General features: G+C 48.9%; 16 protein-coding genes, 2 long non-coding RNA genes, 3 other non-coding genes and 4 pseudogenes across 79 annotated transcripts; 16 read left to right on the top strand and 9 right to left on the bottom strand.

Moving 5' to 3' along the window:
• Nucleotides 1-9,740: 9,740 nt before the first annotated feature.
• On the bottom strand, nt 9,741-10,229 carry LOC110742472. Its single transcript, XR_004182155.1, has 2 exons — nt 10,139-10,229; nt 9,741-9,850 (listed from the first exon to the last, which is right to left on the bottom strand). It is a non-coding gene; the product is annotated as an uncharacterized LOC110742472 (long non-coding RNA).
• A 1,785-nt stretch (nt 10,230-12,014) lies between these two features.
• On the top strand, nt 12,015-102,610 carry DNAH1 (dynein axonemal heavy chain 1). Of its 2 annotated transcripts, XM_031663302.1 has the most exons (79): nt 12,015-17,011; nt 21,045-21,141; nt 21,802-22,168; nt 23,186-23,258; nt 25,508-25,682; nt 26,103-26,259; nt 27,233-27,365; nt 30,448-30,609; nt 31,442-31,694; nt 46,966-47,123; nt 47,972-48,183; nt 48,940-49,238; nt 50,313-50,463; nt 51,372-51,565; nt 51,679-51,904; nt 52,462-52,581; nt 52,979-53,061; nt 54,444-54,585; nt 55,038-55,193; nt 55,593-55,791; nt 55,870-56,123; nt 57,329-57,541; nt 59,107-59,271; nt 59,955-60,076; nt 60,240-60,345; nt 60,901-61,080; nt 61,590-61,730; nt 62,263-62,426; nt 62,657-62,770; nt 63,501-63,689; nt 63,998-64,103; nt 64,729-64,842; nt 65,343-65,492; nt 66,986-67,072; nt 67,181-67,367; nt 68,789-68,880; nt 69,063-69,217; nt 71,077-71,254; nt 72,166-72,360; nt 72,451-72,570; nt 72,784-72,942; nt 73,025-73,132; nt 74,246-74,386; nt 74,528-74,688; nt 75,192-75,349; nt 77,457-77,630; nt 78,172-78,210; nt 80,901-81,079; nt 82,184-82,414; nt 83,834-84,030; nt 84,506-84,641; nt 85,577-85,785; nt 86,051-86,222; nt 86,978-87,169; nt 87,529-87,639; nt 88,353-88,538; nt 88,855-89,046; nt 90,350-90,517; nt 90,601-90,792; nt 90,988-91,119; nt 91,637-91,762; nt 93,093-93,212; nt 93,337-93,486; nt 93,601-93,761; nt 94,620-94,845; nt 94,986-95,181; nt 95,490-95,641; nt 96,627-96,823; nt 97,077-97,221; nt 97,471-97,629; nt 97,710-97,841; nt 98,515-98,685; nt 98,769-98,948; nt 99,019-99,195; nt 99,852-100,022; nt 100,175-100,305; nt 100,964-101,315; nt 101,657-101,891; nt 102,443-102,610. In XM_031663302.1, exons 3-79 carry the CDS (start codon nt 21,836-21,838, stop codon nt 102,562-102,564), a joined length of 12,798 nt encoding a protein of 4,265 aa, XP_031519162.1. In that variant the 5' UTR covers nt 12,015-17,011; nt 21,045-21,141; nt 21,802-21,835; the 3' UTR covers nt 102,565-102,610. The 2 variants fall into 2 exon arrangements, with proteins under 2 accessions (XP_031519162.1, XP_031519163.1); XM_031663303.1 differs by lacking the exon at nt 102,443-102,610 and having other exon boundaries at nt 100,964-101,190; nt 101,657-101,772.
• Nucleotides 75,475-77,273, top strand: LOC103882060 (annotated as a pseudogene).
• A 529-nt stretch (nt 102,611-103,139) lies between the features above and the next one.
• Nucleotides 103,140-112,491, bottom strand: BAP1 (BRCA1 associated protein 1). 3 transcript variants are annotated; one of them, XM_009200603.3, is made up of 17 exons: nt 112,232-112,491; nt 112,104-112,133; nt 111,944-111,998; nt 110,864-110,996; nt 110,355-110,474; nt 109,801-109,862; nt 109,576-109,718; nt 109,231-109,309; nt 108,655-108,778; nt 108,167-108,314; nt 107,225-107,409; nt 106,568-106,701; nt 105,539-106,017; nt 105,261-105,421; nt 104,904-105,065; nt 104,727-104,799; nt 103,140-104,546 (listed from the first exon to the last, which is right to left on the bottom strand). In XM_009200603.3, the coding sequence occupies exons 1-17, from the start codon at nt 112,266-112,268 to the stop codon at nt 104,413-104,415; spliced, it is 2,259 nt and encodes a 752-aa protein (XP_009198867.1). In that variant the 5' UTR covers nt 112,269-112,491; the 3' UTR covers nt 103,140-104,412. The 3 variants fall into 3 exon arrangements, with proteins under 3 accessions (XP_009198867.1, XP_003894371.1, XP_009198868.1); XM_003894322.3 differs by having other exon boundaries at nt 104,904-104,996; XM_009200604.4 differs by lacking the exon at nt 110,864-110,996 and having other exon boundaries at nt 112,232-112,340.
• A 314-nt stretch (nt 112,492-112,805) lies between these two features.
• PHF7 (PHD finger protein 7) lies at nt 112,806-127,554 on the top strand. Of its 2 annotated transcripts, XM_003894320.3 has the most exons (11): nt 112,806-113,588; nt 115,146-115,255; nt 116,949-117,001; nt 117,447-117,538; nt 123,743-123,844; nt 124,220-124,344; nt 124,814-124,973; nt 125,561-125,667; nt 126,138-126,254; nt 126,677-126,798; nt 127,010-127,554. In XM_003894320.3, the coding sequence occupies exons 2-11, from the start codon at nt 115,215-115,217 to the stop codon at nt 127,234-127,236; spliced, it is 1,146 nt and encodes a 381-aa protein (XP_003894369.1). In that variant the 5' UTR covers nt 112,806-113,588; nt 115,146-115,214; the 3' UTR covers nt 127,237-127,554. The 2 variants fall into 2 exon arrangements, with proteins under 2 accessions (XP_003894369.1, XP_009198866.1); XM_009200602.3 differs by lacking the exons at nt 116,949-117,001; nt 117,447-117,538 and having other exon boundaries at nt 127,010-127,434.
• A 10,870-nt stretch (nt 127,555-138,424) lies between these two features.
• On the bottom strand, nt 138,425-150,013 carry SEMA3G (semaphorin 3G). Of its 2 annotated transcripts, XM_003894319.4 has the most exons (16): nt 149,822-150,013; nt 148,112-148,272; nt 147,924-147,986; nt 147,551-147,670; nt 147,185-147,275; nt 146,940-147,056; nt 146,630-146,775; nt 146,300-146,414; nt 146,120-146,189; nt 145,742-145,886; nt 145,221-145,452; nt 145,034-145,125; nt 144,283-144,324; nt 143,336-143,564; nt 142,895-143,034; nt 138,425-141,449 (listed from the first exon to the last, which is right to left on the bottom strand). In XM_003894319.4, exons 1-16 carry the CDS (start codon nt 149,934-149,936, stop codon nt 140,979-140,981), a joined length of 2,349 nt encoding a protein of 782 aa, XP_003894368.2. In that variant the 5' UTR covers nt 149,937-150,013; the 3' UTR covers nt 138,425-140,978. The 2 variants fall into 2 exon arrangements, with proteins under 2 accessions (XP_003894368.2, XP_009198865.2); XM_009200601.3 differs by lacking the exon at nt 147,924-147,986.
• A 6,305-nt stretch (nt 150,014-156,318) lies between these two features.
• TNNC1 (troponin C1, slow skeletal and cardiac type) lies at nt 156,319-159,307 on the bottom strand. Its single transcript, XM_003894318.3, has 6 exons — nt 159,211-159,307; nt 157,702-157,732; nt 157,325-157,471; nt 156,963-157,077; nt 156,610-156,746; nt 156,319-156,525 (listed from the first exon to the last, which is right to left on the bottom strand). Exons 1-6 carry the CDS (start codon nt 159,232-159,234, stop codon nt 156,494-156,496), a joined length of 486 nt encoding a protein of 161 aa, XP_003894367.1. The 5' UTR covers nt 159,235-159,307; the 3' UTR covers nt 156,319-156,493.
• Nucleotides 159,308-161,064: 1,757 nt separating this feature from the next.
• Nucleotides 161,065-199,985, top strand: NISCH (nischarin). 4 transcript variants are annotated; one of them, XM_003894306.2, is made up of 21 exons: nt 161,065-161,292; nt 163,385-163,468; nt 164,196-164,378; nt 178,243-178,291; nt 179,200-179,363; nt 179,689-179,784; nt 181,137-181,232; nt 183,535-183,687; nt 184,626-184,694; nt 185,156-185,341; nt 185,508-185,636; nt 186,698-186,811; nt 187,141-187,252; nt 191,475-191,599; nt 192,705-192,754; nt 194,101-195,501; nt 196,238-196,580; nt 196,979-197,135; nt 197,634-197,762; nt 198,281-198,442; nt 198,799-199,985. In XM_003894306.2, the coding sequence occupies exons 1-21, from the start codon at nt 161,200-161,202 to the stop codon at nt 199,407-199,409; spliced, it is 4,506 nt and encodes a 1,501-aa protein (XP_003894355.1). In that variant the 5' UTR covers nt 161,065-161,199; the 3' UTR covers nt 199,410-199,985. The 4 variants fall into 4 exon arrangements, with proteins under 4 accessions (XP_003894355.1, XP_021790041.1, XP_009198864.1 ...); XM_021934349.1 differs by lacking the exon at nt 183,535-183,687; XM_021934350.2 differs by lacking the exon at nt 179,200-179,363 and having other exon boundaries at nt 161,165-161,292.
• A 2,262-nt stretch (nt 199,986-202,247) lies between these two features.
• STAB1 (stabilin 1) lies at nt 202,248-231,782 on the top strand. Its single transcript, XM_003894305.5, is given in 70 exon segments — nt 202,248-202,421; nt 207,992-208,128; nt 208,461-208,576; nt 208,756-208,841; nt 208,909-208,978; nt 209,382-209,477; nt 209,749-209,859; nt 210,088-210,284; nt 210,518-210,648; nt 210,766-210,893; nt 211,183-211,271; nt 211,470-211,607; nt 211,733-211,873; nt 212,049-212,111; nt 212,398-212,511; nt 212,611-212,664; nt 212,899-212,979; nt 213,421-213,579; nt 214,678-214,740; nt 215,013-215,108; nt 215,354-215,440; nt 216,607-216,718; nt 217,187-217,373; nt 217,459-217,552; nt 217,665-217,823; nt 218,966-219,061; nt 219,659-219,754; nt 219,913-219,960; nt 220,145-220,275; nt 220,449-220,560; nt 221,035-221,112; nt 221,201-221,299; nt 221,433-221,531; nt 221,682-221,813; nt 222,019-222,147; nt 222,308-222,364; nt 222,741-222,824; nt 223,355-223,414; nt 223,416-223,551; nt 223,669-223,764; nt 223,855-223,900; nt 224,002-224,078; nt 224,296-224,421; nt 224,627-224,700; nt 224,856-224,930; nt 225,187-225,309; nt 225,618-225,665; nt 225,842-225,919; nt 226,029-226,175; nt 226,552-226,692; nt 226,793-226,852; nt 227,232-227,408; nt 227,492-227,578; nt 227,687-227,836; nt 227,926-227,982; nt 228,088-228,289; nt 228,644-228,793; nt 228,879-228,983; nt 229,127-229,234; nt 229,320-229,513; nt 229,613-229,757; nt 229,837-229,970; nt 230,057-230,222; nt 230,307-230,416; nt 230,504-230,623; nt 230,709-230,858; nt 230,934-231,038; nt 231,149-231,295; nt 231,378-231,491; nt 231,570-231,782. Coding segments are annotated over 70 exon segments (7,707 nt in total). The 5' UTR covers nt 202,248-202,349; the 3' UTR covers nt 231,627-231,782.
• Nucleotides 231,657-242,351, bottom strand: NT5DC2 (5'-nucleotidase domain containing 2). 3 transcript variants are annotated; one of them, XM_003894310.4, is made up of 14 exons: nt 241,822-242,351; nt 236,406-236,590; nt 236,118-236,192; nt 235,894-235,949; nt 235,703-235,796; nt 235,440-235,568; nt 235,270-235,330; nt 235,086-235,188; nt 234,874-234,975; nt 234,551-234,632; nt 232,488-232,574; nt 232,246-232,386; nt 232,100-232,164; nt 231,657-232,014 (listed from the first exon to the last, which is right to left on the bottom strand). In XM_003894310.4, exons 1-14 carry the CDS (start codon nt 241,940-241,942, stop codon nt 231,753-231,755), a joined length of 1,563 nt encoding a protein of 520 aa, XP_003894359.1. In that variant the 5' UTR covers nt 241,943-242,351; the 3' UTR covers nt 231,657-231,752. The 3 variants fall into 3 exon arrangements, with proteins under 3 accessions (XP_003894359.1, XP_003894360.1, XP_009198862.2); XM_003894311.4 differs by lacking the exon at nt 241,822-242,351 and adding an exon at nt 240,712-241,081; XM_009200598.4 differs by lacking the exon at nt 241,822-242,351 and adding an exon at nt 239,531-240,367.
• A 1,499-nt stretch (nt 242,352-243,850) lies between these two features.
• On the top strand, nt 243,851-247,996 carry SMIM4 (small integral membrane protein 4). Its single transcript, XM_003894317.5, has 2 exons — nt 243,851-244,163; nt 247,894-247,996. The coding sequence occupies exons 1-2, from the start codon at nt 244,013-244,015 to the stop codon at nt 247,953-247,955; spliced, it is 213 nt and encodes a 70-aa protein (XP_003894366.1). The 5' UTR covers nt 243,851-244,012; the 3' UTR covers nt 247,956-247,996.
• A 5,636-nt stretch (nt 247,997-253,632) lies between these two features.
• Nucleotides 253,633-405,100, bottom strand: PBRM1 (polybromo 1). Of its 40 annotated transcripts, none has more exons than XM_021934327.2 (35): nt 404,932-405,065; nt 404,039-404,097; nt 401,085-401,226; nt 400,692-400,817; nt 398,513-398,665; nt 397,504-397,601; nt 387,231-387,378; nt 380,186-380,329; nt 376,257-376,373; nt 370,712-370,780; nt 367,001-367,099; nt 363,407-363,492; nt 361,936-362,031; nt 360,632-360,723; nt 352,397-352,610; nt 347,035-347,176; nt 345,074-345,171; nt 342,692-342,736; nt 334,701-334,977; nt 332,750-332,855; nt 328,183-328,825; nt 322,025-322,236; nt 299,698-299,883; nt 298,313-298,470; nt 297,320-297,583; nt 288,792-288,937; nt 286,275-286,432; nt 273,173-273,356; nt 272,403-272,613; nt 270,637-270,838; nt 267,118-267,282; nt 263,590-263,745; nt 259,311-259,381; nt 258,984-259,200; nt 256,339-256,511 (listed from the first exon to the last, which is right to left on the bottom strand). In XM_021934327.2, the coding sequence occupies exons 4-35, from the start codon at nt 400,737-400,739 to the stop codon at nt 256,339-256,341; spliced, it is 5,178 nt and encodes a 1,725-aa protein (XP_021790019.1). In that variant the 5' UTR covers nt 400,740-400,817; nt 401,085-401,226; nt 404,039-404,097; nt 404,932-405,065. The 40 variants fall into 40 exon arrangements, with proteins under 40 accessions (XP_021790022.1, XP_021790028.1, XP_031519149.1 ...); XM_017955403.3 differs by having other exon boundaries at nt 400,701-400,817; XM_017955402.3 differs by lacking the exon at nt 404,932-405,065 and adding an exon at nt 404,619-404,770.
• On the bottom strand, nt 260,409-260,506 carry LOC116273963 (annotated as a pseudogene).
• On the top strand, nt 269,454-269,592 carry LOC116274025 (annotated as a pseudogene).
• Nucleotides 405,101-405,107: 7 nt separating the features above from the next.
• On the top strand, nt 405,108-413,982 carry GNL3 (G protein nucleolar 3). Of its 2 annotated transcripts, none has more exons than XM_021934348.2 (15): nt 405,108-405,288; nt 405,963-406,021; nt 406,433-406,570; nt 406,691-406,804; nt 407,310-407,393; nt 408,247-408,379; nt 409,773-409,885; nt 410,129-410,255; nt 411,027-411,114; nt 412,338-412,512; nt 412,653-412,795; nt 412,874-413,010; nt 413,098-413,273; nt 413,507-413,573; nt 413,668-413,982. In XM_021934348.2, the coding sequence occupies exons 1-15, from the start codon at nt 405,276-405,278 to the stop codon at nt 413,748-413,750; spliced, it is 1,650 nt and encodes a 549-aa protein (XP_021790040.2). In that variant the 5' UTR covers nt 405,108-405,275; the 3' UTR covers nt 413,751-413,982. The 2 variants fall into 2 exon arrangements, with proteins under 2 accessions (XP_021790040.2, XP_031519161.1); XM_031663301.1 differs by lacking the exon at nt 405,108-405,288 and adding an exon at nt 405,299-405,393.
• On the top strand, nt 408,421-408,488 carry LOC116274018. The gene has a single exon (XR_004182501.1). It is a non-coding gene; the product is annotated as a small nucleolar RNA SNORD19 (small nucleolar RNA).
• LOC116274028 lies at nt 409,925-410,008 on the top strand. The gene has a single exon (XR_004182508.1). It is a non-coding gene; the product is annotated as a small nucleolar RNA SNORD19B (small nucleolar RNA).
• Nucleotides 412,206-412,282, top strand: LOC116274021. Its single transcript, XR_004182504.1, has one exon. It is a non-coding gene; the product is annotated as a small nucleolar RNA SNORD69 (small nucleolar RNA).
• On the bottom strand, nt 413,971-423,927 carry GLT8D1 (glycosyltransferase 8 domain containing 1). Of its 2 annotated transcripts, XM_003894314.4 has the most exons (11): nt 423,294-423,927; nt 422,572-422,800; nt 420,331-420,383; nt 420,148-420,246; nt 417,306-417,519; nt 416,013-416,130; nt 415,705-415,789; nt 415,391-415,503; nt 414,878-415,044; nt 414,655-414,767; nt 413,971-414,502 (listed from the first exon to the last, which is right to left on the bottom strand). In XM_003894314.4, exons 3-11 carry the CDS (start codon nt 420,344-420,346, stop codon nt 414,312-414,314), a joined length of 1,116 nt encoding a protein of 371 aa, XP_003894363.1. In that variant the 5' UTR covers nt 420,347-420,383; nt 422,572-422,800; nt 423,294-423,927; the 3' UTR covers nt 413,971-414,311. The 2 variants fall into 2 exon arrangements, with proteins under 2 accessions (XP_003894363.1, XP_003894362.1); XM_003894313.4 differs by lacking the exon at nt 422,572-422,800.
• LOC110742564 lies at nt 417,482-420,595 on the top strand. Its single transcript, XR_002520372.2, has 2 exons — nt 417,482-417,590; nt 420,473-420,595. It is a non-coding gene; the product is annotated as an uncharacterized LOC110742564 (long non-coding RNA).
• Nucleotides 423,823-426,019, top strand: SPCS1 (signal peptidase complex subunit 1). Its single transcript, XM_003894316.4, has 4 exons — nt 423,823-424,126; nt 424,490-424,549; nt 424,639-424,725; nt 425,532-426,019. Exons 1-4 carry the CDS (start codon nt 423,890-423,892, stop codon nt 425,655-425,657), a joined length of 510 nt encoding a protein of 169 aa, XP_003894365.1. The 5' UTR covers nt 423,823-423,889; the 3' UTR covers nt 425,658-426,019.
• A 3,527-nt stretch (nt 426,020-429,546) lies between these two features.
• Nucleotides 429,547-501,234, bottom strand: NEK4 (NIMA related kinase 4). 8 transcript variants are annotated; one of them, XM_009200570.4, is made up of 16 exons: nt 500,929-501,233; nt 498,596-498,862; nt 497,089-497,286; nt 496,814-496,921; nt 494,450-494,604; nt 491,489-491,630; nt 482,371-482,775; nt 478,812-478,883; nt 478,141-478,290; nt 476,387-476,453; nt 475,504-475,613; nt 473,241-473,329; nt 470,934-471,139; nt 469,099-469,232; nt 462,571-462,661; nt 459,330-462,080 (listed from the first exon to the last, which is right to left on the bottom strand). In XM_009200570.4, exons 1-16 carry the CDS (start codon nt 501,019-501,021, stop codon nt 461,995-461,997), a joined length of 2,373 nt encoding a protein of 790 aa, XP_009198834.2. In that variant the 5' UTR covers nt 501,022-501,233; the 3' UTR covers nt 459,330-461,994. The 8 variants fall into 8 exon arrangements, with proteins under 8 accessions (XP_003894352.2, XP_031519160.1, XP_017810903.1 ...); XM_009200573.4 differs by having other exon boundaries at nt 478,812-478,982; nt 482,647-482,775; XM_009200574.4 differs by having other exon boundaries at nt 482,647-482,775.
• LOC101008911 lies at nt 483,964-485,184 on the top strand (annotated as a pseudogene).
• A 7,309-nt stretch (nt 501,235-508,543) lies between the features above and the next one.
• Nucleotides 508,544-523,063, top strand: ITIH1 (inter-alpha-trypsin inhibitor heavy chain 1). Its single transcript, XM_003894302.4, has 22 exons — nt 508,544-508,684; nt 508,945-508,965; nt 509,295-509,461; nt 509,896-510,000; nt 510,385-510,547; nt 511,217-511,330; nt 512,864-512,989; nt 513,075-513,191; nt 513,892-514,060; nt 514,149-514,274; nt 515,227-515,408; nt 515,985-516,170; nt 517,238-517,377; nt 517,875-518,029; nt 518,117-518,131; nt 518,518-518,538; nt 518,912-518,992; nt 519,196-519,309; nt 520,623-520,824; nt 521,746-521,918; nt 522,515-522,626; nt 522,776-523,063. Exons 1-22 carry the CDS (start codon nt 508,568-508,570, stop codon nt 522,903-522,905), a joined length of 2,736 nt encoding a protein of 911 aa, XP_003894351.1. The 5' UTR covers nt 508,544-508,567; the 3' UTR covers nt 522,906-523,063.
• Nucleotides 523,064-525,235: 2,172 nt separating this feature from the next.
• On the top strand, nt 525,236-539,667 carry ITIH3 (inter-alpha-trypsin inhibitor heavy chain 3). Its single transcript, XM_003894301.4, has 22 exons — nt 525,236-525,881; nt 526,592-526,612; nt 527,473-527,639; nt 527,729-527,833; nt 528,095-528,257; nt 528,809-528,922; nt 529,962-530,087; nt 530,367-530,483; nt 530,753-530,921; nt 531,537-531,662; nt 531,965-532,146; nt 533,329-533,514; nt 533,662-533,801; nt 534,792-534,946; nt 535,648-535,656; nt 536,692-536,724; nt 536,982-537,017; nt 537,172-537,285; nt 537,782-537,986; nt 538,612-538,784; nt 538,978-539,089; nt 539,420-539,667. Exons 1-22 carry the CDS (start codon nt 525,789-525,791, stop codon nt 539,547-539,549), a joined length of 2,676 nt encoding a protein of 891 aa, XP_003894350.1. The 5' UTR covers nt 525,236-525,788; the 3' UTR covers nt 539,550-539,667.
• The last annotated feature ends 3,759 nt before the right edge of the window (nt 539,668-543,426 follow it).

The following is a 543,426-nucleotide window of genomic DNA, read 5'->3' as shown; positions in this document are numbered from 1 at the left end:
TCATTTGAGTACGTTGCAGACGTTTGAAAGGATTGCTTCCTGTCTGTCTCTGTGTCTGGAGCCAGCCCATGGGAGCCCAGACCACATTATGTAGAATGAATGAAGGCCTGGGACAGGCAAGGAATGAGCAGATGTCACCTACTGGGAGCTTGAGACCTGGGGACTGGCCAAGGCCACCCTGGGAGTTCAGCCAGCCCAGGGCTTGAGTCGGGGTAGGGGGCTGTACTGGGCCTGGGGTCCTGGGAAGCAAGTGAGCAAACGGGGAGGGAGCCATTGCCCACCAAAGTGAGCATGTGGTGTTTGCCGGGTGTGGAGCCGCAGCATATGTTTGTAGAGATGGCGGCAGGCAGGCGGGCGGGGTGGAGCTGGGAGAGCGGGATGGCCATGCTGCGGCACCTGGCACACTTGGGAGACAGTGCGCTGTTGGGCCCTAAGTGATGTGAGAGGACCCAGCTGTTGGAGGCCCCAGCCCCACCACCTGCCTTTGGGACTCTCCCTACAGCTCCATGAAGGACAGGGCAGGGATGGAGTCCACCTGACCAGCTGGTCTGTGCTGATCTGCTCAGAAGGGGCATGATGGGGCTCCAGCCCTACTGAGGCTTACATACCAGTCCCTGACACAGGGCTGCATTCTTTCTGCACCCCTAGTACCCCCAAGTAGGTTGGAGTCCCATCCGGAGATCTTCCTTCTAGATGGCTGTTGTCATTCCTCCCAAGTCCCATTCTAAGGTCATGGTTAAGAATTTTGGTATTGGCCGGGTGTGGTGGCGTGGTGGCTCACGCCTGTAATCCCAGCATTTTGGGAGGCCAAGATGGGCAGATCATGAGGTCAAGAGATCGAGACCATCCTGGCTAACATGGTGAAACCCTGTCTCTACTAAAAATACAACAACAACAAAAAATTAGCCAGGTGTGACGGCATGCGCCTGTAGTCCTAGCTACTTGGGAGGCTGAGGCAGGGGAATGGCGTGAACCCGGGAGGCAGAGCTTGCAGTGAGCCGAGATCACACCACTGCACTCCAGCTTGTGTGACAAGGCGAGACTCTGTCTCAAAAAAAAAAAAAAAAAAAGAATTTTGGTACTTAGGCCAGGCTTGGTGGCTCATGCCTGTAATCCTAGCAATTTGGGAGGCTGAGGCCAGTGGATTGCTTGAGGTTAGGAGTCTGGGACCAGCCTGGGGAACATGGTGAGACCCCTGTCTCTACAAACAAAAATTAGGCGGGTGTGATGGTGTGCACCTGTAGTCCCAGCTACTCGGGAGGCTGAGGTGGGAGGCTCACCAGAGCTCAGGAGAGTGAGGCTACAGTGAGCCACAATTGTGCCACTGCACTCCAGCCTGGGCAGCAGAGTAAGACTGTCTCAAAAAAAAAAAAAAAAAAAAGTGTGGTATTATTTAGAAACCACATATTGGAGGTGATCTGAGTTCTAATGCTTTAGACATCACATCTTGGAGATGATCTGAGTTCTAATGCAGTGATATTCTCCCTCCTTTGTAAGTGAAGTCCCCCTTCTTCAGAAAGCCCTTCAGACCTCTTCAGAGCCTCCCACCTCACTTGCCTTCCTGGGAATGCCAGCCCTGTTTGTCCTTTGGCTAGTTTACTTGGGTGCTAAGCCCAGGAACTGGGGCTTTGCTCAGTCATCAGCCATTCTTCCTGCTGCTACCCCAGGCCAGGCACATAGCTGGCATCTATAGATGACTGAACACTGGGCTCCTCTGGTGCCCCTGTGCCCAGTATGTCTGAAAGGTCACAGGCCCTGGGCTGGCTGAGGGGAAGAACAGCAAGGGGGCCCACATCAAAAGAAGAAAGGGCTTATTCAAGACCACCAGCCTGTCGGGGTCAAGTCAGGCCTTCGACCTGGGTCTCTGACCACTTGGTCAGTGCCTTCTGCATACTCCCCTGCAGCACAGGCACACCTGTCTTGCGCTATGGTCAGGGGCCCTCACTGATGCCCACTGGGTGACCCCAGGGAGGGGTGGGCCCCCACCTTCCTCTGTTACCTCCAGCCCACCCAAGTGAAGCCCAGGGGACACCAGCGCCCATCCCCCTGAAGAGATTTCAGCCAATTAGCACATACAGTATTTACTTAATTAGGGTAATGACATAATTAGTGTAACTTGGGCTCCATCACATGGCTTCAACATGCAATTAGGAGCTGTCAGCGGGAGGCGACATTGTGAGAGTGCTCATTCAATTTTGGTTCCAGCATGGAGGCCTAGCAGCTGCCTCTGCTCGGAGGGAGGGAGATGGGTGGGTGGTGGCGGCTGCTGTGTGTGTGAGGTGACTGCAGGCAGCCCATAGCCTAGGACAGAAGAGTAAGTGGGGACAGAAAGGCATTTTCCTGGGCTAATGGAGTCCCTGACAGCCTACTCACATCGCTGACAGACATTGCCACCCTTGACCCTAGCCCCAGGGCAAGGCAGGGGCAGTGGCTTGGCTGGGGTGGCTGTGATTGGGGGGCTGAGCACTGCAGGCTCCTCTGCCCCCAAGTTCTCTGCCTGAAATGCCACCATTAGCAGGCTGTTTTGTCTCTCTTTAGGGCTTTGCTATTCATAAGAGCCACCGTCTCATACCCACTGGCCAGTTGGCTATGCTTGGTGACCCCAGGAGGCCACAGACTGACAGGACAGGGATGATCCCTGTTATCCTCATTGGATTCATGGGGAAAGTGGGGCTCAGGGCAAGGAAGGTGGTAGAGTCATGGCAGTGCCAATCCCAAGAGGGAGCCTGTTGTGGCTGGAGACTCCCCAAGTCTGGGTATGTCCGCCCTTACCCCCAAGGAGGTGTCCTGCCCCATGGCCTCTTTCCCTTGGAAGGAGTGGGGCTGCCTTTGGAGGTACTGAGGTGGTCCCCAGGCTCCTGGTTCCCTTAGCCTCTCCTCCACCTTATACAAGGCTAGGAGGCAGGGCCCTGACTCTGTCCACAGCCTTACCCTCAGTGAACCTCAGCGAACCTCACAGCTTTCTTGAGTGGGGGGCATTGCGGGAAGGAAGGGAAGAAAGGAAGATGGGAGTCAGTGCCACCATTGTGAGGGTAGGGAAACTGAGGCTCCAGGGCCTTCAAGGAGGTGCTGTAAGAACCGGTATCAGCCCCCAGCAACCGTACTTCTGGCCCAGCAGGATGACCTGGGCTGACCCTCTCCTTTGGGTCTCAGTTTCCTCTTGTCAAAGGAGAGAGTTTATGCTCCATAATCTCAGACATCTTGGGACTATCCAGAGCCCCCGAGGAGATGGGACCCAAGGAACTTGCCATCCCTCTTCCCTCCTTCCAAATTATGTCCTCAGGGCCGTCCCTTCCCTTTCTGTCCTGCCCCTTTATGGGTTAGCCCCATTGCATGAATGAAGCAGATGAAGTTCCCTGGCTGCAGAGAAGGGAACCCATTTCCTGGGCCCTGTGATCTCGCTCGATCCCTGTGCTCAGCCTGCAGTGCTGGAACCACAGCCTTCTTAGAGGGTAGACTGGTGTTTAAAACCCCACAACTCCCTGCTCCCACCTCAACAGCAATTGAGGTGAAGTCACCAAGGCTAGGTTTACAACGCACTTCATGCTTCCATCTCATGGGCGTCACCTACATCCTGCTAAATGACAACAATGTCTCTGCCTCTTAGGTGGATAAACCAAGGCAGCAAGACCCAGTAAAGGACGGTGCCAAGTCCCAAACCCCGGTTTTGGTCCCTACAGGTCAGTGACTCCCCTCACACTGAGCGTCCTCAAGTCTGTCCTGCCCTGACCGCATGGCTCTAGATCTAGGATCCAGGGTGGGAGGGGCTCGGATGAGAGCAGGGTCCAGCCAGCTGGGAATGCTGCTGGTAAGATGGGGTGCCACTGAGTGGAAAGGTCTGGGATGACACCCAAAGCCCAGGCCTTCCAGGTGGGAGACAGATTCTCCAGTTCAGAAGGACAGAGAGAGTCTATCCTGGACAAAGGGAATTGCTAGTCAGAGCTGTCTCCAGGGGCCTAGCCCCTCAGGCAGGGCGCAGGTGGGGTGGGCACACAGAAGGCTGGTGGACAGCTCTGGTCACAGGCAATAGTCACAACAAGACTAAAACCTCCTTATTTTTATGAAGGCTGGGGCATAATCTGTGAGATGGCACAGTGAAGATCCACTGGCAGAGGCCAGGGCTGCCAGGAGGAGAGAGGAGCCCACTCTCACCTCTCAGAGGAGGCAGGGGCTGTGGTCAGAGGGCCAGAAGGTCCTGAGCACCCAGCCATCTGGCCTGGTGCCCCTGGACTTTTCAGCCTCAGGAAAGAGGCCGTTTCAAGCCAAGGAGGTGAGGGCCAGCACAGGAGGGGAGCCTGAGGCCAGGGAACAAATGGCATAGCCATAGTCAGGGGAACGCTGGCTGGTGGGAGGATCCTGAATTGTCTGCGTTAGGACTGGGCCTCCTGGGACTGGGTAGAGCTGGAGGCAGCCTCTCCTCACTTGGGCTAGCTGCCTAGGCTCATACTCAGACCTGGCCACATCCTCAGCCCTGAGATAGGACCCACAGCTGAGGGACCCCATATACCTATCCATCCTCCTTCCTTCATCAAATGTTTGCTAAGTGCTGACTCTAGGCCAGCCACCTTGGGATTGGCTACTGGGGCAGGAATGGGGAGCAATGAGCAGGCAGAGATGAAGGCCAGCACCTCCAGAGGCTCATGTCCTCAGAGTCCAGACAGACACAGGCCCAGGGAGTTCTCTCCAAAGAGTAGGCAGAGAGAAATCCCAGGAAGAGCCAAGGCCAAGGACCAAGTCAAGCTCACTAGTTCAAACAGATGGTGGTCCCCACCCACTCCCTCACTGGTCAGAAGCCTGGGGGCAGGCCAGAGTTTCCATTAGCAAATGATAGGAAAAGGGCATTCCAGGTGGTTGGACCATGTGAGCAGAGGCTGGGGGCCAGGATGTAGGATTCAAGGATACTATGCTCTGGCCTAAGGTATTTGGGTGGGCTCTGGGCAGCTCAAGGAAGGGGCTGGGGACTCCAATCACTTGTGGAAAAGTCAAGGCATTCCTCTAACACCCATTTAGCAGAAAGTTCGTACAGTGTGCCAGGCATATGGTGTTCTAGGCTGGGGATTCAGTAGGGATCAAAACAGATGAAGTTCAAGGGAGATAGAAACAGCATTTTCAGATGCTAGCAGGTGCCATGCATAAGATTCTAACAGGGTGATCTAGGAGGCGATCTAACAGGGCTAGGGCCTAGGAGGAGACTTTAGAGTGTGGGGCCAGAGAAGGCTGCAGTGATGTTTAAGCCAAGATCTGAGTGATCCAAAGGTCAGCGGGAAGAGCATTCAAGGCAGAAGGAGTAGGCAGTGTAGAGGCCCTGAGGCCTGTGAGGCCCTGAAGGACAGCCCATGTCAGTGGGGCAAGGAGAAGGGAAAGGAGGTGGATGGGACCAGCGAGGCAGGTGGGGCTCTGTAGGTTGGGCTAAGGCCTATGAACTTTATTATTATAAGTGTCATGGGAAGTCATTGGATTTTGAACTAGGGAGTGATTTTTTTTTCCTTAAATCACTATGACAGCTTCATGGAGACCAGATTGTGGAGGCTCCATGAAGACCAAGGGAGATGCTGTCGAGATGGGAGAGGATGGTGGCCAGGATTGGGTGCTTGCTGGGAGATGGTGGGAAGTTGGCATTTGGGGATGTTATCTGGAAGCAAAGCCAACAGGACTTCAGGAAGGGTTGGCTGTAGGGTGTGAGAGAGGGTGGTCCAGAGCCGTTCTTCAGTTTCTGGCTTAAGCACATGAGCCAATGGCATGACCATTTTCAGAAGAGGGGGATGCTGGGAAAAGCAGACCAGGGAGAGGGAAATCAAAGGTTCTGGGTCGTCTGTGTTAGGACTGGGACTCCTGGGGCTGGATAGGGCTGGAGGTGCCAAGGAAACAGTTGTCAGATTTAAGCCTGGAGTTCCAGAGAGGGGGTTGCCCCGGAGATTGATCCATCTTTAGCATAGAGGTGCATTGTGCTTATACAAGGGACAGGGTACCCCTCCAGCCCCAGGAACCCAGAGATTCAAATGAGCCATTGATCTGGAGACCCTAGCAGGGTCAAGGCAGGGGCCAGTAGGGAGGGACCCTGCTCTTGAAGCCTCCCCCATATCTGTCTAGTGAACCAAGACCACCTCACCTCACCCCAAAGCTAGAGAAGTTGATGATGCAAACTTGGCTTTCAGGAGCCAAGGCCCAACTGGGGGTGGAAGGTGCTGCCATAGGGACCCTGGAGGCCAGCTGTCTAAGTGATCCTCTGCCTATCCTAGCCTGGCCTGGTGTGAAAGAGGCTAGACTCCACCCTGACAGGACCCCATCATGGCTTAAAGTGCTCCTTCAAAGGGCCTGGGAGCCATTCACGTCCATTGCCACCAGTTAGCTGTGTGTTCTTAGGCAAGCCCTTCATCTCTCTGTGCCTTCCCATTAGAGACAGTTGGAAGAGTAACTCTCTGAGCCCATGTCGTCCCTGTCAGAGGTCTATGAATGCAAAAGCCAGCCAGGTCATGCCTGTTACACCCCCAACTGAGCAAAGTGTGACTTCAGCCCCAGCTCAGACTGTGCAGTGGGAATGATGGGAGGCTGGAGCTGGTAGGCTGCTGTTCTTACAGCGTGGCCCGTGGCCCCTGCCTCACCCCTCCTCAGCTTTTTAGGGCCCACTCCAGGCAGACAGGCATCACCTCCTGAGTGTCTCTTCTTCAGGGAGAGGAGGTGGTTGCCACTGCCACTGCCAAAGCCATCCTCCGGGTCCTGTGCTCCTCCATGCCAAGCACATTAGGGGATAATTAAGTAAAAATAGGCATTCCGACCAGTGTAGCTCATTAAGGCCTAATTAAGTTAATTAGTTCCAGGTGTGGATGGTGAGGCTCAAGTGAGGCGGCGACTGTTGTTTGCTGTAATTGCATTTTCGCAGCAGCAGTGATGGTGACAGTAATGGTGTGGCAGAGACAGCGGCTTTCTCCGAGGCCTGGAAGCCTGCCAGGAAGTTCAGGAGGCTGTCGCTGAGCTGGGAGGGGTACAAGGAAGCCAGGGGCCACCCACAGAGAGTGGTGACTGGAGGTTCAAGGTCTCCCAGGCCCAGGGACGCCCTGCTCAGTCTCTGCATGGGGGAAGTTGTGTGTGTGTGTGTGTGTGTGTGTGTGTGTGTATACAAAGCCACAAAGAGGCAGGCATCTTCCCCTCTGGTTGAGTAGGGGAGGTGCACTGTGACTGGTCTTTTGGCCTGGGCTCAATTCCCTCACACCCCATCACAGTCCCCAGGAAAGACTTTAAGGTGACTTTGCTGAAAGGGAATCTGTGGGCCAGAGGGAGTGGGCAAGACCTCTAGGAATCTGCCTCACTCACTCTATTTGGCTTGAATCCCCCATTCCTGTCCCTTCTGGCAGGTGCATGGATCTGTCCCATCTTTTCGATTCAGGGCAGGAGTTGGGGCTACACAAGTCCGGGCCTCCACAGAGGACCTGTTGGCCCAGTTAGTCTCCTGTCCCAAACGTCTCCCTCAATCCACTTTTTATCATGGCTTCTAGACTCAGCTGTCCTTGGGGACCTGCCTGTGTGGGACAGCTCTCTCAGCCTCAGTCACACTCTCATTCATGCATTCATGCTTGCATGCATTCAGCTGTTGCTCATTGAACATTTCCTCTGTGCCAGGCAGCAGGACCAGGGGATGGGAATATAGGCTGGGTAAGACAGGTTGGACTCTGCCCCATGGCACCTTTGGTCTCTCCAAGGAGGCAGACATGTTAATGACTCTGGCCACACAATTTTGCCATGGTTGTGGGCACCTAGGGGTGTTTAACCCAGGCCTTGGAGGAAAGATGTCCAAGCTGCAGTGAATGAGATGCAGGTGACAGGGGGACAGGGTGTGTGTCAGGAACTGAAAGGGCTTCCCTCTGGCTGGAGGACAGCATGAGGGCACTGAGTGGGGAGAGTGGGGCTAGATCAGGGAGGACTGTGGGCTGTGGAGGCGTCTACATAGGGCTGCTGGGTAGAATATGAACCGGTGCTGGTGACTGGGAGACCAGGGAGGAGGTGGCCAGGGCTGCATCTGTGGATCCAGAAAGGAGTGGATAGATTTGAGGGATATTTAGGAGAAGAATCAGTGGGGCTTGCTGCTCTGGTTGAGTGTAAGGGATGGTTTAGGAGGAGGCTGTCAGCCTTGCAGAGAGGGGCCTTGGGAGTGGGGTTGGGCTCTGAGACATCCCCACAGGCTGGAACTAGGATGAGACAAGGGAAGTGCCTGGGGTGAAAAATTGGGGGAATTTGCAACCAGCATTGTGTTCCTGCTTGTGCCCCTCTCAGGTGTCCTGAAATTTCTCCCTAAGACAGACACATTTTGGAAAGTGGAAGCCACTCCTGGAGGTGGGACAGTGGGGGCATAGTTTTCAGCAGGGTGTGCCCCCTGGGTCCTTCAACCCCTACCTGGGAGGTGCTGTCTTCTCTATACCTTCCAGCACTGGGCTGGGGCCAGGATTGACACCTTAAGGCCTCATTTGCTCTGGATAGGTACTCTCTTTCCATTCAGGTGTCCAAATGACAGGAAAGGTGCCTATTCAGCTTCCCCTGGCATGCCTCCCATGACAGGGAGCTCCCGCCATCTGGGCAGCCCAGTCCATTGGTTGGGACCATTATAAAAATGTTGTATCCTGAGCCCAAATCTGTCTTGCACTGTCTTCTTCCAACAGTTGACTCAGCCCTGCCTCCTACCCTCCCCTCTACCCAGGCAAGTCTGCCAATTTCCTTTCCCTGGCCAGCTTCACCTCTCAGAGTCTCAGTGTCCCCACCTGCAAAAAGGGAAATAGTAACAGCCACCCCCTTCTAGGATTGGTGTGAGGATTAAATGACATAATGTGTATAAACCTCATGGCATATGCTCACTTTTCTATTTTATTTTTCAGAGACAGGGTCTAACTGTGTCACCTAGGCTGGAGTGCAGTGGCGTGATCATGGTTCCCTGCAGCCTTGACCTTCTGGGTTCAAGCGATCTTCCCACCTTAGCCTCCCGAATAGCTGGGACTACAGGTGCACAGATGCCACCATGCCCGGCTAATTTTTAAAATTTTTTTGTAGAGATGGGGGTCTTGCCATGTTGCCTAGGCTGGCCTCAAACTCCTGGGCTCAACAGTCCTCCTACCTTGGCTTCCCAGAGTGCTGGGATTACAGGTGTGAGCCACCACACCTGGCCACATGCTAATTTCTTAGTAACTGGTTCCTAGCCCATAATAAGGATGAATAGCTGTAGAGGTGGACACTGTGCTCCTTCTGGCTTGGGCTGCCCAGTGGTACAGCCTTGTACCACTGGTACAACAGTGGTACCCATCTGTTGGCCCCAAGTAGCTGATCCTGCTACCACCCTACTCACATCCAGCGTAGATGCAGAGCGAACTGCAGAGAAGAATGTCCATGGGGAAGAAGTGACATTTTCTTGGGATGGCAGAGCCACGATGACATGCAGGGTCTGCGCTGCTAGTTATTGAATCAGTTCTCTGCTCAGCCCCAGCCCCTCCCCTCTGGTCCCCCTGCTCCTCAAGTGTCTCATTGAGGGGCACCAGTGGACCTGTCATGCCTGTGAAGCGGCCGTGGTGGTGGGAGTCCCTCCTGAGCCTGAGGGCCCCGCTGAGCCTCAGATCCCTTGGAGGGTCGCAGACCCTTTAGAAACACATCATTGTCTGGGGTGCCCATACTTTTCCCACAAGGCTACAGGGTGTTGAGCCTGGGGCGAGGGGCTTGCAGGAAATCCTGGCTTCCCTCAAAGATCAGAAGAGCCGCCCGAGAAAGGACAAAGCCATCTTGTTGCCTCTTCCAGTGCGGTCCCATCCCAGAGCCTCTGTCTGCAGCAGCGAAACTGGCTGCCGCAGCACTCTCTGCTTCTTCTTCTGTTTCCCTGTTGAAAACCAGTGCTTGTCTCAAGGGGGAATTCTTTAGATTTAAAGGACAGCAGTGATCATCCTCCCTGAGCCCTGGTCACCAGGGACCACCAGGTTCCTTTCAGAGGACAGAGGGCACCACAGGGGAAGGCAATCACAGGGGCAAAGGAATGCCCAGAGCATGGGCAGGGCAGCCATTTGGGCAATGCAGTGTCATGTGGGTGGGCAGGGGCGATGGGTGGGAGCAGGGTGTGTGGTGTTTGTGGGATTGGCAATGAGCTGGCGTTGTGCAGAGCAGGCCTTACCTCCTTCTCACCCCAGCTGAGGGAGGGTTGACTGTTTCTACACACCCCCTTGTTTTTCACACCCTGGACTTGGCCCCAAGGGACTTTCCCAAAGGCACACAGCTGGTGGGGCCTGGGGGAGGATGATGGAGGTGTGGGCCCCCTCACACCCCTGCTGCGTCCTGCTGGCAAGGCTCCTCCCTATGGGGGCACTAGGGGAGAAAAACTGTGAGGTTCAGTTTGTTTGGTTTGGGGGCCTAATACTTGAGGCACTGGGCCTGCAGGAGGTCTGGCTCTGCCACTGGCTCACCGTGGGTGTGACCGGGACCGGGATCCAGCTTTGCTCTATGCCTCAGTCTCCTCAGTTGCACAAAGCAGTTAAGCTCTGGGTTGGCTCATGCCTTTTTGCCTCCCAGAACCACAGCGCACCTGGGCAGAGGGGTCATCCGCAGTTGCAGTCACAGAGGGGAAAATGAGGCCCAGAGATGGGACAGTTCACTCTGGGGCCAGCAGACTCAGTTCTGAGCATGTGGCCAGCAGCCAGGAGAGGAGGCTGCAGGGGGAAATGTCAGCAAAGCCCGGCCTTTTTGCATCTCCAGTTTTCTTTAACCTGCCATCCAGCCTTCCTTTGCCTGAGTTCACAACTCAACCCCAGCTGAGTATATCCTGATGCAAGGCCCCCTTCCCTCCACCCACCAATTATAGCTGGTCACAAAAGCTGGACCGTGACCAGACAAAGGGACAGGGATGAAAGTGTTGGTTGTCATGGCAACCTGGTGGGGTGGCTGGGACCCAGGGGAGGGGCCTGGCTGTGTGCCTGAGCCCAGGCATCAGGACGACCTCTGAGCATGAGCCAGGGCAGCCTGGCGGCCCACAGGGACCCCCCTCCTGCTCTGGGCCCACCAAAGCTGGGCATACAATGGCAACCTCAGCCCCTCCATGGGCAGCACCTGCTCCCTGGGCCTCCCCCAGTGGCCCCATTATCCTGCACCTGCTGACCACCGCCCCCCCCGACCTGCTTCCCAGCCCAAGTTCCCTCCCCAGGGCAGGCCCTGCCCATCCTGAGGCCCACCTGCCTTCTCTAAGAGCCAGCCAGGAGGGCTGGGGAACCAGGAGGGGTAGCAGGGAAGGCCCCGGGCAGGGACCAAGGGTCCAGCTGCCAAGCCAGCTCTGCCTGGTCAGCAGTGTGTGTGCCTGCAACAAGGTTCTGCTCCAGGACCTCAGTCTGCTCACCTGAAAACTGGGAGCAGCCAATACTGCCTTCAGGGCCTGCAAGGACCAGTTTTTCTCTGCTTGGAGGGAAGGCTGAGGCCAGGTTGGGAAGAGAACAGAGAGGGGGTATCTTGGGTCATACTCTCAGGGCCCCCTCTGTTGGTCCAGGTGGAGACCTGAGCCCCTTCTGTACACTTCAGAGTCACTGCTTAGGGTTGGAGATGACATTTTCCAGAGGCCTCCAAGGGTACAGAGGAAGTGGGCAGGAGACCCAGTATTGCCAGGCTCTTTTTTCTTTTTTTTTTTTTTTTTTTGAGATGGAGTCTCTGTCACCCAAGCTGGAGCACAGTGGCATGATCTCAGCTCACTGGAACCCTGTGCCTCCTGGGTTCAGGCAGTTCTCCTGCCTCAGCCTCCCATGTAGCTGGGACTACAGGCATGCACCACCGTGTCTGGCTAATTTTCATATTTGTTTTGTTTCGTTTTGTTTTTTGAGATGGAGTCTTGCTCTGTCGCCCAGGCTGGAGTGCCGTGGTGTGATCTCGGCTCACTGCAAGCTCCGCCTCCCAGGTTCACGCTATTCTCCTGCCTCAGCCTCCCGAATGGCTGGGACTACAGGTGTCCACCACCATGCCTGGCTAATTTTTTTATATTTTTAGTCAAGACAGGGTTTCACTGTGTTAAACAGGATGGTCTCGATCTCCTGACCTCGTGATCTGCCGCCTCGGCCTCCCAAAGTGCTGGGATTACAGGCATGAGCCACCACACCCAGCCAGTGCCAGGCTCTTGAGTGGCCTATCAGGAGTACAGGGGAAAGAGAAAGACAGTGGGGTGGGGACTCTCCAGGAGGAGAATGCTCCACAGGGGGCAGCTGGAGGATGACTGGGGGCCCAGGTGGTGGACAGTCCAGTTCTTCCATAAATAGGGGAACTGAGACTCTCGCAACTATCAGTGTCTGGTGCATAAGGTAGGCCTGCTGCCGGCTTCCTGATGCCCCACCTCAGGGTGGTGGAGTGGAGGAGGGACAAGGAGTGAGAGGAGTACGAGGCCAGGCAGATGCCCCTTATCCTCCTGTAAAGGGAAGTGGAATTCCCAGGGCAACGGGTCTTTGTCTAATGGTCTTTTCCTTGCGGCTCCCTATATCCTGCAGGACAGCCACAGGTTCCCATCCCACTCTGCCAAGACTTTGGGTGAGGCCCCTCCCTTCTTGCCACCTCAGTTTGCACACCCAGAGTGTGGGAGCGGATTGCCAAGGACGTTGTCAGCTCTAATGGCCACCCTAGCTGTTTGAATGTCCCCAGGCCATTTGCAAGGGGTGGTGGGGAGGAGGATTGTCGCACCTCTTTGGGAGTGAGGGATTCCATCTCTTTGGAACAAACCCTTCCTTACTGACCTGCTGGGAGTTTTTTACACACTCCCTCCTGGAGGTCTGGCAAGGGCAGTGCTTTTGCCGGGAATGGAAGTATTCGGGGCAGGAAAAGTCTTGGTGTCCCTCACACCACTCTGTGCTGATGACCCCACCATGACGCTGGGCAAGGTTTCTGTTCCTCATTGTGCAGAAGAAAAACTGAGGCCTAACAAAGGAAAGGACTTGCCCAGTGAGTAATCTGAAGAATCCAAGCCTCCTGCCCCATCCAGAGCCCTTCCTAGGGGTGGATGAAAGGTCAGGCTGGCGTCTGGTCCCCAAAGTGGCCAGCCTTGGGGGGCGAGTGGATGGGAGGGCCCAGCTAAGCCTTAGCAAACCCAGGTTCCCTGGAAAGTGGGAGTGGAGGCACTTGGTGGGTCACAGGGCCATGTTGATGAAGTCACCCACTCTGCCAAGATATTACTCAGCTGATGCTCACCAAACTCCTTGGGACCGAGGGAAAATTAGAGGTGCTCAGAGTCTAATTATAATAAGCAGTTTGCTGTGCAGCTCCTGGAGCCCTCCCGGGAAATGTCCTGTGGAAGATGTCTTTGTCTCAGAGCTTGCCATCTGGTGCTTTGGCCCAGGAAGGTGGGGACCAGCAGGCATCCCCCCTGGGCTGCTGCTCCTGGAGCACAGAGCCTTAGCATCCTGCACCCTCAGATGGAGGTCAGAGAAAAATAGGCTGGGGGAGAGGAGGTGAGTGTGGGATAATGTGGGGTCATGTGCAGCTGGGCTGGTGTCAGCAGCCACTATCTTTGGGGTGGTGGCCCTGATATGGGTTGCTGTATCTTCCAGTCATTTCTATGGATCTTTCCTGGACTGACGCATGGGCAGGGCTGCTGAGAAAAGCCGTGCCTCTGCCCCAGCCATCAAGTCCACCCTCCAGTTGGGAGAAACAGCAATGACCATCACATGGTACAGAGTGAGTGGTTCTCTGAGCTGGGCTTCCTGAGAGTGGACCCTTTCAGCTGTGGCCTGTCCATCTATCCAGCAGCCACATCCCCTGTGATGTCACCAACCCACAGCTCAAGCCCACCGTCCGGTGAGGGACTCAGCAGTGACCATCTACCAAGTGGTACTGACCATGGTCCTCTGGGGCCCTGAGGAGCATGTGTGTTCTGTTGGCCAAGGCACTCAGGGAGGGCGTCCTGAGAAGTAACCCAAGATGGGATGGAAGATCATAGAAAAACAAAGAAGGAGGAGGCTCTGGCAGGGAGGTTGCACAGGAGTAAAGGTGGGCACGGGATTAGGTGGGGGCTGTGATGCATGAAGACTGTCTGTTCATGGACCAGTGGTCTCCAGTCCTCCAGCCCCCGAGAAACTCTATTCTACTCCTTCTTCTTTGAGCTCTGGGCTTTCAAGGTCTTGTCTGTCAAGGTGATCATGTGGATCAAAGGAGAATTAATTTGTCTCCATTTTTATTCATCAAAGAAATGATTATGCTGATCAGAACTGCTGAGGGCAGCTAAGCAATGGCAGGGAGGCTTATGTCAGGGAGGCCTGGGGAGGTGGTGAATCCTAGACCTCACCGAGTCCCTTCTCTGACACCCCCCCATGCCTGCAACTCACTTTCTCTTGGCATAGCTCAGAGCCCCTGGCCTAGAAAATCAGAGGAAGATCCTGGGGGCCCAAGAGGCAGGCTGGGGGCAGGTGGGGAGCGGGTAGCTCAGCCATGCAGTCTGGATGCCTGTCACCTTCCGTTCTGGCTGGCCAGCCACATGAAGGGCCCATTCTGCTGCCCATTCACAAGGGGCTTTCATCTCTGCAGTCAGTGAAGCATTGCTCCCGTCTCAGCCAGCAAGGAGACACAGGGGAGGGGGCGTGCAGACCTGCCATGCCCTCAGACCCCATGCTGGAAAGGCATGGCTCTGGGCCAGGGCCTCCTAAGCAGCCCATCTGCCCCAATCCCCCAGCTTCCAGGCCACCAGAGTCCTCAGCAAGGGGGCTCTGAGCAAGAGATGGGCAGTGACTCCCCAACTCTTGTAGAAACCCAGTCCGCCTGTTTCAACAAGAGTAAGGCTGACCTGTCTTCCAGCTTATTCAGGTTAAAAGATGGCCCTCCCATCACAAGAGGGGCAGAAGTCCAGTGGGTCATGGCTCAACCCGTTGCTCCTTTCCCAGGGAGCAAGGTAAGTATGGTAGCCTTCAGGACAGGGCAGGAAGGCCAAAGCCTGAACCCTTGCCCAGCCATGGGAGAAGACAGAGCATTAGAGGGTAGCCCCTGAGACCCAGAAGAACAGGGACTGACTCATGGTCTCCTGCCAGGGAGGAGGGAGGCCACAGCATGCCCTTGAAGAGGGGTGAAGTGGAGCTGGCAGGGCTGCTGGCAAAACCAGCTCCCTTTGGCCCCCACCCCTCAAGTCCATTCTCCAGTTGGGAGAAACAGCAGTGACCATCACATGGTAGGCAGTGAGTGGTTCTGTGAGCTGGGCCTCCTGAGAGTGGACCCTTTCAGCTGTGGCCTGTCCATCTGTCCAGCAGCCACAGCCCCTGTGGTGTCACCAGCCCACTGTGTTGCCTGGCAACTTTCCAGGATTAGCTTTCTGCCCCTCTCATTCCTGACGTCCCACCATAGGCTGATGTTGCCGTGGCAACCCGGATGGATGCTGCAGCTTTTTGGACAGCTGTACCCAGTGTGGGAAGTACCAGGCAAAAGCAGGGAAGCAGGTGCCTCTCTACAGGCCAAGGGGGGGTACCCAGCATATACCCAGACCCACTGAGCAGCCAGACTGCCCTAAACAGGATGATGGGGTCCCTGTCCCTTCTAAGAGCTGTGGACACCTTGCCTCCAGTTCCCGTCATGCTCCTTCCTTCCTTCTGCAGTGATCACCGAGTACCTACTGTGTGAATGCCAACAAGAAAAATAAAACCACGGTTTGGATTCAGGAAAGGTTGCACCAGCATCAGGTCTTGAAGGATAAGTAGGAGTCCGCCAGACGTGGGAGTGAATGGAGACAGGTTCTAGACAGAGGAAGCAGAAGCCTGTGCAAGGGCTGAACTGCTGTCTCCAGGCAGAGCTTACACCCTGCCTCTGGGTTCCTCATGGCCTGGCCTCTCCATCTTTCCCACTCAATATAATTTATGGTGGGGATAGGGTCCAGTTCAGTTCCAGACACTTAGTGCCCAGCAACAGGCCTGGCATCAAGCCAGCACGACTAAAATGCCAAGTAAAATTCAACATCAGGGCCTATGACCTCCCCCAACATTAAATGTCTCACCAAGTCTGTTTCCCCATCTATGAAATGGGGCCAGTTTTGAGAAGGCTCTGGGCAGGGGTTCTCAGGTCAGATGAGGTGATCTTTTTCTTTTGGTTCATTTGGTTTGTGAACCACTTCTTTCCCTTACAGAAAAAATCGGAAGCCTGGTACAGTGGACATCTGTGACCATCAGATTCTCTAATTGTTACATTGCACCACTTTTACTTTATCTCCTCTTTCTCTTTTTATCTAGCTATGCTTACCTATATATAATTTTTGCTGAACCATTTGAAAGGAAATTGTAGCGGACATTCTGATGTGTTTCTTGAAACACTTCAGGCCACATCAACTAAGGATAGTCTGATACAACCACAGTAGCATTATCACATCTAAGAAAATTAACAATAACTCAATATTCAGAATAGGGCAGGAGGGTGAAAACCTGAACCCATGCCAGGTCCTGAGAGCAGATGAGGGGCATCAGAGGGTGGGCACCTGAGCCAAGCGGGGGTCGGGCGCAACTTCTGCCCAGTGGAGGCGGCGGCCAGAGTGGAGTCACCGTGCAATGGGGAGGGTGTGGCTGTGTGAGCCAAGCCCCAGGAGAACCAGAACCCACCTTTTCCTCAGTGCCCTGACCAGCTGTCCCGCAGCTGTGGCTTAAATGCCAACTTCCAATTCGTAAATTTCTCCAATTATTCCTCCCCAAGTTATTTACATATGTATATGTATTTAAATCAGGAATTAATCAAAGTTCTCACACTGCATTTAGCTGTTTCGCTGCTTACTCTAAAAGGGCACAGGAGGGAAGATGGGTGGGTAATGGAACTTAGAAGAGTGACACTCCCAGGCCGGCCCTAATCCTGCCGGTCGGGGCATGTGCTGGAACACCCCAGTCCTAGCGTCCTGGGCGGAAGTAACCGAGACCTGGAGTTGGTGGGTAGGTGTGGGTTCAGGCTGGGGAGGTTCGCGGACGGAAGCTCCCGCCTTGCGGTGCCGGATGGCCCCGCCCCTTAGCAACGGCTTAGCGTCCCTCCCTAGGGACGGGGATGACGCATCCCGCACTGCTCGGTGGAGCCGGTAGGTAGGTGAGGCGGAGGGGTTGCGAGGCCAGCGCGGGCAGCGAGGCCTCGAAAAGGCGCGGAGGGCTAGTGGACGGGGTGGGGGGTGGGGTCTCGCAGGTGTCTGGTTGCTGAGCCTTGGCCAGGGGGAAAGAAGGGAGGTGCACTTTATTTTATTTATTAATTTTGAGACGGAGTCTCGCTCTGTCGCCCAAGTTGGAGTGCAATGGCGCGATCTCGGCTCCCTGTAACCTCCGCCCCCCGGGTTCAAGCGATTCTCCCGCCTCAGCCTCCCGAGTAGCTGGGATTACAGGCACTCGCCATCATGCCGGCTAATTTTTGTATTTTTGTAGAGACGGGGTTTCACCCTGTTGGCCAATCTGGTCTTAAACTCCTGACCTCAGGTGATCCGCTCGCCTTGGCCTCCCAAATGTTTGGATTACAGGCGTGAGCCACTGTGCCCGGCCTAGAAGTGCACTTTAAACAGCCTTGCAGTTAAGTCCTGTACTTACCAGACCAGTTTTTGGTCCCCATCCCCATGCTGAGCATGTGGAAGTCCCATCAGTTACCCAGCCCCTCTCCAGATCCCTACCGGAGTTGTTACAGAGGTCAATTTCATTCTTTTCTCCACTTCGCCCATGCATTAGTTCATTTGTTCACACAATCATTCAGCAAGTACTTTCTAGGCACCAGCTGTGTGCCAAGCCCATGCCAGTCTCATGCTAGGTGCTAGGTGCCAAGTTTCCAGAGATCAACGTTACTTGAAAATGCTTGTGCAGCTGACAGGAAAGACAGATGTGCGCATATAATACAGGGAGACATACACTGGAGGGGAAAGACACAGTTGTGGGGGGCAGTTTGCATCAGGTGAATGCTTCAAAATGGTGGAGAGAACCCCAAGCCTGGAGGAGCAAGAACCATTCATGGTGTTGCTTGCCTGGTAGCCCCAAGGGCAGATACTTCCAAAATCCCTTAAAGTCACAGATCCATTTGTCTGCTTATGCAGAACCCCGGGGTGTGAAATGGATAAAGGTGCAGGGTCCTTATTGAATCAGGGGTGGGTGGCATAGAAGCCCTCCTGCTTAGGTGGCTCCCCACAGGCACCCACTTTGCAGAATCTCAGCACCCAGTTGGAGAACACTGTTGTGGTGCTAGAACATGGACCTTTGAGTCAGCCAGAGGTGAAGACCTCAGTTTCCATTCTGGTTCTGCCAGTGTTTGGTTGTGTGACCTTTGCAAGTTTCTTTACTTTCCCGGGCCCTAGTTTCCTCAGTTGTAAACTGGCAATAATAGTGGTACCTGCTGTGAGGTTGGAATACCCCTATTCATCTGTGTCTATTCAGCCAAGTGCTTGGCTACTGGTTGAATCAAGTGGGGATGAATGTCAGTGAATCCAACCAGAAGCTTCCTCTGGCTCAGGCCAATAGGGCTCCCAGGTGATCTGAGTGGGGAGAAAGAAGAACTTGGGTTCAAATTTTAACTGTGGCTCTTGCTGGCTGTGTGACCTTGAGCAGGTCACTTCTCTGAGCTTTGTTTTCCTGCCTCTGAGAAATGAGGATACTCTCAGTTCCCACCTTAGAAGTTTAAATGAGATGATGCATAAAATAAGTCTAAGTCCCCAATAACAGTCACCATTCCCAACACTGTGCCCACCAGGGCCACGCCTGCCATCTCACTGGCCAGTTACCTTCAACACACAGGGGGAGCTGCCCAGAATGACCAGAGGCAGAGGCCTTGCTGGGAGCCATGTCCTTCTCCCCCCTGCCAGTCACACTCATTCCCAGGTAGAGACTGCTGTCACCTATGAGGCCACGGCAGGAGGCAGACTAGGTCTTTCTTTCTGTCTGTCCTAGCTCCTGAGTATACTGGTAATGCACAGGTGCACAGAGTTGGGGCAGGGCTGGAAGGGAGCCACTGTGAAGGGCTGAGGGATGGAGGGGAAACAGGTTCTGAGTTTGCAGCTCACTCCCACACCTTCTTTGGGACACACCTCGGTGCATCCCCCCACTGCCAGCTTGCATGGAGGGAAACAGTTTACTGGGGCAGCAAGTTCACCCATTATGGATTCATTTTGCCCCCAGCAACCCTGCAGTTTCCTGGACATTTGCACATCTGTTATCTCCAAAGATCCTTATAACTCCTTATAATGCACCAGTAAAGCAAACCAAGCATGTTCAGGCCTCTCTGAGAGCTGAGGAAGTCATGGAATGGAATGTTCTCCTGTGGATCTGGGACCCTGGCCTCTCTAAGCCATGCTCTGTCGGGTGATTTTGTTCAAAGATGAAACAAACATCTATGGGTTTGCAGCATGATGAGGCTGAGCCCCAAGGGGTCCTCTGTTCTTTAGGGTGCTCCAGGAAGGGCTGGTGACTGTTAGACAGGTGGGCCAGACTTGGCATTGTCTTCAGCACCTGCCCTGGGAGGCAGCTGGCCGCCAGAGACTGGATTCAGGGAGCGGAGTTCCGCTGGGGGAGGCCTGGCAGGCCAGACTGGCTGGAGGCAGGTCGGCCTTTGGGCTGAGTGTCTGGGGCTTCCTGCCAGAGCCCCATCTGCCCTTCTTCAGCCCTCAGGTGCCCTGACAACTCATCACCCCCTTCTTAGAAATGGACTCAGCTGCTGAATGCTGCTTCAGCACTGCTGGGTAGTTTTGCTCTAGACAGCTCTGGCCACCCACCCCACTCCTCAGGTCAGTGCAGGCAAGGGCCCCCTGCCACGATCCATCAGGAGGCCTGCACTAGTACAAAACACCCAGCAAAAAGAGTGCCCTGTTCTTCAAGCTCTCGGCTCTTTGTCTCAGTGTGCAGAAGGGATGGGAAAATGGGATGGGGCCAGGGAAGGGCGGCTTGCTTGGGCTAAGCCTCTATTTCCTTTTGTTAAGATGCTTTCCTTTTATTTCTTTTCTTTTCTTTTCTTTTCTTTTTTGAGACAGAAGCTCGCTCTGTCGCCTAGGCTGGAATGCAGTGGCATGATCTTGTCTCACTGCAACCTCTGTCTCCAGGGTTCAAATGATTCTCCTGCCTCAGCCTCTGGAGTAGCTAGGATTACAAGTGTGCACCACCACACCCAGCTAATTTTTGTGTTTTTAGTTGAAATGGGGTTTTGCCATGTTGGCCAGGCTGGTCTTGAACTCCTGACGTCAAGTGATCTGCCCACGTCAGCCTCCCGAAGTGCTGGGATTACAGGCATGAGCCACCAAGCCTGGCCATTTTTTTGTTTTGTTTTGTTTTGTTTTTGAGATGGAGTTTTGCTCTTGTCACCCAGGTTGGGGTGCAATGGCGCAATCTCAGCTTACTGCAACCTCTGCCTCCCGGGTTCAAGTGATTCTCCTGCCTCAGCCTCCCAAGTAGCTGGGATTAGAGGCATGTGCCACCACACCTGGATAATTTTGTATTTTTAGTAGAGATGGGGTTTCACCATGTTGGCCAGGCTGGTCTCAAACTCCTGATCTCAGGTGATCCACCCACCTTGGCCTCCCAAAGTGCTGGGATTATGGGAGTGAGCCACCGCCCCGGCCTCTTTTTTTCTAATTGCAATTTTTATTGAGATAATTGTAGACCCTCTTTTTTTTTTTTTTTTTTTTGAGGCGGAGTCTCGCTCTGTCGCCCAGGCTGGAGTGCAGTGGCCGGATCTCAGCTCACTGCAAGCTCCGCCTCCCGGGTTTATGCCATTCTCCTGCCTCAGCCTCCGGAGTAGCTGGGACTACAGGCACCTGCCACCTCGCCTGGCTAGTTTTTTGTATTTCTTAGTAGAGACGGGGTTTCACAGTGTTAGCCAGGATGGTCTCGATCTCCTGACCTCGTGATCCGCCCGTCTCGGCCTCCCAAAGTGCTGGGATTACAGGCTTGAGCCACCGCGCCCGGCCCTCTTTTTATTTTTTGCACTAGCATTATATACAAACCTCTTCTTCACCATATCCTTGTCCAATTTCTTGTCATGTACTCCTGCCCAAGGATTCTCCATGGTGATGAATTTTGAGGTAGCCAAAAGCAACAGTGGCTTTTCAAGGGCTTGCTCCTCCCACAATAAAAACTCTATAAACCGTTGTCCTCCAGGTGGTGGATGTGCACGCACCCCGGCGGCATCTGCTACTCCCTTGCATAAGACAGGAGGGTATACGTTTCCTGAGCTGATCTGACCCTGAGAGCCAGGGTAGGTGAATGCTATTTTGTGGCTGGTAGAGGGATCTGTGGGCCTATGGAGGGTCAGGATTGGGGTCCTGCTGGGGAGGCCATTTATTCCTCTGGCTCCTGGGGTATGGGAGGAAGTAGAGTGGGCAAACACAGGGGACACAGGGCATGGTCCAGCGCTCACAGGTGCTAGGGAGGCTCATGCACCACACTGGGAAAAGGCAGGGAAGTCTAGCAGGGCTAGGCTGGGGGTGCTAGGGCTGCTTCTGGCTGAAAGTCATTTTAGGGAAATTTACTGGGTGAGCAAACTCTGGGCCTCCCTCCCCATCTCCCACTACTGAGAAGCCAGGCCTTACTCTATAAAATGGGGGAGAGGGTGGACAAGTGCAGTCACATGCATGGGTTGGGGGCATCTGCAGTACTTCCCCTCACTCAGCCTTAACTCTGGGTAGGCTCATTTCTCACATGCAGTGTCCAGGGCAGGCCCCACTGTCTCCTGGTGGGACTTGGGGTACTGTATGCCTGTCCAGATTAGGAGGAGACCACTCCCTCCTCCTTGCTCTTCTGTTACCCATGGGTCATGGGCTGGGGCTTGTGGCAGACAGGCAATCTAGGCATCCATGTGTCTGGGGGCTGAGACAGAGGCTGGCAAGGGCGGACTGACGTTGGGATCTTCTCCTAGGAGCTTCGGCTGGGGCATCTCTCTGAGAAGCAGCATGGAGCAGCCTAACAGTAAAGGCTGTAGCCCAGGAAGGACCCCTCAAGGCCCAGAGTGCAGCGGTGCTCCTGGAGTCCAAGTGGGGACCCACAGGGGCCTAGAGTATAACCCGGAGAAGATTCTTCCAGGATCAGACTATGGATTGGGGAATCCTCCAGCCCTTGACCCCAAGCTCCCACATTTATCCCTGCCCCCGGCCCCACCCACACTCTCAGACTTGGGGCAGCCCCGGAAGTCACCCCTGACAGGCAATGATAAGAAGTACCCGCTGATGAAGCAGCGTGGGTACTACTCTGACATCCTCAGCCCTGGAACCTTGGATCAACTTGGAGTGAGTATGGCAGCCATCCCCTACCAAGCCTCAGCCCTTCCTCTGGGCTCCGTTCACCCATCCTTTCATCCTTCTCCCCATCAGTCAGTCCATCTGTTCATTTAGCTGTCTATCAACCTATCCGTCTGTCTTTCTATCCATCTACCCTCTATTCTGCCCTCATCCATTCTTCCATCCATTTTTCTCACCACCCATCCATCTGTCCATTCATTCGACAACTCATTACTGAGCTCCTGCTGTGTGCCAGGCCCTGGATGGAGCCCTGGAGATGCAGCAGGGATGAGACGCCCATGTCCCTATTGTCGTTGTCATGGGGCAGTGGCTTTGGTAGGGACGACCCCCTCCCCTGGCTCTGGTTGGGAAGTTCCACAGATGAGGTGATATACTGCTGAGATCTAAGAGACAGGATGTAAGAGTGGGGCCTGGGAGCGTGTTCCAGGCAGGGGAGACAACAGGTACAAAGACTTGGGGTCCCTGAGAGAGGGCACTGCTGTGTGAAGAAGGCTAGAATGTGAGGGAGGAGGCTGGGGGCAGGGGAAAGAGGGGAGGGAGGGAATGACAAGGAGAGAATTCAGAGTCCTGTATGTCCCAGGCAGTCTTAGGCTTTAGGCCAGGGAGGGGCCAAGAAAGACAGGGCGAGGACCCCCTGATATGCATTACACCTGCAGTGCCAGTGGCTCTTGGGAGAGGAGGTATGTTCAGAGATACCTGCTGGCCTTGCAGTATCTGCTTCATGGCTCAGCCCCGGGATGCACTGTGGAGTGTTCTCAGAGCAAGGAGGGGAGCTGGGCTGGACCAGAATGGGGCGGGGTCAGGATGTCCTGGGTGGCCACACTTGTTGCCCACTGTGGCCTTTGAATGGGAAATTGTGCGTACTCACTGGTTCTGCCCACTCCTGTGCTCCTGGAGTGCTCCCTGGTGGACCTCAAGGGAGGCGCCTGGCCTCAGGGTCCCTCCCGGGTCCTGCCTGTCCCTGGGATGTTGACACATACTCAGGGCTCCGCGGTTTGGTTTCAGGAGGTGTGTCGTGGCCCCCGAATGAGCCAGAACCTCCTGCGGCAGGCTGACCTCGACAAGTTCACCCCAAGAGGTCAGTGCTCAGGAGGGCTGTGTGAGTGGGTTCCAGTAGGTATTTCCAAGCAGGCTTTTGGCCTCAGGGAGACAACCTTTTCTTGGCTGTGGGCCTCAGCTTCCTTAACTGTGGAGTGGGGATAATAAGAAACAGGGTGCTTCACAAGCGCCCACTCATGGTGAGTGCTCAGTCAGCCATAGCTGCCGAGTCATTACTGTTAGTGGAGCCGTGACCTTGACGCTGAGCTGGGCTGGGCTGGGCTGCCGGGGGTCAGAGCCACAGCTTTCTTTCCCTGGCTGAGGTCAGAAGGGCATATGGGTGTATTTTCTGCCTCCTCTGGAATGTGGGCCCTGAAAAGGCCAGGACTGTCTGAGTTGCTCCCTGCTGTGGCCCCAGCACCTAGAACAGGGCCTGGCTCAGATAGATGCCTGGGAGATCCTTGCTGAAGGAGGAAAGGGGGCTTCTCCTCTCAGGCTCATGGAGAGTCTCAGAGCATGGCTGGGGTGGCGAGGACTGGGACAGATCTGCAGGGTGTGGGGCCTTCCCCAGTGGCAGAGGGGAGTACAGGGGCTCCAGGAGAAGCCCTGAGTGGTGGTGAGGAACTGCACAGGTGGCCTCCCACCTGGCCAGAGTTTGCCCCTCTCCCCTGGCAGACAGGATGTCCCCTTGGATCAGGCCCAGATGCCCTGTGGCTCCCCCTGTCCACCCCTCCTCCCCACCCCCAGGAAAGACCTGGCTCCTTGCTGTCACCGTCCAGACCAGTCCTCTCGGAGCCCACAGGCCTTAGAAAACACCATGAGCATGTACATTTGTGCACTTACCTGAGGGTCTGGCCTATTGTTTCCAACAGTATCACAAGTATCCGTGACCCAGAAAATGGCTACCAACCACAGATCTCAGCACTGATGGTATTGGGAATGGTGCTCCTGCCACTCATGGCAGGGTGGGCAGGGGGTGATTGGCAGATGGCAGCTCTGCCCACATGAGAAAAAGTAGGCCCCAGCGGCACAGGGTAGTGTCAGTCAGGGCTCTCAGCAGCCAGTTGTGGACATTCACTCTGCTGCCCGAGTGCTGGGGTAGCCTACCCCGGCGCACGGACACAGCAGGGTCTGGAGGCCAGGTGTGGGTCTCTTCACCCTGGCTCCTTCTTGGCCACTGAGTGGGTCCTGGGGGTGGAGTGGTGTCACGCAGCCTCAAGAACTGGTGATTAGGGCTCTGAAAAGAGCCTTCTTGGCAGCCCTGAGATCTGGGCCTTTTTGATGGGGTCCCTTGACTACTTGGCAACCTGGTGAGAGCAGACTCCAGCTAATAGTGGAGGCTCCACTGAGCCTTGGACACTGCCCAGGCCCCACCTCTGGAGGCCTCTGTGGGACCCCAGATGCCACTCCTAAGGTGGGCCCTCCTGCAGCACGACCACCTCTTGGTCCCAGGGAGGCAGTAAGGCCCAAGGAAGGGGTCACCAGGGCCCCTGGGACTCTGGACCCTTCTTCCAACCGGAAAATAGAGGGGACCATCAGGAGACTGCCCAGAGCGCAGCCAGGCCCTGGGAAATGTGGTCATCCCCTCCTGAAGCAAGTGCCCACTCCCCTCTCCCCACCTCTGTGGTCTCACTTTGCCTGGGACTTTCTTCTCCATTGACCATCTGGTGTCGCGGGCAAACTGAGATGGATGGTCATCCTATCAATGGATCCCTCCCCACCAACTCCCCTTCCCCCAGGTGTGGAATGAAAGCCTCTGTATACCCTGCTCATCTAAGTAGGGGCAGTCATTTTGTGATTTGAGGGTCCTGCAGGGCCAGAATGGTGGAGCCACCCACAGTATCCAGGATGCCTCAAGCTGGCAATAGCCTCAGGGAATGAATATCAGACTCTAATATGCTGAGGGGGCCTCTGCAGTAGGTGTGGGAGGAGCCCATCCCATTTCATCTTCCTGTCTAGTGGTAACCCTCGCCCTTGTTGAACTCAACACCTGGCTTGAGCAATGGCCCCTGGTGCTGGAGTCATGGGTGGTATGGAAAGGAGTGGTCAAGCATGCTGGTTCTGGACAGGGAGAGCAGGGCCAGGACAGACCTTCTGGAAGCCACCATCCCTCCAGGCTCATAGCCCCAGGGCACCTGGTGCCATGCCTTTCTCCCAGCCACTGGCAAGCTCTGAGCTTCCCACACTCCAAAGCATACTGCCTGATAGATGATTTGTTTTATGGGGTGGAGGCTGGTTGTTGGGTGCCGGCCTGAGCCCCAAAGCCCCTGCCCCTGCTTCTGCCTGCAGTCGGAACCTTCGAGGTTCCTGAGGACTTCCAGGAGCGTGTGGAGCAGCAGTGCATTGGGTCTACCACCCGGCTGCTCGCCCAGACTGACTTCCCGCTGCAGGCCTATGAGCCCAAGGTGCAGGTGCCTTTCCAGGTGCTGCCAGGCCAGCGTCCTCGCAAGATTGAGATCGAGAGGTACGGCTGGGTGGGCTGTGGGGAGACTGTCCGGGAGATGGCATCCACCTGTCTTGGGGTGAGGAACTGCAGATCACCAGGTGACAATCCTCATAGCAGAACCTGTGCACAAGTGTTTAGATCGAATCTTCTAGCCCTTTGGTGTCTTAATAGGAACAATTTACATGTTTTGGAATTGGGGAAGGTGGTGTTGAGGTCAGTGAATGGGACTGCAGGGCAGGACAGAAGGACAATTGGAGCCCAGGACACCAGCCCCAGCCACCACACGACTTCCTGATGAGTCTCAGAGGGGCGGAGGGCTCCAGAGGGGCCTCTCGGCCACACCCCTGTCCCCACAACCCCGTAAGCCCTTGTGGACACCCATGGAACCACATCACTCAAGCCAAGCCATCCTGAGGTCCCGTCCCTGCCCTTGACCAGGAGGAAACAGCAGTACCTGAGCCTGGACATTGAGCAGTTGCTGTTCAGCCAGGGCATCGACTCCAACAAGCTCATGCCTAGGCACCTGGACCCCCAGCACCCCCAAACCATCGAGCAGGGCCATGACCCACTCTTCCCTATCTACCTCCCACTGAAGGTGAGCCGGGCTTCCACAGATGGTTGAGGGACAGGGAGCAGAGGTGCAGGACCCCAGTGGAAGCTCAGGAGTCAGATCTGAAAGGGGATTCCCACACCAGTCACCAGCACTCTCTTGTCAAACAGGGCAGGTCACCAATAGGAACCCATCCCAGGCACTTTGAGCATCCTAGATGCGGCAGGAGGGGCCCCCAGCCCCCCGGAATGCTGAGTCTTTGCTTCTTCCCTGGGTAGACTGTATGCCTGGCCTTGGCCTCCATGCCACCCATGGGCAATCTAGATGTGGCCCAGCTGGACTGTGGAGTAGTCCTCCTTGACCAGGGCCCACCTCAGGGTAGGGAGCTGCTTCTGGGCTCACTGAAACGGGAAGAGCAGGGATGGAAGAGGGAATCAGTGCCACCCCCTCGGGGTATGAATCAGGAAATGAATCCAGGGAGGAGAAAGAGGGAGCATGGCCTGGCTCTGGCGTTCACCCACCTCCCCTCCCTTCCTCTCTGCGGCCCTGAGTGTCTCTCGCCTGGTGGTCCCTGTAAGGAGGTAAATCTGAGTCTAGCTAAGGGCTGCCTCCTAACAGCCCCGAATCTCATCATTTCCAAGTTGTAGTAGGGTCCCCAGGAAAACCCAAGGGCCACCTCTTCCCTTGGGCCTGAGCTAGGTGGCCCTGGGCAGTGGGAGAAAGAACCTACCGCCTGCTCTGGGTCCCTGGACGCCCTTCTGCCTGAGCCTCAGGTGGCTTGGCTGGATGGGGATCCAGGGTTTCAAACACCCAACCAGATGCTGTGCACCCCTGGGAGCAGCAGTGGAGTGGGTCAGCCCCTAGCCCCCAGTGGAGAGGGTCAACCCCCAGTCCCAGCCTGCTGCTCTCTCACCTGGGGAGGGGATTACTTAGGCGTCCCATCCTTTGGCACACCCAGTCCCACCTGGGCCCCACTAGAGGAGCTGCTTCCTCCCAGCGTTGGTCTGCTTTCTTCCAGGTATTTGACAATGAGGACTTTGACTGCCGGACTCCCAGAGAGTGGATCAACATGGGTTTGGAGCCAGGGTCTCTGGACAGGAAACCTGTCCCAGGAAAAGCCCTCCTGCCCACTGATGACTTCCTGGGGCATGGTGAGCAAGGCCAGTCTGGAGTGAGGGCACTATCTCATTCCAGTAGCAGCCCTGTCACAGACTCTGGGCTCCCCTGGGACCTGGCAGCCACCGAAGGCGAGGGGTCTTTCAAGACCTCTCAGCTGGGAGACAGGCCTAGGAGCTGGCCTCACAGAGGCAGGAAATGCAGGGACCAGGGCTGGAAAAGGGACAGCTGGATAGTGCCTAGTGTTTTGAAAAATGTTTGATTTATTGGTAGTAAACTGTGTACATGCTCATTGGGAATGTTGAAACATGCACGAGGGGCACAGTTCCACTCTCCATCCCTCCACCCAGAAGCCCCATTGTTGCAGCTCTAACCGTGGCCCCTCAGCTTTCACTTCTGTGTGCACAACACATACCATCACACACTTGCTCACAAACACACATCCCCATCGTCACACACATTGACAAACACACTGTCACGCACACCCCCAACAACCACTCTCATGTACACATTTTCACCACACAGAAACACACTCGCCTACTGTCACCCATCAACAACCACTGTCACACCTCACCATGCCCACTTGATGCCCCACACAGGTTTGCCTTGTCTTAGCCTTGCCTGTATCTGCCCAGGGAGTGCCCCTGGCTGCTCCTTTGGCCTCAGGCCTGCCCCAGTGGCTGTGAAGGTTCTCCCGTTTCCTGCTGTGGAAAGCAATGCCAGGTGGGCATCCATGGCTGCTGTCTTGGCCTGCACGGCTGGGTCTCGATGCAGCATCCTAGGAAGGTCTGGGTCATCATTTGGGAAGTTGGAGGTGGCTGTTCCCCTGTGCAGGGCTGAAGGCTGCTCTGCTCCCCACCTGGTGGGTGGACAAGATGCTGTGAGTGGGAAGTGGACCCAGTAGGCCAGCTCCAGGTGGGAAGCAGGATTGTAAGAGCCATGACTAGTTTTAAGACTGCACAACCAGTCCATTGAGCAGGCTGTAAATTTATGTTTCATTTTAAAAACACGTTAATGCTGGAATCAATTTCTCTGAACTAGACAAGAAGCCCAGAATGTTCTCTTTACTTTGGAGTTAATTACAAAAATAATTTAACTCAATTGTTCCCAGATCACCAATTCCTGGTGATAAAACCAGAAGGTTTGGGACTGCATTAACCTTAAATGCACCAAGTACCAGGCTCCACCGAGGTGCTCTGCTGGGAGACTGGGGTGGTGGCATGGGTGGGAGGACGGGTGAGCAGGGAGGGGCTCTGCCGGGGACCTCTTGTTTTCTGCTGGGAGCTTCCAGTGACATATTTTCATCTGAGTTGAGCAGAGACAAGGCCAGCATTTTCAGAAAGGGAACCTACTAGGAAGGGAAGGGAAAAGCAAAACAGAGAAGCAAAATAGGTGAGCTATAGGCCTTCTTTATCCATTCTTTACTCATCTAGCTGGTGTCAACAGGTGGGGAGCATTTCCTGAGAATTCCAGCCCTTCTTTCCTCAACCGAGTCTGTAGAACTCAAACAAAACAAAACAAAAAAACAGGGGGCCAGGCGTGGTGGCTCACGCCTGTAATCCCAGTACTTTGGGAAGCTGAGGTGGGCAGATTGTGAGGTCAGGAGTTCAAGACCAGCCTGAACAACATGGTGAAACCCAGTCGCTACTAAAAATACAAAAATTAGCTGGCCATGGTGGCGTGCACCTGTAATCCCACCTACTTGGGAGGCTGAGGCAGAGAATTGCTTGAACCTGGGAGGCGGAGGTTGCAGTAAGTGGAGATTATACCACTGCACTCCAGCATGGGCAACAGAGCGAGACTCCATTTCAAAAAAACAAAAACAAACAAAACAAAACAAACAGCTTTTATCTCGGCTCACTGCAACCTCCATGTCCCAGGTTTAAACAATTTTTGTGCCTCAGCCTCCCAGGTAGCTGGGACTTCAGGCACACACCACTACTCCCAGCTAATTTTTTGTATTTTTGTGGAGACGGGGTTTCACCATGTTGCCCAAGGTAGTCTCGAACTCCTGAGTGCAATCCGCCCACCTCTGCCTCCCAGAGTGCAGGGATTATAGGCTTGAACCACCGCGACTGGCCTCAGTTTGTTTTTAAGCCACTATGCATTGTGGCTGCTCTACTGGGCACCATGTGTGTGCATCTTCCTTCTGCAAAAATTTATCAAACACCTGCAAGGTACTAGTTTTCATTCTAGGCCCAGGGACACAGCTGTGACTGAGACGGGACAAAGTCGCTCCTGCCTTTAGTGAGCTGACACTAGTGTGAGCAGGTCAGCTGTGAACCAGGAGCTGATGCGTAAGTAGTGTGACTTTCGGCACTGTGAGGGATAGAATGGGGTAACAAGTCAGAGAGTGCCTGGGACAGGGGTGCTATTTTAGGCACAGAGGCTTCTCCTTGGTGAAGGGAACAACCAGCAATGAGGTGACCTGAGTGGAGAGAGTTCCAAGCCGAGGGCACAACCAGTGCAGAGGCTCTGCCATGGGAACAAGGTTGAAACTCACGGCAATAGCCAGATATCCAGTGTGGCTGGAGAGAAATGTGTGAGGGGCAGCGGCAGGAGGTAAGCTAGAGAAGTGGGCACAGGCTTTCAGCCCAGGGAACCAGTGGGAGTCCCATCCTGACCAAAGAGCGGCTCCTGCCCTGTCCTGCCCTGCCATGCCCTGTTCTCAGATGAGGGGCCCAGGGACTGAGCAGCCAGGGGCAGCCTGTGAGGAGGGCTTCACCCTGGCCTTGGTCACCTTGAAGGGGGTCCAACTCATTCATGACCTTTACAAATGGGTTCTCAGCAGGTCTCCCTTAACTTGGGGCTTTTGTGCTGCCTGTCCCAGCCTCCTATTGGCCTGTGTGTCTCTCTGCCCTGGTGCAGGTTGTGCTGAGCACCAGGGCAGAGAAGCCTGGTCTTTCTGGCTCTCCTGCAGCCTGGGTTCCTCAGAGGCCAGCTCGGCTGGGAGGAAGCAGGGTCCTGGCTCTGCTGGAGCAGATGGGGGCATCCCGGCGGGAGAGACGCCAGACTGGTGATCTCTGAGACCCATTCCCAGAGCTGCTGCCAGCACTCAGAGGCCCCTTCCTGCCCCCATGGCAGGTGGCACTGGTGGGGTTTCCTCTCCTGTTTCAGAGGACCCCAAGAGTCAGAAGCTGAAGTACGAATGGTGCGAGGTCGGCGTCCTGGACTACGACGAGGAGAAGAAGCTATACCTGGTGCACAAGACAGACGAAAAAGGCCTGGTGCGAGATGAGATGGGGAGGCCCATCCTGAATGCAGGGGTCACCCCTGAAGGTACGAGCTGCTGCTGCTGCCCCAGGCAGACCCCCAGCTTGGGCCTGACTGGCCCATGACTGAGGCCAACCCCACCCAGGGCACTGCCAGATCAGTTCTGGATTCTACTTTGCTCTGTTTGCCCAACGCACTGACTGGTAAGGACCAGAGGACTCATCACTCAAGAGACCCCAGAAAGGACAAGTGGCCATTATTTGGCATGTCAGCTCTGAGCCCAAGTCTCATCAATAAGTAATGCCTGCCCTGGGTGTGGGATCAAGGGATGGGCACTTGAACAGCCATGCCTGTATAACTGCTTGTCTAAATACTTTCTTTTCTTTTTTCTTTTTATTTTTTTGAGACGGAATCTGGCTCTGTCACCCAGGTTGAAGGGCGGTGGTGCAATCTTGGCTCACTGTAACCTCTTCCTCCTGGGTTCAAGCGATTCTTGTGCCTCAGTCTCCCAAGTAGCTGGGATTACAAGCGCCCACCACCACACCCGGCTACTTTTTTGTATTTTTAGTAAAGACAGGGTTTTATCATGGTGGCCAGGTTGGTCTCGAACTCCTGGCCTCAAGAAATCCTCCCCCCTCGGCCTCCCAAAGTGCTGGGATTACAGGCGTCAGCCACCGCATCCCAGCCTTCTCTATGTGCTTTCACATCCGTCCATGATACCTTGCGAGATGGGCTGGGCAGGGAGTGTCGTCATGCCCATTTCACAGATGCAACAGGGGGTCAGAAGAGGGAAACAATTTGTTCAGGGCCACAGGGCATCCGCGGCACAGCCGGCTGGAACTTAGTGCTTCAGCCCAGAAGCCTGACTGTGTGTCCCCTTCTCCCACCTGGCCCCCAGGAAGGCCACCCCTTCAGGTCTGTCAGTACTGGGTGCCACGGATCCAGCTTCTCTTCTGTGCTGAGGACCCTTGTGTGTTCGCACAACGTGTGGTCCAGGCCAACGCCCTGCGCAAGAATACGGAGGCGCTGCTGCTCTACAACCTGTATGTGGACTGCATGCCCTCTGACGGCCAGCGTGTCATCAGTGAACAGAGCCTGAGCAAGATCAAGCAGTGGGCCCTGAGCACGCCTCGGATGCGCAAAGGCCCCTCGTGAGTCCCCGCTCGGCCTTCCCCATTGTGGGCATCTCCTTCTCCAGGGAACCTTCCCCTAGGAAGTTGGTGCTACTCTAGGGTGGAGCTACCTCAGGGCTCGTCTGTTTGAGACTGTCCTGCCTATTGCCCTGTGGACTTGTTGGGGCCCCAAACAACTTTTTGTCCATCTCCAGATCCCTCATTACCCATATGCACTCTTGGATTCTTATTTTATTCAAAGGGTTACAATTGACTACTTTTTAAAAATTTCGATGCTCAAATTGTCCCAGATGTGACCAGTGGGAGACTTTTCAAGTTAATTCCTATGTCGTTTTACCATGTTTCCATTATTCTTCAAAACCCTTGGATGATGGTTTATTAGCAATGTGCCCCTAAGATAACTTTACTTTCTGGCACAGCAAGAATTTCCAGGCTCATTGTGTATTTTCCCAGGTCCAGTCCTGAAACCAGCTGTTTCTCCAAGGAAGCTCCTTTTATTATTTTAGTTTATTTTTTGAGACAAGTTCTTACTCTGTCACCCAGGCTGGAGTGCCTGGAGTGCAGTGGGGCCATCTTGGCTCATGGTAGCCTCAGTTTCCTATGCTCAAGCAAGCCTCCCACCTCAGACTCCTGAGTAGCTGGGACTTAGGCATGTACCACAACCTCTGGTTAATTCTGTTTATTTTTTGTAGAGACAGATATCCCTGTGTTGCCTAGGCTGGTCTTAAATGCCTAGGCTCAAGTAAATCTCCCACCTTGGCTTCCCAAAGTGTTAGGATTATAGGCGTGAGCCATCATGCCTGGCTGGAAGTTCCTTTTAGTTGAGGAATGATATTTAGAAGCCAAGATCTGGACATTAGATGTGCTCATTGCTACTGGGATATCATTATTTTGAGACTTCCATAGCAGACAGATCTGGGATATATATATACAGATGGTCCCCAATTTATGATAGTTTGACTTACCATTTTTCTTTCTTTCTTTCTATTTATTTATTTATTTTGAAACGGAGTTTGATTCTTGTCTCCCAGGCTAGAGTACAGTGGCTCGATCTTGGATCGCTGCAACCTCTGCCTCCTGGGTTCAAGAGATTCCCTGCCTCAGCCTCCCAGGTAGCTGGGATTAAAGGCACCCGCCACCATGCCTGGCTAATTTTTGTATTTTTAGTAGGGATGAGGTTTCACCATTTTGGCCAAGCTGGTCTCGAGCTCCTGACCTCAGGTAATCCCCAGTCTCAGCCTCCCAAAGGGATTACAGGTGTGAACCACCACACCCAGCCGACTTATCATTTTTGAACTTTATAATGGTGTGAAAGTGATATGCATTCAGTAGAAACTGTACTTCAAGCATCCATGCAACTGATCTTTTTTTCACTTTCAGTACAGTATTTATTTCAAGAGATTTTAAATACTTTATTATAAAATAGACTTTGTGTTACATAATTTTGCCCAACTGTAGGCTGATGTGAGTGTTCTGAGCACATTTAAGGTAGATTAGGCTAAACTATGGTGTTCAGTAGCTTAGGTGTATCAAGTGCATTTTAAACTTATGACAGGTTTACTTGGAATGTAGCCCCACTGTAAGTAGAGGAACATCTGTATATTTACAGTCATGCATCACTTAATGATGGGGACGTGTTCTGAGAAATGTGTCATTAGGTGATTTCATCGTTGTGCAAACATCATAGTGTGTACTGACACAGACCTTGATGATATAGCTGGCTGCACACCCAGGATATATGGTACAGCCTAGTGCTCCTAGGCCACAAAACTATACAGGGTGTGATTACTGAATATTGCAGGCAACTGTAACACAGTGGCAAATATTCGTGTATCTAAACATAGAAAAGGTACAGTAAAAATACAGTATACAAGATAAAACATGGTACATCTATGTAGGGCACTTACCATGAATGGACTTTGCAGGGCTGGAAGTTGCTCTGGTTGAGTCAGTGAGTGAGTGGTGAGTGAATGTGAAGACCTAGGATATTATTATACACTACTGTGGACTTTATAAATACTATATACACTTAGGCTACACTAAATTTATTTTAACATTTTCTTTCTTCAATAATAAATTAACCCAACACACCTTAGGACCAGGCATGATGGCTTAGGTCTGTAATCCCAGCACTTTGGGAGGCCAAGGTGGGTGGATTGATTGAGGCCAGGAGTTCAAGACTAGCCTGGCCAACATGGCAAAACGCCATCTCTACTTAAAAAAATACAAAAATTAGCTGAGCATGGTGGCACATGACTATAATACCAGCTACTTGGGAGGCTGAGGCACCAGAGTCGCTTGAACCTGGGAGGCAGAGGTTGCAGTGAGCTGAGATGGCTCCACTGCACTCCAGCATGGGTGACAGAGTGGGACTGTCTCAAAATTAATTAATTAATTTTAGCTTACTTTAACTTTTCTATTTTGTAAACTTTTAATTAAAAAAAACCTTTTTGACTCTTTTGTATTAACATATTTTCTTTAAGGTTGGACACGTTGGCTCATGCCTGTAATCCCAGCACTTTGGGAGGCAGAGGCGGGTGGATCACTTGAGGTCAGGAGTTCGAGACCAGCCTGTCCAATATAGTGAAACCCTGTCTCTACTAAAAATACAAAAATTAGCCAGGTGTGGTCGTGGGTGCCTGTAATCCCAGCTACCTAGGAGGCTGGGGCAGAAGAATCTCTTAAACCCTGGAGGTGGAAGTTACAGTGAGACAAGATCGCACCACTGCACTCCAGCCTGGGGGACAGAGTGAGACTCCATTTCAAAAAAATATATATATACACATTTTTTTTTTTCTTAAATCCTTATTCTATAAGCTTTTAAAAAATGTGGTTTTGTTTGTTTGTTTTTTGCTTTTTAAACATTTTTGTTAAAAACAAAGACACAAGAACACACATTAGCTCAGGCCTGCACAGGGCCTGGGTCATCAATATCACTATCTTCCAGCTCTACATCTTATCCCACTAGAAGGTCTTCAGGGACAGTAATGAGACAGTAATCTTCAGGGACAGATGACACATGGAGCTGTCATCTGCTATGATTATGGGATACTTTCTGAAGGACCTGCCTGAGGCTGTTTTACAGTTAACTTAAAAAAAAAAGGTAGAAGGAGTACACTCTAAAATAACAATAAAAAAGTATAGTATAGTATACTATGGTATAGTAAATAAACCAGTAACACAGTCATTTATTATCATTATCACTTATGTTCTATACATAACTGTATGAGCTATGCTTTTATATGACTGGCTGCAGTAGGTTTGTTTACACTAGCATCACCGCAAACACTTGAGTAATTTGTTGCGTTTTGACATTACGATGGCTATGACGTCACTAAGCAATGGGAATTTTTCAGCTCCGTTATAATCTTATGGAACCACCATCATATATGCAATCTGTAACCAAAATGTCATTATGTAGCACATGACTGTATGTATACTACTCAAAATAGCTATTACTCAAAAAGCTATACTCAGAGATCTGTTACTCTCCACCTCCACATCCTGTCCGCATTCCCCATCTTTTCCATTGTGTTCCTACCACACGCCCACAGGTAACCAATATTGATAGTTTCTGGTTTATCCTTTCTGTGTTTTTTATTGCACAAATGAGTAGAAACATGTATATTTCAGATATATGTATGTTTTCTTATACTCCCCACTTTCTTAGGTGAAGGATAGCATGCTACAGATGTTCTTTTGCACATTCAATTGTCTTGGCATCCTTGTTAAAAATCATTTGACTGGCCGGGCGTGGTGGCTCACACTTGTAATCCTATCACTTTGGGAAGCAGAGGTGGGCAGATCACCTGAGGTCAGGAGTTCGAGATCAGCCTGGCCAACATAGTAAAACCCCGTCTCTACTAAAAATACAAAAATTAGCTTGGCGTGGTGCACACGCCTGTAGCCCCAGCTACTCAGGAGGCTGAGGCACAAGAATCGTTTGAACCCAGGAGGCGGAAGTTGCAGTGACCCGAGATGGTGCTGCTGCACTCCAGCCTGGGTGATAGAGGGAGACTCTGTCTCAAAAGAAAGAAAGAAAGAAAGAAAGAAAGAAAGAAAGAAAGAAAGGAAGGAAGGAAGGAAGAAAGGAATTGGTCTATTTTAAACTTTCTACTTCTAATGGAGTCATTTTCATATACATTGTTTCTCTAGAAAATTATCCATCTTATATCCGTTTTGAAATACATTTGCATAGAATTCTGCAAAGTTGTTTTTTATTTTCAATTTTTTTTTCTGGTTCAATGTTTACTCCTCATTACCTATTATTTTGTAAAGTTATGCTCTCTTCCTGTTTTTGCTTTATTAAGTTACTTAGTAGTTTGTTCAGTTTGTTGTTGTTGTTGTTGTTTGTGTTTTTTTTTCGAGACGGAATTTCGCTCTTGTTACCCAGGCTGGAGTGCAATGGCGCAATCTCGGCTCACTGCAACCTCCACCTCCCGGGTTCAAGAGATTCTCCTGCCTCAACCTCCTGAGTAGCTGGGATTACAGGTACCCGCCACCACACCTCGCCAATTTTTTGTAGTTTTAGTAGAGATGGAGTTTCACCATATTGGCCAGGCTGGTCTCAAACTCCTGACCTCAGGTGATCCACCTGCCTTGGCCTCCCAAAGTGCTGGGATTACAGGTGTGAACCACTGCACCAGGCCCGGTTTGTTAATTTAAAAAAGAGGATTTAGGTTTATTAATGTAATTGCTTTTCTATATCTCTCTTTTGAATTTCTACTTTTATCTTTATTTCCTTCCTCGTGCCATCTTTGGGCTTACCTGTTCTGTTGAATAGTTCGTGTGTTGGGTGTATGTGTGTGTGTGTATGTGTGTGTGTGTGCCTGCATGTATTAGGAATTTAATTCATTTCATTCTTATTGACAAATGTGTTTAAGGCTATGAACTTTCTTCTGATAATTGCTTTAAAAGTAGTACACAGAGGGGCTGGGCACGGAGGCTCACGCCTGTAATGCCAGCACTTTGGGAGGCCGAGGCAGGTGGATCACGAGATTAAGAGACCATTCTGGCTAACATGGTGAAACCCCGTCTCTACTAAAAATGCAAAATTAGCTGGGCATGGTGGCAGGCGCCTGTAGTCCCAGCTACTTGGGAGGCTGAGGCAGGAGAATTGCTTGAACCCAGGAGGCAGAGGTTGCAGTGAGCTGAAATTGCGCCACTACACTCCAGTCTGGTGACAGAGCCACACTCCATCTCAAAAAAAAAAAAAAAAGTGGTCCACAAATTCTGAAACCTAGTATTTCTTTTTTTTTTTTTTTCCCCTTGACACTCAAATCCACCTCCTGGGTTCAAGCGATTCTCATGCCTTAGTCTCCCTGAGTAGCTGGAATTACAGGTGTGTGTTACCACACTTGGCTAATTTTTGTATATTTAGTAGAGATGGGGTTTTCCCATGTTGGCCAGGTTGGTTTTGAACTCCTGACCTCAGGTGATCTGCCTGTGTCGGCCTCCCAAAGTGCTGGGATTACAGGTATGAGCCACCGCACCTGACCCTTTTTCCTTTTTTTATTTTTTCCGAGGTGGAGTTTTGTTCTTGTTGCCCAGGCTGGAGTTCAATGGCACAATCTCTGCTCACTGCAACCTCCGTCTCCTGGGTTCAAGCGATTCTCCTGCCTCAGCCTCCCGAGTAGCTGGGATTACAGGCATGTGCCACCACACCTGACTAATTTTGTATTTTTAGTAGAGATGGGGTTTCTCCATGTTGGTCAGGTGGGTCTCGAACTCCTGACCTCAAGTGATCTGCCCGCCTTGGCCTCTGAAAGTGCTGGGATTACAGGCATGAGCCACTGTGCCCAGCTCCCTTTTCCCATTTTTTAAATGGGATTATTCATTTTTTCTTTGTTCAATTGCTTAAGTTCCTTATGGATTCTGGATATTAGACCTTTGTCAGATGCATAGTTTGTGAATATTTTCTCCAATTCTGCAGGTTGTCTGTCCATCTTGAGTTAATTGTTTGTTTATGCTGTGTAAAGGCTCTTTAAGTAGGTCCCAGTCTTCAATCTTCTGCATATGGCTAGCCAGCTATCCCAGCACCATTTATTGAATAGGAAGTGCTTTCCTATCGGGGGAACCAGCCCCCAGTATTTCAACATAGGTTCTTTTCTATTTTCCCTAAGTGTCAGCCAGTCTGAGAAATAAAGAGAAAGAGTACAAAGAAAGAAATTTTACAGCTCAACCTCCAGGAATGACATCACATATCGGCAGGTTCTGTGATGTCCCTTGAGCCACAAAACCAGCAAGTTTTTATTAGGGATTTCAAAAGGGGAGGGGGGTATGAACAGGGAGTAAGTCACAAAAATCACATGCTTGAAAGGGCAATAAAAGATCACAAGGGCAGAGAGGCAGAGCAAGATCACAAGGCCAGGGTGAAATTAGAATTACTGAGGAGGTTCCATGTCCTGCTGGGCATGCATTGTCATTGATAAACATCTTAACAGGAAACAGGGTTCAAGAGCAGACAACCAGTCTGACTAGAATTCGCCAGGCTGGAATTTCCTAATCCTAGCAAGCCTGAGGGCACTGCCGGAGACCAGGGCGTATTTTATCCCTTATCTTCAACCGCTTAAAGCAGACACTCCCAGAGCAGCTGTCCACAGACCTCCCCTGGGAATGCATTCCTTTCCAGGGTTATTCCTTGCTGGGAAAGGAATTCAGTGATATTTCTCCTATTTGCTTTCTGCAGTAAGAAAAATATGACTCTGTTCTGCTTGGCTCCGCTGGCAGTCAGACCTTATGGTTATCTCCCTTGTTCCCTGAAAATCGCTGTTATCCTGTTCCTTTTCAGGGTGCCCAGATTTCATATTGTTCGAACACACATGTTTTACAAGCAATTTGTAGAGATAATGCAATCATCACAGGGTCCTGAGGCTTCATACATCCTCAGCTTACGAAGATGATGGGATTAAGAGATTAAAGTAAAGACAGGCATAGGAAATTATAAGAGTATTGACTGAGGAAGTGATAAATGTCCATGAAATCTTCATAATTTATGTTCAGAGATTGCAGTAAAGACAGACATAAGAAATTATAAAAGTATTAATTTGGGGAACTAATAAATGTCCATGAAATCTTCACAATTTATGTTCTTCTGCCATGGCTTCACCCATTCCCTCTGTTCGGGGTCCCTGACTTACCGCAACACATTCCCCATTGCCTATTTTTGTCAACTTTGTTGAAGATCAGATGGCTATAGGTGTGTGGCTTTATTTCTGGGCTCTCTATTCTGTTACATTGGCCTATGTGTCTGTTTTTGTAACAGTACTATGGTGTTTTGGTTACTGTAGCCTTGTAGTACAGTTTGAAGATAAGGTGATGCCTCCAGCTTTGTTCTTTTTGCTTAGGTTTGCTTTGGCTATGCAGGCTCTTTTTAGGTTTCATATGAATTTTCAGCTAATTTTTTCCTAGTTCTGTGAAAAATGACTTGGTAGTTTGATGGGAATCTGTAGATTGCTTTAGACAGTGTGGCCATATTAACAGTATTGATTCTTCCAGTCCATCAGCACGGAGTGTTTTTCCATTTGTTTGTGTCATCTCTGATTTCTTTTAGCAGTGTTTTGTGGTTCTTCTACAGATCTTTTACCTCCTTGGTTAAAGGTATTCCTAGGTATTTTTTTTGTGGCAATTGTAAATGGGATTGTGTTCTTGATTTGGCTCTTACCTTGAACATTATTGGTGTGTGGCAATGCTCCTGATTTTTGTACATTGATTTTGTTTCCCGAAACTTTACTGAAGTTGTTTATCAGTTCCAGGAGGCTTTTGGTGGAGTTCTAATGCTTTTGGATCTGCATTTTACTTTGTTTGATATCAACATAGCAACCTGAAATTTTATTGTTTCCATTTGCCTGATAAATCCCTCTATTTTGAGCCTTTCTGAACTAATTCATTTTAGATCAATTTCTTACTGTCAGCATATAGTTTGAGTTTTATTTGTGACCCAAATTTAAAATATTTTTCCTGTAATAAGTTAAGCCCATTCACATTTATTGGTATGGCTAATAGGTTTGACCTCAACTCAGTCATATTACTTCATGTTATAATCATTATGTGTATTGTAATACAATGCTGTGTTTCTTTCTCTACATGATATGTTTTCTTAGTTCTTCTATTTTAAAAATTTCTTTTGGTGTCTAGGAAGGGTTGTACCTTTATTTTAGTGGTTTTTATTTTGTTGTTGTTGTTTTTTGAGATGGAGTCTCGCTGTGTCACCCAGGCTGGAGTGCAGTGGCGCAATCTTAGCTCACTGCAAGCTGCACCTCCCGGGTTCACACCATTCTCCTGCCTCAGCCTCCCAAGTAGCTGGGACTACGGGCGCCTGCCACCATGCCTGGCTAATATTTTGTATTTTTAGTAGAGACAGAGTTTCACTGTGTTAGCCAGGATGGTCTTGATTTCCTGACCTCATGATCCGCCCACCTTGTCCTCCCAAAGTGCTGGGATTACGGGCATGAGCCACTGTGCTCGCCCTAGTGGTTTCTTTTATAGTCTCCATTATCCCCTGCTTTCCTACTTAACCCTTTAGTATCTGGCCTGTTTCATTGTTGTTTGTTTTGTTTTGAGACAGGGTCTTGCTCTGTCACCCATACCACAGTGCAGTAGCACAATCATAGCTCACTTCAGCCTTGACCTTCTGTGCTCAAGCTATCCTCATACTTCAGCCTCCTGAGTAGCTGGGACCACAGGTGTGAGCTACCACGCTTGGTAAATTTTTGTATTTTTGTAGAGACGGGATCTCCCTATGTTGCCCAGGCTGGTCTCAAACTCTTGGGCTCAAGCAATCTGCTCACCTCAGCCTCCCAAAGTGCTGGGATTATAGGAGTGAGTCACCATGCTCAGCTCTACTTAATTAATTAATTAATCTATTTATTTATTTTTGAGACGGAGTCTCGTTCTGTCACCCAGGATGGAGTGTAATGGTGCCATCTCTGCTCACTGCAACCTCTGCCTCCCGGGCTCAAGCTATTCTCCTGCCTCAGACTCCTGAGTAGCTGGGATTACAGGAGCCTACCACCATGCCTGGCTATTTTTTGTATTTTTAGTAAAGAAGGTCATCATGTTGGCCAGGCTGTTTTCGAACTCCTGACCTCAAATGATCCACCTGCCTCGGCCTCCCAAAGTGCTGGGATTACAGGCATGAGCCTCCATGCCCATACTCTACTTCATATTTTAACCGTTAAAATATTATTACTTTCCTCCACACTCATCTCCACCTTTTAGTCTTCAACTTACAATAAATTCTATTAAACGTATCAGTCTTTTTTCCTGAAGTCTCCCGCCATCTCTTGGTTATATAAAGTTCCTTTTCTAGTAGATTCCTCATGAAGGGCTCAAGGGTATAGAGTTCCTTGAGTTCTCACACATTTAAAACATGAAGGACAGCTTGATCAGATATAAAATTCTTAGTTCACAGCTTTTATTCTATGAGTTTTAAAAAAATACTCCACTTTGGTTGCCTTGCCTGTGTGTTGCTTTTAAGAAGTCTGAGGCCAGGCCGGGCGCGGTGGCTCAAGCCTGTAATCCCAGCACTTTGGGAGGCCGAGATGGGTGGATCACGAAGTCAGGAGATCGAGACCATCCTGGCTAACATGGTGAAACCCCGTCTCTACTAAAAAAATACAAAAAACTAGCCAGGCGAGGTGGCAGCTACTCGGGAGGCTGAGGCAGGAGAATCGCTTGAACCTGGGAGGCGGAGCTTGCATTGAACAAAGATTGCACCACTGCACTCCAGCCTGGGTGACAGAGCCAGACTCCGTCTAAAAAAAAAAATTCCCTTGAATTGCAGTTTTAAATCTTGGTTCTGTTCCATTCTTTTGTTTTTCTTCATCAAAGATTCCATTATGTATCTATATCTTTATATATATATATGTATCTTTTTATATATTGCTGCTTCTTTGCCTGTCTTTTAATTCAACCAGTTTCTGGCCCTTTTTAGTTATTTCTTTCTAATTTTATTTATTTTTTAAATTTTTATTTTCTTTCTTTTACTTCCTTTATTTTCTCTCATTTTTATTCTCTTGGTTATATCCTGCCTTTCTTCAATTTACTTCATTACGCTTTGATTTGACTCTATTTTCTCTTGGGCACCTTCCTCCCCAAGATAATTTTATTTTCTACTTTTTCCTTGAGCTTAAGGAAGTCTCTTTTCTTACTGACATTTGTCCATTTATATGTTTTATTTTTGAATTTCTGATTCAAGGTGGTTTTTCAGATGCCCAAACACTTGTTTAAGGCTATTTAGCTGAAGTGTTGTGTTACAGTTTTCTTCTGCTTGGTCCTTGTTTATTTTTTTTAAGGGTGATGGGAATTTTATCAGTTAAGATGCTCTCATCTTCTCAAATGTACAAACAAAGCTAAAAGATGCTCTCTTTTTCTTATAGAAGCAAATGTAGTCAGCTTTCACCTGTTCATTTCAGGATTTGGAGTGATTTGCAAGCTTTCTAGTTCAAAGGCGCCCTCCTCTGTCGGTATTGCACACTAGTTTTTTTTTTTTTTTTTTTTTTTAGAATGCCGTGTGTGTGTGTGTGTGTGTGTGTGTGTGTGTACATATGTGCTGGGGAGAGGGATGTGGGTCCTCCAACGTTTTTGTCCTCTTATCTTGCAGAACTAAAAATTTCACTTTTGCTTCTTTTCCCTTACCCTCCAGTCTGCAAAGGACCCCTTTCCTTCTACCTCCTGTCCCGTAAGTCATGCCTTTCAAAGAATACTGCCTTGAATTGCATGTCCTTAAGTCCCTTCCTTGTAGTAAGTGCTCTGATTTACCTGGGCTTTTTTCCAGTATTTTTACAGTTAGGGTCACTTTCTCTTTTTTTGAGATACGGTCTCTCTCTTTCACTCAGGCTGGAGTGCCGTGGCGCAATCACAGCTAACTGCAACCTCAAACTCTTGGGCTCAAGTAATCCTCCTGCCTCAGCCTCCCTGGTAGCTGGGACTACAGGCATGTGCCACCACACCCGCTATTTTTTAATTTTTTGTAGAGATGGGGGTCTCACTTTGTTGCCCAGGCTGGTCTCGAATTCCTGGGCTCAATTCATCCACCCACATCGGCCTCCCAAAGTGCTGTGATTACAGGCATTAGCCACTGTGCGCAGCCGGGGTTACTTTCTCTTTCTGGTGGGATTTTATTTTATTTTATTTATTTATTTATTTATTTATTTATTTATTTATTGAGATGAAGTCTTGCTCTGTCACCCAGCCTGGAGTGCAGTGGTGCGATCTCGTCTTACTGCAACCTCTGCCGTCTCTGTTCAAATGATTCTCCTGCCTCAGCCTCTCGAGTAGCTGGGACTACAGTCGCTCACCACCACGCCTGGCTAATTTTTGTATTTTTAGTAGAGACAGGGTTTCACCATGTTGGCCAGGCTGTTCTTGAACTCCTGACCTCAGGTGATCCACCTACCTCAGCCTCTCAAAGTGCTGGGATTACAGGCGTGAGCCACTGCGCCCGACCTCTGGTAGGATTTTAGATCTATCTTGGGGTTACCACTATTTCCCGTTTCTGCAGTTTTTCTTAGACTACCCTTGTTCTCTGTGAAAACTTGTAGCAAGAGTGTGAGAGACAGCTCACTGGAGATAGATGTTTATGTATTTAATTTAAAGATAATTTGAAATCTAGGCATTCTGCTTATTCTAGTTGTGCTAAAGGTGTGGGTTTTGGTAGTGTTAGCTTTTTCTTCTTTCCTTCCTTCCTTCTTTCCTTCCCTCCCTTCCTTCCTTCCTTCCTTCCTTCCTTCCTTCCTTCCTTCCTTCCTTCCTTCCTTCCTTCCTTCCTAGGGTGTGTTGGGAAATTTGAATCAATGTAGCCACCTTACCTTGGCTGTCCAGAATTCTGTTTCTTGAATTTTATTCAGTTTATAATGTTTTTGGTTTTAAGTATAAAAGATGCTGGTCTCAGATTGGCTTAGACAGTAAGGAAGTGCATTCCTGTACCTGTAGCAGGAAAACCAATGCAGGCCACCCCAAGGTTGGTGCATCAGGGCTCTGTCTGCAGTGTATGCTGGCTTCATCTTCAGGCGAGATGGCAGCAGCAGTTTCATGACCACAACAAGGGTTGTCTTCAATTGGATTCCCTAGAAGCAGACCCTGATTTGGGGATTCTTGTGCAAGTGATTGATGAAATCCTCTCAGGAGAAATCTACAAGGAAGTGAAGGAAGCAGGGGGTATAATAGAAGAAGCAGCTGGTGAAATACGGTTTGAGAAGTCTAGTTCCTGTGGGAAACTCTGGAGCAAGCACCGAATTTGTCCTGGAGGGAGCCGGAACAAGAGGGCTTGACTTTTTTTTTTTTTTTTTTTTTTTTGAGACAGGGTCTTGCTCTGTCCCCCAGGCTAGAGTGCAGTGGAGCAATCTTAGCTCACTGCAGAGGGCTTGACTTTCATATCTCTGCATCAGTGGTTGATCATAACTGGGACATGCTCCCACTCCTAAACCAACTGCAGTCGGGGTAAGTTCCACCACGATTGGCTTGGACTAGCTGAGATGTACCCCTGGAGCTGGGGCTGTAGTCATCTTCCCCTGAGTCAAGTGAGGAAGGATGGAATTCTAGAACAAAACTGAGGAAGAAGGGAGGGAGTGGATGTCAGGCCAGCAAGCAGCCATGTATGGAAGTACCCGTCTTGTGTCAGGCACTGGGGACATAGCAGTGAACATTTCCAACAAACAGCCTGCACCCTGGGGACTCTCCGCCTGGCCAGAAAGACAGACAATGAAAACTCTGGGTGATTTAGGGTTCTGATAAGTGCTGTGAAGACCAAGTGAGAGAAGGGAATAGAGGTGTCTCAGAAGGGCTTCTTTATATTAGGCGGTCAGGGAAAGCCTTCCTCATAGTGGTGATAACATTTGAGTTGAGGTTTAAAAAAATAAGGGAAGAAGAGGATTCTGGCAGAAGGAACAGCAGTCCTGAGGCTGAGGTAGGGACAAGTCTGTGGTACTTGAGGAGCAGGACAGGGTTATTGTGGCTGGGATGCAGAGAGAGAGATGTTGGTCGGAGAGACTGGACCACATGCAGGGGCAGAGATGCGGCCACAGGCTGACAGTCTGTGCAAGCCATGGGTGGTGGTGAGCAGAGGAGTGGCTTGATCATTTACATATTTAAGATATCTTTTTCCAACTCCAGTGGAGAATGAGTTGTAAGGGGGCAAGAATGGAAGCAGGGAGATCAACGAGGAGACTAATGCCATAATCAGGGCCAGAGACCATGATGGTGGCTTGAACCAGAATAGTAGCTGAGTAGCAGGGGAGAAAGAGATATATTTGAGGTTTCCTCAGAGGTGGAGCCAATGAGAGCTGCTAATGGACTAAATGCAAGCTCACCCCAGATCTAGGGATTTCCAATCTCAAAGCCCAATTTCAGGATCAGGTGCAGGGGTCACCCACCCTCGGGCCCAGTCATGGTGTTGCACATCCAGTAGCGGGAAGAGACCAGGGACCCCCTCCCTAGGGCTTTGATTAGCAGGGTGTGTGCACTGCTGTTCAGAGACAAGGAGGCTAGTGGGGGTTGGGGGCAAGCAAGTGACGGGCATGGACAGAAATGAAGAGCTTGCTTTCCGACATGCTAGTTCTGACATGTTGTGAGGCTTCCAGTGTCAGTGTTGAGTGGGCTGGTGGATAAATGAGGGGAGAGAACTGCAGATAGGTGTGAGGGTTCTGGCTGAATAGAATAGGTGGTGTTCAGAGTCCAAGGCTAGAGGAGTTCACCTGGTGGGAGGTGTAGCTGGGGAAGACGAGAGGTCTCAGGACCCCTGGCACAGGCAGTGTTTAGAAGTCAGGGAGGTGAGGAAGATCCAGGGGAAGGGTGTCCCAGAAGCTCCACGAGGACAGCGGTGCAGCAGAGTAGGAGGGAGCCACTGTGCCAAGTCTCTGAGAGTCCAGTGAGATGAGGCAGAGCCTGGAGCAGTCTCAAGGGCAGCAAGAGGAGAGATGAGGATGGGAAGAAGTGAGCACACCAGTTTTTCCATAAAGAAACACAAAGAGATAAAGTCAAGGGAGGGAAGGAAGTCAAGGAGCGGCTTCTAATGTGGGACACACCGGAGTGTGTGGGGACCCCTGGGAGGGCGTGGGAGGGAAGGCAAAGAGACTGAGGTGGCTGAAAAGAGGGGCTCCCATGAAGAGAAGCTTGCTGGGCTCTTCCTGTGAGCAGGGCATGTTTTCTACCCTGGCAGAAGGCAGGGAGATTCCGGGGTGTGGAAATGGGGTCATTTCTGTCCAATGGCTTCTGAGTTCCAGATGAAATTTGATGGACTTCACCCAGTGAGGGAGGGCATGTCTGTGAGTTGGCAGAGAAGGTGAGAAAGACTCTTTTCCAGGTTCCGAGGGAGTGAATGGATTTCTAGGTCAGGTTGAGGGTGTGTTGAAGGTGAGACCAGTCCCCTGCCTGTGAAGTTCTCCAACATCCCGCAGCTCTGGTGCAAGTGTGGGCTGCAGGAAACTGAGATTCCCTTGTGGTGCCATTACCAGGGCTGATGGGACTGTTCAGGGGTGGCAGAGGCGGGAGGGAGGGAGAGATCAATGGAAGAGACCAACTCAAGGAACAGAAAGGGCTGTCCACAAAGGACGGAGACGCCAGCTGGCTCAGATAAGGCCTGAGCAAGCCAGGTGCTGGAACACAGGGGCATAGGCAACATGTGCTGAGGAGTGAGTGAGCGAGTGAGTGAGCGAGCGAGCAAGTGAGTGAAATGGCCTCCAAGGGGTCTGCCTGTGTGAGGACGGGGTAGATGGTGTGCACGCTCACGCCAGGTCTGCTGATTTCCGATCTCGGAGCCCAGTTTCAGGGTGAAGTGCAGGGGTCACCTACCCTCAGGCCCAGTCATGGTCTTGCACATCCTGAGTTCTCAGCACCTTCCAGGTGCTGCTGTGATTGCTCAGTGAAAGCAAAGGAGCTCAGTGGCAGGCATCTTTCACTGAGCCATGGGGCAGCGGGCGGGGGAGGTGCAGGCAGTGAGTGGCAGTTCTCTGAGGCTTCCAGGCCCAGGACTTCCTACACCCCGTCGCACTGCTTTGGGGCCTGCCTTGGCTCCCAGAGACTGACAACAGAAAATAGGGACCAGGGGCAGAAAATGGGGACCAGGGGCAGAAAATGGGGGACAGAAAATGGGGACAAGGGGCATGAAAGAAGCAGGGGAGGCACACTTGGATGTTAGTGGCTCAGGGCCGGGCAGGGGTGTGCCCATGAATCCAGAAGGGAAGCCCTAAATGCGTGTCCCCAGGTCCATACCAGAGGAGAGCCTGGCCCCCGGCTGGGGTTCACAGGGTGTGGAGCCCCTGATTCCCCCATCTCTCATCTCCATGGGCAGGGTTCTAGAGCACCTCAGCAGTCTCGCCAGAGAAGTGAACCTGGACTATGAGCGCAGCATGAACAAAATCAACTTTGACCACATTGTCTCTTCCAAGCCCCAGACCTTCTCCTACGTGACCCTCCCCAAGAAGGAGGAGGAGCAGGTGCCTGAGCAAGGTGAGGGTCACTGGACCAAGATGGGCCCCATGGCCATCCACCTGGCCAGAGCCCCCTCCCACCTTCCCCTCCAGGATCATCTGCCCTGCCACTGTAGACATCATCAGCCCGACACTCCCTGCACCTCCCCTGTCCCCAGCACTTGTCTCACTTCTCCCTGCTGCCTGGAGGGCTCTGGATGGGGGGAAGGGGAAGAAGGCTGTTTTTGAACATATTAGTGAGAATAGCACAGAAGTTGCAAGGTGAATGTGTACTAGGAAATGATGCTGCAGCAGTAGATGGAAGGGGCTCTGCTGATCTGACCTAGAGGATAGTCCTTCTTCCTCCAGTAGCAAGAGAGGAGACCGAGTCTCAGAGCAGGACCCTGGGGCCCGAGAACCCTCCTTGCTTTCAACTCACCTGCCAACCTTCCTAGACTCAGCTTCCTGCTTGTCATGTACTCAGGACGCAGGCTGGGGTATGGACAGTGGGCATTCCAAGAGGTCCTGGTACCTACCCTTTCCTTCCTTGGTGCCCCAGGGCAGGCTGTGGACAGACCTTGAGCTTGTGTGCAGCACGGGCAGGAGTGGATGAGGAGAGGGTTCTCAGTTCTCATCTACTTCTCAGAGGAGCCTGTGACTAGGGGGTCCTGGAAGGAATTCTTTTACCCATCTCAGAGTAGGCACCTCACTGAAAAGCTGCAGCGCCACTCCGGCAAACTAAGGAAAGGCGGGGCTCTGGGAACTCCAGTCACTCTTCAGGGAGAAGGCAGGAGTCACAGCCCTCCATCAAGCACCCTGTGAATCTGTCCTGTCCCCTGGTTTGGCCAGGTAGGGTCTGATCCTGGCCCTTGGCCCCTACCCCTACAGGGCTGGTGAGTGTTCCCAAGTACCACTTCCGGGAGCAGAAGGAGGACTTCACTTTCGTGTCCCTGCTCACACGGCCAGAGGTCATCACGGCCCTCAGCAAGGTGAGGGCCGAGTGCAACAAGGTGACCACCATGTCCCTGTTCCACTCGAACCTCTCCAAGTACAGCCGACTGGAGGAGTTTGAGCAGATCCAGTCACAGACCTTCTCCCAGGTTTGTGGGCATCAAGGGCACAGAGGGGCAAGCGCAGGGCAGACCCTTGGAGCTGGCAGGCACAGTTCTGAGCCGCAGCAGAAGGCCAGGGTCAATGGGCCACGTGGTGAGGCTGTGAGCCCCTGCTTTTCTCAAAACCTAGCCTCAGCCTCTTCCTAGACCTTATTGGAGACCTTATTGGAGGCTCTCTTGGAGAGAAGGGAAAACCAGGGCAGGCTTTCTTTCCAAACCTTTTCCATCCCAACTCTGGTTGCCTCTGAAGCAGATCCCTTGTCTTAGAAGGGGGAGCAGGAACCTCAGGCACCCCCATGTTGACCTGTGGATTAGGGTATGAGGGAGGTGGGGGTGCACCCCCTCCGCACTCCACTCTGTCTCTGTCTGTGTCTCTGCCTCATTCTCTGTGTCTTTCCCTCTCGGCCCATTTTAGTCTTGTTCTCTGTCTCTCTGCTTCTCTCATCTCATTCTCTGGGTCTCTGTCTCTCTCTCATGCCTGGAGGGAAAGTCCCACTTCTGCTGCCCTGTCCTCCCTCCATCCCTCCTTTCTTCCCTCCTTCCCCGCCCAGCAGCCCTGAGCCCCCAGGGTCACATGAGGCTGTTGGTTGGCAGGGTTTGGCAATAAGTTGGGGTAGGGGACATCCCTCTGCAGTCAGATGAGCCCTGAGCCACCCCAAGCGCCCTGGTGGTAGAGTCCTTAAGTGCAGCTATAGGTGGTGGGTCCCCAGGGTGGCCATGTGATGATGCCTGTGGCCACTCCAGGTGCAGATGTTCCTCAAGGACAGCTGGATCAGCTCGCTGAAGGTGGCCATGCGCAGCAGCCTGCGCGACATGAGCAAGGGCTGGTACAACCTCTACGAGACCAACTGGGAAGTGTACCTCATGTCCAAGCTGCGCAAGCTGATGGAGCTGGTGAAGTACATGCTGCAGGACACGCTGCGCTTCCTGGTGCAGGACTCACTTGCCAGCTTCTCACAGTTCATCAGTGACGCCTGCTGCAGCGTACTTAACTGCACCGATGACATGGTCTGGGGTGACGACTTAATTAACAGCCCCTACAGGTGGGGCCCAGCTGGGCGGAGGCACCTCTTGACACCAGAACTGTTCCTTGCTAGGCCCCAGTGGTTGGGATGGAGAAGGGTCGAGGACCAGGGCCAGGGTGCCCATCCGTGCCAGGTCCCAGGCATTAGGGAGAGCCAGAGCTGAGCTCCCTGCAGTCTGCTGGACAATGTCCCACCAACCCTGGCTTGCATTGCTTCTGGTGACCTTCATTTACTCGATCATTGAGTTACTCAGTGCAGAAATATTCTTTGAGCACTTGCCGTGAACCAGGCATGGTTCTAGGGGAACAAGAGAGGCCCAGTCCCTGGTCTCATGGGAAAGACAGGCAGCAAGCAGATAAATAAATACACACAGTCATTGCCGGTTTTGGCAGGGGCCATGGTGGACACTGGGGGTGGGCCTTTGCCAGGGGGTCAGGCATCTGTGCCAAGACCTGAGATGTTAAGAAGAAACAAGTTGTGAGGTGATACAAGGTGGAGGCAGGTACAGGCGGAGAGATCAGCATGGGCGGAGGCACCAAGGGGAGGATGAGCCTGGCACAGTTGAGGAAGGAAAGGCTGGCCAGTGTGGCTGGAATCGGTGAGGGGAGGGAGGGCTGCTCAGGATGGAGTGGGAGAGCTCGCAGGGACCAGGCCAGATCTCACGGGGCCTCCTGAAGTCTGAGCTGGGGGCTGGATTTATTCTAAGTACAGTTAGAAACCATCAGAGGGACCCAGCTGGGATCCAGGCTTGGTTCTTGCTGCATAACGGAGATGTGAAGCCAAGGAAGATGGGCTCCCAGGGAGAGTGTGGGGGTCACAATGCCTAGGCCCTGGCAACCTCAGCACAGGGGTTGGGAGCCTCCCTCTCTTGTGGCGCTTGTGGACCTCAGGGCATGTTAGGAGCAGAGGAACCTGTTTGGTTGGCCTGGGTCTTCCTGTCTGATAACCTGGAGGTGTCTGGGAGGAAGGAGAAGGCAAGTATTGTGCATGAAGAGCCTTGAGAGTCATAGCGCTGGCAAGAAGGACAGAGGGCCGCCCCTGCACGCAGGCCTCCTAGGCCTTTGCCCACAGTCAACCCGCTATTATCTGCAGGCCCCGGAAGAATCCCCTGTTCATTGTGGACCTGGTGCTGGACAGCTCCGGGGTGCACTATAGCACCCCACTGGAGCAGTTTGAGACATCTCTGCTGAACCTCTTTGACAAGGGCATCCTGGCCACCCATGCTGTGCCCCAGCTGGAGAAGGTACATGCTGCAGCCTGAGCAGGCCCCATGCACCTGCTGCCCTGGCTGCTGATGGCTCCCTGAGCTCGGGGTACTGCCGCAGTTCAACTGTATCACAGGCCTCCTGTCGGGCAGGCAGCACGCTCAGCCCTGTAACTCTCAAGTATCCCATTTAATGCTCATCACAAGCTGCACTGTGACCTATTAACCCTCGCATTCTGTAGGTGGGGCTTGGAGAAGTGTAATAGCCTAAGATTGTGTAGCTGCTAGTGTCAGATTTTGTAGGTGAGGCTTGGAGAAGTGTAATAGTTAACCTAAGTTTGCATAGCTGCCAAGTGTCGGAACTGCGATCTGAACCCTGGGCTTGCTGGACCTCTGCTGCTACAGCCAGATCTGATGCAGACCCCATGCTCTTGATCCCACCCAGCTCTTGGCCTCTCTCTTCATCTCCAGAGGTGGACACGGGCTGGCTTCCACATACAGACCCTCTGTCCAAAGTCCCCACCAGTCACTGCCACTGCACACACACCCAGCTGCACACAGCCCACTTCCAGGCCCAAGAGCCCCTGTAACCCTAGCCCTTCTTGTCTCCCTTGCTAGTCAGTCAGAGCCTTCATCACCCGGTTGTCTTTTCTGCACCTTCCCTTGGTCCTGGGCTGAGTCAGGCCCAGGCAGAGTCATGCCCAGGCAGAGGAAGATGCTGCCCCTTGGTGGGCCTCACAGGGGCTTCTGGCCTTGTAAAGAGACAGCACAGCAAACTCCCTCCTCCCCCTGCATCCCCGCTCTCTGTGTTTGGCACCCTGCTGCCCACTAGGCTTCAGGCCACATCCTGCCCCTGCTTGCTCCTCGGGAGGACTCCCCATCTCCCCTCTGCCCATTCACCCCCTGGCTCATCCAGGTCTGCCCTGCCCCATGCCTTCCCTCCGCAGCTGGTGATGGAGGACATCTTCATCAGCGGTGACCCCCTGCTGGAGTCAGTGGGCCTTCATGAGCCACTGGTGGAAGAGCTACGGGCCACCATTGCCAGTGCTGTGTCCAAGGCCATGATCCCACTGCAGGCCTATGCCAAGGAGTATCGAAAATACCTGGAGCTGAACAACAATGACATTGCCTCCTTCCTCAAGTGCGTACGTGTGCCCATGCGCGCTGGAGCGTGTCCATGTGTCTGTGCATGTGTATCCCCTGCCCACTCTGCTCACCGTCCTCTGCCCCCTCCCGTGTGCTTGCTGTCCTCAGAGCCTACCAGACGCAGGGCCTGTTGGCCCAGGAGGTGCGGGAGGTGGTGCTCACCCACTTGCAGGAGAAGGAGATCCTGGACAGCTCACTGCCCAGCAGCATCATCATTGGGCCTTTCTACATCAACACTGACAACGTCAAGCAGAGCCTGTCCAAGAAGCGCAAGGCCCTGGCCACTTCCATGCTGGACATCCTTGCCAAGAACCTGCACAAGGAAGTGGACAGCGTAAGTGCCCACCTGCCCCGCCTCAGTGACCATAGCAGCACACACGGACCCTCACATACACGGCAGTATGTCCCCAGGCAGGGTCTGGGGTGTCTGCGGACGCCCAGGCCAAGGGAAGGAGCTGGAAATCACCCTGCCCCATCCCTGCCTGTCTGCGGGGAGTTGTCCCATATGGGAGGTCCCAGGAAATGGGGATTTCCACCTCCTTCCCCAGACTTGTAGAGGCCTGGGAAGCCTCACGAAGGAAACAAGCCCTTGACGGACTTGTTTCATGGAGCTAGGGGATTCGAGCGCGGGCCTCAGAAGCCCTGCGTGTGTTGATACGGCTGGAGGAGGCTGAGAGGGTGAGGTGTGCCGAGTCACGCCCTTGCCCCACTGACAGTCCTCAGCAACCCAGGGAGCCCACCAAGAGCACCCCTCTTGGAAAGCGCCGCAGGATGTTTTGGGGGAGGGGACAGTTACCTGTTGGGAGATGCGGGAGACCGAGGAGGAGGAGCAGGCGAGGGAAGGCAAGGGAGCAGCACACTGCCCTCCCCAGCGCCTCCTCCCACTGCCAGATCTGCGATGAGTTCCGCAGCATCAGCCGCAAGATCTATGAGAAACCCAATAGCATTGAGGAGTTGGCTGAGCTGCGAGAGTGGATGAAGGGCATCCCGGAGAGGCTGGTGGGCCTGGAGGTGAGGCAGACACACGGGCACTGGGGCCAGGGAGGCACAGGGCTGGTGTTAAGAGTCCGAGGGCTGGGTCAGGCACGGACTGGGAGGTCAGGACCCAGGAGGCTGAGGGTGAGGTAGTTGGACAGAGGACAGATGGGGTTTAGGGGGTTGTGAGCCGGGGCTTCAGAGCTCTGCTGTCTGGGGGTCGGGGGATGGAAGCTGGAGGTGTGGTGGCCATGGCTGTTGGAACCCTGAGCCTGATGCTGCCCTTGCACCCTGGGCCTCCTCCCCCGGCCCAGGCCTCCCCGATCTGAAAGAGAGCAGCCCCTCTCTAGCACCCGTCTCTCTGGGGAGCCAGGTTCCGATTACCCACCCCTCCCTGGCACACGTGCAGTCTCATTACCACCTGTCTGTGCAGGAGCAGATTGTGAAGGTCATGGATGACTACCAGGTCATGGATGAATTCCTCTACAACCTCAGCTCAGATGACTTCAATGACAAGTGAGTGGGAGCTTGACCCCCATGCCAGGTGCGGGTTGGAACGTGAGGGGAGCTGCTGAGCTGCAGAGGCTCCCAAATGCCCCGGCTGCCACAGTCTGTACAGTCTCCCCAGAAACGCCCCACTGAGATTCCAGAGGCCAGGGCTCCACACATGGGCTGAGAGCAGCCAGGGCCAGGTGGCCAGTGGGGCAGAGGGAATTCCTTTGGGCCTCTTGGCCTCAGTGGCTCCCCAACCCTGTCTCTGTCCTGTCAGTGGCCTGGCACACATTTTGCTTGTTTATTTTTTGAGACAGGGTTTTGCTCTGTCACCCAGGCTGGAGTGCAGTGGCACGATCTCAGCTCATTGTGACCTCTGCCTCCCGGGTTCAAGTGATTCTCCCTGCCTCAGCCTCCTGAGTAGCTGGGATTACAGGTGCCCACCACCAAACCCGGCTAATTTTTGTATTTTCAGTAGAGACGGGGTTTCATCATGTTGGCCAGGCCGGTCTTGAATTCCTGACCTCAGGTGATCCGCCTGCCTTGCCCTCCCAAACTGCTAGGATTACAGGCGTGAGCCACCGCGCCCAGCCTGACACACGTATTTTACTGTGGACCTAGGGTTTCCTGTTTGTGGCTGGTGCCCTTTGGGGTTCTTGGGAGCACCGAGAGAGGCAAAGCTCAGCCTGGTGGGCAGTCCCTGGAGAGGGGCATTTGTCCCCACCCAAGTCAAAAGCCTTGTGGGAAACAGCCTTAGGTGCCCTTTCCCAACCAAGCCATACTGAGGCCGCCAGAGACCCCACACCCATTGCTGCCTCACAGGTGTTGGGGGAGTCAGGACCGTCAGGGCCCTGCCCAGGAGAGGGAGACACTGGCAGACAGGGCACCCGGATGCTCAGGGGGATCTCCCCCAGGGTCAGCATCCCTAGGCCGGCTGCAGATGGAATCCCCACATCCCACAGATCCCCTATGTCAGCTGGGCAAAGGGAGTTGGTCTGACCTGAAGGCAGCTGGCCTGAGGGCCCTGGCTAGAAACTGTCGCTTTGCCTCCTCTGAGGAAAGGCCCCTCTGGCCCTTGAGGCTTAAGAGGGGAACTCAGCCTCACTCCTCTCACTTCCCCTTGGTCCCCATCACTGCACTGGGCACCTTGGGTCTGCATCTCACTGGATGCAGACTGCAGCTCCCAGTGGGCAGGGCAGCCTCCCTGATGGTGGCAGTGGTGCCTCCCAGCTCACCTGCACTTCCCAGCTGTCCGACCCCAAGGGGCCTCCACAGCTGCCTGGATTTCCCCTGATCCCCCTTCTCTCTGGCTGCCTGGGTGCCTGGTGGGATGCCCCTGCCTGGCCTTGCCACTCCACCACTTCAGCCGCGATATTTCTCCCAATCCCCACCCCCATCCCGGCCAGATGGATTGCCAGCAACTGGCCTTCTAAGATCCTTGGGCAGATAGAGCTGGTGCAGCAGCAGCATGTGGAGGATGAGGAGAAGTTCCGCAAAATCCAGATCATGGATCAGAACAACTTCCAAGAGAAGCTGGAAGGGCTGCAGGTGGGGCACAGCTGCAGGCTTGGTGCTGGACACACCCCCCACCACACGCACACACAGTTCTCCAGGGCCTGGCCTCACTTCTTGCATTCAGGAGGTGCTGAGTCAACATGTGATGGGCGAGCAGATGGATGAATGAATAAATGGCTGAAAGAATGAACCCAAAGGCCAAAGAGATGCCTAGGCAGCAAGCTCCAGAAATATTCAGAGTAGTAAAGCTCCCAGCTCTTCTGTTGTGTCCTTGGCAGCCCACTGGGCAGTGGGCACAGTGTCAGGGCACTGGGTCTCCCCTGGCCTTTCTGTGAGGAACCTGCTTACTCCAGGAGAACAACCTCCTTAGAACTGAGAGGAGTGGATGTCCTGGGACCTCTGGTTCCCTGGGTTTGCATGGGAAGGCGTGGACACAAGTAGGGCTGCAGGGGCATCTGACCCATTCATTGCTCCTTGGCCTGCAGCTGGTGGTAGCTGGCTTTTCCATCCACGTGGAGATTTCGCGAGCACACGAGATCGCCAACGAGGTGCGGCGCGTTAAGAAGCAGCTGAAGGACTGCCAGCAGCTGGCCATGCTCTACAACAACCGCGAGCGCATCTTCGGCTTGCCCATCACCAATGTAGGCCTCCTGCAGGCACCCTTCCCCCATCCCCCCAGGCTTGAGGAAGCATCTCATGTAGATGCAGCTGCCAGGGGGCAGGGCTCTGGCATTTGGGGGCAGGACCCAGCAGGCTGCAGAGTGGAGATAGCCCAACCCTGGCCCTCAGGTTGAGGAGGCCCCTGGTACCAGGCAGGGGGCCTGGTACCAGGTCAGCCCAGGCCTGGTGCAACAGCTCAGAGCCCAGATCTCGGGTGGGAAGAGAAGAAGGGAGACCAGGCCCAGGTGTGTGGCGGCAGGGTCAGGGACAGCAGCCAGGAGTAAGGGAGAGGGAGAGGACCTGGCCCAAGAAGGGGCAGCATGGAGAGAGACTGGGGAGTGTCCCAGGACAGCCCCATCCCTGCCCTCCTGTCCCTGCAGTATGACAAGCTCTCCAGGATGGTGAAGGAGTTCCAGCCCTACCTGGACCTTTGGACCACAGCCTCTGACTGGCTGCGCTGGTCGGAGAGCTGGATGAATGACCCCCTCTCTGCCATTGATGCCGAGCAGCTGGAGAAGAACGTGGTTGAAGCCTTCAAGACCATGCACAAGTGCGTGAAGCAGTTCAAGGACATGCCAGGTAGGGAGACAAGCCGGCTGATCTCCTCCTCCCTGCCTCTGCCGCCTGCCTCTCATGCCTTTCTGTCCTACCCGGCAGCCTGCCAGGAAGTGGCCTTGGACATCCGGGCCCGCATCGAGGAGTTCAAACCATACATCCCGCTGATCCAGGGACTGCGCAACCCTGGCATGCGGAACCGGCACTGGGAGACACTGTCCAACCAGATCAACATCAACGTCAGGCCCAAGGCCAACCTGACCTTTGCTCGCTGCCTCGAGATGAACCTGCAGGACCATATCGAGAGCATCAGCAAGGTGGCCGAGGTGGCTGGCAAGGAGTACGCCATCGAGCAGGTGGGCAGCCACCAGTGGGCCCAACCACCCCAGCCAGGCCCTGCCAGACAGCCTGGCCTCCTGCTCTGGCAACCACAGCCACTTGGGAGGATGACAGTAATAAGCCCCATCCCTGGGGCCATGAGGCCCAGGGATTGAGATGCATTCTATTAAGTGAGTTAATAATGCACATAGAGTTCTTGACAGTGTCCACCATTGCTATTATTCTTCAGTTACTCCTCTCAAGAGCCCCGGGAAGGAGCTGATAGCATTAGCCTCAATTTAACAGATTGAGTCAGGCCGGGTGCAGTGACACATGCCTGTAAATCCCAACACTTTGGGAGGCTGAGGAGGAAGGATCACTTGAGCCCAGGAGTTTGAGACCAGTCTAGGTACATAGGGAGACCCCCATCTCTACAGAAAATTAAGATATTAGCCAGGCATGGTGGCACATACTTGTGGTCCCAGCTTCTTGGGAGGCCAAGGCTGCAGTGAGCAGTGATTATGCCACTGCACTCCAGCCAGGGAGACAGACTGAGACCCTGTCTCAAAACAAAACAAAACAAAACAAAACAAACATACATCAATTAAGGCTCAGAAAAGTTCAGCAGCTGGCCAGGGTGACACAGTAAATGCCGGAGGTGAGACCAGCGCCCACACTCCTGCTAATCTTAGCTGCCTCCCAACATGTATGTACAACCACATGCAGCACATGTCTAAGAGTGAAATGGGCTGAACACAGTGGCTCATGCCTATAATCCTAGCACTTTGGGAGGCCAAGGCGGTGGATCACTTGAGGTCAGGAGTTCGAGACCAGCCTGGCTAACATAGTGAAACTCCATCTCTAATAAAAACCCAAAAACTATCTGGGCATGGTGGCGCACACCTGTAATCCCAGCTACTCGGGAGGCTGAGGCAGGAGAATTGCTTGAATCTGGGAGGCAAAGGTTGCTGTGAACCAAGATTGTGCCACTGCACTCCAGCCTAGGTGACAGAGCGAGACTCCACCTCAGGAAAAAAAAAAAAAAAAAAAAAGAGTGAATTGGCCCTGAATTCAGACAAGGGCTCACATGGGACTTGTTGCCAAACAAGCCGAGAGTATTTGTCAGAGGGGCCATGTGGAGGTCATGGCCAGGTACTGTCTGCTGCTTCCCTGGGCAGGGCTGGTCAGACAGCATCAGGACCAGCTCCTCCCGGGACTCAGCCTGGCTTGTCCCCCACCCCAGGCACTGGACAAGATGGAGAAGGAGTGGTCGACCATCCTGTTCAATGTACTGCCCTACAAGGCGACAGACACCTACATCCTGAAGAGCCCGGACGAGGCCTCGCAGCTGCTGGACGACCACATCGTCATGACCCAGAGCATGTCATTTTCACCCTACAAGAAGCCCTTTGAGCAGCGCATCAACTCCTGGGAGAACAAACTGAAGCTGACCCAGGTCGGCCCTCCCCCCAGTCCTTCCCTTATTGCTCCCCCAATTCAGAGAGCCCGGCCCACAGGTGTCACTGATGGTCTCCGGGTGGGGTTCAAAGCGTCGCAGTGCCTTGCCCCTATTCACACAGCCCTGGCTCTCTGGCAGACCCCGCCCCAGTGCATTCAGAGGGGGGCAACTAGGATGGGCTCTCCATCCATGAGGTTCAGCTACTGAATGAGGCAGATAAGGGTGTGTAGGGGCAGTATTTTGGTCCCAAAATGTGGCTGAGGATGGGCCTGAGAACTGCCAGCCGGCCTCCCCAGGGCTGCCTGAGCTTGGTACAACCAGGATCTCCAGTACTGACACTTTCTGGGCCAGATATCACAAGGCCCCAGAGCACCTCAGTACCCTTTCCAACCCTGTCCTGAGCTTCCATTCTCGTCTCATTTGGAGCTACCTTGGTTGAGGGGACTGGGCCACCAGGGACTGTGCTTGTCTTGGGCTCTCAAGGCCAGAGGCAAGGGCTGCCCACAGAGCCCTGGAGGGCAGTCCCAGGGCCAGCCTGCAGGTGTGACTGTGATATCCCTTTCCCCTGGCCTCCCTGGGAGCTGTTCAGAGACCTCCGGTGAAGGCCAGAAGCAAGTGAGGAGGGCTCCTCTGTGTGCCTGGACCACCCAGAGAGGCCTGAGCTGGTCAGCACTGTCCCAGGTCTCCCTCTGCTCACACTGTCCACTCGACCTGGAGTTCGATGCCCGCCTTCCATCTCCTCCAAGGCCCAGCACCAAGCAGCCTTGCCAAATCTCCCTCACCCTCCTTCAAGGGGTTCCCACCAAGGCCATTGTCAGTGCCTCTTACGGAGTCCACTACACATGCTGGGTCCATGATTCAGAGGCAGAACTGACTCCCTAGTGGGCTGTGGGCCCCTCGAGGGAAGGGACCAGGCCACGTTCCCTTCTATTTCCCCTAGTGCCCACCAGGGCCTGGCACAGTGCTGACACTGCTGACTGTGACCCCCATCCCATGAGGAAGAAATGGATGAGTGTGTGAGTTTGCGCTGATGCGAGAAGACAAGAGATACATCCTGAATTGGGATTTTGGAGGCAGAAGGGGGAAATGGCTCATTTTGAAGATGTCTCACCCTTGGACTCATGTTTCAGAGAGTATTTTAGGACTCTCACACTCAAGACCCATTGGATCTCAGAGAATCCTGGGGTCATGGACCCAGAAGTCCTTCCAGGAAGGAGGCTGGTTTGTCTCCCAGGCTCCAAGTCTTTCCTATCACTGCAGGCTTTGCTGGCGTGGGTGTGTTCCTTCCTTTGGAAGAGCAGCTCCCCCAGCTCCTTTGGAGGCTTGGGTGTCCTGTGGGGATGTGGGACTTCTCTGGAGGGCAGGCATCCCTGTATCCTCTTTGTTCCCTGGAGTATCACAGATGACAGCACCATCTAGAAATCTCCCTGTAGACACTGGCTCTGGTGTCCAGTGCTCTGCCCAACATGCTGGTGGGGTGAAATGTCTCAGTCATGGGGACAAACCCCAGCTTGGACCCTGACAGTCCATATCACACCCCTCCCTGCCCCTCCCCTCCCCAGGAGGTTCTGGAGGAATGGCTGAACTGTCAGCGGTCCTGGCTCTACCTGGAGCCCATCTTTAGCTCTGAGGACATCAACCGGCAGCTGCCTGTGGAGAGCAAGCGCTACCAGACCATGGAGCGGATCTGGAAGAAGATCATGAAGAATGCCTATGAGAACCGGGAGGCAAGCTCAACGGGGGTGGGAGGGGCAGCTGGGATGCCCAAGGGCCCTGGTCACGTAGTTTCCTAGTCTCTTCCCTCCCTACACAGAAAAAGCTGGTAGCTGGCTTACTGGGGATTTGTTCTTTTTTTTTTTTTTAGACAGAGTCTCGCTCTGTCATCCAGGCTGGAGTGCAGTGGCACAATCTCGGCTCACTGCAAGCTCCGCCTCCCGGGTTCACGCCATTCTCCTGCCTCAGCCTCCCGAGTAGCTGGGACTACAGGCATGTGCCACCACGCCCAGCTGATTTTTTTCTTTTTTTTTTTTAGTAGAGTCGGGGTTTCACCATGTTGGTCAGGCTGGTCTTGAACTCCTGACCTCAGGTAATCCACCTGCCTCAGCCTCCCAAAACACTGGGATTACAGGCGTAAGCCACCGTGCCCGGCCCATATTAGCATTTTAGAAGCCCTGACAAGTCCTGCAGCAAAGCAAACTCTTTAGCTTTGTTTAACTCTAACTTGTTTGACCATAGAATTTTTTCTGTGGGGCTGATGGATGTAGCCACTGGCTCAGGCAGAATTTTTCTGCATCTTCCTCCCCAGTCCCTGCTGAGGGGCTCTGGCTGGTGAGGGTGCTCTGGGACGAGCCTGCCTTGCTACCTGGACCATGCTCACCGCCCGTTTCTGTGCATGGCCTGGGTCCTGCAGGTGATCAATGTGTGTTCCGACCTGAGGATGCTGGACAGCCTGCGAGACTGCAACAAGATTCTGGACCTGGTGCAGAAGGGCCTCAGCGAGTATCTGGAGACCAAGCGGAGTGCCTTCCCCAGGTGGGCGCCACTTGGCCCATGCCCACTCCACCACTGCCTGCCCATGAGGCTGAGGCGTCCAGGGCCCTGCTCAGGCTAGGGTGCGGGGATGTCCGTAGTGCTGGGGCAGCTGGGGCCCAGGGAGCCTGCACGACCCGATTCCTCACCCCTGTTCCCCTGGCAGATTCTACTTCCTGTCAGATGACGAACTACTAGAGATCTTGTCACAGACAAAGGACCCCACGGCCGTCCAGCCACACCTGCGCAAGTGCTTCGAGAACATCGCCCGGGTGGGCAGCAGGGCCCGGGGCTCAGGGCCAGGAGCATGGGGCATCTTCCCAGGGAGAACCTCTCTCCTTTTTTGATGAGCTCTTTTAGCAGGAAACGTGGCAAATGACATTCCTGGTCTTTGGAGACACCCCCGGGGCCTGTGGGAGGAAGGTCAACTGCAGAATCTCCAGTTCAGGGCTGGGAGCCCTGGATTTCCAACTCACCAGGGGCTCCCTGTCTCCCCAGCACACTGCAAAACCCATGAGGCCAGAGGCCTGTGACCTGCTTTGTCTTCCCTTATCTATTTGGGAGGCTGGGGACATGCAGGGCAGTCAGCCTCCTTCCCCAAAACCTGCTTCATGCCAGGCCTGGGCTGGGGCCTGAACACTGCTGGGGAGAAGGCAGGCCATCCAGCCTGGGAAGGCCCAGCCAAGATAGACTCTCGGGGGGACGCGAAGTCAGGGCTCTCTTCCTGAGGTGGAGGGCACCGGGCAGGCTCAGCGCTGGGGCTGTGGTGGCCAGGGCATCTGGGCATACCAGAGGTGACCCCACTTCTGCTCCCCCACTGCTCGCAGCTGCTGTTCCAGGAGGACCTGGAGATCACGCACATGTACTCGGCCGAGGGGGAGGAGGTGCAGTTGTCCTTCTCCATCTACCCCTCTAGCAACGTGGAGGACTGGCTGCAGGAGGTAGAGCGCAGCATGAAGGCCAGTGTGCACGACATCATTGAGAGGGCCATCAGGGCCTACCCCACGGTGAGCCTCCCGCAGCCCATACAGTCTTCCACCCCTGCGCCCCTCTGTTTCCTCTCAGTGCTCTCCTGCTCCAGCCGGCCTCGTCCTCAGGCTGCAGCCATGAGGGCCCTGGGGGCTCAGGAGGGACTCTGAAGACTTTCCTTTCTGTACACACTCCATAAAGTGAGACTCACTCCTAATGATCATCGGGACGGCTATTCCGTTCCCAGCACTCACTGGGTGCCAGGCTCCAGGCTGGGCCCTCTCCTGTAGTCTTTCTCTCAGCCCTATGACCGTGACCTGCAGCTGGGCTCTAGGTGACTCCCCAGCCTGCAGAGTCAGTTCAGAGATGTCTCTGCCACCCCGAGAAGCCCAGAGCATAAGGGCTTCCCTGCTCTAGAGGGACTGGTGGCATCAACAACTGGAGTCAAGTCTGAAAGGCCAGAGCATAGACAGCATTCAGAGGAAGAAGAGAGAACGGGATTGGGGCTGCAGCTGTCCAGGTCAGCCTGCCCATGTTGTCTTCCCAGATGCTCAGGACCCAGTGGGTTCTGAACTGGCCTGGCCAGGTGACCATCGCTGGGTGCCAGACCTACTGGACCATGGAGGTGGCAGAGGCTCTGGAGGCCGGCGACCTCAGAAGCCGGCTGTTCCCCCAGCTCTGCCAGCAGGTTGGAGTCAAGAGGACCCCTGTCTGTCCCCCTCCACCCCCAACATGGCACAGGAGGGCCCAGTCCCAGTCCAGTCCAGGAGCTTTTTCCTATATTGAGCCTGGAAGAGCCCCAGGGTTGGGTCTAAAGGAGAGGTCAGACACCCTTGAAGTGTCTTACAACCAGCCACCCACAGGAAGGATGGGCCTGAGGCGATGCCGCCTCCCCAAGGGTCAGTGAGGGAGCCATGCGCCTGGTCCCTCCTGCACAGTACCGCAGGTACCCCTTGCCCTGTGCTCCGGCACCTTGCCAGGCTCCCCCTCCCGGCATTGAGGGCTCAGACAGCACCACATGCTGCAGGGAGGCAGACACCAGGCATGTGCCTCCATTCTACTTCCTTCCTCCCCCAGCCTGGCTGCTTCCCTCCCAACTCAGACCATCAGAGCCCCCCGGGATAGAGGGACCGTTCGTGGTGGAAGCCCACCCTCTATGAAAGGGGAGGGTGAGCCTCCTCGTGGTACCCTGATTTTGACAGTGCCCCCCACTCCTGCAGCTCAGTGATCTGGTGGCCCTGGTGCGAGGGAAGCTGTCCCGTATGCAGCGGGCAGTGCTGTCAGCACTAATCGTCATTGAGGTCCACGCCAAGGATGTGGTGAGCAAGCTAATCCAGGAGAACGTGGTCAGCGTGAATGACTTCGAGTGGATCTCACAGCTGAGGTGAGGATGTGGGGGGCGCCCCCAGGGCCAGAGCAGCTGCCAGGAAGGGGCAGGGGAAAAGAGGAAAGTCAGTTAGCAATAAGCTGGTCCCTGTCCTCGAGGCTCTGGGACAAGCTGGGCATGTGTGCCTTGATGCCCTCAGTCCCAAAAAAACTCTCTCTCCTTGACTATATATCCTGCCCAGTGGCCCACAGCTCCATAGCCAGGCCCCCATCTCCCTGCACCACCAGGTACTACTGGACAAATAATGACCTGTATATCCGTGCTGTGAATGCTGAGTTCATCTATGGCTACGAGTACCTGGGCAACAGTGGGAGGCTGGTGATCACGCCCCTCACCGACAGGTGAGCGTTCCCTTCTTGCTCCTTCCCACCCTCCCTCCAGTTCTCTCTGGCCCAGGAGTCCAGGGACCATGGCCACTCTGGGGTGATCTAGTCCATCAGAGCAGAGCAGGGTTAAGACCAAGGGCTTTGGGCTCAGATCTCAGTTCTGCCCGTCACAAGCAGAGTGACTTCGGGCAGGTGACTTGACCCCTCTGTGCCTGAGTTTCCTCTGAGGCCTCCTCAGGGTGGTAATGAGAACTTCATGAGCTGACACATGTAGAGCTCTCAGCACACGTGTGGCACTCAGTGAGCATCTAATGGGTATGCACTTTCCTGTTTTTATCCGTCAATTCCTCCTTTAATGTGCCAAAGGAACTGAGCTGAGAGACATCATGGGTGAGCCCTTTTCTAATAGTTCTCTCCTACCTCAGTCAGTCACGTCATCTTGCTGCCTGTGTCTAGCACCAGCTGGATTTTCAAGCTGTGTTTTGAGTGAGGGAAGTCAAGTGTGGCCACATGTTGGCCATCCCCAGGGGTCCCTGGGCAAAATTGGGCAGGGCAGTGAAGTGGGACAAGGAACACGCTGGGCAGGTGTCCACAGGCTCCAGTCCTGACCCTGGAGCCGGGCTGGGCACACCCAGGCCCCCCAGAGGGGAACGGAGCTAGAGGCCCAAGCCCACAGGAAATTTCAAGGAAAGGGGGAGTGTCTAGGCTATGTGCAGCCCGAGCCCACCTCCTCGCTCTCCTGCAGGTGCTACCTGACACTGACCGGGGCCCTGCACCTCAAGTTTGGGGGTGCCCCAGCTGGCCCGGCTGGCACAGGCAAAACTGAGACCACCAAAGACCTGGGCAAGGCCTTGGCCATACAGACCGTTGTGTTCAACTGCTCTGACCAGCTTGACTTCATGGCCATGGGCAAGTTCTTTAAGGGGCTGGCCAGGTGAGGCTGGGCCTGAGGGTGGCACAGGATGGGGTAGAACAGCCAAACTCTCCTTGGGGAGGGCTAGGTGAGGACATTGCCTGAGAGGGGCCTCAAAGGATGGTGGAGGGGACAGAAGGGATTAATAGGCATCAGGGCTTGGTCCCGGGGGCAGTGGGGTGGGGAGTGGCAGTGGGTTGAAGACTGAGCTGATGGAGATTGTCCCTGAGGGCTTCCTCCTGAGTGGAGTTGGAGGGGGCCCTCAGAGGGAGGTGCCCAGGTTGGGCTCTGAACACATGTGCCCCATCCGATGTTCTGGCCTCACTCAGTGCCGGGGCCTGGGCCTGCTTCGACGAGTTCAATCGCATCGACATTGAGGTGCTGTCTGTGGTGGCGCAGCAGATCACCACCATCCAGAAGGCGCAACAGCAGCGGGTGAGCCTGGGGGCGCCGCTCTACTCCCTTGGATCTGCCACACTCGTGCCACCATACTGCTCCCCATTGCAGGCTGAGAAGCCAGGCGCTAGGGTCCGCCCTGGGTCCAGCCTCTCTTGTCCCAGGGGGCACACCCTCACCCCAGTCTGTGGGCAGCTCCCAGGCCAAGCTGCGGGGGATGAAGGAGTCCCCTCCTCGTTACATCCTGACCTTTATGGAAAGCCCCAGGCATTAGTCCTCTCTCTAGCCACGTGCAGGGCGGCCAGGAACCTTGTTCTGGAGACAAGAGCTGAGAGGCTGGCAGTTACCTCCTCCTCAACTCCCCTAGTCAGGCTGAGCTTGCTTGGGGCTGGGGAATTGAGGGTGGAGTGAGTGGGAAGCAGGAGATGTGGAGACCTCCAAGGGCCTGAAGCCAGGAGTTAGGAGGCCATGGGCAGCCAGCCACTGGAGCCTGAGGTTTCAGGCCAGATCCTGAGAGAGGGTCCAACCCATGGTCAGGGGTCCAGGCCTGGCCTACCAGCTACAGCCAGGACAGGGGCATCACCAGGGGACAAGGGGTCCACTCAGAGGAGAGGACAAGGCTGGGCACCCTAGTCCCAGGCAAGTCAGCCTCTCCCTGCTGCAGGTGGAACGCTTCATGTTTGAGGGTGTGGAGATCCCACTGGTGCCATCCTGCGCGGTGTTTATCACCATGAACCCAGGCTACGCTGGCCGCACGGAGCTGCCTGACAATCTGAAGGCAAGTGCAGGCCCAGAGTGGCCCAGGAAGCACCAGAGCTCTGGCCTGAGTTCAGAGAGGCTAAGTCACTTATGCAAGGACACAATTGCTTGGACTCCAGGGACTGTGATTCCCTGTGGCAGTCCCCTAGCCATGGAGGGGAGGCCTCAGGGCCTCAAACTTGTTCTCAGGGTGCTTCTCATGGGAGAAGTCAGGCTGCCTAGGGATGTGGTGTGGAGGGGGAATCTTATGAGACCGGTTCACCCTGGGCCTTCAGGAGAAATAGGAAAACAGGAGCCAAGAGGGGCATCTCCTGGGAGTCATGTGGGGGCAGGTTTGGATCAACACAAAGGATCCACTCCAATGGCAGAGCTGCCAGCCTCAGGGGAGTGGAAGCCTCAGCTGTGGCAGGCTTGGTGCAGCAGAGAGTCCCAGCGCGTTGGGGAGGAGGGCCGGGTGAAGCTGAGGGTGCTCTGGGAGTGAGCTCTGTCTGCTATTCACATGTGCACCGTGTGCCCCAGGCGCTCTTCCGACCCGTGGCCATGATGGTTCCAGATTACGCCATGATCGCTGAGATCTCCCTCTATTCCTTTGGCTTTAATGAGGCCAGTGTGCTGGCTAAGAAGATCACAACCACCTTCAAGCTGTCTTCTGAGCAGCTCAGCTCCCAGGTGCGGTCCTGCCCTGATGGGGTTCCAGGGTCTGAGAACTTCTGCCTGCTCCCAGCCTCCAGGGCACCTGCTGAGGGCCAGGCTCTATGCCCAGTGCTTTACAGGCATTACCTTGTGGGCTCCTCCCAGCAATCCTTGGAGATAGGAGTTACATGCCCATTTGTCAGTTGAGGACGTTGAGGTCCTAGGTAGCTAAAGGTCTGGCCAGGCTCATGCAGTACACAGCAGCGCTGGAGCAGGAGCCAGGAACAGACGCCCATCTGGCTAGTTCAGGTGCAAGAGCCTCGATCATTAGGGCACCAAGAGCTTCAGAACCCCAGGCTGGGAAGCAAGTGCACTTGGGCCTCGTGGGGACCAGAACAGGACACCAGGCCCTCCGAGCCTCCCAGCACCACCATCCTTCCACTCAGTGTGCTGAGCCCAGATTCTAAGGACAGATGGGGCGGCCCAGGCACCAGTGCTGGTGGATGAGCTTTCCTGTTCAGCTTGGTTCCCAGGCAGGCCCCCACTTTGCAGCAGCAGAGACGAGTCCCACCTCTGGGCTGACATGCTAGCAACTTTGTTTTCCATCATGATTTCAGAAAAATATCCCTGGTGTCACCCTAATGGGCCTTCTCTGGGTCACCTGTTCATCCATGAACACCAATGACTGTGGTCAGGGGTAATCAGTATTATCTTTGGCCAGATGCAGTCCACCAAAATCTATGAGCTAGAAAAGATGCAGCCTGTTACCAGGAAAAGCAGCGGCAGTTCATCACGGTGCACTCCTAGGTGCCGGCGCTCCCACACACCCTTCTTTCCAAAATGCTCCGCACCCCCAATCAGAGCAACTATCCCACATGGTTTTGGAAATGCACTCAACCCTTCCCAAGTAGAAATGACCCAAAGTCAAGCCCAGCCTCTTCATGCGGCTCCAAGTCCAAGATTTCTGGAACATATGCTAGTCTATGGATTGGGTCTATATGGAGCCCTCTTGGTTGGGCACCATGGGGCAGAATGATTAATTTAACTATTTCCAACACACTTACTGTGTAATGAAGAGAAACAGGCTAGGGAAAAAACCACTGTGGTGTGGCCAAAAAGATGGGTCTGGAGAGATGTTATGGGAGAATGTTAGAAGGAAGCTCAAGGGCCATCAAGGCCAAGTTGATTGTTGCACGGATGGGAAACTCCTTCATTCGCTTTTCCAGCACAGCTAGAGTGCCTTCCTGCCCCTGGCCATGTGCTGGGACAGTGATCAAAGGATGCAGGATGGGTATCAGATAAAGGAGGGGGCTATCGGGACAGTAAAGTACAGGGTGTCTGGGGAGCCCAAAGAAGGGGCATCTGCCCAGGCTGGGCATGTAGGTGGTCCCAGCAGGACTGCAAGGGAAGTGCTGTGAGCTGGTGATGAGAATTGGCCAGCTGCCAGGTGGGAGGCAGCGTGTTCCAGGCAGAAGACTCGGAGAGGGACAGTGCTCACCCATCCCATGCCTCCTTCTGTATGGTGACAGGATCACTATGACTTCGGGATGAGAGCCGTGAAGACTGTGATCTCGGCTGCTGGGAACCTCAAGCGAGAAAACCCCAGCATGAATGAGGTGAGCTCCACCCAGCAGTGCTCCAGGAGTGGAACTCTGGGAGGGCTCCTGGGCAGCTGGAGGGCAGCTGGCCCACTGCCCTGAAGGCTCGGCTGGCACCTGCTGCAGGAGCTGATCTGCCTCCGGGCCATCCGTGACGTGAATGTACCCAAGTTCCTGCAGGAGGACCTCAAGCTCTTCTCTGGGATCGTGTCCGACCTGTTTCCCACCATCAAGGAGGAGGACACGGACTATGGCATCCTGGACGAGGCCATCCGCGAGGCCTGCAGGAACAGCAACCTCAAGGACGTGGAGGGTGAGCCTTGGGCCCTGAGTGTTCGTTGAAGGGCTGGCCCTGGCCACCTTGGAGTCCAGGTCAGGGAGACAGAGACAGGACAGTCCAGCCCCTGGGGCCCTCACACCTGGCCAAGTGTGCTGCAGGCCCAGGCTCTCAGCCGAGCAATCCAGGGGTAGGGCAGATGTCCTGGCCCAGTCTCCACCAAAACCTTCCTGGTGGTGGGGAAGCAGGCATTGTCCCCTTCCCAGGCCCTCCTTCCCGTGTGGGCTGAGAGCCCCAGGCTTCTCTTGGGCCTTGCTTCATCAGGGCCTGGACCTCACTGGGGTGTGACTGGAGCTTCAAGGCCATGTTCTTTGCACCCCAGGCCACTTCACCACAGCCACTACTCACCTCTTCCAGAGGCCTCTTGGCTCCACCCCACTAGCGGGACTTGCCCATGTTCCTTGTTGAGTGACACCCCTGGCATCATCGCGCTAAAAAAGAACATTTGGGTCCTTCCTTCACTGACTTGTTGCAAAGGCCACCACGTGTCTGGGAGGGCTGTGGGACACACTGCCCTCAAATAGACTCCCTCTCATCCCAAACCTTCACTCCTCATAGTAGGATGAGGGTCTCAGTTCATCCCTAGCCGGCCACCCCCTCCAGCAGGTCCTTTGGTGGGGCTGCAGGGGGAGCTTCTCTGGGAAACCATGGCCGGTCACCCTGGCCACTCAGGGCCCTCCTTGGGGCCCCGGGCAGTTGATGTGCTCCTGCTCAGCCCTGCAAGGCCTCTCCCAGGTGCCTTCCATTGTGCTTCAATTCCACATGCGGCTCTAATGCTTCCTCCTCTGGTCACCTCCTGCACCCCCGACCCCAGCAGGCTTGTTGAATGAAGCCTCAAACTCTTCTCTCCCTCACAGCCTTAGGTCACCTTCGCCATCCCTGGCTAATTGGGCCCTATCCCTTTGGCAGAGACCACCCTTCTTGGGCCAAAGGGAGGCATTTATTCCCTACCCCGTGGACCTGGTCTCTGCCTGCTGGCAGCTGTCTCTATAGCTCCTGACTGACCCTAGGATCTTGTCTCTAAGAAGTTTGCTCATAGGAGTCAGCACTTAATTGAGGTGGTGCTCTCAGCAGGCCAGGGCTGAAGTTGGGGCCTGTGACAGCTGACACTGAGCAAGCTGGTGAAGGCTGACCACCTGACCAATGGCTGTGAAGGAATGGTGGTCACAGTGGAAAGAATGGCTGGCATTTACAGAGTTTCTACCCTGTGCCAAGTTCTGTGCTTAGGCTTCACCTGCCCTTGCCTATGATGTAGGTGCTACCACCGTCCTCATTTTATAGATGAGGAAATTGGGGCTCAGGGAGTGCAGTGACTCACCCAAGGTCACACAAGCTAGTGGTGTGGCCAGGACCCAAGCCCATGCTCTGACCCTTGGGCCCCATGCCATGTCCCCCAGGCTTCCTGACCAAGTGCATCCAGCTCTACGAGACCACGGTGGTGCGACACGGCCTCATGCTCGTCGGGCCCACAGGCTCTGGCAAGAGTACTGTAAGCAGAGCCAAGCTTGGCAGCCAGTGTCCAGACAGTGGGCCTGCAGGGGGTGCGGCTTCAACAGGGGTTGGCCTCCATTTGTGCCCCTTGGCATAGAATACCCCTCCCCGCCCCGTGGTCCCCAGCCCACTCCAGCCCTGCTCTCTGGGAGCCTCACTCTCAGGCGGTCCGTCTCCCAGTGTTACAGAGTCCTGGCAGCTGCCATGACGTCACTGAAAGGGCAGCCATCCATCAGTGGTGGCATGTACGAGGCTGTCAACTACTACGTGCTCAACCCCAAGTCCATCACGATGGGCCAGCTGTACGGGGAGTTTGACCTCCTCACCCACGAGTGGTGAGTGACCCCCAAGTCCCACCAGTGATGCCCTGCTCCCAGACCTCTGGAGGCTGTTGGCCGCAGACACCCCTCCCTCAATTAGCCCAGTGGAAGGCCAGGTTCTGCAGTCCAGCGTCTGGGATTCTATTCTCCATTCTACTTCCTTGCTGAGTGATTCTCCTCACCCCCCAGGCCATGGTTCCCTCGTCTGTAAAGTGGGGGACAATAATGGCACCATGCTTATGGTAAGGCAAGAATGACTTAACACGCTCAGTGCCGCTGCAGTATCTGGCCATTGTTATGACATGAGAGAAGCTGGTGAGCCCTCTCTGGGCCCCCGCTCCCAGGCCGGGGTGTGCATTTTAGGGGAAGTGCACTGAGATGGGAGAAGGGCAGCTGGATGGAGACTGCTGAGACATCAGAACCTGAGGGGCCTTTCTCTAAGGCTATTCTGTTTCTCCAGACAAGAGTCTCCAGTTCTCTGCTGGGGGTGTCTGCTTGGCTCCAGTGTTCTGGGAGCCCTGTAGGGGATGGTCACTGGGAAGGGACAGTCGCCCACCTTCCACAACATGAACCTGTACTGCTTCCCCCATTTCTGATGAAGATTCTCCCCCATATCCACTCCAGTTTCTTAGGTAGGTAGGTGGGGGGGCTGGGGGTCAGACCAGAAAAAGGTCCCCTGTTAAAAAAAAAATTATTCAATGAAACTTTTTTTTTTTTTTTTTGAGACTCAGTTTCGCTCTTGTTGCCCAGGCTGAAGTGCAATGGCACCATCTCGGCTCACTGCAACCTCCGCCTCCTGGGTTCAAGCAATTCTGCCTCAGCCTCCCGAGTAGCTGGGATTATAGGCATATGCCACCACGCCCGGCTAATTTTGTATTTTTAGTAGAGACAGGATTTCACCATGTTGGTCAGGCTGGCCTCCAACTCCCTACCCCAGGTGATCTGCCCACCTCGGCTTCCCAAAGTGCTGGAATTACAGGTGTGAGCCACCACACCCGGCCCTCAATGATACTTGTTAAAGCATGCTGAGGAAGAATGTATTCAGGAGCATGGCAGGCACAGAGACCACTGCACTGGGGCCTTGTAGTTAAGGGGAGAGACCAGGCTCTGAATACAGCATGGGTCAGTGGGAATCTATAGTCAAGGGGCAGGGTGAGCATCAGTGGGTGGAAAATCCAGAGGAAACATCAGTGGTGAGGGGGATTCTGGCTGAACCAACCTAACAGGATTCCAACTGAAGGCAGGCCTTAGGGTAACCAGACATCACCTGGGGGTGGTGTAGGGAAGGAGCCTCAAGAGTGATCAGATATCAAGGGTTCTGGCTAAACTGACTTAGCAGGGTTCTTTGCTGAAACTGGATTTTACAAGGATGTGCATATATGGACACCTAGGAGAAAGTTCCAGAGCCTAAGGCTGGACCAAGCACAGCATCTTTGTCAGCCCTACCAGCCCCTTCCCTGGTGTGTGCTGCCTCTGAGGTCTGAGGCCCCTGGGTTCTGAAGCAGGACCTGGCCACTTCTCACCACGCTGCTTTCTCTGCTCTGTCATTTACCCTCCTCCATCCCTGTCCATTGTCTTCCAGAGCTGTGCTGCCTCCATCTCTGCTGTTGCCTCCTCCCCTGTCCCTTTTTCCTGTTGGGATTTCACCTTTAATGGGGCTTCAGCAGGGCGGGTACATAAGCACATGTCTTCATTACACCATGTGACACCAAAAATTCCCACTTTTCCTATTATACTTTTTAAAAGGACAAAGAGATTGAAGGAAAATGTAAAGCAGAGCCCGCCCACCTGGGGGCCAGGCTTCCCTGGGAGCCAGCTGTGCTCAAAGCACAGCCTCCCTGATGTCTCCAGCCCTCTCCTCCCTGGCGCTACAGGACAGACGGGATTTTCTCCTCGCTCATCCGGGCCGGGGCCATCGCGTCCGACACCAACAAGAAGTGGTACATGTTCGATGGGCCGGTGGACGCCGTCTGGATTGAGAACATGAACACGGTGCTGGATGACAACAAGAAGCTGTGCCTCAGCTCTGGGGAGATCATCAAGCTCACAGAGGTGCACCCACCTGTCCACCTGCCCACTCTCCTCCAAGGCTGGGTGGGCCTGGAGGCTGCACCATGCTGGCCAAACTCTGCCCCCTCACCCCTTTCAAGGCCATGGGTGCATCTCAGGCTGTCACCGTGACTCAGCAAGAGCCCTCCTGCTAGCAGGAGCTTAGGCTCAGCTCCTAATGCCCCTCCCTGGCCTGAGCTCCCACACCTCAGGGTGTCCCACAGTTGTTCAGAGCACCCTTTATACAGACCCTCTTTCTGTTGTGTTCTGAGTCCACCAGGATGCCTGTCCCACTGCTACCCGGTTGATGCTGCCTCTTGCCTCCCAGGCCCACTTTCAGTCATGTTGCCTCAGTAGGGTCAGGTGGGGTCAGGTATGCATCTGGTCCTGGCAGTGTGCCTGGGGTCTGGGAGATGCCTGGCACAGACCACCATGGGGACCTGCCTGGTGTGTGAGGGGCAGTTGTCAGAGAAAGAGGGATATGGCCTGGGCACAAGAGCAACTCACAGGTCTACACTGAGTTCAGCTCTTGAATCCTTCTAAAAGCAAATAGCTGGCAGTCAATGTGGACCTGTGTCTATGTGCACAGGGGTTGGGGGGTGCTCTGGAGCAAAATACACAGTTCCCATCAGATGTCCCCAGGCCTCCAGGGACCCCAAAATGCCCTCACCCCAGTCTGGTCAGGGAGCTCCAGGAATCTCCTGGCTTGGGGTCCTCCTCAGGGCTCCAAGGAGAGCCCATTATCAGCTAAGGACCCAGCGGTTCCTGCATCCCACCCAGCACTGCCCCTGCCCCACAGCCTGCCCACATCACCCACTTACAGGATGTGCAGCCCCTCCCTGCAGCCCTGCAGCCCTTTCTCCAGGCCTGGGGACTGGCAGCCAGCCCACTCATGTGGTTCGTCTTGGCACCAGGCAATGACCATGATGTTCGAGGTACAAGACCTGGCGGTGGCTTCACCAGCTACAGTCTCCCGCTGTGGCATGGTGTACCTGGAGCCCAGCATCCTGGGGCTCATGCCTTTCATCGAGTGCTGGCTGAAAAAGCTGCCCCCCTTGCTGAAGCCCTACGAGGAGCATTTCAAGGCCCTCTTTGTCAGCTTCCTGGAGGTGAGTGAGGCCATGGGTATGCCTGACCCCGGCAGGGCAGCAGGGCACTGTGGCTGCCAGCCATGAGAACCGGGTGCCTGCTCCCTGCAGGAATCCATCTCCTTCGTTCGGTCCTCAGTGAAGGAGGTGATCGCCTCAACCAACTGCAACCTGACCATGAGCCTCCTCAAGCTGCTGGACTGCTTCTTCAAGCCCTTTCTGCCTAGGGAGGTACTGGTCCCTCTCCCCACACTGTTCTCCTTGCTCTCTGGGGCCTGAAAGAGAGAATTGGATTGGTGCAACATGGGTCACGAGACCACCTGTCCAATTGGCTGTAGAGAAACAAAGCTGTGTGGCAGAGGTCAAGACATGCCCCTGCTCCACTTCCTCAGGCCGCTTGATACTGTTCCTGTCTCAGCCTGATACTGTTCCCTTCATCCCCAGGGCCTCAAGAAAATACCCTCTGAAAAGCTGAGTCACGTCGCAGAGTTGATTGAGCCCTGGTTCATCTTCTCCCTGATCTGGAGTGTGGGTGCTACTGGGGACAGCAATGGCCGTACCAGCTTTAGCCACTGGCTAAGGCTCAAGATGGAGAACGAACAGGTGAGAGCTGGCAGCCCCCAGGGACCAGGAGCCTCAGCCCTACTGGGCCTCACAGCCTGCTTCTCCTCCTGGTTCCTGGCAGCTGACTCTGCTCTTCCCAGAAGAGGGGCTGGTGTTCGATTACAGGCTGGAGGATGCGGGCATCAGTGGCACCAATGACAATGAGGATGAAGAGGAGGAATACAAGCAGGTGGCCACAGGCCCTCCCCAGAGACTGCACAGGGAGGGTGGCTGCTGTTCCCACAATGAATTATGGCCACACAGGGAGCGGTCACATTGACGGCCACCAGGTCTCAGGCGGGGGTTATTTACATCATCCCATGAATCCTCATGGCCCTGTAGAGTGGTTACTGTTGTGCTTGTTTTCCAGATGTGGCAGAACTGTACTTGAACCTAGGGCTGGGCTGAGAGGGGAGACGTTCCAGTACCTCCCTTTCCAGCCATACACACTGCCTCTTCCACATTGATGCGGAGCCCAGGGACTGCCCACCTCAGTTCCACTTAAAAGCCCCATTTTCCCCGAGACTGGGCTCCCCAGGGGTGGGGGGCAAGCTCTTGAAGCCTGCTTTAGTGTCCTCATCGCTGCTATCAGCTAGCAAGGGCTCCAGGAGCCCACCCTCATCCCAAGGTCAAGACCCCAGCCCAGGAGGACAGAGGTGGAAAGGTGTCTGCAGAGACCTGTCCATTACTGTGCAGGGTCCTGCTGGGGGCTCCCAGGGCGCATTTGGGTCTAACAGTTAGGACTGTGCCCAGTGGGATGCATTGGTTTGGCTGGCCGTAGTGATCCCCCCATCAGGGGACGTCTGCAAGCTGGGTCAGGGCTGCTGTGAGTGAAGGGATTTGTGCAGGCAGGGATGGTGATGGGAAGACTGGACCCAGTGGCCTCTCAGCTTCCAGCTGATACCAGCACCCATGGTTCTGGCCCCCACATTTCTTGGGTAGCCTGAAACTAAACAGCAAACACCTTTGCATTCTGGGCTGTTCAATTCTCGGAGCATCTCCTTTCTGCAGAGACTCAGGGCCTGGCAGTCCTTAGGGAGCCCCCAAACTGGGCAGGGAGAGCCCTCCTATGCAGTTGTGCTCAGTCCCCATTCTTGGCTGTTTGTGCTGGGAGTTACCCTCCCCATGCAGAAAGCAGGGCACAGGACTTTCTGTTTCCACCGGAAGCAACCCTGCCCCTGGACCCTCTTGCCAAAGCCTAGCTGTGCAGCTCCTGGCCCTTCTGCACTTGGCCATGGGGCCGCAGCCGGGAGTGGGGCAGGAAGGGGTTCCAGGCCCACCGCCGAGCCACCTGTGATTCCAGGTTGCCTGGGTGAAGTGGATGGACTCCTCAGCTCCATTCACCATGGTACCAGACACCAACTACTGCAACATCATTGTGCCCACCATGGACACCGTGCAGATGTCCCATTTGCTGGACATGCTGCTCACCAACAAGAAGCCTGTGAGCACCCCCAGGCCCTGCCTCCACCGTCCCCAAGGCCTACACTGGGGTTTGACCAGCCTCCCACACTGATGCAGGGGTAGCTCCTCCTGTGCACCAGGCCCACTGCGTGCTCCTTCTGTGCCATCCCTGCTCTGCCAGGTGCTGTGCATTGGGCCGACAGGCACGGGGAAGACACTCACCATCTCTGACAAGCTCCTTAAGAACCTGGCACTGGAGTACGTCAGCCACTTCCTCACCTTCTCAGCCCGCACTTCAGCCAACCAGACCCAGGACGTCATTGACAGCAAACTAGACAAGAGGCAGGGCACCCCTCCCTCCTTCCTCACCCCTGCGTTCCCCTGGTCTGGCCGACCCAGCTGTTGTCCCACCTCTCCACCAAATTATGCTCCTGGGTTTGCCAGAAACCTCCAAGGCGGAACTGGCAGCCCCTCAAGGGGCCCAGGGTTCCCTCACAGACTGCTCCAGAGCCTTCCCTCTATCAAAAATTCCTACAAAGCTGGTCAGCGGGTGGGTGCTCGCCCTGGCTGGGCCCTTGGGCAGGGCCCTGGGTCTGTCTGTGAGAAGCCTGTTGTCCATCTGCCTGCGAGGTGAGACTCTGAGGGAGCTCAGACTCAAGTCAGCCTGTCCCAGCAGTCCCAGGACACTCAGAACAAGGATGAGGGTGGGTCAAGACATCTAGCAATTTGGAGGAGGCTGAAATTTAGCAAGGGCTTCCCAAAGGGAGAGCTGCCACCCGTTGCCCCTGGATTCTCAGAGGACCTGGTGCCTGTGGGTGCTGGGCTCACACAGCCTCTCCCCTCAGGCGGAAGGGTGTGTTTGGACCACCTCTGGGGCGCAACTTTATCTTCTTCATCGATGACCTGAACATGCCGGCCCTGGAGACCTACGGCGCACAGCCACCCATCGAGCTGTTGCGCCAGTGGATGGACCACGGCGGCTGGTACGACCGCAAGATCATCGGTGAGTGTGGCTGGCCTGGCTGGCAGGGCAAGGGCTGGGCGTGCTGTGCAAGAGCACAGGAGGCGCAGCACTAAAGGCCTACACTACTTTAAGGCACCCACAAAAATGTTGTAATTTATCTTAAAATTAAAGGGGGGCCGGCGGGGAGAGGGGCGGAGAGACGCCGCCGCCGCCATGGCTGCCGCAGTCTCTGGGAGCCTGAAAAAGGTGAAGCGAGAGCAAGCGAACGACTCAGTCCCCAGGCGGCGGCAGGGGCAGCGGCGGCGGCGGCCCACTCCAGCCATGCCGAATAAAAACAAGCAGGAGAAAGAATCACCAAAAGCAGAGAAGAGTGGAATAAGTTCAAAAGAAGGACAAGACATAGTAGAATCAGAGCAAATTTCCGTCAGGAAAACACCCTTGTTGCTGTCCCGTCTACAGTGTCTGCTAAAATAAAAGTACTCGTCTCTCAGCCCATAGTGAAGAAAGACAAATGGCACAACTCTTCAAGGTTTAGTGCAAGCAATAATAGAGAACTTCAAAAACTACCATCCTTAAAAGATGTTCCTCCTGCTGATCAAGAGAAACTTTTTATCCCGAGGTTACGTCAGTGTTGTGTCCTCTTTTGACTTTGTTTCTGATCCACTAAGTGACCTAAAGTGGAAGGAAGTAACACGAGCTGCTTGAAGTGAAATGGTAGAATATATCACCCATAATCAGAATGTGATCACACAGCCTATTTACCCAGTAGTAGTCCATATGTTTGCAGTTAACACGTTTCGAACATTCCCACCTTCCTCTAATCCTAGGGGAGCAGAATTTGACTCAGAGGAAGATGAACCGACGTTAGAAGCAGCCTGGCCTCATCTACACTTGTTTATGAATTTTTCTTAAGATTTTTGGAGTCTCCAGATTTCCAACCTAATATAGCAAAGAAATACATTGCTCAGAAGTTTGTATTGCAGCTTTTAGAGCTCTTTGACAGTGAAGATCCTCAGGAGAGAGATTTTCTTAAAACCACCCTTCACAGAATCTATGGGAAATTCCTAGGCTTGAGAGCTTACATCAGAAAACAGATAATCTATTTTATAGGTTTATTTATGAAACAGAGCATCATAATGGCATAGCAGAGTTACTGGAAATATTGGGAAGTATAATTAATGGATTTGCCTTACCACTAAAAGAACACAAGATTTTCTTATTGAAGGTGTTACTACCTTTGCACAAAGTGAGATCTCTGAGTGTCTACCACCCCCAGCTGGCATACTGTGTAGTGCAGTTTTTAGAAAAGGACAACACCCTCACAGAACCTGTTGTGATGGCACTTCTCAAATACTGGCCAAAGACTCACAGTCCAAAAGAAGTAATGTTCTTAAATGAATTAGAAGCGATTTTAGATGTCATTGAACCATCAGAATTTGTGAAGACTATGGAGCCCCTCTTCCGGCAGTTGGCCAAATGTGTCTCCAGCCCACACTTCCAGGTGGCAGAGCGAGCTGTCTATTACTGGAATAATGAATACATCATGAGTTTAATCAGTGACAACGCCGCAAAGATTCTGCCCATCGTGTTTCCTTCCTTGTACCGCAACTCAAAGACCCATTGCAACAAGATAATACATGGCTTGCTATACAACGCCCTGAAGCTGTTCATGGAGATGAACCAAAAGCTATTTGATGACTGTACACAACAGTTCAAAGCAGAAGAACTAAAAGAGAAGCTAAAAATGAAAGTACAGGAAGAAGCATGGGTTAAAATAGAAAATCTAGCCAAAGCCAATCCCCAGGTACTAAAAAAGAGAGTGACATGAAAATGTCCAGGGTTACTTGAATGTTTTTATAAGGTTGAAGTATATGTCACCATGCCAGGGGAGGGGCTCAATTTCACTAACGTTGTATATGAAAATGTCTGCAATAAAAAAGTACTTTTAAACTTTGTAAAAAAATTAAAGGGGAGGAGGATGAATTTTTAGGGCAAAGAAAAATTTTCATGTGTAATATTGATGTATTTGTCTTTATTCCAATACTGTTCTAAAGTATAATTTTGAATTTTTGTATGGTGAAGGGGCCACAAAGGTCATAATGCAGCCCTGGCCAGGGTCCTTCCTGACTTCCTGCCCCTACTCCAGGCGCCTTCAAGAACCTAGTGGACATCAACTTCGTCTGTGCCATGGGCCCCCCCGGTGGAGGCAGGAACACCATCACCCCACGGCTGATGCGTCACTTCAACTACCTGTCTTTCGCTGAGATGGACGAGGTCAGCAAGAAACGCATCTTCTCTACCATCCTGGGCAACTGGATGAGTGAGTATTGGTGGGGGTGAGCATGGACAAAGGCAGAAGCCCAGGCCAGGGAGGCCAGACCAAGGACAGCTGGGTGGCCGCCAGAAAAGGTGGAGTGGCCAAACCATGACCGCAACCCCGGCTTCACCTCTCACTCAGCTGTGTGACCTTTGGCAGCTCATGAATCTCTCTGAGCCTGTTTCTTCATCTGTACCTACCATTCCAGGTTGTGAGGGTTAAATATGATATTGCATGTAGAGCACCTAGCATGAAGCCTGGCACGTGGTGATTGCTGGATGTATGATACACATAGATATGCACTCACTCACATACATACATATGTATACATTAGTACTTGCCCAGAAACTCTGGGGGAGGCATGTTACTTTTGTAAATCAGGAGAAGCCACAAGATAGGATGGATGGAGTGTCTCTGAGCCTTTATGGAGTTTGGGGAAAAGCTTAACCCAAGATGCTGTTTCCCCTACCATTTCACCTGGCCAGGGTGAGCAGCAAGATGTCCACCTAACCCCGAGCCCCGTGTCTCTCCCTCCATCCTCTAGATGGACTCCTTGGAGAGAAAAGCTACCGGGAGCCTGTGCGTAAGTGTGGGCCTGGGCAGAGGCCCAGGAGGGCCTGGGTGGGAAGGGGGCACTGGTTCCAGGAAGAGCTCTGGGCTCTGGTTGGATATGTTGAGACTGGGACCAGGCGCCGTGGTGAACCATCCTTAGGTTCATGCAGGGACCTTGGGCCACTGGGTGCCAGAGCAAAGGTTGACACAGGCACTGGCTGCCCCACAGGCTCATTCACCCATTCTTAGAGTCAGCCGGCCCTTCCATGCCTGCGTTAGTGTCCAGCTGATGATAGACGCAAATTAAATGCAAAATGAATGCATGAATAAGGGAATCCAACAAACTCCCACCCTATGTGAAGAATCAGAACTCCAGGGAGCAGGTGTGCGCAGGAAAGCCGGGATGTCTGTGGGGCAGACATTGTGATGAATCTGCCCGTCGTCGCGGCAAGGCAGCTGACCACTGCAGTCCCTGTCCTTGCCCAGGCCTGCCTCCTCCCCCTGCCTTCAGCTGAAAGAGGCTGTCGGGAGACAGCTGCCTTTTGGGTCTGCACCCATCTGCTTACCTGCGCCCTGCCTTCCTTCCTGTGGCTGGGAACGGACTGCTGCTCCACGGCAAAGCCCAGCCTCCTCCTGGGCCTGCCTGGGAATGCGGCTCCCCTCTTCCCCACCAACACCAGTGCTCCCTTCGCCATTGGGCCTTCCACAAACAAGCCCCATTCTCCATCTTAACCACCAAATGCAAAACAGCCTCTCTGGGCCCCCTTCCCACCTGCCCCAGCCCATCACTCTACCTCTCTGCTCACCTTGATAGCAAAACTCCTCCAAAGTATTGCCTCTTCCCCCTGTACCCGCCCTCCCCTCCCACTTTCCTGTGAATGCCCGCCTCACCCTCTGAGAGTGCTCTTGTCACCATTGGCCTTCTGTGGCCAGACCAGTGGTCAGCCCTTGTCCTCGCCTTCCCGGGGGTCAGTAGTGCTGGCCGGCAGACATCCCCTTCCTGCTGCAGGCTTCTCTCAGGCCTCCCCCATCCCTGGCTGCCCATTCTCAGATGGACTGGGCTTGGTCTCCAGCCTCTTCTCCCTCCAACCACACTCTCCTCCCTCTTCTCCCTCCAACCACACTCTCCTCCCTCTTCTCCCTCCAACCACACTCTCCTCAGACAGTCCCATCCCGCCTCTGATGGGGAAATCTATCTTTGTGCTGGCAACTCCCAAGTCTACATCCTCAGCCCAGACCTCTCCCCTGAACACCTGGCTCCGCATCTCCCCTGGGATGTCCACAGGGTATCTCAGGCCGAACCTGTCTAGAGCCAAACTCCTAAGTGCCCTGGTCCCCGCACTCTTCTCATCTCAGGCTTTGGCAGCTCCATCCTTCCAGGTGCTCCAGGCAAGATGGAGTCTTGGCACCATCCTCCATGCCCCCTTCCCTTGCCCCACAGCTCACCTGTCAGGAGTTCCCATAGGTTCTCCCTTAAGAATCCATCCCGATCAGCCACTGCTCACCACCCTGTCCTTGCCCACCTGGCCAGTGCTGCAGCCCTGCCATGGTCTCCTGGCAGCTGCCTTCTCCTGCCTAAGGTCTATCTTCTGCTTAAGGGCACAGGGACCCATGAAATCATTCCATCAGGCCACATTCCTCCTCTCTCACCCATCGCATCCAGGCAAGAGCCCGGGTCCTGACAGTGGTAGGGAAAGCCATCCTCAGTTCGCCCCACCTCGTCCTCTGATCTCACCGCCTCCTGCTCACCCCCTCATTGCTGGTCCTTAACATGCCAGGCCTGCTCCCACCTCTAGGCCTTTGCCCTTGCTTTCCCCTCTGCCTGGGACAATTTTTCTCCAGTTATGTGCGAGTTTGCATCTCACTTCTTTGCTTGACATCCCCTTCCTCAGTGAGGCCTCCCCCAGTGTTGCTGTAAAATCGCCCCCAAGCCCAACTCTGGCCATCCCCAGGCCCCTTTCCTGCTGCGGGGCTGCCCCTAGCCCTTGACACCTGTTTGCTGTCTTTCTTACTTGCTAATCCACTCATTGTCGGCCTCCCGACAAGAATGTCAGCTTGAGAGCGAGGAGTATGTCTGTTTGGGTCACTCTGTGCCCAGTGCCTGTGTCAACAGACAAGCCCCTCTCCTGCCCTTTCTTTCCATTTTTTCTACTTCTCACCAAGTTTCCACTGACAGAATTTGAGTTCCCAGCACAGAATTGGATAGTTTTCAAAGAACAGGCTGATAAGTGTGTGAGTGGTGAAAATGCAGGTTGAGAAGTGGGCAGCCCTGAAGTGGGTGGTGAGCCCTCAAGGTCGGGGGTGTGCTCCAGGCCTCCCCACACCCACCCTTAGGCATCTTGAGGCCTATGTGGACCATGAGACCCTCCCCACATGTGGCTCAGAGATGGAATGTTCAGGTCTGGGCACAGCCCCCGTAGGACAAGGCAGTAATGGCCCCGCCCAGCACTGACCACACGAGCACCCCCAATTCCATGATGAGTCCCAGTGCTCCGACAGGCCGTGTTGGCATAAAGATATAGGGGGTGCAGAGCAGGAGATTCTTCACCTCCCTCACACTGGGGACATCCGAGACGGAGCCAAAGGGTACGTGGAATCCAAGCCTGAAGGCTGGGGAAGGGGCTTAGTGGGGGGCACAGCAAAGGCAAGGACGTCAGGACCTGCAGAGGCAACAGAGGGAGCTCCTGGCATGTGACCCAGGCCACTCTCCTATTCCCCCAGCCGGGGCCCCCCACATTGCCCACTTCACGGAGCCCCTTGTGGAAGCCACCATCATGGTGTATGCCACCATCACCTCCCAGCTGCTGCCCACTCCAGCCAAGTCCCACTACACCTTCAACCTGAGGGACCTCTCCAAAGTCTTCCAAGGCATGCTCATGGCTGATCCAGCCAAGGTCGAGGTGAGGACCGGGCAGGCACCCTCCCCAATGCCCACACTGCTCTCCCCATCCTCCCCAGCCCCACCAATCTCAGGCCTTCCTGCCCAAACAGGCCCTGGAACATGGGGATGCCAGGCCCCCCAGAGCCTAGCCTTGGTGCAGCTGAGCCCAGTCTTGTGGGTTGAACCCACACCTGGAATGGTAGCTGAGACAGGGATCACATGAGAGAGCCAGGGCAAGATGAGGGAGAAAGAGGGCTTCTGGTGTGGGCCCTGCATGTGAGAACGCTTGAGGGACAGTGAGCAGGGTGCCCTCTGGGAACCAAAAACACTCAGGTGGAAGGAGGGGGAAGTGTAGCAGGGAGCCAGGTGTCAGGAGCACTGGCAGGGATGGGGCCAGGCACTAGACATGGTGGGGGGGCAGCATGGAGCTTAAATTTGTTCTAATGAGGAGCTGTGTGGGTGGGCGGGGGACAGACCTGCACTTTGGAATGGGACTGAGCGGCCAGTGTATGTGTAGCCCAGGCTAAGGAGATGGGGTGAGCAGGACAGAAGCTGGCCCTGGCCTTTTAGCCATGTTTATAGCCAACAAAGTCTACAGAAAAGGCTGGGAGCTTCCGGAGGGCAGTTCTGCCACCCAGGGAGATGCAGGGAAGCTGGGACAGAGGCGGCAGCAGAGATGGAGAGAGGGGCAGGTTCCGAGGAGATTTGTGGGTCATGTCAGTGTGGCTTGGTGGGTGGTTAGATGTGGGGTGTTGGGAAGGTATTAGGAGAATCAAGCATCGCTCACAGGCTTGGGGTTAGGGGAGCCACAGGGGGCTAAATGGTGGAAGTGAGGTGCTTGTGACAAACTAGCAGAGCCAGACACCCAGGAGGCACTTGGCCAGCTGGACTTGGAGCTGAGGCATGAGGAGGCCAGGCAGCACTGTGCAGTCCACTGCATCCTCAGCCAGCCAGCAGTCGCACTGGCCAGCAGCCCCCGCACACTGTGCCTGGGCCGTGGTAGGGGAGCCAGGCTCCAGTCAGGGCCCCAGTAACTGGGATCCACCCTCCCTCGCCTGGTGCTTTGAGAGATAGCTGACGGCTCGGGGGCCAAGGACAGGCACCGATGCTGGGGCTACCACAGGACCAAGTGCAGCTGCTGCGACTGTGGTATCATGAGAACTGCCGCGTATTCCGGGACCGACTGGTGAATGAGGAGGACCGCAGCTGGTTCGACCAGCTCCTCAAGCGCTGCATGGAGCAGTGGGAGGTGACCTTTAACAAGGTGTGCCCCTTCCAGCCCATTCTTTACGGGGACTTCATGTCACCAGGCTCCGATGTCAAGTCCTACGAGCTCATCACCAGTGAGAGTAAGGTGAGGGGTCCAGGCAGGCGCCCTACCCCTGGTGGGGTCCTCTTCAATCTGCCTCCCTGGGGCCCAGGCCCCCTGCAGTCACCACTAACAGACCACCACACTGTAACCAGGGGGCCAGGATTCAGGATGAGAAGGCCAGCTCCAGGAGACTCCCGGCATGCCCTTGCTTTCTCTGGGTACCGGTTTCTTTGCTTATCTCTGAGAACCAGCCTGTGGTCCAGCTGAGATGGGCTCTAGACATAGGGGCAATCATCCCTCCACCGAGGGCTGGGTTGGGAGGCCTGGGGCCATGGTTCTGTTTCTCTCTATATGCATCCTTTCCTAATTCCCAGAGCTCCCACCAGGGTCCCAGGGTCGGCACACCCTGGTGGGCCCCAGAAGGAGCAGGCAGGGCTCTGACTCACCTCTCAGGCCTCCATGTGTCCCTGGGTGAGGCCTTGTGCAGGGGGGCCTGGCTTCTTAAGGCCCAGCGTCCCCACCATGCATAGGAGGAGCAGGGTACGCTGTGGCAGGTGAGCTCCCCGTCAGGGAGGGCCCCAGTACACAGTGCTCTGATCGCCTGAGCCCATGGCTGGAGTCACCCCAAAAGTGGCAGAAAGCAAGTTCCTACAAGGGACTGCCCCCAAGCCATCCCTAGATTGGACTGGTTGAGATTCCAAAGAAAGAAGCATTAAATTCCAGGGTAATCAGTCCAGAGCATTTATTAGGGGAACTCACTTACGGGGGAGAGCAGAGATGTTCTAGCTCAGTATGGTACGTCTGCAACGAAGGAGTCATATGAGTTATGGAGTTCACATGAGGACTGAAGGAATTTGGGTGGGCTGGGGCTAGCTTCTATGTGCTTAACAATATGCTTGATCCCTCAGTGGGTTTTGTTTTTGTTTTTGTTTGTGTGTGTGTGTGTGACTGAGTCTTGCTCCATCACCCAGGCTGGAGGGCAGTGGCACAAACTTGGCTTACTGCAGCCTCCACCTCATGGGGTCTATCAGTTGTCCCACCTCAGCCTCCCGAGTAGCTGGGACCACAGGCATGCACCAACATGCCCAGTTAATTTTTATATTTATATTTTTTGGTAGAGGCAGAGTTTCGCCATGTTGCCCAGGCTGGTCTTGAACTCCTGGGCTCGAGTGATCCTCCCGCCTTGGCTTCCCACAGTGCTGGGATTATAGGCATGAGCCACCGCACTAGGCCAATCCCTCAGTGTTTAGAGCAACAACCTAAGCAAGTTTATCAGTGTCTGGGAATGTTCAGCTTGGGCTCGAGCCTGCAGGGGGAACATGCAGCTGGCCAGGTCACAGGGTGGTCAAGGCACCCATGCTTCTCGGTCAGGACAGAGAAGAAAGCAGGTGGGTGCGGGGGAGCGGGGAGACCTTACAGTAAGAGAAGCCCCGCTTTCGCCATCCTCACCTTGGTGCGCAGATGATGCAGGTGATTGAGGAGTACATAGAGGACTACAACCAGATCAACACGGCCAAGCTGAAGCTGGTCCTCTTCATGGACGCCATGAGCCACATCTGCCGCATCAGCCGCACCCTGCGCCAGGCGCTGGGCAATGCACTCCTGCTGGGTGTGGGTGGCAGCGGCCGCAGCTCCCTCACACGGCTCGCCTCGCACATGTGAGGGCCTCCGAGGCGTGCTGGGCAGTGGGTGGCCGGGGCTGGCTGGTCGGTTTAACCCATGCTTTTGTACAGTGGTAGAGGCCTCAGACAGCCCTGAAGCAGACCCGCACAGCCCACAGGCTTCTGGAAAGACTAGTAGCAGGACCTGGGCTGCAGGGAGAGGCAGCAGCAGTGCCCTGTGGTGCTGTGGGAAGTGTAGAGCAGGCATCCCAGAGGGATTACTAGGGGAGGTGGCTAGGGCTGCTCTTAGAATCAGAGCTGGGAGGATGGAAGGGAAGGGCGTTTGGACCGAGGGAACAGCTTGGGCAAAGGTCTAGAGGCAAAAAAGCGGGTTCAGGGCCTGAAGGGCCTGCAGGTCTGCTCAGGATGGGAGCAGAACTCCAGGTGGTCGGGGTAGGGTGTGGCCACCCACCACCTTTCAGCGCCTGGCCCCAAGCCCCTAGCATGCTTCAACCCAAACTTCTGCCTCCAGGGCCGAGTACGAGTGCTTCCAGATTGAACTATCCAAGAACTACGGCATGCCCGAGTGGCGCGAGGATGTCAAGAAGGTCCTGCTCAAGGCGGGCCTTCAGAACCTACCCATCACCTTCCTGTTCTCGGACACCCAGGTGCCACTGCCACAGCAGAGGGCAGGGCTCGGGGGGCTGGACACAACCCCATCTGAGCATAGCATCCCAGAAGGTGGTCAGTCCTTCATGCCCAGCTCACTGCCAGTCAGGGCAGATCTCAGAAGAAACCGCCAGGACCAGGTGGGGCCACAGATGGGCAAGTTGAGAGCATGAGACCAAACCCAACCTCTCAGAGCTAAGGTGGGGCATAGATCATCACTCATGCCCCAAGGGTAAAGAAAGCCCTGGTAGCATAGCACCCCACTCACTGGCCAATGGCATCCCACCTCAAGGACCACAGGGCTTGTCCCCGAAGTGCTGGGGACCCATGGCTTCCCTGTTCCCTCTTGGAGTGACATGAGGCTTCTCCCTAGATCTCTGAGAGGTTGTCTAGGGTCACAAGACAGAACAGGCTTCCACCTGGCTGGTGGTCAGGGTTGGGCCCAGGGGCCCAGGCTGAAGCCCCCGAACGTGCCCCACCCTGGACAAAGGCCCCTCTGCTCACAGCCCTGTCCTAACCCCAGAACTCCCTTCAAGGCAGCCACTGTGTGAGTCAGGAAAGGGAGGATGCCATCTAACACAAGCCGGGCCCAGGCTGTATGAGATGGGCAAGGACCTATCTCTGCCCGTGGCAATGGTTTCCTCTTGTGAGTAAACTGAGGCATGGAGAGGGGTGAAGAGGAAAATGCCAAATCCCCCACTGAGGACCCAGGGTCCTCCTGCAACCCGGTGGTTTTCATAGCTTCTGTACGGGGGCAAATCCTAGACTATGAATACGGGCTAGTCTCTTATGAGGTCATTTGTGTGACTCTGGGCTTCTCTGAGCCTTAGTGGTACAGTCCGTCAAATGGAGCTGTTGTGAAGGGCCAAAAAAACTATGGTCATGCAGTCCAACCTGCAGGGGCTTAGCTCCCCAACCCTTCACTCCTCCCCAGATCAAGAACGAATCCTTCCTGGAGGATATCAACAACGTCCTAAACTCCGGTGACATTCCCAACCTCTATACCGTGGATGAGCAGGACCAGATCGTCAGCACCATGCGGCCCTATGTCCAGGAGCAGGGCCTGCAGCCCACCAAGGCCAACCTCATGGCTGCTTACACTGGGCGTGTGCGCAGTAACATCCACATGGTGCTGTGCATGAGGTACAGGCAGCTGTCGCCTGGCTGCGCCGGGGCAGCAGAGCTGGGTGTGTACAGGGCTTGGCCCCGGGGACACTGGACACCACGCGCTGGAGCCTGAGATGAGGAGACGCAGCCCTGGGCCTGGCCATCATGTCGTTGGGCCCAGGCTGTTGTGCTGCTGTGTCCTGGCTGCCATGCCACAGGGCTGTGCAAGGACCCTGGGTCCTGGGCTCCTGGGGGCACTGGTCAGTGTCTCTGGACCTCATTTGGATTTCTGGCTTTCCAGCCCCATCGGAGAGGTCTTCCGAGCTCGTCTGAGGCAGTTTCCTTCCTTGGTCAACTGCTGTACCATCGACTGGTTTAACGAGTGGCCGGCAGAGGCCCTGAAGTCTGTAGCCACCATGTTCCTCAATGAGATCCCAGAACTGGAATCCTCCCAGGAAGAAATCCAAGGACTGGTGGGTGTCTTGGTAAAGCTCAGGCCCTTGGGGAGAACTGTTTAGTTTGAGGCATGGGCTCAGGGTCACCAAGGTCTGGGTGAGATTCCCGGGCCCACCACAGAGGGCAAGCTTTTGGTCAGGCTGTGCTTCCTGTCTAAGCCTCCGTTTCCTCATCTGTAAATGGGCAGTGCCACAGGTCATCACAGTGATTAGAGTGCTGGGAACACAGCTGCATGGGTACTGTTTCCCTTATTCCCTGAGGGCTCCATGGTGCTTTCTTCCAAGAACCCCCTGATAGAACTCCAGAGACCACAGATGGGGATGTAGATTTGCCTGGTCCAACCTGAGACCGTGACAGTCCCAACATTTCCCTGCCCAGCTGTGCTGAGGCCTTGGGCCCTCTCTCCCCCTAGATCCAGTATCTGAGGGGGCAACCCCTCAGGGCTCTCAGGGACAGGCAGGTCATGGGGGCTGTGACAAGACCACTGGGCCAAGAGCTGGGAGAAACCTAGGTCCAAGTTCAAAGCCAGCCCTGCCCTTGATAGCTATGTGAATTTGAACTAACCTCTGGACTTCCCTGGGCCTGGGGTTTTTCATCTGCACAAAAGGTGACCTCGACCTGGAGGTCGTGAGGCTCACAGAGTGAGTGTGAGAGGCATGGAGGTTCCTGCTGTGGCCCCCTCCTCGGCCCAGGCTGCAGTGGCTGTGGGCACCCACTCCCTGTCTTTCTTGGGGCCTCTACCAGGCCGGCATCCATGGTCTCACTCCCCCAGATCCAGGTCTGTGTGTACATCCACCAGTCAGTGTCCAAGAAGTGCATCGAGTACCTGGCAGAGCTGACCCGCCACAACTATGTGACCCCCAAGAGCTACTTGGAGCTGCTTCATATTTTCTCCATCCTCATCGGGCAGAAGAAACTGGAGCTGAAAACTGCCAAGAACCGCATGAAGAGCGGCCTCGACAAGGTGGGCCCAGGCGAGTCCCCGTGGACAAGGCCAGCTGCCTGCAGGCTACCCGCTCACTCAGCCCTAACTCCAGGGTGACACCGCAGTCGGCCTTTCAAACTGCAGCCCACATTGTTGAAGTGGGTGGCTTCCCCCTCGTCAAAAGCACAAAAGTTGCCAGTCAAGGGCCAGGCCAGAGCAGGGCACCCCACAGATACTTGGGGGACTGATGCCCTTCCTCTGGGGTTGTCTGGGCAACTTGGGGGCCACTGAACCTGCCGGCCACAGCCTTTCTCTCATGAATGAGGGCGGCCCAGCAGGCCCTGTGCTCTCTCTGTCCCCTGCCACACCTGTTTTCCTCTCTGTGCCCCGACCCCCAGCTGCTGCGCACTTCTGAGGACGTAGCCAAGATGCAGGAGGACCTGGAGAGTATGCACCCCCTGCTGGAGGAGGCTGCCAAGGACACCATGCTCACCATGGAGCAGATCAAGGTTGGGGTGCTCCTGAGCCCCTCCCTGATGCCTGACTCTGAGGAAGCTCAGCACCCTCACACAGGCACAGGCTTGCTAGCTGCTTGGCCCCCGCAAGTCGTCTGGCCTCCTTGTGCCCCAGCTTCCTCAATCAGTAGTCATCCATTTAGTCGTGGAATGTTTGCCTGGTAGCTCTTCTGTGCCAGGCACTGCATGGGGCAGGGGGTCGGTGAGGAGCAAGGCAGAGGAATCCAAACGATTCCAATAACCACAACCCGGAGTCTGCCCAGCACAGGGCCCCGCGTTGGAGGGCCCGATCCTCACAGCAGACCTTGCAGTTTGTGTATTCCTTATGACAACTTTCTGGAAGGAATAGTCAAGTATCCTGCTCAGCAAAGTCAGTGCACTGCAAAATTTCCCAGCAGATAGAAGCTGGAAGAAAGGCAGGAGGAAGGTCTTTCTCTGTCTTGCGTGAAGGTGCCTGCAGGCTTAGGGGGCCCTGCCCGTGGGGCACTGATATCCAAACTTGTAAGGCCCCCAGCCACACGTCAGGCCCGTGGTGAGCACTCAGGAGGTGGAAGGGACTCCTGATATTCCCAGGCCTCTCTGGCCTATCACAGCTGGAGGGCCCTTGGAGAACAGGGCACCCCAACGCTCATTTCCTTCCATCTGAGGAGACTGAGATGCAGAGAAGAGAAAAGGGAAGAGGACAGCCCTTTGTCTCCCATCCCCAGGTGGATACGGCCGTCGCCGAGGAGACCCGGAATTCAGTGCAGACAGAGGAGATCAAAGCCAACGAGAAGGCCAAGAAGGCACAAGCTATTGCCGATGATGCTCAGAAGGACCTGGACGAGGCGTTGCCGGCCCTGGACGCGGCACTGGCCAGCCTGCGCAACCTCAACAAGAACGATGTGACTGAGGTGGGCAGCAGGGCATCTCCTGGCATTCCCTCTCATATGCTTCTGTCCTCAGGCCCTCCTTCTGCACATCCCCTGTGATCCAGCTGCCTGCCCCGCCCTCCTCGTTCCAGCCGCCAGGGCCCAGGTAGAAGTATGGGTACCTGGGTTGAGGAGCAGGAGGAACTGTGGGCTGAGGCCAACTTCGGTGGATCTCTGGATCTGCCCGTGTCCTGTGGTAGTAGGGACTTGGTTGGTAGGGCCAACCTTTCTGTCAGGGTCCCTGCCCAGGGATGCCCACTGGGTCTGAGTCTTCCCCACTTGGTGGCTGGGCCTGCAGGTACGTGCCATGCAGCGGCCACCCCCAGGCGTGAAGCTGGTCATAGAAGCTGTGTGCATCATGAAAGGCATCAAGCCCAAGAAGGTGCCTGGAGAAAAGCCAGGCACCAAGGTGGATGACTACTGGGAGCCTGGCAAGGGGCTGCTGCAGGACCCGGGCCGCTTCCTCGAGAGCCTCTTCAAGTTTGACAAGGTAAGCATGCCAGGCACCCTGGCCAGCCAGCAAGTGAGGACAAGGCCTGCCCAGCAGGACAGTGAAGCTGGAGAGGAGCCTGCCCCACCACAGCATCTGCATGTGCAGTGGCCTCTGTCCCGTCTCTCTCTGTCCACCTCCCCACCACCAGCACCACACAAGGGCCTGAGGGCCACGCAGATGGCTGGAACCAGAGCCCGGCCCCAAGGAGTTCTCAGTCTGAGGGTGACAGACTCACCCACAGAAAGGTATTGAGGAAATTGGGACCTGGACAGGCTCCTGTGCCTCATAGGAAGTCACCCATGGTCATTCCAAGTCTCCACAGCCTGGGGATTCTCTTTCATGCCCTTTCTTCCCAGCAACCCCCAGGCCTTGGCCAAGACCTTCACCATCTGCCCAGTCATTCCCTGTCTCCCTCAGCCTCAGCACCTGGGGCCCAGCTTCCCTGTCTGTCTCTGGGTTTCTCTGTCCATCTGGGGCCATCAGTATCCTTGGGCATGTGCTCTCTCGGGGGCTGTGCCATGGTTAAGTAGCCTGGAGCTCATAGCCCCTTAGCTCTGCAGCCCAGAAATTAGCTAGGGGGTAGCTGCCTGTCCCACACAGGCCACCATCCACTGTGTGTCAGTATCAGGCCCTGGGCACATCCCACACCCATTTCAGCAGCATCTGGACTCCTTATGGGCTATCCCACCCCTCCTTCTCCTCTTCCATCAGACAGGAAACTAGAGGCCCCACAGGCCTAATCAAGTCCCTCTGAGAGAAGCGCCCAAGTCAGGAGTGCTCAAGGCTGGTGCTTAGGCTCCCCGGGGCCCACGCTCTGACCTCTGGGAGCTCGTGAGCAATGCAAATACCTGGGCCTATTATGAATTACAGGGCTGGACTCTCCCTGGGTGGGACAAGAGCCCCAGGGGATGGCGTCAGCTCTTGAGGTTGAACATGAGCCTGGTGGGCCTCAGAACCACTCACTCATCCCAATACCTGCTGATGGGCTTGCTTTCAGAAAGTAGCCCTTGCCTCTAAATGAGCTTTTAAGTGGGATCTTGTGTGTTATGGGCTCTCGAGACTGCCACAGTATACCAAGGAAGACCTCCCTAATCATATGATCTAAAATCCTGGGGACCAAAGATTCCTTTCTGGCCAGCCTTTCTGGGCTATGTTGTTCCTTAAGGAGAAAGAATCTATACTGAGGCCTGCACAGGGCATAAAAGTCAGGGCGTCCCTCGGCAGGCCCCACCTCCCAGCAGAGCCCTTCCCCTGTCACCTTTGAGAAGCAGCCTCTTGAGGCCCAGGCTTCCCACCTCAGGACAACATTGGGGACGTGGTAATCAAAGCCATCCAGCCGTACATCGATAATGAAGAGTTCCAGCCAGCCGCCATTGCCAAGGTGTCCAAGGCTTGCACCTCCATCTGCCAGTGGGTGCGCGCCATGCACAAGTACCACTTCGTGGCCAAGGCCGTGGAGCCCAAGCGGGTGAGGGCTGAGTGGAGTTGGTGGGGGTATGCTCCCCTCCCTGGGCTACTTGGCGAGCTAACCCTGCGCCCTTCGCCCCACAGCAAGCCCTGCGGGAGGCCCAGGACGACCTGGGGGTGACACAGCGGATCCTGGATGAGGCAAAACAGCGCCTTCGTGAGGTGGAGGACGGCATCGCCACAATGCAGGCTAAGTACCGGGAATGCATTACCAAGAAAGAGGAGCTGGAGCTGAAGTGTGAGCAGTGTGAGCAGCGGCTGGGCCGCGCTGGCAAGGTACGCACCCTTCTCCTGCAAGGCCTGCGGGTGGGCCTGGCCCAGACAGGGGCCAGAAGGGACCAGGGCGAGGGTGGGCCTTGGGGTGGCTGTCCACACCCCCTCCCTGGCAACCCCAGGTGCTACAGCGGGTAGGTCAGCCCCAGGCCCCTAGCCCAGCCTCCCAGAGCCCACGCCACGGGGCTGCCCCTCCAGCTCATCAACGGGCTGTCGGATGAGAAGGTGCGCTGGCAGGAGACAGTGGAGAACCTTCAGTACATGCTCAACAACATCTCTGGCGATGTCCTGGTGGCCGCCGGCTTTGTGGCCTACCTGGGCCCCTTCACGGTAAGAAGTCCCCACCTGTGTCTCTGACCAGCCTCGCCTTCCCAAAGAGACCCTTCCTCCTTGAGGCCTCGCCTCCAATGACAGGCAGCCTGCAGGTGGCTCTCCCCTCACTCAGTCATTCAACAAGCACTTAGCAGGCTCCCTCTCTGAGCCAGGCACTGTAAAGCACTGGGAATACAGCAGTGTACGAAACAGCCAGAAAAGCCACCTAGTGGGAACATAGAAGAGCTCACACTTCTGCACTTGCTGCATGCCAGGCACTATTCTAAACATGCCATCTGTGTCCCATTTAATCCTCATAGCCGCCACTACAGGCGGGCATCGTTAGCATTTCACAGATGAAGGGCTGAGGTTTGTGGAGGCCAAGAAAGTCACCCAAAGTGGGATTAGAATGCAGGTATCTGGCTCCATGTCTGAGCTCAGGTCTCTGTAACTGCCAAGGACTGTGGCTTAGTGGGAGTTGGGAGGTCTCTGTGGGTGTCGTGGTGGAGTGGTCCTGAGTCTGGCATCTCCCCAGGGCCAGTACCGCACAGTGCTCTACGACAGCTGGGTCAAGCAGCTCAGGAGCCACAACGTCCCACACACCTCCGAGCCCACGCTAATCGGGACGCTGGGGAACCCTGTGAAGATCCGCTCGTGGCAGGTGCCCACCCCAGGGGCAGGAGTGCCCAGGCAGGGCCTGTGGTGTGGTCCAGGCTGGGCCAGGAGCCTTCTGCCTCCTTCCTACCCTGCTTTCCAGGGCCTGGCCCGGAGCTGCCTCTGCTGAACCCTCCTGTCCAGCAAGAGGGTGGTGGGTAGGAGAGGAGAAGAAAGCTGGACTGAGTGTGGCACAGCTAAATGTGGGGAGAGGGATTAGGGGTACTTTTAAGAGTGTGATGGGCCGGGCATGGTGGCTCACGCTTGTAATCCCAGCATTTTGGGAGGCCAAGGTGGGTGGATCACCTGAGGTGAGGAGTTCGAGACCATCTTGGCCAACACGGTGAAAACCCGTCTCTACTAAAAATATAAAAATTAGCCAGGTGTGGGGGCACAAGCCTGTAATCCCAGCTACTCGGGAGGCTGAGGCAGGAGAATTGGCTTGAACCCAAGAGGTGGAGGTTGCAGTGAGCAGAGATTGTGCCACTTCACTCCAGCCTGAGTGACAGAGCGAGACTCTGTCTCAAAAAAAAAAAAAAAAAAATGGGTTGGGTGGAGGTTGAGAAGCAGCATCCACAGTAGGATTTAGAAGGGTTGTCTGGTCGGATGCAGTGTAATCCCAGCACTTTGGGAGGCCAAGGCAGGTGGATTGCTTGAGCCCAGAAGTTCGAGACTAGTCTGGGCAACATGGCAAAACCCTGTCTCTACTAAAAATTCAAAAATTAGCCAGGCATGGTGGTACATGCCTGTAGTCCCAGCTACTCGGGAGACTGAGATGGGAGGATCACCTGAACCCAGGAGGTGGAGGCTCCAGTGAGCCAAGATCTTGCCATTGCCAAAAAAGAAAAGAAAAGGTTTCCTAAAGGAAGTATCTGAGCAAGACTCCGAAGGGCAGGGAGAGTTGGCAAAGAGAGGGAACCAAGAGGCCATAGGCAGAGGCCAGGCATGGGCAGAGGTCAGGAGGGTCAGTGGGGTATGGGCTCCATGAAGATGGTCTCACCAAGCGAGCACTCAGTAGGCAAGAGGACAGAAAGGCACAGCGAAGGAGGGCATTTCTGTCTGTGGATTTCTCTGTCCATCTGGGGCCATCAGTGTCCTTGGGCCTGTGCTGTCTCAGGGGCTGTGCCATGGTTAGGTATCCAGCCCAGGAGCGGGGGAGAGGCAGGAGTCCTGGGGGTGAGGCCTTGCCCACATTGTTACCTGCCCGCAACCTCCAAGGGGATGCAGTAAGGAGAGGGAAGTCCATAGCCAAAGCACGAGGCTGGGAGATGCTGATGCCCCCAGTGACCCTGCTTGCAGGAAAGCCCTGACCTAGTCCAGTGCCTGGCTCTCCACAGATCGCTGGCCTCCCCAACGACACACTTTCAGTGGAGAACGGGGTCATCAACCAGTTTTCCCAGCGCTGGACCCACTTCATTGACCCTCAGAGCCAGGCCAACAAATGGATCAAGAACATGGTGAGCCCACCCACCAGGCACCACCACCCCACCCCAGCCAGGCATAGCAAGGGTAATGGTGAGCAACAGAGCCTCAGGCTGGCTGTCAGTCCCTGCAACCTCTTCTTTCACCCTTTCCTTACAGGAGAAGGACAATGGGCTAGACGTGTTCAAGTTGAGTGACCGTGACTTCCTGCGCAGCATGGAGAACGCCATCCGCTTTGGCAAACCATGTCTCCTGGAGAACGTGGGCGAGGAGCTGGACCCGGCCCTGGAGCCTGTGCTGCTCAAGCAGGTGAGTCTGCAGTGGTGATGGCAGGGTGGCTGTAGGCCTGGACAGGGCAGTCCCCTCCCCCTGCCCCACTGGTGATGCTTAGGCCATAGTACCCACCAGTCCCACCTGCCACAGACGTACAAGCAGCAGGGAAACACGGTGCTGAAGCTGGGGGACACGGTGATCCCCTACCATGAGGACTTCAGGATGTACATCACCACCAAGCTGCCCAACCCACACTACACGCCCGAGATCGCTACCAAACTCACCCTTATCAACTTCACCCTGTCGCCCAGGTAAGCCCCCACCCCTGGGAACCCCCAAGCATCAGCTCTGACTCTGCCTGCCCAGCTGCCCCTCTCCCACCCCCAGGTCGGGAGTCAGTGGGACTTTCCCCCACTCAAAGTCTCCACCAGTTTCCCCCCAGGCACTCACATTCCAAGCCTTTCTAGCCCTTCCACCAGCTCCTCCTACCCACCACTGTTTCCACCTAAGAACCTTCATCCCCACCTCATCAGATCCCTGGCCAAGGTCCCCAGCCTCCGTGTCTAGCACCAGCCTCACCTCCTTCAGGGACCCCTTCTCTCCTGCTGAGCCCTCACCAGGCCCTGTGCCCTCATCCTCAGAGCTGCCCCAGAGCCCTAGGTCGGGCACACTCTGGCTCCCTGAACCCAAATACCCTGCTTCTTACCTTTGCTGCCACGAGCCCAGGCACTGTGGTTTTCACGGGCCATCCACACACAGCCCACAGCCCACAGGCCTGCTTTGTGCTAAGGCCTCCATTTCAGTGGTCAGTGTGAACCTCTCCACAAAGCAGGGGGCAAAAACACCCTGAAGGCTTGCCCCGGGTATCACAGCCCCTCCTGCCAAGGAGGTATTGTCCTGAGACCCCAGCCATTCACACATCCAACTGCTCAGCCCCTTCTAGGATTACAGGCTGCCCTGCAAGGTCTCACTGAGAACTGGTATCTTTGAAGGCAGGCTCTGCACTAGCCCTGAAGCCTGAGATGGAGGCTAGGCCTCCTAGGACAACACTGGCAAGGTTGTTAGGCTCTTGGAGCCCTAGAAGCACAGGTGGATAGGTGAGCAGGTTCACAGCTGGCCCTCTGGCGCCCACCAGGTAGTACAGACTTGGTGTCCCCTCCCCCCGGCAGTGGCCTAGAGGACCAGCTACTGGGCCAGGTAGTGGCAGAGGAGCGACCCGACCTGGAGGAGGCCAAGAACCAGCTGATTATCAGTAATGCCAAGATGCGCCAGGAGCTGAAGGACATTGAGGACCAGATCCTGTACCGGCTCAGCTCCTCCGAGGGCAACCCTGTAGATGACATGGAACTCATCAAGGTGCTGGAAGCCTCCAAGATGAAAGCTGCTGAGATCCAGGTCAGCCGCTGCCTGCCCCCCTACCTGCCCCAGGCTTGCCCCGGGCCTGCCCCCGACTTCTCCCTGTCTGCCCTAGGCCTGCCCCCCTAACCCTCTGCCTTCTGCTCTTTGACCCCTCCCCCCACCCACTGCACCCACAGGCCAAGGTCAGGATTGCAGAGCAGACGGAGAAGGACATCGACCTGACACGCATGGAGTACATACCCGTGGCTGTCCGCACCCAGATCCTCTTCTTCTGTGTGTCTGACCTGGCCAACGTGGACCCCATGTACCAGTACTCCCTCGAGTGGTTTCTCAACATCTTCCTCTCGGGCATCGCCAATTCAGAGAGAGCAGGTAGCACCGGCATGCCAGGCTCCCACCCTGCACAGATATGACCCATGTGGACACATTTCCACTGTGGGGCACACACAGACTCACAACTGTGTTCACTGGCATACACTCTCCTCTTAGACTCACAATACATAAGAATGCACACAGCACTCCTACCCTCCTCAGAGCCCCTTCACTGGGAACACCAAGTGCCCAAGGGGAAGCCCAGGCTGCCCCTGTGGCTGCTGGGGAGACTGGCTAGGCTGGGTTGGACGCCGGGGCTCTTCCTTCCTCTCACCTCTCCGCGCTGCCATCACTTCTCCACTCCACAGACAACCTGAAGAAGCGCATCTCCAACATCAACCGCTACCTGACCTACAGCCTCTACAGCAACGTCTGCCGCAGTCTCTTTGAGAAGCACAAGCTGATGTTTGCCTTCCTGCTGTGTGTTCGCATCATGATGAACGAAGGCAAAATCAACCAGGTGCTGGCAGAGATGCCGAGGACAGACTGCCTGAGGGGTGGCCCTGTGGCAGGGCCTGAGAATAGGCTGGAAGGAAAGGGAAAGCCAGGCATGAGGGCGCCACAAGAGCAAAGGGGCAGAGGAAACACAATTCCTTGATTTAAAACAGCCAGGGCTGGGCACGGTGACTCACACCTGCAATCCCAGCACTTTGGGAGACTAAGGTAGGTGGATCACTTGAGGCCAGGAGTTCAAGACCACCCTGGTCTCTACTAAAAATACAAAAATTAGCTGAGTGTGGTGGAGCATGCCTGTAATCCCAGCTACTCAGGAGGCTGAGGCAGGAGGATCGCTTGAACCCAGAAGGTGGAGGTTGCAGTGGGCTGAGATCGTGCCACTGCACTCCAGCCTAGAAGACAGAGCAAGACTCTGTCTCAAAATAAATAAATAAATAAAAACAGCCAGAAGACCCTGGGTTAATTGTGCTCCAACCAATGGCTCAAGGTTCAAGAAGGCCAATGCTGTGAGCACAGGCCTTCTCGAGCCTTGAGTGTGCTGGTGAGCACGAAGACTGTCCCCAGGGACAGACTGTCCTGAGCCTCCCACACCTGCTTGGCCAGGAACTCACACTCTCATGAAGCCCCACGCATTTCGTGGTGCAGTGGAAAGCCCTGCCGAGACAGTGAGAGTGACAGCCACCACTGCCAGAGCCCTAACTGCATGCCTGGCACAGGACTCTGGCCTGGGAAGCAGTCAATCTTCTGATTCTTTCTACTCCCAAATGAGAAGGCAGAGGCCCAGAGAAGTCACATCTCTTGCCCTAAAGGCACACAGTCAGGAAAAGGCAGGGTGGGAACACTAACCCAGACCCGTTTGACTACCACCCCCAAGGGAGACTCAGTTTCTCCAGGTGAGGGTGGTTGGAGAGACACTACTGGGTGGGGGTGCCCAGAGCAGGAGGAGCTGGCCAGGGCCTGAGCATGAGCCTCCTCCTGTCCCCTGCCAGAGTGAGTGGCACTACCTCCTGTCCGGGGGCTCCATCCAGATCATGACTGAGAATCCAGCACCGGACTGGCTGTCAGACCGGGCCTGGCGAGACATCCTAGCACTCTCGAACCTGCCAAACTTTTCCTCCTTCTCTTCCGACTTCGTGAAGCACCTCTCAGAATTCCGGGTCATCTTCGACAGCCTTGAACCCCACCGGTTAGCTGGGCCCCAGAATATGGCAGGATGAGCCCATCGAGGGGACGAGTCCCTAGGAAAGTCTTGTCTGAGAGCCTTCTCTAGGGGGCCACCCAGGGTTGCCCAGCAGCTGTGGCCACATCTCCTCTGTGCCCCCAGTGCTGAATCCCTGGGATAGCCCACTCTCCCCAGCTGTCCAGCCGGCCAAATCCCTAGGGCCACCAACCTCCTTCCAACAGGCTGGCTCTCAGGGAGGTGTGGGCTACTGTTGCAGGGAGCCTTTGCCTGGCATCTGGGACAAGTACCTAGACCAGTTCCAGAAGCTGCTAGTCCTCCGCTGCCTGCGTGGGGATAAGGTTACCAACGCCATGCAGGACTTTGTGGCCACCAACCTGGAGCCACGCTTCATTGAGCCCCAGGCAAGTGCTGGCACCCTGGCAGGACTGGCACCTTGAGCTCGTCCCCACCCTGGGTCCTAGGGCCCTGGCTGCATCTGGATAGACTACTTGGCCAGGCCAGGACCCCTGCTTGCTCCCTAAAGGCTCTGAGAGGTTCCAGCCCCCACCAGGAAGCCACTGGGGACCACTCTGAGAACCCCAGATCCCCCTCCCTTGCCCTGATCGCTCTGCAGCCCCAGGTGGTCTCAGCATCTCCCCCTGCCCTTGCAGACAGCCAACCTGTCAGTGGTGTTCAAAGACTCCAACTCTACCACGCCCCTCATCTTTGTGCTGTCACCCGGCACAGACCCTGCTGCCGACCTCTACAAGTTTGCCGAAGAAATGAAGTTCTCCAAAAAGCTCTCTGCCATCTCCCTGGGCCAGGGACAGGTCAGGGTTAGGCAGGGAGAAAGAGAGTGGGCTGGGGGATGGGCTAGCTGCCCCCCTGCTCAGTGCTCCTGCCCCTGCAGGGCCCTCGGGCAGAAGCCATGATGCGCAGCTCCATAGAGAGGGGCAAGTGGGTCTTCTTCCAGAACTGCCACCTGGCACCAAGCTGGATGCCAGCCCTAGAACGCCTCATTGAGCACATCAACCCCGACAAGGTGTGTTGCCCTGCCCATCACAGACCCACTGGGGCCTCCTCTGCATCCATCAGGGACTAATGAGGCAGAAATAAGAGAATCATGCAAAGCACTCTGCCTCATGTGCTCGGCAACTGACATGTGCCACGCATTGACGTCCTTAATCCTCTCAATCCACCCCCACCCCCAGTTACCTGTACAAGTGGTGATGTGACTTGCCCAGGGACACCCAGCACAGACTGTGACCTGGGACTTGCCAAAGCCCCTTTTTCTTTTTTTAGATGGAGTCTCACTCTGTCACCAGGGCTGGGGTGCAGTGGTGCGATCTCGGTTCACTGCAACCTTCACCTCCCGGGTTCAAGTGATTCTTCTGCCTCAGCCTCCTGAGTAGCTAGGATTACAGGCGCCCACCACTACGTCCAGCTAATTTTTTGTGTTTTTAGTGGAGACAGGGTTTCACCATGTTGGCCAGGCTGTTCTCGAACTCCTGACCTCGTGATTCACCTGCCTTGGCCTCCCAAAGTGCTGGGATTACACACGTGAGCCACTGCGCCCAGCCAAAAGTCCAATTTTTAACCAGTTGTCTGTGCAGCCACGTCTGACCCACCTCAGGGTCCCTGAGCAGGAGGCAGCCTGGTGTCAGGATGGCCACCAGGCATGGATCTCAATGCTCACGTGGAGCCATGGCCATCAGGTACACAGGGACTTCCGCCTCTGGCTCACCAGCCTGCCCAGCAACAAGTTCCCAGTGTCCATCCTGCAGAACGGCTCCAAGATGACCATTGAGCCGCCACGCGGTGTCAAGGCCAACCTGCTGAAGTCCTACAGTAGCCTTAGTGAAGACTTCCTCAACTCCTGCCACAAGGTGAGGCACACCTGGGCACACAGGCCCATCATACCTGGCCCCTGTCCCGGTTCCTCACCTCCCCTGCCTCCCACCTCCCCCAGGTGATGGAGTTCAAGTCTCTGTTGCTGTCTCTGTGCTTGTTCCATGGGAATGCCCTCGAGCGCCGTAAGTTTGGGCCCCTGGGCTTCAACATCCCCTATGAGTTCACGGACGGAGACCTGCGCATCTGCATCAGCCAGCTCAAGATGTTCCTGGAAGAATATGATGACATCCCCTACAAGGTGGGCCTGGGGCAGACTGGGACTTGGGGGACTGGGCACTTAGGGGAGCCCTCACCCACCCACCCCATAGGTCCTCAAGTACACGGCAGGGGAGATCAATTACGGGGGCCGTGTTACTGATGACTGGGACCGGCGCTGCATCATGAACATCCTGGAGGACTTCTACAACCCTGACGTGCTCTCCCCTGAGCACAGCTACAGTGCCTCGGGCATCTACCACCAGATCCCACCCACCTATGACCTCCACGTGAGTCCAGCCCAAAGGGCTACACAGGAGGGGCCTGCTAGGCTGGGGTTCTAGGGTACCATGAGCACCTTGGTGCTGGGTGGGAGGAGACGCAGCCCCCACCCTCCATCAGCGTTCTTTTCATCAATCAATCCATCCCACGAAGACAGCCTTGGCGAGGGAGTCAGTCCCTGCCCACTGGGGCTCGCCTCTGTGCGTGAACTCCTGGTCAGCCACTTCGTGTGTAGAATTACTCAGTGGAGGCTTGGGGCAGCTCCTCCAAGATGGTAACAAGGCTCAGACTCCACAGTCAGGGAGGGCTGCCACAGAAATGATGCTTCCCCTAAGATGTGTGGGGAGAAGCCATGAGCCAGGGCTGGGTTGTGTGGGTCATCAGTGCAAAGGGCCTGTGGCAGGAAGGAGCCTGACAAATTTGGGCCACTGAATAGAGGGGCAGGGAATGGATGGCAGTAACAAGGGGGCTGGGAGGGAAGCAAGGGCCATGCCACACAGTGCCTCAGAGGCCTGGAGTCCGAAGGCAGGGACATGCATAAGGGTTATAAGCAGGAGTGACAAGTGGGGGATATGACAAGTGGGGATGTGCTCCATTGGAGGGTAACTCTGAAGGCTGGGGTGGAGCAAGCCAGGGGCTTCCATGTTGGCCTCCTCCCTCCTAGGGCTACCTCTCCTACATCAAGAGCCTCCCACTCAATGATATGCCTGAGATCTTTGGCCTGCATGACAATGCCAACATCACCTTTGCCCAGAACGAGACGTTCGCTCTCCTGGGCACTATCATCCAGCTGCAACCCAAATCATCTTCTGCAGGCAGCCGGGGCCGGGAGGAGGTAGGTGGTGTCAGAGGAAGGGGCCCAAGGGCTGGACGGGCTGGGCTCCACCATCCTGCCCACTCCCCTGTGGGAAGGAGCTCTGTGTATGTGGAATCACACAGGGGATAAGGGGGGCCAGCCTTGACCCCCGTGTTCCTTTGCCCCTGCAGATAGTGGAGGACGTCACCCAAAACATTCTGCTCAAGGTGCCTGAGCCTATCAACTTGCAATGGGTGATGACCAAGTACCCAGTGCTGTATGAGGAATCAATGAACACAGTGCTAGTACAAGAGGTCATTAGGTAATCACCTCGCCACACCCCCGCCCCAAGTCAGTGGCCACTGGACTGTAGAGAAATGACAACAGGAGTTACTATGGGCCAGGTGCCATGCCAAGTGCTACACCTCTAACTCAGCCATTTTTGTTGTTGAGACAGAGTCTCTGTCTGTTGCCAGCAGTGGTGTGATCTCAGTTCACTGAAACCTCCACCTCCCGGGTTCAAGCGATTCTCCTGCCTCAGCCTCCTGAGTAGCTGGGACTACAGACGTGCACCACCACACCCAGCTAATTTTTGTATTTTTAAGAGACGGGGTTTCACCATGTTGGCCAGGATGGTCTCCATCTCCTGACCTCATGATCCACCTGCCTCAGCCTCCCAAAGTGCTGGGATTATAGGCGTTAGCCACCGCGCCTGGCCAACTCAGCCATATTTTTATTATTCACATTTTGTAGACGAGTAAACTGTGCCCCCAAAATATTCAGTAAGCTATCCCAGTCCAAGTTCACACATTTGCTAAGGGCCAGAGCTGGGATTTGTACCCAGGCCACCTGACCCAGTTCTCTGCTCTTAGTCTCTGTATTTTGCCATTGCTTTTCAGTCTGTGGCCTTGAGCTGGGGAGCATAGCTACTGCCACGCGACCCCAGCCCACTACCTATTCTCTTGCCACTGGCCTCACAGGTACAATCGGCTGCTGCAGGTGATCACACAGACACTGCAAGACCTACTCAAGGCACTCAAGGGGCTGGTGGTGATGTCCTCGCAGCTGGAGCTGATGGCTGCCAGCCTGTACAACAATACTGTGCCTCAGCTCTGGAGTGCCAAGGCCTACCCATCGCTCAAGCCTCTGTCCTCATGGGTCATGGACCTGCTGCAACGCCTGGACTTCCTGCAGGCCTGGATCCAAGGTGGCATCCCAGCTGTCTTCTGGATCAGTGGCTTCTTCTTCCCCCAGGCTTTTTTAACAGGCACTCTGCAGAATTTTGCCCGCAAATTTGTCATCTCCATCGACACCATCTCCTTTGATTTCAAGGTCTGGGCACAGCCAGGGCCGGGTCAGGTGACAGGCTAGGGTACAGCCCAAGGAGGAGAGGCTCTGAGGCCACGCTTGGTTGGCAGTTGGGGGCTCCCTAAGCCAGGGCATGGAAAGACCCAAGCCAGAAGAGGCCATGAGTCCCAGGAACGGGTCTGGCCTGGGTCCATCAGAAATCCACAGAGGCAGGGCACAGACCACAGGCCATGGGCTAACGTGGTAGGTACATGATGATGGGCAGGCAGGCAGCATTAGGCAGAGCTCAGAAGGGAGTTTTGTGCCTCCTAACCCAGATTCTGGGTATTGTTGTGTGTGAGGGGTGTGTCTGTGTTTACCCACAGGTGATGCTTGAGACACCATCGGAGTTAACACAAAGACCCCAAGTAGGGTGCTATATCCATGGATTATTCCTGGAAGGTGCCCGCTGGGATCCAGAGGCCTTCCAGCTGGCCGAGTCTCAGCCCAAGGAGCTGTACACAGAGATGGCCGTTATCTGGCTCTTGCCAACACCCAACCGCATGGCTCAGGACCAGGACTTTTACCTGTGCCCCATCTACAAGACACTGACTCGTGCTGGTATGAGGCCTGGGGTGGGAGCCTACACTATGAGGGGGGACCCAGGACTAACCCAGCCCGGCCCAGCCCAAGCCAGTCAGACTGATCCAGGTTAGCTGAACAAGGGACAACAGAGATTTGGGCCAGGCCAGCAAGCAGCAGGCAGGTTAATGCCCAAGGCCTGCCATCTGGCTGTGGGGAGCACCCCTGAGCTCCTATCCTACATGCCTCCCTCAGCAGGCCCACCTTGGGCCCCAAGAGCCTACAAGCCCCAGCCTGTCATTGGGAGTTCAGAGGGGTAACTGAGGCCCAGAGCAGGAACTGGTCTGGACTGGGTCCATCGGAGAATGAAAAGTGGCATCAACTCTGCCATCCCTATCTTCAGTCCCCAATACAGTAACCCTGGGCAGACTTGAACCCTGGCCAGACCCCCTCACCAGGCAGGCTTCCTCTTGGGTCAGGGCCCCCTCCCTGTCCTCAGCTTAGCCTGCCCACTGCCCTGCCCCTACGCTATCCCTGCTCTAGTAGTAATAGGGCATGACCTAACCCGTCCCCCTCCTTGCCCATTCCAGGAACACTATCAACCACAGGACACTCCACCAACTATGTCATTGCTGTGGAGATCCCCACCCATCAGCCCCAGCGACACTGGATAAAGCGTGGTGTGGCCCTCATCTGTGCCCTGGACTACTAGACTGAGACAGAAGGGCTGAGGCCATTAAAGCTGAATTTTCTAAGCAGTCCAGCTGTGCCTTAGCTGCTTGCATGAGGACCCCTCTGCAGGATTCATTGCCAGTGGGGTAGTGAGGGGATGCAGCAGCCTCAGCAGATGATGCAGTTGGCAGAGGAGAGCGGGACAGAGGTGGCAGCTTTGACCTGCTTTACCTGTCCAAACGCAACAAGGAAGAGATGCCCAGCGCCCTCCCAGGGAGAACACACCAGGCAAGATTAGAGGCAGCCCTGCCTCTTTGACCCAGAGTCCCAGCACCTCTCCAGGTTGCAAAGCCACAGATTTGGTGAAAGCCATGGCCCTCTCCCCAGAAAGTACACCCTGTCTACAGTCCACCTGAAGCCCTCCTCAGCTCAGGTCCAAATCCCAGGCCTAGGATCCCAAGGATCTCTGGCCCAAGACAGTTGGACACTCAAGGATCATATACTTTTACCTTTCTGGTCCCAGGGCCCTGAGCACACGAGGTCTAGTAAGGCCCCCCCTCCCACCACACACACATAGCCCAGCCTCCACATCTCAGGCCAGCAACCACAGGAGGGTTCATTTCTCAGGAGATTCTTAGGAGAGTTTTATTCATTGATCCAGTATTTACAGGGGCTAGAGGGGTCAGGCTGTGCTCAGCCCAGAGGCAGCTGCCACACATGCCGGCACCCCCCACTCAGTCACTATGTACAGATAAAGGGGCCTGCTTGGATCACCTTTTTCAAAACCATCTGGCAGAGGCCACGGGGCTGTGTTGGGGCCTGGACTCCAGAGGCACTGCTGGGCCCATTACCCCTTGGCATCAGGCCCTCTGGAACACAGGGGCTCCAACTGGTTGTCTTGATCCTGCTGTCCCCACCCTGAGTGCCTTGCAGAAGCTGAGGAAGCTGGAGTAGCAGGGAGAGCTGAGGGTGCCAGCTTCCTATAAGCAACCCTGTCTCTGCTACCCCTGAGAGGGAGACATGGTAATACTGAGGGGCTGGACAGAGGCTCCTCTGAGCCCCAAGCTCCAGGGACAGAGACCTAGAGCCCAATTTAGGCCCATATCTAGGGCCACAACACTGAAGGCGAAGAGCCCCAGAACCTTGCTGTGGAGAGCAGTCTTGAACAGCCTGGCTAGAACAAGGAAGACAGTTCACAGGCCACGGAACAGTTCCCACATGCTCTGCTCAGGCCATGGGATCCCAGCAGCCTGCTCACCCCAAACCCACTGGGACACCCTACTCCCAACCCAGCCCAGTGCTGGGTCCCTGAGTTTGGCACTCTCCTAAGAGGAACGAAGAGAGAAGGCCTGGCTTCCTTACAACAGGGACAGGCTGGTGGCTGGGGCTAGAGCAGCAGGGCCCAAGGCCTACCCAGGCCCCCAGCTGGGACCCTGTAGTTGGGACCCTGGCATGATATAAGGACCTGGGCCCACCAGGACAGCTCCTAGGAGAGAAAGCATAGTCAGGTAGGAACCTATGTCAACATGGTGGCATGCTGGGTTGGAGCCCAGAAAAATAGATGTCTCTGATAGGTAAAATATATATTCTGCTGCCCAGGCAGAAGGGCCAGGTCCTGCTGCTCCACAGCCGGCTGTGGAGGAAGCTGCAGTACCTGGCTGTGCCCTAACTCCAGATGCTGCCTCCTGAGCACTATGGGGCTGATCTGCCCTGTGGCAGGCCTCAGGGCACGATGGAAGGAATGTGGCCTGGTTCCTCCCATTCCCAGGGCCTGGACACTCTGGCTGGGACTATTCAGTAATACTTGGAAAAGGGGAAGTGGGGCAGGGAAGGACCCTGGTGAGGGCCACACGGCAAGAGTGGGCTGCAGAGTCGGGGCCAGCAGTCCTCACTGGCGCTTGGCCTTATAGGGGCGAGAGCGTTTCCGCCGGTCAGGCTTCCGCTGCTTGTGGAGCCGGCCGATGCTGACCCCTTGGCGCCGCCGCACGGAGATGTTCTGCTCCACTAGGTTGGCCAGCATGCCTGTGGAGAGGCAGAGACCCTTGAGCAGGTGCTGGCTGCCTCAGGCCAGGAGCTAAGGCTCTCATGGCCCTCCCTGTGCCCCAAGGTCTGCTCAAGCCTCAGGAGAGGCCACGGGAGGGAAGCTGAAGGACATGGCCCTCAGCAGGGCATTCCAGTTAAGCCAGCAGCACATCGCCTCACCTTCCTGAGCCAGCATGGAGATAAAGGTGCAGATGAACTCATCGTAGTTGTGGGTCCTTCTCTGGTCATCAATCTGTAGGAAAGGAGAAGGCTGAGAGCACTGGAGCCAATCTTGCCAGAGCAGCCACCAGCAGACCTTGGGAGAGGCCAGATCAGGCAACTGGAGAGATCACCCACCTTGAACTTCTTCCTCTTCTCTACCTCTTCCTTGAGGCACGCCTCATAGTTTGCAATCTCAGCCTCCACACACTTTAGCAGTGCCAGCAGCTCCTGCCAAAACCCAGCATTGCACCTCTGATGGGGGCTGGCCAGCAACAAAGCCCCACGAGCAATAGGCAGCTAGAGGCAAGGATGAGCAGCAAGTCCATGCCTACAGAGGCCCCTGCCACCACCCAACCCAGAAAGTCTTCCTGGCACATGGCTCCAGCCAATCTTCACACCAAAGTTCCCATCAAGAACTTGGCACCCGGGCAGGAGGCGCTCAGGCCCTACCCTCTGCCAGGATTAAAGGAGAAAGCCACAAAGGAGGCTCACCTTGGGTGAGTACTTCTCCCCACTCAAGGGCTCGCCAGGCCTCACCAGCCCTGTCTTCTCTCTGCTGTCCGTGGCTTCCATGACCTCCTTCTCCACTGGGCTGCTGGACCCCTGGCTGCCTTGGATTGGTCTGATGGAGGGCGAGGAACCCTTCCCACCCTCTGGGAAGAGAGGTCACAAGAAAATCATTAGAGTGCAGGACACTTTGTGGTCACTTGGCCACTTCCCTTCTCCCTCCTGGGTGCACCAAGTGGCCAGTGAGCCAGTCCAAGGCCCACCTGTCAGCGCCAGGGGACTCAGCACCCCATCCTCAGCCAGGTGCAGCAGGCCTGTGCTGATGACAGGACCCAGATCGCGGACAGCACGGTTGTAGCGTATGCAGTCAACACGCAGCAGGCTGTCATCCTCTCCAAAAAGCACCTTGGAGATGTGGGAGGTGACAGGGCTGGAGGGCCGCGTCGGGTTGGCCGAGCGGATGGGTGAGCGCAGTGGCGAGTTGAAAGCACTGCCGATCTCAGAGGCTGTGTCCGTACTCTCATTGCTGGGGGTGGGCGAGGGCTGCGAGTGTGTGGGCACTGCCACAGCCGGACTCCCAGCCCCACTGCCAGTCTTGATGGACAGAGGAATTGACAGGTCCTTCTGGGACTCTTTGAGCTTCTCAGCCAAGACGTTGATGGTGTTGGGCTGCAGTACTGACAGTTGCCCATCAGCAGAACCGCTCAATGCCCCTGGCTTCCCTGTTCCCTTCCGCTTATACCTGTGGGGCCGGAGAAGATGTGAAGCAAGGGAACGGGCCAGGTGACCATACCCAGCAGTACCCAGAATGGCTTAAACACATCCTGACCTCCAGGGGCTGACCCTAAAATTCCTTATACTTGGTCTAAGCAGCTTGAACTAGCCTTGCTAAGCCTGGCATCAAGTTCTGTCAGCTGCAGCCAAGTGTCCTCAAAAGACACTTCCTCTATTCCAGCCATCTCACTCCTGGCCTTTTGCCAATGCCCTGTGTTCCAGCAAAGCTGCCTCCCCACCACCCACATCTCCATCCCTGCCCCAACCAATCCTTCAAGGCCTGGCTAAAAGGCCACTTCCAACAGGACATGATCTATGCTTATATGCTTACCCCCCAGTCTACCAAAAACTTCCTGGACACTTGGGGTCAGCCCCATCATGCCAGCCTCCCCCAGGGCCCCAAATTTTGCAGGTGCTCAACATTATCTGCTGCAGGGCATTCTCAGACACAGACTGAGATATTCAGAATGAGATCTGAAGCACCCAGAGCCTGGTAGCCTTAGAAAGCTGGGGCTGACCTAATGGCAGAGTTGGTATTCTGCACGTCGTCATCCTCGTCATCCTCATAGTCATCCTCATCATCTGAGTACTGCTGGGGTGGGCGGACTGGAACTCGGCTGCGGCCCACACCAGCCGCCAGGTCTTCTTCCTCCTGGGACAAAGACCAGGGCAGTTACAAACAAGCACTGCTCGGCCCAGGCTGAGCCTAGACACTCACAGCCAGAGAGAAAGCCAAACATGGTTTTCCAGACTGAGTCAGCGGAACCCCTCCAGGTGTTCCACGGCCTGTCCTTGGCTTGTGGGGTGGCTGCCACCCACTTACACTGCATAGAAACCCACGGAGGGGTTCTAAGAGAAACAGAGTGCCCTGAAACACAAGCCTTTATTTTGCCAGTAAAACCCAACTCATAAAGTTGTACCAAGGAGCGTGACCTAAACATTTAATCCCACAGTCACGTAAGTAGATTAAATTCAAAGGAATTCTCCCTGCCTCCCTAAGCCCCTGCTGTTGTGAGGCCTTTTTGTATCAGGCAGAGGAATCTAGCATCCCAGGCCCAGGCAGCTTGACCCAGCCATAGCAAGGGTGAACACCAAGGAACCACATGGGGAAATTGCCTGTTGCAGCCTCTCAAGAGAATCAAGTAGAGAATCCTGCAAGGGTGCTCCCAGCTTACCTGCATGGGGGACTTGGCATAGTTGTGATTGTCTAGAAAGGCTGGCAGCCGCTGGACAATGGGAGTGGGGTTGGGGGGAACACCGTTGAGGCTACTGCCTGGAGGCTTCACCACCAGCTTGGGTTTGCTGGGAGGGCTATGGGATGGGGCTTGTGTGCATGAACCAGCCGCCTCCTCTGCACCATCTGAGACAGGGCAAGAACACAGGCAGGACCTCCAGTAGGATCTCCAAGAAAAGCTCACGGTCTCCCCAGCCCTGTGGAACAGCACTTCCCAGGGAAGAACAGCCGAGCCAGCCGGTGGAATGGAAGTCAGCAAGCTCTAAGTCATGATCCCGCAATGAGACAGGGAAAAGAATGAGATGGGGAAAAAAAAGAGGCAGAAAAAAAAAATGCCTCTAGAGAAAACTAGAAAGGGAGTGTACATTACAGAGAAGGGCCCAGGGGCCTGTGGTAATAGCAGCCCTTTACAGGTGCCTTTTTTTTTTCTTTTTTTTTTGAGACGGAGTCTCACTTGTCAGCCTAGGCTGGAGTGCAGTGGCTGATTTCAGCTCACTGCAAGCTCCACCTCCTGGTTTATGCTATTCTTGCTCTCAGCCTCCCCGAGTAGCTGGGACTACAGGCCTCGCCACCTCCCGGGCTAGTTTTTTGTATTTTTAGTAGAGATGGGGTTTCACTGTGTTAGCCAGGATGGTCTCGATCTCGACCTCGGATCCGCTTCCATCTTAGCCTCCCCAAAGTGCTGGGATTACAGGCTTGAGCCACCGCCCCCGGCCTACAGGTGCCTTTCTTTAGGGAAGGACTGCTCTCCCTCTACCTTCTGCTAGGGGAAGAACACTGCCCAAGGACATCCCCAGAAAAAGACTTGCCCGGCTTAGGCCTCCCAGGTCAGACATCAGGGGGTGGCTCTGAGGCCCACAAGAGGTCCCAAACCCCCTAGTACCTGTGTGGGTGCCCTCAGTGGCTGCAGGGGCCCTGTTTGCTTCCAGCACCAGCGGGGACTTGTTGCTGGCTGACTTGGACTCCTCAGGCAGCTGTGACTCTTGAGACTTGTGGGTCTGAATCAGCTCCGGCTGTGTTACTCTTATCAGCTAACAACAGAATCCAAGGCTCAGAGGAGGAAGGGTAGACCCGGGCTTCTACCTCAAACAGCTAAGGGCTGAGAACCTAAAGGAATAATGGCCTTGGCTCTACCCATTTACTCACAGGGAAATAAAACACCCAAATGCAAACTTCCTTTTAGAAGCTATTCTCCCTCCCCACTCCAAGTCCCACCTTTCCCATAAGGGGAGCAAAGAAAAGATGTGGTTAGCTGAAGCCCAGATCTACAAAAGAGTGTGTTCGGGAATCAGAGACAAATGTTGTGGGGGAAGGGAGGAGGAATGCAGGGAGGGTTGGGCTGGGCAGGGGCCAGAGAGAAAGGGCACCTACCTGCTGCAAAGCCTCTAGTACTGTCTGACGGTTCACCTTCAGCACATGCAACCTGGCCTCATACTTGATCCTGCGATCGGGCACCACTGCCATCAGGTTGAAGCGGATGTCGTGGTAGGGCTCCCTGCAGTCACAGCCGCAGCCGTGAGAGCAGCTCCTGCCCCGGCCCCGCCATCAGGTTGAGGCAGATATCCTGGCAGGGCTCCCTGCAGTCACACCTGCAGCTGTAGGTATAGGCCCCACCCCAACAGGCAGGCAGCGACTAGCCATACACGCCAGGCACCTGAGCTGGTACCTTCCAACAAGCTGTATGAGGGGCCTATCAGGAAGTGAACTAGCAGACCTGGGCTGCCTAAGGCTCCACCAAGGCCTGCCCCTCCCCCAGCCCAACGAGGAGCAGGCCACAGGCAGCCCAGGCAGGAAATAGGACAAGGAGTTGAGAGCCCATGATCTAAGCCTGATCTTGCCAGATTCACCATATGGCCTTGCAATTTACAAATCACCTGGATACTCTCTGTCCCTCCCAAAGTAGGTACAGCTCCAGAAGGTAGAACAGGGCAGGTGCAGGGCCCTTACCCTGCAGTGGCGAGGCCAATACGCTCCATGATGACCCGCCGGGCCTTGTCTGTCCACTCCTCATCCTCCCCCCAGGGCCCTGGTGGAGACCAAGACAAGGAATCAGCGAGAAGGAAACCCTGAGTTTGGGCAGGCCAACAGTGGGAAGGAAGACACGGGAGAGCAGTTGAGCCAGGAAGTCAGGAGCTGGTCAGGCAATATGGTGCAGGGTGAAACCCCAGCCAGGGCCAGGTGTCGGTACCCACAACCTCTGCCACTGGGTCCCACATACCAGAGGGCCCTGAGCCCCAGCTCCCTAGGAGGTAGGCAGAGACACCCAACGGGCCTCCAGCTCATGGTGCCTACCATGGTCAATGGGGTAGACCTTCAGCCCATCCAGCTCAAAGAGCCGGCCTGTGATAGGCACATAGCTGACAAAGTGGAACGCCTCCATGGTCCGCACTGCACTAAGGCCATTCTGCTTCTCAGGGAGGTGGCGTGGCTCGGGCCTGGGGAAGGACAGAGTCAAGACCCAAAAAATGATACTCCCCCTACTCGCACCCCACATCAGCTCCCACAGCTCCCACGCACCTGGCATGGCTATTATGTGCCTTGGCCAACTCCGGGGCATTGCCAATCGCATATCCTTTGCTCTACGGGGAAGAAAATAAGGCTGTATCAGAATAATTTCTCCTCAGGTAGGACTATGGTTGGAAGGCAAAGCTTCAGAGAGCAGCCTGGAGGCATTCCAAATGAACTTTCTTAAAAGGTTTGTCAGGGCAGAAAAGAGCTCTGGAGTCCCAAAGAGATGGACTGTGCTGGCCTTGCATGGTAATTCGTGGATACTAGGAAGCAACATGGCCTGAGAGGAAAAGTCCTGACAGAGAAGATTCTGACATGGTGTGACTTAAGGAAAGTCTCCTCCTTCCCTAAGCCTGTCTCCTTTCCCCACAACTGTGCCTAAAAACAATGGCCTTACACAATTTATTTAAGAGTCTAATGTAATATAAATGATCATTTGAAAAAAACACACACACAAAAAACAGCCTAATAGTACCCAGTATCATGTGGTAGCATTCCCAGTGGCCCTCAGGGTCAGATCTGCCCAGTTGGCTGTGAGCCAGGATGAAGGCACTGCAGCCTACCTCAGGGCTGAAGCCCTTGGTGAAGTCCTTCATGCGACTCAGGGTGGGTCCCAGGTCCACGTTGCTGCAGTTCAGGAGCACGCTCAGCAAGGCATGAGTCGCACAAGAGTTGGGTATCAGCTGTGAAATCAAGAATAGTCACCCATACACAGTACCCCTCACTGCAAACCACAAGCCCACATACATCAAGAATGGGGATCCAAAGCAGGTCAGTCATATCTGGACAACTCCCCTTCTCAGCTCCATCTTTGCCTAATGTTTATTTATTTAACAAGCACCTACCAAATACGCACTGGGTATCTGAGGACACAGAGAGTGGACTCACATACCCCCCTACTCTGAAGCTGTTCCCTTTAATGAATTAGAGCTCAGTTCCTTCTGCGAGGGTTTTTGTAGCCACCGCCCCTAGAATCTGCCTATCTCCTCCTTCTGTCTTCCTCCATTTCCACTTCCCAAGCAAAAAAATGGCAGCATCCCAACCTCCAAACAAAGCACAGAGTCCAGCAGACCTGGTGGGCAAAGAACATGTTATTCACAATATCATCATCAATCACGGACGTATCATCCACCAAGGTAGAGACCTTTCGCCGGGACCGGCGCTCTTCGATCCATTTGAACAGGAAGATAAATCCATATACAGGGCTGGGGGAAGTAAGAAGCAGAGCCAAATCAGCCAAAGGGGAGAAGGCAATCAGCATTCCCTTATTTCTCCCACTGAGCCTTTGCACTGCGTCATCACTCAGGTGTCCTTGCTGTGATCCCACCTCTCCCCTGGCTTCTTCCCAATACTGTGTCTGAAGTGGCCTTGTGCTCTCATACACCAAAGGCCTGCCACAGGCAAAGCTAAGCATAAGCTTCTGGCTGTGATGCTCCGGGAGTCCACCCAGTCTCCTTATGAAGTCTATGGTTCAGGGTAAGAGAAGAAAAGCTGGAACTGAGGGTCAAGGATGGGACAGGGTAAGAACACAAAGTAAGACAAGAACAAAAACTCTGATGAGGAACTGAGGCAATAATTCTCACTTGTGGGCCCCAATGAAGTCAGGAAAGCAAATGAACACCTACACCAGTCTCTTTTGTTCCAGGAAATTAAAGCAGACTTCTTGGTTCAGTCACTGTTGCTACTGTTGCTACTCTCCTACACCTCTATTCTGCAGGCCCACTGGGACAAGATCCTAAGTGTGGGCACCCAGGAGGGGCCTTGTCACCCCAACCAATCAATACAGGATGACTTTGTGTCAGGATTAAAGCCAGGCACACATGGACACACTGAAATTAATACATTACACAACCGCACAAAAGGCACTGCGTGCCCTGGGTCTTCCTGCTGCAAGGCCAAGAAAGCAGCTGAACCAAAGGATGGTTAGGGGTAGGGAGCGGGCTGCTACAAAAAGAGAAGCGCTAAGGAAAGATTGGGAGAAAAGAAAGTTTCAGTTTGATCAGGAGGCGGGCACTCAGAGAGCAAGGCTGCTTCTTTATGTCACATTTTATAACGTAGGGTTCCTGGCACTGCCTTCCCTAAGGGGCCTGTTCTCTGGGACCTTCCCCAGCACTCTGGGTGTAAGGGGCAGCCCTGGTGTACAGCCACTTACCCCTGGCATTTGCTCTGAAGGTCGTAGATCTCCTCCACTTGCACCCCTTTGACACCTGCGATGAGGAAAGGAAAGCAGTAGGGAAGGACAGATTCTGGTGAGTGAGGGCGCAGGGGTGGGCCCCCACATCCCCGGTCAGGCAGGCAGAAGAGGCTCTTACCGAAATCTTCCACTAGCAAGGTGAAGAGGCCTGGGTGGGGCGACAAGAGGAGGGGGTGATGGTCAGGCAGGCGCGTTCCGGGCCCATCCGGCCTCCCCAGCCCCTGGCCCTCCCGGTCCCCTCCTCACCCGGGTCGCTCTCCAGCTCCAGCCAGCCCTTATTCATCTTCCCGCGGGGCGGCCCCTCAGCGCCATGTCCAGGCCCTCCCGCCCCACCGCTGCCCGCACCGGGAGCCCCCACTGCCCCCGGGGCCCCTCAGCCCCACACACAGACAACGGGCCCAGCCGCGTCACCCGCCCGCGCCGGCGGCACGACGTCACCAAGGCGCGACGGCCCTGCTCCGCCTCTGGGCTCGTCTTCCGCCGGCCGGACTTCAGACGCGGGCACGCGCTCAAAGACGAACGCGCACGCGCAGAGGGACGGAGGCGAAGGGGAGGGGCGGGGCGAGGCGGGCGAGGGGAAGAGGGGGGCCGGGCGATGCTGAGCGCTGAGGCTCGAGAGGAGGGGCGGGACCGGCGAGGGCAAGGGGCGGGGCCGGGCAGTACTAGGCCCGGGTGGAGGGAGAGGAGGGGCGAGGGCGGGCGAAGGAAAAAGGCGGGGCCGGGAAGTGCTGGGCGCGGGTGGTGCGAGAGGAGGGGCGGGGCAGGCTAGGGAAAAAGGCGGGGATGGGCGGGGCTAGGCGCGGGCGAGGGGGAAGGGGCGGGGGCGGCGAGGGGAAGGGGCGGGGGCGGCGAGGGGAAGGGGCGGGGGCGGGTGGTGCTGGGCGCTGAGGCGCGGACGGAGGGGCGGGGCGGGCGCGCGGCCGTTAGCGCGCGGCCGTTAGCGGTCCCTTTCTACCAACGGTAGGCGTTGCCGCGGTTCCCGAGGGTCACAGTCCGCGTGACCCGCCCCCGTTTGCAATCTCGCCGTCTTCGCCGGCGCAGTCACCGCGCAGGGCGGCCGCCCGGAGGTAGCTACCACGGCCTGTGTCAACGACTAAAGCTCCGGTACAGCGGCGCCCTCAGAGACAGCTGAGAGGGTGGCTCTGGCCGGGAGCGGCGGCCGGTGAGCTACCGCGAGGAGGAGCGGCGGAGGCGACCTCGGCCCGGCCCTGCACTAGCCGTCCGGCAGGCGCGACATGATCCTGGTCTGGCATCCGCGGGATGCTCCTTGAGCCCCTTCTCCGGCTGTGAACCTCGGGAACGGTTGTGATCACACCGACACGTATTTTACAAATAAATCATTCTTGCCGCGGCGAGTCGAACGCGTTTATTTATTTTTGATTTTCTCAACAAGCATTTACCCAGCACCTGTCCAGTGAAACAACTTGATAAGCGTTTCGAGGAGCGTCCGCCGGTTTAGGAGGCCACTGCCTGGCAGCTCGTGGAAGCCGTATTTGCAACGCCCCCTTCAGATGATCGTAACGTCTTGTAACTAACTGTGTGTGCACAGAATCCTACTCAAGGAACGTCTTGGCCCAGCGATGCAAAGAACTGAAGTTTCAAGGTTTTATTTCTATTGCTGGATGGTCGGGGTAGCCCCAGTAACTGGGAACTGCTCCGCAGTCCGCTCACATGGACCCCTGTGGGAATAGCAAGGTCAGGACATGCTCTTCTCTCTCCTCTTCCAGCCTGTCCAATGTTTTCCTTGAGGAAGAAGCCATCAGATGTGATTGCTTCTGCAACTCATGGATTAGAGGAGGAGACAGAACAAGCACAAAGAAGGGGAGGGCAGGGTGGCTTTGGTTTCTTGAACAGTAATTTCCTCAGTCGTCCTTATTCATGCAGAATACAGTCCCTGAAGATATTCCTGATCTCCAGTGGTGATCGGAGGCCATGGATACTGGAGTGTCTCTGGAGTGACCTGATTCACCCAGCGCTCCTTCTAAGAAATGCTGTCCTTCTCTCCCCTGACTAGACAGTCCTTTCTTCACAGCAGTGGATTTTCTTTCTTTAGTTCCCCTTCACTTTCAGGGATCTCCCCCTTAACCGGTGAAACTGTACATTTGTTTTAGTTTGTTTACTAATGAAAACAGGTAACAGCCGGAGTTGGCTGACATTGGAAATAGACAAGGTACCTTCTGCACTTTGGCTATTGTACTCGGCTCAGATGGAGACAAAAGTTGGGAACAAACCATATCTCAGTGGCCACCTGAGCCTAGGTGAAAAGAATTGATAGGAGAGGCCAGGCCTGGTGGCTCATACCTGTAATCCCAGCACTTTGGGAGGCTGAGGCGAGAGGATCGCTGGAGCCCAGGAGTTGGAGACCATCCTGGGCAACATGGCAAAATCCCGTTTCTGCAAAAAAATTAGCTGGTGCGGTGGCATGGCACCTGTGGTCCCAGCTATTTGGGAGGCTGAGTCAGGAGGATCATCTGAGCCTAGGAAAGTGGCACTTTCCCACACTCACCCACTGCACTCCAGCCTGGGCAACAATGAGTGACCCTGTCTCAAAAAAAAAAAAAAAAAAAAAAAATAGTGATAGAGCCTAGAGGGTTTTGTCAGTGTTACCTCTTGTCTCTCACTAGAGGGAGTTCTTGCTTTTAGGCAGCCCGAATCTCACAGGCTCCTTTGCCTAGGAAAAAGCTACCTTATCTAGCTTTTACTGGGTAGAATTAAGGCACCCATACTTAGGTGCAAAAGGAGCCTTTTTTTCCTGAGTGCTACTTCATGTGTGCTTTTGTAGGCACAAAGAACCATTTAGCTAGGTCAAGTAATGGTTCTAAGTTCTTTTGCTACTGTGTGATAGCAGTATAACATGAGAGTTAGTGTTGGCCTCTGGAGCCAGGCTACTTGAGTTCAAATCCTACCTATATCACTTACTAACTCTTACCTTGGGCAGGATACTTAAACCTGTGTCTCAGTCCCCTCATCTTGAAAATGGGGATAATAATGGTACCTATTGCATGGCGTTTTTGTGACTTAACACGTCAAGTACCTAGAACAGTCCCTTTTATTCCATCACATGGGTTGGGAGGTGAAGTGCACCATTGCCTTGACCCTGGGGAACTTGATAACCAAATACAGAATCAAATTGCTTACCAAACCCCATTTATATTTATAGCTGGAAGAGCCTGTGTTGTCCTCAAAATAATATAGAAGAATTCAAGATAGGAGAAAGAGACAGCAGCGAATGAAGACTCTAAAAGAAAAGAAGGAATGCCAAAGATTGAGGTAGAAGGAGTTGACATAGGGAGTTTGGGAGAAACTGTCCAATGGCCTGTGGTATAGGTTGCACTTTTTGCCCCCTTTGTCATAGTCTTGGGGGTTGGGGTTGGACAGTGTGGAAGCATACACTGGGAGCTGGGAGCTGTCATACCTGTCTTATCAGTGCTGTCCCTAGTAGCAAAATGCTGACTCTGGAACCTTACTACCCAGATTCATATCCTAGCTCTGCCACTTGCTAACAACTGTGACAGAAGTCACTTCGTTTCTTTATATCTCAGTTTCCTCATCTGGAAAATGTACATAATAATGGTATTTAGAGTGTTCTGTAGATTCATTGAGCTACTGTAGATTAATTGAGCCAATACATGTAAAGTGCTAAGCATAGTGCCTCACAACGGGAAATACTTTTATCAATTTTGGTTCATTTTAGTATGCTTTGTAAAGCTGGTACCACCTGAGATTCAGAATAGTTGGCAGAAGAAACAGTAAAAAAGTAAAAGGGGGTTTACTCTTGCATTAATTGCAACATAGGCAGAACAGGCACTGGGGAGAGAGAGATGCTTACAGTCTGGTTCCTGCCCTCAAATAACTCAGTGAGAGTATGTTTTGCACTTTAAAAAAAATACGAAATATGGCCGGGTACAGTGGCTCACGCCTGTAATGTCAGCACTTTGGGAGGCCGAGGTGGGTGGATCACCTGAGGTCAGGAGTTCTAGACCAGCCTGGTCAACATGGTGAAACCCCGTCTCTACTGAAAACACAGAAATTAGCTGGGCGTGGTGGCAGGTGCCTGTAATCCCAGCTCCTCGGGAGGCCGAGGCAGGAGAATTGCTTGAACCCAGGAGGCGGAGGTTGCAGTAAGCTGAGATCGTGCTACTGCCCTCCAGCCTGGGCAACAGAGCCAGACTCTGTCTCAAGAAAAAAAAAAAAAAAATATATATATATATATATATATATATATGAAATAGGAAAGGCCGGGCACGGTGGCTCACGCCTGTAATCCCAGCACTTTGGGAGGCCGAGGCGGGTGGATCACAAGGTCAGGAGATCGAGACCATGATGAAACCCCGTCTCTACTAAAAATAGAAAAATTAGCCGGGCGCAGTGGCGGCTTCTGTAGTCCCAGCTACTCGGGAGGCTGAGGCAGGAGAAGGTGGACCCGAGGCGGAGGCTTGCAGCACCAGATTGCCACTGCACTCCAGCCTGGGCGACAGAGCAAGACCCGGCCTCAAAAAAAAAAAAAAAGAAATAGGAAAATAAGCTGATGTCTTAGGCTTTAGATATTTTGGTCCTTCATCAGACCCATGAATGGCATTTTAAGGGAAATGTTGGCCGGGTGCGGTGGCTCAAGCCTGTAATCCCAGCACTTTGGGAGGCCGAGGCAGGTGGATCACGAGGTCAGGAGATCGAGACCATCCTGGCTAACACGGTGAAACCCCGTCTCTACTAAAAAATACAAAAAACTAGCCGGGCAAGGTGGCGGGCGCCTGTAGTCCCAGCTACTCGGGAGGCTGAGGCAGGAGAATGGCGTAAACCCGGGAGGCGGAGCTTGCAGTGAGCTGAGATCCAGCTACTGCACTCTAGCCTGGGCGACACAGCGAGACTCCGTCTCAAAAAAAAAAAAAAAAAGGGAAATGTTAAAAAGGTTATCAACAAGGTCCTCAAAGAACACCTCGTGCTTCTTATTTCTCTTGTATAGGAAATCTGCCAAGACTAGGAGGGTAACCCAGAGGAAACCGTCTTCAGGGCCTGGTAAGAAAGACTGGAGCTTGTGTTCAGCCACTGCCTCCAGCCCTCAGCAAAGAAGGCCACCTGTGTGGGGCAGTACACTTGCTGCTTCTCTTTCTCCCAGCCCTAGTTCTTTCCCAGATTCTCTAAGATCTTGAGGACTCAGGAACTGTCATTTTAAATTACCATGTTTGAAGTTCAAGAAACAAGTTATTCAAGTCACTTTAGAATAAAACAAAACAAAAAAAGTGAAGTGAGCAGTTGTGGCCAACTTGTTCATTGTAACCAGAATTATGTGACAGCCTAATTGATGCCAAATAAGACCTCCTCCCAACCTGCCTTCTTGCCAAAGTGACCCTTTTCCTAGTATTCTACTCCTTCCTGACTTAGAGGAATGATTACATTCTCACCCTTCCCTTCCATTCTTAATGGTCAACTTGAGCCAAATTCTGAGTGTCCTTTCTTCCAGTTTGCTGGCTATGCCTTCAAGAACCTGGGGATCCCGAAAAATTAGGGGAATTTCTTCAGAAAGACAATATCAGCGTGCATTATTTCTGTCTTGTGAGTATGAGACCTCCTTTGCTTTGAATATCCTATGGCTTTTGATGTACTGACTGTTCTCTGTTACATCCATCCTCAGATCCACAGACTTGTTTTTTTGTTTTTCTTAATAGCTTTTTTCTTTTAAAATCTATTTTTAGGCTGGGCGCAGTGGCTCACGCCTGTAATCCCAGCATTTTGGGAGGCCAAGGCAGGAGGATCTCTTGAACCCAGGAGTTTGAGACTGGGCAAACGTGTCTCTACAAAAAAAATTAAAAAAAAAAAAAAAGTTGGGCAGGGTGGCAAACGCCTGTAGTCCCAGCAACTCCAGAGGCTGAGGCAAGAGGATCACTTGAGCGCTGGAGGTGGACACTGCAGTGAGCGGTGATCACACTACCACACTCCAGCCTGGGTGATAGAGGAAGACCCTGCCTCAAAAAAACAAAAATATATGTGTCTGGTATAAAATCCTGACAGTATAAAGTAAGTTCAGTAAAAAGGTCTCTTCCCTAAACAATGTTTCCAATCCTTCTCCCTCTCCTCAGAAACAAATGCTATCAAAGTTGTAACATCTTTCTAATTTTTTTTTCTTAATATTCTTTTTTATTAGGTATGACTTCCATACTGTAAAATTCACCAATTTTTTTCTTTTTTTGAGAATGGAGTCTCACTCTCTCGCCCAGGCTGGAGTACAGTGGCACAATCCCGGCTCACTGCAACTTCTGCCTCCCGGGTTCAAGTGATTCTCCTGCCTCAGCCTCCCAAGTAGCTGGGATTACAGGCACCTGCCACCACGCCTGGCTATTTTTGTATTTTCGGTAGAGATGGGTTTCACCATGTTAGCCAGGCTGGTCTTAAATAAAATTCACTAATTTTAAGGACACAGTTCGATAAGTTTTTATAAATGTATGTCCCCACATAACCACCACCCCAATCAAAATAAGTAACATTTTCATCATCCCAGAAAGTTCACTCCTGCCTCCTTTTCCAGTCAATCCCACTAGACGTAATCACTGTTCTGATCCATGGATTATTTTTGGCTATTCTTTTACTTGATATAAATGAAATCATACAGTTTATAATCTTTTGTATCTGGCTTTTTTCTCCCAACACGGTGTTTTGGAGATTCATCCATATTGTTGCATGTATTCGTTGCTTGTGCCTTTTTATTACCTGGTAGTATTCGGTTGCATGAATAAGTTACTATTTGCTTATCTGTTCACCTGTTGATGAACATGTGAATTGTTTCCATTTGAGGACCATTATGAATAAAGCTACTTTAAGCGTTTGTGTACAAGTCTTTTTGTGAACATGTGCTTTCACTGCTTTTGTGCAAATGCCTAGAAGTGGGATTACTAGTTGTATGCTAATTAGATATTTAACTTTATGTGAGGTTGCCACATCACTGTCCAAAGTGGTTGTACCAGTTTACACTCCTACCAGCAATATATAAGAATTCCAGCTGTGGCCGGGTGCGGTGGCTCACGCCTGTAATCCCAGCACTTTGGGAGGCCGAGGCGGGCGGATCACAAGGTCAGGAGATCGAGACCATCCTGGCGAACACGGTGAAATCCCGTCCCTACTAAAAATACAAAAAAAATTAGCCAGGCGTGATGGCGGCGCCTGTAGTCCCAGCTACTGGCTGAAGCAGGAGAATGGTGTGAACCCGGGAGGCGGAGGCTGCAGTGAGCCGAGATCGTGCCACTCCACTCCAGCCTGGGCTACAGAGCCAGACTTTATCTCAAAAAAAAAAAAAAGAATTCCAGTTGCACAGTATTCTTGCCAAAACTTTGTTTTGTCAGTGTTTTTAATTTTAGCCATTCTAGGTGTGTATTGGTATTTCATTGTGGTTTTAATTTCCATTTTTCTGATGACTAAGGCTTCTTTTCATGTGCTTATTGGCCATTCACATATTTTCTTTTTTTTTTGAGATGGAGTCTTGCTCTGTCGCCCAGGCTGGAGTGCAGTGGCACGGTCTCAGCTCACTGCAACCTCCGCCTTCTGGGTTGGAGCAATTCTCCTGCCTCAGCCTCCCAAGTAGCTGGGACTACAGGCGCCCGCCACCACACGTGGCTAATTTTTGTATTTTTAGTAGAGACGGGGTTTCACCGTGTTAACCAGGATGGTCTCGATCTCTTGACCTCGTGATCTGCCCGCCTTGGCCTCCCAAAGTGCTGGGATTGCAGACAGTCAGTCTCCACTGTCGCCCAGGCTAGAGTACAGTGGTGCAATCTCGGCTCACTGCAAGCTCTGCCTCCTGGGTTCATGCCATTCTCCTGCCTCAGCCTCCTGAGTAGCTGGGACTACAGGCACCTGCCACCACGCCTGGCTAATTTTTTGTATTTTTAGTAGAGATGGAGTTTCACCATGTTAGCCAGGATGGTCTCGATCTCCTGACCTCGTGATCCACCCACCTTGGCCTCCCAAAGTTCTGGGATTACAGGCATGAGCCACCGCGCCTGACCACCACTCAATGTTTTAAATGGGCAAAAATATTTGTACAGATACTTAACAAAAGAAAATATGTGGGCCGGGCTGGGCATGGTGGCTCATGCCTGTAATCCCAACATTTTGGGAGGCCAAGGCGGGTGGATCATGAGGTCAGGAGATCGAGACCATCCTGGCTAACACGGTGAAATCCCGTCTCTACTAAAAATACAAAAAATTAGCCGGGCATGGTGGCAGGTGCCTGTGGTCCCAGCTACTCCGGAGGCTGAGGCAGGAGAATGGCATGAAGCAGGGAAGTAGAGCTTGCAGTGAGCTGAGATCACGCCACCGCACTCCAGCCTGGGTGACAGTGCGAGACTCCGTCTCAAAAAAAAAAAAAAAAAAAAATTGAGTGGTTTTATTATTGAGTTGTAAGAATTGCTTACGTATTTCGGATACAAATTCTTTTTCAAATGTATGTATTAAGACTATTTTTTTCCTAGTCTTTGGCTTGCCTTTTCATTTTCTTAATGGTGTCTTTCAAAGAACAATGATTGTAATGGAGCCCAGTTTATCCATTTCTTCTTTTATGGTCAGTGCTTTTTGTGTGTCACAAGAAATCTTTGCCTACCCATAGAACTACCTTGGTGCCTTTGTCAAAATCAATCTGTGGATCTGGATGATCTGTTTATGTCATTTATCTGTGTATCTATTCTTACACCAATCCCCACTGTCTTCATTATTGTGGCTTTGTAGTGTCTTGAAATTCAGTATTGTTAAGTTCTATAATCCTTTCCAAGATTGTTTTGACTATCAGGTCCTTTCTTTATAAAGTTTATATTAAGCTTGTGAATTTTTCTTTAAAAAAACGTCTACTGGGATTGTGATTGGGATTGCATTGAATTTATAGGTCAATTTGTGAAGAATTGACAAATAATATTGAACCTTCCAATCCATGGACATGGTATATTTCTCCATTTATTTGGGTCTTTTAAAATATATCTCAGCAATGTTTTGTAGTTTTAGTGACGAAGTCTTGTACATCTTTTGTTAAATGTATTCCTAAATATTTTGTGGTTATGCTATCGTAAATAGTATTTTTATTTCATTTTTAAGTTTATTGCTGGCATATAGAAATGCATTTTATTTTTGTATATTGATTTGTATCCTATAATCGTGTTAAATTCAGTTTGGTTAGTTGTTTTTATTTTGTTGTAAATGCCTTGTGTACACAGGATTCCCTATGCACATAACCACGTCATGTGTGAATAAAGACAGTTCTACTTCTTCCTCTCAATCTTTGCCTTTTATTTCTTCTTGCCTTGTTGTATTGGCTAGGACCTTCAACCTAATGTTGAATAGAAGTGGTGTGAGTTGTTATCTTTGTCTTGTTCCCAACATCAGGGGACAGCATCTAATTTTTCACTATAAAAGTATGTTAGCTGTGGTTTTTTTTCATAGATGTTTTTATCAGGTTGAAGATCCCTTTTATTCATATATAGTTTGCCCAGAGTATCATGAATGGGTGTTGAATTTTGTCACTTTTCCTGTATTTATTGAGATTATCTTGATTTTTCTCTTTAATTTTGTTAATGTAGTTTGTTACATCAACTAAATGCTCTAATGTTAAACTAATCTTGCATTCTTGGTATAAACCCTACTTGGTCATGATGTATTGTCCTTTTTATACAGTGCTGGATTCAGTTTGCATCTGTTTTGTTTGATTTTTATATCTGTGCTCATGAGAAAGATTGGTCTGTGATTTTCCTTTCTTGTAAGTCCTATCAGGTGTCAGGGCTTAGTTGTAATTTTGATGCATTTACAAGCATATACATTTTTTACATAAAAATTAAACATTACACAGAGTGCTTTGTATCTTGGCTTTTTTCCATCATATATGTCTCGGACATCTTTCTATATAAAACATATAGGTTTAGTTTTTTTCTTTTTAGTAGCTAATTAGTATTTCATGCTATAGGTATGCCAAAAAGTATCAGAACAAATCCCGATTAAAGGACATTTAGATTGTTTCTGATCTTTCACTATTGATTTTTCTGTTTATAGAATCAATACATGCTTATTGCAGAAAACATGAATGATACTTAAAAGTATAAAGAAAACAAATCACTCATATTATCCCAAAGCCCTGGGATAATTAGTTTTAAAATATATGTTTCAAAAGTCCAATTCCTTCCCCTATCATTTGACTAGAATGAATGACAACAGAATGACAACATCAAGAGATATTAAAACCCTGTTTTTCTTCCTGTATTACTCTAAGAAGAGTATTTACTAAGAGGTGATGCAGGCCGGGCGCGGTGGCTCAAGCCTGTAATCCCAGCACTTTGGGAGGCCGAAGCGGGTGGATCACGAGGCCAGGAGATCGAGACTATCCTGGCTAACATGGTGAAACCCCGTCTCTACTAAAAATACAAAAAACTAGCCGGGCGAGGTGGTGGGCACCTGTAGTCCCAGCTACTCGGAGGCTGAGGCGGGAGAATGGCGTGAACCCGGGAGGTGGAGCTTGCAGTGAGCCAAGATCGCGCCACTGCACTCCAGCCTAGGCGACACAGCGAGACTCCGTCTCAAAAAAAAAAAAAAAAAAAGAGGTGATGCAGCAGGAAGGGTAAGAGTGTGGATTCCATGGGCCTGGGTGTGAATAGCCAGCTCTGTTCCTCCTTGCCCTATAACCCCGGCGGGCAGTGTCACTTGCCACACTGCACCTCAGTGGCCTCCTCTGTAAGATGAGGGTCATAATAGCATCTGCCATTACAGGATTTTTTTTTTTTTTTTGAGATGGAGTCTCACTCTGTTGCCCAGGCTAGAGTATAGTGGTACAATCTTGGCTCAGTGCAACCTCCGCCTCCCGGGTTCAAGTGATTCTCCTGCCTCAGACTAGCTGGGATTACAGGTGTGCACCACCATGCGCACCACCATGCCCTAGTTTTTGTATTTTTAGTAGAGAAAGGGTTTCAGCATATTGGCCAGGCTGGTCTCAAACTCCTGACCTCAGATGGTCTGCCTGCCTCAGCTTCCCAAAGTGCTAGAATTACAGGCGTGAGCCACCGTGCCTGGCCAAGGATTGTAAGCATAAAATAAGTAAATACAAAGGAAATGTTTCCCCCAAAGTGCCAGCACACAATAGCAGCCCTCAGTAAATGAGAGGCAGCCTAGAGCAAAAGTAAGAGTCCAGGTTCCAGAGTCCTGTGGCCTTGAGCAAGTCGCATCATCTCTCCTATAAAATAAGGACAATAATAGTACCTACCACCTAGGGCTGTTGGGAGGATTCAATGAGTTAATATTTGAAACCGCCTAGACTACTCAACACATGGTTGGTGCTATGTAAGCTTTCATTAAATAAATTACCCTGTCAGTGCATATATATTCCACACCAAGCTCTATTCTTTTTTTTTTTTGAGACGGAGTCTTGCTCTGTCGCCCAGGCTGGTGTGCAGAGGCCCGATCTCGGCTCACTGCAAGCTCCGCCCTCCTGGTTTCATGCCATTCTCCTGCCTCAGCCTCCAGAGTAGCTGGGACTACAGGCGCGTGACAACACGCCCAGCTAATTTTTTTTGTATTTTTAGTAGAGACAGGGTTTCACCGTGTTAGCCAGGATGGTCTCCATCTCCTGACCTTGTGATCCGCCCGCCTCGGCCTCCCAAAGTGCTGGCATTTCAGGCATAAGCCACCGCGCTCAGCCCAATCTCTATTCTTTAGCTCTGTTACCCTGTCTTTCTCCTCACCTCACTGCACTGTTTCACTGATCAATATTAACAGCCTGGTTCTACTGCCCCCCAGATCTTATCTAGTAAGCTGCCTCAGAGGGGCCAGTCCAACAGAGGTTTCCATGGATTCCTGCCTGAAGATATCAAAAAGGAGGCAGCTCGGGCTTCTAGGAAGGTTAGAATCCCCTGAAGTGAGGACCTTGGGGTAGGCCTCTTTTCATACCTCACCCATCATTCCTGTTTCTATTCTCTTCCCTACTTCCTAGTTTAGACATCAAAGGACTCTTGGATTTTCCAACTAGTCCTTAAGTCCCATATTCCTCTGGGGTATGGTGTCCTAAGTGAGAAGAGGGAGAAACATCTTGAGAAAACAGGAAAGAACTCAGTGCTGCTTGAAGCTCAGCTTCCAGGTGCCCCAGAGCATTCAGGACCACCGAGGAAAGGGAATGGCTATTATTTCACAAAACTTCCATTTAATAGAAAAATGTCCCACACTGTGTCTATTTGCCTTTCTTGGGGTCCTGAGCACTGTCTGGGAACTCATTTGCAGATCTGCTTTGTGTGCAAGAAAAAGGGAGCTGCTATCAACTGCCAGAAGGATCAGTGCATCAGAAACTTCCATCTGCCTTGTGGCCAAGAAAAGGGTTGCCTTTCACAATTTTTTGGAGAGTACAAGTGAGTGAGGAAGGGGAAAAGTCTGACTTCCTTTTTGCAACTTGTTATTCAGCCACTAATGAAATCAGAGTCCAATTCTCACAAGCAGGCCTGTTTTGATTCACCAGTGAATCTGTTCCTCCATTCAGTAATAAGAAACGGTGTCTTGACTTGGAGATTTCACAGGGGTTTCTTCTTGCTTCCTGCCCCCTCCTTAAATTACAAACAGCTGGGGTACTTAGACAGCTGCTCAGCACTAAGTGGGGCTTTCAGGAACAAGAGGCTATGGAGACAGTTCTGGGAACTTTGCTCAGTAGGCGAGCAGCCATGAGAAGGCATGTGGCTGTTCTTCACCCTGCCTCTCCTCTTCCTCATGAGTGTGGAGGTTCACTGGGCACCAACCCGGGTGGCTGGCTGCCCCTCCTAGAGTGGGCCATTGGGAAACTGCATTGATGACAAACCAGAAACCAAGTCTGTTTACCTGCCACAGATCATTTTGTGACAAACATCGCCCAGCACAGAACATCCAACATGGGAATATGGGGGAGGAAAGTTGCATCTTGTGTTGTGAAGACTTATCCCAACAGAGTGTTGAGAACATCCAGAGCCCATGTTGTAGTCAAGCCATCTACCACCGCAAGTGCATACAGGTGGGGCTTTTTCTGCCCTGGGGCCCTTCCACCATTGCCCTGGTTCTCTGCCTGGAACCAGAGCACCCTGGGCGTGCCTCAGGCGTGCCTCAGCTTTGGTGCTCCATGCTGGAGGCCTGTATTCAGGGCTGGTTTCAGGCAGTTAGAAGAAAGTCAGTCCAGTCTGTGGTCATTCCTGACCTATAGGACCTCACACATAAGATTTAGAATAAGCAAAATCTTCGGCATTGCTAGAGCAAATGGGCTCATCCCAGAATGAGCTGAGGAGCCTCCCTGTCAGCCTCACTTCCTGGGATGAAAGAAAAGGCAAATGTGTATCCAGGTACCTGACCCCTACTTAGTACTGCCGAGCCCCATGGCCAGAGATGACGGCTGAGGCACTCCTGGGAATTCTCTTGAAAGTATTTTGGTCCCAGGTCTGACACCTGGATTTGCAGTCCTCACCCTAGCCCACCCAAACTTCTTTTCCCGTACCGTCAGTCAAACTCTCTTAGCAACATCCTCTTTGTGGGGGTGAGGGTGGGAGGGGAAAGAAGGTAGTCAAAGGGTTTTTATAAACACAAAGCTCTTACCTGTTTCTCTTACAGAAATATGCCCACACATCAGCAAAGCATTTCTTCAAATGTCCACAGTGTAACAATCGAAAAGAATTTCCTCAAGAAATGCTGAGAATGGGAATTCATATTCCAGACAGGTAGTGGGAACCTCAGAGCAGGAACTGAGCCAGGGAGAGGGTTGCCTAGATTTCTAGAGAGGAGGTGAGTGAGAGGATAGTTCAGAGAATGAGAGCAGCAGAGGCACTGATAGTGAAGAAGGAAGGGGAGGAGGGAGTGCTTTTCAATTATCAAAACAAGGGAGGGGAAAGAAGTTTGTGGGGGAAGCGGGTGCTTGTTGCTAAAAAGGGCATTTGGGGAATCAGAATTCCCTGGGTGGTTGAGTTCTTGGATTCCACAGTGGAACTAAGGAACCCACATGCATGTTCCATTCATCCTGCTTCAACCCTCTCCCACTGCCAGGCCACTTGACCAGCCTTGTTGGAAGTGTTCGGGCAGCCTACTGAACTCTTACTGTGCTTAGCTTGGGGTTCTTCCTAATTCCTCCCTGATGGACAAAAGTTTCACCAACCTGTTATGTTCTTATTCACTGTTTTTTCTCCCACTGCAGAGATGCTGCCTGGGAACTCGAGCCAGGGGCTTTCTCAGACTTATATCAGCGCTATCAGCACTGTGATGCCCCCATCTGTCTGTATGAACAAGGCAGAGACAGCTTTGAGGATGAAGGGTAGGAGAAGGATTCTGGCTAGAAAGAGCTCTCATCAGTGCTATCTTAGAGTTAGACCTTGGCACAGTTACTAGAAGTAAGAAATTCACTCTTGTATGCAGACCTTAGGATAAACACAGTTGCTAAGTCTCATTCTTGACCAACCCCTGACTCACTTGTGTGCAAGTGAACAGGTCTCCCCTGCAAGATCCACTCACCTTGTGCCCAGTGGAGAGACATTCAGAGCCAATTCCTTTCCTAATCTACCTTTCAAGGGGTTATGACTGATGGCAGGCTCCCGGGATCAGCACTCATCCCCTCTGAGCCATACATTCATGGTGGGTAAAATGTGCCGTAAAAAATGCCTGGCCCATAGCAAACATCCAAGAATGGCAGTTAGTGTTCTGTATGTCTCCACAATCCTTCTTGGGCTCTTCCTGTAGGAGGTGGTGCCTCATTCTGTGTGATACATGCGGATCCCACGGAACCCACAGGGACTGCTCCTCTCTTAGATCCAACAGTAAGAAATGGGAGTGTGAGGAGTGTTCACCTGCTGCAGCCACAGGTGAGGCTGGAGGGATGGGCCAGCCTCAGAGCAAGGAGCGGGCTGTAGGGACTTGTGGTGCCTGGGGAAGGAGGAAGGCATCCCACCAGAGAGGGATTAATCGTTGGTTCCTTTGACTTTGGAAGGAAAGTGGCTAGAGAGGAGCTTAAGGACCTGTGCCTGGGAGAAGCAGAAGCTTGAGTTTTCCTCTCCTGCCTTTCTCTCACCACAGACTACATACCTGAAAACTCAGGGGACATCCCTTGCTGCAGCAGCACCTTCCACCCTGAGGAGCATTTCTGCAGAGACAACACCCTGGAAGAGAATCCGGGCCTTTCTTGGACGGATTGGCCAGAACCTTCCTTATTAGAAAAGCCAGAGTCCTCTCGTGGCAGGAGGAGCCACTCCTGGAGGTCCAAGGGTGTCAGAATCACTAACAGCTGCAAAAAATCCAAGTAACACCTTCTGAGTAGCTGCTATCCCGCACAATAGGGTATGAAGCTGTGCTCCTCCATCGGGTTTGGGGAGGGAACACTCTGGGACTGTGAGACAAGGAAGCAGGACCAGCAGTGAGTCTATGAGCCAAGCAAAGAGAAGTCTCAGGGGAGCATGAGGAGGGAGCAGCCCAGACGCCAACAAGGAAATGAGTTTATGGCTACAAGAGTGCCTCTGCTTTCTCCTCCTCTCCTCCCACCAAGATTCTTCCACCTTAATCTGGTTTTCACATGCCTCTTCTTCACCCATGTTTGTTGTTTTGCAATAAAGGTGTTCTCTCCATTGGTGTCTCCTTATAAATTCATTCTGAAATTTGCGTGGGTAGTAAAGATTCTAGGGGGTAGAGTACAAGAATAAGAAAACTCACCCTCCTAATCCATAAAATTCAGGGAATTAATGTAGAACTTTTAGCTTAGAATATAGACATGTTTCTTTGGAGGGAAGGAAACCTGTTTATACAGAAATTGGCATTACAGGGGCAGAGAATCTTCATCAATCATTGTGCAAATAATAAGTACACAGGTTCTCTTTAGGGAGGTGAGCCAGCATAGCAGTCCACACTGGATGGAGAATAGGCCCTTGTTGCAAGGCTTGGGGCCCTGGACTCAAACAAGTCAGGGACTGCCATGCTTATACATGGGGCATAAGGGACTCCATTCTTTCCAGACTGGTGTGGGCTTCAGCATACTTCCACAGCATGAGTGAGCCCAGTCAAACCCTCACTGCCTGGTGGTTTGAGCATTTCCGTCCAGAGTTTAACTATGAATTTGCATGCCAGGACATTCAAATTAGGCAAGGTGGCCGGGCGCACTGGCTCATGCCTGTAATCCCAGCACTTTGGGAGGCCAAGGCAGACAGATCACTTGAGGTCAGGAGTTCGAGACCAGCCTAGCCAACATGGTGAAACCCCATCTTTACTGAAAATACAAAAATTTGCTGGGCATGGTGGCAGGCGCCTGTAATCCCAGATACTTGGGAGGCTGAGGCAGGAGAATCACTTGAATCCGGGAGGTGGAGGTTGCAGTGAGTGGAGATTGTGCCACTGCACTCCAGCCTGGGCGACAGAGCAAGACTCCATCTCAAACAAAAACAGGCAAGACAACTAGGATGGGAATCTGGCAGAAGGCCTAGCGAGAAATTGAACAAAGCCTATCTTACATTTTTATATTTTTAATGATTTCATGGGATTTGGTTAGTGGGGAGAATTCAGAACCAGATAGTTCTCAACATCTTGCCACTGTATCATCGCCACTAACAGAGGAAGACAATGTTCTCCTTCCAAACGTTGTATACCCTAAAGACTTATATCCAAGGTGTGTATGCAATGAGTGTCTTCAGATTTGAGCAAATTCACTTGAAATCAAATGGAGGCTGGCTGTGTCTTTCTGTTATTATCAAAGTATACACGCAAAGTAACACAGACTTTTAAAAGTCTAATAGTACTAAAAGGATTATAATGAAAAACAGTTTTGATTTACCCTTCCCTACTTCCATTCCTACTCTCTAAAGGCAACTACTTCCCATTTTTTAAAGCTGTTTCTTAATTTATTAATCTTAGACATTATTGACTTTCTATTATGTTACATAAAGAGTTAGCACTTTTACAATCTTCTCATTTTTGACTGGGCACGGTGGCTCATGCCCGTTAATCCCAGCACTTTGGGAGGCCGAGGCAGGCAGATCACTTAAGGTCAGGAGTTCAATACCAGCTTTGCCAATATGGTGAAACCCCATCTCTACTAAAAATACAAAAATTAGCTGGGCATAGTGGTGGGTGCCTATAATCCCAGCTACTTGGGAGGCTGAGGCAGGAGAATTGCTTGAGCCTGGGTGGCAGAGGTTGCAGTGAGTCGAGATCGCGCCACTACACTCCAGCCTGGGCAACAGAGCAAGATTGTCTCAAAAAAAAAATAAATTAAAAAAACATAATCTTCCCATTTTCATTCGCCTCAGATAATTGTATCGCAATTTTCGTTAACTTTCAGTGTTTATATTATTATGATGCTAGAAATACTGTTCACACTGAGCCAAGCAGTACACTATACTTTTCCTCTTTTGTACAATGTTTTTTTCTGAAAGTAATAACTGCTGCTTTTTTGGTATATACCTATTGCTCATTCTTCTCAAATGTTGCAAATGATCAACAAAATGTCTCAAAATGCAGTTTTCCTCATAGGCCAGGCATCAGATCACTATCAGCTGCACTTCTTTTCCTGAAGACCTGCCTCCCAGAGCCACCTGCTCCTGGGCTGGCTGCTCCTAGAGTTCCTGCACAGCTGTCCTCCTAGGGCTCCCCACAATTATGCCCTTTTTCTTCATTTCCTTTCTCTTGGGTTTGACCACTCAATCCTATCCTTGCTTATCTGGCTATCCAGGGAAATTTTGTCAGAGCTCTACAAGTAACAGGAACATTTTTTAATTGTGAGCTTTCATATAAAACACAATATTTAACCCATTCTAAAGATTCAACTCTTGCAGTGACAATTCATAACTGAAAGATGCTCCCTAGATTAAGACTTTAGTTCTAAACCTAGAGTTTCTGTAACTTGGGTCACTAGGCAAATTCTTAGGGATCTGTGGTAGTATTAATATATTTTCTTAAGGAGTCTATTTGTATACTCAAGTGTGAGAAACACTATCTAAACTGAGAGTAATGGCCCCTAACAGTGCCCTCTCGACTTCAGATTCAGTGGGCGGAAGGGGAGCTTGGAAGGGGGTAGTTTTTGTCACCCAGATGTCAGCTGCCCCTACCTCTGTATACAGTTGGCGTTGTGGGTACTTGCTTAGCTAACAGGACAGTGCATGCATACACACACACACACCTATTAACTATTTCTTACTCTTTGTATTTTTAGTCTCCACTGATGTTAATAGCCTATTTTTATAGGCTGGAAAGTCCAACTTTGAAATGTTCTATTCTTCATCTGGGCCTAATCAGTCATTCTCCACTAAATAACTGGTTTACTTCTTTTTTCCCTTTTTTTCTTTTTTTTTTTTTTTTTTGAGACAGTCTGTTGACCTCGTGATCCGCCCACCTCGGCCACCCAAAGTGCTGAGATTACAAGTGTGAGCCACCGTGCCCGCCACCGTGCCCGGCCTCTTTTTGCTTTTTTTTCTTTTTCTTTCTTTTTTTTTTTTTTTGTTTGAGAGGGAGTCTCACTCTGTTGCCCAGGCTGGTGTGCAGTGGCATAATCTCAGCTCACTGCAATCTCCGCCTCTCGGGTTCAAGCGATTCTCCTTCCTCAGCCTCCTGAGTAGCTGGGATTACAGGCACATGCCACTATGCCAGGCTAATTTTGTATTTTTAGCAAAGACAGGGTTTCACCAAGTTGGTCAGGCTGGTCTCGAACTCCTGACCTTGTGATCTGCTTGCCTCAGCATCCCAAAATGCTGGGATTACAGGCATGAGCCACCATGCCCAGCCCTTTTTTTTTTTTTTTTTTTTTTTTTTGAGACAGGGTCTCACTCTCTGCAGTGGCATGATCATGGCTCACTGCCCCTACCTCCCTGGGCTCAGGTAATCCTCCCACCTCAGCCTTCCAAGTAGCTGAGACTACAGGCATGCACCACCATGCCTGGCTAATTTTTTTTTATTTTTTTTAAGAGATGAGGTTTCACCATGTTGCCAAGGCTGTTCCTGAACTCCCGGGCTCAAGGGATCTGCCCACCTTGGCCTCGTAAAGTGCTGAGATTACAGGCGTAAGCCACCACACCCAGCCAGCTTCTTTCTTAAATAGGCTTTTAGTTTAGAATAGTTTTAGACTTACAGAAAAATTGTAAAGATAATATAGAGTCTCATATATCCCAAACCTACTTTCTCCTACTATTAACACATTAGTACAGCAAATTTGTCACAATTAAAGAATTAATAGGCCGGGGGCGGTGGCTCAAGCCTGTAATCCCAGCACTTTGGGGAGCAGGCGAAAGCCGGGATCACAAGATCAGAGATTGAGACCATCCTGGCTAACATGGTGAAACCCGATCTCTACTAAAAATACAAAAAACCAGCCGGCCCGAGGTGGCCGGGCGCTCTATGAGTCCCAGGAAAAGGCTGAGGCAGAAATAAAGGCGTAAACCGGGAAGAGATTACAGTGAGCTGAGATCCGGCCACTGCACTCTTCTAGTGACAGAGCGAGACTCCGTCTCAAAAAAAAAGGAGAATAATATTGATACATCATTATTGACTAAAGCCCAAATTTTATTCAGATTTTCTTGTCTTTTCTGTTCCAGGATACCACATTGCATGGTGTCATATCTCCTTAGGTTCCTCTTGGTTGTGACAGAGTGGCAGACTTTCCTTGATTCTGAAGACCTTGACAGTTCTGAGGAGTACTGGTCAAGTATTTTGCAGAGTGTCTCTCAACTGGGATTGTTCTGATGTTTTTCTCATGATTAGACTGGGGTTATGGGTTTTGGGGAGGAAGATATGGATGAAGTGTCATTTTCATCACATCATATCAAAGTTACATAGTATCAACATGACCTGTCACTACTGAGGTTGACTTTGATCAGTTGGCTGAGGAAGGTTTTGTCAGATTTCTCCACTGTAAAGTTACCCTTTTCCCCCCTTTTCTTTTCTTTCTTTCTTTTTTTTTTATTTTTTATTTTTTATTTTTTTGAGATGGAGTTGTACTCTGTTGCCCAGGCCGGAATGCAGTGGTACAATCTTGGTTCACTGCAACCTCTGCCTCCCGGGTTCAAGCAATTCTCCTGCCTCAGTCTCTAAGTAGCTGGGATTACAGATGTGCACCACCACACCAGCTAATTATTTTTTAGTAGAGATGGGGTTTCACTATGTTGGCCAGGCTGGTCTCGAACTCCTGACCTTGAGATCCACCCACCTCAGCCTACCAAAGTTCTAGGATTACAGGTGTGAGCCACTGTGCCCGGGCTTTTCCTCTTTTCATACTACACCTTCCAAAGGGAAGTCACTATGTGGAGCCTACAGTTAAGTAGGGATTTTTATGCAACTCCTTGAGGATGGAGTATCTACATAAATTATTTGGAATGGTTCTGCATTGGAGATTTACCTATTCTCTCCTGTTCATTTATTTAGTCAATCTTTTTGTTTGTTTGTTTGTTTTTTTGTGAAACGGAGTTTTGCTCTTGTTGCCCAGGGTGGAGAGCAATGGCGCAATCTTAGCTCACTGCAACCTCCGCCTGCCGGGTTCAAGTGATTCTCCTGCCTCAGCCTCCCAAGTAGCTGGGATTACAGGCATGCACCAGCCACCATGCCCGGTTAATTTTGTATTTTTAGTAGAGACAGGGTTTCACCATGTTGGTCAGGCTGGTCTCGAACTTCTGACCTCAGGTGATCCACCCGCCTCGGCCTCCCAAAATGCTGGGATTACAGGCGTGAGCCACCGTGCACAGCCTGTTCAATCATTTAGTATGGACTCCTAGACATGTACTTGATACTTTGCGTTACAATGTAATAATACTTTATTTTGTTGCTCAAATTGCATTCGCCATTGGGTGTTCATGTGACCTTTTCACACATCCCCATCACTGTGTGTTTGGTTTGGTTTTGTTTTTGAGCACTTTTTTACTTTCTGGCACTACAAGATTCCCCAAGCTCATCTTCTTTTAAATGCCTGTTTCATTACAAACACATGTTTAAAAATTTTAATACCTATTTTCATAACTGATGTGTCTTATTAGAATTAATTACTGTTTCATAACTTAGGAGCTGGGACAAATTAGTTCACTTAGGGATAGTAGAAATAGATGTTAAATAAAACTTTCCCAAAGCACCTGCTCCCCTTCCTCTAATCGTTACCTTTACAGGAACCATAAACTAAGGCCAGAAACCTCACAATTTCCTTCGGCTTCCCTCTCTGCTCAGCCAACCTCTTTTTTGTCAGTTTGACTGTTTTTCAAATGTTTGCCTTCCTCTCCTTCCCATTGTCAGTGCTCAGCTCAGACTTTGGTGCCTCATAGGATGGGCAGCAAAAGTCTTCTGTCTGCATGGTTTCCTGTGTCCACTTGCTTCTCTGACACATCCACCCTTTTCCCTTCTGCCAATTGCCACAAAACATCTGCTAACTCTTTGCTCAGGATGGCCCTGCTGAGATTGGCATTCAAGACCTTCTACAAATAGGGCCTTCCATAGCTGCATCTCCCGGGACACCCCACCCACAGGCGTTCTGCTCTGGCTGCCTCAGAATACTGGGCCCTGGGCCTGGGGTTCTCAGCCTGGAGAATCCTGGCATCCATCTTCAGCCTGTTAGACACAGCCTAAGGGCTACTTCTTCATCTCTAGGCACTCTTACTGGCTCTATTTATACCCCTGTTATAGCCCATGTCGTTCTCTGTCTGTCCTACAGTTGTGGGTCTGTCTCTCCTGCTAGATCAGAAGCTCCTTATCAGCAGGGACCTGTCTGTCTTATTAACCTTTCTTCCCCTCATGATGCCTGGCCCAGGACTCCACGTTCAGAGGCAGTTTAATGTCTACAGAATTGATGGATGCTCCGTACCCCGTATTCAGAAGCCTGTGTTTTGCTGCCAAACACCAGAGGGCACTGTTAGCATGTTGATGAAGATGATTATGACCACCCCCTCCCCCCCCAGACCTGGAAGGCTGGGAATGGCTTATGAAAATCTTGCTTCTGTTTCAGGATTGCATGAGACTTATTGCACCTCAATTGTTCTAAACACATCTGTTTGAATGTATTCATGAGGCACGTTCCTGTTGGGATTAGAGATGAGTTTGAAAGCTACTAATGACGGTTCCCCCTCACAGGTCAAATCCTCAGACAAGACCTCCTTCATAGTCCCTCCAGATCCAAAGTGGCTCTCCTGACCCACCAAAAATGTCTCCCAGTTACTCACTGAGAGGCATCCCGCTGCCCTCTCCTCCACCAAAAATGGCAACTGCCAGTCCCAAGGGGAATGTGGGATATGATTCTATTCCTTTTCTGCCCCACCCTCCTCCCAAGGGCACACATGCACAGGTCCATGTCCACCCAAATGCACACTCACTGACATCAGGATCTCTGGGTGATGGCTCAAAGGCTCTAGCCTCTATGGGTGGGGTGGGAGGATGCTGTGAGAAGCAGCACCTCCACTGGCCCTGACCCCAGGGAGACAGCATCAGTTTCCCAGGTGCCCCCAGTCACAGCATCATGGGGGCCCCCAGGTGTGAGAAGTCTCCCTAGTGAGCCGGGCGCGGTGGCTCACGCCTGTAATCCCAGCACTTTGGGAGGCCGAGGCGGGCAGATCACAAGGTCAGGAGATCGAGACCAATGTGAAACCCCATCTCTACTACAAATACAAAAAATTAGCCGGGTGCGGTGGCAGGCGCCTGTAGTCCCAGCTACTCAGGAGGCTGAGGCAGGAGAATGGCGTAAACCCGGGAGGCGGAGCTTGCAATGAACTGAGCTCGCACCACTGCACTCCAGCCTGGTGGACAGAGCGAGACTCCGTCTCAAAAAGAAGTCTCCCTAGTGACTAAGCCAGGAAGCTCCATTTCAAAGAAGCTGGCTATTTGCAAAGGTGTCATGGCTTGTACATTTTTCCAAAAAACGACAGAAAAACTGAAGAACTGATTTTTTTCCCCAAAACAAAAAACCCGTGCCCTCACTTCTCCCTAGCAAACCTGCTCTAATCCTGGGATCCCTGAGCAACTTGACAGCATGAGGTCCAGATGGATGGGGTAAGCCCCAGGAGCCCCTTCCCCTTGTCTTTGGTGTAAACTGGCTTCTTGACCCTGCCCTGCACATACCCCTAATAAACAGGAAGGCATCTGCGCCATTAGTGTCTATCCTTTTCAGAGCATCTGAGACCTGTCTGGACCATCAAAGCCATCTCCAGCCCCCGGGAGCATACTGGAGGAGACACCAGCCTTGCCAAAACAATTCTCCATTGTGTTCTTCCCCTTAGAAATCATGGGTTTGTAAACAGCCCCTTACATTTCGACAGGTCCTGCCCTGGCTTTGTGCTGGTGTGTTGTTTTTTCTTCCCTGAACAATGTCCTTTCCAGTAGGGCCAGCCGTTCACACCATTGTCTGAGACCCTTGGACTACAGGAAACATCACCAGATTCTTATCAGCTGGGGGCAGGAGTAGGGGGGTGAACAGATGAGATCATGTCCATAGAGCAAGTGGCTGGTGTACCACGTCATTCCCCTATGCCTTCATCTGTGAGAGCAGAGCCCGCCTCGCCCTCCATCAATCTGGGCTTCATGTGTCCTGAGTCCAGTCCCCTCCATTTGGTGATAGACACCTGGACTCTGTTCCAGGCCTCTGTTGAGTTACTTTGGAATCCTATCAGCCCGCAACTGTCTCCTTGCCCTGGTCATTCCTCACAGCAGTGAAACAGGCCCTTTTGGGTGGATTAGGGGGTACTCTGGTCATCATCCTCTCTGGGGTAAAGAGGTCAAGACTGGTCAGCTGAGTCCTCCCATCAGCAGTGTCCCTGCATGCAGGCTGTTAGCTAGCCACTGGAGGCCTGGCCCAAAGACAGCCCCATATCCCTTACATGGCCTCCCTGGAGACTTTGCAGCAGCCCTCGTCCTTAGTGGAGGGTGATTTTTTTAAAGGCTTCATTAGGAACCAGGAGTTTCCTTAATGGAAATCCAGCAAGGAAAGTGAAAGGCTTCATTAGGATGCAGTCTCTAAGGGAGAGGGGCCCAGTAGTGGTACCCATAGCAAAGGCGGCCAGGGACTGGGCAGTGAGAATGGGCACAGGGCCACAGCTGCCTTGCCTTGTCTCCTGTACACCCGAGGGATGGCTGAGTATGGAAGGAGAGCCAGGGTGGGGCCCAACAATTCCCAGGCACCTTATCAGATTTTTATTATTTATTTATTTATTTTTTGAGACAGAGTCTTGCTTTGTTGCCCAGGCTGGAATGCAGTGGCACGATCTTGGCTCACTGCAACCTCTACCTCCTGGGTACAAATTATTCTCGTGCCTCAGTCTCCTGAGTAGCTGGGATTACAGGTGTGTGCCACCAGCTAATTTTTGTATTTTTAGTAGAGAAGGGGTTTCACCATGTTGGCCAGGCTGGTCTCGAACTCCTGACCTCAGGTGATCCACTCACCTCAGCCTCCAAAAGTGATGGGATTGCAGGTGTGAGCCATCGTGCCTGGCAACCTTTTCAGATATTGTGTCCAAACCTAGCCCTACCCACTGTCCCTCTCTCCAAGTTTAAAGTCTTAGAAGACCCTGGGAATTTCTTCTTGGTGTATGTTGAACTTTCTTCTTGTAGAACCCACTGCAATCCAAGACTTACGTGAGGCTGGGATGGGACCTTAACTGGGATGGAAACTGGGCTATTTCTGAGCAACTACCTCCTAGCTCTAAGATGTGGTTGGCCAGGGGCGCCTCTGTTTGCTGGATTTCCAGAGGCATGTGAGCCAGTCTTCTGGGGCCCACCTGGCTGGAGCTGCAGCTGGACCCCTGCCAGCCCATGAAGAGGACAGGCTGGCGGGAGGTACACCAGGTTCCTGGGGGCTGCTACCTGACCACTCTTCCAAGCAAGGGATTCGAGGACTGTCTAGGGCCTGACCCCGAGCTTAGCCAATGAAAGAAAAGCCCAGGAGTCACTTGAGAAAGTGGAAACTGCTGTTTTCCTCTTATTCTGACTCCTCCCTGCCCCCCACCTTCTTAGAAACGATTCTGTTGGATGGCAGGACAGCCACAGACTAGGGGTGAATGCTAGCCCTCCACAGAGGACCATGCCAGACACAGGAGGAGCCAGAAGTAGGCTGGGTATGGGAGGACGAGAGCCAGGAACAGAGCACAGTCCAGGCCCAAAGGGCAGCAGATTGGCCACTTGGCAGCCCTGTCCTGGGGTAGCAGAGTCTACTCCGGCAAGGGTCATAGGAAACCAAGATGTGGCTATTTCAGCAGAAAGCTGGGGCTTCCAGAGCCTACAGGCTGGGAAGGCAATTACTAATTAATCAAGCTCACATGTTAAGGGAGGGAATTAACCTAATCAACATTTTTCCAAAATATGTTCTTCAAAATGTTAGAAACATGAGATGTTAGCTGCTCCATGGGAAAGAAGAGAGAACCAAATGTTTTGGAAAAGCACATAGCACATAGTAGGCATGCACATTAGCAAGAGATCATCACAGGACTTTTCAGGGCCTTCACAGGGCAAGCCAGCAGGCAGCATTTCAGCTCTGTCAGGGCTAAAGGGGCAGAACATGGGGACCACGAGATCGTGGAGGGTCCCATGGGATTATAGTTATCTCTTGGAACCACTGGGCTAGTCTCATTCTCTAAGCACCTTTCCAGCTCTAAACCTGTTTGGGAAGTCATGGAACAGAGGCCCCAAGAACAGAGGAAGCTTTAGACGCGGAGGAAAGAGCTTTGACAAGACAAGAGAGAGGCTGAAATCACTGAGGCAGGAAATAGGGCTCGAGATGGGAGGGGGAGGTGGTGTGGACCAGGGAGGGATCTGGTCCAGAGGGTTCTTCCGGGCCACCCTGGGGAGAGTGGTGCATGAGGGAAGAAGGGGGCTCTGGAGCCCGCCTTCACACACCCCTCCCAGCCCAGCACACTGTGCCAGGTGGGTGCCCCGGTGACACTTCTCAGTCAGAGGTGATGATGCTTCCTGGGGTGGGGTGACAGGGTTTCAGGCTCTGTCAGGCCTAAGTGATCGTGGAGGGCGCAAGGAACAAAAGGAAAGGCCAGCTCCAGGGCCCCGGCTGCAAGATGAGACTTATGACTGACCTGTTAAGACCCCTAGTCTACAGCATGGATTGAGGGGCCTGCTCAAGCAAGAGGCCCAGGGAAGTCTCCCTGGGAAGGTAGGGTTATGACCCTTCAATCTTCCTCCAGCAGCAGTGGAATCTGCTTTTTGGGCTGGGGTGTTGTTGTCACTGGGGAGTGGGAGCCATGCCCAGACGGACCTCCTGCAGTGTGCCCAATAGGTCAGATGTTCGGGGCCTCCCCTCCTTTCCAGAAGCCACAGCCCCCACAGCACAGCCCAGTCCCCCAGCCATGAGGACTTAATATCCGTTGGTATGTGGCTTGGGATGAAGGCAGGAACCATGCCAAGTGTCACTGTGACAAATGTCAAGTGTTATTATGAAAAAGGAGCAGAGCTGCCTACGTGCCCAGCTGCCCTTTGCCAATGTTTTTTTTTCTCTTTTGGTTCAAGATCCTCCTGAAGTCCCAAGAAGGTCAGTCTTACAAGCCCACAGGCCAGGATGTTCCTCATTTAATGAGCAATCTCGGCTTCATAGACAAAGCCCTCTAACTCCTTCCTTCCCCTGATACCCATCTTCCTCCTTTCTAGAAAGCACCACCCAGTCTCTTTCTTTAAGTCCTTTTCCAGCTCTAAAACCTGTTTGGGAAATCATGAAACAGAGGTCACTCAGGGTGACCTTCTTTCTCATGCAATGGATGGGAGGGCTCTTCATTTTCAGCTCATGCGCTGGCATCAGTCCATTTAGTACAATACACAGATACACAGTAATGATATAATTACATGATGCAAATATTAACTTCATCCCTTTCCTTATAAATTTGGCTTTTCTCACCAGAGCTCAGGGGCAGTCATGACAATAAAAATAACAATAGTAATTACAAGAAATATTCTCTGAGAACAGAGAAACCACAAAGCCCATCTCAACATACAAATACAAAAATAGAACTCGCACATACAGGGCGTTTCCAGGAGTTAGTAGCATACAGTACCATGGGTAGGGTGCGGTTGGCAGAAGCTGTCCACTTTTTCCAAGTGCAGGTGTTCGTTGCTGAGGACCTTGTGCTCCTCCTCCCTTCATTTTCTAGAGTAACTTCCCAGAGGACCCTGCCTGGAGCCTGCCAAGCCAGAGTCTAGCCTAAAGGCCCAGAGGGCTGTTTGTTTCTTTCTGGCCTCCCTAGGGTAGAGGGCAGAGCTGGCTGCAGCTCTGACACCCTTTCTTGGAGCTCCGCACTCTCTCCTCCCCTCTTTAATCCCCTCTGTCTCCCCTCCCTTCTGCTCTTCAGCCCCTATCCTTTCCTCCTCTCCTCCTCTGCTTTGACCAGCTGACCTCCCAGCAGACAGCACTGCAGGCTGGAAGGCTTCTCAGGGCGTTGATAGGTTAATCTCTGCTTCTGGTTCATTTACTACATGGTCAAAGGGGAGAAAGGAGCAGGTATTTCAGGTCCCAGTTCTCTGGAGGTGCCAGGGGCAGGCAGTCTGGGTTTGAGTTTCAGTGGGGCAGGGAACCCTGTCTTGCTTTTTATCTTTTTTTCCCCTCCTTTCTTTGTCTTGGTTGTTTTAATGGAGGGAATCTCAAACCCGGTGGTCTTATCTCTTTCCAGTCAGTTTTGTGCATCATGAACGTGTTCATGTGCAGGCTGGGAACAACTTTTCATTTAGTCCTCCTCCTCCGCTCTGTGCTCCCCAGCCTGAGAAACTGCTGATGGCAAAAACACCTCCGATACATGCCCCGGCAGAATGCGTCCTTGCGGTCCGATCTTTCCCCCCAAGAATCAGCAGGACTTACACTTCGTTTTTTTCTCTACCTTGTTTCCCCCTTAAAAGAAAAACAGTCTTCCTAAATCCATTTAGCATAAAACAGAGATTCCAGAGATGGAAACACGGGGTCTTACAGGTGGCTTCTGAGCTAACTGATGCCATCCTGAGTCCTTGTGGACACCTGTTCCTGCTTGGGTCCCACAGTCTATCCTAAGGGTCTCCTGCCCTCTGTCCATCTCCATATCCTCTCAACCTTCTGCATCCCTGGCCCTGATTCTGAGGACTGCAGGGCTCACAGAGCCTCCACATTCCCAGCCTCCAGGGCTGCGGCATGCTTGCATCACCCTGGGAAAGACAGCCCACTCTTCCCGCCTGCACCCTTCCCCAGCTCCCCCGCCCTATTTCTAGTCCACAGACACAAGGGACAACAATCCCCCAAAACCCACCCCTCCCCGCTCGTGGGAATGGAGAGCCTGACAGTGGGGAGGGGCTCCTCTCAGGAGGAGCAGGTATCCCAGCAACCCTGGCCTGGGGAAAGGAAGTCAGGCTGTGAGATGCCCCCACCTGGTTTACAAAGTGAAGCCTGAGCCCTGACCAACCCAGATCCCTGGGGACTCTAGCAGTCCATGCCTCTAGATTATCTATGCCTCTCTCTGATTCTCAGATGGAGAAGAGGCGGTGGGCAGTGGCAGAGAGCCACCAAGATATCAGGGCACGACAGGAGGGGAGGTGCATTGTTGCTCCACCTTCCTAACACCTCCATGTTCCCTCCCCAAGTCGGTCAGGTAGGCTCTTCTTGCGGGGTGCTAGCTTAGAGGCCATTTCCTCCCTCCTCTGGCTCCCTGAGAGCCCGCTACCGGGACACCCCCTAGACCCACCCACACACCCACTCGGAGGGTCACTCAGAATGGCCATTGTTCTGTAGGCTGGGAAAGAACCACCCAACCCTCTTGCCTCTGGGCACACCCGGAAATGTGCTCCGGAAGCCAGGCCATCTCTGAGAACAAATGGCAGATCCCTCGGGGCTGCCAGCGGCCAGAGGGTGCTGGCTCCAGCTGGGTCTGAGAGCACAGAGAGGGGCAGGGAACAGGCCTCAAGCAGCCGGCCCCTCCATCAGACCCCAGTCTTTTCTGTAGGTGGCCCAGTAGCAGTGTGGGGGCAGAGACACCCGTCTCTAAGAGGCAAACAGACGTCCTGACCCCCTCTGCCCTAGCCAGTGGGTGGGAGATGCTGGGGGCTGCTAGTGGGTTCCCCCAGCCCATTCTGACCACCCCTCCTCTGCCTGCTTCTACGTGGCCTCCACCTCCCGGGGTGTCCGATTGTGCTCAGCATGCACCCGGCTCTTCATCTTCTTGCCTAGCTCCAGCCCTGCCCAGCTCTTGCCCTTGGCCTGCTTGCCCCGGCTCCGGCTCCGGAAGGAGCCTGAGCATTCCATGGTGCCCCCGCACCACACGCGCTCACAGTACTCATCTACCCGGGGCAGGTTGGCAAAGCCGATGAGCTGCAGGATGTCCTTGTACCAGGCCTTGGGTCGGGTGGAAGCCAGGCCTCCCCGGGCTGGGGGCTCCTCTGGCTTTGGCGCCGGAGGGAACACGTTGTCCAGCTGTGAGGCCACAATCACCACCAGAGCCAGGCGGACCACAGTCTGGGAGAAGCCATGCTCCAGAGTGGTGCAGGTATATGTGCCCGCATCGAAACGGCTGAGCCTGCGGAACAGCAGCCCTCGCTCCGTGTGCAAGACTCGCTCGTCCATCTTCACCTGCCAGGTGGGCGGGAGGGCGTGAGTGTGGTGCGAGGTGGGAGTGTACCATCAGCTTCTCTGCCCCAGCTTTTCTGCCATCCTTGGGGCCCAGTGCCTGGCCACTTCTTGCCCTGTTCTCCCCTTCCCAGGAGAGGACCAGCAGCTTGGCAATGTGGGCCTCTTCTAGACCACGAGCTAATTCAGGTGGGGCCTCACCTTCCCATAACCCAGGAAGAGGCCTTCTCAAGGATTTTACTGGCTAGTTTCTCTCTTAGTCAGAGGACACCAATCTTGGCCTCGGAGGGCCCTGGCACACATTCCCAAGGAACAGAGGGGCTAAGATGTTATCCCCTTAGCCCTTCTGGAGGTACCATCCCATCTACAGGCTTTTCTCAAGGGAGGGGCTGTGCCCTGGGCCCAGGACTAGGCTTCAGAACCTCCCTATACTGCACACATGCACATGCACGCGCGCGCGCGCACACACACACACACACACACAGACACACACACGCAGCCTTCCCATCCTGGTCTGAACTGTTCACTCCCCCGACGGTGCGAGCTAACAGCCCCAGCCCAGGGTGGGCTGAGCGCCCATCACAGCGTGGGAAGCGGGAGTGCCGTTCTGATCCCAGCTGGCCTCTGGCCTGGACCCTGTGTGGGCTTTAGTCTGCACATCTGTGTGTTGAGGGTGGATTGCTTGGGCCGTTAGCTAGTGTTGTGAAACACCATCTTGTTGCTCCCCTCCTCCCCTGGGGAATCTTCTCAGTGCCCAGCCCAACAGCTGGCCCAAGGCTGGCCTCCCCCAGTTCCCAGGCTGGAGGGAGAGCCCCTCCTGTAATCAATCCACTCCTGCCCCTCCCCTTCTCTGCCCCAGCCAGTGCCCATCCTCAGGCCCCAGACTTAAACCATCCCTGGGGTTGACAGACCTTTCCGGATGGGGGAGGAGAGGGCCTGAGCAGACAGCTGGACTCCAGGGAGGAAGTGTGGGGCCAGGCTTTGAAGGTGGAGGGCAAGGACCAGTGGTTAAGGACCCAGAAGGTTCTCTTCTGTTGTGTGTGTGTGTAGCATAGGGAGGTTCTGAAGCCTAGTCCTGGGCCCAGGGCACAGCCCCCTCCCCTGCCTGGGGCAGAAGAGAACCAAGAACCCCTGGAGAAGAGAAACCTTCAAAGATGAGCCATGTGTGTAAATATGGAAGACTTACTGGCCAGCCCAGACCCTCTTCCCTCTCTTCCACCACCCACCCGCCAGACTGGGGGAGTTCCAGCCACATCTGGCCTGGGCATTCCCAGAAGGCAGACATAGGGCACGTCCATCTAGGCACCTCAGGAGCCTAATACACACTTTTCTTAGGTTGATCTTGGCAGGTGCTCCCCAGAACCCCTTTCTAGGGCTCAGGTCTTGGGGTTCAGGATGGGAAGTGACCTCAGGACATGGAGGCTGGAGGCAGGGGTCTTCTCACTCACCTGGTCAGGCCCCTCATCCCCTGGCCTCTGCAAGAGCCAGCGGACAGCAGCCTGGGGAGACTTGGGCAGGCACTCCAGGAAGGTGCTGTTGTGCTCCGTGCCGTAGACCGTGGTAGCCGCCACAAGTCCCACTGCCTCCTCTGGAGAGAGGCAGAGGTTGGCTCAGGTTGGGAACTATGGGACCCAGATCCCAGTGCCACCACCTGACACCACAGCTCAGAAGCCCCACTAGTATGACAAGAACTTAGGTACCCATGGATCCCTAAGCCAGCCACTGTGTCCAAAGGCTCTGCTTCCATGCACTAGCAGGAGCTACACAGAGAGGGAAACAGGACTATCGTCATAAGAAGACCATTCTGAGAACACACTTTGCAGGGGTGGAGCCGAGCCACAGGGGTGAGTTCCAGCCCAGCCTGGGCCCTCCCACCTGCCACCACTCACCTTCCTGGCTCTGGCCCGGGCACTGCAGGACAGGGTTGCCATGCCGGATGTCCTGCCGGCGGAACCGGCGCTTGCCGAGGCTAGGGCGGTAGTGGGTACAGGAGGCACCGTCCCAGGCACAGTATGGGTCCCGGGCTAGGCAGCATTCTGCACAGGCAGTGCCGTAAGTCTCACACTGGTGCAGCCGCAGCTGGGCCACACCCAGCCGAGAGCCCACATACAGCATTTGCTGAGAAGGGACGGAAGTAGAGCCTGAGGTGAGCCCGGGGTTCGCCCACACGCAGCCAGGCTCTCAGCCCCTTGGCTTCCTGAGACCCCTGCCACTTGCAGGAAGTCTTCCAGAACCTCTTGGATTCATTCAAAAAATAAAAAGTGTTTATCACCCACCTGCTGCATACCAGATTCTGTGCCAGGACACAGAAGGGATGGAGGAGAACCAAGACCTGGGATGTTTTCTCTAAGGGACTTCTCCAGGCCCTCCCAGCTGCTGACCTTTGCCCTCTATCCCAGGGGCCTTTATCCTGACTTGTCCCTGACTTTAGAGGTGCACCTTGCTTTAAGCAATCCTTGCACAAAAGTTAGGATTTGCACAAAGATACACTGAAGCAGATAAACACGGGGAGATGGGTTTTGCCACTTGGCAAATATAGTAGGCCTCTAAAAAGTGGCCTTGTTGGACTTAACATCTGGATTTTGTTTTCAGGCACACTTTTGCCTCCCTTAGGAACTGGGCTTTGTGGCTATCCCCTTATCTGGACACGGCCCCACTTACTCGGTGCTTCCAATGCCCACTGGCCACTTGTTGCAGGGGCTAATCAGGCCTGCCTCAGCACAGCTTTCCCCAGACTACAGTGGAGCTTGAGGAGGCTGCGGAGCAGGGGCAGAGGAGGAGGCTGTGGAGCAGGGGCAGAAGAGGGGTCCAAGAGGAGGGTGGCAGCTGCTCTTACCCTTTTGACAGAGATCTCCATTTCAGTGATAGGTGTTGGCACCTGGGGAAGGAGAAGGGTCTCAGCGTGGGTGGGGTGGACCAGGACCTGTCACTGCCCCCCTGCTTTCGGTCTCCTCCAACCCTGGGGTGGGAACCACCTAGCTCCCAGGCTGGGTCTTGCACTCCTTGGCAGCTAAGGCTAGACAGTCTTTCCCAGACAATGGGTTACAAGAAAGCCCCCCTGGTCATGGCTGGCCTCCAAGCAGGAGGCTTGGCTGAAAGCACAGAGCTAGAGTGTCCCCTCTCTCCACTTGTTCCCCAGCAATGAGGCAGCTGTCCTAAATTACCCAGCTCAGGTCCAGGAGGTACAACAGGCCTCCAAACACAGACTATCCCCTTCCTGAGTCTCTAGAGGGGCCAACAGAACATCTAGGGGCCTTGGGGTCTCAACCATCTCCTCCCTGCAACGTGAGCCCAACAGGGTTTTGCAAAGGGTTGCTCCCCTTGACCATCCCTCCCAGCACCCCAGGCACTTTCAGCTCACAGGCTGTAGCTCTGGGCCTCCAGTCATTCATAAGTGGCTGCAAGGCCTCTGCCACAGCGGAGGTGGCGGGGGCATCTCTTTCTGCACCCTCTCCCCAGCATCCTGCCAGCTGCAAATTCAGTAAAGACAGGCTGGCTACCTACCGGGCTTGCTCCTGCATCCCTGCAGCTAGGCTCAGACCCAAAGATGGGGCTTGGAGGGACCCTTCCATCAGCCCCTTGCTTACCTTAAACACCTGGAGCTCCTCCAGAACCACTTCCTCGGGTTCAGCTGAGCCCCCTGCCTGGAGGGCCATGACTTTGAGCACGGAGCCTGAGTCTGGAGCCAGGGAAGAGGGGTCAGTGGGACAGGAGGGGACAGCCAGGGACCCCACACCCCTCTCCAGCCTGGCCACTCTTGCTCAGCTGTCCTACCAGTCCCCAGGAAGATGACATCGTAGGTCCCATCCTCTGCCTCCACGCGGTCCACCACGATCTGGTGTAGCTGCTGGGCCAGGTGGGTCTTGACAAGGACAGGGCGGCCATGCCGAGGCCGCACAGGCCAGAACATGAGGGGGTGGGCTCGGGCAAACTGCAGCACCTCATCTGGGTAGTCCTTGGTGCTGCCAAAAGGCCGCCCTGGCTGCGCAGTCATCTTGCTGGGGCACTGTGGGCAGCAGGGAAGGGAGGGCCTGAGGTATCCTGAGACAGCACACACACCCCCACCACCAGTCTGTTTCCACCCCAACCAGGGCAACCTCTCTCACTGCAGGAGGGCTCTCCTCTCCCACCACACCCACCCCACCCCACCCCACCCCACCCAGGCCCTCTGGAGCCCAGGCTCAGCCAACGTCCGCTGCCATGGGGGTGCATGGGGACATGGGGCCACTCCAAGGAGCCCTTCCCCACATCTGCTCAGAACTCGATTCCCTGGCCTTGCCCCAGGAGATACTCACCACGCCAGGGCGGGGGAAGGGCACCTTGCCCACATAGGGCCCCCACTGGTGCTGAGGCCCATCTCGGTGGGCAAAGGGCCCGTTGAAGACCTCCCAGATGTCTGCCATGTGGTACACACAGACGGCGAAGCCCTGGAACACGGCACTGCCAGGGCACACGGGACAGTCAGGCCAGAGTGGCCATCAAGGACAAGAAGGGGACAGCCTGGTTCCATGGGCAGGACACAGGATAATAGTGCCTGTGCAAGCAGAGACTCCAAAAAGCAAAGACCCCAAGGCAAAGGCAAAGAGAGACTCAGAGAGTACAGTCATAGGTCACAAAGACGGGGCCCATCGCAAGGCCAGGGTGCTGGGTGCAGGGAAGCTGGGTGTGCCCACCTGACAGTGCTGAACAGCGCATACACCTCAAGGCTTTTCCCGGCCTTGGGCCATAGCAGGAACACGTCCTCTGGGGTAGAGAAGGGAGCATGAGTGTCATGGCCACCGCCAATGCCCTGACTCACCAGCTCTCAGCCCTCCCTAGTCCCGAGCCCTAGACCTGCTTGGCCAGGCCCTCACCTAGCTGGTCAAAGTGGGTCTCGGCACCACCAGGGCCGGGCACTGAGCAGACCAGCCTGGCCTTGAGGAAAGTGCTCCATTTGTTCACCAGCACCCGCTGGCCCCCAGCATCATTCTGCAGGATAAGGGGCCAGAGTCAGCCTTGGGCCCCACGAGGATGGGTCCCACCATCCGCTCTAATACCCTCGCCCACTCGGGGAGAGGTATGCATGTCAGCTTTGCATCCTTGCCTCAGTTCCCCTACTGCTGGCCAGGGGTTGGGGGAGAAAGGTCTGGGAATGGGAGGGTGCAGCGGGGACTTGAACCTCACCACCCCTTCCCAGCTCTCACCACGCAGACGCGGCCCACGCGGCTGACAGTGACATAGTTCAAGCCACCATCGGGCGAGGGGACAGTTTCCGAGAAGAAGAAGTACACCTTGTCATTGTCCTGGTCAGAGTTCTCAGGGATCCGGGCGGCCATCACAAACCGGGGGTCTGGAAGGGCGACAGGGTCATGCTGGGTGGAGGGGCCCCACAGGGCAGGATGGGAGCAGAACCCAGTGGGGAGAGGAATGGGGCAGGCGGCTCCCACTGGAGGCTGGTGTCCTAGCCGGGAAAGTAGCCTCTTCCCCCGTGCCAGTCCCAGGGGCAGGCCTCACCGTGCAAGAGGCTCTGGTCAGAGTCAGAACGCAGAGCTAGCCGAGGACCTCCGCTTCGGAAGATCATGGCCTCTCGCCCCAGGAAGTCAGCGGTGAGACCCGTGTACAGCTCCCCACCTGGGGTGGGGGTTGGGGAACAGAGTCAGGGGAGGAAGCCCAGGCTCAGCAGCCGGGTCTCTCCCTTCTCAGTGACATAGGCCAGCTGCCACCCTCCCTGTTCCCACCCTGGCCTGGGCATCACCCACCTACGAAGGTGCTGGCAAAGGGACGGCTGGGTTCGTGAGGGCACCGCCCCCGGCCGCTTTCCACACTGCCGGGCTCCAGGTGGAGCACATGCTAAGGGGAGGGAGAGAGGGAGGGAGGGGCGTCACCTGGGAGACACGCGCCAGCAGCCCACACCCAAGCAGGAGCCCTTGCGTGCAGCTAGAGAGTGGGGGCGGGCAGAAGGCGTCCTCATCCAGGGCCCCTCTAATGGGGTCAGCTCCCCGACACAAAGGCGCCTTTCAGGCCCCTGCCCTTCTGTCCCTACCCAGGCTCAATGGGAACGTTCAGGCAGCAGGGAGGAAATGTCACTGCCTCCCAGTCCCTTGTGGGGCCTGGCCCAGGCTCACCTCCCCACGGTGGCCCACTGTGATGAGGGCGCAGGTGGGCTGGAAGGCCCCAGTGCCACAGGCTAGCAGGTGGGTCCGGTTGTGAGGCTGCAGCACCCGCACGAAGTTGGCACACTCTGTCTGCGGGGAGAAGGAGTGGGTGGCTGAGGGGTGAGAGGGGGTGCTCGCCATCTCCTTGGGGCCCAAGGCTCAGCCCTGTCTGGCAGTCAGCTCTGGGGAAGGGGTGGGTGTGACATTCCCAGCAGACCTTCAAAAGCCCTCAGGATCTGCTCCAAATGCCCCTGGTAGAGGCACCTGGGGCGTGGCCACAGACTATCCTGAAGGTCAGGGCAGGGTGTCGGGTTGAGGGGCCATCCCTCCCGACAGCACTCACCAAAGGATCTCTTCCCTTTTGAACACACTCCTCCCTCTGTCCTGGCTGCGGCGGCCACAGGACCTGAAACACAGCCTGGCTGACCTCAGGTCCTCCCCTGATCTCACAGGCTCAGTTTCCCCATGTGGTCTCCCATCTGGAGGTGCCCAGCTCTCAAACAGACCCCCTGCCCTGCCAGTCCAGCTCACCTCCCGGGGATCTGGCCACGCCTGGTCCAGTCGCAGAGAGTAGAGGGCGTCCAGGCCACCCAGAAAGAGGCGGTCCCGGTACTCATCTAGGTACATGGCCTGGAGGTTCAGGGAGCCCCGGGGGCCCAGAAAGATGGCAGAGCGGTTGGCAGACAGGAGGTCTAGGAGGGAGTACAGGGAGGCAGATCAGGGCCACGGCTCAGCCTAGTTCCCCAGCCAAGGAGTGGAGGTGGAGGCTCCGGCTGAGCATCCACCCCCGACACACTCACATCTGGAAAATGTTTCCAGCCATGTGGTGCTGGAAGGTTTTTGGACCACGGCTCCTGGGGACAGGTGGGACGGGAGGCTCAGAGCCTCCCACCCGGCCCAGCCTACCCTGGGACCTACTTCCCACCCTTCCATTCCTTGGCCCTTCATCGTGCAGCTATCTTCCCACTGTCCCATCTGTGCCCTACCCAGTCCCCAGGGAGGATGGCCCCAACCAGCAGAAACTAGAGCAAAGTGCTGGAAGATCCTGGAGGAAGGGCGGGAGTCTTTGCAGGCCGCCTGACTCAGCTGGAGGGTGGGCCAGCAGGCGAAAGTGGGGACCCCTGGCAACCGCCTGGGTGCAGGAGAGGGCAGGTGTGGCCAGGAAGGGCTCCCCCCTTCAGTCCAGGTCTGTGGCCGAAGAGAATTTTCTCCCCATAGATGTTGGCCATCCCGGCCCCAGAGATGAGAGCCGGGAGCTGTCTGGGGACATTGGTCCCAGGAGTTGAGGATCCTGAGGTAGGTCCTCAGGCTTGGCTGGGGAGGGGGAAGTAATGGGGGCAGTAGAATGTGGTAGGAAGGGGGCACTGACCACCTTTGGGAAGGCCCAGAGTGTCCTATGCCTTCCCTACAGAAGCATCTCCACCCAACACCCATTCCACCCCCAAAACTCATCAACAGCCTCTTCCGGGAAGCCCTCCATGGATGACAGTACCTTGGGGAACTTTCCCTATTTGGGGCTTTTTCTAGTAGTCTGACCTCCCGCCAAAACCACAGGTCCCAGAATAAGACCACATTCCCCTCAGCCTCTCCAGGAGGGAGTGGTGTCTCCCCCACCAGACTGGGCTTCCCAGGGGAAGGTGGTCACCCCTCTGGTTTCCTTAGGAAGGATCTCCCAAGAGCCTGTCTCAGGGGCCTTCCCCGGGCCCGTCCGTGGAGGCCTGAGCCGGCTCACATGTCTAGGGTAGAACACAGGAACCCCCAGGCTGGGAGGGGCGAAGAGGGGAGGTGAAACTCCCCCTGGGCTGAGGCACTTCTTGGATGGAGGACCACATGAAGAAACCCACTCCGGGAAGTGGGCTGCAAGGGGTTCCTCCCCTTCTCTGTGGCCCCAGGACCAAGGGATAGAGTGCTGCCCACTCTCCCATTGGCCACCCTGGGCAAAAAGTGCCAGCTGAGCCCAGACAGACCCTTCAGCCCCATCCTTTCTGTCCCTCTCCCCTGCCTGGTCCCTTCCTCTGTCCCCTCCCCATCTTTATTGAGTTCTCTCGGGGTTTCCATCTGTCCCTTTCTCAGCAGTCCCCCTCAGGTCCCTCCCCACCACCCTGGTCCTGTCTCCCAGGACCTGCCTCCCTCCCACTCCCCTACAGCTGGCCAGGCACCCAAGAGCCCAAGGCACCCAAACAGGGCACATGCACACAAACAGAGCACATGCACACAAACAGGGCATGCAGGGGCTGGTACCTCGGTAGGAGAGCCGCAGGCGGGGCACACTGGGGCCAGGGCTGGGGCCGGAGCTACCCCCATGGAGCAGGAGGCCCCCTAGCAGCCAGCAGATGGCCCAGGCCGAGGGGGCCATGCTGGGGAACTGAGGGCACTGCTGCCGCCTGCCTGCAGAGCCGCCCTCTGGTCCTGCTGGCCGCCGGCTGTAGTTTGCTCTGCTGCCACCAGGCCACCACTTATAAGGCAGTGGCTCCACCCAGTCCTGGGCGGGAAGAGGGACGGGGGAGAGAAGGAGGCCGGGGCCTTGCCGTCCACCTGCCACTTCTCCTTCCACCTTGTTGGCCCAGTGCAGGCCTTTGTGTCACACTGGCCAGCTAGCTCTCCATTGGGAAGACCTTCCCAGCTGGGGCACGGGCCATGTGTACAGAGATGTCCACAAATACAGGTCCTCAGGCTCCAGCAAAGTGACAAGTGGGGAGAGAGCCTGGAAGGGAGGTCAGGGATCAGAGGTCGAGGTTGATGGGCTGGGTAGAGGCCGAGCTGGGCTCTGCCTTGTTCTCTGCCCCTCCACTGCCCACAGCAGAGACCTTCCAAACTGGCCCTGCCCCAATTCCAGGATGTTCCGGCCCCCTGAAGCCTCGGCCAGAGGGGGTACCATGTCCTAGGCTGGTGTTTGAGGTCTGGCAACACTTCATAGAGCAAGCAAGAGATGACTACCCAGCCTCTTCCACCCAGGCCTGTCCCCATCTGGCTTCCAGCCACCCCAGCCTCTCGCCACATCTACAGGCCCCATCTCAGCTCACCAGGCTTGCTTTGGGGTAGGGGACAAGGGCATTAGGGGACCCCATGCTGAGGGAACCTCCCCTTGCCCTGCCTCCCTCAGGCCTCCAGTACTTCCAGAGACTCAGGGTCCAGAGCTTCACCAGGTCAGTGATGGTTCTTCCCAGGGACCCCATACCCCAAAGGCCCTGCAGACACCTGTGCTCTCTCAGAGCTCACTCCCCCTGCCCTGAATGCTGACTGGGAAGCAGCGGGAGTGGGGGGGGGGGGGTGGGCACAGAAAGCCACAGAAGAGGGCCAAAGGGGAAATGGTACTGAGAACCTGAATCTGGGGTGAGTGACAGGACCTCCCCATGCTCCCTGCTCCAGAACAGTTCCCACCTCACCCCACCCCAGAACCCTACACTCAGAACCTGAGGCCCTGGGCACTAAAGAGACTTTAATTTTGAGCTGGAGTTTGAGTTCCCAGGATTCTAACAACTCCTGCAGGTTGGGCCCCCCACATGGACTGGCCTGGACCCTCTGGTAAGTTGTGGGGGACTCAGAGAGGAGGAAAGGACCTGGCCTAGGCCACAGAGCAGGCTGAGAATGGGTCCAGCTCAGCCCTGCCCCTTCCTGGGACCCTCCTTTGCTTCTGGGCCTTCTTGGGAATATGGGGACCCCACCCTCCTCCCCTACCTCAATCCTGAAATGGAAACAGGCTGGCTTCTTGGGTCAGCATGACAGGTCCTAGAGACCTACAACTCTACCTCCCTGTCTCCATCTCCCTTCACTCACACATGCCTCCTTCAGCAGGGGGCTGGCCTGGAGGTGGGCAAGGGGCTGCCCAGAGAGACCAGTGATGGAGCTCAGCCCAGCCCTGACTCTGGCCCTGCTAGAACGCCTTGGCCAAGGCCTTTCCGTCTCTGGGCTGTTCTCTGCCCCTCCACTGCCCACAGCACAGACCTTCCAAACTGGCCCTGCCCCAATTCCAGGATGTTCCAGTCCCCTGCAACCTGGGCAGACTCTCCAGCTCCCCTGGTTAGGGGTGGGGGGTCATTCTCCTCCCAGATGGGGAGGGACCTCCTCCTCCCAGGGCCGGGGATCAGCCATCCTGGGTGTAAGCAGCCTTTATAACCTGACGAGTGGGCTTGCGCAGGGACTGCTGTCAGGGTGACCATATCCTGGGACCCTGGGGTGGAGTGCTTCTGCCTCAGTTTCCCTGGGGAGGTGTGGCCAGGACACTGCCCAAGTTAGGGCCAACTTCTAACTGGAGACTGAACCAGGCAGCCCTTCAGCCAGCATGTGACCAACAGCGGCGGGCAGGTGACCCAACACTCCTCAGCCTGCCAGCCCACCCTGGGGTCTCAGCTCAGCCAGACGCCCAGCAGGGGCTGCAGGGAGGCCTGGGTCGACCGGAGCAGGGTATGCGGGCAGCCTACTCCACACTGGGGAAACAGCCTGCGGCAGGCTGGGAGTCTGAACTCTGCTGTTAACGTGTGTGGCCTCAGTCAGGTCCTCTCCCTCTCCGGGCTTCAGTTTTCCAGGCTGGGGGCAGGGGGTAGGGATCCTCTCTAAAGGCCCCCCTGCTTGCCAGCTGCAGGTGGGAAAGACCCCAAGGGTGCCCTGAATTCGCGGATTAATGGGCCCAGACACAGGTATCTTGTGCCATCTAGTGGACAAAGAGGGAACTGCAGGAGGCCCCCAAACTCGCAGCGTTGGGGTAGCAGGGCCATCCAGCAGAAACGGCAGTCTCTTGAGGTCGCTAGCAGTAACCAGGCAAACACAATATAAAGAAGCAGGAGCAGTGGAAGATACTCCAGTGATTGCTCTTGATGGAGGAAATCAAGGGAGGCTTCATGGAGGAAGCACTATCCAAGCAAAAGTCCAGAAATGGAAAGGATGCAGCAAAAGAGGCAAAACTAGATGATTTATGTAGGATGCAAAATGCTGTGTACTGGTGGGAGATGGTGAGCTGGGCTGATACCTATGTGAGGTGCGTGTTCATGCAGCAGGTGCCACCAGGTGGGTATGTGGACGGTCACAGCCCAGCTTCTCCCAGCCAGAATTCTAGGGTGGGCATGCCTGGAAGGAATGGATGCCCCCAGTCCCCTCCCCACCAATTTCATGGATGGAACAGGGATATTAGGACAATGTCATGCCCCCTCCACCCCCACGGACCTCCAGCTGCTTGCAGAGGGTGAGCCCCCCCCCTTCCCATCAGCCATCCCTCACAGCTCCACCCTCCCCACCCCAACCCTCCCACAGTCTCCTCTGGGACTTCCCTCTGCAAGTGGGGCCATTCATCTCTTCCTGTCCAGGACTTGTCCCCCTCCCTGCCACAGCTGATGAAGAGAGAGCCAGGACATGGCAGAGCCCTTCTTCCCCCATTGCCCCTTCCTGACAATCCTCACTCCCTTCTACCCGAGCACACGTGGCCCTTGTCTGAGGCAGCAGCCTGCCCCCAGAATGCACCCTCTCTGTAGCTGGCCCAGACACTCTCCTGTTTCCTTCACAGAGGGCTTAACTCTCTTCGCCCCAATCCCACTGGCATCCCACATCCCTGGTACCCCCCTATCTCTTGGGTCACTGTCTTCCTCATTGTCATGGTCCCCTCCCCCTACCTCAGCTACCCACCCTCCAGGTCACTACCAATAAGGGCATGACCTTCTGCCTGTCCATTTGGAACATCCCTTCCTCTGGACATCACCATCGGCAGCTCAGCACCCCCACTGCCACATCTTTCACTCGACGAGGCCCATCTGCCTGCCCCTCCTTTCCTTGAGACTCCTCTTTCTCCCTGTACAGCTTGCACCTGTGACCAGCTCTAGAACTGGGCCCTGGCAGACACTGTCCGGGGCCCAGTAGCCACTGGCCTGCTGCAGAGCTTGCCTACATCTCACATGGCCCTTTTCCTGTTTCACTGGGTTGATACCCCAGCATACAAGCCATTCCCTTACCCCTTCTTAAACAAGCTTCCCTGGACCCCACATCGCCCCTCAGCTTGGGTCCCTTTCTCTGTTCCCTGGGTGTTGCCCACACCTGCCATCTCCCCTGTACTTCAGCTCACTCCTGTCAGGCTCCCACCCCTCTGCTCCACGGAAACCCCCCTGCTCAGGTGGCCGAGGCCTGGGGGCCTGCAAGTTCCCAAACCCTGGGGCCACCAGACAAACCCAAAGTGAGTGAGATTCTACAGAATAACTGGCCTGAGCTCTTCAGACGTGACGAGGAAACACGGAGGACCGTCACAGACTAGAGGGGAGTAAGGAGACAGGAGGATGAGGTCACTCTAGTGCCATCTTAGATTGGCTCCTGCTCCAGGACAAGGACTTTAGGACAACTGACAGAACTCCAATAAGCTCTGCAGATTAATTAGCAGTGTTTATGTCAATATTCATTTCCTGTGTTTGATCCTTCTGTGGTTAAAATGTTAACCACAGGGAAGCTGGGGGACCTGTAAATGGGAGTTCTTTGTACTATTTTTTGCAAGCCTGGAATTTCAAAATGAAAAGAAAAAAACAAAAAACCCAACTAAAACCTAGTGTTGGGAAGTAACCTCCACTTCACAATACCCCACGGCTGAACCTGTGCCTCCCCCCAGCTTCCTTATCTCAGGAAATGGCAGTTTGGCCAAAAAGCTAAGGGTCATTTTGGATTTTCCTATTTCTCACCCCTCACATTCAAGCTTTCAGCAAATTCTGTCCATCCTAGTTCCAAAATGTGCCTTGAATCCATGCACCCCCGACCCCCTCTCCCTAGCACCCCACTGTACTGGGAGCCACCGGACTTTCTTGCCCAGAGCCTGCCCCCACTTCATGCCAGCTCCTGGGACCCTCTCTCCCACCCCTTTTGTCCTCTGCAGCCCTCACCCCTCACATTGACTGGGTCCTCATGGGGCCTGGCACTGCCCACGTCTCCCAAGACTGCTGGGGCTTGGTTTCCAGCCCAACACTGCCTTTCTGCTCCTGAGACCTTCCCAGTCTTTCTCCATGGCCTCCCATGGCTGGTTCCCTGTGGTTCCCCCAGATCTCACGCACAGGCAGCTCCTCCCGGGAGCTTTCCCAGACCACTCTAACTCATGGGCCCACCACACCTCCAGTCTCCACGCCAGCCCGTGCTGGTTTTCCCACTGTACTCATCTCCTTAAAATTCCACCAGATTTGGCTGGGCACGGTGGCTCACACCTGTAATCCCAGCACTTCAGGAGGCCAAGATGGGCGAATCACTTGAGCTCAGGAGTTCAAGACTAGCCTGGGAAACATGGTGAAACCTCGTCTCTACTAAAAATACAAAAATTAGCCGGGGGTGGTGACGGGCGCCTGTAATCCCAGCTACTCAGGTGGCTGAGGCATAAGAATCGCTTGAGTCCGGGAGGCAGGGGTTACAGTGAGCCAAGATTGCGCCACTGCACTCCAGTCTGGTGACAGAGCAAGACTCTGTCTCAAAAAAGAAACAAAAATCCACCAGATTAGGGACCAGGCCTCACTGTGACATGCCCCAGCATCCAGCCCATGCTGGGCACATGGGAGGTATGTGATGAACCACTGAGTGGTACACTGGCTGGTGGTGCTGCCCAATGTGGCCCTTCCTTTTCTCCTTGGTTGTCACCCTTCCTGGGTCACTCTAGGTGTCTGTAGAGGTCCCCAATTCTCCAGCTCACAAGGGCAGGCCTAAAGGGACTCCCCTCCACTCCCCTCAGGTCTCTCCAGGGACCAGAAAGTTCTTGCTAGCTCTGGCCTCCACCAGAGGCGTCTGTAGAATTCCAAGACCATCTCTGGAATGCCGGGCCTGTCTGGGGAATGCCAAGGCTGGGGCACAGGTGCAGAGAGTGGAGTGGCTGGGCGGGGCAAGGACAGCTGATGGCATTCTGGCTAGAGTCTGGGTGCTGCTGGCAGTTGTCCCTCCTGCGAACACCACTGCTGACACCTCCACTTCCTTGCCCATGCCCCCAAGACAGCATCACTGTCTGGCAGCAGCTCTGGACTGGGCGCTCCCACTAAGCTGAGAGCTGCCAGGCCTTGGGCCTCTGTCCCTGTCAGGGAAAGAGACTGGGCCACAGGAGACAAGCCTCTGAGGTTCACAGGAACTGGAAGTCACGCCCATTTGGATGTGGCCCATCCGACAGGGCCCTTGGCTGGAAGCCAGCTGGCTCTGCTCTCCCCCACACTCACTGGATGACCTTAACAGGTCCCTGTACCTCTCTGCGCCAAACAGGTGAGGGGAGGTAGAGCCAACTCCATGCGCCTCTGGCCCTGGGAGTCAATGTTGCTGGCAGGAAATACAAGTGAGTGGGCAGGTGAACTAGCACTGTGGGCCTGCAGGGACCCCACAGGCTCAGCTCCATTCCAGCCACGGCTGAGAGGTAACGGGGGTTGCTCTGCCAGGCAGCATTCAGGGCCTAGCTGTGTACCGCAGTGAACCACTCTCTCCAAGGAGAGGACCCCTAGGCTGCCACAGTGGTTGACCAAAGTGATGGCCCCCAGGAACTTGTAGGGGTTCTAGGCCCCCCCAGACTCCAGATGCTGAATCCCTGGAGATGGTGCCTGGGCATGAGGAGTGATAGAGGGCAGCCAGCAGGGCAGGCCACACAGCAGTCTCCGATCTCATCTCACTCCCCGCAGAAGGCAGTGTGGAGTGGCGGTCAGGCACCAGGCATTGCAGCCAGCCTGCCTACGACAGGGAAGGAAGCAGTCATCGGGTAAGAGTGAGTCCTGAGGAAGAGTCCCCGGCCCAGGGACACCAGGGGCAGACAGCAGACCTCCGGGGAGCACACTTTATTTGCATCTCCCAGGACACAGTTGGGGAGGGAGTCAGGGGATTTGGGGTTGAGGATATGGCCAGGCTCAGGTCCTGGGACCCCAACCCCCTCCCCAACCTCAGGACTCCGCTGGAGTTGGAGGCTGGGCATGGGAAGCTCTGGGTGAAGGTCAGCATCTACTCCACACCCTTCATGAACTCCAGGAACTCTGTGGAAAGAGGGGCAGGTGTGGGTCGGGGGTGGGGGCTGGGCAGGGCATGGAGGCAGGGGACCAGCCCACCTACCCACTTACCATCATAGTCGATGCGGCCATCGTTGTTCTTGTCTCCGTCCTTCATGAGCTCCTCGATGTCGTCCTCTGTGATGGTCTCGCCTGTAGCCTGCAGCATCATCTTCAGCTCATCCAGGTCGATGTAGCCATCAGCGTTTCTGTGGGGAGGGGGCTCAGGGTAGGACTGTGGGGAGGGCATAAGGCAGCCCCACCCATGCCCCAGGAGGCAGAGCAGGGACACTGGGAGATGGGGCATCCCTCTCCCCAATCATGCAGAGGCCGCAGGGTCCCTAGGCCTGGAATCTGAGACCGCCCACCTCTCCAGTTCGGCTTGAGTGTGGGTCAGGGTCAGAGGTCAAGGGTCACATGCTCACTTGTCAAACATGCGGAAGAGGTCAGACAGCTCCTCCTCAGATTTCCCTTTGCTGTCGTCCTTCATGCACCGAACCATCATGACCAGGAACTCATCAAAGTCCACCGTGCCGCTGCCTGGGGGTGGGCGGCATGGCCGTTACAGAGGCCGGGGTAGGTACTGCAGGCAGCACCTTCGACATGAACCCCCATGTTCTCACCGCACCCTCACACCAAATGCCAGGCTTCTGTGGCCATTATGCCCATTTTATAGATGAGGCAACTGAGGCTCAGATAGGCAAAACCGCTCCCAGCTAAACAGAGCCAGCATTCCAGCCCCCAGCCAGCTGGGGTTCTTCTGGAGCCTGGGGAGGAGGGGGCTCACCGTCCTCGTCCACCTCGTCAATCATCTCCTGCAGCTCCTCAGGGGTGGGGTTCTGGCCCAGCATCCTCATCACCTTGCCCAGCTCCTTGGTGCTGATGCAGCCATCCTCAGCACCCAGCACGAAGATGTCAAAGGCTGCCTTGAACTCTGTGTTCAGGGGTTGGGGGGCACAGTAGTCAGGGCTCAGCAGCCAGGACCTCAGAAGGCCAGAACCCTGGGGCCATCTGCCAACCTGCCCACCTCCCTCGGAGACCTCTCTGAGGTCAGAGCAAGAGGGACCAAGCCTCTGCTCTCTGGTCTGGGGTCCTCTTCTGGTAAGGGGTCCCCATGCCAGCCTGGCCCCGCTGGTCTCCCACATGTGTGATAGGGGTTCTCACCATTTTTCTGCTCTTCTGTCAGCTGCTCTACCTAGAAAGGAAAGGGAATCTCAGGGCTCAGACTCAGGTATAGCTGCTGCTGAGGAAACCAATCCATTCCACAGGTGAGAAGGCTGGAGCCGGAGGAGGCAGGCTATTTCCAGGCCACAGGGTGGAGGTCTCAGTCCTCCCTCCCTGCCCCCAAAGCCCTGATGTGACCCAGCTGGCCTCACTGAGACTGGGCTCAGGGCCAGGGTGACAGGTGGGCACCCCCTTCAGGGCCAAGGTGACCCTCAGTAACAATAGTCAGTGACCACTCAATGCCCTTTCAGCCCCTGATGAAACTCAAGCTGGGTGGCCCGAGGGACAGCTGTCCCTCAAGTTGGGACAATAAAACCAGTGTGGGGGCAGGCGAGCCACCCACTGTAACCTGACCAGGGTGGCCACTGGGCTATTTTTAATGAGGAACAAAGTTAAACCTGGTGATTGTTCTGGGGACTTTGGCATGCAGGGGGTGGGGCAGCGTTATCTGGCCCCCTGGCCTGCTAGTGCCGCCTCAGGAGCCAAAATTAGTCCCCAGCTCCGCCAGGCCTTGTATGGGCACTGGGTGGAGGGCTGCCCCCACTCCAGCTCCATGGACTCCCACAGGATAAGCAGGCGTGCCCCCAGAGCTGGCTGTAGCACTTCCCTGCCCAGGAGTGAGGGAGGCTGAGGGAGGGGTTCCCCTGGGGACAGCTGTTCATTCCAGGATGTCCTTGCTCTGGGGTTGGGGGAGGTCACCACCACCCCTGGATAGAATAGCATCTGAAGACCCCCAGTGACCCAGGAGGCTGCAGGGGCTTGGGGTGACCACTCTCCAGCCCTTGTTCCCTCGCTCTCACCCCTAGCTAAGCCACTGAGCGCTGAGCCTGCCAGGCATGATGGGAGCTGGGGCCCCAGTTCTCTGTTCCTTCTTCCTTGGTTCTCCCTCATGTCCAGAACTTCCCTGCCTCAAACTTCAAAGCCCCATCTCCAGCCCAGGACTCAAGCTCTGCAGCCCACTCCTCTCACACCCTCCACCTCCCAAAGCATCTTCAGCCAGTCAAGGGGCTGGAGTGGTGTAGCAGATTTTGAGCATGTGAGAAGCATAATGTGAGGGGCAGAAATGGGGGTTGGGGACAGGGAGACAGTAATGGGGACTCAGACAGCTCAGGAGGAAGAGATGAAAAGAGAAAGGCAAAAATGTCCAGAGACAAATGCAGAGACATGTGGCTGAGCGACAGTGCCTCAGACTACAGACACTTGGAAACAGAGAGTGAGACATGATGCTGAAAGCTGCGACATCCTCCACCACCCTTCAGACCCTGAACTCCCATCCCTTCCGCATCCCCAAACACCAGAACCACTGTCCCTGTGACAGCCTGGGTTGAAGGCACGTAGGCTTTCTCCTGGGTCCCCACCACTTCCCTGGGGCTACTGGCCCCCCATTCTGAGCTGAGTGAGCCCCCAGTGGGCCTGCCCACCCCAGCCCTACCCAGCCCTGTCCCTCACCGCAGCCTTGTAGATGTCATCCATGCTGGCGGCTCACAGGACAGCCTGCTGGGGTTGCCAGCCGGCCCTTGACTTAAATAGCCCTGCCCCACCGCATTCCTGGCCCAGCCCAACCCAGCCCAGCCCACCCCTGCATGTAGTATCCTCCAGTCCCTCCTCTGGTCCCAGTGATCTCAGGCTGGCCTGAGTCCCCGTGTCCTCTGCCCAGGGCAGGAAGCAGATGAAGGGCTACAAGGACCAGGTTTCTTTCCCTCCTGTCCCCCACACTCCCCAAGGGACTCTCTGAAAAGGTTTCTGGAATGAATGAAAACATGAGTCCAGTGCAGGACAGGAGTTACGAGGTCGTGGGCCCTAGGCAAGGCCCGGGCAACACAGCAGCTCAGGCTCCCATCCAACCAGGGAGGCGGGTGCCATGACCACCACTTTCCAGATAAGGAAACTGAGGCTCTGGAGGAGTGGTGACTTGCCCAAGATCTGACTGACTTGGCAACCCCTGCCTTTAACTCAACTTCTCTGGAATGGGGGTGCAACGTGCAAGGAGAGGCTGGGAGTGCAGGGCCCTGCCAAGAGAAGCCTTGAATATCAAGCTCATAGTACGATGCTGTGGAACTGGTGAAGGAGGAAGTGACTGATCCACCTTAGGACAGGGTGGCCAGGAGCCTTCTGCCAGAGGAGCCTGCCCCAGACCTCCCATCCGCCCAGGAAGAAGTACTCACTTCGGGCTTAAGTCAGCTGCTGTCAGTTATTCAACAGCACCCCTACAGATGCCCCATCTGTGGCAGGCTCCTTTCCTCCTCACCCTCTAGTTAGGTTACTACCTCCCTCTTCTAGGTCTCATTTTTCCTTGGTTTAGGACTCAGTTCCCCATTCTAGCACTGTAGTTCCTGGGTCCAGGTCAATCTGTCTCCCTCGTTTTAAACTCTGGCAGGCCACCCCGTGGGGTTCTTGTGCTCAGTGGCGGCACACACCCCTCCATCCACCTACACCCTCCTTCGTACAGAGTTCGTATCAAGTTTATCCCTCTTTTTTTTTTTTTTTTTTTTTTTTGAGGCGGAGTCTCGCTCTGTCACCCAGGCTGGAGTGCAGTGGCCAGATCTCAGCTCACTGCAAGCTCCGCCTCCCGGGTTCACGCCATTCTCCTGCCTCAGCCTCCCGAGTAGCTGGGACTACAGCCCCCCCCCACCCAACCCGCCAAGTTTTTTGTAATTTTTAGTAGATACGGGGTTTCACCGTGTTAGCCAGGATGGTCTCGATCTCCTGACCTCGTGATCCGCCCGTCTCGGCCTCCCAAAGTGCTGGGATTACAGGCTTGAGCCACCGCGCCCGGCCCAAGTTTATCCCTCTTGATAAACACGCTCCCTGCCTCGAGCACTACTGCGTGCCGGGCCGCGCATGAACCGACCCACTCAGTTGTCCAGGAGCCCCACTGACAAGAGATCTCCGAGTCTCGGAGAGGTTCAGAACTGGCCCAGAATCGTTCTCGCCCTGCTCCGGCGGTAAGCACAGGTCCTGTTTTCCCCTCCAACCCGCCTTGCCCTAAAGAGAAAGAGCTCAACAGCCAGGTGAGGCACTATTATGGCCTCCTTTATCCGGAGGAGTAAACTGAGGCCAGGAAGAGCAGTGACTTGCTTCGTGTAGCCCGGAAGGCTCGAGACCTTCTGTCCCCTCTTCCCGAGGACGGAGGGGCGATGCCCAGAGCTGTAACCACCAGGGGTCTCAGTTTCTAGCAGGCTGCGCAGTGTACCTCCAGCCGCGCCACGCAGGTAGAGATTACGCAAGCGAGCACCGCGCACGCGCGCGCTGTGGGTGGTGCCTGTCAATCACGCGCGAGGGGCGGGGCGAGGGCGCAGGAGGAAGGCGGGGCCAAGATGGCGGCGCAGCGCGCGGCGGGGGCGTGGGGCGGCGGGGGCTGGGGGGCGGTGGGACGTTGACCCCGCCCCCTACTGCTGCCAGTCTGCGCCGGGCGGCGGCGGCGGCGGAGACCCGAACATGGCGACGGCGCGCACCTTCGGGCCCGAGCGGGAAGCCGAGCCGGCCAAGGAAGCTCGCGTCTTGGGCTCGGAGCTCGTGGACACTTATACGGTTTGTTGGGGGCGCAGGCACCTGAAGCGGGGGTGGTGGCTGGGACCCGGAATCCGACTTGGGGGCTTGGGGAGGGGTTCGGGATCTGCAACCCTGAGGAGCGGGTAGAAGAGTCTGCGATTGCGAGGGGGCTGGGACGGGGGATCTAAGGAAAGGGATCTGGGCCTCGCAGGTTCGGGTGAAGGGTTGTTCGGGGCCTGGGGAGGCGGTTTGGAAAAGGGTACGCGATCAGAAAGGGAGGCTCGGGTTGGGGGCGGCATCTGGGGATAAAGGGGGCCTGGGGAGGGGGGTGTCTAGATGAGGCTAAACTCCTCTAGATCCTCTAGGACTGGAGGGGCCCCGGCCTGAGAGACCGTTACTGGTGTTCAGGAGAAAGGCAATGGGGAGAGGGTCTCTGATGGATGGAATCAGGGAAAAGGGTCAGGCTCCGCAGGCCTTGAAGAAAGAGAAGGCGCCAGCATCCTGATCTGGGAAGCCTGCGGTGGTGGTTGAGATTTTCTCTGAGAAGTGAAGGATAGACCTGGGGGGCAGACGCCTTGGGGGTCGGGCGGAGACAAGAACGGAGGACGGGTGGAGCCCAGCTGTGGAGAAATAGGGGTGGTCTCAGTGCTGAAGCGCAGGCCCTATAAACCTTAGGAATCTTCGTGACTTTGGGCTGTGGGAGCGAGATGGGGCAACAAGCTGCGCACACACACTTCTAAGCTATGGGGGAGACAGAGGACAAATGGGGGGTAGTTTCCGACTCTGACGGGGCTGGATGCCAGGCCTGTGAGCCTGGTGGGCTGCCTGGCAAAAACTAGGCATTGAGCACCTCCCTGCTTCATCCCCTTTGTTCCCGCAGGGTAGGGAGTGGGTGGGGGCCTTGGCCCTGCCTGCACCCCCCTCCCTGGCCCTCATCCTAACCTCCCCCTCTGAGGGCCATTCATCGGGCTCTTTTCTCCTTTCTTGAGGGCAAAGGGAAGGAATCAGGCAGGATGGGAAGAGGAGAGGGGTGGATCCTGGAGCAACAGGCCAGCCTGGAGAAATGGCTGCTCCTCAGGGCTGGAGAAGGCTTCAGCTCCATGCTGCAGAGAGGAGAGGGAAACTAGGTGCAGGAGGCGGGTGAGGTCTCTGAGCTGATGGCTGGCTGGCCATCAGCTAGGGGCACCTTCAGCAAGAGGGCCATCTTCAAAAAGCCCTCCCTATTCTGGACTGCACCCCTCCTCTGCATGTGTGTCGGGGGAGGTGGTGATCTAGATTGGACCCTACCATCCTCTGTCTCCGGGTGTGCCGGGTTGGATATTATGAACACACCTACCCTTTGAACACTTGCCATGGGTCAGGCCCATGGACAAAGCATTTTACATGCATTGCCTTACTTGGTCCTTGATTCTAAGATGGAGGAACTGAGGCTCAGAGAAAACTTAGGCTCCAAGTTAATTATATAAGTGACACATAAGCTGCAGCCAGGAAATGACAGAACCAGGTTTTTAACCCAGGCCTTCCTTAACCTCTAGGCCATATTGCCTCCTGATAGAGCTTAGTTGCTACCACTCCCTCCCCACATCAGCTGCTTGTGCCTTGATTCCTGGCTCAGTAGCAGAAATCACAGCCATGAACCAGTTGAAAGGGTTGGAAAAGGACTTGCTTCCAGGAGGGTAGGGCACCTGGAAAGAAGTACAACAGAGAAGATGCTCAGGCTACAACTGGCCCTCCTCTGCCTCCCTTGGAAGAAATGGCCTTGCCTGCAGCTCGGGTTGGGTTTTGAGTTACCTAGAGGCAGGAGGTAAAAAACTAAAGAGGTGACTTGTTGTGGTAATCACTTTTTTCATTCCTTACTGATGGATGGAGCCACAGGCTTGTCCCATGTGCCTCCCAGCCCTACTGCTTGGGCCATGGAGGAGGCTGAGAGGGGCCCTGCTGGTCAGCAAGGGTCAGGTGCAGAGGCTAGTGGGCAGGGGCAGCCTGACTTTGGCCTTGGGGTGGGTCTGAGTTGTAGAGAGAAAGACTGATAAAAGATAATTGGGAAAGGTAATTGCAGCTTTTGCTATAGGGGGAGGAGACTCCTTGTTGGGGCTCCCTTGCTACAAGGGCTTTTGGTTTCCCCTTTTAGGTTTACATCATACAGGTCACTGATGGCAGCCATGAGTGGACGGTAAAGCACCGCTACAGCGACTTCCATGACCTACATGAAAAGGTAACTGTTAAGAGCTGGGAGCACATATTTCAGGGCTGGAGGGTCCTGTAGGCCAAGTTTCCATTGTGCCACACATTAGTTTTAGGGCAAAAGAGGCTCCATGTCCATAGTTCTTAATAAATCACTTTGTTAATATAACTGCGTTCATTAATATAGCATGTAAATGCTAGCCTTCAGCTCTAGCATGAGCCAGTCTGCAAGGAGCATATTTGAATTTCAGTTTTAATATTTCCAGTCCTAGCTTGGATACGAGATGCTGAGACAGTTTCCTGGGAAGGGGACAGGTTTGAACTTGTTCGACCTAGCTATGGCTATTCCAAAGCCTGTGCTGTAATATCTGGCTGTGATTCCATCTTTTCTTTGCTTTTGGAGATGCTGTCTTTCTCTGGGTCATTTACAGCGTGTTTTAAAGACACACCACTGCCCTAATTGGTTTTTACTCTGGCTTGGAAAAGATGGCAATTTTAGGGGCAAAAGGTGTTACTTTTCTGAATGTCTCCAAAGTCTCCAGATGGAATTCCTTGTCTGGAATTGTATTGGTATTTCTAATGCTAATTTGGATTGAAAGAGGCGAATCCCAGGTGCCCTCGTTTGGTCACTGATCTTGGTACTGCAGGGAGGGGCTGTGCAAGTGCTGACAAGCGCCTGTCCTCAGGCTTCTTGCCTCGGCCTTACATAGGCACAGAGCCTCTTAGTCTGTGGTTGATGTGCTTATGTTTTTTTACAGCTCGTTGCAGAGAGAAAGATTGATAAAAATCTGCTTCCGCCCAAAAAGATAATTGGGAAAAACTCAAGAAGCTTGGTGGAGAAGAGGGAGAAGGATCTGGAGGTCTACCTCCAGAAACTCCTGGCTGCCTTCCCTGGCGTGACCCCCAGAGTGCTGGCCCACTTCTTGCATTTTCACTTCTATGTAAGTTCCTCATTGGGTTTTCACCTGTGCCTGCAAACCCACAACTGCCAAGCTTGAGGCAGCAAACCAGGGGGGACCTCAGCTTTGAGGTGGGCCGGGGTTTGACCCTAGGTTAGAAGATGGAGGAACGTCACCCTGGTTAGGGATGTGTTGTGGGCAGAAGCATGTTAGTTGACAGATTTGCCTTAAATTAGACTGAGTGTGGCCACAGAGATGCTTTCCTCTACCACAAGGCATTTTGTTTAGCAAAAATGGCCTGTGGGTGTTTAAGCTAGGTTTCCATCCAGATGGATGAGGCTGGATTAGAAACAGCTGACACCTGGGATAGACTATTGTTGAGTTGTTGGTTCACAGCTCAAAACTAATTAAGGGATTAGTCTGTGATGGTGGAATATCACCATCTTGGGACATGTAATCGGGGTCCACGCTGCCAGGGTGCTAAGGTTGAGGGTAGATAATTTCCTCTGATGGGAGAGTGTGTCGTAGAACAGCTCTGTACTCCGTCCTGGACAGAAGAACAACTTTCGTAAGTTGCTGGGGACAGAATGCGTCGTCAGACTTTAAGAACAGCACTTAGGCAGTGTGAAACCACAATATTTGGGGTTTTTTTTTTGTTTTTTTTTTTGTTGTTGTTTTTTTGAGACGGAGTCTCGCTCTGTCGCCCAGGCTGGAGTGCAGTGGCCAGATCTCGGCTCACTGCAAGCTCCACCTCCCGGGTTTACACCATTCTCCTGCCTCAGCCTCCCGATTAGCTGGGACTACAGGCGCCTGCCACCTCGCCCGGCTAGTTTTTTTTTATTTTTTTATTTTTTTAGTAGAGACGGGGTTTCACTGTGTTAGCCAGGATGGTCTCGATCTCCTGACCTTGTGATCCACCCATCTCGGCCTCCCAAAGTACTGGGATTACAGGCTTGAGCCACCACACCTGGCCAATATTTGTTTTTTTGAGACGGAGTCTTGCTCTGTCACCGAGGCTGGAGTGCAGTGGCGCAATCTCGGCTCACTGCAACCTGCGCCTCTTGGGTTCAAGCAATTCTCCTGCCTCAGCCTCCCGAGTAGCTGGGACTACAGACTTGTGCCACCACACCCAGCTAATTTTTGTGTTTTTAGTAGAGATGGGGTTTCACCATGTTGGCCAGACTGGTCTGGAACTCCTGACCTCAAGTGATCTGCCTGCCTCAGCCTCCCAAAGTGCTGAGATTACTGGCATGTGCCATTGCACCTGGCCGAAACCACAATATTAAATAGCAGTTCTAGTTATGAGAATTTTTTTCTAAGGAAAAATCAGGCAACTGCAAAAAGGATATATGAACAAAGGTAGTCATTCCAGGGTTGTAACAAGATAGTAAGGACAACCCTAAAGTCTAGTAGAAGAGGTTACAAAAAAAGAAAAAAAAGAAAACAGGCCGGGCGCAGTGGCTCACGCCTGTAATCCCAGCACTTTGGGAGGCCGAGGTGGGCAGATCACTTGAGGTCAGGAGTTCGAGACCAGCCTGGCCAACATGGTGAAACCCCATCTTTACTAAAAATACAAAAATTAGCTGGGTGTGGTGGCAGAGACCTGTAATGCCAGCTACTTGGGAGGCTGAGGCAGGAGAATCGCTTGAACCCAAGAGGCAGAGGTTGCAGTGAGTCGAGATCATGCCACTGCACTCCAGCCTGGGCAACAGAGAGTGAGACTTCATCTCAGAAAAAAAAAAAAAAAAAGAAAAATCAAAGGGTACAACGAGGCTGAGCACAGTGGCTCATGCCTGTGATCCTAGCTCTTTGGGAAAAAACAAACAAAAAACAAGTCTGCAGCTCCCCCATCATTTTCCCAGCAGCACACCAGTCTTCCCAGCAGACTCTGTCTCAAAAAAATGCAGCTTTCTTAAGCAGTATCCAATCGTATGGCTGTAGTTTTTTTTTTTTTTTTTTGAGACAGGGTCTCACTCCCTTGCTCAGGCTGGAGTGCAGTGGCCTGATCATGGGTCACTGCAACCTCAAACTCCTGGGCTCAAGCGATCTTCTTGCCTCAACTTCCCAAATAGCTGGAACTATAGGTGCATGCCACCACACCCAGCTAATTTTTAAAATTTTTTTGTAGAGATGGGGTTTTGCAATATTGCTCAGGTTGGCCTCAAACTCGAGCTCAAGCAATCCTCCCACCTCTGCTTCTCAAAGTGCTTGGACTGTAGGCATGAGCCACGTACCTGGCTGACTATGGTCTCATTTTTATAAAAAGTTGATATGGACATATTTGTCTAGGAAAACTCTAGGAGGTTTATGTACACCAAAATGCTAAGACTAGTTTTCTCTGAGTGATAGATTTTCAGATAATTTATGTTTACTCGTTTTCCCTTTATATGATGAAGACGGGGAAGAATCCACTCCCTTATTCAGGCTCACCCTGAAGTAACCTGTGAGTTATGGTCCTAAAAGCCCAGCTGTATTTAAAATACAACTTTCTTGGCCAGGTGCAGTGGCTCACGCCTGTAATCCCAGCACTTTGGGAAGGCCCAGATAGGCAGATCACTTGAGGCCAGGAGTTCTAGACCAGCCTGGCCAACATAGCGAAACCCCTTCACTACTAAAAATACAAAAATTAGCTGCACGTGGTGGCGTATGCCTGTAGTCCCAGCTACCGAGGAGAGAGGCATGAGAGTCACTTGAACCTGGGAAGGGGAGGTTGCAGTGAGCCGAGGTCATGCCACTGCACTTCAGCCTGGGCCACAGAGTGAGACTCCGTCTCAAAAACAACAACAACAACAACAACTTCCTTAAAGTCTTTTCAGAGTAAGACAGTTGAACTTTTCTTGCATCACTGAAGAGCCTAGAAATTTGGTGGCAGTGCTAACCTTGGGCCACTGAGCTTGGCAGGAATAGGTGAAAAAGTAGATAGCATTCACAGATGGGAACTGTGTATGTGCTTTGGATTTTATTTAGCATATACCAGCAAGTATAGGGTTAGCAACATACCCTTTTGTAAACATATTTTTACCCTTTCTTATGTGAGAAAAAATTTGCGTTCCTTATGCAAGTCTTTCAGATAAACTTTACTGGTTAGTGTTTTAAGAAATAATGTACTTTAAAGGTCACGCACAGTGGCTCACACCTGTAATCCCAGTACTTTGGGAGGCCGAGGCGGGCGGATCACGAGGTCAGGAGATCGAGACCATCCTGGCTAACATGGTGAAATCCCATCTCTACTAAAAATACAAAAAATTAGCCGGGCATGGTGGCGGGCGCCTGTAGTCCCAGCTACTCGGGAGACTGAGGCAGGAGAATGGCGTGAACCTGGGAGGTGGAGCTTGCAGTGAGCTGAGAGACCGTGTCACTACACTCCAGCCTGGGCAACGGAGCAAGATTCCGTCTCAAAAAAAAGATTGTGCTTTAAGGAAGCTTTGGTTAGCCATTTAGGGATGAAACTTGACATGCAGCCCTTTGACGGTATTTATTCCTTACTTGATACCTGTGCCTTTGAGGAGAGATCTCGCTGGCTGCCTCACATGTGCCTGGCTCTGAGGGTAGAAAGGCCTGGACTGTGCTTTTGAAACTGGTTTGCCTGAGATGGGCCTGAGCTGGCTACATCTGGTTCTGGTTTGAGGCAGGCTCCACTACTTGTAGAAGTTTTGATGTATTTGGAATTAGTGTTACCAAACAGGTCCCTAAGTTATATAAATCCTAGGATTTAAAAAAGCAATTGAACCCATCTTTGGATTAAACCCACAGTTGATCAGCCATGGCACTGCTGACATTTTGGACTGGATAATGTGTTTCTGTAAGGAGCTATCCCATGCGTTGTTTAGCAGCACCCTGGCTTCTACCCACTGGATGCGAGTAGCACTTCGCCACCCAGCTATGGCAATTAAAGATGTCTCCAGACATTGCCAAATGTCCCACTTGAAAACCACTGGATTAGATCTTCATTTGGGGCCTAAAGATTTGTCAGCCTTTTCTCCAGGCTGGGAGCTCTCTAGGGAATGTTTCTCTTAACTTTTATACCATCTGTGTCCTCTTGGAAATTGTTCCACATGTGTTCTGCCTCTTGTGTTGCTGACATTGGATAGGGTGGACCCAGGGAACCCACCCTATTTGGTCATGGGGTGAATTTTTTTATTTTGATTTTTTGAGACAGAGTTTCGTTCTTATTGCCCAGGCTGGAGTGCAGCGGTGCGATCTCGGCTCACTGCAACCTCCGCCTCCCAGGTTCAAGTGATTCTCCTGCTTTAGCCTCTTGAGTAGCTGGGTTTACAGATGGCCTGCCACCACACCTGGCTAATTTTTTGTATTTTTAGTAGAGGTGGGGTTTCACTATGTTGGCGAGGCTGGTCTCGAACGTCTGACCTCGTGATCCACCTGCCTCAGCCTCCCAAAGTGCTGGAATTACAGACGTGAGCCACCACGCCTGGCCATGGTGTGGATTTTAAAAAATTGAGGTATAATTCACATACCATAAAATTAACTCTTTTTAATGTGTACAATTTATTTATTTATTTATTTATTATTATTATTAAACTTTAAGTTCTGGGGTACATGTGCCAAATGTGCAGGTTTGTTACATAGGTATACATGCGCCACGGTGGTTTGCTGCACCCAGTGTGTACAATTTAGTAGTTTTTAGTATATTCACAACTTTGAGTGACCATCGCCACTATCTAATTCCAGAACATTTCATCAGCCCAAAAAGGAACCTGTACCTGTTAGCAGAAGCTTCCCATCCCTCTGTGCCCCAGCCCCTGGCAGTCACTAATCTACTTTTTGTCCTTATGGATTTGCCTCTTCTGGACATTTCATAGAAATGGAATCATACAGTGTGTGGCCTTTTGTGACTGGCTTCTTTAATTTAGCCTTATGTTTTCAAGGTCCGTTCATATTGTAGTGTGAATCCTTCGGTCCTTTTATGATGGAGTAATAGTGTATTTTTTGGATATACCACATTATGTTTATTTATTAGCAGTTGATAAGTGTTAGGTTTGTTTCCATTTTTGGCCATTGTGAATGATGCTGCTATGAGCATTTGTATGTTAATTTTTATGTGAACTTATGTTTTCATTTTTGTTGGATATATAGCCAAAAGTGGAACCTGAGTTATATGGTAACTCTATGTTTGACTTTTTGAGGAACTACCAAATTGTTCTCCAAAGTTGTTGCACCATTTGACGTTTCCATCGGCAGTGCACAGGTTCTAATTTCCCCACATTCTTGCTTAACACTTCTTGTCCTTTTTTTTTTTTTTTTTTTTAATCATAGTTGTTCTGGTGGGTGTGAAGTGGTATCTCATTGTGGTTTTAATTTGCATTTCCCTGATGACTAATGTTATTGAGCCTCTTCTTTTTTTTTTTTTTTTTGAGACAGAGTCTCGCTCTGTCGCACAGGCTGGGGTGCAGGGGCATGATCCTGGCTCACTGCAACCTGTGCCTCCCTGGTTCAAGCGATGCTCATGCCCCAGCCTCCCGAGTAGCTGGGACTATAGGCGTGCACCACCATGCCTGGCTAATTTGTATATATTTTTTTAGTACAGATGGGGTTTCACCATGTTGGCCAGGATGGTCTCAAACTTCTGGCCTCAAGTGATCTGTCCACCTTGGCCTCCCAAAGTGCTGAGATTACAGGTGTGAGCCACCACATCTGGCCTGAGCCTCTTTCCATATGGTATTTGGCCATTTGCATATCTTCTTTGGAGAAAAGTATCCAATTCTTTATCCTTTTAAAAATCAGATTGGGCAGGGCGCGGGTGGCTCATGCCTGCAATCCCAGCACTTTGGAAGGCTAAGGCGGGCGGATTACTTGAGGCCAGGAGTTCGAGACCAGCCTGGCCGACATGGAGAAACTCTGTCTCTACTAAAAATACACAAATCAGCCATGCATGGTGGTATGTGCCTGTAATCTCAGCTACTTGGGAGACTGAGGCACAAGAATGGCTTGAACCTGAGAGGCGAAGGTTGCAATGAGCCAAGACCACACCACTGCACTCCAGCCTGGGTGACAGGGTAAGACTGTCTAAAAAAAAAAAAAAAGTCAGATTATCTTTGTTGAGTTGTAAGAGTTCTTTATATATTCTGGCTACTAGACTTTTAGAAACATGCAAATACTTTTTCATATTCTGTGAGTTGTCTTTTTTTTTTTTTCTTTGAGATGCAATCTTGCTCTGTTGCCCAAGCTGGAGTACAGTGGTGTGATCTCGACTCACTGCAACCTCCACCCCTGGGGTTCAATTCTCGTGCCTCAGCCTCCCGAGTAGCTGGGACTGCAGGCACATGCCACCATGCATGGCTAATTTTTTTTGAGACAGAGTCTTGCTGCATCGCCCAGGCTGGAGTCCAGTGACGCAATCTCGGCTTACTGCAACCTCCGCCTCCTGGGTTCAAGCAATTCTGTCTCAGCCTCCCGAGTAGCTGGGACTACAGGCATGCACCACCACGTCCAGCTAATTTTTGTAGTTTTAGTAGAGATGGGGTTTTACCATATTGGTCAGGCTGGTCTTGAACTCCTGACCTTAGGTGGTCCACCCTTCTTGGCCTCCCAAAGTGCCGGGATTACAGCCTTAGCCACCACGCCTGGCCTGCCTGGCTAATTTTTGTATTTTTAGTAGAGACAGGGTTTTACTGTGTTGGCCAGGCTGGTCTCGGACTCCTGACCTTAGGTGATCCACCTGCCTCAGCCTCCCAAATTGATGGGATTACAGGGGTTAGCCACCGTGCCTGGCCATCTTTCCATTTTCTTTTTTTTTTTTTTTGAGACGGAGTCTCACTCTGTCACCCAGGTTGGAGTGCAGTGGCCGGATCTCAGCTCACTGCAAGCTCCGCCTCCCGGGTTTACGCCATTCTCTGGCCTCAGCCTCCCGAGTAGCTGGGACTACAGGCGCCCGCCACCTCGCCCGGCTAGTTTTTTGTATTTCTTAATAGAGACGGGGTTTCACCGTGTTAGCCAGGATGGTCTCGATCTCCTGACCTCGTGATCCGCCCGTCTCGGCCTCCCAAAGTGCTGGGATTACAGGCTTGAGCCACCGCGCCCGGCCTGATAAACTGAACTTAATCAAAATCTAAATCTTTTGTGCTTCAATGAAGACCATCAAGAAAATGGAAAGATGGGCCGGGCGCGGTGGCTCAAGCCTGTAATCCCAGCACTTTGGGAGGCCGAGATGGGCAAATCACGAGGTCAGGAGATAGAGACCATCCTGGCTAACATGGTGAAACCCTGTCTCTAAGAAAAATACAGAAAGTTAGCTGGGCATGGTGACTGATGCCTGTAGTCCCAGCTACTCGAGAGGCTGAGGCAGGAGAATGGCGTAAACCCGGGAGGCACAGCTTGCAGTGAGCTGAGATCCGGCCACTGCACTCCAGCCCGGGCAACAGAGTGAGACTCCGTCTCAAAAAAAAAAAAAAGTTCAGTATATCAATTTCTTTGGTCTCTTGTGTTTTGGTATCATATATGAGAAACCATTACCCAATCCAAGGTCACAAAGATTTATAACAATATATTCCTGTATGGATTTTGTTTGTTTTTTGAGACAGGGTCTTGCTGTGTTGCCTAGGCTAGAGTACAGTGGCACCATCTCGGTTCACTGCAGCCTCGACCTCCCAGGCTCAAGTACTCCTCCCACCTTAACCCCCCCAAGTAGCTGGGACTACAGGCATGTGCCACCGTACTTGGCTAATTTTTGTATTCTTTGTAGAGATGGGGTTTCTCCATGTTGCCTAGGCTGGTCTCAAACTCCTGGTCTCAAGTGATCCACCAACCTCAGCCTCCCAAAGTGCTGGGTTTATAGGCGTGAGCCACCACACCCAGCCTGCGGTGTGGATTTTAATAACAAGGAAAGAAAGCACTACTTGTTACCAGCCCACTTTAGGTGGGAGTGCAGGGGTTGCCGCCTGTGTGAGTGAGGGGCACACTGCGGCACTTGCCTGTTGCCGTGCTGCTCTTCATATTGCTGTGTCCTGACCCTCCTGGACATGTGGTGACAGGACTCGTCCCAGAACCCCTGGAACAGGTTTTCAAACTCAGTGAAATGGAATCCCACGTGGAATTCTAGCACACCATGTGGGGCAGGACCTCCAACTGTGGTGGACTTGGAGGCAGGCAGAGGCGAGTTTATCTCCCACCCCTACTTCTCAATGGTTTAGTCCAAGTCAGTCATTTAACCTGCCTGTGAGCTGGAGGCTGATGAGCCGGGGTCCTTGTGAGGCCTGCAAGAGACTGTGCAGTGGGCCGGGTGCGGTGGCTCAAGCCTGTAATCCCAGCACTTTGGGAGGCCGAGACGGGTGGATCACGAGGTCAGGAGATCGAGACCATCCTGGCTAACACGGTGAAACCCCGTCTCTACTAAAAAATACAAAAAACTAGCCGGGTGAGGTGACAGGCACCTGTAGTCCCAGCTACTTGGGAGGCTGAGGCAGGAGAATAGTGTAAACCCAGGAGGCAGAGCTAGCAGTGAGCTGAGATCGTGCCACTGCACTCCAGCCTGGGCGACAGAGCGAGACTCCGTCTCAAAAAAAAAAAAAAAAAAAGCGGGGGGGACTGTGCAGTGAAGGTCAGTGGCTTAGAAGAGTGTTGGGCCTGAGGTTAGGGCTCACCACGTGCTAGCCATTACTAGGTGGTCCAGGAAAAGAAAGGAATTAAGTTCTCTTGAAAGGTGTTTATATTGTTGTCTTCTTTTAAAGTTAGTTGGCTAGAACAAAGATCCTTTTCAAAATTTGGAATCAGGGGCTGTGTTGAACTGTTACAATCTTAACATTGGCTTTAGCATCCAATTTATTTCCATAATTTGTTTTAGTTTCTAAGTACTGAGGCTGTGAATTATAACAGATTTTCTTTTGAACTTGCAGTCTTGCAACTCTCTTCAGTTAAAGCTGAGGTTTGAATCCATCAATGGGGTATTTTAGCTTAAAGTTGAATCACACATATGCCTGACTCCTGCTAGAATGCCTCATCACCAACATAAATTAAAGTGAAACGAGGAGGGCCAGGCGCAGTGGCTCATACCTGTAATCCCAGCACTTTGGGAGCCTGAGGCAGATGGATCGTGAGATCAGGAGTTCAAGACCAGCCTGGCAGCTGGAGGCTGGGCGCGGTGGCTCACGCCTGTAATCCCAGCACTTTGGGAGGCCGAGGCGGGCGGATCACGAGGTCAGGAGATCGAGACCATCCTGGCTAACACGGTGAAACCCCGTCTCTACTAAAAAATGCAAAAAATTAGCCGGGCGTGGCGGCGGGCGCCTCTAATCCCAGCTACTCAGGAGGCTGAGGCAGGAGAATGGTGTGAACCCAGGAGGCGGAGCTTGCAGTGAGCCGAGATCGCGCCACTGCACTCCAGCCTGGGCGACTGAGCGAGACTCCGTCTCAAAAAAAAAAAAAAAAAAGACCAGCCTGGCCAACATGGTGAAACTCCTTCTCTACTAAAGATACAAAAAATTAACCAGGTGTGGTGGCACGCACCTGTAATCCCAGCTACTCCAGAGACTGAGGCAGGAGAATCGCTTGAACCCAAGAGGTGGAGGTTGCAGTGAGCCGAGATCATGTCATTGCACTCCAGCCTGGGTGACAGGGCAAGACTCCGTCTCAAACAAATTAAAAAAAAAAAGTGAGATAAGAATTCCAGCCCTTAGCATGTGTGTCTCAGCCACACTTGGGGGATGGCCTCAGTGACATGTAATTCACTCCCTGGTTAGTGCCCCACAAATAAGCACACTGCCCGAGTGTGTGCCAAACCGAAGCATCTAGGACTGGCCTGGGGTTTGCGTTGACTGTAGGTGTACGTGTTTTGAAGTACACTTGTTTGCAGGGCATGTGTGCTGGCATGCTCAGTCAGAATTTAAGTTGCAGGACCACAACCCAGCTAGTGTTTATGTGAAGCCCAAACCTCTGCCCACAGCTGCACACCAACACAGAATCCCGGCAGGTAGAGGGCAGGTGGTGCGGCTGATCTCTTGGTCAGTAACACATTGGGAGGGTGAGTGTTAACAGTTTGTAAACATAGCTGATATTAAGTTTCTTTTTTTTTTTTTGAGGCAGAGTCTCACTCTTGTTGCCCAGGCTGGAGTGCAATGATGCAATCTCGGCTCACTGCAACCTCCACCTCCCGGGTTCAAGCGATTCTCCTACCTCAGCCTCCAGAGTCGCTGGGAGTAACAGGCATGTACCACCATGCCTGGCTAATTTTTGTATTTTTAGTAGAGACAGGGTTTCACCATGTTGGCCAGGCGGGTCTTGAACTCCTGGCCTCAAGTGATCTGCCCCCCTTGGCCTCCCAAAGAGCGGGCATTGCAGGGGTGAGCCATTGTGCCCAGCCAAGAATTGAAAATACATTTCAATTCAGACATTTGTGGCACCCCAAAGCAATTCAAGTCCCTTCAGCACAGATTGGGTAGGGCATGTGAGCTCGGGCCACTGACACCCCACCCCACCTCCTCCTGGCATGGGGAGGCCTGACTTTGCCCACCTTTACTCATGAGCCCACCGTTTGACCAGCGAACTCTCTGAGGAGGCCCGTGTGCTAGGTTTGGGGGCCGAGGTATTTCTGTGCTCCTCTCTGGTTCAGTCTCCCTCCCAAGGTGAAGGACAGCCTGGAAAACCAAGTAGAAAGTGTTGGCAGCAGTATGTACTTCCTGTGCCCTAAACAGCAAAATTGTTACACAGATTGCTTTTGAGATTCCTTCGAAGTGAAAGCTTTCTCTTTGCTTAGTAGCAGCCGGTGGCCCTTTTGTTTTCTCAACTTTCTGTGTGTTCCAGAAATTCCAGCCCTGTCCCCTTAGAGGGGCTGGCATCCAGGGTGATTTCATTTTTCTTTTTGAGAGACAGGATCTTGCTGTGTTGCCCAGGCTCGACTCTGAACCTAGGGGCTCAAGCGATCCTTCTGCCTCAGCCTCCCAAGTAGCTGGGACTACATGCCTAGCCCAGGGTGATTGTTTTCTCTGTGTTCTTTCTGAGCTGACACCAGCTACCTGAAGAAATGTGCCATTGGCCGAGCATGGTGGCTCACGCCTGTAATCCCAACACTTTGGGAGGCCGAGGCGGGCAGATCACTTGAGGTCAGGAGTTTGAGACCAGCCTGGCCAAAATGGTGAAACCCCGTCTCTACTAAAAATACAAAAATTTGCCGGGTGTGGTGGCGCAGGCCTGTGATCCAGCTACTCAGGAGGCTGAGGCAGGAGAATCGCTTGAACCCAGGAGGTGGAGGGTGCAGTGAGCCAAGATCATGCTATTGCACTCCAGCCTGGGAGACAGAGCGAGACTCCATCTCAAAAAAAAAGAAGTGTGCTGTTGAAAGTGAGGGTCGTTCAGTACTGATTGTGCGGAACCCTTTACCCTGAGATAACTGTAAGAGCCTTGTGTCCTGAGAGGCCCTGGAGCTATTCTTGAGGAATTGAGGTGGGCAGAGATTGGCAGCCCCTGGATGGAACCTGCTCAGCTCCAGGCGATCTGATAGCAGGGAGGATTGCGAAGTGCAGATCTGTAGATGGGGCGTGGTTCTCAAAACCGTCGGTGGAGAAACAAGCCTTTGGATCACTCCAGGCTCTTCCTAATCTTCAGTTCTTCACAGCTGCCAAGGAAAATGTCATTTAGCTTATGTGGTTGCAAGAGACTGAAGTTAAACTTCAGAGCACACCCATCACCTCTGCCCTCACTTCCAGCCGGAGCCCTGTCCTGCTCCGCACCTGCTGCGCCCGTCTCCTTGCCCTTTTCCATTCGGCCGTGCACCCTGCCGGTCCTTTAAAGCTCAGGCTGCGTGTGCTCGTTTTGCTCCCTTTGCTTTTTGTCCAGGGGGTACAGCAAGGAGTTATTCTCATGCTGTAAATAAGCTGAATTTCAAGCAGATTAAATGAATAAACACATTTTTTTTAAAGATTCCATAAAAGACCGAAAGAAAATTAGAATATTTTTATAATTGTGGAGTGAGAGAAGAGGCCCAAGAAGTCATGAAGGATAAAAAAAAATAAAGGTTAAACAATGTAAAAATGAAAAATCTCTGTCAGAAAAAGAACCATGAACAAAGATAGAAGGTATACGCAGACTGGGAGGAAATGTTTACAACATATAAACCACCATTAAAATGGCCACAGTGTATAAAAGATAAGAGAGACAAACAACACAAGAGAAAAACAGGAAAAGGACACTCTGTCTCCTGTGTCTTTAGAATCCCATAAACACGTGAATTGCTTGTCCGGGTGAAAGCGATGTTCCTAATGTTCCTGTGAGTTATGAAGATTATGCAGCCTCCATCTGGAGCTGTTTACGAAAAGGCCTGTTGGCTGCCATCTGTCGATGAGTTAAAATTCTTACCTATGGGATGTGGGGGTGGGACGCTGAGGGCCTTGGGGGTCACTGCCAACCCCACAGTTATTACACTGAAGTGCTGAGGCAACTGGTTGTATATGCAGAGGCCCAAGGCCAAGGACTTGAGTGTGGCTTTGCTGGGTTTTAGCCATGTAAAATTGAGGGTATCAGCACTTGTCCACCTCAGTTTGTTCATTTGTGAAATGGAGTTCCAGATAGAAGCTTCCATTGCTGGGTGCAGTGATTCACGCCTGTAATCCCAACAATTTGGGAGGCTGAGGTGGGAGGATCTCTTGGGGTCAAAAGTTCAAGACCACCCTGGGCAACATAGTGAGACCCTGTCTCTACAAAATATTTTCTTAAAAATTAGTTGGTTGGCTGGGGGCAGTGACTCAGGCCTGTAATCCCAGCACTTTGGGAGGCTGAGGTGGGCAGATCAGTTGAGGTCAGGAGTTTGAGATCAGCCTCGCCAACATGGTGAAACTCTGTCTCTACTAAAAATACAAGAATTGGCCGGGCACCATGGCACATGCCTGTAATCCCAGCTACTCGTGAGGCTGAGGCAGGAGAATGGCTCGCACCTGGGAGGCAGAGGTTGCAGTGAGCCGAGATTACACCACTGCACTCCAGCCTGGGCAACAGAGCAAGACTCCATCTCAAAAAAAAAAAAAAAAAAAAAAAAAACAGGTCATTCTGATGCACACCTATAGTCCCAGCTACTTGGGAAGTTGAGGCAGGAGGATTACTTGAGCCCAGGAGTTCCAGGCCGCAGTGAGCTATGGTTATACCATTGCACTCAGCCTGAGTGACAGAGAAAAACCCTGTCTCTATTTAAAAAAAAAAAAAAAAAAAGGCAGTTATCTCTTTTCCTCTTGTGGGATGTTGGGAGGATTCAGGAACCTTAAGTGGCTCAGGCCATGACCCACTATGAATTAGGATCTGGGGTGTTGTTTGTATGACTGGAGGCTTGTCCTTTTTCTGCCTCCTTCATCGCATCATTTAAAAAGGAAATCCTTCCCACTTCTTTCTTGGGACCCTGGGACTGAGTGTTACTGTTGTGAATCTGGAAGGGATGAGCACAAGAAGAAAGCAAGTGTTCACTCTTTTCCTGAGACAGGTTTGAAACATGAGAGAAAGTGGAAATGGTCATTCCCGGGGAGGGTTAGCTCTGGGCAGTCCTTCATCCCACCAGGGTGATAGGAGCCTCTCTTCCAGAAAAAAACAGGACTTTTCTGTCTGCTACACCCTCTCCTAGGAACACCTAGAGCCAGTTTTGGGAGCTGCTGGCTTCCCAAAAGCCCTTAGCGTCATGCAGCTCTGCTGGCCTCCTGGGCTACAGTGCCCTTGGCCCTGTGGACTGGAGTCGCAGCATTAGGCTGGTTTCCCTTCTGCTTTGGAGGAGACATTTCAGGTATCCATATAACTAGAATATTGAGTTTCCCTTTCTAAGCTTCTTGCTTCATTGTAGGTTTATGCCCTCCTTTCTTTAATTTAACTTTCTAGAGAGATGGCACTGGCACAACAGAGGGGGTAGATAGCAGGGAATGTGCAAATCCCAGGGACTGGGGGCAGGTGGACTTCCTGAGGGCAAATTTTGTGTTCTCTGCAGGAGATAAATGGCATCACTGCAGCACTGGCTGAAGAGCTCTTTGAGAAAGGTATGTGGCCACAGGTCCCTGAAACACTGGGCATAAGTTGTGTAGTTTTATGAGACGGCCAGAGGCACAGGATGACACAGTAGTCACTCTGGAGCCCACCTACCTGCCCTGTAGGTGGCCAGGTCTGAGGAGCTGTGGTCCCTCAGTACTCTTGAGTACCATGTCAGGGGCTCAGCCCAGACTTGGGCTCTGTTCCAAAGCCCTGTGGTGGGTGCTGGAAGGTGGGTAGCACGCTGCTCCCTCACACCTGGTTTGTGCTTACCTGAAAGGGCTCAGATGGCAGATAGAAGCTGACCCTGGGTCCCATCCCTGCCAGAGAGCACAGTTATAGTGGCTAATGTGTGATGAATGCCTCCTGTTAACATCTTACTGCCTTCCCCCAAGAGCCACAGGTATAGGTGAGGATGCAGGGTCAGAGGACCAGTCACCAACCTGAGGGCACATGACTGGGAGGAGTGGAGCGAGGACCAAGCAGCAGGCGTTTGGGCTCAGAACCCATCCTGCTCCCAGGCTCTGTGTCGTGCTGGCACCATAGGCCTGTGCCTGACCTGGGTGTTTGCATTTCAGAGGTTGCAGCATAGGTCTGTCACCCAGAATGCTGCCTCTCTCGGCAGCCTCACTCTGGCTCAGTGCCTTTGGTCTCAACTTGGCCTCACTCCTCCCTCAGTGGCTCCCCAGCCTCACAGCCCCACAGCCCTGCCCTCCTCTGTCATCACATGTCTAGGGTTGCCCTATGCCTAGCAGGCACCCAGGAGGGCAGCAGCTCCTGCATGCCCAGGGCCCTGGCTTTGCCTTGACACAGTGGGTGCTTGCCAACTGCTTGTTGACAGAAAAGATATGGAAATCCCAGCTGCATGAGGGCTGGGGCTGCGGCTGGACACTTATCCTTCAGGGCATGGCTCTTGCAGGAGAGCAGCTCCTGGGGGCCGGCGAGGTCTTTGCCATTGGACCCCTGCAGCTGTATGCCGTCACGGAGCAGCTGCAGCAGGGAAAGCCCACGTGCGCCAGTGGGGATGCCAAGACTGACCTCGGGCACATCCTCGACTTCACCTGTCGCCTTAAGTACCTTAAGGTAAAGCTGCAGCAGCTCAGCTGTGGAGAGCCCCTCAGTCGGTGGGGGTGCAGCCTGCGGGGGACTGGCTGGCAGTTTGTGTGAAGGAGACCATGTGGGACACTTGGTGGAAGGAAGGCCTCCTGGTTATTCTTGGCACTGTGCTTCTGGCTGTGGGCACCAGGGGGCAGTCGTGACCCAGTGTCCTATTAAATTAAGTCTTGGCCTGAGCCTGCTTTGTTGAAGGCAGAAGTGGTCAAAGTTGTCTTCAACTTGTCAGCTGCTGCAGCACTCCCCGATGGGTATGCGGTGCTGTTCCCAATTTAAGCCTTATCTTTGGCCTCAGGTTTCTGGCACAGAAGGACCTTTTGGGACCAGCAACATTCAGGAGCAGCTCCTGCCATTCGACCTATCAATATTCAAGTCCCTGCATCAGGTGGAGGTAAGGCCTGGTGCTGCCGGAGTGCAGGAAGGCCTGCACAGCATCCTCTTGCTCCCAACTCTGTGGCTAGGAAGTGTTTGTGATGTTGGGTGTCCTGATTTAATCATAAGGTGCTGTGCTTTCGTGTTTGGCAGTATGTGACAGGTTCTGCGTAGGTGACCAGGCCCTCTGAAGGCGGAGAAAGAGGCCTCTCCTGTCCCTGGCTGGTCTGCATGCCTCTGTCCTGGCGTGAGCTGCAGGGGCGGTTAGCCAGGGTGGAGCACCAGCAGCTGGCTCCTTCTGGGCCTCCTCATAGAGGCAGGGGGCATGTGTACCTCAAGTTCAAGTCCTGGGAAGTCATCCTGAGGGTCAGACAGAGCCAAATACAAGTCTGTATTTCCCGAGGCCGGTTGGCAAAGAGCTTCGAGGATGCCTCTGGGGCACCCACACAAGAAACGCTCTGCGTTTGTCCTGCTGGACTCCTTGGTTTGCACTGCCAATTTTAGCATTTTTGAAAAGAAAAGAGAGTCAGTAATGATACAAAAAAATGTTTTAAAGCATAATATTTTGAGCGTGGCTTTGGTGTTCTGCCCTGTGGCCCCCTGTCTCCTTGATTGAATCTTCCCAGCAGCCCTGTGAGGAGGACACTTTTTATTTCCATTTTACAGTTGGGAAAACTGAGACTTGGGCAGATAAGGAAGTTTGGCCAGGGCCACACAGTTAATGAGTGGAAAGCTGGGATTTGAATTCAGCTGAGACTGCTTCCAGAGCCTATGCTGCACACTGGGCTATTCTGTCTACAGCGGTCTCGGGAAACTTGTGGTGTGTCCTGCTGCCGAGTGAGGACAGGGGAGTGAAGAGGAAACCTGACCCAGCCCTGCTGAGCAGGCTGAGGCTCTGGATCTGTGTCTGTGGGTGTGCTTGGGCAGGCGGCTCAGGGAGTGTGCTTTGGTCTGTGGCCTGCCCCTCCTCACCACCCGACAGCTGAGTTCCATGGAGTGGGGGCTGGGTGAACAGGGAGACCCACCCCACTCACTGTGCTGTGGAGGCCGCTTGTTCTCCCCAGCAGTTTCCATGACCCACACTTTGTGTTCATCTGCCAAGCCCCAGGCAGCCCTTACAGAGGAAATGGAATTTGTGGTCCATTGTGAGTCTGAGAGGCCAGGCATCTTTCTTACTAGATACTTCAGGGAATGTTTGGTCAGCACTGACATTGGGAAAAAGAGAGACTTTGGTTTTGAGTGGCCTCCCGTCTCTGAGGATTTGGGTTGCCCGTCGTCGTGCTTTTGTATGGGGGTGGGGAACACCTACATCTGGAGACTTCTGATGGTGCAAGGATTTTGTTTCTGAGATGCAGCTGCTCCTCATTCCAGATAAGTCACTGTGATGCTAAGCACATCAGAGGGCTGGTCGCATCGAAGCCCACCTTAGCCACGCTGAGTGTCCGCTTCTCAGCAACCTCGATGAAGGTAAGCTTCACATATATCCTGCCTGGGGCAATGTCTGTGGGTCAGGGTCCTGGGCTGTGGTCTCCACCACTGAGGATGGGTGAGGACACTGCTATGTCTATCAGTATTCAGAGGCTGGACCTTCTGTGGGGAAGCCACACACTCATGGGGGGCCTCTGAGCACTTGACAGCCCCTGGGACACTTTAGTTCACATCTGCATTAAAAGTTCATGTTGTTAACAGGGCATTTTAAGAAACTTGGCTTTTTTCCCCCAAAAAATAAAAAATGTCATTGGTGTTTTTGTTTTGTTTTGTTTTTGTTTTGAGATAGAGTCTCGCTGTGTGGCCCAGACTGGAGTGCAGTGGTATGATCTCAGCTCACTGCAACCTCTACCTCCTGGGTTCAAGCGATTCTCCTACCTCAGCCTTCCAAGCAGCTGGGATTACAGATGCCCACCACCACACCCCACTAAGTTTTGTATTTTTGGTAGAGACAGGGTTTTACCATGTTGGCAGGCTGGTCTCGAACTCCTAACCTCAAGTGATCCGCCAGCCTCAGCCTCCCAAAGTGCTGGCATTACAGGCATGAGCCACTTTGCCCGGCCTTCATTGTTTTTTTAATGAACAAATTGCTAAGCTGTGGCAAGTGGTAGAACCTTTATTAATTAGATTGATAACTAAGCTTAGATTGTTCCTCTAAGCTTTAGCAATCCCTGGCTAAGCCCTCATTTGTATCTTTTTCTCCATGGCTTGATTAGAAGGTGAGGTTGTGGAAATGCTAGGCCCTGTTGTTTATATGTGAGCAGCAGAAACATTCAAATTGGGAATGTGTGTTTCTGTTTACCTTTTTATGTATTACATCTTGCTAATGTTAAAATCTTTCCCCGGGTATAGAAAAGGCATGTAGTGGCTAATATTATGACTTAAGGCTCCTGATCAAGACTTAGGTTTGGGCCAGGTGTGGTGGCTCATGCCTGTAATCCTAGCATTTTGGGAGGCTAAGGCAGGAGGATTCCTTGAGTCCAGGAGTTGGAGACCAACCTGGGCAACATAGGGAGACCTTGTCTCTTAAAAAAAAAAAAAAAAAAAAAGGATTTGGTGAAAAATATTCCTCTTGAGGCTTGCAGAGAGTGTATTGGGCCACCTGGTCCCTCTCCGAGCACTTCTCGCTGTCTTGCTGAAGGAGCCCAGGGTGACCCATTGTGAGAAGAAAGGTCTTGTCAAAACAAATAGGCCTGCCTTCCTCCATTTTGATGGTCTCTGGGCTCTGTGCTACTCCCCTCATCTTAGCATTTTCTGACTTTATCCCTGTGAAATAACGGTTTTAAAGGCCTGGTGTCCGCAGTGAGGACCACATCATTAGCTTGGAAAGCACAGCTGCCTGGAAACCGTGAATTCTCACCTTCAGCTTCTGAGAAGCTAGAAAAGACGGCTGGCTGGCCAGTAGCAGTGGCTGGCACCTATAATCCCAGCACTTTGAGAGGCCAAGGCAGGAGGATCACTTGAGCCCAGGAGTTTGAGACCAGTCTGGGCTATGTAGGGAGACCTCGTTTCTACAGAAAAAAAATGTTTTAATTGGCTGGACAAGGTGGTGTGCGTCTGTAGTCCCAGCTACTCAAGAGGCTGAGGTGGGAGGATTTGCTTGCACCTGCGAGTTTGAGGCTGCAGTGAGCCATGATGGTGCCACTGCACTCCAGCCTGGGCAACAGAACGAGACTGTGTCTCAAAGAACAAACGGCTAGGTGCTGTGGGTCACGCCTGTAATCCCAGCACTTTGGGAGGCTGAGGTGGGTGGATCATCTGAAGTCAGGAATTTGAGACCAGCCTGGCCAACATGGTGAAGCCCCTATCTCTGTTAAAAATGCAAAAATTAGCCAGGCGTGGTGGTACACACCTCTAGTCCCAGCTACTGGGGAGGCTAAGGCAGGAGGATCACTTGAACCTGCGAGGCAGGGGTGGCAGTGAACTGAGATTGCGCCACTGCACTCCAGCCTGGGTGACAGAGTGAGACTCCATCTCAAAAAAGAAAAAGCCAGAAAAGGCATCACCAGGTCACCAAGGCAAAGGCCCTTTGGGCTTGAAAAGCATTGCTCCTAAAGCAGGACCAGGACTTATTCTAAGTGGCTGTTATGTGGTGAATTGTTCAGCTTTGAACGATTTCACAATCGTTTAAAGACATAGGAACCAAAGGCCTGCTTTAATGCAAGTTTACTTCCACATGCTAAATATGCTCCAGCCCTTCCTTAAATTCTGCAATGACTGTGTTCCCAGTGAGTGTTGCGTGAGGGCCCAAGTGTGGTGCTCAACAGATGTTTTTATGCAGGAAGTCCTTGTTCCTGAAGCCTCAGAATTTGATGAGTGGGAGCCTGAAGGCACAGCCCTAGAAGGCCCTGTGACTGCCGTCATCCCCACTTGGCAGGCATTGACCACGCTTGACCTGAGCCACAACAGCATCTCCGAGATCGACGAGTCTGTGGTATGCTCTCAGCAGCAGGTGCCAGGGGTTTCTCTGACCCCACCAAACCCTGAGTTTAAGTATTTAACTCAGCTTTTTCAGGAAGGACCACAGAAAACCTATATCTAGTGCTCTGTGCATTGCCTGCCATTTTAAGTTAATTATAAAATGGGGGCCAGGCACGGTGGCTCATGCCTGTAATCCCAACACTTTGGGAGGCCAAGGCGGGAGGATCACCTGAGGTCAGGAGTTCAAGACCAGCCTGACCAACATGGTGAAACCCCATCTCTACTAAAAATACAAAAATTATCCGGGCGTGGTGGCTGGCGCCTGTAATCCCAGCTACTTCGGGAGGCTTAGGCAAGAGAATCACTTGAGCCCGGGAGGCAGAGGTTGCAATAAGCTGAGATAGTGCCACTGCATTCCAGCCTGGGTGACAGATTGAGACTCCGTCTCAAAAGAAAAAAAGAATGGGATCATTTAAAATTGGTGAGGTGGTACTTAGAACCAAATAAAACATATGAATTTCATGTAAATGTGGTAAACTATAACCACACTAAGTGATTATATCACTCCTTAGATGACAGATGTGCCCGTAGAATAATGACATCCAGAGGGTATTTGGGCAGTAAGAGTGTCATTCCTGTGTTTGCGCTGCTCAGGGAGTGTGGGCAGGGTTGAAGAAGGACAGACTCCCTTCTCTGTCTGGGACCTTGCCGTGTGTCATTTTCACAAGCCAAGTGTTCCATGAAAACAATGAGTAGTGCCCAGCGCTGGGGGCCCTGTGTGCGCCTTTGGATGTGCTACTGGCTGGGCAGTGGGAGGTGTGGTCCTGCAGGGACAGCCCGTGGGAGTCCGTGGTCAGGAGGAAGCGTCCTGGGGTGCCCATCCACTGTGTGGGGGACCATGTTTGGGGTCCGACCCCTACATTAACATCAGATGTTCTTTTCTTTCACAAGAAACTGATCCCAAAGATTGAGTTCCTGGACCTGAGTCACAATGGATTGCTGGTTGTGGACAATTTGCAGGTAGTGCCTTTGAAGACCAGTGCTGCCCGCACACACTCCCCAGGCCCCTTTCTGAGAGTTCAGGAGACTGATGCAGCCTTGGGAATTTGGCCATACCCCGGGGTTGTAAGGGCAGGGGTTGCTGTCTTCCCTTTAGGATCCCAGCAATGCACTGAGTGATTGTTGCTCTAGTTCCAAAGAATTAGGAAGCATGAGTAAATACAAACCAGGCATGATGATGCACCTCTGTCCTGAAGGTGGACAGGCATGTTTTCAATGCCCACCCCAACTGTCTGCAGGGGTGCCACTGTGCTGTGGCATGTGCGGCAGAGAAGAGGGACTTCCCTTCCTAAAATAACTGTCAGAGTGACTTGCAGAACTGGGTAGTTATGGTTGGAAGGCCCATCCTGCCATTAGTGTCAGGCCCCTATCTTTGGAGACTTGACCTGAGCCACTTTACGCTGTTCTCCACACCGCTACAGCACCTGTATAACCTTGTGCATCTGGACCTGTCCTACAACAAACTCTCCTCCTTGGAAGGGCTTCACACCAAGCTGGGGAACATCAAGACCTTAAACCTGGCAGGCAACCTCCTGGAGAGTCTGAGTGGCCTACACAAGCTCTACTCACTGGTCAACCTGGATCTCCGGGACAATAGGATTGAACAGGTGAGCCCACGGACCTCGCGATTTTGGGATTTCTGTGCCTTGGTGTGTATCATGTTAAAGAAGAATGTTAAGATTCCTTTCATTTAAAAGAGACCATGAAACGTGTTGGCGTGTTGCTGAAGTGTTAAGAGAAGGGACCAAAGGGGATGGAACTCATACCTTGCAGATGGAGGAGGTCCGGAGCATAGGTAGCCTCCCGTGTCTGGAGCACGTGTCTCTGCTGAACAACCCTCTGAGCATCATCCCCGACTACCGGACCAAGGTGCTGGCTCAGTTCGGAGAGAGGGCCTCAGAGGTGAGCCCCAGCGCAGTCAGAAGAGCCCAGGGAGACCCTCGGGATGCAGTCAAGTCTGCATGGGCGGTAGGGGGATATATGTCCATTGTTCTACCCTTGCCTGCTTTAGAAGGAGGTCCTGCCCCTTGAGGGCTTTCCGGTTCTGGGAAGTCCACTATCTCCCCAGGAAAATGCTCCCTTGCATCTCCTGCCCCTCCTGTCTTGGATAACAATGTTTATTCTAGGAAAGGGTCAGAAATAAGATCCTTAAAATATTCATATCTCCTGGACAACTTGTGGCCATAGTACCTGACCGTAAACCCAAAGGGTTTGCCTTTGTCAGTGTAGCCCAGCCTGGTGTCTGCTGCCCCTTACTGTGTCTGTGCACCTGCCATGATGCTGACCAGACGCACTTAACCAAGTTCACCCATCACCTGGGCCCGGAGCAGGCCCCCTGATTCTCTGATTGGTCCTTGGACCTTCTGTTCTCCCCAAATCCCAGGTCAGAAAATACCTGGGAACTATTTGTGTCCCACCTCCCTCTTTTTGGCCCCAAGTGCCCCTTCGTCCACACAATCACAAGACCACGAGGTGCCATCTCCTCCCCTCCTGGGCTCCAGACCTTGGGAAGCTCCCAGGCCACAGAGTGTCAGCTCCTGTCCAGGCCCTTGGGACCTTCCCTCATTCAACCACCCTACCCGACCGCCGACTGGCTGCCAGCTGCCACTCCCTCCTGCATTTGCAGGTGGGGCCTGCCCTTTCCCACTGCTCTTTTGAGAGTCTGCCTTCTGCCTCTAACTGGGGACTTAGTTCAAGTTGCCCAAGAGTTTGCTGCTCCTGTTCTTGGTGAGGGACTCCAGAGACAGATGTGGGGCCTCCCTGGACCCCTCCAAGGCACTCCCAGGTCTCTTCCATGAGTGGTGGAGAGCCGCCTCCAAGCAGGCTGAGCCTCCCTCAGCCTGTGGTGTCCTCACATGGCCTGGCCCACAGCAGGCGCTCACGCCCCTCCTCAGCAGGGCCCCACCATCCTCCTGCCGTGCTCACTAGTCCCCATGCTGATAGCTACTTTCTGGATGCTCTAGGTCTGTCTGGATGACACAGTGACCACAGAGAAGGAGCTGGACACTGTGGAAGTGCTGAAAGCAATTCAGAAAGCCAAGGAGGTCAAGTCCAAACTGAGCAACCCAGAGAAGAGGGTGGGTTTGTGTGGCAGGTGGGAGGGCAGTGGTGCAGAGCCAGCCGGGAGAGGAGCCAGTTCAGGGGGCTTGGGCCATGGGACTGCTCAGGGCTGCCAAGTTGCCAAGTCCAAGCTGCGCTCCTCCCTGGCTGCATGACCTCGGGCAAGTCGTGGCCTCTGTATTCTTTTTGGGTTGGGGACAGTGGTAGTTCCTGCAGTAAGGATGGGATGAGACCATCTTCACCACCCCGTTGGTTGGAACCGTTGCGCTCCCTCGTCACACCCCTGGCCTTGGGGAGCTCTGTGCTTCCTCTTCTCTCCCGGGCTGACGCAAGCACTTGTCCTCAGGGTGGCGAAGACTCCCGGCTCTCAGCTGCCCCCTGCATCAGACCCAGCAGCTCCCCTCCCACTGTGGCTCCCGCATCTGCCTCCCTGCCCCAGCCCATCCTCTCCAACCAAGGTAATCGTGTATGTATCTTGCTTCTAGTGGAGCCACACAGCCCTGCCTGGGCCTCCTGGCTGGGCTGGGGTTGGGGAAGAGGTACCAGCACCAGTTTCTGACAGGGTCAGACACAGGGAGGGCTGTGCCTTCTGCAGGCTGGTCCTCGTGGGGGGACACGTGGCAGGGGTGCCTGGCCTGATGCCAGCTGTTGCTTGCTTGGTGAGGACTCCCGATTGCTCTGATGCCCACATCCAGCTCCTCTAGGAGACCGCAGGGTATCTGACAGGCCCTGAGGCTGCCCTCTGAACAGACTCGGGCCTGTTGGCTCATGGGACCCATTCCCTCGCCGGCAGCACAAGCAGGTTGGCTTCTGGTTATAGGAAGCCGGGCTTGTGACTGTACTGTCTGGAGCCCGAATCCCTGTGCAGGGAAAAGCTTGCTTTTATCATTGCCTCATCTCTGTGGTGTGACCCAGCCCCAGAACGCCATGTTTGTGGGGCCAAGATGGGCCATCTGTGTCCCTGTGGACCCATGGAAGACCAGGCCCATTCGTCTGCCCACTGTCTTAGCGTTTTCAAAGGGCTTTCACCTCTGAACCCAGGCATCCTCGGAGATGAGTGAGTGAAGCAGGTCCCATGAGCGTGTCTGCTGGCCTGGCCCCCACGGAAGAGGGGAGGGTGTGCCGTCCCGAGTGGAGCCGAGGCTCGGGACACGCAGGAAAGGACGCCGCCTGCCCGGGCTCCTGGAGACGCAGAACTTGGTGTGAGGTCTTGGGAAAACAGTTCAACCCTATGTTTTAAGAGCCAGAAAAACATTCCCACCCCTTGACCTGATAACCCCACTGGTGGGGATTTTCTCTTAGAGGGATAAGATACTGGGAAGGGGAGGTGAAATGCTCACCACTGCCAAAACACGGGCTGCAACTGCAACATCGGAGGATGAGAGGGAGAGTCGGCTGTGGCCCAGAATGCTCGGCAGCCCTCCCAGCAGGGACAGGAAGACTGGGCAGGAAGAGGGGAGAAGCACTCAAGTTAAGGCAAAAGGCCCGACGCAGAGCAGTACACTGAGGTCACACCCATGAGATGTGGAAGAGAATTCCATTGCGTGGAGTGATGGGGTTAGGTGCCAGGATGATTGCCCATTTTGCTTCTGTCAGACTCTTGACTAAGAATTTCTGGTTGCATTTTATTACATAAAAGCCAGGGAGGTTATATCACGATGAGGAAGCCTCCCTGAGGCCGCCTCCTGCAACGCAGCCAAGCGAGCCTGTGGAGACACCATATGACTGTAGGCCTCTGGGGACAGGGAGCTGCATCTGCTTCTCAAGGCCAGGGACATGGCCGTTTCTGCCAGCATCTGTTGATCAGTGAGTGAGTGAATGGGCAGGTAGAGCAGGAGCCAGTGAAGAGCAGACCCTGGGTGGGTTGGGATGCACTGTGCCCCCAGGCTGCAGCTGCAGGCAGCCCCCCACGTTGTTGGAGAAGCCTCTGCACCAGCTCAGCCCCCTCCTCACTCCCCTCGTGCCCTGGGGACACTCTGCAGAGGGGCACTCTGCAGTCTGTCCCCGCCATCACTGGACTTCTGGACATTGCCTCCAGATTTGCACCTCTTCAATAAAACTGCAGTGGATGTCTTTGTGTGCACCTCTCTTTCCTTTTGGTGAGAAACAGCAAAGGTCGGACCCCTAAGGATTCTCCTGATGTCTCCGCTCTATCTGCCAAGTGCCCTTTCTGACCACTTGTTTGTACAGGCCACGGTCTGGGACGGGAGCAGTTAGACTCTCCCTGTCCCTGTCCACATTTCCTTGTGTCCAAATGGGGCTTGTTGGGGGGTAGTGGCAAAAGGCATTGGTCTTTTTCTCACTGATTCAGAGGCCTCCCCGTGTGTTTGTTCAGCCGCGTGTTCCTGGGTCTTGCCTGGATGGGCAGGGTTTTTTTAGCGCGTGGGAGCCGCTTTGCTGACCCATGCCTGTTGCTTCCAGCCTGGTTCCCGAGAAGGGAGCCTACTTGCGAATGAACTGGGCACTCGGACCTGCCTGAAGGGGGGCGCTGTCCAGACAACACCCAACCTCCTGTTGTGGCAGGTGCTGTCAGAGCCATGGATGATTGTGACTCTAGGGGTGGTCGCCAGAGTTGATTGTCCAGCCAGGCCCAGGGGCTGAGAGGAGGCTGTGTGGAGAGGTGGTTAGGAGCCAGGGCTTGGTCAGCTGAGTTTGCATCCCAGCTTCCTAGCTGTGGGACCTCAAGCAACTTGTAGCCCCTCTGAAGCTGTTTTCTCAACTGTAAAGTGGACGCACCCTACTTCATTGATTCTAAGAGGCACGCATTTCCACCTGGTGACTTCTCTGAAATTGAGGTGCGTCTTTCAGTCAGTGGCGTCTCATAGTCGCTGTCAGCCAGCTGGTATTCGAGATGGAGTCGTGGAAAACCCGTGGACACCTTCTGCTAGGACCAAGATGGCACCACCTGCCGCATCTTAGATTTGATGAAATGTGGTAAATAACGAGAGGCATGCATGAGCGAATGCTGGGGAGGCGCTTGGCACTGCCCAGAGCTCCACAGAGGTGGTTGATGAGGGCTGCCCTTTCCCACATCCTTAGTGGGGGGTTCAAGATGACCCAGACCGTGCCCCTTGGGGAGCTTGGAGCCATGCGGGAGGATGAGCCATGTGCTGGAGGAGAACAGGGCAGGATGGTGTGGGGCTTTTGTAGACTGTCTAGAGCAGAGAAGGTCTGCAGTGGAGGTGGTGTCTGAGGTGGATCTTGAAGGATGGATAGGAGTTGAACATTAGCAGGCAGAGGGTGGATTGCAGGAGAGCAGCGGCCTGGGCAGGTGCCCAGGGAGGCCCGTCAGGGTGCTTCATGCATGGCTGTGTGCTTGCCAGCCTTCCTGCCTGCCTACCCCCTGCTGCTTCGCTTTGTGGGGGCGTCTGAGCTTGGGCCCACCTGCCTGCCTCACTTGTGGGCAGAGGACCCAGGCCGTGTGAGTTGTCCTGTCCCGGGGAGCAGCTGAGCTGGTCGGGGGTCTCGACCTGTGGGGCTCAGAGGGCTCGGGATCATTTCACTGGGCTGTGGCGATGCTGGGCTGTGGAGGCAGGCCTGGGGCTCCTGTAGGCCTCAGTGAGACTGGCGGCCGATGCCCAGTGTTCACCCTGCTGGCCGCAGTCAGGAACATGTTCACAAAGGCTTTACCTTCAAGCGGTCTAGAGGTGATCTGAAGTGGAGTAACAGGTCCAGATAGGCTACATTCATAAACAAGCTTCAGCAGGTTTTAGGAACACTATGCATATATGGGACGCAATGGGTCAGAGTGCTGCTGTCCATGGGAGGTGGCCCCAGGGCAGGTCAGTGGGCACGTCCTGTGGTAAGTGGGACTGTGGATGTGAGCTCAGGCTGGACTCAACAGCCTTGCTGGATACCAAGGCCTGTAAGGGCTGGCCCCCTGGTGAATTGTCCCATGCCCTATGTATCTGTGAGTCCTGCAGAGATGACAAATCAGGGGACGGGATCATGTCTAGTCACCGTCTGGGAAAATGCTCCAGGAGTGAACACATTTCAGGCTCTTGACGATGTACCTCCAAACTCTTCGGATGGGTGGGCCAGCCCGCATGTCTGTGCCGGCCTCTGCCCAGTGAGGTCAGAGCCAGGCCACACAGTCAGTCTGACTTTGGTAAAAGTTGAGAGGCAAAACTTGCCTCTTGTTTCAGCTTGCCTTTCTTTGTGTACTTCTGAGAGCGAGCATTCTTTTCATGTTCTAGCCACTGGCCGTTCTTCTGCAGAATGTCTGTTCACATCCCTTGCTGTCTGTTAATGGGGTTTCCAGCCTTCCCCCATTTTTGTAGCCCCTGTAAGAACTTTTTGCTGACTAGCGATATAAATCCTTGTCAAATATTGCAAACATTTTTTTTCTCATTTCATCTGGTTTTAATTTATCCTGGTTTTTAAAAAATGTGTCTGTGGGAGTTTAATTTTTATGCAGTCACATCTATCAGTTTTTTCCATTGTGTTTATTCTCAGAATGCCTCTCCTTGCTCTGAGATTAGATAAGCAGTCATTTGTTCTCTCTTGAGTTATTTTGAGATTTCAGTTTTAACATTTTCTTCTATAATCCTTGTGGCTGGGTTTTGGGGTCTGGCTAGCCCCCGGCCATGCCGGTAGCCTGAGAGGCCCAGCCCCACTTGTTGAAAGGCCGCTCTCCCCGCCCCACCCACCCTGCCTGCCTGCCCGCCCTGGTCTCTCCAGGAATCGTGTTCGTTCAGGAGGAGGCCCTGGCCAGCAGCCTCTCGTCCACCGACAGTCTGACTCCCGAGGACCAGCCCATTGCCCAGGGATGTTCTAATTCCTTGGAGTCCATCCCTGCGGGACAGGTAATACCCTCCTCCCGCTTCTGGGGACCATACATCTGGGGGTGGACCCTTCTGCTTGGGGTTGTGTGCAGTAGGAAGTGGCCTAGCTGGAGCTGAGGCAGATGCTTCCAGGGTTTGGCATCCTCTGCTTTGCGCCACGGTCTTTCTCTTGGACCTGTCTCTAGTTGAGTTTGTCTTCCTGACAAACCCAGTGGTTAAGGATTTATTTTCAGCCTCCCTCCTTCCCTTCCCCACCCCCTTTGGTTGATGGGAACAGGCAGTTCTCTGTCACTGGGCCCAGGATGCGAGGGGCAGGTGACCCTGTGAGCAGGCTTCCCTAGGGAAGGCATTTCAAAAGGCCCTTGTGCGGGGGCTTGTTTGGGTTTTTTCTGTGTTTCCTGGCACCCCTGGAGCCACTCGGCCCCTTCCCGCATGTCACCCTGGTGGTCTGGGAAATAGTCTAACTCCAGCTCCTCCTCTGTGGTTGTTACTGAGGGTTCCGGAGCCCCTTCCTGTGTCCTGAGAAAAGAGAGGAGGAAAGCAAGGGTGCTTGCTGTGTGCTTGGCGAACGTGCTTGGTGCCTGGGCCTCCCTCCAGCCCCATCTCTACAGCGGCACAAGGTTATTGCCTTGTGACACTGGGACAGTTTGCAGAGTCCTTGTCTGTCCTCAGTAATCCACAGTACTCTCCCATCACCCTTCCCTGGGCCACAGAGCAAGAGATTCCCGAGCCCTAGGTCTCCCCCAGTTCACAGAGACCACTGGGAGGGACTTGCCAGGGCTGTGTCCACTGCTGGCCAGTTAGGGTCAGACCAAATTTGCAGGCTGTCTACCTGGACCCTTGCATAGCACAAGGAGCAGTCAGATGCCGGATCCCTGGAGAGTGGCGAGAGGCTCTGGCCCTGGGTTGGGAGTGTGGGAATCCCAGCCCTGCTGTGTACTGGTGGGATAGCCAAGTGAGTCTCTGCCCTTGGGTCTCAGAGTGGGCCCCAGGGTAGAGTGTGGGGATGGGGAGCCTCCTCAGGGTGGTGATGGAGGACAGAATGCCCAGCTCAGAGTCTGGCACCCGGTAAATGCCGGGGCTGGCTACAGCAGGTGGGGACTGACTGTGTTTCTTTCTCCATCAGGCAGCATCTGATGATTTAAGGGACATGCCGGGAGCTGTTGGTGGTGCAAGGTAAGGAAGAGGTTGGAAAGGGACCTGGGCCTGGTTGCACGGCCTTCTGCACACGCTGTGCTTGCGGGCCGGGGTGGCCAGTCAGGTGTTTTTAAAAATCCGTTCACAGAAGTCCTACAGAACTATTTCTTCCTCTAAAGAGACACAGGTGATGGACTTTTCCATCTCTTTCCAAATTCAATACCTAAACTCTGCTCAGCACATGTTGCCCTACACCAGGGGTTGGCAAGTCAAGGCCTGTGTGTGGCCCACAGCCTGGGAGCTAAGAATGACAGTTACATTCTTTTTTCTTTTTTTGAGACGGTCTCACTCTGTCGCCCAGGCTGCAGTGCAGTGGCATATTCTCGGCTCACTGCAACCCCCGCCTCCCAGATTAATGCAATTTTCCTGTCTCAGCCTCAGTCTCCTGAGTAGCCCGGACCACAGGCGCACGCCACCACCCCAGCTAATTTTTCATATTTTTAGTAGAGATGGAGATTCACCATGTTGCATAGGCTGGTCTCAAACTCCTGAACTCCAGTGAGCCACCGTGCCTGGCTAGAATGACAGTTGCTTTTTTTTTCTTTGAGACAGAGTCTTGCTCTGTTACCCAGGCTGGAGTGCAGTGGCGTGATCTAGGCTCGCTGCAACCTCCACCTCCCGGGTTCAAGTAATTCTCCTGCCTCAGCCACCCAAGGTGCCCTCCACCACACCTGGCTAATTTTTCTGTTTTTAGTAGACATGGGGTTTCGCCATGTTGGACAGTTACATTCTTAAAGGGCTGTTAAAGATCTTATGGACAGGGTAGCCCATAAATCCCCAAATGTGTACTCTGACCCTTTGCAGAAGTTTACCAACTCCCATTCTACACGCGAGGGCTGCAGTGGCCAAGAAGAGCTGGAATTTTAAGTGTGAAGGTCCTAAGACCTGACCCAGCCCACTTCCTTGCCACGGAGGCCACCAGGGGCGACAAGTAGATTCATGCCCTGGAGTGTTCGTTCTCTCTAGGGCTTATGGCAGCAGCTGAATGACTTAGAAGTCCACGAGAGTGCTTCTGTTGTGGGAACTCATGGTCTGGGCATAGCTGTGCCGGGCACCTATGGTCCACGCCCCTGAAAGCATAGACTCTGACCAAACTGGCGACCCAGCCTTCCAGCAGGCAGCACTGGCTCCCACCAGGGCCCTCATCCTGGGAGCTGACTTGGCTGTGTGGGAGGCTTGGGAGACCCATGGGTTGGTTTCTTAGGGTCAGGGTATAGCAGCGGGCTCCAGAGGTGGGAGGTGGGAGGTAGGAGGTGGGAGGTGGGAGGTGGGAGGTGGGAGGGGCCCCTCCCAGCATGCTACTGACCTGGCCTCTCCCTGCACAGCCCAGACCATGCCGAGCCGGAGGTTCAGGTGGTGCCCGGGTCTGGCCAGATCATCTTCCTGCCCTTCACCTGCATTGGCTACACAGCCACCAACCAGGACTTCATCCAGCGCCTGAGCACGCTGATCCGGCAAGCCATCGAGCGGCAGCTGCCTGCCTGGATCGAGGCTGCCAACCAGCGGGAGGAGGGCCAGGGCGAGGAGGAGGAGGAGGAGGAGGAAGAGGAGGATGTTGCTGAGAACCGCTACTTTGAAATGGGGCCCCCGGACGTGGAGGAGGAGGAGGAAGGAGGCCAGGGGGAGGAAGAGGAGGAGGAGGAAGAGGAGGATGAAGAGGCCGAGGAGGAGCGCCTGGCTCTGGAGTGGGCCCTGGGCGCAGACGAGGACTTCCTGCTGGAGCACATCCGCATCCTCAAGGTGCTGTGGTGCTTCCTGATCCATGTGCAGGGCAGTATCCGCCAGTTCGCCGCCTGCCTCGTGCTCACTGACTTCGGCATCGCAGTCTTCGAGATCCCGCACCAGGAGTCTCGGGGCAGCAGCCAGCACATCCTCTCCTCCCTGCGCTTTGTCTTCTGCTTCCCGCATGGCGACCTCACCGAGTTCGGCTTCCTCATGCCAGAGCTGTGTCTGGTGCTTAAGGTACGGCACAGTGAGAACACGCTCTTCATCATCTCAGACGCCGCCAACCTGCACGAGTTCCACGCGGACCTGCGTTCATGCTTTGCACCCCAGCACATGGCCATGCTGTGTAGCCCCATCCTCTACGGCAGCCACACCAGCCTGCAGGAGTTCCTGCGCCAGCTGCTCACCTTCTACAAGGTGGCTGGCGGCTGCCAGGAGCGCAGCCAGGGCTGCTTCCCCGTCTACCTGGTCTACAGCGACAAGCGCATGGTGCAGACAGCCGCCGGGGACTACTCAGGCAACATCGAGTGGGCCAGTTGCACACTCTGCTCTGCCGTGCGGCGCTCCTGCTGCGCGCCCTCTGAGGCCGTCAAGTCCGCCGCCATCCCCTACTGGCTATTGCTCACACCCCAGCACCTCAACGTCATCAAGGCCGACTTCAACCCCATGCCCAACCGTGGCACCCACAACTGTCGCAACCGCAACAGCTTCAAGCTCAGTCGCGTGCCGCTCTCCACCGTGCTGCTGGACCCCACACGCAGCTGCACCCAGCCTCGGGGCGCCTTTGCTGACGGCCACGTGCTGGAGCTGCTCGTGGGGTACCGCTTTGTCACTGCCATCTTCGTGCTGCCCCATGAGAAGTTCCACTTCCTGCGTATCTACAGCCAGCTGCGGGCCTCGCTGCAGGACCTGAAGACTGTGGTCATCGCCAAGACCCCTGGGACGGGAGGCAGCCCCCAGGGCCCCTTTGCAGATGGCCAGCCTGCTGAGCGCAGGGTCAGGTGAGATCAAGCACAGCTCTCAGGGGCCCGGGGGCATGGGTCTGGCATGTGTGTGATCTCAGCATCTGCAGCTCATGTGTGGGCTGGAGGTTGCTGCGAGAGTGGGGCCCCCTCCCCCCACCCCTTGCCCCCCAGCCTCCCTCTACATCACCACCTGCATCACCCCAGGTTTGGTGCCAGGCTGCTCTTTATCTCAGTGCTGTAGAAGAAGCCCAGGAAAGCTGTCCTCTCACAAAATGGGTTGGCCTAGCCTCTTGCCACCCATGCAGGACAGGCCAAGGGAGCTGCCCCGACTTTGCCTGCCCAGTGGGAGAGCAACAGGTTGCAGCACACTGAGGCCAGGAGAGCTGTCGCCCTGGCTGCTGTGCTCCACTGGACCCAAGCATGGTCTCTAGGCACCACCCCCACCAGGGTCATAGTCCCATGGATGGCTCTGTGGGCCAGGATCTGCCTTAGGCTTCACCCATCTCAACATGTTGCTGTGTTGTTCAGGCTGGTCTCAAACTTTGGGCTCAAACAGTCCTCCCACCTCAGCCTCCCAAAGTGCTGGGATTATAGGCGTGAGCCACCGTGCCCAGCCGTGCTGTTCTGTTCTCCCATAGAGAAGCTGGTGGAGGTCCGCAGTGACCCATAGATGATGTGTGATACATGCAGTCTCCTCACTCTGAAGCTGCACATGCGATGTGAATCTTCATTTGGGCTCCACTGTTAATATGGTGTTTTTCGGGGGGTACAGCAATGACCAGCGTCCCCAGGAGGTCCCAGCAGAGGCTCTGGCCCCAGCCCCAGCGGAAGTCCCAGCTCCAGCCCCTGCAGCAGCCTCAGCCTCAGGCCCAGGGAAGACTCCGGCCCCAGCAGAGACCTCAACTTCAACTTTGGTCCCAGAGGAGACCCCAGTGGAGGCTCCAGCCCCACCCCCAGCCGAAGCCCCTGCCCAGTACCCGAGTGAGCACCTCATCCAGGCCACCTCGGAGGAGAATCAGATCCCCTCGCACTTGCCTGCCTGCCCATCACTCCGGCACGTCGCCAGCCTGCGGGGCAGCGCCATCATCGAGCTCTTCCACAGCAGCATTGCTGAGGTAGCGGCCCGGGTGTGGGTGCCAGCTATGGCACAGCCGGTCCTGAGGGCGAGGCCCAGCTTCGCTTCAGGTCAGCCTTAGATCCCTGGACTTTCCTGATGTCAGGGAGTCCTCAGCTGAGCTGCTCACAGCTTTGAGGACCTGGGCAGTGAGGTCCTGAGTTGCCCTCCCCTCGCTATTTGTGCTGTGTCACCACCTCCTGTGCCACTTCCAGCCCCAGGTAGAACCCCCTCCCACAGCCATCTCCCACCCGTCACTTCCTCTCTGCCTTGAAGCATATGGACTCACTGGTGAGCCAAGAGGGGCTTCACATGTCTCCTTGTGGGAGCTGTGGGCATGTCCCTGGTATGTGCAGGTTGCTAGGGTGGTGGAGCTGACAGGAGTGCCCCCGTCTCCAGGTTGAAAACGAGGAGCTGAGGCACCTCATGTGGTCCTCGGTGGTGTTCTACCAGACCCCAGGGCTAGAGGTGACCGCCTGCGTGCTGCTCTCTACCAAGGCTGTGTACTTTGTGCTCCATGATGGCCTCCGCCGCTACTTCTCAGAGCCACTACAGGGTAGGCACAGGGCCTGCTGGGGCTCAGGAGCTTGGAGTGTGTGGTTGGGACAGGCTGGGGGTCATTCTCTGGAGCCTTCTGTGTGACTTCAGGCAGCAGTCAGTGACTTGGCTGCAGTGGGCTGAGAGTTGCTTGTCTGAGGAAGGGGAGCTGTCGTGAGGGAGGGGTCCATGGCCAGATGTGAACGCAGAATGCACTGAGCCAGGGCCCGGCGACTGCTTGGGAACGGCCCCTGATGAGAAGGGGTCAGGCAGCCTCTGCCCCTGGGGCCGCACAGGAAGCCTTAGTCAATGACGTGGTGACTCCCCTGAGCTGGGTGAGGCTCAGACTCCAAACAGCATTGCCTATGGGGCCTTGCGTGGGTGGAAGTGGGAATAGCTCCTTGCCAGGCCTGGCCAGGCCAACCAAGAGGACCTGTTCCTGCTGGATGTGTTGCACACCTAGGACCCTTGTGCTTGCCTGCCACCGCCTCCCTCTGTCCCTTTCTCCATCACACAGATTTCTGGCATCAGAAAAACACCGACTACAACAACAGCCCCTTCCACATCTCCCAGTGCTTTGTGCTAAAGCTTAGTGACCTGCAGTCCGTCAATGTGGGGCTTTTCGACCAGCATTTCCGGCTGACGGGTGAGTGACCCTCTGTGCTTTGTCCTATTTCAGGTGAAGGCCAGCATCACCAGTGGGCTTCCACCTTCCGTATGGGGGTGGGTTATCATAGACAGTTATCTCTGTGCTCAAGAGCCGCTTCTCACCCGGGGCGGGAGGAAGCAGCTTCAGGAACTGCTGAGAGAGCAGAACTCATGCTCCCGGGCTCAGAGCAGGAGGCAGGGTGTGCAGCAAGCACTGGCCCGGACAGAAGCAGAGTGGGCCCTGGTCTTGGGCAGGATGTTTCTGACTCACACTTCCTGGGGAGAGAAAACTAAGCTCTTTGCCTAATGCCTCTGTCTCCCCTTCCAGAAAAATGCCTAAGCTCTTCCGGCCTGAAGGAACGGCCACTTCCCAGGGCTCCATGATGCTTTCCTACGTGGGCCCTCCTGGCGCTGGCCTCTGGGCTGAGGCTTGCTAGGGGCTCGGGGTGGCTGTCAGTGGCAGGGATAGGGCTGGGGAGCAGTGGCCTGTGGCCCTGACCATCCCCTCTCGTGCAGGTTCCACCCCGGTGCAGGTGGTCACGTGCTTGACGCGGGACAGCTACCTGACGCACTGCTTCCTCCAGCATCTCATGGTCGTGCTGTCCTCTCTGGAACGCACGCCCTCACCGGAGCCTGTTGACAAGGACTTCTACTCCGAGTTTGGGAACAAGACCACAGGTACCCCTGTCTAGCTCAGGCTGCAGACAGGCTGCCTGGACAGACATTACAGGCCCCAGGGTGGCTCTCTGTGCCCCAGAACCCTCTCTGCTTCTATCTCTCTTTTCTCACTTAGCTGGCCAGGGTTTTATGTGGGGCTTTTCTATGGCAGAGTCTCCACCCCAGCAGTCCCTCAACCATCTGGCAGACACATCTCTGGTGCCTGCTCTGGGCTCCTGGCCTGTGGGCCCCATACTTGGAGCATCCTCTCCTGCCTCTCTCATGCTGGGGTCTCTCAGTTGACTTGGGGCCCTTGGTGCTCCCAGCCCCACCAGGGGCCGGTTCCAGGCTACAGCCTTGGTGGCATCTCTCTGCAGGGAAGATGGAGAACTATGAGCTGATCCACTCTAGTCGTGTCAAGTTCACCTACCCCAGTGAGGAGGAGATTGGGGACCTGACGTTCATTGTGGCCCAGAAGATGGCTGAGCCAGAGAAGGCCCCAGCCCTCAGCATCCTGCTGTATGTGCAGGCCTTCCAGGTGGGCATGCCACCCCCTGGGTGCTGCAGGGGCCCCCTGCGCCCCAAGACACTCCTGCTCACCAGCTCTGAGATCTTCCTCCTGGATGAGGACTGTATCCATTACCCACTGCCCGAGTTTGCCAAAGAACCGCCTCAGAGAGACAGGTACCGGCTGGACGACGGCCGCCGCGTCCGGGACCTGGACCGAGTGCTCATGGGCTACCAGACCTACCCACAGGCCCTCACCCTCGTCTTTGATGATGTGCAAGGTCATGACCTCATGGGCAGTGTCACCCTGGACCACTTTGGGGAGGTGCCAGGTGGCCCAGCTAGAGCCGGCCAGGGCCGTGAAGTCCAGTGGCAGGTGTTTGTCCCCAGTGCCGAGAGCCGAGAGAAGCTCATCTCGCTGCTGGCTCGCCAGTGGGAGGCCCTGTGTGGCCGTGAGCTGCCTGTCGAGCTCACCGGCTAGCCCAGGCCACAGCCAGCCATCACCGCCTGCCGTGTCTAGCCTGGTGCCTACTGGGGCAGGGCAGCAGGCTTTTGTGTTCTCTTAAAATGTTTTCTCCTCCCTTTGGTACCTTAATTTGACTGTCCTCACAGAGAACGTGAACGTGTGTGTGTTGTGTTAATTCTTTCTCATGTTGGGAGTGAGAATGCCGGGCGCCTCCAGGGCTGTCGGTGTGCTGTCAGCCTCCTGCAGGTGGTGCGGCCGTGCACACCTGTGTCGTGTCTGCTGTTGTGGGACTGTTGTTAACACGTGATGCTGTGGGTCTGACTTTCTCTTCTACACGTCCTTTCTTGAAATGTTGAGTCCAGTCCTTTGTTGCTGTTGCTGTCGTTGTGGGCATCTTGCTGCTAATCCTGAGGCTGGTAGCAGAATGCACATTGGAAGCTCCCACCCCATATTGTTCTTCAAAGTGGAGGTCTCCCCTGATCCAGACAAATGGGAGAGCCCGTGGGGGCAGGGGACCTGGAGCTGCCAGCACCAAGTGTGATTCCTGCTGCCTGTATCCTCTATTCCAATAAAGCAGAGTTTGACACCGTTTGCATCTTCTAAATCAAGGGTCATTGGGATCCCAGCAGGGCTTCCCTCTGGGGCATGGTTGCAGGTGGAGAGAGGGTGCCCTGGAGACACAGGAGGGTGAGGGGTTGGGGGAAAGGAAGGAGCAGCCCTCCAGGAACCAGATACTTCTTGGAACATGGGAGGCATGACAGGGCCATGGCCTCTCTGGACAGTGCCATGCTGGGATGTGGCTAAACCATGAGCCCAGGGCAAACAAGAAGTCTGTGAAACTCCTCAGGGCACCCCTGCCACACCAGCCGCTGCCCCTCTGCCTGAGTGCAGGGCATGCCACCCTCTTCAGGCCGTCCTGCAGGTCTTGTGTGTCAGTCACCCCAGGGCCTAACCCCACCTGTCTCAACCCCTGTGGAGAGTAGGGGAGGGGCGAGGGGAACAGAGATCCCAGAGTCTGGGATGGCTGGTGGGGGCCGGGGCATCTCACCAAGGTGGCCCTTGAATGGCAGCAGGGGAGGCCTGTGGGGAGGTGGACCCAGGTGGTGGACAGTGGAGGGAGGGGCGCATGCCCATCTGTGTCTGTCTTCATGTCCCTGAAACAGGCTCGTGGGCCCCTCCCTGAGGGTTGCTTCAGGGAGCCTGATGAGGTAGGACCTGGGATTTTGGGAGCCAACCCCATGCCACACTCTTCCCCAACTCCATTCCTGCTGCCAGAGTGGGACCCATGAGCCCTGCATAATTCATCCTGGCCCAGCCAGGAGCCTCAGCCCCCAGGACCTTGGGGCCGCTGGGCCAGGCAGGGCTGTGGAGAGGTGGGTGGCGTGGCCAGCCTGGCTCCCAGACCTGCTTCTGCTCCCCAGTTTCCCTTGGTGCCAGCAGGGTGGGGGTCCTGCCTGGAGGACCCTGCACCCCCAGAAAGACTGTGAGTGTGGGGAATGGGGGGAAGGTCTCCCCTTGCAACCCCCATCCCAGCCAGATCTCAGAGGCCTGCCTGAAGGCCCCTCCAAACTGATGGGAGTGGAGGTGTGCTGGGGAGGAGAAAATTTCCCCAACCCGGCCTTTACCGAAGCATTTACAGATGGCCACCGGGCTCTGGCCCACTCCTGTCTCCCCAGCTGTTACACCATCTGCAGTTGGGGGTAGTGACAACTGGAGGCAAGGCCCACCACGTGCAGCCCTGGCACGCAGAGGCCCTCAGCCTGGGCCCACTGCACCTCCCGGGGGTGCTGGCTGTGCAGGCAGCGGTGGCTTCACAGGCAGTAGCCCTGGGATTGGATTTGAAAACTGATTACCTCGGAAAAGCTACCCAGCCCCTCTGAGCCTGTTTCCCCACCAGTAGCAGAGGGATCATAAAAGTAGCCACCTCCATTCATTTATTCCTTCTGCACATGCGTACTGAGCATCTACCGTACGTACCAGCCAGACAGCGCCTCTACTCTCCCACAGCTAATGTTCCAGGGGAGACAAATGGAACAAGCCAATGTCAGCTGGTGGCCTGTGCTGCCAGGAGGTGAACCAGGTACAGGGCCACCTGCAGGCTGAGACCAGGGAGGCGCTCTGAGGTGGTGGCCCTTGACCTGAGACTGCACTTGTGAGAAGGAGCCAGAGTGTGACAATCTGGGGTAGCAGCACATGACGGGGGAGCTCACTGAAGGAGCAGAGAGGCCTGTGCGGCTGGAGCACACCTGGCTGGGGAGAGTCCAGAGAGACCAGCAGGCTGGAGTGGGGTTTGGAGGTGCTACAGCAAGCTGGCTGAGCATGGGCTGCTGAGTAGGGGGCAGACAGGGAAGGAGGGACGGTGGATGGGGGTTGGCAGGCAGGACCAGCTGCTTGGGAGTGGCTGGGGCTGGTGAGGGGATGCAGATCTGGTGGGCTAGCAAGGTGCCTGTAGCAAGTCAGAGCCCCATGAGCACCCTGGAGCTGGAAAGATGGAGGCAGGAACAGACAGACCCATTCAGGGGCTGCCCTGCCTTCCGCCGACCAGAACCCCCAGTCTCTCTGGATGAAACACACTGGACTCGCAGGCGGGGAAGTCGCTCACGTGTGCCTTTGGATTTGCTTCAGAACCCCTGATAGAGCCCAGGTCCTGGGGTTCATGTGGCCTGGGCTTCCAGGTTGTGATGCCAGGAGGGTCCCGGCCGGGAAGCCCTGAGCAGGGCTCAGGCCGTCCATGGGGGGTCAGTGGCCAGCACCTTCCCTTCCGCCTGCAGGCTGCTGATACGCAGGAGGAAATCCTGGCGGGTTCCTGTGGGGGTGAGCTGGCGGGGCCTCCGGGCTGCTTTTAAGGCCACTGCCCGCCCCGTCCTGCCTGCCTGTGCTGTGCCTGCCTCCTAGAGCTCATTCCCTACGCCACCAGCTGCCCTGACTCTGTCCTGGACAGCGTGCCCACCAGCCATGGCGGGGCCCCAGGGCCTCCTCCCGCTCTGCCTCCTGGCCTTCTGCCTGGCAGTCTTCATCAGGGGGCAGGTAAGTGTGAGCCAGTTGCAGGGGCACACGGTGTCTGGGCCCTGCCAGCCGGTGGTGGGAACAGGGAGGGACTGGACGTGGAGGGGCATGGGCCTGGGGAGAAACCGCAGCTGGCGCCTTGTCTGGCCTCTGGGCAGGCCTGGGGGCTAGCTATTGTGCCCACCTCCCCAGGCTGAGGTCTGCACCCAGCCACCAAGGGTTCAGGGGTGTGTCAGCCTGCCCTCCTCTGACTATGCTGGGCCAGGGCTCCCCAGCCTGCAGCTGAAGGGTACAGAGGCAGGCCCGTCCCACCCTTCTGGCCCAGACGGAGGCCCAGGTCTTATGTGGCCCTCACCTGGGGGTTGAAGATGTGATCACCTCTAACCCCCGAGGACTACAGATTCACATGGGGCACGTGTGTGCACGTGTGTGCCTGTGTCCAGCCCCAAGAGTAATGGGAAGCCGAATGAGTCACTCACCCCCAGTGCCCGGGGTTATGAGCAGCTGGCAAGCACACACTTCAGCCTCAGAGCTGCCACAGCCCCGGGCAGGTCCCCTTGAATTCTCACAGCTGTGGGGCAACTCCTTCTGTCCTCATGAGGAAGCCAAAGCCCTAGGATGACGGGGACAGGCCATTCCCACTCTGAAGCCATGTTCCAAACCCCTGCCTGTGATGGCCATCCGTTTGTGCTGGCGAGCAGACAGGGCCCCGGTATGCAGCCATGGCCAGCCCCTCAGTCAGGTCCCTGTGACAGGCTCCTGGCTGCAGGTCTGCTCAGGCCCCGCGGTAGGGGCCTCCGGGAGCTTCTGAAAGAGCCTCCCACCCTAGTGATGGGGGTAGTTTGTCTCCTGTGAGGCCCAGCGTGTCTGCCTCTTGGGGCAGCTACCACCATCCCCATGGCACTGATGGGCAGACCAAGGTCCAGAGAGGGAAGGACTTGCCTAGGATCCCACAGGCACTCCAGCAAGGGACCCAGGCCCCCTGCCACCATCAGGCGCTTTCTCTTGGATGCCTGTGGTCCCTCCGAGAGGCAGCAGGGAGAGTGGCCTCACCAGCTTCAGGACCAGGCCAGGGCTGGGGACAGGAAGATATGAGGCTGAGAAGGTGACAGTGATGGGGGAAGAGCCAAGGGCTCCAGGGCTGTGCTGAGAGCCCTGCAGGTGAGCTCCTGCCCTCCCCTTAACTCAGTTTTGCCCTGTGTACCATGCAAGGGAATTTCAAAGGCCTCCGCCACCTCCTCATGCTCTGGGCAGTGAGGACAGAGGTCAGTGAGGGGCCTCAGATTAGAGTTTTTTCCTTGTCAGAGACCTATGGCTGTGACTACTCCTTGTGGATGGGGCTGCAGCAGTGCTGGCCACTCTAACACAGCCACCTGGCCTCTATTCCAGCACCCTGCATAGCTAAGATTCATGGTAAATGCAGTTGGCCCTCTGTATCTGTGCACCCTGTACTTGGGTTCAACCAACCCTGGATTGAAAATATTCAGATGCCAGGCGTGGTGGCTCATGCCTGTAATCCCAGCACTTTGGGAGGCCAAGGCAGGCGGATCACAAGGTCAGGAGATCGAGACCATGGCGAAACCCCGTCTCTACTAAAAATACAAAAAATTAGCCAGGCGCAGTGGCAGGCGCCTGTAGTCCCAGCCACTCGGGAGGCTGAGGCAGGAGAATGGCGTGAACCTGGGAGGCGGAGCTTGCAGTGAGCTGAGATCGTGCCACTGCACTCCAGCCTGGGTGACAGAGCGAGACTCCATCTCAAAAAAAAAAAAAAAAAAAAAAAAAAGGAAATATTCAGGAAAAAAAGTGGCATATCTACTGAACATGTTCAGACTTTTTTTTTGAGATGGAGTCTCACTCTGTTGCCCAGGTTGGAGGGCAGTAGTTCAATCTCGGCTCACTGCAACCTGATTCTCCTGCCTCAGCCTCCCAAGTAGCTGGGATTACAGGTGCCCGTCACTACACCCAGGTAATTTTTGAATTTTTGGTAGAGACGGGGTTTCGCCATGTTGGCCAGGCTGGTCTCTAACTCCAGACCTCAGGTAATCCACCTGCCTCAGCCTCCCAAGGTGCTGGGATTACAGGTGTGAGCCACCACACCCAGCCCCATGTTCAGAATTTTCTATGTACATAGCATTTACATTGTATTCGGTATTATAAGTCATCTAAGGATGACTTAAGGTATACGGGAGGATGTGCATAGATTATATGTGAATTTGATGCCTTTTTTTTTTTTTTTTTTTTTTTGAGATGGTGTCTCGCTCTGTCGCCCAGGCTGGAGTGCAGTGGCACAATCTCAGCTCACTGCAACCTCCACCTCCCAGATTCAAGTGATTCTCCTGCCTCAGCCTCCCAACTAGCTGGGATTACAGGCGCACGCCACCACGCCCAGCTAATTTTTGTGTTTTTATTAGAGACGGAGTTTCTCCACATTAGCCAGGCTGGTCTCGAACTCCCGATCTCAGGTGATCTACCCTCTTCGGCCTCCCAAAGTGCTGGGATTACAGATGTGAGCCACCACTCCCAGCCTCAATTCCATTTTATATCAGGGACTTGAGCATCCATGGATTTTGGTATCTGAGGAGAGTCCTGGAACCAGTCCCCCACAGACACCAAGGAACAACTGTATTAGGAGTGGAAGCTCTGAGGGGAAGGGATGTCCCGGGTCACCTGTTCAGTAAGGGCAGCAACAGGACTGGAGTGCAGATGAATTTGGGCAGCAAGGCAGGAAAGCTTTCCAGGAAGGCCCTTAGCACTTGCCCATTCAGCAGCTTTTCACTGAGGGCACGTGGCTAGGCATGTGCAGTGGAACCTGTGGTGGGAGAGGAGCACGGTCCAGAACCCAGCCCTGCGCCCTCTCTGATCTGACTGAAGGTAGGGGGAAGAAGTTTGGTGTTCCTTCCTCTCTGACAGGGTTTGGATTCTGGGCTCTCAGCCTTAAAAAGTCCCCATGAGCCAGGTCCCAGCTTGGGAGAACTTCATCCACCTTCTCACCAAAGACTTCACACTTCGTGTCTCCTCAACTTCCCCTAGCAGCAGCTCTGGGAAGCAGACATTGCAAAATCAGGTCTGCGGGGGGTGTGGGGTGGGGGGAGACAGCACCCGCTCTGGCTTAGTCCCGAGATGCCCCCAGGAAGGAGGGAATCTGACTCAGCACCCAGGCCCTGATCCAGCCTCACTCCACCCAGCTGGACCAACGGCAAGATGTGGGCTCAGACCGCCGATGCTCCTTCCAGACCATGGGGCGGAGGCAGGGCCCCTCGGCTGTGGTCTTGGAGAAGCACTGATGTGGCAGCCAGCTTACCCTTCATCAGCATTTTACACATGTTTACAAACACCCAGGTCCTGTGAGCAAGTGTCCACACCAGGCCCCAAAGCTCCCGCTTCCTTCTGGGCCCTAACTCACCCATCACTCCATCTAGCCCTGACTGTCTCAGAGTGCGACCAGCACAGTCTTACTCAGCCTGAGCCCTTATCCAGAGCTGACCACCATTCCTCCAAGAGCTGGTCCACAGCCAGAATGGTGACGCGCTGGCAGCTTTGCTCAGCTGGCCAGGTGGCTTTGAGGGGAGCCTATCTCCTGCCAAGCCTCTGCCCTGAGCCAGCAGCTGCTCAGCCCTCAAGTTACCCAATTTCCTAGTCTCTCCCTGGCTCAGCAAAGGCGAGCCTCAGGACGGGGAACGAGACCACAACATCCCAGCTCCACCACTCGACACAGGCTGCTCTGAGCAACTTCCCTGTTTGCAGACCGCAGAGGCATGAGCGGAAAAGGCCAAATCACGGTAGCACAGAGGCTCTGGGGCCCTGGCATTTGCCATAATAAAGTGTCAGGGGCACCATTTCTCCTTTTCTCTTGCTTTGAGAAGCCACACATCTGTTAATTATTCCAGGAAAGGGATGTTCTGGGGTCACTCCTTTTGGACCACAGTGTGGTCAGCGTTTTTCAAGATGAGAACATCTCTGCTTCTCCGGGCCGTGCCCTAAGCCTCCCAAACAACTCCCTCCACTCCATGCCCTTCCCTATGCACCTTCCTCCCACTAGAACTGGGAGTTTAGCTTCACGCCTCCTGGGTTCGGTGCTGAAGGTTGCTGGGACTTTGTTGCTGTAGAAGGCTGGTGGACGTCCAGGAGCTATGGCAGGCCAGTGAATGGGACTCCAGGCCTGGGACTTTTGTCAGCATCCTTGTGCCCATGCCGTGGTGGCAGGCTGGACTCCTCACATCTTTCATGCCCCACCCAGTTGCTGAGACCTTCTCCCAATTCATCTCACCACCCCAAGCCCTCTCAAATATCTCCCAATCCATTTCCACCATCCCTGCCTTGGCCCAAGCCACCTGCAGGTGATGATGGCCTCTTTCCCACCTGCCCCCATGACTCTATTCCCCAGGCAGCAGCCAGAGGGCCAATTTAAAACAAACTGGCCAGGCACAGTGGCACATGCCTGTAGTCCCAGCTACTTGGGAGGCTGAGGCAGGAGAATCGCCTGAGCCCAGGAGTTCAAGATTACAGTGAGCTATGGTCACACCACTACACTCCAGCCAGGGCAACAGAGCGAGACCCTTTCTCAAAGACAAACAAAAAACCATAAACTGAGTCATGGGGCTGCCCTGGACTCTGCCTCACCTAGGCAACCTGGCGTGCAGGTTTACGGAGCTCCTGCATGCCAGCTGCCAGCCCCTCTCCAGCCTCCCCTCAGGCCACTGCCTGCCTTGTCACATGTTTGTTTTTACTTCTTTCTGCTCCTGGCCTTTGCTTCTGCTGTCCCCTAGGCCAGGAGCACTGTCCTTTACCAACTGTCATGCATCCTTCAGGTCCCAAGTCAATGATCACCTCCCTCAGGAAGCCACCTGGGGCCCCAGCCAGGATGCCCTGGGTTTCCTTAGAGGCTGGCATGGCCCATTGTCCCCTGGGACTGCCCAGCCCAAACACATGCAGACCAGAGCCCCTGCACACAGCTGTTCATGTGAGGCCAGCCTCTCAGGGCCGGGGCCCTTAGTCTCTGACCTCTGGGCGGCGGAGAAAACCCTTGCGCTTGGTTAGAGAGGGTCATTTGGTAGCAACGTGGGAAAGTGCTCAGAGCAGAGTGGTGGCTGGAGGTCCAGCCCCACAGTGCATGGCTGGAGCCGGCATCATGCCTGTGCCCATGAGTTGAGGATGGAGTTACCATGTCCTTCCAAGACAGCATCAGCTCTGTCATTTATTGTTTCTTTATCTTTAAACAAAAGGCAAAAGTGAGCACTAGGCTGGGAGTCCAGGTTCTAGTCCCTGGTTCACACCCTGTTCCTGGATGAGACTGGGCAATGGCCATGTTCTGGGCTTCAGTTTCCTCACCTGAAATGGGCTGGGGGAACAATGTGGCTAGATTCTCTAGTGTCAGAGGCTGTGGACTCAGAGCCTTCTGGGCCAGGCACAAAAGGACTCGCTATGACAGTAACAACTTGTAACAGACAGCTTTCACAGGGCTTTCCCATCAGCACTGCGTTCCCACTGAGCAGATGGGAGGTGGTGGCTGGAGGAGTGTGAGGCCTTATTGAGGACAGGGTCGGGCTGGGTGTGGGGTCCAAGCCCCTGACCACACCTTGCCTGTGGCCCAGGTGCTGTTCAAAGGCTGTGATGTGAAAACCACGTTTGTCACTCATGTACCCTGCACCTCGTGCGCAGCCATCAAGAAGCAGACGTGTCCCTCAGGCTGGCTTCGGGAGCTCCCGGATCAGATAACCCAGGACTGCCGGTGCGGGCCACCCCATCCTTGCCTGTGTCCAGGAGCGTCCTGTGGGGTGGCAGGGACTGGGGGAGCTTGACAGGCCCACAAAATGGGGAGAAGCACTCACTTATCTATGCCCCTGTGGCCGCTCCTGGGTGGCAGAGACAGGCGGGGAGGAAGGGGTAAAGGCAAGGGGCAGGAGGGGTTTATGGGGCACCTGCTATGTGCTAGGCCCTGTGCTCATCTGGGCCAGTCAGAGCAGGGAGGTGGGTGGGAGCCCCAGAAGCCAATATGGGGAGGCTGGGTGGGGGCTGTGCGTGGGAGCCTTTTCCGTCACCCTGCCCACCCTCTGCCCCCAGCTACGAAGTACAGCTGGGGGGCTCTATGGTGTCCATGAGCGGCTGCAGACGGAAGTGCCGGAAGCAAGTGGTGCAGAAGGCCTGCTGCCCTGGCTACTGGGGTTCCCGGTGCTATGGTATGGGAGAAAGTGGGATCCCGCCTCGCTCCTCACACCCAGCCCCAGCTTTCCAAGGCTCGGCCCCCTCGCTCTTGCTGCCCTGGGGGAAGGGCCAAGTCTGAGGTTGGCCAGAGCTGCTGGGGTCAGGGTAAGCGGAGGGTTCTGGGCATAAAGCTGAGTTCTGTGGGGGTTCACAGAATGCCCTGGGGGCGCTGAGACCCCATGCAATGGCCACGGGACCTGCTTGGATGGCATGGACAGGAATGGGACCTGCGTGTGCCAGGTAAGGGCTGGCCAGGGTAGGGTGGAGGCTCAGAGGGGCCACGCTGACTTGGTGCATCCACCACCAGGAAAACTTCCGCGGCTCAGCCTGCCAGGAGTGCCAAGACCCCAACCGGTTTGGACCTGACTGCCAATCGGGTGAGTGCTTACAAGGCAAGAGGGCAGGGCCAGCGTCCACCTGGGGGCCCACGCAGATGCAGTCCCTACAACTAGCTCCCACCTGTCACTTCAGCCTCTGTCCCAGCCCCTCAGATGTGCACATCCCTTTCAGGAACATGTGCTTTGTTTTGTCACACCTCCAGCCCTTTGCACATGCTACTCCCCTGAGAAGCCTTTTCCAGGAAGCCCTCGGTGAGCCCCAGGCCGGGTCAGTGCCTTCTGTGGGCTCCCACCACCCCTGCGTTCCTGCATCACAGCTCTGTACTCTTAAGGTTGTACCTGCCCCAGCTGAGTTCTAAAAATACAGAGAGCAGGGACCCAACGTCCCGGTGTGTGCCTAGGAGAGGCTGGGGTCCCATCTGTCTCTGTGTATCCCTCCCAGTGTGCAGCTGTGTGCACGGCGTGTGCAACCGTGGGCCACGTGGGGATGGAAGCTGCCTGTGCTTTGCTGGATACACTGGCCCCCACTGTGATCAAGGTGAGCAGTGCCACTGGGACAGCCTAGGGCAGCAGATCCCTGTGGCCAGAGCAAAAGAGGCCGACTGGGTGAGGATGGGGCCTGAACCTCAGCAGGACCTCTGCCTGGAGCCTAGTTGGGGAAGGGGTGTCATCTGAGACCTCCACTGTCCAGAGGCCCAGCAAGGGCAGGGCCCTGCTCTGAGTCACAGAGAACAGGCAGGGCCCCTTTGCCCCTGTGTTCCTCCCCAGCCTGGACTTGGGCTCATCCGTGCTCTCCCCACTCTGCTCAGAGCTGCCCATCTGCCAGGAGCTGCGCTGTCCCCAAAACACCCAGTGCTCCGCAGAGGCCCCCAGCTGCAAGTGCCTGCCTGGCTACACGCAGCAGGGCAGTGAATGCCGAGGTGAGCCTGGACTCAGAGGCCAGGGACTTCAGCTCAGGGTGGGCAGGGGCTGGGAAAGCATCCTTTAACCTAGCAAGTGCAACATACAGGAGGGAGAGCCATCCCTAAGGGGAGCCTATTCTCAAGGCCTAGGTCAACCTGCTGGCCCCGGCCTTCCTGGTGAAAGCTGTGGCAGAGACAGGGCTCCTGGGTGCTTGGCTCACTTGGGCGCTCTCTCTGCCCTGGCAGCCCCCAACCCCTGCTGGCCATCACCCTGTTCACCGCTGGCCCTGTGCTCGGTGAGCCGCAAGGGGCAGGCTCAGTGTCACTGCTCCGAGAACTATCATGGCGATGGGATAGTGTGTCTGCCCAAGGACCCATGCACTGACAACCTTGGTGGCTGCCCCAGCAACTCTACCTTGTGTGTGTACCAGAAGCCAGGCCAGGTGAGCCAGGGTCCCAGGCCAGAACCGCCCCCACAGTGCACCCGCTCACACTGGCTGTGGGACCCTGGGCAAGTCACAGGCCTTCTTGTAGCCTCGGTTTCCCCATTTGTAAAATGGGGAGAGAATAATGGTCCTCTTTGGGGAGGGGCTGAGCAGGGCTCTGTGGGTAGGGCAGACACCAGTGGTTCTTGGGGTTGGACATGATGTTCCCCTCCCACCCTGTCGGGGGCCAGGCCTTCTGCACCTGCCGGCCAGGCCTGGTCAGCATCAACAGCAATGCTTCTGCGGGCTGCTTCGCCTTCTGCTCCCCCTTCTCCTGTGACCGGTCTGCCACCTGCCAGGTGACCGCTGATGGGAAGACCAGGTAAGCACAGGGGCCTTGGAGCAGAGACAGTGGGTTGGGCAAGCATACCCGCTTTGGGGATGCATCGGGTGCGGGGGCTGCAGCCTCCACCCTGACTGGCTCTCCCTGGGCCCCCAGCTGTGTGTGCAGGGAGAGCGAGGTGGGGGATGGGCGTGCCTGCTACGGACACCTGCTCCACGAGGTGCAGAAGGCTACTCAGACAGGCCGGGTGTTCCTGCAGCTGAGGGTCGCCGTGGCCATGATGGGTGTGTGACCCCCACTGCTTGCCCATGATCCCACCCCTCACCCACAGCACAGCTGGCAGGGAGGGAGGGGCTGCCTCTGCAGATTCTGGTTTCTCTGCCCCAGAGCTGTGGGAACAAACAGCGAACTGTGGGGGGTGCACACAGGGGGTGGGAGCTGCTCTTCAACCTCGAGGCTCCCATCTATCCTAAATCTAGGCCGAATACCCCCACCCCAACTCCCTCACACCAGGACTGATGCCCGAGGGTCTCCCCAACTCCCTTCTGATACTCCCTCGCCCTACCCCCCCAGACCAAGGCTGCCGGGAGATCCTCACCACAGCAGGCCCGTTCACCGTGCTGGTGCCATCCATCTCCTCCTTCTCCTCCAGGACCATGAACGTAAGCCCCTCCCCATGGTGGAGCTGGCCACCGGCCCTCACCTCCTCCCCTGGATGCCGCCCCAGTCTCCAGGGCCTGAGAACCTGGAAGGCGTCAGGGCCTGGGAGGCATCCTGTCCCCTCCATTGCTTGGGCAGGGGTGGCGTGAAGAAGACGGCCCTCCCCACCGCTCACTTGGCTCCCTGCCTTGTATGTGCAGGCATCCCTTGCCCAGCAGCTCTGCAGACAGCACATCATCGCAGGGCAGCACATCCTGGAGGACACAAGGACCCAACAAACACGAAAGTGGTGGACGCTGGCCGGGCAGGAGATAACCGTCACCTTCAACCAATTCACGGTGAGGGAGAAGCCTCAGCCTGGGAACAAGAGGAGTCACAGCCTGGCAAGGGTGTGCAGGTGGGAGGGAGCCTCAGGACAGGGGGCTGGCATATGGGATCTGGCCATATCTCTGTGTCTCACCAGAAATACTCCTACAAGTACAAAGACCAGCCCCAGCAGACGTTCAACATCTACAAGGCCAACAACATAGCAGCCAATGGCGTCTTCCACGTGGTCACTGGCCTGCGGTGGCAGCCCCCCTCTGGGACCCCAGGGGATCCCAAGGTGAGCCAGCATCCTCCCTTCCCCTCCCCTGTGATGCTGGGTGGCCTCAGACCCCTGCAGAGAGCAGTGAGTGGGCAGGAGCCATTCTGCTCAGGGCTGGAGCGTAGCTTCTCCCCCAGGGCTGAAGCAGCCTCACCCCCTTCCCTGGGGCCCTCACACTCATCCCTCCTTACAGAGAACTATTGGTCAGATCCTCGCCTCTACCGAGGCCTTCAGCCGCTTTGAAACCATCCTGGAGGTAAGCTCAGGGGAGGGGCCCTAGCTCATGTGGGCTTCTGGGCTTCTGGGCCAGGACTCATTATCCCAGATTCTGCCCCACAGTGACCTGGGGTTCTGAAGTAGCGTGGCCTCTGCCCATGCCCCCATCCTCAAGCCTGAGGTTCTGTGGTAGCACAGACCCATTGGCCATGTCTCCTACTTACTCAGTGGGAGTTTCCTACAGGCCAAAGGTGGCAGGGCCCAGGCAGGACTCAGAGGTGGAGGCTGGCCATGCAGCCCCCTGAGCCTCCCTTGCACCGCCACAGAACTGTGGGCTGCCTTCCATCCTGGACGGACCTGGGCCCTTCACAGTCTTTGCCCCAAGCAATGAGGCTGTGGACAGCTTGCGTGACGGCCGCCTGATCTACCTCTTCACAGCGGTAAGCTCAGTGGGAGAAGGGGCTGCAGGTATGGGGGCACCAGGACCTCCACACTCCCCCACAGGTCCTCCAGGAGCCAAACCCTCTCTCCCCTGCCAGGGTCTCTCTAAACTGCAGGAGTTGGTGCGGTACCATATCTACAACCATGGCCAGGTGCAAGGTCTTTTCTCTGGGGGGTGGCCAGCTTGCACCCAGTAGGGCTGCCTGCAGGTTCTGGACTTCCCCTAGGCCCCATCTCTTTTCCATCTCCCCTCCCTTCGCATCTGTTCTGCTATAGCACAGAGCCTGGGGACCAAGGCAGTGGCTTTGAGCCTCCTGGGCAGGACTGGGCATGGCCCCAAGGTATGGCCAGAGCCCAGCTTAAAGCCACACTGTCCCTCGCCCCAGCTGACTGTTGAGAAGCTCATCTCCAAAGGTCGGATCCTCACCATGGCGAACCAGGTCCTGGCTGTGAACATCTCTGAGGAGGTGAGGTGCATGGACACCTGGGCGGATGGTGTGACTGGTAGTGACCAGCTGTCCACTTGGCCTCTGAGCCTTGTGTGCTCCGAGTCCCGTGGTGGGCAGGATACTGCTAGGCCCTGGTGGGGTCATGGGGAAGGAAGCAGGCAGAGATCAAATTCCTTTGCTGGAGCCCAATGAGGGTTAAGGGGGAGTACTCCAAAGAGGAGCGTGGAGCACACAGTAGGGCTGCCCCATGTGGCAGAAGCCATGTGAGTAAGGGTCCGGAGGCTGGAGCAGTGTAGTTGGCCAGAGCTGAGGGAGAGGCGGCTGGCATGGCAGGCGGGAACTTCAGCATCTCACTGAGCTGCCTGTCTGCTCTAACTGGGCTGCAGGGGTGGAGGCAGACAGCCCCACTGGGCCGAGGTCAGCCAGGCTGGGGGTTGGCACGGTGGGTCTCTGCCGCAGGGGCGCATCCTGCTGGGACCCGAGGGAGTCCCACTGCAGAGGGTAGATGTGCTGGCCGCCAATGGCGTGATCCACATGCTGGACGGCATCCTGCTGCCCCCGACCATCCTGCCCATCCTGCCCAAGCACTGCAGCGAGGAGCAGCACAAGATCGTGGCGGTGAGCCTCGCCTGCACAGCCAGGACCCTGCTCACTAACCCTCATCAGCGCTGGAGCGGCGATCCTTTTCCCAGGGAGAGGCGTCAAGTCAGGGCTGGGCTGACGCCAGCTCTGAGGCCCTGTGGGAGACTCCCAAGGACCCACCTGTGCTTCCCCCACACTCACCCTCACCAGGACTATGATTCCATCTTTGAGATTTTTTTTTTTTTTTTTTTTTTTTTTGAAGTAGGGTCTTGCTTTGTTGCCTAGGCTGGAGTGCAGTGGCACAATCCCAAATCACTGTGGCCGCCTCCCGGGTTCAAGCGATTCTCCTGCCTCAGTCTTCTGAGCAGCTGGGATTACAGGCACTCACCATGCCTGGCTAATTTTTGTATTTTTAGTAGAGATGAGGTTTCACCATGTTGGTCAGGCTGGTCTCGAACCTCTGACCTCAGGTGATACTCCCACCTTGGCCTCCCAAAGTGCTGGGATTACAGGTGTAAGCCACTGTGCCTGGCCTGAGATAACTCTTGCATCCTCCACCACTTCATCCCCTTTCACTCACTCTGTGCCTGCCTCTGGCCTCTCTGCTGTTTTCCAGAGACTCTAGCTCTGCCCGGCTCAGGGCCTCTGCCGCTGCTCTCCCCTGCCTGGAACACCAGTGCTGGGCTTCCTGTGGTTGGCTTTTCTCTTTTTTTTTTTTTTTTTTTGAGACGGAGTCTCGCTCTGTCGCCCAGGCTGGAGTGCAGTAGACGGATCTCAGTTCACTGCAAGCTCCGCCTCCTGGGTTTACGCCATTCTCCTGCCTCAGCCTCCCGAGTAGCTGGGACTACAGGCGCCCGCCACCTCGCCCGGCTAGTTTTTTTTTTTTTTTGTATTCTTTTTTTTTAGTAGAGACGGGGTTTCACCATGTTAGCCAGGATGGTCTTGATCTCCTGACCTCGTGATCCGCCCATCTCGGCCTCCCAAAGTGCTGTGATTACAGGCTTGAGCCATCGCGCCCGGCCGTGGTTGGCTTTTCTCATCCCCTAATCCCCACTCAATGTTCCCTTCTCTGAGTTTGCCGAGTAAATAAACGATGACTAACCCCTCTCCCCATCCCACCCCTGCTCTACCCAGGGCTCCTGTGTGGACTGCCAAGCCCTGAACACCAGCATGTGTCCCCACAACAGTGTGAAACTGGTGAGCACCCCTTGGCCCAGCCCTCAGGGCCTCCTGACTGCCTGTTGAGGTTTCTGCTCTGGGTCACAGGGGTGGGTTGGGGAAGCAGAGGCTGGGAGGCTAGATCCGAGCTGGAGGCTAGATCCGACCTGGAGGCTCAGTGCTTCACAGCTCCACCGGACCAGGGTGGGAGTTCTGGACCCAAGGGGCAGAGGTCCCTTGACCAGGGCTGCCTAGCAAAGGGGCTGACCCAGAACCCACACCCGCTGACTGGCTTTGCACGGCCCACCCAGGACATCTTCCCCAAGGAGTGTGTCTACATCCATGACCCAACTGGGCTCAATGTGCTAAAGAAGGGCTGTGCCAGTTACTGCAACCAAACCGTCACGGTGAGCATGGGCATGGGTGCCCTCTCCCAGGTCACCTGGGCACCTGTTGCTCCTTGGGGGCCCCCACGCTGGGGCTGAGTGGGCTACCTTCCTCAGAGGATGCACTGCAGCCTAACAGTGGAAAAGGGTCCCAGAGAAACCTTATCCACTCCCTCACTCTGGAGATGGGACCAGGGAGCAGAGGCAGCCTGGGCAGGGAGGGCATTGCCCCAGATGGTCTCTTGGACCTCTTCTGTCTCTTATAGGAACAAGGCTGCTGCAAAGGTTTTTTCGGGCCTGACTGCACACAGTGTCCTGGGGGCTTCTCCAACCCCTGCTATGGCAAAGGCAATGTGAGTCCCGTCCTCTCCTGGGGTGAGGTATGGGGAAGACAGGGACTCCTTCACCGGTTGGCCAGTGACTGGCTGTGTGTCTGGGCCAAGCCTGCCACTCTCTGGCCTTGGGGTCCTCACATCCAGGCAATGGAAAGTTGGATCAAATTATTTCTCATATTTTTTTTTTTTTTTTGAGACAGAGTCTCGCTCTGCCGCCCAGGCTGGAGTGCAGTGGCCGGATCTCAGCTCACTGCAAGCTCCACCTCCCGGGTTCACGCCATTCTCCTGCCTCAGCCTCCCGAGTAGCTGGGACTACAGGCGCCCGCCACCTCGCCCGGCTAGTTTTTTGTATTTTTTAGTAGAGACGGGGTTTCACCGTGTTCGCCAGGATGGTCTTGATCTCCTGACCTCGTGATCCACCCGTCTCGGCCTCCCAAAGTGCTGGGATTACAGGCTTGAGCCACCGCGCCCGGCTATTTCTCGTATTTTAATTGAAAATAATTAGAGAGGCCCGGTGCAATGGCTCACACCTGTAATCCTAGCACATTGGGAGGCTGAGGCGAGTGGATCACTTGAGGTCAAGAGTTCAAGACCAGCCTAGTCAACATGGCAAAACCCTGTCTCTACTAAAAATACAAAAATTAGCCTGGTGTCATGGCACACATCTGCAATCCCAGCTACTCAGGAGGCTGAGGCAAGAAAATCACTTGAACCTGGGAGGTGGAGGTTGCAGTGAGCCAAGATTGCCCCACTGCACTCCAGCCTGGGCAACAGAGTGAGATTCCATCTCAAAATAATAATAATAATAATAATAATAATAACAACAACAATAGATAAGATAGATTTTCTTTGGCATTTATTTCCAAAAAGGCTACTTGGCAGTAGTTTTCTTTTGTGTTCTGTTTTTACCACTTTGTAACATCAGGGTTACTTTAGCACCTGGCTATAGAACACAGGAGTTATGTGTTTCCGAATTGAGCAAATGTCATTCATAAAACCTCCAGGGCCAGGTGCCTTTTAGGGGATAGGTCTTTGGTGGCATCAGTGATTTTGAAGATCCCTTCCAGGATGAGCTCTCATGGGTAGCAAGAGCTCAGAGCCAGCCCATGAAAGGAGGGGGTGTTGGGAGAAGGGATGTAGAGTCCCTTTCCCATGACTGATCCTGCCTCCTGCTCACTCTGTAGTGCAGTGATGGGATCCAGGGCAACGGGGCCTGCCTCTGCTTCCCAGACTACAAGGGCATCGCCTGCCACATCTGCTCCAACCCAAACAAGCATGGAGATCAGTGCCAGGAAGGTGGGTGGTTCTGGCTCAGGCCATCTCCTAGGGAGAAAAAAGGTCTGGTTAGAAACGGGTCTGGGGGCTCTCAAGAAGGGAAATGAAGCCCCAGGAGGAGGGATGAAAGCCAGGGGGGAGTGGAGGAAGATTTGAGAACAGAAAGGAGATGCTGTCTGCTTCACCCATGCCAGGAAAGGAACTGTGGCTTAATTTAAAATATGTGGGACTTAGGCCAGACACACTGAAGAACTTCCTGATGGTGGTGTTGGGATCAGGACAACTAGAATGGGATAATTGAAAGCTCAGAATGCCCCCCTCACATTTCATCTGCCTGCCCATTGAGTCTGAGATAACCTCTGATTTTTCCTCCCTGAAGTCAAATCTGTACTGGCTGCCCCACTCCCTATATCCCCCAAATCCATCCTGGCTCCCGGCCAGCCCTGCCTCCTGCTTCTCAGTTTCCCTGCTCCCATCTACTCCCTACAGACTGCGGCTGTGTCCACGGTCTCTGCGACAACCGCCCAGGCAGTGGGGGGGTGTGCCAGCAGGGCACGTGTGCCCCCGGCTTCAGCGGCCGGTTCTGCAACGAGTCCATGGGGGACTGTGGGCCCACAGGGCTGGCCCAGCACTGCCACCTGCATGCCCGCTGTGTTAGCCAGGAGGGTGTTGCCAGGTGAGGACTCACATCTTCTGTCTGCTCCACCTGTGACCTTTCGCACCTGAGGCTCACTGGAGCCCCCTCCTTTACCCACCCCCAGATGTCGCTGTCTTGATGGCTTTGAGGGTGATGGCTTCTCCTGCACACCCAGCAACCCCTGCTCCCACCCGGACCGCGGCGGCTGCTCAGAGAATGTCAGTCCCCTTGCTCCTTCCCTGGAGTTCTGACCCAGAGGCAGGAGGTGGGATGCCCTAGCCCTCTGCCTACATTCCTGTGTCCCTGAGTTATCTGTCCTGGCTCTCACAGGCTGAGTGTGTCCCTGGGTCCCTGGGCTCCCACCACTGCACATGCCACAAAGGCTGGAGTGGGGATGGCCGCGTCTGTGTGGCTATTGATGAGTGTGAACTGGACGTGAGAGGTGGCTGCCACGCCGATGCCCTCTGCAGCTACGTGGGCCCCGGGCAGGTGAGGTGCAGCAGAGAAGGGGCGGGAGCCTTGGTTCTGGGGGACTCTCTCCCTGCCCCATCTGACTCCCAGAATGCAGAGTCAGGTGCTCAGGGTCTGGAACCTCAGGTGCAGATGAGAACCCAGTGCTGACATGCTGAGTAGTGGCATCTGGGATTCACTCCTTCATCCATCCGCTCATTACTTTCCCAGGTGTTATCAGGCACTTGTTCCATGCTAGTCCCTGTTCTAGACATAGGGAATACGACACTGAGCAAAGCAGGAAGAGCCCCTGCCCATGGGAGTGACCTCCCCAAAACTTTAGCCTCATGGAAATCCAGTCCCAGAACTTTGCAGTGTCTGAATCTAGTCACCAGAGCTCAGAACCTGGAGCCTTCCATGCGGAGCATTTTGGGACTGGTGAACCAGTGTTCAGACAGGCATTGAAGACTGTCTAACGTGCCAAGTGGGAGGCCAGGCCTGGCTGGTCAGGGTCAGCCTCTGCATGGCCAGGCCTGTGGGGCTCCCTGTCCTCCCAACTCCAAGGTGGCCTCTGGGCACCAGCACGTGGGGCGTTAGCAGTAAGAACTGATAGGTGTAACAGCTGGAGCTCCAAACCCCATTAGGGCCTTAATTCAGAACAGAGGTGTTGAATGCGCCAGTGAGATGCCCCCAACGGGCAAACAAGGGCACCTAAGATCTGAGGGGTCTCACTGGTCACTCACCTGCAATGTACACAAGCCCAGGGGCACTGGCATTTGGTTGGGGGACCAGAGCAGCTGAGTAGAGTGGCAGGGGTGGAGGTGGGATCTGAGCCACTATCCTGGGGCCAGCCTTGGCAGATGCCTACCGACTTGCCACAAACTGTTAGCCTCAATGGCCCTGGCAGGGTCCCAGGCTCCAAGTGTAGGGGCATCAAGTGTCCACAGACGCTTCTCTGCCAATACTCTCACCTCCGTGGACTCATCCTGAGAGCCAGTCTCCCCTTAGGGCCTCTGTCTCCCCATCTGGAGCACAGATCTCCGAGAGTAGGGCTGGGAGAAGTTCCTCTGGGCTCTGGACAGGCCTCCCCGGGGGCAGTGCCCAGAGAGAGCCAAGTAATGGAGGAAGAAAGGGTTGGATGCTCATCATGAGACAAGGCTGTCTGTTCCTAACCTCTCCAGAGCCGATGCACCTGCAAGCTGGGCTTTGCCGGGGACGGCTACCAGTGCAGCCCCATCGACCCCTGCCGGGCAGGCAATGGTGGCTGCCACGGCCTGGTAAGGGAGTGCAAGGCTCAGAGTCCTGGGGAGGCTTTCTGGGGTGGGCCTAGGCTGCAGCTCTCTCCCTCCCTCCCCATCTCTGGGTGTCTCTCTGTATACTGTCAGGATTAAGATCTTTCTAAACTTCAAATTCAACCATGTCACTCCTGTCCCACTTCACCTGCCCCTGCCCAGCCTCCTCTCTCTGTTCCACTCCTGCCCCGCTTCCATTGTCCTTGGCTGCGCTGAGCTCTTCACTGTTCCCTGCCCTTGCTCCACCCTACCACACCCCTGCCTCTGCGAGCTGCACCTGGGCCTGGCTAGCTCCTTCTGCTCTCAGCTCTGGCTCCAGAGGATACAGGGCCTCCTGGGTGCTCCCGCAGCCCTGAGCTCCCTTGTATCCACCTGGCGTGGGTAATGCTCGTGTCAAATGCCCAGTAATCCTGGGGAGCAGGGCTAGGCACACCGAAGGAGTGCCACCAACACAGACTGGGTGACTGCAGAGCAAGGGGCAGGGGCTGGGGCTGGGTGGCTGGACAGGCAGAGAGATGGGGGAGGGAGGGACCCAGCTGCCATCTGGGTCTGAATGGAGGCCCTTTCTCACTCCCACCCCAGGCTACCTGCCGGGCAGTGGGGGGAGGTCAGCGGGTCTGCACGTGCCCCCCTGGCTTTGGGGGTGATGGCTTCAGCTGTTATGGAGACATCTTCCGGGTAAGGGGTGCTCAGACTCGTTTTCTGTCTTCCCTGTGCTTGGGGAGGAGCCCTCTCCGGCACCTCAGGTGGGAAAGGGGCACTGCTCAGGATCCGTGGTGGGGAAGGGCTTGAATTTGCCCTTGGTCCTGTGACCTCAGCCTTTTCCCTTCCCTTAGGAGCTGGAGGCAAATGCCCACTTCTCCATCTTCTACCAGTGGTTTAAGGTAGGACAGGGCAGAATGCTGGGGTTGAGGGTTTAAATCCAGGAGGCCTGCCTGGATGGAGGGGTGCCATATAACATCTCCAAGAGTGGGAGGTTGGGGGCAGGCCTGGAGCCTAGAGCAGGGAATCTGAAGATGATGGCTGCCTTCCTCACTCCTCCTGCCCCTACTCTCGGTGTGCATGCAGAGTGCCGGCATCACGCTTCCTGCCGATGGCCGAGTCACAGCCCTGGTGCCCTCCGAGGCTGCCGTCCGTCAGCTGAACCCTGAGGAGCGAGCTTTCTGGTTGCAGCCAAGGATGCTGCCGAGCCTGGTCAGGTGGGGCTGCCATTGCCAGGCTGTGGGAGGGGGCTTCCTTGTGGGACCCAGCCCCTCTCTAGCGAGTCCTCAGCCTGGCAGGCACTCACCCCTTGGGGTGGGCCCAGTCCCAAAGGTCTCTGTAAGTTACACTAACCTGATTCCATGACCCCCCCCAAACTGTGCCCTGTCAGGGCCCATTTTCTCCAGGGTGCACTCTTCGAGGAGGAGCTGGCCCGGCTGGGTGGGCAGGAAGTGGCCACCCTGAACCCCACCACACGCTGGGAGATTCGCAACATTAGTGGGGTATGTGGTGAACTCTGGGCAGAAAAGGGGACAGGTGGGGCATGGAAGGGAGCCTGAGTGGCTACAGGCTGTCCCACATCAGGGGCCCCATGGGATGAGATTGGGGTCCCCTCACCCTGCCCAGAGCCGGGCTCAAAGGATGTGCTCAGGATGCATTGCTGATCGGCACTGAGTCTCTGGGCCAGGAGTGACTGCCTGCAGGGGCTGTCTGTCCATCTGAGTCTGCACATGGACAAGCGCCCCTCTCACCACGGACCCTGGGGAGAGTCTGTGTGCCCAGCTGGTGGATCCTGAGTCTGACTCAGGATCAGAGTCAGTTCCTGGGAGGAGCTTCTGTGCAGGACCCAGCTCATGGGCCAGCCTGCGGACCACCTGTGGGTGCCTGTGTGCCCAGCAGTCTCTCTGTTGGGGCTGTCCCACCTTTAAGGGTCTATCTGCGCCCATCTGTGGCTAAGCTCTGCTGCTGCCTTCCAGAGGGTCTGGGTGCAGAATGCCAGCGTGGACGTGGCTGACCTCCTTGCCACCAACGGTGTCCTACACATCCTCAGCCAGGTACAGCAGGAGGAGGGTGTGTGCAGGGAACCTCGCAGGCAGGCCGTGAAGCAATGACACGCTGACCAGGCCCTGTGCTCTGTACCAGGTCTTACTGCCCTCCCGAGGGGATGTGCCCGGTGGGCAGGGGTTGCTGCAGCAGCTGGACTTGGTGCCTGCCTTCAGCCTCTTCCGGGAGTTGCTGCAGGTAAGGAAGGCTGGCAAGAGGGGACATGCCTGCTCAGGGGACACTGTGCCCCAGGTCCAGAGGAAGCTGGTTGGCTCCCAGTGTCAGGACTGACAACTAATATGCCCATCCCTGACCTCCACCCCATCCCTAGCGCCATAGGTTGGTGTCCCAGATTGAGGCTGCCACTGCCTACACCATCTTTGTGCCCACCAACCGCTCCCTGGAGGCTCAGGGCAACAGCAGCCACCTGGTGAGGCCATGGGGCTGGGGCAATGGCGGGGAGGGCAAAGGCACAGAGGGCGAGCCTCCCATCCCACCATGAAGGGACACGGTGGGTGCGGCATGTTGTCCAGGGCACTTGTTATCCTGGAGTCCCCTGACTTCGCTCCTTCTCTCCCAGGACGCAGACACAGTGCGGCACCATGTGGTCCTGGGGGAGGCCCTCTCCATGGAAACCTTGCGGAAGGGTGGACACCGCAACTCCCTCCTGGGCCCTGCCCACTGGATCGTCTTCTACAACCACAGTGGCCAGGTTTGGGGGTCAGGGAGCAAGGAGACCCTAGCCTGGGCCCCTATCCCTGAAGATCCCTTCCCTTTGGAGTGTCCCCAGCTGTGAGCCTCCAACCTCCAACCTCTGCTCCAGGGACCCCCCCCGGCCCTGGAGTACCGCCTGACCTTATAGCCCTGCCAGGTGAGGGTGGTGGGTGGGTGGATTCAGCCTCCATCCCTCTCCCCAGCCTGAGGTGAACCATGTGCCACTGGAAGGTCCCATGCTGGAGGCCCCTGGCCGCTCGCTGATTGGTCTGTCAGGGGTCCTGACGGTGGGCTCAAGTCGCTGCCTGCATAGCCACGCTGAGGCCCTGAGGGTGAGAGGCTGGGGCCAGAGGAAGGCTGGCACCGGAGTTCAGAGCTGGGAGCTGCTGGCTGGCCTGACTGGTGGGGAGGAGCGCATGGGTCAGCCTGTCCTGGAGGAAGGACAGGGATCCAGGCCTGGACTGCCTGATGCCCCACCTTTTTTCCCTCTAGGAGAAATGTGTAAACTGCACCAGGAAATTCCGCTGCTCTCAGGGCTTCCAGCTGCAGGTGAGACTGGGCTTAGCGTAGCTCTGTCCCTGCGTTGCCTGCCCTCACTTCTTCCAAGGTGCCCAATCCCCTCACCCTCCAGCCCAACTTTGTTTGGCCCAGGCCTCCAGGCACAGGGAACTGGGTGGCTGACATCCCCATAGAGGCCTGGAGGGCTGGCATGGCTCTACTGAGGGGAGATTCCCTCAGACTTGCGGCCCGAGGCTTGGATCCTGTCTGCCCTCTCCCATCAGTCTGCCTGTCTTGGTCCCTCTCTGACCCTTCTGCTGTTCTGCTCATCTGCCTGACACTGTAGTCCATCTGTCTGTCTCCCCATTCATTGCGCTGCCCCTGCCTGAGCCACTGGCTGACCCCTTCTGCCTGTCGCCATTTCCAGGACACACTCAGGAAGAGCTGTGTCTACCGATCTGGCTTCTCCTTCTCCCGGGGCTGCTCTTACACATGTGCCAAGAAGATCCAGGTTTGCCCTGAAGCCCCCCCAAAGCCTGTCAGGAGAGAAGGAGGTGGGAGTGGGTGGGGCCCAGGGGGGAGCCCAGTTTGGATCTTAAGGGCAGAAACTGGGCTGGGACTAGGGTGAGGCCAGAACCCAGAAGAAGGAGAGGGGAGAGAGGGCTGAAGTCAGAGGGCTACTGTTTGTCCCTGTGTCAACTCCCCTGGGGGAGGGAGTGGAGACCGGGAGAGGAAGAAAGGGCAGTCTGGAGCTGGCTCTGTCAGCCAAACCCCAGAGGCAGCAACTGGGCCTGGCTCGGCCCCTCACTGTGGGATCTGGGTGCAGCCCTTCCTTGCTTGAGCCTCAGTTTCCCCACCCTGCCAGAGGGAGGGTTTTAGGAGGCATCTCTGTGTCTCTTTTGGCTCTGAGTTGCTCGTCCCTGGGTCTGGGGTTCTGAGGGGCTTTGCTCCGTGGCTCTGTGGCCCCGAGATGCCCCCGCTCCCCTTCCCCCGACACCTTGCTGGGCCTCTCTCCCTCTCTTCCACCCCCAACACTGACAGGTGCCAGACTGCTGTCCTGGTTTCTTTGGTACGCTGTGTGAGCCATGCCCAGGAGGCCTGGGGGGGGGTGTGCTCGGGCCATGGGCAGTGCCAGGACAGGTTCCTGGGCAGTGGGGAGTGCCACTGCCATGAGGGCTTCCATGGAACGGCCTGTGAGATGTGTGAGCTGGGCCGCTACGGGCCCAACTGCACCGGAGGTGAGGACTGGGGAGGGGTGGGGGTGGGCTTCCTGGCAGCAGAGAGCAGCCTGGAGACCCCAGCCGGGACAAGATGGAGGCACTGGGAAACTCCTGTTCTCCTTTATCCCACTGCAGTATGTGACTGTGCCCATGGGCTGTGCCAGGAGGGGCTGCAAGGGGATGGAAGCTGTGTCTGTAATGTGGGCTGGCAGGGCCTCCGCTGCGACCAGAGTGAGTGGGTCCCAAGGGGGAGGGGGCAGGTGGCTACTGAGGAGGCTGTTCCTGGGTCTGAATGACCAGAGTCATCCTCCTGCCCCCCAGAAATCACCAGTCCTCAGTGCCCTAGGAAGTGCGACCCCAATGCCAAGTGAGTAGGCCCAGCCTGAGGCAGGTGGGTGAGTGGCGGGGAGCCTGGGGGTCAAGGCACAGCTGGACAGGCATGGGCTCAGCCACTACCACCTCTCCCAGCTGCGTGCAGGACTCGGCCGGAGCCTCCATCTGCGCCTGTGCTGCAGGATACTCCGGCAATGGCGTCTTCTGTTCAGGTCCAGCCACATGGACGCCCAGAGCCCTCTCTGAACTTTTGGGGTGGCTGTCCACACAGAGCCCCCTTCATTTCCTCTAGGCCCAGCCCCCCTCACTGTCCCATCTTGGGACTCACCCTTCCCTCTGACCTTTTCCTTTCTCTCATGCCCTCCCCTCCTGTCCTGCCCCTGGCCCTGTGCCTACTCCTAAGGACTCTCTGGGACCATCTCCCCCTAGAGGTGGACCCCTGTGCCCATGGCCATGGAGGCTGCTCCCCTCATGCCAACTGTACCAAGGTGGCACCTGGGCAGCGGACATGCACCTGCCAGGATGGCTACATGGGCGACGGGGAGCTGTGCCAGGGTGAGACTAGGCTCCCAACCTGGGTTGTATGTGGGGCTAGGGGTCTGGCTTCAGTGATCTGAGTCAGATTAGGAAGGGCTGAGGGGCATGTGGGACTTGTGGGGACTGGGGGTGCTGAGAGAGGAGGGGGTGGGACAGATGGTACAGAGGACAGATGAAGGCGGTCCTCTAAGGGCCACCCCCATCCCAGTGTCTCTTCCCCCAGAAATTAACAGCTGTCTCATCCACCATGGGGGCTGCCACGTTCATGCTGAGTGCATCCCCACTGGCCCCCAGCAGGTCAGCATGGCAGGGTTGGACTTGGGGGGTCATGCCATGCCCTCACAGGATGGGGCCTCCCTTCAGGGCAGGCCCGGGGAGGGGGTGACCCTTTTACACAGGGTGCTGGCCAGCTGTTGGCTCCCAGCAGCCCCACTGATCAAGACTGGGGACAGGTCTCCTGCAGCTGCCTCGAGGGTTACCGTGGGGATGGCATCCGGACCTGCGAGCTCCTGGACCCCTGCTCTAAGGTCAGGCACCTGGTCCCGCCCTCCTTCGCTGAGGAGAAGGAGAGGGGACTGAGGCAGGAACCTGCCCTCCTCACCTCCAGCAGGGTCCTAAGGGCCTCTGCAGGGTGGGCTATGCTCCCCTGAAGCTCGAGTTTGATCAGTAGCAAATGGAATCTGGGGGGCTGAGCAGGGGCCTTCATGGCCTCTTTCACAGGGCTGAGTGGGATAGAGAAGTCCTGGAAGCCGCTGATACCTTCCTCTCCTGTCCCTGCCTCAGAACAATGGAGGTTGCAGCCCATATGCCACCTGCAAAAGCACAGGGGATGGCCAGAGGACGTGTACCTGCGACACAGCCAACACCGTGGGGGACGGCCTCACCTGCCGTGCCCGAGTCGGCCTGGTAATGATGCCCAAGTCAGACCCCTGATCTGGTCTTGGCTGTGCCCCATGGGCCTGACCCGTGGTCTTGGCAAAGCCCCGATTTGATCCTGATCCTGGCCCTGACCATGACACTGAGCCTGACCTCTGACTGTACCTGGGCCTGGCCCCAGCTATGACCCATGAAACCAGCCCTGACCCCAACTCAGACCCCGCGGCTTTCCTTTCCTCATGTCTGCCTTGGCTAGACCTTGGGCTGCAGGTGCTGGGACAGGCACCAGGCCCTGAATGGGGGCTGCCCCAAATCTGAGCTGACCCTCGCCCCCCCAGGAGCTCCTGAGGGATAAGCATGCCTCATTCTTCAGCCTCCGCCTCCTGGTGAGTGGCCAGCTTGGGCCTCTGTGACCTGCAAGTCCCACCCGTCTCTGGGCTTCTGTTCCCATCTGGTCAGGGGGTTGGCTGGTTTGTTCTCTCTGAGTCCAAGTCTTCCCCAGGAGATCCATGGAGGCCTCAGGCTTCTCCCCTCCCACTCACGCTGTTGCTGCCTCCCTCAGGAATACAAGGAGCTCAAGGGCGATGGGCCTTTCACCATCTTCGTGCCGCACGCAGATCTAATGAGCAACCTGTCGCAGGTATGCAGCCCCCAGAGCGACGCTGGGCAGGGCTGGGCGCTCTGGTGGTGGCCCTGCTTGGGCTGAGGCAACAGTCAGGGACCCCACTCCTCTCGCGACTCCACCCCAGGATGAGCTGGCCCGGATTCGCGCTCATCGCCAGCTGGTGTTTCGCTACCATGTGGTTGGCTGCCGGCGGCTGCGGAGCGAGGACCTGCTGGAGCAGGGGTACGCCACAGCGCTCTCGGGGCACCCACTGCGCTTCAGCGAGAGGGAGGTGAGCCCCGGCTCTGGCCTGCCCCGCCCCTGCGCGCCTGTGCCCGAGCCCCACGCAGTCACCACCCTCACCTCCCCCAACCAGGAGGGCCTCGCAGAGACAGAGCTGAGTCCAGCCCCAGACCCCGCCCGCGACCTGGTCCTGGCCCACTGCCGTGGGCCTGTCCTGCCCAGCGCCCTTGCGTCCTTCTGAGGACTGAGTCCCGCCCCCTGCCCTGACTCCGCCCCAGACCCCGCCCACCTCTTGTCCTGGTCCCGAACCCGGGACTGCCTGCACCCTAAGACTCGCCCAACCCAGGCTCCGCCCACACCTCAGGCCCTGACAGCTTCCAAGCACCCCACCCATCTGCTTTATCAGCCCTGTGCCCCGCCCCCAGGGCAGCATATACCTCAATGACTTCGCGCGTGTAGTGAGCAGCGACCATGAGGCCGTTAATGGCATCCTGCATTTCATCGACCGTGTCCTGCTGCCCCCCGACGCGCTGCATTGGGAGCCGGATGATGAACCCATCCCAAGGGTATGACAGGCAGGGGCCTGGGAGGTGGAAGGCAGGCAGCTGGGGGCCTGGGATCCTCCCTTCTCACCTGGCCTAGCTGTTTATGAGAGCCTTTCCTCAGAGAAATGTCACTGCTGCTGCCCAGGGCTTCGGTTACAAGATCTTCAGTGGTCTCCTGAAGGTACTGCTCCCGTGTGGGCCTGTCATTGTGGACACATATGCACATGGAAGTGTGTGCAAGTGTGTATGCGTACCTGTGCGTGCATGCCCACCTGTGTGCCCACTGTCCCATGTGAGCCTGTGTGAACTCACGTGTGCACAAGCCACATCTGTGTGCATGAGCACCCCAGGGTGAGCACATGGGTGTGCTTATGTGTGCCCGCATTTCTGATAGCAGTGTGCACAGTTGAGATGTGTGCACACACATTCCTGCCTGGGATGGTCACAGATGAGAGTGGGTGAGTGTGGAGCCCCTTCCTGCTCTGTGGCATAGCTCCCTGCCTTTGCTCACTAGTCTCTGACTGGGCTGCAACTGCCACACCTTTGCTGCACCCCACCAGGTGGCCAGCCTCCTGCCCCTGCTTCGAGAGGCATCCCATAGGCCCTTCACAATGCTGTGGCCCACAGACGCCGCCTTTCGAGCCCTGCCTCCGGATCGCCAGGCCTGGCTGTACCATGAGGACCACCGTGACAAGCTAGCAGCCATTCTGCGGGGCCACATGATCCGCAATGTCGAGGTGGGTACAGCCTCCAACTTTGGTCCTCACTGTCTGCAGCTCACCCTGCCTCTCCACCTCCAATCATGATTCCACCTGCTCAGGCCTTGGCATCTGACCTTCCCAACCTGGGCCCACTTCGAACCATGCATGGGACCCCCATCTCTTTCTCCTGCAGCCGAACGCGGCCCGTGAGTCTGGGGAGAGGGCTTGGATGAGGGGAGTAGGAGGCAGGGGCCCTGGCAGTGGAGTTGGAGTGCACCTGTGACCCCCGCATACCTCACATTCTCTCCTTGCAGGGTGAGCTCATGGTGGGTGAGGATGATGCCCGCATTGTGCAGCGGCACTTGCCCTTTGAGGGTGGCCTGGCCTATGGCATCGACCAGCTGCTGGAGCCACCTGGCCTTGGTGCTCGCTGTGACCACTTTGAGACCCGGCCCCTGCGACTGGTGAGGGAGGCCAGAGGCAGACGGGTAGAAGCCCACCCCTGTGGTGTCCGTCCATCTGACTTTGCTGTGTTGGCTTCCCTCCCTTCCAGAACACTTGCAGCATCTGTGGGCTGGAGCCACCCTGTCCTGAGGGGTCACAGGAGCAGGTACAGGGCTAGGGGCTGAGTGGGGGTGGTGGGGTGGGGGCAGGCAGAGCCCAAGGACCACCAAACTCAGAACCACCCAACTGCGGCCTGACTCCTTTGGCCCAGGGCAGCCCTGAGGCCTGCTGGCGCTTGTACCCGAAGTTCTGGACATCCCCTCCGCTGCGCTCTTTGGGATTACACAGCGTCTGGGTCCAGCACAGCCTTTGGGCTAGGCCCCAAGGCCTGGGCAGGGGCTGCCACCGCAATTGTGTCACCACCACCTGGAAGCCCAGCTGCTGCCCTGGTCACTATGGCAGTGAGTGCCAAGGTGAGCATTGCAGACACTGTTGACTGGCTCCTCTGTTCCCCAAGAGAGCCAAGGCACAGCTCTGGCCATTGTCCCTGAGAGGGTGTTGGGGCATCCAGGGCTGGGGAGCTCTGGGTGGTGAGTAGATTTTACTAGCGGGAGTGCTGGGAGAGGCAGGGTGGGAGTGTGGACGGTGCAGAACCTGGGGAGGAGTGCTGGGGGGTCTGGATGCTCTCCAGGACACAGGCCTGGAGGGATCTTAGCAGTGTGGGGACATGGGTCGGGGACAGATGGCAGGGCTAGGCTGGAGGTACATGTATGGGGGTCCTGGTGAGAGCCCCTGGCCCCACCTCACTTCTCCTACCCCATCCCCAGCTTGCCCTGGCGGCCCCAGCAGCCCTTGTAGTGACCGTGGCATGTGCATGGACGGCATGAGTGGCAGTGGGCAGTGTCTGTGCCGTTCAGGTTTTGCTGGGACAGCCTGTGAACTCTGTGCACCGGGTGCCTTTGGGCCCCATTGTCAAGGTGGGCCGTCCCTGCCTGCCCCACGGCCCGATTCCTTTGGCCCTTGTGGGCCAATCTTTATCTTCCTGCCTGTCCCTCTCCCCAGCCTGCCGCTGCACTGTGCATGGCCGCTGTGATGAGGGCCTTGGGGGCTCTGGCTCCTGCTTCTGTGATGAAGGCTGGACTGGGTCACACTGTGAGGTGCAACTGGGTGAGTAGCCCCGTGCTTGTGCCCACCCTGCACACTTGTGTACATGTGCACACATCAGTAAAGGCACCAAGGGTGGGTGGAATGGGCAGAGGCCAGTAAGGCAACTACTAACCTGGTTCTGGGGGCTGGGCCCTCGGGGACAGAGCTGCAGCCTGTGTGTACCCCACCCTGTGCACCCAAGGCTGTGTGCCGTGCAGGCAACAGCTGCGAGTGCAGCCTGGGCTACGAAGGGGATGGCCGCGTGTGTACAGGTAAGCAGGTGGGCGGGGACATGGAGGTGGGAGGCCTCCACTCCCCTGCAGTCACTGGATCCAACCACTGCCTCCCTGCCCTCAGTGGCAGACCTGTGCCAGGACGGGCATGGTGGCTGCAGTGAGCACGCCAACTGCAGCCAGGTAGGAACAGCGGTCACTTGTACCTGCCTGCCTGACTATGAGGGTGATGGATGGAGCTGCCGGGCCCGCAACCCCTGCACAGATGGCCACCGCGGGGGCTGCAGCGAGCATGCCGACTGCTTGAGCACCGGCCTGGTGAGCAGGTTGGGGAGCCGAGCAGCCAGGGTGGGGAGGCCTGGCAGACCTTCCGACCTCTGAGGGCGGAAGGGCGCCCACTGCTCTCCCCAACCCCAGAACACACGGCGCTGTGAGTGCCACGCAGGCTACGTAGGCGATGGACTGCAGTGTCTGGAGGAGTTGGAACCGCCTGTGGACCGCTGCCTGGGCCGGCCACCACCCTGCCACTCAGATGCCGTGTGCACTGATCTGCATTTCCAGGGTGTGTCCCCTGCCCACTCCCAGTACCCATTTCATTCCTCAGAGCTGGCCAGCTGACCATGCACCCCTCTATTCTGCAGAGAAACGGGCTGGTGTCTTCCACCTCCAGGCCACCAGCGGCCCTTATGGTCTGAACTTTTCGGAGGCTGAGGCGGCATGCAAAGCCCAGGGAGCCGTCCTTGCTTCATTCCCTCAACTCTCTGCTGCCCAGCAGGTGTGTGGGGCCCAGAAGTTGGGGCCAAGTGTTGGGGGAGGCCTTGACTGGGTCTTGGGTCTCAGCATCCCCTCCTGTTCCTACAGCTGGGCTTCCACCTGTGCCTCATGGGCTGGCTGGCCAACGGCTCTGCTGCCCACCCTGTGGTTTTCCCTGTGGCAGACTGTGGCAATGGTCGGGTGGGCATAGTCAGCCTGGGTGCCCGCAAGAACCTCTCGGAGCGCTGGGATGCCTACTGCTTCCGCGTGCAAGGTGCGTCCACCCCACCAAACCCTACTTCCCTGGCTCTGCCCCTTCCCACCAATCCACTGTGCCACTGACCTGCCTTTCCTGCAGATGTGGCCTGCCGATGCCGAGATGGCTTCGTGGGTGATGGGATCAGCACATGCAATGGGAAGCTGTTGGATGTGCTGGCTGCCACTGCCAACTTCTCCACCTTCTATGGGGTGTGTGGGGCCCAGCCTTGGGGGTGGAGGGTGCTGGGATCCCCGAGGAGGGAGCCTGCTCACAGTTCTGTCTTTCCACCATGCCAGATGCTACTGGGCTATGCCAATGCCACCCAGCGGGGTCTCGACTTCCTGGACTTCCTGGATGATGAACTCACGTATAAGACACTCTTTGTCCCTGTCAATGAAGGCTTTGTGGACAACATGGTAACCAGCAGGGGTGTGGGCAGAGCAGAGGCCGAATTGGCCATCTCCATCTGGCCCAGGCCAACAGGCCTTGCTCTGCCCACAGACGCTGAGTGGCCCAGACTTGGAGCTGCACGCCTCCAACGCCACCCTCCTAAGTGCCAACGCCAGCCAGGGGAAGTTGCTTCCAGCCCACTCAGGCCTCAGCCTCATCATCAGTGATGCAGGCCCTGACAACAGTTCCTGGGCCCCTGTGGTGAGTCTGGCAGCTGTCCCACCCTGTTGGCCCTGGCCCTTGCTCACCATGGGCTTGACTCTGGTCTCCCTGCAGGCCCCGGGGACAGTTGTGGTTAGCCATGTCATCGTGTGGGACATCATGGCCTTCAATGGCATCATCCATGCTCTGGCCAGCCCCCTCCTGGCACCCCCACAGCCTGTAAGTTGGGGATTGGGGAGGCAGAGCCCTTCCTGGCATCCCCACAACCTGTGAGCCTGGGGAAGGTGGTGGGACAGATCCCGCCAGGTCAGTACTCTCCCTGTTTGCAGCAGGCAGTGCTGGCGCCCAAAGCCCCACCTGTGGCGGCAGGTGTGGGGGCTGTGCTTGCTGCTGGAGCACTGCTTGGCTTGGTGGCTGGAGCTCTCTACCTCCGTGCCCAAGGCAAGCCCACGGGCTTTGGCTTCTCTGCCTTCCAGGTAGGGCTGGGTTGGGGCTGCCATGGCGGATCCTTGGATCTCGCTCAAGGTGCCTTGCCACTCACCCCTCTGCTGCTCCCAGGCGGAAGAGGATGCTGCTGACGACTTCTCACCGTGGCAAGAAGGGACCAACCCCACCCTGGTCTCTGTCCCCAACCCTGTCTTTGGCAGTGACACCTTTTGTGAACCTTTCCATGTGAGCATGGAAGTGTGGCGGATGTGGGATGGGCCCAGGCCCCGGTCACGCCCGCCACCAACAGCCCTGCTCTCCTAGGACTCACTCCTGGAGGAGGACTTCCCTGACACCCAGAGGATCCTCACAGTCAAGTGATGAGACTGGGGCTGAAAGCAGAGGCACGCGTAGGGAGAAGACCACTTTTATTGCTTGTCTGGGTGGACGCCCAGGGTGGACAGGGCGGGAGGGGCTGGGGGCCTGTCCCGGACAATAAAGGCGCCCTCAGCGGATGTGGGCCATGTCGCCAAGGAAGGGGGTCTTCATGCAGCCAGTGCAGAGCTGGTCCATCCAGAGAGGCGCCTCGTGCTGCAGCGGCGTGCGGCGCGGGTAGAAGGTGAAGTCCACGCGGTAGTTGAGCAGGCAGCTGAGGGAGGCCATGTAGAGGTCAGAGAAGCGCACGAGGCGCCTCGAGAAGTAGGTGGGGTTGTGGAAGGTGCGGAAGATGCTGCCGAACTGCGCGTTGAACAGGGCCTTGGTGATGCACCTGGCAAGGGAGACACGATGCACTTGAGGGGTAGGCCTGGGGTGGTGGCTTGGCCGGGACTCCTGCCCTGGCCCCACCTGCTCACCTCAGCTCCTGCCGTTCTTTCATCCAGGCAGCTAGCACCTGCCTCGACTCCGCGTCCTGATAGGTCTGGGGACACAAGGTGTGCATTGGGTGCATGCACCCAGGCGGCTACTGCCCTGGCCCTCCCACAGCCACCTCGGCCCACACCTGCATGCGCTCCAGCAGCCCCGTGAGTGCTTGCTGCCACGTCAGCGAGTGCATGTACTGCTCTGTGTTGATGATGCGGATCTCACGCTCCAGCTCAGGGATGATGGCACCCGTGCGCCAGCCGTGCCGCAGCATGAGATCCTGGTGGGTGGGGCGGCGGAACTGGGCTCAGCACCAGTTGCGGGGGTGGGGGTGGGGTTTCCTGGCCCTCCCCGCCTGCAGCCCAGCTCTGCCTCCCTCACCGCCAGGTCACTATAGAGGTGGTCCCCAAAGTAGAGCACGCGGGGGCCACGCCATTCCGTCAAGCGCAGGAAGTCAAACAGGTTTCCCTAGGGAGAGGAGGGGAACGCTGCTGAGCCAAGTGTGCCTTGTCCTCCACCAGTCCTCCCTCCCAAATCCCCAGAGGCAGCCCAAATCCAGCCGGATGCCAGCTGCCCTTTCCCGTGGCCTTGCTGCTCCCTCCCTGGGCCCTGGTCCTTGTCACTTTCCCCTCCTACTTGGGAAGGGGATTCTGCCTGCTGCAGGAAGGTGCCCTATAGGCCTGGCATGGTGCCCATGCCTTGAGGCCCTGCTCCCTGTGGTCTCACACATACCCCAGACTAGGGATTGAATCCCTGTTTGTAAGGAAGAAACTGCAGGGAAGGCTCTGCAGCCCTGAAGTCCTCGCTGGCCTCCCCTGCCTCAGTGCAGAGGGACCTGGCAGACCAATGGCAGACCTCACCAGGGCCACCAGCATCTTGGAGCCGGAGAAAGATGGAGATACTTAGCCAGGCCCACATGTAACTGGGGAAGCTCACAGGGCGGCAGAAACTGAGAGGCCCAGAGCAGGAATCACTGGAGTAGTGCTGAGGCAGCAGCCACCAGGGCAGGAGTCCACACCCCAAAAGCGAGAGGAACTGACACCCAGCAAGCACAGTTCTTGGAGCAGTCTGTGCATCCAAAGCCTCAGAAGTGGAAGCGCTGGGGGAAACAGGTGGTATGGGAGAAGCCAATTGCTGAACTAAGTTCAAGTGGAGGGGCAGAGGCCCGGTCAGGCCATAGACCAAGAGAGAGAGTCTCAAGGGGCAGGAGACTGAAAGACTCCTAGTAACAGGCAGGATCCAACACACAGTGTAAGGCAGCTTCAGAATATTGGGCATAAAGAACTGCCTGAAAGCTGCCAGGGAAGAAAGTCATGTGTTTCCCATAAAGGTGCATGACCCTCTTCAGCTGACGCTGGATGCCAAGACAGGGGAGAGCAGCCCCCTCAGAGCTGATGGGACACACCTGGGCCCGAGGGCTGTGGAGAGTTTGGGTGCAGAAGGGTGGCAGGAAGAGCAGTGGGCAGGGCTGAGAGGGTGGGAGTGTTTCCTGCAGGCCAGGCCTCGGCTTTGGCCACCCCCACACTGCTCCCCTGGCCAGCTGCTGGCTTCCCCCTGCCCCAGCCCCAAGGCCTTTAGAACCCCTAGCCTGAAGAAGCCCAGCTCAGCCAGGATTTCTGCATTCCAGCCAGGGCGAAACCTTAATCACGCCTGCTCATAGATACCCAGTCCCACCTCAACACCAGTCCCTCTCATTTTCCTAGCCAGGCAGGAAGGAGGAGTTTCTCTAGAGCACCCAATGAGCTGTCCCCAACCAGACTTGTTCTGGCTGCAGCAGAGTGCTCAGCCCCAAGAAATGACATCATTTATCAGGCATTTCATGATCTCTGACCATTCTTGTTTTTTGAAGACAGGGTCTCGCATTGTTGCCCAGGCTAGAGTGCAGTGGTGTGATCACAGCTCACTGCAGCCTCGAACTCCTGGGTTCAAGTGATCCTCTCACTTCAGCCTCTGGAGACCAAAGGTGCATGCCCTAATTTTTTCTATTTTTAGTAGAGACGGGGTTTTGCCATGTTGGCCAGGCTGGTCTCAAACTCCTGAGCTCAATAAGCTATCCTGTAGCCTCGGCCTCCCAAACTGCTGGGATTACAGGCATGAGCCACCGCACCTGGCCCACTGGCCATTCTGAGGGCTTTATATCACAGCTTCAGTAGAGAGTATTACACCTCTTTTGCAGACAAGGGAAGCAAGGCACAGAGGTCAGGCAACCAGGCCAGACTCCCTCTGCTGAGTAGTGGAGTTTGGAATTCAAAGCCAGGCAGCTTGACCCAGAGGTCAAGCTCTCGAGGCCACCCAGACCTGCTCCCTGCCAGCCATTGCCTGTGTGAGGCTGCTCAGGGCCGAGGAGCTGTGCTGCTTCCTCAGAGGCTGCCTCTGCACAGCCTGGAGCCCTAGCTAGGCCCCATGCCCCCACCACGTGCTGCTTTCCCCCAGATGGCCCTTACCTGCCGATAGATCTTGCCCTTTTCCAAGCGGGTGATCCGGTCCCACTGAAGTGAGCCCTTCTCATCGAGTTTTCTGAAAGGCCTGGGGTGCAGGTAAAGGGCTTGACTTCCAGTCTGTGGCTGGGCCATGGGCCGGGCAACCCCCATCCCTCCTTCATAAAGGCCCACCTGCTCAAGTGGACCCATGCCAGCAAGGGGGTGTTCACACCCCAAGCACACTGGGCAGTGGACAAACGCCAGGTTGGCCTCCTGCTTCAATCCCCTCACTGGGGGGAGGCCTCTATTCCCCTTCCCTGACCCTGTGACCCCCACCATGCCCATACTTGCGCCGGTCAGTGAAGAAGCTGGGCTTGTCTGCCTGGACAATGACCACATCGAAGAGCTGGCGCCAATCGGGACCCACCATGTGCCGCATCCCCTTGTCTCTGTGCGGAGGAGGTTCCGGTGGCAAGTAGTCTGAGGGCAGCTCTGTGCCTGCCCTCCCCACCCAGAGCCCTGGCCCTGCTGTCCCTCCGTCCACAGGGGCTGGACTCACACGAAGCTGAAAGGACTGTTGGTGATGAGGAACAGCTGTTTCCCATGGGCCACCAGGCGGCTTAGGACGGCAAACGTCTCGTCCCCTCTCAGGATGTACTTCTCTAATGGGGCAGATGGGTCTGTGAGGGCCAGCTCTGCCACCTGCTCAGGCTGGCCACGGCAGGGCTTCTATCCACCCTTACCCATGTCCTGCTCGATCCACTGGTACATGAGGCCCTTCACATGCACGTCTCGGATGGCGTCCTGGGGGCGGTGGAGGACAATGAGGGTGCAGCAGGGCCCAGGCAGGCCTGTCCTGCTGTGGCTGGACTTAGCTTTCCCTGCCATCTGAGGGCAAGCCCAGCATCCTCACCGTCACATCCTTGTAGAGGTGCGCTTGGTCAAACTCCAGGCTGTGGCCCAGGAAGTAGTCCACCACGCAGGACAGCAGAGCCATCTCCGGCAGTGAGAAAATGTCCATGAACTGCTTAATGGAGGGACCCTGGGGAGGGGGCCATTGTTTCAGACACCCTTTGAGGCCCCACCCACTTCAGTGCTGGAGATGAGGGCTCCAAATCTGCCTTGGGACTTGGGCACATGTCCATGGGGCAAGTTGGCTGCTGGGATATGGAGTACCTTGCCATAGAAGCCACTCATCTGGTATAGTGGGATGTGCTGGGTGCCCCCATACAGCTCAATCACTTCCTCATCTGGCACAGGCTGGAGGCCCCTGAGCAGGCCCAAGATACCATCAGTCCAAGGTAGTCCTGAGCCAGAACAGCAGTGTAGGGTGGGGCAGGGGTGGGGTCGGGGCAGAGCCAACTGACCTGTAGGCTGTCCCCAGCTGCACATAGTGGAAGGCGTCAATCTTCATCAAAAGGCTCTGGGGGCATCAGGGAGGCAGGACAGACGGTGAGGAGGCAGTTTCACCACGGCCCCAAGCCAGCCTCTTTCAGCCCATACCAGAACCCCAGCTGGATGGTATTAAGGGGTAATGACCATACCAAGAGGACGCCAAGGAGGGAGCCCCTATACAGGTCCAGCCACTCACCTTCTGAATGTCATAGTGGAGGCCACGGATGGCAAAGCTGGGGTTGTAGTCATACTTCCGAATCCCCTCTGGGTACTGCCGGGGGAAAGCGGCCAGGCCTAAGCCAATAACCCTGCCAGACCTGCTGGCTGGTGGCCACCCCAGGCGGTCAATCCAGCCACCTGCCCAGGGCAGCGGCCAGTCAAGAGGGCCAGGGAAGCCCTACGACTCAGCCCTGAGCTTAGGCCAAGGTGGGTTTGGCTGGCCTCCACGCCCTGGGTGTGTTGGTGGCAAGGACCCCCGTCTCACCTTGTAGTGCTCGATCAGGATGTCACGGGCGGCGCTGAAGATCTCGGGGTGCAGTGCGTCTGCATACTGGGCCAGGGTGTAGTCGTAGTCAAAGCCGTAGACCTCAACGTCACGCAGGCTGATCTCGTTGTTGGCGTAGATGGCTGCTGGGTTCAGGAGACTGCAGACCTCGGGGGGCAGGAGGTCTAGAGGAAGGAGATGCAGGGAGGCAGTGATGGGGACGATGATCCCTGCGGCAGCTATGGCTCCTGAGCACTCTGTGGGGGACTAGCCCTGTGAGCCTCAGAAACACCCCACAATGGTTCCTCTTATTCCAGTGCTGCAGATGCTCAAACAGGCCCAGAGAGAAGTCACTTGCCCAGGGTCACGTGGTTAGGGTAAGGCAGAGCCCCTGGCTGGAGCTCCTCCCCATGGTTACACCTGCCTGCATTACACTATCTCCTGCAGCCCACCAGGTGTACTGAGTCTGTGATACTCCAGGCCTTCATCACTAAGCCCCATCAGACACAGGGCCATGCTAGAACCTTGGCAGCAGTCACTTAACTCCTCACTGCCTAGCCCCAGAACAGCTGCTTTTGGGATGCTCTACAGTGCAAATCCTCCCACTTGCTCAAAACCCATGCAGGAATATCACTGTCTGGGCCGCCTACAATTCAGTGGCTCCTCTGCTTCTCTCAGGGGTCCTGCCCTGCCCCCTGGCCTCATCTCTCAGCCTCCCTGGGATTATGTGTGAGGATAGCGTGTGGGCACTGAGGACTCCAACCCAGAGTGGCTGGCTCTGTATGGCCAGACTAGGGAGCTGAGGCCATGGATGCTGACTTTTCTACCTTTCTCAGAGCTGGGACTGGGGCTCAGGAACATTAGTGGGAGGGGGCGTCCCTCTGCTGATCGGGCTGCCAGCTCTGTGCACCTCCCATAGCCCAGGGAGAGTGAGGCCCCTCTAATCAGATTTCAGCTACCCGCCAGCCCATATAATGACATTTGCTGGCTCTAGCCAGGGAACATTGCTAATTACGACAGGCAGGACGTGATGTCAGGTTCTGGGCCATTATCCGGGCTGCTCCTTCTGGGGATGTGGTCATGGGCACCCCAAGTCCCTGGCTGCTCCCAGGAGGGTGCAGTTGGCTTTGAGGCCCACAGCAGGGTGCTGAGCAGGGCACTGTGCAGCATGGGTTCTGGGGTCCCAAGGAGGCAGACGAGGCTGAGAGGCCCCACGTTACCTGCCCTGGTTTCCCTGTGTGTACAATGGGGAAAGTGGAAGGGAAAGGAAAAGAAAGGAGATGTGCTAGGAAGGCCACATGCAATGAGGTCAACCAGACAAGACCATGATAGAGGGAGCTCTCATGGCTATGACTTCAGGAAGGTCACCTCACCTCTTGAGCCTCAGTTTCCTAGTTTCTAAAAGGGTAGGAAAAATTGTACCAAGTGGGGCATGGTGGCACACACCTATAGTCCTAGCTACTCAGGAGGCTGAGGCGAGAGGATTGCTTGAAACCCAGTAGTTCAAGACCAGTCTAAGCCATATAGCGATACCCTGTCTCTGTGAAAACATTTTTAAAAAGAAAAAAAATGTACCAACCTACAGAATTACTAAGAGGGTCATATGGAAGGTGCTACTCTGTGCAGCAATCTCACTCTGCACCCGCACATATACAGGATTAAATGGGTGATATGTTTCCTGAGCCTATGAGCATCCTGTCCCCAATTTCCTAGTGTCCCTCCAGAAGCAGGGGCTGCAGGGAGAAGGGAGCAGGCAGGACTAGATGCACAGGGCACTGCCTTGCAGGGACCCCAGCTGTAAGACTCCAGGGGATCCCTGTCTCAGCCACAACCCCAGTGCCGATCACAAAGCAGGAGCTGCCAGGCCAGAGGGCCAGGGAAGCCCCACAGTGTGCCTGGCAGCTGCTGCACTCAACAGGCAGACACCTTATTGATGTGCTCTGTGCCCAGAGCACCTGCCTCAGAGGCACTCTGGGAACACAGGGCTCCATCCCCACCCCTTTCCTTTGGAGCCAAGTTCAGGGTGTGGGTGGGGGATCAGGTGTGGCTGCTTCCCCGGGCCAGTACAGAGTGGCTGCTCCAAAGATCCGTGGGTGTAGACAGGAGCCCTCACTTGGACAGTTGACTGCAACGCTCTAGGGAGCTGCTTCTGAGCCACGCCTCAAGGCCTAGGGTTCTGGTGTCACTAGGACCCTGGGCCTTGCCCTTCCCATGGCTCTGAGTTCCCAGGTACCAACTGTGACTGTGACTCTTGGTGCAGAAGACCTCGGAGGGTCTGCTTGCCAGTGCAGCCTCTTGCTGGCAGAGTCCTGGCCTTCACCTCTGCCCTTAAGGATGTTCCCAGGGGCCCAGGGGCAGACAGTCCTCCCAAGAACAAAGCAGGATGGGGAAAGAGCCACAGGGCCTGGCGGCCTGGCCTGATTTCTAGACTAGAAAATTCTTGGCTCTGGGGCGACAGCGGCCTGTTCCCTTCCATAGGTGGTGTGGGTTGGGGGGCAGCTGAGGGTGTGTCCCACCCAGCATGTCCAGCAATTGCCCTCCTTTCTCCTCAGCCCTAGCTCCCACACCTGCCCATGGTTCCAGCTCCCAGGGCCAACTGCTCCCTAGCAGCCATGACACTTGTGGATGTCTTAGAGGCTTGTCTCCTTCAATCCTCACTCTCACCCTGTGAGGCAGTCTCACTTATTCCCCCATCGTCCGGAGGAAGAAACTGTGGCTCAGGGAGGTGAAGTCACTTGCTCGAAACCACCCAGTAACAGGCACCAGGTTTGAGATCACCATTCAAGTCACCCCACCTGCATTAATCACTCTGCCTCTCAGCCTAGCCTCCCACTGTCACCACACTGAGGCCAGGCGGGTGGGGGCTGGTGGACTGAGGGACGTGCTGCGATGCTGTTAGCCCATAGGCATTAGCCCAAAGCAGACCTTTAGCCCAAAGGTGTGAAGCTGGCTCCTGTGGTGCTCACCATGGGATCTTGGTGGAAATGACTTTGCTCGTTGTATGACAAGAGGAGCTTAGAGGGCTGTGAGGCTCCAAAGATGCAGACAGGCCCAGGAGGACAATGTCCAGTAGATCCCCGTGCTCCTCCCTGAAACCTCCAAGGCAGGCCTCTCAGGATACTCACAGGGTCTTCTCCAGGCCCAGAGCAAAGACTTCATAAATAACACTGGGCAGCCTCTCCACAGACACAAACTCAACCCGGGACCTCGAGGGTGGACAGATGCCCAAGGCTTCAAAATGACCATTCCTCAGGGGCCTTTACCATTCTGCCTTCACTGGTCAAGAAGTGATTCTCAGCCACCCCACAAAGCCGGAGTGAAAACCCTTGTCTAGCCAGTTGGAATCTTCCAGACAGGGCCACTTTGTCTTATCAGACAATGAAAGCTACGTCACCCCTGGGGGTTCCTCCGGAAGCTCCCCTGCCCCACTTGGCCTGGTTCCAGTCATCACCCAACCCTGGGACAGAGAGGCCCCAGGACTCCGTTTCATGCTTGAGAGAGGGTGAGGCTTGCCTGGGGCCACCCAGCTGCTCAGTGATAGGGTCACGACCCAAACCACATCTGTCTGCTGCAGAAGCAGGGCCCCACTAGAGGCAGGAAGACAAGCAGTCAGATGTCCAGCACTCTCAGCTCTGGGGCCTCACTAGTGAGCCCTAGCCGGCCCCCTCTAAGAAGGGGCCTCAGCCTCCTCAAGCCATTTCTCAGGGGGAGAGAGCAGGGACAGGGAGGTTAAGTGCCCTTTGCAGCTCTAGTCTGGGCTACAGGGGGCGGGGTGACTTGGTTTCTCCCAGTCTTCGCTTCCCGTGCTGAGAGGGGGCCGGACCTCCAGGGCGACATCGAGGTGTGTCTGGGAAGTCCAACCGGTGTCCCCTTTGGTCCGGCCCTCCCCAGGAGCCCGTTCCGCCCGGCGCCGCTCGCTGGCTTTGTCCACAGCACTCTCCCGCCCCAACTAAGGGCTGGCCGAGAACAAGGGGTTGGGGGCGTTTCCGCCGCGGCCTCACGTTGGGCGGGACCCCGAAGGAAGACGGCGGGGGCCCAGCACTCCGGCAGCCGCTCAAGGCGCCCCGAACTCCCCAGACCGAGCCGGGGAACAAACCTCCCGCCCGCCCCCGGGCGTCGGGGCGCCCCAGAGGCCCCCGGGATGAACGGCCGGAACTTCTTGCGAAAAGCAGCCTGGCCCTTGGGCTCCGCGGCCCCGGCGAGCCCCACTGGGTGCTTCCCCGGAGGAGCGGCGCCCTGGGGCTCGGTCCGTCAGTCAGTCCACGCGGAAGACACCCTGGCGCACGTCCCGCCCCAGCTCACCCACCGTGCACCAGTCTCCTCATGTCCTGGTAGCGAGCCCATAGGTGCGCGCTGAGGTCGGCGCCGCCTGCGGGTGTCTGGGCGGGCGCGGAGCGCGGGGCGCCGGGGCAGTGGGCGCCGGGACCCGGGGGGCCGCAGCCAGGGCAGGAGGGCGAGGACGAGGCAGTTCGCGGCCCGCCGTGGCCTCCGCACAGCAGCCAGCGCCGAGCGACCGCCCGCAGCCCCGCACCCGCCATGCCCACCGCGCGCCGCCGGCCTCCGCCGCCCGCCGCCCGCCGCCCGCCGCCGCCGCCCGCCGCCCGCCGCCCGCCGCGCGCTCCGACTGCCGCCGCCGCCACGGCGTGGCCTCGTGCTCCTCACGGCGGCCGGCCAATGGGTGCGTCGCGCGGAGCCCGGCCTGCCAATGGGCGCGCCCCTCGGCCCGTGGGGCGGAGGCCCCGGACCCGGCGGGGCCGGGCCGGGCCGGGTCTGGCCGGCCCGAGCGGGGCGGGCTCCCCAGCCCCCTCCCCCAGTCTCCCGCGCGGGGCGGGAGGACTGCGCGCCCCCCTTCGGCCGTCACGCCGGCGATGGCGGCGCCCTTCCCTGGCCCCAGCCCTGGATGTCAGAGGGCCTAAGCGCGGCCGTCACCGGGGCTTTCCCGGACGGCCGGGCGCCGGCAGGGGCAGGCGAGCGCGACGTGTACCCACCCCACCCCGCCCGGCGTCCCCAGGTCCTCACCGCCCTCCACGGCCAGGGGCTCAGCCGCCCCTGCCCTGCGCCTCTGGATGCTTTTGACCCCAGATTCTCCGCCTCTCCCCCCAGTCCTGGTGCGCTCCTTTCCGGGGTCTTGGTCCCCAGTCTCCGGGCTCGGACTGACTGACCACTGACCAGAGCCCAGGCCAGTCCACTCACTGGTCTAACAAAAAAAGAGCCTTTCCCGCGCTCCCCGGTGCCAGGCCCACGCTGGGGGAGGCCGAGAGGCCTGCAGGGCAGCCGACGTCCACTAAGGCAGACTCTTCTCCCGCTAGGGTGACCCCTTCTAACTCAACCAGGTGACTGGGCCGTGCGCTGCAGGGTTGTGGGCCACGGTCACTGCGCCTGCTTGTTTCTGACCTCGGTAAGTGGCCACACTCACCCGTCAACCCCCGGTTTCCCGACGCAGGCCCCTCGTGAGATGCTGTGGTCTTTTCTAGCAATGTCGCCAGGCTTTCCAACAAAATTCCTCTTTCCTGCGCAGAACCGCTCTCCACTCGCATTTCTTCTGCTCAGATCCGTATTCCGAGCCCGCACCAGGCTGTGTGCCGGGTCCGGAGGAGGCCGACCCAGCACCCGTGGGCCCTGTCGAAGGGGTGCCAGCTGGGCACGCGTTGTTTTCTGAGGTGGCCTCGCTGTCTTTCAGGGTGTGTGTACATTCGAAACTCCACTGAACCTTGATTGAAGACCTAGTGTGGCAGTCCATGGCCTGGGGACTGGTAAGGATTGAGGCCATAGGATGGGCTTGAGTGTGGCGGTGCCCCCAGGGCCCCACTGAACTAGTGGGTGTGCTGGGAACCTGGCCACACGTGAACCTCTCCAGACGAGGGGATGCTCTGCAGCGTCCAGCCGTCAAAACCTCCTGTAGAAATGGGAGCGAGCATCAAGCCTGTGTGTGTGCATGCTTGGGTGGAGTCAACCCGGAGAAGAAAGAGGCTTCCGGGCTGGCCCTCCAAAGCCGGTTGTACAGGCGGCAGCTCAGGCTACTCACTGCGGGCCCTATGACCCTTTCTGGGGCGCTGCTTGCTCTCTCCAGTCTGCTTTTGTATATTTTGTGGCCATATCACCAAATCGTCTCATTGGTTCTAAGCTTTCATTTACTTAGATTGTCTAATAGTTGTCTCCCTTCTCAAAGCTGTTCCTGCAGTTTTTATTTTAGTTCTAGGTAATGGGGTGACAGCCCCCTTCAGTTATCTTCAGCAAGCACAGCAGCATGAGAGGACGCAATGACAAGTGAAGTCTCTTAAGTCAGAGCCCTGCTTCTATCTGGCATAGCCTCTTAGTCAATTAAGAGAATACATGTAAAGAATACACCTTCAGACTGGGCGCGGTGGCTCATGCCTGTAATTACAGCAATTTGGGAGGCCAAGGCAGGAGGATCTCTTGAGCCCAGGAGTTTGAGACCAGCCTGGGCAATATAGTGGGACCCCCGTCTCTACAAAAAATTAAAAAATTAGCCGGGTGTGGTGGTGCGCCCCTGTAGTGGTGGGAGGATGTCTTGAGCAGAGGAGGAGGGGTTTGTAGTGAGCTGAGACTGCGCCACTGCACTTCAGCCTGGATGACAGAGTGAGATCCTGTCTCAAAAAACAAACAAAAACCATATTTGGGAATACATGGGAAGAGCTCTGCCAATCATTATCATCATAGTGAATATTCTAACTAATGTTAATCAGTTACTATGCTCCAGGGTTGTGTTCAGTGCCTCATTCCTATTACCGCACTACATTCTCACAGCGTCAGAACAAGGCCACCGTTTTACGGCTTAGGGAATTGAAGCACAGATGGGCTAAGGGAGCACCTGTAGAGCAGGGATGTGGTTTGATAACAGAGCGCACGCTCTTTAACTATCCTGCCCTTCTGCGATTGTTGTGAATAAAGCCCCTACAAGTTCCTGTAGAACGGTAAGTGCCCCATACAACATAGCTTTTATTAATTTTAGGTATCTCACGTAGCGCTTACTTAGATTTTTGCTGTGATCATTGATAAAGTTCAGCTTTCAACACTCCATATCAAATTCTGTTACTTCAGAAGTCTAGGCACCAATCACATCTCCGAAATAAACGCAAGGCATTGCATAATTGCATTTTGGAATGTGGTGCTGTACATAGTCCATCCGAGAGGGTTATCACTTCTCTCTGGGTATTAGGAATAAAAATGGCGGTGGCAGAGTAGGGGGCGCGGCTGCCAGCTCCGAGTTCAGACCCGCACTGGGGAGGCAGAGGGCGGGGCCGGCCGACGCCACGTGGGCTGCCCTTCCCTTTTGGGCAGCCCCACTTCCAGAGCTGAGGCGCCTGCGCCAGCAGCTTCTGGCCCTGCTCGGCCTCAGGGAGCACGCGCACCCTGCGTACTCTGATTGGCGGAACCTCACGCCCCCCCGCTGCATTCTGATTGGTGGATCCGCCTTGCTTTAGGAGGTCGGCGCCCAGCTTTCCGGCACTCGTACGCGTACCATACAGCGCTCGTTAGTAGCCCAGGCCGCCGTACACGGCGAGTACGGGCGGGGCGGCCTTGGCTGCGTCTGGGCGATCCAGTGCGTAGTTCCGCCATACCCATCTCCACGACCTCAGTCGAGCATGTTCACCAGGGCCCAGGTGAGACGGATTCTGCAGCGGGTGCCCGGGAAGCAGCGACTTGGCATCTACCGGTTCCTGCCCTTCTTTTTTGTCCTGGGAGGAACGATGGAGTGGATCATGATTAAAGTGCGCGTAGGCCAGGAGACCTTCTGTAAGTGAGGGGGTAGCAGTCTCAGCTTTCAGGAAGGCACGAGGCGTAGGGATCCGTTTTTCTGGGAAGTATTCTCAGATTGCAAAGTGCGCATTCCACTCAGAACGCTGGGCAAGTGCAGTTCCATTCGCTTGGCAGTCAGGGCGGCCTGGCTCTCTTGTAGGCCGGGCACATTGGCGTCCAACCTTGCGACCTTCCCTGCACTTAGAGGCGAGATCACGTGCTTCCAGCCCTCTCACGCCTGCCCTTCACCCGTGCCGGTGACATCGTCTAAGGAACAGACTTGCTCACAACAATCGTAGAAGGGGGTGGATATGAGGGGTCAGGGAAACTCCTGCTAAATAGCCATTTCACTTTGGACTCATCTGTCGAAACTCTGGAGGGAGCTGATCTGCCTGACTTTGCTATTTACCACTGCCTTTACAGGGCAGTCATTGGCACCAGGTCTTTGGTCTGGGTCCAGATGATCAGCACTGTAAAGACAGTGGTAATGCCTGGCTCTGCATTACTGAGCATTAGCTCTGGACAGGCCAGTTCCTTTCAGGACTTCCCCAACCCCTCGGCCCTTTCTGCTTTGCCCCTCTCCTGAAACGCTATCGTTTGTGAATTGCCAACCCACATTTTAAAGAATTGTTACGTTAGTGATTCCTAAAGATCCTTAGTCCTTCTATTCATCCATTCATGAATGAAATGAAAAAGGCAGAGGTGTCCCTTACCCCAGAAGAGCTCTAATGGGAAAGAAGATGATAAAGACAGTTACCACACGCAGTGATCAGTGCTGTGAGAAGGAAGTGGGAGGAACATAGGAATCTCGGTTGGGCACATCAACTGGACTAGATGGTGCAGGGAAGGCTTCAGGAAGCAGCTACCAAGTAAAGTAGGACCTGAAGACTGAGTAGGTGTCAGTCAGATGAGGGGAAGGTGTGTGGAATTGAAAGCATCTCCATGGCAGTGGTAGGAGCACTTGTGTGGGAGTATGCTGTGTGTTTGAGGGATTGAAGCAGATGAACAAAGTGGGGATGGCTAGAAGGGTGCCTGGGCAGGGTGGCAAAGGGACTGGAGAATCAGGAATGGATCCCAAGGATTCATTTTAAGGAGAGGATTTAACATGTGGAGAATGGCTCCTTGTGGACAGATTGGTAGGAACAGTTACGCTGTATGGCTGTCTACAGTTGAGACGGTGGCCTGGTCTAGGTTGGGGCAGAAAGGATGCCAAGAAGGGGTGGAAGTAAGAGACAGCCCAGAGGTAGTACTGACAGGGCATGGTGATTGAGTGGACTCAGGAGATGAGGAGTGGAGGCTTCTGGTGGGACACCTGGGGCAGGGGTGGTGCATTTCCTGAAGGTGCAGAACACAGGCAGGGCCATCCTGGGCATCATCTGGGACGTGATGAAGTAGATATGGTTATACAGAGCTGAAGCTCAGGAGGTAAATCTGGGCCAGAAATTGGGATTCGTGAACCATTCACAAGCAAATTGTGATGGAAGTCAAACCCTAACTTTGTTTTTTTTTTTTGAGACAGAGTCTTGCTCTGTCGCCCAGGCTGGAGTGCAGTGGCCGGATCTCAGCTCACTGCAAGCTCCGCCTCCCGGGTTTACGCCATTCTCCTGCCTCAGCCTCCGGAGTAGCTGGGACTACAGGCGCCCGCCACCACGCCCAGCTAATTTTTTGTATTTTTTAGTAGAGACAGGGTTTCACCATGTTAGCCAGGACGGTCTCGATCTCCTGACCTTGTGATCTGCCCGTCTCGGCCTCCCAAAGTGCTGGGATTACAGGCTTGAGCCACCACGCCCGGCCAAACGCTAACATTTTAATTTAATTTAATTAATTTATTTTTTGAGACCGAGTTTTGCTCTTGTTGCCCAGGCTGGAGTGCAATGGTGCGATCTCGGCTCACCGCAACCTCTGCCTCCCAGGGTCAAGCGATTCTCTTGCCTCAGCCTCTGGAGTAGCTGGGATTACAGGTATGCGCCACCACACCCGGCTAATTTTGTATTTTTAGTAGAGATGGGGTGTCTCCATGTTGGTCAGGCTGGTCTCGAACTCCTGACCTCAGGTGATCTGCCCACCTTGGCCTCCCAAACCCCAACATTTTAAGGGTAACTGAGAATGGCCAGAGAGGCAAGGAAGGAAACCAGGAAGATTTGTTATCACAAAAGAAAAGAGGTTAAAGAAGTCCGGCTCTGTGAAGGGGAGGTAACCCCCTTCCTCTAGGAGAGACTGCAGGATATACAAATAATGATCTAGAAGGAGAGGGTGGAGAGAGGCTGGAGATACTGGACCCTTGAGGGTGGGAGAGGGTGGGACCAGAGCTGGGTGACAGGAGTAAGCCCTTGGAAGTTAGCTGGAAGAGTTCCTTATGATGACTTTCCTCTGTGAAGGAATAGAGGAAATGGCCATTACGGGGTGGGTGAAGAAGAGTCAGGATCATGGCTGAGGAAACAGGATTGTCAGACACCTCAATGGACCCAGTTAGAGGCATCAATTGGCCCCTCAGTGCACAGCAAGCAGGGTGAAGCATGGGGAAGGGAGGAAGTTGGATTAATCAGTGGTTGGGGTTTTGAGGTTGTGTCAGGAAGTTAAGATACTGACAAGAGTATGAAAGAATTTTAGCTGATTTGCCAGGAGAGAGAAAAAGAGGCAGCTGAGTGGGGAAGACAGGGGCGGAAGGCCTGGGGAAGAAACCTGAGGTCCAAGGACAGGAGGGCTGGAAAGGTAATGGGGGTTGTGGTATGAACAGCAATCCTTCAGAGGAGCCCTGCAAATGACTGGAAGATGTTGAAGGTGAAGGGGGCTGGGTAAGCTTCATCCCCATGGGTAAGAGTGGTATCTGGGGAGAAGGCACAGGACAGGGGCAAGGAACCTGAGCTAGAGGCCAGCACTTTTGGTGACTGAAGGGGCATGATGGAGAGCAGGTGCCAAAGAAAGATGTTGGTAGACAAATGGCATGAGCCATGAAGGAGGAAGATTTTTTTTTTTTTTTTTTTTGAGAGAGAGTCTTGCTCTGTCGCCCAGGCTGGAGTGTGGGGGCACGATCTTGGCTCACTGCAACCTCTGCCTCTTGGGTTCAAGCGACTCTCCTGCCTCAACCTCCCGAGTAGCTGGGACTATAGGTGCCTGCCACCACACCCGGCTAATTTTTGTATTTTTAGTAGCGACGGGGTTTCACCATATTGGCCAGGCTGGTCTCAAACTCCTGACCTTCGGCCTCCTGAAGTGCTGGGATTATAGGCATGAGCCACTGTGCCCAGCCTGGAAGAAGATTCTTTACATGAAGGTGGAGAATCAAAGGTCTGGCAAAGCAGTAGCTGGAACAAGGAAACTGATCTCCTCTCCCCACCTGAAGGTTTCTGGGTATGGGAGAGGGAGCATCAGAGAGCCGAGAGGCAAGAAGTGCTTTTGAGGAGCCAGGTTTTAGTTAAGAAGGATGACTTCAGAGCACAGAATAGAAATTATGGGGGAGAAGGAAGTGAGGGAAAGCTTAAAACACTAAGAGATGTGCTAAGACATGATTCTATCTTTCAAGACACTGACTTTTACTCTAAGTCTAGAACTCCATTATCATAGTCCTCATCTAACTCAAGTTTTAAGTTTATTTTGGCATTGAGTTAAATATTAATGCCAAGATTCAGAAGTAGGTGACAGACCTAGACTGTTGGTTAAATTACTCAGATTGTTTTAATTTTAAATATGTTTCTTAAAAATCTAAGCAACTTTTTGTTTGATACAGATGATGTCTACCGTAGAAAAGCCTCAGAAAGACAGTATCAGAGAAGGCTGGAAGATGAATGAGACTGAACTTCAGCAGTCAATAAAGTCAATATGAATTTTTACTATTGGTTTCAGTGCCTTTTAAAATGTACTTTTCAGATCTCTTGTTCTGACACAGCTTGTCTTTGATCAGCTGCACAATATTCCAATAACTGTCTTTGCAAAGAATTTTTATAGTTCTGTCTCTGCTTGAGTACTTCCCAAGTCACTGCAGGACAACACTTGTGGGAAAATTATTTCCCCCTAAAACACTCACTCGATGAATCTAGTCCATGAAATATTTCTTAAAACAATTCGGGCCGGGCGCGGTGGCTCAAGCTTGTAATCCCAGCACTTTGGGAGGCCGAGACGGGCGGATCACGAGGTCAGGAGATCGAGACCATCCTGGCTAACACCGTGAAACCCCGTCTCTACTAAAAATACAAAAAACTAGCCGGGCGAGGTGGCGGGCGCCTGTAGTCCCAGCTACTTGGGAGGCTGAGGCAGAAGAATGGCGTAAACCCGGGAGGCGGAGCTTGCAGTGAGCTGAGATCCGGCCACTGCACTCCAGCCCGGGCTACCGAGCAAGACTCCGCCTCAAAAAAAAAAAAAAAAAAAAAAAAAAAAACAATTCAAGGATCAATCAGGATGCTTTTCAGTGAAGCCCGAATTGTTTTCGGCAACTTTGTTTTTAGGCAACTAATGATAACCTTATTTACTTTTTTGCAGAATTCAAATTAAATTATGGACACATTCTCTATTGCAAGATCATTTAAGCCAGGATAATTATGCAGGTTATATTTCTGCCAGCTACTAGACTATAAACTTTTTGCTAGGGTGGTGGAAATTCCTGATTGACTACGCATTTCTCAATGAACAGAAATATGCTCCTCCCTCGCTTGGCTCCACTAAATTGCGAGGACTGGACCTTCATGAGGACTCTGGGCAACAGGTTTTACGCTACTCTATGATGAAGATGCTGCTCTTCCATTCAGCTGCTAGAAACAGTTGCTCCTTCCATGAGAAAGTGAACCTACACAGCATAAGGCAATCCCAGACTTGAGCTAAATCAGAGGCTCAGTCTGTTGAGTGATTTGGCAATTTGACCCAGTGTAAGTTTGGATCAGCCTGGTAGAAAAAGCAGACACCTTTCCATGCTTGCGTAACCACATCTAACATCATTTCAAGCAAGAAAATATCTACATACTAAAGACTAAGTTTCAGAATAGTTTCTAACTATTGCATGAGAATAAAGCTGATGCTTAAGGCCACAGGGTATCCTCAAGTTAATGATCTCTGCCATAAACATATCTCCTAATTTTTTCTAGAGATTTTTCTCCTAATTTTAGTCCACTTATGTTAGAACCAATTCAGTAAAGAAGAACCATTAACTACTCACATCTCATTAAAGCACTACCTACGCTACAGTACAGCAAGCCCAGAGTCACAGCTGGGAGATGGCTTGAATGTGAAAGGCCAGTAATGACCTCTACTACCAGGGAGAGGACGGTGGTTCATCATATTCTCATGCCCAGTTGTGTCATCTAGGATTCCTGGTAAACCTAACCTGATAAACCATTTTTAGTGACTTGACTGCTGTATAAAAAGTATAGTATGATTCTCTCAATTATATGGCCATATTCCATGTTTGCCCTAATCCACCTTGTTTTAGGAGTTTGGTACATATAGAAAATATATCATACCTTTTACAAAGAATAACAGTAAACACTAATAAAACCATTGGCTAACTTCTGTGTCTGCTGTGGGTTCATTCCCTTGCCCATCCCCCCGCTTGTACCCCAGAGAACCATTAGACTGAATTTTGTGTTAGCCTTCCCTAGGGCTTTCCTCTCCATTTCTTTCTTTTTCTTCTTTCCATTAGAATGTTAATTTATTGAAGGACAACAGACTTTGAAAATGATGGCCAGGCTTGGTGGCTCAAGCCTGTAATCCAAGCACTTTGGGACGCTCAGGCCAGAGGATTGCTTGAGGCAAGGAGTTCAAGGCCAGCCTGGGCAAAACTCCGTCTCTATTAAAAGAAAAAAAAAAAAAGGCCGGGTGCAGTGGCTCACACCTGTACTTTCAGCACTTTGGGTCGCCGAGGCAGGTAGATTACCTGAAGTCAGGAGTTTGAGACCAGTCTGACCAACACAGAAAAACCCCGTCTCTACTAAAAATATAAAATTAGCCGGGTGTGGTGGTGCATGCCTATAATCCCAGCTACTCAGGAGGCTGAGGCAGGAGAATCACTTGAACCTGGGAAGCAAAGGCTGCGGTGAGCCGAGATTGCACCATTGCACTCCAGCCTGGGCAACAAGAGTGAAACTCCATCTCAAAAAAAAAAAAAAAAGATTGGACAACTGACTTTTAGGCAGGTAGACTACCAAAGCAATTATTGTATTCAATGTAAGCAGGTTTTCAGAGCATATTAGTTTGGATGCTGTGAGTGAGAACTCATTTGTTAGCCAGGGTGCAAGCAAGCTTTTTTTGAGATAGGGTTTCACTGTTACCCAGGCTGGAGTGCAGTGGCATGATTATAGTTCATTGCAACCTTGAACTCTTGGGCTCAAGCGATCTTTCTGCCTCAGCCTCCCAGGTAGCTGGGACTAGCTAGCTACCATGCCTGGCTAATTTTTAAATTTTTTGTAGATACAGAGTCTTGCTGTGTTAACTGGGCTGGTCTCAAAATCCTGGGCTCAAGCAGTGCTCCCATCTCAGCCTCCCAAAGTGTTGGGATTACAGGCATGAGCCACTGCACTCAGTTAAGGTATATAAGCTTTTAATTTTCCCTCAAAAAAAAAAAAAATATATATATATATATATATTTTTTTTTTTGAGACAGAGTCTCCCTCTGTTGCCCAGGCTGGAGTGCAGTGGCCAGATCTCAGCTCACTGCAAGCTCTGCCTCCCGGGTTTTACGCCATTCTCCTGCCTCAGCCTCCCGAGTAGCTGGGACTACAGGCACCCACCACCATGCCCAGCTAGTTTTTTGTATTTTTTTAGTAGAGACGGGGTTTCACCGTGTTAGCCAGGATGGTCTCGATCTCCTGACCTCGTGATCCACCCGTCTCGGCCTCCCAAAGTGCTGGGATTACAGGCTTGAGCCACCGCACCTGGCCTCAAAAATATTTTTAATTCTCCTACTAGGAATATGACTCTATCCTACTTATCAGACACTGAACTATTTAAGGGAACTTAAAGTGAGGCCAAGAGTAGTGGCTCATGTCTATAATCCCAGCACTTTGGGAGGCTGAGGTGGGAGGATTACCTGAGCCCAGGAGTTCAAGATTAACCTGGGCAACATGGTGAAACTGTCTCTACAAAAAGTACAAAAAATTAGCCAGGCCTGGTGGTGTGCACCTATAGTCCCAGCTATTTGGGAGGCTGAGGTGAGAGATTTACCTGAACCAGGAGGTCAAGACTGCAATAAGTGTGATCCCAACACTGCACTCTAGCCTGGGCAATGGAGTGAGACCCTGTCTCCAAAAAACAAACAAACAAACAAAAGTGAAAAGAATTGCAGTACCACCAACTGTAAACTACAGGGCATAAATTTTAATAAATTTCAAGAACGATACTTATTTCAGAATGCTGAAAACCTGGTTAGGATTTATTGCTAGAACTCCACCTCCACTGTGGTGTTGGGGAAAGAACATGGGCTTTGGAATGTCACTTTATCATCTGAATTGATAGAGAAAGTACCTAATAATGGTAAAAGAGTATTACAGCCCAAAAACAAAAAAAAAAAGAAAGAAAAAAAGCAGCGAATAAATGAGTTATTTTTGTTCATCTAGCAGTTCTATTTTGGAAGTCTTACCTACATCCCTGATGTGATATTTAATCTCCGTTTTTTGTGTGTGTTTAAATTTTTCACACTGAATTAACTCTCTTTAAAAAAAACATGCTCTGGCCGGGCGCGGTGGCTCAAGCCTGTAATCCCAGCACTTTGGGAGGCCGAGACGGGCGGATCACGAGGTCAGGAGATCGAGACCATCCCAACATGGGCTAACATGGTGAAACCCCGTCTCCACTAAAAAATACAAAAAACTAGCCGGGCGAGGTGGCGGGCGCCTGTAGTCCCAGCTACTCGGGAGGCTGAGGCAGGAGAATGGCGTGAACCCGGGAGGCGGAGCTTGCAGTGAGCTGAGATCCGGCCACTGCACTCCAGCCTGGGCGACAGAGCGAGACTCTGTATCAAAAAAACAAAAAAAAAAACAAAAAAACATGCTCTTAGCCAGGCGCGGTGGCTCACGCCTGTAATCCCAGCACTTTGGGAGGCCGAGACAGATGGATCACGAGGTGAGGAGATTGAGACCATCCTGGCTAACACGGTGAAAACCCTGTCTCTACTAAAAATACAAAAAAATTAGCCGGGTGTGGTGGCAGGTGCCTGTAGTCCTAGCTATTCAGGAGGCTGAGGCAGGAGAATGGCCTGAACCCGGGAGGCGGAGCTTGCAGTGAGGAGAGATCGCACCACTGCGCTCCAGCCTGGGTGATGGAGCGAGACTCTATCTCAAAAAAAAAAAAAAAAAAAAAAAAAATTACACACACACACACACACACTCTCTCTCTCTCTCTCTCTCTCTCTCTCTGTTGGACCCTGTTGTTTTCCAAAGTAATTTATCTCCTAGTAAAGCATATTAGTACTTAGTCTTCACACATGTATTAAATCTGGAGTTTCTTGTCTCATTTATGTGCTATCTGCAAGATATAAATACCATGAAATAGCCAAAACAGGGAAAAGGGACAGTCCATTAATTCGTTTAGTTCTGAACTTTCATTCAGGGACCTAGCATACTTCCAGGCTAAAAAGGAACAGAGTAGGCTGGGCGCGGTGGCTCATGCCTGTAATCCTAGTACTTTCAGAGGCTGAGGGAGGCAGATCACTTGAGGCCAGGAGTTCGAAACCAGCCTAGCCGATATGGAGAAACCCTGTCTGTATACTAAAAATACAAAAATTAGCCAGGCATGGTGGCGCATGCCGCAGTGAGCCGAGGTTGCACCACTGCACTCCAGCCTGGGTGACAGTGAGGTTCTGTCTCAAAACAAAACAAACAAACAAAAAAGTAACAGAGTAATAGCAATATTTGTATGCTCAGTGTTCAGATGGGATGTCTAGCTAAACATCAATGATTGTTCAAAAGATGCTCGGGGCACAGATGGCGGTACTATCCTAAATTCAGGAGAACAGAACCACAGGGATTTGCAAAGTGATATTAGAGGAAAACAGTTGGTTGACTTTACCAACACTTTCTATTAAAAGCGTGGTCATGTTTTAAGAGTTTATAAAGACGTTAAAGACACCTGGGCCACCTGTTTCTTCTGGCCACAGACAAGCTATTTGAAGTGGGCTCTACTGCTTTATGATAGAGGACATGCTTTCCTCACTTTCCGCACTCAGTAACTCTCCAATTTTAATTTCAACCTGCATTTCTGCCCATGCTGAGGACATGTAGGAATTCCTTGACTGCCAGCCTGAGGTGTGGCGTGGGGCACTTCAGGCTGCAGTCTGACTAAATTTGGCTCTGTGTTAATGCAGCCTGAGCCCTGAACCAGAGGTCTGGACACTAACTTTCATCTCCACCTGTGGAGCTTTAGTCTCTTAAATTGGCAGTCACCATCCTCGTCAGCATAAAATCAGGGCTTGCAGGAGTTAAATCTGCTTGAAATTAACATCTGACACAACTTTAACAGAACAACCAAACCTGGTTAATCCAAATCACTTTGCAAACTCTGTATTTATTTGGATTAAAAAGCTTTAGATGAACAACAAAAAATGATACATACATGTTATAAGACTAGTTACCACGTAAACCTCAGATGATATGATACAGAAATTAGAATAAACCAAGTTTTAATCAGGTATGAAAACATTCAAGCTCAAAAGTCATCAACACCAATTTGGGGATTTTACAGAAATAGGTGCCCCTCTCAATTCTTCCTCATAGGAAGGGGAGAGTGGCTTAAAAAAACAACCAAAACAGTTAAAGGCCTTTTAAATCAGTTGGCTGACAAACATACTATTTTAAACCTATAGGTTCCCCTCTGTCCCCTGGTTCGCAATATAAACAATTCTTCTCCACAGGAACTTACATTTTGAAAACATTTAGGCATTATACTTTCTAAGCCACATTACTACAGTTCCTAAAACTTATGAAAAAAAGATGTATAGTTTACTTGTACTTTAAGTCAGAATTTTTTTTTTTGGTTTTTCTTTTTTGAAGACGGCTGACCTCAAATCTTATATCCTAAATATTAACGGATATCTCCCAAGTTAATATACAGAAAAACATGATTCTAAAATAAATACATAGGCTTTTTTTAAAAAAAAACTTAATTAGGGCCTGTCTAGTGGTGCCCTGGGCCAGTGCTGCACTGCTTTAGGGAAGCCCCTGGCTGGATCTGTTTCCTATAGCACCTCTAGGCACTGGGAAGGAGCCTGGAGGAGAGCTCTGGCTTCTAATGATCCACTTGACCCCCAGTGAAGAGTTTTTTTTAGAGGCTCCCCAAAGAAGTCTCATCCAGACTTTAAGGGAAATAAAATGAATGCATGAAATAAATAAATAATTTAACCACAACTAAATTTCATGTTCTTTGGTGTAATTCAAGGATGTCTAGAAACAAAAGAATCTGATTGCATTATACAGTCCATGATGATTCAGTTGCCCAAATAACCAGGAATTGAAGATTTATCTGACTCACTTTAACAATAAGGTATTGACACACTACTGCAATACATTTTTTTTAAATTCAACATTATTTAAAATACTTGATGCAAATTGAAATCCAGTGGTTGACTAAAGGCAATTAAGTTAAAGGGCCTCCTGTATTTAAAGTATCTAGATACAAGAGACTTTTTTCCATTCTACACTCTTTTGCCCTCATGATTTAATAAGTACAGTAATTAAACAACTGGGTACTGATTCATAGCAGATTAAAAGGAAAAAAGCATCCTCTGAGAGTGACTCTCTCAGCTTATAAACATCAGTGGAAGCTCTACCACAATGGCAATCACCCAGTTACTATAACGCAGGTTTCGAAAACATGCCGCCAAGTGAAATAATGTTCCTACTGTCTGCCATCCTATGCTGCCTTCAAATGTTTATTATAGGGTCATATAAGAAAGACAGGGTCACCAAACCCAAGTGTTTGGGATCTGTAATGGTCTTTCTAGTGAGCATTTTATTAAATTATGATTCCCTTCTCCTGTCATTCAAAAGCACAAGCTAAATTTAAAAAATATTTTAGAAAGTGTTAAATTTCTGGTTGAGAATTACAACAACATTGAAACTTAAAAGAAAAAAATACATCTGATAATGAGGAAATCAAGAATACTAAAACATACTTGTGAAAAATAAAGTAGAAGGCAATCAATCTACTCGTTCACAATTATGCTTCTTACACAGCTCATATCTAGTTACACACTCTCTTCCCCATGTTAGGTTAGGTGTTACGTTTAAAAATAAATCACCTCCATGCATACCTTAATGCTTTCTTCAAGATGAACTTCAATGTTTTTCAATGTAACAGGTTTAAAATGTTAAATCATCTGAAATTTATAGGCATAAATTGTGAATTCATTATAAATAGATCAAAATACCCTTAAACGTACCTGCCTAGACTAAACATACCTCAGGGTTGTGCACTTGTTCTGCAAAAATTACTGACACCATAGTCTAATTCACAGATGTCTAACTCAGCACAATTGAAAAAGTGCTTTTTCCCCTCCTGGTGTCCAGGAGGTACATTAGCTGCAGACAGATGCACAGCACTGATTACATATTTCTGTAGTGAGCCTCTGAGTTAATAGAGCAAATGTGCCGTGTCTATTAAACATCTAAAACCTAAATAACCACCTTTCAAAGAAAGCACTTCATCTGTAAGAAACAGCTTTTGCAGAAAGTGGCTTAAGATATTCAGGCACATGAAACAAACACAAGTATACTCCCCTCTCTAAGATGTAAACTAGGACAAACTTCACATTTCATTATCAATTTAAACTAATCTGTAAACTCTTGTGTGTGTGTTTTTTTTTCATTTTGTTCTTTTATATATATAAAAAAAACCCCAAACCAAAAAAAACAAAACCCCAAGCCAAGACAAAACCTCTAATGGTTTCAGTTCCATGGCAACAAGTAAAAAGATAAAACTCCAAGTCTACATATACAACCAATTATGAAACTGGTTTTAAACGAAGGAAACATATGCAAAAAAATCTTTGTGTATTTGATAAAGTCAACTTAATATAACAAACAAATTGAAATAGCTTATTAAAAGTGTCCTTATATAAAAATGGCCTTGTGATGTACAGTAAAATGCAATAAAAATTATCCTCCTTTGTTCCTTCCCCCCACCCCCAGTAACTAAAATGGCTACTGTTCCACAACTCTTTATGCTTCTATATAAAAGAAACGTAATGATGTGATTAAACATTTTCTAGGTTGTATGCTTGGCGAATGTTGAGGGTGTCCCGCAGCATCAAATCTCGAAGGCGCCAGAGGGCATCTGCCATGGTGGTGTGGGCCCCTTTGCTTTTCAGCCAGTGAGAGGGTAGGCGGCTCTCCTGTTCTTTTGACAAATGGACGTCGCGTCTTCGAGCTGAAAATTAAAGTACAGAGAGACAGAAATTGGAATTGGAAGTTGGCAAAATTTCCCTCAATTCTAAGATCTGACAGACTTATTAAAACACAAAATATTGAATATTTATCAAATATTATGAATTTTAACTGCAGAATATTTCCAGGCACATTTCTTGTATCATTTTACTAGGCACTAAAAAATTTGATCATACATTTTTTTTTTTTTTTTGAGATAGGGTCTCACTCTGTTACCCTGGCTGGAGTGCAGTGGTGTGATCTCAGCTCACTGCAACCTCTACCTCCTGGGTTCAAGCGATTCTTCTGCCTCAGGCTCTAGAGTAGCTGGGATTACAGGAATCTGCCACCATGCCTGGCTGATTTTTGTATTTTTAGTAGAGACAGGGTTTCACCATGTTGGCCAGGCTGGTCTCAAACTCCTGACCTCAGGTGATCCACACACCTTGGCCTCCCAAAGTGCTGGGATTACAGGTGTGAGCCACCGTGCCCAGCCTGATCATTATTTTTTTGTAGGTATCCCTTATATTTAATAATTACTTCAATGTTAACAAAAATTCCTAAAAAGGTAAACGTGAAGAAAGGGAAAACATGCCTTCTACTCAAAAGAAATGAAATGAAATGAAATGCCCAAAGTTGGTTTAGAAATCAAGAATAGAAACTTCCAAACTTCTCTCCAGAAACTACACAAGTACTTCAGTACATACTGAAAATACACAAGTATGCTGAACTTAATGAATAACCTAAAAGGTTTCTAATATTTTTTTTTTCCTTTTGCTAAACTGAGGTAAAATAGTTTTTTTTTTTTTTTTTTTTTTGAGACGGAGTCTCGCTCTGTCGCCCAGGCTGGAGTGCAGTGGCGCGATCTTGGCTCACTGCAAGCTCCACCTCCCGGGTTCACGCCATTCTCCCGCCTCAGCCTCCGAGTAGCTGGGACTATAGGCGCCCGCCACCACGCCCGGCTAGTTTTTTGTATTTTTAGTAGAGACGGGGTTTCACCATGTTAGCCAGGATGGTCTCGATCTCCTGACCTCGTGATCCACCCGCCTCGGCCTCCCAAAGTGCTGGGATTACAGGCCGAGCGCAGTGGCTCAACTTCACTTTTTTTTTTTTTTTTTTTTAAGACAGAGTCTTATTCTGTCCCTCAGGCTGGAGTGCAGTGGTGTGATCTTGGCTCACTGCAACCTCCACCTTCCGGGTTGGGTTCAAGTGATTCTTGTGCCTCAGCCTCCTAAGTAGCTGGGATTACAGGCGCCAGACACCACGCCCAGCTAATTTTTGCATTTTTAGTAGAGATGGGAGTTCACCATGTTGGCCAGGCTGGTCTTGATCTCCTGACCTCAAGTGATCCACCCGCCTCAGCCTCCCAAAGTGCTGGGATTACAGGCGTGAGCCACCGCTCCTGGCCCTCATCTGGCTAATTTTTAATTTTTTTGTAGAGACGGGGTCTTGCCATGTTGCCCAGGCTAGTCTCAAACTCATGAACTCAATCGATCTGTCCACTTCAGCCTCCCAAAGTGGGAGCCACTGTGCCTGGCCAATCATTTTTAATTTACCCAATGCATCTATACTAACGTCCAAATGCCTGAAAAAAAAAAAAGAGAATATACTTAAAAAGATGGCAGTGATGTTTATGAGAAAACTAGGCTTTGAAATTTGGCCAAAAAAACCCATTTTTAGGCAGGGCGCCATGACTCACGCCTATAATCCCAGCTCTTTGGGAGGCCGAGGTGAGTGGATCACCTGAGGTCAGGAGTTCAAGACCAGCCTGGCCAAAATGGTGAAACCCCATCTCTACTAAAAATAACAAAATTAGCTGGGCGTGGTGGTGAGCACTTGTAATTCCAGCTGCTCAGGAGGCTAATGCACAAGAATCGCTTGAACCTGGGGGTCGGAGGTTGCAGTGAGCCGAAATTGTAGCAGTGTACTCCAGCCTGGGTGACAGAGTGAGACTGTCTCAAAAATAAAAACAAAACAAAAAAATCCAAAAACCATTTTCAGGACAGGCACAGTGCCTCACGCCTGTAATCCCAGCACTTTGAGAGGCCGAGGTGGGTGGATCACTTGAGGTCAAGAGTTTGAGATCAGCATGGCCGATATGGTGAAACCTCACCTCTACTAAAAATATAAAAATTAGTCAGGTGAGGTGGCACGTGCCTGTAATCCCAGCTACTGGGGAGGCTGAGGCAGGAGAATCACTTGAACCTGGGAGGTGGAGATTGCAGTGAGCCAAGACCGTGCTACTGCACTCCAGCCAGGGCAACAGAGCAAGACCCTGTCTCAAAAACAAAACAAACCATTTTCAGTGTTATGTCAACACGCAAAGAAACTCCAAACCATTTATGAAATATATAATTTATTTTAATTGTATAACAAAAAGGGGTGTTTATTGTATGATATAATATGCTAACAGCAGTGAGACAGCTTTGAGGAAACATGTATTTCACAAAGGTTTATTTAGAAGGAATCTCCTTACCTGCCAGTGTCTGATCCCACTTGCTAATGCTGTTGGACTCGGCACTGAGTCCTTCAATATATTTCAGGTAGGCCTCTGAGTGAAGAAGCCGCTGGGTCTTTGGTGGGGGAGCTACAAACATGGGTGTTGTTGGCTGCTGTATGACAGGGGGTCCAGCTGGATGTGGGCCGGGATATGGAGGTGGTGCTTGCTGCCCTGGAGGCCCCAAAACTCCCACCTGAAAGAGTACAGGACCACATGGTGAGGCAGAAAGAGACTGCACATGTTCTGAGAAGGAGGATAACTCGAATTCTGTCAAGTCCTAGAAAATCAAACTGGGAAGCTCACCTGTTGTCCATATGGACTTCCACCTGGTGCTGGAGTCCCTACCATAGGGGCCACTCCTTGGTTCATCACACCTATAATTCAGAATGCAATGGCACAGTTAGAGGCTCTGGGTTGAAATGACTGAAAAACTACTGTCTGATAAGAAATTATGCCATTCATAATTCAAACTTATGTACCTCTGCCCTTGAATCTTTGTAGCTAGGAATCCTAAGCACCCCAACAGGATTTGAAGAGAAAGTTGTTTTGTTTCTAGGTACTTAAAGTATAATACTAGAACAATCCGTCAGATGTATATCAATTATGGCTTAGAAATGATTTGAACCTTGCATAAAATTCTAGTATTTCTCTAGGTAAGCTATTGTCTACATTCAAGAATATACCTCTATATTTCTTCTGACAACACATTCTCCTGCAACTGAAGCCTGTATTTAATTTCAGCAGAAATGGCACTGGAATCAGGCTCAGCAGTAGGCAATGTGCTAGGACAGTAGGGACACAAGGGAAGAGGCTGTGGAAGTGTATAGTTAAATGAGCTTTGTGAAGGTTGAAGGCACAGCCTTGCAATCTCCTCCCAGACCATTAGGAGCTGGTTCTAACTGGAGTCACTAGTGCTGGCAGAGAGAGAACATTTCCATCTGATAGAGTAGCACGTTGAAAAGGAATCATCTGAAGTGAAGCAACCTTGTTGCTATCACTTTATATGCAAAATGACAAAGGAACAGAAAGACTTTATGGCCCTACTAGATTTGTACTATGTCCCTGATAGTAATTTTGTAAGCTTCCCTCAGTGAATGCTCACGAGCAATTGTTGTCTCACAGGCACAGCTGATAATAATGAGATGTCCTAAATTTAGAGTCAGAGGCTCTTTTGATTTCAGGGTGCATATCTGCTATTCTGATAAAATACAGAAATAGGCAAGGGAGCCAGTTCATTAAAAACAAATAAATAAACCTAAAACTGTGGTGAACTGTTCTTGAAAACTTAAACAAATCCTGCTGGCTGTGTAGAACAATCGAGAGGAGGTAACTTCATAGTGTATAGTCCCTTCGGATTAAAAATCGTGATATTCTGTCCAGGCAGGAGCAGCTCCTCATTCTAAAGTTCAGAACTGTTTCATGAATTTGCATGTCATCCTTGCCCCATGCTCTTCTCCATATTGTTCCAATTTTAGTGTATGTGCTGCTGAAGCGAGCACCAAGGTTCAGAATTGTTAAATGCCACTTCCAGGAAGTGTAAGAGAGCCTCTTATTTGTTAGAAAATAACAAGTAAAAAAGCTTCTGTTTAAAAAGCAGAGAGTTTTATATTCTAAGTACCCAGATGTCCACCCGGATCACCAAAGTAGGATCCTGATGATTATTCGTGAATGAATGAAGAGGTTGTGGTGGGTAAGCTGGTGCTCCAGCAATATATTATTAACTTCTGTGTCCATCACCTCCTGTGCCCAGGACACTCACCCACCTTAGACTCCACAACACGGTGTGGCTCCCTAAACTGTGTAAATCATTGCTTTGCAGGGCAGCACAAACAAATCAGCAAACTCTTCTGCTTCCTCTATTGACAAATGCCATGCCGGGGCAGCTGGTGAGAATGTGAGCTGAGTCACCAGAAGAGCTCAATGAATCCCCTGCTCCTCTAAGCCTGCTCAGACATGTGCATTCGTAGGCACTAATAGGGGGACTTCCCTGAATCCTTGCTTCTTTTTTTTTTATTTAAGTAAAATAGATACGGGGTTTCACCATGTTGCCCACGGGTCTTGAACTCCTGAGCTCAAAGCAATCCTCCCACTTCAGCCTCAAAAAGTGTCCGGTCATGCCTCCTCAATTCTTTTTTTTTTGAGATGGAGTCTCGCTCTGTCACCCAGGCTGGAGTGCAGTGGCTGGATCTCAGCTCACTGCAAGCTCCGCCTCCTGGGTTTACGCCATTCTCCTGCCTCAGCCTCCGGAGTAGCTGGGACTACAGGCGCCCGCCACCTCGCCCGGCTAGTTTTTTTTTTTTTTTTTTTTTTTTTTAGTAGAGATGGGGTTTCACGGTGTTAGCCAGGATGGTCTCGATCTCCTGACCTCGTGATCCGCCCGTCTCGGCCTCCCAAAGTGCTGGGATTATAGGCTTGAGCCACCGCGCCCGGCCATGCCTCCTCAATTCTAAGTAGGTGTGTTGGGCTTCCCTCAAATTGAATTTAGAATTTCAGGAAGGGGGAAAGGAAGACAGCTATGTCCCAACACCCACCAAAAGACATCTGCAACCTAGAGGGTACTGGTGTTAGACATGGCTCCCACTAAGTGCACCTAGAAGGTGTCAACTCCAGCCTGGTCTTACTGGCTCAGTGATACCCTATGTCAAGGTGAGAGGGCAAAAAATTAAGGCCAAGTCTACCTGCTACGTGGGAACATTTACCTTATGACTGACTCCTGCTGCAACAGCAATTCACACAGTCCACTGTTTTCATATGAAGCACCTAACCCTACAAACACTTCCTCCTCTGGGAATACCTGGAGCAAATGCTTCTGTGGAATTATGGCTATATTCTAAGCAACACTCACAAAGAGTGTGGCTGGAGGTTCCAGACCAGGCCACCAAGTTTGCTCACCCTGCACACTGCTGGGTGCATGATCCAAAGCATCATTTGGTACCCTGCAAAACCCTATCACTGGTAGGTCCAACACTGGTACAAGCAAATTTAGCAAGTTTCCACCCACATTTTACCATCTGGGTTGGGCCCTTAGTTGATGTTTTAGGTAATGGACCAAATGCTTTCTGAGTCTTCCAAAGGTCACATTCCGTCCATCCAGATTACTAGCTAAGAGTTCTTTTGCAGATGATGGCAATTAATATGGGAACATGTGATTTTCCTTTCATTCAGGTTTTCTTTAAAATAATCTTTCAACTTGCTAATTCACATTTTAAAGTGAAAATGAATATAGCTATTTCTGGAATCCATTTATATATTTCTATGTAAAAGAACTTCTAAGCTTCTGTTGACAGACAAACCAATATCTACAGCTGGGGGGTAGGCTAGGCTGTTCTTTAATGTCAGGCTTTTTTTTTTTTTTTTTTTTTTTTTTTGAGACAGGGTCTCACTCTGTCGTTCAGGCTGGAGAGCAGTGGTGTGATCACTACTCACTGTAGCCTCAGTCTCCCCAGGCTCAGGTAATTCTCCCACTTCAGCCTCCTGAGTAGCTGGGACTACAGGCACATGCACCACACCTGGCTAATTTTTCCCTTTTTTTTTTTGAGACGGAGTCTTATTGTTGCTCAGGCTGGAGTGTAGTGGTGCAATCTCGGCTCACTGCAACATCTGCCTCCCGGGTTCAAGTGATTCTTCTGCCTCAGCCTCTCGAGTAGCTGGGACTACAGGCGCCCCCCAACCACACCCAGCTACTTTTGTATTTTTAGTAGAGACAGGGTTTCATCATACTAGTCAGGCTGGTCTCGAACTCCTGATCTCAAGTGATCCGCCCACCTTGGCCTCCCAAAGTGCTGGGATTACAGGCATGAACCACCATGCCCGGCCTAACACCTGGCTAATTTTTATAGAGATGGGGTCTCACCAGGTTGCCCAGGCTGGTCTTGAACTCCTGGGCTCAAGTGATCCACCTTCCTCACTCTCTGAAAGTGCTGGGATTACAGGCATGAGCCACTACACCCAGCATGTCATGCCTCTTAGGGAACTTACATACAGAAAACTATTTCAGTGAAAATTCATTGCCTCCCTGCTTTTTGTTCCTAAGGCAGACTGAGTGAAAGATTTCTGAAGAGTTCTACATTAGCAGCTCTGCAATCCCCTTAGAAAGGCTGCTTGAGGAGCCTGGAAGGAGATGGAACAATACTCTATACCCTGTGAGATAAGAATTGCACCAGAGGGAGAAATGCAACTCAGGGTCAAAAAGTGCTTTTATATGTTACTCTGAACTAGCAATTTGGGAAACTTCATTCACTGATAAGAGGGCACAGCCTTTTAGGCTGTCTGGCTTTTCAAGGACATGTCAAATTAGTTGAGTGGTTATCAATAGAGTATGCCTCTTGTCCCTTGGTTTGCTGAGTCTGGCCTCCACCATGTGTCCTGTGCTGCTGCTAGCAGCCAGGTGCACAAGGTACAAGTGCACCTGGGCCACCTGCTCAATGCACAGGACATACCCTGCTGCTGACACCCTTGGGATTCTCAGGGAGGGGAGGCCTGGCCACAGTGGGCCACGGGTGCCTCCTGGAACAACTGGTTGAAAGAGGAAAAAGAGAGTATGAAGATGTGATTAATGAGTGAATGAGGATGAAGTTCTTACCCGGTGGTGGGATGCCCGGGAGGCCAGGCACACCTGGCGGAAGATGGTGGGGTGGAGGCCCCCCAGGGTGAAGTGGCTGCATGCTGCCCATGCTAACAAGGCCATCAACTGGGCCCTGCAAAGGTGGAAGGCCTGGCGGATAGCCACCCATCATGCCTTGAAGGACACAACAAATTTCAGACATGCATCATTAACATGCAACATGAGCTAAGTAATAACAACTATCCCTCACATGCACTACCAATGAATAAAGCACCCTTAGTACTGCATGATATAACAGCAATTAGTGCAATTATTTTGTTGCAATAAAGAACAAAATAAAAAGTTACAAATATGAGACCCAACATTTTGGGATGAATTAGTACTTAGTACACTATTATTTGTAGTTATTTTCCCTGGGGTAAATATGCTGCACGTTTTCAGTTAAATAATAGTAAAGAGTTCTAGTAACAGCCTTCCCAAGGTCATAATTATTGCAAGCTGTTCAAACAGTGTGACCAGTTCTGCTGACTGCAATTCTAACTGAACAGTATGAACCCCATCATTCCACTCTGCCCACACTCATATGCCTATCATGGGTACACATGAGGGGAAATAGGAATGGAGGGAAATGAGGCGCATAGTCCTGATCACAAAGCATGGTTCTCCAGCTTGGGGGCAGGAATTGTTTAAGACTTCTACATCTACTCCTCCTTTCTAGCCTTACCATTGCTGGTAAGAATGGATTGTGCTTGGGCTTGAGCTGGGGAACAGCTTCTAAGAACCATCACAGTAAATGATATTTCATTCTTTAGATCTAAAAATGTGATAAAGATAAAACCTAAACCCTCCCAAGCCAACCAAGCCCAGGTCACTCAGGAGCCTACACACAGACTTTACGGAGGAATGGCTGGAGAATCAGGCTCTGCTGATACCAGAAAATGCCAAATGCCATCAGTCTCCAAGCTCAAATGTCCTCATATAAACCTTAACAGGGAGCATTTTAATTTGAAGTACACAATTTCTGTGAACAGAGGCTTTTATTCCTTTATTTTCAAATCGTACCTACACATGACAAAATATTTTCCACTGGCTAGAGAAGAGTTTCAGCAAACAAGTATTTTTGGCAGAAGGAATAAATTTAAGAAAAAAATTCAAAATGTCAAGGACTCACCTATCAAAAGACCTTTAAAACCACATGGCATTTTTTTTAAAACAAGAAAAACAACTTGACTTTTCTGGGATTTGTAATGATCATGATGAACAAGAACACAAAGCTCCCCCCAAAAAGGAATCACCTTTGGTCACAGCTTCTTGCAAAGGGAGGGTTGAGGGACTGGTGCCAAACCTCATTTTTATAAAATACTCTTTGTAGAGGGACTCTGTCAAACAGAGGAAAACTTCAGATTCTGAGAATTTTACTCTTGGACTTTCCCTGAAGATTTCAAAGATATTTATTTATAAAAGTTTGGTCTTTTAAGGCTATGAAATTACTAAAAATTCTGAGATCAATTCACCCTGCTTCACTAGTCATACCTAAGCTGACTGACAAACTTAAAATTACATATACCAAATTACAAAAATTTGAATAATAATCTCTCTATAATAAGATTATGAGTTTTCATTTCTTTTTAAATGAAGAGTTCGGAGAGTAAAAACTACTTTTGAACAGACACCATCATCTTAATTAAACATGAAGAGATCCAATGCTACCAATCTTTTAACCACACCACCAGTTATAGCTTTTAGGGTTAAGTAGGTGGGAAATTTAAGGATGTTAAGAGGCTTTGCTTTCAATTACAAAAGCCCATCTGAACGCAGCCTTCACGGGCTGTGGTTGAAGAAATTATTAAGAACTGAAAGACATGACACTTGTCTTCATTAAACTGTACTTTGGCATTTATTATCCCAGTCACATGTGTTCAAATGAGCTTCAATGCTTGTAAGCAAAGCTGGTCTCAAGACAGCAACAAGGCTAATAAGTAAGACTCAGGCCCTAAGAAACCTGTAAAACCATGAAAAGTCACCCTCTTAGCTGCAGGGTTCCCCCTGAGGACCAAAGAGTGGTTACTGTAGAAAATGCTTGCTTTTCATTCCCAGGGCCCAGAAGTCTAGACAGCACACCCTAAATAATGGAGCAGGGGCTTTCTAGAGGGACAACCTTCCTCATCCATAGAGTTCTATAATGTTCTTCCCCAACAGGGAGCTAAAATGCTGCAGCTGCTGTTTTTTTTTTTTTTTTAATTGTTTTTAGCTGTTTGTATTTATTTTGTTAATGTGTCCCTGGGTTTTGAAGTCAAGGGCACAGTGCCACAACGTCACACATCGAATAGAACAAAACAGGATGTCAATGAGGGAATTCTAACTTTCAAAGTCCCCATGTTCAAGGCCTGATTTCTAAAAACCTCTGGAACCCCATTAACCAAAATGGGCCATGGAATAGAGCAGGCGATTATGAGATTTGTTAGATCAACATCAGTTACACTGAAAGTACTGAAAGCCATGATTCAGATGTGCTTTGGCGAGTGCAACTGCTGAGTTCAGCGACAGTGCATTTGAGAAGTTGCCATCACAAAAGTTAGGAGCGACAATGGAAAAGTTGTCCTATGCTACTCCTCCTTAAAAAGCAAAAACGAAACAGCAAAAACAGCATTCCAACAAGCCTGCCTTGAACAACACTATCTTGGACTTCCTGTGAAAGAGGTCAGACTGCTTGCTTAAGAAGAAACACAGGTGGCTTGTACAGACCTCACCAGGATTGGAGAGATCTCAAAGAAGGGGCCCAAGAAGTGGTCTGCAGGCTTCTCATTGGAGACATGTCAGACAAAGATATTCAATTCAAGAAGAGTCAAATTTGCTATGGCTACCAGAACCAGAGACAACACACACAAGCAAACCACATTCATCATTTTCTTTTTCTTTTTCTTTTTTTTTTAAAATATGTGACTGGGATACTAACAGAAAATGCAGTTTAATGTAATTAAATAGAAAAGCATTACAGAGTGGGCACAATGAATTGAATAAGGACTTCGTATTCTATTTAGCAGTCATGCACATTGGTGACCAAGAAAGGATTTACAATTCATTGTCAAAAAATCCTTTTAAATGGTCAGTCTTTTAAGGATGGCTGCAGCAGAACAAGGCAAACTGAATACTGGAATGAGACGGGAAAATCAACACCACCTAAAGACTGGTTTTGTGTTTTCTCTTGGGAGTCCCTCTAGAACAGAATTCAGGGTCTATTTTCATATTTTCTGATATAGTGCTCTATCAAGAGCAGTCTGGGGTGGAGAACATCACCAGACCATGCCCATAGCCAGGGAAGAGCTGCTCCCTACCAATTACCAGGGCTGGGCCCAGGGCCCATTTCTGGGGCAGAAGGGAGGCATTGCCTGTATGGGAAAGGCAATATAGGACAACATGGATGACTTCAAACTTTGAATCTGTCATGAGAAAAGGCAATAGACTGTGGCCTACTCCTTATTGGAGAAAAAAAAAATGAAGGAATTTCTTAAAGTGGAAAAAAATGGTCTTAGCTCCTGTTTTTACCTGCAACAGGTGTCAACTGCTGATTGAGCATCCCCATTGGTGTTGGTGGTGGCACCACCCCCATGAGAGCCCCCACAGGGGTGCCTGCTCGGGGAGAAGCACTCGGCTGCTGTTGCTGTGCTGCTCGCTCTCTCTCCTGCTGCTCAGCAACTTTAGCTGCCCGCTCTGTAAAGGCATTTCAGATTTTCAATTCTGTTTTTAACCCAGGAATTCAAAATACCATCCATTGCATTCAACAGGACTAGTAAAAACACAGGCAACAGTTCTGTCTCAATGGAAGGAACAGTAGATGACTAGTCTCAACACAGGAGGAGTCGGGCCGATTTCACTCGGTAACCTAGAGTCCAGCTTTCCTATCCCATCTTGAGAACTGGTCTGCAAAGATTTCAAGAATGTTAAGACTGCAACACACATTCAGAAAGCACAGGTTTTATGTAAACACGTCACCAGCATAACCACCATGGTTAATCTCACGAGGCACTCTGAAGATGAGAAGCGCTACCATTATTCTAGTATTAATAGCATTACAGATTATTTATAATTTCAACATGAAGCAATTCCATGGCCCATTATAATTTTTGGTACAATTGTTACTTACTATATATATTTCCTGATTCTTTGTACCCAATTTTACTCAGATTTGAGGACTCATGATGAGTGTCATGGGGTTTAGCAGCTGAAGAAAATTAACTCTGTAAGGGAAAAGTAGCTGACTGCCTCCTTCAGAAGGTTTTAGGGAAACAACTAATTTCTACATTCTAATGAAGCAAAGAAGTCATGTTTAATAAACCCCAAAGGAAAAAAATGCATTATACTTCAGGCTACAATCATCAGAAGCAGAGAATTATATATACACTTATGTAGCAATGGACAATGTACTGAAAGAACCAGGTTTCCTGAAGCTGAGCACTTCAATACTGACCATAAACCACCCTAAGTCAATGAAAATTCCAGAGCCCCTCTTATTTCATTCAAAATGCAAAAAGAGCATTTGCTGTGGCAGTTCTGGGCCGTAGAATACATCCTGCTACCTCCCCACTCCCGGCCCTGAGCTACTCTGTTTGCATCTCCAGAGCCGGGAGCTCCAATGATCATGTTTCCAGTCTTTTTGGGAGCTAGCAAACTGAACCCCTACTGAAGAACTCCTGAAATGTTGTATTTCCAAAGCTCCCACCATACAGGGTTTCTTGTCTCACCATTCATAAATAGAAGATCCCCCCACTCATTGCATAGGCAAATGGAGGCTGGGAGACAGGCAGTCACTTGTCCAAGGATATAGAGAGAACCAGCAACCTATGGCCCTAACTCCTGATATCACACTCCAACTGCCACACATAAACCCTCCAACATGGAACTCAACACCACTGATTTGAGGAGGGGGAAAATAGCTCAAGGTCATATAGCTTTACAGAGAATCAAGAAGCTACAGCTCCAGTCCTCCTTTAAGAATATGAAAGTCAAGCAATCAAAGGCCTCTTGGCTGTGACAGAGTTGCCTGCATAGCCTTATCATCACTAAGACTGTCCTAGTTTACAGACCCTTTGTACAACGAGTATGAGAGAAGGCCATTTGAACAAACTATTTACTTGAGATAGCAGTAAAAAAAAAAAAAAAAAAAATCGACCTAGAGTCCCACTTCAAATTCTAGTATTTTCATTATACAAGTGACACAGTAAAGTGGGAAAGCAAAAAAATGAAATGGAAAAAAAAAATAATAATAAGACCTATGGATTGAATATTGGACTGGCTACCCAAACTCCAAACTTTGGGTTTTGAATTCAACGAGAGAAAACATCAAAAGTTCAGATTTTATGTCTCAGGTAGATGCTGCTGAGTCATATAACTCCCCACTCACTAGGTTCTCACTCACTTTCAGACTCCTCTTTGAATTTGGAAGAATGTTCCAGACGCCATCACCTCTCCCTGTCTTCAGTCCTACTCCAGTGTTTTTACCTTCACAGTGTCTTCAGGTATCTCTCTCCTGCTCACACTCTAAATAACCAGCCACCCAGCACTGGCTTCATTTGCCTTGCTGCTGCTGCTGCTGCTGCGTTGCTCGTTCAGCAATATCCATGTGAGTTTAATTTCCAACACTCCTCCAGCTCAGTGGTATAGTAGGTCTTAACTTTCAATTAGGTCAGAAATATCAAAGCTCCACAAAGTTCTAGGTTCTTATGGAACTGACTAGCGTTTTTCAAAGAATATTCTGCAAAATATTAGTTCTTTAGGATATTCATAGGTACTACATAAATACCTAGTCAAATTTCAGAAAACGCCAGATAATATAAAACAGGTTATTTACCGGCGGTCTTAAAGTCTTTAATATGGGAATATGCATGTTGTATGAAAGGAGTGAAGGTGAGCACTCCCCTTGATAAGGACAGAAGAGGGCCTCGGGCCTGACAACACACATACAGGAATATGCACCATAAGTTTCCACGAGAGAGAGTTTGGAATGCTTCTCAAACTGGTTTTGCCACAGAATGTTTTCTGGCTAAACATCTTGCAGGATTAGGATTCTCTGCAGAAGATTCTTGGAGAAGCCTGTCAGATAATTTCATAGTAATCAATCAATTATAATAAATGATTTTTTTTTAAAGAAGTTTCTTTGGAGACTTCATAAATTTTAATAAAAGGGACAACCTAAATAATTAATTTATGTTTGTCAGAAAATAACAGAACTGTACCACCTAAGAAGAGTAGTGGTTGACCATTGTAGAGAGGAGCTCTAAACTGGCAAAATGAACCAATATATAAAATTCCAGAAGGAAAAAGTACAGCTCAAAGGGCAATAGTACTGCCTAATCTAATGTTTACTACTAATTTCTTTACTAAATCCATGTCTGATATTAAAAACAAAAACAAAAACCCAACAACAAAAAACAAAAAGTCTCAAGTATTTGTCTCTAAATGGCTAAGAATCACCAAATTCTTGAATGACAGCTCATTGCCCAAAGTGATTTAATTAGAATAAAAGGAAAATAAAGGCAGTTGAGCTTTACAAAAAAGACCCAAATACCTTAGACATAGCTATGAAACAGACACAGTATAGGCCAGGACTGACCTAGGAAACCAAGCACTTTGGCAAAGACTCAGCCTGAAGTTTAAATATATGGCTTACCAAGAGCTGTAACAGAAGATCACTGATTTTAAGAGGCCCTTTGCAGATGAATTTTAATTAAAATTATATTTAACATCATTGTGCAATCATTCCCTAGCTCAACATGTGTGCTTACAGGGCTCAATGAAAGAAAAAAATCATGCAATTTTTAGTAGCAAAATATTTTGGAGAAATTTGCAGGGGAAAGTACAACACCAGGATCAGAGGCCAAGTCAGGGGCAGTGCTCTGCTCAGTCAGGACAAGGCTGGCATCTAAAATGGCTGGGTGCCATTTAGAACAGTCCCCAAAATAAAGTTCATGTGCAAGTGGTAAGAACGAGAGTAAAACCTGTCTCCACGCGTGCATTCCTGAAACACCCCCTTGCTTTGAAAGACAGTTGTGCCTAGGCTCTATTTACCTTCATATTCTGCTTTCTTGGCTGTCTCAAGATTTCTCCATTCTGTCCCCACAAGGCGGCTGAGCTCCCCGAAAGAGTAGTCTGGGTGTTGGGCCTTAATCACAGCCCTCATCTCACTGCTGAACAGGATGTAGCCACTCATGTTGATTTTCCGTTTGGAGCCTTCCTTCTTTGCACTGCCTTTGGCAGACTTTGGGGTAGACTGTAAGACAGAAAGGTCTTATGGTGCATCAAAACATTACATTTGGTTAACTGCTCAAAATCTCAGAAGCCAGCTGGCTCACGTCTGTAATCCCAGCCCTTTGTGAGGCTGAGGCGGGCGGATCACGAGGTCAAGAGATCGAGACCATCCTGGCTAACACAGTGAAACCCCGTGTCTACTAAAAAAAAATACAAAAAGTTAGCCGGGCGTGGTGGCAGGTGCCTGTAGTCCCAGCTACTCAGGAGGCTGAGGCAGGAGAATGGCGTGAACCGGGGAGGCGGAGCTTGCAGTGAGCTGAGACCGTGCCACTGTACTTAAATTTCAGAAGCCAGGAACATGTGATTCAACAGATACTGCTTTATTGACATGTTTGGTTCACAGCTGGCTATTTTCTTGGTCAAAACGCACCTCTTCCTTACCTATTACCATGTAAGAAATAAATGAAAGTTTCGCTGAATTCCATGGCTGCAATCTGTAATGGTGACCTCACAATTAAGTCTTGAGAAAATTCTTTTTTTTTTTTTTTGATATAGGGTCTTGCTCTGTCACCACGCTGGAGTACAGTGGTGCAATCATAGCTCACTGAAGCCTTGATCTACCAGGCTCAAGTGATTCTCCTGCCTCAGCCTGCTGAGTAGCTGGGACTACAGGTGTGCATCACCATGCCTGACTAATTTTTTTTTTTTTTTTTGAGACGGAGTCTCGCTCTGTCGCCCAGACTGGAGTGCAGTGGCCGGATCTCAGCTCACTGCAAGCTCCGTCTCCCGGGTTTACGCCATTCTCCTGCCTCAGCCTCCCGAGTAGCTGGGACTACAGGCACCCGCCACCTTGCCTGGCTAGTTTTTTTTGTATTTTTTAGTAGAGACGGGGTTTCACCATGTTAGCCAGGATGGTCTCGATCTCCTGACCTCATGATCCACCTGTCTCGGCCTCCCAAAGTGCTGGGATTACAGGCTTGAGCCACCGCGCCCAGCCTACTAATTTTAAAAATTTTTAGTAGAGATGAGATTTCACTATGTTGCCCAATCTGGTCTTGAACTCCTGAGCTCAAATGATCCTCCTGCCTTGGCCTCCCAAAGTGCTGGGATTATAGACATGAGCCACCATGCCTGGCCAAGTCTTGTAAAAATTCTGTATGAGAAAAAAATAAACCAACAGAGATCACCTCAACCAAAAGATAAGGTCCTACATAAGGAGAGATTAAAAAGACATGGGTAATAAAAGCTAAAGACAAACAGGGTGATGTTGCTCCTTATTGCTTTTCTTCAGCACAAGGAAGAGTCTTCTAACTAAGCCTGCCATTAAAATAGCTACGAAATTTTAAAGATATTAATTTTAAATTAATGGTATTAATATAATTATTAATGGGATAATGACATAATTTTTGTCAATTAAAAATAAATGAGTAAATCATGGCACTGACAAATTAAAAACTGTTCCTTCCTGTAGAATTCTAAGTTAAAGCTCACATATGGAGGGGCTGGATGTCACTTTACTTTGGTTTTGAGTCTGCTGCAAACCAAAGGTGGTAATAAGACAAGTAACAGGAACTTGTCACCTTCACCTGTGGGGGTGTGTAGGGCATGAGGTCCAGCTCACTGGCCAGGGGGGTCTGAAGTTGAGGTAGAGAAGGAGGTTCAATGACCTCACTATCTTCTTCACCCATCTCTTCAATATCATCATCTCCACCTTCTAACTCGGCAAATTTAGCTTCTAGCAACTGGATCTTCTTTTCCAACAAAGGTGATGGCTCCTTCTGAGGAACAATTGGTTTTCTGAAAAAAGTGACATAAAAAACCTAAAATCACCTAATGCCCCTCCAGAATGAGCCGGAAAGCAGTGTTCCACCTTAACAACTACAAGTGACTTCTTGCAATCTGCAATATATGCTCTAAAGTCAGCATGGAAAGACTTTAAATGTGTGTTTATGAAATTACTTCTACTTAGAGATGTTTGTTTTTAAATAATTATACTGAATATCCACAAAAGCATTGTGTCCAAAGTTGGGATCTAGTTGCCTATATATAGCAAAAAGAGTTTTCAAAATCTGTGGAACTGAGAAATCTCCTAACAGACAGGATATAAACCAGAACTAAGTGTTTCTGCCTCATTCCACAATTACTGGAGTCTACGCCAAGGGCACTATTAGAGCAGCTACCAGGTCCCAGCAGATCATGAAGTCTTTCCTTTAATCTTTAACTGAATAAAGATTTTCTATTTGAAATATTTACTACTCTAGTTTAAGATCTAATAAAAAATTAAAAACACTAGACTACACTATATTGGTATCAGTTAACGGAAGTGCTCTTTTTTCCTTAGTTTTTCAAGCTTTACCTGAAGTAGTAAATTTCATCATCTACCACTTTAGCAGAGAGTGAAAACCTCTTCAATCCTTTGAATTTCTTCATCTGCTTGTCACTCTCATTGTAGCGGCTCTCACAAAGCAGAATGTCATTTTCTGGTATTTCAGTTGGCCTGCAGGAGAGGAAGTCCTTGAATGACAACACAGCACACTTTCCTGAAAGAGAAAATTAGGAAGAAATTAAAGGAGTAAACTGTGGTCATAGTTAATAATTGTTTTATTATTTTTGGATGAATACATTCATATAATTAAAAATTTAAAAGATATGAAAGGCATGGTGGGTTACACCTGTAATCCCAGCACTTTGAGAGGCTGAGGTGGGCAGATCTCTTGAGCTCAGGAGTTTGAGACCAGCCTGGGCAACATAGTGAGACCCCCAACTTCTACAAAAAATCCAAAAAATTAGCCAGGTGTGGTGGTGCATGCCTGTAGTCCCAGCTACTTGGGAGGCTGAGGTGGGAATCATCTGAGTCAGGGAAGTCTGAGTGTGAGGCTACCGTGAGCTGTGATTGCACTACTGCACTCCAGCCTGGGTGATAGAGTGAGACCCTATGTCAAGAAAGAAAAAAAAAAGATATAAAACGATATGTATTGGCATAAGGATAGAATATACAGGTCAACAGAATAGAACTGAAAGTGTAGAAATAAACCAATATAATAGAGCTTTTATGGGCAAGTGATTTTTAATAAGGGTTCCAAGACAATTCAGTGGGGGAAAGAATACTCTTTTCAACAGATGGTACGGTAACAGGACAAGTAGATTTCCACTTCTGCACATGAATGCAGTTGAATTCCTACCTCCTATCATATATAAAAATTAATTTGGCCAGGTGCAGTGGCTCATGCCTGTAATCCCAGTACTTTGGAGAAGTTCAGGCAGGCGAATCATGAGGTCAAGAGATCGAGACCATCCTGGCCAACATGATGAAACCCCTGTCTCTACTAAAAATACAAAAATTAGCTGGGCGTGGTGGCGTGCACCTGTAGTCCCAGCTACTCAGGAGGCTGAGGCAGGAAAATCGCTTGAACCTGGGAGGCGCAGGTTGCAGAGAGTTAAGATGACGCCACTGCACTCAAGCCTGAGCGAAGGAGCGAGACTCCGTTTAAAAAAAAAAAAATTAATTCAAAATGGGCTGGGTGCAGTGGCTCACGTCTGTAATCCCAGCCCTGTGGGAGGCCAAGGCGGGTGGATCATCTGAGGTCAGGAGTTCGAGACCAGCCTGACCAACATGATGAAACTTCGTCTCTACTAAAAACACAAAAAAATTAGCTGGGCGTGGTGGTGCAATCCTGTAAGCCCAGCTACTCGGGAGGTTAAGGCAGGAGAATTGCTTGAACCCGGGAGGCAGAGGCTGCAGTGAGCCAAGAGCACCCCACTGCACTCCAGCCTGGGCAACAGAGCGAGACTCAGTCACACACCAAAAAAAAAAAAAAAAGGGTTTTATCAAAATTAAGAACTTCTGTGCTCCAAAGGATACTACAAAAAAAGTAAAAAGATAAGCCATAGAAGAAAATATTTGCAAATCATATATCTAGTAAGAGTCTAGTATATAGAATATATATTTCTACAACTCAACATTAAGACAAACACATAATGCAATTTAAAAATGTGCAAAAGATATAAATTGACATGTCTCTAAAAAAAGACATACAAATGTCCAATAGGCACATGAAACAATGCTTAACATCATTCATCATCAGGGAAATGCAAATCAAAACGGCAATGAAATACTACTTCACACCCCATTCAGATGCCTGTATTTAAAAAAAACCCAAAACAGAAAATAACAAGTGGTGGCAAGGATGTGAAGAAAATGGAACCCTTATATCTTGGTGGGACTGTAAAACGGTGCAGCTGCTGTGGAAAATAGTTAGGCAGTTGCTCCAAAAAGTTAAACACTGAGTTACCATAAGACCTAGCAATTCTATTTCTAGGTATATATCTAAAAGAAATCAGAGGATCAAATACTTGTACACCACTGATAAGAGCAGTTTTACTCACAATAGCTAAAATGTGAAAACAACCTACATGTCCATTAACAGATGTAGTATACATATAATGGAATACACAGCCTTAGGAATAAAATTCTGATATACGGTATAACATGGATAAGCCTTGAAAACATTATGCTAAATATGCCAGATACAAAGGGACAAATATTGCATGATTCCACTTACATGCAGTATCTAGAATAGGCAAAATTCATGAACAAAAAGTAGAACAGAGATTCCTAGGGCCAGGGGGAAGGGGAAAATAAAGAGCTGTTTAACGGGCACAAAGTTTTTATTTGGGATAATGAAAAAAATTCTAGAAATGAACAGTGGCAATGGCTGTACAGTATTGTCAATGGACTTAAAGCCACTGAACTGTGTATTTAAAAATAGTTAAGGCTGGGCGTGGTAATCCTAGCACTTTGGGAGGCCAAGGTGGGCGGATCACCTGAGGTCAGGAGTTTGAGACCAGCACCACCAACATGGCGAAACCCCGTCTCTACTAAAAATACAAAAATTAGCCAGGTGTGGTGGCATGCACCTGTAATCCCAGTTACTCAGGAGGCTGAGGCAGGAGAATCACTTGAACCTGGGAGGCAGAGGTTGCGGGCAGCCGAGACTGTGCCACTGACTCCAGCCTGGGTGACAGAGAAAGACTCCGTCTCCAAAAAAAAAAAAAAAAAAAGCCCCTGACTCCAGCCTGGGTGGCAAAGACTCCTTCTCAAAAAAAAAAAAAAAAAAAAAGTTAAAATGATGAATTTTGTGACATATATAAAACAATAAAAAACTTCCATAAATGGCAGCATATTACTTAAAACTGTTTTGCACCTGAATTTTGTCACAAAATAATATGTCTTGGAGATCACGGCTTGTATGAATGTACCAAGTTTATTCAACTAGTTCCCTGTTGATGGATGTCTATGTTGTTTCCCAATGTTTGCTCTTCTGTTGATGCTAAACAATGCTGAAATAAGTAATTTAAGACATATCAATTTGCACATAGGTGAATACATCTGAAGCATAAATTTCTAGAAGTATAAAAGCTGAGTCAAAGGGTATGTATACACTTTTAAAATTTTTGTAAGTATTATCAAATTGCCTTCCATAAAGGGTGCCCTAATTCACAGACTACCACAAAGTAGGTAGATACCATTTCCTCATGCTGTTGTCAACTAGTGAGAAACGTTTTCTGTATCTTTGACAATTTGATACGTAATCTGAAAAAAAAAAGAAGAAAAAGAAAGGAAAAAAAATATCTGGGTAGCTTTAACTGGCATTTCTCTAATGGCTGAGGTTGGGTATATTTTCTTTTCTTTTTTTTTTTGATCTCAGCTCACCGCAGCCTCTGCCTCCCGGGTTCAAGCAATTATCCTGCCTCAGCCTCCCGAGTAGCTGGGATTACAGGCGTGTGCCACCATGACTGGCTAATTTTTTTTTTTTTTTTTTTTTAGTAGAAATGGGGTTTCACCGTGTTGGCCAGGCTGGTCTCGAACTCCTGACCTCAGGTGATCCGCCTCCCAAAGTGCTGGGATTACAGGCGTGAGCCACTGTGCCCAGCCGGGTATATTTTCATTTGTTTAAGAATCACTGGTAGTTTCTTTTTTTTTTAAGATGGAGTCTCGCTCTGTCACTCAGGCTGGAGCGCAGTGGTGCGATTCTGGCTCACTGCAACCTCTGCCTCAGTCTCCCGAGTAGCTGGGACTACAGATGCCTACCAACATGTCCAGCTAATTTTTGCAGTTTTAGTACAGACAAGGTTTCACCATGCTGGCCAGGCTGGTCTCCAAATCCTGACCTCAAGTGATCCGCCCACCTCGGCCTCCCAAAGTGCTGGCATTATAGGCGTGAGTCATCACACTGGGCCCTAGTAATTTATTTCTGCTCTCCCTTATCTTCTTTGTCCATTTTCCTGCTGGATGTTGATCTTCATCTAATTGCTTTATAGGAGCTCTTCATCTACAAGGAAAATCAGATCTTTGTCTATGATAAACATTGCAAATATTTTCTCAAGATTGTCATTTTTGTTTTTGCCAGTTTTGGTTGTATAGATATTTTCCATTTTTATATAGTTGAATTTATCAGTATTTTATTGTATGAGTTCTGGCTTTTATGTCAGAGATTAACAAAATTTCTTTCCCATGGTTTCTTTTGGTATATTTGTTAATTTTATGTTTATTTAAATTTATAATTCATCTGGGAATCTATCTTGAAGTTAAGATGTGGGATATGGCTACAATTTTATTTTTCCAAGTGGTTACTGAATTTCCAAACACCATTTAGAGAAAAATACATCTTTCCCCACTTATCTGATATGCCACTTTTACCATATATTATATTTGCTAAACTTTCTATTTTGTTCAAATAACCTGTTTACTCATATATAGTTTTAATTGTTATAGTGCTAAAGGTTTTAATATCTGGTAAGGACAGATCCCCTTTCACTATACTTTTCAGAATTTTCCTGAGTTTTTCTGTTTTTGAGACAGGGTCTCACTTTGCTGCCCAGCCTGGAGTGCAGTGGTAAGATGACAGCTGCTCACTGCAGCCTCAATCTCCCTGGCTCAAGTGATCCGCACACCTCAGCCCCCCACCCCGGGTAGTTGCGACTACAGGCAAGTGCTACTTAGCTAATTTTTGTACTTTTTGTAGAAATCGGGTTTTGCCATCTTGCCCAGGCTGGTCTCAAACTCCTAGGCTCAAGTGATCCACCCACCTCGGCCTCCCAAAGTGCTGGGATTGATAACAGGAGTGAGCCACTGTGCCCGATCCTAAGTTTCTTTAAAAAAAAAAAAATATATATATATATATAAAAATATATATATATTTTAATATTTATATATATTTATATATTTATATATATATTTGAGATGGAGTCTTGCTCTGTCGCCCAGGCCGAGTGCAGTGGCGCGATCTCGGCTCACTGCAAGCTCTGCCTCCCAGGTTCACGCCATTCTCCTGCCTCAGCCTCCCAAGAAGCTGGGACTACGGGTGCCCACCACCACGCCCTGCTAATTTTTTGTATTTTTAATAGAGACAGGGCTTCACCATGTTATTGAGGATGGTCATGATCTCCTGACCTCGTGATCCGCCTGCCTCGGCCTCCCAAAGTGCTGGCATTACAGGCATGAGCCACCGCGCCTGGCCTTCAATATGATTTTTAAAATGAGTTCATGTAGTATCAACTTCCTCACAAGCAAATTCCCACTGGCATATCTAATGGGATCATATTAAAGATTAATTTAGGGAGGATGGACATCTTTATGACGTTGAAACCTATCTAGGCCTATGGTATTGCTTTGCAATTTGTTCAAGCATTCGTTCAATAACATTTTAAAAGTTTTTTCATACAGATGTGGCATATATTTTGTTAAGTTTATCTAAGGTATTTTATCTTACTAGTACTGAATCTTTTAAGATAATAGATTTGTTATTTATTTATATTCAATCATCTTACTTCTCTTACTGTTTGCCATGATTTCTTAGTTGATGCTCTTGATTTTTCACCTCCTTACTTTTCTTATTTTAGACTTCTGTTTCTTCTAACTCCACTGGCTAATACCTCTAGAACAATGTTAAGTAAGTGTGATAAAGACATCCCTATTTTGTTTCTTTTCTTTTTTTTTTTCTGAGGCAGAGTCTTGCTCTGTTGCTAGGCTGCAGTGTAGTGCCTCAACCTTGGCCCACTGCAACCTCCACCTCCCGAGTTCAAGTGATTCTCTTGCTTCAGCCTCCCCAGTAGCTGGGGTTAAAGGCACCCGCCACCACACCCAGCTAATTTTTATATTTTTAGTAGAGATGGAGTTTCACTGTGTTGACCAGGCTGGTCTCGAATTCCTGACCTCAGGTGATCCGCCCACCTTGGCCTTTCAAAGTGCTGAGATTACAGGTATGAGCCATCGCACCCAGCCAGAACATCCCTAGTTTGCTCTTGACCTTAACAGGAATGTTCATAGCTAACAACTTATTAAATATGTACGTGGGCTGGGCGCGGTGGCTCAAGCCTGTAATCCCAGCACTTTGGGAGGCCGAGACCAGCGGATCACGAGGCCAGGAGATCGAGACCATCCTGGGGAACACGGTGAAACCCCGTCTCTACTAAAAAATACAAAAAACTAGCCCGGCGAGGTGGCGGGTGCCTGTAGTCCCAGCTACTCGGGAGGCTGAGGCAGGAGAATGGTGTAAACCCGGGAGGCAGAGCTTGCAGTGAGCTGAGATCCGGCCACTGCACTCCAGCCTGGGCGACAGAGCGAGACTCTGTTTCTAAAATAAAATAAAATAAAATAAAAGAACATGTACATGAAAAACAGGTCAGAAATATTTCCAAAGCTTAAAATAGCTACAATTACTATCACTGCTTTGAACTTACACAGCACTTTCTTTACATAATTCAAAGGCCTTTTAATTCAGAAAAGGGATAATTACAATTTTCCATATTTTATCGAAGGAAAAATAGACATTAGGAAACAACAATAATTCTGTTGACAACCAAAGAGTAAAAGTGATTCGTGGCTTTGGAATGGAGGTGGTATCTGTGTGTCCTGACTTGGGTCTCCGATCAACTCCCCGAAAGACAGGGAAAAGGCGAAAGTTTAGAAAACTTCATTTAATAAAGTATTAAAAAATTATCAAGACCTGCTGGATTTTGATTGGAACTGCAATGAACCAACAGATCAATTTAGGGGGAACTGATATCTTTATAATATTGAATTTTCCAGCTATAAATATGATGGATAACTTTCATATATTTATGTCTTCAATTTCTCAATAATTTTCTTATAGTTGTGTGTGTGTGTGTGTGCATGTGCACACGTGCATGTGCAGGTACCCTACACATCTTTGCTTCTTTGTTTTTTTTTTTGGTAGAAAGAGTTTCATTCTGTTGTCCAGGCTGGTCTTGAACTCCTGGTCTGAAGCGACTCTCCCACCTTGGCCTCTCAAAGTGTTGGGACTACAGACGTGAGCCACCACGTTGGCTATCTTTTAAAGATTTATTCTTGGCCGGGCACCATGGCTCACCCCTGTAATCTCAGCACTTTGGGAGGCCGAGGCGGGTGCCTCACGAGGTCAAGAGATCAAGACCATCCTGGCCAACATGGTGAAACCCTATCTCTACTAAATATACAAAAATTAGCTGGGCATGGTGGCACATGCCTGTAGTCCCAGCTGCTAGGGAGGCTGAGGCAGGAGAATCGCTTGAACCCAGGAGGCGGAGGTTGCAGTGAGCCGAGCACTCCAGCCTGGGCGACAGAGCGAGACTCCGTCTCAAAAAGAAAAAAAAGGATTGGCCAGGCGCAGTGGCTCACGCCTGTAATCCCAGCACTTTGGGAGGCTGAGGCCAGCGGATCACGAGGTCGGGAGACCAACATGGTGAAACCCCGTCTCTACTAAAATACAAACAATTATCCTGGTGTGGTGGCACATGCCTGTAGTCCCAGCTACTCAGGAGGCTGAGGCAGGGGAATGGCTTGAACCTGGGAGGTGGAAGTTGTGGTGAACTGAGATTGCGCCATTGCACTCCAGCCTGGGCAACAAGAGGGAAACTCCATCTTAAAAAAAAAAAAAAAAAAGATATATTCCTAGGTATTGAATGCAAATGGTAATAATTTTCTAATTGCTCACTGATGGGATACGGATACAGAAATAGAAATATTGGGGCCAGGTAAGGTGGCTCACGCCTATAATCCCAGCACTTTTGGGGAGGCTGAGCAGGGAGGATGCTTGAGGCCAAGAGTTTGAGAGCAGCCTGGGCAACAGGGAGACCTCATCTCCACAAAAAATAAATTAAAAAAAAAAAAATTAGCTGGGAGTGGTGGTACATCTCTATAGTCCCAGCTACTTGGAAGGCTGAGATGGGAGGATTGCTTGCACCTAGGAGTTGGAGGCTGCAGTGAGTTATGATTGTACCATTGCATTCCAGTCAGGATAACGAAGCGAGATCTTGTCTCAAAAAAAAAAAAACAAAAACAAAAACAAAAACTACTTCATATTTTCATTTACTAATTTTAATAGTTTATCTGAGTATCTCTTGGATTTTCTACATACCTAATGTTTTAGGAAAAAAAATGGCCCTTTTGTTTTTCCTTTCAAATCTTTAGATCTTTTATTTTCCTTGCCTTACTAAGGACAGTTTTTAAATTAATGAAATGTTATAAAAATATACTGTGAAGGGAACAAAACCTGCAAATAAACTAGGAATTGGCATGTTTCAAGAGCCCAAGAACCCCTGGAAATTTTATCATCTAAGGGGTTAAGGGTAGAGGTACCATCTGCCAGATGTGGCCATCTGATTACTGTTTAAGTTCTTTTTTTTTTTGAGACGGAGTCTCACCCTGTCACTCAGGCTGGAGTCCAGTGGAGTGATCTCGGCTCACTGCAACCCCTCCCTCACAAGTTAAAGCGATTCTCCTCCCTCAGCCTTCTGAGTAGCTGGGATAGGCATGCGCTACCACAACTGACTAATTTTTCTGTATTTTTAGTAGAGATGGGGTTTTACCATGTTGGACCGGCTGGTCTTGAACTCCTGATCTCAAGTGATCCACCTTCCTCAGCCTCCCAAAGTGCTGGGATTATAGGTGTGAGCCACTGTGCCCGGCTTGATTACTGTTTAAGTTAATGAAAACAAATCTTCAACAAAACTGAAAAAAGAACATAACCGCTGGAAAAACAGGATTGTCTCCTTCTGCGTATGTAACGGAAGATGAAAAAATGATACCTCATCTAATTATCTTCAAAACTTCTATTTCAGAGACAAAAAAGTACAAAAATATGATTTACATTTAATAGTGTGTATAGTTAATACAATTAAATTATACATTCTCTAAAGCTTGCATAACAAAACCCTTTTTCCTTGGAGGCTGGGGACAGTGAATTCCACAAGCTAGGCTGAAATCCCACTTTGTGATTACAAGATGCATTTTCTTTTGGGTTTTATCTCAAGATGAAGTTACTTATATTTCATTGTATGCCTGTCGTCCTACCTAATATTGCTGGCACCTCCTTTAATTCTCAAAAGACAACCTAGGTTTTAGTTCTGGTCCACTCCTTGGGTAGTAACTTCACCTTTCTGACAATATCAGCATCTTTCTTTCAGGGTCATGTTGAGAATTAAATGAGATCCTGGATATAAAACTGGTATATAAACTGTAGAATGCAACACATTTTCTTTCTTTCTTTCTTTTTTTTTTTGTTACATAGAGTCTTGCTCTGTCACCCAGGCTGGAGTGCAGTGGCTTGATCTCGGCTTACTACAACCTTCACCTCTCGGGTTCAAACGATTCTCCTACCTCAGCCTCCCTAGTAGCTGGGATTACAGGTGCACATCACCATGCCCGGCTAATTTTTGTATTTTTAGTAGAGACGGGGTTTCACTGCATTGGCCAGGCTGATCTTGAACTCCTGACCTCATGATCCGCCCACCTCGGCCTCCCAAAGTGCTGGGATCACAGGCATGAGCCACCGCACCTGGCGAAGGTGAAGTTGACCACGTTGACCAGGCTGGTCTCTAACTCCTGATCTCAGGTGATCTGCCCACCTAGACTCCCAAAGTGCTGGGATTACAGGCATGAGCCACCATGCCTGGCCAGAATGTAACACATTCTTTTTTTTTTTTTTTTTTTGAGACTGAGTCTCGCTCTGTCCCCCAAGCTGGAGTGCAGTGGCGCGATCTCGGCTCACTGCAAGCTCCGCCTCCCGGGTTCACACCATTCTCCTGCCTCAGCCTCCCGAGTAGCTGGGACTACAGGCGCCCGCCACCGCGCCTGGCTAGTTTTTTTGTATTTTTTTAGTAGAGACGGGGTTTCACCCTGTTAGCCAGGATGGTCTCGATCTCCTGACCTCGTGATCCACCCGTCTCGGCCTCCCAAAGTGCTGGGATTACAGGCTTGAGCCACCACGCCCGGCCCATAATGTAACACATTCTAACAGGCATCTTTAGAAAGAAATTACTCCAAGTTATGTCAGTGAAAATGGAGGAGTAGTGAGCTCTAAGGGACATTCCTTCAAAGAAACAGTGAAAAAAGCAGAATAAATGTCATTGGAACTCTGTAAGATAGTCAAGGTTTACAGCAACCGAGCAAATGCTTAATTTAAAAAAGTGACTGAAACTTAGCAGGAGAGCTTTGTGGCATTTTAACTTATCCTCACTCCATCCCTTACCTTCTGTCTCAGTGGCAGCCTTGAAGATGGCAGCCTCTATTCCTGGTGTAAGATTGTGGTGATAGAGGAAGCAAAACAGCTCTATGCCCAAAGAACTGTGGTCATCTGTTTTGACCTGTCAGGCAGCTTTCTAAACACTAATGCAAAGTGCTTGCCTTTATTTTGCTTAACCGGGAATTCTCTCATGGTGGAGAAGTGTCTGAAGTTCTTTTGTCAAAAACATTTTGTCTTAGTCTATTTGTGCTGCTGTAACAGAATACCACAGACTGGGTAATTTATAAAGAATAGTTTTCTCACAGTTTTGGAGGCTGGAAAATCCAAGATAAAGGCGCCAGCATCTGGCAAGGGCTTTCTTGCTATGTCATCATATGGCAGAAGGCAGAGGGCAAGAGTGTAAGAGACAACAAATCCATTCAGACAGAGTAGACCCATTTACATGAGCCCCCTTTTTTTTGAGATGGAGTCTCACTTTGTTGCCTAGGCTGGAGTGCAGTGGCGCAGTCTCAGCTCACTACAAGCTCCGCCTCCTGGGTTCACGCCATTCTCCTGCCTCAGCCTCCCGAGTAGCTGGGACTACAGGCACCCGCCACCACGTCTGGCTAATTTTTTGTATTTTCACTAGAGACAGGGTTTCACTGTGTTAGCCAGGATGGTCTCGATCTCCTGACCTTGTGATCCGCCTGCCTTGGCCTCCCAAAGTACTGGGATTACAGGCCTGAGCCACCGCACCCAGCCATGAGCCCTTTTTATAAAAGCAATATTGTATTTATGAGGACAAGCCCTCATGACCTAAACATCTCCTAAAAGGCCCCACTTCCCAACACTGTTGCACTAGGGATTACATTTTAACTCATGAATTTTGAAGAGGGCACAAACATTCAAATCACAGCACATTTAAAGTCAAATGAACCAGCTGTTGCCAGTTGGGACAAAGGGTATCAGTTGGGGCCAACAGCAGATAGGACAAAAGGCCTCAGAGGAAAAGATGGGGAGTGAGATGCTTTGGGGAATAGGGTTTTGAAAAGTTTCCACACATTCCTGGGAGCCTAGAAGGCCACACACATGCCAACAATAGCGTACCTGCTCAGAAAGGACCTAAGAAGGCCCTAAGATCTCATTTCTGGCTGACTTTCAAGCTCTGCACAAGTAGGAAGTAAAGGCAAAGCAGAGTTGTAATCTGCATGGCTGAGTGTTGAAGGTGTGCTCCACCATACACAGAAAAGTCAGCTGTGAAGACTGGGAGTTTTGTGGTTTTATTGGCTCAAGTATTTACGAAAACCTCTGTCAAATCACTTACAGAACAGAGACTATAGTAACCACATACAATAACAACAACAACAACAATCTTTTATTTTTTGAGACAGGTCTCACTCTGTTGCCCAGGCTGAAGTGCAGTGGCATGATCATGGCTCACTGCAGTCTTGACCTCCCTGGGCTCAGGTGATCCTACCACCTCAGCCTCCTGAGTAGCTGGGACCATGGGTATAGACCACCACACCTCGATAATTTTTGTATATTTTGTAGAGACAGGGTTTCGCCATGTTGCCCAGGCTGGTCTCGAACTCCTGGGCTCAAGCGATCCGCCCACGTCAGCCTCCCAAAGTGCTGGGATTAAAGGCGTGAGCCACTGTGCCCAGCCAAAAATATAATCTTTAAAACAAACAAACAAAAGTTTAGAAGAGTCACTGAACAAACAACCATAACCTATAACAAGTAGTAGGAACAAAGCCTGAGGATGGGGAGAATCTGGTTTCCAGAGTTATCACATTACAATACCCAAAATGAGCAGTTTTCAACAAAAAATTATCAGGCATGTAAAGAAACAAGAAGGCACAGCCCATTCATAGGAAAGAACAAAATGAACAGAAATTGTTCCTGAGAAATTCCAGACACTGGACTTACTAAACAAAGACTTTAAATCAATTGTCTTTTTTTTTTGAGACGGTCTCGCTCTGTCATCCAGGCTAGAGTGCAGTGGCATGATCCTGGCTCACTGCAGCCTCTGCCTCTGCCTCAGCCTCCACAGTAACTGGGATTACAGACATGTGCCACCATGACCAGCTAATTTTTTTTTTTTTTCTTAGCAGAGACAAGGTTTCACCATGTTGGCAGGCTGTTCTCAAACTCTCGACCTTAGGTGATCCACCTGCCTCGGCCTCCCAAAGTGCTGGGATTACAGGTGTGAGCCATTGTGCCTGGCCTTAAATCAACTGTCTTAAATATACTCAAAGGTCTAAAGGAAACCAGTAAAATGTCATAGCAAATACTGAATATAAATGAAGAGACAAATTATAAAAACTAAATTCTGGGGCTGAAAAGTACAGTAACTGAAATGAAAAATTTATTAGAAGGGTTCAACAGAAGATTTGAGGAGGCAAAGAATGAAGGCACCTGAACACAGGTCATTTGAAGTTATCCAGTCTGAGGAGCAGAAAGGAAAAAAAGGTAAAGAAAAATGAAGAGTCTGAGAGACCTGTGAGGTACCATTAAATGTACCAACGTAAGTATAATGGGAGTTCCAGAGGGAAGCAGAGAAAGGAGCAGAAAAATATTTGAAGAAATGGCCAAAAACTCCCCAAACTTGATGAAAGACATGAACAAAAAAACTATCAATGGAGAATTCTGTATCTAGGAAAACTATACTTCAAAAATTAGCTCAGTGCGGTGGTGGCATGCCTATCATCCCAGCTACTTGGAAGGCTGAGGTGAGAGGTTTGGTTGTGCCCTAATTACCACCTGATATTCTATACATTTATTTTTTTAATTTATTTACTGACTCCTCAACCTCTGCCCCAACATAAGAGAACAGAGATTTAGATTTGGGCACTGCTGTATACCTAACACCTAGGACAGTGCCTAGCACAGAAGTAGTATTCAATCAATTTTGATGGAATAAACACTATTAAATAAAAAAGCACAAATACCTACCGAGAATACATGTCATGGGGCAGGTTTCTTCCAGATTACTCAGAAATACTTCTTTTTTGTAGAACATTTTTGTGGGCTCATGCTCCGTTTCTTCTGGGTGAATGAAGATGGGGCCATAAAAATATGCAGCTCCATCTCGAACCCATACTTTTTCAATTCTTGGGGAGAAAAATATAAATTACATTAAAATCGTTTCCTTCTTGAAGGATTAATCTAACAAAAATTCCATTAACCAAAAAGTTAGTCATGTGTACCATTCAGAGGAGTTTCACTGGCTGTTTTGGTAAGACAACTTCATTAATTTTTCCCTCATTAAACACATGAAAAGATACTTAGAAAAAGAGAAAGGAACCTTTGGCTATTTGTCCAAGTGAAAAAAAAATTTTTAACGTAATATCAAGGCACAAAACTTAATAGCTTCATCTAATGATCAGGTTTTCTTCCTGAGATGTTCATGATGAAAACAGAACTAAGCATTTGTCATTGGACTTGTGAACCAAACGAAGACATAAACCATCAATATTTGGGGTCAGATCACATGAGTGGCAGACATTCCTTTAAGACAGTGGTTTATAATCTTTTTGAAGGTCAAGATCTAATACCCCTTGCTGGGCACAGTGGCTCACACCTGTAATCCCAGTACTTTGGGAGGCCAAGGTGGGCAAATCACTCAGGAGTTCAAGACCAGCCTGGGCAACATGGTGAAACCCCATCTCCACCAAAAATACAAAAATGAGCTAGCCGTGGGAGTATGCACCTATAGTCCCAGCTACTTGGGAGGCTGAGGTGGGAAGATGGCTTGAGCCCAGGAGGTGGATGTTGCAGTGAGCTGAGATCATGCCACTGCACTCCAGCCTACGTGACAGAACCAGACACTGTCTCAAAAAAAAAAAAAAAAAAAAAAGGGGGATCTAGTGCCCCTTCACCCCTTGAGAATTTGATGAAAGTCATTATTGTTGACAACTAACCCACAGAGTTGACATCATTATTGCTCCATATTATCGTGATTCCTGACATGAAGTATCACACTTATTTTGGTTAATGGTAACTGCACCCTTCCAGTTTCTCAGGCTTACACACAGGAATCACCCTTGACTTTATCTTTCTCAGACCCCACACTCCATTTATCAAGAGTACTATTAATTTGACCTTCAAAATACTATCTTTTGCAATCACCCTGGTCTGAAGCATGATCATTCTTGCCTGGATTATTGCAATAGCATCCTAGGTGGTGGATCTCCTTGCCTCTACCTTGACTTTTTACCGTCTATTCTCAACAACCAATAGGCAGAGCAATCCTATTAAGATCTAAATCAAATGTCACTCTGCGCTTGAAACAATCGGATGGCACTCCATGTAACTCAGTTAAAAGCCCAAATCCCTATAATGGTCTCTGAGGCCCTATGTGATACGCACCCTACCCCTGGCACTTACCTCTTACTAACTCATGAATGGCTCACTCTCCTAGCAACAAACAGGCCTGGCATGCTTCTCCTCAGGTGTTTATACTGGCTGTTCCCACTTCCTGGAATCTTTTCTCCCTGTATATTCACATTACTCACTTTCTCAGTTTCTTCAAGTGTTGGTTCAGCTGCCAACTTCTCAGTGAGGCCTATATGAACCATTATCCCTGCTCTGACCATGGGACCCTCTTCTCCCCTTGTTCTGCTCTATTTTTTATATAGCATGTATCATGATCTAACATACTATATACTTTACTTATTCAAGATGTTTATTGTTTGTCTTCACACTAGAAAAAAGCTCCCCGGGACTAAGAATATTTGTCTGTTTCATTAACTAATGTATCCTCAGAGCTTGGTAAACAGTAGGTATAATAAATGCTTACTGAATGATGAACAGATATGATAAGGAAACTGAAGCCCAGAGGGGTAAATCATTCACCTAAGGACATACAACTAACAAAGCTGGGACTTAGGGAATGAACTAGTGTTCTTAACCACTATCTTCTCCTACCCAACCTGATACCAGACTCTGCTGTGTTTGCCATCCAACCATACTGTCATCCTTTTATCATTTACTTGTTCATCAAATATCTGAGCCCCTACTATGTTTCATGCACTATGATTTGAGCAGGGATTGCAAGGGTGAAACCTGACAATAACATAATGAACACCAATATGTGATATATATGCTAAGGAGAAGGAAATATGTGGTGCTTTGAGAGTGCGTAACAGGGAGACTTAACCCACTCTGCAGTGAACAGGAAAGACTTCCTTTTAAGGAAGTGTCACTTCAAATGTATGGTAAAGGAGTTTACCATATGAAGTAGGCAGGGAGATTTCTGAGCTGAGAGTTCTGTAAATAGTGGAAGAAAAGAAAAGAGCCCATAGGGATAATTTAAAGAAGAAAGTGTGGTTGGAGGGGAATGTGGTGTGAGAAGCAGCTAGAAAAACTATCAGGGGAAGGACTTTTGTCTTCATCCAAAGGATGATTAATTTCTACTGGTTCCAAATTTCTCAGATTCAACCTCATCTTCCCTATTTCAACAACACTCACCTGCCCACACGAGGACGCACCAGGCCATGGGACTTGATGAAGACACAGTCGCCAACCTTCAGCCACATGTCATTGTAATGGAGCTGCTCAAAGTAGTGGCACCCTGGTTCACCATTGGACATTTCCACAGGGACATCTTCTTTTTCCTGTTGTAAAGAAAACTGGCTGAAGAAAGGTAGCTGATAATCAAGGAATACAGAAGGTAAGAAACGAAAGCAGACTTTTCTTTCACATTAACTTAAAAGAAAAAACAACCATTGGTTACGTGGCTCACATCTGTAATTCCAGCATTTTGGGAGACCAAGGCAGGATGATCACTTGAGCCCAAGAGTTTGAGACCAGTTTGGGCAACATAGTGAGACCTTGTCTCAACTAAAAAAAGAAATTAAAATAAAAAATTAGTCAGGCATGGTAGCGCATGCCTGTAGTCCCAGCTACTCAGGAGACTGAGGTGGGTAAATCACTTGAGCTCAGGAGGTCGAGGTTACAGTGAGCTAGGATCACGCCATTGTACTCCAGCCTGGGCAACAGAGCAAGGCCCTGTCTCAAAAAAAAAAAAAAGTAAATTAAAACAAACAAACAAAAATACAAAAACAGAAACTTTGAAGGAGGCTAGGAAACAAAAAAATTAGATTACTGAAATAAAGTATTAACAAGTATCTATTTTATTTTAAATTTCTAGTTAATTTTCATTAAAAAATCTTATCCTAAGATGCTTTTATCCTGTCTCCCTCCTGCTCTCAATTCCCATTGCCTTTAGAAACAAACGAACAAACAAAAAAACTGGAGAGGATTTATCGGTATTTAAAAGCAGACTCATTCATGCATTACTACAGTGTAAGGGGCAAATTCTACACAAGCTTCCTCTCTATCACATTTACTGGGCTCCCTTAATGTCTTAACATTAACAATTGATAGATTTAGGCCAGGCACAGTGGCTTATGTCATAACTCCAGCACACTGTGAGGACAAGGTGGGAGGATTGCTTGAGCCAGGAGTTCAAAACCAGCCTGGGCAATACAGTGAGACCTCATTTCCAAAAAAATTTAAAAATTAGCTGTGTAGGCTGGGTGCGGTGGCTCAATCCTGTAATCCCAGCACTTTGGGAGGCCGAGATGGGCGGATCACGAGGTCAGGAGATCGAGACCATCCTGGCTAACACGGTGAAACCCCGTCTCTACTAAAAAATACTAAAAACTAGCCGGGCGAAGTGGCGGGCGCCTGTGGTCCCAGCTACTCGGGAGGCTGAGGCAGGAGAATGGTGTGAACCCGGGAGGCGGAGCTTGCAGTGAGCTGAGATCCGGCCACCGCACTCCAGCCTGGGCGACAGAGCCAGACTCAGTCTCAAAAAAAAAAAAAAAAAAAAAAAAAAAAAAATTAGCTGTGTTTGGTGACGTGCACCTGTATTCAGAGCTACTTGGGAGCTGAGGTAAGAGGACTGCTTGGGCCTGGAAATTGGTGTCCACAGTGAGCCGAGATCGTGCCACTGTACTCCAGCCTGGGAAACAGAATGAGACCCTGTCTCAAACAAAAGAAAACAAACCACAAAATACAACTGATATTACAATTTTTACTATTTTGATTTATTCCAACATGGAAAGGAATAGCATAGCCTCTGTGATATAAACACGCTCTGTTTTCTAATAATTACAGCATCTGGTCATCTAATGACTGCTATGACCTTGGGCAAATTACTTGACCTCTTATGTCTTAGTTTCCTCATTTGTAAAATGAAGATAATGACAGTGTGGCCACCAGATAGGGTTGTTTAGGAAGCTTAAGTGACATTAAGTGCTCATGTACATAGAAAAATGCCTGACTCATAAAAACCACTTAACGGAAGAACCATCTTCTTTACCATTAAAGAAGAACCATAATTTACCGAGAACCTAGCTGATAATGGGCACAAGGTTAGATGTTATAAATATATTAACTCCAAAACATACATACGCTGAGGAAACTCCAAAGCCTCCAAGTTTTCTATAGCATCTTCCTGAGAATACTTCAAACTTCACACTTAAAAAAAATTCTTCCTTTACAATGTCCAAATAATTTAACATTTTGATCTTTATGACTTCAAATGTGATATTGAAATGGTATTCTTAGAAAATCATTAAGAACGAGGGGGCCGGGCGCGGTGGCTCAAGCCTGTAATCCCAGCACTTTGGGAGGCCAAGACGGGTGGATCACGAGGTCAAGAGATCGAGACCATCCTGGCTAACACGGTGAAACTCCGTCTCTACTAAAAAATACAAAAAACTAGCCAGGCGAGGTGACGGGCGCCTGTGGTCCCAGCTACTCGGGAGGCTGAGGCAGGAGAATGGCATAAACCCGGGAGGCGGAGCTTGCAGTGAGCGGAGATCTGGCCACTGTGCTCCAGCCTGGGCGACAGAGCGAGACTCTGTCTCAAAAAAAAAAAAAAAAAAAAAAAGAACGAGGGAAGGCCAGGAGTGGTGGCTTACTCCTGTAATCCCAGCACTTTGGAAGGCCAAGGCAGGCGGATCACTTGAGGCCAGGAGTTCAAGATCAGAGTGGCCAACATGGCGAAACCCCATCTCTATTAAAGATACAAAAATTAGCCAGGCACGCTGGTACATGCCTGTAGTCCCAGGAACTTGGGAAACTGAGACATAAGAATTGCTTGAACTCAGGAGGCGGAGGTTGCAGTGATCCAAGATTGTGCCACTACACTCCAGTCTAGGCAGATTGTCTCAAAAAAAAAAAAAAAAAAAGAATCAGAGAGGTTCCATATATATAATAGGGAAGAGACATCTTAAAGAATGGAAGCTGTGAATAAAACAACCCATGAGATTAATAATACCTTTTGCTTTAAGGAATGGGTTCTATTCTAAAGTAATTTTTTTTTTTTTTTTTGATACAGAGTCTTGCTCTGTCACAAGGCTGGAGTGCAATGGTGCAATCCTGGCTCACTGCAACCTCCGCCTCCTGGGTTCAAGAGATTCTCCTGCCTCAGCCTCCTGAGAAGCTGAGATTACAGGCACGCACCACCACGCCTGGCTAATTTTTGTATTTTTAGTAGAGACAGGGTTTCACCATGTTGGCCTGGATGGTCTTGATCTCTTGACCTTGTGATCCACCCGCCTCAGCCTCCCAAAGTGATGGGATTACAGGTGTAAGCCACCGAGCCTGGCCTAAAGTTATTCTTTAAAAAAGTTCCACTTGGGCATGGTGGCTCTCACCTGTAATACCAGCACTTTGGGAAGGCGAGGTGGGTGGATCACCTGAGGTCAGGAGTTCAAGACCAGTTTGACCAATATGGTAGAAATCCGTCTCTACTAAAAAATACAAAAATAGCCAGGCATGGTAGCATGCGCCTGTAGTCCCAGCTACTCGGGAGGCTAAGACAGGAGAATCACTTGAACCTGGGAGGTGGACGCCACAGTGTGCTGAGATTGTGCCACTGCACTTCAGCCTGGGGAACAGAGTGAGACTCCGTTTCAAAAAAAAAAAAAGTTCCTGAATGACGTGTCTTGGTCATGTAATATTGAAATAAAGTTGTGAGACCAAAAAGACCAAGTAATTCATATACAGAGAGATCCTAGAGACTTCTAAATACCAGATAAGGAATCTAAGTTAATTATCATGCTGACTTCCACTGTTAATTTTTTTTTTTTTTTTTGAGACGGAGTCTCGCTCTGTTACCTAGGCCGGAAGGCAGTGGCGTGACTTCAGCTCACTGCAGCCTCCACTTCCTGGGTTCAAGTGATTCTCCTGCCTCAGCCTCCCAAGTAGCTGGGATTATAGGTACCTGCCACCAAGCCAACCTCCTCGGCCTCCCAGAGTGCTGGGATTACAGGTGTTAGCCACTGCTCCCAGCCAGATAATTCTTTTAAAATAAATTATTTTATGATTCCCACACTTTCCCATACTGATAAAATACAAAAAATATCACATTCTTTCCCGGCCCCAAGACGTTGCCTCTTAAGGAGAATTTTTTGGAGCACCGGTTTGAGTACTACCACTGGAGCCTATTCTTTGCCATCAAACTGCTGGGTCCAAGACACTGGGCCGGGCATGGTGGCTCACACCTGTAAGCCCAGCAGTTTGGGAGGCTGAGGCGGGCGGATCGAGGTCAGGAGATTGAGACCATCCTGGCTAACACGATGAAACCCCGTCTCTACTAAAAATACAAAAAATTAGCCGGGTGTGGTGGCAGGTGCCTGTAGTTCCAGCTACTTGGGAGGCTGAGGCAGGACAATGGTGTGAACCCGGGAGTTGGAGCTTGCAGTGAGCCGAGATCGAGCCACTGAACTCCAGCCTAGGGGACAGAGCGAGACTCTGTCTCTAAAAAAAAAAAAAAAAAAAGGCCGGGGGTAGTGGCTCACGCCTGTAATACCAGCACTTTGGGAGGCCAAGGCAGGCAGATCATCAGAGGTCAGGAGTTTGTGACCAGCCTGGCCAACATGGTGAAACCTTGTCTCTATGAAAAATACAAAAATTAGCTGGGCATGGTGGTGCACGCCTGCAATCCCAGCTACTCAGAAGGGTAAGGCAGCAGAATCACTTGAACCCAAGAGGTGGAGGTTGCAGTGAGCTGAGATCACACCACTGCACTTCAGCCTGGGCAACAGTGAGACTCCATCTCAAAAAAAAAAAAAAAAAAAGACACCAATAGGAGAAAAGTGTGTGTGGTCTCATCCTGTACCACATACTATCAGTCTTTTCAACTTTTGCCATCCTGTTAGGTATTATACAAACTGTTAGGTTAACTAATACATGTTTTTTGCTGCCTTCCTTCTGTAGATTATCTATTTGGGCCTCTGCTCATTTTTGTAGTGCTACCTTCCCCCCAGACCCTAAAGAGCTCTTTGTGTATTAGAAACAGTAGTCCCTAGACTGTTTTATTAACTTTGTATTAACTTTGTATTTTCAATCATAAATCAATACAATGATCAATGGTTTTATATAATGCACAGAAAATCCTCATCTATTCCAAGTTTATTATTGAAAAAAATTATAGGTAAATAGCTGTTTTCTAAATTAAATAAAATTCTAAAAATTTTCTGTAGAGACAAGGTCTTGCTATGTTGCCCAGGGTGGTCTGAAACTCCTGGCTTCAACTGATCTACTTGTCTTGGCATCTCAAAATGCTGGGATTACAGGCGCGTGACACTGTACTGGGCTTTAATTTTGTTTTTTAACTGTAGTTTTATAAAATGTTATACATCTGGCAGGGGAAAGCTCTAATTTTTAAATTAAAAAAAAAAATCCCTCAGTTCACTGTCAAAGGACAAAGCTCTCTTTCATACCCTTTTTCCCCCCTTCTTTTCTGGAGACTGTCATATTTATTCTTAATAAGAATGCTAGAATAATTTTGTCAAGTTTCAAAACCAATCTATGCAAGTCTTTTATGTCCTTCAGTAAATTCTTTTCCTAGAGGTTCTATATATTGCTTGTTAAGGTTCTTTTTCTTTTTTTTTTTTTTTTTTGAGACAGAGTCTCGCTCTGTCGCCCAGGCTGGGGCGCAGTGGCTGGATCTTAGCCCACTGCAAGCTCCGCCTCCCGGGTTTACGCCATTCTCCTGCCTCAGCCTCCCGAGTAGCTGGGACTACAGGCGCCCGCCACCTCGCCCGGCTAGTTTTTTGTATTTTTCAGTAGAGACGGGGTTTCACCCTGTTAGCCAGAATGGTCTCCATCTCCTGACCGCGTGATCCGCCGGTGTCGGCCTCCCAAAGTGCTGGGATTACAGGCTTGAGCGTTTTTTTTTTTTTTTTTTTGAGGCGGAGTCTCGCTCTGTCGCCCAGGCTGGAGTGCAGTGGCTGGATCTCCGCTTACTGCAAGCTCCACCTCCCGGGTTTACGCCATTCTCCTGCCTCAGCCTCCGGAGTAGCTGGGACTACAGGCGCCCGCCACCTCGCCCGGCTAGTTTTTTGTATTTCTTAGTAGAGACGGGGTTTCACCGGATTAGCCAGGATGGTCTCGATCTCCTGACCTCGTGATCCACCCGTCTCGGCCTCCCAAAGTGCTGGGATTACAGGCTTGAGCCACTGCACCCGGCCAAGGTTATTTCTTTATGTATTTTGTTGTTAATGGATATTTTCTTCCATAAGATTTTTCTAACAGTTGCTAAAGTGTATTCAACACTTTCACTTTACTTTCAAAAGTCTTTTTTTTTTTTTTTGAGACGGAGTCTGGCTCTGTGGCCCAGGCTGGAGTGCAGTGACCGGATCTCAGCGCACTGCAAGCTCCACCTCCCGGGTTCACGCCATTCTCCTGCCTCAGCCTCCCGAGTAGCTGGGACTACAGGCGCCCGCCAACATGCCCAGCTCATTTTTTGTGTTTTTAGTAGAGACAGGGTTTCACCGTGTTAGCCAGGATGGTCTCGATTTCCTAACCTCGTGATCCGCCCATCTCGGCCTCCCAAAGTGCTGGGATTACAGGCTTGAGCCACCGCGCCCGGCCTCAAAAGTCTTACTAGTTTATATATGAAGACTATTCATTTACATATGGATTTTGAAAATTTCTATTTGCCAAATTTTCTGTTTCCAAACCTTTTCAGTTAATTTCCCCCAATTATCTGCAAAAAAGTATTCTTGCTTTTTTTTTTTCTTTGAGACGGTCTTGCTCTGTTGTTCAGGCTGGAGTGCAGTGGTGCAATCACAGTTCACTGCAGCCTCTACCTCCTGGGCGCACAGGATACCCCCATCTCAGCCATCCAAGTAGTTGGGTCTACAGGCATGTGCCACCATGCCTGGCTAATTTTTGTACTTTTGTAGGGATAGGGTTTCACCATGATTCCCAGGCTAGTCTCAAAATCCTGGACTCAAGTGATCCACCTGCCTTGGCCTCCCAAAGTTCTAGGATTACAGGTATGAGCCAACACTATCGTCTTCTTGCTTCTTTATTGTCAATATTTTTACTGCTTTTGTTTATCTAACTACATTGGTTAATTTCAGAAAAATATTAAGAAGCAGTAGAACAGTAAGCCCCTTTGTCCAGTATGTAACTTTAAAAAGGAATCTGTTTCATAGGCTTTAAGCTTGAGACACAAATATGAATTAAAAAAAAATTTACACTAGAGGAGATACCTATTGAAAGACTTTAAAAAAACCAAGATGGGTTCTCTACCAAATAATTTTTTCCTTTGATCTAATGGAATAATGAATGAAATTTAAAGATTTTCCTAACTTTGAACAATTCTTGCTTTCTTAGAATGAATTCCCACTTCTTGATCATGTTGTTCTCAAAGAAGTAATTTGATTTCACTTACTTTTTTTCCCCAAGTAATTTTTGCATCAATATACACGAATAACACTGAGTTGCAGTTTTTTGTTTTTATTTTTCAGGTTGTAAAATCAAGATTATCCTGGCTTTGCAAAACAAACTGGAAATTTCTTGTTCTCCCTGCTCTGAAACAGCTTCAACAGTATAATAATCATAGGTCCCTTAAACAAAAAGTCGCCTATGGAACTGTCTGACCTCAGTACTCTTTGGGGCCAGTTCTATGATACTTTAAAAAATTTCTTCATGTTGTTGTACATTTCTGTATTATATCTCTTCCTGATTCCATTTTGGTAATTTGTAATATCCTAGACAATTAGCCATTTTATTCAGGTTTTCAAATTTATTAGCAGAAATGTATAGTCTTTACATTTCTTTCACATTTATTTATTTATTTATTTATTTTTTGAGACAGTGTTTTGCTCTTGTTGCCCAGGCTGCAGTGCAATAGCAGGATCTCGGCTCACTGCAACTTCCACCTCCTGGGTTCAAGCGATTCTCCTGCCTCAGCCTCCTGGGTAGTTAGGTTTACAGGCGTCCGCCACCACACTGAGCTAATTTTTTGTATTTTTAGTAGAGACAGGGTTTCACCATGTTGGCCAGGCTGGTCTCGAACTCCTGACCTCAGGTAATCCACTGACCCCGGCCTCCCAAAGTGCTGGGATTACAGGTGTGAGCTACCGTACCCGGCCTTCTTCCACATTTTGTGCCAGAGTTTAACCCCTTTCTTTTCCTGTTATTAGATAGTTGGCAGTTTATCTAATTGGACTTGTCAAATAATTAGCTCTTAGATTTACTTTAAATTTTTTTTTTTTGGAGACAGAGTCCCACTCTTGCTCAGGCTGGAGTGCAGTGGCATGGTCTCAGCTCACTGCAGCCTCCGCCTCCCGGGTTCACGCCGTTCTCCTGCCTCAGCCTCCTAGGCAGCTGGTATTACAGGCACGCACCACCACACCCAGCTACTTTTTGCATTTTTAGTAGAGATGGGGTTTCACCATGTTGGTCAGGCTGGTCTCGAACTCCTGACCTCCTGACCTGCCCGCCTTGGCATCCCAAAATGCTGGGATTACAGGTGTGAACCAATGCACCTGGCCTGATTTACTTTTAAATTATAATGTACAGTTTTAAAAGTGTAAATTTCTTTCTGTTATAGTTTCCTTCTTTCTGTTTGGCTAAGGTTTTGTGTTGTTGCTCTTTTCTTGAGTTTGAATACTTTATTCATTTATTTTCTGGAACAGCTGTTTTGAGATGTAAAATTTTTTTCTGTGTGGCTATTATCTGCATACCTTTTCCAAGTTAAAACTGTCTTCGGCTCGACTGTCCTCTGAGTTGTCTGTATTCTTCTCATCATCACCTTTATCTGCATTTGCAAATACAGAGGCCACGCGAACCACAGGCAGAGGCACATCCCGAGGGACAAACCTAACTGAACTGATAGGCATGGTCCACAGTTTAATTTTCTTAAAAGATTTGGTTTTGGCAGAATACCGTGATTCACAGACAAAAACATCCTCATCTCGGAAGTTTTCTGGGCATAATTTAAAGTATTCCTGGGGGGTGGGGAGGGCATAAGAATAAAACTAGTTAGGTGAATTTTCTGAAAACCAATTAAAAAAAAAAAAGCAAATAACCAACCAACGTAACAAAAACTGAACTGATTCAACTTTCTGGCAGTTAACAAAAAATAATAAATGACCAGAGATTTAAAAGTATTTCTTTGGCTACAGAATGGACTTATTAGATATGCACCGTTTAAATTATAAAAACAAATAATTCCATTTAGCTTACAATTACTCTTTGAAAACATATGATTAGATACGCACCCTTTAAATTATAAAAACAAATAATTCCATTTAGCTTATAATTGCTCTTTGAAAACATACGATCATTTAGTATAACTATAATCTTTCTTAAAGCTTTGAAGAGGGCTCCTGTGTGTGTATCAGACAGATACACAAAAAGCACACATTATTACCTAAAAACCAAACTGAAAATTTGTAATGATTATCCTTCAAAAAACACCATACTTAAAAATTAGCCTGTCAATATTAAAAACTTAACCTAATTGCATTACAGCCAAATAGTGTAAGCAGCAACTTGTCTTTCACAACCAAGTTCAGGTTAATTCCTTCCCAAATCTTTACATATAGCTATACAGACACAGCTGAAAAAACAGTTTAAAACAGAGTTCCTAATTTTGTAAATATCAATATTTTCTGTGTTTTAAAATTTTATTCCTAGGGAATGAGTGATACTTTGGGGTTTAATGAGTTTCTTACCTTGACAAACATGACCACACACTTGCCTAGAATTTTACTAACTGGAACTTTGTTGTAATAGTCACTCTTAAAAACTTCTTTTTCTAGAAATTTTCGTGTAGCCAGGTGGAATGTTTCATTTGGTCGGTAAAACCAACAGCCATATAACCATTTTTCACCTCAAAAATGGGGGGTGGGGGAGGGGGAAGAGAAAGAAAATCATTTTTAACAGAAATCACTTTTTTTTTTTTTTTAAGAGACTGGGTCTCACAATGTTGCCCAGGCTGTACTTGAATTCCTGGGCCAAAGTGGTCCTCCAACCTCAGCCTCCTGAGTAGCTGGGACTACAAGTATAAGTCACTGTGTCCAGCTCAGAAATCACACATTCTTTGCAAAATTAGGAAATATACCATCAATCCATTCTGCCATGATCTGAACCTAGCACTGTGCTTATTTTTACAGCTACAGTTTCTTAATATAATTACCCATAGGAGAAATAATACTCTAAAATAATAAAGTGTAATGAGGCCTAAAAAATGCATGCTACTTTTTCCCCCTCATATATATATCCACCCTCAACCTCTTGGGCTCAAGTGATCATCCTGCCTCAGCCTCTCAAGTTGCCTGGACCACAGCAAGTGCGACCATGCCCTAATTTTCTTATTTTTTCTAGAGAAGCGGTCTTGCCATGTTACCCAGGCTCTTCTTCATATTAAAAGCCATATAAAATATATAATGAGGAGGACAGGTGATGAGACCTGCTCCACTGTGCTCTGGTTAGTACATACCTAGAGTTGTGCACTTTAGTAAGGGTATACATATACTACTGAAGGACATATTTACCTCTCTGGTGAAGGAATACAAAAGTATTTCATGTGATAAACAGCTCAAAGAACTGGACTGCCTGGATCACATTTCCACCAACTTTTGGTTTCATTAACTTCTATGCATACTCTATGTCTCAATTTAAAGGCAACTGTTCTAGAAAGCCTTTTTGAAAACAAATGCCAAGCCAAGGCATGTCATTCTATAATAATTTCTTTTTTGATCATAATCTTCCTTACTGGAGTAGTTTTGCAAGGGAAAAACATGAACTTTTTGTTCTTTTGAATCTCTGTCACTCCACAGAAAGGTTGGCTCAAAGTATGTTTTTAATAAGTATCAACTGAACGAATGAATTTCAACCAGACCTTAAGAAGCTGTATTTCTTTTGACTCAACTATGACACTGCCCAATAGGTCCTATGTTTTTCATATGATGGGTGCTTACTTACATTTATTGATATATTGAATAATTATTATGGAAAGGCATAAGATATCTGAGTTAAAATTTTCTTCCCTGAGGAGCAAGGAGAAGTCAAATAGTCATATCTCACTAAACTGTTCTTTGATTTAAAACAAACTTACCAGCTGAATCCTCCCACAGTCTTTCAATACAGACTATATGTGGTTGTAGGTTGGCCTCTGCAGGTTCCACATAGACATAATCTCCAACATGGTACATGCTGTTTTTAAAGCTACAATCCTGGCTGTATGTGCGATGTAAGCCTGAAAGGCCTGCAGCACCAGAGGAATCTTCACTCTTTTCAGCTTCTTAGGTAAAAAAATAAATAAATAAAGGAAAAAAGTACTCACCAAAGGGATGCTGGAGTCAGATGTAGGATTCAAACAACACGTACTAATAATACATTCAATACATTTAATTCCATTTGCAACGTGCGAAGGCAGGAATCAGCAACAGTATGATCTTCACATTCCTAATAGCCTCTACTCAAAACTGTATTTTTGAATTACAACCATCATTAATTTAAATGAATATGTAACTACACAAAGGATGTATAGAATAAAAACATCATCTTACTAATAAATGATCACATGGTCATTTCGGATAATATTGAAAGGCACAAAGAAGTACATACGTCGTTTCAAATCAGGTATTTCTAGAGATAATCTCTGATATACTTCACTTCCACCTTAAGGCTTCTCAATGTGTTTCATTTCACTAACAAGTTATTACACAAATATGACACATTTAATGCAGTCATAGAATTGAAGAAATATAGAATATGTATATTCTACAATAAACTATATATATATGTATATATATTTAATATATCATGAACACTTGCCCTGACAGGAAATGCTTTTTTCAAAATGACTTTTATTTTTATTTATTTTTTTCGAGATGGAGTTTCGCTCTTGTTGCCCAGGCTGGAGTGCAGTGGCACAATCTCAGCTCACCACAACCTCCGCCTTCCAGGTTCAAGCGAGTCTCCTGCCTCAGCCTCCCGAGTAGCTGGGATTACAGGCATGCACCACCATGCCCGGCTAATTTTGTATTTTTAGTAGAGATGGGTTTCTCCATGTTGGTCAGGCTGGTCTCGATCTCCCAACCTCAGATCTGCCCGCCTCAGCCTCCCAAAACTGTGCGATTACAGGCGTGAGCCACTGTGCCCAGCCGACTTTTATTTTTGTTAAGTAAAACTTATTAGTTCCAGTACAGGCCGGGAGCAGTAGCTCATGCCAGTAATCCCAGCACTTTGGGAGGCCGAGGCAGGCGGATCACTTGAGGTCAAGAGTTCAAGGCCAGCCTGGCCAACATGGTGAAACCTCGTCTCTACTAAAAATATAAAAAAATTAGCCAGCATGGTGGTGGGTGCCTGTAGTCCCAGCTACTTGGGAGGTTGAGACAGAAGAATCGCTTAAACCTGGGAGGTGAATGTTGTAGTGAACCAAGACTGCACCACTGCACTCCAGACTGGGTGACAGAGCAAGACTCTGTCTCAAAAAAAGAAAAAAAAAAAAGTTCCAGTACAAGCTATCATTTGCAAATATCATAAGGTTTTTATTGAGGATAAGGCTTTGCCCAAATTTTTGATTACTTCCTTAGGTTAATTTCCCATAAACGGAAGAGCTAATAATCACCATTTTAAATGTTATTTATTTTATTCTTCTGGAAACATTTTTTTTTTTTTCTTTTTTTAGATGGAGTCTCACTCTGTCACCCAGTCTTGAACTCCTGACCTCAAGTGATCCGGCTCCCTTGGCCTCCTAAAGTGCTGGGATTACAGGCGTGAGTCACTGTGCCTATCTAAATTTTAAAATAGTTTTTCTAGTTCTGTGAAGAATGTCATTGGTGATTTGATAGGATTAGCACTGAATCTGTAAATTGCTTTGGGCAGTATGGCCATTTTAATAACATTGATTCTTCCTATCCATGAGCATGGAATGTTTTTTCATTTGCTTCTGTCATCTCTGATTTCTTTGGGCAGTGAGTAATTCTCATTGTAGGGATCTTTCACCTCTCTGGTTAGCTGTATCTCTAGGTATTTTATTCTTTTTGTGGCAGTTGTGAATGAGAATGTGTTCCTGATCTGGCTCGTGGCTTGGCTGCTATTGGTATAAGAATGATAGTGATTTTTGTACACTGATTGTGTATCCTGATACTTTGCTGAAGTTTATCAGCTGAAGGAGCTTTTGGGCTGAGACTATGGGTTTATTAGATATAGAATTATATCATCTGCAAACAGATGTAGTTTGACTTCCCCTCTTCCTACTTGAATGCCCTTTATTTCTCTCTCTTACCTGACTGCCCTGGCCAGGACTTCTAATACTATGTTGAATAGGAGTGGTGGGAGACAGCATTCTTCTCTTGTATCAGTTTTTTTTTTTTTTTTTTTTGAGACGGAGTCTCGCTGTGTCGCCCAGGCTGGAGTGCGGTGGCGCGATCTCGGCTCACTGCAAGCTCCGCCTCCTGGGTCCACGCCATTCTCCCGCCTCAGCCTCCGAGTAGCTGGGACTACAGGCGCCCGCCACCTCGCCTGGCTAGTTTTTTTTTGTATTTTTAGTAGAGACGGGGTTTCACCGTGTTAGCCAGGATGGTCTCGATCTCCTGACCTCGTGATCCGCCCGCCTCGGCCTCCCAAAGTGCTGGGATTACAGGCTTGAGCCACCGCGCCCGGCCTCTTGTATCAGTTTTCAAAGGGAATGTTTCCAGCTTTTGGTCATTTCAGTATGATGTTGGGTGGCTTTGTAATAGATGGCTCTTATTATTTAGAGGTATGTTCCTTTAATACCTAGTTTATCTAGAGTTTTTAACATGCCAAAAGCCTTTTCTACATCTATTGAAATAATGTAGTTGTCGTCTTTAGTTCTTTTTTTTTTTTTTGAGCTGGAGTCTTGCTCTTGTCTCCCAGGCAGGAGTGTAATGGCACGATCTCGGCTCACTGCAATCCCCGCCTCCCAAGTTCAAGCAATTCTCCTGCTTCAGTCTCCTGAGTAGCTGGGATTACAAGGTGCCCACCACCATGCTTGGTTAATTTTTGTATTTTCAGTAGAGATGGGGTTTCACCATCTTGGCCAGGCTGGTCTTGAACTCCTGACCTCGTGATCCACCCACCTTGGGCTTCCAAGGTGTTGGGATTACAGGCGTGAGCCACTACGCCCGGTCTTTTTTTTTTTTTTTTTTTTTTGATACAATCTTGCTCTGATGCCCGGGCCGGAATGCAGTGGCACCATCTTGGCTCACTGCCACCTCTGCCTCCCAGGTTCAAGAAATTCTCCTGCCTCAGCCTCCCAAGTAGCTGGGATTACAAGTGCCCACTACCGTGACGGGCTAATTTTTGTATTTTGAGTAGAGATGGGGATTCACCATCTTGGCCAGGCTGGTCTTGAACTCCCGACCTTATGATCCACCCGCCTCAGCCTCCCAAGGTACTGGGATTACAGGCGTGAGCCACCGCACCAGGGTTTTTTTTTTTTTTTTTCTGAGATGGAGTCTCACTCTGCCACCCAGGCTGGAGTGCAGTGGTGTGATCTTGGCTCACTGCAGTCTCTGCCTCCTGGGTTCAAGTGATTCTCCTGCCTCGGCCTCTCAAATAGCTAGGACTACAAGTGCGCACCACCACACCTGGCTAATTTTTGTATTTTTTTGTAGAGACAGGGTTTCATGTTGGTCAGGTTGGTCTTGAACTCCTGACCTCAGGTGATCTACCCATCTCGGCCTACCAAAGTGCTGGGATTATAGGCATGGGCCACCATACCTGGCCATCTTTAGTTCTTTTAATGTGATGAATTCACATTTATTGATTTGCATATGCTGAACCAACCTTGCATCCCAGGGATAAAGCCTACTTAACCATGGTGGATTAGCTACTTGATGTGCTGCTGGATTTGGTTTGCTAGTTATTTTCTTAAGGATTTCTGCATTAATGAACATCAAGGATATTGCCTAAAGTTTTTCTGTTGTCTCTGCCAGGTTTTGGTATCAAGATGCTGGCCTCAAAGAACGAGCTGGGGAGGAGTCCCTCCTCCTCAGTTGTTTGGAACAGTTTCAGTAGAAATGGTACCAGCTCTTCTTTGTACATCTGGTAGAATCTGGCTGTGAATTCACCTGGTCCTGGGCCTTTTTTGGTTGCTAGGCTATACATTACTAATTCAATCTTGGAGCTTGTTATTGGTCTATTCAGGGATTCAATTTCCTCCTGGTTTCAGCCTCGGGAGGGTGTATGTGTTCAGGAATTTATCTGTTTCTTCTAGATTTTCTAGTTTGTGTGCACAGAGGTGTTCATAGTAGTATCTCCTGGTTATTTGTATTTCTGAGGGGTCAGTGGCAACATCCGCTTTGTTGTTTCTAATTGTGTTTACTTGGATTTTCTCTCTTTTTCATTAGTCTAGCTAGCGGACCATCTTACTAACTTTTTCAAAAAACCAACTCCTAGATTTGTTAATCTTTTGAATGGTTTTCCTGTCTCAGTCTCCTTCAGTTCAGCTCTGATTATTTCTTTTTTTCTGCTAGCTTTGGGATTGGTTTGCTCGTTTTTTCTAGTTCTTTCTGTTACAAAGTTGGGTTGTTAATGTGAGATCTTTCCAGCTTTTTTAGAAAAAAAAAAAAAAAACAAAGAAAACAAGAGTCTAGCTCTGTCACCCAGGCTGCAGTGCGCTGGCACAATCTCGGCTCACTGCCACCTCCACCTCCTGGGTTCAGGTGATTCTTGTGCCTCAGCCTTCCGAACAGCTGGGACTACAGGCACACACTGCCATATCTGGCTAAATTCTGCATTTTTAGTAGAGAAGAGATTTTGCCATGTTGGCTAGGGTGGTCTCAAACTCCTAGCCTCAGGCAGTCCACTCTCCTTGGCCTCCCAAAGTGCTTGGGTTACAGGTATGAGCCACCATGCCCGGTCACTGACCTACCTTTTTGATGTGGGTGTTTAGTGTGATGAATTTCCCTCTTAACACTGTCTTAGCTGTGTCCCAGAGATTTTGGTATGTTGTGTCTTTGTTTTTGTTCGTTTCAAAGAACTTCTTGATATCTACCTTAATTTCATTATTTACCCAAAAGTCATCCAGGAGTAGGTTGGTTAATTTCCATATAATTGTATGGTTTTGAGTGATTTTCTTAGTCTTGATTTCTATTTTTATTGTGCCGTGGTCCAAGATAGTGGTTGGTATAATTTTCCTTTTTTGCATTTTCTGAGGATTGTTTTATGTCCAATTATGTGGTTGATATTAGAGTATGTGCCATCTGGTAATGAGAAGAATGCATATTCTGTTCATCTTTGGGTGGAGAGTTCCCTAGATGTCTATCAGGTACATTTGGCCCAGTGTTGTGTTCAGGTCCGGAATATCATTGTTAATTTTCTGCTCTGATAGTCTAATACTGTCAGTTGGGTGTTAAAGTCTCCCAGTATTAGGTGGGAGTTTTAAGAGATGAGGTGAAGTCCTGCTGTGTTATCCAGGCTGGTCTTGAAGGCCTAGGCTCAAGCAATCCTCCTGCCTTGCCTCCCACAGTGCTGGGATTACAGGCATGAGCCCCTATACCCAGGCCTTTTTCTTTTTTTATTATGTGGGAGTGTAAGTCTCTCTGAAGGTCTCTAAGAACTTGCTTTACGAGTCTGGGTGCTCTTGTTTTGTGTGCATATATTATTTAGGATAAGTCTTCTTGTTGAACTGAACCCTTTACCGTTATGTAATGCCCTCCTTTGTCTTTTTTGGTCTTTGTTAAAGTCTGTTTTGTCTGAAATTACATTACAACCCTTGCTTTTTCCTGTTTTCCATTTGCTTGGTAGATTTTTCTCCATCCCTTTATTTTGAGCTTGTGGGTGTCATTATGGGTCTCATGGGATGAGAGATGGGCTCCTGAAGACAGCATCCCATTATATCTTGCTTGTTTATCCAGCTTGCCACTCTGTTTCTTTCAATTGGGGCATTTAGCCCATTTACATTCAAGGTCAGTATTGATATGTGTGGATCTGATCTTGTCATTATGTTGTTAGCTGGAAGCAATCTTGTTTGTGTGGTTGCTTTACAGTGTCATTGGTTGATATACTTAAGTGTGTTTTTGTAGTGTCTGGTAACAGTCTTTCCTTTTCATATTTAGTGCTTCTTTTGGGAGCTACTGCAAGGCAGGTCTGGTGGTAAAAAATTCCCTCAGCATCTGCTTGAGGAAAAAGGACTCTATTTCTCCTCTGCTTATGAAGTTTGGTTTGGCCGGATAGAAATTACTGGTTGGAATTTCTTTTCCTTAAGATGTTGAAAACAGGCCCCCAATCTCTTCTTGGCTTGCAGGGTTTGTGCTGACAAGTCCACAGTTAGTCTTCTGGGCTTCCTTTTGAAGGTGACCTGTCATTTTTTCTTTCGTTTTGACCTTGGAGAATCTGATGATTATGTGTCTTGGAGAAGATCTTGTGAAGTATTTTGTGGGGATTCTCTGGGTTTCCTGAATTGCGATGTTGGAGGAAAGAAGGCACTCTGGCTTTTGAGTAGTTAGAGTTCTTGTGCTGGTTCTTTCTCATCTTTGTGGGCTAATGTTCCTTCAATCTTTAAAGTTGCTATCCTTTGGCTTTTTTTTTTTTTCATTCTTTTATCCTATTTGATGACCTTGGGTGTTTGATTGTGGTATAAGATGGGTTCAGTTGATGGGCTTAGTTTCTAGAGGATTTTAGGGGGCCAAGGCTCAGCTCAGGACTCCTGGACTGTGTGCTCCAACTCTGGGGAACTGGTATCAGGCCCTGGCTTTTGGATAAAAGTCATTTTAACTGGGGTGAGATGATATCTCATTGTTTTTTCTGATGATCACTGATGTTCAGCACCTTTTCATATACCTGTTTGCCATTTGTATGTCTCCTTTTGGCAAATGTATATTCAGGTCTTTTGCCCACTTTTTAACTGGATTATTAGATTTTCTCTTAAGGAGTTGCTTGAGTTCCTCATACATTCTGGTTACTAATCCATTGTAAGATGGGTAGTTTGCAGATCGTTTTTTCCCATTCTGTGAGTTGTCCCTTCACTTTGTCTCCTTTGCTGTGCAGAGGCTTTTTAACTTGATGTAATCCTATTTATCTACTTTTGTTTTGGTTGCCTGAGACTGTTGGGTATTACTCAAGAAATCTTTGCCTAGTCCAGTTTTATTCTAGTAGTTTCATAGTTTTGGGCATTAGATTTAAGTCTTTAATCCATTTTGATTTTTGTATATGGCAAGAGACAGGGGGCTAATTTCATTATTCTGTATACTGATATCTAGTTTTCCCAGCACCGTTTATTGAAGAGACTGTCCTTTCCCCAATGTATGTTCTTGGCACTGTTGTCAAAAATGAGTTCACTGTAGATGTAAGGATTTGTTTCTAGGTTCTCTACTCTTTTCCATTGGTCTATATGTCTGTTTTTATGCCAGCACCATGCTGTTTCAGATACTATATAGCTCTGTAATATAAACTGAAGTCAGGTAATGTGATTCCTTCAGTTTTCTTTTGGCTCAAAATAACTTTAGCTATTCTGAGTCTTTTATGGTTCCATATAAATTGTAGGACTGTGGCTGGGCGCGGTGGTTGACGCCTGTAATCCCAGCACTTTGGGAGGCCGAGGAGGGCGGATCATGAGGTCAAGAGATCGAGACCATTCTGGCCAACATGCTGAAACTCCATTTCTACTAAAAATATAAAAATTACCTGGGCTTGGTGGTACACGCCTGTAGTCCCAGCTACTCGGGGGGCTGAGGCAGGAGAATCGCTTGAACCCGGGAGGCAGAGGTTGCAGTGAGCTGAGATTGTGCCACTGCACTCCAGCCTGGTGACAAAGCGAGACTCCATCTCAAAAAAAAAGAAAAGAAATGTATCCTACAGGCCTACTACCTGGCTAGTGTTGCTGATTATTCAGGGTCCAAGGGCTCTTTAGTTAGCAGGTGATGAATTCTACCAAGACTGGGTCCCTCTCTTCAAGGCAGTGTGTTCCCTTCTGGCCCAGGGGCATGTCTAGAAATGCTGCGTAGGAGCTAGTGCCTGGAATGGGTGCCTCAGGACTCTGCCCAGTGCCTTATCCTACTGTGGCTGAGCTGGTATCTAGGCTGCAAGACAAAGACCTCTTTACTCTTCCCTCTCCTCTCCTCAAGGGGAAGGAAGAAGTCTTTTTTGGAGTTGCCCAGGGTTGGGGAGGGGTGGGATTACAGCTGGCACATGCCTGTAATCCCAGCTATTCAGGAGGCTGAGGCAGGAGAATTGCTGGAACCTGGGAGGCAGAGGCAGACGTTCATTTACATAGCATGAAAAACGATGGCATTCCTTTTTATGGTGGGATAATATTCCATTGTATGAATATATCATTTTTTGGGCTTTTGTTATTTTTCATTGACATATGACAACTGGCTACCCTGCTGGTGTCTCACATGTCATGTGCCCCCTAAGTCCACTGGCTCTGAGCCCATCACAGCACTAGGACTTGCCTACTAGTTGTAGTCCTTGTGGCCTACACGTCCCTTCAAGTTTATTTAGGACCCCAGAGCCCTTTAGCACACAGTGGCAAGGCTTGCTGGAACTCAAGTTCTGACAATTGTCCAGTCCACTGGGCTGGACAATTCCCCTCTGATGAGGACTGGCCTGAATGTTTCCTCTGTACGCATCGGCTGAGTTCCAGTGCAAACCCCACAATCACTGTGCTCTAACTCCCGCAAGCAAAAGGATTCTCTGTGCCATACAGCTGATGCTGGGGTATGGGAGAAGGGTGGTGCCAGCAATTCAAGACCGTGTTTTCTACCCTCTTTCAGTGATACAAAGTTAAAACTAGGTACTGTGATTGTTTACCTGATTTTTGGTTCTCATGAAGGTGCTTTTTTGTGTGTAGATAATTGTTAAATTTGGTGTTCCTGGGGAGGACAATTGGTGGAGGCTTCTATTGGGCCATCTTGCTCTATCTCCTAATTCTTGGTATTATATATATAATTTTTAAAAGTTCTGCCCATTTTGGTGAAAACTGTTATCTAGCAACTGATTAATCAAATGGATCCCTGTGTCATACACAGCAGATCTATAAGGTTCTTGAGAATTTTATACCAGCAGTAACACTATCAGTTTACTGAAAGGGACAGAGATATTAGAATTTTTTTTGTTTTTTACAGACAGGGTTCACCCAGGTTTCAGAGTACTGGCACCATCATAGCTCACTACAACCCTGAACTCCGGGGCTCAAGTGATGCAGCGATCCTTCTACCTTAGCCTTGTGTGGTGGTACTCACCTGTAGTTCCAGCTACTAGGGAGAGTCTCACTGTGTCGCCCAGGCTGGAGTGCAGTGGTGCAATCTCGGCTCACTGCAACCTCTGCCTCCCAGGTTTAAGCAATTCTCTTGCCTCAGCCTCCCGAGTAGGTGGGACTATAGGCGTGTACCACCACACTCGGCTAGTTTTTTTATTTTTAGTCGAGACAGGGTTTCAACTAAAATAAATGTTGGTTAGACTGGTCTTGAACTCCTGACCTCAGGTGATCCACCCGCTTTAGCCTTCCAAAGTGCTGGGATTACAGGCATGAGCCACTGCGCCCAGTCAGTTATCTTTTTCTTCCTTTATACTGCTGGTATAAAATTCTCAAGAACCTTATAGATCTGGCCGGGCGCGGTGGCTCACGCCTGTAATCCCAGCACTTTGGGAGGCCGAGGCGGGTGGATCACCTGAGGTCGGCAGTTCAAGACCAGCCTGACCAACATGGAGAAACCCTGTCTCTACTAAAAATACAAAATTAGCCAGGCATGGTGGCACATGCCTGTAATCCCAGCTACTCGGGAGGCTGAGGCACGAGAATCGCTTGAACCCGGGAGGCGGAGGTTGCGGTGAGCTGAGATCGCGCCACTGTATTCCAGCCTGGGCAAAAAAGAGTGAAACTCCGTCTAAAAAAAAAAAAAAATTAAAGAACCTTATAGATCTGCTGTGTATGACACAGGGATCCACTTGATTAATCAGTTGCTAGATAACAGTTTTCACCAAAATTGGCAGAACTTCTAAAAATTATATATATAATACCAAGAATTAGGAGATAGAGCAATGTTGTTCTACTTCTGGGAGACTTCTTCAACTTTGTATTCTAATATTTCTCTGAATGGAAAACAACTCATATATAATTAACACACCACATAATTCACCTATTTAAAGTTCAATGGTTTTTGGTATATTACATTATTAGATATTAATAATTGTAGTAAAACATATAATACAAAACAGTTATTCTGACCACTTTAAAATGTACCATTCACTGGCAATAATTTAGTGTTGTGCAACCATAACCACAAACTATTTTCAAAACTTTTTCATTACACCAAACAGAAACTTTAATCATTAAACAATAATTACCCATTTCTCCACTCTGCAACCTGGCCCCTAGCAACCTCTATTCCACTTTCTGTCCCTATGAATTTGCCAATTCTATATACTTCAAAAAAGTGTAATCAAACAATATTTGTTCTTTTCAGTTTGGCCTACTTCACTTATCATAAGGTTTTCAATGTTCATTTACATAGCATGAAAAAGGATGGCATTCCTTTTTACGGTGGGATAATATTCCATTGTATGCATATACCACTTATTGGGCTTTTGTTATTTTTCATTGACATATAATAATCATGTGGCTCATGTCTGCAATCCCAGCACTTTGGGAATCTGAGGAGGGAGGATCCCTTGAGCCCAGGAGTTTGAAACCAGCCTGGGCAACACAGCAAGATCTAGTCTCTACAAGTAATTTAAAAAATTAGGCCAGGTGCAGTGGCTCATGCCTGTAATCCAAGCACTTTGGGAGGCGGAAGCAGGCAGATCACCTGAGGTCAGGAGTTAGAGACCAGCCTGGCCAACATGGCAAAGTCCCGTCTCTGCTAAAAATACAAAAATCAGCTGGGTGTGGTGGTGTATGCCTATAATCCCAGCTACTCAGGAGGCTGAGGCAGGAGAATTGCTGGAACTGGGGAGGCACAGGCTGCAGTGAGCTGAGATCACACCACTGCACTCCAGCCTGGGCAACAGAGCGAGACTACATCTCAAAAAAAAAAAAAAAGGCAGGTGTGGCACATGCCTCTAGTCTCAACTACTCAGGAGACTGAGGCAAGAGACTCGTTTGAGCTCAGGAGGTTGAGGGTGTAGTGAGCCATGTTCGTGCTACTGTACTCTAGCCTGGGTGACAGAATGAGACCCCACCACACACACACACAAAATGTACATATTTATGGAGTACAGTGTGATATTTCAATAACATGGACACAATGTATAACAATCAAATCAGGGTAATTAGCATATTTATAATCTCAAGCATTTATCATTTCTTTATGTTGAAAAGACTCAAAATCCACTCTTTTAGCTATTTGAAAACATAAAATAAATTGTTGTTAACTATAGTCAGTCTGTAGTGCTATTGAACACTAGTAACTTATTTTTCCTATCTAACTATAAACATATAGATGGTCTACAGGCATATGATAAAATGCTCAACATAACTATAAACGTCAGGGAAATGCAAATCAAATTTTTAAAAAAATTTTACTGTCAGCCAGGCATGGTGGCTCATGCCTGTAATCCCAGCACTTTGGGCAGCCGAGGCGGGCGGATCACGAGGTCAGGAGATTGAGACCATCCCGGCTAACACAGTGAAACCCCGTCTCTACTAAAAATACAAAAATTAGCCAAGTGTGGTGGCAGGTGCCTGTAGTCCCAGCTACTTGGGAGGCTGAGGCAGGAGAATGGTGTGAACCCGGGAGGCAGAGCTTGCAGTGAACCGAGATTGCGCCATTGCACTCCAGCCTGGGCGACACAGTGAGACTCCATCTCAAAAAAAAAAAAAAAATGTTTTTACTGTCAATTTCACTTGTATATGATGAAAATATTTTTATAAAAACATTAATATTTCATGGATGTATTATTTTTAAATACATTTTTCAATTGTGATAAAAAATCTATAACGAAATCTGCCATTTGAACCAACGTAAAGTGTGCATTTCAGTGATATTAATTACAATCACAATTTTTGTTTTTTCATTGATATATAATATAAATATTTATGGGAGACGTGACATTTTGTTGCACTTATAGAACATGTAATGATCAAGTCAGGGTATTTGGGGTAACCATCCTTTCTATGTGTTGGGAACATTTTAAGTTCTCTCTTCTAGCTACTTTGAAACATTCAATACACTGTTGCTAACTACAGTCACCCTATTCTGCTGTCAAATATTAGAACTTGTACCTTCTAACTCCAAGTTTGTTGCTCTTTTCATCTCTATCCCACCCATCTTTCTCAGTCTTTGGTATCAATCATTCTACTCTCTAACTCCATGAGATCAACTTTTTTAGTTCCCACATGTAATTGAGAACATGCAAAATCTGTCTTTCTGTGTCTGGCATATTTCGATTAAGGTAATGATCTGCAGTTCCATCCATGTCGTTACAAATGACACTATTTTATTTTTGCTATGGACAAACAATATTCCATTGTATATACACACACACACATTTTCTTTATGCTTTCATCCATTGATGGGCACTTACGTTGAATTCGTATCTTTGTTACTGTGAATAGTGCTTCTATAAACGTGAATGCAGGTATCCCTTTGATATACTAATTTCTTTTCCTTTGGATAAACACCTAGTGGTAGGCTTGCTAGATCACGTAGTTTTATTTTTAGTATTTTGAAAAATCTCCATACTGTTTTCACATAGTAACTGTAGTAATTTATATTCCTATCAACAATGTATAACAGTTCCCTTTGCTCTGCATCCTAGCCAACATCTATTACTTATTGTCTTCTTAATAACTGGGGTAACAAGGTGACATCACATTGTAGTTTTGATTTGCACTGATGATTAGTCATATCGAACATTTTATCATACGCATATTAACCATTTATATGCTTTCATTTGAGAAACAACTGTTCATGTTCTTTGCCCACTTTTTAATGGGATTATTATTACAATTATTGTTTTTTATTGTTGAGATGTTTGAATTCCTGGTATAGTCTGGATATTAGTCCCTCATCAGATGAACAGTTTGCAAATATTTTCTCCCATTGGGCAGGCTGTCTCTTCACTGTCTTGTTTCCTTTGCTGTGCAGAAGCCTTTTAGTTTAATATAATCCCATTTGTCAATTTTTGTTGTCTGTGCTTTTGAGGCCTTTGCCATAAGATCTTTGCCTAGACCAATGTCCTGAAGTGTCTTCTCTGTTTTCTTCTAGTAGTTTTATAGTTTTGGGTCTTATGTTTAAGTCTTTACTCTATCTTGAGTTGATTTTTGTATATGGTAAGAGATATGGGCCTTGTTTCGTTTTCTGCCTCTGGATATTCAATTTTTCCACCACCATTTATTGAAGAGGGTGTCCTTCCGCAACACATGTTCTTGGTGCCCTTGTTGAAAAATCACTTGGCTATAAATATGTGGATTCCCTTCTGAATTCTCTATTCACTTTCATTGGTCTATATGTCTGTTTTTATACCAATACTGTGCTGTTTGGTTACTCTAGCCTTGTAATATATTTTGAAGTCAGGTAGTGTGATGCCTCCAGCTTTGTTCTTTTTGCTTAGGATTGCTTTGACTATTCAGGCCTTTTTTTGGTTCCATTCAAATTTTAGGATTTAAAAATAATTTTAGAATTTTATTTATTTACTTACTTAGAGACAGAGTTTTGCTCTGTTGCCCAGGCTGGAGTGCAGTGGTGTGATCTCAGCTCACTGAAACCTCTGCCACCCGATTTCAAGTGATTCTCCTGTCTCAGTCTCCCCAGTAATTAGGATTACAGGCATTCGCCACCATGCCCAGCTAATGTGTGTGTGTGTGTGTGTATTTTTTTTTTTCTGAGATGGAGGTTTTTTTTTTTTTTTTTGAGCTGGAGTCTCGCTCTGTCGCCCAGGCTGGAGTTCAGTGGTGTGATCTCTGTTCACTGCAAGCCCCGCCTCCCAGGTTCACACCATTCTCCTGCCTCAGCCTCCCAAGTAGCTGGGACCACAGGTGCCTGCCACCACGCCCAGCTAATTTTTTGTATTTTTAGTGGAGACAGCATTTCACCATGTTAGCCAGGATGGTCTCGATCTCCTGACCTTGTGATGCACCCACCTCAGCCTCCAAAATGCTAGAATTACAGGTGTGAGCCACCACACCCAGCATGAGATGGAATGTTACTCTTGTTGCCCAGGGTGGAGTGCAATGGCACAATCTTGGCTCACCGCAAACTCTGCCTCCTGGATTCAAGTGATTCTCTTGCCTCAGCCTCCCAAGTAGCTGGGATTTACAAGCATGCGCCACCAGGCCCAGCTAATTTTGTTATTTTTGGTAGAGACAAGGGTCTCTCTATGTTGGTCAGGCTGGTCTCGAACTCCTGACCTCAGGTAATCCACCTGCCTCAGCCTCCCAAAGTGCTGGGATTACAGGCATGAGCCACAGTGCTGGGCCTAATTTTTGTATTTTTAGTAGAGACAGGGTTTTCACCATGTTGGCCAAGCTGGTCTTGAACTCCAGACCTCAAGTGATCCGCCCGCTTCGGCCTCCCAAAATGGAGTTACAGGCGTGAGCCACTGTGCCTGGCCTGAATTTTTTTCTATTTCTGTGAAAAATGACATTGGTACTTTGATAGAAATTGGAGATTGAATCTGCAGACTGCTTTGGGTAGTATGCTCATTTTAATGATATTAATTCTTCAGATCCATGAGCATGGGGTTTCTCCATTTGTTTGTGTCCTCTTTAGTTTTTTACATCAGTGTTTTATAGTTTTCCTTATAGAGATCTTTCACCTCATTATTATTTGTAGGGTTTTTTTTTTTTTTTTGGTGGATACTATAAATAGGATTGCCTTCTTGATTTCTTTTTTTTTTTTTCTTTTTTGAGATGACATTTGCTCTTGTTGCCCAGGCAAGAGTACAATGGCACGATCTTGGCTCGCTGCAACCTGCGCCTCTCAGGTTCAAGGGATCCTTCTGCCTCAGCCTAGTGAGTAGCTGGGATTATAGGTGTGCATCACCACGCCCAGCTAATTGTTTTATTTTTGATAGAGACAAGAGGGTTCACCATGTTGGTCAGTTTGTTCTTGAACTCCTGACGTCAAGTGATCTGCCTGCCTCAGCCTCCCAAAGTGCCCTTCTTGATTTCTTTCTCAGCTAGCTCATTACTAGTATGCTGATTTTGTATTCTCCAAGTCACTGAATTTATTTATCAGACTGAAGAGTTTTTTTTTAATCAAGTCTTTAGGTTTTTCTAGATATAAGATCATATCATCAGCAGAGAGGGACAATTGGACTTCTTCCTTTCTCCAATTTATTTCATTCTCTTGACTGATTCTCTTGCAGTACTATGTTGAATAGGAGTGGTGAAAGTGGGGATATTTGACCTCTTCCAGTTCTTAGAAGAAAGGCTTTCAGGCAGGGCATGGTGGTTAATGCTTGTAATCCCCGCACTTTGCAAGGCCAAGGTGGGCAGATCACGAGGTTAGGAGTTCAAGATCAGCCTGGCCAACATGGTGAAACTCTGTCTCTACTAAAAATACAAAAATCAGCCAGGCATGGCAGCAGGTACCTGTAGTCCCAGCTACTTGGGAGGCTGAGGCACGAGAATTGCTTGAAACTGGAAGCGGAGGAGGCTGCAGCGAGCCGAGATCGTGCCACTGCACTCCACCCTGGGGCAACAAGAGGGAAACTCTGTCAAAAAAAAAAAAAAAAGAAAGAAAGGCTTTCAGCTTTTCCTCATCATGCATGATGTTAGTTGTGGATCTGTCATATATGGCCTTTATCATGTTTTAAAACTTATTTATTTATTTTTACAGATAGAGTCTTACTGGAAACTCAAACTCGTGGGGCTCCTTCTGCCTCAGCTTCTGGAATTGCCATCTGGGATTACAGGCATATGCCACACTGCCGGGTTAATTTTTTGTTTTGTAAAGTCAGATCTCACTATATTGCCCAGGCTGGTCTTAAACTCCTTGTCTCAGTTGATCCTCCCACCTCAGCCTCCCAAAGCACTGGGATTACAGGTGTGTGCTACTGTGCTCAGTTCCTTTATTGAGATATGTTCCCTCTATGCTTAATTTGTTGAGTTTCTGTCATGAATGGGATGCTGAATTTTATCAAATGCTTTTTCTGCATGTATTGAGATAATCATATGGTTTCTGTCCTTCATTCTGTTAACGTGAAACATCATGTTTATTTTTTGGATATTTTAAACTATCCTTGTATTGCTGGGATAAATCCCACATGATTGTGGTGTATTTAAAAAAAATATGCTGTTGGATTCATATTGCAAGAATTTTGGTGAGAATTTCTGCATCTATGTTCATCAGGGATACTGGCCTGTAGTTTTCTTTCCATTGTTATTGTTGCATCCTGGTCTGGTTCTGGCATCAGGGTAATATTGGCCTTTGTAGAATGAGTTTGGCAATGAAATCATTCAGTCCTGGACTTTTCTTTCTTGGGAGACTTTTTATTAGTGATTCAATCTCCTGACTTATTATTAGTCCGCTTTCCTGACTCAGTCTTGGTAGGCTGTATGTGTTCAGGAATTTATCCATTTCCTCTAGGTTTTCCGGTTTGTTACCGTACAGTTGTTCATAATAGTCTCTAATGGTCTTTTGTATTTCTCTAGTATGAGTTTAGTATCTCCTTTTTCATTTCTGATTTTATTTGGGTCTTCTCTTTTTACTGGTTAGTTTAGCAAGTGAGTTACTAGTTTTGTTTTCTTTTCAAAAAACCAACTTCTTGTTTTGTTGATCCTTTGTATTTTTTTAGGTATATTTCATTGAATTCTGTTGTTCATTATTTCTTTCTTTTTATTAACTTTGGGTTTGGTTTGTTGCTGCTTTACTAATTCCTTGAGGTGAATCATTAGATTATTTGAAATGCTTCTACTTTTTTGATTTAGGCATTTATTGCTGTAAAGTTCCCTACTGTAAAAAGCACTGCTTTTGCTGTATCCTACAGGTTCTGTTGTGTTTCAAGTTTTGTTTCAATAAAATTTTTTATCTTACTAAATTTCTTCCTTGATACAATGGTCCTTTAGGAACATGTTTAATATCCATGTATTTGTACAGTTTCCAAAGTTCCTCTTGTTATTGATTTCTAGTTTTCTTCTATTGTGGTCTGAGAAGATAATTGATATGATTTCAATTTTTTAAAAAATTATTTATTTTGATAGAGATGAGGTCTTGCTATGTGGCCCAGGCTGGTCTTGAACTCCTGAGCTCAAGTGATCTGCCTGCCTTGGCCTTCCAAAGTGTTGGGATTACAGGTGTGAGCCCAGCCTAATTTCAATTTTTAAAAATTTGTTGAGACTTGTTTTGTGTCCTCACATGTGGTCTATCCTGGAGAATGTTTTGTGTGCTGATGAGAAAAATGTGCATTCTGTAGCTGTTAGATAAAATGTTCTGTAGATGTCTGGTAGATGCATTTGTTCTAAAGTGCAACTTAAATCCAGTGTTTCTTTGTTAATTTTCTGTCTAGATGATCTAATGCTGATAGTGGGATGTTGAAGTCCACAACTACTATTGTGGTTGTGGACTTCAACCACAATCTATCTTGCCCTTTAGATATAATAATATCTGCTTTATATATCTGGCTGCTTTGGTGCTGAGTGTATATATGCTCAGAACTGTTAGATCCCCTTGCTGAACGGATCCCTTTATCTTTATGTAATGACCTTTTTTGGGTCTCTTTTTACTGTTTTGACTGTTTTATCTGATATAAGCAAGCTACTGCTGCTCACTTTTGGTCTCTATTTGCATGAAATATCTTTTTATAACTCTTTATTTTCAGTCTATGTGTCTTCACAGGTGAGATGAGTTTCTTGTGGGCACCATATAGTTGGGTCATATTTTCAAAATACATTCAGCCAGTCTATATATTTTTTTTTTGAGAGACAGAATCTCGCTCTATCGCCCAGGCTGGAGTGCAGTGGTGCAATCTTGGTTTGCTGTAACCTCCAGCTCCCAGGTTCAAGCAATTCTCCTGCCTTAGCTTCCCAAGTAGCTAGAACTACAGGCACGTGCCACCACGTCCAACTAATTTTTGTATTTTTTGGTAGAGACGAGGTTTCACTATATGTTGGCCAGACTGGTCTTGAACTGCTAACCTTAAGTAATCCACCTGCCTTGGCCTCCCAGAATGCTCAGATTACAGGTGTGAGCCACTGTGCCTGGCCCAGCCTATGTCTTTTAAGTGGAAAGTTAATCCATTTATATTCAACGTTATTATTAATATGTAAGAGCTTATTTCTGTTTTTTTATTACTTGATTTCTGGTTATTCTGTATATCATTTGTTCCTTTGTTTCTCTCTTATGGTTTATCATTGCGGTTTGGTGGTATTCTGTAGTGGGTAACGTGAATTTTTTCTCTTCCTTTTTTGTATGTTTGCTCTACCAGTGTTTTCATATTTCATGTCTTTTAATGATGGTAGTTACCGTCTTACACTTCTAAATGTAGGAATCCCTTAAGCATTTCTTGTAGGACCAATCTAGTGGTAACGAATTCCCTCAGTTTTTGCTTGTCTGGGACTTTATTTCTCCTTCATTTGCAAAAGATAATTTTCCTGGGTATAGTATCCTTTGCCAGCAGTTTTTATTTTATTACTTTGAATATACCATCCCATTATCCCTGGCCTGTAAGGTTTCTGCTGAGAAAGCCACTGTTAACCTAAAGGGAACTCCTTGATAGATATTAGATACTTTACTGTTACTGTTTTTAGGATTTTCTCCTTATCTTTGACTTCTGACAGTAATGTACCATTGGGAAGACTTTTTTGAATTTTATCTATTTGGGGATCTTCGACTCTTCTGTAACTGGATGTCTAAATTTCTTGATACACTTAGAAAGTTTTCATCCTTTATTTCACTAAACAGGTTTTTCAACCTTTTAAAATTTCCTCTTCACCTTCAGGAATACTGAAAATTTGAATACTTGGTCACTTTATGGTGTCCCTTATGTTACCAAGCTTTGCTCATTCTTTATTTTTCTCTGAGTGGGTTATTACTATTTCAAAAGACCTGTCAACAATTCCCGAAATTCTTTTTTCTGCTTGATATAGTCTGTTCCTAAAGCTTTCAAATATCTTTTGTATTTCATTCAATAAATTCTTCAGTTCCAGAATTTTTTAGTTCTTTTTCATGGTATCTATTTGATAAAGTTCTCATTCATATCCTGAATTGTTTTTCTGATTTCTTTGTATTGTTTCTAAGAATTCTCTTGTATCTCACTTTCTTTAGTATGAAACTTTGAATTATTTTCCTGGAATTTGATAAATTACTTCGTTTGTTTTTGAGACGGAGTCTCACTCTGTCCCAGGCCGGAGTGCAATGGCACAATCTTGGCTCACTACAACCTCCACCTCCTGGGTTCAAAGTATTCTTCTGCCTCAGCCTTCCGAGCAGCTGAGATTACAGGTGCATGCCACCATGCCTGGCTAATTTTTGTATTTTTAGCAGAGACAGTGTTTCACCATGTTGGCCAGGCTGGTCTTGCACTCCTGATCTCGTGATCTGCTGGCCCTGGTCTCCCAAAGTCCAGGGATTACAGCGTGAGCCACCGCGCCCAGCCGATAAATTACTTTTTGATTGGAATCTATTGCTAGAGAATTACTGGGTTCTTTTGGAGGTATCATATTTCCTTGCTTTTTCTTGATTCCTGTGTCCTTAAATTGATACTATGTGTGTGTCTGGTATAATAGTCACTTCTTCCAATGTTCTGAATTCATTTTCGTAGAAGAGGACTTTTCCTTGAAGATAGATCTGTGGTGTTGATTGGGCAGGATACTTTGGTTTTGAATCTAGGTGCGTACAGTAGTGTAATCTCTGTATGATTCCTTCTACTGTAAACAGTATCAGTGGTATCCATGACTTCCTCAGTAGCTTAGGGCAGCAGCCCCCAACCTTTTTGGCACCAGGGACTAGTTTCGTGGAAGATAATTTTTCCATAGACGGGGGTGGGGTTTGTGGGGGTAAGGGATGAGGGTTGTGGGATGGTTTCAGGATGAAACTATTCCATCTCAGATCATCAGGCATTAGAGTTTCATAAGCAGTGCACAACCTAGATCCCTCACACACACAGTCCACAACAGGGTTCATGCTCCTATGAGAATCTAATGCCACCACTGATCTAACAGGAAGTGGAGCTCAGGGGATAATGTTCACTTGCTTGCCAGTCACTGACTCCTGTGGAGCCCAGTTCCTAACTAATGTGGGGGGTGGGGAGGAGGTGGGGGCCCCTGGCTTGGGGTACAGTTGACAGTGGAGGCTGTGATAAAGTATTGCTGGGGACTGGGCTGTCAAGTGTGCCAGGCTTTGGGCACCAGAGTGGTGTATACTGGCACTGGTGTTAGCAGGTCCAGGCAGGCCAATTCTTGGGACTTCAGCTGGCTTGCTCGAGTGCCAGGAATGGCAGCAGTGGATCGAGCAGGTGGGTGGGTTCCTGAGCCCCTGGGCAGTGGATGTAACAAGGGTGAAAGCAGTAGCAGTGCTGGGACAACTCTCTGGGACCCAAGTGTTTTGCACCAGTACTGGCAATGGCTATGATGGGTGGGCTAGTACCTGGACCCACAGGTAACACATGAAGATGGGTGCCAGTTGTGGTGGTAGTGGCAGATTGAGTGGCCCTGACCCCAGATGCTGGGAAAAGTGCTCAGGTATCACTAATTGTCAGTTGGGCTGGACAATCCCCAGGCCCCTGGATGGAACGTGCAGATAATTACAAGTATGTGATCAATCAGTTGCTGCTTTCAAGATTTTCATCAGTTTGATGATGATGTATCTAAATGGGGCTTTCTTTTTTTTTTTTTTTTTTTTTTTTTTTGAGACGGAGTCTCGCTCTGTCGCCCAGGCTGGAGTGCAGTGGCGCGATCTCGGCTCACTGCAAGCTCCACCTCCCGGGCTCACGCCATTCTCCCACCTCAGCCTCCGAGTAGCTGGGACTACAGGCGCCCGCCACCACGCCCGGCTAGTTTTTTTGTATTTTTAGTAGAGACGGGGTTTCACCATGTTAGCCAGGATGGTCTCGATCTCCTGACCTCGTGATCCACCCGCCTCGGCCTCCCAAAGTGCTGGGATTACAGGCTTGAGCCACTGCGCCCGGCCTAAATGGGGCTTTCTTTGTGTTTATCTTACTTGAAATTCTTGGAGCTGTAGGTTACTGTTTTTCATCAATTTGAGACGCTTTCAGTCATTATGTCTTCAAATCTTTTTTTCTCCCCCTTTCTCTTCTCTACTCTGGAGCTCCCACTATAGATCTACTAGGAAACTTGACACTAGAGGTTGTTCCTCTCTTTCTACAGCCAATGACTTAGGTGAAGGTTGTAGTTAACTACCTCAAGCCCATAAGGATATACCATGTGCTGATAGATCTGTGTATAGGTTGGGAGATGCACTCAAAGTCGCAGTCAATTTTCAAGTACCCCTTGGATTTTGCTTTTCACCAGGTTCTTTTGCATCTTCCCCAACAGCATGTGTAGGCTTTCCAGTTGGCTGGGAACGTGTGGAGAGCTTATCTCAGTCCTTTTACAGATGTCTAATTTTCAGAATATTCTTTAACTTGGATCATCACCTTGGGCCATCAAAGTTTCAGCTTTACTCCATGCATTTCTGCATCAACCACTTTTAGCTGGCAAAGTCACAGACTCCCCCCTCCTCTAAACCCCACACATATATATTCACTATCTTCCTGAATGAGTGTATCATATATCTCCTTTGGTGACAAAGCTGTTGGTTTTGCAGTTAGTTCTATGCTGGCAAAATTACTATTCTCACCAACCAGGTTTCTTTCCCCTTCTCTTTGGGGAAGAGAATGCCATCACTTGTAAGAATTTGCTTCAAATCAATCTATTTTGTTTTCTTGCCTAAGGGAAAAAAATCTATGCAGGAGATTTGATGCCAAAGATTAACATAACTTAAAGTCACATATTCTAGGAATCTATGTGAACTTGAACTTTATCAGAAATGATCCAATTTGTAATCATAAGATCCTGTTATCAAAATATTTCTAAATTCTGGCAAGTGACCCAAAGTAACATTTTATAGTTTGATACAATTAAACTTTTCTCCAGGTATGTGATTCAACCAAAATATCATCTACTTGTCTGGTCCAAAGTATCTACGAGGAAAGCAATGCTACTGTATGATGTGGCAAAAATTTGATGGACTCACTGTTGAGAATGCTTTCTAGTTCTAGCTGGCCTGCTTAGGTTTTGATCTACCAATAATATAAAGAGGCATTAAGCCCCCACACTTGTGAATTAACTGACTCTTTTCCTAGAATGCTAGGATAACAGCTGTGCCACAGGTAACTTTTACTCTTTCCCAGGTCTGATGACCAAATTGATAACTATAAAAATATTTCCATCTCATTGTGCCTACTCGAATATAGTCAATACCCTGAATTTTCATTCATATAAACAGGACTCTTTTCCACAGCTAATTATGAGAACAGCTAGAAGACAGTACATTTCTTCATATTCAATAAAATGAAAAGAAACCAACCTCTTTTTTCTTCTTCTCGTTTTAGTTTATCTTCCTCTATTTCTTTTGGCAATTTTTCCTTTTTCTCTTTCTCCACATCATTATGCAAATGTTTTGTGGTATAGCTGAGTGCCGGTGAAAGAAGAATCTCTCCATTTTTGCAGAGTTCATCACGAATTTTAATAAAAAACTGCTGAAGTTCTACCGCATCTTCATATATTTCTGAATCTGTCCTATAACGGCATCAAGAGTATCCACTGACACACAAGCTATTTCTTTTAAACACCTCAATTATGTTAAATTCTATTAAATGCTTCTTTAATTGATATAGTGGTATTTCTGCACAGGTCTATGAAGAGTATCTTTCTGAAGTTTGTTAAAACAAAATCCGAAGTGTCATTTTACCATGGTAAGCCTCATGGCCACCATTTTCCTTTACTTCAAGGTTCACTTCTTGTACAGCTCATGTAAAAGGAAAGGCTTCATGTATTTTCTCTTGGAGATACATGGCACATGCATTAATTGATTCTGGCAGGGGAAAGTGGCTGCCAGAACCAAGAATTGTACCAAGTTTCTACAATATGTTCAACACTTATTCGTATCCATTCTTTGCATTTTTACTTTCTCTTAATAGCAGACCGGTGTGTTACATAATAGGCTCTATTTTCTTCCTTTTGGTCCTACATCATGGTTGCCTAGGCTAGTGAGACCCTGTGAATATCTGAACCTAAAGCAAAGCCATGAAGGCATTCTATAACGGTTAGAGGCCTCAGAGTTAGTGTTCGTTTTAGTTTCCCAGAAATAACTGTGTAATTCTGGGGAACCAGCAAAGGCAACACAGTGAAAGATGGAAAAAAGATTATCTATGTCATACCCAGAACTTTTCTGAGTCTCTTTCTCATTTATGAAATAAGGCAGCCAGGCATGGTGGTTCACACCTATAATCCCAACGCTTTGGGAGGCTGAGGTGGGAGGACTGCTTAAGGCCAGGAGTTTGAGACCAGCCTAAGCAACACAGCAAGACACTGTCTCAACAAAAAATCAGCCGGGCATTGGAGTACACACCTGTAGTCCTAGCTATCTGGGAAGCTGAGGCGGGAGGGTCACTTGAGCTCAGGAGTTCAAGGGTGCAGTAAGTTATGATGGCACCACTGCATTCCACCCTGGGCAACAGAGCAAGACCCTGTCTCTTTAAAAAAAATCAACAAATAGGCCAGTTGTGGTGGCTCACACCTACAATCCCAGCACTTTGGGAGGTCACGGTGGGCCAAAATGGTTAACCCAAGTCTCTACTGAAAATATAAAAATTAGCCAGGCATGATGGTGCACATATGTATACTCAGCTACTCAGGAGGCTGAGGCAGGACAATCGCTTGAACCCGGGAGTACAGGTTGCAGTGAGCCAAGATTGCGCCACTGCACTCTAGTCTGGGCAATAGAGTGAGACTCTGTCTCAAAATAAATAAATACATACATACATACATACATACATACATACATATATAACTAAATAAATAAAATGTGGGGAGTGGGCAAAATAAACTTTAGACTTTAGAATTTTGACTGGAGGAAGTTTTATTACTGTTTCTAGTCCACTGTAGTCTGAGGAAGGTTTACATACAATTGTTCTTATTTTATTTTATTTTATTTTTTAGGCTGGGTCTTGCTCTGCCACTCAGACTAGAGTGCAGTGGCGTGATCACAGCTCACCATAGCCTCAACTTCTTGGGCTCAAGCTGGCTAATTTTTAAATTTTTTGTAGCAACAGGGTCCTCCCTATGTTGCCCAGGCTGGTCTTGAACTCCTCGCCTCGAGTGATCCTCCCACTTCAGCCTTCCGAAGTGCTTAAATTACAGGTGTGAGACACCACAACTGGCTGGCTTAAATAGAATTCTATTAACTAAGAATACCAGAGTCTAAAAACTTATTCACAAAACTAACCACAAAGGTCTTAGCAGTTACAGAGACATTCTGCTCAGAGGAGTGTGGCCAAGTTAGCCGCCTGTTGATACATGACACTAGAGCATCAAACTTCAGAGAGGTCCCCAGAATGCTGCTCCTCATCAGCAAAGGTGAACTGGCAAACAATTCAAAGACATGATCAATAACCTAAATGGGTATTTCTGGAAAGTTTTTTTTTTTTTTTTTTTTTTGAGACGGAGTTTCATTCTTGTTGCCCAGGCTGGGGTACACTGGTGCAATCTCAGCTCTGCAACCTCTGCCTCCCAGGTTCAAGCAATTCTCCTGCCTCAGCCTTTCAAGTAGCTGGGATTATAGGCACCCACCACGTCTGGCTAATTTTTGTACTTTTAGTAGAAACGGGGCTTCACCATGTTGGCCAAGCTGGTCTCGAATTCCTGACCTCAGGTGATCCTCCCGCCTTGGCCTCCCAAAGTGCTGGGATTACAGGTGTGAGCCACTGTGTCTGGCCTTGGAAAGGTTTTAAATATCTTGTGGGGTCATAGAAATGCTAATACTTGTAGGAAAGCAATAAAAATAAAACTTACCAAGGGAAGACACCCCTGAAACACTTTTTTTTCCTTCTTGAGATACGGTCTCACTCTGATGCCCAGGCTGGAGTACAGTGCCACGATCATGGCTCACTACAGCCTCAATCTTCTGGCTCAAGCAATCCTCCCACCTCAGCCTCTCGAGTAGCTGGGACTATAGGCATACGTCACCAAGCTTGGCTGATTTTTAAAATTTTATTTTAAGTAGAGATAAGGAAGGTCTTGCTATGTTGTCCAGACTGGTCTCAAACTCCTGAGTGCAAGCCATCCTCCCACCTTGGGCTCCCAAAGTGCTGGGATTACAGGTGTGAGCCACTGTACCTGGCCCCTAAAACACAATTTTATGTCTGTTTTCTGAATGACGATATTTGAATTCTGCTCACTTGAAATTAAAGTTCATTTTATAAATTTTCACTTTTATAAAATTAAAAGTGAAAATTTTTGTAAATTAAAAGTAAAAAATTTTTGTAAATACCTTTCATGGTATACTGAAAGGGCAGATCATAATTCCATCATATCACATGGTTTAGAAATGAACATTTTTTACAAGAGTCACTAAGCACCTACCATACGCTTTCTTGTTTATTCCAAGTACTATAAAGAATTTATTAATCTAAGAAGTCAGGTGTTCATTGAATGTGCAGGAGCATAAATACTCAAGCTGGAAAAACAACTCTAAATTCCCCCTCAGGCCGGGCGCGGTGGCTCAAGCCTGTAATCCCAGCACTTTGGGAGGCCGAGACGGGCGGATCACGAGGTCAGGAGATCGAGACCATCCTGGCGAACACGGTGAAACCCCGTCTCTACTAAAAAATACAAAAAACTAGCCGGGCGAGGCGGCGGGCGCCTGTAGTCCCAGCTACTCGGGAGGCTGAGGGGAGAATGGCGTAAACTCGGGGGGCGGAGCTTGCAGTGAGCTGAGATCCGGCCACTGCACTCCAGCCCGGGCGACAGAGCCAGACTCCGTCTCAAAAAAAAAAAAAAAAAAAAAAAAAATAAAATAAAATAAAATAAATTCCCCCTCAATTGCTAAGTAATCTTTTTATATAAGGCAGACATTCAGCAAAAGGAAATAATTACGAATACAGAAGGCTCTTAATGCTTCCCTTGTTCGTCTTCCCACAGGTCCCTTTTACCTGCAAGGGGGTCAGAGTGTTTAGTCTGGGAATACTGCCAGCAGTTTAGGAAAGGCAGCAGCCAACTGGCAAGAGTCAGCACTGTGTTGTTACTAAATACTGTTGATGGACAAACTATTGTCACTTGAGTGAATTTTTCTCTTGTTATGTCTCACTGTTCAGATTCCTTCTATTTTAGCCTGTGAAGTCTTAGGTGACGCTGGGTAACAGTGGTGGGTAGGGGTAGGGGTAAATGGTGATGAAGCATGAAGACTCTTAAGAGATCAACATGGAAATCTACTGTATGGAGACTTCACTGAATTTATGAACTATTATTTCTGGGATGTCTAGCTTTGTTACTGATAATATAGTAGATAAAGGCATAGTTTATTCTTCACTAAATTGATGCATCCGCATCAATTCTTATTAAGTACTTATTCTTAATAAGTACTATAAGCAGTCACAATACTATCTTCTTTTACAAAGTTAAGAATGGCTCCCTGTATGTTTTTCTTTTAAATATTTTTCCTAACTATTAAATTACCAGGGATCCCTTTTGTTTTTCAACAAAGCTCTGGGCATGAGGGTAAAACTGTGTGCACCACTATCTCATAAAAATATACCTTGGACTCTATCTCCCAGGCCTCAAAAGCAAAAACAATCATGTCAACAATGGGAGAATGAAAAGAGCTAATTTCCTAGAGATACAAATCTTAATTCTTAAAATAAACATATCATCTATACAACATAAACAAAGTTCCTAATAATCTACAAGACAAATAATCATTGAAAGACTCACAGAACTAACACCAAGATGTAATGGGGCTAAGCAGGGAGGGGAGGAAGGGAGGGGTATTAGACTTAAGGACTACTTAAGCCAAGAACAAGAACAGAAAGAAGTCTAAGCTACATGAAAATAGAGTTTGTTTTGCCCACTGGTGTATTCCATGCATCTAGAATATGCTCATTAATTGGTAGCATCTCCATAAATATATGTTGAATAAATGAGTAAATCCAAGAGTTTTTGACTGCAAGATGTCCCTCCATCCTTCTCTTTATTTCTACCCAATTGCTGAAGCACCATATTATTAAGGACCATTTCTTAAAGGTGTCACTCATGAGCCTCACCAAACTGGCCCCAACTCTATCCCTGTCTTTTAAACATACCATATTCATTTCCTAACTCCATTCCTTTGCTCATAACATTCACCTTATTTGAAATATCCTCTTGCCTACTCATTTGAACCCTACCTATCCACCCATTCTTTCCTGATGCCTTATGCCTTTTTAGGAGAACTGTGGCCCACAGAATTCCTTACATCACCATCTTTACTAAATATCAGGTTGTGATATGTTGTTTCATGTCTGGAATTATTTTTCCCTTAAGCATAAGTCCTGGCCCATCCATCAGACTTCAAGCTTTTAGAGCACAGAGCTCAAGGCTTATCATCCACGGCCGTGCTCCATGACTTGTCCTAGTAATTGGCTCAGGAGTAGCTCTCTGCAGTGAAGAGCAAGACAAGTCACATCACTTACTAGTTGGATGACTATGGGTAACTTTTCTCTGCCTATGCCTCTAATTCTTTCACATGCAAACTGAGAAGATTATCACTTACCTAGAATGGCTATCATAAGGGTTAGAGATTGCCTTCATAAAGTGTTTAGCATGGTGCTTTACAAAGAGTTGGTGCTTAATACAAGCAGCAAATGTTACGATCTTTTTTCTTTTATTTGCGAAGACACTGAAAGCAAACACTACTTGCTTTTCTTTAAAGGTTCAGAGCAATTTCTGACTTCATAGATTCCCTAGCTGGCATTACACTGCCTAAAGGTCTAGTTCTAAACATGGTAAGTTGTGAGCTCCAGGAAGGTAAGGTTTGTATCTTTATTTTTTTATATTTTCCCAGCTGTCTCCAAGAGCACATATAAAATACACTATAATTGCTGAATTTAATAGTCAAGTTTCATATTGATATGCAGCAAATATATATCACAGATAAAAATTAGAAGGAAATTTAAGTTTAATGTAAATCTAAATTTGCTTCTTTTAAAACATTTAATGTCTTCAGTAAGCTCTCTAGAAACCTGAGATTAAAAAAAAAAAAAAGAAGCCCTCTGAGGTACTTAAAATGGTGATCAAATTTATATCAGTCTACCTCAGGTCAATACCTTGGAGCTATTTTATTTAAAGCAGTCATGCATTGAAGCCAAACCTTAAAAGAAAAATGCAGTTACTATTTCCAATTAGAAACATTTATCTTTTTATAAAACACATTCTGTGAAAGGCTGTATTTTAAGTTTATGCTTTTCAAGAGACCTTCAATTTTGTCTTCCTCCTCACTGGCCTTAATCTAGATGACTTAGTGGTGTGCCTTCTCTCCCCCATAGAATATACTCGATCTTAAGAAGTTCTGGCTAATTAGAATTCAGAATAGCATGCTACCAACTACAATCACGTACGTAAGTGGAAATAGTACATCAAAACAATATTCTTTCATCTGTTTTGTATTAAATAGCACACATCCTCAAAATGAAAATGGCTTTGAAAACATACCGATTCATCCTTCTTGCCCGTTCCAATACTTCAAACATATGCTCTTGAAATAAATCAAGCCGCCGGTAGCGATTATTTTCAACATTCTTCCTAATGATGTCAAATGTAAGGGGTGGTTTGTTAGGAAAGTTGGGATCCACAGCAGGAATTTCCGCTAAAGAATCACTGTAGCATCTTCCCTCATCATCCTGATGACTCATGACTGACACAAAAAGATTGTGGATAAGCTCTTGAATCAGCAAAGTCACATTTGGGACATGAGAGTCCTCATCTCCCTCCAGGTCTCTGCGCGTTTCAAGCAGGACTTTGTGTAGTACAAGAGCATCTTTGTAGATCAAAGACTCAGGCTCATTGTATGTACATGCATTATTAAACATCATGACAAAGTCCTCAACCATAGAGTCAATATCTTGGTACTTGTTCGCCATCATGTGACTTCGAATTTTTTCCATATCCATGGGCTTTTTAATAGTCAGATAGTAGTCAGGCAACTCAGATCTAGAGGGAAGCCTCAGAAATATGGCACTGAGGCGGCGACCTCTCTTATCAGTATAGTTCTTTACAGCTTCATAGACCTCATTTAGTTTCTGCTGCATTGGAGTCATGTATTTTGATTTTTTAGGAGAAATGCCACTCTTCCTACCTAAAGAGAGAGACTTAAAGTTAAATGAATAAAATAAATGAACCTAACTTTGTATACAGATGGTAGCATAACCACAAGCTACGATTCCAAATAATTTGTAAAACCCAGCAACTAGCATGTCTATAGTGAAATATAACCTGCAGACAAAAAAGAACTAAAAAAATTTTTTTAACTGTTTTCAGTAATCATATTTTTGATGGGAGACTAAGTACTGTTAAGGTTGAGAAAGCTGTGAATAAGGAATAAAGCAAATGAGCAGCTATGTGACATTCTATCACCTCTGGTATCACTGAGAACTGAGATTTTCATCATGGAATAAAAAGAGATAACGGATGTTAAAACACAGGACATTAATAATTACCTTGAGGCCTTTAATCTCAATTGAAAGTATCACTATGAACTTATGATGTATTTTATCTTTAAATATAAGCATACGAACAAACACATACAAATTTCCTAGCTCTGTCCACTGAAAATCGTACAATGACTACATCAGTAGCAGTATACCCCACACTAGAGTTTTAAAATATTAATTCCAAATACAAATGTTGATGAACCCTCACCTTTTAGCAGAAACATGAAAAAGGCAGGGCTCCTTGGCAAATGACTGATTCCCAGTCTGGTATATCTTCAAACACTAGACAGTAAAGAATCTATCAATGACTTCTTACCATGACTTCATGTCAACAGAATATAGGAACCATCTGGGCGTGGTGGCTCATGCCTGCAACCCCAACGCTTTGGGAGGCCAAGGTGGGTGGATCACCTGAGGTCAGGAGTTCAAGATCAGCCTGGCCAATATGGCGAAACCCCATCTCTATTAAAAATACAAAAAATTAGCTGGGTGTGGTGGTGGTGCCTGTACTCCAAGTTACTTGGGAGGCAAGGCAGGAGAATTGCTTGAACCCAGGAGGCAGAGGTTGCAGTGAGCTGAAATCAAGCCATTGCACTCCAGCCTGGGCGACAGAGCGAGATTCTGTCTCAAAAAAACAAAACAAAAAGAATATAGGAATCAGCCTGAACCAGCCTGAGTATCAATAACGGCAATAACTTCAATCACAACTCAGCCACATGTTTAAGTCTGGTAGTTCTTAATAATATGTTTAAACAAACAACAAAATGGGTAAATATTGAAGGATGTTAGTAAACCAATGCATATTTTGAAAACTGTTAAACGGGAAAACAAAATAAAACAAAAATCAAGCCTTTATCCTTTCAAAAAGCAACACACACACATGAAAAACCCTGTACCACTGGCTAATCAAATATCAGATAAGGCAAAGTTTCTCTAGAGCTAGTAAGGAATAAAATTAAAAACGATCACAATTTTACATCCCTTTCATGAATTAATAATTAATGAAGTATGCAACAATACCAGTTAACAGAAAGACACAGATTTTACATGTACCTGATGGAAGATGATATATTACCTATGAAGTCGGTTTTTCTGCCAAAGGGAGAGGATAGGGGATCAGACCTCAATCTGATCAAACCTCTGGCTCCAACTACCAATTTACAGGAAGTGCAAAGGACAGAGGAACACATGAAAGTACAACAGAGTGGGCCAGGAGCGGTGGCTCATGCCTGTAATACCAGCACTGTGGAAGGCCAAGGTGGGCAGATCACTTGAGTCCAGGAGTTCAAGACCAGCCTGGCAACATAGCAGAACCCTGTCTCTACTAAAAATACAAAAAAAATGAGCTGGAAGTGGTGGCGTGTACCTGTAGTCCCAGCTACCTGAGAGGCTAAAGTGGGAGGATTGCTTCAGTCGGGAGGTGGAGGTGGCAATGAGCCAAGAATGTGCCACTACACTCCAGCTTGGGTGACAGAGTGAGACCCTGTCTCCAAAAAACAAAACGAAACAAAACACAAAACACACAAAAAACCCCACAACATATGGATGCAATCAGCAAAATCCAGACTATGGGAAACTATAGCACAAATCTAATTTCTTCAACAGATAAATAGTAAGGGGTGGAAAAAGAGAGAGATGGAGGGGAGTTTACAGATTAAAAGAAGTATTGGGCTGGGCACAGTGGCTCACACCTGTAATTCCAGCACTTTGGGAGGCCGAGGTGGGCGGATCACGAGGTCAGGAGTTCGAGACCAGCCTGGCCAATATGGTGAAACAGGACTGAGTCACCTCCCTGGCCACTGTACTTTACATTTATATATGTTTGAAATTTTTCATTAAAAAACATAGAGAAATAAAAAGGAAGCCAGGCACGGTGGCTCATGCCTGTAATCCCAACACTTTAGAAGGCAGAGGCAGGAGGATCGCTTGAGCCCAGGAGTTCAAGACCAGCCTGGCCAATACAGGGAGACCCTGCCTCTATTAATTTAAAACAAACAAAAGAAATAAAAAGGAAATGAACATTCCACATAAAAAGCCCTTTTTAAAGAACTTTAAAAAATGCATATGTGAATTTATGTATTTAAATATAATTTAGATAGTTATTGTTAAACTATTATTAGTCTCTTATGAAATCCATTCTAGTTAAAAGATACTGTGTTCCTACAAAGTGGAATGAAAGTTTTACATTTCTCCAAACCTTCTGTATGCTTTTACAAGTCCATGAAAAGATAAATGCCTTAAAAAGGATTCATCGCTTAGCAGTAAATCATACCCAAATCTACTACTAAATTTAGTTGATAGTCATTTCAGATAAAAAAGCTAGTCCAGGCCAGGCAGGGTGGCTCACACCCGTAATCCCAGCGCTTTAGGAGGCCAAGGTAGGCGAATCACTTGAGGTCAGGAGTTTTGACAGCAGCCTGGTCAACATGGTGAAACCCCGTCTCTACTAAAAATACAAAAAATTAGTTGGGCATGGTGGCGTACACCCGTAGTCCCAGCTACTTGGGAGGCTGAGTGGAAGGATCACTTGAACCTGGGAGGCAGAGGTTGCAGTGAGCCAAGGTCACTGACGCCACGGCATTCCAACCTGGGTGACAGCGCGAGATGCTTTATCAAAAAAAAAAAAGCTAGTCTGTCTGTTTTCCCCCTTTCCAGCAAATACGGCTCCAACGAATATCATTATCAATTGCTTGGTATCTATTTTATTTATATATTTTAAAGAAGACAGAAATCTCTTTATCTCTTATCTAGTGGTATTAATAACTTTTGCTGTCTTCTCTTCGAACCTTTTCCTTCCTTTTTTTTTTTTTTTTTTTTTCCCCGAGGCAGAGTCTCACTTATGAGCGCAGTGGTGCGATCTTGGCTCACTGCAACCTCTGCCTCCCAGGTTCAAGCAATTATCCTGCCTTAGCCTCCCAAAGAGCTGGGATTACAGGCATGTACTCCCATGTCTGGCTAATTTTTGTATTTTGAGTAAAGATGGGGATTCACCATGTTGGCCAGGCTGGTCCTGAACTCCTGACCTCAAGTGATCTGCCCACCTCAGCCTCTCAAAGTGCTGAGATTACAGGCATGAGTCACTGTCCCTGGCCTTCTCTTACAACTTTTAATAAAAAAACCAACCACAGACTACACTCAAATGATAGCTGAGTATAGTACAGTGGCTGGCTGGACATCTCTAACTCCTCTGTCTAGTTGGAACTGTTGGGATTAATTTTTAATTCTAGTAACTGTCAGACACACATATTAAGAGAAGAAATCTGCTACTATATTCTTACAGCACTATATGTAGAGAAAAATCTATTTTTACTATTTAAAATTTACAAAATGTCTACTGCATTCAAGAAAGTAAACAAAACCTCTGACATTATATTTTACTCCCCACATGCTTGTCACAGTTTAGCTACTTAAAATACAGTAAACAAGAGGGCTTGACAAGAAGGAAGAACTCCATGCTGGAGCACAGTGAGTTCAAATATATTCATCATTTAATTAAATATTATTTCAGAAAAATCAGCAATCTCTCCTTGATAGACTAAACTAAATAACAAAGTGTGAGGCTGCCTTACTCAGCTTGAGTTTGGGAGAAGCCATGTCATCATCATCAGGCAATGGGCCCAGCTCTTTCCTTTTCTCCTTGAGTAACTTCTCCAGGATATGTGCATCGTTGTACACCTACATTCCAAAAATATATTTAAATTATTCTCTAAAAACTTTTTATTAAGGTATAAAATGCATCCATAAAGAAGTTTTAAAAAGACAGTTGAAAATAGTTCGGAGCTTAAAGAAAACCAAAACCAGCCTCACTACAGAGCAATAAAATCACTGTATCTGTGGGAGAGCCTAGGCCTTAACTGGCTTGTTTTTAAGCTTCCCAGGTGATTCTAATGCACAGACATGCATGCTAATGTTTGAGAACCACTGTAGTAGAATCACTGCAGGTTTTAACAGAAGTTCTGAAACACATTTACATGTGTTGTTTTCTTCAAAAACTTTTCTTCTCCACTGGACACTCAAGGTAGCAGACTTAGGCCAATAGAAATTAGAGACTAAAAATATCTGATAGTTGGAGAGCAATATCTCAGTATCTTAAATTCCGAATCTGAGTTCACAGTCTGAAGCTTCATCTATAAAAAAACAATTATCCTTGCTTAGGGATCGCTCTCTGAGGACTGAGCCAAGAGTGGTAATATGTAGTCAAGAACAACGTTACTCACCTTATGACTTTGCATCCATAGCTCCCTCCTCTTACCTCCCCAGCAGATGCTATGTCCTCCCTTGGCCACCCACCAAAGCAGAGGAGCTGAGGGAAAAAGTGACCTCCCCTGTCTGGCCATCTCTCTTAAAGATGGCTTTTTCCTCTACCAGTGATGGACAAGTGGTATATTAGCCAGTGACACTGAGGACTGTGTAAACCCTTAAGATAGAACCATTTTTTAAATTTATAAAAACCCTCAATGCATACTCTATTTTATAATCAAATGTAATTGCAGAGGGAAACAAATGACTTAAAAATGTTATTTTATTTCTGGGAGATGTAAAGTAGATAAAAAGATACCAAATAGAAAAAGTTTCAAAGAAGGGAGACTATATCTTAGTTATACTGATAAAGAACTAAAAATCAAGATGCTTCGGCCGGGCGCGGTGACTCACGCCTATAATCCCAGCACTTTGGGAGGCTCAGGCGGGTGGATCACGAGGTCAGGAGATGAAGACCATCCAGGCTAACACGGTGAAACCCCATCTCTACTAAAAATACAAAAAATTAGCTGGGCATGGTGGCAGGCACCTGTAGTCCCAGCTACGCGGGAGGCTGAGGCAGGAGAATGGCATAAACCCGGGAGGCAGAGCTTGCAGTGAGCCAAGATGGCACCACTGCACCCCAGCCTGGGCGACAGAGCGAGACTCTGTCTCAAAAAAAAACCAAGATGCTTCACAGCAAAATCAATTAAATCAATTATTTAGAGGTGCATTTATGGGAATAGCATGCTGATTTTTATATAATTATACATTTTCTATATAGGCTGTCTTTGGAGAAGTATGGTCGTTGAGGATCGTAGTAATAATGATGACGAAAGATTTTAATACTATTGGCTTTCCTTTGAGTGCTTATTCAGTACCAGGCACTCTGCTAAATGCTCAGTATACATTATCTCTTTTAAATCCTACACCAAGTGTAGGTACTATTATTGTAAGTACTATTATTAGTTGATGCAAGTACTATTATTAGCCTTAATTTATAGATGAAGAAACTGAGGCTCAGGAAGGATAAATTACCTACACATGGATTGGCAGAGCAAAATTCAAAACTAGGATGTCAGATTACAAAGTAGGAACGTTTAATCTTTATAATGTACTGCCTCTGATTTTAAACAATGAAGAAAAATCAAAGTATTAACCTAGTCACCAAAAAGAATAATCCAAATTAAGCCTCTAGAGCTGGTCTCTCAAAATGCATTATTCTATAGGCACTCCTCTCCCCCAAAATGTGCCTACTTCAGTACCCCTGGCCCTCCTCACCTGGGAGCCCTCCTCGTTATAGTGCCTGGCATTCCGGAACATCAGCTTCATGTCTTCTATCATTCCCTCTTCACCTGCATATTTGTCATTGCGGATGTTATGCTCAATTATTTTCAAGTCCATTGGCTCCAAGATGATTTTATAATAATCAGGATAGTCCTTTTTGGATGGCTTAACCATAAATAGGTCACAAAGTCTTCTGCCTGAACCTGGCTCTCGAGCTTCAAGAACAACATTGAATAAGATTTTCATTCGCTGCTTTCTTATGTTCTTTTTACTGTTGAGAGGGAAAGTAGAAAAGGGGAAAAATTAGAATTGGTTCAGTTTTCTTAAATCAAGGATGACCATAAAATGAAACAAATTATTTGTGGTGCTTTATAATGATTACAATTTATTGATTACATATGCCACAAACACAGTAACCATGCTGGAAGTTATAAGCAAATAGTAGGAAAATTTCCAAAATTGTTAAAACAGTGATTCTGGCAGGAGTAGTTAATGAATGCCAAATAAAATTTATAGATATTTCATGAAATGCAATGTTTGAAAAAAGATCCTCTCTGATACCAAAAGAAAATGAAATCATATAATCAACCGAGATATATTTTTTGTTTAAAGATGAGTAGAGCAAAAGTGCAATAAAACTAGTAATTCCCTATTGTTATAATATCCTCACTTCCAGGCACAAAAACAAAACAAAATAAAAAACGTAAAAAGAGAAGTGTTTCATCTCTTAAGACAAGCACTCCTGAACACTTGGTATTTTGGTTGTCTGCAAACAAAAGGAGACTGTCTGTCAGACTAGTGTCTTTACAGTGGGTATGAGCCTCTCTTGCATTGATCCTGTCAGGGTCGTCCTTGCTCTCTCCATCAGCATTATTCCACAACTCCTACTTACTTTAAAGAATAAGCGGTGTGGTTAATCTGAGTTTTCTAGAGTAAAATTTCCATCCTTGAGCATGAATCCCTGTCTTGTTCTCCAAAAAGCCCCAGTGAGATGTGATGCTGAGAAGCTGATTTAAGCAGTATGGAACAAAGCATAAAGAACTACAGATTAGATTGAGTTCAAAAGGGCTCCAAGAGAGCAGATGGTCTATCCCTTAATTGTTGAGAAAACTGGCTCAGGGAGGGTAAATGACTTGCCCAAGGTGAGCTTCCTAGTAAATTATTAGAAGCGATGCTCTTCCGATATGGCTTCTGGTTAACTGTTCTTATGTACTCAGAACACGGCTAAAGAAATTGTAGCCAGATAAAGAAATTCTAGTCAAACTAACCAGCAGTCTCCAAGTGAACAGTCAGGTAGGTAATAACAAGAAATGACTCACGACTTAGTTTTTTGTTGTTGCTGTTTTTTTTTTTTTTTTTTTTCTGAGACGGGAGTTTTGCTCTTGTTGCCCAGGCTAGAGTGCAATGGCATGATCTCAGCTCACCACAGCCTCTGCCTCCTGGGTTCAAGCAGTTTTCCTGCCTCAGCCTCCCCAGTAGCTGGGATTATAGGCGCCTGCCACCACGCCCGGCTGCTTTTTTTTTTTTTTTTTTTGAGATGGAGTTTCACTCTTGTTGCCCAGGCTGGAGTGCAATGGTGCGATCTCTGCTCACTGCGACCTCCACCTCCTGGGTTCAAGCAATTCTCCTGCCTCAGCCTCTCGAGTAGCTGGGATTACAGGCATGCACCACCACGCCCAACTAATTCTGTAATTTTAGTAGACAGGGTTTCTCCATGTTGGTCAGGCTAGTCTCGAACTTCCGACCTCAGGTGATCTGCCCGCTTCGACCTCCCAAAGTGCTAGGATTACAGGCGTGAGCCATCGCGCTAGGCCATGCCCGGGTAATTTTTGTAATTTTAGTAGAGACAGGGTTTCACTATGTTGGCCAGGCTGGTCTCAAACACCCGACCTCAGGTGATCCGCCCGCCTTGGCCTCTCAAAGTGTTGGGATTACAGGCGTGAGCCACCGTGCTCGGCCAACTTAATTTTTATTAAAAAAAATATTTACTAAGATCCTATAGTATAGTCATCCCTTGGTATTCATGGGGAATTGGTTTCAGGATCTCCTTTGGATACCGAAATACATAGATGTTCAAGTCCCTGATATAAAATGTTGTAGTATTTGCAAATAACACATGCACATCCTCCTGTATACTTTAAATCATCTCTAGATTACTTATAATACCTAATACATTAAAAATGCTACATTGTTTTGTTATACTGTATTGCTTAGGACATGACAAGAAAAAAATCTATACATGTACAGTAAAGATGCAATTAAAATTTTTTTTTTCTATCTGTAGTTGGTTGAATCCTTGGATGTGGAAGCTATGGATACAGAGGGCCAACTGTACTTAGAAGTAAATATTTTGTATGTTTCCTATCCTGCAGGTGGAAGAAAGTTCATTCCTCAGGCAAACTATATGTGGCTGTATAGGTCTTCTGGTCCAGTCCTCTGACTACTTGCACTACTCCTGGATCATGAAGAAGCCAAAGGCCAGATATTTTCTCTCCAAGGTTCAAAATACACTTTTTTAAAACACAGAAGGAAAAATCAAGAACTAACAGTTGAGAAAATAAATATCTATCCTTAAGATTTTTAGGCTTCTCAGAAATACCTATCTTCCTAGCATTGTGGAACTCAAGGCAAACAAAGTGATTTAATTAGGAAAGAAACGGACAAGAGCCTGTTCCTGCGAGAGTTGGGATCATCCTCATAACTGTGTCTTCACTCTGTCTGCTTATTTCCTGCTCATTGTGGACCTTAGACAATTCTGCCATTTTCTTTCCTCAGCACTTTTTTTTTTGTGTGTTAAATAAGTTTGTTAGGTGATGGCAAAATGTTAGATATTTCACCTAGTGGAAACTCCTTCTCCAAGGAGACATCCTGGGGCAATGATGTGACAGGAAGAGTTCTCTCATTCTAAGTCTTTGGCAAGTGGATAATACAAGGGAAGTTGGGACAAAGTTCCAATACCACAGAGCTCCACATCTGGGCAGAGATTAGAACACAGATGACTTTAACCTTCAGGAAGTCTCTAAAGAAAAATTTCAGAATCTGACTTTGAAGTCAAATGCGGTTTGATTAGGTCTCGCACGTGGGGTGGACTTTAAAAGGAAGACAGAGGAATTCAATTTTGAAGCTCTAAGCTTAGAGGATCTCTTCAATAAACAGGACAGGATGAAATTAGTCCTCGTTGTAGCAATTTCAAGAGCTTAACAGTTCAGTCAAGGCCCTGACCTGGACCAGGGGGCACTCACCCCATTTCCATCTGGGTTTCAGCACACTAAGCCCAATTATCATTAGGTTTTTCTGTATGAAGCTGCAAATACTCTCAGATGGGAGTAAATCTAGGGCAGATTTTTATAAGATTTTCAAAGAGGAGAAAAAGTTTTTAACTAAATTTTGCCAGTGAAGTAAAAGAAGGGCAAGCGGTTCATTCTTTCAATGCCTGTAATTCTGATACTTGGCAGCGTTGAGTGAGACATACCCAAAATGTGGAAATCTAGTTGTATATAAGAAATTGCTCTAATTTAATAACTGAAATTTACTGTTTTAGCACTCGTATTACTAGTAGTATCCTTTCTCCATTTGTATCATTTATTCCTTAGGAAAAGGATGTGTAATTGATTTCCAGCCTCGAAGCAAGCAAAACTTCTATTACTAGAGTCACTTATGACCTTCTTTGAAAAAATCCAGTTTCATCTTTCGTTTACATTTTCCCAGATCCTTACAGTGCCTTAGAGACTGAGAGCCACTGGCCCATTGATTTTAATCTGGCTGCCAGAAAAAACTCAGAGCCAACTTCATACTTTTTTATAATAATAACTGTATTAGCTTGGGCAGCTGGTATGTTTGCTTTATCTTTTTCCAATATGGAGGCTGAGCCTTATATCCATGACTTCTGAAAGTTTAAAATACTTTCTGAAATGAGACAAACTCTATAACCAAAACATAACCATGACAAAGCCCTATTTGATACTTCTGGCTACTGCTTTCTTTCTTTTTTTTTTTTTTGAGACGGAGTCTCGCTCTATCCCCCAGGCTGGAATGCAGTGGCACAATGTAGGCTCATTGCAAGCTCCGCCTCCCGTGTTCACAGCATTCTCCTGTCTCAGCATCCAGAGTAGCTGGGACTACAGGTGCCCACCACCATGCCCGGCTTATTTTTTGTAGTTTTAGAAGAGACGGGGTTTCACCGTGTTAGACAGGATGGTCTCGATCTCCTAACCTCGTGATCTGCCTGCCTCGGTCTCCCAAAGTGCTGGGATTACAGGCATGAGCCACTGTGCCCAGCTCTGGCTACTGTTTTCAATGCCACTCTACTTTTCAGATTTTTCTTTTTTTTTTTTTTTTTTTGAGACGGAGTCTCGCTCTGTCGCCCGGGCTGGAGTGCAGTGGCCGGATCTCAGCTCACTGCAAGCTCCGCCTCCCGGGTTCACGCCATTCTCCGGCCTCAGCCTCCCGAGTAGCTGGGACTACAGACGCCCGCCACCTCGCCCGGCTAGTTTTTTGTATTTCTTAATAGAGACGGGGTTTCACCATGTTAGCCAGGATGGTCTCGATCTCCTGACCTCGTGATCCGCCCGTCTCGGCCTCCCAAAGTGCTGGGATTACAGGCTTGAGCCACCGCGCCCGGCCTACTTTTCAGATTTTTCTTAGAATTTCTCAATGTCTTTTCCTCCTCCTTCAAACCATTAACTGTGAATAGTTTCTTTATCCTTCCCCATTTTTGGAAAGGTGCATATAATTAAATCCCAGGTCTTGTAACTGGCATAATCATTCTCCTTTTTAAAATCAACACCTTTAAGCATATTAATGTATAAAATACATTTTAAAAGAATTCAAAACCAGGACTGTTCATCATTGTGCATTCAAGGGGCCATAATACTTAAGGGGAGCCAGGTGTGGTAGCTCCTGTCTGTAATCCCAGCACTTTGAGAGGTTGAAGTGGGAGGACTGCTTGAGCCCAGGAGTTTGAGACCAGCCTGGGCAACATAGTGAGACACCACCTCTTTAAAAAAACTTAGCCACGCATGGTGGCACATGCCTGTGATCCTAGCTACACATGAAGCTGAGGTGGGAGGATTGTTTGAACCCAGAAGGTCATGGCTACAGTGAGCCATGATGGTGCCACTGCACTCCAGCCTTGGCAACAGAGTAAAACTGTCTCAAAAAAGACAAAAAGGCCAGGAATGGTGGCTCACACATGTAATCCCAGCACTGTGAGAGGCCAAGGCAGGTGGATCACCTGAGGTCAGAAGCTCGAGACCAGCCTGGCCAACATGGCAAATCCCGTCTCTACTAAAAATACAAAAATTAGCTGGATATGATGGCATGCGCCTGTAATCCCAGCTACTTAGGAGGCTGAGGTAGGGGAATCACTTGAACCCAGGAGGTGGAGGTTGCAGTGAGTCAAGATCATGCCACTGTACTCTAGCCTGGGAGACAGAGTGAGACTCCATCTCAAAAAAAAAAAAAAAAAAAAAAAGACAAAAAAATACTTAGGAGGACAACAGTTCAGATCATAGAAACTGTTGTAATAAGTACACTACGATTTTAGAATTTCATAGGAAATGGGACATAAAGGGTCCTGTGCTAGCAAAATAAGTATATTACAACAATTTTCCAATTGATGCAAGTCAACTGTCTTGAGAAATGGCTGCTTTTTCTAATTGGCACAAAGTTTATGCACTAGCAGAGGCTCTATTCTGAATTCCTGATGTGAGATGGCAAATGTGACTTTCCAGGATCACCATCAACACTATCCTGTGGAACCCAACCCAACCTGAAACACCTAAATCAGTCACTTGTTCTCCCCCTGGCTGATCAGCAATTTCTAGAAGACTTCTGCAGCCCTTCTACATCCTATTTTCCTTTTAATATTTTGTGCCACAATGTTAGTCCTTGGCTTTCATACTTTGTGGCTGACCACTCTGTCAAATACCCTTATCAATATTCTTCCTCTAAAGCTACTATTACTACATATACTAATATTTACAAATACACACACACAATTCCTATATACATTTGTAAATTATAGCTACTAATACTTCTACCAAATGCTAAACACTATGTACTCTCATTTAATCTTCAAATTCAGAATCAAGTGCAATTATTACCCAAACTATGCAGACGTAAAAACTGAGGCTTAGGGACAGCAAATGAATGCCTAAGGCCATTAAAGTAACTAACCAGAACAGACATTTGAATCAGCTGATAATCACCATGCTGCTTTTATGACCCTTCCTTTCCCAAAAGTTGGCGCGGCCCTGCGCAGTGATGCATGCCTATAGTCCCAGCTACTCAGGAGGCTAAGGTGGGAGGATCACTTGAGCCCAGGAGTTTGAGGCTGCAATATGCCATGATCACACCTGTGAATAGCCACCGCACTCCAGTCTGGGCAACAGAGCAAGACCCTGTTTCCTAAAAAAAACCAGTTGTTACTTACCAATGGCCTCTCTAATCAAAGTCAACCCTGTTTACAGGCTTTAAGGTGTCCCAGCATTTAGCTCCCAAGCCTTAAGAGCTTCAGTTGTGCTTACTAGTAAGCTAAGTAAACCCAAAGGTTCTTTCTTTTACAAGGCTTGTTATATTTCACCTTCAAGTCTTCAAGAAATAAAATCTCTTCATTCATCTTTTCCAATGAGTATTCCCAGACAAGTAACATCTGACTAAAAACAAAACCAAAATCTACCAAGTCCTGATGTCAATAGGTGCTACTTCAAGAAAATAATCAGCTACATTTACTGAGTACTTACTGCATCCAGACCCAGTTCTAAGAGCTTTAAAAGTATTAACTAACTGGGTCCTCACAGCCATCCCATGAAGGTACTGTCATTAACTTGTTTTACAGATAAAGTTGAAATGAGGCTTAGATCACACAGCTAATAAGAACAGTTGGGATTGGAACTTAGGCAGTCAGGCTCTAGAACTCAGGGTTATAATACTACCCAATGATGTCCCCCATTTCTATTTCCACTACCACCTAGTTTTAATGCCATACATTATGAATGATATGAAAGAAGACAATCATGGTCTTTTTCTTAAATTTACCATTTAATTAAGAAAATTTTCTTTCGGAAAATATTAGGAAGATGACAATGATAACATTGCAATTTTACTGAGTGGAATACATACGGTAGTAACATGTGGGTAAGCTCAAGACACTGAACTTTCAAGGGAAAGTACAGTGGGAAAATAATCTTTCCTAAAGCTATCTGGACAATCATGCAACGATCCTACACAACTGCTTACTAGTGTACCTTATGCAATTATTTTACTACCTTGCTTCCAAATGACTTCATTTGTTTTCAACCTGCCTCTTTCCTTGGCCTATATGTTCCTGGCAGGTAAAAGAGATGACTAAACATTCTCCTTTACGAACTGTAAGAGCAGAGTTTAGTGTTCTATAAGCAACTGATATTCTGTGAACGTCAGATGGCAAATGTGAAAACAAAGCACTACACAAGGGGCTGTTTTGAAATCATAAGTAACATGCAAAAGAATGTTTTTTATAAAAGACATGAACAAGATCAGAGACTGAGGAAATGTATTCATGCTCAAGAAGCACTGACCCAATGCATAGATGTCCACATGCACTAATGTCACTGGACTATGAAGCTGATTTTGATCCCTCCACCACCCTCAATCTGTAAAAGGCATCCCTGAAAGGGAATCAGCACCTGCCAGTCCTGCACCAGCACTGCCACCTTCTACCTTTTGCTACAGAAACACAGCCACAATGATTGGTGAGGGGGCTTTCTGTCCCTGGCAAAGCTAGCAACAAATTAAGGCTACTCCTGAACTAGGTTAATTCTGAATTTATTTTGCTAACAAGATTTTTTAAACTGTACTGCTTTCTTTATTCATAAAATAAACTGGCACCCCAATAAAGACTTTTTTCACATGCTTAAGGCTTCACTTTTCACCTAATCAGTACTGATCATGCCACAGAAGGTACACTTTAAAAGGATGTTTATGCATAAAAAAGGACTGCACACCTGGAGAGCCTCCTGAGACCCAACATCTCACTGTCATGAGTGTTCCTGGGAAAGCAGAAACAAACATTACATGTAAAGAGAAACAAAACAAGCAACATTGGAGGGTCATGTATAAACCATGTATGGTTGAAGAAAAAGATTATTCAGTCCAAAGATAATATTTGAAACATTTCAACAAGGAAGACAGATGTTGGCAGAAAGAATGCACCCCCAGAATGAAGAGAATATACCCACAATCAATTTTTCTCACATTCTTTGGTATTAAAAAAAGGCGAAGGCAGAATCACAGCAGCACTTAGAAGTCAAGTGGTACTTGGAAAACTCAGCCCTGACTTCTGTGGCCAAGATTAGCTTAATCTTCTAGGCTACTGTCTGCCTGACTTCTGAAGAAATCTCTTATTACCAAAACCTCTCAATATAACTCTGATCGTGTTATTTCCTTTTTCATAGTCCAAAGTGTAAGACTGAATTCTTTCAATCTTTTAACGTCCACTCATGTCTATATTTCAAACTCAGATTCTTTTATTACTGTAGTGGATGATCTATATGGTTCTTTTGTGTTTTTCACTTCATTTGTACAAAACAATTCCTAAGAAACCTGTTCATAAACAGATTTTTTGTCTGAAGTAAGATTTATTTTATTTTATTTTAAGAACATAATGCTTAACTGTCTTTTTACAGGAGGTTTTAGGGCAAAACCTTTTTTTTTTTTTTTTTGAGATGGAGTTTTGCTCTTGTCGCCCAGGCTGGAGTGCAATGGCACAATGTCGGCTCACTGCAACCTCCACTTCCCAGGTTCAAGTGATTCTCCTGCCTCAGCCTCCTGAGTAGCTGGGATTACAGGCGCCTACTACCACGCCTGGCTAATTTTTTGTATTTTTAGTAGAGATGAGGTTTCACCACGTTGTCCAGGCTGGTCTTGAACTCCTGACCTCAAGTGATCCATCTCCCTCGGACTTCCAAAGTGCTGGGATTACAGGTGTGTGCCACAGCGCCTGGCCAAAAACTTTCTTTTAACTTATTTGGGTGTCCCACAGACTACTAGCCACAGAGATAAGTAATTTTTTAGTATCTGGCCTGGGCTAATGCTTCGTTGGAACTGTTTTCTTAATACTCAGCTAATTTAAGATCTTTCTTTTCATCCAGTGTTGGCACAAATTGTACCATCACTTTTGCCTCCATTACCTTCTTTTGCCTGAGAAGTTTTTATCTTTGATAGGTGACTGATCTGGAAAACACAGGTGATGCTGTAGTAGAGTTACATAATTACACTCAAAGTTGTTCTTGACTTGATGTCTTTGATCTGGTTTCACACTTTTCCTCCGCTGTCCCTGGTATAACAAGGAATTAAGAACTTGGAAGGATGAAATTCATAGGCCAGTAATGGAGGAGACGCACATCTCAGGGTATACCAATCAATTTAGTTACTATGGTAAAGCTTAAAAATTTCTCCAAAATGCTATCTATAAATAGGAAAGCAGGACAGCTTCTCTTTTCTAAACTACTTTTTAAATTCTTCTTAGTGGATCTCTTAATTCATGTACAGACTGTGTCAACAGTTACTAAAGACTTCATTCAACTTTGAATCTGCCAAGCCTTGCTACTAGTGATTAGCTTACTCCTTATTGAAGGTATCTTCCCTGAATTGACTATTGCTGCAAAGATGGTGAGGCAGTCACGATTAAAGGAGAATACAGTGTTCCACAACGATCAGGCGAGAGAAACTCTGTATGGTGAGAGATAGTCTTGCAAAATTCCTTATAGGATCCCAGCTTCAGAATCTCACAGTAAGATCCCCTTCCACAAAACCCGTGAGGAGAAAAGGTTAGGGAACTTGAGAGAAAGGTTAGATAGGAAAAAAACCCAAAAATCTAGCTCAACATTTTATGAGCTATAAGAAGTTATGATTTGTTATTTTATAATCTGACATTCTTATAATGGCAAATAAAGATGAGGTGAACAAGGACAAACAAAGGGTAGGACCAATGGCTTACCTCACTGCAGTGGTAGTATCAAATTTCTGCTTACCTTTCCTAATTCAAATTGCATCTTTGTAATTCACCATGTAGAAATTACCCAAGTTAGATTTAAGTGGCATTCTTAAAAAAAAAAAAAAAAAAAACCCCAGACGGCAAAAAGAATAACATGTTTTGCCAAGCTACATATGTAGTAGTCATTTTCATCTGGGTCATCTAAAAGTAACATGGCACTTTTACAAAAAAAAACTAACCATCCAATTGCAAATGAATTTTAAAAGACAACACATTACCATATATTTAAAGCTTACAACTTGATAGCTTAAAAATATATATATTTTCTTCACCTATCTAAAACAAAATAAATAGTAACTGAGATGTCCCCAGCTATAAGAAGAATATATACCTTTTTCTTTTGGCACTACCGGTATCAGAGGTGGCTGAAGAGATCATGCTGTCTCCGTCCTCAATATCGTCTCTCCTGGCAAGCTCTTTCTTCTTTGCCTAAAACAGAGCAGATGTCAGGAGTCGAGCTCACGCTGCCAAACACTCTTCTGAATATATGAATGTTAAAGAGCTAGACATATCGGATTCACTCAGAAAAATACAAACACATGCAGGATGTACAAAATGAAAGAGTCACTAAACATTTTCAATAACTAATTTTAACAAAAGCCTGCATGACAAAAAGAGTAGGCTAAAAAACAGATCTACAGGGTTGAGGAGTCAATACCAGCCAAAGCATTTATGACTATAATGGGTGCTAACTGGTTAAAAGCACCGAGGCAAGTTGTAGAAGCATCCTGCTCTGGTCCTATTTAAGCAAAACCAACTCAAAGAGGGCCTTTGGTACTTCTGACTTCTTTTTTTTGTTTGTTTTTGTTTTTGTTTTTTTTTTAGACGGAGTCTCGCTTTGTCGCCAGGTTGGAGTGCAGTGGCACCATCCCCGTTCACCACAACCTCCATTTCCCGGGTTCAAGCAATCCTCATGCCTCAGCCTCCAGAGTAGCTGGGATAACAGACACACGCCACTATCGCTGGGCTAATTTTTGTATTTTTTGTAGAGACGGGGTTTCATCATGTTGGCCAGGCTGATCTCGAATTCCTGACGTCTCGTGATCCACCCGCCTCGGCCTCCCAAAGTGCTGGGATTACAGGCGTGAGCCACTGCACCCGGCCAGTACTTCTGACTTCTAAGGGGCAGTGTGGCTAAGAATAAAGTTTAACGCAAGAAGTGAAAGAAGATCTACTTTTCAACACATGCATTTTTAAAGGCCTTCTGCCAAACAGAGCTGAAAGTCCAAGCGCAGCAGGCTTAGGGAATGTACAGAGTACTAAAAAGGTAACACCTGAAACTCTTAGCACTAAGGTTCAGTGTTAATCATATAAAATGAAGATTCTATGGGTGATCTAAAATTGCCTTTGTTGCTTCCTTGTTCAGAGATTTGCCTTTCCAGAAAGATTCTACCAAAAACTGTCAGATAGACCCAATTTGTATTTCATATCTACCTTTTCATCTCAAAACCTGTAGATGAACCATGACCTGAGACATCCTTCCAAGGGTTCTCAGAAAGGATCTGATAAATTTACAGACAATATACAAAGATTAATTCGCTTTCAGATGTCCTTTCTCACAGAATCAGTCCTACCTTAACAAAGTCTAGAACCACAGGAATAAAATCTAAATGATGGAATATCATCTGTGATTGGTGGGTGACTTCATGAGAATCCCAAAATTACTGTACAGGCACCAATCCCTGCTTCCTCCAATCAGAAAGCTAACCCCCATCTCAACTATTATTTCTACTCTATATAGCCATGACAACTCCAAAAAAATATTCAGCAGTACTTGTGGATGAAATACATAATAAATACATATTATAATATGTAAGTATAACATATAAACTCTCTATATATGTGTGCGTGTGTGTGTGTGTATATATATATTTTGTTTGTTTGTTTGAGACAGGGTCTCACTCGGTTACCCAAGCTGGAGTGCAGTGGCACAATCTCGGCTCACTGCAACCTCCACCTCCCAGGCTCAAGAAATCTTCCCACCGCAGCCTCCTGAGTAGCTGGGACTACAGGCATGTGCCATCAGGACTGGCTAATTTTTGCAGTTTTTGTAGAGATGGGGGTCTCGTTATGCTGCCCAGGCTGGTCTTGAACTCCTGAGCTCAAGTGATTCTTCCAACTTGGCCTCCCAAAGTGCTGGGATTACAGATGTGAGCCACCGCACCCAGCCAAATGATGTAATATTACTGCTAAGGGTGGGGGGGATCACACATCTTACTAGAACACACTCAAAACATGCAAAATTATTTTAATCATATATACAACAAACTCAGCAAAAACAACAAATCAAACCTGCATAACTTGCTGCAATTTTAGAACTCGCTTGTAGATGGCTGAATTGGGCACATTATAGCGTTTGGCATTTTCAAACATCAAATTCAGATCACACTCCAAATGATCTAAAGTTTCATATTCTTGATTCTTCAGTTTTGTTCTGTGAAAGACAAAGAAATTGTTAGAATTTTCTGTCATGAAAATTATGAAACATTCTTCCTGAAAGTCCAATGCAAAATCTTAAAAGCACTAGATGGTATCTTCACTGGTAATACTGATTAGGAACTTAAAATGAATTTTGAGATACAAAGTAAGGAGGCAAAAGCACCATTACATTAAGATAATACGACAGTTTACTTGAAAATCCAAAAGAATAAACTAAAACACTGTAAGAAATAATAAGAGGACCTAGTAAAGTGGTCAATTACAAACCAAATATTCTACTTGGAAAAAACCCTAATGGAAAAATCCTGATAATAGTTAGTAAGTGAACGTTATGAAGGTACAAAAAATAGGGAGGTTTTAAGTGACCTCAATGAAGAATCACTGTGATCTACCCATTTCTGAAAACAAAAGACCATTCTAGTTCATAAGGGTTAAACAGACAGTACTGACAGTGCAAAATATTTATAAACAATAAAGAGTGGTCTTACGATGGTAAAAGAGAGACAGATATGTCAGAGTCCATTCACTTCTACTCTTCCAATATAAACACATAACAAATAACAGCTTAAAGTTGGGATTTTTACTTAAAAGTCTTAAGATTTCAAGTATCTCCCTTAAACACAATCATTATTATTGTATCTACTATCATAAAGCCCTTATGTACTTTGTACAAAGTAGAGTCACTATTTGCTGTAACACTATATGGATTTAGACAGGACAGACTTTAAATCTTTTGACTGTAGCATTCGCATGTTAACCACCACAATCACAAAGATAGTTAACAATAACATGTATAAACAGCTTCACAGAATAAATACATTTTCTCTTAGAATGGCATCTGCACAGACGGGTGCGGTGGCTCACGCCTGTAATCCCAGCACTTTGGGAGGCCAAGGCAGGCGGATCACGAGGTCGGGAGATGGAGATCATCCTGGCTAACACGGTGGAATCCCGTCTCTACTAAAAATACAAAAAATTAGCCATGTGTTGTGGCAGGCGCCTGTAGTCCCAGCTACTCTGGAGGCTGAGGCAGGAAAATGGCGTGAACCCGGGAGGCGGAGCTTGCAGTGAGGAGAGATCACGCCACTGTGCTCCAGCCTGGGCAACAGAGCCAGATTCCGTCTCCAAAAAAAAAAAAAAAAGAATGGCATCTGCATGTCAAGTTTTATTTAAAATTTACCAAAATCATATTCAGATTCTGTGTTGTGCTCCAACAGATGAATATTAGAGAACATCTCTGTGATGAAGCAAATAACAACTAAGAACAAATTCAGCTCTCAGTACCAGGTTGTGTAGCTAGCACCTAGAGTTCAAAATACAGCCTCAGACTTATTCCCGTCAACTCAAAGGGTGGAGTGCTAGATGTTCTCAACACCCTCAAATAGACAGAAAACCCAAACTTGCAAATGACAACGAATAATAAACCTGCAGATATTTATCAGATTACTATTAATCAAGGGTAGTAGGGGAGGAAAAAGAAAAAAAAATAGGAGGGACAAATCCCAGTACAGCAGAAGGTAGCATATGGAGTACACACTATCTAGTTCTTGCTTACTCTTCCATTTTTGTTGCTTTTGGGGAAACTCAACTATCTTCCTTCTGCCAATAGATCTTCCTAGGGGTACACTGTACAATATAGTAGCCACTAGCCATGTGTGGCTATTTAAATTAAAATTAAATAAAACTTAAAATCTAATTCCTTAATTGCACTAGCCACATTTCAAGTGCTCAATAGCCACATGTGACTACTGTCTATCACACTGGAATATTGACAATAAACATTTTCATCATTGCAGAAAGTTCGGTTGAATAGCACTGCCCCTACACTTCCCTGTTGCTCTGTAGACCACAATGGAAGGGATCGTAGGCACAGTAAGGCTCCTGTCAGGCACCACTGGCTCACAATCCTCGGAAGGCAGCAATATCAGACATAATAGTTGACCCTTCAGAACTTTAGTATGCTGGGCTTCAATAATTTCCCTATTCCTTACTCTCCCCTGTGTGCCACACAACTGTCATAAATTAGAAAGGGGAGGGGAGATATTACTGACTTAAAGCAAAGTTTATATTAGAAAATTTCAACTTGGAAGAAGGCTGTGTTGGCAGGGGACTGAGCTGGCTAAGAATTTATCTATTTTCGAACTAAGCTACTGTAATAAGACTATTTAAATAATTTTTAAAAAAAAGAATGAAGGAGAAAGGAAACCAAGAACAAAAATTGTTCATAAATTTGAACAGGGAACAACTTAACATCTGCAAGACTATCACTACCTTTTCTCAAGGCAAAGAATATAAAAGACATATTTCTAGGCTATTTCCCTAATGAATGTCAGTCTTAATTTCCATGTTATTTTAATAAGACCAAATAAACTAATTTTCTGTATCCTACTTGTATACAGGACCTCCAAAGTCTGGATTAAATAAAAGGACCGTAAATCCTACTGATCAAGGCCAGGCGTGGTGACTCACGCCTGTAATCTCAGCACTTTGGGAGGTCAAGGCGGGCAGACCGTTTGAGCTCAGGATTTTGAGGCCAGCCTGGGCAACATGGCAAAACCCTATCTCTATTAAAAAGAAAAAAAAAAAAAAGAAAAAAAAAGAAAAAAAAAATATATATAAAATCTTACTGATCAAATGGTGAAAACAAAAGTTACAAATGCAAAAGCATGAAACATACTTTGCTAGCCAGCCTTATTTCCTAGAATCCAGCAAGCACAAGAATTTTAATCCCTACTATTTGGAAGCTTAATTATCTGCCATGAAGCCAACTTACTGTTACTTAGCTAAGGTAGTTTTATCTGCTTCTTGACTCTATCTGGGTATTTTGCTATAAAGCATCATATTTTATAATATTACTTCTTCCTTTCTGTTGAGACAGGGTCTTACTCTGTTACCCAAGCTGGAGTGCAGTGGCATGATCTTGGCTCACTGCAACCTCCATCTCCCACGTTCAAGCGATCCTCCCGTGTCAGCCTCCCAAAGTGCTGGGATTCCAGATGTGAGCCACCTCCCCTGGCCAACTTTTGATATTTTTTAGTTTATTTTTAATTTAAATAAACAAGAAGGTACAGCGGAACCAATTAAACTGTTTTTCTGTTCTTTTTTTTTTTTTTTTTGAGACGGAGTCTCGCTCTGTCGCCCAGGCTGGAGTGCAGTGGCCGGATCTCGGCTCACTACAAGCTCCACCTCCCGGGTTTATGCCATTCTCCTGCCTCAGCCTCCCGAGTAGCTGGGACTACAGGCGCCCGCCACCTCGCCCGGCTAGTTTTTTGTACTTTTAGTAGAGACGGGGTTTCACCGTGTTAGCCAGGATGGTCTCGATCTCCTGACCTTGTGATCCGCCCGTCTCGGCTTCCCAAAGTGCTGGGATTACAGGCTTGAGCCACCGCGCCCGGCCGTTTTTCTGTTCTTTATACCAAAAAGTCTAAGAATTTTTATTGATTTCCTGAAAACAATAAATATCTTCGAAAATTTATAACATAAGAAAGGAGCTTGGAAGGTACAGGTAATATCAAAATTCACAGAGATTGATTAAAAGATGGAAGGCAAATCAAGTGATTTTGAACACATTCATTTGATTCCAACTTAAGATTTTTGGTTAACTTTTCTTAAAGATATTTTTTTTTTTTTTTTTTTTTTTGAGACGGAGTCTCGCTCTGTCGCCCAGGCTGGAGTGCAGTGGCCGGATCTCAGCTCACTGCAAGCTCCGCCTCCTGGGTTCACGCCATTCTCCCGCCTCAGCCTCCCGAGTAGCTGGGACCACAGGCGCCCGCCACCTCGCCCGGCTAATTTTTTGTATTTTTTAGTAGAGACGGGGTTTCACCGTGTTAGCCAGCATGGTTTCGATCTCCTGACCTCGTGATCCGCCCATCTCGGCCTCCCAAAGTGCTGGGATTACAGGCTTGAGCCACCGCGCCCGGCCTTCTTAAAGATATTTATTCCTTTGAATGTTTTGAATTTTTATGATTCTTTGGGAATGGTCACCTGTTCAGCTTTTTACAGAAACAGAAATTTTAGCTATTGTGAATGCTGCTGCTGTGAACATAGGTTTACAAATCCCTCTTTGAGACCCTGCTTTCATTTCTTTGGGGTACATATGCAAAATGGAATTTCTTAATCATATGGTAATTCTATGTTTAATTTTTTGAGGAACTGCCACACTGTTTTCCACAGTGTCTATACCATTTTACATTCCCACTATCTGCACAGAGGTTCCAATTTCTCCACATACACACCAATAATAATAATAATAATAATAATAATTTTTTTAAAGTAACCATAATAATAATAATAATTTTTTTAAAGTAACCATCCTAATGAGTGTGAAGCGGTGTCACACAGCAGTTTTGAACTGCATTTCCCTAATAACTAGTGATGCTGAGCATCTTTTCATGTGCTTATTAGCCAGCTGTATATTTTCTCTGGAGAAAGGTCCACTCAAGTCCTTTGCCCATTTCTGAATTGGGTTGTTTTTTTGTGGTTGAGACATCCTACTATTTTTAATGATAGTATTGTGATTTAAGTATTCTGTCTGGTAGCCCAATGATCACTTTAACATTTTCTAAACAGAAAAAGAGAACAAGATGAATCATCTTTCTGGTATGGTTTCAGTTAATGAATTCTCCAGGAACTGACTATGCTTATCCTGGGGTTTCAACTATAGATACAGAACTTAAATACAGACTGTCATAATTAAAATATTAATAAAAGATGAAGGCTGAAAGATTTTTGTACTTTGTTCAGTTATAAGATAATGAACAGTTAAGGCCGGGTGCAGAGGCTCACGCCTGTAATCCCAGCACTTTGGGAGGCCGAGGTGGGTAGATCATGAGGTCACGAGATTGAGACCATCCTGGTCAAAGTGGTGAAATCCAGTCTCAAATAAAAATACAAAAATTAACTTGGCATGGTGGTGTGCGCCTGTAGTCCCAGCTACTCAGGAGGCTGAGGCAAGAGAATCACCTGAACCCAGGAGGTGGAGGCTGCAATGAGCCGAGATCGTGCCACTGCACTCCAGTCTGGCGACAGAGTGAGACTCTGTCTTCAAAAAAAAAAAGGTAATGAACAATTAAAATTTGAGGTTAAAAAGAAAAAAAAAAAAAAAAACACTATTTTTACCTTTAATATCCTTATCCAGTTTAGGAAGGAATACATTATGTGCAGGCTCAACCACAACAAAATAAAATTATACTGAATAATGCAGAAGACATCTTACCGGATCTGTTGTAGTGATATAGGCATTTTAATTTGCTGGTAATAATCAGGGTATTTTTTCTTTGAAGGCAAATGGAAAAAAGGTTCAGCTATTAGCTGCCCTTGGTTATTCCGACAACTCCTAACTGTGTCATAAAGCTGATAAAAAGGATTTGAAACATCCATAAAGGAAGTGATGCTTTCTGCTTCTGACTCTCCCTCTTCATAACGTGCAGCTGGAAAGACAAAAAAAGTATTTATAAAGGGAAGAATGAGATGAAGAAAGAACCACACTTTAAAGTTCATTTAACAACCTTCCAGACTGAACTAAATACATTTGAAAATTATTATTACTATTATTTTTGAGATAGGGTCTGGCTTTGTCACCCAGGCTGGAGTGCAAGGGCACGATCTTGGGTCACTGCAGCCTCTGCCTCTGGTACTCAAGCAATTCTCCCAGATCAGTCTCCCGAGTAGCTAAGACGACAGGCGCACACTACCACACCCAGCTAATTTTTGGATTTTTCAGTAGAGATGAGGTTTCGTCATGTTGCCCAGGCTGGTTTCAAGCTCCTGAGCTCAGGCGATCTGCCAGCCTCAGCCTCCTAAAGTGCTGGGATTACAGGTGTGAGCTGCCACGTCTGGCCCTTTAAAAAAAAAAATTCTAAGATAAAGGAAATAATTACTTTAAAAAAAAAAAGTCTCTAAGGCTTGGGCGTGATGGCTCACGCCTGTAATCTTAGCACTTTGAGAGGCCAAGGAGGGTGAATCATAAGGTCAGGAGTTCGAGACCAGCCTGGCCAACACGGTGAACCCCGTCTCTACTAAAAATACAAAAATTAGCTGGGCATGGTGGCGTGCGCTTGTAATCCCAGCTACTCAGGAGGCTGAGGCAGGAGAATTGCTTGAACCCAGGAGGCAGAGGTTGCAGTGAGCAGAGATCACACCACTATACTCTAGCCTAGGTGACAGAGCAAGATTCCGTCTAAAAAACAAACACACACAAAAAAACTCTCTAATGTTTATTAAAGATAAGGCTAAAAATGCTTAACATAATTGCAAGTTTAGAGAAATATTACATAGAAATAGAATATTAAATAGTAAAAGTACACTAGTTTTAAAGGTTGCAAAACAGTTTCTTTTTGAAATGTGCTTTCTTCAGAGACTGTCTGCTATACCTGGCCAAAAGGAGCAAGTAACCATTCAGAGATCCCAGAATTAAAACAGTAACATGAAGTTTAGGATAGTATAAATTTAGATTGGGCTGATTCTTTTTTATTTATTTATTTATTCACTTATTTATTTTTTTTGAGATGGGGGTCTTACTCTGTCACCAGGCTGGAGTGCAGTGGCGTGATCTCGGCTCACTGCAACTTCTGCCTTCTGAGTTCAAATGATTCTCCTGTCTCAGCCTCCCGAGTAGCTGGGACTACAGGTGTGTGCCACTATGCCAGGCTAATTTATTTATTTTTTTTGTATTTTAGTAGAGACGGGGTTTCACCATGTTAGCCAGGATGGTCTCGACCTTCTGACCCTGTGATCCACCCACCTCGGCCTCCCAAAGTGCTGGGATTACCGGCATGAGCCACTGCACCCGGCCTAGATTGGGCTGATTCTATCAGACATAATTTAGCCTTAAGTCTCTGTGACTTTGCCCACTGATTTAAAACATCCTTGAGGAGTATTCCCTTGCTGAGGGAATTTTTAGGTAGAAGGAAATCATAAAAACACCAAAGCAAACAAAACGTAATTCATTTTATAAAAATAAAAAATATGTTGCTCATTTCTCCAAACTCCTAAACAGTGTATAAGAACCATAATTTAAATTTTTCTTGATGGATCAGAATAAACATATAGTTGCTATGTACTCCCAGGTAAGAACAATAATCATTTATTAAGAATTTAGGCTAGGCGTGGTGACTCACGCCTGTAATCCCAGCACTTTGGGAGGCCAAGGTGGGCAAATCATGAGGCCAGTAGTTCAAGACCAGCCTGGACAACACGGTGAAACCTCGTCTCTACTAAAAATATAAAAAATTAGCCGGGTGTGGTGGCAGGTGACTGTAATCCCAGCTACTCAGGAGGCTGAGGCAGGAGAATCACTTGAAACCGGAAGGTGGAGATTGTAGTAAGCAGGGATCGCGTCACTGCACTCCAGTGACTCATGCTTGTAATCCTGCCTGGGCAACAGAGCGAGACTCCGCCTCAAAAAAAAAAAAAAAAAATGTAATTATGTGGTTTTTTTTTTTTTTTTGAGACAGAGTCTCGCTCTGTTGCCCAGGCTGGAATGCAGTGGCGCGATCTCGGCTCACTGAAAGCTCCGCCTCCTGGGTTCAGGCCATTCTCCTGCCTCAGCCTCCCAATTAGCTGGGACTACAGGCGCCCGCCACCACGCCCAGCTAATTTTTTGCATTTTTTAGTAGAGACGGGGTTTCACTCTGTTAGCCAGGATGGTCTCGATCTCCTGACCTCGTGATCTGCCTGTCTCGGCCTCCCAAAGTGCTGGGATTACAGGCATGAGCCACCAAGCCCGGCCAATTATGTGTTAAGAGCTTGATAAGTACCAGCCTCAGGTAATCCTAAAACCACCATACAAGATGGGTATCATTTCTTTTTCAAATGGGAAAACTGAGCACATGAGTTTAATTACTTGCACAAGTTCACTCACCACATAAAAGCAGTTGAAGGGGATTAGGAACCAGAGTCATGGAGCTAGAAGCAGGTAAGAATTTGAAACTAGTCTTTTCTGACTCTACTACCTCTGATCTCTCCCCTAAAGAGCCTGCAGTTGGAATGACACCTAGATACATATTTTGTTGCTACTGTAAGTGGCATCTTTTAAAAAAACTGTCAACTGTAATCCTTATACATTTTTTCTGATTCTTACACCTTCATTGCTGCCACTGTAGGCTGGCTAGTACTGTGACTAACAAAGGTAACAGTATTACCTTGTTTCTGTTGGTAAGGGAAATGCTGTTACTTTTCTCCATTAAAAATGGAGATACCCTTGGTGGGCACAGTGGCTTACATCTGTAATCCCGACAATTTGAGAGGTGGAGGTGGGTAGACAGCCTGAGCTCAGGAGTTTGAGGCCAGTATGGGCAAAATGATGAAACCTCATCTCTACCACAAATATAAAAAATTTGCTGGATGTGGCGGCACGTGCCTGTGGTCCCAGCTACACCAGAGGCTGATGTGGAAAGACTGCTGGAGCCTGGGAGGTGGAGGTTGCAGTGAGCTGAGATCACGCCACTGCACTCCAGCCTGGGTGACACAGTGAGACCCAGTCTCAAGAAAAAAGGAGGCTGGGCACAGTAGTTCATGCTTGTAATCCCAGTACTTTGGTAGGCCGAGGCAGGCAGATCATTTGAGGCCAGGAGTTCGAGATCAGCCTGGCCAACATGGCGAAACCATGTCTCTACTAAAAATACAAAAAAAAAAAAAAAAAAATTAGCCAGGCGTGGTGACAGGCACCTATAATCCCAGCTACTCGGAGGCTGAGGCAGGAGAATCACTTGAACCTGGGAGGCGGAGGCTGCAGTGAATAGAGATCACGCCATTGCACTCCAGCCTGGGCAACAACAGCGAAACTCCGTCTCAAGAGAAAAAAAAAGGAGATACTCTGTCAATATCCCCCTCTCTTACTAGTTAGCAAATAATTTTTATCTTGAATGGGAACTGAAACAGTTATCAATGCATCTGCTGAGCAAATCATGATTTTACTCTTATAATTTGTTACTGTGGTAAATATTACTTTTTTAATATTTTCTAATCCTAAACCCAACTCTGTCATTATCTACTATCTTTTATACACACCGCTAGACAATGTGCTTATATTTTGTTCGGCTTTGATATCTAGGTTATATTAGATTCACAGGTTATGTTAGAGTCACAGAATGAACTGCGGAGCTCTTTTTCTATTCTCTGCATGAGTTTATTTAAAATTCTATTCCTTAAATGTTTGGCCTGGTGTTTTCTACTGGGAAGACTGTATTTTATTCTTTTTTTTTTTTTTTTTTTTTTTGAGACGAAGTCTTGCTCTGTCACCAAGGCTGGGGTGCAATGGCATGATCTCATCTCACCGCAACCTCCACCTCCTGGGTTCAAGCAATTCTCCTGCCTCAGCCTCCCGAGTAGCTGGGATTACAGGCATGCACCACCACGTCTGGCTAATTTTTCTGTTTTGAGTAGAGACGGGGTTTCACCATATTGGTCAGGCTGGTCTCAAATTCCTGACCTCATATTCTCTCTTTAAGAGACAAAGTCTCGCTCTGTTGCCAAGGCTAGAGTGTAGTGGCATAATCATAGCTTATGGCAAACTTGAACTCGTGGGTTCAGGCAATCCTCCTGCCTTAGCCTACCAAGTAGGTAAGACTACAGACATGCACCACACCACACCCAGCTAATTTTTCTTTTTCTTTTTGTAGAGGTGAGGTCTCGCTATGTTGCCCAGGCTGGTCTTGAACTCCTGGACTCAAGTGACCTTCCTGCCTCTGCCTTCCAAAATGTTGGCATTATAGGTGTGAGTCAGCCTTTTTATCCTTGAATCCGTTTTAGGCACTTATTTTCTAGAAATCTGTTCATCTAAATTTTTAAATATATCTTCATAACTGTATTCACACCTTTTACTTTTTTTTTTTTTTTTTTTTTTTTTTGAGGGGGAACAAAGTTTTGCTCTTGTTGCCCAGGATGGAGTGCAATGACACAATCTCGGCTCACAGCAACTTCCACCTCCTGGGTTCAGGTGATTCTCCTGCCTCAGGCTCCCAAGTAGCTAGGATTACAGGCATGTGCCACCACGCCCGGCTAATTTTGCATTTGTAATAGAGACGGGGAAAGTTTCTCCATGTTGGCCAGGCTGGTCTTGAAACTCCCAACCAATCTCAGATGATCCCTCCCACCTCAGGCTCCAAAAGTGCTGGAATTACAGGCGTGAGCCATCAAGCCCAGCCTTATTCACACAGTCTTTTTTAAAACTCTGTATGCTCTCCTCCCCGCCAATATTGTTTATTTATGCCTTCTTGATAATCTCACCTCAGACTTGTTTATTTCATTAAGGCTTTTAACAGAATAACTTTTGACTTTATTGATCTTTCCTGTTAAAGGTTTCCTTTCTTTTCGTTTTTTTGGAGACACAGCTGGAGTGCAGTGGTGGGATCACAACTCAATGCAGCCACCTCAACCTCCCAGGCTCAAGTGATCCTCCCATCTCAGCCTCTGGAGTAGCTACACATGGCTAATTTTTAAATTTTTCTGGTAGAATTAGCCAGGTGTGGTGGCAAGTACCTGTGGTCCCAGCTACTAGCGAGGCCGAGGTGGGAGGATTGCTTGAGCCCAGAGGTAGAGGTTGCAGGGAGCCAAGATCACATCACTGCTCCAGCCTGGGTGACAGAGGGAGACCCTGTCTTAAAAAAAAAATTTTTTTTGGCCAGGCGCGGTGGCTCAAGCCTGTAATCCCAGCACTTTGGGAGGCCGAGATGGGCAGATCACGAGGTCAGGAGATCAAGACCATCCTGGCTAACATGGTGAAACCCTGTCTCTACTAAAAAATACAAAAAACTAGCCGGGCGAGTTGGTGGGCGCCTGTAGTCCCAGCTACTCAGGAGGCTGAGGCAGGAGAATGGTGTAAACCTAGGAGGCAGAGCTTGCAGTGAGGTGAGATCCGGCCACTGCACTCCAGCCTGGGCGACAGAGCGAGACTCCGTCTCAAAAAAAAAAATTTTTTTTTTGTAGAGGCAGGGTGTTTCTATGTTGAGCAGGCTGGTCTCAAACTTCTGGACTCAACTGACACTCCTGCCTCAGCCTCTAAAAGTGCTGGCATAACAGGCGTGAGCCAGTGCACCAGCCTGCGTTGTTTTAAGCCACTAAGTTTGTGGCACAGTGTCAGCAGCAATAGGAAACAAATACTTACATGAAGAAGTGTGTTCAAATCTTTATCTTCATTGATTTTCTGTTAAGCTCTTGAGAGAAGAGGGCTCCCAGACTAAAGGAAGTGTTTTAAATTTCTCTGTAAAGTTTCATCTGCTTGTTTTACATATTTTGAGCTCTTCTACAGTTTAATTTGCTGACGAAATTAACCTTCTATCATCATTAGGTAATCCTTTTTATCTGTGTAATGATCTCTATTTGAAAGTCCATCTTATCAAAAGTCAGTGTAGCTACTCTGGTTATTATTTACCTGGTGTATCTTTCAGCCACCCTTTTCTTTTTTTCAAGACAAAAGTCCAATTTTATTATTTTTATTTTTTATTGATTTATTTTCTGAGACAGGGTCTCACTCTGTTGCCCAGGCTGGAGTGGAGTGGTGTGATCACTTCAGCCTCGACCTCCCTGGGCTCAGGATCCTCCCATCTCAGCTTCCGAAGTAGCTGGGACTACAGACATGCACCAACACGCCTGAATAAATTTTGTATTTTTTGTAGAGACAGCGTTTTGCCATGTTGCCCAGGTTGTTCTTGAACTTCCGGGCTCAAGCAATCCTCCTACCTAGGCCTCCCAAAGTGCTGGGATTATGGGTGTGAGCCACCACACCTGGCCTTATCCATCCTTCTAGATTCAACTTTCTTATGTTTTTATATTTGATGTGTCTCTTGTAACCAGCCATATAACCTTTTTTTTTTTTCCCGAGACAGAGTTGTATTGTAAACAGAGTGCCTCTGTTGCCCAGGCTGGAGTACAGTGGTGTGATCTCGGCTCATTGCAGCCTCCACTTCCTCAGTTCACTGCAGCCTCTACTTCCTCGGTTCAAGTGAATCTCTTAAGCCTTCAGAGTAGCTGAGACTACAGGGGCGCACCACCATGCCCAGCCAATTTTTGTATTTTTAGTAGAGACAGGGTTTCACCATGTTGGCCAGGCTGGTCTTGAACTCCTGACCTCAAGTGATCCACCCACCTCAGCCTCCCAAAGTGCTGAGATCACAGGTGTGAGCCACTGTTCCCGGTCGTGTGTCACTTTTATAATCAACAAAAAAGAATGCTAACAACAAGATAATATTTTTTCAATTTCTGATAAGACCAGGCACAATTTAAATAAAGAAATACTTAATTCTGTAGATCAATGCTTCAAAAAAGTAAAATTATACATAATAGTCTATAGTGATTATGAAATTTCTTTTTTTTTTTTTTTTTTTTTTTTTTTGAGACGGTGTCTCGCGCTGTGTCACCCAGGCTGGAGTGCAGTGGCGCGATCTCGACTCACTGCAAGCTCCGCCTCCCAGGTTCACGCCATTCTCCTGCCTCAGCCTCCGAGTAGCTGGGACTACAGGCGCCCGCCACCACGCCCGGCTAGTTTTTTGTATTTTTAGTAGAGACGGGGTTTCACCATGTTAGCCAGGATGGTCTCGATCTCCTGACCTCGTGATCCACCCGCCTTGGCCTCCCAAAGTGCTGGGATTACAGGCTTGAGCCACCGCGCCCGGCCGTGATTATGAAATTTCTATAGGAGATTTAGTTAAAAACAAGATACAACTGTAGAAGTCTGTTGTGTAACATTCAATAATAAAATTGAGGCCAGGCGTGGTGTCATCCCAGCACGTTGGGAGGCTGAGGCAGGCGGATCACAAGGGCAGGAGTTCAAGACCAGCTTAGCCAATATAGTAAAACCCAGTCTCTATTTAAAACACAAAAATTAGCCAGGCGTGGTGGCACATGTCTCTAGTCCCGGCTACTCAGGAGGCTGAGGCAGAAGAACTGCTTGAACCCGGGAGGCGGACATTGCAGTGAGCTAAGGTCATGCCACTGCACTCCAGCCTGGGCAACAGAGTGAGACTCCGTCTCAAAAAAAAGAAAAGGATATACCAGAATAAGTTAATGAAACGAATTTTATCTTTACACATAAAAAATCTATAGTAAAGGGGAAAATAATATACCAAACTTAAGAGAAAGACAAGCTGAGAAGAAATTAGAGCATACTGAAAATATAAGCTAAAGCCTGAAAATCTAAGATGAATGTGGATTTCTGAGATTTCCTGATGCTTTTACTAGTACTCACTATTTATCATTACAGGTTTTAAACCGGGATCTGCTAAAAGTTATCAATTATTTTTGCAAAAGTATTATTTACCAAAATACAAATTTTAAGACAAGACAAAGCATTAACCTTTTGGTAAGTCTGACAACCAGAGTACAATCAAATACAACAAAATAGCATGTACTTCTCAAACCAGCAAACTCTAGGCCAGAACAAAATCACTGCAATTTCATTGAGCCAGAAGGATCCACTAAGAAGGCATTTCACTAGTCAAAACCTAATGCCTACCAGCTAAAGCAGCATCTTCTTCACTTTCTGAGCCATACTGAAGTGCCATTGTAATTGCTGATAAACGACCTCCTTGTACTGCTCTTTTATTGCTACAAAAAAAAAAAAAAAAAAAAAAAGCAATTAGAAGACAGGGAAGGATGTTATAATAATTAGGTTACTTAACAGGGAACAGGAACTATTAACAAAGTGTTAAGATAAAAGAAAAATAATTTCTATTCAATTGCCTCCTTAGTTTATCTCTGTACTTAATGGTTCTCAAAATCAATCTCAGCCAAGAAAACTATTTTTTCCTCTTAGAAAAGAGGGAGTGGAAAATAAGGACTCAGTCACAGTTGCTGATAATTCTAAGACGTTCATATTTTACGATACAAATTCTATTATGAGGTTGGGCATGGTTGCTCACGCCTGTAATCCCAGCACTTTGGAAGGCTGAGGCGGGTGGATCACCTGAGGTCAGGAGTTTGAGACCAGCCTGGCCAACATGGTGAAACCCCGTCTCTACTAAAAATACAAAAAATTAGCCAGGTGAGGTAGTAGGCTCCTATAATCCCAGCTATTCAGGAGGCTGAGGCAGGAGAATCACTTGAATCTGGGAGGCAGAGGTTGCAGAGACTGTGCCACTGCACTCCAGCCTGGGCAATGAGAGCAAAACTTCGTCTCAAAAAAAATCCCAAAAACCAAACAAACAAACCAAAAAAAAAAAAAAAACCCAAATTATATTATGAATTAAAAAAACCTATTAGTATTTAACCTCACATTTTATTGGTAGCTAACATTAAACACTGCCTGAGCAACAATGCTTAAGCATCGTCTGAGAGGTGGTGTAAGGCCTACTTTAGTAATTCAATCTTTTTTTTTTTTTTTTTTTTGAGATGGAGTTTTCCTCTGTTGCCCTGGCTGGAGTGCTGTGGCATCTCGGCTCACTGCAAACTCCACCTCCCGAGCAAATGATTCTCCTGCCTCAGCCTCCCAAGTAGCTGGGATTACAGGCACCCGCCACCACACCCAGCTAATTTGTGTAGTTTTTAGTAGAGATGGAGTTTCACCATGTTGGCCAGACTGGTCTCGAACACCTGACCTCAAGTGATCCACACGCCTCAGCCTCCCAAAGTGCTGGGATTACAGGGCCACCGCGCCCACCCTAGTAACTCAACCTTTTAAATAAACCATTTGACAACAGATTTTCGTAACAACCAAACTATACCCAAAAATATTCCTTCAAGATAGCCACTGGGCAAATACTAGTACGCCTATCTTTAAAAGCACAGGTCAACTCTCAGACTAAACACTCTTTTTCTCACCGGTAATACTTGCTAGTGGGATTTCTCTCTTCACCAAGGCTGCCTTTACTGTGTGAAGGACCTGTCAGTCTGGCTGCAGCCAAATTGGATGGAGTCCTATCCAGAGATAAGATAAAAAGCTTAGAAACTTGGTAGCTGAAATTAGAGTGCTGGGTAAACAAACACACACACAACCATTTTCTTCTCTTCTAAATAGAAATGCTAAAATACTTCTGAACTTCTACTATGCAGCAGATTCTGCTTCAGGCCCTGGGGACTCTGCAGGGAAGAACAGACCATGGCTGGTCTTAGGGGAGCTTTTGGTCACTGCAGTGACCAGAGGACCAGTACTGAAACAATGTCAAGGCCAGAGGAAAGCTTTGAAAGTCGTCACCCAACCTTCCCATTTCAGGTGGGGGGAAATGCAATCCTAGAACTAAGACTAGTTCAAGATCACAGTCCTGGCTGGGTGCGGTAGCTCACACCTGTAATCCCAGCACTTCGCGAGACCGAGGTGGGTGGATCACGAGGTTGGGAGTTCAAGACCAGCCTGGCCAACATAGTGAAACCCCGTCGCTACTAAAAATACAAAAAGATTAGCCAAGCACGGTGGCGTGTGTCTTGTAGTCCCAGCTACTCGGGAGGCTAAGGCAGAAGAATTGCTTGAACCCGGGAGGTGGAGGTTGCAGCAGGCCGAGATTGTGCCACTGCACTCCACCTTGGGCAACAGAGTGAGACTCTGTCTCAAAAAAAAAAAAAAAAAAAAAGTCACAGTCCTAGTACAAGGAAAAGCCAGGATGAGACTGGATCTCCTGATACCTGGCTAAATAGCCTTACCGAAAATATGAATATATACAATTAATATTATATATAAATGCTATACTATTATCTATTCTGTGTAATATTAATGTATACCATATTATATGTGTATATATATTTGTACAAATTAATAATATTTGTACAAAGTATATAGTGATGTAACGTTTTTAAAAATGTTTCTTTTTAAATGAAGCCCTTCGGCAGCAAAGGGGCTAAGAGTTACTACTATCTTTAGAATCATAATATTAACTGTAAGTATCATCTTTAAATTCAACACATACTGTATTTATGTTTATTGATTTCACTACCTAGAAAATTCAGCAAATATAAAGGCATAAGGGTTTTAGACATTTTCTTTTCTTTTTTCTTTTTGAGACAGAGTCTTGCTCTGTCGCCAGGCTGGAGTGCAGTGGTGCGGTCTCAGCTCACTGTAACCCCCCACTTCTCGGGTTTAAGCAATTTTCCTGCCTCAGCCTCCCAAGTAGCTGGGACTACAGGCATATGCCACCATGCCTGGCTAATCTTTGTATTTTTAGTAGAGATGGGGTTTCACCATGTTGGCCAGGATGGTCTTTATCTCTTGACCTCGTGATCCGCCCACCTCAGTCTCCCAAAGTGCTGGGATTACAGGCATGAGCCACCACGCCCAGCCTAGACATTTTCTTAAACCTACCTCATTCGAAGACTTGACTTAGCCATTTCATGATGTTCAATTTCAGCCTTTTTCATATAAAATATTTTTTTAATTGAATTTGCATCCTGTCAAGATAAAATTACTTGGTTTAAAAAAGGAACAGATAAAAGGACAGCTTAATGCCCTCAACTCATGCACTAGGCACCTTCTATGGCACTCTTTCCACTTGGAGCAGACTTCCATTCAATACTCACAAAGCTGCATCCTCCAACCTTTCTACAAGCTTCCAAAATATCTATCTTCATAAAGTTGTCACTAATTAAGTATAAGTTAAAATGCCTCCTAGTTCTTTCCTGATTAGTCAAGTAATATTTAGACAAAGATCTAATGGTATAATACAGTAATGCCCCATTGTCCATGGAGGATACATTCCAAGACCCCCAGTGGATGCCTGAAACCTTGGACAGTACCAAAGTCTTCCATCCATAAATTTAATTCCTTTTCCATATTAACTAAGCACTTTTCATGCACTGTGGCTGTAACTTTTTGCAATCTGAGGTGCAACAATAAAACTAGCAGGAACTTTTTTTTTCCCCTTCTTTACAATTTCATGAACAGCAGATTCATCTTTTTTTCTTCTTCTTTTTTTTTTTTTTGGTGGAGGCAGAGTCTTGCTATGTAGAACAGGCTGGTCTCAAACCCCTAGCCTCAAGTGATCCTCCTGCCTTGGCCTCTCAAAGTGCTGGGATTACAGGCCTAAACCATAGTGCCCAGCTGGGAGATTTGTTCTTACTGTAGATCTTAGCAATCTCAGCATACCTTTTTTTTTTTTTTTTCCTTTCTTAAGTCAAGAACTTTCACCTTTTCATTTAAAGGGCGCACTTTAAAACTTTTTGAATTGCCAGCATCACAACTTCTGTGCTTTGGGGCCATTATTAAGTACAATAAGGTTATTTGAACATAAGCACTGTGATACCACAACAGTCAATCTGATAACTGAGATGGCTACTTAGTGACTAACGGTAGGTGGCGTACACAGTGTGGACAGGCTGAACAAAGGAATGATTCATGTCCCAGGTGTGACTGGATAGGACAGAGATGGATGGCATGAATTTCATCACAATACTCAGAATGGTGTGCAATTTAAACTTATGAAGTGCTTATTTCTGGAATTTTCCATTTAATATTTTCTGACCTCAGAACCATAGTAAAGCAAAACCGCAGATAAAGTGAGGGACTACGGACAAGGAACTCTACTTGTGTACGCTGAGCTAAAAGTCAAAATAAAGATGCACTTCTAAGATTAAAGATTATATACACAAGTTTACAATGAATGTACTTGCTTAAGTTTCCCTTCTCTTTAAAACTCAAGTTAGAAAAAATAATTAGACCCAAAGTAAAATTCTTAACTATAACAACAATTAGTACTGTATACTATTAAAATGTCCTATTAGGAACTAGGAATACAAGGACTTCATAGTTCTTTCCTTATTTTCTCTCAGAATTTCTTAAAAGATGAAAAATAAAAGTTAACATTAACTACCAACAGCAATTTTGAGTATTTGAGTCAGCATTCAGAAAATTTAAATGATTTTATTACCAAAAGATTTTGAGTCTCCTTTGGCAAATTCCCCATTATACATGATTAATAAATTTCTACAAGCAATTATTCATTACAGAACCATAAAACTTCTGAGATGGAATTTGCAAAGCAATGAAACAGTCATTTCACACTGTGTACTGCACTACACAGATTGCTTTTTATATTTATGAAGTTTAAATGCAGGGAATAAGTCAATATTTAACTAAAAAATGGATTCAAAACTAACCAGGTCTGCCATAAGGACAGAAATTTAGGTGAGTGGAAAAGAACAAAGAATCTAGAAATAAACCCATACACCTATGATCAACTGATTTCTAACAAAGTTGCCAAGACAATTCAATGGGGAAAGAATAATCTTTTCAGTATATGGTGCTGGGATAATATGTCATATCAAAGAATGAATTTGGACTCCTACCTTACATGTACCTCACATATACAAAAATTAGTTCAAACTGGATCAAAGATCTAAGTATATTAAGAGCTAAACTATAAAATTCTTACAAGAAAACATAGGTGTAAATCTTTGTGGTTTTGGATTAGGCAATGGTTTATTTGATATGACACTTAAGCATCAGCAACCAAAGAAAAAAATAGATAAAGTGAAATTCAAAATGAAGAACTTCTGTGTGTCAACAGACACAATCACAAAAGTGAAAAGACAAGAGAATGGGAGAAAATATTTGCAAACCATTTACATGATAAGGGTATAATATCCAGAACATATAAAGAACTCTTACAACTCAACAACAAAAAGACAGGTAACACAATTAAAAAATCGGCAAATGATCTGAACAGACATTTCTTTAAAGACATATGAATGACCTAAAAATCAAAATAAAGAATAAAATAAAAAGATGTTCAACATCATTAATCATTAGGGAGATGTAAGTCAAAACCACAATGCCATACCACTGCACACTCCCTAGGATATCTATAATAAGAACAAAAAATGGAAAACAAGTGTTGGTGAGGATGTGGAGAAATGGCAACACCTGGATATCGCTGGTGGGAATGTAAAATGGTATACTTTGGAAAACAGTTTGGCGGTTCTTCAGAAAGCTAAATAGACAGTTACCACACATGATCCCACAATTCCATTCCTAGGTATGTATCCAAAAGAAAAAAAAAAAAAAAAAAATATATAAATATATATATATATATATATATATGTAGTATTTATACATCCACATAAAAATTTATATGTGAACATTCACAACAGCATTATTTATAATAGCCAATAAGTAGAAACTATCCAAATATCTATCAACTGATGAATGGGTAAATGAAATACAGTATATCCCCATAGTAGAATATGATTCAGCAATAAAAAGAACACAGTACTGACACATGCTACAAAATGGATAAACTCTGAAAACATTACACTAACTGAAGGAATCTAGTCGCAAAAAATCCCTATCACATATTTTATGATTCCATTTGTGTGAAATGGCAATAGGCAAACACAGAAATTGAAAATAGATTTGAGGTTGCTTAGGGCTGGAGAAACTGGGGGGACATAAAGGGCGACTGTTAATTGACTGGGGTGATGGCTGCCCAACTCCATGAATATAATAAAAACTATTAAAGTAAATACTTTTTTTTTTTTTTTTTTTGAGACGGAGTCTCGCTCCGTCGCCTGGGCTGGAGTGCAGTGGCGCAATCTCAGCTCACTGCAACCTCTGCCTCCAGGATTCAACCAATTCTCCTACCTCAGCCTCCTGATTAGCTGGGATTACAGGAGCCCACCACCATGCCCGGCTAATTTTTGTATTTTTAGTAAAGATGGGGTTTCACTATGTTGGCCAGGCTGTTCTGGAACACCTGACCTCGTGATCCACCCACCTAGGCCTCCCAAAGTGCTGGGATTACAGGCGTGAGCTACTGCGCCCAGCCTAAATTAAATACTTTCAAAGGGTAAAGTCCATGGTATATGAATTATATCTCAATAAAGTTGTTATATAAAAATTATTGACCTTAAACTAGCTACTATTACCAAGGAAAACAGCAACAACAACAACAACAAAACTAACCTTGAATACTTGAGAGCCAGGCTCATTGTAAGTTTTGGCATTTTTTGCGAGGAGATCTATATCTTTGGCCATTGCATGAATACTTTTGTAGCTTCCATTCTACAATAAACAACAAAATATAGCAGTTCCTTTTAATGAGAGTTAATCAGTACAACCTTGAAAAAAAGAACCCCACATATTTCTAAATTGTCACCATATTCCAAGACTTCATTGGAAAGTACACATATGAACAATACGTAAAGTCATTTTCTTTTTTATAAATTATTACTGTATGCATTTATAAGTAAGTTTTTGAGATAGGTAGCAAAACCAGAGCTGCATTATTCTTTATAAAAATAAATTACAATTTTTAAAAAGTCAAATAAGGTAAAAGTTTTATTTTGCAAACACATAGTGCTTACTATGTGCCAAACACAGTTCTAAGTGTTTCATGAATTACCACCTCTTTTTTTTGAGACGGAGTCTCTCGCTACTGTGTCAACAGGCTGAGTGCAGTGGCTGATCCTTCACCGGGCAAGTCTCATCTCCAGGTTCGTCGCCATTCTCCTGCCTCAGCCTCCGAAAGTAGCTCGGGGACTACAGGCCCGCCACCACCGCCAGTTTTTGTATTTTTAGTAGAGACGGGAGTTTCACCATGTTAGCCAGGATGGTTCGACCTCCGACCTCGCGGATCCACCCCGCTTCTGGCCTCCCAAAGTGTTGATTATGGCTTGAGCCACCGCGCCCGGCCGAATACTAATTCTTTAAAGTGGATTTAATAGTGTGAAGCAAAACTCCCTCTAGTTACATGAACCACTTGGGGTAAAATATGAAATCAGTCCAGCACAGAGGCTAACATTTTCTGAGTACCTACTGTGTGCTAGAGTTGTCAGGTCTGAAGGCTCACTCAATCCAAAACAACCCAGGAATACTCATACAGTTGCCTAAATTTACAAAGGAAATGAAAGAGGGACACACTTTTAGGTAACAGGCACACCTGCCTAATGATAAGTACACAGAAATGAAAAAGACATGGTCTAGAGAGAGTAAGGAAACCAAACTGAGTGAAATGGAAGGTGCAGAAGGGTAGAACCATAAGCACAGGTAGGGTAAAAACGAAAGGGGCAGAATCCAGAGAGCCAGGCAAAGGAGTATAACTATTTGCCATGTGGGACTACCAACAACTATACATCCTTCTTATACGGAGGGAATCAGCATAGCTGTAGGGAGGGCTCTACCTCCCACAATGAGGATGAAAGTGGGCAGATGGTCACTTTGCCAGCAGCCTGGCAGCCAGGGCAAGGGGAAATAACCACAGGTCAGCTAATTCATGCTTAGGTCTAGAGGGACTAATGGAATGGCCAGGAATTCATTCCTGACTCCTGCAGGAATGGCAGGAATTCATTCCTGACTCCTGTAGAGGACAGTCTAGCAGTAGAGCAGCAAGTATCCAGGGACCACAGTAGCAAATGACAGTGGTAACAGCAATGGCACCACAAAGAGGCTGTGCATGATCTCGGCTGTGCCATGATGTTCCTAAGTTCTGCCTAGTATCCAAAGGCTAGTTCCTCAACCTTTCTTCTCAACAATTCTGAGCTATCCAATATGCTTTTCAAAAATTCTTTTTCCACTTAAGTTAGTCAGAGTCGGTTTTGTTCAACTGCTACAAGGAGCTGTGACATGCTTTAGCAGGCATTGGAAAACAAGTGAATTAAGTCTCTGAGCAGGGGACTGGCAGGAAGAAAGCCAAGGTCAGGAGGCAAGATATAGAAAGGACTAGAAAGCCTTTCATCAGAGAGGCAAAATAGATTATTCCAGTAATTTGGACATAAGAGGACAAGGACCTTGAATCGGGTGATGGCAAAAGGTGACTCTGAGACTTCTGGAAAGAAGAAAGGACAAGATAAGGCAAGAAGTCAAAAAGAGAAGACTGGGGCTGAGATAGAGATGATTAAAGATCTGATTCGATTTCCAGGATTATGAAAGCATAATCCTCCTACACACGTTAGAAATTCCAGGGATTTAAGAGACTTGAGTCATTCTCAGAAGCAGTTATTGGGCTGATCTAAAAACCCGACGAGGCCTGGCATGGTGGCTCACACCTATAATCTCAGCACTTTGGGAGGCCAAGGTGGGTGGATCACTTAGGGTCAGGAGTTCGAGATCAGCCTGGCCAACATGGTGAAATCCTATCTCTATTAAAAATACAAAAATCAGCCAGGTTTGATGGCAGGCGCCTATAATCCCAGATACTCGGGAGGTTGAGGCAGGAGAATGACTTGAGTCCAGCAGGTGGAGGTTGCAGTGAACTGAGATCGTGCCACTGCGCGCCAACCTGGGTGACAGGGCAAGACTCTGTCTCGAAAGAAAAAAAAACTCTAAAAAAAACAGATGATACATCAGGCAATCTGTATTTTATCATTCTGTGAAAATTTATCTGTGGTACCAGTAATTATATACTGTTACTCTTTACTACTCTCTTAGAATTTAAAGTCAAAGAAGTTTCTCCTTCCTGGCAAACCACAGTGTCTATCAGTCTCATTTCCCAATGACACTATGTAACACACTGTTTTCCTTTTTGCCTTACCTCCTGGGAGCAGCAAACTCTCCTTATCCTGGGAAGATCAGTGACTCACATTTATAAGGACCTCATGCTGTAGGTTCTATGTGAGATGTTTTATCTATATTATCATTAACCTCTATGACTCTGCAAAGCAGTGATACTACACGCAACATACAGCAGAGGAAGCAGGCAAATCACCTGACCAAAGTGACATAGCTGGTTAAGTAGCAGAGCTAGAAAAAGAACCGTATCAGTTCTACTCTAAATACTCAATTTCTGGTACAATTTAGCTCTTTTTCCCTATACTTTCCCTTACTTCTAATAATCAAATTTTAAATCCTAGTCACTCAGTCACACAATTAATATTTATTAATCACCTACTCTGTGAAGAAACAGTAAGTGTAAAGGTTGAGAACACAGACTACAGCTAGACTGTCTGGATTCAAATCCTAGTTCTCCTTACTAGGCAGTGATTTGGGCAAATTACTTAACATTTCTGTGCTTCGGTTTTCTAACTTGTAAAATAGGAATAATAACAGTACTACCCTGTGGGGTTTTAAGAATTAATTAGCTAATACACATAAAGCACTTAAAACAGTGCTAGGTACATAGCAAGTCTATGCTGAGTGCTTAGTTGCCACTATTTATTGCTAGGGATACAGTGAAGGGGGAGGGTAGAGAAGGCCAAAGAGAAAAAAGTCATATCTAATTCCACTGACCTTACACTCTGTAACATCTGTTATGGGTAGCTTTTATTCTAACGTATCCTAAAGCTATTTGGAAGCAGATAAAAATAAACAACAGGTTACCCCATCTACCCTGATGTGATTATTATGCACTGTATGGCAGTAGCAAAATTTCATGTACCCCATAAATATATACACCTGCTATGCACCCACAAAAATAAAAAATTAAAACATTAAAAATGAAAGCTTTTATCATAAATGTATCTTTTATAATCAGAAATATCAGTAACCAACACGTTTTAACTTTTGTCCTAAGATGCAATCCAAAGCTACAATCAGTAACACTATTTTAATTTATTTACATGATTTGCTAATAACCCCTTACAGAGACAACTAGCTTCTCTGTTTTCTAAAAGCTCCTAGGAAAGATCATAGGCCAATCCGCTCTAAACCACAAACATTTATGTATGGTCATCTTCATACCTGTATCCTCTGGGCAATGGTCTTGAGATCTATAGGCTCCTTAATTATTGCATAATAATCTGGATATTGCTGGAAGACAAAAAGCCAGGCATGCTCAATAAGCTAATGAGAAGAGAAGGAAGTACGCTGACAATCTGTTGTTCAAACAACCAGTTAAGTAGCTTTGTGAGATTCGAGGCTAAAGACACCGCTGTACAGCACGTTTATTACATCAGAACCATAAATAGTTTAATTTTAAGAAGCTTCATGATCTATCCAACAGCATGGCATAGGAGTTAGAACTTGGCATTTGAGTGTTATTATTATGCAACTAGCATACAATTTAATGTTTTAAAAAATTCTAGGCTGGGGCTGGGTGTGGTGGTTCACGCTTGTAATTCCAGCACTTTGGGAGGCTGAGGCGGGCAGATCACCTGAGGTCAGAGATTGAGACCAGCCTGGCCAACATGGTGAAACCCCATCTCTACTAAAAATACAAAAATTAGCCGGGCGTGGTGACAAGCACCTGTAATCCCAGCTACTCAGGAGGCTGAGGCAAGAAAATCACTTGAACCTGGGAGATGGGGGTTGCAGTGAACTCAGAGCATGCCATTGTACTCCAGCCTAGGGGACAAGGGCGAGAATTCATCTCAAAAAAAAAAAAAAAAAAAAAATCTAGGCAGGGCGTGCTGGCTCATACCTATAATTCCAGCATTTTTGGGAGGCCGAGGTGGGTGGTTCACCTGGGGTCAGGAGTTTGAGACTAGCCTGGCCAACATGGAGAAACCCCGTCTCTACCAAAAACACAAAATTAGCCTGGTGTGTTGGTGCATGTATGTAATCCCAGATACTTGGGAGGCTGAGGCAGGACAATCACTTGAACCTGGGAGGTAGAGGTTGCAGTGAGCTGAGATTGTGCCACTGCACTGCAGCCTGAGCAATGTGAGCAACTGTCTCAAAAAAAAAAAAAAAAAAAAAGAAGCAAAATTCTGGTCAGGCACAGTGGCTCACGCCTGTAATCCCAGCGCTTTGGGAGGCTGAGACGGGTGGATCACGAGGTCAGGAGTTCAAGACCAGCCTGGCCAATATGATGAAACCCCGTCTCTACTAAAAATACAAAAATTAGTTGGGTGTGGTGGTGGGCGCCTGTAATCCCAGCTACTCGGGAGGCTGACGCAGGAGAATTGCTTGAACCTGGGAGGCAGAGGTTGCAGTCAGCTGAGATCGAGCCACTACACTCCAGCCTGGGTGACAGAGCAAGACGGTCTTGAAAAAACAAACAAAAAAAAGAAATGAAGCTAAATTATTAGCAACTTCTGATTTATCAAATACTAGCTCATCCCAAGAAGTGGAACATGTTGAGGAATGTCCTTGAAGCTTTCACAACCTAGATTCACTTACTGCCCTCAGCCTTTCCTACAGATTTTCTTACTTGGAGGAAATAACTGCAGTTGCCCAAATATCAAAAGTTGGTCTTATCAGATGGGAGAGGTTCAGGGGAAGTCAGATTGTGTTCTCCCAGTTCTTCCTACCTGTTCAAACCCTACCGAAGCCCAAACAACAACAAATCAGAAAGTCACAGCCTTCACTCAATTACTGGGCTGAACAGATAGATGATCTCTGTGTTGCTTTATCTCATCTGTCCCCTAAGCTTACCACTACTTTCTTAACCCTACTCCTTCCTTTACTTGGATCAATCTCCATTGCTGCCCCTTCTCTTCACCAGTTCTACTTCTGAGACAAAGTTCAGAGGACAAATTATGGCAAGGCCACCCAGCACGGAGTACAAAGTAACTCGAAGTCATCCAATCCCACAAATTCCCAATCTACCTCTCCCACACAGCCAGCCTGCTTGGGATGGACTTACTGACGAAAGGTGAAAACTGCCCTGCCTCTTTAGGTCTCAACTCTTGTTGTCTTTCAAACTGCCACACCCTGAGGGACCAATAGAAATCTGCTTTTCCCAACCAGCTCCTTCAAGGTGACCTTGAAGGGGGAATGGGGGGAACTAATCATTGATGTTTCATTGCCCCAAATCACTGTTGTTGATTTGACCATCACTGATTATCTCCTGAAGGGTAAGAATAAATCTTGAGCGAAGACAGTACTTCTCTTCTATTTTGCGTGTAAGTGTGTGTGGGTGAATGAGAGTGACAGAGAGCGAGAGAGAGAAAAAGAGACAGGGTCTCTTTCTGTTGCCTAGGTTGGAATGGTGGCATGATCACAGCTCACTGCAGCCTTGAACTCCTAGGCTCAAGTGATCCTCCCAACTCAGAACCCTCAAACAGCTGTGACCACAGGTGCACACCACCATGTCCAACTAATTAAAAAAAATTTTTTTGTAGAGACACAGTCTCAGCTACATTGGCCTCTCAAAGTGCTGGGATTACAGGTGTGGGTCACTGCAGCTATCCTGCACTTCTTTTATAATTTTTTTTATAAACAAAAATAAAATAAAATTCACGTAGTAACATAAAAGTTACCATTTGAGCCAATTTTAAGTGTACAGTTCTGTGGCATTAGGTACACTCACACTGCTGTGCAACTATCACCGACATCCACCTCCAGAACTTTTTAATCTTGCAAAATGGAAACTCTGTACACATTAAACTCCCCATTCTCTCCAGCCCCTGGCAACCACCATTCTAACTTTATGTCTCTAAGATTTTGAGTATTCTAGGTACCTCATATAAGAAATCATACAGTATTTGTCCTTTTGTGACTGGCTCATTTTGCTTAACAAAATGTCTTTAGGGTTCATCCATGTAGGATGTTCCAGAATTTCCTTCCTTTTTAATGCCGAATAATATGCCACTATATGTATATGTCACATATTGTTTATCCATTCATTCACTGATGGACACCTGAGTTGCTTCCATTTTTAGTTATTGTGAATAATGCTGCTATGAATATGGGTATACAAATATCTCTTCAATACCCTGCTTTCACTTTCTTTGGAGTATGTATCCAAAGTGGAACTGCTGGATCATATGGTAATTCCATGTTTAATTCTTCAAAGAATCATCATACTGTTTACTCCTTTTCTTAAAATTTTAAGTCATATGGCCAATATTAATAATTATATCTTTCTAGTAAGATTCACACCTAGGACAGCAGTGGTCTGATGCTTTATTTCTAATGTTGTAACTATCCTACAGCTAATCAAGACACACCTTTAAATAACTAGACTTAATAATGACTGATGAGGAAAGTTGCATGCTACTCATCAGTCAACAAGCATCTTGCATACCTATGACCACCCAGCATGGGGTACAAAGTAATCTGAAGTCATCCAATCCTTCGGATTGGGTTCCAGTTATAGACAGGAACACAAAGGTAAATACAGCACAGTCACTGTCCTCAAGAAATTCAGGGAGAAAAGGAGGTAGACAGAAAAGTAAATGATCACAATAGGGCTAAGTGCTACCGTAGAGTACTTCTGGAAGTATACCCTTACCTAGAAATATAAGAATGCTAAGGCCGTGAAAATGTTTGCGGTTTCATAGGCTAATGTGAGTCAAATCTGTATGTTACCTATCTTTTGGATGTAAAGGCATAAGGAAGTCTGATACTTTTTAAAGGTCTCACTTGTTTAGAAAACCTCTTCCTTTTTCAGGTAGAAGAGTACCTAATTCATTTTTTCTTTTTTTGGCATCACCAGGAGATCAAAGAGAACTAAAAGGAGGAAGAATTCATTTATCTTCCTCTTACCCTGTCTCCTACACAATGAGAAAGTTTCCACTCTTACAAATGCAACGTTTAGGCTGGGTGTAGTAGCTCATGTCTGTAATCCCAGCACTCTGGGAGGCTGAGGCAGGTGCATCACTTGAGGTCAGGAGTTCAAGATCAGCCTGGCCAACATGGTGAAACCCCGTCTCTACTAAAAAATACAAAAATTAGCCGGGTGTGGTGGTGCATGCCTGTAATCCCAGCTACTTGAGACACTGAGGCAGGACAATTGCCTAAACTCGGGAGGCGGAGGTTGCAGTGAGCCAAGATATGCCACTGCACTCCAGTCTGGATGACAGAGCGAGACTCTGTCTCAAAAAAATAAATAATAAATAAGGCTAAGTTAAGGTGCTTATTTTATCAATGAAGAATTACCAATCTTGGAAACAACCCAATGTCCACTGACAGATGAATGAGTAAACAAAATGTAGTAAGGCATGGTGGCACAAGCCTGTATACCCAGCTACATGGGAGGCTGAGGTGGGAGGATCGCTTGAGCCCAGGAGTTTGAGGTCAGCCTAGGCAACACAGCAAGACTCTATCTCTAAACAAAACCAAACACCCCAAAAAACTTATAAACAAAAGATATTATATATAAATAACAAAATGCCATTCAGTTTTAAAAAGGAATGAAATTCTGATTCAGGCTATAATATAGATGAATCCTGAACATATGCTAATTGAAACAAGCCAGTCACAGGACAAATATTGTATGATTCTTCTTCTATGATATACCTAGAATAGTCAAATTCATAGACAGAAAGCAGAATGGTGGTTGCCAGAAACTGGGAGAAGAGGGGAGTGGACTTGGTGTTTAATGGGTATGGAGTTTTGGTTTTGTAAGACTAAAAAGTTCCAGATGATGGTGATGGTTGCACAAAAATGTGAATGTACTTAATGCCACAGAACTGTACACTTAAAAATGGCTAAAACGATAAATTTTATGATACATATCCTTTACCATAGTAAGAAACAAACAAAAAGAATTACCAATCAAAAAACAAAAAACATAAAAATAAAAAAAATAAAAATCACAACCTTCTGATCATGTAAAATGTATGTTTTGTGCTGCTGTGAGGAGGATCTCTTGGCTGCCTCCAACATCTTCCTTTTATTTATTTTTTGAGACGGAATCTTGCTCTGTCACCCAGGCTGGAGTGCAATGGCGTGATGTCAGCTCACTGTAACTTCCACCTCCCAGGTTCAAGCAATTCTCCTGCCTCAGCCTCCCGAGTACGTGGGATTACAGGCACGCACCACCACGCCAGGGTAATTTTTATACTTTTACTAGAGATGGGTTTTCACCATGTTGGGCAGGCTTGTCTCAAACTCCTGACCTCAGGTGATCTCCCTGTCTTAGTTGGCCTCCCAAAGTGCTGGGACTACAGGCGTGAGCCACTGCGCCTGGTCCAACATCCTCCATTTTTTTTTTTTTTTAAATTTGAGATGAGGTTTCACCCTTGTTGCCCAGGCTGGAGTGCAATGGCACAATCTTGGCTCACCCACTACAACCTCTGCCTCCAGGGTTCAAGTGATTCTCTTACCTCAGCTTCCTGAGTAGCTGGGATTACAGGCATGCGCCACCAGGCCTGGCTAATTTTTTGTATTTTTAGTAGAGATGGGGTTTCTCCATGTTGGTCAGGCTGGTCTCGAACTCCCAACCTCAGGTGATCCACCTGCCTCGGCCTCCCAAAGTGCTGAGATTACAGGCGTGAGCCACCACGCCCAGCCCAACACCTTCCTTTTAAACTTACTTTATTTATCAGTAATTAATAAAATTCTTGAAGTACTAAAAACAAAACACTGACATTTACCTGTTTTTAATTGCATCACTTACCACTTTAGAAGGCAGTTTCTGAAAAAGTTCGCTAATGAGATGTCCTGATGGATTTGTAGCTACAACTATGGCTTCAAGAAGCTGTTCCAGGATCTCCTTCAAGTAAGTTGGAGAAGACTGGTAATGTGGAGAAAAAGAGTACTTTGTAAGAAAAATAATAAAATGCTGAATATTACATAGCTTCTAAAATTGTAAAGCTAATTCATACGAGCAACTTTTTTTTTTTTGAGATGGAGAGGCTGGAGTACGGTGGCACAATCTCAGCTCACTGCAACCTCCACCTCCTGGGTTTAAGCAATTCTCCTGCCTCAGCCTCCCGAGTAGCTGGGATTTTAGGCGTGCGCCACCAGGCCCAGCTAAGTTTTATATTTTTAGTAGAGATGGGGTTTCACCATGTTGGCCAGGCTGGTCTCAAACTCCTGACCTCGTGTCCGTCCACCTCGGCCTCTCAAAGTGCTGGCATTACAGGCATGTGCCACTGTACTTGGCCAAAAAAGCAACTCCTAACCAGTACTTATTTTAACTCCAAATTTCAAGAATACCCCATGATGTTCTGATGCTGGACACATGCACTGTATCCCTAGAATAACCTATATGAACCTAATGAGGCTCCTTATGCTATTTTTGCAATTAAATCCCTTGTAGTAGGTCCTTTTATTGAACCTTTTTCTACAGTAAACATTGTAATGGCAAAGTTTAAGTGCTACAAATGTGAAATGAGCAACCGAGCAGGAGAAAACATGTCCCATAATAGTTGGTCATTTCTATATCTGCTGTTCACATCTATTGAAGTCTTCATATTCTTACAGGACAATGACTACTTACATAAAGTTGGGACTACATACTTTTCACCATGGGGTGCTCTACCAGGTCTAACAACTGAATTCAAATTAACTCAAAACTAAATAGCGATTAAGTAAATCAATGTACACCATTTCTGCTCTTTAGACTGACTGGTTTATACCTAGCTTAGTCACTGTTTCAACATAGGAAGTATATGCCCCAAAGAATACTTGACCAGGGAGGGTCCAAGTCTGAAGCAAGTTTCTAGAATAAGCAATGGAATGTCTCAGTCAAGGATTAAATGATGCTTCTAGTCCGAATCATTCTTTGTACATATAAAATAAAGAGTAATGGTTTTTCCTTGTTTAAATCATAAAAGTAAAGGTATTCTATCTCAATACAACAGAAGCTCTTTTTATTTAGTATAGTCTCAATTTTAAGGTTCAGCACTTTTTTCTCACCACTCTGTTGCCCAGGTTGGAGTGAAGTGGCGTGACCACGGCTCATTGCAGCCTCAAACTCCAGGGCTCAGGCAATCCTCCCACATCAGCTTTTCAAGTAGCTGTGACCACAGATGTGTACCACCATGCTTGGCTAGTTTTTTTTACTTTTTGTAGACATGGGCATCTCACTATGTTGCCCGGGCTGGTCTCAAACACTTGGGCTCAAGTGATCCTCCAGTCTCAGCTTCCCAAAGTGTTGGGATTGCAGGAGTGAGCCACCGCGCCAGTCCCAAGAAAATCATCCTTGATTTAAACATTAGAAACCTGAAAATGTCTTCTCCCTCCATGAGAATCATAGAGCTATAAAGAGGCTTGGGGTCTGGCATGGTGGCTCACGCCTATAATCCCAAGCACTTCGGGAAGCTGAAGTGGGAGGATCACCAGAGGTCAGCAGTTAGAGACCAGCCTGGCCAACATGGTGAAACTTCATCTATACTAAAAATACAAAAATTAGCTGGTATGGTGGCAGGCATCTGCATTCACAGCTACTTGGGAAGCTGAGGCAGAAGAATCGTTTGAACCCAAGAGATGGAGGTTGCAGTGAGCTGTGATTGTGCCATTGCACTACAGCCTGGGCCAAAGAGCAAGACACCGTCTCAAAAAAACAAAATTTGAAAGAGGCTTGGGAGGTATAAATGGGAACATACAAGATCCTCCCAATTTCTCATCAATTATGCACTACAGAAAGAAATATGGGCAAGTCCTAAATGTAGGCATTTTAATTTTTTGACTAGAGCCCTGAAGCTCTACACTAAGGGTGGGGCCTCTGCAAGCAGTGTTCTACTGAAGAAAGCATGGGTTGCTTCTCCTGCATTTATATGAGAGAGTAAAATTCCAGGAAATTCCTAGTTTTAGCCTTCTATCTAGTTCCAATCACTTAATTACTTAAATTGACAAGGTGCTGAGGAACTATATATTTATATATCATATATAAAATATAAAATTTTACACATATAAAATATATATAATATACAGGAACTATATGTATATGTGTGTATATATATACACATATATATATATACACATTTTTTTTTTTTTGAGACAGAGTCTCATTCTACCACCCAGGTTGGAGTACGGCGGCATGATCTCAGCTCACTGCAACCTCTGCCTCCCAGGTTCAAGTGATTCTCCTGCCTCAACCTCCCAAGTAGCTGGGACTAAAGGTGCCCACCACCATGCCCAGCTAATTTTTGTATTTTTAGTAGAAATGGGGTTTCACCATGTTTGAAACCAGGCTGGTCTCAAACTCCTGACCTCAGGTGATCTGTCTGCCTCGGCCTCCAAAAGTGCTGGGATTACAGGGGTGAGCCACAGCACCTGACTAGGAACTGTATTTTGAGACTCTAATAAGTAATTACACTTTTGAGAAATTCACCCATCACTGCTTCTCTGTGTTCCAGCAAAAGGTCTATGTAGATAAGTTACAGAAGAAAGGGGAATACTCCGCATTGTGCTTCTTACAATTTAGCTGTAGAAGAGTTCTGATCCCTTCTACTATTCTTTTTTTCTCTTTTCAAACATGTCTTTTTACTTTCTTTTTTCATTTTCTTTTTTGAGATGGAGTCTCACTCTGTCGCCCAGTCTGGAGTACAGTGGCGCCATCTCGGCTCACTGCACCCTCCACCTCCCAGGTTCAAGCAATTATCGTGTCTCAGCCTCCTGAGTAGCTGGGATTATAGGCATTTGCCACCATGCCTAGCTAATTTTTGTATTTTTGGTAAAGATGGGGTTTTACCATGTTGGCCAGGCTGTTCTTGAACTCCTAACCTCAAGTGATCCTCCCGCCTTGGCCTCCCAAAGTGCTGGGATTACAGGTGCGAGCCACTGTGCCTGGCCATGAAGCATGTGTTATTTATTTAGTAAATATTTATCAGCACTTACATGCCAGGTATAGTGTAGATATAAGGAATAAATGAACAAGAAGATACCTGCTCAGGAGCAAACATTCTGCTTGGGGGAAGAGAGAAAAACAAGTAAACTAGTATGCTATTTCACATATAGTGACATTATAAAAACTGAAGACAACCCTGTGATGACAGGGTGGGGTAGGAGCTGAAAAGGAGGAAGGCAAAGCAAACAATTTAGATAGGGTGGTCAGGAAAGTCCTGTCTCAGTAGATACCACTTTAGATGGTGTTAGAATAATAAAAAAGAGACAGTCACGGGAAAAGCCAAAGGAAACATCTTCTAGCAGAAGAACAACTGCAAAATTCCAGCGGTAGAAACACACCTAGTATGTTCTAGGAACAGTAACCATTCTAACCTACAGAAATATTCCTCACTAAGGTGATTACATTCCAACTTCTAATCACAACACTGCCTTCCCTTACATGATGTCTCAATGTAACAACACTGGACTAATCCTTGATAATATCAAGATTCTCTTTAAAACTGAGCAGGAAATATGCATTAATGTAAGTACAATTCATGAAAATCACCACACATGGCACACATTGTCCAGAATATCCTAGGATCCCTTAAAAATGGAGTGGGGCTCTCTGGCTGAATGTCCTTTTATTCTCCCAGTTACCAATACAATTGCACAGGAATTCTAGTTGCCCACAACATCCCAGAGGGAATCACAAGCAGGGCCCTCTCTGCCTTCCAAGAGCCCATCCACCACAATTTCCAGCTGCACACTTACTCCTTCAGTCACTGTGCCCTGATTGTCTTGCCCATCTTCATCATCATCTTCATCATCTGCTTCTCCTTTCTGAACAAACTCATTTCTTGTTCGAAGGTACAAATCCCAGAGTTTGCAAGCAGCTTTATATTCAGGAGAATCTGGCTGTACATTAGCAAAAAGAAAAAAAAAATCACTTTAGTAATGTATTGGAGATTAGTTGCTACTTTTAAAGTGTCTGCTTCAGCAAAGACCAGTATTTTGACACAATTTTGAAAATTCTATTACAAATTTTAACATCCTCATGATTAAAACATACATGGGTCTTAATCCCACTTCCAAAAAATTACATGTATGTTTTAAAGACATTCTGAAATCAAATTATTTATGTCTTATCTCATTACAGAAAGACTTGAGGCAGAAGACAAATGATTTGCTAAATTAAAACTAATTATGCCCGGGTACGGTGGCTCACGCCTGTAATCCCAGCACTTTGGTAGGCCAAGGCAGGTGGATCATGAGGTCAAGAGATCGAGACCATCCTGGCCAATATGGTGAAACCTCGTCTCTACTAAACACACAAAAATTAGCTGGGCATGGAGATGCGTGCCTATAGTCCCAGCTACTTGGGAGGCTGAGGCAGGAGAATCGCTTGAACCAGAGAGGCAGAGGTTGCAGTGAGCCGAGATCGTGCCACTGCATTTCAGCCTGGCGACAGAGCAAGACTCTGTCTCAAAAAAAAAAAAAAAAAAAAACAACCCCAAAAAACCCAAAAAACTGGCCGGGTGCGGTGGCTCACACCTGTAATCCCAGCACTTTGGGAGGCCGAGACGGGAGGATCACGAGGTCAGGAGATCAAGACCATCCTGGCTAACATGGTGAAACCCCGTCTCTACTAAAAATACAAAAAATTAGCCGTGTGCAGTGGTGGGTGCCTGTAGTCCCAGCTACACGGGAGGCTGAGGCAGGAGAATGGCGTGAACCTGGGAGGCGGAGCTTGCAGTGAGCCAAGACTGCGCCACTGCACTCCAGCCTGGGCGACAGAGCAAGACTCCGTCTCAAAAAAAAAAAAAAACCCAAAAAAACTAATTATTACTGATACACTAAGAAAGACAACTTAAAGGATAAGATTTGACTTAAAGGATAGACGCTAATGACTGTTGTTATTAATATTTCTAGTTTGAAATTCCTTAATACCTTGTTTCAAAATGTCTGTTCATGAAGTATAGCGGGTATAATAAAGTCTTGACTGAAACCTTCTAGTTAAAACAACATTGAATGCAAACTTTAAAAAAAAAAACTTTAAAAATGCATACATGGGATGCCAATAGGAAGTAAGGATGTTCATAAAATTAAAGGAGTAAAAGCAAGAACCCAGATGAAAACCCAGAACACTGAAGTCAAATGTTCACTTTATGGGCATTCATTTGTGATAAAACAAGCTTTGATTTCCAAGGCTTCTCTGGGCAGCAAGGAGGGAAGACAAAGGTCAAGGTCTACCAGAAGCTGGGAATCCAAAGGCCATGGCTACACTGTTAGTGGGAACTCAAATCAATTTGTTTCTGCACTGCCAGGGAGCAAGGAGGACTGCCCATCTCAACCTCTACCTATCTAAACTCACGCCTATCTCAAACCATGGCACTGAGAGGAGAGGAGAGGCGTGAAATGAATCTCTGAGAACTCGTCATCATAAGTTAGCCTTAACAAAGACAGGGCAGTCATCCTGGACAAGCAACAAATCATTTCTGGATGAAACCAACTTCAATTTAATGCTCCAGTGATCTCTAGAGATAAAGTTCCAAGAAATATGAACTCATAGTAAAAAATCTTGAGGCACATAAGAATCAAAGAATCACAAGAGAAAGCTAGCAAAAATGACAGTGAAACTAAACAAATATATGTATTAGATACTGGAATTCAAATATTAGATTATCAGAATAATCTGCCATAGAATAAAAAACAGGTGTGTTCTGGCCAGGGGCGGTGGCTCAAGCCTGTAATCCCAGCACTTTGGGAGGCCGAGGCAGGCAGATCATGAGGTCAGGAGATTGAGACCATCCTGGCTAACACAGTGAAACTTGTCTCTACTGAAAATACAAAAAATATATCACAATGAAACTATAAAATACAAAAGAGAAAAAGATACTAAAGACAGCTAGAAAAGACAGATAACCTTTAAAGGAACTACAATCATACTGACAGATGACTTCTCAATAGCAAAAAGGAATGAAGAATAAAGAAAGTCGCAATAATGAATGGTACTGACTCTACAAATCAATATTATTATTATTATTATTATTATTATTATTAATGTTTTTAAAGACAGGAGCTCACTGTTGCCCAGGCTGGAGTACAGTCGCATGGTCATAGCACACTGCGGCCTTGAACTCTTGGGCTTAAATGATCCTTCCACCTCAGCCCCTCAAGTAGCTGGGACTACTGGTGCACGCCACCATGCTCAGCCAATTAAAACAATTTTTTTTTTTTTTTTTGGTAGAGATGGGGTCTTAGTACACTGCCTAGGCTGATTTCAAACTCTTGGCTTCAAGCACTCTTCTGCCTCAACCTCCCAAAGCGCTGGGATTATAGGCATGAGCCATCATGCCTGGCTGAATAGTATTTTATGGCAGGGGTCCCCAACCCCCAGGCCACAAACAGCTACCAGTCCATGGCCTGTTTGGAACTGGGCCACGCAGCAGGAAGTGAGCAGCAGGCAAGAGAGCATTATGGCCTGAGCTGCTCCTATCACATCAGCAGTGGCATTAGATTCTTATAGGAGTGTGAACCCTATTGTGAACTGAGCATGCAAGAGATCTAGGTTGTGAGCTCCTTATAAGAATCTAATGCCTGATGATATGAGAAGGAAGAGTTTCATCCTGACCTTGCCCCCCACCCCTCACATCCACTGCTGTCCATGGAAAAATTGTCTTCCACAAAACTGGTCCCTGGTTCCAAAAACCTTGGGGACCACTTTCTACGAGATTCAAAAATTGCCACAAAAGAACTAAAGTACACAGCACCAGCATTATAAATAAGGAAAAGAGTGACCAGAGTTGAATTATTCTAAAGTCTTTGTATTGTTTGGAGGATTAAGATCCTGATTAGCTTCTGGCTTTGATAAGTTAATTATGCATACTAAAACTTCTTAGATAAGAACTAAAAGATTATCCATAGGTGTTACAATTTCCAAATTTTAGAGGTAATAAGAGGAAAAAAGTTTTGAAAAAAATGAAATCAAAAGAAGGCATAGAGGAAAAAAATAACAAAATGCATTGAAGTGCAAAATACAGAAACTGAGCAAGGTGGTGTGCACCTGCAGTCCTAGCTACCTGGTAGACGGCAGTGGGAAGACTGTTTGAGTCCACGAGTTTGAGTCTGGCCTGGGCAACTTAGTGAGACCTCATCTTTAAAAACACTTAAGGCCAGGCATGGTGGCTCACGCCTGTAATCCTAGAACTTTTGGGAGGTCAAGGCAGGCAGATCACCTGAGGTCAGGAGTTCAGGACCAGCCTGGCCAACATGGTAAAACCCCATAAAAATACAAAAATTAGCTGGGCATGATGGTGGGTGCCTGTAATCCCAGCTACTCGGGAGGCTGAGACAGAAGAATCGCTTGAATCCGGGAGATGGTGGTTGCAGTGAGCCAAGATCGCACCACTGCACTCCAGCCTGGGCAGCTGAGTGAGACTCTGTCTCAAAAATAAATAAATAAATAAATAAATAAATAAATAAATAAATAAAAAGATTAAAAAAATAAAAAAAGATGAAATGAATAGAGTAAAAATTTAGACGGTAGAAACGTATCTAAACATAATGGTAATTACTAAAACTATGAAGAGTTGAAATGCTCTAGTTAAAAGATAAAGATTATACACTGGAGTAATAGGAGTTCATATATATGTTGTTTACAAGACATACCTCAGCATTAAAAGAATATGAACATGTTAAAAGTATAAGAATGAACAAAACAAACTAGGTAAACACCAAAATAAAGCTAGTGTAACTACATTAATGTCAAACAAAACAGACTTCAAATAAAATACATTACTAGTAATAAAAAGGGCTACCACATAATGCCAAAAAGTTCAATTTACTAGGATAATATAATGATTTTAAACTGGTATGTTCCTATTTGCATGATTTCAAAATATATAAGGCAAATAGTAACAGAATTATAAGGAGAAATAGACAAATTGATAATCAGAGTGTAAGATTTTAAAACACTGAATTCAGTAAGTGGAAAGTTCATGCAGACAAATCAGTGAGGATATAAAAGATTTTAAAAGGACTGGGCACAGCAGCTCACACCTGTAATCCCAACACTTTGGGAGGCCAAAGTGGGTGGATCACCTGAGGTCAGGAGTTCCTGACCAGCCTTGACAACATGGTGAAACTCCATCTCTACTAAAAATACAAAAATTAGCTGGACGTGGCGGCACATGCCTGTAATCCCAGCTACTTGGGAGGCTGAGGAAGGAGAATCACTTGAACCAGGGAGTCGGAGGTTGCAGTGAGCCGAGATCAGGCCACTGCAACTCCAGCCTGGCAACAGAGCAAGACTCCATCTCAAAACAAAACAAAACAAAATAAAATAAAAACCCAAAACCAAAACATTTATAGTTTCAAGAATAAACTTAACAACATATTTGCAGAATCTTTATGAAGAAACATTTAAAGCTTTACTAAAATACTTTTAAAAAGATGTAAATAAATGAAGACATACCAAATTCACAGACTGGAACAGTCAACATTATGTAAATTTTCACTAATATTCATCTACAGTCAATGCAATCACAATAAAAATTCAAAAAAAATTTTTTGTGTGCTTGTTGACTTAACACACTAATGTAAAATGCGTACGAAATGGCAAAGGGTAAAGTGTAGTTAACCTGCTTTCTAACCAGAAAAAGAAGTATAAAGCAAGCTGGGCATGGTGGTTTATGCCTGTAATCCCAGCACTTGGGTGGCTGAGGAGGGTAGATAGCTCGAGCCCAGGAGTTCAAGACTAGCCTGGGCAACGTGGCGAAATCCCGTCTCTATCAAAAATACAAAAAATCAGCCATGTGTGATGGTGAGCACCTGTAGTCCCAGCTAATCAGGAGGCTAAGGCAGGAAGATTGCTTGAACCCAGGAGACGAGGGCTGTAGTGAGCCAAGATCACGCCACTGCACTCCAGCCTAGGCAACAAGAGAGATCATGTCTCAAAAAAAAAAAAAAAAAAATTTATAAAGCCAAAGTAATTAAGATAGAAATAGAATGGCCTATTAGAATAAAAGGACAGAAATAGATCCATGAATACATGAAAATGATGACAGCAGTGACTGCGAACAAACGCAGAGAGAATAGTGTTAGTTATACCCGTGGGAGAAAAATTGATTCCTACCTTATAAAAGACTAAAATCAATCCCAGCTACATTTATTCCTACCTTATAAAAGACAAAAATCAATCCCAGCTGCATTAAAGGCTTATGTGAAAGACAAAACTATAAAACTTTAAGAAAAGCATGTAATAGAAGAATATCTTGGGCAAGAGAAATCTCTGAAACAAGATACAAATAAACTCATTTAAAGATTGATAAATTTGATTATACTAAAATAAAACATTTCTGTTCATCAAAAAATACCATGAAAGGTAAAAAGATATGCACACAGTGGGAAAAGATATTTAAAACACACAAAATCAAAGAAAAAAAATATATATATAAAAACTAACACACATAATCAAAAAAGGTTTAGCATCTAAAATAATTAAAAAATTTTGTCTGGGCGCGGTGGCTCACGCCTGTAATCCCAGCTTTGGGAGGCTGCGGCAGGCGGATCACAAGGTCAGGAGATGGAGACCATCCTGGCTAACATGGTGAAACCCCGTCTCTACTAAAAATACAAAAAATTAGCCAGGCGTGGTGGCGGGCGCCTGTAGTCCCAGTTACTCTGGAGGCTGAGGCAGGAGAATGGCGTGAACCTGCGAGTCGGAGCTTGCAGTGAGCCGAGATCGTGCCACTGCACTCCAGCCTGGGCAACAGAGCGAGACTCCGTCTCAAGAAAAAAAAAAAAATTTCTATGGCCAGGCATGGTGGCTCATGCCTGTTGTCCCAGCACTTTGGGAGGCCAAGGTGTGTGGATCACTTGAGGTCAGGAGTTCAAGACTAGCCTGGCCAACATGGTGAAACCCCATCTCTACTAAAAATACAAAAATTAGCCGGGCGTGGTGGTGGGCACACGTAATCCCAGTTACTTGGGGGGCTGAGGCAGGAGAATCACTTGAACCTGGGAAGAAGAGGCTGCAGTGAGCTGAGATCGTACCACTGCACTCCAACCTGGGCAACAGACCTTGTCTCAAAAAAAAAAAAAAAAAAAAATTTCTAAAGCCACGAGTGGTGGCTCATGTCTGTAGTCCCAGCTACTCACAAGGCTGAGGCAGGAGGATCACTCGAGGCCGGGAGTTTGAGACCAGTCTGGGTAACATAGTGAGACTGTCTCTAAAAAAAAAAAAGAAAAAAAAAGTTCCAGAAATATGAAAATGACCAACAACCAAGAGAAAAATGGGCAAAAGATTTCAACAGACAGAGGAAAAATAAGAATAGTTCATAATCACATGAACGTGGGTTGGGCACAGTGGCTCACGTCCACAATCCCAGCACTTTGGGAGGCCAAGGCAGGCAGATTACTTGAGCCCAGGAGTTCAAGACCAACCTGGGCAACATGGTGAAACCCTGGTCTCTACAAAACATGCAAAAATTAGCTGGGCATGGTGGTACATGACTGAAGCGCCAGCTACTCAGAAGGCTGAGGTGGGAGAATTGCTTGAATCTGGGAGGTGGAGGTTGCCGTGGCCAAGATCTCACCACTGCACTCCAGCCTGGGTAACAGAGCAAGACTCTGTCTCAAAAAATAATAAATTAAAATATGTAAATAAATAAGAAATAAAACTCATATGAATGTTCAGTCTCTTTACGAATAAGACAAATACAAACTCAAGCCACATAAAGAAACTACTACTCACCTGCCAGATTTATAAAGAAGCCAATTATCAAATTGGTATCTTCCAAATTTCATAATTTCTTACCTTATAATAGGCCTTTGCATTGTTAAAAAGAAGCTGGAAGTCAGCAGTCAGCAAATTAACATCATCATACTCTTCCATTTTTAGTTTCTGTTGGATTTTCATCAAGTCAATGGGCTGAGAAACCACTTCATAATAGTCTGGTTGATTTCTGTTATAATTTAAATTTTTTTAAAGGAGATATTAATCTGAAGCTTACAAAAAGTTGTATTTCAAAACTATTTATGGTAATGTTCAATATCCCAAGTGACAGGCATATTAGAATCTTTCACGGACTTTGGAGCTTACTAAAAAAAAAAAAAAAAAAAATCCGCAATCAAACTCACATTAGAACTAAAAGAGAGTAACAAAAGCAAGATGCCCATGCATTCCCTTTTCAAAACATGTTAATGATATAAAAACCTAAATTAACACCTGTGATGATCTTTTCTATGCTAAATATTTAATGTTTAGGGCACCAATGCTAAACCTGTGTCAATGGCATCTTTTATAAATGAAAATGATTTACCTTTCATAGTGCTCAAAAGTGTGAAAACAGATACATGTCTCAACTCTCTTTATAAACTTACAAAACGGACTCTTTCTTCAGTAAGTGAGCACATAAATTTTTTCTGCCAAGTACTATCAAATGCCTGTTATAAATGCTGCTTTAATACCAATTACTAAAATTACAAAGGACAAAGATGAGCCCTTGGCTTAAGTAGCTTAACAAAGATGAGCGGACATCAGATACATCTAAACACAACCAAACTCTTAGAAAAAAAAAAAAAGCATGGGACTAAGAAATACAAAATTTGGCTTTGTGGTTATACCTTGAAGGAGAGGGGTAGTGAGGAACACAAAAGAAACTTTGGAGGTAATTACAATGACAAAATTTCTTAAAATAATTAATTTATTTAATTCCTTAAATAATTTTAATGACAATTTCTTAAGTTCCCAAAATAACATCTTGGGTTTAGGGTTCATGGATGTTTAGTATTTTTTCTGGCTTTCTTCAAATGAAGTTCCATGAAACAAGTAAACCTTCTGAAAAACGATGTGACTATTTTCTCAATTCTGCACAGGGGTAGGTATTCAGCCCCATTCTACATGTGTAAGAGATAAGTTATTACAAATAACATCATGGCAATTAAGACTTAAATCTCTCTTGAAATCTTAGCGGACAAGTTATAGCCATTCTTTTATTATGCATATTTAAATTATTTTTAAATTTGTATTCTGACATAAAAGTTGCAAAAATAGTACTTTTTTCCGAACCATTTGAATAAGTTCTGACATGATGCCCCATCACGCCTGATAATTTAGTGTTTGTTTCTCACAAACAAGGACCACAGCTCAACCATCAAAATCAGGATGTGAATGTTAATACAGTACAGTTGACCACTGAACTGTGCAGGTCCACTTACATGAAACTTTTTTCAACCAAAAAAATCAGAATATTGAGATATCAGAGAAAAAGCAGAAAGAATACTGATGTTGTCAGTGGTATCAAGGAACCTTCTCACAGCAAACATTAGGGCTTTGATAACTTGATATCCAAGATGGTCCTCTCCATTTGGGCCTACTGGACCCACAGTCCAGTGCTCTTTGCTGAGGCAGGACCCCAGCAGTGTCTCAAGCTAAGGGGACTAAGGCAGGACCCCAGCAGTGTCTCAAGCTAAGGGGACTGAGGCAGGACCCCAGCAGTGTCTCAAGCTAAGGGGATTATCTGTAGACAATTGAGAATTCAATGAAGACATGTGCCTAGAAAGGACACTATCCCCCAGAATCACTGCTACAAGGTTCCTCACCAATTTTTAGAATTACCACAAAGACAAAAGAAAAATCAGGATACCAACCTCTCACTCTATGTCATATGGTCAAAACAGGGTCTCCCCATTTCAAAATGAAATAGTTCTAATTTCTAACAGTACTAATTTTTTCCACTGAAATCAAACATACAGAAAACCATCAAAGGTAAGAATCATCCTTATAATCCAGAATAAATAGCACTATTTGCATTTTTATAGACATTCTTCCAGACTTCTCTATAGGCACATGTACGCACAAACCAAATTTAACATAAACAGGATTATATTGTATGTTCAAAACAACTTTTTTCTTTAAACAATAGGTGAAGGCAGTCTGGCGTACAGCTGCAAAATAGCCAAAACGCAAAGTTTTAATCAGCATAATGAGAAACACTAGCCCTGGTGTGCAGAGAGCCTGTGGGCTACTCCATACCCCATTCTCCCTTCTTCCCAGGATGACAGCATTCTAAGCTGCTGCATGGCTACTAATAAGACCATATTCTCAGCCAGCATGGTGTTGCATGCCTGTAGTCCCAGCTACTTGGGAGGCTGAGGGAGGACTGCGTGAGCCCTGGAGGTCAAGGCTGTAGTGTGGAAAGATGGTGCTTGTGAGTAGCCTGCATTCCAGCCTATGTGACATGGCGAAACCTTGTCTCTAAGGAAAACAAAACAAAACAAAACAAAATCTTAAAGACCATATTTATTCTCCAGCCTCACTGCAGCTAGGTTCTAGCCAATATGAGAGCTGAAGTGTGTCACATCCAAGTCATGTCCTTAACATTCATTCTTTTTCCATACTGGCTGGAAGGTAGTTGTGGTAGTGAGTCATCTCAGACCGTGCAGGCAAGGGTGATACCACAAAGATCGCAGAATAGAGTTGGCCAATACTTGTACCTTGACAACTTCACAGAACAGAACTTTTACACAAGAGAAAGAAATTTCTCTTTTGTTTCAGCCATTGTTGATTTGGATGTCCTAGTACAAAGCAGACTAATAAAGTAACTAAAACAAAGTATCAAAAAGGTATTCACAAATTGTGTAGCTCTGAGCAATACTAATTATCATAAATACTTGAGAAAAAATATACATTCCACAGAGGTGCATCAGAGAAAGCCACCATTACCTTTGAGGTTGTAACATGACAGTGGTCCAGCACCCAAGGTGTGTATCCTCTGTCCCTCACCACTAGCCTGCCGGTGAAAAGGAGGCAGCAGAGGGACGGTATCTTCTATAAAAGGTGTTTTGTATACTTCAGTATGATGCTGCTACTCTAAACCACATAATGGTTAAGAGCACAGGCTTTGGAGTCAGAACGACTTTAGTCTGAACAACAGTTATCTTTTAGTAGTTACAAGAACTTGTGCAAGTTCTCACCTATAAACTGGGATAACTCAGAATTTTAAATAAGATATGGTCGGGAAAATGCTTGGTATTGTGTCTAGAATGTGGCAAACAATAAATACATGCTTTTACTACTTTATGCTAATTAAATAACTTTCAGAAGACTATTACTGATAAACCAACTCAAATATGGAGACAGTTACCTCATTTTAAAAACAATGCTTCCTTTTTGGCCATGGCTAATTTGGTAATTTACAGGGCTCTCCTAATTCAGAATGATGACACTGCACTCTCAGTGGCTCACTCGTTGAGGTGAGAAATTTGTCTCCAGTTCAACTTACAGTTCGGTAGCTACCCACTGTAGCATCAACAGTCATGAATGAATCTAAATCTTTAGTTAACTCACAGCTTTCTACAGCTGCTGTAACAAATTACCACAAACTTGAAGGCTTAAAACAAAACACATTTACTATATTAGTTCTAGAGGTCAGAAGTCCAAAATGGGTCTCTCTGGTCTAAAATCAAGGTATTGGCAGGACTGCATGCCCTCTGGATGTCTAGTACAGAGCACCTAGTGAAAAAGATTTCCTCGCCTTTTTCAGCTTCTAGATCTCACCTGCATTCCTTGGCTTGTAGTCTCTTTCCTCCATCTTCAGAGCCAGCAGTAGAGCATCTTCAAATCTCTGACTGAACTTGTCTCCCTCTTCCCCACTTAAGGACCCTTGTGATTACACTGGACCCACATGGATAATCCAGGATAACCGCTCCAATTCAAGATCAGCTGATTAGCAAACTTAATTCCCCTCCGCCATGTAACACAATATATTCACAGGTTTCAGGGATTAGAATGTGGAAATATTTGGGGACCACTTTTCTAACACTCTCATATATGTTTTCAGAACAAATAACTTCAATTCCCAGATGGTTTTTTTTTTGGTTTTTTTTTTTTTTTGAGTCAGAGTTTCACTCTTGTTGTCCAGGCTGGAGTGCAATGGTGTGATCTTGGCTCACAGCAACCTCTGCCTCCTGGGTTCAAGTGATTCTCCTGCCTCAGCCTCCCGAGTAGCTGAGATTATAGGCGCACGCCACCATAACCGGTTAATTTTGTATTTTTAGTAGAGATGGGGTTTCTCCATGTTGGTCAGGCTGGTCTCGAACTCCTGAACTCAGGTGATCCACCTGCCTCGGCCTCCCAAAGTGTTGGGATTACAGGCGTGAGCCACCACATCTGGCCAATAGCCAGAGTTTTGAAGAGAATAGTGATTATATTTTGACAGCAAGAGAGGAAAGATGTTCTAGTTAGCGGAACATACCTTCCATAGGAAGGTGTGTGCAAGATGACTCTGTGTAATTTAAAAAACTGATCCCATGCCGGGCGCGGTGGCTCACGCCTGTAATCCCAGCACTTTGGGAGGCCGAGGCGGGCGGATCACGAGGTCAGGAGATCGAGACCATCCTGGCTAACACGGTGAAACCCCGTCTCTACTAAAAATGCAAAAAATTAGCCGGGCGAGGCGGCGGGCGCCTGTAGTCCCAGCTACTCGGGAGGCTGAGGCAGGAGAATGGCGTGAACCCGGGAGGCGGAGCTTGCAGTGAGCCGAGATCGCGCCACTGCACTCCAGCCTGGGCGACTAAGCGAGACTCCGTCTCAAAAAAAAAAAAAATAAATAAATAAATAAATAAATAAATAAAAAACTGATCCCTTTTAAACATCACTGCGACAACTTCAATACTGTCTTAAGAGCTAAAAAATTTTTTTAATGAATTTTTAATTTTTTCGAGACGGAGTTTCGCTCTTGTTGTCCAGGCTGGAGTGCAATGGTACGATCTCAGCTCACTGTAACCTCCACCTCCCGGGTTCAAGCAATTCTCCCACCTCAACCTCCCAAGTACCTGGGATTACAGGCACCTACCACCACACCTGGCTAATTTTTGCATTTTTAGTAGAGACGGGGTTTCACCATGTTGGCCAGGCTGGTCTTGAACTCCTGACCTCAAGTGATCCACTCACCTCGGCCTCCCAAAGTGATGGGATTACAGGCATGAGCCACCGCGCCCAGCCATAAGAACTATTAATTTTTATACAGACTGTGTGAACCAGGTATTAAAAAAAAATGAAACAAAAAAATTAAATAATTTAAAAAATATGCTTCACTCTCAGCCAGGCGCGGTGGCTCAAGCCTGTAATCCCAGCACTTTGGGAGGCTGAGGCAGGTGGATCACCTGAGGTCAGGAGATCGAGACCAGCCTGGCCAATACGGCGAAACCCTGTCTCTAATAAAAGTACAAAAAAAATTAGCCCGGCATAGTGGTGTATGCCTGTAATCTCAGCTACTCAGGAAGGCAGGAGAATCGCTTGAACCTAGGAGGTGGAAGTTGCAGTGAGCCAAGACTGTGCCACTGCACTCCAGCCTGGGCAACAGAGCAGGACTCCATCTCAAAAAAAAAAAAAAAAAGAAAAGAAAAGCTTCTCTCTCATGGAATTAGAGAAAAGAAGAGCAAACTAAGCCCAAAGCTAGCAGTAGATAATAAATAGAAAGGTGGGCCAGTGCAGTGGCTCATGTCTGTAATCCCAGCACTTTGGGAGGCTGAGGTGGACAGATCACTTGAGGTCAAGAGTTTAAGACCAGCCTGGGCAACAAAGTAAAACCCAATCTCTACTAAAAATACAAAAATTAGCCAGGCATGGTGGCACATGCCTATAATCCCAGTTGCCTGGGAGGCTGAAGCATAAAAATCGCTTGAACCTAGAAGGCAGAGGCTGCAATGAGCCATGATCATGCCACTGCACTACAGCCTGGGCAACAGAGCAAGACATTGTCTCCAAAAAAAAAGAGAAAAAGATAGAATGCAGATAAATGAAATTAGAGAACAGAAAAACAATTTTAAAAATTAAACAAAGAGTTTTTTTTTTTTTAAAGATCAACAAAATTGGTAAATCCTTAGCTAGACTAACTAAGAAAGAAAGAGCTGGGCACAGTGGCTCACGCCTGTAATCCCAGCACTTTGGGAGGCCAAGGTGGGCGGATCACCTAAGGTCAGGAGTTCAAGACCAGCCTGACCAACACAGAGAAATCCCATCTCTACTACAAATACAAAATTAGCTGGGCGTGGTGGCGCATGCCTGTAATCCCAGCTACTCGGGAGGCTGGGGCAGGAGAACTGCTTGAACCCGGGAGGTGGAGGTTGTGGTGAGCCATGATCGAGATCGCACCACTGCACTCCAGCCTGGGCGACAAGAGCAAAACTCTGTCTCAAAAAAAAAAAAAAAAAAAAAAAAAGAGAGGCTGGGTGTGGTGGCTCACACTTGTGATCCTAGCACTTTGGGAGGCCAAGGTAGGAGGATCACTTGAGCCCAGGAGTTTGAGACCAGCCTCGGCAACACAGGGAAACCATGTCTCCACACACACAAAAAAATATGTATATATCTATCTATCTATCTATATATATCTCCTTACCTAACATTACATATGTATTTTTTAATATATGTTGCATTATGTAAGAATCCAGCATGTTTTTACATATATGAACAAAAAAACACATTATACGTAGCATATATATATGTTTACTATGTAAATACACACATATATAAAATATATATATTTGCCAGGTATAGTAGCATGCAGGTGATAGGACTGCTTGAGTCCAGGAGGTTGAGTCTGCACTGAACTGTGATTGCCACTGCACTCCAGCCTGGGTGTCAAAGCAAGATCCTGTCTCAAAAAAAGACAGAAAGAAGGAGGGAGGGAGAGAAGAAGGAAGGGAGAAAAGAGATGCAAATAACTAAAATCATAAAGAGGAGACATTACAACCAATGCCACAAAAATAAAAAGGATTATGAGAGAGTTCTAGGAAAACATGTATGCCAACAAATTAGATAAACTAGAAGAAATGGATAATTTCCTAGAAACACACAACCTACCAAAGAAATACAAAGCCTGAGTAAACCTATAACTAGTAAGGACACTAAATCAGTAATAAAAAATCTCCCACAAAGAAAAAGCCCTAGACTGATAGCTTCACTGATGAATTCTAACCAGACATTTCAAGAACTAACACCAAGCCTTATGAAACTTTTCCAAAAAACTGAAGAGGAGAGATCACGTCCTAACTTATTCTATGACGCTAGCATTATCCTGATACCAAAGCCAGACAAAGACACTTCAAGAAAACCACTGATCCATATCACTTATGAACACTGATGCAAAATTTCTCAATAAAATATTAGCAAACTGAATTCAGCAGCATATTACAAGGATTATACACCATAACCAAGTGGGATTTATTCCACGGTGAACACAGTGTTGAATAGAAGTGGTGAAAGTGGACATCTCTGTCTTGTTCGTGATCTTAGAGGAAAAGCTTTAAGTCTTTTGCCACTGAGTATGTTGCTTGCAGTAGTTAAAATGTGTGCTACAGGTATAAAAACAAAGGGAACAAACGGAGCCTAGAAATAACCCTCACATACATGGTCAAGCGAATTTTGACAAAGGTGCCAAAACCATTCAAAGAGAAAAGCAGTCTTTTCAACAAATGATGCTGGGAAAACTGGATATACACATATAAAGAATGAAGCGGGATCCTCACCTAAACACTACTTATAAAAATTAATTCAAAATGGATCAAAGGCCTAAATGTAAGAGCTAAAACTATACAACTCTTAGAGGAAAACTGATATGGTTGTGCTGTGTCCCCATTCAAATCTCAACTTGAATTGCATCTCCCAGAAATCCTATATACTGTGGGAGGGACCCAGGGGGAGGTAACTGAATCATGGGGGCCAGTCTTTCCCATGCTATTCTCGTGATAGTGATTAAGTTGCAAGAGATCTGACGGATTTATTAGGGGTTTCCACTTTTGCTTCTTGCTCATTTTTCTCTTGCCACTGATATAAGAAGTGCCTTTCACCTCCCACCATGATTCTGAGGCTTCCCCAGTCATATGGAACTGTAAGTTCAGTTAAACCTCTTTTTCTTCCCAGTCTCGGGTATGTCTTTATCAGCAGTGTGAAAACGAACTAATACAGTAAATTGGTACCAGTAGAGTTGGGCGCTGCTGAAAAGATACCCGAAAATGTGAAAGCGACTTTGGAACTGGACAACAGGCAGATGATGGAACAGTTTGGAGGGCTCAGAAGAAGACAGGAAAATGTGGGAAAGTTTGGAACTTTCTAGAGTTTTGAATGGCTTTGACCAAAAGCCTGATAACAATATGGACAATAAGGTCCAGGTCTCAAATGGAGATGAGGAGCTTGTTGGGAATTGGAGTAAAGGTGACTTTTGTTATGTTTTAGCAAAGAGACTGGGGCATTTTGCCCCTGTCCTAGAGATTTGTGCAACTTTGAACTTGAGAAAGATGATTTAGGGTATCTGGCAGAAGAAACGTCTAAGCAGCAAAGCATTCAAGAGGTGAGTTGGGTACTGTTTAACGCAATCAGTTTTATAAAAGAAGCAGAGCACAAAAGTTTGGAAAATTTGCAGCCTAGTCCTGTCCAAGAGAATCCTGATTAATACAAAAACATAGGGGAAAAGCTTCATGATATTGGATTTGGCATTCATTTCATGGATACAACACCAAAGGCACAGGAAACAAAAGAAAAAGATGACATAAACTTTATGAAAATTAAAACCTTTTGTACATGAAAGACACTGTACAAAATGAAAAGGCAACCTACAGAATAGCTCTGTCACCCAGGCTGGAGTACAGTGGCATGATCTCAGCTCACTGCAACCTCCGCCTCCCAGGTTCAAGCAGTTCTCCTGCCTCAGCCTCCCAAGTAGCTGGGATTACAGGTGCCCACCACCACGCCCGGCTTTTTTTTTTTTTTTTTCTGAGATGGAGTTTCACTCTTGTCATCCAGGCTGGAGTGCAACGGTGCGATCTCGGCTCACTGCAACCTCCACCTCCCAGGTTCAAGCGATTCTCCTGCCTCAGTCTCCCAAGTAGCTGGGATTAGAGGCGCCTGCCACCAAGCCCAGCTAATTTTTGTATTTTTAGTAGAGACAGGGTTTCACCACGTTGGCAAGGCTGGTCTTGAACTCCTGACCTCAGGTGATCCACCTGCCTTGGCCTCCCAAAGTGCTGGGATTACAGGCTTGAGCCACTGCTCCCAGCCTTACGCTGGCTAATTTTCATATTTTTTAGTAGAGACAGGGTTTCATCACGTTGGCCAGGCTGGTCTTGAACTCCTAGCCTCAGGTGATTTGCCCACCTAGACTTCCCAAAGTGGTGAGATTACAGGCTTGAGCCACCGCGCCCAGCCAGTACTCTTTTTTAAATATTTATTTTTAGGCAAGCTCTTGCTCCATCACCCAGGCTGGAGTGCAGTGACACTCATGGCTCGCTGTAGCCTCAAGCTCGTGGGCTCAAACAATCCTCCCACCCCAGCCTCCCTAATAGCTGGGTCTATAGGTAAGCACCACCACACCTAATTTTTAAAAAATTTTTTTGTAGAGATGGGACTTATTATGTTGCCCAGGCTGGTCTCAAATTCGTGGCCTCAAGAGATCTTTCTGCACAGGTCTTTTTGGTTTTGTTTTTGTTTTTAAGAGTCAGGGTTTCATTATGTTGCCCAGGCTGGTGTCAAACTCCTTGGCTCAAGCAATTCTCTTGCCTCAGTGTCCCAAACAGCTGGGATTACAATCCTGTGCCTGGCTCAAAAAATCAAGTAGGTGGGATTATAGGTGCATGTTACTGTGCCTGGCTCAGATTTTTTAATTTAAAAAAAGCTTCACCACTCTGGGAGGCCGAGACGGGAGGATCACAAGGTCAGGAGATCAAGACCATCCTGGCTAACCCGGTGAAACCCCATCTCTACTAAAAAATGCAAAAAACTAGCTAGGCGAGGTGGCAGGCGCCTGTAGTCCCAGCCACTCGGGAGGCTGAGGCAGAACAGTGTAAACCCGGGAGACGGAGCTTGTAGTGAGCTGAGATCCGGCCACTGCACTCCAGCCTGGGTGACAGAGCGAGACTCCGTCTCAAAAAAAAAAAAAAGCTTCACTACAGCTTGACTACTAAAAACTAAAATTGGACCCCAGTATACTTAAGCCATTCCTGCCAACAAAAAGCTCAATTTCCAAACACTTTAATAAACATGGACTCTGGACCAAATCCCCCCCAACTGTACTGATGTGCTTCCAACTTACCTTCGCTTTGGTGCCCTGATGAAGAGCTCACAGAGAAGTCTGCCCTGTTCATCCTTATAGTCTCGGATGGTGTTATAGAGTTCATGGCACACGGCAATCTACACATTAGCAAAGGAGAAAATCACTAAAAACGTGAACAGAAAGCCAATGTAGATGTAAGAATTATTTTCTATTCTTCAATAAAAGACAAGTAGAGAAGAAATATGATGACTCTCAATATTACCAAACACGCTGAAGTCTGAAATATGCTGACAGTATATCTCCTTTCAAACAATCAAGTTGACTAACTTTTTGGTATCTTTCATCAGATTTATGTTCCTGGTGATTTTGTCTTTTAAACTAAATCAGTTCATCACTCTCTTGCTTAAAGCCATCCAACAGAAGGGTTTCTCACTTCACAGAGAATAAAATCTAAACTCCAAACATTGCTCGTGTGGGCCCTACATACTCTGAATGGGGGGAGCTTGCCAGTTTCCTTCTCCTTCCTGACCATCTACTGCTCTGTAACCAAGACACACAAAACTCATCCCTGACCCAACCCCTCTGCACTGGTTCTCTCTGTCTGGAACTCTCTTCTAGGGAATTCAGGCCAAAACAGTCCAAATCACCCAAAATTTTCCTCTTAGCACTTATTACTAGCTGAGGATACATTATTCTTTATTTGTTTACTTGTTTATATTCTACTCCCCCCCGGAATCTAAGTTCCATGTGAAAAATGGGCTTGTTTCCCACATGGTTATATCCCAACCATGAGAACAGTGCTTGTCACATGATAGTCACATAGTTTTTTGTTGAACGAATATATGATGTAACATACTGAAATTATTCATAAGATCACACTATTACTCTAAGACTTAGCTGAATACATAATATTCATAAAAAAAGACTATCAATCAACAGAATCTTAAAAAAGTGGAGACGCCTTGCATCGTACCAATTTTATCATTAAAGGGAAGATAGGGGAATCGTGGGAAAAGCAGACAGAAACCATGTAATCCAAGTTACTCACAGGATCTACAGTTGGAAGATTGGAAAGTCTCCTCCTTTTCCTGCTTGGGCCTGGTGTTGACACAGAATGGTGCCCATCATCAAAGTCCCCGCTGACACTGCTGGAAGGGGAGGTAGCTCTTCTTCTCTTGGAACCCATGGAATCCAACTTCTTCTATAAGAAATAATTAGCCATGTTCTTACATTTAAATAGACTCTGTCACCAAGTCTTCAGCTGGTCATGTGCCACCAAACTCCTGGCTCACTTAGGAGAATATTTTAACATGTTGTAGTTTAACTAGCTATAAGTGTGTGTGTGTGTGTGTGTGTGTTTTAAGCCCTGGACTTCCTTGTTTTAGTCTTTCACTTACCAGAATGTTATACTTTCAATTTTGATGGGACAAATTCAACAAAAGCATATTCATTTGTATATCATCCATCTTGAGTGACAACTAGCTCCAAATTTGCCCTAGACTGGAGTTTCCCAACCTACATGTAGTAGTACAATAGTGTGCTGAAGGTATTAAGCCTTCAGCCCATGAGGTAGTCAGGCAGACCTGGGGTATAAAGGCCCCAAGGTATCCAATTCTGGAGTCAGCACCTCATCTGCTTCTCCATGTGCCTTACAATTATGATCATTTGCTAGGTGGGCCATCACGTGGAAAAGAACAAGAAGCAGAGCCTAGGACAAATGAGTAGTGCAAAAAGGTAAGGGGACAGAGGACAATTAACCTTCTAGTATTTTAGATGTACTCTAAAATTAATACCCTGAAAATGAATGTTCTCGATTCATTAAAGCAGGATCCACAAGACATATCCCTGGAAAACACTTAATGAGACTTGCTATACCTAGACAGAAGTACAAACTGTCCTTTGCAACTCTTCTGTTAATTCAAACTAATCTCCTTTTAGTGATATGACGTACTCTAACACTTTTAACCGTAACTATTTATAACACAAGAAATGCAACCACTGAAATGATCTGCTACAGACAGTATATACCCAAGAAAGTCCTGCAATGCTTATATCGTAATATAATCTAACAATACTATCAAACAGTATATTGTGATTTGAAAGGCCTTTATCTTTATTTATTTATTTTTTTAAGGTAGAGTCTCGCTCTGTCACCAGGCTGGAGCACAGTGGCACGATCTCTGCTCACTGCAACCTCCGCCTCCCAGGTTCAAGCGATTCTCCTGCCTCAGCCTCCCAAGTAGCTGGGACTACTGGTGTGTGCCACCATGCCCAGCTAATTTTTGTATTTTTAGTGGAGACGGGTTTTCACCATGTTGGCCAGGATGGTCTCGATCTCTTGACCTCATGATCCGCCCGTCAAAGGCCTTTTTCTAAAGCTAAAAGAAAAAAAAGACCCAGTTTCACTCATCAACACTGAATGTACTGATCCTTCAGTACCTGAGGTAGTCAGGCAGGCCTGGGGTTCAGAGGCCCCAAGATATTTACTTCTTGAGTCAGCATCTCATCTGCTTTTCCATGTGCCTTACAATCATGAAGAACGTCATACAACTAGAGTACCTCATAATTGTGGGCACATGGAAACACTGAATTTCAGGACAATATGACACCAGCAGCTGAATGATTAGAATAGGAGAGCTCTGGTTGCCAGCAGTATGGAAAGAAAAGTTGGGGATCTCCAGGAAACAGAAAGAGCAAAGCAATCACATTTGAAAATCCTGGTAAGCAATTAAGGAAAAAGAGAAGTCTAAGATCTCTTTTTCCAAACTGAAGTCCACAAGCTGTTTAAAACACTATTACTCTAAGACTTAGCTGAATACATAATATTCATAAAAAAAGACTATCAATCAACAGAATCTTAAAAAAGTGGAGACAATCAATCTACCATGATGATGTTCCTTACTCTAGGCTTCGGTTTGTTACACAGTATTATTAGTTTGAAGTTGGCTAAAAGTAGTTAAAAGCATCAAAAGGCTTAGCCTAAACTTAGCCAAGTTTTGCTGATTTTTGTTCCTTTTATAAAAGGCTGATCAACAGGCCTCAATTCATTAAGATAAAGAAATTAAGGATCAATCTCTTTTAAACAATCTATGACAAAGACACAAGTGAATTTGATGAACATAAGGAGGGAATCTTTATGGAAAGGATAACAAAAATTTAAGAAAGGTGGAAGGAAAAAGTCAAGGAAGGACAGAAAAGGGAAAGGGTGTAGATAATCAGTAATTTACCAGCTTTACCAGAGCACAACCAGCGCCTCGAAAAGCCAGTCTCCTCATTATGTCTGAAAGTCAAGTGAAGCCAGTGGGAGAAGGAAGGGCTTTAGAAGTGCTGATTCAGTGTTAGTATATTCAAAACTGAAAAAGAAGAACAAGAGAAGGGGGAAATAGAAAAGAAGGGTCAGAAGGAGTAACAATGAGTACGAATAGATAGAAAACATTCAAATAGAACTGCTAAAGGAAGATAAAGAGAACTGGAGAAAACAGGCATATGAGTTCTCTTTTATCTATCAAACAAACTGCTGCAAAGGCTCAGACACTAACAGTACCTGACAGTTCTTCCATTTTAAAACCAAATGCTTTCATATGTTTAAAGATGTCTCATTGAGGTTCCCCTTTACTCACATTAAGAATGACTGTCAATTCCAGGAATGAAGCATGCCTGCCCAACTGCCCCCTAGTCAATAAGAGCAGAGTTCAATCACAGAGCTGGAATGGAGAGTGAATACATGTGGGAGGCTCACATGTGACACCAAGTGTTGGCAAGCTGGAACAAACCAAGAATGGCTCATGTGAGCAAAAGGTCTGGAAAACACCCTCCCCCACAAAAAAAAAAATCAGAGACAAAACATTTATTTCCAAAAGTCCTATCTGCATTGGAGACACCATATAAAAATATGACAAGGTTAAAAAAAAAAAAAAAAAAAAAAGCCGACCATTTTGGCAGTTCAAAATTACTTTTATAAATAATCCACTGAAAATCAAACGACAAAAAACATAAATTATCAGCATGTGTATGTCATTCAGATGATACAATATCCCAATATCCTTGAATCATTAATTTACTTTGGTAAGACAAGAAAAAGTTTCAACTTAAGGATAATTTTCAAGTATTTTCTTATCCATGGGACACATTTTAAAATATATTTTGAAAGTTTAACAAGAAGGGCAATGTTATGAGGTAGGAGAAACAACAGGACCTTTGCTCATAAGATCAGAATAGGAGTCCTAAGTCTTCCACCTCTGATTATCAGTTTGATGTTGTCTCAGATCTGTTTCTTCATCTCTAAAATGAGAACGTAGGCCGGGCGCGGTGGCTCAAGCCTGTAATCCCAGCACTTTGGGAGGCCGAGATGGGCGGATCACGAGGTCAGGAGATCGAGACCACCCTGGCTAACACGGTGAAACCCCGTCTCTACTAAAAAATAAAAAAAACTAGCCGGGCGAGGTGGCGGGCGCCTGTAGTCCCAGCTACTCGGGAGGCGGAGACAGGAGAATGGCGGGAACCCGGGAGGCGGAGCTTGCAGTGAGCTGAGATCCGGCCACAGCACTCCAGCCTGGGCAACAGAGCGAGACTCCCTCTCAAAAAAAATAAAATAAAATAAAATAAAATAAAATAAAATAAAATAAAATGAGAACGTAATGCCGGGTGTGGTGGGTCATGCCTGTAATCCCAGCACTTTGGGAGGCTGAGGCAGGTGGATTACCTGAGGTCAGGAGATCAAGACCATCCTGGGTGACACAGTGAAACTCCGTCTCTACTAAAAATACAAAAAAATTGGCTGAGCGTGGTGGCACACACCTATATTCCCAGCTACTCGGGAGACTGAGGCAGGAGAATCACTTGAACCCGGGAGGCAGAGGTTGCAGTGAGCCAAGATGGCACCACTGCACTCCAGCCTAAGCGACAGACCAAGACAGTCTCAAAAAAAAAAAAAAAAAAAAAAAATTAGCTGGGTGAGGCAGTGCATGCCTGTTAACCCAGCTACTCGGGAGGTTGAGGCACGAGAATTGCTTGAACCCAGGAGGCGGAGGTTGCAGCAAGCCGAGATCGTACCACTGCACTCCAGTCTGGGCGACAGAGCAAGACCCTGTCTCAAGAAAAAAAAAAAAAGACATAAAGTGAAATCACTTCTGCAAGTTCCCCAGGCACAGGAACAGCATATTCATTTTTGTAGACCTGTCTTACAGAACAGTATTTGGTATAGGTTAGGTGCTCAATTTATCTTTTAATAAATGTATTAAAAGTGCACTTAGGGCCAGGCACAGTGGCTAATGCCTGTAATCCCAGCAATTTAGGAAGCTGAGGTGGGCAGATAACCTGAGGTAAGGAGTTCAAGACCAGCCTGGCCAACATGGTGAAACCCTGTTTCTATCAAAAATACAAAAAATTAGCTAGGCGAGATGGTGGCATGGGCCTGTAATCCCAGGTACTCGAAAGGGTGAGACACAGGAATTGCTTGAACCTGGGAGGCAGAGATTGCAGTGAGCCAGGATCGTGCCACTGCACTCCAGGCTGGGGGACAGAGTAAGACTCTGTCTCCAAAAAAAAAAAAAAAAAAAGAAAGTGCACTTAAGTGCGACCTTTAAAAAAAAAAAAAGCTTTATTTGCATAGTTTATAAGGCCTCAGCCAGGCACAGGGTCTCGTATCTGTAATCCTAGCACTCGGAGAGGTTGAGGCAGGATGACCGCTTGAGGCAGAGGGTTCAAGACCAGATTGGACAACACAGATTGACCTTGTCTCTACAAAAATAAAAATTAGCTGGGTGTGGTGCTGCACATCTGCAATCCCAGCTACTCGGGATGCTGAAGTGAGAGGTCTGCTTGAGCCTAGGAGCACAAGGCTTCAGTGAGCCATGATCACTTTACTGAACTCTAGCCTGGGCAACAAAGTGAGACCTTGTCTCAAAAAAAAAAAAAAAAAGCCTGTAAGCATCCCTTCAGCAATTTTGTTTTTCCATGAAGAGGAAAGACAGATTCCAGAGTTCAATTCCAATTTTTAAAATGGCCTTGATTACAGTTACAAGTTCAAGAGTCTGACAATCAATAATTTATAGTGGCAGTTAAGAATACTTAATAATGTGCAACTGGAAGAATATCGACTTAGTATAGACAAACGGTGTATTTCAACCGTTTATGAACTTTAGCTCTCTCCTGTATTTCTAGTAATATTTAGCAATACAATATATGCCTAAAACAAAATCTTGGAAAACAGGACTCAAAGGAAAAAAACACCTATAAATCTACTTCCAAGAAAAAACCACTTTTAACGTTGTCATTCACAGTTTTTTGGTATTTATGCCTTAGTTACCTATTATTTTTTACCAAAATGTTAACAAACCACATATTTTACAGCCTATGTTTTAGTGAAGATTCTTCCAAGTCAACATTCTTCCTCATGATGTTTGATGACTTGATAGTAATCTATCATACAGATATACCACAATTTACTTATCTTGGGAATTTTGGTAGGATATTAACATTTGAGGTATTTTGTACATTCCCAAAGCCAAAGAAAGCGGTCAAGGCCCTTCCATTCATCCACACATTAACTCTTTATTGTTTTAATTTGAAACACCTCTTCAAAACATATTTTCCAATCTTCCATTTTGGAGCTCAAAATCAAATATGGGCGACCTGTAAGTAATAAAGCAAAAATTATGCTACTCTTTTATGTGCATGAGTCCAATATGCACTTTTTGGGGGAAAGCACATAGCCAAATGGAGAAAAAAAAACACCTAAAATTATTTGTCAAGAGTCCTAATGTGTTGGAAAGTAAGTTAAAACATTTTACCCCAACATACGCTTCTATAACTACTGTAAGAATTTCTATATTCACTATACCGTGTACTTATTTTTCAGGACTTTTTCCATATTTTTGCAACTCTTTCTGCCCCTTTAAATTAAAACTTATTATAATAACAAAACCGTGCTTCCCCAAACCAAGAAATATACACAGTTCCCAAAAACCCGGATTCTTTGTGGTGTTGAGATGAGAAGCTGAAATATTTGGCCTCTACTATACAAGTCCTATTGATTAAAACACCCGGAAAAAATACGGAAAGAAAAATCAGTAAGAGTTTGTGTCGAACCGCCAAGAAATAACAACAAAAAAAAGAGGCCCTGAGCAACGGAGGAAATGAAGGACTTTCCCGACCTGTCACTGGTATTGGGGGCTGAGGGAAACGTTGACAGCTTTGAAGCTGCCCCGCGACGAGCGGGAAAGAGGAGGGCGGGGAGTTTCCGGGCCTTAGTGCGCCTTTGTCCCTGCCGGCAGGTGCGACAAAGCTACTGGGCCCATCGGGAGGCCCGCCGCCGCGCCCCGCCCAACCCCGCGCGCCCGGCCCGACCGGCGCGTCCCCACAGCCGGGGCGGGGCCTCCGCGGCGGCTCCCGCCCGCCCGGGCCCACACAAAGGCCCGGCAGCTGGCCGAGGGGGAGCGGCCCCACCCGCCCTGGGCCCGGCCTTACCCAGCCGCTCCGCCGCCTGCAGCCCCGGCCGCGGTCACCGACCGCCGCGCCCCGCCCCGTGGCCGCCACGGCTGCTGCTATTGCTCCTCCGGCCGCGGCCGCTGCCGTCGCTCCGGCACCCGCCGCCCTCACCTCCCTTACCCCTCCCGGTGCCGCCGCAAAACCAGTCCCGCGGCCGCCAAGCGATCCCTGCTCCGCGCGACACTGCGTGCGCGCGCACGCAGAGAGGCGGTGACGCACTTTACGGCGGCAGCGTAAGTGCGTGACGCTCGTCAGTGGCTTCACTTCACACGTGGCGCTAGCGGAGGCAGGGTGTCGTGCTCGTGCCGCTTTCTACAGCCAACATGAAGCGGCCTAGTAAGTGGGGTCGGGAAGCGGGCGTGGAGGGACCCATGTTTGGAAGTTGCTGCAGCCTCCACGACGCTCTTTTACGGCTACGGCTTTGTCTCTGCTGATACAGGGGTGAGAGCCTACGCGTAGGCCTTGGCCCTATTTCCTCGTAGGACCGAGAGTTGGAAGTCCCTACGGCGATCATGTTAACCGCGCGGGCTCATTCTGTGGAACCAAGACGGGCAGAGGGTGGGAAAGACTAGGCTAGATTTTCGTAAGGAAGCAGCTTCTGAGCCAGGTTTCAGGCCCAATATCTTCCTTTCCGTGGCCACGTGCAGGCTGGCCCAGGTGAGAGCTGAGAATCGCCTCCCAGACTCAGTGTTCCTCTCCTGCCTTATGATTCGTGCTGTTTGACACAAAGTGGCTGTCGTTTTGGGTCTCATAAACGCTCGTACACGCTGCTGTGTATGATCCCATTCTGATATTGTAAGAGTAGGTGCAGGGAACTTGGACTCCGTTCTGGATCTACTGAATCTAATTCTCTGGAATTTGAAAGTGGCATGTATGTTTGCATTAGGCATTTCGCATTAGTCTTAACGTTAGGTTTGGCAGCCAATAACACGAGAAAAGGATATAACTCCATAGTGCGTTAACCCAGAACTAATCATTTGCGTTAACAGATTTGTGATGTTTCTTTGTAGAGTTAAAGAAAGCAAGTAAACGCATGACCTGCCATAAGCGGTATAAAATCCAAAAAAAGGTAAGTGTAGTGCTTGAGAGAGCTATACTAAACACTGCTAAACTGATTTTGCCTTGTTCCTTTGCGGGAAAGTACGGGTTAATGTGATTTGGTTTCGGGAAATGGCATTGGATAGACTGACCATGGGCACGAGCTCTTAGGCATCAGGAGTGCAGCTGTGAGAAAGTGCAGTGGTTTGGTGATAAGTCTCTAAATTTGTTCAACATGTTAATCTCTGCATAGAGAGCCTTCTAGTTACATTTTCTTACTGTTTTATACTTACCTATGCATTACTTCGTAAGATTCCAACTAAAGCTCCATTTTCCTATTACATTTTATAGGCATAACTAAATTGCAGCCAGATTGGTTTCTCACTTGAATTCTGCTTAAGTATAAAGATATTTTTGTAAGCAGACAAAATCTCTTTAATAGGTTCGAGAACATCATCGAAAATTAAGGAAGGAGGCTAAAAAGCGGGGTCACAAGAAGCCTAGGAAAGACCCAGGAGTTCCAAACAGTGCTCCCTTTAAGGAGGCTCTTCTTAGGGAAGCTGAGCTAAGGAAACAGAGGGTAAGTTATGTTAGCCAGAATTTTCAATGAGTGGTATAGTGTGTTATGTGTGATATTTTTCAGAGTAAGGTAACAACACTAGTCACTGGTTCATCTATTTCCCTTACGGCTCTGACACAGCTTGAAGAACTAAAACAGCAGCAGAAACTTGACAGGCAGAAGGAACTAGGAAAGAAAAGAAAACTTGAAACTAATCCTGATATTAAGCCATCAAATGTGGAACCTATGGAAAAGGTATGATTAGGTCTCTTTATGAATGAGAGATCAGGGGTTTTGATTTTGTTTTTGTTGCTTGGGCCTGAGTGCAGTGGCACAATCACAGCTCACTGCAACCTCGACCACCCAGGCTCAAGCAGTCTTACCACCTCAGTCTCTGAGGAGCTGGGACTACAGAAGCACACCATCATGCCTGGCTAATTTTTTTTAGTAGACACGGGCTTTCACTATATTGCCAAGGCTGGTCTCAAACTCTTGGACTCAAGTGATCCACCCACCTCAGCCTACCAGTTTCTGGTATTACAGGTGTGGGCTGTTGCACCTGGCTGAGAGATGAGTTCTGGTGCAGAAATAAAAGCACATCTACAGGCTGCTGAGCTTCTTGGGAGGAAGACAACTGAGTTCAGACTCCATCTTACCTATTTAACAACTGCAAGTGCTGCTACTCAGCTGTGGAAAATGGAGATAGAGGTTACAACTGCTCTACTTCTAATTTTGTGTCCTTTCCCCCTTTATCCTCTAGGCATTTGGGCTTTGCAAAACTGAGAACAAAGCCAAGTCAGGAAAACAGAATTCAAAGAAGCTGTACTGCCAAGAACTTAAAAAGGTATCTTAGCCTAGGTCAGTGTCTGACAGTAGTAATGAGGTTTAAAAGACTCAAGTCATTTTTTTTTTAACCTTTTAAGATCAAGGGTACATGTGCAGGTTTGTTACATGGGTAAACTTGTGTTGTGGGGGTTTGTTGTACAGATTATTTCATCACCCAGGTATTAAGCCTAGTACCAATTAGTTACCTTTCCTGATCCTCTCCCTCCTCCCACCTTCCACCAACAAATCATTTTGTGACTCGACTCTAACTTATGCTGTTTAATGCCTTTCCTGCTATGTTTACCTGACAAATAGTTTCTTTGGTTCTAAATATTTGCACAAAACTGGTTCTGCCTGTAAGCATGATTTACAACATTTTTTTAAAAAATGTTGACATAGTGTTGAGATTGAGAAAAGTACATTGGAGTAAGCAATGTCAGGCTAAGGTCTCTAAAGTACTCTGTTGAAACTTAAGTGAAAGAGGACAAGAGGGTATTGTCTCCTTGGTGTAGTTGCTCTCCAGCACTCCCATCCCCAACATCCATTTTCCCAAGCTCACTCCCCCGTGGATAGAACCTGACTGCCCCTCAGCAGCTTTTGGCAAGGCCAGAGGGACCTACCAAACTACATAATTCACTATGGGAGGATTCAAAGACAGGGATATTTTCATTTTTGAAATCCATCTTAATCAGAGGCCTATGTTTTACTTTCCTGTGTGAGAAATGATGAGGGTCAACATTCTTCATACCAAAGTGAAGACATGAGATCCAACTCTGAGCTCACCCTGTTGCCAAATGGATAATGTCAGTACTCTCTTGTTGAAGGTATTACCAGAGCAAGGGATGTCGTTCTGGTTATTTTTTACTTAATAGGTGATTGAAGCCTCCGATGTTGTCCTAGAGGTGTTGGATGCCAGAGATCCTCTTGGTTGCAGATGTCCTCAGGTAGAAGAGGCCATTGTCCAGAGTGGACAGAAAAAGCTGGTACTTATATTGAATAAATCAGGTGGGTAAAGAGGGTATCCTTTGTCTTCCATGTACATTGGTGAGGTATGAGGATATAGTCTAATAGTCACTGAAGACTGATTAGATCCAACTCTGACCTCAGCACAGCCAAAGTATGTGCACTTTGCCAGAGACAGTGCTAGTCAGTGGGGAGGAGGTGATTTTTACAACTGACTCAACTGGTTTCTACTGTTCTTTTGCCATTCAGTATTTACTGTCTTTTAAATAAGTGTAAGCTGTTATACCCAGTTAAGTGTAGTATATTTCATCTAGGAAGTGATGACAGTGTGACAAATTCCCCACACCTACACAATGTCGGGTATTAGTTCAAGAGTGAAATAAATTGGAACGTATGTGACAAAATATTTAAATGAAATGCATAATTATGCATCTGAGTTTCAGCAGCAGGAACAAGAAAACCCAGAACAGAGAATTACAAAGCAGAAAATGGGAATGAAATCTAAAATTATTTTTGGGGTTAAGAAACAATTGGCTGTTTGGAAGGCTGAAGCAGGCAGATCACTTGAGGCCAGGAGTTCGAGAAAAGCCTGGCCAACATGGCGAAACCCCATCTCTACTAAAATACAAATATTAGCCGGGCATGATGGCAGGCACTTGTAGTCCCAGCTACTTGGGAGGCTGAGGCAGGAGAATTGCTTGAACCCGGGAGGCGGAGGTTGCAGTGAGCCAATACCATGCCACTGCACTCCAGCCTGGGCAACAGCAAGATTCCGTCTCAAAAAAAAAAAAAAAATGAATGAATTAAAGAAACAATTGGCTGCTAGCTAAAGGTAAATTCTGGAAACATAGCTCTAGGGTTAGTAGGTTTGTAATCGAGACGTTGAGTCTGTCCTGAAATTTTTGAGTGAGCAATACAAAGGGAATTGAAATAGAGAAGTGTAGATGCTGAGCTCTGTTAAGATACAGGCAGCATGGTAGGGGAGCTTGCCCTGCCCTGATTTTCTAGTTAAATCCTTTTGAAAAGACTGGGAAAATGTAAACCAGAGTAAAATCTATAGTTGCCAGATTTTGAAATGCATCTCAACAAAATAGTGAAATTGGAGCAAATGTCTTACTTCTCTTTTTTTGTTGAGACGGAGTCTGTCACCCAGGCTGGAGTGCAATGGCACGATCTCCGCTCACTGCAAGCTCCGCCTCTTGGGTTCACGCCATTCTCCTGCCTCATCCTCCCTAGTAGCTGGGACTACAGGCGCCCACCACCACGCCCAGCTAATTTTTTTGTATTTTTAGTAGAGACGGGGTTTCACTGTTAGCCAGGATGGTCTCGATCTCCTGACTTTGTGATCCGCCCGTCTCAGCCTCCCAAAGTGCTGGGATTACAGGCGTGAGTCACCGCGCCTGGCCGCAAATGTCTTGTTTCTAATTCCTATCAGATCTGGTACCAAAGGAGAATTTGGAGAGCTGGCTAAATTATTTGAAGAAAGAATTGCCAACAGTGGTGTTCAGAGCCTCAACAAAACCGAAGGATAAAGGGAAGATAACCAAGGTATCCTTTATTAGTAGTAAGATATGTGGTTCTTTCAGATTTTGGTTGAAATATGATGAGTGTACAAAATCTTGATTTAAATAAATGAAAAATTACAAGATCCAACTCTGATTTCAGCCAGAGATAATCTGAAAGGCAGTGTAGTTAGTTTAAGAGCTGGGCTCTGGAGCCTGATTGCTTGGGGTTTGTTAAAATGATTTTTCAGGTAAGTTGCCAGAATAATTCAACTATTTGGAATTTTAGCATGTGAAGGCAAAGAAGAATGCTGCTCCATTCAGAAGTGAAGTCTGCTTTGGGAAAGAGGGCCTTTGGAAACTTCTTGGAAGTTTTCAGGAGACTTGCGGCAAAGCCATTCAGGTTGGAGTAATTGGTGAGTTTCATTTCATTACTTTTTACTTTTTAATTGTTGAAATAGTTAAGAAGTTTAGCCAGCTCTCCAAGTGCCCAAGCAGCAGTGTATGGAGTTGTTGTCAAGTAAAAGGCTCACTCAAATACTAGCTTCTTGCCTATATCTTACTAAAAGCACATAACCACACACAATTTAAAGAAAAAAACTTACACAACTGTTGGCCGGGCACGGTGGCTCACGCCTGTAATCCCAGCACTTTGGGAGACCAAAGCGGGTGGGTGACGAGGTCAGGAGATTGAGACCATCGTGGCTTACACGGTGAAACCCCATCTACTAAAAGTACAAAAAGTTAGCCGGGCGTGGTGGTGGTTGCCTGTCGTCCCAGCTACTGGGGAGGCTGAGGCAAGAGAATGGCCTGGGAGGCGGAGCTTGCAGTGAGCCCAGATGGTGCCACTGCACTCCAGCCTGGGCGACAGAGACTCATCTCAAGAGAAAAGAAAAAAAGAAAACTTACACAACTGCTCCAGATTCAGGTTTTTTGTTGGAACTGATTACTATAGGAAGCTGGTTTCTAAAAGCTCTTGGTTTGTTTGAATTTACAGTATTTTCCTGCCTTTTCATTACTTGTGCAAAAAATGAAGAAACTAAAATTGGCCTTAGTATTGAAGTGAAGACACAGATCCAACTCTGATCTTGCCCTAAACATCAGGGAAATGGAAAATTAGGCAGTGAAAATTTCATGAGTGCCAACATATAATGCTTTTTATATCTGGATTTCCCATTTATTTGTAGGTTTCCCAAATGTGGGGAAAAGCAGCATTATCAATAGCTTAAAACAAGAACAGATGTGTAATGTTGGTGTATCCATGGGGCTTACAAGGTAAATGGAGGTGTCCATAATTGTAATATTACTAGTGACATACTGTTTTATTTTAGTTATCTCAAGGAAGGTGATTTTTTTTTTTTGAGACAGTTTCGCTCTTGTTGTCCAGGCTGGAGTGCAATGGTGCAGTCTCGGCTCACTGCAACCTCCACCTCTCAGGTTCAAGCAATTTTCCTGCCTCAGCCTCCCGAGCGGCTGGGATTACAGGCATGTGCCCCCACACCTGGCTAATTTTGTATTTTTAGTAGAGACGGGTTTCTCCATGTTGGTTAGGCTGGTCTTGAACTCCTGACCTCAGCTGATCTGCCCGCCGCGGCCTCCCAAAGTGCTGGGATTACAGGTCAAGCCACTGTGCCTGGCCTAATTTTTTTTAAAGCTTTTGGTGAAATAAGAGATTTAAGCCAGTGCTAGGCTTGGAGAAAAACTGATTGGAGTGGGACAGCTGCCCACAATTCAGTTTGAAAGACAAATTAAGCAAATAGATAGAGAGGAAAGCTCCCTCAGAGGAAGTGATGTTTGAACCTGGCCTTGAGAAATTAATAGAAATTTGCCAGCTAGAAGGCTGCCACCACACCTGGCTAGTTTTTGTATTTTTAGTAGAGATGGGGTTTCACTGTGTTGCCCAGGCTAGTCTCAAACTCCTGGCCTTAAGTGATCCACCTGCCTAGGCCTCACAAAGTGTTGGGATTACACTTTCGTTGGGTGGCATGAGCTACCGTGCCCTAGATCTTTTTTTTCTTGAGACGGAGTCTCTGTCTCCCAGGCTGGAGTGGTGCTATCTTGGCTCACTGCAACCTCAGCCTCCTGAGTAGCTGGGATCACAGGCACCCGGCTAATTTTTGTATTTTTAGTAGACAGCGCTTTCACCATGTTGGCCAGGCTGGTCTCGAACTCCTGACCTCAAGTGATCCACTCGCCTCAGCCTCCCAGAGTGCTGGGATTACAGGCATGAGCCACCGCACCCGGCCAGAAGGTGGCGTATTTATAGCAAAGGAAGTAGCATGTGTTTTGGGTGATGTAAACATATAAGCTGTAACATGCAGTGTTTCTCTTTAGAACAGTTGGGTATGCTGTTACAGTTTTAGATAAATGTGAAGCAAATGATGATAAACTGGATCTGACTGACTGTGCTGAGTCTGTTCAATCCAACTCTGAGCTTCATGTTCTCTTACCTTCCAAATAAACCAATGCCCCCATCAATTCCATCTCTCTTCTTTCAGGAGCATGCAAGTTGTCCCCTTGGACAAACAGATCACAATCATAGATAGTCCAGGCTTCATCGTATCTCCACTTAATTCCTCCTCTGCACTTGCTCTGCGAAGTCCAGCAAGTATTGAAGTAGTAAAACCGATGGAGGCTGCCAGTGCCATCCTTGCCCAGGCTGATGCTCGACAGGTAAAAACCCCTTCTCATGAGCTCCTTGGAGCCATTTTCTTTCATCATAAGCATTTTCAGTAGAAAAATTTTGGAAGTTTTTTAAAGTACTGATGTGTCAGATGAAGGACAGTTTTTTTTTTGTTTGTTTGTTTTTTAAGGTAGTACTGAAATATACTGTCCCAGGCTACAGGAATTCTCTGGAATTTTTTACTATGCTTGCTCAGAGAAGAGGTATGCACCAAAAAGGTGGAATCCCAAATGTTGAAGGTGCTGCCAAACTGCTGTGGTCTGAGTGGACAGGGTAAGCTTTCTTTTCTGTTGGCATTTTGGTGACCACTAGAATAAACCTCCTTTTGACACATCTTATTTTTAATATCAGTGCCTCATTAGCTTACTATTGCCATACCCCTACATCTTGGACTCCTCCTCCATATTTTAATGAGAGTATTGTGGTAGACATGAAAAGGGACTTCAATCTGGAAGAACTGGAAAAGAACAATGCACAGAGCATAAAAGGTGAGAATTGTGTGTCACTGCTATCTTCATCAGTTGACAGGCCAATAGAGGTCTGATCTGTTTACATGGGCTTTGTTTCTTCCCCAGCCATCAAGGGTCCTCATTTGGCCAGTAGCATCCTTTTCCAGTCTTCTGGTCTGACAAATGGAATAATAGAAGAAAAGGACATACATGAAGAATTGCCAAAACGGAAAGAAAGGAAGCAGGAGGAGGAGGAGGATGACAAAGACAGTGATCAGGAAATTATTGATGAAGAAGTTGATGTAAGTGTGTCCTCCATGAGTTGTTTAAAACTGAAGTGAGTTTTCTAGCATTATAATACATAATGGGAAAGAACTGAAGATAGGAAATATTTGAGGCTTGTGATCCGTTAGCCTTAATTTTACACATCCCGTTATATGTACCTCCAAGAGTTAATTTTTTCAGGTACATAACTACTTGGATTAAATGAGCAAGACAAGGGCTACTAATCCAGTACCATTTTTCTGTCACACAGGAAAAGAGCTCAGGCATGTTTGCTGCAGAAGAGACAGGGGAGGCACTGTCTGAGGAGTCTACAGCAGGTGAGGCAGGCAAAAGGAGTTCTTCTAACAAAGCAGCATGGTGTAGAATCACTTTGACTTTTTGAAAATCTCTTTTTATTTTCCTGCAATATAGGTGAACAGTCTACAAGGTCTTTTATCTTGGATAAAATGATTGAAGACGATGATGCTTATGACTTCAGTACAGATTATGTGTAACAGAACCATGTCTTTTTTTTGTGAGTATTTTTTTAACATTCTAAGCAGACTGCTAAACTTCTATGTATAATGTGTGTAAGTTATGGTATGCATGAGCTGTGTAAATTTTGTGAACATGTATTGTATTAAAACCAGGCAGTTTGGAATCCCTAAATTCTATAAAAAGACAATTCACCTCATTGTGAGTGGAAGTAGTTATCTGGAATAAAAAAATACGACACCTATTGAAAAATGTTGTTTTATTTACAGATCAGGCCACAGGTTACAACAGCAGTTTTGAATTATCTGTACCAGCTAGCTGAACTAGCTATATCTGTTCTTCTTTCCAGTCATTCAGCATTGTAGTAAGAAAACACTTGGTAAGGCAGATGGAGACATATTTATAGTCTATAGTCTGTCTGGGAAGCTGACTTCCAGACAGGGCAGTTTGTCATCTTTACCCAGCTGACACATCTTTTTCCATGGCTTGCTACGATAGGCATTGAAGCCTAGCAACTGTTACTTTGCATACATGCCATCTTCCAGGACTTCCTGAGAAATGCTTATAGTTTAAATTCTGTTTCACTTTATGTTTGAGATCTCGGTATATCTTCGGATTAGGTTGAATTTGCCTGTTGGGTCTGGAATATACCATTTTTCCCAAACATCAGTATATGAAGCAGTCCTTCCCCATGGCTTAAAATGTCCATTCCAATGGAGTAATTTGGCAGCCTTTACAAACTGAGGTGAATATCGTTTTCCAGCACTGGAACCTTGTATTTGAGACAAAAATAGGCACATCATTGTGCCATGTGAAATTGTGCAGAAAACTTAAGGGAAACAAAGAATATACCCCATCCCTGAGGATAGTTCTTTAGATACCAATTCTTTTTACTAGCTTATGCCACTGGTTAATTCTACTTACCAAGGTGGCGGACATTCCACATAGGATCGATGGTAGAGTGCTGTTGATAAAATACGATAAGCAGAGGAGGTGTTGTGATGCTACCAGCCAGGGTTCTGCTATACAATCCCTCTCTTGGTGGGACAGAAAACAAATGTTAGTGAAAAGTACTAACTCCTGTTAGTCACAACTCCCGGAATTGAAATACAACAGTTTTTCACAGCTCGGCCAGTTACATACTTACTCTACATTGAGTTTCATCCATTTTTCCAGTTGGTTAGTTATATTCTGTCGTTTCCATTCTGTCAGGTTTGCAACAAAAACTCCAGGATTAAATGAGCAAGTGCTGGCTTTCATGGAAAGCTTACGAATTCTTTCCTTTTTATAGTCAAGATAGCCAATGTAATTGTACTAAAAACAAATAGGACATAATGTATTTACTGTTTCAAACAAAAGATACAATTTTATAGCCAATAGAGAAAACAGCTGTTAAACTATGACTTCTTCAGATTAGATAATAGATACTTGAAATTCCAAGTTAGAATAGGAACCTAGATGTTGACATATTAAACCAGATGTTCAAGAAGAACAATTAGGCTGTCAAGTCCATGAAGAAGTCTACAGAAAAGCAGGCTTGAGTTTTGTGATGAAATGATTAGGGAGTGAGTGTAAATTGCAGCAAAAGAGTTCCCTGAATTTGCAACCTCTTCCCAATAAACGATATTGTAGGAAGAGGGATGTGTGGTAAGCAATTTACCTGGTTTCCTGCTCCACGGATGACAACTTTAGTAGAGGCTGAATCACAATCTTCTGAAAATGCAGCTGCATGTCCTGGCTTCAGTGGTGTATTGTAAAGGGCAAGAATATCACCTGAAATAGACAAGATGTTAAGATTTACATTTCAGTTGCCTTGAGAGTTTCCTGTTACTCCCACTTCTCCCTGTGGTGACATTTTATAGAAGACCATAAATAAAACAACCACTATAGCCCACTGTAGCCCGCCCATTGTTTTATTTAGCAATTGTACTCAATCTGGGTGGAGAACAGCACTCATGGTAACATTTTTGATACCTTGCACAATTACATCATCATCCATGTATATGGCCTTCTTTGCGCTGGGAACCAGAATTGGCAAGTAGAACCTTGCAAAGGTTAACTGGAAAAGGAAAGAATAATTGGCATAGAATACTGCACTGGCTGTGCTTTTATTTACATAGAAACTCCTAGGATGCTTTCAGTACCCATTCAGGAGAAGAAAGGACTCTTAGAACCACCCAGGCTTGGTCCCCAGGAAACTACCTGCACTATATCCACAGACACCCAGGTATTCCATTATTTCCTAATACTGCCAAGTACAAAGAAGGATGCATGGAACTCACAGGTTTCATGGATTCCCCCTGGTCAGGATCCTCCTTTACTTTCCCTTCCAAAAGTTTAGGGTCAAAATTGACAATTTTGTATCTGATACTTTTCAGGGAATCACTGTTGAGCCAGGACCTGATGAAGATAAAACACTAAATTTTAGTTTCAAATAATGTCTCCAAACCAATAAGGGAATAATGCAAAAGAAACCCTATGGACCAAATAGGTGTTTACAAGCTCCTTTTATCTCTGAGCTTTGGTTTCCTCGTCTGAAGTGATGGTTATTCCCACGAACATCCCCCCCTGAACCAAGATTATATAGTAATTATCTTATAACACTAAAACTACTCTAGAAAAATACAATACAGAATTAAGAACATTTCGTCACCACCTAGACCATCCAACTCTCAACCCAATAAATACACTGGTGAAGAAAAGACGTCAAAGTGATGGTAGCGAATGCTAATTACCAACAGAGTAATCTCTTATCTACAGACTGACTTGTTAATTCACTGAGTAATTCCACCACTCAAGTCTGAGGCACTACCTGTAAGAAAAAAGTGTTTGCTAAAGGAGTACTGCACATTTTTTCTAGGTCAGTTTCAAATCAGCGTTTTGTGGGTACTTACTGTTATTTCTGTAGTCTATTTTTATACAGCTTCTGTTTCTGTATTTTAAATGGGTTCAGAATTTACAGCTTCAAAAACTAAGTATGAACCATGGAGAAGGCCATAAGGACGAAAATGTTTTAGAAATTTGACAACTGGTTAATTTGTTAGACCAACAAATTTGGAGTAAGTTTTGTAAGTCTTAGTTCATTTTCAAAACGGATTGGACTATCCAAATTTCCCCAGATCACTATGGGGAAAGTCAAGATTTGGATCAGGACCTGTTATCAGCCTGTGATCAGCTTCACAACACTACCTTGCCATTGTTGCTAAGTCCCTTCCCACTCTAGACCAGAGCTGCTCAGAACATGTCCATGAAATAAGGAACCTGTAACTTATAAATCAACATTTACTGCTGCCTTCACTGAGAAAGTATTATTACCAAAACAACGTCAGGTGGGGTTAACAGTGCAGAGTGACAGTTGACTGACTTCCTGGCATGAGCTCCTTGTATCACTTCTCCTATTATGGGGATAAGCTCATAATACAATCCTAAAAAAATATGTCAGTTGTACAGTTTATCGGTGGTACAATTTCAATTGTATAAAACAACATACAAACCACAGAAAAACAGTTCCTGGATTGGCAGCTGGCCTGCTCTAGATCATCCTCTAGAAGCAGAATCACATAAGCAGAGCTCACCGGAGATGGTCTGCTGTATTGTTGAGAGTAACAATGTAGAAAATCACATTGGAGCGAGTGTTGTGCTGAATGCTGTTTATGGCTGCGATGGCCCCCCCAAGCCTGTCTTCAGATGCAGCGATGACCACAGGAATCTCCTCTTGTCTCCCATCTACTGCATATCGGAGAGCATTTGGAACAAAGTCTATAGGTTGAGGCCCCACAATTCCTGAATCTGAAAACACAAGGAAGGCACTGTGATACAATCTCATGGGCTTTTGAGTCCAAGACATGGAAAAAGGGAAGGTAAGGATTATGGTTCTGATTTACCTCATTCTCCCCCATTAAACTGAAGCATATAGCCCTGAAACTTTCCCTGTAAGTAAACAAGCTTTTGGAAAAATGGAGGAAGCATTTTTTAAAATAGGCCGACAGCACTTTGATACACTACTGGTAGGAAAATAACAGAACCTGTTAGAATGTATTGTGGCAATTTGTATCAAGAGTTTCCTAAGGACAAAATCTGAAATATAATCAAAAGAAAGAATTTTATTTAAATTGTGAAAACATAGCAGCAAACTAAATATTTTTTAAGTCACAAATCACAAGTAGGCATGAAACCAATTGAGTGAGTCACAATCAATTTATACAGAAAAAGTTTCTGGATTGCAATAGAAAACTGAAGTAGAGGCCGGGTGTGGTGGGTCACGTCTGTAATCCCAGCACTTTGGGAGGCTGAGGCAGGTGGATCACTTGAGGTCAGGAGTTCAAGACCAGCCTGACCAACATGGTGAAACCCTGTCTCTACTAAAAATACAAAATGAGCCAGGTGTAATGGTGAATGCCTGTAATCCCAGCTACTTGGGAGACTGAGGCAGGAGAATCGCTTGAACTCGGGAGGTAGAGGTTGTAGTGAGCCGAGATCATGCCATTGCACTCCAGCCTGGGAAGCAAGAGGAAAATTCCATCTTACAAAAAAGAAAACTGATTTAGAATACCAAAGAAAATACAGTGTATCACACAAGGAAACTGCAAGTACTGTCCTATATACATTCTTGCCTTTTTTTTTTTTTTTTCATTCCTCATTGAACCCTGGTATTTACTATGTGCCAGGCAGTATCTAGGCACTGGGGTTACAGCCATGAATAAAACATCCCTAACTTTCTGATAGACAGCCAATAAGTAAATACATATGTATGTACATGTGCTACATGTAATGTATTTCCTATTGTAGGGCTACCACCAAAAAGTTTTTTTTTTTTTTTTGAGACGGAGTCTCGCTCTGTCACCCAGGCTGGAGTGCTGTGGCCGGATCTCAGCTCACTGCAAGCTCCGCCTCCCGGGTTCCCGCCATTCTCCTGCCTCAGCCTCCCGAGTAGCTGGGACTACAGGTGCCCGCCACCTCGCCCGGCTAGTTTTGTATTTTTTAGTAGAGACGGGGTTTCACCGTGTTAGCCAGGATGGTCTCGATCTCCTGACCTCGTGATCCACCCGTCTCGGCCTCCCAAAGTGCTGGGATTACAGGCTTGAGCCACCGCGCCCGGCCTCAAAAAGTCTTAAAACTGTTGTACCACAAGATGTTATCCTGTGGAAACAAATTAATAGACATTAAAATTATGTATGAAGAGTTTCTACCATCACAGTGACATGCTTATGATATACAGAAAAACACATAATGTACAGTTTATATATAGTACAATCTCAACTGTACAGAAAAAAGATGTGTAGGAAAAAACTGGAAGGTACTAAGCCAAAAATGTAATAAGTTACCTTTAGGCAATGAAATCATTCAACCAATATTTATTGAACAGCTATAGGTATCAGCCACCATCCATAGGCACAGAAGATAAAACAGTACACAAACTGCCTTCATGGAGCTTGAATACTGTTGTCTCTTTTTTTTTTTTTTTTTTGAGACGAAGACTCACTCTGTCACCAGGCTTGAGTGCAGTGGCGTGATCTTGGCTCACTGCTACCTCCGCCTCCTGGGTTCAAGCGATTCTCCTGCCTCAGCCTCCCGAGTAGCTGGGACTACAGGTGCATACCACCACGCCCAGCAAATGTTTGTATTTTTAGTAGAGACACGGTTTCACCATGTTGGCCAGGCTGGTCTTGTACTCCTGACCTCATGATCTGCCCACAGCCTCCCAAAGTGCTGAGACGGTCTCCATCTCTTGACCTTGTGAGGCGCCCACCTCGGCCTCCCAAAGTGTTGGGATTACAGGCGTGAGCCACTGCTCCTGTTCTCTTTTTTATAAACTTTCCTACTAGGAACATGCATTACTTTATATGTATCATACATATATACACATGATAAAACATGCTATCAGAGCACTCCGTGAAAGTCAGGAGAAAGCTATTATAGTCTCTCACTCTGGTCAACTGTGGTGGGTGGCAATCCAAAAATGATTTTTGACAAACACTCGAGCCTCAAACATTCCTCAATACCAAGGGAGAACAGTATGAACAACTAATTCAATATATTGTGCAATGCATTATACAACACAGTGATTTTTAAAAATCACTTGACAAAACTTTTATTGCTACAGTCCCACTGATGCAGCTGCACAGCTGAAGGAAAGTAACTAGACTGACACTCTAGTGACTACAGCAGGCATCAAACACCAAGGACACTTGTCTGCCCTCACTTTCTGAAGCCCTGTCCTGCTGACATATGAACAGATGGCAGCCCTCAGAGGCTCTCCTAAGACCTCTGATTTAGTGAAAAGGAATATTCTGTCAGATCAAACCCTTAACAAACAACTGCTAGTACTACCAGAAGAAGAACAACTTAGGATGTCCAACACAGAGAATACCAGGTCCTCAACAGATTCTAAGGCATTATTAGTAAATGTTCCCATACCTGTAACCTCATTCCTTAACAAACTGCTCAAGCCGAGGAAGTTATGGTGCAAAACCAGTAAGAAGAGAGCAACAGCCAGGACCAAGATGATGATGTTTACTGAAATAGATAGGGAAAACCTACGTTATACCTCTTTATCTTTCACCAGGTATAAAAACAAGTTAACTTGTAGAAAGAGCATACCTTTACGGAATGACATCTTTTTCTTCTGTCATATAAATTAGCAGTTATTAACCCTACAAAACAAAACAAGCCCCCAAAGTCAGTAAGTACATGAGAAGGGACATCAAAATGCCCTAACACTTTTTTTTTTTTTTTAATTCAGGAAGAAACAGGAGGCATATATGGTATTCTGCAAGAAACTCATTTTGAATTAACAGTTTCCAAGAACCCAATTTCGGATCTGAAATTTTTGTGGTAGTCATTAATAAAAAACTTTTAAAAAGCTGGAGAAATACATAAGCTTAGTCTTGTATATTATACATCACAAGATGAAAAGCAAAAAAAAATTTAAGAATTAAGTTTCAGCCAGGCACGGTGGCTCATGCCTATAATCCCAGCACTTTGGGAGGCCGGGGGGAGGAGGGGAGTGGATCACGAGGTCAGGAGTTCAAGACCAGCCTGGTCAAGATGGTGAAACCTCGTCTCTACTAAAAACTGCAAAAAAAATTAGCCGGGCGCAGTGGCAGGGGCCTGTAATCCCAGCTGCTCAAGAGGCTGAGGCAGGAGAATCACTTGAACCTGGGCAAGAGAGGATGCAGTGAGCCGAGATCGTGCCATTGCACTCCAGCCTGGGCAACAGAGTAAGACTCCGTCTTTAAAATAAAAAATAACATAACAGAATTAAGTTTCTACTTAAAATTCCTAAAGTAGACATGGATTCAGGTTGTCTATGACCAAGTAACCTGAGGTCTTAGCCTCATCAGTAAAAACATGCCTGTTCAGAGTTGTATCCCATTCACCTTTAACATGAGTGTCCTCAGAGAAAAGAATATTATCCAAATTCACTTGACAAACCCACAGCAGAGAAAAAGTTACAAAAATTCACAAAATCCAATCGATATCAAAAGTTTGGAGTGCATTTCTAGCCATCGTAACTAGCAAAAACAAAAAAATGTTTATTTTAGTTTATTTTTTTAAACGGAGTCTCATTCTGTCACCCAGGCTGGAGTGCAGTGGCACGATCTCAGCTCACTGCAACCTCTGCCTCCCACATTCAAGCGAGTCTCCTGCCTCAGCCTTCCCAATAGCTGGGATTACAGGCGTGCACCACCATGCCCAGCTAATTTTTGTATTTTTAGTAGAGATGGGGTTTCACCATGTTGGCCAGACTGGTCTCGAACTCCTGACCTCGTGATCTGCCCACCTCAAGCCTCCCAAAGTGCTGAGCTTACAGGCGTGAGCCACTGCGCCCCGCCAAAAAAACATTTAAGGTGCTATTCCCAAAAACCATCTCTGTTAGCTAGCTATTCATCTCTTAAGAAGGTGGTGTCTAATTGTCGCACTGTCCTGGTTGGTCCTCCTCAGCTCATCTGACCTTCACCTTTTCAAAACAATTCAGTGGAAACAAGATAGGTGGAACTAAATTTATTTAAAAAATAAATTCCTTCAACAAGCTCTTGGTAAAATGTTTCCTTAAAGACATTTTACCAACCAAGATATTGTGAACCCACCTTTTAACCCTTACTATAGACCCTGGATCTGTAACTACATTTTCGTTAGAGTATACAATTGTGTACGATTTGATTAGCAACACAGTTGGTCCTCAGTATCAGTCGGGGATTGGCTCCAGGACTCCCCATGTATACAAAAATTCACGAATGGTCAAGTCCCTTATGTAAAACGGCATATTAGAGTCAGCCCTCTGTATCTGTAATTTCAATCCGTGGTTGGTTGAATCCAAGAATACAAAACCGTGGATACAAAAAAAAAAAAAAAAAAGACCACACTGGCCAGGCGTTTGAGACGAGTCTGGCCAACACAGTGAAACCCCATCTCTACTAAAAACACAAAAATTAGCCGGGCTTGGTGGCGCATGCCTGTAATCTCAGCTACTCAGGAGGCTGAGGCAGGGCAATCACTTGAATCCAGGAGGCAGAAGTTGCAGTGAGCCACGATCGCACCACTGCACTCCAGCCTGGGTGACAGAGCGAGCCTTCATCTCAAGAAAAAAAAAAAAAAAAAGACCACACAAAGATGTATCTATTTATACACACATCAGAAAGTCTGTTCAATCACACCAAGAAATACAGAGCATGGGAAGGACACAGGAATAAACTCTTGCCCATCCCTCATTCTGCCTTCTACACGTCCTGACTCCTTCTGAGGTCAGAAAAGTGTCAAAGGTGTCTGCATTTTACTGTTTGGTCTCTGCCACGTGCAAGGATGAAAGGGCACTGAGGATATACATAGACTTTCTCCTACCCTTTCATCTGGCTGGCTCCCACTTGGCTTTCAGAAGTCAAGGTAGCCTCCTCCAAACTCCACGTTGAGCTGCACCTCCCCTGAGCTCCCACATCTGCGCCTCCCTCTCCCAGGGCTAATCCAGCTGTCACGTATTTCTGGCGTGATGTGGCTGTCTCCCTTGACACGCCCTGGGCTCTTCCAAGGCAACAGCCTGGTCTTGGTAACAACCGTGTCCTCGGTCCGTTGTCTGGCACAAACAAGGTGCCGTGAATATTTGCTGGTTGCATCAATGAGGTCAGCAGTCCCACCCTGTCCCGGGAGTGCCTAGAATCTCACTATCTGTGGCTAACCCTGAGTACATAACCTGGGGGCCGGAGAGCCAGCTGGGACCCAGAAGCCCGGGTTCCTCAGAACGGTTTCTCTCCAAAATGTGAGCATCCCACCTGGCTCACGGTAACAGAGGAGGGTCTACGATTTAGAGATACACCAGCCTTGAAAGAGAGGCTGAGTGAACCTTTGGCTGGCCTCTATCAGGAGGGCCCAGCCTGGGTCTGTGAGGGTCAGTAAAGTCGGCCAGAATGTGAGAGGGCCGAGTTCGGGAGCCCCCAGATGAGGGACTCTCCACGCGGATGAGAGGGACAACCGAGGACCGAGGTCCCCTCTCCAAGGAAATTCTCTCTCTTGTGGATGCCGCCTAGGGTAGCCCCCTAAATTCCAAGGGTCAGTAGGGCCCCCCTTACACTTTGAAGTGATCGGAAAGTGATGCGACGCTCCGGGGATCCCGCCAGGCTCAGAGATATCCCTGCTTAGGGCTCCGACAAGTCGTTCCCCTCAAAGGCTCGCCGCGGCCGCCTTTACTGCAGGCGATGGAGGAGATGGGGATGCAGCCCCGGCCCGCCCTGCCAGCTCAGCGCCCGCGCCGCAGGCCCCGGGGCCCAGCCCGTTGTCTGGCCGCCCGCGTCACCTGCACGCTGGGCCGAGCCCACTTGCCCTCTAGCTCCGCGGCAGCCGCGCAGCCCCACAACACCCAACCAACCCGCAGCGGTGACCCCTAGAGCGTCGCGCCAAGCAGGCGCAGCGGGGCAGCCCTGCCGCCGGGGTCCTCGCAGAGAAAAGACCGTCGCCATGGAGACGCGGCGCGCGCTGGCGGCCATTGGGCCGCGCAGGCACTGTCAAGGACAGTTTTCGGGACGGGGCCCGCGGCTCCAGGCACCCAACAGCACTGACGGTGAACCCTTCACGGCCGCGCGATGCCTCGACGCGGCGGCCGCCACCGCCACCGCCTCAGCTGCCCTCGCGGGCAGCACGCCGCGGCAAAAGCGCACGTCGCCTAGCGATGGTGCGGGGCGGGGACATGGGCTGTATCGGCCCGTCGGAGACTTCCGCTTCCGGGGCCGCGGCCGTCGCTCTCCCGGGCGTACAAGGCCCGCCTGGCAACGCGCAGTTTCAGACCTTGGCCCTCACAGTCCATAAGTCTCGGTCGCCCTCGCCTCGCAGCCTGCCACCCGCGGTCGGCTGCCCGCCTCCTCAGCCAGCCATGCTGGAGCATCTGAGCTCGCTGCCCACGCAGATGGTGAGGGCGCAGCCCCGGGGACCTCCGCACGCAGCTCCTGTGCCTGGCAGCTTCGAAGCCCCTGTCGGAGCACCGACCTAGTGCTGCGCTGTTCCGGGCCCTGATGGTTACCCTCCACCCTCTTTACCGAATTGCCTCCTGGGTCCCCTTCTCTTCTACTCCGCGAGAATCTCCTGTCCATTCTCCGTGAGGGTGTTTCAGTTCCTCCCGGGAAGCCCAGAATTTAATTTCTTGCCCAGGTCCATAGGTGAGCGGGAGACCCTGATATTGGGGTTACCCTGTGCCAAAGTTTTGAGGTCAGGGCAGAAATTGTTATCTCCTCGGCGGTGGATCCAATTCTTTTTTTCCTCTGCTTCACCCCAGGATTACAAGGGCCAGAAGCTAGCTGAACAGATGTTTCAGGGAATTATTCTTTTTTCTGCAGTAAGTATTGGTTTTACGTTTAATTTCCGCCCCCGCCTCCCTCCCAACCCACAGTTTGAGTGTTTTTAATATACTTCATTTGTCTCTAGATAGTTGGATTTATTTACGGATACGTGGCTGAACAGTTCGGGTGGACTGTCTATATAGTTATGGCCGGATTTGCTTTTTCATGTTTGGTAAGAAATTTGTGGGTGTTAGTGGCAACCTGGGTTTTGTGAGTCGGGTTGGTTTGGTTAGACCTACTCAGTAGTGAGACCCAAAGCCAATGTTTCCCTCATCCTTCCAGACAGCGTTTCCCTTTGCTATCATTGGAAAAGTAGAATGCCAAAATAGTGTCAGATGGTGTGAACTATATAAAAGAACATAGCTTATTTCCTTTGGCAGCTACTCTAGGTAATAATCTTAAGGTGAAAGCCAGCAGGAGTTTTTCATGGTGCTCACATTGCCCCCTCACCTGTTATTTATTTATTTATTTATTTTAAATTTTTTTGAGACGGAGTTTCACTCTGTTGCCCAGGCTGCAGTGCACTGAGGCGATCTCGGCTCACTGCACCTTCTGCCTCCCGGGTTTAATCGATTCTCCTGCCTCAGCCTCCCGAGTAGCTGGGACTACAGGCTCACATCACCACACCCAGCTAATTTTTGTATTTTTAGCAGAGACAGGGTTTCACTGTGTTGGCCAGGCTGGTCTCAAACAATCCGCCTACCTTGGCCTCCCAAAGTGCTTGGATTACAGGCGAGAGCCACCACACCTGGTCCCTCACCTTTCTTTTAGGTCTTAAAGCCATTTGTGTAGGCAGTAAGCCTGTTCCCATCATCTTACAGTGTTTTGCATGGACGGTGGCACAGAGCCTTTATAGGAATATGGATTTTTTTGTTTTTTGTTTCCTCAGCATGGGAGTCGTTTGGGAACCTGGCATTATACATAATTTTTTAAACTTTTAATAGCTATAATTTATGCATTTCCTCTTTTCTGACCCAGCTGACACTTCCTCCATGGCCCATTTATCGCCGGCATCCTCTCAAGTGGTTACCTGTTCAAGACTCAAGCACAGACGACAAGAAACCAGGGGAAAGAAAAATTAAGAGGCATGCTAAAAATAATTGAGGTTTTCATGATTCAGCACCTGCTTTTGTTTCCTGTGAGATGAGCTAAATTGCTTTCATACCCCAGAAAAGAGCTAAAACCATCTAATGCTCTTATGGCACAGCTGTGTGTAGATTTAGTTCTCTTTATACTTCATTTCTAGCACAGTTGGGTTTTGATTTATATAAGTAGTTTAGACCTTCTCTTCATAATCTTGCTGTGAAATGGGGAACAGAACACACAAGTATGCAGTTTCTTTCAGGTATAAATAATGAAGAATAAATGCCTCATAAATGATAGTACAATGTAACTATCAAAGTTTTGTAATTCATTATGAGTTGTTAAACCATTTTAATATTTCCAATTAAACCTCATAGTGCAAGTTCTTTGTCTAAAGGATCTTTTGTTCATTATTCTGCAAGGAAGATAATTAGTAAAAGCCTAAGTTAGAAGTTCATGGTTCTTCCAGGTGCAGTGGCTGTCACTTATAATCCCAGCACTTTGGGAGGCTAAGGCAGGAGGATGACTTGAGCTCAGGAGTTTGAGACATTTCATGGTATATAATTAATAGTTGTTACTAGAACATTAGTTCCATAAGAATAGGGACCTTGTTTTTCTCACTGCTGTCTGCCCAGTACATAGAAGAGTACACGATGCATTGTAAGCACTTAAGATTTATTGAATGAGAACTGCATTGTACAATATGGTGCCACTAGACACATGTCTATTTAATTAAAATATAAAGCTCTTATCAAACTAGCCATGATTCAAAGGCTCAAGAGCTATGTGAATAGTGGCTACCATATAAAACATTTCCATCACAAAGTTCCATTTAGCAGATCTTATATAAAACCTTGAATAAAATTTAATAGAGAAGTGATTTTGTATTTAACATGTCACCGTTATTGAATGCCTATAAGGCCATTCCAATAATGGATAATGTACTAAACAACAGGAAAAAAAAACTGCAAGAAGTAAAGGTTGTGCAGGTGATATTCAGTAACACTGCAGTATAGCCAGAGCAAGGACATATAACTTCCTTTGCTTTATAAGTCTATGGAAATCAAAACTTATAAAAGAGAAAACCAAAATCAGAATTATTGACACTTCAGGCCAGGCATAGTGCCTGACGCCTGTAATCCGAGCACTTTGGTAGGCCAAGGCAGGCGGATCACCTGAGGTCAGGAGTTCAAGACCAGCCTGGCCAACATGGTGAAACTCCATCTCTACTAAAAATAAAAAAATTAGCCAGGCGTGGCATGTTTACATGATTACAGGTGGCATGTTCCTGTAATCCCAGCTACTCGGGAGGCTGAGGGAGGGGAACTTGAACCCAGGAGGCAGAGGCTGTAGTGAGCCAAGATCACACCACTGTACTCCAGCCTGGGCAACAATGAGACTCTGTGTCAAAAAAAAAAAAGAATGATTATATTGGGAAGAAAATGTATAGTCTTAAAGATGAGTTTTTAAATTAATTTAGGAAGATGAATTAAGCACTCAAGTAAAAAAGAACGATAAAAGTGGGAAGAAAACAGGATCAATGTTTAAACAAAATAAAAATATACAACATGGGAATAAGAAAGTATGGGGGAGGTCAGGTGTGGTTCATGCCTATAATCCCAGCACTTTCGGAGGCCGAGGCAGGAGGACTGCTTGAACGCAGTTTGAGACTAGCCTGGGCAACACAGACTTCCTCTCCACAAAAAATTTTAAAAATTAGCCAGGTGTGGTGGTGCATGCCTGTGGTCCTAGCTACTTAAGGGGCTGAGGTGGGAGGATCACAAGCCCAGGAGGTCAAGGCTACAGTGAGCTATGATCACCTCACTGCACTCCAGGCTGGGTAACAGAGCAAGACCCTGTCTGAAAAAAAAAAAAAAAAAAAAAAACGGGTGAGATTAATTCTAGTAAAATACCTGCTTTACACCAATAAATTAGAAAAAGTAAGTAAAATTGATGACTGTCCAGAAAGATGTGGATTTCCAAAACATGCAAGGAAAGGAATAGCTCAAGGATACCAAGTTTGCCAAAGATTTGTTCCCAACTGGGCATTGGGACTTGATGGTTTTGCAAGTTGAGTTCTAGCAAACCCTTCAAAGTGAAAATAAGAGTTATCAGAAACCAGGCTGTGAGCACTGTAAAAGGGCAGGAAGCATTGTTTTATTCACCACTATATCCCCAGCTCCTGGCAGAGAACCTGGCACATAGTAAACTCTAAATAAAAATTTGTCAAGTGTGCCAGGCGCGGTGGCTCACGCCTGTAATCCCAGCATTTGGGAGGCCGAGGCGGGCGGATCACAAGGTCAGGAGATCGAGACGATCCTGGCTAACACAGTGAAACCCTGTCTCTACTAAAAAAACAAAAAAATTAGCCGGGCATGGTGGCGGGCAACTGTAGTCCCAGCTACTCAAGAGGCTGAGGGAGGAGAATGGAGTGAACCTAGGAGGCAGAGCTTACAGTGATCCGAGATTGCACCACTGTACTTCAGCCTGGGTGACAGAGTGAGACAGGTCTCAAAAAAAAAAAAAAATTCATTAAGTGGCTGTAAAGGGAACATTTCATTAGAGTATTTCTGTGTGTGTGTATAATTTTCAAAGATATATTTTTAGTTATAGAAACTGAAAACAGGGCTGGGCACAGTGGCTCATGCCTATAATCCCGGCACTTTGGGAGACTGAGGTGAGTGGATTGCTTGAGCCCAGGAGTTCAAGACCAGCCTGGGCAATATGGTGAAACCCTGTCTCTACAAAAAAATACAAAAACTAGCCAGGTGTGGTGGCACACACCCATGGTCCCAGCTACTAGGAAAGCTGAGGCGGGAGTATCACTTGAGCCCCGGAAGTAGAGGTGGCAGTGAGTTGAGATTATGCCACTGCACTCCAGCCTGACTGAATGAAATGCTGTCTCAAAAAAAACCACCTGAAAACATTTCTGGAGCAATATTTATTTTTAGAGTCCCTCGAATACAGAAGTGCAAATGTACTATTCAAGACTTGTATTTAACTTTATAAAATTTCTTTCCTAGATGGGTATTACCTCTTCTTAAACATTTAACTAATAAAATATGTGATATATAATCATACATTTAAAACATGGAACGACAACTAATATCTTAAAGTACATGAAGACAAACTTCAGGAGACAAACATTAAATATATCCAAAAACTAAATGGAACTAGACTGCTTACAAATTGCTTAAACCGAAATGAAATTTGTGTTTACGAAATGTTTTCACTGATGGAAAAATAAATCTAACAAGACCATTATGTAAAAACATACTAATTTACAAAGGCAATGTATCTCAGTTTTAATTTGTATATACCCTAGATGAGGTTTATATTAAATGAGAAAATATTAAAAGTCCATCAATGTGTAGAAAAGAAATTCAGCTGCTCAAGTACTAGACAGAACTTCATATTCTTTAAATCTATTTCTAGAACTGTGAATTGACTTTTTTAAATTTTATAATTTATGGCCAGGCATGGTGGCTCATGCCCGTAATCCCAGCACTTTGGGAGCCTAAGGCGGGCGGATCACAAGGTCAGGAGATGGAGACCATCCTGGCTAACATGGTGAAACCCCGTCTCTACTAAAAATACAAAAAAATTAGCCAGGCGTGGTGGCGGGCGCCTGTAGTCCCAGCTACCTGGGAGGCTGAGGCAGGAGAATGGCGTGAACCTGGGAGGCAGAGTGTGCAGTGAGCTGAGATTGCACCACTGCACTCCAGCCTGGGTGACAGAGTAAGACTGTCTCAAAAAAAAAAAAAAAAATTTTTCAATCCAAAAAATTTCAATCCAAAATTTTTCAAGCCCTATGTTTAAGTACCTTAAAAAAATAAAATTCTAGATATAAACTTGGTGGATTAAGGCTCAGTAAACAGTAATCAAACAAACAACAGATTTGTCCTCAGAATATGAAAGCCAAAGTTTTTTTTCTTTCGTGATCCTGCTTCATATTATTCTGCTGTCCAATTTCTTTTCTGTAGGAAGACCCCAAAGAGATATAAAAAGAGATATAAAACAGTGGTGAATGGCTTCCAAATGACTGTTTGCCCTTGTTTTTTAAGCCAAAAATCTCTAAAAATAGGTCTTTAATTCCGGCAGCAGATTAGGACAAACACTCAAAAATTCATGTTTTCTTCAAAAAATTTCAACTGGCGAGCTTTCACACTGTAAGTTGTATACTTTTCACCCATGTGCTCCTGCAAATGTACCTATTTGAGAAACAAAAAGAAAATCAGTAGGTAGTAGGAAAAAATATTTCTGTAATCTTAGAGGAAGGGCTTTTCTAAGCATGATATCAAAGGTGGAAACCATACAGGAAAATACTAATAGTTCAGTTTGCATAAAAATTTTAAACTTCGAGATGTTTTAAAAAAGTCGTAAGAAATTAAAGAGCAAACAATAAACTAGGGAAAACATTTGCAATATTCATGCCAAAGGATTAATAGCATTCATATATAAAGAGTTCTTTGAATCAATAAAACCCAACAATATTAGAATAGGTAAAACAAAATCAATCTCATAGATAATTCAGCAAATTCATTTATATATGTATGTAAATGTAATCCCATATATTTACAAAATAATCACATAAATAACCACTAGTGAAATGGGAAAAGTTCCCTTGTCCCCCTCGCAGGGCGTTTGATGGGGATGTGGCTCGCTTCTTCAGTGCCCCACTGCTCAAACCGCTAGGGGAGCATACAGACAGGCAGAATGTGGGGCTCTGACCCCACGGTAGTGTCTAGGGCTGAATGTTTACAGCTGAAGCCCCAGTGGGCATGTGTTACAGGGTGCTCTTTTAGCCATCTGTAGGCAGCTTGTGTTAGCTCAATTAGACCCTTGCCCTATCGCAAGGACAGAGGGCTTTCTGTATCCCAGGGTTCCTGCCTTGGTGTACCGGAAGAATCAGATCACACATAGGCTTGGAGAATGAGTGCAAGGTTTTATTGAGTGAAAGTAGCTCTCAGCAGATGGGGAACCAGAAGGGAGACGGTTTTCCCCTGGAGTCCGGCCGCTCGGCGGTCCGGGTTCTCCTCCAGCTGTCCTGGCCAAACTCCACCTCATTCTGCCAGTCGATGGCCTGCTGGCATGCTGGCGTCTGTCAGTGTGCTCTTCTGCTGGCATGCTCCCCTTGACGTCCTCTCAATGTCCAGCTGCTTGTTTCTTCTTTTGCCGATGTGTTCCTCTCAACATCCAGCCTCTTATCTGTGTTCCTGCTAGGGTCTCAGGGGTTTTTATAGACACAGGATGGGGGAGTGGCAGGCCAGGGTGGTCTTGGGAAATGCAACATTTGGGTACGAAGGCAGCAGTGCTTGTTCTTGCCTAGGTCCATGGGCACAGGTCTGAAGGTGGAGCCCTAGCCAGAGGCCACATCCTCCCTTACCCAGTACTTCCCTGTCCCCCTTCCATATCATTAGCATACATAAAATTCAACCTGACTAGCAATAAAAAAAAAAAAGTACTATGTGACATTCAGTGTATGCTTGTGGAAAGAACTGTTCAAAATTAAAATAACACCTAGTATGTTATACTGTGAACCTCCTGATACCATGCACTGAGGGCATATCACTTATGTGGTATTCCTGACAAAAATGTATAACCTAAATCTATTCATGAGAAAACATCAGAAAAATCCAAACCAAGGGACATTTTATAAAACACATGGCCCAGGCTGTCTTATCCTTATGAGCAGCCTGCCCTGAATCCTCTCTCTCTCAGGGTATACTGCCTATTCTGCACTTAACTTTCAAAATACTATTTTTCTTTTGCAATAAATTATTCTATGCTGCAAAAAATAAAATAAACATGGCCCCTACTCCTCAAAAATGTCAAAGTCATCCAGATGTGGTAGCTCACGCCTGTAATCCCAGTACTTTCGGAAGCCGAGGCAGGCGGATCACCTGAGGTCAGGAGTTCAAGACCAGCCTGACTAACATGCAGAAACCCCATCTCTACTAAAAATACAAAATTAGCTGGGCATGGTGGCACATGCCTGTAATCCCAGCTACTCAGGAGGCTGAGGCAGGAGAATTGCTTGAACCCGGGAGGCGGACGTTGCGTTGAACCAAGATCGCACCATTGCACTCCAGCCTGGGCAATAAGAGCAAAACTCCCTCTCAAAAAAAAAAAAAGAAAAGAAAAGTCAAAGTCACGAAAAACAAAGTGAGAAAATGTTTCAAATTTAAAAAGACATAACAATTAAATATAAAATGTAATCCTGTTTGGTTCCACATCCAACATGACACCATAAGGAGCTCTGTAAGCCTCCCATTTCCCTCAGTGGCCAGGCTCACGTCTGTAATTCCAGCACTTTAGAAGGACAAAGTGGGCTGATCCCTTGAGCTCAGAAGTTCAAGACCAGCCTAGGCAACAGGGTGAAACTTTGTCTCTACAAAGACTACAAAAAATTAGCCAGGTGTGGTGGTGTGCACCTGTAGTCCTAGGTACTTGGGAGAATGACTTGAGCTAGGGAGGCAGAGACTGCAGTAAGCCGTGATCATGCCACTGCACTCCAGCCAGGGCTACAGAGCAAGGCTTCAACTCCAAAAAACAAAGTCTCTGGAAATGGTGCTAAGAGAAAATGACCTTCAAATTTTTAAATAAAAATTATAGGAGGCCATTGTTTTGGACTAAACTCCTGCACTAGTGATGACAGCTGTGGGCCATCCGGAGCAGCCGCTACCATCGCGCTGGCAGCAGCAGGGAGATGTGAGCGGTGATGGCAGCAGCAGCTGCAGAAGAGCAGTGGCACCATTGGAACCCTGTACCCCACGTCCCTGAAGCAGCTGGCCAGACCACGCCCACCTTCGCATGGTCAGGATCCGCCCCCAGGCCGGGACCCTCCACCACTCCGGACATCTGCCTCAGCTGTGGGGAAGGCGAGGTGAGGAAGCACAGTCCCCAGAGCTGGCCCCTGGGAGCCCCGCCCAGAACCCACTGCCCTGGAGGTTGCTAGGATGGGGCCAGGCTGTCACCTGCCGGTGGGTGAGCAGCATGGTCAGGCGCAAAGGGGCAGGCAAAGAGGTGCCCCAAGGCAGAGCCAGGCCGGAGAGGCCCCAGCTGCCCCCGCAGGCTCAGGGGTGTCTGTTCCCATTGACTGGTCTCTCCCTATTACCCCCACCCCCAGCTCCAATCTCAGAGCCAAATGAGCCCAGGCGTGGTAAAAGCCCGGCCAGGTGTACGCATGTTTGGGGCAGCAATGACACACCAGCCCCCTGCCACTTTGTCCCCCTCCGGACTTTGGGCTACAACAAGCGCAGGATGGGGAGAGTTTAAGCTGAGGGGGAGCAGAGGGCAGCTTGGCACTGGCCTGCATGTGCACCGTGGCATGAGCAGCCTGGGCCTGAGCAGGAGGCAGACAGGCTACTGGGCAGAAGGGGGCGGGTCCCCGGTGAGGCCCCACCTTCGGGCCAGGGAGGGCTTGAAGGTTGGGGGCCTGGCTGCTAGTCCCATAGACCAGAGTGGGAACTTGTGGTGCCTTTTCTGGGCCTGCCCATGGAGCAATCGGCAGGTACTTACTCCTGTTTAAGCCCCTGCGCTTAGCCAGAGCAGAACAGACAATGGGATGACTAGCTGCAGAGGAGCTACCCTCTCTGCTAACTCAGCACTCATCAAGTGGGGCTGAATACTCCACGAGACACCCTGTCTATGGAAGGGAGGTGGCCCCTGCGGACCTCCTCTGAGCTGTTCTCTCTTTTTTTCTGAGACGGAGTCTTGCTCTGTCACCCAGGCTGGAGTGCAGTGGCGTGATCTTGGCTCACTGCAACCTCCACCTCCTGGGTTCAAGCGATTCTCCTGCCTCAGCCTGCCCAGTAGCTGGGATTACAGGCACATGCCATCAGGCCTGGCTAATATTTTTTGGTATTTTTAGTAGAGATGGGGTTTCACCATGTTGGCCAGGCTGGTCTCGAGTTCCTGACCTCGTGATCCACCCACCTCGGCCTCCCAAAGTGCTGGGATTACAGGCGTGAGCCATCACATCCAGCCTGAGCTGTTCTCTCAAAGAAACTCCTCTTCCTCTTGCTTACCCTTCACTTGTCTGCGTACCTCTTCCTGGTCACAGGACAAGAACTCGGGACTCACTGAATGGTGAGGCTGAAAGAACTGTAACACAAACATATTAGGAGCTGAGATGCCCCTTTCTCACCACATTGCATGTGAAGAGGAGAGAAGAGCTGTGGCCCTTCAAGGATCCCAGACCTGGGAGCTCCCCAAGCCAGGGCGGTGACTCCCTGTTTGGGGTGCTGTGGTTTCTGGCATCTCCAAGTTTCCCCAGTGTTCCCTGGTGCCAGCAGTGGAAGCTGCCTGAGGTGCACCTGATCTGGCCGTAGCTTTGCAGAGGACCAGTACCCATGCCGGCACCTGGAGCTGCCCACCCCGCTGCAGCAACTAGAGTGTCTTGACTGCACAATGGCTGGACCCCATGTTCGCTCCCATACCCCTCGTCGCTCCATGCCTGACTCTCCCTTGGCAGGCATGGGATACAGGCTGGTAATATGAGTGGAATGCCAGACTGTGGACAGAACAAGCCCAGCGGGCCCAAGTAAAACTCAGGCAAAGGCGCCATCAGCCACAGATGTTTCTGGTCAGAAAAGTGACACCCCAAAGATCTCATAACACTAGGCCCAATAGTCCAGACTAAAAATCATAATGGCGTCACTAATGCTCACCAAACAGAAACTGAGCTGCCATCTGGCCTTTCTAGAAATCAAGAGACTGAAAGAGGTAACAGCCTAATTTCCCAAACAGGCCAGTTTCAACTGACATCGTATGAAGCTCTCTGTTTTAATCTTTCATCTGAAGTAACCTGATGTTAACCAATCAGCTTATTTTTCCATTATTCTGTCTCCCTGTCCCCACCCTAAAATGACCAATCCACTTTTTTTCTGGAGCAACCCTATTAAATGAGACCAATCCACTTTTTATTCTTTTTTTCTTCTTTATCCAACCCTTTTTCTGTCTATAAAGCTAATCTCCTCTGCTTCACTCATTAGAACACTTATTCTATTTTACAGAATGAAGTGTTGCCCAATGCTAGAATCACAATAAACCCAATTGAGATATTTAAACAAAATGTGTTATAATTTTGTCTTTTGACAGAAGAAACATTTATTTGAGAAAATCTAAACTTTGGTAAGAACGGTAAGAGTCAGTGGTACACGAATCATGACCAACTGCCACCTTTCTCCAGCCCACCTAAGTGAGACAAAAATTCTACTCCAGGCCACTGAAGGCAAGAACACAGGCCTTTGTTTCCCTGCAACTTCCAGTTGAAAGGTTATCTTCTTTGGAGGGCAGGACACTGGCAGATCTCATCCTGCTGCCTGTTGTTGAGGCTACATTTCAGGAGAGTGCAGGCAAGAAGTGGGAGTTCCCTTCTTCCACCTAGCCCAGGGTACTAGGATGTAGGTTCTACTTTGGGTACAGGACTGCTAAAAATTATGGGGCCCAGTCCAGGTGTGTTGGCTCACACCTGTAATGCCAGCACTTTGGGAGACCGAGGTGGGTGGATCACTTGAGGTCAGGAGTTTGAGACCCAGCCTGGCCAACATGGTGAAACCGCGTCTCTACTAAAAATACAAAAATTGGCTGGGTGTGGTGATGGGTGCCTATAATCCCAGCTACTTGGAAGGCTTGGATAGAAGAATCACTTGAACTCAGCAGGCGGAGGTTGCAGTGAGCTGAGATCGAGCCACTGCACTACAGCCTGGGTGACAAAGCAAGACTCCATCTCAAATAATAATAATAATTATGGGGTCCCAAATCACCTCTTCCCCAGACCATAAAGATGCCATGTTAGTGAAATGCCAAGAAGTATGCCAAGTATGCCAAGAAGACCAGAGGCTACTGCCCCATCTCCCTCCAAAACCGAGTGCACTGTTTCTAAAGTGGGGGTATCACTTGGAAGAGTGCCATTGTCTCCACCCACAGCTCCATAGCCATGCTCACAAACTTTGCTTGGGAATAGAAAGAGGCCATAAAACAGCACCAAATCTCTTCCTAAATGAACTGACTTCATCTGGAAGAGAGTGTGGAGTTCGAGCCTCACAGTGCTTTCAAAAAGAGTGGAAGTGTAACTGAGTACCTCCACTTTAATCATTATTATTATTATTATTCTGTGAGACAGAGTCTCACTGTCATCCAGGCTGGAGTGCAGTGGCACCATCTCAGCTCACTGCAACCTCTGCCCCCTGGGTTCAAGCAATTCTCATGCCTCAGCCTCCCGAGTAGCTGGGATTACAGGCGTATGCCACCACACCAGGCTAATGTTTGTATTTTTAGTAGAGATGGGGTTTCGTCATGTTGGCCAGGCTGGTCTCAAACTCTTGACCTCAAGTGATCTGCCCACCTCAGCCTCCCTAAGTGCTGGGATTACAGGCATGAGCTACTGCACCTGGCCTCAATTATTTAATTATTTTTAAATTCTTTGTTTTCTCTCTCTTCTTATCCTCCTTTTTCCCACTTCCTACTTAGCTCTTTAGAAATACAATTATAGGCTGGGCGTGGTGGCTCATGCCTGTAATCCCAGCACTCTCTGGGAGGCCGAGGCAGGTTGATCACCTAAGTTTAGGAGTTTGAGACCAGCCTGGCCAACATGGTGAAACACTGTCTCTATTAAAAAAAAAAAAATTAGCCGGGCATGGTGGCAGATGCCTGTAATCCCAGCTACTCGAGAGGATGAGGCAGGAGAACTGCTTGAACTTGGGAGGCGGAGCTTGCAGTGAACCAAGATCGGACCACTGCACTCCAGCTTGGGCGACAGAGCGAGACTCCATCTCAAAAAAAAGAAAAAAAAGAAAAAAAAAGAAATACAATTATAGCCTTTTACCTTCGCTTCATCAGACACTCCCTACAGGGGTAGATCAACTATGTGCTTAGAAGCTCCAGAGCAGAACACCTGCCCACTAGGAGGTTGTCTCAAGAGATAACAGTAGATTCACAACCCAACGTATGCCTGCTCACAAAGAAACCAGCAGTCACCACTTTGATCACCTGCTAGATAAGGCACCAAGCTAACACACAGACCCCTGCAACTGCTCGCTTCCCCCCAACCCGCCATGTCCCATTCATGTTAGGCCCTTGTTTTTGAGACAGAGCTCCATTCTTGTTGCCCAGGTTGGAATGCAATGATGGCACAATCTTGGCTCACTGACCACAACCTCCGCCTCCCGGTCTCAAGTGATTCTCCTGCCTCAGCCTCCCAGGTAGCTGGGATAATAGGCATGCACCACCACACCTGGCTAATTTTGTATTTTTAGTAGAGACAGGGTTTCTACATGTTGGTCAGGCTGGTCTCGAACTCCCAACCTCAGGTGATCTGCCTGCCTTAGCCTCCCAAAGTGCTGGGATTACAGGGGTGAGCCACCGCGCCCAGCCTATGCCCCCTTTAAAAGTGCTTGCTTTCTACTCCAAAGGAGGAGTACCCTTAAAGGCAGAAAGCCTGTACTTCCCCCGAAGCTAAACTTTGGAATAAAAAGTAACCTTAGGGCCGGGCGCAGTGGCTCAAGCCTGTAATCCCAGCACTTTGGGAGGCCGAGACGGGCGGATCACTGGGTCAGGAGATCAAGACTATCCTGGCTAACACAGTGAAACCTGTCTCTACTAAAAAATACAAAAAACTAGCCGGGCGAGGTGGCGGGCGCCTATAGCCCCAGCTACTCGGGAGGCTGAGGCAGGAGAATGGCGTGAACCCGGGAGGCGAACTTGCAGTGACCCGAGATATCACGCCACTGCACTCCAGCCTGGGCGACAGAGTGAGACTCCCTCTTAAAAAAAAAAAAAAAAAAAAAAGTCACTTTATACCAGACCTTGCTCTTGTTAATTGGATTCTGCAAGCAGCAAGCAACTGAACCTGTGTTTTAGATACAGCAGTAGAAAGACAACTGGGAGGAGATAAGCCAATTCATTGGAGATGTAAACTAAACTATAGGCTGGGCTAGTTTGCAGAGAGGACTACAAAGCTGGGAGGAGGCCTCTTGGGGTCAGAAAAAAAAACCTCAGATATTGACATTGGGAGCAATCCTGTCAAAATAATCAGATCAGTCTGTTGAGTGACGTATGTTGAAAACAATAAAGCAATCAGCCAGAAACTAAAGGGTCTTAAAAGTTATGTGAAGTCAGGGATAAGAGAGTGATGAAAGCCCTTGTACAACTACAGTCATTCCAAGGTAACTGTTAGCACCCAAGGCTGCATGCATGGAGGGGCAACATCTGGGGCTTTATACTACAGGGAAGGGACAGAGGAAGAAGACAGACTTCACCAAAACAATTCAGGTCAGGCATGGTGGCTCACGCCTCTAATCCCAACACTTTAGGAGGCCAAGGTGGGCAGATCATGAGGTCAGAAGATCCAGACATCCTGGTCAACGTGGTGAAACCCCGTCTCTACTAAAAATACAAAAATTAGCTGGACAGGGTGACATGTGCCTGTAGTACCAGCTACTTTGGGAGGCTAAAGCAGGAGAATCGCTTGAACCAGAGAGTCGAAAGTTACAGTGAGCCAAGATCGTGCCATTGCCCTTCAGCCTGGCAACAGAGCGACACTACACCTCAAAAAATAAATAAATAAATAAATAAATAAATAAATAAATAAATAAATAAAAATCCAGTAGGTTACTATACAAATAAATAAGCATATAACAATCACCGGCCAGGGACAGTGGCTCACGCCTGTTATCCCAGCACTTTGGAAGGCCAAGGCGGGCAGATCATGAGGTCAGGAGATCGAGACCATCCTGGCTAACACGGTGAAACCCCATCTCTACTAAAAAATACAAAAAATTAGCCGGGCATGGTGGCGGCGCCTGTAGTCCCAGCTACTCGGGAGGCTGAAGCAGGAGAATGGTGTGAACCCAGGAGGCAGAGCTTGCAGTGAGCCGAGATAGCACCACTGCACTTCAGCCTGGGTGACAGAGCGAGACTCTGTCTCAAAAATAACAAAAACAATCCCCAAAGGGGCTAATACCGAGTTTAAACAATGTATTATCTAAAATGTCCAGCTTCCAGTATAAAGTTGTGAGAAATGCAAAGAAATAGGATAGTATGACACACATGCTGGAAAAAAGCAAACAAGAGAAACTGCCTGTGAAAGTAGCCAGATGTTAGATTCAACAGACAAAGGTTTCAAAGTAGGCCAGGTGCAGTGGCTCATGCCTGTAATCCCAGCACTTTGGGAGGCCAAAGTGGACAGATCACAAGGTCAGGAGTACAAGACCAGCCTGACCATTATGGTAAAACCCTGTCTCTACTAAAAATACAAAAATTAGCCAGGTGTGGTGGCACACACCTGTAGTCCCAGTTACTCAGGAGGCTGAGGCAGGAGAATCGCTTGAACCTGGGAGGCAGAGGTTGCAGTGAGCCAAGATCGCGCCACTGCACTCCAGCCTGGGTGACAGAGTGAGACTCTGTCTCAAAATAAGAAAAAAAAAAAAAAAGATTTCAAAGTAGCCACTATAAATATGTTCAAAGAACGAAAGGAAAATATAATTTAAAAAGTAAAGGAAGGTATAGTGACAGTGTCACATCAAATAGAGAATATTAAGAAACAGAAAAAAATTATTAATTAAAAGACCCAAATGGAAAATCTAGAGCTGAAAAGTACAATAACTGAAAAGCGAAATTCACTAGAGGGGCTCAACAGCGTACTTACACTGGCAGAACAATTAGCAAGCTTGGGGACAGACCAATAGAAATTATGCAATCCAAATAACGGAGAAAAAACTAAAATGAAAAATGAACAGACTCAGAGAAATGAAGGGCACCATTAACCACACCAAATATGTATAAAGAAAACACCAGGAGAGAAGAGAAAGGAGCAGAAAAAAGGCCGGACATGGTGGCTCACACCTGTAATCCCAGCACTTTGGGAGGCCGAGATAGGCGAATCACTTGAGGTCAGGAGTAAAAGACCAACTTGGCCAACATGGTGAACCCCCGTCTCTACTAAAAATACAAAAACTAGCTGGGTGTGGTGGCATATGCCTATAGTCCCACGTACTTGGGAGGCTGAAGCAGATGAGTAGCTAGGACTGTGTCCGGAATTGGTGGGTTCTTGGTCTCACTGACTTCAAGAATGAAGCCACAGACCCTCGCAGTGAGTATTACAGTTCTTAAAGATGGTGTATCCAGAGTTTGTTCCTTCAGATGTTCAGATATGTCCGGAGTTTCTTCCTTCTGGTGGATTCGTGGTCTCGCTGACTTCAGGGGTGAAGCTGCAGACCTTCATGGTGACTGATACAGCTCTTAAAGGCAGTGTGTCTGGAGTTCTTCGTTCCTTCTAGTGGGTTCATGGTCTTGCTGGCTTCAGGAGTAAAGCTGCAGACCTTTGTGGTGAGTATTATAGCTTATAAAGGCAGCACGGACTCAAAGAGTGAGCAGCAACAAGATTTATCGCAAAGAAAGAACAAAGCTTCCACAGGTTGGAAGGAGACCCCATCAGGTTGACACAGCAGGCTCGGGCAGCCTGCTTTTATTCCCTTATCTGACCTCACGCACATCCTGCTGATTGGTCCATTTTACAGAGAGCCAATCGGTCCGTTTTGACAGGGTGCTGATTGGTGCATTTACAAATCTTGAGCTAGACACAGAATGTTGATTGGTGCATTTACAATCCTTTAGCTAGACACAAAAGTTCTACAAGTGCCCCCACAACTCAGGAGCCCAGCTCGCTTCTCCTAGTGGATCCCTCGCCAGGGCTGTGAGCGGAGCTGCCCGCCAGTCTTGCCCTGGGCTTCTGCACTCCTCATCCCTTGGGCGGTTGCTGGGACCTGGCACTGCGGAGCAGGGGTTGGCGCCCGTCAGGGAGCCTGGGGCCGAGCAAGGTGCTCGGACATGGAGGGCTGCAGGTCCCAAGCCCTGCCCGACGGGGAGGCGGCTGAGGCCTGGCAAGAATTCCAGTGCTGCGCAGGCGGGCTGGCAGTGCTGGAGGACCCACTGCACCCTCCGTAGCTGCTGGCCGGGGTGCTAAGCCCCTCACTGTGCGGGCCAGTGGCCCCGGCCGCCCGGCCGTTCTGAGTGCAGGGTCCTGCCGAAGCCGCACCCACGCCGCGTGCACCGCACCGGGTGCAGCTCTGGTTCCTCCTGCGCCTCTCCCTCCACACCTCCCTGCAAGCAGAGGGAGGCAGCTCCGGCCTCGGCCAGCCCAGAGAGGGGCTCCCACAGTGCAGCAGCTGGCTGAAGGGCTCCTCAAGCGCAGCCAGAGTGGACGCCGAGGCCAAGGAGGTGCTGAGGGTGAGCGAGGGCTGCTAGCACGTTGTCACCTCTCAGGACTACAGACAGCTAGGACTACAGACACACACCACCATGCCAAGAACCCAGGAGATGGAGGTTGTAGTGAGCCAAGATCGCACCACTGCACTCCAGCCTGGGTGATAGAGCAAGACTCTGTCTCAGAGAAAAAAAAGGAACAGAAAAAAAATTTTTTTTTTTTTTTTTTTTTTTTTTTGAGGCCGAGTCTCGCTCTGTCACCCAGGCTGGAGTGCAGTGACCGGATCTCAGCTCACTGCAAGCTCCGCCTCCCGGGTTCCCGCCATTCTCCTGCCTCAGCCTCCCGAGTAGCTGGGACTACAGGCGCCCGCCACCTCGCCCGGCTAGTTTTTTGTATTTTTTAGTAGAGACGGGGTTTCATTGTGTTAGCCAGGATGGTCTCGATCTCCTGACCTCGTGATCCGCCCGTCTCGGCCTCCCAAAGTGCTGGGATTACAGGCTTGAGCCACCGCGCCCGGCCGAAAAAAAATTTTTTTAAGAAATAATGCCTGAACACTTTACAAATTTATTGAAAAACACTCATCTACACGTCCAAGAAACTCAGTGAACTTCCAAGTAGGATAAACTCAAAGAAATCCACAGATACACACATTAAGGTTAAAGTGCTGAAAGCCAAAAACAGAAAATCTTGAAAGCAGCAAGATGAAAATAACTCATCAGAAGGCAACACCAATAACATTCACAGCTAACCTCTCCTCATAAACAATGGAGGCTAGAAGGCAGAAGGATAACATTCAAAGTTCTCCAAAAAAACTGTCAACCAAGAATCTCATATCTAGCAAATCTATCATTCAAAAATAAAAGTGAAATAAGGAAATTCCCAGATAAACAAAAGCAGAGAATCTGTGGCTAGCAGACCCACATTACAGGAAAACTAAGTGAAGTTCATCAGGCTAAAAGGATGAGACCCTACACAGTAACTCAAAGCAATGTGAAAATACAAAAGAGTGCTGGTAAAGGTAATTATAAAACACAGTACAAACACATATTGCCTCTCCTTAACTAATTTGAAAAGCTAGTGTATGAAACAATAATACAGAAGATGGCAGAGTAAGAAGCATCAGGAATTCATCTCCTCACTCAAGACAAAATTGTATCTCCTCACTCAAGCAAAAATTGTACTGACAAAATCTCTTTTACGTAACTAAAAACTCTGGATTCTCTTGAAGGCTGGGAACATCTGAGGGAAGTCTTAGAAGCTAAATTGTGGTTCATTTCAGCCCTAAGCACTCTGCACCCAGTGGCAGACAGTCATGCTGTGTTCCTGAAGCAGCTTGCATGCCGCTTGCAGGAACCAGGGTAGGCAATAAGAAACCAGACCTCCAAATATCAGGGATCTCTGTACTGATAGCTGACTGCTGCTTCTGATCACTAAGGTATAGATATAGAAGCAGGAAACCAATGTTGCAACCATCACTGACACTGTTGCAAACCTCCCTCCCTCTAGCTGAAGTGACTCCCTGGGGATTTAAAAAGACTGGTGCCTTTATTTCTCCCGCCTTTATATTTTTTCTTTTTCCCCTTTTGGGGGCCATACATTGAAGGAGCAGGACATTCCAAAGCCACTGGGCATGATGGCTTATGCCTAGAATCCCAGAACTTTGGGAGGCCAAGGCAGGAGAATTGCTTGAGCCCAGGAGTTCAAGACCTGCCTGGGCAACATAAGGAGACTCTGTGTCTACCAAAATAAAAATAAAAATTAATTAATTAGCTAAGTGTGGTGGGGCACGCCTGTTGTCTAAGCTACTAGGGAGGCTGGGACAGAACTGCTAAGTCTGCGAGGCTGAGGCTGCAGTAAGCTGTGATTACACCATTGTACTCCAGCCTGGGTGACAGAGCAAGACCCTGTCTCCAAAAAAAAAAAAAGTAACCACACATACTGGGGGATTTGGAAAGTTACCATGCATGCACATGCCCAGGGGAACACACAGATTCAGACATGAGAAGACTTTTTTATAACCTGTGACTAATCCCTGGTGATAGTGACAGGAGGTAGCCAAATACCTAGGCAGATGGGGCAGGTTCCTAGTGAAACCCCACCTTCAAGCCAAATCAGCCTGAAGGCTGAAAGACCAGACTGCTGGTCCTGGATGAACCTGTGACACAGAGTGGGAACTTCTGTTCCTGTTTGCTCGCCCTTTCCCAATTGATACTTTCTGAATAATGCCTTTTAACCAATTGAATGTTGCCTTTTCCAATACTACCTACAGCCTGCCCCTCCCCTATTCTGAGCCCATAAAAAGCCTTGGACTCAGCCATATTAGGGGGACTTCCCCACCTTAAGGTATTCCCTCTCTGCTGATAGCTGTTTCATCACTCAATACAATTCTTCTCTACCCTCCTCACCCTTCAACATCCAGTGTATCCTCATTCTTCTTGGGCAAGGTCCAAGAGCTCAGAAACTGCTGAACGTGGGTACAAGCTATAACACAAGTGAGCCGGGGCACACCAGCATGGCTGAGCAAGGCCTGGGTCTGGCATTGCCAGTCAGAGGTACCTGGCTTACAAAGTGACTGAAAAGTAAATCCTGCATCACTGGCATGGAGGACCCCTAAATTATCACATGATAAAAACTCAAATGTCCAGTTTAAAAACAAAACCACAAGGCACAAAAAGAAACAAAGTATGGACCATTCAAAGGAAAAAAAAAAAAAAAAGAAATCAATAGACATTGTCCCTAAGATCAGATGGCAGACTTATTAGAAAATGATGTGGCCGGGCACGGTGACTCACGCCTGTAATCACAGGACTCTGGGAGGCTGAGGCAGGCAGATTGCTTGAGTCCAGGAGTTTGAGACCAGCCTGGGTAACATGGCGAAACCCCATCTCTACAAAACGTACAAAAAAACTTGCTGGGTGTGGTGGTATGCTCCTACAGTCCTGGCTACCTGGGAGGCTGAGGTGGGAGGATGACCTGAGCCCAGGCTGCAGTGAGCCATGACTACGCCATTGCACTCTAGCCTGAGTGACAGAGCGAGACTCTGTCTCAGTAAAAGAAAATTATGTAATTATGTGGCCAGGCATAGTGGCTCACACCTGAAATCTAAGTACTTTGGGAAGTCAAGACAGGAGGATTAGTTGAGATCAGGTGTTTGAGACCAGCCTGGGCAACATAATGAGACCCTGTCTCTACAAAAAAAATTTAAAATTAGCTAGGTATGGTGGCATGTGCCTGCAGTTCCAGCCATTTGAGAAGCTAAGGCGGGAGGATCACTTATGCCCAGGAGTTTGAGGCTGCAGGGAGCTATCATTGCACCACTGCACTCCAGACAGAATGAGACCCTGTCTCAAAATAAAATAAAATGATGTATAAATAAAACAAATATCAGTAAAGAGAAAGACATAAAAAGAAAAAAAGAACTTTTTTTTTCTGAGATGGAATCTTGCTCCATCACCCAGGCTGGAGGGCAGTGGAACCTGTGACCTCCAACTTCTGGGTTCAGGCAATTCTCGTGTCTCAGCCTCCTGAGTAGCTAGAATTACAGGTGCATGCCACCGTGCCTAATTGTTGTACTTTTAGTGTAGATGGGGTTTTACCATGTTGGTCAGGCCGGTCGAACTCTTGACCTTAAGTCATCTGCCTGGCTCAGCCTCCCAAAGTGCTGGGATTACAGGCATGAGCCACTGTGCCCGGTCTAAAGAAAAAAAATTCTGAAGCTGAAAAGTACAATAACTGCAATGAAAAAACTGAGCAAGCAGAAGAAAGAAACAGTGAACTTGAAGACAGGATAATTAAAAGTATCAAGTCTGAAGAACAGGAAGAAAAGACTACAGAGACTGAACAGAGCCTAAAGGACATATAGAACACCATCAAGCAGCCCAACGCAAGCAATGTGGGAGTCCCAGAGAAAGAGGAGAGAGAGGGGATCAGATAAATGATCTGAAGAAATATAACTGAAAAATTCACAAGTTTGATGAAAGACAAATATTTAAAAGACAAAATAAATATAAACATCCAAGATGCTCAACAAACTCCAAGTAGGATGAACTCAAGAGTGCACACTGAAATACATTGTAATCAAACTGTAAAAAGACATGGCCAGGTTCAGTGGCTCACACCTGTTATCCCAGCACTTTGAGAGGCCATGGCGGGCAGATCACTTGAGGTCAGGAGTTCAAAACCAACCTGGACGACATGGTGAAACCCTGTCTCTACTAAAAATACTAATATTAGCCCCATGTGATGCCACATGCCTGTGATCCCAGCTACACAGGAGGCTGAGTCACGAAAATTGCTTGAACCCGGGAGAGAGAAGTTGCAGTGAGCCAAGATGGCGCCACTGCACTCCACCCTGGATGACAATGAGACTTTGTCTTAAAACACACACACACACACACACACACACACACACAAATTGTCAAAAGACAAAGACAAAGAGAGAATCCTGAAAACAGCATGAGAGAAGCAACTTGTCACATACAAAGGATAAGATTACCAATGGGTTTTTCCATCAGGAACTGTGGAGGCCAGAAAGCAGTGGGCTAATATATTCAAAACGCTAAAAGAAAAAATACCAAGAATACTGTATCTGGCAAAAATGCCCTTCAAAAGTGAGGGAGAAATCAAGACATTTCCAGATAAAGCTGATTAACACTAGATCTTCCCTATCAGAAATATTCAAGGGAATTCTGCAGGTTGAAAGGAAATGACACTAAATAACTTAAAGCTTTATGAAGAAAGAAAAATCTCTAAAAACAATCAAATTAATCAAATTCATAGGAACAGACAGGAGAATGGTGTTTACCAGAGGTCAGAGAGTGGGTAGAATGGGCAGGTGTTGCTCAAAAGGAACAAGGTTCAGTTATACAGCAGGAGTAAGTATTTTGAGATACACTGCACAACATGGTGACTACATTTAATAATAATAACGTTACATATTTCGAAATTGCTAAGAGAATTTCAAATGTCCTCATCACAACAAAATGATAAATACTTCAGGTGACAGATATGTTGATTAGCTTGATTTAATCAAACCACATTGTATACATATATCAGAACATCACATTGTACTCTATTAATATGTACAATTATGATTTGTTGATTAACAATAAAAATATATTTGCAAAAGAAATCTCTTTAGTAAAGGTAAACATGGGCAACTATAAAAGCTAGTATTATTGTAACAATTGTTTGTAATTTCTTTTTTTCGTTTTCTACAAGATTTAAGAGGCTAATACATTACAAAACAATTAGACTAAAAGCTAATATTACTGTAACTTTGGTTTGCAATTCCACATTTTGTTTTCCATATAATTTAAGAGACTAATGCATTTTAAAACCCAATTTTTAGATCCTGTTTTTAAACATATAATGTACAAAGATATACTTTTGTGACATCAATAACTAGAAGGAGCTGGGGCAGAGCTGTTAAAAGGGTAGAGTTTTTGTATGTTATTGAAGTTAAGCTGGCATAAATTCAAACTAGAGTATTATAATTTTAGGATATTAAATATAATCTCCATGGTAACCACAGAGAAAACAGTTACAGGACATGTTATATATTATATTAAAATTTTTCACTACAAAAAAAAATCAACTAAACACAAAAGAAAACAGTAATGCAGGAAATAAGGAATTAAAAAAACTATAATGCATATAGAACATAAAATAGTAAAATAACATAAGTCCCTCCTTATCAATAACTACTTTAAATGTAAATGGATTAAACTCTCCAATCAAAAGACAGAAATTGGCAGAATGGATTTAAAAAACACAGAATCCACCTATATGCTATCTATAAGAGACTCTAGATCTAAAGACACAAAAAGATTGCAAGTAAAAATTTTGAAAAAAATATTCCACATAAATTGTAACCAAAGGAGATTAGGGATGGCTTTACAAATATCAGACAAAATAGTCTTTAAATTAAAAAAAGGTTATAAGAGACAAAAAAGGAGACATCTACAGCAAGAAGATTAGAACAATTATTAACATTTATACACCTAAATGTACAAATGAGGATACTGACGTTTTGTTTTTAGGTGTAAAAAACAAACCATGAATAATAGTTGCAGACTTTAATACTCCACTCTCAATAATAGATAGAGCAACCTGGCAGAAGATAATAAAGAAAATAGAAGACCTGGGGCCAGGCACAGTGGCTCACATCTATAATCCCAGCACTTTGGGAGGCCAAGGCAGGCGAATCATGAGGTCAGGAGATCGAGACCATCCTGGCTAACATGGTGAAACCCCATCTCTACTAAAAATACAAAAAAAATTAGCCGGGTGTGGTGGCGGGTGCCGGTAGTCCCAGTTACTCAGGAAGCTGACACGGGAGAATGCCGTGAATCCAGGAGGTGGAGCTTGCAATAAGCGGAGATCGCACCACTGCACTCCAGCCTGGGCAACAGAGTGAGACTGTCTCAAAAAAAAAAAAAATATATATATATATATATAGGATTTGGCCGGGCACAGTGGCTTACGCCCGTAATCCCAACACTTTGGGAGGCCAAGGCAGGTGGATCATGAAGTCAGGAGTTCAAGATCTGCCTGGCTGGCCAGGCGCGGTGGCTCAAGCCTGTAATCCCAGCACTTTGGGAGGCCGAGACGGGCGGATCACGAGGTCAGGAGATCGAGACCATCCTGGCTAACACAGTGAAACCCTGTCTCTACTAAAAAATACAAAAAACTAGCCGGGCGAGGTGGCGGGCGCCTGTAGTCCCAGCTACTCGGGAGGCTGAGGCAGGAGAATGGCGTGAACCCGGGAGGCGGAGCTTGCAGTGAGCTGAGATCCGGCCACTGCACTCCAGCCTGGGCGACAGAGCGAGACTCCGTCTAAAAAAAAAAAAAAAAGATCTGCCTGGCCAAGATGGTGAAACCCCGTCTCTACTAAAAATACAAAAGTTAGCTGGGCGTGGTGGCAAGTGCCATTGCACTCCAGCCTGGGTGACAGAGTAAGACTCTGTCTCAAATAAATAAATAAATAAATAAATAAGAGGACTTCAACAATGCAGTAAACCAACTAGATCTAACAGGCATCTAAAACTTTTTTTTTTTTTTGAGACAGGAGTTTCACTCTTGTTGCCCAGGCTGGAGCATTGCTCGATCTCAGCTCACCACAACTTCTGCCTCCCAGGTTCAAGTGATTCTCCTGCCTCAGCCTCCCTGGTAGCTGAGATTACAGGTGTGCACCACCACACCTGGCTAATTTTGTATTTTTAGTAGAGATAGGGTTTCACTATGTTGGTCAGGCTGGTCTCGAACTCCTGACCTTGGGTGATCCACTAGCCTCAGCCTCCCAAAATGCTGGGATTACAGGTGTGAGCCACCGCGCCTGACCTACATCTAAAATTCTTTATCCAACAATAGAATATGCATTCTTCTCAAGTGCACATGGGTCATTCTCTAGGACAGACCATACTATAGACCACAAATTGTCTCAATAGATTTTAAAGGAAAGATAGCACACAGAATATCTTCCCCAACCACAGTGGGATGAAGTTAGAAATCAGTAACAAGGAAAACTAAAATTCCCAAATTTGTGGGAATCAAATAACACTTTTTTTTTTTTTGAGATGGAGTCACCCAGGCTGGAGTGTGGTAGTGTGATCTCGACTCACTCCAACCTCCACCTCCCAGGTTCAAGCAATTCTGCCTCAGCCTCTTGAGTAGCTAGGATTACAGGTGCCCAACACCACAACCAGCTAATTTTTGTATTTTTAGTAGAGACAGGGTTTCACAGGTTGGACACGCTGGTATGAACTCCTGACCTCAAGTGATCCACCCACTTCGGCCTCCTAAAGTGCTAGGATTACAGGCATGAGCCACTGTGCCCAGCCTAAATAACACATTCTTAAATCACCAATGGATCAAGAAGAAATCAAAAGGAAAATTAGAAAATACTTAAGAGACAAATGAAAATACAAAACAATACACTGAAACTTTTGGAATTCAGCAAAAGCAGTGCTAAGCGGGGAATTTATAGCTGTAAACACTTACATTAAAAAAGAAAGATCTTGGGCTGGGCATGGTGGCTAATGACTGTAATCCCAGCACTTTGGGAGACACAGATGGGAGGACTGCATGAGGCCAGGAGTTCAAGACTAGCCTGGGCAATATAGACAGATCTTGTTTCTACAAAAAATTTTAAAAATTAAGGCACCAGGAATGGTAGCTCACACCTGTAACCCCAGTACTTTAGGAGGCTGACACAGGCAGATAACTTGAGCCCAAGAGTTCAAGACCAGCCTGGGGAACATACTGAAAGCCCATCTCTACAAAAAGTACAAAAATAATGAGCTGCACGTGGTGCCCTACAACTGTAGTCCCAGCTATTCTAAAGGTTGAGGTGGGAGGATCACTTGAGCCTGGGAGGTAAAGGTTGTAGTGAGCCAAAATCACGCCACTGCACTGTTGTGGGAAGTCAGGGACCCCGAATAGAGAGACCAGCTGGAGCCGCAGCAGAGGAACATAAATTGTGAAGATTTCATGGACATTTATCAGTTCCTAAATAATACTTTTGTAATTTCTTATGCCTGTCTTACTTTAATCTCTTAATCCTGTTACCTTCGTAAGCTGAGGATGTACGTCACCTCAGGACCACTGTGATAATTGTGTTAAATGTACAAATTGATTGTAAAACATGTGTGCTTGAACAACATGAAATCAGTGCACCTTGAAAAAGAACAGAATAACAGTGATTTTCAGGGAACAAGGGAAGACAACCATAAGGTCTGACTGCCTGAGGGGTTGAGCAAAATAGAGCTATATTTTTCTTCTTGCAGAGAGCCTATAAATGGATGTGCAAGTAGGGAAGAGATCACTAACTTCTTTTCCTAGCAAGGAATATTAATAATACCCTGGGGAAGGAATGCATTCCTGGGGGGAGGTCTATAAACGGCTGCTCTGGGAGTGTCTGTCTTATGTGGTTGAGATAAGCACTAAAATACACCCTGGTCTCCTGCAGTACCCTCAGGCTTATTAGGGTGGGGAAAAAACTCCACCCTGGTAAATTTGTGGTCACACTGGTTCTCCGCTCTTGAACGCTGTTTTCTGTTAAGATGTTTATCAGGACAATACGTGCACAGCTGAACATAGACCCTTATCAGTAGTTCTGATTTTGCCCTTGTCCTGTTTCCTCAGAAGCATGTGATCTTTGTTCTGCCTTTTGACCTTTGAAACATGTGATCTTTGTGACCTACTCCCTGTTCGGACACCCCCTCCCCTTTTGAAATCCTTAATAAAAACTTGCTGGTTTTAAAGCTCAGGTGGGCATCACGGTCCTACTGATATGTGATGTCACCCCCGGAGGCCCAGCTGTAAAATTCCTCTCTTTGTACTCTTTATCTTTATTTCTCAGCTGGCTGACACTTAAGGAAAATAGAAAGAACCTACCTTGAAATATTGGGGGAGGATTCCCCTGATACTGCACTCCAGCCTGGGGGATGGAGCGAGACCGTTTCAAATATTTTAAATTTTAAAAAAAAGGCCAGGCACAGTGGCTCACACCTGTAATCCTAGCACTTTGGAAGGCCGAGGCGGGTGGATCACCTGAAGTCAGGAGTTCAAGACCAGACTGGCCAACATGGTGAAACCCCGTCTCTACTAAAATACAAAAATTAGCCAGGCATGATGGCGGTTGCCTGTAATCCCAGCTACTTGGGAGGCTGAGATGGGAGAATTGCTTGAACCTGGGAGACGGTGGCTGCAGTGAGCTAAGATCACGCCACTGCACTCTAGCATGGGCGGCTGAGCAAGACTCTGTCTCAAAAAAAAAAGATTGCTTCACTTGACTAGCCAAAAAAAAAAAAAAAATGACTCAAATTACCAAAGTAAGAAATTAAAATGTATATACATTACTACCAGCTCTACAGAAATAAAAAGAATTGGCTAGGCATGGTGGCTCACACCTGTAATTCTAACACTTTGGGAGGATGAGGTGGGCGGATCATGAGGTCAGGAGATCAAGACCTCCTGGCCAACATGGTGAAACCCCATCTTTACTAAAAATGCAAAAATTAGCTGGGTGTGGTGGCGTGCACCTGTAATCCCAGCTACTCAGGAGGCTGAGGCAGAAGAATCACTTGAAACCGGGAGGCAGAGTTTCCAGTGAACTGAAATTACGTCACTGCACTCCAGCTTGGCAACAGAGCGAAACTCCATCTCAAAAATAAATAAAATAAAAAAGAATCGTAAGAGAACTATGAACAATTGTATGCCAACAAGTTACATAAACCTAGATGAAATGGACACACTCCTAGAAACATAAAACCTACTGAGACTGAATCACAAAGAAATAGAAAATCTGAATAGACCCATTAACTAGTGTAAGGAGTATGAATCAATCATCAACAAACTCCCAAACAGGAAAGGTCCTAGCCCTGATGGCTTTGCTCATGATTCTACCAAACATTTGGAAAGGAATTGATGCCAGTCCTTCTCAAACTTTTCCAGAGAGTTGAGGAGGAAGGGGTAATTCCTGGTTCATTTTATGAGGCCAACAATGCCCTGGTTCTGGGGCCAGAAAGGGACACTACAGGAAAACAGAAATGCATATGAATATCCCTTATGAACATTCATTTGAAAATCTTTAACAAAATCCAGATGATTGAAGTTTTTTCACCTCTGTTCATGAGAGATATTGATCTGATATTTTTTCATGTAGTGTCCTTGTTGAGTTTTGATGTCAGAGTTGTGCTGGTTTTGTGGATAAGATGGAAAGTATCTCCTCTTAAAGTATTCTGGAAGACTTTGTACAGGATTGGTGTTCTTTCTTTCTTAGATGGTTGGAAGAATTCACCAGTAAAGCATCTGAGCACAGAGCTTTCTTTGTGGGCCAATTTTACTTTTTATGTTTAGGCTTTGTGTAAATGCTTAAAATAGTCAAATTCATAGAGACAGAAAGTAGATGGGTGGTTGCCAGGGGCTGGTGGGGGCAGGAAATGGGGAACTATTGTTAAATGGGGGTAAAGTTTCAGTTTTGCAACATGAAAAAAGTTCTGATGATAGATGGTGGTGAGAGTTGTACAACAATGTGAATATACTTAATACCACTGAACTGTATGCTTTAAAATGGCTAAAATGGTATATTTTAAGTTATCTCCATTTTATTACAATTTCTAAAAATGTATATATTGTTGAGCCTATAACATATAGAAATGTAATATATTTGCCAATAACAAAACAAAAGAGGTAAGTGGGAGCAAAGCTGTATTAGGCTACAGAAATGACTCCACATGGAAAGCTGAATCCAAAGGAACAAATAAAGAGATCTAGAAATGATAAATAGAGTTACAACAAAATCTACAAACATACTTTCCTTTCTTCTCTCAACTTCTTTAAGACAGCTGGCTTCTTTGTGGAAATTGACAAGCAAATTCTAAAATTCATATGTAATTGCAAGGGACCCAGAATCACCAATCTTGAGAAAGAATAATAGTAGAGGACTCACCCTTCCTGATTTCAAACCTTACTCCAAAGCAAAAGTAAACAAAGTGTGGTAGTGGCATAAGGATAGATATATAGATCAGTGGAATAGAAATAAGAGTCCAGAAATAAGCCCATGTGTCTACAGTCAACTAATTTTTAACAAGGTGAAAAAATAGTCTTTGCAACAAATGGTGATGGGACAACAGGACAGCCACATACATAATGAAGTTGGAGCTTTACTTCATCATGCCATATACAAGAATTAACTCAAAATGTGTCCAGTGAGACCTGGATGTGGATTGAGTGGAGTGAAGGTCATGCTGCAGCACACACAGGAGCCTAGCCATGTTGCCCAGGCCCGTCTTGAACTTCTGAGTTCAGGCAATCTGCCCACCTCATCCTCCAAAAGTATCTCAACCAAATCTCATCTTGAATTGTATCTCCCATAATCCCCACGTGTCGTGGGAGGGACCTGGTGGGAGGTAACTGAATCATGGGGGTGGGTTTTTCCCATGGGGTTCTCGTGATAATGAGTAAGTCTCAGAAGATCTGATGGTTTTATAAAGGGCAGTCCCCCTGCACACACTCTCTTGCCTGCTGCCATGTAAGACGTGTCTTGCTTCCCCTTCACCATCTGCTATGATTGTAAGGCCTCCCCAGCCATATGGAACTGTGAGTCAATTAAACCTCTTTCCTTATAAATTATCCAATTCAGGTATGTCTTTATTAGCAGTGTGAGAACAGACTAATACATGCTGGGATTACAGGCATGAGCCACCGCACCTGGTCTCACAGTTTTATTTCTAAAGAGTCATGCTATGTGATGAAGAAGCCCAGAAGAGAAAGAAGAAGAAAGAAAAGGAATCAGGAATGACTCTTACTCAGAGTCACTTGACATTCATGGATGTGGCTACAGAATTCTCTCAGGAGTGGAAATAACTGAACCCTGTGCAGAGGGCTTTATACAGGGAGGTGATATAGGAGAACTACAGGAATCTGTCTTCCTGGGAATCTGTCTTCCTGACCTGAGCATTATCTCCATGTTGGAGACAAGGCAAGAGCTCTGGACTCTGCAGGGTGAAGATAGCAAACAATCCAGATGGCAGGGAATGCATCAAAGGTGTGAATACAGGGAAGAGCTGTACATTGGGAAGTAATACAGAAAACGAGCTTATTAAAAATCAACTTGGATTAACCCTTCAGTCACATCTGCCTGAATTGCAGCTATTTTAAGCTAGAAGGAAAATTTGTGGAAGTAATCAAGTTGAAAAGTTTACAAACCATAGTTCCTCAGTTCCACCACTTCAAAAAATTTCTGCTAGTGTTAAAACGCACACTTTAAATAAATATATAAATGATTTTTATTGATTTCCCATTACTCCCACAAGAAGGCAAAGCACACGTTAGAGGAAAATCTTATGAACATAGTTAAGATGGCAAAGTTTTTAGAGTGTCTACAAGCCTTACTAACCATCAAGTAATCCATACTACAGATAAACCTTGCAAATGCAGTGAATGTGGCAAGGTCTTTAGTTGCAAACCACACCTTGTAGATCACTGGAGAATTCATACTGGGTAGAAGCCTTACAAACGTAGTGACTGTCACAAGGTGTTTAACAGCAATTCAAACCTTGCACGACATCAAATAATTCATACTGGAGAGAGGCCTCACAAATGTAATGAATGTGGTAAAGCATTTAGAGTGTTCAGGACTTACTACCCATCTTGTAATTCATACTGGAGAAAAACCTTACAAATGTAATGAGTGTGCAAGAACTTGAGGCACAAATTTTCCCTCATTCAGAGATGTCATACTGCAGAAAAGCCTTACACATGTAATGAATGTGGCAAGGTCTTTGGTCAATTGCACGGCATCAAATAATTCATAGTACAGAGAAGCCTTACAAATCTAACAAATGTTGAAAGCATTAAGCAAGCATTCAGGACTTATAGCCCATCTTCTAATCCATACTGGAGAGAAACTTTACAAATATAGTGAATGTGGCAAGGTCTTTGGACGCAAGTTATACCTAACCAACCATCAGATAATTCATACTGGAGAGAGACCGTACAAGTGTAATTCATGTGGCAAGGTCTTCAATCAAAATTTACACCTTGCATGACATTGGAAAATTCATACTGGAGAGAATTCACTGCACACCTTACAGATGCAATAAATGCGGCAAAGTCTCCAGTTGTACTTCATAGCTAACACAACATTGGAGGACTCACATAGGTGACAAACCTTATAAACGTAATAAACGTGGCAAAGAATTCAGTTTGCATTCAAGCCTCAGTACCCATCTACTGATACACACTGAAAGGTAACCTTACAAATGTAAAGATAATAGATATAAAAATAATATATAAAAAGAGAACAGTTGGCCAGGCACAGTGGTTCACGCCTGTAATCCCAGCACTTCAGGAGGCCAAGGCGGGTGGATGACAAGGTCGAGTTCGAGACCATAGGCCAGGCACGGTGGCTCACGACTGTAATCCCAGAATTTGGGGAGGTCAAGGAGGGTGGATCACGAAGTCAGGAGTTCAAGACCAGCCTGGCCAAAATGGTGAAACCTCATATCTACTAAATATACAAAAATTAGCCAGGTGTGGTGGCGGGTACCGGTAATCCCAGCTACTCAGGAGGCTGAGGCAGGAGAACTGCTTGAACCTGGGAGGCGGAGGTTGCAGTGAGCCGATATTGTGCCACTGCACTCCAGCCTGCTGGGTGACAGAGTGAGACTCTGTCTCAAAAAAAAAAAAGAAAAAAAAAAAGAGATCGAGACCATCCTGGCCAACATGGTGAACCCTGTCTTTACTAAAAATACAAAAATTAGCCATGTGTGGTGGTGCACGCCTGTAGTCCCAGCTACTAGGGAGGCTGAGGCAGAAGAATCGCTTGAACGTGGGAGGTAGAGGTGAGCCGAGATCGCGCCACTGCACTCCAGCCTGGGTGACACAGCGAGACTCCGTCTCAAAAAAAAAAATAAAAAAAAAGACAGAACAGTTATATCAGAGTACAGAGTTTAATCAGAACTACCAGTACAATTCATCCCATCAGTGGCCAAGTCTACAACATTGAATTCAACCCTCCCAAAACTGTTAGCATTGATCATCTGACTGGGGAGCCTCTCATTCAGCAAGAGGATGATAAACCAGAGATGGTTATCAAGAGACTAAAGGCTTGTGAGCCGAAACAAAGCCAGTCTTAGAATATTACCAGAAAAAAAGGGGTAATGGAAACATTCTCCAGAGCAGAAACCAAGAAGATTTGGCCCTATGTATATGATTTCCTATCAACTAAAGTTCCACAAACAAGCCAGAAAGCTCTTCAGTTACTCCATGAGGAGAAATACATGATACGAATTAAGATAGGAAACCTCCTAGGCCTTCCATTTAGAAGCTGCTTTTCCTAAGACTTCCAGTATGTATGAATTCTTTGAAAAATTGTACTACTTTTATTTCTACTAATTTTATTCTGAATACTAAGGAAGTGTCAAATGATATAGATACTAAGATTCATCTTTTGAAATCATCTAGTGTGTTTTATCCACTTATCTTCAAAAACATCAGAGATGTCTAAACTTTTAAAACATTTGCTAGAGCAAAATTTATTTTGGTGTTAAACATACTTTCAGTTTGCTCAGAATTTTCAATTTGCTATAAAAATGTATAATTAGCATAGATAAAAATAGTACTTTAAGATCACTTGTTTTCTTTTGAAAATACATATGTACTGAGGGTTATTATTTATGTCAGAAATTGACATTATAAGTTCTTGGATAAGCACCAAAGTTGAATGACTTTTTCAACAAAATGTAATTAAAGTCTATGTTTACAGATGTTACTCAGGTTAAGAAATATGTTTTAGGATTTACTTACCAGTTTCTCTTTTTGATTCAAATATATGAGATCTGCCCTGATAAATAACAAAGTATTGTACCGCCCTCCCAAAAATAAAAGAAAAAGAGAACACCCATGGCACTATGTAAAGTAAGCACACTTTGTCATTAGTGAATAGATCAGGCATGCCTGGGGATTGTTCCTTTGCCATAAATAGCAATCAACCATAATTAGTAAGCAGGTGTGCCAATAAAAATGATTTACATGATACATTAACAAGGATCAGGAAAGTAAGTGAACTTCCTGAAGGAGTTGTTTCTGATCAAAGAAACTGATACTTGTTAGCATTCACTTGTTGGGAGCAAGTACCCCAAAATCTGGCCATTAACTGGCCCCAAAACTAGCCATAAACAAAATCTCTGCAGCACTGTGACATGTTCATAATGGCCCTAACGCCCAGGCTGGAAGGTTGTGGGTTTATGGGAATGAGGGCAAGGAACAACTGGCCCGCTCAGGGCGAAAAACCCCTTAAAGGCATGCTTAAGCCACAAACAATAGCATGAGCCTCAAGGGCATGTTCCTGCTGCAGTTAACTAGCCCCTATTCCTTTAATTCGGCCCATCCCTTCGGCCCATCCCTTCGTTTCCCATAAAGGATACTTTTAGTTAATTTAGTATCTATGGAAACAATGCTAATGACTGGTTTGCTGTTAACAAATACAGGTAAATCTCTGTTCCGGGCTCTCAGCTCTGAGGGCTGTGAGACCCCTGATTTCCCACTTCACACCTCTAATATTTATGTGTGTGTCTTTAATTCCTCTAGCGCTGCTGGGTTAGAGTCTCCCCTACCAAGCTGGTCTTGGCATTCACTGCCACCTTTTCTTAAGGGGAAGGAATTCTACTGGTGTCATCTGACCGGCCATTTAAAAATTGGAATCTAAAGTGATTCCATAGTGGGGCAACAAGGATGGTTGCTGATGTACTGTGTGGTCTGGTAGGAGAAGTGAGGCAATATGAGAAGTGGAGGAAAAACCCAACTATGTCTTCCATGGCATATTTACTCTTACTTTACTTGGTGCTAAATCAAATGAAACAAGCCCTTGTAATGTGATACCCTACCCTGTTTTAACCTGAGTGACTCTCTCCTAGTACAGAGACAGCCGGACAGACTCCATTTTAAGTTTCTTCACTTGCAGCCCCCTTTACCTCCCTCCCTTAAGGGCATAACTAGTGTAAACTGACTCAAAGCACATCCAGGAATGCACCTACTGATAAGATATTGAGAGGCAAGCTGCACCAGCAGCTCCTGAGGACGCGCTCACAGTGGATGGCACCCCAAACCTCTGCGTTTATCTCTTTGTGATAGTTTAAGCCCCTGTACCTGGAACTGGTTTTTTTGTAACTGCATTTGTAACCAATTACTTTTTTTTTTTTTTTTTTTTTTTGAGAGGGAGTCTTGCTCTGTCGCCCAGGCTGGGGTGCAGTGGCCGGATCTCAGCTCACTGCAAGCTCCGCCTCCCAGGTTTACGCCATTCTCCTACCTCAGCCTCCCGAGTAGCTGGGACTACAGGCGCCCGCCAACCCGCCCGGCTAGTTTTTTTGCATTTTTTAGTAGAGACGGGGTTTCACCGTGTTAGCCAGGATGGTCTCGATCTCCTGACCTTGTGATCCGTCCGTCTCGGCCTCCCAAAGTGCTGGGATTACAGGCTTGAGCTACCGCGCCCGGCCCCAATTACTTTTTTAACTTTTTGCCAGTTCTGCTTCTGTAAAAATTGCTTCAGCTAAATTCTCCCCACTCCCCTACTTAGACTACGGTATAAAAACAAAACTAGCCCCTTCCTTGGGCCGAGAGAATTTTGAACGTCAGCTGCCTCTTGGTCGCTGGCTAATAAAGGACTCCTTAATTTGTCTCAAAGTGTGGCGTTTCTCTGTAACTCGCTTGGTTACAACATTTGGAGGCCCCAGTGAGAATTTTGGCCACCGGGCGAGAGCCAGACTCGTTCCAACCTCCCCCAGACAGATGGCAGACTTACAGGGGAGCCGCCACCTGAAGACATTCCAGGGCCCCATAAGACCTCGTCTATCCAAAAGGGAAGGATGAACCACCGGTGTGTTCCCACAAAAATTCAACTCCTGAGTCCTCAGTTTCTGGTCCCAGAAAGGTAAGTCAGATCTGACTCTGTTTCTCTGGGAGGGAAGTGGCTCTAACGAGGGCCCTCCCTTTATGACCGCCCGCATTCCAGGACACTGGAGGACAGAGTCCTGGTTTTCTGTTAGGTGCTTCTGTGTCTCTCTGGAAGGGAAGTGGCCCTAACGGGGGCCCTCCCTTGACTCTGTCCGTATTCCAGGACGCTGGAGGACTGAGTCCCGGTTTCTGGCAGGCCGGCCTCTCCATTAAAGACTAGTCTCTCTCTCAGTCTCTTTCTCGATCTCTTCTCCTTCTCTTGTTCAGGTCTCCTGGAGACCTCTGTTTTAGAAGAAGAATAAAACTATTATAAACTCTGTGTGAATGAGTGCGTGAATGGGGAGGTCAAGGGCTTGTGCTTGAACTTCCAGTTTGTCCACAGCGAAAGCTACGGAGTTCGAGTGGGCCCTCACCTGCGGTTCTGTGGCGACCTCATAAGGCTTAAGGCAGCATCGGCCATAGCTCAATCCGAGCCAGGGGTTTATACCAGCCTGCCAATGCCAATGAGGGGACAAGGAGCCTAAGTCCCCTCAGGGGGAGCGGCCAGGCAGGCATCTGACTGATCCCATCACAGGACCCCTACCCCTTGTCTGTCTATTAAAAAAAAAAAAATTGTCAAACTTGTTTATATGCACTAGTGTCTATTGTCTTGTTTAGTGTCTTTCTAAGTTTCATCTGTCAGGTCACCGCTACTGCCCAAGGCTACTGGGAAAGAACTTCTTCAAGGTCCTCAATACTGATTTTCTACCACAGGAGGTCAAATTCCTCATCAGTTGTTTGGGCCGGCCGTCCCAGTCCTGCCTTTTCTGTCAGAAACAAATCAGGTGGTGTTACAGGAAGGGGTGTGGCAAACACTTGCCCATTTGGAATTTCTGGCACCCTGCAGACCTGCTTGCCCACCTTTTCTGTCATCCTGTAACTTTTCACGTGTCTTTCTGAAGTTTCATGTGTCAGAGACAGCGCTACTGCTCAAGGCTACTGCTTTAGAACTTCTGTCTAGGACCTCTTATTCTGATTTTCTACCACTGTAGGTCTACTCTCCTACCTTAGAAAAGATCCGAGTGGCCCCTTTCCTTCTCATCCTTATCCCTTACCCTACATATCTCGTTTTCCTGTGTCAGAGCAAGTCCAGCGCCTCCAAGATTTGGCTCTGCTCTCCCTCCTAAAACCCTTGAAAGAGAAGGTCAAGTTGGAACTTTTTGTCTTTGAGTCATGGAGACACCAAAAATATTTAGGCTGTAGGTCAAGGGGAAGAGGGAGGTCATCTAGGTCCGGCTGGCCAAGGAGCCCTCGGGTCGGCCTCTAGTCCTCCTCCCTATATCTTAAGCTTAAGAAAACCAACTTCATGTGGCAGGAAGTGTTGGCTATAGTTGTTTTCCTGCTCTTTCTGGTTGTGTTATTTCTGTTCTTCCGATGCGCCAGCCCCCCAGGTTGTGAATTTCTCTGTCCATGCTGGGTTTAATATCTCTGCTCAAACCTTGTTAAACTGCCTCCAAAATGGGAAACTCCTCTTCCTAGCCCTGTGAAGAGTGAGTCCTTTCCAATGTATGTTGCAGAATTTCTCTTGAGGCTTCTCAGAGGATTACAGAGTCTGCCTGAAGAAAGGCGAACTCTGGACACTCTGTGAAGTAGAATGGCCACAGTTTGGAACTGGGTGACCCCCAGAAGGGTCATTTAACCCCACAGCTGTTCAGGCTGTGTGGCGGGTCGTTACTGGAAGTCCCAGTCACCCCGATCAGTTTCCCTACATTGATCAATGGCTGGATTTGGTCTGGAACCCTCCTCCCTGGTTCCGCTCGTGCACCATTCATGATCCCACTTCCAAGGTCCTTTCAAGTCGGTCCGCATTTTTGTGCGGACTCTCAGCCCTCTCGGCTCCTCCTGTACTACCTCCGTCTGAAGAAGAGGAAAGTTTTCCTCATGCAGTTCCGCTGCCCTATAAGCCTCCTGCTCCCCAAGATTCTTCCCTTGTTTCCTCGACTACATCTCCTGCGGGCTCTCCGCCCATAGCCTCCCAATTGCAGCCAAGGCAGGAGGAGGTAGCCCCCCTCCTCCCACTGAGAGAGGCCTAAATCCCTCCGGGTGATGAGCGCTCAGCTCCCTTCCTAGTTTATGTCCCTTTCTCTACCTCTGACCTGTACAACTGGAAGGCTCATAATCCCCTCTTTTCTGAAAAGCCCCAGGTTTTGACTTCACTAATGGAGTCCGTGCTCCGGACTCACCGACCCACCTGGGATGACTGTCAGCAACTCTTTTTAACCCTTTTCACCTCTGAAAAGAGGGAACGTACCAGAAGGGAGGCCAGAAAGTATTACATCAGTGAGTGGGCCAGAAGAGGAAGCCCAAGACCAAATTGAAGAGGTTTTTCCCTCTACCCGGCCTAATTGGGACCCAAACTCCTCGGGTGGAAGGAGAGCTTTAGACAATTTTCACCAGTATCTCCTTGTGGGTATCAAGGCAGCTGCTCGAAAACCCATAAATTTGTCTAAGACAACTGAAGTTGTCCAGGGGCCTGATAAGTCACCAGGAGCGTTTCTGGAACACCTCCAGGAGGCCTATCGGACTGGCACCCCTTTTGATCTGGTGGCTCCCGAAAATAGCCGTGCTCTTAATTTGGCATTTGTGGCTCAGGCAGCCCCTGACATCAAAAGAAAATTAGAAAAGCTAGAGGGATTTGCCGGAATGAACATCAGTCAGCTTTTAGAGATAGCCCAAAAGGTTTTTGACAACTGAGAGTTTGAAAAGCAGAAACAGGCAGCTCAGGCAGCTGAAAAGGCTGCTGACAAAGCATCAAAAAGACAGGCAAAAATCATAGCGGCTGCCATTCCGGAAGTCAAGAAGGAAAGACCCCCATCACAGAAAAATGGTCAGGGAACCCTCGGTCCCCGCCAAAAGGTTCAGAAAGGGGAGCGGGCTCCCCTGGAGAAAAACCAGTGCGCTTACTGCAAGCAGATGGGACATTGGAAAAAGGAATGCCCATTAAGACCAGAGGAAAAGCCAAAAGAGAAAAAAGTCCTCACCCTCCCTGCTGCAGAGGAATCTGATGATTGATGGGCCAGGGCTCCTTTACACTTGGCCCCCAGGAGCCCATGGTGACCGCCACAGTTGGGGGCCAGCCTGTACGCTTCCTAATTGACATGGGGGCGGATCACTCAGTACTGCAGATGCCCCTAGGCAGTGTCTCTAATAAAAAAGTGGCTGTATGGGGGGCTACTGGAGTTATTCAAGAATATCCTGTCACCCACTCACGAGAGGTGAGTTTAGGACAGAAAAGAGTAACCCACTCGTTCTTGTGGTCCCAGAGTGTCCTTTTCCCCTCCTAGGACGAGACCTGCCCCACAAGCTGCAGGAATCTATTTCCTTCTTGGCCCAACAAGCTCACCTCATGCTAAGGGACACACCACCTCCCGCTACTCAGCTCCTGCTAACCACCCCTCTGTCAGAAGAATATCTCTTAGTTTCACCTTCACAACCGCCAGAAAATAAAACTAATCCTCTCCTACTGGACTTACAGACTCTTTCCTCGAGTCTGGGCCAAGTCAAACCCCCTAGGACTGGCTAAGCACTACCCTTCAGAGGTAGTAGAACTCCCGGCCACCGCCTTGCCAGTCCAGATAAAGCAATATCCTATGAGTCAGCGGGCTAGGGAGGGAATCAACCCCCATATTCAGTGACTGTTATAAGCTGGCATACTTACATACACCATGTCAGTCCGCCTGGAATACTCCATTTTTGCCAGTCCAAAAACCCGGAACAAATGACTACCAACCTATACAGGACTTAACGGAAGTTAACAGACAGTCACTGTCCACCCAATTGTTCCTAACCTTATACTTTACTCAGCCTGCTCCCACCAGAACACACAGTGTACACTGTCCTTGACTTAAAAGATGCTTTCTTTGCTATTCCTCTGGCCCCCAAAAGCCAATCTATCTTTGCTTTTGAAAGGACAGATCCTAGCTCAGGAAACACCACCCAATTGACCTGGACTCGGTTACCTCAGGTTTTAAAAATTCCCCCACCCTTTTTGGGAAAGCCCTCCAACAGGATTTTATACCATTTTGAGCCAGACACCCTAACTGTACTCTTCTTCAGTATGTAGATGACCTTTTATTAGCTACTGAAACTACTGACAGCTGCCTGCAACATACTAGAGACCTACTTTACCTCCTTCAGGAACTCGGGCATCTCAGCCAAAAAGGCCCAGCTTTGTCTTCCCAGAGTCTCCTACTTAGGGTATGAGATAAACAGAGAAAAAAGGGCACTCACCAGTGCTTGTAAGGAAGCTATCCTGCGAATCCCCATTCCCACCACCAAAAGACAGGTACGTGAATTCCTGGGGGCCGTGGGATACCGTCGCCTGTGGATATTAGAGTTTGCAGAGATTGCCAAGCCCCTGTACACTGCTACAGGAGGGAATGGCCCACTTGTTTGGACTGACACCGAAGAACAGGCTTTCAAAAACCTGAAAAAGGCATTAACTGAGGCCCCTGCTCTAGCCCTCCCTAATATCTCAAAACCATTTCACCTTTTTATTCATGAGAGCCAGGGAGTTGCTAAGGTGGAGCTCACTCAGACTTTAGGACCCTGGAGATGCCCAGTAGCCTATTTGTTTGGCAGAGACTGGACCCTGTGGCCTCTGGATGGCCAAGCTGTCTGCAAGCTACAGGCAACAGCAAGCCTAGTCCAGGAGGCTGATAAATTGACTCTGGACCAAAATTTAACCCTTACGGCTCCTCATGCCATAGAGACTTTGCTGCAAAGTGCTTCTGGCAAATGGATGTCAAATGCTCGCATCCTGCAGTATCAGAGTTTACTGTTAGATCAGCCTGATTTGACTTTCTCTCCCACAAGGTGGTTAAATCCAGCTACTTTACTCCCTGATCCAGACTTCACTACACCTGTCCATGACTGCCAGCAACTCTTAGAAACTACGGAAACTGGCCAACCTGATCTCCAAGATGTGCCCCTAAACAAGGCAGATGCCACCGTGTTTACAGATGGTAACAGCTTCCTCGAACAGGGAGTACAAAAGGCTGGTGCAGCCGTTACTACAGAGACAGATGTGCTATGGGCCCAGGCGTTGCCAGCAAGTACCTCGGCCCAGAAGGCTGAATTGATCACCCTCACTCAGGCTCTCCAATGGGGTAAGGACAAACATACTAACATTTACACTGACAGTAGGTATGCTTTCGCTACTGTACATGTACATGGAGCCATCTATCAAGAGTGTGGACTACTCACCTCAGCAGGAAAGACTATTAAAAAACAAGAAATTTTAGCCCTGCTTGAAGCTGTTTGGCTTCCTCAGCAGGTGGCTGTAATTCACTGCAAAGGACATCAAAGAGAAAACACAGCTGTTGCCCATAGTAACCGAAGAGCAGACTGCGGCCGAGAAGCCGCTCGGCTCCCAGTAGTGCCCTTGGTCCTGCTGCCCACTGTGTCTTTTCCACAGCCCAACTTGCCAAATCACCCAAAATACTCCACAAAGGAAGAGAAACAGGCTTCACATCTTCAGGCTAATAAAAATTAGGAAGGTTGGTGGATTCTTCCTGATTCCAGAATCTTCATACCCCGAGCCCTCGGGAAAACTTTAATCAGTCATTTGCATTCTACCACCCATTTGGGAGGAGGAAAACTGGCCCAGCTTGTAAGGAGCCGTTTCAAGATCCCCCACCTTCAGGACTTAGCTAACCACGCAGCTCTCCAGTGTACCGCTTATGCTCAGGTAAACGCCAAGCAAGGTCCCAAACCCAGCCCAGGCCACAGTCTCTGTGGAGACTCACCAGGAGAAAGGTGGGAAATTGATTTTACAGAGATAAAACCGCACCGGGCAGGGTATAAGTACCTCCTGGTGCTAGTAGACACTGCCACTACAGTAGTAAAGTTTTTACTAAATGAAATCATCCCAAGACACAGGCTGCCTGTTGCCATAGGGTCTGATAATGGGCCAGCCTTCACATCATCCATAGCTCAGTCGGTCAGCAAGGCATTAAACATCAAATGGAAACTCCATTGTGCCTATCGACCCCAGAGCTCTGGACATGTAGAACGCATGAACCGCACCTAAAAAATACTCTTACAAAATTCTAGAAACTGGTGAGAATTGGGTGAGGCTCCTTCCTTTAGCCCTTCTTAGAGTAAGATGTACCCTGACCGAGCTGGGTTTTCACCTTTTGAAATTATGTAAGGAAGGGCTCTATCTTGTCTACGTTGAGAGACACCCATTTAGCAGAAATCTCTCAAGCTAATTTATTACAGTACCTGCAGTCTCTCCAACAGGTACAAGACATCATCCAGCTGGTTGTCCGGGGAGCACACCCAAATCCAGTTCCTGACCAGACAGGACCCTGCCACTCTTTCCAGCCGGGTGGCCTGGTGTACGTTAAAAAGTTCTCGAAAGAAGGACTCATTCCTGCCTGGAAAGGACCTCATACTATCATCCTCACCACGCCGACAGCTCTAAAGGTGGATGGCATTCCTGCTTGGATTTATCTCTTGCATCAAAAAGGCCAGCAAGACCCAGCAAGAAACATGGATCCCCAAGCCTGAGCCAGGCCCCTTAAAACTGCGTCTTGGCCAGGCGCAGTGGCTCACACCTGTAATCCCAGCACTTTGGGAGGCCGAGGTGGGCGGATCACAAGGTCAGGACATTGAGGCCATCCTGGCTAACGGTGAAACCCCGTCTCTACTAAAAATACAAAAAAATTAGCCAGGCATGGTGGCGGGCAACTGTAATTCCAGCTACTCAGGAGGCTGAGGCAGGAGAATCACTTGAACCTGGGAGGTGGAGGTTGCAGTGAGCCAAGATTGTACCACTGCACTCCAGCCCGGATGACAGAGCGAGACTCCGTCTCAAAAAAAAAAAAAAAAATGAGTCTAAGTTGCGTGAAGCCATCAAATTAATTATTTTTATTTACCTCTTTTGTTTGTTTCCACCTATCATGCCCTCTGCTCCATCCTACTCTTTTCTCCTTCTTTCACGACAGGACATGTGTGTGCAAACACTACTTGGAAGGCAGGAACCTCCAAAGAAGTCTCTTTTGCAGTCGATTTATGTGCTTTGTTCCCAGAGCCTGCCTGTACCCACGAAGAGCAATGCAATCTGCCGGTCACGAGAGCAGGAAACGTTGACCTGGCACAGGATTTGCACATATAGGAAGCCGGACTGGATGTGGGAGCTCTAAAGGAGTAGAAAAAGGACTCCAGAGCATTGATTTTTACCTCTGTCCTGGAAATCACCCTGACTCTAGTTGTCAAGATTCCTTTTAGTTTATCTGCCCTCACTGGTCATGTGTAACCCTGGCCACTTACTCTGGAGGATCAACCTGGTCCTCAACCCTCTCCATAACTCACACTTCCCATCCTAGACCGTGTACTATAAGAAATTGCAACCCTCTTACTATAACTGTCCATAACTCTAATTCAGCTCATTGGTATTATGGCATGTCATGGGGATTAAGGCTTTATATCTCAGGATTTGATGTTGGAACTATGTTCACCATTCAGAAAAAGGTCCTGGTCCCATGAAGCCCTCCTAAGCCAACAGGACCTCTAACTGATTTAGGTGACCCTATGTTCCAAAAACACCCAGACAGGGTCGATTTAACTGTCCCACCACTCCTGTTTCCTAAATCTCAACTACAACGACAACATCTCCAACTCAGTCTGATGTCCATTCTGGATGGGGTGCATCACCTCCTTAATCTCACCCAGCCTAAACTAGCCCGAGATTGTTGGTTGTACCTGAAAGCAAAACCCCCATATTACGTTGGTTTAGGAGTAGAGGCCATGTTCAAAGTTAACTCTCTTTCTTGTCATACATGACCCCATGCCCTTACACTAGGAGATGTATCAGGGAACGCCTCCTAATTAGCAACAGCTATAACTTATCTGCTTCTCCCTTCAGGTCACCTGTAATCAATCTCTACTTACTTCCTTAAATGCCTCAGTTTCCTACCAGGCACCTAACAATACCTGGTTGGCTTGTACTTCAGGCCTCACTGGCTGCATCAACGGGACTGAACCCGGACCTCTCCTGTGTGTGTTGGTTCATGTACTCCCCCAGGTCTATGTGTACAGAGGGCCAGAAGGCATGTACTCCCCCAGGTCTATTGGCCAGAAGGGCAACTTCTTATTCCTCCCCCTGAATTGCATTCCAGGTTTTGCTGAGCTGCCCCGCTCCTAGTACCCCTCCTGGCCGGCCTTAGCATAGCTGGGTCAGCAGCCATTGGCACGGCTGTTCTGGTTCAAGGAGAAACTGGACTAATGTCCCTGTCTCAGCAAGTAGATGCTGATTTGAGCAATCTCCAGTCAGCCATAAATATGCCACATACCCAAGTAAAGTCTCTAACTGAAGTAGTTCTTCAAAACCGCTGAGGCTTAGATCTACTATTTCTCTCCCAAGGAGGATTATGTGCAGTCCTAGGATAGAGTTGCTGTTTCTATGCCAATCAGTCTGGAGTCATAAAAGATACCCTCCAAAGAGTTCAAGAAAATCTAGATAGACGCCAACAAGAACGAGAAAGTAACACCCCCTGGTATGAAAGCATGTTCAACTGAAATCCATGGCTAACTACTTTAATTACTGGATTGGCAGGACACCTTCTCCTCCTCTTGTTAAGTTTAATCTTCAGGACTTGTATATTAAATTGGTTCCTTAACTTTGTAAAGCAGCGCATAGCTTCTGTCAAACTTATGTATCTCAGAACCCAGTATAACCCCCTTGCTATAACTGAAGAATCAATGATTTGATTCCCCAAAACATGAGTGGGGAATGTGATACCCTACCCTGTTTTAACCTGAGGGACTCTCTCCTAGAAGAGATAGCCGGACAGACTCCATTTTAGTTTCTTCACTTGCAGCCCCCTTTACCTCCCTCCCTTAAGTGCATAACTAGTGTAAACTGACTCAAAGCACGTCCAGGAATGCACCTACTGATAAGATATTGAGGCAAGCTGCACCAGCAGCTCCTGGGGATGCGCGCGGTGGATGACACCCAAAACCTCTGCATTTATCTCTTTGTGATAGTTTAAGCCCCTGCACCTGGAACTGGTTTTTGTTTTTGTTTTTGTTTTTTGTAACTGCATTTGTAACCAATTACTTTTTTAACTTTTTGCCAGTTCTGCTTCTGTAAAAATTGCTTCAGCTAAATTCCCCCCACTCCCCTATTTACACTACGGTATAAAAACAAAACCAGCCCCTTCCTCAGGGCTGAGAGAATTTTGAGCATCAGCTGCCTCTCGGTCGCTGGCTAATAAAGGACTCCTTAATTTGTCTCAAAGTGTGGTGTTTCTCTATAACTCCCTTGGTTACAACAGTAACAGCTGTTATTAACTGCCTTTAAAAATCTGTCCCGTTTTTTTCCAGGTACTTAAAATACAAGTGCCAGTAAGTGGTTCTTATGTATATTTTTTGGGTGGGGCGGAATTCATTTTCCTTGTCTTCTGATATTTTAAAAATCCATCGATTTTTCAAGATTGAAAAGAATTATAGCAAGCCGGGCGCGGTGGCTCACGCCTGTAATCCCAGCACTTTGGGAGGCCGAGGCGGGCGGATCACGAGGTCAGGAGATCGAGACCATCCTGGCTAACGTAGTGAAACCCCGTCTCTACTAAAAATACAAAAAATTAGCCAGACATGGTGGCAGGCATCTGTAGTCCCAGCTACTCGGGAGGCTGAGGCAGCAGAATGGCGTGAACCCGGGAGGCGGAGCTTGCAGTGAGCCGAGATTGTGCCACTGCACTCCAGCCTGGGCGACAGAGCGAGACTCAGTCTCAAAAAAATAAAATAAAATAAATTATAGTAAACACTTCATTCTTTTCTTTTTTTTTTTTGTCCCACCCATCCCTGCCCAACCAGCACTTCATTCTTTATAAAACTTTCTATAATGCTTTATTTGAATGTTACCATTATGGGCTTTCTAAAATGGTGTGAACTACCAAACTCATGGATTCTCACTAGGTTATCAGGCATACAGTAGTCTTTATCAGAATCAAATGAAACTTCATTAAAAAAAAGAAAACTACCAATATAGAAATTCTTGAGTATGATTCACATTTAACTGCTGGCACTATAATTTGTAGCTCTTTGATTCAGAATGTACATAGTACTCATGTTTTAGGTAATAGGTAATACAGTTTATTTTATTTTTTTTTTTTTGAGACAGAGTCTTGCTCTGTCACCCAAGCCAGAGTGCAGTAGCGTAATCTCAGCTCACTGCAACCTCCGCCTCCTGGGTTCAAGCAATTCTCCTGCCTCAGCCTCCCCTGCCTTGGGATTACAGGCACGTGCCACCACACCCAGCTAATTTTTGTATTTTTAGTAGAGATGGGCTGTCACCATTCACCACGTTGGCCATGCTGGTCTGGAACTCCTGACCTCAGGTGATCCACCCACCTCAGCCTCCTAAAGTGTTGTGATTACAGGCGTGAGTCACCACGCCCAGCCTAAAGTTTAAATTTTCCTTAAAAAAAAAAAAAAGTGTCCAAAGACCTAAAAGGGCTAAAACTAAAAAACTCCTAGAAGAAAATATAAAAATAAATCTTCATGACTTCAGATTTGGCAATGGGGACCATGGGGAGTGACCGCTAACAGGTATAGAGGTACAGGGTTTCTTGGGGGGTAATGAAAATATTCTAATATCTATTATATGATTGTACAATGTTGTAAACACGGTAAAAACCACTGAATTGTACACTTTAGATGAGTGAATTGTTATGTGTGATTTATATTTCAAAAGGTTGTTTAAAAAATTCTATAACATAAGCAGCTTGACACAGCTAATGAGACACTCACCTCTCTCTCAAATTCATCCTCCTCCTCCAAAAGATCATACACCTGCTCTAAAAGCTGAACTCCCAGGCCATGAATTACATCAGCTCTCAAGACTTCAACTAGTCTCCTGATCTTTTCAGAACCTGGCATGATAGCTAAAAGGCAACAACAAAGACAAAGGGAAAAATAAACACTTTTTTACTACTATAGCAAGAACACCACAATTTTTAAAAATTTTGCATTTTATTTTATTTTTATTTTATTTTTGAAACTGAGTCACGCTCTGTTGCCCAGGCTAGAGTGCAGTGGCATGATCTCGTCTCACCGCCCCCTGAGTTCATGCCATTCTCCTGTCTCAGCCCCCCGAGTAATTGGGACTACAGGTGCCCGCCACCACGCCTGGCTAATTTTTTGTATTTTTAGTAGAGACGGGGTTTCACTGTGTTAGCCAGGATGGTCTTGATCTCCTGACCTCGTGATCCGCCCGCCTCGGCCTCCCAAAGTGCTGGGATTGCAGGCATGAGCCACTGTGCCTGGCCTATTTTTTTTTTTAAGTGACAGAGTCTTGTACTGTCACGGGGATGTAGTACAGTGTGACCATAGCTCACTATATAGCCTCTAACTTCTGAGCTCAAGCAATCATCCTGCCTCAGCTTCCCAAGTAGCCAGAACTACAGGAATGCGCTACCACCTGCAACTAATTCTTAAATTTTTTGTAGTGATGGGGTCTATGTTGTCCTGGTTGGTCTTGAACTCCTGGCCTCAAGCAACCCTCCCACCTCGGTCTCCCAAAGCAGCGAGACTACAGGCATGATTATACCACACCAGGCCTTTTTTTTTTTTTATTTTATTTTATTATTTTATTTTTATTTCATTTCATTTGATTTTTTGAGATAGGGTCTTGCTCTGTCGCTCAGGCTGGAGTGCAATGGCATGCTCATGGTTCACTGCAGCCTCAACCTCCTGGGTTCAAGAAATCTTCTCACCTCAGCCTCCTGAGTAGCTGGGACTACAGGCATGGACCACTATGCCCGGCTAATTTTTGTATTTTTTGTAGACACAAGTTTTCATCATGTTGCCCAGGCTGGTCTCAAACTCTTGGACTCAAGCAATCTGCCCTCCTCAGCCTCCCAAAGTACAGGCATGAGCCACCGCACCCAGCAGGCCTGTTTCTAAAAAAATCTTGATATACTAACATTCTTTTTTCCCTATGACAAGAGTTTGGTTTAATGACTTAAAATTTACATATGAACTTAAGCTTCACTACCATCTCTTAAACCTTAAAAACACCACAACTGTCTAACTTGAAGAAAAGTCACATGAAAAACCACAAACATTTATCTATTTATTTATTTTTAAAAATCAATTTTCATGTAACTTTTCAGGAATACCTCTGTTGCATAACACAGGATATACCTTTTACAAAGATATGGAAATGAAATAATTTTAAAAACACAAAAAAAATTTATAGGCATTAGTTCCTTGTTTTGACATATTTCTCCAATAAACACATGCTCTCCAGTTTGCTGTAAAAGAATAAATTGGGCCAGGTGTGGTGGCTCACACCTGTAATCCCAGCACTTTCGGAGGCCAAGGTGGGAGGATCACCTGAAGTCAGGAGTTCAAGACCAGCCTGGCCAACATGGTGAAACCCTGTTTCTACCAAAAATACAAAAATTAGCCGGGCATGGTGGTGCATGCCTGTAGTCCCAACTACTCAGGAGGCTGAAGCAGGAGAATCTCTTGAACCCAGGAAGCGGAAGTTGCAGTGAGCCAAGATCACGCTACTGTACTCCAGCCTGGGTGACAGAGTGAGACTCCATCTAAAAAATAAAAAATAATAATAAGCTGATCACCTGAAGGCAGCTCTTTAAAATGGATTTCCTCTGCCTCTTCTGCAACCTTCCCATGAAGTATCAGTGTGTCCCGATATTTCCGATGAAGTTTGAATTCTGACACTGGGTTTGCTACCGGGACATCTTCACAGCTCTCTTTAGAATCCAGTTTCAGAGTCTGAGTCATCAATTGTACCAAGGCATTAATTTCATTTGTCTGACCTTTCCTGGGGGAAAAAAGTATCCCTCTGTTATTTAATTGACTTCATGAGAACTTTTCGTTAAAAAATCACATGCAAAACCTTTAGGGAGTTCTGCTTGGAAATGTCCAAGTAAGCTCCTACAGACTGACCTGACACTTCCGCAAATAACAACTACAAACTCTAGACAAAATACAAAACTCAACAATGTAAAGGCAATGCAGAATAAACAAAATCTGCAGGCAGATCTGGGAGAACAGTCAACACCTTTTAGCCTGAGGGCAGGCCATGGGCAGATCAAAGTACAAGAGAACTCACAATCTTTCTGGCCTACAGAAAGGAGAGTTCAGAACAACCACTGTCACTAGAAAGTGACAGAGGAACCTTGGAGACAGTCTAAAAGAAACAGCCCCAGATTCTGTGTATGAATTCTGCCTGTTTCAAAGTAACTTAACCACACTCAAGTACAAAGCTCAAGAACAGTTAAACACAAAATACCAGCTTCCAATGAGGTAAAATTCAGTATCTAGCATCCCATCAAAAATAACCAGATATGCAAAGAAGCAGGAAAATATCATGCATTTGTGAAGAGAAAGAAATCAGTTAATAGAAACATACCCAAATATGACACAACCGATAGAATAAATGAGGACATTAAAATGGGTAGTATAAATATATTCCATATGGCCAAGGTAGAAGAAAACATGAACATGTTAAGGAGACACTAAGATATTTTAAAAAGACCCAAATCAAATTTCTAGAAATGAAAGATACAATATATTAAATACACGGGATAGGATTAACAGATTAGACATTGCGGAAGAAAAGATTAATTAACTCAAAGACATAGCAATAGAATCTATGAAATGTGAAACAGAAAAAAAGTAAAAATAAGCCAGGTGCAGCGGCTCATGCCTGTAATACCAGCATTCTGGGAGGCCTAGGCAGGCGGATCACCTGAGGTCAGGAGTTCAAGACCAGCCTGGCCAGTATGGTGAAACCCGGTTTCCACTAAAAATACAAAAATGTAACCGGGCGTTGTGGCGCGTGCCTGTAATCCCAGCTACTCGGGGCCGGGGGGGCCGGGGGGCTGATACAGGAGAATCGCTTGAACCTGGGAGGCAGAGGTTGTAGTGAACCGAAATCATGCCACTGCACTCCAGTCTGGATGACAGAGTAAGACTCTGTCTCAAAAAAAAAATGAAAATAAAAAATAAAATATTTTTTAAAAACATAAAAATAAACAGAGCATCAGTGAGCTGTGGCACAAATTTAAGGAGTCTAATATACATGTAATTAGAATCCCTAAGAGGGCAGAAAGAAGTCAAAAAAAAAAAAATGTGAAGAAATAATGGCCAGGCCAGGCGTGGTGGCTCACGCCTGTAATCCCAGCACTTTGGGAGGCCGAGGCGGGTGGATCACAAGGTCAGGAAATCGAGACCATCCTGGCTAATATGGTGAAACCCCATCTCTACTAAAAATACAAAATATTAGCAGGGTGTGGTGGTACGCGCCCGTAGTCCCAGCTACTCGGGAGGCTGAGGCAGGAGAATTGCTTGAACCTGGGAGGCAGAGGTTACAGCGAGCCGAGATCGCGCCACTGCACTCCAGCCTGGGTGACAGAGCCAGACTCCATCAAAAAAAAAAAAAAAGAAAAGAAAGTCAGACATGTGCATAGAAGACACATTTTTGGCCAGATTAGTTCACACCTGTAATCTCAGCACTTTGGGAGGCCAAGGCGGGCGGATCACCTTAGGTCAGAAGTTGAGACCAGCCTGACCAACATGGAGAAACCCTGTTTCTACTAAAAATACAAAATTAGCCAGACGTGGTGGCACATGCCTGTAATCCCAGCTACTAGGGAGGCTGAGGCAGAAGAATCACTTGAACCCAGGAGGCAGAGGTTGCAGTGAGCTGAGATCATGCCACTGCACTCCAGCCTGGGCAACAAGAGCGAAACTCCGTCTCAAAAAAAAAAAAGAGACTTTTTAGCTCCAGCATATGCCACAAACCATTTATAATTTTATCAGTGGGAATACTAGATATCTGAATACTACTGAAAATGTACATTTAATATTCATTTAAAAAGAAATAGTTTATAAAGGGAGACAGAAAAACAAGAACTTACCCTTCCCTGCAATCCCCATCTGACTTATCAGTTGAACTTGTAGAAGAACTTAACTCATCCTCAGACAGACAATGAATCAGTTTCCTTTCCTATTAAATGTTTGGAAGACATAAAATTCTACATGACAATACAACCAGAATGTGATACTTGAACCAGTCTTAGATGCAACAACCAGACACAATATATTCCTAGGTGCAATACAGCAGGAGAATCTAACAAATACAAAAATTGTTCCCATATGATTTGTGGCAAAAAAAAAAAGCACAAAAACTGATTTTACCCATATGATATCCCAGTTCACTCATAAAGTTCACAAGAATAACTGAAGAACATCAGGTGAAGTTTTGTTTGTTTTTGTTTTTATTTGTTTTGTTTTTTGGTTGTTTTTTTTTTTGAGACAGAGTCTTGCTCTGTCGCCAGGCTGGAGTGCAGTGGCACAATCTTGGCTCATAGCAACTTCTGACTCTCTGGTTCAAGCAATGTTCCTGCCTCAGTCTCCCAAGTAGCTGGGATTACAGGCACGTGCCACAATGCCCAGCTAATTTTTGTATTTTTAGTAGAGACAGGGTTTCACCATTTTGGCCAGGGTGTCTTGAACTCCTGACCTCATGATCCGCCCACCTCGGCCTCCCAAAGTGCTGAGATTACAGGCATGAGCCACTGCGCCTGGCCAAGGTGAAGTTTTACAAGAGTCTCAGCTGTGAAGAAATTTCCAGAGGAGAGTGGATGGCTAGTTCCGGCGTATCAACTCCTAAGCAGAGAGCTTGCTCTATAGGAATGTTGGCATTTTAAATTACCTAAGCAACCTCAGCTTGCCTGTTTTTTTTGTTTTTGTTTTTGGATACAGGGGTGTCACTATGTTGCCCAGGCTGGCCACAAACTCCTGGGCTCAAGCAATCCTCCTTCCTTGGCCTCCCAAGTAGCTGGGATAACAGCCACAAGCCACCATGCCCAGCTTCAGCTTGCTCTTAATGTGAGACTGTTAAAGTGCTTTAAAGGATTACCTAATAATACACATAGACCTTACAACTCTGGGATATGGAAGGCAGCCTCTATTAGTGAAATAACTAAATGATACAGTTAAAGAAATAATACATCCATTACTTTCAAAGAGCAGGAAAAATTCCCAGAGTATTATACAGAGAGGTGAGCATGGGTTAGAAACCTAGCAATTACCCATTTAGCCAAAAGATGGTGTCCCTACATCATCTACAGGCAAGAAGGTAAACTACATTGACACAAATAAGAAATTGAGGAATGATTAGCAAGTGAGACTCGAATCTGGCAACACAGATGGGTATGTTGGTATCACAGCAGACTGAGCAAAGTGTTGCCTAGTGCAAGTCCTTAGAAAGTTCTGTTTACTTATTTATTTATATTTTTGAGACAGGGTCTTGCTCTGTCACCCAGGCTAAAGCACAGTGGTATGAACACAACTCACTGTAGCCTTGACCTCCTGGGCTCAAGTGATCCTTCCACCTCAGCCCCCTGAGTTGCTGGGACTACAAGTGTGCGCCACCTTGCCAGGTAATTTTTTTTTTTCTTAGAGACAGGGTCCAACTATGTCGCCCAGATTGATCTCAAACTCCTGGGCTAAAGCAATCTTCTCACCTTGGCCTCCCAAAGTGCTAGAATTATAAGCATGAGCCACTGCATCAGGCCAGGAAGTCCTGTTTTAAAGACCAACCTAAGAAATATCTTCAATTAGGCTCTCAATTGTTTATAAGAGTACCTGAAAAATTTATTTCCTTAATGGGTCAAACATAATCCTTTTGACTATTATTTACCAGTTCCTTTCTTTATCAAGAGTGAAAAGATGTAATAAGCTGGCCCTGTCCCAAAAATAAATGGAGCTGACATTTAAAAGGTTTACTCGGCCGGGCGCGGTGGCTCAAGCCTGTAATCCCAGCACTTTGGGAGGCCGAGACGGGTGGATCACGAGGTCAGGAGATCGAGACCATCCTGGCTAACACAGTGAAACCCCGTCTCTACTAAAAAAAATACAAAAATCTAGCCAGGCGAGGTGGTGGGTGCCTGTAGTCCCAGCTACTCGGGAGGCTGAGGCAGGAGAATGGCGTAAACCCGGGAGGCGGAGCTTGCAGTGAGCTGAGATGCGCCACTGCACTCCAGCCTGGGTGACAGAGCGAGACTCCGTCTCAACAAAAAAAAAATAAAAATAAAAATAAAAATAAAAAGTTTACTGCATTAGGCCTGCCAGAAGTAGACTGTCCACCTTCTTCTCTCTTAGGAGTATGTAATGCACCTGAGTGACACTGCAGTCAGAGGAGAGCCGTCGGGCGGGCATGGGCTGGTCTTCCTCCTGGGGTTTTCCTTGCCCTGCTACACTCAGAGAAGCTTTCCTCACTGAAGGGCCTGAAAAAGCAAACATCCCCAGTAGTTGTTTGTGGTGGGCTGCCCCAACTGAAGAAGGCTTTGTATTTGGTATGGAACGTACCCCAGCAAGAGCTGGCCCAAAAGTAACTCAAACAGCATATTTATCATTACTCTGGTGTCTGACACTTCAGTTGAAATCTTAGCTCTGGGTCCACCAGTTCTGTGACCTTGGGCAAGTTACTTAACTCCTCAGAGCCTCTGTTTCCTCAGCTGCAAAATGGTGATAATAATGCATATTTTGGCAATTACTGTAAATATGAAATAATACCCTTAATATGTTTACCATAATGCCTAAGACATGGTCAGCATTCAATAAATGGAAACTGCTAGTACTATCTTTAAAAAATAATAAAAAGAATGATAGCCCTCAGCCTAGGGCAGCACCACTCCCCCAGCAACCTCCCTCTGTTCCTAAGATGAGAGCAATTCACTGACCAGTGGACACTGGACATGGAAAAAAGTTAAACATTCACTTGATTTCTGGTCTGAAACCTCCCAAGAGTTACTGCCACTCAAAGCCCTCTTGTTATTTCTTTAATATCCCCTTCCGCTGATATTTGAACCAGATTCAACACCCTATGATGATTTCTTAAAAGGCTTGACTAAGAAATTTCAAAATCTTTTCCAAATCAATTTCCTACATGTTTTACTGCTGCTGGAAAGTTTCAACCTCTCATAGTCAGAACCAGTGCTTCTGTCCACGGACCATACCTCTAACTGCCAATTAGATGAAGAAAAGAAGTCAACTTTACCTGAAGAGGATATTTCTTCCTGTGACTGCTTTAGTCGCCTCCTCTCTCTGGCTGATAATGGTCGATCCTTTAAAAGAAAGTCACAGAGTCACTTCCATTCCTACTTGCTATTCTTATACAATCCATGATGTATCATCCAGCATTAAGAAAAAGGTCTCAGCTGGATGCGGTGGCTCACACTTGTAATCCCAACACTCTGGGAGGCTGAGGTGGGCAGATCACGGGGTCAGGAGTTCAAGGCCAGACCGACCAACATGGTGAAACCCCATCTCTACTAAAAATACAAAAATTAGCTGAGCATGGTGGCACATGCCTATAATCCCAGCTACTCGGGAGGCTGATGCAGGAGAATTGCTTGAATCTGGGAGGCGGTGGTTGCAGTGAGCTGAGATCGCGCCATTGTACTCCAGCCTGGGTGACAGAGCAAGACCGAAAAAAAAAAAAGGTCTTGCACTGGACTTACAGGAGTGTCCACTGGAAACCAGCCCACAGCAGGGTTTCGCTACTAGAGAGAAATGATCACAGCCCTCGTTTCTGGGAGGTGCTCATTTTTAGAAGGGCAAATGGGGACTTTCACATTTGCCATATTCAGAACCTACTTGGTTTCTGTTTTTTTTTTTTTTTTTTTTTTTGAGATGGAGTCTTGCTCTGTAGCCCAGGCTGGGATGCAGTGTGGCCCGATCTCAGCTCACTGCAAGCTCTGCCTCCCGGGTTCATGCCATTCTCCTGCCTCAGCCTCCCGAGCAGCTGGGACTACAGGCGCCTGCCACCACGCCTGGCTAATTTTTTGTATTTTTTAGTAGAGACGGGGTTTCACCGTGTTAGCCAGGATGGTCTCCATCTCCTGACCTCGTGATCCGCCTGTCTCGGCCTCCCAAAGTGCTGGGATTACAGGCGTGAGCCACCTTGCCCAGCCTACTTGGTTTCTTTAATTCACTGGAAGTGACCATCTCTGAAACCACAGAATCTGTCCATTTCAATCAAAGATTCTGCTGAGGCTGGGTGCGGTGGCTCACACCTGTAATCCTAGCACTTTGGGAGGCTGGGGCAGGTGGATCATCTGAGGTCAGGAGTTTGAGACAAGCCTGGCCAACATGGCAAAACCCCATCTCTAATAAAATACAAAAATTAGACAAGCGTGGTGGCTGGCACCTGTAGTTCCAGCTACTGGGGAGGCGGAGGCAGGAGAATTGCTTGAACCCAGGAGGCAGAGGTTGCAGTGAGCCAAGATCATGCCACTGCACTCCAGCCTGGGCAACAGAGTGAGACTCCATCTCAAAAAAAAAAGATTCTGCCGAGATCACATCTGTCCCATCTGTCCCTTCCAGTGTTTGGCAAGAAGCAGAGCTAAGATGTTTTAATACAAAACTTCATAATATACACAAGATTTTACAACCAATAAGAAGGTTTTGGAGGGTTTTTGCTTTGAGACAGCTTCTCGCTCTGTACAGTGCTGTACCAGGCTCAAGTACAGTGGCATGATCTCGGCTCACCTTAACCTCTGCCTTTTGAGTTCAAGCCATCCTCCCACCTTGGCCTCATAGTAGCTGGGACTATAGGCATGTGCCACCACATTTTACTAATTTTTAAATTTTTTGTAGAGACAAGGTCTCACTATATTGCCCAGGCCAGTCTTGAACTCCTGGGCTCAATTGATCCTCTTGCTTCAGCCTCCCAAAGTACTCGGATTACATGCATGAGCCACCACACCTGACTATAAGGTTTTTAAAAATCCAACATATGTTCCCACAAACCTTTGATGATGACATCGCACTGCTCCTTGAACTGCTCACAGACCCAGTGACCACTCTACACTGGTTTTCAGCCTCTTTTTGTATTGATGTGATGTCCACTTTCCCAACAATGGGATGAGAAGGCAAAACTCGAGGAGGCGACTCTTGGAACTTAAATAATTAAAAAAGAAGATTAACAGTTTCATATACAGCCCCTTCCAATGTTCCCCTATCAGCAGGTTCCCTATGTATGTGTCAGTGGTTTGCTCTTAAAACCTTCAAAACATTGCATTTTTTTTGAAAAGACTCTGCCAAAAGTCAATCATCTAAGAAGCTTATGGAGAGGATACCTGTTGAAGTCATTTCAAGAAATGAGATGTCAACATGATTCTGTGGAGAAGCTGAAGAAAGAACTGTTCATCAGTACAATACAGATGGGGTCAAAGGTTTACCCTCATTAGCCTATTCCTTTAACTTTCAAAATGATCTGTCCATCTTTGCTGGAGAAGATAAAATCCTTACTCTCTTCCAACTCACTGATATTTGAAAACTAGTATTTAGCATCTTGCCATTGTCACCCTTCTGTATATGTTCCTTGCATTTCTTATGTGTCTTCTGGCAATTGTTAATTGCTCTAAATAGAAACTGAGCTTCCCAAAGTCCACCTCCCAAACCAAAGCAAAATGACTTACAGCAAAGAGATCTCTGCCAACCTGTCTCTTTTCCCCTCTGTGCTCAGTCTGTTCTCTCTTCTTCTGCCGTCGCTGTCGAGACAGAGAAGGTTCAGACCCAGAGTTGTGTGGCTGTAAATCTGGGTGGATTCTGCCCTGTTTTTCTATAGTACATTCACCAGTAACTTGATCCTTAAAAATAATAAAATGACATTTTAAAGTATAGGAGCAACCTGGTACTAAAGTAAGCTGCCCATAAAAAGTGTTTTTTTTCTTTAGCATGAAAACATTCCTCAAAAAACTGTTTCCATATTGCAATTTAAAGTGTTACCTGGAAGTTGTAAATTGACCCATCACAATGTAAAGTTCACAATATGGTCCAAATATAACAATGCAGAATTGAATACAGAGGTATACATAACCTTCCTCTTAGAAAACAAAAGAAGTGGGCCAGGCATGGTGGCTCACGCCTGTAATCCCAGCACTTTGGGAGGCCGAGGCAGGCGGATCACGAGGTCAGGAGTTCAAGATCAGCCTGGCCAACATGGTGAAACCCCGTCTCTACTAAAAATACAAAAAGTAGCCGGGCATGGTGGTAGGCACCTGTAATCCCAGCTACACAGAAGGCTGAGGCAGGAGAACTGCTTGAACCTGGCGGGGAGAGGTTGCAGTGAGCCGAGATCGCGCCATTGCACTTCAGCCTGGGTGACAGAATAAGACTCCATCTCAAAAAAAAAAAAAGAAAAGAAAAAGAAAACAAAAGCAGTTACGATTTCAAATTTTTGTGCAATAAAATTAAATCATAATGCAACAGTTAAAAAATAATAATTATAAAAGGAAGCAAACGCACACAAAAACTCAAAATAATGAATAGTCTTTTGAACATCCAAATGGTCAAACTCTCCATGCCTACTTTTTTTTTTTTTTTTTTGAGACGGAGTCTCACTCTGTCGCCCAGGCTGGAGTGCAGTGGCGCAATCTCGGCTCACTGCAAGCTCCGCCTCCCAGGTTCACGCCATTCTCCTGCCTTAGCCTCCCGAGTAGCTGGGACTACAGGCGCCCGCCACCTCGCCCGGTTAATTTTTTTTTGTATTTTTTAGTAGAGACGGGGTTTCACCGGGTTAGCCAGGATGGTCTCGATCTCCTGACCTTGTGATCCGCCCATCTCAGCCTCCCAAAGCGCTGGGATTACAGGCTTGAGCCACCGCGCCTGGCCCACGCCTACTTTTAAACACAATGAAAATGAGAAGAAGCTGAGTGTGGTAGCTCACACCTGTAATCCCGACACTCTGGGAAGCCAAGTCAGGAAGACCACTTGAGGCCAGGAGTTCAAGACCAGCCTGAGCAACATAGAGAGACCTCCATCTCCATTAAAAAAAAAAAAAAAAAAAAGTCAGATGTGGTGATATGCCAGGTAGTCACAGCTACCCAGGAGGCTGAGGTGAGAGGATTGCATGAGTCCAGGAGGTCAAGGCTACCATGAGCCGTGATCATACCACTGTACTCTAGCCTGGGTGACACAGCAAGAGTGTCTCAAAAAAAAAATATTTATTTATTTATTTATGTATGTAATGTTTGAGACAGTGTCTCACTCTGTTGCCCAGGCTGGAGTGTAATGGCACGATCTTGGCTCACTGCAATCTCCGCCTCCTGGGTTCACACCATTCTCCTGCCTCCGTCTCCTGAGTACCTGGGACTACAGGCGCCCACCACCATGCCCAGCTAATTTTTTTTTGTATTTTTAGTAGAGACGGGGTTTCACCATGTTAGCCAGGATGGTCTCAATCTTCTGCCCTTGTGATCCGCCCACCTCAGCCTCCCAAAGTGCTGGGATTACAGGTGTGAACCACTGCGCCTGGCCAAAATCTTTTAATAAATTAAAAAGATAATGAGGAGTTGTCTTTCTCAAAATGAATGTTTATTTGCAATGCTGACAGGCAAAGACAAAATGCCGACATCAGTTATCCAAATGTTCTGATTTTTTTCTCTTCCTCCAAATAAAAATAATTGTTTTAATTAAATCACTTAAATTGTGGTTAATCTAAAACTACTGGTTTGATTCAATTATTTTTAAAAATCTCCTCATAACTTTTCATAAGTTTTCCATTCTGAAAATGAACAAATGTTTTAAATGAATTCCAATTTAATAAAAATTTATTTCCCAAGTAAACATCAGTTATTTGGATGTACCCTAAAAAGTACAATAAAAAGACCATTGAGCTTGGCATTAGATGGAGTCTTATGTGAGAAACTTAATTGTCCTGAGCCCAGTTTCATCATTTAAAAATGGATCTAATACCCACAGCCATATTGTATTACTATTTGAGGATTAGCTGAGAGAATACACTAAAAGTACTTAGGACTATGTCTGATGCATATTAGATACTCAGCCAGGCGCAGTGGCTCACACCCGTAATCACAGCACTTTGGGAGGCCAAGGTGTGAGGATGATTTGAGCCCAGTCAGGAGTTTGAGACCAGCCTAGACAACATAGGGAGACCCTGTCTCTACAAAAAATAGAAAAAATTAGCCAGGCATGCTGGTGTATGCCTGTAGTCCCAGCTACTTGGGAGGCTAAGGTTGGAGGATCACTTGAGCCTAGGACACCGAGGCTGCAGTGAGCTGAGATCACATCACTGCACTCCAGCCTCAGCAACAGAGCAAGGACCTGCAGAAGAGGAAGAGGGGAGGGGAGGGGAGGAGAGGATGGGAGACAATATTTTCTTTTTTGTGTGTTTTTGAGATGGAGTCTTGCTCTGTTGCCCAGGCTGGAGTGCACTGGGGCAATCTCAGCTCACTGCAACCTCTGCCTCTCAGGTTCAAGCGATTCTCCTGCCTCAGCCTCCTGAGTAGCTGGAATTACAGGCATGCACCACCACGCCCGGCTAATTTTTGTATTTTTAGTAGAAACAGGGTTTCACTGTGTTGGCCAGGCTGGTCTTGAACTCCTGACCTCCTGCCTCAGCCTCCCACAGTGCTGGGATTACAGGTGTGAGCCACCATTCCTGGCCGGGAGACAATATTTTCAAATGCTGTATCTAATAAGGAACTGGTATCTAGAATAAAGAACTCTCAGAATTCAATAATAAAATGATAAACCAATTTTAAAATTGGCAAAGAATTCAAAGTTTATTTTTCCAAAGGAGAAATACTGGCCAAAGTATATAAAAAGATGCTTAAGGCTGGGCGTGGTGGCTCACACCCATAATCCCAGCACTTTGGGAGGCCGAGGCAGGCTGATCACTTGAGGTCAAAGTTTGTGACCAGCCTGACCAACATGGTAAAACCCCATCTCTGCTAGAAAAACTACAAAAATTAGCTGGACCTGGTGACACATGCTTGTAATCCCAGCTATTCAGGAGGCTGAGGCTGGAGAATCACTTGAACCCAGGAGGCACAGGTTGCTGTGACTGTTACAGGGTACTGGGTTTCTTTTTGGTTTGATGCAAATATTCTTCTATGTTTAAACTGATACATAGAATTACTGATTTTCCTAAAATGACAAGAGAACCCACACATTTCTAACTGCACTTTCAGTCTTCTCTCCAAAACCAATATCTCATGTGTGCATCTCACTCACCTGGTCCTTTGGCTTTTGTTCTTTGATTAGGGGCTGCAGAGGCTTCACTGGTTCATTTTTTTCCCCAGCGACAATGTCAGAGGACCACGTGGGAATCAGGTTTTCAGGCTGGGCACTGGATTTACTGTTGTTCTGAAGCATCTCCTCTTTCACTTGAGAAATACTGCATATACCTCCTAACTCATTAGAGGCATCCAAGTGTCTTGGCTGATTCTCCTGAACGAAGTCATCACTCACTGAATCCCTCCCTTTTGCAGGTAAGATGTCAATATTTACCTTACTGATTGTGGCTAGTTCTGTGGTATTGCTAAAGTCCTGTTTGCAGGTATGGGCTTTCAGACTGGCAGGTGACTTCAAGGGACCAGAGGCTCTGGGTTTCTCCTGGGACAAACATTTGCCTTCATCCTGAATGAAAACATGTTTGGAAATTATTATAGCACTCCTCATATCTTATACCAAATCAACTCAAAATGCAACAAGAGGTTCCTCAAAAAGTTAAACATGGAATTACCATATGACCCAGCAATTCCACTCATAAGTATGTAATCTAAGGAACTGAAAGCAGGGACTCAAGTAAATATTTGTACACCAATGTTTATAGTAGCTTTATTCAAAATAGCCAAAAGGTGGAAACAACCCAAAAGTCCATCAGCAGATGAAGGGATAAACAAAATGTGGTAAATACTGCCGGGCACGGTGGCTCACGCCTGTAATCCCAGAAGTTTGGGATGCCGAAGCAGGTAAATCACTTGAGGCCAGGAGCTCGAGACCAGCCTGGGCAACATGGTGAAATCCCATCTCTACTAAAAATACAAAAATTAGCCAGGTGTGGTGGTGCATGTCTGTAGTCCCAGTTACTTGGGAGGTTGATGCAGAAGGATTGCTTGAGCCTAGGAAGTGGAGGTTGTAGTGAGCCGAGAGCCCGCCATTGCACTCCAGCCTGGGCAACAGGAGTGAAACGCTGTCTCAACAACAAAAAAGGCAAATACATACAATGGAATATTTCTAATCCATAAAAAGGAATGAAGTTCTGATACATGCTAAAACATGAATGACCCTTGAAAACATGCTAAGTAAAATAAGCCAGGCCAGGTGTGGTAGCTCACGCCTATCATCTCAGTACTTTGGGAGGCAGAGGCAGGAGGATCACTTGAGCTCAGGAGTTTGAGACTAGCCTAGGCAACATGGTGAAACCCCATTTCTATAAAAAAAATACCAAAAAATTAGCTGGGCATGGTGGCAAGTGCCTGTAGTCCCAGCTACTTGGAAGCCTGAGTGGGAGGACTGCTTAAGCCGGGAGGTCAAGGCTGCAGTGAGCCATGATCACACCACTGCGCTCCAGCCTGGTTGGCACAGTGAGGTCCTGTCTCAGAAAAGAAAAGAAATAAGCCAGGACAGGGCAGGGAGCAAGCAGGGGCAGGACTGGCACTGTGGCCAGAGATGCTGCTGGGCCGCAAAGGTGATGGGCAGCTGGGAACTCTACATTGAAGGTGCAGAGGTGAGGCACAATGCCCAGAAGGCTGGTAAATTGAATGCTGAGGACAGAAGAGTCTGATGACATAATACTGAATTTCTTTGTTTGGAGTACACATTATGAACTCTTTCGGGAGCATGTCTACAAGCTCTATATGGAAATGATCTGAAGCTGAAAACATTGGCAGGGGATGTGAAAATCAGTCTTCCATGAACTATGCCAAAGAAACAGCTGCCTTCTATTCCCAAAAATGCTTTGCCCATAACTAAGCCTACACCTTCTGCCCCAGCAGCAGAGTCAACAAATGGCATGCATGCTTCCTATAGACTCGTCCACCTGAAATACTCTCTTCTTGCAGAATTTACCTTGGTTGTGGAGCAGATGTTATTAGGTGTCTATGTGCAGCCATCTTATCCCTCTGTATTAAAGTGGTTTGGACTAATAATCATAGAGCATAGACTTTATCAAGATGGCATATTTAGGCAGGCGTGGTGGCTCACACCTATAATCCCAGCACTTTGAGAGTCTGAGGTGGGTGGAGCATTTGAGGTTAGGAGTTCGAGACCAGCCTGGCCAACATGGTGAAACCCGTCTCTAACCAAAAATATAAGAATTTGCTGGTGTGGTGCCACGTGCCTGTAATCCCAGCTACTCAGGAGGCTGAGGCAGGAGATCACTTGAACCCAGGAGGCAGTTTGCCATAAGCCAAGATCGCACCACCACACTCTAGCCTGGGCAACAGAGTGAGACTCTGTCTCAAAAAAAAAAAAAAAAAAGATGGTGTATTTAAGTTTGCAGTTTACATCCATCCCTGATTACTATCCAGATGGTGACTATCCATGCTTGATATTCAGTATTCCCATCTTTCACCTACTAGGTGATGCCACCTCAGATGAACTGGATGTGAAGAGAGCATTTGGAAAATGGAGGTGGAATCATAATCAAATTTGGCAAGTACTAACAATATGCAGGGAGAGTTTTCTACAAGACTGATAAAAAAGCCCCCTAAACCCAGAGGCTGCAATACTGTATGAGAAAGATGTTCAGCTTTTTAAGAGTAAAGTGGTTGACAGTGTTAAGGTGTGCATTACTCATTTGTCTGACCAATCTAAAATAGAAGACTCATGCAATTAGCTTTTCTCCATGGAATCCTTCTGTACATGATGAAGCCAAAGAAAAGATGCTGACTCAGAAAAGCCTGAAGAACAGCACAATAAGTGTTCGTGTCACCGGCCTGTCATAGGTAAAGACTGGCTTAGTACAATCTTTCAGTAAAGAAGAGAAAACAGTAGCAACTTAAGAGATGGTGAATCTGGTACACCATGCACTTTCCTGCTGGACTCTGGACTAGTTCAAGCTGACCAATGGCAATGGACAGCCTGAAAAACAAAACCATGTTAACAATGAAAAAAAAAGAAAGAAAGAAGCCAGAAACAGAAAGACAAATATTGTATGATTCCACTTATATAATATATCTAGAACAGGCAAATCCAAAAAGACAAAAAGTAGATGAGAGCTTACCAGGGCCTGAGGATAGAGGGAATAGAAAATTATTGCTCAATGGGTACAAAGTTTCTGTTTGAAATGATGGAAACGTTTTGGAAGATAGTGATGATGGTTGCATGATACTGTGAATGTAATTAAGGACAATGAATTATATGCTTCATATGTAGTATTAGACCACATTAACAAAATGAAGGAAAAAAAAACACATGATCAACACCCTTATGTGATGATTTTCAGGGCTGTGAAAAAAAAAACACCTTTTCATGATTAAAAAAAAAAATTCAACAAGGCCGGGCGCGGTGGCTCAAGCCTGTAATCCCAGCACTTTGGGAGGCCGAGACGGGCGGATCACGAGGTCAGGAGATCGAGACCATCCTGGCTAACACAGTGAAACCTCGTCTCTACTAAAAATACAAAAACTTAGCCGGGCGAGGTCGCAGGCGCCTGTAGTCCCAGCTACTCGGGAGGCTGAGGCAGGAGAATGGCGTGAACCCGGGAGGCCGAGCTTGCAGTGAGCTGAGATCCGGCCACTGCACTCCAGCCTGGGTGACAGAGCGAGACTCCGTCTCAAAAAAAAAAAAAAAAAAAAAAAATTCAACAAACTAGGAATAGAAAAAAAAATTCATAACATAATAAAAGTCACATATGAAACACCTACAGTAAACATCACATTTAATGGTAAAAGACTGAAAGTTTTTCCTCTAAGATCAGGAACAAGGCAAGAATACCTGTTTTCACCTCTTCTAGTCAATATAGTACTAGAAGTTCTAGTCAGAGCAATTAGGCAAGGAAAAAAAAATAAGGCATCAAAATTAGAAAAGAAGAAGTAAAATTATCTCCTTTTGCAGATGATATGATCTTATGTGTAGGAAACCCTAAAGATTCCACATGCAGAAACTGTTAGAACTAATAAATGAACTGAGCAAGGTAGCAAAAGGCAAAGTCAACATACAAAAAACAGTTGCATTTCTATATACTAACCATAGACAGTCTGAGAAGCAAATTACAAAAACAATTCAATTTACAACAGTATCAAAAATAATAAAATAATTAGGAATTAACCAAAAGGTGAAAGAAGACTCACATAGTGAAATCTACAAAATGGTGTTGAAAGAAATGTAAAGAAGACATAAATAAATGGAAACACATCCCATGCTCATGGATTGGAAGACTGTTAACATTGTTCGTTCTTTTTTTCTCTTTTTACAATTGGGCATCTCCTTGAGAAGAGCTTAATATTGTTAATATATTAATACTACCCAGAGCAATCTATAGATTCAATCTAATCCTTATCAAAATCCCAATGACATTCTTTGGAAAAACAGAAAAATCCATCCTAAAATTCAATGGAATCTCAAGGGCTCCCAAATAGCCAAAACAATCTTGAAAAAGAAGAACAGAGATGGAGGACTCATGCCTCACGATTTTAAAACATACCACAAAACTACATTATCAAAACAGTGTAGGCCGGGCGCGGTGGCTCACGCCTGTAATCCCAGCACTTTGGGAGGCCGAGGCGGGCGGATCACAAGGTCAGGAGATCGAGACCACGGTGAAACCCCGTCTCTACTAAAAATACAAAAAATTAGCCGGGCGCGGTTGTGGGCGCCTGTAGTCCCAGCTACTCGGGAGGCTGAGGCAGGAGAATGGCGTGAACCCGGGAGGCGGAGCTTGCAGTGAGCCGAGATCGCGCCACTGCACTCCAGCCTGGGCGACAGAGCGAGACTCTGTCTCAAAAAAAAAAAAAAAAAAAAAAAAAAAAAAACAGTGTAGTATTCGTATAAAAACGGACATTATACATAGAAACCAATGGAACAGAATGGGGAACCCAGAAATAAACCTTCACATGTGTGGGCAAATGATTTTTGACAAAGGTGCCATGATCATTTAATGAGGAAAGGACAGTTTTTTCAACAAATAGTGCTGAAAAAGCTAAATACCCATATACAGAAGAATGAAGTCAGACCTTTACCTAATACCATATAAAAGATTAACTCAAAATGAACAAAAAACCTAAATGTAAGACCTAAAACTATAAAACTCTCAGAAGAAGACATAAGGCAAAGGCTTGACAACATTGGATTTGGCAATGATTTTCTGGATAGGACACCAAAGGCACAGGCAACACAAGAAAAAGACATATTGGATTTCACAAAAATTAAAAATTTTGTGCATCAAAAAATACTATCAACAGAGTAAAAAGGTAACCCACAAAACGAGAGAAAATATTTGCAAATCATGTATGTGATAAGGGATTGACATCTTGAATATATGGAGAACTCCTAAAATTCAACAGCAAAAAATGAACGACCCAACTCAAAAATGGGCAAAGGACTTGAATAGACATTCCTCCCAAAAAGATATGCAAATGGCCAAGAAGCACACAAAAAATGCTCAATATAACTAATCACTAGGGAAATGCAAATCAAAACTACAATGAGATACCATCTCATGCCCATTAGGATGGCTATTACTAACAAATCCCAGAAAATAACAAGTACTGGTGAGAATGTAGAGAAACTGGAACCTTTGTGTACTGCTGATAGGAATGTAAAATGATACAGAAGTTGTGGAAAACAGTACTACAGGTCCTCAAAAAGTTAAAAATAGAATTACCATGTGGTCAGCAGTTCCACTTCTGGTTATATACCCAAAAAAACAGAAATCAGGGTCTTGGCTGGGAGCAGTGGCTCATATCTGTAATTCCAGCACTTTGGGAGGCTAAGGCGGGTGGATCACTTGAGGTCAGGAGTTTGAGACCAGCCTGGCCAACATGGTGAAATCCCATCTCTACTAAAAATACAAAAATTAGCTGGGCATGGTGGCACATGCCCGTAATCCCAGCTACTTGGGAGGCCGAGGCAGGAGAATCGCTTGAACCCAGGAGGTGGAAGTTACAGTGAGCCAAGATTGTGCCATTGCACTCCAACCTGGGTAACAGTGAGACTCCGTCTCAGAAAAAAAGAAAAAAGAAATCAGGGTCTCAAAGAGATACGTGTACACCCATGTTCATAGCAGCATTATTCACAATAGCAAAAAGGTGGAAACAACACAAATGTACATCTGCAGATGAACCAGATAAACAAAATGTGGGACACATACAACATAATATTATTCAGCATTAAAAAGGAAGGAAATTCTGACATATGTCACAACATGGATGAACCTTGAGGATATTATGTGAAACGAAACAAGGCAGTCATGAAAGACAAATACTGCATGATCCCCTTATCCAAGGTACTTACACTAGTCAAAACCATGGAGATAGAAAGTAGAATAGTGGGCCAGGCACAGTGGCTCACACCTGTAATCTCAGCACTTTGGGAGGCTGAGGCAGGTGGATTGCCTGAGGTCAGGAGTTCGAGACCAGTCTGGCCAACATGTTGAAACCCTGTCTCTACTAATAACGCAAAAAAATTAGCTAGATGTCGTGGCATGCACCTGTAATCCCAGCTATTCGGAAGGCTGAGGCAGGGGAATTGCTTGAACCAGGGAGGTGGAGGTTGCAGTGAGCCGAGATCATGCCACTGCACACTAGCCTGGGTGACACAGCAAGACTCCACCTCAAAAAAAAAAAAAAAAGAAGAAGAAGAATGGTAGAACAGTGATTGCCAGGGACTGGGGTAGTAGGGAATGGGGAGATACTGTTTAAAGAGAACAGAGTTCAGTTTTACAATATGAGAGTCATGAAGATGAGTGATGATGGCTGCATAACATTATAGATGTATTTAACACCACTGAATTGTACATTTACAGACGATTAAGATAGTAAATTTTACATTATGTGTATTTTATCATAATGAAAAAATTAAAATTGGATCGACAACCTAAATATAAGAGCTAAAACTATAAAATTGTTACAAGAAACTATGGCATAAACCTTCAAGACGTTGGATTTGGCAAGGGATTCTTAGCTATGACAACAAAATAAAAAAATAGATAAACTGGACTTCATCAAAATTAGAAGCTTTTGTGAAAAGGACATTATCAAGAAAGTGAAAAAAACAAAAGAAATTTTTAAAAACAAAAAAGAAAAGTTAATTAAAAAGGGAAAGAAAAGACAACCTATACAATGGAGAAAATATTGCAAGTTGTCTGTCTGACAAGGGACTAGTATCTGGAACACAGATAGAGAACTCTTACGACTCAACAACAAAAAGACAAAAATACAATTTAAAACTGGGCAGGGGCTGGGTGATGTGGCTCATACCTGTAATATCAGCACTTTGGGAGGAAAAGGCAGAAGAACTGAACTGCTTGGGCCCAGGAGTTTGAGACCAGCCTGAGCAACATAGTGAGACCCACCTCTACAAAAATAATCATAACAGTTAGCCAGGTATGGTGGCGTGCACCTGTAGACCCAGTTAATCGGAAGGCTGAGTTAGGAGGATCCCTTGAGTCAAGTTCAGAGGCTGTGGTGAGCTATGATGATGCCACTGTACTCCAGCCTGGGTGACAGAGCAAGATCCTCTCTTAAAAAAAGAAAAAAAAAGCCTGGGCACAGTGGCTCATGCCTATAATCCCAGCACTTTGTTTGGAAAGCCAAGGTAGGAGGATCGCCTGAGCCCAGGAGTTTGAGACCAGCCCAGGCAATATAGAAAGACGTTGTCTCTACAAATAAAAAAATTAGCCAGGCATGGCGGCATGCTGTGGTCCCAGCTACTCAGGAGGCTGAGGTGGGAGGATCACTTGATCCCAAGAGGTAGAAGCTAGAGTGAGCCATGATCACACCACTGTACTCCAGCCTAGGCAACAGAGTGAGACCCTGTATAAAAAAAAAAGGCAAAAGCTTTAGCAGATATTTCTCCAAAGAAGACATACAAATGGCCAACAAGCATGTGAAAAGATGCTGTATGTCATTAATCATTAGGGAAATACAAATCAAAAATACAATAGGATACCACTTTATACCCACTAGGATGGCTAGAATCAAAAAATCAGAAAATAACAAGTGTTGGCAAAGATGTAGAGAAACTGAAACCCTTGTGCACTGCTGATGGGAATGTCAAACGGTACAGCCACTGTAGAAAACAGTGCAACAGTTCCTCAAAAAGTCAAACCAAAAAAAAGTCAAATCAAAAATTACCATTTGATTCAGTAATTCCACTGCTAGGTATGGACACAAAAGAACGGAAAACAGGTACTCAACTACATGTACACATATATTCATAGCAATAGCCAAAAGGTGAAAAAAACTCAAATGTCTACTAATGGATGAATGGATAAACAAACTGTGGTATATCCATACAATGGTAGCCAGACCTAAAAAGAAATGAAGTATTTATACATGCTACATGGATCAACCTTGAAAATATGCTATGTGGAAGACACCAGAAACAAAAGGTCATATATTTAATGATCCTATTTACATGAAATATCCAGGAAAGGTGACTTCATAGAGACAGGAAACACATTGGTGGTTGCCAGAGGCTAGGTGAAGGACTGCTTAATGAGGAAGAGATTTCCTTTGGGGTGATAAAAATGTTTTGGAACTACATAGAAGTGATGGTTGCACTACACTGTGAATGTACTGGCCACACTTAATTGATCACTTTATTTAATTATTTATTTTTATTTTTGAAACAGTGTCTCATTCTGTCACCCAGGTTGGAGTACAGTGGTACAATCTTGGCTCACTGCAACCTCCGCCTCCCAGGTTCAAGCTATTCTCCTCCCTCAGCCTCCTGAGTAGATAGGACTACAGGCACACGCCACCACAGTTGGCTAATTTTTGTATTTTTAGTAGAGACGGGGTTTCTCCATGTTGGCCAGGCTGGTCTTGAACTCCTGACCTCAGGTGATCTGCCAGCCTCGGCCTCCCAGAGTGCTAGAATTGCAGGCATGAGCCACCACACCCACCTTAATTGTTTACTTTAAAATGGTTAATTTCGTTACACAGATTTCACCTAAAAAATTCTTAAAAGTTATTACAGCACTGATTTCATGAACATTTTGACAGCCCAATTTGGATAAAGCTAAATCAATCACTTAACCAGTACTCTTTCTTTACAATAAGGAATTAATTGTACAACAGAATCTCTAGTAAAGCATAATCATTTCACATAAAATAATTTGCTTAAATGGCCCATTTTTCTAAGTGCAGTTTCTAAAACACATACCCTTTAAAAAGAAACGTACCATTATATATGTCTGGGAGCCCTCAGAAGAGTGTGGTTGGGGGTGGATTACTTCATGATTTGATTCTGCCTTTCCGGAAACCACTGTAGCAAAAGGCTTGGATTTAGAGTCACCATTTTTAATGTTACTTTTGGAGGTTTTTCTTTATGAAGAAGAAAAGAAAGAGTTATTATCAATATACTGAAGATTATGGGTTTTTATGTATAGGTGGAAGTGTGTGTATACAATGAATTCCCTTACAGAACTGCACCATTTATAGAGAACAGTTTTCTAAAAATCTAAGGGGCATCCTACAAAACACCTGACCAGTAGTCTTTGAAAGAAACAAGGTCATAAAAAATAAAGAAAGTGAGAAACGATCACAGACCCCTGATTAGATGTACTATATCCTGGATTGGATCCTGGAATAGAAAAGAGATGTTAGAGAGAAAAAACTGGTGAAAGCCAAAGAAAGTCTGAAATTTAGTCAATAGTAATACTTTTCTTTTTTTTTTTTTTTTTTTAATTGAGACAGAGTCTCACTCTGTCACCCAGGCTACAGTGCAGTGGCGTGATCTCAGCTCATTGCAACCTCCACTGCCCGGGTTCAAGCAATTCTTGTGCCTCAGCCTCCTGAGTAGCTGCGGCTACAGGCGTGTGCCACCACGCCTGGCTAATTTTTTTGTATTTTTTTTTTTAGTAGAGATGGGGTTTCGCCATGTTGGCCAGGCTGGTCTCAAACTCCTGACATCAGGTGATCTGCCAGCCTCGGCCTCCCAAAGTGCTGGGATTACAGGCATGAGCCACCACGCATGGCCAAGTCAACAGTAATATTTCAATGTTGGTTTCTTAGTTTTGACAAATGCATCAGGGTATGTAATCTAGTAATCACAGAAGAAATTAGATGAGGGGTATACAGGAACTTTCCACACTATCTTTCCAACTTTTCTGTTTATACAAAATTATTCCAAAATAAAAATTCTGTGGGAGATTGCCTCACATATGGGAGTACCAGGTTAATTTTCATTTTCAAATTTTACATGTTTGTAATAATACCACAACTGCTTGGCTAACTTTGAGAGTAAAACTGATTGGTATACTTAATGCTGACTTTAATAAATGTATACAGGAATAATATCCCCAACTATTTTAGCATGTCAGTTCTAAAACTGGGCTAAACCTCTGGAGAATTCAAGACAAACATGGAGATCAGTGCACTGGAAGGCCAAAGTTCTGCTTGGTGGGAAATTATATAGACAATGTACACAAAAAGATGGTTATTCTTTAATTTTTTTTTTTTTTTGAGACGAAGTCTCGCTCTGTCGCCCAGGCTGGAGTGCAGTGGCCGGATCTCAGCTCACTGCAAGCTCCGCCTCCCGGGTTCACGCCATTCTCCTGCCTCAGCCTCCCGAGTAGTTGGGACTACAGGCGCCCGCCACTGTGCCCGGCTAATTTTTTGTATTTTTAGTAGAGACGGGGTTTCACCGTGTTAGCCAGGATGGTCTCGATCTCCTGACCTCGTGATCCACCCGTCTCGGCCTCCCAAAGTGCTGGGATTACAGGCGTGAGCCACCGCGCCCGGCCAAGATGGTTATTCTTTATTCCCTCAGGAATCTGTAGCATTGCCACCTCTCTTTCCAAATTTAACATGCCACAAGGCAAGAGGAGAAGCCAAACAGATTGTGATAGTTTTGTCCAGCCCTAAGTCTTAGATCCTGGAACACCTGTTTAGTAAAGGCAGGACCTGCAAGTCAAAGCAAGGAATTCTCTCGGGAAGTTATATGAATGAAGAGGGAACTTTATGCAAGCTCTCAGAAATGTGAGCACTTTTTAAATATTACCATATTACATAGTAAGACATATAGGTTTCTTAGATAATCTCTAATTATAATATGATTTCTAAAACATATGCCCTCTTTTATTATTTGGCTGCTCCTTGAGAACAGGGCTAACTCATAGGCAGTGAACCCAGAGTAGTGCATATGTCCTTTTAAAAACAATTTACACTATATGTCTTAGAACCCTCTGAGGAATATGACAGTGGTTCTCCAAATTTCTGATTTTAGCAATTAAGCAAATTTCAACATGTATTTGAAGACTGGGAGAATATGCCATGCCAAAAGTGCTACTTTGGCATAAAGATCATTTTGGGCTAAGGTTCTTTAAAAAGTAAGTGCAAGCCTTGGGAGGCTGAGGCGGGCGGATCACGAGGTCAGGAGTTCAAGACCAGCCTGGCCAACATGGTGAAACCCTGTATCTACTAAAAATACAAAAATTAGCCAGGCACAGTGGCAGGCGCCTATAATCCCAGCTACTGGGGAGGCTGATGCAGGAGAATTGCTTGAACCCGAGAGGCGGAGGTTGCAGTGAGCCGAGATCGTGCCACTGCACTCCAGCCTGGGTGACACAGCAAGACTCCATCTCAAAAAAAAAAAAAGTAGGTGCAAGAAGGATACTCTGACCTTCCCTTTTTCTTCCAGAAAGCAGAAGATAAAACTCCCATATGAAATATGTCCTCCCTGTATCAGAAGGAAAGTAACATTCTTATTATTAAGAATGGAAAGCTGAACTGAGAGAATTCTATAAACAGACCTTATTAAAATAATTCTTATCTTCCTCTCCACATAGTTTACTTTTCCACAATTCCCTCTCTTTGTTGAATCAAGCACAAAAGCATTTAGGTTTTGCCACTTCTTTGGGTCTTCATTTCCTTATGAGGGCTCCTTTGTCACATAAAACTTATTCAGGTATTAAATAAATCTATATACTTTTCTCCTGTTAAATTGTAAGTTTAATTCTCAACCTCAGCCAAAAAACCCTAAGAGGGTAGAATCTTGCCTCCTCTACATATGTAATCAGGCCATTTTATTTCTTGTTTTTAAAAAAAGAACCCACCATTAATTCTTGCATATGAATATTATAGAAGCCACCCTCTTTTACCCCATCTATTTAGCCCAGCTATTTGCAAGGGAAGTAGCTTACATCTTTGTGGCCTCCAAAAAGAAGGAGATTTGCCGCTTTATATAAGGCTGCCTCAGGATGCTCCTCACAGACGGCCTTTCTTCAGGCCTTTTACTCAGCATTGTTCTTATCAGTTCTGCCAACTCTGGGCTGTAATCCCTTGGCATTGGTGGCAGCTACAAAGAAAAATAATACTGTAATTATGACTAATGGTCTTGTGAAACAAAGTAAAAGCTGATAGAGGTTTCCCAATATTTATTTATAGTCATATATCCACATAAGCAGAAAACAATCAGTATGTTAGTCTACAGGAAGTATACTGGTATCCTAGTTGTAAGATACCAAGTTGTAAAATTATAAAAGTATATCCTTCAACCCAGCAGTCCCATCTGATGACACTCTCTCAGAAATAAGAGTATGAGTTTCCTAAAGACTTATGTACCAGGATGTTCAATGCAGTACTGTTCTTGCAGTAGTAAACAACTGGAAACATAAATGTCCCATAGTGGATCTGTGGAATAAATTATCATACATTCTTCTTATAAAGAAGAAGAAGCCAGTCACAGTGGCTCATGCCTGTAATCCCAGCACTTTGGGACGCCAGGCGGGTGGATCATGAGGTCAGGAGATCGAGACCATCCTGGCTAACACAGTGAAACTCTGTCTCTACTAAAAATACAAAAAATTAGCTGGGCATGGTGGCGGGCACCTGTAGTCCCAGCTACTTGGGAGGCTGAGGCAGGAGAATGGTGTGAACCCAGGAGGCGGAGCTTGCAGTGAGCCAAGATTGCGCCACTGCACTCCAGCCTGGGTGACAGAGTAAGACTCCATCTAAAAAAAAAAAAACAAAACAAAAAACCAAGACTTGCAGGTACCAACTTGGAAAGATGTCCCTCATGTATTAAGTCAAAAAAACAAGTTATGTACCATGCAAACAGCCTGATTCCATTTCAGTTTAAGAATCTGTGAGTGTACGTGTACACATGCACACACACACAGAGTTATGTCTGTATAAAGGCAGGAAAAAAACAGAAAGGCCATGTACCAAATTGCTAGCAATGGTCATCTTCAAGGGAATGGGAATAGAAGGAGAAGAGAATTTCACTCCCTTCTTGTTTGATTCTTAAGTAGTGGCATTATGGGAAAATTTTACTTTTGTGTATGTTTTTCAATATGTTTCAAATTGAAAAATTAAATGAGTTGTGGGATAGTATTAAAATCAATAGGTGATTCATGGCCTTTAAAACTTAACAGTACACGGGCCGGGCGCGGTGGCTCAAGCCTGTAATCCCAGCACTTTGGGAGGCCGAGACGGGCGGATCACGAGGTCAGGAGATCGAGACCATCCTGGCTAACACGGTGAAACCCCGTCTCTATTAAGAAATACAAAAAACTAGCCGGGCGAGGTGGCGGGCGCCTGTAGTCCCAGCTACTCGGGAGGCTGAGGCCGGAGAATGGTGTGAACCCGGGAGGCGGAGCTTGCAGTGAGCTGAGATCCCGCCACTGCACTCCAGCCTGGGCGACAGAGCGAGACTCCATCTCAAAAAAAAAAAAAAAAAAAAAAAAAACTTAACAGTACATTGGCCAGGCGCGGTGGCTCACACCTGCAATCCCAGCATTTTGGGAGGCTGAGGCGGGCACGTCACCTGAGGTTCGAGACCAGCCTGGCCAACATGCTAAAACACCATCTGTACTAAAAATATAAAAATTAGCTGGGCATGGTGACACGTGCCTGTAATCCCAGCTACTTGGTAAGCTAAGGCACGAAAATCACTTGAACCCAGGAGGTAGAGGTTGCTGTGAGCTGAGATCATGCCATTGCACTCCAGCATAGGAGACAAGAGCAAAACTCCATCTCAAAAAAAAAAAAAAAATCCCTTAACAGTACACGGATGCCTGACACTATAAAGGCAACTAGCCTCATGGAACATACAAAGTCGGTCACTCTGGAGTCTATATCAGACACAAGGCTTTCTGTGGTTCTTAACTAGTTATTGATTATTGTGATGATTATCAAAGGAACAACAAGTTCAAACAGAGTAAACTCATTTTAAATGTAGCTCATTCAATCATAGGCTGCTTAGAAGAAGAGATAAATAGCCTCTCAGGGCATCTGCACATCCTATGACTATAGGCATAGGTTTTCAAAAAGCCAATTCTTTTCAGCCATTAAGCCGTCTTACAGATTAATATTAAGAAATGATCCATCAATCCCTTTCCCTCTAGTCTGACCTTCCCCACAGAGGGGACCCACCATTGTTAACTATCAACCCAATATCAATAATTACTCACTGACTCATCAAAATCATCAATGATTTTGCTAGTAGCTATTTATAAAGCTGCACTATAGAAATACTGGTCAATTAGTTCTAGATTATTCTTTACCTTTCCTTCAATAATCCGATAAACTAAAGAATTCATATCTTTTGCATTGAAAGCATGCTTCAGGGTAGCCATTTCATAGACACAGCATCCTAGAGCCCAAACATCAGACTAGAAAATAAAAACAGTAAATGGTTAAATGTCAAAATAGCTTATTTACATTTTTTCCCCTTTAAAAAAAGAAAACATTTTCCTTAAACCAATTCATAATTATCTGACTTAACTAACTTCTGAAATTACGAGTACTAGGTAAGCCAGCATACAGAGCCCAATTCTACCTTATAGTTGTAGGGTTTGTTTGAGAACAATTCAGGGCTCATGTAGTAGGGTGTGCCAATGAGTGTGCTAGCCATGTCACAGTGGTTCTCTAACACTCGGGCAATTCCTAGGTCCCCCACTTTGATGATGTTTGTTCTTGTTAGGAAGACATTTTGAGTTTTCAGATCTCGATGAAGGATGTGTTTTTCATGTAAATACTGAGGAAAGAAACAAGATTTTATTACATATAAATAGACTCAATTATGTATTTATTCCTGGCCTATTATATACCATCAGCAATGGCATGAGTTACAGTCTTTGACCATAAAGAGTAACCAACCATACAATTCCTTATACAACAAACAAATACCTACCAAACATCATTGCTTTATAATCTCTAAATAAAAGGTCTAATTTACAATATTTCAAACGAGAAAATTAAGTTCCATGCATTGACTTACCCAGTACACATCAAAACTGTTCTCTGGTAGCTTGACAATTAATACATTTTGGGATTACATGAATCCAGTTTAAAAATATGTTTACAGGCTGGGCGCATTGTTCAGCAGTTTGGGAGGCTGAGGTGGGCGGATCACTTGAGGCCAGGAGTTCAAGACCAGCCTGGCCAACATGGCAAAACCCCATCTCTACTAAAGAAATACAAAAATTAGCTGGGCATGGTGACGCATGCCTATAATCCCAGCTACTTGGGAGGCTGAAGCATGAGAATCTTGAACCCAGGAGCGGGAGGTTGGAACAAGCCATGATTGAGCCATTGCACTTGAATCTGGGCGACAGTGACACTCTGTCTCCAAAAAAAAATGCTTACAAACTCCCACTGAAGGTAGGCAACTTATACAAAGTCAGACACATGAAATCCTCAGCTTAATAATATTTTCAAGTATAGCAAGAGCATTTTTATTTAGAGGAAGTATCTCAGAATTTAAACATGGTCAATTAATTCTGGACAAGTCTACCCAGTTCCAAAATAATATTTCATAAACAGTCTTGCTTTTGAGTTACATGCATATTAAAACACAAACTTGTAGGAACACTTATTCCATCTTATAGAATGAAGTGCTGCCCAATTCTAAAAAATAAAAAAAAAGAAAACTTATTTTGCATTTCCATCTACTGTACCCCAGCAGGGTGACAGATGAAATCACTTGGGCATATCAATTAGCCTAGCTACCTTTCAGCATGACACAACTGACCAATGGATAACAAACATAGTCACTCTTTGCTCTTGGTTGCCTCAGGGTCCTTAAAATTGACTTTGCTATAAATATTAAATGAGTGGGCTTCCCCTGCAATTAGATATGAAATCTAGGTCTATTTTAATATAGGTATCAGTTGCTTAGAAAAGTTCCAATGCTACAGCAAGAGTGACTGGGTCAACTTCACAAATGAATTTTCCAAAAAATACATTTCCATATGTAAGTATCTGAAGAAAAATTTTCCTAAAATACACCTGCCATCTTCTTGTCATCTAGGAACAAGCTAGGATGCTATTAGTCTACACAGTACCTGCAAAGCCATGGCGATCTGTACAAACCACTCTACCACCTGATTCTCAGGCAGAAGCTGCCCTTTCTGCTCCTTAAGCTTTCGGTACAGATCACCTCCTTCACAGAAGCCCATGACGATGTAGAGCAGACCATCTCCTCCTTCCCATGACTCCTTGTAGGTGACAATGTTGGGATGCTTCAACTGAGACAAGAGCTGGGCTTCCTGTTCAGCAGCTCGCCGCTCTCGGCTAGAGGCATTTTGGAGGTTCAGTTTTTTGATGACATACTAAAAACAAAACATGTATTTTTACAACGTGCAAATAAACACAAGATTTGTGGCCTCAGAGTTATCTAAGGGCTCTCAAGAATATCCTCAAAACCAACCTTGTAGAGCCTGTCAGATAACCTATTCATTTTGTTTTTCACCAAGTACAAAATCGGGGAAAATATTTGCTATTATTAATGATACTTCTTATAAGTTACATTTATAGCACTGTAAGGCCACAAAAAAATTACCTTTCCATCTGCATTTCACAATTTCATTAATGACTAAAAAAAGTGAGTTCAAGATAACATACTATTGGATCAATTATAAAACCTGTGTTAGCAATTTCTTAATGTCTGGCCGTACACAGTGGCTCACGACTGTAATTCCAGCACTTTGGGAGGGCAAGGTGGGTGGATCACCTGAGGTCAGGAGTTCAAGACCAGCCTGGTCAACACGGTGAAACCCGTCTCTACTAAAAATACAAAAATTAGCCCGGCGTGGTGGTGTGTACCTGTAGTCTCAGCAACTCGGAAGGCTGACACAGGAGAATCGCTTGAACGTGGGATGCAGAAATTGCAGCAGTGAGCTAAGATCGCACCACTGCACTCCAGCCTGGGAGGCAGAGCAAGACTCTGTCTCAAAAAAAATTAAAATAAAAAAAAAAAAAAAAGAAATTTCTTAACATCTAAACTCTCCCAAAAAGGTGCATAAAATATGGCCTGAATATACATTTGCAGACAGAATAGTCCATGGATTACATTAGATACTCAAAGGGATCCATGGCCCCATAAGTTTAATAGTCACTGATCTTCAGCATAGAAAATTATTCACTTAAAAGAAATCAATAGCCTCTAACATCTAATACATTGCCCTCAATCATTTCAAAGACTATACAATTCATTTCTTCAACACATACATAAATGTGTTTTGTGAAGTGTAAACTAAAGCTCAAATAACTAGCTATTGCTAGTTCCCTATTATCAGCCCCAAAATCCAATGATTCCCCCAATGCCTACTGAATAAATCTCTTATGCATGAGCTTGTGTTCCAGGCAAAGCAACTAGCACCAGAGACAAGGAAGAACAGGCAATTGGGCCCTATATTTAACGGGGACATCTCCTCTCAGCTTGGCTGGAGCAGTCCTATTGTCCTGGTGTAACTATTGATAGTGCCTCCTTTCAGTTTCAAAATTGTCCCAGTTTGTACAATACATTATATTGTCACCCTATTAATATACCACATTGAAGAATTGGTTCATTATCCTGAGGGTAATGGGATAAAGTGTTTTAAAGAAAGGAGGAGTGACATCAGATTTAAATTTTAGAAGGATCACTAAGGCTGCAATGAAAGTGATGGATTGGAGAAAAGCAAGTCAAGTAGCGGCGACCAGTTGGGAAACTGTGGCCATAGCCTAGCTAGAGAAAACAAGGTGTCCTGGATTAGGGTGGTAGCAATAGAGATGAGAAGAGGCCTACTGTCTTAGTGATAGATAAATATAATCAGTGTTGGGGTGCGTGGGGAGGCTTAAAAATGACTTCAGGTGTCCGACTTGGGCAACTGGTGGGTTGGTGTCGCTATTCACTGAAACGGAAGACATGAAATAAGGTTTAGCGGGAAGAAAATGAGTCCGAGTTTTAAGTGAGTCCAGCAGTCTACGGTAGAGACGTTTGAGGCCCATTATGTAAGGAATAATGCTTGCTAGGCGCTGTGTTAAGTCCTGGGAATGCATGATACCTGCTCTCATGAGATTGTCGGGGGTGGGAGAAAGGTGTGTAGATCAAGCATATCAATTAATACAACAAAGAAATAGATATGCAGAGACTGAAAATTTTTCATAAAACGAAGAATCGTAATTAAAGAAAATGAAAATTAAAAGGAAAAAAATTAATACAACAAAGAAGTAGAGGAAGTTCTGGGCGCATATTACAGGGAGGCCTGGCCTCATCTTCGTCTGGGACCATCTCCCTGAGGAAATGCCATCCGAGATGAGCCCCTTGCGACCACTCCCGATCTAATCTACCGGTAGGTGCCCTCGGCGCACCTCTGCCCGCCCCCGGCCCTTGCCGGGCCTCACCCCTGCAGACCTGCTTGCCGTCCCGCCGGTGCTTCACAAGCGTCACCTCTCCGTAGCTCCCCTTGCCCACGACCCGCAGGTAGCAGTAGGCGGCCAGGGGCATGTTCCCAGCGCTGGCCCAGAGTCGGGATGCGGCGGCAGCGGCGGGTAGGGCAGCGGGCGGCAGCAGGAGGCTCGGTTCATGCCCTAAAGTGTGCAGTGGGGGCGGCTGTTGAGGCAGCCAGGCCCGGGCGGGATCGCAGGGTCCCAGCCCACGACGACGCCGCTGCCATAGCGATCCGGGCCGGGAGCAGTCCTGCGCATGCTCCTGCGTCCCCAAAGGACCGCCATAGAGCGGACGCCACGAGCGGCCAGAGAGGTTCCGCAGCCCCGGGAGGACCCGCCATAGAGCAGAGGCTCCAGGAGGCCAGAGCGACTTCTCCAGGCCCCGCGCGCTATCTGTTCGTCGGTTCCACCGTCCGGGTCCCCGCCACGGCAGAGTCAGGGAAAGCTTCCTCTTATTGTGCACTTGTTTGTCCTAAGCCCGTTACAAGTATTGTTCGTTCATTCTACGAATATTTATTGACTGCCTATGTGCCAGGCCGACAAAGCCCCTGCCCTCCTGGAGCTCATGTTCTAATGATTGGTGACAGACTGTACCAGTAACATTTGCTGTATCCGCTTTATCACATGCCGTCTCTGCATCCAGCAATCCATCCTATTTTTTGATACATTCAAAGTAAATTGGAGATGTCAGTACCTTTCATCCCTAAAAACTTTCGCCTGCTAATTGAGAACTACAAAGACTCCTCAGCAGTTAACGACTGCCCTAACCACTGCACTAAGAGACCTGACTAAACTCTAGCATGGCGTTATGCTAAGTTAATAGCCTAAGGGCGGATCTCTAGGTGGACCTAGGCCCCTTTAAAATGTCTGCCCAAGAAAGCTCAGGGGTGCCAAAAGAATTCACCATTTGTTCCAGCCAATGCCTCCCTTTTCTAGACCGCTTCCTTTTTTTTTTTTTTTTTTTTTTTTTTTAGACAGCGTCTGGCCCTGTCACCCAGGTTGGAGTGCAGTGGTGCAATGGTGCTCACTGCTGCTTAGACCTCCTGGGCTCAAGCCATCCTCCCAACTACAGGCACACACCTCCATGCCTGGCTAATTCTATTTTATTTTTTTCAGAGACAGGGTCTCACTAAGTTCCCCAGACTGGTCTTGAACTCCCGGGCTCAAGCAGTTCGCCCACAATGGCCTCCCAAAATGCCAATAATAGTGCCATTGTGCCTGGCGTCTTTCCTTTTTATGGCCAAATAATATTCCATTGTATATATATATACACCACAATTTGTTTATCCATTCATGCAGTCATGGACACGGATAGCTTCCATCTTTTAACTATTGTGAATAATTCTGCTATAAACATGGGTGTACTAATATCTGTTTGAATCCCTGCTTTCTTTTTAATTCATTTGGGTATACACTCAGAAGTGAAATTGCTGGATCATATGCTAATTCTAGTTTAATGTACTGAGAAACCACCACACCATTTTCCACAGCAAGCTAAACCGTTTTACATTCCCATCAGCAATCCACAAGGGTTCAAATTTCTCCTCATCCTTGATCTATATCTTGATAGGAGATTTGGGTGTATGGATTTGTCAAAATTATCTAATGCTAAATTTAATATTTGCACATTTTCCCTCAAAGCAAATTTCATCTTCACTAGAAAACCAAACAAAAAGAACCATAAATAAAGATTGAACTCTAGTTAATGATATTATTAAAGATAAACAGGCCGGGCGTGGTGGCTCATGCCTGTAATCCCAGCACTTTGGGAGGTCAAGGTAGGCGGATCACGAGGTCAGGAGATCAAGACCATCCTAGTTAACACAGTGAAACCCCATCTCTACTAAAAATACAAAAAATTAGCCGGGCGTGGTGCTGCACACCTGTAGTCCCAGCTACTCAGAAGGCTGAGGCAGGAGAATGGCGTGAACCCAGGAGGCGGAGCTTGCAGTGAGCCGAGATCACGCCACTGCACTCCAGCCTGGGCGACAGAGCGAGACGTAAACAAAGCCAAGCATTAAAACGGTGAAAATAGATTTTATTCAGTAACTACTGGCGGTAGGGGAAAGAGCTGAACTCCATTCTATTTGTGCAGAGGTGATTGGGCATTCCAAAGGAAGAATAAGGGAGTAGGCAGGGGAGCAAGCAGGGGCTCACTTAGAGTCTGGGAAGTGAAAAATTAAAAGGATTGGTTAGCGTAAATGTGATTAGGCCAACTGTGTCTGCTAGCTGGCAATCAGGGAAGTCAGGATTCTATTCTCCCACATAGACTGGGAGACATGAGCCCTACCTTTCTGATGATTACATTTCAAAGGAATGGATTTCAGGTCCTTGAGAAAGACATTCCTAGGATGTAGGAAATACATGGGTATATATCTCAGAGGGACAGAAGAAGGATTTGTAATTGTAAGCTTTTTAAAGTTAGTGCTCTAGAGGCGGCACACTATGACTCACACCTAATCCCAGCACTTTGGGAGGCCAAGGTGGGAGGATCACTTGAAACCAGTCTAAGCAACACAGTGAGACCCCCTTCTGTACAAAAAATTATAAAAATTAGCTGGGTGTGGTGGTGCATGCCTGTAGTCCCAGCTACCTGGGAGGCTGAGGTGGGAGAATCAGTTGAGCCCCAGAGGTTGAGGCTGCAGTGAGCCATGATCCTGGCACTACACTCCAGCCTGAGTGACGGAGTGAGACTCTGTCTCAAAATAAATAAATTTTTAAAAAGGAAGGATGTTCTGACGTGCTACAACATGGATGACCCTTGAGGACATTATGCTAAATAAAATAAGGCAGTCACAAGAGGACAAAAGTATGATTTCACTTATGTAAGGTACCTGTAGTAGTCAAAATCACAGATTCAGAAAGTAGAATGGTGGTTGCCAGTGGTTGGGGAGAGGAGGGAGTTGGTGGGTAGTGTTTAATGGGTGCAGAGTTTTAGCTGGGGAAAATGAAAAAGTCCTGGAGATGGATGGTGGTGATGGCTGCACAACATGAGTGTACTGAAGCCACTGAACTGTATTCTTAAATATGGTTAAATAATAAATATTATGTTCTGTATATTTTACCACAATAAAAAAATTGTGGCGCACTGCTCCTGTAATCCCAGCTACTCAGGAGGCTGAGGCATGAGAATCACGTGAACCTGGGAGGCGGAGATTGCATTGAGCCAAGATCGTGTCACTGCACTCCAGCCTGGGCAACAGAGCGAGACTCCTTCTCAAAAAAAAAAAAAAAAATTATATTGTGTGTGTGTGTGTATGTGTGTGTGTATATATATATATATATTTCATTCTACAGACAAGGGTCTACTAGCCTGGCCCTGGAGGACAACTATGAACAAGACAGACAAGGGCCTGTCCCTGTGGGGCTTACAGTCGAAGGGGGAGACGGCCATGCATACTAACAAGCTGCCCTTGCCAACTGAGGTCAGTACTGTGCAGAAAAGCCGCCTGGTCCAGCCTGGCCATCCAGGAGAGGTTGCCCCAAGCAAGCACCGCATGAGTGGAAGTTTAAAGAAAAACTTTTTCAGGCAGAGGAGCAACATGTGCTAAGACCCAATGGACTCATTTTGTGACTTTACCTCCACACCTCAGTGTGAACTCCCTGAGGACTGGGCCAGGCCTGTCTGCTTCAACACCCTAAACCCAGCAGGTGTAAATGAAGGAATTGTGGGTTGCTGAACGAATGAGTGGAGAAACACCTGCCTACCTGGATCTAAAAGAAGTCTCTGCAGTTGAAGCTGAGAGACTCAGAGGGGCCATGGGCTAGGTGACATAGAGGGGTCAGCAGGGGCCATACCACTCAGGATAGGGTGTGTGAGACAGGGGAAGTCCTGCAGCAGACTGACCTTTCTAAATGGTGACTCTGGCTGCTGCCTGGAGCAGAGTGGAAGAAGGAGATCAGCCGTCTAAATGAGGGATGAGGGCGGCTTGAACTGGGTGGTGACTGGGGATGGGGAGAGAAGTTAATGGATTAGAGGGATATTCAGAGGTTGGGAGGTGGGGTAGGTGGTCAAGGAGAGTGAGGAACCCAAGATGCCACCCAGCCTTCTGGCTTGGATGCCCAGCTGGATAACGATGGCCTTCACTGGAGTGGACAACGGGGGGAAGACCTGGCTTAGTAGCGGGCTGTGGGGAGGAGGAGACAAAGGTCAGGAGTTCAATTTGGACATACCAGATGGAGGGGCTCTGGGCAAATCAAGCAGACAGTTGGCTGTGCGGGGGTGGAACTCAGAGCAGGTCTGGGCCCATGTGCTGTCCCGCTGGCACCAGCAACACAGTTACCCTCCCCATTCTCAATCAGCAGCAACCATAGCTGCTTTCTGTCCACCCTGGCCCCCATCTCCCACATGCATAGGGTAGGCCAATTTCTCCTCTTCCTCTGTACCATGAGGATAATATTAACAATAATATCTGTCTCTTGGGGGGAGTTGTGAGCAGTAAATGAATTCGGACACAAATGATGCTGAGAAGCATGACAGGCACAGGTCATAATTAGCTTTCCCCATCTCCTGTCCACCCTCCCCCTGTGCAAACATGCTTCTAGCACTTTACATGGACCAGGCTTGGTGCTAGCCATCTCTCAACAGCCCAGTCTTGAACTCATCACACCCTGGCTCAAAATATCTTAAGTATCTCCCACCCAAAAGGCTAATCACTTTCAGACCTCTGCGCCAGCTGGTCCCAACCCCCTTCCCAGCCACCTTCCCCACCCTCTTCATCAGCTCCTGCTCCCATCCCAGACACCTCCACATTCCCACAGCATACATCCCACCTGCCCATCTGCTTTTCTCTCCCTCCCTTCCCACCTTCCCCTTCCCAAGCACTGCTCTTTTTTCCAGGCATCTCATCCAGGAACCTTCTCCTAATCCCTGCGGGAGATGAGCCTCTGCCCCTCCAAATTTCTACCTCTTCAGCTTCTCATCACTCGTTGGAATTCAGTCGGCTCCCTTTGACTTGTCTGATTCCCTTTTCCCCTGACATCAGCTCACTGAACACAGCAGGACACCCAAGTTTCTGTATGGTGGCGTCCCAGTGCCTAGCATTGTGCCCAACACACTGCAGGGCTCGGTTGATACTGGCACAGGAAATAAGCAGAACTTCAAATGTACAGTGTCATGTCGATCCAGCTTCTCTCCCACAAAGACCAGAAGACAGGCCAGAAGGTGACCCTGGCCTAAGGACAATAAACTCTTCCCAGAAGCTGCTCTGTGAGACAAAGTCCAGGACAAGCAAACAGAGATCAGTGAGGGCTCTGGGCCCCCTCCTTTTCTCAGGGTCACAGCAGCCAGCACATCCCAGCCCAGGTCACAAACTGGATTGGCCAGGGGCCCTATCTGCCCAGTATGCTGTGGCTTTTGGGGAACAGGGTGGGTTTGGCCATAAAAAATAAGAAACTGCAGGTGCAAGATGGGTCTCTGGGAACTCCTATCTCTAGGATCTTCAAGTCTGCTTCTCTGTCATTACATGATGGGCTTGGGCTTCAGAGCCTGAGACACCTGGTTTGAATCCCTGTTCTGTTGCTTGGTATGGGACCAGTGTCCCAGAAATGTTGTGAGGATAAAATTACACAATAAGGGGTTTAGAGAAATGCATGACACAAATGAGTCCTCTATTATGAAAACATGTCATTCATCTTCAGCTCCCCTTTATCTGCCAGGCCTCCCTGCCCAGGTGCAAGAACAAGGAAGCTCACTTCTGTTCTTTCTAGATCTGGGTAAGAACCTCCAGAGAGATGAAACAACTGGCCTAAAGCATGGATCTCCCATCACGCCTCACCCCGACCGTCCAGACTGTCTCTGACAGAGCTAATACCAGGTTAGCACTGTGAGAATCACCAGCATGGCTGGATGTCACACACTTTCTAAGCCACCGTGTCTGCCTCCCTGGCCAAAGCATGACTGAAAAGCGTGTTGATGCTGAAAGAATTTTGAAATAGTCTGGGCAACAAAGTGAGACCCTGTTTCTTTCTTTTCTTTCTTCTTTCTTTCTTTCTTTCTTTCTTTATCTTTCTTTCTTTCTCTTTTCTTTCTTTCTTTCTTTTTTTCTTTCTTTCTTTCTTTTTTCTTTCTTTCTTTCTTCTTTCTTTCTTCTTTCTTTCTCTCTCTCTCTTTTTCTTTTCTTTCTTTCTTTTTGGAGGCAGTCTCACTCTGTTGCCCAGGCTAGAGTGCGGTGGCACAATCTCGCCTCATTGCAACCACCACTTCCCAGGCTCAAGCTATTCTCCTGCCTCAGCCTCCCGAGTAGCTGGAACCACAGATGCGTGCCACCATGCCTGGCTAATTTTTGTATTGTTGGTAGAGATGGGGTTTCACCATGTTGCCCAGGCTGGGCTGGTACTCCTGGCCTTAAGTGATCTGCCTGCCTCAGCCTCCCAAAGTGCTGATATTACAGGCGTGAGCCACCTCACCCGACTGAAACCCTGCTTCAGGAGAAAATAAAAATGATCAGCTGGGTGTGGTGCCACATTCCTGTGGTTCCAGTTACTCAGAAGGCTGAGGTGGGTAGATCAGTTGAGTCTGGGAGGTCGAGGCTGCAGTGAGCCAAGATCGCACCACTGCACTCCAGCCTCTGCGACAGAGGGAGACCCTGTGTTTTAAAAAAAAGGCCAGGTGCGGTGGCTCAAGCCTGTAATCCTACCACTTTGAGAGGCCGAGACGGGTGGATCACAAGGTCAGGAGATAGAGACCATCCTGGCTAACACAGTGAAACCCCGTCTCTACTAAAAAATACAAAAAACTAGCCGGGCGAGGTGGCGGGCGCCTGTAGTCCCAGCTACTTGGGAGACTGAGGCAGGAGAATGGCATAAACCCGGGAGGCAGAGCTTGCAGTGAGCGGAGATCCAGCCTCTGCACTCCAGCCTGGGCGACAGAGCGAGACTCCATCTCAAAAAAAAAAAAGGAATTTTGAAAGGAAAGCCTGGCTGGGCGCAGTAGCTCACTCCTGTAATCCCAGCACTTTGGGAGGCTGAGATGGGCAGATCACCTGAGGTTCAGGAGTTCGAGACCAGCCTGGCCAATGTGGTGAAACCCTGTCTCTACTAAAAATACAAAAATTAGCTGGGCATGGTGGTGCGCACCTGTAATCCCAGATACTTGGGAGGCTGAGGCAGGAGAATCACTTGAACCCAGGAGGCGAAGGTTGCAGTGAGCCGAGATCCTGCCATTGCACTCTAGCACTCAAGACCAAAACTCCATCTCAAAAAAAAAAGTAAAGCCTAATGAAGTTTAGAAATCCATTTTTAACTGTTGCTTCTTGTGACGTGTCACCGTGTCACTGGTGCTGCCCTGTGCCAGCCCGAGGAAGAGATGAGCCATCCGGGGGTCCTCAGAGTTCACATAGGCTAAGTGCAGTTCTACACAGAGGGACACGGTCTGGAGCCCCATCAGGAGTTTACACTGCCCAGAGCTGGTAACCCCACCCCACGCAAAAAGCTTCCACTGCCAAATTTTGATTCCTCAAATTGTGTTAGGTTGGTGCAAAAGTCATTGCAGTTTTTGTCATTAATATTTGCCTGCACCTTGTCTAATGTTTAATCCATGTTTATCCAGCACTGTATTGATTACTGGTCTGAGTGAGGTGACAGGGCAGCGGGAGCCTTAGAGCATGGATGGTGCCATGGGGCTTCGGGGACTGCTGTTGTGCGTGTACCTGGTGTCTCTCCTCGTCCTGCAGGCCATGCCTGCCCTGGGCTCAGCTACAGGCAGGTCCAAGAGCAGCGAGGTATGTGGCTAAACCCACAGGGCAGAAATAGGCAGCTGAACCTGGATGAGGCCCCGGGCGGGACACAAGACCCCCACTCCAAGGGCCAGGGCCACCCCACCACCTCCACCACTTTTGAGTGGAGAGGTGACCTCCCAGCAGCACCAAGGAGGTGAGGCTAAGGGGCAGAGGACACAGGCTACATTCCACTCCTACCCCTGAACTGAGGCTGCAGTCTCCTGAGTTTTCCTCTCACACTTGACCCTGATTTTGTTTTGCAGAAGCGACAGGCTGTGGACACCGTGAGTAAGAGTCCTGGCAAAGGGGTCTGTGACGGAGCCCTTTTTACACGCTTGCTTTTCCCAACCCCTCAGGGGTGGACCCCTCTGTCAGGGCCATAGGCAAGGGGTACTCTCCAGGGTCCTAGAAATGGGGACTTGTTCCCATCTCACCTCATGCTCCACAGCACAGTCTCAGCCAGAGAGCAGGGGTCTTCCTGGGAGGTCTGATCTGTTCTTCCGGCATCTGGGCACCATGCACTGGAGCTGAGTGCCAAGCCCCCATACCACAGGAAGTACCTCACCAACAGAGGCTCTGTCTCGGTCCACAGCTCCTTCATGTCTCACTTTAGGCTGTCGATGGCGTGTTCATCCGGAGTTTGAAAGTCAACTGCAAAGTCACCTCTCGCTTTGCCCACTATGTTGTCACCAGCCAAGTGGTCAACACTGCCAATGAAGCCAGGGAAGTGGCCTTCGACGTGGAAATCCCCAAGACAGCCTTCATCAGTGACTTTGCCATGTGCGTGCCTGCCCAACTCCCGTGCCCTCTCCCAGGGATGCCGCTTACTAGTCCCAGCCTAAGAACAAGGACCGGAGTGGCCAGATAGCGCAGAGCATCTCCTCATTCTAGAAGGGCCACAGACCAGCCCTGGCTCTGAGAGGAGGAAGAAGCCCTTTAGATCTGTGTTTGGCTCCCATCTTGGAGGCAAACTGGGGCCCATACAGCATGTTTCAGGCTAGAACCCAAGGAGCCAAGGTCAGCGTCTGAGGCTTCTTGCTGGCCTCTGACCTGGGTTGCTCACCTCATTGCCCATGGACCCCTGAGTTCCACCATGGGCAGTGGAAGGCCAGTCAGGAGGTGTCCTTATCCAAGGGCTCACATGGACAGGCCCTCTCAGGACCTGTATGGTCAGGAGGCTCATCTTTCCTGAGGGTGTCCTCCCCTCTCTGCAGTACGGCAGATGGAAACGCATTTATTGGAGACATAAAGGACAAGGTGACTGCATGGAAGCAGTACCGGAAAGCAGCTATCTCAGGAGAGAATGCCGGCCTTGTCAGGTGAGTTCTGGGCCCTGCTGGTCTCATCTCTAGGGTTGCCCTCCCCAGCCAGGACAGAGCTGACAGCTGCAAGGTGGCTTTGGTGGAGAACAGCCCAGGATGATGGAAGGGTGAGCAAACAGCTCAAACCCAGATGCCAGCACAGTGCACTGAACAGGCTGCTGTGCAGTTGCCCTTTTCCCAGATCTGCCACTGGGAGAAGTGGGCCCCCCATCTTGGGCCCTGACCCTGACCAGCCAGCTGACACTTTTGTGAGGTCCAAGGAAACCTGGGAGCAGCACTCATCTAAGAGAAATAAATTCTGAGGGCCACATGTTAAGTGACAAGGACTCACATGTCATTTACCCTCTGTCTGTCTGCTGTTGCCTGTGGTGGCACATCCAGGGCCTCGGGGAGAACTATGGAGCAATTCACCATCCACCTCACCGTCAATCCCCAGAGCAAGGTCACGTTTCAGCTGACCTATGAGGAAGTGCTGAAGAGAAAGCTTAAGCAGTATGAAATTGTCATCAAAGTCAAGCCTAAGCAGCTGGTGCATCATTTTGAGGTAGATCACAGGTCCCAGGGCAGGGCTCCTGCCCCTCTCTCTGTCATCATGGCTCCCAACACTGGTTGAGCACCCACCATGTGTCACCCAGGCCTGAGAACACAGGGACAGGGATTAACTCCTCAGGGTGAGCTCTGATGCGCTCTTCTTGGGCAGGGAACTCCCTGAACTCTCTAACTTCCTCTTTATCTCTGAGTTTCGGTTTGCTCATCTGCTAAATGGGGGATTACTGTGGGTCCCAGGACCGCCACAGGGATCACAAGAAGTACTGAATGTCCAGGTAATTTTGTAAACCAGAGGCGCAGCCTGAGGGCCTGGAATTATTGCTGGCACCTAAGTAGTGGATAAGTTGAGGGATGCAGGCATGTACACCTTCATTTGGTCAGTATCTTTGGAGAGCCTACTGAATACCAGGCCCTGTGATCAGGGCTGGGTGGGTGCTGCACACAGTAGGTGGCCAGGACACATGTTGGCTCTTGGCTGAGACTTGGTGAGTAGGAGTCCTGGTAGAGAATTTGCTTCGGTGTGGTGTGAGCCCATAATCCCAGCTACGAGGGAGGCTGAGGCAGGAGGATGGCTTGAGCCCAGGAGTTTGAGGCCAGCCTGGGCAACAAAGCAAGATCCCATCTTAAAAAAAAAAAAAAAAAAGAATTTGCTTCAATGGTGCAGATCGATGTGGACATCTTCGAGCCCCAGGGGATCAGCAAGCTGGATGCCCAGGCCTCTTTCCTGCCCAAGGAACTGGCAGCCCAAACTATCAAGAAGTCCTTCTCAGGAAAAAAGGTACATGGGATGGCAAAGGGGTGGTGGTGGGCCATTTGGGGACTTCTCAGCCTGCCCACCCCTTATGGAATGTCCAGCCTTAGCCGAGAAACCAGGCAGGGGCTGTGGTCTGCCCTCAGGATGAGAGAGGCTGGTGTCATGTGATTGGTGCCTAGGAGAACTCAGCAATCCTGGTTCTCAGGGCAATTTAGCAAAATCCTGCATGCTGAGGTGGGGAAGGAGCCAGCTCCAGCTCCACCACACACTGGCTGTATGGTCCAGGGTGAGTCGCTGGCTTGCTTGGGCCTCAGTGCCCTCTTTGCCTGCCTCACGCCCATGGGAGAGCATTCGGGGAAACATCCAGCACATAAGTAAACCTCATATGCTGGTGTGGTTAGGACTCCAAGCTTCAGGTTTCTTGGAAACATAAGTTTGGAAAGACCTTTGGCCTACCGAACGACTTGTCGCTTGCCACCATTTGCAGGAATCCCAGAAGCCCCGGCTCGCCCCCACCCCAGGTTCCTGGAGGAGTGTGTTGTATGGATGGGCAGTGCCCTGCTTCCTGACTTGCCCCTAACCCGAGCCGGGAACAAACCCTTTAGTTCCCACTTATGTAGAGCCTGCACCACAGTTCATTTAAAAGAAATGCTTCTTACAGTTTAGAGAGGCTTCCTTTTAAACAAAATATGACACCTCAGAGTGTTAGCAAACATGCTTGCTTTCTGTGGGGGAACAAAGGGATGGGTTCTTCTCTTCCCAAGAATTTTTCAAGGTCCTATTTTATCTTCCTTCCTTTCTCTCCTCTTCTTCCACCTCCTCCTCCTCCTCTCCTCCTCCTCCTCTTCTTTTTCTTCTTCTTCTTCGCTGCTGCTGTTTCTCTTCTTCTTCTTCTTCTTCTTCTTCTTCTTCTTGTAGTCTTCTTCTTCACTACTGCTTCTCTTCTTCCTCTTCTTCTTCTTCTCTGCTGCTGCTTCTTCCTTTTGCTTCTGCTTCTTTTTGATGAGCTTAGCTTACTTTTATAACAAACAAAAATTTCTTTATAGAAAAATGTATGAAGTCCAGGAATATAGAAAGTATTGAAAAAACCATCACTAGCTTCCCCAAGCACATCACCAACTCCAACCAGACCTCAGCTTCCATCCTGGACCCTTCCTTCCAGTCTCTGTTCTTTGTCAACCTGGGCAGCTTTTATTTCCCAGCACAGTATTGTAGTGTTGACAGATGAGTTGACAGATGTCAACAGTTTGAGTTGACAGATGTCTCCCATGCTATCACATTACTGTTATTTTGTTCTTATTTATATACCCAAAGTGATGATGTCCATTGTAGAAAACCCCAATGATTCAGAAGAGTATAAGCAAGGGAATGGGTCAGCTCTCCCACCACCTACAGGTGTGTGCTCTCAACAGCTAAGTGAGTGAGTGGCCCACCAAACTCGTTTCTGTGCCCGTGCAAACACACACACACACACACACCCCTTCTTATGTTGTCTTTGCAAACATCCTGTTTGTGGTTACACAAACCAGTAATGGCTCAGACTCTTGACGGTTCCAGGGTCACGTGCTGTTCCGTCCCACTGTGAGCCAGCAGCAGTCCTGCCCCACATGCTCTACATCCTTACTGAACGGGCATTTCAAGGTGACCTATGATGTCAGTCGAGACAAGATCTGTGACCTCCTGGTAAGCCCTGAGCTTCTGGCTGAGCACCTAGAGGATGGGCAAGGGGTGCTGTGAGAGTGGCCTCACTTGTTCTCCTCTATTTCAGGTGGCCAATAACCACTTTGCCCACTTCTTCGCCCCCCAAAACCTGACAAACATGAACAAGAATGTGGTTTTTGTGATTGACATCAGTGGCTCCATGAGAGGCCAGAAAGTGAAGCAGGTAGGCTGCAGCTTGAAACAGCGCACCCAGCAGAAGCTTCCGCAGCCCCTTTGCTCACCGCATGCCAGTTTTGCTGCCAGAGTCTGGTTTGGGATTTATCCTCCTGGTCAGAGGCAGGGTGATTTAACAGGAAATCCCAGTGGTTAGCATCTCCAGAATCAGCATCACTTCCTCACTGTGCAGTCGTGAGAAAGTGCATTCACCTCTCCTCAATGGTGAAAAATGGGACTGACAATGGTGTCCACAGGGTCATGGAGTTACCCCCTGGGGAAGTGCTTAGAAGAGGAAACCTGTGCACTACAAGTGCTGGGGGTAATTATGGTGGTCCATGGGGAGGCATCTTATAGCAGGGAATAGCTCTCCACCCACAGGGTTTGGAGTGCTCTCTCCATGGTGCAGTAGACATGGCTGGACAAGGAGTATTCTAGAAGCACAACCCCTGGGGTCCTTTCTCTTTATCCTGCCCCTCCAGAACTCCTGATCATTTCTTTCCCCATCCTGGGTTCCTTTGCCTTCTCCACCCCCCTCATCCACCCCAAGGCCCGGCAGGATGCTCCTGTCTCGGGGTCACCTGGTTGTCCTATCTCCTCCTGCTTGTCCACTCTGTGGATCTCTGAAACGGGTATTGGAGTTGATGGAAGGTGCTGTCCTGGGACAACCCTGGGGCCCTGTGCGTCTACTGACTGTTCTGTCCTTGCAGACCAAGGAGGCACTCCTTAAAATTCTGGGGGACATGCAGCCAGGGGACTACTTTGATCTGGTTCTTTTTGGGTCTCGAGTGCAATCATGGAAGGGCTCACTGGTGCAAGCATCTGAGGCCAACCTACAAGCGGCTAAAGACTTTGTGCGGCGCTTTTCCCTGGATGAGGGTAAGGGTGGGGGTCTCAGGCCACCTTGATGTCACCTCTGTCCCTTCAGAATGAGGGCATACACTGGTCTGCTTTCTCTTCTTTGCAGCCACAAACCTGAATGGAGGTTTGCTCCAGGGAATTGAGATCTTGAACCAAGTTCAGGAAAGCCTCCCAGAACTCAGCAACCATGCCTCAATTCTCATCATGTTGACAGACGGCGATCCCACAGAGGGTAAGCACCTTGGGGGCTGCCTTGGGAGGTGGTGATCTTGTCACCTGAGACATGCAAGCTGAAGTTGGAAACCCAACCATTGGAGATGCCTTCAGGGGGTAGAAAGGCTCAGAGCAAAGTCAAGCACTTGTCTAAAAACACAATTCAGACCACAAAGTCTGTGGGAGCTCCATGGTGTACTTCTGTTCTGTGAGTTGAGAAATTGGAGATGTTTCTAAATGACACAGGTCTGTACGAGTCCCTGGAGGATGGGCAGGATTCCACGCTTCTGTTTACGGTTTAATGAACTATTTATTTATTGCCTACTGTGTGCTAAGCTTGGGGCTAGGGACTGAAATACCAAGGGAACAAGACATATCTCTGCCCTCAAAGAGCCCAGGACCTACTCGGGGAGGGAGATCCAGGAGTAGATACTGAGGGCCCTGAAAGAACAGGGTGCTTGGGGCTGTGGAACCATAGACAAGGGACACCTGACCCTGGGGGATGTCTGGGAGGGCCTCCTGGAGGAGGTGACTCCTGAGCTCAGTCTAGAAAGAGGAGAGAGTGTCAGGAAGGAATCCTAGGCAGAAGGGGCAGCTTAAGTCATAAAAGGGGTGTGTGCACTGGCATAGCCTGCCCGGGAACTGTGGGCCTGTGCAGAACGGGGTGAAACAAGGGTGGGAAGGTCAGCAGGGTCTCGCAGGCCGTGGCAAAGGAGCCATGGCAGGGTTTCGAGAAGAATCAGACCTGCTGCTGATGGACCTACCTAGATGGGCGGGGCCTGTGAGGAGCTGTTGGTAGCTGCTGCAGTCTCCCAGGAGAGCAAGGAGGAGGTGCTGTCTCAGGACGCCCGGGAGACTGGAGATGCTCTGAGATGGAAGCCTTGAGCCCCAGGGAGTGTTCCCCAGAGCCCCCTCATGCCCCACATGCCTGTGGGCCAGCATCCCATCACTACCCAGGTGTGTGGCTGCAGGGGTGACCGACCGTTCCCAAATCCTCAAGAACGTCCGCAACGCCATCCGGGGCAGGTTCCCGCTCTACAACCTGGGTTTCGGCCACAATGTGGACTTTAACTTTCTGGAGGTCATGTCCATGGAGAACAACGGACGGGCCCAGAGAATCTACGAGGACCGTGATGCCACCCAGCAGCTGCAGGTCTCCCCTCACAACCCCCTGTACCTCCAATGGCATGCCATAGGGAGCCCAGCCCTGGTGGCCATTTGCCCATCAGCCTAGATGAGCAGATAAAGCTCTGGCATAGAGTTCAAATCAGCTGCATGGGCCAGGCGTGGTGGCTCAAGCCTGTAATCCCAGCACTTTGGGAGGCCGAGGTGGGTGGATCAGGAGTTCGAGACCAGCCTGGCCAACATGGTGAAACCCCGTCTCTACTAAAAATACAAAAATTAGCCGAGTGTGTTGGTGCGTGCCTGTAATCTCAGCTACTTGAGAGGCTGAGGCAGGAGAATCAGTTGAGCCCAGGAGGTGGAGGTTGCAATGAGCTGAGATTATGCCACTGCACGCCAGCCTGGGCAACACAGTGAGACTCTGTCTCAAAAAAAAAAAAAAAAAAAAAAAAAAATCAGCAGCATGACCTCGAGCCAGCTACTTGACCTCTCGGACCCTCAGATTTCTTCTCTAACTTGGGAATTCCCAACACTCCACTTTGTGGGCAGGGTTCCCATCAGGGGCCCAGGATGCTCAGCTCTAAGGCAGCAACCTCTATCCCTGCAGGGTTTCTACAGCCAGGTAGCCAAACCCCTGCTGGTGGATGTGGATTTGCAGTACCCCCAGGATGCTGTCTTGGCCCTGACCCAGAACCGCCATAAACAGTACTACGAAGGCTCAGAGATTGTGGTGGCCGGGCGCATTGCTGACAACAAACAGAGCAGCTTCAAGGCGGATGTGCGGGCCCATGGGGTAAATGGTGGGCCATGGAGGGTGGAGAGGCCAGGCAGCACCCTAGAGGCTCCAAACCCACACTGTTCCCCATTCCTGCCAACCCCCAGAGGCCTCTCTTTCCCCAGAGTAGTGCCCTCACCCCCATCATGCCACATACACCCCAGGCCTGAACATCCCTCCACACAGGCATCCTGGGGGCTGGATTGGCTGGAATGGGGCCAATATGGCCTTGATCCGTTGCAGTCCCTTGGCCCCCAGTGACCAAATGTTATTTTTCGCATCATTCATCCCAAGGTGCAAAAGAACAAGAAACCAACCTCTCCCTTCTCATTTGATAACCATTTCCTGAACACCTACTGTGTGCCGGGTTTTGTGCCATGGTGCAGTGCATGTGTGTATGTGCACCTGTGTGTGGTGGGGACAGGCATGTGAGACCTGGACCCTGCCCTCCAGAACACAGACAATGCCCTACAGTGTGGTCGAAGGTTCAGAAACTCAGGCTTTGAGTAAGGAGAGTTGAGCTGGACCCTGGTGCCACCCCGACCAGCTGGGCATCCTTGGGCAAGGGGTCCAGTTCTCTAGGCCTCAGTTTCCTTTTCTGTACCATACTGCACCAGAGCATTGTGTGGAGCAAATGGAATAATCCATATAATACCCGTAGGCAGCAGCTGGTGCATAGGATGCCCTTGGGAAGTGGTGCCACAGTTAATGTAGCTGGATGGAGGAGGCACATTTGTGTGCCGTGGCAAGTTGAATGGTGCAGCCTGCCTAGAACTTGGTGGGCATTTGGAGTGGGTCATAGTGGAAACAGCTGGGTGCTTATTGGCCTCCCCCAGAGAAACTCCACAAGGCAGGGCCTAGTTCTCCCATTCCATGGGATCCCTAGGATCCGGGCCAAGCCTGGCTCGCAGAGGGTGCTTGGCAAGAATGAATGAATAGGATGAGGTGAACAGGCTCAGGAAAGCAGGTGATGCTGAGGACGAAGCTGCAGAGACCAGTTGAAATGGGCCCCTCAGAGCCCTGAGCACTAGCCAGGGGCCATGCTCATCATGGTGCACTGCCCCTCTCTGTACCTCAACTCTCAGGAGGGACAAGAATTCAGTACAACCTGCCTAGTGGATGAGGAGGAGATGAAGAAACTGCTCCGAGAGCGTGGCCACATGCTGGAGAACCACGTCGAGCGCCTCTGGGCCTACCTCACCATCCAGGAGCTGCTGGCCAAGCGGTAGGGCCCCTGCAGCTGCCCCAGGTGGGCACTGCCGACCCAGAGTCCCCTCACCCTTTGCAGGTGAGCAGAGGAGGGGTGGTTCTCGGGCAGGTAGGTCAGATTTACTTTCTTCTTCTGCTTGGCTCACTGAGTTAATATCAACCAGTCAGTCAACAGTCCGGGTGGGCCCACCAGGGCACAAGGCAGCCTGCTATTTACCCTCAGTCAGCACAGGGAGGCTCAGGGAGGTTAGACCTCTTGACCCGGATCTCACAGCTGTTCACTTCTCTGCATATCTCTGAGGCATACCCCTCAACCCCACCAAATCTCCAAGTGATCTCTGTAAGAAATCATTAAACCTGGAGGCCCCTGAAGACGTAGCTACTACACAGGATACCATGGGGGCTTAATACATATGTGTCGAATGAATGAATGAATGATTGAGTGAATGGATAGGTGAAAGGATGAGGGCCGTGCAAGTCAGGGCTTGGAGCCAGCCTCTGTCTTGAATGCAGGATGAAGGTGGACGGGGAGGAGAGGGCCAACCTGTCATCCCAGGCCCTGCGGATGTCGCTGGACTATGGGTTTGTGACCCCGCTGACCTCCATGAGCATCAGGGGCATGGCGGATCAGGACGGCCTGAAGCCCATCATCGACAAGCCCTCAGAGGGTATAGGCTGCAGGGGGCTGCAGAGGGGGAGGCCGTGGGCCAAAAACCTCTGGGGCTTTAATTCTTTTCTCTTTCCCTCCCTTCCAGATTCTCCACCTTTGGGTGAGTTTTAAATTGCATTAGTTTCAGCTCTGGGCTTCGGTGGCTGGGCAGGTGGCAGGTGCTTTGGCCCCAGGCACGCGGCTCCCTATCCTTCTTCCCCGACTCCACTTCTTCCCGTTCTTCCGTCCCCTGAGCCACCCTTCTCCACATCACCGCGAACTCCCTGCTACGCTTTGTGAGCTTTTGTGCAGGCTGAACCCCCAGCAGCCTCCACCGGTCCCCTCTTGGTATGAGCGTATGTCTGTGAGAAGGCAGGACCCCAGGGGAGGGCTGAGACCCCTAGAGGAAGGGCTAGGTCCAGGCCTGTTGTGAACAGAGCTGCATGCCTTTCGTGTGGGGCGCCGTGGGTGACACTGCCTTCAATAATATGTCTTTGTCTTCTACAGAGATGCTGGGACCCAGGAGGAGTAAGTGGCAGCCATCCTGGCGATTCACATCTCTCCACCTCCTTGATTATTACCCAGTTGGCTTTCTTCCTCCGTTCTAGCTGTCTTCACTGCCTGTCACTGGGAATCCTTAGGACAGACCCTGGAACAGCCTGGCCTCCCCAACCTGAGGTCCCTGTGGGAGGAGACAGAGAGGGGGCCAGTTAAACATGCCAGGCCAAGCTTCTGTTCCCATGTCCCGAGAGCCAATCAAGGGCATGTGATGTTGAGTGGACATCCCTGCTTGGTGGCCTCAGGCTAACCCCACCAATGACGAAAGAGTCATCAGAGGGATCAGCAGCTCCAGGGAAGGCCTGGCTGCCCCGCTTCTAAATGCCACTCCCCTTCCCATCAGCGTTCGTGCTGTCAGCCTTGCAGCCTTCTCCTACTCGTCCCAGCTCCAATACCCAGTGGCTGCCAGACCGAGTGACCGGCGGTGAGTCCTTGGAAGGGTCTGAGGGACACACTTGTTTGGGACCCACCCTGCCTGGCGCTCTCTCTCTCTCTCTCTCTCTCTCTCTCTCTCTCTCTCTCTGTCTGTCTCTCTCTCTTTCTGGGACCTGCCTAGCTGAACCCCAGCCCCTGGCCAGCCCCATCTGCCCGATGTCCAATCTAACGAATTCCATGCTGTGCCCCCAGTGGACACGGACCCTCACTTCATCATCCACGTGCCCCAGAAAGAAGACGCCCTGTGCTTCAACATCAACGAGGAGCCTGGTGTGATCCTGAGCCTGGTACAGGACCCCAACACAGGTATGGCGGGCATCACGCCTCTGCCAGACAGGGCCAGGGCTCCTCTGCCCTCAACATTCAGCCACAAACAGGACTGTGGCCAAGGCCTCCATTGCCCTCTGCCTGGGCACCATCTACCTGGCTGGGCTGTGCCTGCTGCCTTCCCACCCCATCCTCCTGGCTGCATCTGCACAGGGCCAGCTTCATGGGCATGTGACTGGGGTAGGCACACGGGGACTTTTTTTTTTTTTTGAGACAGTCTTGCTCTGTCACCCAGGCTGGAGTACAGTGGTGTGATCTCTGCTTACTGCAACCTCTGCCTCCTGGGTTCAAGTGATTCTCTTGCCTCAGCCTCCTGAGTAGCTGGGACTACAGGGGCATGCCACCATGACTGGCTTATTTTTGTATGTTTAGTAGCGATGGGGTTTCACCATGTTGACCTGGCTGGTCTCAAACTCCTGACCTCAGGTGATCTGTCCACCTCAGCCTCCCAAAGTGCTGGGATTACAGGTGTGAGCCACCGTGCCTGGCCAGTTTAATGTTCTTCCGTTGCCGCCTTGAAACTCTTAACACTTTTTAAACAAGGGGCCCTTCCTTTTTATTTCATACTAGGTCCTGCAAATATGTCAAGGTCCTGCCCCACCTTCCCCACGAAGCACGGCTGAGCAGAGCCTCCAAGTGCCTCTCTCCCAGCAGTGCCTTGGTGATGGGGAATGGCTCCCTCTCCTTATCTCAGCCCTGCTCCCTCCCATCCCCCTACCTCCCTGGTCACTCAGCCCATCTGCAAGTGTTTGTTGTGCACCAGCGAGGGGCTGGGAATGCAGTGGGAGCCAAGATAGTCCCTGCTTTCATAGAGTTTAGGGAAGGGGAAGACAAACAGGTGAACACATTTGAGATGATCATTTCAGAGCATGAGACGTGCTGGGTTGGCAGAGTGAGAGTAGGGAAGGGGCTCTGTGGCTGCCCAGGTCAGTGGAGACCTCTGTGAAGAGGTCCCACAATGCATTTCCAGCATGATGGGAGCCTGTCCCTGTGTTAGGGGCTGGGGCCACAGAGAAGGAGCAGGCTGGGTCCTGTCCTCAGGGAGGCAAGACCTCCGTTAAGACCCAGAACCAAGAGCTGAGTATGGGATATTTGGCATGGCAGGAGGGGTGGAGAGGAAGCAGAGGTGGTGCTGTGTGTAGGACCAGACCTGGAGACCCCGAGGCAGGAGACTCTCAAAGACGGAGTGGCACAGGCAGAGCGTAGGGGCCTCTTAGGAAGGAGGCACGATCCTGCTGAGCAAAGGCAGGCAGGCCCCTTCCCAACCTGGATGCCCTCTTGCTCCACTGCAGGCTTCTCAGTGAACGGGCAGCTAATTGGCAACAAGGCCAGGAGCCCTGGGCAGCATGACGGCACGTATTTCGGGCGGCTGGGAATCGCAAACCCTGCCACGGCCTTTCAGTTGGAAGTGACTCCTCAGAACATTACGCTGAACCCCGGCTCTGGTGGGCCTGTGTTTTCCTGGAGGGACCAGGCTATGCTGCGGCAGGATGGGTAATCTGCCAGGGCCTGGGCAAGAAGTAGGGGGAGGTGTGGCCTGGGCCCAGGATGCTGCTGTCTGAGTCTGCAGGGCCCTCGTCCCTGAGCCATGTCTGTGGGTGACGCCCATGTGGCCTCTACAGACATGTCAGTCTCCATGGGCCCCCCAGTCCTCCATTTCCCTTGGTTCCTGGATATGTCCTCTGGGTCCAGACATATCCAGTCCTCTGGGCTGTATGGCATCTGTGTTCCCACCGCATCTTAGCTCTGAATGCCATCCACGTCTCCACCAAACAAAGCCAGCTCATCCTCCCAGGCCCAGCAAAGAGGCCACCTCTTCCCCTCAGCCCTCCTGCTCTCTTCCTCTGTTGAACTCCAGATTTCTCTGGGCTTCTCATTTGGCATCTGTCTTAGTCTGCGTTGTCTCATGATTTTTCCTTCCTTTACTCATTCATTCATTCAGCAAACTCTGCTGAGCACCAGGGCAATGCTGGTAGCAACGCTGGTAGCAGAGTTATAGGAAGAGGTGGGGAGAGTCTGCTGTGGAAGTCACAGGTGATGAGTAGGAGTCAGAGAACACGGACTCTGATATTAGACAGCCTGAAGTCCAAGTCCTGGCTCCTCTGCTTACCAGCGGTGCCACCTTGGTCAAGTTACTTAACCTTTCTGAGCCTTAGACTTCACAGGCTCAGAGTGAGAACTGAATGATGCAGTTTGCATAGAGGACTTAGCACAGGGCCTGGCACATTGCAAGGGCCCTATGCACAATAGCAACATGTGGAAGGGGTGTGGAACACGTAACAGCCGGCTATCTGGGGATGAAGGCCATGGGGTGGGAGCATGGTCATAAGGGTTGGGTCCCAGATGACAAGGGCAGCCGAATGGAGAGGGATGCAGTGCAGCCACGCTTGCCCTCACGGCCACCTGGCTCTGCAGGGTGGTGGTGACCATCAACAAGAAGAGGAACCTGGTGGTGTCTGTGGACGACGGCGGCACCTTTGAGGTTGTTCTGCACCGAGTGTGGAAGGGGAGTTCCGTCCACCAGGACTTCCTGGGCTTCTATGTGCTGGACAGTCATCGGATGTCAGCCCGGACGCATGGGCTGCTGGGTACGGCTGGCCAGGCTGGCAGGGCTGTGGGGCAGGGTGTTGAAGCCAGAGGACGTGTGGGACCTGGGGCCACCGGTCAGCTCTATAGCTGGGCACCAGGACAGGCCCACCTCCAGTGTGTCCTCAAAGGTGCAGAGCCGTCTGAGGGGCTGTCTTGGTGAGGCTGTGAGCAAACACACAGTGAAACAAACGCTTAAGTGAGCCTGGGAGCAAGTGAAGGGCAGAGGTCTGATCGCAAAAAGAAAGGCCCAGAGGGTTCCCAGGGACCTTGTGGGTAGGGTGGGTCACTGACCACACTGCTCCTGTGTAGCCTTTCTATAGACACTGCTCTCTATGGGCACCTGCCCCTCAAACCTCTCTCCCCAGACAGATCCTGTTTTAAAAGACAGGAGGTAGGACCACCTAGAAATGTATCTACTTCTCTACGGCAAGTGAACCAAAGGTAGCTTTTCGTACTGGGACTTTTAGCAGAAACAGTCAAGCCTTGGAAAAAAAGTGGTTAAGCAAAGCTCTAAGCCGGCAGTGGGCACCTGCTGAGTGTAGAGCAGGAGCAAGTCCCCGAGACAGTAACCACCGTCTCCAATGTGCCTTTCTAGGGCAATTTTTCCACCCCATTGGTTTTGAAGTGTCTGACATCCGCCCAGGCTCCGACCCCACAAAGCCAGATGCCACGATGGTGGTGAAGAACCGCCGGCTCACGGTCACCAGGTGGGTGAGCCTGCCTGCCAAGCACGTCTGCCCTCGGCCACTTTGCAGTTCTTCCGGGTCTTCCTCCAGGTGTCACATGGGTGGGCTTCCTGGGGAGGTGCTGCCCTACTGGTCCAACAGGTGACCCCAGCTGACTTGTCTCTGCACAGGGGTTTGCAAAAGGACTACAGCAAGGACCCGCGGCATGGGGCCAAGGTGTCCTGCTGGTTCATTCACAACAATGGGGCTGGACTCATCGATGGTGCCTACACTGACTATATCATCTCCGACATCTTCTGAGCCCTCTGGCCAGCATGCCTGTCCTCCCCTGGGGCCAAGGCAGAGGAGGAGGACGACATCCTGACCTGCTGCTGAGGCTGCACCTCATTAACTAAGCTGGTTCCTTGTGTCAAAGCACCTCATGACTTCCATTAAAGAGAGACTATGTCCACCTTGAACTGGCTGATTTTGGGGAGGGAGGATGGCAGGGAGGCAGCCCAAGATGCTGCCCCTCAGATGGACTTAGGGGTTACAGCAGATCCAGGGACAGGAGAAGCAGGTCAGAGGCTGGGAAGAAAGCTCGCACCATTTCCCTGCCGAGGGTTTGTAATGTCTGACAGCCAGGCTGGTATTTTCCAAAGGCAGAGACAGTCCCTGCCCAGAAGCTGTGATTTCAGGGGGCCAGGAGTGCACGCTACCATCTCCTCACGTAAATGCCTGGAATTACCCCGTCAGGGCCCCTCCCTTGGCTTGGCCTTGGGGCCCAGTCAAAACGCAACGTCGCGGGTGCAGGGAGGTGAGCCACACTTTAGAGAGCTCTGAGTGTGAATGCGAACAGGCCTCCACTACTGCTTCCCAGAGGCTTTCTGCTCTTTCTCTGCTAGTTTCTGTCCGGTTTCCACTACAAATGAGGCTCTCAAGGGACCAGATAGAACAAAGACTGGTTTTGAGGGCCTGGATCAATAACACCAATGCTGAGCTCAAAGGCTGCCCCAGGCCTGGGAACACAGAGCCCCTAGCAGCAGGCTGTGGGGAGGCCAGCCCACCTTCCCAGGTATCCTGGGGTTCTCCAGGAAGAGCTGTGAGCTGCCAGCTGTCAGGGTCACGCTTGGCAAGGCCTGCCCAATGGGGGCCTCATCTCCCTCTCCTGTAGAATGGAAAGGGGGTGAACCCAAAGATCTCTTAGATTCCGTCTAATTCTAAACTCTGCATGACAACTCTGGTTCCTCCAAGTCCCCAGCCATCCCTTGAGGCTGTTTGAGCAGCACCAGAATCCCTATTTCGAGTTGTCCCTCTCCCCAAACTAACTCCAGGCACTTGGGGATGGGGCAGTGGTCCAGATGACAGAGGACAGGAGAAGCTCTGCAAGTGGCTGCTGGTCTGTGAGGAGGAGCCATTGGGCAACAGCGCCGGCCACCCAGTGCCAGCAGCCACGGGACTGAAAACGTCCCAGGAACCAGGAAATGAGGCCATGGCAGCTCTGCGGGGTCTTCTCTCCACACCCAGGCACCAGCACCTGCTGGGTTTGGCCTCCATCAGACCTAAGCTTGGTGCCTGCTGCCAGTGAGGTTGGTGTAAGGGTTCAGGAGGCCTGAGGGAAACAGGCACCGCCCCACCAGACACCAAGCACAGGCAGCATCTGCCACTTGGCCATCATTTCACGGGCTTGGAAACTCTTTTTTTTTTGAGACGGGGGTCTCATCATGTCACCCAGGCGGGAGCACAGTGGCACGAACACAGCGCTCACTGCAGCCTCTAACGCCTGGGCCCAGGTGATCCTCCAGCCTCAGCCTCCCAAAGAGCTGGGATTACAGGCAAGAGCCATAGTGTCCGGCTGATTTGGCAACTCTCTGTCATTGCTCTGTGGCTTCTGCCTCTTCCAGCCATTAGACCATACCCTCCTCAGGGCTTCCGCTGCCCCGCGGCATCTGCCTTCTGCCTTCTGCCTTCTCAGTTCCTCTGCTCCCAACAACTCTCTCTGCACATATCCCAGTCAGCACTACAGCTTTCAGCTGAGGCCGCTGCACACCCCATAAGTTAGTTGTCCTGGACCCAGCCATCCTTGTCTACTCCATGCAGTAGTAGGCTGCCCAGTGGGAGGGTCACAGGGTCAGCTTAGCTCAGAGAAGCCATGGCTATGGTGGGCGTGCAACAGCTGCCCTGAAGGGGCTAGGCTGGCAGGGTCCTGGGATGGCTCAGGAGGTCCCAGCCCCCACTGAGACCAGGTCCTGCCTCTAAAGTTCCTGTTGTTGTGGAAGCTGGAGCCCAGCCTCACTACAGACTTTTAGGGCAATGACTCCCCAAAAGGCTGAGGGCAGCCAAGTCCCTGGCTGGGTCCTGGAAGCACAGAGGGAAACATGACATGGTTCAGCTCCCAGGAGCTCTGGGTGCAGAGGGGGCAGGCAGATCTGAGCACACCGACCTCAACATAAGGTCATGACAAAGCAGGCCCTCAGGGGACTTGGGGCTTGGAGCAGGGATGTCCCATAGTCCTCTAGGGGATGGCGGGGGAAGGGTCCTGGAGGGGAGGCACTGGGGCTGGCAGGGAGATGAAAGATGTGATATATGCAGAAGGGGAGGGTGTGCTGGTGCAAGAGAGTAAACTCAGAAAAGCAAGCTGGGGTCAGATCACAGAGAGAGCTGGGCTGCTGGGATCATCATGTGTCCTTTCCCTGGGGCCTTGGGAGCCATAGAAGGGTAGTGAGAGAGGGGTTTCACTGTGGAGGTCCCAGCCTGCAGGTGACAGTCTAGTTTCATGCCCTGGCTGCCTCAAGAAGGGAGGGGCTGCAATCCAGGAGGCCAGAGAGAGGCAGTCCCAGTGGTAGGGATAAGAGGCAACAATGCTGAGATGCCCTTTGCTCTAAATGCAACCCCACACCCCATCTCCATCACCCACGACAGGGAGTCCCAGGGTCCATTTGTTGGCACACAGCTTCCGCTTTCCTGGGAGCCTCTTCCAAGTCCTCTGGTCTCTCAGGAATGAAGCCCCAACACTGTTGGCAAGACCCACCAGGGCTTCGTCAGACAGACACGTCGAGGGACCGGTCATTCCACCCATGCCCAGCTTCCCGGAGGCCCTTCCTGCCTCCACTCCTCCCACCCCCACTGCAGGTCACTGACCCTGCTTGGAAAACACCAGGCTTGCTCATATAAGGAGCGTGGGCCAGGCCTGAGTATTCAGCAATGGCATCTGCGTGGTGGCCCTGTCTCATCTTGGCTCTGCTCTCTGGCTTGGCAGCCTCTGGCTTCCCGAGAAGCCCCTTTCTGCTGCTTGGGGTAAGTCTGCCCCCTCTTTGCCATCTGAGTCTTGGTGTAGAATGGGCAAAGACACCATGCTGGGCAAGGCCTCTGAGAGAAGAGGAGTGAAGAGGAGGCAGAGGGCTGGGCACTAAGCCGCTGGGAGTAGTGTGGACACTGAGAGAACTGGGCTCCAGCTGAGGCCTATGCTAACCTGCTGTCTAACCCTGGGAAGGCTCTTAAAACTCCCTGGGCCTCAGCTTCCCCACCTGTCAAAAGAGTGATGCACCATGAACTGTGCACTTCACTGAGGGGCAATGAAAGTTCAAGTCTCAGACGAGTGTGACCTCTACAAAACACTGAGTTGAGCCCTGTGGGGTGTGGCGGGGGTAGGGGTACTCTGGAAGGAGGCCTAAAGGGGCCTGGGGGCAGGGAAAAGGCAGAATGGGAGATAGAATGAGGTGGGGCAAGTGGGGTGTGAAGAGAGCTCTGGGTTCAGTTCCCCCTGCCCTGCTCTCCTGGTAACCTGGAGACCTGCCCTTCTCTGGGCCTCAGTTTCCCCATCTATTCAGAGTTCTTCCTACTCTGACATGTGGCTCTGGAGGGCCCTATGTCCGGGGGCCACTCAGGTGTGTGGGAGGCAGGGCACCACTGTATCCCTGGTCTCAGCCCAGAGCCTCCCAGGCCATGAGGCCTTGGCGTTGGCCTTGGCTTGATTTCTCTGTTTGTGTTTGTTTTTGTTTTTTCAGAAACGGAGCCTCCCGGAAGGGGTGAGAACTTTCACCAGGGGGTGGGACCCAGTGGGGCAGGGAAGGATGGAGCTGGTTGCCCAACCGCTGAAGGTGTAGGCCATAACAGCAGACTCCTCACAGCTGGCAAACAGCTAATGGCCCCCTGCCCTGGCAGCCTCCAACGGCGCAGGACTCCTGGGAAAGAGCACACCACAGAATGGCAACCTCTCCAACCGCACAGGATGTAGCCCAAGAGGGCCCCTTACCGGCATCGCTTCCTTCTGCAGACACTTCCTTAGCACTTGCTGGTACCTGGCTCTGTGATGCGGTCCCTGCCACACCCTCACGAAGCATCTTTATATCCCTAGGGGGAGGGGCTGGAACACCTCCCTAGAGCCTCTCAAAATCCAACACCCCTATTGGAAAGAGGGTGTCTGGAGACTTCCCTTGGCACAGGAAATCCGTTCCTTTTTGGGAGACAGAATGAGGCAATTACCTAAAGACCTAGGAGGTGGGCTGGGCTGTGTGCTTGAGGGAGTGTGAGGTGTGGAGGATGAGCAGGAAGAGCCAGGGGCAGGTGCTCCAGAGCCAGTGTCCCGGGCATGGCTGGAGCTCAGGGTGACAGGACCCGGGAGGGCAAGCTCTCACTGGCTGCAGCAGTGTGTAAACAGATCGTAGAGTTGAGGAGGCAGGACAAGCATCCAAATAATGGTGGCCGCCAGAACATGGAGACTGGGGATGCCGCCAAGTCTTCCAATGTAGGAGACCTGCAGGATGAGGGTTGTGTGCTGGGCAGGGGCCTCAGAGCCTGCAAGGGAGTTTGCAAGGGAGGTGGCTGGGTTACAAACCTGGTTCTAGAGTGTCCCAGTCTGGCTGATTCTCCACCCACCTCCCCAAAGGTGGCCAATGGCGTCGAGGTCTACAGTACCAAAATCAACTCCAAGGTGACCTCCCGTTTTGCTCACAATGTTGTCACCACAAGAGCGGTCAACCGTGCAGACACAGCCAAGGAGGTTTCCTTTGATGTGGAGCTGCCCAAGACAGCCTTCATCACCAACTTCACCTTGTGGGTACCACCATGGCTGTTGGCTCTGGGCTCGGGAACGGCGGTCTGGCCCAGTGTGATCCCCCACCCCCAACTCTCTTTCCCTGCAGGACCATCGACGGCGTTACCTACCCTGGGAATGTCAAGGAGAAGGAAGTTGCCAAGAAGCAGTATGAAAAGGCTGTATCCCAGGGCAAGACGGCTGGCTTGGTCAAGTAAGCATGGACTCCCAGGCCTTGGGGAGAATGTCTGGGATTCAAGGGCCTTCAGGGCTACAAACAGCAACAACAGCTATTATTATTGTTATAGCAAAATGTGCCCATGATTTTGCCATTATCTCATGTTGAGGCTGAGGCAAGCGAGGCTCAGAACAGTTAGGGATCTCCCTCACCAAAGGGCTGGGCCTGGGGCCGAGGGCCACGGAAGGGTGGGCTCCTGCAGTCTTTGAGGGAGTCACCATCTCGAACCCTGTTCAGGGCCTCTGGGAGGAAGCTGGAGAAGTTCACCGTCTCAGTCAACGTGGCTGCAGGCAGCAAAGTCACCTTTGAACTAACCTACGAGGAGCTCCTGAAGAGGCACAAGGGCAAGTACGAGATGTACCTCAAGGTCCAGCCTAAGCAACTGATCAAACACTTCGAGGTAATCAACCGCCCCTGCAGCCCTGGGGGGACAGCAGCGGGATGCAGGAACTGGCCCATGGGGCAGTCTCAGACGGGGGTCAAAAACGCAAAAGTTCTGCCTCACCGCATCCCCCTCCCTTGGCTGGGAAGGCTGGAGGAATTCAGTGGTTCTGACCCCAGCATCTAGGGGCGAGGGGAAGAGGCTGGGACGGACTCCACAGATGCAGATTCCCTGCTGGGCCCTCTAGGGCAACACCAGCAAGTGCCTCTGTAAGGCTTCTCACTGGGCACATGGGCATTTTTTCCTACCTCAAAGCTGAAAGCCAAAGGAAAAGCGTCAGTGGTGGAATTTCGGGTGCATATGGCAGGCGGTGGTAACACCTCAGGATCAGCATACTCTTCTCCAAGCCCCTGTGGTCACTTTCCCAGTGGGAGACACCAGGCTTCGCCCTCAGCACTGTCGCAGAGGGTCCCTGCATCACCGCAGACCCATCTCATTCCCATTGGCCTTGTTCTGGGAACTGGCCTCTGTGGTCACTAAGTGGCATCTCCTTACTTTGGCCATTTCAGATTGATGTAGACATCTTTGAGCCTCAGGGAATCAGCATGCTGGATGCTGAGGCCTCGTTCATCACCAATGACCTCCTGGGAAGCGCCCTCACCAAGTCCTTCTCAGGGAAAAAGGTGATGTAGATGTCTCTCAGACCTGGCGGGGCAGGGGACAGGAACACTGACCCCAGCAGAACAAGCCTGCAGCCCAGGGCGTAGCTGCTGCAAGCATGCATGTGTTGGGGTGGGGGTGGGGATCAATCTTCAACTATCACCTCCCTCCTTTCCCACTGGGGTTGGGAGCGAGGATGCTGAGGGCAGGGGCTGCTGACCATGACCTACCAGAGGAGCCATTTACAAAGCCTGGTCCCGTTCCCCCTTGGGAAATGGACAGGGCAGGGCTTATCTTCCCTGTTTTACAGGCCCAGAGGCTGAGGCCCAAGGGAGTCATTTAGATCTACTGACTCCACAATGAGGGGTGAAAGACTAAAGAGAACTTCATTCTTGGTGCTGGCTGGTTGGCTCCAGTCCCCAAGGCTCCCAGCTGTTCCAGGGGCCTTAATGGCTGTGAACAGTGGGTGAATAAATGTTTGTATAAACAACAAACCAGTTATCCACGACTTCTAGGGCGAGGCCCGAGGGGCACACACTCAGAGGACTGCTGGCTTCTGCAGGACCACATCCTGCCCAGGGACCCTCCTTCTCCCCATTCTCCTCCTTTCTCCCTCCCCTCCTCTTGGCACCCACACAGCAACATTCCAAACCACCCTACAAGAAATTCCTTTTAATGGGAAGCTACCCCTTTCCTAAGTAGCTTCTCAGTGCTGAGCTCCAAGGTAGGCTGGGCTAATGGGTGTGTGAGGCCAAGACAAAGGGAGCTGGAAGCTGAATCAGACAAGGCCTGTGCCCCGCCAGGAGCCCTGATCTCCAAGGGGAAGAGCAGTGCTCAGAACGGCTGGAGAATGGTAAACAGTGCCTTCCAGTGAGTCCTGGGAGCTGCAGAGCACGCCGCTGGCAGGCAGGGAGGCCCAGGCCTCCAGCTCTTGCTAGCTTCTGTGCTGCTAAGGGATCCTCCCTGTGAGGCTGTACCTCTGCTCCCTCAGCTAAGGACTGAGGTCTGCCAGTGGGCAGGCCCTGGCCGAGCTGAGCAAGGTCTTTCATCTCCATCCCTTAGGGCCATGTGTCCTTCAAGCCCAGCTTAGACCAACAGCGTTCATGCCCAACCTGTACAGACTCCCTCCTCAATGGAGATTTCACCATCACCTATGACGTGAACAGAGAATCTCCTGGCAACGTGCAGGTACCCAGGCTGGCCGATTCATCATCACGGTGGGGCGAGGGCTGGTGGGGAGAGTCTGCAGCTGCATCTAGTGCCATCACCCTGGGTCCTCAGCCCAAGGCTGTTTTCCTATAGGATATGGGACCGCTGATGGCCTAGAGCCTGGTGCAGCACCCCCTAGAGGGTGGGATAGTAACGTCTTTTTCTTGGGCTGGTAAATGTCTGACTTCTACCTGCAAGAATAGTCAATGTGGTGTTGCTAAAAGGACACTGGCCTCCATCTCTCTCCCCACTTTCCAGATAGTCAATGGCTACTTCGTGCACTTCTTTGCACCGCAAGGCCTTCCAGTGGTGCCTAAGAATGTGGCCTTCGTGATTGATATCAGCGGCTCCATGGCTGGTCGGAAATTAGAGCAGGTAATCAGCCCCAGTGGCACAGCCAGGGCTCGGGGGAGTAGGGAGTAGAGGAGATTTTTTTTTTAAGTGGAAAAAGCTGATCCTTGTGGTGAATGAGGAGAAAGGAGACAGGATAAGAGAAGGCTCACGGCCTCTGCCCGCTTCTGTGGCAAGCCTCAGGCAGAGCTCGCTGGTGCAGATGGCGTGGGCTGCACCGCCTGCTGAGCTGAGAAGGGACTTCACTCTCTGCTGCGGCTTCTCCCAGCTCTTTGTCCCTCTCTCTCCTCCAGACAAAGGAGGCCCTTCTCAGAATCCTGGAAGATATGAAGGAGGAAGACTATCTGAATTTCATCCTGTTCAGTGGAGATGTGTCCACATGGAAAGAGCACTTAGTCCAGGCCACGCCCGAGAACCTCCAGGAGGCCAGGACGTTTGTGAAGAGCATGGAGGATAAAGGAAGTAAGAGCAGAGCCAGAGCCCATGTGCTCTAGTGGTGCCTCCCTCTGTCCCTGAGCAGCCTGCAACCCCCCTCTTAGGGCAGGGACTCTGCTGGTCTCAGGTCCTGAAGATCCGAGCTGGGGTAGAGGTGGAAGTGGATGGTCCTCAGGCTTGAAGACAGGATATCGGTTGTCTTCTCTGTGGTCCAGGGAAACTCATTCTTTCTGTTTCTAATCCATGATCCTGGTATCTCACAAGTCCCAGCAAGATAAGGCCACAGAGAACCCTTCTTCTTGGCCCTGTTTCATATGGAATATGACACATGATGTCTACACACTCCCCTCTCCTCCCAGCAAGAGGGGCTGGGAGTCCGTCCAACTGTTTGCCAAAGGGCTTTCACAATCACCATGTGCTTCTCATCTTCTGGCAACCCTTTCATCCCCATTTGAAAGTGGAAGTTGTTTGTTTGTTCACGCGCTGGTTCATTCATTGTTTGCTGAGTACCACCATGGGCTGGCAGATAGGGTTCTTGGGCACATGAGTGGGGCCGGCTGTCCCAGCCTCCTCCGCTCCAGCCTTTCTGCACACTGGCACCCTGAGGACACCCTCCCACGGTGCTGTCTGTCTGTGTCCCAGTGACCAACATCAATGATGGGCTGCTGAGGGGCATCAGTATGCTGAACAAGGCCCGAGAGGAGCACAGAGTCCCGGAGAGGAGCACCTCCATCGTCATCATGCTGACTGATGGGGATGCCAATGTTGGTGAGGAGCATGGGCATGGCTTTGAGCTAGGGCTGGAGCACTTGGCTGTTGCTCCTGGCTCTGTAGCTGGCTCGTTGGAAAACCTGAGGTAGCTCTTCCCTGGGTTCTCTGTGGTCTGCCTCTCCCTTCCCTCAAGGGCAGGGTCCTGCCTCTCTTTGCCAGGGCTCTCCACCATCTGCCCCACAAGGGCTCCTGGTTGTGACTCCACCAACTCTGCATGTGCAGGAGTCCGGTCTCCCCAGACACAGCTGGTCTAGACCAGCCCCAGCCCTGGGGACTATGAATACCCCTTTCTCCAACAGGTGAGAGCAGACCTGAAAAAATCCAAGAGAATGTGCGGAACGCCATCGGGGGCAAGTTCCCCTTGTATAACCTGGGCTTTGGCAATAATCTGAATTATAACTTCCTGGAGAACATGGCCCTGGAGAACCATGGGTTTGCCCGGCGCATTTATGAGGACTCCGATGCCGATCTGCAGTTGCAGGTACACCTTGTCTTGCACACTTCCAGGCATAAGGAGCTCACTACTTCCTCAGACAGCTGCTCCATAAGGTGACAGTTTTAGTTATTAGGAAGAGCTTCCTCTTGGGTCAAAATCCACCTCTGACTATCTCTTACCCATCAATAAGGATTCTGATTTTGTCCTTGGGCTACACAACAGGCCTGCTTCTTCAGTAGGATTATCAGAGCAAACATAGGACATCTGGTTCAATATGAATTTCTGATAAATAACGAATTTTTGTAGTGTAAGTATGCCCGAAGTATTGCACAGGACTTCATATTAGTGTACTGTGGCTGCCATCCCTAAGTACCAAGTGGCTTCAATGAGAGAAACATATTGTCTCCCAGTTCCAGAGCCTGGACGTCCTAGATCCATGTGGCAGTGGGTTGGTTCCTTCTGAGGGTTATGAGGGCAGATCTGTTCTAGGCCTCTTTCCTTTTCTCCATGGCTTATCAATGGCTGTCTTCTCCCTGTGTCTGCACACGTCTTCCCTCTGGATGTCTGTGTCCAACTCCCCTTTTAATAAGGACATCAATCATATTGGATTGGGGCCCACACTCATGACCTTATTTTGTAGACCCTGTCTCCAAATAAGTTTGAATTTTAGGAGTACACTATTCAACCCATAACAGACATACCTACACTAAAAAATTACTCATTGTTTATTTGACCTTCAGTGTAGCTGCATGTCCTATCTTTGTATTTGCTGAATCTGGCAATTTTGTTCCTTCTTTAGGCAGGTAACGGCATCTCCACCTCTGCAGGGCAGCCACCCCATCCCTTCCCTCCTCTGTCTCCGGATCTCTGCGCTCATGTACACATCACCTTCTCATCTGCCTCTCTTTACTTCCTTTTCTCCTTCTTGCTTTCATTCCAATAGACATTCCTTAAATACTTTCTTTGTGCCAAGAACTCTGTCCTTTCATGTTTCTTTTTTTAATAGGAAATACTTCTAAAACTGTTGTTTCTAGTCTTCCTTGTGTCTACCTGGGAGCAGGGAGTTGCGGTGGGGCGGCCCCCACAGACTAAAGGATGCAGTCAGGGACAGGCAGAGTGAGCATTAGGAGCCAAGACGGGCCCAGCCCTGGGGCGCGGATGCCTAGCTGCAGCATCGGTGGGAGCCTCACCTGGGGCTTGAGATGACCGGCCCTGTTTGAACTTCAGGGCTTCTATGAGGAGGTGGCCAACCCACTGCTGACAGGCGTGGAGATGGAGTACCCCGAGAATGCCATCCTGGGCCTCACGCAGAACACTTACCAGCACTTCTATGACGGCTCTGAGATTGTGGTGGCTGGGCACCTGGTGGGCGAGGACGTCAACAGCTTTAAGGCGGATGTGAAGGGCCATGGGGTGAGTGCGGACAGGGCCTGGAAATGTGCTGGGGATGGGGTATCAGCAGTGGTGGGGCTCTGGCCTCGTGAAGGTCCAGGAGTGGTGGCCCCTGAACCTGACCCACCCAGGCCTCCAGCCCCTTGCCTCCTTCCACCCCCACCCCAGGCCGCCAACGACCTGACCTTCACAGAGGAGGTGGACATGAAGGAGATGGAGAAGGCCCTGCAGGAGCGGGACTACATCTTCGGGAATTACATTGAGCGGCTCTGGGCCTACCTCACCATCGAGCAGCTGCTGGAGAAGCGGTGAGCAGGGCCCCAGCCCCCACCTGTGCCTACCCCTGGCTGGGCTCCAACAGAAGGGCACCCCAGTGCGCAGTCCCAGTGGTGCTGCCCTCTTCTTGGCCCAGTCCAGGAACTGTCTGTAGAGCAGCCTGTAAGGAACCCCAGGCCGCCACTCCCCATCCTGGCAGCCCCAAGGCTCAAGCAGGCAAGCTCCGTGGCCAGCAGCCTGGGAGTGCCCTGGGATAAGGGGGTCCTCAGCACCCTGCTCCCCACACTGGGCATGGCCCAGGGGTGGTGAGACTGAGCAGAACTGAAGGCTGGGATCCCAGCCCTCAGTGTTCAGAGGGCAGAGCTGAGGGTCAACACTGACCCACTGAGAAGGTTGTGTAGGTGTGGGTGGGATTAGCCTGCGGAGCCTTTAGTACACAATCTAGCTGAGTACTCTGCACATGGACACCATTGCGAGTGGCTGTTGTAGCCCCTTATTTTATTTATTTATTTATTTTTGAGATGGGGTCTCGTTCTGTCACCCAGGCTGGAATGCAATGGCGCGATCTCAGCTCACTACAACCTCCGCCTCCTGGGTTCAAGCAATTCTCCTGCCTCAGCCTCCCGAGTAGCTGGGATTACAGGCATGCACCACCACGCCTGGCTAATTTTTGCATTTTTAGTAAGAGACGGGGTTTCACCATGTTGGCCAGGCTTGTCTCGAACTCCTGACCTCAGGTGATTCACCCGCCTCAGCCTCCTAAAGTGCTGGGATTACAGGTGTGAGCCACCATGCCCAGCCGGCCCTTATGTTTTATACATGGGGAAATCAAGGCCCAGTGAGGAAACAGGGCTTGTTCACATGTCCCAGGGAGTTGTGAGCCAGTCTTCTCTGAGCCCAACTGGGCTGTACCCTGGGGTAGGTGGAGTGGGGATCCCCAGCTGCGTCCAGCGCTCCAGTGCAGGGGAAGCGGGCAGGATGCTGCTCTCCAGGCTGTCCTCCTGACTGGCCCCTCCTCACAGCAAGAACGCCCATGGCGAGGAGAAGGAGAACCTCACGGCCCAGGCCCTGGACCTGTCCCTCAAGTATCACTTTGTGACTCCACTGACCTCCATGGTGGTGACCAAGCCTGAGGACAACGAGGATGAGAGGGCCATCGCCGACAAGCCTGGGGAAGGTGGGGATAGGGATGGAGGCCGGAACCCGGAGGCCTCCCTCTAGGACCCTGCGCTGGACAGCATCCCTGAGTGTCCAGTGGAGGAGTGGGCCAGGCTGGGGAGACCCAGACCTGCTGAAGTGGGACATCTGAAGGAAAACTGGCCACGGGCTGGGGAGAGTGGGGTGCAGCGTGAAGCAGTCTGTATGGACAGTGGGGTATGGGGTGAATAGGAGCCTCTGCACCTCTAAAGGGATGTGAGTAAAGGGGCACACTGCTCAGGGGACATTGCAAGGAAAAGGACTGAGGCTGCAGCATGGAAGGGCTTAGTTAGACAAGAAGAAGCACTTCCAATATGAAAGTTAGGCCTGGAGCAGACTACCAGGCACCTAGAGACTGTTAGGGGAAGAGTCCCTGAGAGCTGGAGGCTGGGACCCCTCAACCAGACCCCAGACTGCACTACTCAACGGGGGATCCCAAATGCCCACTGCACCTAGGCACAGGGTGTGTGTGTGGTGGTGGGGGATTGGCATTGGGAGACATGGGAGGCAAAGAGCTTCTGGCTTCCAGGCCTCTGGCTTCCAGGAACTCCTAGTTCCAGGGGACACCCAGTGGCGGAACAGCTGGCTGCTGGGAGGCCCGCAGCCAGCCCTGGTCCTTGCTCACCAGTGCCCTGTGGCTTCTAATGCATTTCTCCTCTTCCTCCCTCGCTGCACCTGCAGATGCAGAAGGTAAGCTTTAGCCAGCCACTGGGGTGGACATTATGGAAGGGAGACAAGAGAGAACTGAGGAGGCCTTTCCAAGCAAGATAGAACCCCCAGCCATGGGGGCACACTTGGGACACCTGGGCTCAGGCCCAGCCCTATTGCCAAATCATGACTCTGCCCCTCTCTGAGCCTGAGGATCCCTGTAAGTTAATTGGGAGTGGCTTCCCTTGCCCAGGGAGAGACAAGCAGTATGACAGTATCTGTGACCTGTAAAAATGAGCAATTTAGCATGTCAGTTGTTTATACTTCATTAATCCCGTAGCAACCCTCCGAGAGGGTCCTTTTATGATCCCCATTTTACAATGGGGAAACTGGGGCACAGAGGGGTTAATTTGCTCAGTCTATTTGCTCACAGACTCAGCAGATGGCCAAGCTGGTACTTAGGTCAAGGCAGTCTGGCCCCAGTGCCCATGCTGGGGATTGCTGGGGATCACAGTCCTCTGTGCCTCTCTCTCCACAAAACTGGAACCTCACAGACTCCCTGCCACTAGGCAGGGCCTCCCCAGCCGCTACTGGCCTGCCCCACCTCCATCTATAAGCAGGGCACATTTGGACTGGGCCATCACTTTCCCCTCAGAATAGCCCTGACAAACGTACCGGTGCATGTGAGTACATATATGCACGTATGGGTGGGTGTTTACTACTAAGAAGCAACAGACAGCCGTGTGCCTCACTCACCCCAACTAGGCGGTGGGAAGCCCAGGGGTGGGGCAGATGTTTGCTGTAAGCATTACTCAAGAAGCTGATGACTTAATGGCTTGCATCTCAGCCACATCAGAAAGCCCTGCCCCGACATTAAAATCATATCCTATTGCCACCAGTCCCATAAAGGACTTCCCTGGATGTGCCCCATTTCTAAAGCCTAATCTTTGGGGTCACATCTCCACCTGTATCTGCCAGTGTTGGGGCCCAGCAGCACTAAAACAGGCAGAAAGGACAGGGCTGGGGGAGAAGGAACCCCTAGACCCTGCTCAGGACTGCCCTTTGGCTTCTTTTCAGCCACACCGGTGAGCCCCGCGATGTCCTACCTGAGTGAGTACACGCTGGCGGCTGCCCCTCCGCCCACTGCTTAGAGCCTGCCCCTGCCACGTGTCCCTCCGCCGTGGCTACTCACTCAGCCCTCCAGGACAGGCAGATGGACAATGTGCCCTGAGGAGATTGAGGAGTGGGAGGGCAATGGCATTAGAGAGCAGGAAGGGGAGGGACATGAGCTGAACGCCCATGGAGGTCGTCGGGCACCTCCCAGGGCCACTTGCTTAGCTCAGCCCCCTCTCTCCTTGTATCTGCAGCCAGCTACCAGCCTCCTCAAAACCCCTACTACTACGGTGAGTCCCCGGCTGCTCCCGGGGAAGGCTCAGGGGCTTGGGCATGTGCTCCTGCCTGTCTTGGAGTTGAGTCCATGGAGGCCAGAAGGCTGGGGGAGGCCCCAGGTATGATGAGAGGCCCCGGGAGTCAGCCCCTTCTCTAATGTGTCACCAGTGGATGGGGATCCCCACTTCATCATCCAAGTTCCAGAGAAAGACGATGCCCTCTGCTTCAACATCAATGAAGCCCCAGGCACTGTACTGCGCCTTATTCAGGACCCAGTCACAGGTGAGGCTTATGGGCTAGGGCCGGGGCCAGGAGGCTCTTCCTGGGAGGGCTTGGGTGCCACCAGGTAGGCACATGGACCAGGTTTTCACTCTGCCCAGTAAGGCATCGTCTTTACATGCAAAGAAACCCCTGACGGTGGGGAGTGCCCAGGGCCACAGGCTCACTCAGCCCCGCATGCTAGCACTATTGGGAGATGATTAGAGTGAATGGGCGGCCTGGGCCTAGGGTAGGACCCAGCCTGTGTCTGGGGAATAGTTTTTCTCTGAACAACACTCCCTGGCCCAGGCAAGGGGCAGACCCACAATGTTCCAGCATGACCCAAACCTAGAGTGTCTAGGAAACAACAGGCTTGGGCTCTGAAGTCCTGGTCTCTCTTGTGGCCCCCACTCTGCTGCCCTAGCTCAGCTAGTCTGGTTGAAGAGGAAGGCACACCCCTAAAGGCAATCTGGACTCAGAGTTCTCGCTGGTCTCTCTCCCTGCCCCATCCCTCTGGCAGGCCTCACAGTTAACGGGCAGATCGTCGGTGACAAGAGAAGCAGCCCTGACTCCAAGACCAGAAAGACTTACTTTGGAAAACTGGGCATTGCCAATGCTCAGATGGATTTCCAGGTGGAGGTGACGACGGAGAAGATCACCCTGTGGAACAGGGCCGTGCCGAGCACTTTCAGCTGGCTGGACACAGTCACAGTCACGCAGGATGGGTAAGCTCCCCTACAAGGTCTCCAACGTGGACTACAGGCTGAGGGTCTAAGGAGGTTCTTGAGGGATTTAGACAAATCCCAGGACAGGAGACCCATGGAGGTCACAGGAAAGATCAGAGGCCCCAGAATCCAGTCTCCTGCCACAGGGGAGGGTGACCATAGTGGCCCCCAACCAAACCCTGGGGCCCTGTCAGAGCCAGAATTGGTAGCTGCACAGTTCAGCTGGTTGGGTGAAGGCATTAGGTGATAATGGCCCCTTTTTGCCTCTTCTGTAGCTGCTCGTCTTCTTAGCTCTCTTGTCTTCAGATCCCCCACAGTCTCCCACTGAGGCTCAGAGAAGGTGTGAAGCCTGCCCGGTGTCATTCAGGAAGTCAGTGACTGACCTGGGGCTGGACCACAGGCCTCCAAACTCATAGGCCAGCCATCTCTTTCCCACTTATAGACACACAAGGATCCACTCACGGGAGGGGAGACAGTGTGCATGAGGCAACCTCTTTCCAACACTCCTGAGATAGTTTCTAGAGTCTGTGGGCCCTCAGGTGCCTTGTACACAAGATACCCTTGAGTCAGATGCCCAGTGTCACAGCCACTGGCCCCACAGCCACTTTCTGGCCTCCTTTCGTAGGCTATCCATGATGATCAACAGGAAGAAGAACATGGTGGTCTCCTTTGGAGATGGGGTTACCTTTGTGGTCGTCCTACACCAGGTGTGGAAGAAACATCCTGTCCACCGTGACTTTCTAGGCTTCTACGTGGTGGACAGTCACCGGATGTCAGCACAGACGCATGGGCTGCTGGGTATGAAGTGTTCAGACTGCAGGCTGTTCAGGCCTGAGAGCAGCATGGGAAAGAAATACACAAGGCCTTCCTAGCCATCCCGTACCCAGCTCACAACACCCCATTCAGCCCTTGCATAAACCCTAAAAGGCCAGTAGCCACGTTGCCCGTGGCAATGGCCAGGGGCTGACAGCATGAATGTTTTTCTTACCAGGGCAATTCTTCCAACCCTTTGACTTTAAAGTCTTTGACATCCGGCCAGGCTCTGACCCCACAAAGCCAGATGCCACATTGATGGTGAAGAACCATCAGCTGACTGTCACTAGGTGAGGAGACTTCTCCAACACCCTCACCTGCTCAGCAACGAGAGGAGGAAGGAGCCCCCGCTGCCCAGGCACATTAGTCTGGTGGGCTTTTGTCTTCTGTGGGGTACCCTTGTTTCTCTTTGAGGTCTTGGCCCCTACCAGGCTCTTCCTAATCAAGAAAAAGCCCAAACTTGGCTTCCGAGAAAGAGTAATCATGTAACTTCATTCTTGACCAAAGAATTCTGGGCTGTTAGAATTGCCAACTTCCCACCCTTTTTCAACCTCAGGTCAGAAAGCCTGGCACCCATCTTCCCCACCCCAAGTATTGCAGCATCTCTCCTCTTTCCCCAGAGGCTCCCAGAAAGATTACAGAAAGGATGCCAGCATTGGCATGAAGGTTGTCTGCTGGTTCGTCCACAACAACGGAGAAGGGCTGATTGATGGTGTCCACACCGACTACATTGTCCCCAACCTGTTTTGAGTAGACACGCCAGCTCCTGTTGGGATGGATGGCCCAGATTTTGTGGCATCTGGAACCTGGGCACAGAGAGGGGCCTGTGGGAGGGGCTGGGAAAATAAAGTCCAAGGTTGAGACCAGACAGTTGCCAGCCTCTACATGCTTTCATGAGCCTCTGCTCCAGCCATCTACCCACCATCCATCTACCCATCCCTCCACCCATCCATCCATTCATCCACCCACCCACCCATTCACCATTCCACCATCTGTTCACCCATGCATCCACTCATCCATCTGTCTGTTCCTCTACCATGCATGGATCCATCCATCAACCTATCTATCCATCCCTCTGACCATCTGTCCATTCATCCATTCATCCCCCAGCTACCTATTCATCATCCAACTATGCATCTGTCCACCCATCCATCCTACCATCTGTCCATCTCTCCATTTGTCCATCCATCCATCCATCCATCCATCCATCCATCCACCCACCCAACCATCAATTCACCCACCCATCCACCCACGTACCCATCCATCAATTCAGCAGATAAACACAATACCCTGGGCCACGATCTGGGGGTACAGTTGAGTAATCCAGTTCCTATTTTCATGAGTGCTCAAGTTTGTCTTCAGCTGGGCCAGGCATCTCTGGGATCCTCTGATTGTACCTTATGATGACCACTTGTTGTATCCTCCCAATGAGTCTGTGGTGGGGTAGAGGGTCAGAGAGAGGTTCCTGGACAAGGGGCTTTGAGACCTCTCCAGTCTGGACAACTCTCTCCCACCTGGACGCCTGCAATTGCCACTTCCTGAGTCTCCCTGCCTCCTCTACTGCTTCCCATAGAGAGCTTTTTACAGAGCAGATGTGATCACCACTCGCAGACTAAATCCCTACAAATGACATCTTCCATCCTTGGCTCTTGGAACCATGACCAAGGTCCCTCCTATGGACTCTCTAGCTTCCCCTCGTACACTAGGTGCTTCCCTTACTTTCTGGGTTCCAGACACACAGGCTGCTCTCAACTGTGCAAACATAACCCCTCCTGCCCACATCCTTTGCCTCTGCTGTTCTCTCTGCCTGGGGGTGGGGAGGGGGTAAGGGCATGCTGGGCAGAGAGTATCCTGTTAGAGGATGCAGTGAGTGGCTTTGCCTGATGTCAGAGCAGGGGGCACAATAAGACTGGAGGAGGTTGGAATCAGACTGGGGAGTGCCACAAACGTCAGTGGGGCATGGCATGTGGCCTTGGGGACATGAAAGGAAGTTGTCCTGCCTCCCAGTGCAGGGGTCCCTGGAGAGAGGACTAGAGGCCATGAAGGACAGTCCAGGGGCAAATGTTTGTCATCAGAGGAGTCCCCCAGGTGGCTCCAGGGTGCTAATGGCAGGCCAGTGCTTGTTGTTGCTCTAGGGAGGGGGCCACATAGCCATGGCTCCCATCTTGAAGGCCTCCTCATAGCCCCAGGGTGAATGTGGCAGAGGGCCAGGCTAGACAGGTTAAAAGGGCCCAGGCCTAAGAAAGGACCCCTCCATAGTGGGCGAGTCCCCTCATCCTGTTCAAGCCTGGGTTGATTGAGGAGCCATATAGCTATTACTATTATTATTTTTCTTGAGATGGGGTCTCACTCCCATTGCCCAGGCTGCAGTCGTACAGTGGTATGATCACAGCTCACTGCAGCCTCGACTTCTCAAGCTCAGGTGATCCTCCCACTTCAGCCTCCAGAGTAACTGGGGCTACAGGCATGTGCAATCAAACCTGGCTAATTTTTGTATTATTTGCAGAGACAGGGTTTTGCCACGTTGTTCAGGCTGATCTTGAACTCCTGGGCTCAAGCGATCTGCTCGCTTTGGCCTCCCAAAGTGCTGGCATTATAGGTGTGAGCCACTGCCCCCGGCCCACATAGCTTTAAAACAGTCATCTTGAGGTCAGTTTCCACATCTATGAAATGGGGAGAAGGATCCTGCCAGGCGAAGGATGTGAAAAGGCGTCCTCGTTATGGTTTCTGGTCCTCCTCAGGTGTCTCTAGGAAGACAGCTCCAGTAGCAGTCACGTGAACAGGTTGGGAGGCAGGAGTCGGCTACGCTTAACCCATAGGCCAGGAGGCCATCTATGCAGGCAGAAGCTAGGTAGACTCTGCCTTCTCCCCACTCCACGTCACCCTGGTCCCTCCTGTCCCTGCTCGGCCCTCCCTCCCCTTTCAGGGTAGAAGCCATGCTCTGTGGTGAGGTGTGCACCGCCTGTGCTGGCCCCCCTCTCCTTCCACCTCATCCCACAGCATCTCCTTCCGTCATCTTCCCCAAACTTAGCACACAGTGTCCTGGCTCCAGGCCTGGACGCATGCTGTTCCCACCACCTGGTGTCCTTGCCCTCCTTTTCCACTGGGCTAACTTCTCTCCATTTTTCAAATCTCAGTCCCCACATTGCCGCCAGGAAGCCTTCCCTGCCACCCCCAGGCTTCCTGATCATCCCCATGTCTCCCTCTGGGCTCCCACAGCACCTGGTTATTTTCTGGGGGGCAGTTACCACCACAGGCATTGCGTGTGCCACGGTGCCCAGTGTGCCCACAGTACTCAGTCAGGGCCTGGTCCAAGCTGGAATGCACTTGCTGGATGAAAGAGTGAAGAGCATGGGCCTATTTTCAACTGTCACAGAGAACACCTGCCCTGCAGGTGCTGGCAGGGCCAGAAAATCAACTGTGACTCCTCTGCTGTTGCACAAATTCAGCAGCCAGTCCAGGGGGTCATGTCCCAGAGGGTGAGCTTGGGGTGGCACACCTCTCTCATCCCTGTATGACAGGGTTAGCCCCACAGCAAATCCCCCTGAGCTGCTGTCATGTCACACAGCCCTGGCCTGAGCCCTCTGGAACAACCTTTACAAAGCGACTCTGCCTGAGCTGCCTATCTGCCAAGGAGGCTCGATGGGGAGGCAGCAATGCAGGGGGGAGCGTTTCTGTGCCGCTGGTGACCCCTCTCACCAGCCTGTACTTTGACCCTTTTAGAAAGACCCATTGAGCAAATACCCTCTTCTAGCTCAAGAGCTGGGAAAGGACGTTTCCCTGATGTCTGGTGTTTTTAGGAAGCAAATGAGCTCAGTTTCTGCTTTACCTTGACTTCCAGGAAGCTCACCGCAAAGCCCTGTGCTCCGTCACTGCTGCAGCTTCCCCTACCCTGATGTCCCTGAGTTCACAATCCTGCTTGGCTCTTTTACCCGTACACTCATAGATTTTGGTTTTATTCTCTTTAAGCTTTTTATTGGTGAGCCATAGACTCATATCCTTTTTTCAGAAGTAGGTGGGGTAATAGTAATTTTTGTTTCTTCTCTGAGACAGGGTCTTGCTCTGTTGCCCAGGCTGGAATGCAGTGGCATGATCATAGCTCTCTGCAGCCATGACCTCCCAGGCTCAAGCAATCCTCCAACCTCAGTCTCCCAAGTAGCTGGGACTATAGGCATGTACCACCATGCCAGCCAATTTTTGTATTTTTTGTAGAAATGGAGTTTCATCATGTTGCCCGGGTTGGTCTCAAATTCCTGGACTCAATCAATCCTCCCGGCTTGGCCTCTCAAAGTGCTGGGATTACAGGTGTGAGCCACTACACCCAGCCATAAATTTTTTAAAGTATACGTTGCCCATACAGGAATTGGTGGAATCTTTGGGGTGCCTAACTCTGGGGCAAGAACAGGGAAGGAGACCCTCAACAGCACAGGATTTAGAGTTGGGACCCAGATCAGCCCCATTAGACGAGAGGTTCCTGGGAACAGGCCTATTTCCCTGCTGCACCTGGGGCCTCGCCTCTGTGTCTCCTTCGAAGACCCGGTGCTTCCTTACAAGACAACGAGCAGACAGGTCTGCTCCTCAGCACAGCTGTGAAAATCAGATTGTGTAAAGCAAATCCCATTGCAGA

This window comes from Papio anubis, chromosome 2, assembly GCF_008728515.1.
Source record: "Papio anubis isolate 15944 chromosome 2, Panubis1.0, whole genome shotgun sequence".
NCBI lineage: Eukaryota > Metazoa > Chordata > Mammalia > Primates > Cercopithecidae > Papio > Papio anubis.
Note: the sequence above shows the minus strand (reverse complement) of the source record. Positions and strands in the feature narration are given on the sequence as shown.

What these genes read in the sequence shown, in the direction of transcription:
- SMIM4 (XM_003894317.5), top strand. Translation starts at nt 244,013, where the DNA reads ATGTTCACCAGGGCCCAGGTGAGACGGATTCTGCAGCGGGTGCCCGGG. An exon ending in CGTAGGCCAGGAGACCTTCT is followed by an intron (nt 244,164 to 247,893) that starts GTAAGTGAGGGG and finishes TGTTTGATACAG; the next exon opens with ATGATGTCTACCGTAGAAAA.
- BAP1 (XM_009200603.3), bottom strand. Translation starts at nt 112,268, where the DNA reads ATGAATAAGGGCTGGCTGGAGCTGGAGAGCGACCCGG. An exon ending in CCAAGGGCTTCAGCCCTGAG is followed by an intron (nt 109,863 to 110,354) that starts GTAGGCTGCAGT and finishes TCTTCCCCGTAG; the next exon opens with AGCAAAGGATATGCGATTGG. An exon ending in GGGAGAAGTACTCACCCAAG is followed by an intron (nt 105,066 to 105,260) that starts GTGAGCCTCCTT and finishes CCTTGCCTCTAG; the next exon opens with CTGCCTATTGCTCGTGGGGC.
- NISCH (XM_003894306.2), top strand. Translation starts at nt 161,200, where the DNA reads ATGGCGACGGCGCGCACCTTCGGGCCCGAGCGGGAAGCCGAGCCGGCC. An exon ending in GCCCATCCTCTCCAACCAAG is followed by an intron (nt 187,253 to 191,474) that starts GTAATCGTGTAT and finishes TGGTCTCTCCAG; the next exon opens with GAATCGTGTTCGTTCAGGAG. An exon ending in CCTGCTGAGCGCAGGGTCAG is followed by an intron (nt 195,502 to 196,237) that starts GTGAGATCAAGC and finishes CGGGGGGTACAG; the next exon opens with CAATGACCAGCGTCCCCAGG.
- NEK4 (XM_017955413.3), bottom strand. Translation starts at nt 501,021, where the DNA reads ATGCCCCTGGCCGCCTACTGCTACCTGCGGGTCGTGGGCAAGGGGAGC. An exon ending in GCTCCCAGACATATATAATG is followed by an intron (nt 482,776 to 491,488) that starts GTACGTTTCTTT and finishes GTTTTCATTCAG; the next exon opens with GATGAAGGCAAATGTTTGTC. An exon ending in AACAAAAGCCAAAGGACCAG is followed by an intron (nt 478,983 to 482,370) that starts GTGAGTGAGATG and finishes ATTATTTTTAAG; the next exon opens with GATCAAGTTACTGGTGAATG.
- PHF7 (XM_003894320.3), top strand. Translation starts at nt 115,215, where the DNA reads ATGAAGACTCTAAAAGAAAAGAAGGAATGCCAAAGATTGAG. An exon ending in GCGTGCATTATTTCTGTCTT is followed by an intron (nt 117,539 to 123,742) that starts GTGAGTATGAGA and finishes ACTGCCCCCCAG; the next exon opens with ATCTTATCTAGTAAGCTGCC. An exon ending in CAGCTCGGGCTTCTAGGAAG is followed by an intron (nt 123,845 to 124,219) that starts GTTAGAATCCCC and finishes ACTCATTTGCAG; the next exon opens with ATCTGCTTTGTGTGCAAGAA.
- TNNC1 (XM_003894318.3), bottom strand. Translation starts at nt 159,234, where the DNA reads ATGGATGACATCTACAAGGCTGCG. An exon ending in ATGACATCTACAAGGCTGCG is followed by an intron (nt 157,733 to 159,210) that starts GTGAGGGACAGG and finishes TTTCCTTTCTAG; the next exon opens with GTAGAGCAGCTGACAGAAGA. An exon ending in GACAGAAGAGCAGAAAAATG is followed by an intron (nt 157,472 to 157,701) that starts GTGAGAACCCCT and finishes CCCTGAACACAG; the next exon opens with AGTTCAAGGCAGCCTTTGAC.
- NT5DC2 (XM_003894311.4), bottom strand. Translation starts at nt 240,943, where the DNA reads ATGGCGGGTGCGGGGCTGCGGGCGGTCGCTCGGCGCTGGCTGCTGTGC. An exon ending in TCCTGATCGAGCACTACAAG is followed by an intron (nt 236,193 to 236,405) that starts GTGAGACGGGGG and finishes TTCCCCCGGCAG; the next exon opens with TACCCAGAGGGGATTCGGAA. An exon ending in AGGGCAAGATCTATCGGCAG is followed by an intron (nt 232,575 to 234,550) that starts GTAAGGGCCATC and finishes TCCTCTCCCTAG; the next exon opens with GGAAACCTGTTTGACTTCCT.
- PBRM1 (XM_021934327.2), bottom strand. Translation starts at nt 400,739, where the DNA reads ATGAGGAGACTGGCTTTTCGAGGCGCTGGTTGTGCTCTGGTAAAGCTG. An exon ending in AGGGCACAGTGACTGAAGGA is followed by an intron (nt 376,374 to 380,185) that starts GTAAGTGTGCAG and finishes CCACATTACCAG; the next exon opens with TCTTCTCCAACTTACTTGAA. An exon ending in CCCGGGCATCCCACCACCGG is followed by an intron (nt 259,382 to 263,589) that starts GTAAGAACTTCA and finishes TCTGAATTATAG; the next exon opens with GTGTGATGAACCAAGGAGTG.
- DNAH1 (XM_031663302.1), top strand. Translation starts at nt 21,836, where the DNA reads ATGGAGCAGCCTAACAGTAAAGGCTGTAGCCCAGGAAGGACCCCTCAA. An exon ending in CGCAAGATTGAGATCGAGAG is followed by an intron (nt 25,683 to 26,102) that starts GTACGGCTGGGT and finishes GCCCTTGACCAG; the next exon opens with GAGGAAACAGCAGTACCTGA. An exon ending in TTCTTTAAGGGGCTGGCCAG is followed by an intron (nt 63,690 to 63,997) that starts GTGAGGCTGGGC and finishes GGCCTCACTCAG; the next exon opens with TGCCGGGGCCTGGGCCTGCT.
- SPCS1 (XM_003894316.4), top strand. Translation starts at nt 423,890, where the DNA reads ATGGTGCGGGGCGGGGACATGGGCTGTATCGGCCCGTCGGAGACTTCC. An exon ending in GAATTATTCTTTTTTCTGCA is followed by an intron (nt 424,550 to 424,638) that starts GTAAGTATTGGT and finishes ATTTGTCTCTAG; the next exon opens with ATAGTTGGATTTATTTACGG. An exon ending in GATTTGCTTTTTCATGTTTG is followed by an intron (nt 424,726 to 425,531) that starts GTAAGAAATTTG and finishes TTTCTGACCCAG; the next exon opens with CTGACACTTCCTCCATGGCC.
- GNL3 (XM_021934348.2), top strand. An exon ending in GTATCCATGGGGCTTACAAG is followed by an intron (nt 411,115 to 412,337) that starts GTAAATGGAGGT and finishes CTCTTCTTTCAG; the next exon opens with GAGCATGCAAGTTGTCCCCT. An exon ending in CAATGCACAGAGCATAAAAG is followed by an intron (nt 413,011 to 413,097) that starts GTGAGAATTGTG and finishes TTTCTTCCCCAG; the next exon opens with CCATCAAGGGTCCTCATTTG.
- ITIH3 (XM_003894301.4), top strand. Translation starts at nt 525,789, where the DNA reads ATGGCATCTGCGTGGTGGCCCTGTCTCATCTTGGCTCTGCTCTCTGGC. An exon ending in GAGCAGCTGCTGGAGAAGCG is followed by an intron (nt 533,802 to 534,791) that starts GTGAGCAGGGCC and finishes CCCTCCTCACAG; the next exon opens with CAAGAACGCCCATGGCGAGG. An exon ending in CATCAGCTGACTGTCACTAG is followed by an intron (nt 539,090 to 539,419) that starts GTGAGGAGACTT and finishes CTCTTTCCCCAG; the next exon opens with AGGCTCCCAGAAAGATTACA.
- SEMA3G (XM_003894319.4), bottom strand. Translation starts at nt 149,936, where the DNA reads ATGGCCCCCTCGGCCTGGGCCATCTGCTGGCTGCTAGGGGGCCTCCTG. An exon ending in CCTTCCCCCGCCCTGGCGTG is followed by an intron (nt 145,453 to 145,741) that starts GTGAGTATCTCC and finishes TGCTGCCCACAG; the next exon opens with TGCCCCAGCAAGATGACTGC. An exon ending in AGGAGCTCCAGGTGTTTAAG is followed by an intron (nt 144,325 to 145,033) that starts GTAAGCAAGGGG and finishes CTCCTTCCCCAG; the next exon opens with GTGCCAACACCTATCACTGA.
- ITIH1 (XM_003894302.4), top strand. Translation starts at nt 508,568, where the DNA reads ATGGATGGTGCCATGGGGCTTCGGGGACTGCTGTTGTGCGTGTACCTG. An exon ending in CGGATGTGCGGGCCCATGGG is followed by an intron (nt 516,171 to 517,237) that starts GTAAATGGTGGG and finishes CTCAACTCTCAG; the next exon opens with GAGGGACAAGAATTCAGTAC. An exon ending in GATGCTGGGACCCAGGAGGA is followed by an intron (nt 518,539 to 518,911) that starts GTAAGTGGCAGC and finishes CCTTCCCATCAG; the next exon opens with CGTTCGTGCTGTCAGCCTTG.
- GLT8D1 (XM_003894314.4), bottom strand. An exon ending in TGGATGAAACTCAATGTAGA is followed by an intron (nt 414,768 to 414,877) that starts GTAAGTATGTAA and finishes TGTCCCACCAAG; the next exon opens with AGAGGGATTGTATAGCAGAA. An exon ending in GTGGAATGTCCGCCACCTTG is followed by an intron (nt 414,503 to 414,654) that starts GTAAGTAGAATT and finishes CTCAAATACAAG; the next exon opens with GTTCCAGTGCTGGAAAACGA.